Raw genomic sequence first — 576,716 nt, 5'->3', positions numbered from 1 at the left:
GTTAAAACAAGAGCCATCACATGAACAGAAGCACGTAGGAAGAGAATAGCAGGAAGGAGGCGGGTCTGCATAGTTTAGAGAGTCCCTTTGGGGAAGGAATGGATTAAAAAAAGAAAAGTGGTCAGATTCTAAAGGACCTCAGAATACCAGACTGAGAGATTTGAATTTCATCATTTTGGCCAAAGGCAACTGTTAGAGGTTTGTGGGCAGGAAAAGGGCAGACTGACAAGCATTAGCTCTGATTATGCAATCAGCACCAGTGTTTAGACCTCAAAACAGTGACCCCTTTAATCTGACAGTCTGCTTTGGTATAATTTGTTAAAAATGACAAAATGTCTCATTTTGCTGCGGTTCATTTTGACCTTTTTTAATATTAGAAAGTTAATTTCAGAAGGGAAATAAATATATTAGTGTTGTCACAGTCATAAAAAGATGAATTCTCTTCTGTCAAGCTATTTCTTTGAATGAATCCATCATGCTGTGCAATGGTTGCTTTCTAACACTCAGCATCTTCTCAGCTCCCCCCTCCCTCCTTTTCTCCCTCCTTTCTTCCTTTCTTTCTTCTCTCTCCCCATCCCTCACTCCTTCCATCTGCCAACACATCTACTATGATGTGCTTTGGGGGTAGAGAGATAAAAGAAATGGTCCCTGCTCTGAAGCAACACTCACTCTAGTGGGAAAGGCAGAAAAGAAACCAGCCGTTGGAGGTGTGTCTAAATGCCACAAGAGGAAAGAACGAAGGACCCAGGGAGCATGTAGAGGAGCTGTTTATCCTGCAGAGGCAAAGGCCTCCTTTAAAGTTGGAAACTATGCCCTGTAGTAGGACTTGGGTTATGACTTTTGTGAAGGAGAAAAGACACTAAGGATTCTGAAGCTTTGGGTTCTACTCCCATCTCTGGTAATTAGACAGTAATTACTAGGGACAGAGCACCCAGACCATGGTAAGGATTTCACACACATTATCTCACTTAATGCTCACACCTTTATCAAAGTAGTCTTATTTTTCCCATTTTTTCAAAAGAGGAATATGAAGCTCGGGGGATGAAGTAATTTGGCCCAATTGGGTTGTAAACCTTATACATAGAGTTGACTCCAGAATCAGGGTGGCTTGCAGTGCGCTGTGCTTCATCTCCAGCTAGCTATAGAGAATTGTACTTTACTATTATGAACTATTCTGTACCAATTATGCTTACTGGTTGTATAACCTTAGAAAACCCTGTTCTTTTCTCACTCTGGATCTCAGTTTCTCATTTGTTCAATGGAGAGGTTATACGAGCTCTGAACGTCTCTGGTTGTAGAGGCCTCCTGGAATCTGAGGGCATGGTGTAACCTGGTGCGTCTCAAATTTTAATGCACAGGAAACACTTGGATATCTTATTAAAATTCAAGTTCTGATCAGTAGGTCTGGAGTGAGGTTCTGAGAATCTGCATTTCTGACAAGCTGCCAGGGCATGCTGATATTGCCAGTTCAAGTACCCTGCTATGATTTGAACGTATGTGCCCCTCCAAAATCCATATGCTGAAACTGAATCCCCAGTGCAATTGTATTGAGAGGTGGGCCCTTTAGGAGGTGATCAGATCATGAGGGCCCCTCCCTCATGGATGGGGTCAGTGCTTTATAAAAGGGAACTAGCAAGAACATTTTGCCCTTTCACCCTTTCATTACTTCCACCATGTGAGAACACACCTTTCAAGGCCCCATCATGGAAGCAAATGCCAGGTCCTCACCAGACACTGAACTGCTGGTGCCTTGATCTTGGACTTCCCACCTCAAGAACTGTGAGAAATAAATTTATATTATTTATAAATCACCCAGCCTCAGGTATTTTATCATAGCAGCACAAACAAACTGAGACCCCATTTTGAGTAGCAACGGTGTAACCGATGGCAGAAGCAAACTTTTGGGTCCAGGGTAGAACTACCGAGGATGTAAGATTTAAGATTGTTGAAATAAATGCAAATAGGAAAAGCAATCTTACTCAGATCTGGTCAGCAAATAGAGTTCTGGGTTCATTTTCTTACCTGGAAATTTTACTTTCTTGGGTTTAAAAGCAGTGATTCTCTTAAGAGATTAAAGGGAAGAAAACTGAACTTTTAAGGTTTTGAAGAACTTTTTATACTGAGATCACATCTGTTTTAATTCAAGTTTCAATCTGGTGTTTCCCCTGTAGCTCAGATTTCTATCTCAGGCAGGTGCAACAACTACTCTCCTATGGGGAGGAGGCTATCTCCTTTCCCTCCCTACATCTTGGTAAGATGCAGCTTCCTTCCCAAGATGCACCAGCACAGCCACAACTTTTTAAAGCATAATTGCCTAAAGGCTTTCAGGGCTTCCCAGTCATACAGGGGTAAGACTTCCCAGTTTGGTATTCAAAGATTCAGACTCATCTCTCTACATTCCTTTGCTTAAAACCTTTACTTTTATCCTAATATGCCTGTTCCTCTCCCAGAAGGACTTCTGGCCTGCCCACATTCATATTGCCACTCCTGTTGCATTCCTACCCATCCCTGCACTTGCACCCCCACAAACTCCCCTCTGATTGGACTTTTACCCCTCCCCTCTTATTCTCTAGCCCTCAGAATTCCATATGGCCTTCAGATGTTCATGCCATTGCTTCCAGAAAGCCTTCTGTCATTGTCACAGCTGTAAATGAGCACATAGTATAGGCTTATACATTTTGTATATCATTTATTTTCTAAGAATAACCATATCATCCCCATTTTATATATGAACAATAAGAGACATTGGGAATCCAACCTAGATCTATTGAACTCTGAAGTCTTGATTTCTTCTCTCCTTCTTTACCCTCCCCCCATACTTTGTTTGTATGTCTCTTGTATTATAATCACATATTTCTTTGTTTTAGAGTTATTTTTCTCTTTTGCTGAGAGGAGAATGTAGTTTTGTTGGGTTAAGAAGGTGAGGTAGATAGAACAACCTAAAAGACTGCTGGATGTTAAAAGTGAGGGGGAAGGCTGCAAGGGTAATGCAAACTGGGGGATAAGGGGCATATTTGCCCACATCTTTTCAATGGAAAAGCGACAAGAGAGCCCTTTGCAGTGTGCAGGCACCTTCTCTAGATTATCCTCATTTGATTCTCAAGATCACCTTCTTTGGGCTACACTTTGATGTATTCCTATGATCAGCCTCAATACTACTGGGTCCTATTCAAGTTAGTTAGGATTAATGAGTTAGATGCAATCAAATCACAGACCCTTGGAGCCAGAAGGAAAGTGAGAGATTCTTGCTCAGCCTCTTCATTTTACAAATGAGAAAACTTATGCTAGAAGGAAAATGACTTCCCCAAGGTCATTGGTGATTTGGTGGCAGAGATTCATTTGGCATTTATTACCTTTTTTTTCCTTAGCATCTTCCATTTCTGAACAAGGTGCTTCTGGGTGAATGTGTATTTTAGTTGATGCCAACAGTTCTGTGTGCAGCAGAAGAATAAGAAATAAACCTCAATTCTTTGACTCACCCTTGTTTCTCTGTCAACAAAGTGGGTTTCTACCAGTTTTCTTTTCATCAGAGGGTGACCTTGGAAATCTAAACCTTTGACACCTGGTTTTTCCTCTTGTGCCTTATGCTTTCCAACTCTTTCTCTAATTATTTCTTATGTATTTAGTAGTTAAAATTAAAATGCCCACTAACACAGCCATTTATCTCATGGCCTTAACTCATAATTATTGCACAACTGGAGGCAACCTTGAGAATGGGAAAAATGAAGAATACATTTCTGCACGAAACTGTGCTGTATTATTGTGGTTAGCTTTCGCTGTGAATACAACCCCAATATCTTGGTAGGTTACCACAGCAAACATTTATTTCATGTCCATGCTCTATAAGGGCTGTAAGTGAGCCAGCCACAGCTCTGCTGGCTGTGCTCAGCTGTATGTATCCCTCATCTAGGGCCCAGGCTAAAGGTGTCACCCCTATCTGGGACCTGCTGTTTTATGGCAGAGAACAGGAACACAATCTCATTTAAAGCTTCCACACAGAGATGGCAAATATCATGACTGCTCACATTCCGTTAGCCAAAGCGTGTCCTCAAGCCAAGGCCAAAGTCAGTGAGATGGTGGGTATATATACTCTTCTTAGATTCTTAGGCAAACAAAAATGACAATAGGAGATTTCTTATTACAGGGAGGGAAGAATAGTTAGGAACAATGATCTAATCAACCAAAATTACTTTATTGCTGAATCAGAATATGAGTTTAGGGAAATCATTTGCCCTCGTTGGACCCCAGTTTCTGATTGTTTAAAATGAGAAACTTTGCCTCTTTAGGGAAGCAAATTAATATTCTGAAAAAATTAGATATATCTAAGTTCAAATTCCAGTTGCACCACAGACTAGCTGTGTGATCTTAGGTAAGTTATTTAACCTCTCTCATTTCTTCATTTTTCTTCAAAAATTCAAACTATAGTTTTAAAAAACACACATACCTCTTAAAGTGTCTCATAATCTCTCTTTTTTTTTTGAGGCGGAGTATTGCTCTCTCGCCCAGGCTGGAGTCCAATGGTGCAATCTCGGTTCACTGCAACCTCCGCCTCCTTAGTTCAAGAAATTCTCCTGCCTCAGCCTCCCGAGTAGCTGGGACTACAGGTGCCCACCACCTTGCCTGCTTAATTTTTGTATTTTTAGTAGAGATGGGGTTTTGCCACGTTGGTCAGGCTGGTCTTGAACTCCTGACCTCAGGTGATCCGCCCGCCTTGGCCTCCCAAAGTGCTGGGATTACAGGCGTGAGCCATCGTGCCTGGCCCTCATTTTGTTTTTAACCCTAGAAATATCTTTTAGGGGAAAAAAAAGTCTCTTGTGAGAAAACATTTTTTAAAGATGTAATTCATTTAAGTTCTTTTAAACTTAAGAAAAACTGAATTCAACACCTCTTTTAATACAAATATTTATAGTGTATTTCTGTTTTTTAAAAGCACTTTTATTTAGCCATCTATTCTGCCAACCAGCTATACTAAAATCTGTCTGTAGGTGCAAGATATTGTTAATGGTCATTGTTTCTGGGCTGTAGGATTTCAAGAGATTTGTTTAACTTTGATCTTTGTACTGAGACAATGTCCAGGCCTTGGCTGTAAGACTGTAGAAAGAAGCCTCCCTGCCTTTCTTGACCTTCATCTCTATAACTGCAATGGATTCTGAACCATTCATGTAGACAGCACTTCTTCAGGATGCCTTCTCTGCCCCAGCCATCCAGTTTTCCTTCCCCTGAACTTTCCAACCCCTTGTGCTGGTCTCTATCACTGCACTTACTGATCAATCACTCTGAATGGGAGTTGTTTGATTTCTGCCTGTATCCTCACCAAGGGTGTAAACTCCTCTGACGTAAGAATTGGGCTTATTAATTTCTTTGATACCAGCACCTAGCGTAAGATCTGGAACATGGTAGGTACTTAGTAAATATTTGTTGAATGAATTAATAAATGTGGTTATATTCTGTCCAACCAGGCAGTTGATTCCCACAAAGTATTGAGCACACTCTGGCAGCAGGCCCCTGGCCGCACTGGCAGTTAGAAAAGCCAGTGACTGCTCCTCAGTACTGCCTGTGCAGGTTTGCATTATATGCAGCTCCCACTTCCTCCCTCTCCTCCACTTCCTAGGGCCAGAAGAGCTCCTTGTGTCTGAGCCTAGCTGTTTATGTTCCTTTTCTCATTATGAAATGTGGCAGGATTTGAACTTTAAAAATAAATGGATTGATTTTTATCTTGAGTTTTTGTTTGTTTGTTTCAGACTAGGGAGCTTTAAAAATCTTATTTTCTTAAAACCCATAGGGATAGTCTCACACAGATCCGAAGCGGCACACAAAGTGCTTATATATAGTGTTGCCTGGTGGTTAAAGGCATATGCTTTGCAGTCACATAGATTTATTTTAAATCCTTTCTCTCTCTTACTCAGCTGTGTGATCTTGGGCAAGTGAGGTAGCCCCTCTGAAACTTGATCTTTAAAATGAGGATAATGGCCAAAACTCTGGCTTATGTGAAAATTAAATGAGATGCCCGACATTCTCATTCTATGGTAAGAATTGCTGAGTTCTAACAGCTAGCCGGGTACTATTTTTAAAAGTCCTTTATTTGTATTAACTCAGTTCTCACCACTGCAAAGTAGATATTATTATCCCCATTTTAAGGATGAAGAAAAAAATAAAAGTAATTGTCCCTGCAGTCCTACAGGCAGCTCTTGTACCCAGGGAGTGTACTGGGTCCTGACATCTCTCTGCCCTCAGGGCAAGATCAGCATTGGCTCAGGCCATGACCCTCCCCGAAGAGTCTTTCTCCCTCCACTTACTCTTTCCTGCTCTCCATACTCCCTGCCTGGGAAGTCAGGCCATCTGACAGGAAAATACCTTTCTCTCCCACCCTTCATTGAAGCACAGAGGTGTGGGCCTCTGCCAGGAAGCCTCAAGCCTGCTTCTAATCCATTTGTCAGGCTGCCAGAGGGCTGGGCGGCCTATCCGTTTTTCACAAACAGATATCAGGGCAGCTGACAGAGCTGGGCAGGCTTAGAAATGGCTTTAGCTGTGAGCAGAATCTCAATGAAGGCTCTGGCCCAGCCTGTAGTGGGTGTTAATGACCCTAGAAGGCCCTGCCCTGGCAGTCAGGGAGGAGAATAAATATTACTGGCTCAGGACCCAGCTGCCAGCCCCTGCCCTTCTGTATTTTGATGGTTTTTTGTCCTCAACCATATTGAATGCTGTTCAGTTGTATTTGATGCCCCCCTTCTTCCAGGCTGTGTGTGTGTGGAAGGAGGAGGGAGAGACTCCTCATTCATCAGAAGCTGGTTTCCTGAGGTGCAGGAGACAGGGAGTGTGGGAAGAGGGAGAGTGCAGGAGGAAAATTACAAGGAATCTGTGATTCCACTGGGAAAGTAAAAGTTAGAGGGAAATGAAGGAAGCTTGGAAAGTGAAAGAAAATACATAGAATATCTTAGGCACTGAATATCAGACCTTTCCATCTAAATGTGCATAATGACAAGGAAGATGGAACATAGCAATTCTGGAGGTTTTCAGGGGAGGGGACAAAGTGGCCCCTTAACAACATTTATTTAAATATCATCTTTTATCTTCAGAATTTATACAAATTATTTGAATCTTACATTGTAAAACAGGTTTCAGTCATCCATTTCTTCATTCTCACCTTTAGGGATGCACCCACTGCCCTACTTCCTCAATGCCCCCCACCAACCTGGCAGTGATTCTGTGGTATGACTGTAGTCTCTACTGTCTAGTGCCTGAAAAATGCATCCTAACCAGTAGCCCAGTGTGGGTAGCTGGGATAATTCATACTGGCATGCAGCAAGCCCCGGTCATGTGTTAGGCACTGAGCACTGGGGATGCAGAGTTAGACACAGCTTCCATCCTCAGGCAGCTCACTGTCCAATGGGAGAGACAAAGCCAATATTGGATTATTGTGGTACAACGTAGTCAGGCTACAGCAGCAGCAGCAGCTTCTCCACTAGGCACGTGCTCTTTTTATTTTTTATTGTTTTTACATTATCTCTAATCCAGACACAATTCTGGAGCAGATATTATCAGGTTTATTTCAGAGATGAAGAAACCAAGTCTTAGAGGGTGAATGCTTGCCCCAAATGATGCAGCTAGTAAGTGGGGGAACAGGGTTCAAGTCCAGTTCTCTTTTATTTCAAGGTCTGCGTTCTTCCTATTCCCATCCTATGGGCTCTTATAATAAAGAAGAGGGTGACCTCGGAGGACAGAAAATGAACCAAATCTAGGACAATGGTCAGGAAAGGCTTCTGAAAGGAAGCGACGCCAGTATTGAGTCTTAAAGGATAAATAGGAGTTGGCCAGACATCCGCATGCAGTGGGGAGAGAATTTTAGGTATGGAGAAGATCATGAAATAAACATGAAGTAATGAAAATGGCAACCAAGCATGGTGGCTCATGTCTGTAATCCCAGCACTTTGGGAGGCTGAGGTGGGAGGATCTCTTGAGGCTAGGAGTTCAAGACCAGCCTAGGCAACATAGCAATACCCTATCTGTACAAAAAATACAAAAATTATCTGGGTGCGGTGGCATGTGCCTATAGGTCCAAGCTACTTATAAGGCTGAGGTGGGAGGATTGTTTGAGCCCAGGAGGTCAAGGCTGCAGTGAGCTGTGATGGTTCCCCTGCACTCCAGCCTTGGCAAGAGAGTGAGACCATGTGTCTCAAAACAAAAAGATGGCATGACTTTCTTGGGAATTAAAGAGAGTCCTATGACTGGAGTGAAAAACATTATAGAAAAGTGGTAAGACATAAAGCTAGAGAAGTGGGTAGGGCCAGATCATGAAGGCTTTTTGTGGTAGAGCATTATCCTTCAGGCTTCAGGAGAGTAACAGAAGTTTGTTAAGTGGAGGAGTGGCATGCTCAGATTTGTGCTTCGGAAATTTATTTCCAGCCATGCATAGAGGATGGATTGAATGAGAAGAGATTAGAGGCTCTCTCAGCATGTATCCATCCATCTCCATTTGTCTCCGTCATTTATCCACATCTTGGCCTCCTCTGTCTTGTCTGCCTGTGTCTGCCTGGTTATCAGCCTCTATCTGGCCTATTTATCTGATCCCTTGGCTTCCCTACGTAACCCTAGGCAAGTCACTTCACCACACTGAGCCAAGGGTCCCTCATCAATAAAATGAGGATCATAACGCCAACCTCAAAAGGTTAGGTTTGGGATTAAGTGTTATATTGCATGCAAATCTTTTTATATATTACAAAGTACCATACAAATGTGAAGGATTATTGTTATCTAGCTATTGATCTCTCGGGTGTTTGGTTTTTTTTCAACAAACTTTCTTTTAGTGCTGACTCTAGGCTGGATATCATGCTATATCTGGTGAAAGAGGGAGTTTATAATAAATCAGAAACAATACCAGCCTTCTAGAGGATCAGAGTGTAGCAGAAGTACACAAAAAGCTAGAATAGAAGCCTCTGTTATGTGTTTCTAACTCTGTTATGTGTTTCTAACTTACTGCTTATATGTCCAGTTGCCTGTCTTGTCCATCCATCCATCTATCCATCCGTCCATCCATCCATCTATCCATCCATCCATCCATCCATCCATCCACTTCTCTGACTCATTAGCTGTTCTTGTCTGTATTCACAGGCAGTTACTGACATAGAGCCATTCAAGTTACCATAATCCTCACATGCAATCTCCTCTCCACCATAGACCACCCCTCACCATGCAATTTTTGACAGCCCATGTCTTTAAAATAAGAGAGGAAAAATAAGTTGTGAAAAGAACACGTCTCTAGATGGCTTAGAAGATCCCTTCTTCTTTACAGTTTTATTACCTTCTTCACCTTTCTCATGTGCTCCCAGGCCTCTTCTGAAGACTTGAATCTCACATAGCTCTGACACTGCCACACTCCATAAGCCAAGAAAACTAGATTGAAAGCTTTCAACCTAGAATTAGAGTCAATTTCACTGAATTCTATAGGCTCTGTGACTAACCTGGGACTGCCAGATAGTCCCCAGGCAGTTCCAATCATTGGCATCTTGAACAAAGATTGTAAAGAGTTTGTGATGACTTTGTCCTCTGAGCCCCTTGTCTTCTGAAATGCCCCTTCAGAAGCAGTATTTTATCGTGGGGAATAAGTCCTGTTCTGCCACTTAGAAGCTTTGTGACTTCAATCAAGTTATTCAACCACTCTGAGTTTCAATGTCAGAATCAGCAAAATGAGGATAATACCTCCTACTAAAGTTGTCATAAGGATTAAATGATGTCCAATGTGAGCTGTTTTACACAGGACCTGATTTTTTGTATGCTTGATGGATTGACTCGGAGTCAGGACTTAGATTATTTTTCCTTAACACCCTGTTTTGTGGTTTTGTATGCAAGTGTGAGTTTGTGTGTATAAAAGTAGATGTGTTTGTGTAAGCATAGTTGTATATGGATATATGCTTTACATTTGAATCCACTGTTTATGATGGCTAAGATACTAGAATGGTGCCGTTCAACAGACTTTCTCTTTTTTTCTGGGGGTGGGGGGATGGAGTCTTGCACTTGTCACCCAGGCTGGAGTGCAATGGCGCAATCTCAGCTCACCACAACCTCTGCTTCCTGGATTCAAGCGATTCTCCTGCCTCAGCCTCCTGAGGAGCTGGGATTACAGGCGCACACCACCACACCTGGCTAATTTTTGTATATTTAGTAGAAATGGGATTTCATCATGATGGGCAGGATGGTTTTGAACTCCTGAACTCAGGTGATCCGCCCGCCTCAGCCTCCCAAAGTGCTGGGATTACAGGAGTGAACTACCGCACCTGGCCTGCTCAATAGACTTTCTATGATGGTGTTAGATTTCCTTTGCGTTGTCTATCACAGTGGCTGTTGAGCACCTACAATGTGGCTAGTAGGACAAAGGAACTATATTTTTTAAGTTAATTTTAATTAATTTAAATTTAAGTAGTCACAAATGACTACTTATACAGCACAGCCCTAGAATATGCCCTCATTTTTAATTACACCTGAAATAATTATTATGGTATGAAAAAGATTACTGAACACCTCCTATGTTTCAGGCACTTGGACATGCACTAGCTCATTTAACCCATGTCAGCTTGGTGACATGAGTGATCTCATTGTAACCTTCTTTTGACTGGTAAAGAAACTGAGAATTGGAGACATAAAGTAACTCCTTTAAAGTCACACAGACAGTTCAGTGTTTGAGCCCAGATCTCTAATCTTAGACCCCTTCTCTGCATGACCCCTCCTCGTGCCATCTTACAGCAGTGCACATATAGTTTCCAGGGTGTATGCATAGTTTCCTCTTGTTATTCATAGATCACTCTGGCTGCAGGATGGAAAATGGATTTAGGTGATGGGGAAAGGAAGGAGGTATTTTGAGTAGAAACAGAGAGGCCAGCTGGGAGCCTACTGCAGTAGTCCAGAACCACAACAGCAAATGCCAAGAGCTAAACCACCAACTGGCCTTCTTGCTGGGAGCCTCACAGACTATGGAGTGTCAGATCTGGAATCCCTTTGGAGATCATGTAGTGCATCCCTTTGGAGATCCTTTTTTGAAGAATGATGAAACTGAGGAACAGAGGCAAGAAGGTGATTTCTCCAAAGTGTCAGAGTTGGCACAAGAGTTCCCATCTTCTACTATGATGTTTTTCCTGAATTCCAGACCATCATAGAAACCGAGACTTTATTATCACCAGCCTCTTTACCTCCATCTAAATCCTTCTTTCATTTTTAGAGACTGCCTCTGTTTTCCTAAAATGCCATGAAGTCAACTAAGAGACAGGAATTTTAGTTCTCTGTAAACAAATCCATTTTTACAAAGAATGAGCAAATCCTCCTCCAGAAGTTTGAGCATGTCCTCCAGAGAATACAGAAATTCATGCAAGGTGTCTTGGAAGTAGATATAAAAAGCTTATTCCATTTTTTAGAGAAGGAAAAAAAAAAAGCCCAAGCACAACTTTTCTGATGCCTGATAATATTCTTCTCTCATCTCTCATTTCCCCACAACTATTTTGTCTTAAGGCTCTGAAAGCCTGTGGGAAGTTGCTGTGTGATTTTTATCTCCATGATTAAAGTGTTACACTTTATTGAGTTCTTTACATCAGCAGCAAAATCTGCAATGCGGGGTTTTACGTAACACCTCATTTTCTTCTCACACCATTACTGTTATTAACCTGGTGGCAATAAACAGAAAATACAGCTTTGCTTATGATGTACTCTTTATTTTTGTTCCAATAGCAAGAAGAAGAAAAAAAGAGAAAGAACCCAGAGAATAGGGAAGAATTTTTTACCCGTTGTATCACTTTGAGGTCTGCCTTTCTCTCTCCCTGTTAAACAATAGCATTTCTCAGAGAAGATAAAGGATGGAGAGAGTCTCTGCTCAAAGATAATATCTTCTCCATCATTAGTTCATCCATCTATTCATTCAATAAGGATTTCCTTAGCACCTACTATGTGCCAGACACTGCGCTAGATGTTGGACCTATTAAAATGAAGACAATGTGATTTCAGGTCCTGAGGAGTGCTTGGTCCAGTGGGAGAAATAGAGACACAAAGCAATAATAATGAAACAGTGAAATAGGTACAATAAAAAAGAAGGGTTGAGTGACAATAGACGTGAAGAAGGACATGGCGTAGGGAAGCCTTTAGAGGAAGGGATGCTTATATTGGGTCCTGGAGGAAGGCTGGGCAGGGCAAGGTGTTCCTGCCTGAGGGAACAAAATGAGCAAAGCCTTGGAGGGCACAGAGGAGCATCACACAGTCTGGAAGCTCTCAATTTGGCATGGAGAAAGCATAGATTGCCTATCAGCAGAGAGTAGGAAATGAGGTTGGGGACGAAGGCAGATTCTTGAGGACCTGATATTCACATGTGGAAAATATATTCCTTGCCTACCAATAATTCATGCTCTTGGCTCCCCATGACAAACCCAAAGATAAAGGAATCAAGACAGAGTGATAGAGTGGTAAGAACTTGTATTATGGATAGATCTAGATTTTATCCTTGGCTCTGACGCTTACTAGCTGTGTAAACTTAAGCAATGCATTCATCTGTAAAACAGGTACATTAAGAATGAGATAATGACTATAAACAAGTTGTGTAGGTTGTTGATAGTATTTCATGTGTCAAAGGAAAGGGGCTAGGAGAGCAAAACTCCAAACAATTCAAAGAGCCAGAAAAGACACAAATTCATTCTGTCTAATTTTGATGAAGGTTTTTATGTAGATATGGATGAAGGGGCTTGCATTGTTGTGGGACTTCCCTTCAATCCAAGACATAAAGCTTGTTTGTTACCCACACCTCCTTGTCCAACCCTTGCTTAACTCTCACAACCACTCCCTCACTCCTTGCTGCTTTCTGGCTAAGTGAAGCAGTTCATAAAAATCAAAAGTCCTCTCTTTGGAGGGAGTGAATGTCTATAGCAGAGCAATAGCTACAGAAAAGCCCGCCAGTATCCCATTTACATTGTAATAGAGGGCCTAAGTATTTGATTATGTGTATGTAAGTGTTTGAATTTTTTTTAAAAAAAAACCTTTGATTCTGTATCCTAACAAAAGTGTGCAATGCTTATACTTAACTTTTTTTTTTGGTAGACCTCCTCTGTAGTCACTTATGCTTAATTTATATTAATAAAGAGTTCTATTTATACGGAAAACACATGATTACATGGGGGAAACGTTCTTTTCATTCAAATAGCCATATTTAGAAAAAATCAACTTGTTTGGATCAAAATATCATAACCATAGCACATCTGATAGCATCTCACTCTAACTGGGAACACGTACCAAGGAGGCAAACATACAGCTCAAACTTATAAGATGGTGACATCTCCAATCTCAGTGGATGCCCCCCCTCAATCCAGAAACCTGGGAATCAGTCCAAACTTAGGTCCCATATTGCAAACTGTCAATCTTGCTTTGTAGTGGGTCTCATGTTTGGATGCTTCTTCACATCCTCCCAGGCCTTGCTTTGTGTTTTGTTTTGTTTTGTTTTGTTTTGTTTTGTTTTGAGATGAAGTCTCGCTCCGTAGCCCAGGCTGTAGTGCGGTGGTGCCAACTCGGCTCACTGCAACCTCCGTCTCCTGGGTTCAAGCAATTCTCGTGCCTCAGCCTCCCAGGTTGCTGAGATTACAGGCGTGCCACCATGCCCAGCTAATTTTTGGTTTTTGTTGTTGTTGTTGTTGTTGTTGTTTTGTTGTTTTTCTTAGTAGAGACAGTGTTTTGCCCAGGCTGGTCTCAAACTCCTGACCTCAGGTGATCCACCTACCTCGGTCTCCCAAAGTGCTGGGATTACAGGCATGAGCTACCGCGCTCAGTCCTAGCTAGCCCTTGCTTTAATTGAGGACCTTATCATTTTTAAATTAGTTCTCACTTGGATTATAACAAAAATGTTCTAACTAGTCTACCTGCCTTTGAGTCTTATGACCACTAATTCTCGTCACAGCCTCCAGAACAATCTTGCTAAAATGTAAATGTAATCCTGTTATAATTTCATAAAACACTTCTGTGGCTCTCTATTTCCGTTTTATAGGGAAAATTCATGACTCCTTAGTGACTTACAAGGCCTTCCATGTAAGGGTCTTTGGAAGCCTCTCTAGTCTGTTTCCTCACCCCCCTCTGTGTCCCCTCCCCTGCTCTTCAACTGTGCTAAACACTTTAATTTATTTTATTTTGAAACGGAGTCTTGCTCTGTTGCGAGGCTGGAGTGCTGTGGCGCAATCTCGGCTCACTGCATTCTTTGACTCCCTGGTTCAAGCAATTCTCCTGCCTCAGCCTTCCCAGTAGCTGGGATTACAGGCATGCACTACCACACTCAGCTAATTTTTGTATTTTTAGTAGAGCCAGGGTTTCACCATGTTGACCAGGATTGTCTCGACCTCCTGACCTCATGATCCACCTGCCTCAGCTTCCCAAAGAGCTGGGATTACAGGCATGAGCCACTGCGCTGGGCCCCAATGTATTGTTCCCTCAATGGGCTAGTGGTTTTAGGCTTGGGGCTTTTGCCCACAGGCTCCCTCTGCCTACACTGTCTTTCTCTCCACTGGAGGGTCCTTTCCTTATTCCCTTGGTGAACACCTTCTCATCTGTCAAGACCTTGCTTAATAGTCACCTCCTCTGTAAAGTCTTTCCTGACCACCACTAATTGAATGGTTCCTTCAGCCATACTTTCACCCAGTCTTCACTTATGTCTCTTACAGCACCTGAAAGGCATATGTACATTTAAACTGTTCCCTTGTCTGCCTTCCCTACTATAAAGTGAAGAAAGAGAGAGGTGGGAAAGGGGGAACAGAAGAAGAAAAGGAATGAAGAGGGAGAAGAGAAAAGGGGCAAGATGAGAGAGTTAGAGAAGAAAGAGGAAGAAAGAATGAAGGGAGAGATGCCAAGTGCCTGCCTGTACCTTTCTTCTTCCTGTTTTCGCTCTTCCAGCTGCCTACACCAAATAAAGCAGATAGGAACCATTTTATTTTTCCCTAGGATAAAGTACATAATTTCAGCATGAATGTTGGCACCCTCGAACACTTCTTTGAAAAGTAGTGATGTGCACTCTGCCAAGTGGAAAGACTGCATTAGCGTAGGGGAATGATTGAACTGCTGTCTCGCAGCAGGCTCTCCCCACAGGGCCATGCCAAGGAAAATGACCTTGCACTTGTGTCTTGAAGGAGATAAGGTAGAAAGACTGACAAGATCTGTCCTCAATTAGAGGCCAAATGAAAGAGAAAACAACAACAACAGGAATACTGCAAAGCAGGAAGATGAGATTTTGGAAGGATATAAGACTCAGGATATAATGGTGGAAAGAGCCCTGAGAAGTCACTGAATCCGTCCTCTAAGTGGGGAAATTGAAGTCCAGAGAGAGAGAAGGACTTCTCCAGGGTCACGTAGCAGCTTAGTAGAGAGCCAAGATGAGTTTCCTAGGAAGAAAAATCCTGGCATAGACCAAGGACTCCTGTCCCTGCAGCTGAGTGGTTAGACATGTATCATTACCTCTATGAGCCAGCTAGCAATCTCCTGAGATAGGTGTCCCCAAGCATTCAGGCCACAACTATTTACTGAGTTCCTAAATATGTGCCTGAGGGTGCCCTAGTTTTATCAGCCTTTGATTTATAAGGAAGCAACATTAACTTTTAATTATCAAATTAAAATGTTCCTCAGCTCTCACAGCCTTAAAAATTGTATCTCAGTCCTCTTCTTAGTTGAGAGCTCCCTGATTTTTTTGTCTTGTTTTCCTGCTCAGACTGGGGCTTTCTGAGGGAAGGCCTGGCTTTTCTACTTGTATCTGTGTGCACTTTCAATACAGAACTGAGCACATAGGATGACTTCCCAAGTTGAGGATCAAGCAGAGGTTTTGGAGTGGTGAGATGTAAGCTCGAATCCCATCTCAACTCATAATTTGTTGTGAGATCTTGATAAGCCAGGCTCTGAGCTTCTTCTGAGAAACTAAGATCATAATCCTATCTACTTCCATGGAGTGTTGAAAGAATCAAATGATTGGTGTGAAAATGGTTTATAACTGTATAAATGTGCAAGATGGTGGTTATTGTCAATAGATTTCATATTGAACAAGGAAGAAATGTACATATATGTAAGCTTGTCCCCAAGCTCCTCTTAACTCTATGCTACCATAGTACTCGCACTTCTTCACATTCCTCATTGCACAGAAAGTTACTTGTAAAATGTCTTTCTTCTTCACAAGGTTTTGAGCTCCAGGAGGTCCATATCCCCAGTGCCAAGCACAGCACCTACACATAGTGTCATTGTGTGATTCAAAAGAATATATTGACAGTGTATAAGCTGTCACACATTTTGGTAGGCACAAAGCCAGTTACTTCATTTACCTCTATGACAGTGTGTGAATTTGTGATTGTTATCTTCAAATTTCAAGTGATTAAACTGAAACTCAGGGAGGGAAAGTGAATTCTACAGGTCTTAAAGCTCAACCATGGTGAAACTAACACTTGAAGCCAAGTCTACCAGACCCCCAAACCACACTACTCTCATGAGTACCCTTTTATCACCATTATCATTATCATAGTCATTATGGCTATCACCAGTCACTGAAGGGAGCAGGAGGCAGAGGTCAGGAGTTCATCATTTGCCCTGGGAAGGTCTATTATAAACCCAAACCTCCTGGGCTGAGCCTCTCATCTCTCTCTGTTTCCAGGCATAGACGTGGAGAAAGGGAATGGAAGCAAAGGAAGGCTCCTTCCTGCCAGGCCAGACCTGGCTCTTCCTGGATCTCTAGGAGATGCAGAAATGCCTCCATTTATGTGCAAGTAGAGTCAGATTGTAAGAGACTAATTAGAAGTAGAAAAAAAATACGTTTTTATTTCTCATCTTGCTGCTTCTGATGCATTTTCTCCACACCTAAGCATTAGTCTCAGAATAATCCTGAAATATATTCTGCTGAGGTCAAGGAGGCCACAAATACAGGGCTGGGCTATTCTGAATAGAGCTTAGCCCCAGGTCAGAAACACTTGGTTTTGAATCTAAGATCTACCACTTGCAAGCTCTTTGCCTTGGTTTCCTTATATGATGTTATTACCCTTATAGGATTGTTATAATTACAGAACCATACTTAAGAAGTACTGCATAAATATCAACAGCTTTTATGGTGTCATGTTTAAGTGCATGGATTGCAGAGCCAGACTGCTTGGGCTCTGCCAGTTACCACTGTGTGATCTCGGGTTCCCACACAACCACCCTATTCCTGAGTGTTCTTGTTTGTAAATGATGTTTCTATCTGATAAGGTTGTGGGAGGATTAATGAGTGCCTGCCCCTGGCATAAAGTAAGGGCTATGTTGTTATTATTATCCTCCCCCATAGCTCTTCCAGATAGGATCTAGGCCCTGGGAACTTCCCACACCCCTATACCCCTTTCTCTGAGTCTAAGATAGCTGGCCCATTCATTTATTTATTCATTTAGTCACTTGGCAATTGTTGCCTGAGTACTTACTGTGTGTCAGGCCCTATGATATACCTTGTGGATATGGAAGTGAACCAGATGCAGTTCTAGGCTTCGAAGGATTCACAGGCCACACCCTCCTTCTTAATTTTTTTTCTGTTGTTGTTCATGGTTTTCATAAAACCACACTTTCCTTGTATTCTTTCACCTTCTTTCTTCTCTGACCACTCCACGGTCTCCTTTCCTTCTCTTTTAGCTAAACTTTCAACTTTAGAGGCCTCCAGACTCAGTCCCAGGACCTCCTCTCGGTCCACGCTTTCTCCCAGAGGTGTTACACACACCTCAATGATAATGATTCCTATATTTATACCTTCAGTCCAGTCCTCTCCCCCAGGGTTCTTCTTTCATGAATTCAACTGCCTACTTGACACTTCCTGTCTTGCATTCAGTGGTCATTTCAAACTGTGAAGAGCCTATCAGAACTCTCAATTTCCTAACCACTATCCCAGCTGGGCTCCAACCCAGTCTTCTCCATTTCTGTACATGAAACCACCATCTACTTAGTGTTCAAGTCATAAACCTTTGATTCTTCCCACATGTAATCTATGTGCAGGTTCTATGGAGATGTGGCCACAATATTTATTAAATATGCCTTCTCACCTCTACCACCACCTCTCTTACTTAAGCTGTAGTTAAGCACTGCATAATGACATTTCAGCATCAGACCACATGTACAATGGTGGTCCCATAAGATTATGATGAACTTGAAAAATTCCTGTCACCTGGTGACATCACAGCTGTTGTAAGGCCTAGGGGAATGCATTACTCATTCACGTGTTTGTAGTGATGCTGGGGTAAACCAACCTGCTGTGCTGCCAGTCATATACAAAGGTGGAAATGCAATTATGTATAATACATAACACTTAATAATAATACGTAACTATGTTACTGGTTTATGTATTTTCTATACTATACTTTTTATTGTTATTTTAGAGTGTACTTCTACTTAAAACAAAAAGTTAACTCTAAAAAGTCTCAACAAGTCCTTCAGGAAGTGTTCCACGAGAAGGGATTGTTATCATAGGAGATGACAGCTTCATGCATGTTATTGTCCCTGAAGACCTTCCAGTGTGATAAGATGTGGAGGTGGAAGACAGCGATGTTGATGATCTTGATCCTATGTAGCTCTCGGCTCATGTTTGTGTTTGTGCCTTAGTTTTCAACAAAAAATGTTTAAAAATTAAAAAAACCCATAATTTATAACTAGAAAAAAAAGCTTATGGAGTAATAAAGGAAGAAAATATTTTTGTGCAGCTGTATAATGTGTTTGTGTTTTAAGCTAAGTGTTATTACAAGAGTCAAAAAGTTTAAAAAATTAAAAGTTTATAAAGTAAAAAAGTCCCAGTAAGCTAAGGTTGATTTATTATTGAAGAACTAAAATGTTTTAAAATAAATTTAATGAGGCCAGGCGTGGTGGCTGACACCTGTAATCCCAGTGAGCCGAGATTGTGCCAATGCACTGCAACCTCCACCTCCAGGTTCAGGTGATTCTCCTGCCTCAGCCTCCTGAGTAGCTAAGATTACAGGTGTGCACCATTATGCCCAGCTAATTTTCATGTTTTCAGTAGAGACAGGCGTTCCCCATGTAGGTCAGGCTGGTCTTGAATTCCTGACCTCAATTGATCCGCCTGCCTTGGCCTCCTAAAGTGCCGGGATTACAGGTGTGAGCCACCATGCCTGGCCTCATTAAATTTATTTTAAAACAGTCATATGCTGTACAGGTTTGTAACCTAAGAGCCATAGGCTATAACCATATACCCTAGGTGTGTAGTAGGCTATAGCATCTAGGTTAGTGTAAGTACACTCTATGATGGTCACACAATGATGAAATAACCTAGTGATGCATTTCTCAGAATTTATCTCCATCAGTAAGTGTTGCATGACTGTACTGTGATTGCTTAGGGGAACTGTCTCAACTGCCTCATTCATGCCCCCCTAAAATCCATTATCTACATGATAGGCAAGGTATGTTTTTCAGTATTCCCCTGTTAAAATGTCTTTCTACTGTACATAGGATAAACTCCAAATTCTAACCCTGGCCTTCAAGGCCCTGTGTGATCTGGACCCTGCAAACCTGTCCAGGCTTAGCTCCAGTGTTTGTCACAATCTGGCTACTGGCCTTCCCTTTGGTTTTTGAAAACAATACACTCATCCTTGCTTTAGGGCCTTTGTTTTGCCCAGGATTCTTTGGCTGACTTCTTTGAATGTCTGGTTTTTCTCCCTTTCTTTCTCTCTTTCTTTCTTTTTCTTTTTCTTCCTTCCTTCCTTCCTCCTTCCCTCCCTCCCTCTTTCTTTTTTTCTTTCTTTCTCCTTTCTTTTCTTTCCTTCCTTCCTTTCTTTTTCTCTCTTTCTCTTTCTTTCTCTCTCTTTCTTTCTCTTTCTTCCCTTCCTTCCTTCCACCCTTTCTTCCTTTTCTTTCTTTCCTTTTCTGTCTCCCCTCCCCTCCCCTCCCCTTCCCTCCTCTCTCCTCCCCTCCCCTCCTCTCCTCTCCCCTTTCCTTTCCCTCTCCTTCTCCCTGTTCTCTTCTGTTTGTACAGGAAAATCTTTATCTCCATTTCCTTTTTGAAAGACAATTTTGCCAGGAAGAGTATTCTTGCTTGACAGGTGCATGCCACCACACCTGGCTGAATGGCTGGTTCTTATCATCTTTTGAGGCTTAATTCAAATGTCAGAGGCCTTCCCTGATCACACTACCTAAAGTAGACTTTCCCCCCATCCACTGTGTTATTCACCATCATGTTATTTATCCTAGTGCATTTCTAGCATGTTTCACAATCTGCAATTACCTTGCTTATCTGATGTTTATAGTTTGTAAACCCCACCTGGGTGTTAGCTACTTAAAGGCAGGAATCTTATCTGTTTTGTTCACCCTGAAGTCCTATGATAGCACCAGGAACATAGTAGGTTCACAGTAGATATTTGCCAGATGAATGGATGAATGAATAAGCTAGATGATAAATACCTTAACAGAAGGATATTTTTTTTAAATCTGTGAGATTCCAGGGAAGGGAGCTGCTATCCCTGAGAGCGTCCAGGAAGACCTCTCTGTCAAGGGCCCATTTGGGATAAGCAGTAAAAGGTGAACAAGATGTTGCCAGAAGGTGAAAGGAAGAGGATAAGCATTCTCACCTGGAGGAATAGACACAAAAGCCCAGAGTACGAGAACACCAGTGTGCTTGGGAAGTTACGGCGGTTCTAGAAGGCCAGAGTGTAGGATGGAGAGAGGCAGGAGGTGAAGTGCCCGTGGCCCATCCCCTTGGTTCCTTGAGCTGGCTGTCTGGATTTCTTACGTGGTTGTTCCTTTCTTTGTCCCCTTGACTTATTATATCCCTTTTTTTGTGGCAGGAATTTCTGCCCAGCCATGTTCAGGACATATCTGAGGAAGAAAGCCTTCACTGTGCCACTTCAGAAATATATATATGTATATGCTATGGGCTGGGCACAGTGACTTACACCTATAAACCCAGCACTTTGGGAGCCTGAGGCAGGAGAATTGCTTGAGCCCAGGAGTTCCAGACTATACTGGGCAATATAGCAAACCTTGTCTCTACAAAAAAAATTTTTTAAATAAATATACAGTATGAATGATAAAGAACCTTTGCATTATTTTGTTTATTTGATTTGCTTGGTTGATATTAAAGAAAGAGTCCTCAATTTTTCTGAAAATTTTTCCTTCCTGCCTTAGAACACAGAAATAGCTTTCATTCCTTAAAAAACAGACAGGGAGACATTTTAGTTAATAATGAAAAGAATAGATTTGGGGCTTTTTTGTCTCAGTCCCAGGGGAAAACATCTTCCTGGGGTAAATCTGAAGGAGGAATGTGTCTGGGAGTTCTCCAACACTTCTTGCTCCTCCCACACACATACCTCAATGCCTTTTTGAGAGTCTAAGGACAATAATCTCAGTCACAGATCCCCACAATCCTTCAGCTCAGAGCTGAAGGAACCTGCATGGGGCTTGCCTTACTATAATCAAGTAATTGCTTTGCTAGGCTGCAAGCTCCTGTGAGGACAGCAGGGTACAGGACATGGAGAGTTTATAGCCAGAGGCCTGGGTTTCAGTCCCGACTCTGCCACATCTTGCTGCGTAATGCTGGGCAAGTTACTTGAGCTTTCTGAGCTTCCATTTCCTCCTCTGTAAAACAGAAATAATAACAAAGCTCACCCTGCTCAACTTGCGGTTATTCCTGCCTAAGCTTCAGTTTCTTCCCCATGGCGTCTCCAAACCTGAGATAAAACTCCTCTGTCCTTCCTAGATTGGATTGCCCTGGATGGTCCTTCCTTCACTGAACTGAATTTGTGATAAACTCCGAAGTGCTGCCGAAATGTGAAGGATACGGCCCCACATCAGAGCACCAAGCTCAGGTTTTGGCCTGTGCCAAGTGAGATGAAGCAGGGTAGCAGCTCAGAATAGAGAAAGAAAACCCATTTCCTCCCTGGTGTCTAGGTGGAAGCAAACTCCACACTAAATTATGTTGCAAATATGCCCCAAAGTAGTTTTAATTTTATTGGCACTGATTTTAATTTACTCTTTAGGCCCCTGATTGCAAGAGGAGCTGCTGGCTGCTGGCAAGGGGACAGCCCTTCATCATTCTGTTTTAATTAAGGTCCTTAAGTTTGGAAGGAAAGAACGGAGATGCTCTCCCCATCCCCCACCTTCTATTCTCATTCCCAAATTGTAATTCAGGGCCCTACATTTGTGACACACACCCCTTGGCCCGGCACAGCCACAGAAAAGTACCTGGTTTTACTGTTGGAACAACTTAAGATGCATTTGTTTACTCATTAATTCACTTATCCTTCCTTCAGTTCATTTTCTTATTCATTCCTTTGTAAACCTTTAATGATGACCTACTATATACCAGGCCGTGTTCTGGTCCTGTGGATTGAAAAAAATCAGCAATATAAGATCCTTGCCCTCAAAGAGCTCACATTCTGGAGGGAAATGAAAATAAAAGATTATCATCTCATGTAGTAAGTGCCATGAGAGAGATCTGTACCTTGAATTATAAGAGCGCAGAGGAGGCTGTTAACTCAGCCTGAGGGATAAAATAAGGCTTTTTGAATTGAGATTTTGTACTAGTCAAGATGAATGATATTAGCTTCTATAATAAACAATCCCCAAATTTCAGTGGCTTAATTCAGTGAAGATTCACTTCTCTCTTACATCAGTCTGATGCGGAGCAGGTGACTCTCCTGGCTGTTGTCCTCTAAGTGTTGAGTCGAGGATATAGGCTTCTTTCTTCTTAGGATATCATCATTTTTTTACGTGTAGCTACCCATGCAGAAGGGCAAGAGAGAATGTGGGTGATTGTGTACGAGGAGTTTTATGGGCAGGTCTGGAAGTTATTGTCATTGCCCACATTCCATTTGATCCCAACCAAATGGCAAGGGGGATAGAAATGTCAGTGGGGAAGAGATGCACAATTCAATAAATGGTGTTGAAACAGTGAAATTTAACCCTTACCTCACATTCCATGACCATATAAATTGAAACTGAAACAAAACATTGAAAACTAAACAACAAAATAATAAAATGGAAGCAACAGTAAAATAATTCAGCTAGGAAACCACAAAAGAAAAGATGGATAAACTGTGTCAAAAATCAGAAATTTAAAAATTTCTACATGAAAAATACATGAACAGAAGTAAAATAGAAAGACAAATGACAAAAGTATCTTTATATTACACATAAAGGTTAATTTCTATAATACATAGCTTCTCTAAGTCAATAAGAAATAAAGCCCAACAATCCGATTTTTTAAATGGTCAAAGGAAATGAACAGAGTTCTTAGAAAAGAGAATGCAAATTACTTTTATTGATTTATTTTATTATTTATTTATTTATTTATTGAGATGGAGTTTCACTCTTGTTGCCCAGGCCAGAGTGCAATGGTGCGATCTCAGCTCACTGCAACATCTGCGCCCAGGGTTCAAGTAATTCTCCTGCCTCAGCCTCCCGAGTAGCTAGGATTACAGGTGCCCACCACCACAGCTAATTTTTTTGTATTTTTAGTAGAGACGGTGTTTCACCATGTTGGCTAGGCTGGTCTTGAACTCCTTACCTCAGGTGATCCACCCACCTCAGCCTCCCAAAGTGCTGGGATTACAGGCGGGAGCCACCATGCCCGGCTGCAAATCATCTTTAAACATATGAAAAGATTCTTAACTATACAGTAAAAGATAATTATACAGTACTAAGAGAAATTCAGATTAAAACTAATCTTACATATTGCTTTTCACCCATCAAATTGGCAAATATCAAAAAGTTTTATTCCACCTATATTGTCAAGGTAATAGGCTAGGGGTGTTCTGCCTTTCTAAGGTCAGTCTGTCAATATAAATCAGAAATGCAAATGCACATAGGATCTGGGAATTTCACTTCTAGGAATTTATTATTTTATTTTATTTATTTATTTATTTTTTTGAGACGGAGTCTCGCACTGTCGCCCAGGCTGGAGTGCAATGGCGTGATCTCGGCTCACTGCACCCTCCACCTCCTGGGTTCAAGCGGGTCTCCTGCCTCAGCCTCCTGAGTAGCTGGGATTATAGGCACCCACCACCCTGCCCAGCTAATTTTTTGTATTTTTAGTAGAGATGGGGTTTCACTGTGTTGGCCAGGATGGTCTCGAACTCCTGACTTCGTGATCTGCCTGCCTTTGCCTCCCAAAGTGCTGGGATTACAGGCATGAGCCACTGCACCCAGCCAGGAATTTATTTTACATACAATTGTGTATGTGTGAAATAATATATATACAAATTTCATCACTAAGACATTCTTTGTAACAAGAAAAGATTGGAAATACATTAAATGTTTATCAATAAGTAACTAGTTAGTTTATATATGGCTGTCACAAAGAATGAGGTAACTTTTTATTTATTAAGAAAGAATCGCCTCCAAGATATATTCAGAGAACAGCAGATCTGAATGGTGTGTTTATGGTGCTACCACTTGTGTGTTTGGAGCAGGGGGTTTGGGTGTGAGAGGAAATATTTACTTGTATATGCACAAACTGTCTCTGGGAAGATATATGCAAGCCTGATAGCATTAGCTGTCTCTGGGGAGCAAAACTGGGTGACTGGTAGAAGGGAGATTTTTTTACTATAAATTATTTTATATCATTTGACTTTCAGATTATATGATCAATCAACATAATTCAGGTGCTGGTTCTTTAAAGTGAAGTCACATCAGCTGCCAGGTGTCAGGATGGGACAGTGGAAGCCACACCTATATGGTTATCAGAAAAATGTAACAAAATTACACTTGTACGCCCATAAATTTATATGAATAAGTTTTTTAAATTTAATTTTTTTCAAAAAAATTTAAAAGTAAAAGAAAAGCTAGGTTCTAATTCTTGCTTCTTCACTAACTTGCTGGCCAACCTTAAGCAAGCAACCTCCCCACTCAGAGCAGGTCTGAGAAAGGTCAGAGAAACTGGTTTCCAAGGGCCTCTCTAGCTCTGACATCGAGAGATATAAGCTGTAGCTTTCCTTACACATTTCTTAAATCATCTTTCTACCTCCTCCTTTCCTGTGCAGCTCATCAAAAGCTCACAGGAAAAGACAGACAATTGAAGAAAATAAAATTGTGAAGATGACTTTTATAGGGCTCCTGTTGAATCATTGTGTATTCCACCTCCAAAGCTGAAAATGATGAGTTTAATATCACACAGAGCAGTGCATCTTGTATCTCCCAAAAGACAGCTTTTGCTACCCAGAGAACTGGGAGCTTGGCAAGACATAATTTTTCACTCCAACTCTGAGGTAAATGAAATGACAGTCATTGAGCCCACATTCTAGAAGCAACATGGTTTTCATTTGGTTTTAACTTCATTTAAAAGCATCCCAAGGAGGGAGAATCCTTCTAAATGTGCACTTTTCTTCTTTCCCAGGACTATGTACTAGAAAGAGGATGGAGAGGTGGCTAGATTTTGCCTTGGCTGTTTCTAGTGTTGGCCATTGATGACAATAAGTTAATTGTGCAAGGGGGCAGGAGGCCTGAGTGTCAGTCCCCGTTATTCTGTGAGCTTGGTCAAGTCCCCTCCCCATGCGAGTCTTCCCTTATTCTCAGAAAGGGTTAATGGATATAAGCTGGGCTGATATATAAGAAGGGAAGATTGGATTTGAGGGCAATTGAAGATCTAATGGTCTAAAAATCACCCCACCCCTGACACCCTCTGTTTCAGTCAGTCCATTACAGTATGTGGAGCAATCTCTCTGGGATTGTTTCTTCAATCATTCTGCATGTAGTTACTGAGCATCCTTTACTTACAGGCACTGAGCTCTTTATAGACAATCCTCCTACCTTCAGGGAAGGCTAACAAATAATACCATAAGAACCAAGAAAGTGCCTTAAATATGTGTAAGTAAAGAGCAGAGGTAGACTGGTCAATGCCATCTTTACAGACTGCAAAGGCATTTTCCTTCATGCATTATTTATATGCTGTTGTGGGGTAGACCTGGCATCATGACACAAGGCTAACTCAAAGAGTTAACTAAGACTCTATATGTAAAGTTCCAAGAATGCTGTTGGGCATGCATTATATATACAGTAAGACAGTAATTATTATTTTTTATTTATATTACATCATCAAGAAATATAGTAATTATTATTGCTGTGTTTGATTCCCGATATAATGCTCTGAGGTTTGAATTAAAATACTCGTTTTTCAGATAAGAAAGCTGAGGCTCAAAGTGGGGACATGATTTACACCAAGCTTCCCAGCTAGAAATGGCCAAGTTGGGGCAAAACTGCAACCAGGCCCAAAGTAAATACAATTGTGTTACCTGGAAGGTATTTCTCATTAATCAGAGAAATAAATTCCACGAATGTCTAGTCATGAATGTGTTAGCTGTTCTGAGTAAGTAACATCATGACTTAACCCAAGCTAATAAATTTCACTTTTTCTGAAGACCTCTTAAAAGGGATGCTAATAGTAGTGCTTTCAGACCCTGAGGGAAAACCATGTTAAAAGTGAGGAGGAATTGGTCGTCACCTGTCTTAAACCCTCCCCTCACATTGCAAATGGCTGCTAAATCTGCTGACACACAGGGTCAGCTTGATGTGTGTGTGTGTGTGGGGGGGGGTGGGTGGGTGTGTGTGGGGGGTGTGTGTGTGTAGTGTAGTGTCTGGTCCCTTATACACAAGCTCTACAGCCCAGACTTCTCATTTGTTATCCTTTCTCTCAACAGAAAACAAGCCTGGAGTTTTATATTGACATCCATGCCCACTCCACCATGATGAATGGCTTCATGTATGGCAACATCTTTGAGGATGAGGAACGGTTCCAGAGGCAGGCCATTTTTCCCAAGCTCCTCTGCCAGAATGCTGAGGACTTCTCCTATGTAAGCCAGGAGTTCTCTCTCAGCCAGCCCCAGCCCCCCACACCCTGCCTCCCCGTCTTCCTTCTCACTCAGTTCAGTTTGCTTTAAGCTCCACGGGACACCTAACTCTGTGTTAGGTATTGTGTGGGTGATGAAGATAGAGGTAAACAAGATGTGCCCATGTCCTCAAGCTGCTCATCACCAGTCAGGGTGGGAGACTCTTTGAGAAGGTAGCATTTTGGCTGGCTGATGAGCTGGCATTTGTTTTTGTTTTGGGGTTTTTGTTTTGTTTTGTTTTGAGACAGGATCTCGCTCTGTCACTCAGGCCGGGGTGCAGTGGTATGATCATGGCTCACTGCAGCCTCTATCTCCCAAGATCAAGTAATCCTCCCACCTCAGCCTCCTGAGTAGCTGGGGCTACTGGCTAATTTTTTTTTTTTTTTTTTTGAGACTGAGTTTCACTCTTATTGCCCAGGCTGGAGTGCAATGGCATGATCTTGGCTCACTGCAACCTCCATCTCCCAGGTTCAAGCGATTCTCCTGCCTCAGCCTCCCGAGTAGCTGGGATTACAGGCATGCGCCACCACACCCGCCTAATTTTTTGCATTTTTAGTAGAGACGGGGTTTCTCCATGTTGGTCTGGCTGCTCTCGAACTCCCAACCTCAGGTGATCCGCCCGCCTCGGCCTCCCAATGTGCTGGGATTACAGGCGTGAGCCACCGCGCCTGGCCGCTACTGGCTAATTTTTAAAAATTTAGTTATTTATTTTGTAGAGACAGGGTCTCGCTATGTTGCCAAAGCTGGTTTCAAACTCCTGGGCTCAAGTGATCCACCTGCTTCAGCTTCCCAAAATGCTGGGATTACAGGCATGAGCTACTGTTCCCGGCCTTCTTTAATGGAGTTGACTCCAGCATTAACAAGAAAAGGAAGCTCACTGAGCACCTACCACATGTCAGACCTTTCCCCAGGGTCTGCTTTTACCAATCCCAGTTCTTTTGTATGAGCACAAGACATCTGCTAACAGAGGTTGTATGCCCACCATTCTTTTCTCCATGACTCCTTCTCAGCCTCAATTTTTTTGTAATTGCTGGACGATAATTTCTATCCTCACTGCATTATAGCTTCCTGGAAGGGCAAATGCAGTTTTTGATATAAAAGTTCTTTGCAGGCAGTAAAGACCTTAACAAACTCCAGAGACGGTTGCTGTTACTACCAATCTCACATGCTGAGAACTAGAGAGGCTGTGGGGTGGGAAAAACTCATAGCAAAAGCAATATTGGAAAAGGGCAGGAAGAGGAGATAAGGAGGGGATCAGTATGTGGTGTAGGGAGAGAGCTTTTGCACATTTTCCTTTGTTTTGATACTAAATCTCTGGGGCCTGTTATTTCCATGTGGCCAGAGGGGCAGAGGCCCACAAAGGTCATAGCAATTTTTGAAGTTGATGAGCTGAAAACTCACCTGCCCATTGCTTCAAGCCAGGACATTAGTGGAGATGATGAATTTCTCTGCGTGTTAAGATGCACTCTGAATCCCAGAACTTTTGAATGTCAAACCAGGAAAGGAATTGGCAGATTATTTAGTCCAGTCCCCTCTTTACACCTGAGAGTAAAGAGTGGCCCCAGAAAAGATGAGTATTCAGCATAAGGTCACCCAGCATTTAATGATAGAATCAAAGCAGGTAGCTCCCCATTTGCAGCTGTGGGGCAGAAACAGCCATACCTTTTTCTGTAAGAATCTCTATAGGATGGCCCTGTCTATTTGAGACCACTGCAATTTCAGAAAAGAATGTGGCCTCCTTAGTCCAAGTTCCCTGGAAGGCTGGGTCATAGGCCTCAGAGACCCTCCTCATGTGGGTGAAGTTTCCAGGGACTACAAAAGGGGCACAGTCTGACAGCCTTATTTCTGGGCTTGCCTGATGTTTCTGCATTGCAGCCTCCTTAAGGGTGGGAGTCAAGGTCATCTGTCCTGGTCCAATTGCTGTCTCTTCTCTTCCCTTCTCTTCTCTTCTCTTCTCTTCTCTTCTCTTCTCTTCTCTTCTCTTCTCTTCTCTTCTCTGATCCTCAATGCCCAACTCTAAAACAGGAGAGTTGGAGTTTACTACATGGATTTCAAAGGTCTTTCAGATCTGACATTCTATGATTTTCTGATTTTTCCTTTACCTTAAAATAGACACACACACACACACACACACACACACTTCTCTGTTTCTTTCACAGTCTTTCTGTGCCTTTCTTGTATTGGTGTTTACTTTATCTCTTTTCCTTCTTCCTTTATCTCCTGCCGAATAAGACATGTATTCTCTTATTAAAACCATGGTCTGTTCATTTGCTTAAATTTCCAGGGGTTAGCATAGAATGCCCTTCTAACCCCAAGTGAACTGACCCTCACAACTCTGTGAAAGAGATATTATTTTCACCTCCAAGTTACAAATGAGGAAACTGAGACTAAGACAAGTAAGTCAACTTGCCTGACATCATGTACTCAGTGGGTAGTAGAGCATGTCTTTGAACAGAGGACTTGAGAGTGACATGCTTGTTCATTTCTCTATCCACTGTGATGGGTGCTGTCAACATCTTAGTAAAGAAGCAGCCATGATCCCTATGCTCTAGTGATTCTGGACATGAATCAGCTATCCCTAAAGGAAGTAGATTCTTTGGTTGTCTGGAGTCACTTAGTTCTGGATTCAGATTTGTGCTGTATCACTTACTTGCTCCACCTCTATGAGCAATCTCATATTCCTCATCTATAGAGAGGAAACCTCAGTTTCCTCATCTATAGAGAGATAAAATGTGAACACCTACTTCAAGTGGTTATTTTGAAGCCTAAATGAGATACTGCATGGGAAACAATATCATACAATTGAAAGCACTGCCCAAATTTTAGGGTTTTATTTTTGTTTTTGTTTTGTTTTACTTTTTTTCTTTTTAAAGAATAGAGACATCCCAGCACTTTGGGAGGCTGAGGCAGGCGGATCACGAGGTCAGGAGATCGAGACCATCCTGGCTAACACAGTGAAACCCTGTCTCTGCTAAAAATACAAAAAATTAGCCAGTCGTGGTGGTGGGCACCTGTAGTCCCAGCTACTCAGGAGGCTGAGGCAGGAGAATGGCATGAACCAGGGAGACGGAGCTTGCAGTGAGCCAAGATCGCGCCACTGTACTCCAGCCTGGGTGACAGAGCGAGACTTCATCTCAAAAAATAAATAAAATAAAATAAAATAAAATAAAATAAATAAAATAATAATAATAAAAAGAATAGAGACATGGTCTCACTATGTTGCCTAGGCTGAACTCACACTCCTAGGCTCAAGCAATCCTTCCACCTCAGCCTCCCAAGTAGCTGGGACTACAGGTGCACACCACCATGCCAGGCTCCAAATGTTAGTTCTGATTATCATCAAAATGTAGTTGCTTCTTTTTCCTCTGTCTGCTTTTCCCTGCTCCCTCTCTCTCCATTCATTTTTCCACAAATATTCGTTGAGTGGCAGTTACTGCACCTCAAGAACTCTGCTTGCTTCTGTCATTAATTATGTTTATTTAATCAGTCCTTATAATAATCATGTGATGAGGGGCTAATATCCCACTCTTCAGACAGTGAAGCTGAGACCCAGAGGTGTTGTAAAATTTGCCCACAATCCAATTTGCAGCAGGTGCCGTGATTCTCTCCTCCCTACTCTGTCTTTCACAGTCCAGCACATCCTTTAACCGGGACGCTGTGAAAGCAGGAACTGGCCGTCGCTTCCTCGGTGGACTCCTGGACCACACTTCCTATTGCTACACCCTAGAGGTCTCCTTCTACAGCTACATCATCAGTGGCACCACGGCTGCTGTGCCCTACACTGAAGAAGCCTGTATCCTTAGTCCCCACCCAGCCTTGGGCCAGCCCTCATCCAGCCGAGAGTATCCAAGTCTGACAGGTCAGGAATTAGGCCCCCAGCTCAGGTAAGGGCTGAGACTCTCAGGTGAGGATGGAGGTGCTTCTTCTTCTGGTGGCGTCTTTGGATTGTCCAGTTTGCCTCAGCCCTTAGTATGATACTCCTACCCCAATTGCCATGCTCCAAATCTTTCCCAGGCCAGCCGGACCCATGGCCTGCCCATATCTTACTCTGCTTCCATCTCTCTCCCCTCTCTTCTCTCATGATGCAGTGAGTCTCCTGCCATCTAAGCTATGCAAGTCCACAGGCTGGATGACCATCCCCAGGGTTGCTGAGGAAGAGCTTGATGATCTTGACTCCTTCTAACCCTGAACATACAAAAACATATGTTCTCTTTTCATCTTTTGTCTAACCTATCCTCTCCCACTTTCTCTTCCCTCTACTCACTATTTCCCCTTCTACTTACTTTTCTCACCCTTGTTCCCTCTCCTTCTATGCCCTCCTCCTCCCTCCTCACCTGTCCTGTGCTTCTCTTTCCTTACTTCTTTTTCCCCCTCCTCCCCTCCTTTCTGTCCTCTCTCTCATCCCATCCTCCTTTTCTTTCTCTCCTCTTTGCCTGTCTTCTGTCTTCCTTGTCTTTCCCCTCTCATCCTCTGTGCATCTTTCTCTCTGCCTTTGCATTTCCTTTGACAAATTCCTTTTCCTCTTAGTTTCTTCATAAAATTTCTCTGAAAACTCCAAAGCCTTCCATGATGAAATTAGAAGTTATTTTCTAGTTTGCCTAATTTTTTAAGGATTAGGTAGTAACTCTAGTTTCCCGAGTGTTGATTTTAATATCAAGGTCACTGCATCAGAGCTGTAACAGATCGTGGCAGATTCTGCTTTCCTTGATCCTTTGTTTTCGGGTTGATCTATGTCTCCTTTCCTAACACTTAGTTTTCTCAGAGAAGTGGAGGGAGGAGGAAGGAACTTTAGATGAAATGAACTCTGTATTTCTGCAAATTCCCCCTCCCTGGAGGTAGAAGTGCTCTTTTAGCATTTTTTCAACCCTTGGTGAGTGTTTATGGAATTCCTCTGTGCAGGAAAACATCTTTTCTGAACGTGGCATGACTTAGGGCTAGTCCCACCAGCCAACTGCAACTTAGTGGCTCTGTTTGTATGTGTGTTTGGGAGGGTTGGGGGTATGGTGTCCAGGTACCTTGCCAGGAACATCGGAAGTAGGGCAATGGCCCTAGAAGGAGGGGCTGTCAGGGGGTAGGCCAGGTGTTAGAGCAATGTTCCACATCCTGTTGGACACAGAGATATTATGATTGGAACTGAGAGTTCCCTATGTACAGTCATCAAGACTGAGGGTCATCTTGCAGTCTGCTTTAATACCCACCTGACTCAGCAAGGCCAAGGGAGTAGGCTCTGCTCTGAGGAAGAGGGTCTGTGGGTTCCAAAGTCCTGGCCACCTGTTATGTGCCACATTGCCCCTCTTCATGCCCCATACACACCTTAGATGATGCATATGGCCTATGCCTTCTCCAGAATCTGCTAACTCCTATAACACATGCATATGCTTCATTCCACATTGTACTTGCTTTGCTCTCCCATAATATTATGGCAAAGGGACAGAGAGCTGCCTGGAATAAGAGTTTGAGCTTGTGCACTAAAGGGGATTCTGCAACCCTTATTCATAGTGAGATGAGGGTCCCTCCAGAGGAGGCCTGCCCTTAGTTTGTTGTTTTTTGCTGTCCAATCTGACAGGCTCTCCTACCTTTTCTTAGCACTTCTGACATGCTTCTGTCTTAGAAGAAAATGTGTTTCTTAGTAGAAAGCCCACCCTTGGTTCAGGCCCAAGGTTTCCACCCCTCAACAGCCAACACTCATTTATCAAAAGTAAACACAGCATTAGTACATACCAGGAATCATAAAAGGCACCTAGGGTAAAATACTGAATAAAAAGGCATGATTCCTGACTCACAGAACTTTCAGTCTACTTGGGGAGACAGAAAAGGGAAGAGATAATTACAATGTATGTGATAAATTCTGGTGGAGGAATTCCAGAAGGCTCTGGGACATTTTCATTTGACAAGTATATATTGAGTGCCTGTCATAGGTCAGGTAAAGTTCTAGGCACAGGGAATGTAACAGAGAACATACTAAAGACAAGAATGTCTTTACATGGGGGAAAGAGGGAACTCACACGCAGTCCTAGGAGTCAGGGAAGATTTCCCAGGAAAAGAGACATCTAAACTGAGATTTTTTGTTTGTTTGTTTTTGAGATGGAGTCTCACTCTGTTACCCAGGCTAGAGTGTAGTGGCATGATCTCAGCTCACTGCAACTTCTGCCTCCTGGGTTCAAGCGATTCCCCTGCCTCAGCCTCCTGAGTAGCTGGGATTACAGGTGTGCGCCACCATGTCCGGCTAATTTTTGTATTTTTAGCAGAGATGGGGTTTTACCATGTTGGTCAGGCTGGTCTCAAACTTCTGACCTCGTGATCCACCTGCTTCGGCCTCCCAAAGTGCTGAGATTACAGGTGTAAGCCACTGAGCCCGGCCTAAACTGAGTTTTTAATATGAACTAGTCAAACTGGGTGAGGGTGTTGTTGAAGGGAGGATGTGGTAGACAGAGAGGGGAGTACAGAAGGTATGGGCAGAAGCTGTAAGTGGTCCCTTAGGGCTGAAGGACTTCAGACTCAATGATAAGTCTGAAGTGGAAAGATGTAAGAAGTTTGATCTTGAATGTAGACAATGGAAGGACAGATTCGAGGGGGCCAGTATTGTAGACAGGGACATGCATTAGGAGGCTGTTATAAAAATCCAGGTGAGAAATAATCCAGGCCAAGACCAGAGTGGTGGCTGTAGAATACTTAGAATGTGGAACTGAGAAGACTTGGTAATTGACTATTTGGGAGTGGCGACAGGGAATGGGAGCTCGTGATTGGAAGGGGTTAAGGTGAGTAGAGAGGCTATGCACAAGCTGAGCAGGTCGTGATACTGATGGACCTACCCTGCCTTGTTCTGTCCTCTAGAGGATGAGAAGAGGAAACAAACTGCACCAGGGAAGCTCAGGCCGATTCAATGCATGCAAGGGTGATTTAACCTGGGTTCTGTTTGAAATACTTAAAAAAAAAAAAAAAACTCTCATTTCATAACAGAGGGAGACTTCAGGGAGACAGATTGTGATCTTTGTTGGCTGCTGGCTCCATGTCCCAATCATAAAAAGAAATTACATGGTCTGATGGGAAAGGCAATATGGTCTGGGAGAAAATGTCCTCTAGACTAGGAATCAGGAGACCTGGATTCTGATGACAGCACCAACATCATCCGTGAGAGCACCCTTCAGCAAGTCCTGTAACCTGTCTGAGGTGAGCTTCCTCACCATTACAAAGGGACCAAGGACCTTCACACTTGTCTAACCCCTGCTGTGGGAATTAAATAGAGATATTTATTTAAAGTATAGATGTGGTATTATGCAAACAGAACAAACTTTCGATTCAGACATATCTGGGTTTGAATCCTAGGCTCACCCACTTACTAGATGTGTCACCTTGGGTGAGTTGTATAACCTCACTGGGCCTCAGATTAGTTTCCTAATCTGTAGCAGGAGGACATAATAATACTTAACCTCACCGAGTTGCAGTGAGGTTAAAGGAAATAGCTTTTGTGAGTGTGCACTGTGAACTAAATATTAAGTGACATTGAAAAGGTTTATGTGAATGTGAATGAGGACCACTGTCTGTGTGAAAGAAGATAGATAGGGCTGTTATAGCAAGAAATCAGCAGCTGTTGTTAGGGTTTGTAGGGCAAAGAGCATTGGTGGGGTCATCACAGTTGAGGGTCTTGCCTTGACCGCAGAACAGTGACTGATTCACACAGTGGGAGATGTGCCGTTCCACTGATGGAGTTTCTTGTTTCTGTCATCCAGGGTGCCCCCTTCCTAGTATCATGGAGGCCAGACTAATTAGCTAGAGGATACTGGATGAGTATAACATCAGGAAGGGCTGGGGCTGCAGAGAATCCCAAGGGATATTTCATCTAGGTCCAGAATAGTGTCCGCCGCTCCACAGACCAGAGCATATGTGTCCATTGGTTCAGTTCTTCTCCTTGGAAAAGCACCAGCCAAACATGACCAGGGTTTTGCTCTCTGACTTCCCTTCTCTACTATATCTGGGAAATAAATAAATGGACATGGTGGTTGGTGCTTACCTGGCTGTGTGACCTTGTACTGGTTATCTCACCACTCTGAATCTGTTTCCCGATTTGTAAAATAAAAATAGTACTCACTTTGCATGGTTATTGGGAGGGTGAAATAAGGCACTATATCTGCATTCTCCTGGTACTGCCTGGCATCTGGTAGGTACTCAACAAATGTTCTTGTCTTGACTTGTCTCAGCCCCATGCAGACTACATGGCTTTCCTTCTGTTGGTTGAATCTTTAACTTGACAATCTGGCTTTGGAACTAGCAACTAGTATTTGAATTCTGACTCCACGCTATTACGGGTTGCCTCCAGCAAGTCTTGTCCCCTCTCTCAGCCTGTGTGTGTAATACTTCCTACCCATCAGAGTTTTGTGGAATAAAATTATGTGTGGACTTGATCACTATTCTAGTTCCTTCCAGCTCTGACATTCTAAGATGTTCCTGATTCTAAAATGTAAGTTATATAATTCCATGCTTAGATTAATTGGATCAATAATCCATGGATTATCAATATTCCATGTTATCAATAATGCATACTTTTTTATTGAGTTTTAATATTCAGTGATTCCATGAACATAAGAGTTTCTAATTTAATAGGTAAAATCAATACAAAAGTGTCCCGGGCAGCTAGTCAGGCCCAACCAATAGCTACCTTCATTCTTTTAGTTTAGGGGTTCTTAATTGAGGGGCTTACAGATGGCTTCAACAAAACCCTGTGAACCATCTAAAATGTATGCAAAGCTGTGAGTAAATATGCAGAGTTCATTTTTTGGGAGGAAGGCCCATAGCTTTCAACAGAACCTAAAAGAGAGACATCCTCAGAGGCTTCTGCCATGGCCGGTGGCCTCTTGGCCTCTCTCCTGTCCATGCTGTGGCAAGAATACAGTGCTGGTGTCAGAGTCCTAGGTGTGAGTTCTCTTTTGCGTCATTCTCGCTGAGACCCTAATCCCATATTTAACCACTCTGAACCTCAGTTTCTTCATCTGTAAAGTGAGGAAGATTATTTACATCACAGGATTGTTGTTAGGGCTGCATGGGAGAATGCATGCAGATAAATCACCGGGCATATAGTCTGTGCCATTAAATATTAGGTCCCTTGCCTTTCCTTCCTGTCATTTGTTGTTTTTGTGAAATGATAAATTCCTACGAATTTTGAACCATTCTTCAGGAAACCCTATTTACATTTTACTGGCCTGCCAAGTAATAAATATGCTCTGTTCAAACGATTTGAAAAAGAGGGAGAGAAAGGCTAAACTGGAATCATAAAGTAACCCAGAGCTTATCTGGCATTTGTTTTTAGTCTGGTTACAAGCCAAGAAGAAATAGCTCTTTGACATAATGGATGAGAAAAACATTGGGAACAGAGACCTTGGGTCCTGAGCAGACTGGTTTCCACCCAGGCTTGTAGCTGTGGACACAATGAAATAAGAAAATGCTGGCTCTTAAGGGGAAGGGTATGGCTGATGTGGTCAAGAGAAGATGCTGAGATATCAAATTCAGTTAATTGGGTTAGTCTCATTTCAGAGCCCATATATGCCTTGCACTGCGTCCTCTGAAGCCTACATCACACATTGAAGCTATCGTTTATTTACTCATCCATCCAACCAAACACATTAGACACTAGAAAAAGACAGATGAAAAAAGCTTGGTCTCTGCTTTCAAGATGAAGACAGTTTTGAGGGGAGGGAGAAAGGTAAAGAGACAATAGCATCACAGAGGGATAAAAGTTCTGGCAGAGGGGAACTCTGCTGGTTGGGGAAGCAGTGGGAGTCACCTAAACCAGCTGGGGTGGTGCAGGAGGGGGTCGGAAGAAAGGCTTCGTGGAGGAAGAGAAACTAGGGCTCAGACTTCTAGGATGAATGGAATGCAGAGGGAGAAGTACAGGGGAGAACCCAGATGCCAGAGAGAGGATGCTACATCCAAAGGATTGGAGGGTAGCTGGGGCTGGGCCAGAAGCAGCAGGTGATTAATAAATATAGGCAGAGCCAGACCATGGAGAGAAAGAGAAAGATTTGTGAAATATGTAACAGGTACATTGAACAGGCAGTACTCACAAGGTGCAATTATGAAACAACTTTATTTTTTGTCTCCCATTGGCTTTATAGATAGATAGATAGAGATTATAGATCTAGAGACATAAAAGCTCTGGCAGGCCCCATGAGTCTCCAGTCACTCTCAGGAAATTAAAAGTTCTCTAATTAATTCTAGTCACAAAACAGTCTCAGTTTAGCAATGACTATGTCTGATCCAATCAAAAACATCAAACCTCTTCTAAGTAAAAACCCTCCCCATCCTCTAGCTCAGACCTGTCTCAAATAGGCTGCTCATGTGACCAAGGGGTTAGGGTCTGGCTCACTTCTGTTTCCCTGACTTGGCTTCCCAGCCTTTCCCCTCAATCTGGGTAACAGTAGCTGTTTACTCCTCCAAGGTTGAGCAAGATGAGGGAGAGGAGAAAAGGAACAGGAAAGGTCTTAGGGGACTAGTACTCTCATGAGACAGCATGGGCAGTCCCTCACGAACTTCTTTAGACACACCCTCTCCTGGTGCTTGAGCTCTGTTGATGTGAGCAGATGTGTCTGCTCAGTTCAGTTGCTTATGGTTCCTTCCTAAGCCTCTGGTGATCTGATGGTTTACCCCTGTTGGGGTCACTATTCCCCTCCACTGGCTCTCATGTCTGAAGGTGAGCTAAAGATGGTGAAACTGGTTTTCTGGGTTACTTTTGCAAGTCCTGCATGGTGGTTTCATACTTCACTCTGAACTGTAATGTCTATAGTCTTGAGATCTCAGTCGAAACTACAATTTTAGAAGTCCCATTTTAACATGTTCCAATATCTAACAGGTAGGATTGAGTATTCTTTTTTTTTTTTTTTTTTTTTTGAGGCGGAGTCTCACTTTCGCCCAGGCTGGAGTGCAGTGGCACGATCTCGGCTCACTGCAAGCTCCGCCTCCCAGGTTCATGCCATTCTCCTGCCTCAGCCTCCTGAGTAGCTGGGACTACAGGCGCCCGCCACCGTGCCCGGCTAATTTTTTTTTTTTTTGTATTTTTAGTAGAGACGGGGTTTCACCATGTTAGCCAGGATGGTCTCGATCTCCTGACCTCGTGATCCATCCGCCTCAGCCTCCCAAAGTGCTGGGATTACAGGCGTGAGCCACCATGCCTGGCCGGATTGAGTATTCTTGCTGATTATTTGGATACGGGGTAGAGGAAAGAGTCAAGTAAGATGCCCAGTTCTTGATTCGAAAACAATATGGGGCTGGGCGCAGTGGCTCATGCCTGTAATCCCAGCAATTTGGGAGGCTGAGGCGGGTGGATCACTTGAGGTCAGGAGTTCGAGACCAGCCTGACCAACATGGTGAAACGCCATCTGTACTAAAAATACAACAAAAACAACAACAAAATAGCCAAACTTGTTGGCGGGCCCCTGTAATCCCAGCTACTTGGGAGGCTGAGATAGAAGAATCACTTGAACCCGGGAGGCAGAGGTTGCAGTGAGCTGAGATCATGCCATTGCACTCCAGCCTTGGGGACAGAGCAAGCCTTCATCTAAAAAAATAAAAATAAAAATAAAAAACAATATGATAGATGATAGCTGTTAAGGCCAATCATTTAGCTACAGACTATTGGAGAAAAGGGTTGGAGAGGGGGATATTTTGAGCTCTGTATGTAATATATTGAGTATAAGGGACTTATGTAAAATCCAAATGGAAAAGTTTGGTTGGCAGAGGGCTCTAAAGGCCTGACGTTCTGGAGACAGGCCTGGGCTTTGGATAGACTCAACATAGATTTTTCTACGAGGTACTATAAAGTCACAATGAAGAAAAGATTTTCTTGGTGTACACAGTCAAGGTGGGCTTCTGCTTGATAACTTGGTGAAAAGAAAGCTAGACTGTGAGTTAAAACCCCAGTTCCAGTATGACCTTTTGCCCCTGACCCCCTCATAAAGCTATGTGGACTTGGTTAAATCATTTCACCTCTCTAGCTAAAGCCTGATACTAGGTAGATACTCAGTGAATGCAAATGAATGAATGAATGAATGAATGAAGTGGAAGCAGGCCTCACCCAACATCTGCTAATCCACTTGGATCAAGAACAAGGCAATGAGTTATGTGATCTCTGCTGTTCAGAAACAGTATCGGCATCTGTATGTGGTTGGGGATGGGTACTGCCTAGATATTTGTTCTTGCCAGAGAGCCTTCACTAAATTTTCGGTGGAGGACAGAAGAGTAGGAAGCAGTCAAGTTTCACCTATTGGTTGGCATCTAAAGATACCTAGGTACTTCTCAGTTCTTGTGTGTCATACCCAAGGTCAAAGCTTTGTTAAGATTCATAAGTGAAAAAAGCTTCCATCAGAGGGTTTTGGGAACCGAAGTCTAAACTGTACTGAAGTCTGTTGATTTTTTTCTCCTCCCTACAGACATGGGCTAGAGTTTGATCTTTAAATATGAATCCTTCTGATTGACTATCTGGCTGAATGAATGACTAATAATAATAGTAGCAGTAATGGTAAAAATAATAATATTGAGAATGTGCTTCATGAAGAGGCTCAGGTCCCTGCACTAGAGCATAAGCTTTGCCTGTAACTTGTGGTGTAGGTTTGAGGAGGTCTGTTCCCTGCTTTGGGTCCTAATTTTCCTATCTTTAGCATAGAAGATGAAATGATGTGATCTTTAAGTTTATTTCCAGATACATAGAGAATCATTTGATTTGGACCTTTGAGATAGTATCTCCATTTCACAAGCAGGGAAATTGAAGCCCAAAAAAATCAACCTACATGCCCCAGGCTGCACAGCTAGTAGTGGTAGAGTGCGAATGTAAAATCCAGATTGATCCAGCTCAAAGTGTGTGTTCGCTCCACTCTGCCTGTTAGGTTTTTATCTAACCTTCCTCCCTGCTCTGTAATCTTCCCAGTTTCCATCCATTTCCTGTTGGACAAGAGCCTTTTCTGAACCCTGCAGAGGTTGGGACCTACCAGTCAGCCCTTACTCTCACCCCTCACTCTCACCCCTCTCTCTGATCAGCGTCCCTAGTTTGACCGATTTGCAATCCCTGATAGCCCAGTTGCAGCTCTGCTGGATGCTGCCCAGACTCTCTCTCTGCAGTGCCCGGCTGAGCTGCTGCCTGTTGTGAGCCCTGCCTTGGGCTGACTGCCTCTCACCTCCAGATCAAAATGTGCCCCTGATTTCTGAATGTCTCCTGCCCAGGCCTGGAAAACCTAAACATTATTACCTTCCCCTAGCCTCCCTCATCCCCTAAAATGAGGTTTCTAAGGGTTTTATCTGCTGTTGTCAAGTTTATGGCCATAATTTGAAATGCTGTTAATATTACTGTCAGCAGAGAGCTACAAATTACAAAGTTGTAAAGTTTCTTTATAGTGATAACTGTCAGCCTTCACTAGCAGCACCCGCAAGCCTCCATGGAAACCAAGTCGATGATAAAGAGAGTTGATATTGTTTCAGGATTATGGCTGTTAGCTTACGGTCAAAATAAATCCTGGTTGGTTCCTAAGTAACTTGAACCTGTTTGTCTATATGAATATTCCCTTCAACTTATGCATATAATACTTGTGTTCCCACCTTCTTATTGCACAAGTGTGGGAAGAGCCCAAAAGTGGAAAGACCCAAGATTAGCTCCAACCAGTTTCAGGTTTAGGCCTAACTTTTATCAGTCCAAGGACAATGAGAGGGACTGTCTGCTATGTTGGAGAAGCTTAATAAATAATTGTTGAATGCATGAACGCCTGGAACATTTGAGGGGGGCTTAATTGGACAATAATTGGAACAAAGATGTTGAGTCATTTCTGCCTTTAGAGTAAAAAGAATAAAACGAAAGCAGCTTTGGAAGTAATGATTTGGGGAAATGAGGTTTCCTGTGCAGTAAAATGGTTTAGGCATCTTAACTGACACTATTAAGTTTGATATTGATCAACAGGGCAATGTGTCAACTCCCACATCCACCACACTACCCTTCTGCCAGAATTGAAGCTGATTTTGGCTGCATTCACAGAAATAGATTTGGGGAGTAAGGAGGTGTTGGCCTTTCTTTGCCCTGTTATGTCAACGACCCTGGGAACTGTGTGTTCATTTCTGGCCCCTACTCTATGTCGAATATTGATAAAATGGTGCACAGGTCCTGAGGCATCAGGTTGGAAAGGGAACACAAAGCTAGGTTTACCAACTGCCCTGGTTTGCCTGGGACTGAGTGAGGAGTTTCCCAAAACAGAGGACTCTGTGCCAAAACCAGGACATTTCTTAGCAAACAAAGATGGTTGGTCACCCTACCCAAAGCTATGATATATGAGGAACTGGTAAAAATAATTGGGGATATTTTCTTTGGCAAGAAGACATTTAGGGGCTACATATATGCTTTGGTCAAATCTCTAAAGTAGCAGTCCCCAACCTTTTTGGCACCAGGGACCGATTTCATGGGAGAAAAATTTTCAATGGACCAGGGTTAGGAGGGGAGATGGTTTCAGGATGAAACTGTTCCACCTCAGATCATCAGGCATCAGTTATATTCTTAAAAGAAGTGCACAACCTACATCCCTCATATGCATAGTTCACAATAGGGTTTGCATTCCTATGAGAATCTAATGCCAGTGCTGTTCTGACAGGAGGAGGAGCTCAGGTCATAATGATCCATCACCTGCCACTCACCTCCTGCGGTGCAGCCTGATTCCTAACAGGCCACAGTACCAATCCATGGCCAGGGGCTTGAGGACCCCTGCTCTAAAGAGCTCTCATGAAGCAGAGGGAGTAGATCTGTTCTCTGTGGCTCTAGAGGCTAGAACAAGAGCCAGTGGGAGATAGCTCCATTCTGAACTTTTGTGGGGAAGATAAGGACAGGGAGGGTCTGGAATCCAAGGCTACACTCACTGAGCACCTATGCTGTACCAGGCCCTATGCTGGTTTCTGGGGATGCAGAACTGAGTGGCTGTAGCCTATGCATGGTGAGGTTCCCAGGTGGTGGAGGAGATGGGCAGGAGAGTGACTGCAGGACAGTTGTGACAGATGGGAACACAGGACATGGAGAAAAGAAGCATCTAACCTAACCTTGAGGGGATCAAGGGGTGGGAGGAGGTGCAGGAAGGAAGCACCATCACTTTTACCAAGTCTAGAAGGATGAGAAGGGAGCAAAGTGCTCTGCAGGCAGAGAGACTAGTTGTGCCCAGTCCAGAGAGCTGCTTTCCTCCTGTGGACATGTCTGGGCCTTGGGTGTGAGTTAGGGAGTGAGAGGCAATGAGGCCGGAGAAGGCTATGGGAACCAGCTAGTGAAGCACCAGTGACCCACAACCACACCAGTGCTGCCTGGAGGTCACTGTGGCAGCAGCGGGCAGGATGAGTTGAATGGGGTCAGTTGGAGATAGGTGAACATATCGTAAGTAAATGCCACAGCACCTCACCAAGTAACACCCGCCTGCCCTTCTAACTCTTTTCATCTTTAAAAGGATGTGTTCCTGGGAGATCGGCTCTGAAAGTAAATCTAAGGATCTCCTTCCTCCTGATTCCCCTCGGGAGCCCAGATCCAGTTTGTCAGATCATACTGTCTGGCCAGAAGTTTGGGATATCTCCTAGTGGAATACTGGGTATTGGACAGTATTTTGATGTGAGATTCATGAGCCACATACTTTATTAATCCAGTCTCTGCTGCTGACTTGCTGTGATCTCGAGCAAATCACTACCCTGCCCGAGATCCCATTTGTAAAATGAAGGGTTTGGACAAAGGGCCTCCATCCTTCAGGCTCATTCAAAGGGTTTATTTAATTTAGATATAACATTTATTGAACATCGACTACGTGTAGGACATGGTCATCTTAGGATTTGCTGTGACCCCTGGGGCCACAGGGCCATTCTCTACAGGAGCACAAACTCTCCCTTTCTTTCAGAAAGACGCTAAAACTAGCATCTCATACCTCACTTCAGGCTGCATGCCCAGCCAAGACATGCTGCCTGTCTGGGATTTCTTATCCATCAATATTTTCCTTAAGATGATAAATGTGCTGCCAATAAGAGGAGGCAGCTGCCAACTCTGTCTGAGACAAGGGCCTTTAGCTGGGGTTGTGGCCGTGCTTGGCTTGTTGATATGTCTCAAGAGACAGGAGGTGGGAGTTGTGGCTGGGAGGGATGCAAGTTGGAACTTAGAGGGAGGAGGAGGTCAGGACCACTGCTCTCAATCCATGCAGTTTTGGCCATGAGTCAGTGGAGAGGAGAGAGAGGAGGTAAAGGATGCTTGGATGTCAGTTCAAAAAAAAAAAAAAGAAAAGAAAAGAAAAAAATATACATATTTTTATGGTATTTATGAAGCTCCTGCAGAATGCCAAGACCTGGGTAAGCCATCCAGAAATAAACAGCATTCATCAGTGTATAAAGTGTATTCGGAACCATCATTTCATTTGATCCCCACAGCAATCCGTAGAGATGAGTATTATTATCTCTATTTTACAAACAAGGAATTCAAGGGTCAGAGAAGGAGGTGCATTTTGTCTCTGTGTTCGTATCCTAAGCCAGGACCAGTCTCAGCCTCTAGAAGTACAGAAACTCAGAATTGGATTAAGAGGAAGCCTGTCCAGGTGGAACAGTGCATAGGTGGTGGGGCAATATCCTCACAGAAGCTTGAACTTGTTTCTTCTGATATTAAATCCTCTGATTGCTCCACTAAAAGACACTTTCTTTGAAGAAATCAGCCATATGATTGAGAAGCTAATAGCTGAGATATAACAGATGCCATCGTTAATAATAGAATGAAGCAAGCATAGTCTTTGGAGCCAGGCTGACCTGGGTTCAAATCTCGGTTCTGCTATTTACCAGTTGTGTGAACTTAGGCAAGTGACCTAATCTCTCTGAGCCTCAGTTTGTCCATCTGTAACAATGATTATTATATTTACCTCACAGTGTTGTTTTGAGTAGATGGAAGCAAAACAAATTCTCAGGTGCCTAATAGATTACCTGGAACATAATAAGCACTCAATAAACGATGCTCTTATTATTATTATTACTAGCCAAGTACCCAGTTGGATGAAATCTGAATAATAAATTCCTAGGTTATCAGAAGAGATGAAATCTGTTTGGATTATAGGTTTCATGGAAACTTCCATGAAGGGTTCTTAAGATTCCTAAGAGGTTCTTCAGATTCTTAAATAACAGCTTTCTTAAAGGTGTGTTCAGAGTACTCTGATACCCCAATAGAAATCTCTGTCCTCACGTGCATAGTTTGGAAATTTTACCAGGACAAATTCATTTAGGATTAGTCTCAGGACTCAGTCTACAGTCAAGATCTGTGACTAAAGCCAGGGTTCAGTCTGTGACTGGGATTTGGTATTTGATGCTCTGCTAGAAACAGCATATATTAGCCCTCCTTAGTCTGGTGTTGAGGAAATATGTTATGATAAAGAGTTAAGACACTTGGGTTCTCATCATGGAATTTAAGAACTGGAAAGTCCAGTGATTTTAATTTTTTAATGTGAATGTAGACAGCTGACACTTCATCTGTGCCAGTTTCCCACTCTCCCTACTGCACCTACCTTGTAAATATCCGGGCAGATCAAATGGCATAGTAAGCGAGAAATGATTTTGAAAACCGTTTCACCCTGGACTCAAAGAAGGGATGATTCCTGGTGAAGGGGAAGAGCAGGAGGGGGCTGGGGAGAAGTTGGAAGCATGTTGCTCTATTGGACAGAAAGATCTAGAATAGGGAAGGGGCAGGGGCAGGGCCTAGAGGAGGCGCTGGGCCGGTGTAGAGGCAGCCACAGAGGACCCAAGTCAGTTTAATTCCCAGCCTGTGTTAGTAGGGATGTGCATCAGAACCTAGCTCCATCAGAAGGATACTGGCCACAGGGCTGGTAACCCACTGAACTGAGCAACAGTCTGGACTCTCTCCAGCTCCTTCCCTCTGCCACTTGTCTTTGGGGGACCACAAGCTGCGGCTTTGTTGCAGTTGCCTGAGGTTGAAGTGCCCTCTCCTGGCCCCCAGGGTGCATGGCTGCTGTGAGAGGCTCCCTTCCACATCGAGGATTGGAAGGCAGCCTGGTCCTTTGTCAGGGCTAAGACCTATGCTCTGGAGGGCTTGAGCTATCTTTGTGGGGCTGGAGACAGGAGACGCACCCCCCCTTCAGTTCTCCCAGGTCTCTCTCTGCATAGCATTCCTCTTCCCTGATAGGTCATCTCTCTTTCCTCTTTCATTCCCCGTTTTGTTTTCATTTTTGTCTTTTTGTCTTTCTATTTGACTCTCTCTCTCCCACACACACACTCACACACACTCACACACACACACAATTTGCACATAACTTTATTACACCCTCTCTTACCTTCTCCACTTTTTATCTTCTCCCCCCACCCAACCTCCCTTCTTTCCTCCCACCTCTTCCACTTTTTTTTCTCTTTTTCTTCCGCCTTAGCTCCCTCTCTCAAGGCGAATAGTGGAAATGCATTGCACTAAATACATATTTAGTATCAGAAACTCAAACAAGAAGCCACTCTGTCCTCTCTTAAGTGGAGAATTAAGTATTCTCCACTTCGATGACCTTGAGCAATGCTTTGTGCTCTGACACCTTAACTGATGTTGAGGATTGAATGAGGGGACCTGTGTCAGTGCCTTTTACAGTGGCCTCTGACCTGGGCAGGGGCTCGGTAGTCCCTGTCCTTCCTCATATCCCTTTCAGCCCCACTCTGCTGCCTCCTTCTTTTGTTCTTTTCCAATTCTTCCTTCCCTCTCTCCCTCCTTCACTTTCCCCATTCCTCATACCATAGTTCAGATTCAGATTCAAATAGTGTAATACCTATTGAGCTTTTCATAAATTGGGGACTTGACCTTCACCTTGAAGGAACTGTTTTTGGGGTTCACTGTCTGTCACTTCTGCCTCCCCAAGAGAGGACAGAGTAGCTTCTTGTTTGAGTGTCTGATGAGGGGCTGAATTAACTGTGAACTGAGTTAAGGGACAACCAGAGGTTGTCAGCATGCCCAGAGGAGTCTCTGTTCCCAGTGTGTCCTACAGGAAAGGTTTGTGGTGAGAAAGTAATCTCCCGAGGCCCACATGACATCCTGGTGGATGTGTCCATGGGCCAGTTATTTTAATTTGCTTGCTCATTTATTTATCACTTGTGGTAAATTATAACAAAAGCACCTGCCACAATAAAGCAATGAAAGGCATTTCCTAGCCCTGAGCTCTTAAAGAAACATCTCACCTGGGAATCCATGTGGGGGCCCAGTAGGAGGCAGTGGCCTCTGGCTTCAAGAGCATTCCTTCAGCAGATGCCAACATGAGTGTCATGAGGATGCCTCTCATAGTGTCCCCTGATGAATGCCAAGGGCACAGTCCCAAAACACAGTGCAAGCACGCAGCTGTCTGAAGTCTAGCTAGACACTACACCAAGGCAAATGTGAGTAAAGTGCATCCTTCACACCATCCTCTGAGACTATCACATCTTTCAGCCCAGCTATGGAGAAAGCCAGGACAACTAAGTGGTGCAGGGTCAGGCAAAGGCCAGGAATGCGGGGATTTGAGCTGATGTGGCTCAGTGGTTGGGAACTCAGACTCAGAAATCATACATGTCTGGTTTCAGATCCTAGTTTTGCCACTTCCAGGCCCTGTGTGACTTTGGGCAAGTTACTTCACTGCTCTGAACTTCATATATCTTATCTGTTGAATACAAGTAATGGTACAAACTTTTCAGGGTTGTGGTGAGAATTAAATGAGCTAATGCATGTCAGTACCTAACACCGTGACTGGCTCCTGGTAAGGGATGATATCTATTATTACGCCTTACAATTCTGTGTGCTCGCTTCATGGGGATCCCAATAAGTCAGGGATCTGCTGACCAGGTGGTTGGGAGGCCATCTGATTGCCTGGATGGAGAACTGTCTGCACCACTACAGAGGCACACGAAGCCAGATGACCAGTTTTAAAGCAAAAGAGGATTCTTCTTTTGAGTTCCCTCATAAGAAAGTGTGACTGTAGTCGACCCCTACTTATACGCACTAAGGCAGACTGGAAAATCTCAAGCACACATCCCCTTGGCTAAGCACTTTAGTGATAGTATGTGCGAGTGGATGTCTGGGATTCTGGGAATGCACAACATTTACAGCATGAGGAAGGCGCCTGAGTTTTAGAAAGCTGGGAATCTCTCGAGAGAAGAGACAGATTTACTGTTTGCCTACTATGTGCCAGATACTGTGCTAAGTGCTTTATGGCTTCTTTAATTCTCATGGCAGCGTTATGAAGCAGTCACTATATCTTACAAGTAAAAAAAAAACGTTAACCCACGATATTAACTTACCTGGAGTCACCAAACTTGTATGAGGCATAGCCAAGCTCTGAACCCAAAGCCCCAGGATTCCACAGCACTGTTCTTCCTCCTGTCCTCACATCCAGACTGCCTGTGAGATTTCACCTGCCCTGTCCCACCTCTCACAGCCCTCCAGCCCCTACTGCTCCTCAAAGAGGCAGCAGACTGCGAAGCTGTGGCGGGACAGACCCCTCTCTCCAAATGTGGTGCACATTGCCTTCACTCTGCTTTGGTTTTCTTCTGAGTGACTGAGAGTTTCTACCTGGCCTAAACTCCTCCATACCTCTTCACCGGAAGGTGATTGTTGAGGGAAAGTTACTGGGCTCTGTTGAAAGTCATTTTTAGATTCCAGAGCAGGACAAGAAGGAACAATGACTTCACATGTGCATGACTAATTCAAAGAACTTTCATCTTCAAAATGTCAAACTTTATGGTCAGTGGCTGTTCCACAGTGAGCAGCAGCACAGTGAATATTAAACTACCAGGATGGCAGGGCATCTAGACTGGAAGTCTTTGTAAGGGCAAACAATCTCCAAAGGTGATGGCAAGTGCGGCAGGCCAGATTTGAAGTACAATTTGAAAACACAACTTCATTGTAAGTGATTGACCACCTGAGATTAAGATGTTCTAGGTAAATGGCACATATTAGCATGAATCTTTACTACAACCCCAAAAGAGTGGCATTATGGTCCCATTTGGTGATGGCGGAGGGTTGCGGGGCAGATTGATGCTCAAGGTAATTAGGGGATTTGTCCAAGGTCACATAGCAAGTATTTCTCCTGATTCGCAAACCCAGGTCTGTCGGCCTCCTCCAAAGCCTGCTCTTTTGCTACCACAGTACACTGCTTTTTGACTTCATGGCTTTAAAGCAACATGACCTTATCCATGTTTAGACCCACCAGTGACCCATCAATTTGTTCTAAGAAGGATTTGGAAGAAGTTAGTAAGGACCTACTTCATGTAACCTTAGGTCTGTGTCAAGAAATAAGGCCTTAGAAACAGTCCATTAGGTTCTGGGCTCCTGGAAATCAGGGAAACCAGGCTGGAATCCAGACTACCAGAAACAGCCTGTGTAACTCAGTAACTCCATTTTCCCGCTCTGGGTTTTCACTTTTCTACCTGTGAAAGTGTGAGAGTGAAAAACACAAAACAGATATTTACCAAGCACCTACTCTGTCACATGCCCTGTGCTGGGCATTGGCAATCGAAGATGAGTAAGACATTGCTTCTTCCCTTAAGGTGCAGTTGAATGAAGAAGTCTCTATATTCTTCCCTGATCAGACATTCTATGAACTCAAACTGCAACCACAAGTATGGATGATGGGTCAAGGACCTTCGACTCTATTCAGTGTGACTTAGGTCTGTTATAACCTAGACATAGGGTTTTGAGCTGTACCCTAATGGGCCCAGGGTCAAAGCATACACAGAGACTGGTGGGTCCAGGTAAAGAGGCTGGTGAGCACATTGAAATCAAAAGGACCAGACACTGGCCATTCATTTATTCAATTATTCACTCATTTGTTTAACAAAAAGTTTCTGAGCATTCCTTCTGTGCCAGGCCCCATACAAGGTGGCTGAGGACCCAGTAATGAGTCAGGAAAGGCTGTTGCATTCCAAAAGTGCCATCTTATGGAGAAACGGACATCCAAACATTACTATTAATAAGAGTACCCTGAAAGGACACATAAGGTAGAGAGGGGACATTAGGGAGAAAGTACATAACTCTGCCTTAGACAGGGATGACTTCATAGAGGAGGAGCCCGTGAGCTGAAACTCACAGAATGAAATGGACATTCTAGGCCAATGCCCAGAGACATGACACAACATGCTGTTTTCAGGAGCTGGAATTGTCTGGAGCTTCAAGTACAGGGAAGGGCTGTGGTTGGAGTATTCTTCCTAGCCCCACTAATGTTGGGCATACCTAGGTGACTTGCTTTGGCCAAAGGGACACTAATGGAACTAACTCAGATGGAGGCCTTCCATGTGCCTGTGTGGTTTGGGCTGGCACTTGCCACTCCAGTGATCCTCCACGGGAAGAGCATGTCACGGGAGCCACTGCCACTTCAGCTCTACCCCAGGATGAACAGGGAGAAAGGCAGACCTGAGTTCCACTGTGGCCTGGAGCCAAGCTAGCCTAAAGCCCTATCTTCTGGTCATTGATTCTAGATCAGTCAAACCAGCCACCTGCAGACTGGTTTGAGAGAGAGAGAGAGAGAGAGAGAAGAGTGTTGTTTAAAAAAATAGATGAAATCATTAGGGGAGAGAGTGCAAGAGATGCAATGGAGAAGTGGGGTCCCTGTTTTATGTTCCCTGCTTAAGCATGTAGGTGATAGTCATTTTGAGTGAGGAATGACATGATCAGATTTGCAGGATGCTTGATCCAAAAAGAAAAACAGCAACTGTAAGACCCAGTGGGGCTTGAGGGCCCGAATAAGACTTCCAAACTGAGCTTTTCAAGTCACCTGTGAGGACCTCAGCATCTTCTCTGCTTCCAGCTGGAAGGAAAGCATATCAAATAGAGTCCCAGCCTCGGTGCTTGAATGGGTTGCTGCTGTACCAACGTACAGGTCCCTCATCCCTTGCACAGCCTCACAAGGCCTGGAGTGACCCAAGCCTCAGGGCCAATAACCTCCAGCAGAAGGAAGCCCCTCACCTTTTCCTTCAGTCTGCAAATAGTATCAAAAATTTCTCGGAGAGTCATGACATGAAAGGTCGGGAAGCACTGGCTTAGCACTGTGAGGGTCCAGCCCTCCCTGCTCAGCCAAAGACGTGCCATCTGCTCCTACCCACTATCCTCCTCTCAAAGCCCATTTTCTTCAGGCCCCCAACAGGTCCCCTTCTCTCAGACAGTGGTGGAGAGCAGAGAGCCAGTGTTGTACCTTTGCATTCGTAATATACTGTCTGAGGATTTTTTTATTACCCTGTCGAGACAAAAAGCAATGGGATGAATTTCAATTCAGGACCCAATTGACTGCAGCACTGTGTCTGAGTCCTTCTCAGCAGCCTCTGCTATAGCTTTGAGAGCTGCCCCTAGATTATTCTGTATTAACATCTCTACTAGGCCCCCTCCTCAGTCCCTCCATACCTCACCAGGCTCATGCAGTGCTGGGCATCATCACATGTGTTTGGATGCTGAAAGAAAGGGCAAAGTCAGGGCTGTGGTGTGGGCCCAGCTTCCTCTGGGACCCCAGGAATGTCAAAGTGAAAAGAGAGCTAGAGCAATTGAGATGACTTCCTGGAGGTGATGGACCTTGATAATAAGATTTAGCAAGGTGAAATAGCTCACAAATTACAGGTGCTCTGACATACACAGTCAGGGCCACAGTGAGTTGTTACAATAACCCTGTGAAGGAGGAACAATCATCCTCATTATATACATTAGAAAACAAAGGCTCAATGAGGTAAAATGACCTGATGAAGGTAAACAGACAGTAAGTGGCTGTATTAGTCAGGGTGTTCCAGAGAAACAGGACAAATAGGGTGTGTGTGTGCATGTATATATAGATTTATTTCAAGAAATTGACTCATGCAGTTTTTTAATTGTTTTTGTAGAGACAGTTTATCTCCATGTTGCTCAGGCTGGTCTTGAACTCCTGACCTCAAGCGATCCTCCCACCTCAGCCTCCCAAAGCACTGAGATTACATGCATTAGCCACCACACCTAGCCTTCATGCAATTTTGGCAGTTTGCAAGCGTGGGCTGGCAGCCTGGAGACCAGGGAAGAGCCAATGTTACTTTTCAAGAACAAAGGCCATCTGCTGCAGAATTCCCTCTTGCTCAAGAGAGGTCAGTCTTATGTTCAATTCAGGCCTTCAACTGATTGAATGAGGCCCACCCACATTATGGAGGACAATCTCTTTGCCTCAAAGTCCACTGATTAAATGTTAATCTCTTCCACAAGCACCCTCACAGAAACATCCAGAATAATGTTTGACAACTTATTTGAGCATCATGGCCCAGCCAAATTGACACGTACAGTTAACCATCACAGTGGTAGAGCTTGGGTTTGACCCAAAGTCTTTTGGTTTCAGAGTCTGAACTTGACTACATTAGACCATCCAAAAGGATCTGTTCTGGAACTTACAAGAGAAGAAGTATTTGAAGTGATGGCATTTAGCCCAGTTTAACAACTATTTATTGAGAGTTTCATTTTATCAGCTCTATTGATATTGAAATTTTAAAAAATAACATCTACCCTCACAGTCTAGTGAAGGAACTTACAAAACAGGGAAAACATTGTGAAGAGTGGGTCATGATGAATAAAGGCTCGGTGACAGAACTGAGCATGTGAAGAAATTGGCCTGAATGCTGAGTTCATACAAGGGAGGCTTAGGAACTAAAGTTGAAAAAGTTATATGGGGTCAGATCATGGAAAGCCTTAAATGCCATAGTACTAATTTCGAGTTTTAGATCGTAGGCAACAGGGAGCCAGAGATGGTTCTTGAGCAGGAGAGTAACATGAGGAAATTATTGTATTAACAGGAGTGGATGGTATATGCAGAAGGAGCTAGAGTTATCCTAGACCAGTGGTCTAGGATATCCTTAGTATGATTTCGAGAGAATTGTGAAGCCCATACTTCATTCCCCAGTCAAGAAAGGAGCAATTAGCAAGGGCCAAGAACTTCTCCTCCCTAATGACTTCTCAGTGAAGTTGCAGGATTAAGGGAGGGCAGTCAGTTATGTGGCAGGTACTGCCCTAGACGGCTTCCCCAATTCAACCTCAAAGCAACTATGTGAAGAAGACAAGACAGAGATTATTGTTCTCATTTAACTTATGAGACACTGAAGTCCAGAGAGTAAAATAACTTTCCCAAGGTCATACAGCTGGTAGATGTGGAGGGTCAGAATTCACCTTAGAGCTGATTAATTCCACAGCCTGCACTATTAACCCACTGAACTGCAATAGAAGGTGGGATTGGGAGGGACCCTGGATGCTTGAGTGCTGTAGAGAGAAAAGAGAAGTAAATGGAGGAATAAAGAAAAAAACAAGAAGTTGAGGAACCAAAGATCATGTTTTGAAGACTATAATGCCTTACCAAGGCCTGACTCAGGGGTAGATACTAGAAACAAGGAGACCCAGTCATGTCTGGAAATACACAGAATGTCAGCTGGAAGAGAAGGTGGTCACTGACCAACTAGAAGCCCAGCTCCACTTCCTGTCCCATCTGCGTTTATGTTGGCGGTAGGGAGAGAGGTCATTTCTTACTGCTAATAGGGCCCTCGGCTGGACTCTGGGAGTCCAGCCATTCAGACCCCCAGAGTTAACCCTCCAGTGCTGCAGTGGATCAAGCTCTTGGGAGAGGGCAGTGATTTCCTGGTTTGCTCCCATCTGTAACCATTGCCTTACCTGGTAGGAGGCATCGTCTGCTGTAATTAGGCTTCATTAAGATACTGATTAATAACGTCTTGCCTGGGCCAGGTGTATGATGGGATTGGCTTACTCACTGTAAATGTTAGTGTTCTTTTCAGCTATTTACACACAGTGAACATCCCTGTGAGGTCCAAAGGGGAGGAGACAGCACAGACTGTGAAAATTCCCCTGAACAGGGAGCCAGATGCATGGAGATAGCAAGAGTTGAAAGTAGAGTCTGAGCGCAGAAGACCCTGTGGGCCAAGCCAAGCTTAGAGTCAGGTTACAGATGGAGGGCCATCAACAGTCATCAACTGGTGGCCCATGGCTGACTCCGTCCTGTAGATGGTGGGTATGGCAAGGAAAATGTTTTGTTGTCTGGTGAGTTGGTTGGTTGGTTGGTTGAGTTTTGAGTTTGAGGTTTTTGAGCGTGGCATTTACTGTCTCACTTGTCACTGCTCCCTCTATTGTTTCATACTTATCATTGCACATATTTACATTATGAATCCATCCTCTGAAGACATTTGAATTTGTGATACTGGTATACATGCTGGTTAAGAGATGAAGTCATTCAAAGAACAAGTTGATAGGCAGGGGAAGTATGGAAACAAAAGCATAGACATAGAAAGGCACAGAGATGAACAGGGATTTGAGGTATTGCAGGGGCCAAGTAGTATGAGGAGGAGCCCAGAGGTAAAGACAGTGTGGAGCATCCAGGAGCCCCCATGTCATCTAGTGTGGTGGGGCCGTCAGTGAGGAATGGGGACAAGGGAGAGATGGGTCAGGAGAAGGCAGCAGGAGCCTAGACAGAGGCCCTGACTACCATGATTAATGGGTTTGGACTTGATCCAGGGAAAGTACAGAACTGTTGAAAAGGTTTAAGTCAGAAAGGGACACAGTCAGCTCTGCATCTTAGGCATATGGCTTTGGCAGCAGTGATAAGAACGGATTGGATAGCAACAAGAAGAGACCAGAGGCTGCTGCAGTAACCTACAGAAGTGACCATGAGGCCTGAACAGGGGCAGAGGCTGTGCAATGGAGAGAAGGAGAGATGGGAAAGTCATGTCTGAGGTGGAATCAGTAGGAGATCCATTGGTGTTTCCTTCCTTGAGGGAGAAAACAATACCCCCCTGGCTGATCATAGGCCCGATCATTGAGCTTACTGCGTTTACAGGAGAAGGTACACAAATGTGGGAGCACTGGCTGCATATTTGACTTTCGACAGACAAATCAAGGCTCATAGGAAATCCAGTTGTCAGTGTGAGAAGGGAAGAGAAAAGTTCTGGTTTGAGTCTCCTGGTCTCTTCCTCTTTTGAATTCCACTACAGCAGCCAAGCTTTTGATTTAAACTTTTACAGCTAGGCCTGACTTCACAGATCAGAATGCTGAGGCTTCCCAGTGATCACCGACCTTTCCAAAGCTACTGGTGGCTAGAAGCTTTTTGTCCTGTCCTTCTGTATGTTTTAAGAAATGTATTTTTCTATGTACCTACCTGATTGTCTGTCTATCTATCTGTAAGTCACCCTTTCTGTTTGTTTTTCCTTCTAATTCTCTCTCTCTGTCACTTTCTCTGAGAATTTGTCTTTGTGTGTTGTTACTCTCTGTATCTCCTCCTCTCTGTTTATCTCTTTTAATTCTCTCTCTCTCCTCTCTCAGACCCCCTCACTCCATTTCTGTCATCTCCCTCTCTCCCTCTCTTCCTCTCTCCATTTTCATTCTGCCTCTTTTTCTCTATTCACAGTTCTGATTAGACAAATGACTCAGGGATGAGGCCAGTCTCTGCCCAGTGGTTAATTGATGGCTGCTATAGAATTGCCTAAGTGAGTAACTCTTGTCATTAGCAAGAGATGGGTTGCCTTGGCCTACAACTAGGAAACCTTTGAAATTCTGCATCTAAATTGCCATTCTTTTGACTGCTGCTAGTGATGCTAATTAGCTGTGTTAATTGGATGTTTTGATATTTGAAGAGCAAAGCAATCCAACTCCTTCCTCCAGAAAGCCGAAATTATTAATGAACTTGGCAGCAGCCTGGCTCTCTTTCCACAGTGGGCACAGCCAAAGATATTGGGGCAGGCAAAGGGGTTATTCTAAGAAAGTGTCTTGTCTGCTTTTGGAAAGAAAGAAGCCTGTGGAACTGGCTGTGGAGTATCCTAGTGGTGAAATCACCCAGTGGGACAGAAGAGTCTCAGACCTAGAGACCAAAGACTAACACAAGGAATTTGGTTGTATTCTGCCACTACCTGCCATAACCCTGAACAACCAGGCTTGAACTTTTGCATCCCAGTGTCTAGCATGGTACCTGGCACACAGTTAACATTTTACACAAATTATTGCATGAATAACCAACAAGAGCATGGCTCTTGCAGTCAGACTTGGATTCGAATCCAAGCTCAGCTACTTTCTAGCTGAATGATTTGAGCAGAAGTTCCTTATCTCTCTGAGTCTCAAATTTTCTTCCAGTTACATATTGGTGAAGAATTCTGATAAATATCATTTTCTCCAACTTGTTCTGTTTTTACTGATGCTTTATTATCCCACTACAAATAATACCTTGTACCCCATCTGCCTAACTTACCTCTTGATCTATCTCCAATTATAAAACAAATTAAAGCTAAGTAAAAGATATGAACAGAACTCTGTGGGGATACAGAAAACAGAGCAATGAATTCAAACTTGGGGAATCTAGGAAGACCTTCTAAATGGAGCAGATTTTGAGCTGGGTCTAAAAGGGAGGTTAAGCCTTCAATAAGAGGAGAAGAGAGAGTTGGAGGAACAGGAAGGCATTCCACAAGTTTCTACAAAGAACAAAACCATGGACAGGCACCTCACTGCTCTGAAATAAGAATCCTAATTATCTCTAAGGGTCCTGTTAGCTCCATGTAGCAGGATTCTACAAAATCGTTCTTTCCCATATCTTAGGGGATCTTTCTTCTAGGGAGAAAACAATAATCAACAGCAGAGCCAAGAATATAGGAAATGAAAAGTTGGGTGTGGTTGAGGAGACTTGACATCTTACTCACGATTGAGAGGAACATTCTTCAGGAAGCCAAGCCCAAGGTCTGCAATATGGTTGCATTAGTCAGGGTTCTCCAGAGAAACAGAACCAATAGAATATCTATGTCAATATCAATATCTGTATCTAAGTCTATGTCTATATCCATATCTACATCTATATATCACCTATTGGTCCTGCTTTCATATATATATGTAAAGAGATTATATGCATAAAGACATTTATTATAAAGAATTGGCTTATGCAATTATGGAGGCTGAGAAGTCCCAAATCTGCAGTCAATGAGCTGAAGTCCCAGGAGAGCTGATATGTCTGAGGCTGAAGGCCTGAGAAACAGGAGAGCTGATGGCGCAAGTTCCAATCTGAAAGTCAACAGACTTGAGACCCAAGAAGAACTGTATTTCAGTTCTTGTCCAAAAGCCAAAAAACACCCATGTCCCAGCTCAAGTAGTCAGGAGGCATTCCCTCTCAGCCTCTTTGTTTATTCAGTCTTCAACTGATTGGATGAGGCCCACCCATATCAGGGAGGGCAATCTCCTTGACTAAGTCTACTCACTTAAATTTTAATCTCACCCAGAAATATCCTCACAGACATATCCAGAATAATGTTTGACCAAATGTCTGGGCATCTCAGTCAAGTTGACACATAAAATGAACCATCACATGGGTTAATTGGCTCTTGAGACATTTTCAAACACCATGAGGGAAGCACAGGTCAGACAGTGTGATCACGAGTTCCAAAGACCCAGTACAAAGATTACATAATTACTACATCATTGATCATCCAGTGGTACAGCGTTGGTAGAGTTAATCTAATCCAATCTATTCCTTTTACAAAAGAAAGAAAGGAGAGAGAGAAGAGGAAGGAAGAGAAGGGAAGGGAAGGAGGGAAGGAAGGAAGGAAAGAGAAAGAAGGAAAAAGAAAAGAATAAAAGAAGCTTTAAAAAAAGCTATAATATTACAATTCTTCTTCCTTTACAAATGTGATGCTCTTTCTGTGTACACCTCAATTATGGTACTTTCACTTTGTTGAAGGATCATCATAAATTTAGCAGGTAGAGAATTTTGGAGTGATACTGCATGGGCAAAGATATGGATGATAATGGAGCATTAGGGAATGACTAGCACTGCAGTATGGCCAGGGTGCAGGGTCACTATGGAGGAGAAACTAGACAGGGGCAAATCACAAGAAGCTTGATGTCAGGTAAAGGAGCTTGGGAATTTATCCAGAAAGAAATGAAGAATGAGAGCTACACAATGTAGAGTTGTTACAACACCTCTCTTTGATGGCCCTTTTTATAGTGCCTACTAAATTAGTGCCTTCAAAATTGCTAATCATATATGAGTTATTTCTGTATTTCCAGGACTAGGCACAGTGCCAGAAACACAGTAGGTGTCCATAATTGTTGGTTGCATAAAGTTGAGGTAGCTAAACTGATACCCAGAGAAGATAAATGACTTGTTCAACATCACTGTGAAACCAGTGGCAAAGCTGGGACTGACTGTAGGCCAGAGCTTCTTCAAGTAAATTATTGAAGGTGTATATCCCTGGGTACCAAGTCACAGCTTATTCAGGGATTTTTTGATTCAAGTACATAGTATATGGCATGATCTAGAGCCAGATTTCTCTCCATAATGTAAAATATTTTCCTTCAGAAAGCCCAGGGGCATTTGTGTCCAACCTGAGGGAGCTCACTGGCCTTCTATAACCTCACAAGACTCACCAGTATTCTAGCTCAGATGCCTTCTCCTAGGCAACCTATTGCCATTATCAAATATTTGAGGATCACCCACAGTGGCCCAAGGCATGGGGTATTGAAAGATGAGTCAGACACAGTTGCTGTGCTCAAGTACTAGTTTGAACCTGAGCATCTCAAGGACACATACCCTTTCTGATGCCTCAGTATCTATAGTTACCAGCATACACTAACTCAAAGAGGTTGAATGATTGAGTGAAGAAACTTGAGGTCATAGTGAAAAAGCAACACCTGCGTAAATCTTATAACACAAGATAAAAAGCTGCAAGTGTCATGAAAGAGGTTCCGAGTTCAGAGGAGGGGATAGGGGTCCTAGGGACAAGTTTCAAAGATTTCATGGAGGAGGTGGTAGCTTCTAGGCTAAGCCTTGAAGGATGACTAAGACTGAGACCAAGATAGAAGGGCTGGATGCTGCAGGTGAAAGGAGAACATAAGCACAGACACAGGCTCCATCAATAGTTATTAAACAAATGTCCACTCATTGTTTACTGTGTGTCAGGTCCTGTGAGGGGCAACAGGGATACCAAGCTGCCCTCCCAGAATTTATAACCAAGAGGGGAAAGAGGCAAAGAGGCAAGAGGAAGCAGGAATGTAGGGGAGGGGGCAGAGACTGGGAAAGGGGAATGGTATAGGATTAAGTGGAGGGTCTGGGGGAGACAATCAAATTGGTTAGGCTGGATTAAGAACATTCGAGGGTCTAAAATTTCCGATCTTATTAGATCTTCATTCTCTAGCAGCCACAGTGGAGGGAAAAAGAACTAGAAGGTATAGAGTTCCTGCTACATACCAGTAAAAAGTGCTTTACATACAGTACTCTTATTTAATATTCTCATCCACTCTGAAGTAGGTCTGTGTATCCTTGTTTTAGAAATGACAAAGCTAAGTTTAAGCAACTGGTTAGTGGTGGGATCTTTGTGATTCCAAAGTCCTTGATTTTTTTTTCTACTACACCATGCTGATGAGAGAGCATGCTCATCCTGTATCCTCTTCTTATTGTCTGGTTGACTATGGGGTGTGTGCATGTTTGTGTGTGTGTACACATGCATGTGCCTCCTCACATCTTCCTGCATACAGGTACTAACTGTGGGCTAAGGGAGATTTTGATTACTTCTGTCCAATTAATGCTCTGTTCATTTGTGCTGTCTCCTTGTGATTATAATTAATTGCTGCTGATTATACTGTGTGGAAGGAAAAGGACAGCCATCAGCAGTTCTGCTTGGGGGATAAAAACATTGTAATGCAAAATAAAACTGATTCCCAGGGACTTGAATTTTAAAATTTGCTCTGTTACAGAAAGATTAGGCATTCTGTGACCAAAATCAATATTCTATGACCCTATCCCGGTATAAGAACAATCTGCCCCTGTTCTGGTCAGCAGTAAGGATAAAAGGAATTGAAGCAATATACTTATTTGGAAAATTGGTTGTGTGTAAAAACTGCTCATATGATTTGCAAATCTCTTCCTCATCTGTAAAATTAAGAGGTGTGATGAAACAAACTCCAACATCTTGTATTAGCCAAAATTTGGTTGCAAGGGACAGAAAACCCAACTCAAACTGACTTAAATAAAAAGGGAAATTAATTAGCTCATAAAACTCAAAAGTCCAAAGGGATACTTGTTTTAGGCATTACTGGATCTAAGGACTCAGCATCATCAAGGCTTGGTCTGAAGCTCTCTGTCCTCAACCGCTCAGCACTGTTTCTTGGGCATTGGCTTCATTATTCAACCAGCCCTCCCCTGCTAGAAGCAAATTGGCTGCCAGAAGCTCCTGGTGGATATCCCACCCTCTCAGCATAAGGGTAATTCCCTGTTTCACAAGTTCCAAAACTGAGTCAGGTATGGGCCATATGCCATACGTCACTAATCACTGTGGAAAGAGGTATATCAGTGCTCTGATTGGCCACCATTGGGCTGACTCCATCCCCACCCACAGTCTGAGTGGAGTCAGCTCCTCCTGAGTCATGGAATTGAGACTGGGGGCTCAATACAGGAAAATGATGTGTGTGAGAGGGGAATACATTAAGAGCAGGAAAATAAAACAAGACAAAGCAAGACAAATGTCCACTTTTGGTGCCCTCTTGCTCTGATATTTTATGATTCTTTAACCACTGATGCACTGTCAAGTTAAGGCTAGAAAATATGAAGGTCACTAAAGTTCAGGGAGTACTTAAAGCGAGGATGCGTGATTAAAGCCGAAACAAAGAGGATAATGTATTTTTTATTATCTATTTTATGTTAAACTCCATACGGGTGCTTTCACATTCATTAAGTCATACAGTCTACACAATACTCTTGTTAGTAGCTATTGTTATTCTCATTTTACTAATCAGGAATTGAGGATTGGTGGATGACCCACTTATCTAAGGGTTATTTATTTATTCCTTTACTTTTTCTTTCCACAGCATTATTTGATGGTGTACTAGGCTAGGGAAACAAGGATGGAGAAGAGGTAGTCTCTGTTCTCAAAGAGCTCACAATCTAATGGGAAAGAGAGACAGGCCAAGAACAGTGGAGATTAGGGGTCCAATGGGTAGTCCCAGGTCTGGTGGCTCCTGAGCTGTGCGCTTCTTTGTTCTCTCCAGGCAAAAGGTTCAGGGTTCTCTGCTCTGCCTAGGTGGGGCATTGTTCTGAGAGCTTATGGTTCAAGAAGACCTTGTGTCTCTGGAAGCCCAGACCAATGTTACTCAATTGGCTTCACCCTATAGCTATAACTAACCAGTTATCAAAGGAACCGGATCCTTCTACCCCAGAATCCACCCAGAAGGGGGCTAGAGAGCCATTGCTTCCTTCACAAAACCTTTTGATCTCTGCAACCGAGACAGAGTCACATCCCTGGCTTCCTTGGAAATGCCTTCAGATGGTGGTATTCAGGGCCTCCTTCTCTTCATCACATCACTTTTCCAGGGTCCTGGCTCTGATGAGCTTTCCTTCTTTCCAAGGAGTGAGAGGGGAAGAGCCAGGTCACTTTACCTTCTGGAGTGTGTGACATTTGCCTCCATACCCACCCCTGCTCCTTAAACAATTTTCTTCTCACAATCAAATTATCCATTAATCTCTAGGAAATGACCTCCATTTCTCCTCTTCATGAAATCCTGAGATAATCCTGGCCTAGGAAGAAGAAAAGGAATGGAAGCTAATGTAAATACCTGCCATTAGCAATATTTATTGTTTCACATAGAAAATATTTAACTGAACACCTGATGTGCCAGACACTGTTAAACACAGGGGAAATTATGGTGAACAAAGCAGACATCATTGTTGCAATCACAGAACTTGGTAACCTGGTGAAAAAAACAGATATTTGGCCAGGCACAGTGGCTAACACCTGTAATCCCAGCAGTTTGAAAGGCCGAGGTAGGAGGATCTCCTGAGCTCAGGAGTTTGTGACCACCCTGGGCAACATAGTGAAATCCCGTCTCTACTAAAATACAAAAAATTAGCCAGGCTCGATGGCATGCCCCTGTAGTCCTGGCTACTTGGGAGGCTGAGGCATCAGAATCGCTTGAGCCCAGGAGGTGGGAGGTTGCAGTGAGCCGAGATCGTGCCACTACACTCCAGCTTGGGCTACAGAGTGACACTCCATCTCAAAAACAAAACAAAACAAAACAAAAAAGAAATAGGTATTTATAAACAATTACACATACAATGTAAATTTACCATCATGAGAGAACTGTGAAGGAGTGCCAGGAGGCTCTGGGAGAGTATAGGATGGCAGACTGACTCAGCCCTGAGGTCAGGGATGGCTGTCTTGCCAAAGTGGCAGTGGAGCTGACGTCTGAAGAATTAGTAGGAGTTATTTAGAGGCAACGAGGCAGGGGGTTTGGAACAGCCTTTTGGGCAGAGGCCCTGCCACAGAGGGAAGATGACAAGTGGCATAGAACTGGTTTAAGAAATCCTGTTGCCCATGGGGTGAATGAACGCGTGGGATATAATATGCTTGTTCTTATAGTTACTAAAATGGAGCAGGATGGAGTGAGACATGGAACAGGCATGTTTTATATCCTGACAGTGAGTGGATCCTGATTAGCATATATTAAAGAGAGGGAGGCAGTCAGTCAGACAGACAGGCCAGCTGGCCCGTCAGAGGTGTGGGGGAGTGAGAATGGAAGAGAAAGGAAAAGTTCCAGAGAAAACATATTCTGTCCTAAAGATTGGATAAATATGTTGGCCTCATGGGGAGTTTAAGGCCAGCCTCATACCCATCCTGTCAGTGGGATCATTGTCAGCTTTGCTTGATATGTCCAAAGAAGAGCATTAGATACAAGAAAATTCCACTAACTGGTCCTTTTAATGGAGATTCACTATAGGAATCATAATAGCTACTTGGCACATCGGTATAGCAAAATAAAATTAGGCAACATTACTACTAAGAAGGGCAGGATGGAAAGTACTCTAGGGAGCACAGAGCTCCCTGCCTTCTAGGAGCCACCTTTAGACTTCCTTCCCAAGGTTGATGGGAACACCACCATGCAGTTCTCCAAGGCAGGAACCTGGTGTGCTATTCTTGATGCTTTTCCTAGTCCAGTCACCTCTGCCAGCACCCAAGTATCATCTTTCTTACTAGACAAATATTTCTAATTCTTTGTCCTCCTCACAACTCCCCTGAGAGTGCCTGAGCTCAGGCCCTAACTCACCATTCTCCCTGGACCAGGACCATTCTTCCTGTCTGCAGTCTGGGTCCCCTTCAAATCCCACTTCACCAGGGCCACAGGAGAAATCACCCTGGAACCAAATTTGAGCATTGTGCCTCTGTCTCTTAAAACCCTCCCCTGGCTTCCCATTATCTGCAGGAGAAAGTTCATACTCATAACATCACACAAGGCACTCATGATCTGTGCTTGCATTTTTCTCTTGCTTCCTTCTTTATCTTTTAGAAGATATTCCAGCCGTGACAAACATCTTCAAAGGGATCATCATGCCTCAGCATGCTTGCACATGCCTCTGCCTTTATTCAGGATGCTGTTTCATGCCATTCAACTCTCTTTACCTGGCCAAGTCTTACTTTTCCAGTCACCTGGATTTCAATCTTATACTGTATTTGTTGGTTGGTTTACTGCCTTTCTTCCCTTGTGAGCTCTATAAGAGTTTGTCGTTGTATGCAATTGTATTCCTGAAACTAGAAAAGTATCTGGTACATCATAGATTCTCAATTAATTGTTGACTAACTTGTTTAATAAAGAGTTATCTCAGGAAAAAAAAAAAAGACAATCTTACCCCCTCAATTCAGCTCAGGTGTTTCCTATTCTGAGAAGCTTCCAGGGTGTCTCCAATATTAAATCCCACTTTTTGCACCCTGACTTCCCTTATTTCCCCTGCCATAGTGTCATTGCCCTAACTTGCAACTTTTATTTACATGTCTTCTCTAAAGGCTGCTCAAGAACAGGGACTGATTTCTCATCTCCAAACCCATAGCGTCTGGCACAGTACCTTACACAGCAGATACTCAATAAATATTGAATAAATGAATTAATTTTAAGAAAGTTAAAATAATAAAGAATTATAGCATAAAAATAATTTTTCAAGCCACAGGCCTTGTAGTAGGACAGACCCGAGTTTAAGTCCTAACCGTCCGCTTGCTAACTGAGTGGTATTAGAAAGGTGACATCTCTGAACCTCAGTTTTCTAACCTATAACACAAGGATACCAAAATCTACCTTGCTTGTAATAAATGAAACTAGCACAGTACCTGGAAAATAGTCCGTGGTCATCAACATTAATTTCATTCCCTAAGTTTTAAGTTCAAAACAACAGTTAAAAAGAAAGTAACATCACAGCAGAAAAAAAAAATCATAAAATGTTAGAACCATGAGGGTCCTAAAGATTGGGATTTAAGTTTATAATCACACACTTCCTAGGCATGGGATTCATTGCTGTTTTGCTTGAAATATAACAAGGATGTCTCAAAATGAGGAATAAATGCAAGGAAATGACCAATAATGAGATATTATAATGGAGTTTCACTATAATAATAGTCATTCTTTGGTGAAACTGTGAAGCAAGCCAATTCCTCTTTATTGTCTAAATGGAGAAACTGAAGCCCAGGAGTGGGTCAGTGACCTGCCCAAGGCATACAGCATTTGGTGAAAGCTGTTGCTCAAATATAGGTCTCTTGATTCACAGGACATTGCTCATTCCATTAATCCATGTAAGTGCTTCAGATTCAGGCCTAATCAGGGGTGAAGACACAAGAGCAGGGGAGTGGGCTTCTTTTAAAGGTAGAGGACCCCATGTCCTGTCCCTCCAGCAAACCCTTTAGTGGACCTTTTAAGTTCTGAGCCCAGGATTTGATGCTTCCCAGGAAAAGACCGAACCCCAATTCTCACCCACAGAATGGCCCAGACTTCAGCTGAGTTTTGCAGTTACCTCCTAGGGATCTTCTTTGCTGCACTGTTCTTTGACCGCTGCAGCAGACTTGGGCCACAGGACTCTTTGAGGTTTTCTAGTTAAGTTAATGCAGATGCACTCAGGATAGATTCTTCATATTGTTCATTCCATTTCAAGTCTAGCTTGGTTTTACTCCCCTGCACTCTGCCAGATTCTCACTAATCGCAGAAGAGTCAGACTATAACAAGGGAACAGGTTAGAAAATGAGAAGAAGGAACATTACCAGGAAGTTGGTGATAAACTCAATTATCTCTATCCACAGACCTAGAGCAGAGATTCTTAACATTTTAGAAGATGCTGATTTTTTTTTTGAAAATTGTAGAAAATTATGAATACTCTTCCCAGAAAATTTACACAGTTTGTCAGTAGTATCAGAGGGTTCAGGAACCCCTTAATGGCCCTTCTGATATAGAGGCTCACAGAACATCGGAGCTGAAATGTTTCAAAACATCGGCAAGCCAGTCCCTCCTCCAAATTTACAGATTGGAAAACTGATACCTAAAGGAGACTTGCTCCAAGCAAGTGCAGCCACTCAGAAGCAGAGCTGAGGCCTGAAGCCAGGCCCATCAGAACTCCTCTCTTCCTTCTCTCTTCTCCGCCACTCCAAGATCCTGCTATGCAAATATTTACTTTGGTCTTCAGTCTCATTTTTAACTGTGCATCCAGTTGAAGCTTCTAAAAATATATGTGAGACAAGCAGGAGCTGAATATCTCTCAGAAAAGCAGAGCCCCCTCTCAGGTTGAACTGCATCAAAGTCCCAGGCACTGCTGAGCTGGGGCCCAGCTGGGCAGGCACAGCTGATTCCAAGAGCCAATTTTCAGAGCCACGGTCAACTGTCAGTGGGGAAAGGGAGGCACTGCTGGGAAATTGCTGGTGCCTGGATTGGAGGAGCAGGGGAATGAGGAAGCCATGAGGCAAGTGATAGTGTGGGATTTGGAGAGAGAGATTAATTTCCCTCTTGAGTGAGAAGTGGGTCTGAGTTAGACAGACAAGCTATAAATACCAGCAGTCTTGGGCAAGTAGAGAAGGGAGAGGCATCTCGGGTATTGAGGTGTGCTAGAAATGGAGGGAGGACACTCTTCCCTGCCAAAGTAATGAGGAGGGTGATTAGATAACCGTCTTACTAGATTAATGCAGCCTGTGAGTGGTATCCCTCTCCCCTTCCCTGTCTCCAAGGATCCATTCAGGGATTACTTTTTTCTAAGTAGGGAAGCCAAGACCCTTCCCAGTCAAGATCCTGCCCACCTCTCTCATGTCACTTGCTGTATCTCCACCAGATACTGTACAACCACTAGACCAGTGGTTCTCACCCCCAGGTGTGTTTGCCCCAGGGAGTGTTTGGCAATGTTTGAAGACACACTTGGTTGTCACAATGAGGTGGGTGCTGCTGACATCTAGTGGGAGAAACCACGGATGCTGCTAAACACCCTACAATGCACAGGGCTGCCCCCACAACACAGAATCATTTAGCCAAACATGTCAATAGTACCTGGACTATAAACAGATTGAGAGCACAGCCATTCCTGTTTTGTTTACTCTACATAGCCAGTGTGAATGTTCTGTATACCTATTACATGGCCCAGCACAGAGGAGGTGATTGATAACTTATCTGTTGAATGAATCAATGAGTAATAAATAATGAATGAGGCTGGGTGCAGTGGCTCATGCCTGTAATCCTAGCACTTTGGGAAGCTGAGGCAGGCGGATCATAAGGTCAGGAGTTCGAGACAAGCCTGATCAGCATGGTGAAACCTCGTCTCTGTTAAAAACACAAAAATTAGCCGGGCATGGTGGCACACACCTGTAGTCCCAGCTACTTGGGAGGCTGAGGCAGGAGAATCACTTGAACCCAGGAGGCGGAGGTTGCAGTGAGCTGAGATCGCACCACTCCACTCCAGCCTGAGCGACAGAGCAAGACTCCATCTCAAAAATAAATGAATGAATGAAAAATAAATAATGAATGAACAAGTGAATGAATAACAGCAACCTGCCTAATGTGGTCTGAAGTCCAAATACCCACCAAGGTTATCTCATCCAGAATCAGGCACATTAAAAATGAGGTCAGATCTCCATCTGATCTAGCCCACCAGCCTCTAACTTGGCTTCTCTTCAAAAGACCCCATTAGGGTGATGGGCAGCACTGTCACACCTGATAAAGCTGCTGCACATCTGCTTGGTCAGAAAGGATATCCCCTGCTCCAGGGAAACGTTTTTCCCAGGGTAGAGCGGAGAGTGAGAATTAGAACTAGAGATCATCTAGTTCAACTGCCCGCCAATTTTACAGGAGAGGAAACCAAGGCACACAGCATGGAAGAAACCTACAAGATGTTATACCAAACGTCCAGAAAACACAGAATTTTACAAATAGTTTCTTCATCTCTCCCCGTCTCTGTCTCTCTGTTCTTTTCTTTCTCTCTCTCTCATCTTGATTTGTTTTTGTCTTGCTTTTTCTCCCTACCTTTGTTCATAGGCCTAACATGCTAAATAACTCTGGAAACAAATGTGAATGTGACACACTCTTGTCCTTGAAGAGCTCATACTTTGTTGGAGATGACAGTTTCATATGTAGTAATGATAATAAAAAAGCTACTGCATACCAGCATTGTACTGGGTATCTTGGATATATAATTTCTAATCAATGCAATAATCCTGAGGTAGGAAGCATTATGTATTTTAGAGATGAGGACACTAAGGCTCAGAGACAGTAAATAGCCTGCCCAGGTTCACACAGCTAAACATGTAGGAGCCAGGATTAAAACCCATGCTTTTTGGACTTTAAACCTGGCCTTCTAAATACATGCACAACGGAATACAGTGTCAGGAGATAAGGCTTATACTAGCTTATGGAAGGCCATGAAAGCCAGATCTGAGAATTTAGGTCTTACCTTGGAGGTGACAGTGAATCAGTGTAGGGTTGTAGGTCAGGAAGTGACAAGGTCAGCAATTGTGAGAACATCATTCTCAGCAATAATGGGGAGAAACTGGAAGCCAGAAGACCAATTAGGATGCTGAAGCAATAGTTCAGATAAGAGACAAGGATCTGAACAATGCAATAGCAGTGGAGGAAGAGGAGGAGCAGGTTTACTATGTTTAAGAAGTACGGTAGGCAACATTGCCCTTGAGAGGCAGCAAATAATGCCAGCAAAAAGCACTCTGAAATTAGACATATCTGGGTCTGAATCCTGGTAAATCCACTTGCTGCATGTGTAGGTCAGGTGGGGTGGAGTTGGTGGAGCACCCAGCAAGGTGTCTTACACAGAGCCAGAACTCCACCCCTGATACCCAGCACCTTCATCCTGGGTATGCCAGGATGTTTCATCTGCCAGCTCTTAGCTAAGCAGATGAAATCTCAGGCAGTGTGGAATAGGCTGAATAATGACCCCCAAAGACATTCGGTTCCTGATCCCTAGAACCTATCAATAATACCTTATATGGAAACAAGGTCTTTGTAAATGTTATGGTTAAGGCTCTTCAGATGGGAGGTTGAGACTATCCTGGATTATCTGGATAGGTCCTAAATACAATCACATGTATCCCTAGAAGAGACAGGCAGAGAGAGATCTGACATACACTGAAGAGGGAGGAGGCAATGTGACCATGGGGGCAGAGATGGGAATGATATGATCACAAAGCAAGGAATGCCAACAGCCACCAGAAACCAACTATTTCTCTGTTTTCTCCCCGGGGCCTGTGGAGGGAATGCAGGCCTGTGACACCTAGATTTTGGCCCCAGTGAAACTGATTTCTGACTTCTGGCCTCCAGAACTGAGAGAATACATTTCTGTTGTTTTAAGCCACTAAGTGTGTGGTGATTTGTTACAGTGGCAATGGAAAACTAATTTCGAGCCTTATAGTTACCCCAAACTTTAATTCATTCTGTGATGGATTGGACACTCTTCTCACAATTTCCGTATAAGCATTCATCTCCAGCATCCTCCGTGAAGTGAGCCTTTCAGGAAATACCTACTCTGTGGAATTGCATTTCACCCATCAAAAAAGAGGCCTCCCTTCCCGTCCCTATCTGTGTCTCTCCACCTTCTTCTCTCAGTCCTTCTCAGTCTCTCTCACTGTTCCTGTCTCTATTTCAGTCTTATGCATCTCATTTACAGTCTGTCCTCTGCGGCTGTGCTTCTCTGCATTTTTTTCTTTTGTCTCTTTCTGTCTTATCTTTTGCCTTTCTCCCCTCTCTCCCTCCCTTCTCCTGTTGCCTACATTTATATCTCTCTCACACCTCTTTCAGTTTGATTCTTTCCTTTTCTGTCATTTGCTCCCTGTTTTTCTCTCTCTGCTCCTCACCCCATTTCTCCTCAGTTTTCAAGCCTGAGTCTCTCTCAGCCTCTCTGATTATCCTTCTCTCCTTATCTTCTTGCCTCATCCTGACCAGTTTCTCTGTATTTTCCTGTCCATTTGCATCTCTTTCGCTTTTGGTCTCTGCCTCTGCGGCCTCTTTGTCTCTTCCTCTCTCCTGCTGTCTCTCCCTGACCCTCTAATCCATCTCTCTCTATCTCTTTCTCTCTTTCTCCCTCTCCCTCTCCCTCTCCTTCTCCCTCTCCTCTCTTTCACAGGTCTTCTTACCTAGGGGGTGCCTCTGGACTTGCCTGCAATGGGAAAGGACTCTGCAATTGCATCTGCAGCCTCCACACTGCACTTCAGAGAAGGATTCACCTGTTTAGTCATGCACTTGTCTGACACTGTGGGAGGATTGGTGAGGCAGGCAGAGACAAAAGATATTTCATTGTCACATTTTTCTTCTAGCTTTACCTAGAGGCTCCTAGGCAGGTGCCTCTTAATATTCTAGCAGTGCTGTCAGCCTTACCAAAGAGAAATCACTTTTCCTTGGCCTATCCCTCTGCACAATTAATCTTCCCCCTTTAATGGTGATCATCTGTTGCTGGGAGGGGCAGGAGTATGAGCAGAAAATGAATTCTAGGTGGGAGTTTCCAAACAGGGAGCAGGTAGGAATTCAATTTTCTTATTTGGAAGCAGGATAATGGCAAGAAAAGACCTTTATGAGGACAGGGATGTGTCTGTTTTCTCTTTGTTGTATCCTAGCTCCTAGAACAGTGTCTGGCACATAGAAGCCACTTAATATGAATATATAAATGAACAAATGAGAGAATAAATCAATGGGTTTCAATCCTCCTTGCGCCAATACTTGATGTGACTCATCAGACAAGTGACTTCTGATTTTTCATCTGCAAAATGGAGATGGTAATCAGAGCTGCCATGGCCCACAACTAGGGGGAAAGGAGAAGTGGGTTATTGTGTCTGAGAAGTGGGGCAGAGCTCAGCACCCTTCAATGCAGTCAGGCCAGCTGAGCTTGCTGAGGGTTCTAGAAGAGCTGCAGGGAGTGAGAAGTATGGAGAAAGCTTCAGAGATGAGTCCACAAGGGGAGGAGCAGGACAGGGAAGGGAGGCCGCAGGCCAGGCGGGAGGATGTGTGTGAGGCTTGTCTCTGCCGAAGCTGCTCTGGGAGGTGAAGAGGACCTGGACCTGGAGACAGAAAACAGCCATTACCACGAAAAAGGTGTTCCTGACCCCATGAGGGAGGACTCGTCCCTGAGGTTGATTATTATCCCCAGTTTGGGATTGGGCTGGATTTAGCAAGAGCCTAATTGTGAAATGACTGGTCAGGGCTGTGTTTCAGATGAGGAGGATTAACTCCGCTTTGGTGCTGGCCAGCACCTTCACCTCCCCCAAGCCCATTCCCACCCACCTTCTCAAGGAAGCCTCTCTGAGCACTCTACTTAATGCTGCGATCTTCTTCTTGGCCCCAGCACTCCCCTTACCCTACTCTTTATCTTTACTCCATAGCACTTATCACGTTCCAGCATTCTATATAATTTACACATGTATTATTAGGTCTACAGCTTGTTTCCCATAGCTAGAATTTAAACTCCATAAAGACAGAGGTCTTTGCCAGTTTTGTTCACTGTATATCCCAAGTGTCTAAAATAACTTGGCACATAGTCAGTTCTCCCTAAATATTTGTGAGTGAAAGAATGCAGATGGGATTTCTCATAAGCTTATTGTATTGAGGGCTTTGCTTCAATGTACCATGTTAACTGAAAAAGGACTCAAGAGACTACATTTACCCACAGAGAAGTTAGGCCCAGTGAAGGGAAATGGCCCAAGGTCACATGGCTAGTTAATGATGAAAACCACATTGGTCTCTTGATTCCCACTTGTGTGCACTCTCAAGGCCCCAGATCTGAGGCCCTGAGACAGGAGAACAGAGGATCCTTCAGTTACTGCCATTCCCCTAAAGCCCTTGGGACACCCTAAGAGCAGGGAGGAAGAGGTGGAGACCTGAGCAGAATGGAACACACTGCACAGTCAGCAAGAATTTGTGGCATGAATAATCCCAAAGAGCTGAAAATTCAGAAACAATTCCCATTTTCTGATTTTTTCCCATTTCTGATTCAGAACCTGGATACTTAATGTCTCATAGCTCAAACCCAACATGCTCCGAACTGACCTCCTAATCTCTCCCCTGAAGCTATTCCTGCCACATTCTTTCATATGCCAGATCAGGGCACCCCCATCGACCCAGCTGCTAAAGCCAAAGATGAAGGAGTCATCCTTCACTCCTTCCCCTCCTTTGGGCCCCACATCCAACTTGGAAGCAGGTCCTGTTTGCTCTTCCTACAAATACATCTTCCCATCTCTACTGCCTCTGTACAGCTGGGACCTCCCTTTTCTTCCCCTGTACCATTGCAGTCGTCCCTAGCTACTCTGCCTGCTTCCACTCTTGCCTTCTCTTTTAGTGCAGCAGTGACTTTGGAAATAAAAATGAGACCGTGTCATTTTCCTGCTTCAAACTCTTCAGTAGCTTCCCATTCACCAAGAAAGTCCAGACTCCTTAAGGTGGCCGAGAGTTCTTGGTGATCTAGCCCTTGCCTATCACCCTCTGCCAGCCCTCTTCCAGTTTCCGTCTCTCACCCGAGGACCCTTCCCAGACACCCTTCCCTCTTCTTAGGTACCGCTGCAGTCACTGCTCACTCTCAGTTCATATCCCCTCCTCAGAGAGGCCTTCCCACGCCTGCATTATCTGCAGGTACAGACTCTGTGCATTTTCTTCATAGTATATATCAATTGCTATTATGTATGTGTGTGTGTGTGTGTGTGTGTGTGTGTGTGTGTTTGTTTGTTTTACTACCTCGCTATTTGTCTCTGCTTCTAGACTTAAGAACCATTGTCTTGGTTTTGTCTTCTTTTGTTTTTAACCATAGTATACCCTGAGCCTTCCAAAAAGCCTGAACATAATAAACATAGTAGATGATATTAAATATACACTGAGTAAATTCATATTTACAGATACAACCCATATATGTTCACTGGCTTTCATTGCCTACAGAATAGAAGTTTAAGTTTCTTAACTTGGCATTCAAAGCCTTCACTCACTTGTCTCTAGCCTAATATTTCAGCGTCACCTTCCACTCTACGCGGTTAGCTACATGGGCCTTCGGACCCTTTTCTGTGTTATTTCAGGTCATGTGCCTGACCGCACTCCGTTTCTCTGCTGATACTTGTCTTTCTCTTCCACCCGCTTTAAGACCGGTCTTTGTCCTTCAAATCTTTGTTATATGTGCACCTCCATGAAGCCTTTCACAATTCCTCCATTTGGAATTCAATCTCCTTCCACACATCCACAGAATTTTGTGTTTGAATTTATGATTACACTCAAGAAAGGAAACAACATACGCACGCTGTTAGAAGACACTGAAGTTCGTATGCTACCTTTGTTACATTCAAGCCACGAGACTCTGAATTAGTTATGTAAACTCTCTGATTTTCAATTTCCTCATCTGTGAAATATATGTCGAATTGTACTTTGACTTTGCAGGGCTTTGGTGAGGATTGGTGATAGTAACTACACTGTATGCATTGCGGAGTAAACTCTAAAAAAAATAGTTCCTGCTTTTGTGAAGATGACAGTGCAACAGCCTCCCAGGTAATATAGTTAACTGGAACATGTGAGTTTCCTTCTCTAGGCTATAAAGTGTATCTGTCTAATTTTCCTTTAACCCCAATCCCTGTCCTCTTCATAGCAGTATACACATGGGAGGAGCCCAACAAACGTTTGAATGGATGCATGAAGGAATGAGTGAATGAATGAGAATGAACAGTAAATGTTCAAACCTTCATTACCTGTTGAAGGACCTCATTAAATAGGAGGCTAGGGCTACTTACACCCACACTTTATTTCAAAAGAGCTCTGTATGGAAGTCATGGAGTCAGTCCAAGTTTAGGACAATCCCAGCTGAATTCTCCTGGTTTATTGCTTTGAGTGTCTTGATTCCATCTTCCCCATGTGGCTGGCTATACCCTGCCATTTTTGAGAAACAGATCAATGACCTACACAGGAACCTGAAAATGATGAGAATTTTAACTTACAGACCATCTTGAGATTTTTGTTCATAATGAATAGTTGGGAGTTTTCACCCCCAATTTTTTATCTATTAATTCTACAATACAATGAAAAGCATTCCAGCCAAGAGAATTATTGCCTCTCCTTGCCTGAATTTTAAATTCAGCTTGTTTTAATTGAAAATGTTCAATCAATCCCTCCTCTCCTCCTGCCCATGTCCTGTTTCTTGACTCAAACAGGGCCACTGCAGTAAATAATCTGGAGTGAGGCTTTCAAGGTTAGGGAATATGTAATAGGGTTGGAGGGGGAAGGGAAAGAGAGTTGTCCCAGAAAATGCCCATTTTTAAAACACTGGCTTTTAAACAGATCCTGTCCAAAATGATCAACACCTTACAGTGGCACCTTTTACTGGAACAGCCCATCTCCTTTCCCTTGCAGAGTTCAAGAGGATTGATTTACAAGGCTACCTCCTACAGTTGCTTTAAGTCTGGCTCTCAGTATGGAATGGTGAGAAAGGGATCAGGCTTCTCTCTTCCTCATTCATTCATTCATTCATCCAACCCCTATGTTATTCATCAACTAGGTGCAGTCACACTCTTCATCCCAACAATGCTGTGAGCAGGAAACTGCAACTCAGGGAAACGAAATGGCTCATGCAAGGTCACACAGTATTCTAGTTCTCTAGTTCTACATTAGAAAATCTCCCCAAAACTTAGTGGCTTAAAACAATAGCTATTTTCCTATGTTCTCTGTGGGTCAGAAATTTGAGGAGGCCTCAGCTGAGTGGTTCTAGCTTGAAGAGTGGTGTGTTGCAGTCAGACAATGGCTGGAGATGGAACAGTACAGTGCTGGGGGAGCTGTAGGCTGGCTGGGAATCTCTCTCTTCTCTTTTTCTGTAGTCTCAGGGTCTCAGGGTCTCAGGGCAGTCAGACTGCTCACATGGAGGCTCGGGATTCCAGCTTGAGAATTTCAGCAAGCAAGTACAAGTTTCTTCACCTTTTCTGGCCTCACCTCAGAAATCCCACTGTTTCACTTCTCTCACTTCTGCCATTTTTTTGGTTACAAACAAGTCCCAGGCCCAACCAAATTCAAGGGAAGAGTAAGTATACTACTCAGTGGAAGGAGTGGCAAGGTCATGTACTACAATAACATGTGAGATTGGAGATATTGTTGCAGGCATCTTTGGAAAATACGATCTGCCATACACAGCATGTGGCAGAGCCAGGATTTGGATTAAATATATCTGCCTCCACAATGTTTGCTGCAATCTTTTACCTCAGTCCACAGGAACCTCTGCTTTCCTCTCTGCCCTGTAGCTCTTACTGCTGGCGCACACAACCACCATTTGGTTTCCTCCAGCCAAATGGAGACTGGCTGGGTGAAAGCTGGGTGAGACTGCCTCCAGAGTCTGCTGCTCAGAGAGGTCATGCCCAATGCCAGCTTGTGAACTTTTTAAACAAGAGGACAGAGGAGGTCAGTCACATCCAGAGGAAGAAAGCAGGTGGCAGCCCCAGAGCCCAGTGAGCCTGCAGTACATTTCACTGTCATAAACAACTTGTCTGGTGTTTTTCCTTCTCCCATCAGGCACTGGCCTGGGATGACTCAGGCTTTGACAGAAAAGGTGCCTTCAAATCAGGAAATGGGCCAGGATAGTGGAAAGCTCATGGTTCTGGAGTCAAACCTGCCTGGGTTTGAGTCCTGACAGTGCCATTACCAGTTATGTGGCCTTGGACAAATTCCTTAACCTCCCATAACAAAAAAGAGATAAAATAGCCTTCATTACTGGATTGTTTTGAAAATTAAAATGCACTTGTAGGCAAAGCAGCCAGTGCAGTGCCTGGCACATAGTAGGTGCTCCGTAAATGCTAAGTTTCATGTCCTAGGCCATGTCCAACCCCAGCTTGGGGACTTCTTGAAGAAGGTACTGAGAACTCACTTGCCCATTTCTCAAACACTTGTCCATCTCCATGGTCCTGGATGGAGTAATGGCCCAGGAGACCTGGCCCAGCCCTAGACAGCACTGAAGGAAGGCCTGTGGCAACTGCCCAACAATCCTGCAAATGCAAGCAACTGCATCTTTTCTTCCCACTCCACTTTGTCCTTTCCACTATGACCTACCAAGACCCCTCCCACCAAACACTCCTCTCACACAAGCCCTGACACACTGGAGGCTTCCAAATATGCTTGTTGGATGGATGGACGGGTAGATGGATGGATGGATGGATGGATGGATGGATGGATGGATGGATGGATGGTAAATCATTTCTGCACTGTTACTCACTCTGTGTCTTCTCCCCGAAATGCCCCTTCAGTTGTCCAGCCTTTATAGCCCAGCTGAGAATGGTCCTTCTCCACTGATCCTCTAGGACCAACCTCAGGTTCCTCCTCCTCTGCATATTACCCTGCATGCCCCCCTCACCTACTCCTGAGTCAGGGGTGTGAGTCTTGTTTCTCAGTACGTGGAAGGTAACCTACCACTTATTAGGCAAGAGAGACACAGAAGTGAATATGGAATGGTGCAGGTGCTGGAGAGGTAGTTTGGGAAGGTCGATAAACACATGCAGCCAGGGTACTCACTTTCAATCCCAGCTCTTCATTAGGTGCCCAACATTTGGGGAAATCCCTTATCTTCTCTGAACAGTGGGAATAATATACCTACTTCATTGGGTTATTGTGAGAATTGAATGAGTCAGTATACAAAAGGCACTTAGAAGATTGCCCAGCACGAAAGACTTCATGACTGAAACACCAAAAGCAATGGCAACAAAAGCCAAAGTTGACAAATGGGATCTAATTAAACTAAAGAGCTTCTGCACAGCAAAAGAAACTACCATCAGAGTGAACAGACAAGCTACAGAATGGAAGAAAATTTTTGCAATCTCTCCATCTGACAAAGGGCTAATATCCAGAATCTACAAGGAACTTAAACAAATTTACAAGAAAAAAACAACCCCATCAAAAAGTGAGCAAAGGATATGAACAGACACTTCTCCAAAGAAGAAATTTATGCAGCTGACAAACATATGAAAAAAAGCTCATCATCACTGGTCATTAGAGAAATGAAAATCAAAACCACAATGAAATACCATCTCACGCCAGTTAGAATGGCGATCGTTAAAAAGTCAGGAAACAACAGATGCTGGAGAGGATGTGAAGAAATAGGAACGCTTTTATACTGTTGGTGGGAGTGTAAATTATTTCAACCATTGTGGAAGACAGTGTGGCAATTCCTCAAGGACCTAGAACTAGAAATACCATTTGATCCAGCAATCGCATTACTGGGTTTATACCCAAAGGATTATAAATCATTCTACTATAAAGACACATGCACACGTATGTTTATTGTAGCACTATTCACAATAGAAAAGACTTGGAACCAACCCAAATGCCCATCAATGATAGAATGGATAAAGAAAATGTGGCACATATGCACCACGGAATATTATGCAGCCATAAAAAAGAATGAGTTCATGTGCTTTGCAGGGACATGGATGAAGCTGGAAACCATCATTCTCAGCAAACTAACACAGGAACAGAAAACCAAACACCATATGTTCTCACTCATAAGTGGAAGTTTAACTATGAGAACACATGGACACAGGGAGGGGAAAAACACACACTGGGGCCAGTCAGGGGGTTGGGTGCTAGGGGAGGGATAGCATTAGGAGAAATACCTAATGTAAATGATGGGTTGATGGGTGCAGCAAACCACCATGGCACGTGTATACCTATGTAACAAACCTGCACGTTCTGCACATGTATCCCAGAACTTAAAGTATATATAAAAAAAAAGATTGCCTAGCACGTATTAAACATTATATAAGTATTAGCTATTATTTATTTATTTTATTTTTTTATTTTTTTCTGGAGATGGAGTTTCACTCTTGTTGCCCAGGCTGGAATGCAATGGTGCGATCCTGGCTCACTGCAACCTCCGTCTCTTGGGTTCAAGCGAGCCTCCTGCCTCAGCCTCCCCAGTAGCTGGGATTACAGGCATGCGCCCCAACGCCCAACTAATTTTGTATTTAGTAGAGATGGGGTTTCATCATGTTGGTCAAGCTGGTCTCAAGCTCCTTACCTCAGGTGATCCACCCACTTCAGCCTCCCAAAGTGCTGAGATTACAGGCGTGAGCCACTGCACCCACCCAGCTATTATTTACTAATTCAACAAATATATATTTCATACTTATTGTCAGATGAGTGTGTGGGTATTTAGGTGATGAATAAGACAGATATGACCTCTGCCTCATAGAGCTTGCAGGCTAGAAGGGGCTACTGAAAAGAAGAGACAGGTAAAATGCAGTATGATTAGCACTCTGGTTGGTGAAGGCCAGGAAGAAGAGGTTGTGGGAAAACCTAGGAGAGACCCCTATCCCAGCAAGGGCAGCCAAGGAAGACTTACCCAGTAGAGTGACAACTGAATTGAGCTCTTGAAGCTGAGAAGGAGTGGGTCCTGGAAGGCATGTGAAGGGAGGAAGAGTGATCTAGAAAGATGGCATGTATGGGCACAGGCCTGGAGGCAGAAGAAGCTCAGTGTTTCTGGAATGTGAAGGGCAAGGGGAGTAGGTGGGAGGTAGCAAGCATAATGTTGAGAAAATAATCAGGGACCTGACTATGAACAGTACGGTAAATCACACTCAGAGATTTGGACTTTGAAGGTAACTGAGAACCACTGAAGTGTTTTATTCAGCTGAGTGACATATTCAGAGCTGCATTGCAGAATCCCCCTGGCTGCACGGTAGAAAATGGACCAGAGGGGAGAAATTCTGTGGCAGGGAAACTAGTTAGGACAGGATGACAGCAATCTAGGAGAAAGATGATGCTGGCCTATTCTAGGGGGGTGGAAAGAAGTGAAAACATTCAAGATATGGGAGGTGTCTTGGAGAAGGGTTAGTGACAGCTTGGATGTTCAGAGCTAAGAGATGAGGGAGAAGCAATCGCTAAGGATTAAGCTGAGTAAACACATAATTCTCTTGCTGTGAGATAAGTGATAAGTGCTTTGAATGAAGCCAGTTCAGGAGTCATGAAAGTGTGGGGCAAGGGCACGAATCACAGTTCTGGGAAGAGAGGAGAAGAATATCCTGGAGGGCTCTAATAAAGAGATATCACCTCATTAGAGAAGCAAGGGGCATGAATTAGCCAAGGAGAAGGCAGGAGTGGGCAGGGAGGTACTTCAGCAGAGGAAATAACATGTATGAAGCCCAGAGATGTGAGCTATAATGCACAGAGAAGATATTCTGTTGTTGAATAATGATTGTTGTACTTATTCACATTAAGGTGTTAATGGTCAATATGAAATTGGCCCTTCCCCAAGAAGTTTGTGCTTTTACAGCCACAAATCTTTACCAGGAAGATTCATTGTCAGAGGAATTTCAAGGTGCAGTGGGAACACTGTTTAGGGTCACAGGGTTTTACCATTGTGCCTGAGGTTACTAAAGTGGATGACTGAGCCCTAAGGGTCAAGCAGGCCCTTGTCTATATGCAACAAATGTCTCTTGTCCTTGGGTTTTTTGCTTACCTGGCTCCATCCTGAGCCACCTGAGGCTAGACCAGAGCAGCCCAGTGATTTCCAAAGGGCTGTACCCTGAAAGCTATGAGCACAGGCTTTGGGTTATGACTCCCTAGACTCATATCCTGGCTCCTCCTTTTCCCAGTTTTGTGACCTTAGGCAAATTACTTCACTTCTGTGCACCTCAGTTTTCTTATCTATAAAATTAGGATAATAATAGTGATTACCATTTAAGGTTTTTCAAGGATCAAAAAAGACAGCGCATACAAAAAGCTTAGAACAATGAGTGTGTAACTGTTTTTATTACTGTTATTATTTTTATTAGTAGTTCTCTTTTCACTCTGTCTCAATCTGTTTTCGAAGTTGCTCCTTAATGCACACACCTGCAGATATGAAGCTGGGGCGGAATGTGGCAAGAACCTTTTTGGACTATTATCGGCTGAACCCCGTGGTTGAAAAGGTGGCAATTCCCATGCCGAGACTGCGGTAAGTGGCAGAGCAGAGAGGTTTCGGCTTGAGTTCTGCTCCACGGGCTGTATTCAGGGGCAACTTCCCTTAGCCTTTTGCTGACACTCAGCATCCCATCTGTGCCGCAGGAAAGATAATCCTGGCCCTGCCACCGAGATTTTATGGGGCAGAAGAGCATAGTTCCTGAGCATAAAGAAAGTGTCATTAAGGGGTCAGACAGTGAGGGCATGGTCACATTTCTGGTTCTAACTTAGGAATCCACAGGGATGGGGCTTGCTGGGGAGCTGAGTTCAGTCATTGTTCTAAATTTGGGTGTTTCTATGTGCTACCTCTCCTGATACCTCATCCTCTGAGGTTCCTATATGAACTTCTCTGATCCTTCGGTTTCCTCATCTATAAAGTGAGGACAGCAGTCCTCACATACATGATTATTATGAGATATGTGTTAAAGCACCCAGCACAGTGCTGTCAGTACATGATAGTCTCCTTCCCTCAAGATGTAAAGATTTGGGCTGGAGAGGACACACCCTTGAGAAGTTCTACCTTGGGTCCTCTTCTGGGGCCAACTTGCAGGGCTGCTGAGGAGAGAAGGTCAGGAGGTGAGCCTCCATCCTGTCTGAGGACTTGGCCAGAGCCTGAAGCACTGGGCACTTCCATGACCACTGGCTGTGAACCCAGCTAGCATGAGAACAGTGACATCACATGGCATCTGGAATGTGCTGGCCCTGCCCTACCTCTTAGACTCATCTCCCACTCCTTCAGTGGTCCATCCTACTTGAAGGACATGACAATGCCCAACTCCCGGCTCCTGCCAGACCATTCTTTCCACTGACCTTTGCCATGACCTTGCTCATGTATGTGGGTGCCTCAGGGCCTTTGCACTGATGCACCTTCCTCCCTACGCTGTTATTGATAAAAACAATATAAATCACCGTTATTTATTGTACAGAGTACTTTGTGTACATTGTATTATTTATTCCTCATAGACATTGTATTTCCCATCTTACAAATGAGGAAAAGGAGACTAAGAAAGATGATGAGAAGGTCTGAGATGCCTGAGGTCAAAGAGTTTTTGGGAGAGCCAGGGTTTCATCCTAGGCTTTTATGATTTGAAAGCTGAATTGAAGTCTAGCTAAGGTTCACCGCAAGTAGAAGTTCATCAGCATGGGTTCAAATTCTGTCTCAGACTCATGTGAGTTATAGGATCTTAGGCAAGTTTCTTGGCCTCTTGAAGCTTTTTTCTACTTACCTATAAATGGGGATAATAACAACAATCTCTAAATATGGTTTTGTAGAATGGATACAAGCTTAGTATAGTGCCCAGCAGCTAGTAGATGCTCAATAAATGTTTTCATGTCCTCCAGTTTCTGGGTTGCAGTCCCAGATTTCCAACCAACTCATCAAGACCTAGGGCAAGTCTTTGACTTATTTGTTTGGGTGATGTCTCAGGGCCTATGTTCCACAATGCTATGAGTCATACATCTCTTAGCCCCATGTCATAGAGTCTTCATGACAAGGTATTCTGATACCCTGTCCCAGATTGTTTCTAAATCATCTAGGGTCTTTGTGCCCCACCACCATGGCATATTAGAAACTCTTGCAGGAGAATCACGTCTATTTCTTGTGCCCCTGAAGTGCCTGTCCTGCATTGTGCATACGTGCATGTATACATTCATTCATTCACTCAGGAAAAGCAACACTTTATACCAGGCCCCTGACAGGAGGGAAGTGCTGGGATGAGTGGCTGATTAAAGCATGACCCCTGCCTCTGAGGAGCTCACATCTAGAGGAAAATGCTCAGTTCATTCTTAGAAGTCATTCGTGATTGGTTAAAGTTCTTAAACGTTTAAAGCTTTATAAAACTCAAAAGAATTCTTAGAATCTCATTTACAAGTTAATTTGGGGATTGTCTCTTTCAGGTCCTCTGCCTAAATAAAATTATCTTGATCCTTAATCATTTTTTTCTTGCATGTTGCATTGTCATATACCAATGAAATGGTGCTGACACTCAGGGAGACCTTAGTGATCCTCTAGACTCTCTTCACGATACAGATGAGGACATGGGGACTTAGGGAGCAGAAGGAGCTGGTCAGAGTCATGTGGTCAGAGCCAGGACTGGAGCACAGGCCCTCACCCTGCCATGCAGTGTGTTCAGTGTCTACCAGTGAAGAGTTCGTGGAGATGGGAGAGGATGGAACCCCGACACGGATCTAAAGGACATAGGGGAGATCTCAGGGCCCTGAGTTTAACTGTTCATGGCACTTCCTTGCCTTGAGCTTTGGAGCCCTCTTCAGAAAAGATCTAGAGAGCTCCTTCCTCATGAGTTCAGAGTTTTGAGGACTTGAGCTAAATGCACCCACCTTTAAATTAAGAAAAAACTTAATAACCTCCTCCCTATGCACACACCTCTGCCTCATCAAACTGTGAGCACCATTTAGCTCTAGATTGGTCAGTAATCCTTTAAAAATGAATTCCCAGGAGGATACAAGACTCTGAGCTCTAATTTGGGATATAAATACTTCCCCTTTTTTGTATTATTTTCCACCCAAGCATCAAATAGTTTAAGTGAAAGAGCAGTCTGGCTTTAAAGGAAAATTACATGTTTTGACTCAAAACTAATCTTTGTTTTCTCCCATCTCCATGGATAATTACAATATGTCACTTTCTGCTCACACGCTGGCAGAAGCCTGCCGGCATCATTGGATACTGGGACACCCTTCAGATAGGGTCCCTCAGGAGGGGCAGCAATGTGGGCACAAGAGCTCAGGCTCAGGGGCATGGCATTGATGACCAAAGCTGAGGTCCCACATTTTGTTTAGCACACAGTGGTATAGTCGCAAGCCCAAAATGCTCCAGCAAAGGGGACAAAATCAGACAGGAAGAAGAAACAGAGCAGGTGTGCTTCTGTAGGTAAACAGAGCATGAGTGTGGCCTCTGAGCAAGAGGTGGACTCAGGCTTAGTCACAGGCTGGCAGGGCTGGCTCCATGGTGAGGTTATGATGTGTGTATGTGTGTGTAACGGGGCTTGTCAGCTCCTCAACACACTGGAGCCCACTACGTGCCAGTCCTTGTGCCAACTGCTAGAGGATTATAAATAGCCCCTGCCCATTGTGTGCTCAGATTTATGGAGGATAAAGGCAAGTACAAATGCAAACATAACAAACAATACTGAAAAGTGTATAAGTACTCAACTATGTATCAGATTATGCCTTCTCTCAAAAACCTTCTATGGCTCCCCATTACCTTTAGGGTAATGTTTCAACTCTTCTTGTTATTCAAGACCTTGGCCTACATTTTAAACTTCATTTACTGCTTTCTACCACCCCTCCACCCCTGTGAGCACCCTGTCCCTCCCACCTGATTTCTGTCACCTCGTGCCCTATGCTTCAGCCTGAACAAGTTAGCTGTTTTCTTGCCTCCATGTCTTTGTACATCCTTTTTCCTCTTGCTGGAATGAGCTCCCTTTCTGCTTGTAGATGGTGAGCTCATAATTATCATTCAAAACTCAGTCCAAATATCACAACCTGTTTCCTTGTCCATGTTCTCTGCCCGAGACAGAGCTGCTTCCTCTCTGCTGAGCTCCTAACTGTGTTTTGTACATACCTCTAGCATGGTATGTCCTGTGGTGTATTGTCATGGCTTCTATGCATGTCTGGCTTCTCTGGTAGCTTCAGTGTCCTCAGTCTTACTTACTTCTGTATCCTTAGTGCATGGTGCAGGGCCTAGCATAGATTAAATTCTAAATAATCCATGACTGTTACTGAGCTGTGGTAGAACTGAAGAAGCCCCCAAAATTACCGACTTCAACCCCTTCACACTAAAGAAAAGAAAAGTGAGACCCAAGCAGAAGTTCCTCTCCTACCAAATCTGGCAAGTATTTTGTAGCTGGCAGGCATGTCCAAGAAAACTTCAGAGAAGAAGTGGCATTTGAACTTGGCTTTAACAGACATATGGAATTTTGACTGATGAAATAGAAAGGGGATAAAGGGTATTCTGTATTGGGGAATAGAGTAGAGAACAGACAGAAGCAGGACCTAACAAGACACATTCCATGGCAGTGACAAGGCCAGAACGTTTAGAGTAAATGATATGGTAAAGATAAGACAGAAAGTTCATTTCTAGTCATCAAATACTCCTCAAGCACCTACTCCACACCAGACCTGCACTTGGCTCAGGAATTATAGAGAAAAAGCGTACACATCAAACTTATCGTCTCATGAGAGAAAGAGATGAGCAAAGAACAACCTAGAAAACAGCAGGGTGAGGAGCGATGAAATGTACAAAGTGCTACAAAGGCCTGGGGATGGGGGAGGCTTATTTTGTGGGAGTTTGTCTTCCAAAAAGAGGTGAGACTAGAGAGGTAGGGAAGGAAACAGCCTCTGCAGAGGCCTAAAGGTATGGGATGTTTTGCCTTCCAGTGGCTCCTTGCTCTCTCGTGTCCCCATCTTTGGTTGATGGCTTTTTGCCTTCCTAGCCCACCCTCCCTAAGTCCTTCTGCACATTCACTGTCCTCTCTAGCCTCTGCACAACTTATCCCCTTGCCACTATCCCCCCATGGCTGCCCCAGCTATGACCAAATCTGGGCTTCCCTCTTCTTTTTCCCCATAAAAACATACTTACGTCCTATGCTCCGTTTGGGTGTTAAAAACAACATCCTTCAATGACAGATGAATAGCACCTCTTCAACTTCCATTTACTAGAGCCTAAGAGGCAGGAAGGACATGAATTTTTCTCCTATTTTAGAAATAAAGAAATAGAAGTCCAGAGAAGGTAAGGAACTGCTTCAAGATGACATTGCCCGTAAGTAACATACCATGCATGTGCTCCAGGGCTGTATCTCACCTATTCTGGCAGCCTTGTTATGTTAGCAAGGCTCTTCAATGAATGTGGATTTTCAGGCAGTGAGGCTTCCTGGTGGAGGGGGCAGTATGTTAGGGCAAAGTGTCCCTTTATGTGCTGCCACCTATTCTGTCTTTACCTTATTCATGACTCATCAACAGTAAAGAAAAATGGGTGTACCAAGGTCAGAGCTTGATGGGTTACAAAAGCCACATCTTCAATTTGAATTCAAACTTAGTTCAAGAGATTCTCATATTTATGACACTAACCACTTCCTGACACATATTATAGTTATTGTTTTGTGTAGTTATTTTATACAATTATCCCCTCTCCTAAGCTATAAGCAACTTGAAGACAGTATCAATGTCTGCTCATTTTTGTCACCTTTAGTGTCTGTGGGAAGAAGACTAGGTTACTGTTCCTGGGAGGCTACAGTCCAGTGGGGAAGATAGACATGCACACAAATGATTTCATCACAGTGTGTATATGGGCTGTCTTCTCTCTTTCTGTTATCTCCCCCTTTGCAGGAAAGAAAAATCCCCTCCTTACAAGCACCCACTCCTGCGGGGCCCAGCCAGCAACTACCCCAACAGCAAAGGGGACAAGAAGAGCTCAGTGAACCACAAAGACCCTTCAACCCCTTTTTAAAGACACGGAGTCCTGGGAGGTCTTATGGGGACAGGAGCATGCATTTTCTGCTGGGGAATGAAATTAATCACTCTTCTCTAGCTTCCAAGGATTTGTGGATTAATGCATAGGCTAGTGAAAGGGAAGGGATACAATGAGAAACTTCATCACTGATTTTCCCTTTTTCCAATGGAAAATCAATTGTAAGCCTTCAGCTCAAAAAGCTCAGGAACAAAATAGGAGATCGGAACCAGGTGAGCACAGATGCTATTTTCTACAACATAGAGATCTTCCAAGATGAGGAAAACCTACACATCCCTTTTAAGAGATTTGACACATATCAGGTCAGTTCTTTCAAAGCCACTTTACATTTTTAAGTTTTATAGTTACTGCAGATGGTTACCTTTTAAATAGGCTTGGTTGTTTACAGCTTTAGAAATGCAGTGTTTGTATTTTCTGATCCAAAACAACAGCAACAACACATGCAACCAAAGGGCAAATGCATCCTAGGGAACAATGGGACAGAATTTTTGAAATCAACGGTGGACTTAAATATATGGTCACTGTATCTAAGCTGCATGCTTGCTGATTCCCTCAAACCCCAGCATGCAGATTTAGAAAACTGTTTTGAGAGCTGTTTCCCAATTTCCTCGGTAGTTTAATTAAAATTTTAGCTCTAAAGACAAAAAGCACTGGTCACTCATTTTAAAAGGTTTATTATGGTTAAGGTCTCCAGATCCCAGGTGACAGGGATTAAGCCTGGCCCCTGAAGATGTAGGCATTGCTAATCTGCAATGAGGAAAGGGTGATTGCCAGGCAAGGAAGATGCAAAAGACAGAAGGATGCACCCTGAGGCAGGGAGGAATGATAAAATAAAACAGTAGTAGCAATTCCCAAGGTGTGGCAAGCTAAATATTGGCATTTTTGTGAAGAGTAAAGTGCCTTTGTATGATGAATGGGTCCAGGGGGGTCTGCTCCCTTCCTGTCTGTGGAAACAGCAGGCTGAGTCACCATGACAGCCTGCTAATTAAAATGACCTCCCGGAAATGAGGATTAGAACACAGGGAGAGGAAGGGAGGCTCCAGGGAGGAAAATCCCTTAGCACAGAGCTCCACTAAAGCATTTTTTGTTTGTTTGTTTGTTTGTTTGTTTGTTTGAGTTGGAGATTATTGAAGTTTGCTACAAAAATCAAAAAGAAAACTTGTTCTCCTTTGCATGCTAGTTTTCAGAAATGATGACAAAGAGCCATATGTTGATTGGCTACAAATGTCATGTTGTATATACAGCTTCTCCCCTGGGTTCGTTTTGCCCAGAGGAACACAAATAAAGTGTTTTGTGCAGCTCCTCTGTTCCTCTGAGCATTCTTGGCACCTTTCCCTTTCAGTCCCCACTACTCAAGAACCAACAGGCAAACCCCAAAACTGATATAACCCTGACTTTGAGGTCAGGGACTTTGTTTTCAAAATAAGGGACAACAGTCAAGTCTTGATTTCCAGCAGTTCCCGTGTCAAAGTCCTGGGGAGTTTAATTGACTGCAACCAGCTTGGCATGCACCAAGAGTGTATCAGCCTTTTGGAAATGATAGCATCATTTTAGATAGCATGAAAAGAGGCAGATTGCATAAGATGAGAGAGGCAATAGTCTAGATCCATGTTTCCTTGGCCAGGTCACTTCCATAATGTGATCACATATTGGCCCATATAGTTAAAACTACATTGATTAATTGGATCATAGACTACACAAACAGCAGGTATAATGATTATTTAAGAGCAAAAACTTGGAGCCAGGCAACTTTGGGTTCTAATTCTGCATTCAAACCCTACTTCTATTTCTTTAATAAAACTGTGTGATCTTAGGCAAGTTATTTAACATCTCTAGATCTTAGTTTCCTCACCTGAAAGATGGTCATAGTAATATCTACCTTGTTATAATAGTTATGAAAGTTTAATGAACTTACGTGTGGAAAATGTAGGCAAAAATATTTATGTGCTCACTAAATGGTAGCTGTGATCATTTGGAATATGACTAGGAAAGTGAGGTATCTGCAAATCCTTCCCCATTAGAAAGGAATGAGGAGACTGGAGCAGTTTATTGTTTAAAATAAAAAATAGGCCGGGTGCGGTGGCTCACACCTGTAATCCCAACACTTTGGGAAGCTGAGGCGGGAGAATCACCTGAGGTCAGGAGTTCGAGACCAGCCTGGCCAACATGGAGAAAGCCCGTCTCTACTAAAAATACAAAAATTAGCCAGGCGTGGTGGCACGCACCTGTAATCCCAGCTACTCAGGAGGCTGGGGCAGGAGAATTGCTTGAACCTGGGAGGTGAAGGTTGCAGTGAGCCAATGAGCCATGATCATGCCACCGCACTCCAGCCTGGGTGACAGAGTGAGACTCTGGCTGAAATAAATAAATACATACATACATACATACATACATAATAAGAGGGAGTGGGAATAGGAAAGAAAGATCACAGTCTCCAAAAAGCTAAACAGACATCATTGGACAAAAGAAGCAAACTTGTTCTGTGCTGCCAAACAAGTTTATTACCTCTCCTGGATTTGGAGAGGTAATAACCAAATCCAGGGAGTGAGTCTCAGTAAGACAGATTTCTGCTCAGGATGAGGAAAACCTTCTAGTGAATTGAATTGCCAACCACTGGATGGGTTCCTTTGGAAGACCATGAACTCCCCATCACCACAGGTGTGCAAGAAGAATCTGAACGAACATCTGTCTGGGAGGAAATAGAGGGGACTCCCTCTCTAGGGGGATGCTGGGTTGGAAGCTGAATGCTCCGAAGCATCACCTCATGTCATTTCTCTGGACTGAAATGACATGGGACAGGATGTTACATTTCTGGATGTCAGCAAATGGAGTGTACAGTATAGTTAGTACTTAATGCTAGACACAGTGATATGAACTGTCTCTGAATTACAGCATATATGGACTCTGATAAAATTTCCCATTCCTTGAGAGAGAGAGAGAGAGAAAAAAAAAAGCTGGCTATAAGGCAGCCTGTAGGAGGGTGTGTTTGCAAGATGACTGTCTGCTTTTCCACATTGGCAGAGCAGAAAAAAAGGACTGAGCAAGAGCCCAGGGGTTGTCAGCAGCCCTCTGTGTGGTCTTGGCCTGCTTAGCTTCTCCTTAGCTTTCTTGAACAAGGTTATACCTATGACCTCAAGCTAGAGGGGAAAGGTTTTCAGCACTGAGATGGAGGACAGCACCAAGAGGTGTACAACCCGCCAGAGGCTACTAGCCCACCTGGCTCCAGCAGGGGGCGCACCAGCCTATCTTCTTGTCCAGCCAGGTCTGTCTCAGATTAGAGCCACAGGTGGGTGGAGCTGGCCACCAAAGCAGTGTTCTGTGCATTTCCAAGGAGACAGACAACTATGCAAAAAGTAGGGGTGAGAAGGAGAGGGATCATGACAGGTCTCAACCTGGCTCTCACACAACTCTCCATACTGATGCAGTGCTAGTTTTGCTCTGTATCAGTTCAGAGGTGCAGAGACAGGACTAAAAGTCTGTTTACCCTCAAGCTGCAGCAGACAAACTGGAGGTTACCCAGTTTCTTCGTTGCTAAGCCCCCAGCAGAGGAGGTTGGTGATAATGTTTGCTTTGCGGCAGCCAACAGTGAGCCTTTGTCTAGAAGCTTTTTCTATTGCCTTTTAAATGGAGGCGGGGCGGTAAACACAGAAAGAACTAGTATCCTTTCACTGTAACTCAACTGACACACCTGAGACCTGCCTTAGAGAACCCAACTCATTTTTCTACATAGTAAGAACAGAGCCAACTATGGAAGTGTAAGCTGATTAACATTTGTGCAGCATCGATTCATACATCCAGATGTTTACTGAACATATACTGTGTGTCAGGTGTAGTTCTAGATCCCTTTGTATCCATTGCCTTATTCAATGTTCCCAACAGTCCTATCAGGTAAGTATCATTTTCTACACTTCGAAGATGAGAAAAAATGAGAACCCTAAAGGTAAACACCTTTTTTTTACACCCATGTGGCTAGTGAGAACCTGGATTCAAACACTGCTCCCCTTCCACTACTTTGTGCTGGGCCTTATCCATTTGTCTCCAGGTAAAATCAGGTCAAAAAAAGAAACAGGTTAAAGCAGAATAACAAGTAAACAATGGCATCATTTAGAGGTAGTGGGGGATAGGGAGAGGGGAAGGAAGCATGTTAAGTTTACAGGCTGGGAAAAATGTGTAATGATTTCAGGACTTTTTAGCACTTGCTGCTGAAGCCCTGCCTTCTTCCTATCTCTCATTCCCACACACCTGTCTGACCTTCTTCTAGGCACTCCAGAGTCCTCCAGAGAGCAGCGTTTAGGCAAGGGGCCCATTTATCCCTTGACATGCAGAGGGCCCCTGGAATCTCAGCAGGGTTGTTGGACCCATCGTGACACTCTCTGGGTTACTGGCCCCAAGCAGATAATCTAGCTCTGGTTCCCTATCACTTCCTCCATCTGGGGTATGCGAAATAAGCCTACTATGTCCCTCATTTCTTGTTCGGAATTCTTCCTCTAAGTTCCTGCCTTCTGAGCACTAAAGAAGTCTGGTACCTTTTGGCTGAGCTCAGCCAAAGGGGCATCAGGGCCACAAAGCAGAGGGGAGACATAACGTAATAGGAACAGCCCGAGTTTAAAGTCAGGCCAACCTGAGTGTGAATCCCAGCTCTTCTGTTAAGCTGTATGGCTTTGGGCAAATAATGTAATCTCTTTAAGTCTCGGGATCCTCATCTGTAAAATGAACTGAATAATATCTACTTCCTATATTTATGGTGAGAATTGAATATAATAACATCTATAAAATACCTGGAACTGAGAAAAACTCTTTTCTCAAGCCATCTTCACCCCTGCTCTGCCTCTCATCTGCTTGCTAGAGTTGGAAATCCCTTCTCTAGAGCCAAAGCTTTTCTTCTCCCCAGATGACGTACAGACAGAAGTACAAATGCTTCTTGAGTAGAGGACAAGAGTGAGAGGAGTGTCCAGAAGAAAGGCAGTCACACTGAGGGATCAGTGTCAAGCCAGGGACCTAGGTTTTATTCATCTCTGTAGTCTTAGCACTTAACACAGATTACGTAGCAGAGTCTGTGCTCACTGAGTGTGGAATGAATAAATAGTGGGTATGGTGAGAGTGAGGTCACCCAAAAACCCTGAACCCTTGAGGGAGGGGAAAGAGGCTTTGGAAGTTGGGACTCTGAACAAATGGGAAGACAGTGTTGAACATGATATTCACCCAGCCTCATGTGAGGCTGAAATAACTAGACTAAAAAGAGAAGGGGGAAATAGATTCTACAAGATACCATGTTTTGTCAAAATCATAGCAAACAAATCTTACCAGGATACATACAAAACTTTTTTTATGTTACTTTGATTGGCATGCAACATCTCAGGGATCATCTTTATGAAGTAATCATACAGATCTTCTCTGCCAGCTGAAATTCAGGACTCCCCCAAGGCACTCACATATCTGTCTTCATACACCAAATTCAGGTGGTGTGCTGGTCAGGGCTTATTTTCTCAACTTTGCAGATGAAGAAATTCAGATTAGTGTGATTAATCTCATGCCCGTGGTCCACAGCCAGTAAGTAACTAGGACAGGATGTGGACCCTGGATACAAACACAACTCTACCACACCTCTCTGTCTCTCGGTTCAGCCCCAGACCTCGACACTAAGCCCGAACAAGTCAGAAAGTCATCCTAATGATGCCTATTATAACTCCTTAGTGCTTAAAATTTACTTGTTCCCCTAAAGACCTGGGATCTATTTTTAGCTGACCCCATGTCAATCTTAAGTCCAAATCTGCTTCTCTCCCTGGCATCAGCTGCCTTGGTTAATATTCTCTTTTTCCATCTAATTGCTCAGGTTGGAAGCCCTGCCCTTGCCTTAACTCCTTTATGTCTTTCTCCCCACACAGCTGACCAACCACCACGTCCCATTGCTTCTGCCTCTTTGGTGTGTCTGCCTTCAGGTAGTATTATGGAGTGACTCTGAGTCAGATAGACCTGAATTTTAATTTCAGCTCCACCGCTTGCTAATCATCTTATAAATCATTTAGAGCAGTTTACTTGCCCCATCTCTAAAATGGGACAATAATGCCTATTGGCAGGTTTGTTGTGCATTTCCCTCCCTCTATCCTTTCCATGCTTTCCCTCCTAGCCACTCCCACCATTATTTCCTACCTGGATTGCTGGAATGGCCTCCCTGTCTCCAGATGCTCTCCTGTTAACCCATTCCCTGCTTAGAAGCTTCCAGGAGCTCCATAAAACATGACCCCATTTTATGGTACTTCTTTCAAATTAACTGTCCAAGCCAGGAGCCTGGATATCATCCGACTTTTGTGTCTTTCACGCCCCATTTCTGTTCAATTGCCAAATCCCACTGGTTATTCCTGCTTGTTCTCTCTAATTTCCAGCCAACATCTCTGTTCCTCTTAACTAAGAAAATCCTTCTCATCATTCAAGACTTAGCTCATGTGTCCCAACTTCATGATATCCTCCCAGTCTTAGCAGTTGTCATTAATTGCTTTCTTTTCTCGGTTGCCCTAACACTTTGCTTATTCATCTGTTTATCAATTTTTTTTTTTTTTTGAGATGGAGTCTTGCTGTCACTAGGCTGGAGTACAGTGGCACGATCTCAGCTCACTGCAATCTCTGCCTCCTGGGTTCAAGCAATTCTCCTGCCTCAGCGTCCTGAGTAGCTGGGACTACAGGCGCGCACCAACACGCCCAGTTAATTTTTGTATTTTTTTAGTAGAGACAGGGTTTCACCATGTTGGCCAGGATTGTCCTGATCTCCTGACCTCGTGATCCACCCACCCCGGGCTTCCCAAAGTGCTGGGATTACAGGCGTGAGCTGTTGCGCCAGGCCTGTTTATTAATTATTTCACTCAGCTGATTGTCACCTCCCCCACTATCATTTAATGTCTTTGGGGGCAAAGTTCAGGTTTTATTTGTCTTCACACCTCCCATAGAACCTAATGGTTCCAGACAGGTCAGAGGCACTCAGTAACTACAGCAGAATAAAAGAAAGAATGAACAAAATCTCAAATCGAAAATTCTATCCTGACCTCACCCTGATAACTGAATCCTAATTATGGCTTTATCTTCCCAAAGCCTCAACCTCTCTGAGACATTCCACAGCTCAGATTTCCTCTATGGCTTCCTTTACTTACAGAATTAAGCTCCAACTCAGCATTAAAGGCAGCATAGTATGGTAGAGTGCTTTAGACTTAGAGTCAGCGGTCCTGGATGATCTTCATGGCCCCAGGGTCCATGGAGAGATGAAGGAGACAGATTTACTTAATCCTCCAACAGTTTCCTGAAAGCTAAATTCTTTTTCACAGCCCAAGGCAATTAGATCCTTTTTTCTATAACAATAAACATCATAACAATTGTTGCTGGTGTGGTTATAACTACTACTTCTGCTGTTGCTATTACTACTAGTAAAAACATTGCTGTTGCTATTACTGCTACTGCTGCTTCTATTACTAATCTACTTCTACTGTTATTCCCATTACTACTCCACTGCTGCTGCTGCTCCTACTACTATTACTGCTCCTGTTGCTGGTACTGCTAATCTAATGCTACTACCGCTGCTGCTACCACTACTACTGTGGATATTGCTGCTACTACTAATCTACTCCTCCTCCTCCTCCTGCCGCTGCAGCTGCTACTGTTACTGCTGTTCTGCCCTGACTGAGTGCTTACTTGGCTCCAGGCCCTGTACTGATTGCTTTGTCTTCCATGATCTGATGCAATCCTCACAACACCCCTATGAAGTAGGCATTATTCTCCTCATTTCCCTGCTAAAGACACAGAAGCTTAGGGAGACTAAGGAATCTGACCAAAGTTGTGCAGCTTGTTGTAAGTGGAGGAGCCTGGGAGTCATCAGACTCTAATGCTTGTGTTCTTTTCGTTCTCCCCTCCTCCTTTTTGTGTACAGTCCTAAGACTGACAATACAATAAATATTTAATGCTGGTTATAAAAAGCCTCCACCTCAGGGAGCTTACTGGTTTATGTTTGTTCCTGTGCATGACCTCATTTTGCCTGATTCCCCTGAGTCTTGCTTTAGGCGGTCTCCTTTGCAACTGGATGTCCCCATATGTCCTGTATGCCTGAGTCTCTTCCTTTGAAACAACTGCTGTGAAATGATTGTCTTAACAGGCAGGATTGGTGCTACCCTCAGAATTGTAACAACAAGCGAGGTGCTTTGCCAGGATATTAGGATGGAGTGGTGCAAAGGACGCCCAGCTCCTTCTATTAACCCACCTCTCCCACACTCCTGCGTTATAAAGAGGGTGCTATGTCACTAACTAGAGGGAGTTTTCCCAGGAAATATCCCAAAGTCTTCCTCTTCCTCTAACCCAAGCCACATTCTATCCTCAACTCCCAGACTCAAATTGTCAAGTCAAATGGATTTAAAGATGTAGCCGTTAGGAAACTGGGTTCTGCTCCCAGCTCTGATACTGCCTGGCTGTATTAGACATTAAGTAAGTCTCTTGTCCTGGATGGAGTAACCCCAGAGCTTCAACTGGTTTCAGTTTCTTACTGTTTGGTATGGGAACATAATCTTCAACTGACATAATCCTCAGCAGAAAATAAAAGAAAAAGAGAATCGTGAGGATCAACTGAGAAGATAAATGGGAAAGTATGGTATTTTGAAAAACATTTTCCAATATTTTCTTTCTTCTGAGACCTCATGAAGTTCCCTACTTCATCCATGCTTTTAACCTGAAGTGTCTCATCACTAATTTATCCAACACAAATAATGAAGCATCTGTGTTTGCTAGGCACCTCCCCATTCCTCTCTGCTGCCCTGATTTTTACTGATTCTACAAGACCCCTCCTTCAGGAAGTCTTTCCTGGTGCACTGGCCCTGAGCTTCTAGGGAACCACTGTCTAAACACATTTCATTTGACACTTGGTAATGGCTTTGGTATTTCACTTTTATTGTGTATCAGCTCTCTTACCAATTCAACTTTCCATTTTCTTGGACTGAGATGTTTAGAGAGGGCCAAAAACAGTCTTACTCATTTATGGGGCCCAAGAGCCTTAGCATAAGGCCAGAGACAGAGAAGCCATTCACAGAGAATTTGTGGCTGTTGCTGCTGCTGCTGGTGGCGAAAATGAGACTGAGGATGCCTGCTCCAAGCAGAACATTTTGGTGATGCTGACACCCCTCCTTTTCTCTCTCCCTCCAGAAGTTCACAAATAAAAGCAACCCTGAAACTTCTGGATAAAGTGGAGCAAACCTAGCTTATAGGCCCATATAGGAAGTTGTGAGACTTTAGGCTAATAGTATCCATAGGGCAAAAACAAAAAAAAAAAAAAAAGGAGAAAGCTGGGGAGAGACTACGACAGGTAAAAGAGATAAATTGACTATGATGTATTTGAATGTATGTGTGTGTGTGTGCTACCATTATGTGAACATCTTATATGAATAACTTCTTTATATTTGTGTGTGAAAATGCATAAGTTTGTTCAGTTGTGAATGTTTTTACTGAATATTAGATGACAGATCATTGTCAAATCTAAGCAGATTTTTTTACATCTACTCATAGTCAGAGGTCCTGGGTTAAGCTGCTGTTTGAAATTCTGTCTACTTTCTTGACATTTCATCCATATTAATGGATCACCCCTCTGCCCCAGCCTCCCAGGGACTGTGCTCAGCACGATGTCAGGGCCACCTCTCCTCTTTCCCAGTCCCAGTGAAGGCTGATCCTGGCTGATTCAGCCAAGCCAGTCCCTCTGGGGTGGAGAGCTCACCAAGAACCCCCTTTTCAGACTCTGTCTCCAGGTGATCTTGTGTTTAGGTGTCTTTTCTGTATTTCAGCTTTGTGTTCCTGTCTTTCTCTTTTTTTTTCTCTCTTCAGATCAGCCTTGACTAAAGGTTGAAAAACATTGCTTGTGTGGTGTTATGAAGAAGTGAGAGGTAGTTCTCCTTAATACCCCTAATACCTCTCCAAAGTGCTCCTGGAGCTGAAATTCCATGATTCCAGGGGGTTTGTTTCTGTTCAATTTCAGAAGCACTCACTGAGGGCCTGCTCTAAAATAGGTCGAATACCAGGTGGTGGTCAAAAGTGAAGGGCACACAGCTGTGAAATACAGTCACACACCACCTCACAATGTTTCAGCCAATGATAGACTACCTGAATGACAGTGGTCCCATAAGATTATAATACTATATTTTTATTGTACCTTTCCTATGTTTAGATTTTTTTAGATACACAAATGCAAGCATTGTGTTATAATTGCCTACAGCATTCAGTAGAATAACATACTTGACGGGTTTGTAGCCTAGGAGCCATAGGCTGTACCATGTAGCCTAGGTGTATAGCAGGCCACACCATCTAGATTTGTGTAAGTACATTCTATGATGTTCACACAATGATGAAATCACCTAACAATGCATTTCTCAGAACGTATCCCTGTCATTAAACAATGCATGACTGTACATTGCTCTGGCCTAAAGAGCAGCTCCACGGAGCTTGAGACTTTGCCTTTACTGAAAAGCAAATACATGGGGTGGGGACTTTCAAACATTAAGCCTGTTTGCCATACATGCCTTAATTCATTCTTTTCTAAGTTAAATATTCATTCTTTCTTTTATTCATTTATCCTTAGGGAGGCCATGTGGTTTGGTTGAAAGAGCACTAACCCAGAGCCTGGATTTAAGCCTAATTCAGCTGCTGTCATTTCCCCTCTTTGAACCTCAACTTCCTCACCCACAGAATGGAATTAAGCATTATTGCTGTTTCTAAATCACAGGATTACTTTGAGGAATTTCAGGGAAAGTGAATGTAGTGGGGAGAAAGAACTCACATTCTCTGAGTTCCTACTAGAGGCAGTACTTTGCATGCATCCATTCTGTAGCCATACAATAGGAAGGGGATGGGGACAAGTGAGGACATCAGGAGCAGGGACAAAGGCCTAGAAATGATCCATTAGAAGGAGTCTTAACTGGAAGCAGAGAGACCTGGAATCTAATCGCAATATGTTCCCAGCATTTATATAACTTTAGAAAAGTCACTCTCCCTCTCTAAGCCTCAGTTTTCCCATCTACAAAATGGAATCTGTTGAAGTAGGTGATCACTAAGGGCTCCTCCAGTTCTGCCATTTTGGGTCTCTAGGAACACCCCCTTCAACCCACTTGCCTACCCTAAAAATGATCTCACACTGACCCCAGTATGCATGTCAGGTTGCTAAACCCTAATGAGGACTAGGTAGTGAAGTTTCTTTCTTTTTTTTTTTTTTTTGAGATGGAGTCTTGCCCTGTCGCCCAGGCTGGAGCGCAGTGGCACGATCTCGGCTCACTGCAACCTCTGTCTCCCAGGTTCAAGCGATTCTTCTGCCTCAGCCTCCTGAGTAGCTGGGATTACAGGTGCACTCCACCATGCCCAGCTAATTTTTGTATGGTAGTGAAGTTTCATACTTAGTTCAGCAACTCTGGTGGTGATTCCCGCCTTCCAAAGATTCTTTCTGTCCTCAGACTTAATGCTGAACCAGAGACCTCTGGAGAGGTGAGACGAGCTGGTGACACCACGAACCTTGCATACAAGAGATGCAGTACTGAGGACCTAATTAACATCACCGTGCAGTAGGCACCATGGAGCACACTTGAGCTGCCAAAGAGAATAAATAAAGCAGTGTTTTATCTTAAGTGTTGATTAACAGTGAGTAATAAATAGACCGTGTCTTATTTACTATGCCTTCCCTGCACAGGCCTGCTATGGCTGACCTAGACCTTGTGAGACAGCATACCCTGATTTCAAGTGTGTGCATTATAAGTTGCTTGTCAAGCAGCTGGAGAACTGGGCTTCTGACTGGATGTTGTAATAGACTCATGCAGAGATGTGGGCACAAGAGTCTGGAATCTGATGTCTGACAGATCAAACTTAGAGTCCTGCTCTGCCACGATGTGGCCTTGAGCCATCCCTGTGAACCTGTTTACTCACTTTAAAAATGAGATTAATTAATGTCTGGGTTACAGGAAGGTTGTGAAGGGTGGATGATGAGAAGATATAAATAAAGACCAAATGAAAGTGTCCCACAGAGGGTAGGTATTGTTCTCAGTCACATCCACATTACTCTTACGCTTAGTATTTCTAAGTCAGTCAAACCAACACCCTGACATACATTATAAATGGGTAATGTGGCCCCTCATTATAACTGACTAATAATGTAACAGGGTCTTTACCAACATCAGGTGGTCATTTGTCCGCGTCCAAGACTGTCTTCTCTCTTCTCACTATAATATCAGCATTCATTCATTCCTTAGTAAGGTTTACCATGGTATCTTAGTTTGGGTTCTTCCAAAAGCAGAGACTGCAACAAGGAACTGACAGCGAGTAGTTTATATGCCAGGTGATACCAAGAAGCAGAGGTAATGGAGAGGCAAAAGAGAGACCAACAGAGAGAAAAAACAGGAAGGGTGTGTTAAAGAGCTAATTATCACTAAGGGGAAAGGGGCCTCGATCCCTCTCAGGACTTTCTAAGCAATGATTTAAAGACTCTCCTCAGAGTTGAGGATTGCCCCTTTGGGTGTGAATTCCCCCTTGCTCTTCTGCAAGGCTGATCCCTGAGGCAGCTGAGATCCACTTGATGAGGGATGCAGACCAGGTGCATGGAACTGTCCATCGCACTGCACTAAGTCAGTGGGCTGAGATGTGGGGCACGCAGCACAAGTCAGGTGGGCTGAGATGTGGGGGGCAGGCAGCACAAGTGTCTGCTCTACATGAGTTTTACAGATAAAACATAATTTGGTTACCCATTTCCCTTTTTTTGGATATTTAGGCCACTTCTCATTTTTTGGCTTGGGCTTGGAAAGGTCAGTGAGCATGAGCGCCTTGTCTTTTCTATTCCATGGCTGGGAAATTTGGTAGAAACAGTGTCGGAGTCAACTCTCCATCCCAATAATCCAGCATAGTGCCTGCACAGAGTTAAGTACCCAGTGATTATTTGCTGAGGGAAGTAATGGATAGATGGATGGATGGGCATATGGATGTGCAGATGAAGCTTCTCCTTTGTAAGAATCATTTCTGTGTACAAATGGGGGTTGGTGAATGGAGGTTGGAAGAGGTTGGATGCAGATGGACTTTGATGTATAGGGTAATCAACATGGGGCATGGGCAGGTAAGTCAAGAAGCCCTCAGAAGAAATGAATCTAGGATTGGATCAAGTGACCCGGGTCAAGGACCTATCAGTGCTGGGCCTATTGACTGACTTGGTCTGACCTGGCGCTCCAGCTTGGAATCAACACTACAAATGGGAGCCAGAGGAGTAGCTGAACTGGGATCAGAAAAAAGAAGCTCCCAGGAAGGCCAGAAGCCTGAAGGTGGGACTCAAAGAACCTCAGATTTAGACACTCCTAAAACTTTGCAAAGCCTTGCCCTTACTTACTATTAACTCTGATATTGCATGAAAGCTGAATTTCCTTTCAACAATTAGTGCAATTGACCAGGAAAAAGGAAAATAAAAACAAAATATTTGAGATTTTATGTATATTTTGTTTTTAGATACCTTTTTTTACTTATAGTTAAAATCTTGAAGACCAATTTCTACAAGTAACATTTCCTTTTTTATTATAAACTTAATGCTATTTATTTGGAAACTTTTGAAATTTGAAAAATAGGAAAAAGCATAAAGAAAATAACCCATCACCACCAAAAGAGATAAATTTTTATATATTTTTAGTATATTTTTAACAATATTGAAGTAATTGTATATTTACAGTTTTAGATACTTTTTGTCATTGGGGTCCCCAGCTGAATTGTGTAATGTAGAATTCTCATGTACATTTCTCCATGCCATTGAATATTCTTTGAAAAAATTAATTTTTACTGATTAATATTATATTATATGGCTAAAACATAATTTGTTTACCCATTTCCCTTTTGTTGGATATTTAGGCCATTTTTCATTTTTGTGTTGGGAGCAGGTCCCCCAAAATCTGTCCATAAACTGGCCCCTAAACTGGCCATAAACAACATCTCTGCAGCACTGTAACATGTTCATAATGGCCCTAACACCCACTCTGAAAGGTTGTGGGTTTACGGGAATGAGGGCAAGCAACACCTGGCCCGCCCAAGGCGGAAAACCACTTAAAGGCATTCTTAAGCCACAAACAAGAGCTTGAGCGATCTGTGCCTTAAGGACGTGCTCCTGCTGCAGTTAACCAGCCCAGCCTATTCCTTTAATTTGGCCCATCCCTTCGTTTCCCATAAGGGATACTTTTAGTTAATTTAATGTCTATAGAAACAATGCTAATGACTGGTTTGCTGTTAATAAATATGTGGGTAAATCTCTGTTCGGGGCTCTCAGCTCTGAAGGCTGTGAGACCCCTGATTTCCCACTTCACACCTCTATATTTCTGTGTGTGTGTCTTTAATTCCTCTAGCACCACTGGGTTAGGGTCTCCCCAACAGAGCTGGTCTTGGCAAGTAGCGTCCATCGTGGGGGCTCGAATCCAGGTCGAAGGGTCGCCAGAGCAACGGTTGGAAAACATGGAACTAAGCTGGAGGACACCCGAGTACTCTTAAAGCAATCCCCATGGTGAGTAAGAAGGGGAGTTCGAAATCATCAGAGTAACAATGGGACAAGTGTGGGGTCTGGTTCATTTCACCTTGGAACTTTTTCACACTGATGATGAGGAGGAAGAAGAGTATAGCGAAGAACAGAAGAGGTTACAGGTTTATTTGCCAGCTAAAGCAGCAAAGGAAGGAGAGGTTCATCCCTACCCTTCTGCACCCCCTCATTATTATTTTAAAGGAAAAGACCCTCCAGATCATTCTTTTCTGGAGGACACTGGTCAAAAAGTAGTTGCCCCAGTGACTGTTCGAGCAGCGCCTCAAGCAATCACTTTTAGTTCTATTCAGGCAGGAATTCAGCAAGCTAGACAAGAGGGTGATTTAAAGGCTTCGCAGTTCCCTGTTAGAATACACCCCCCAGATCAACAGGGAAATATTACAGCTACATTTGAGCCTTTTCCTTTTAAATTACTCAAAGAATTTAAACAAGCTATTAATCAATATGGACCAGGTTCTCCTTTTGCAATGGGACTGTTAAAAAATGTTGCTGTTTCCAGTCGGATGATTCCTACTGACTGGGACGCTCTTACTTGAGCTTATGTAACTCCTGCTCAGTTCTTACAATTTAAAACTTGGTGGGCAGATGAAGCTTCCATTCAGGCTGCTCGCAATGCCCAGGTCCAACCTCAAATTAACATAACTGCAGACCAACTTTCGGGGGTTGGCGGCTGGGCTGGTTTAGATGCACAACTGGTCATGCAGGATGATGCCATAGAACAGCTTAGAGGAGTGTGCATTAGAGCTTGGGAAAAAATCACTTCAGGTGGGGAGCAATACCCTTCCTTTGGTGCTATAGAGCAGGGACCAAGGGAACCATAGGTTGATTTTATAGCTCGGTTACAGGAGTCTCTTAAAAAGGTGATTGCAGGTTCGGCTGCTCAGGATACAGTGTTGCAGTTATTAGCTTTTGACAATGCTAGTCCTGATTGCCAGGCTGCTCTGCGACCTATCAGAGGGAAATCACATTTAGTTTATTATATCAAGGCCTGTGATGGTGTCAGAGGTAATCTGCGTAAAGCTACCTTGTTGGCAATGGCAATGGCAGGACTGAGAGTGGATAAAGGAAATACTCCATTTCCTGGAGCTTGTTTTAACTGTGGGAAGCGTGGTCATACTAAAAAAGAATGTAGAAAAAATCAGCGAGTCAGGCCGCCAGATAGGGGAAAAAAGAAAACTGTTGAGCCTGAAATATGTCCAAAATGTAAAAAAGGAAAACGTTGGGCTAATCAGCGTCACTCTAAGTTTGATAAAGAAGGGAACCTGATTTCGGGAAATGCCATGAGGGGCCTGTCCCGGGCCCCATTCTAAACTGGGGCGTTTCCAGCTCAGGCCATTCCCTCACCCCTGTACAATGTCTGTCCCCCACCACAGCCAGTAGTGCCACAGTAGATTTATGCTGCACAAAAGCTATGAGCCTTCTGCCTGGGGAACCCTCGCAAAAGGTCCCAACAGGAGTCTGTGGACCCTTGCCAGTGGGGACAATAGGATTACTTTTAGGAAAGTCTAGTTTAAGTTTAAAAGGCGTACAAATACATACAGGAGTCATTGGTTCAGATTACAATGGGGAAATTCAAATTGTCATATCTACTTCTGTTCCCTGGAAAGCAGAGCCAGGAGAGTGCATAGCATAGCTCCTGATTGTGCCGTATGTGGGAATGGGAAAAAGTGGAATTAAATGAACAGGAGGATTTGGAAGCACAAATAAACAAGGCAAAGCAGCTTATTGGGTAAATCAAATTACTGATAAATGCCCTACCTGTGAAATAACTATTCAGGGAAAGAAATTTAAAGGTTTGGTAGATACAGGAGCGGACATTTCCCTCATTTCTCTACAGCACTGGCCATCCACGTGGCCAGTTCAACCCGCTCAATTTAACATAGTTGGAGTTGGTAAAGCCTCTGAAGTATATCAAAGTAGTTATATTTTGCATTGTGAAGGGCCCGATGGACAATCTGGGACCATTCAACCAATTATAACTTCTGTACCTATAAATTTATGGGGAAGAGATTTATTACAACAATGTCAGCACAAGTTCTAATTGCAGAACAATTATATAGCCCTCAAAGTAAACATATGATGCATGAAATGAGATATGTCCCTGTTATGGGACTAGAAAAAAATTTGCAAGGTTTGAAAGAACCACTTCAAGTGGAAAGTCAAATTTCCCGCCAAAGATTAGGATATAATTTTTGATGGCAGCCATTGTTAAGCGTCCAGAACCTATACCTTTAAAATGGTTAACAGATAAGCCAATTTGGATAGAACAATGGCTGCTAAGTAAAGATAAACTGGAGGCTTTAGAGAAATTAGTTACTGAACAATTAGAAAATGGGCACATAGCTCCAACATTTTCCCCTTGGCATTCTCCAGTTTTCGTAATTAAGAAAAAATCAGGTAAATGGAGAATGTTAACTGACTTAAGAGCCATCAATCAGTTATACAACCTATGGGAGCATTACAGCCAGGATTGCCTTCTCCTGCTATAATTCCAAAAAATTGGCCTTTAATAGTCATAGATTTAAAAGACTGTTTCTTTACTTTCCCTTTAGCTAAGCAAGACTGTGAACAGTTTGCATTTACAATTCCTGCAGTAAACAACCTGCAGCCTGCTAAGCATTATCATTGGAAAGTGTTGCCACAGGGCATGTTAAACAGTCCCATAATTTGCCAGACGTATGTGGGGCAAGCAATTGAACCTACTCGTAGAAAATTTTCAGTGTCACATTATTCACTATATGGATGATATACTTTGTGCTGCCCCCACTCGAGAAATATTACTCTAATGTTATGATCACTTGTAAAATTTGATTTCTCGTGCTGGTTTAATTATAGCTCCTGACAAAATTCAGACTACTACTCCTTACTCCTACTTGGGGAACTTAGTAAATGACACTACCATTGTGCCACAGAAAGTAACCATACGTGGGGATCAACTAAAAACATTAAATGACTTTCAAAAATTACTAGGGGATATTAACTGGATACAACCTGCTCTAGGCATTCCTACCTATGCCATGAGTAATCTGTTTGCTATCCTTAGAGGAAATCCTAGTGTCACTAGCCCTTGGCAATTAACAAAGGAGGCTGAGGCAGAGTTACAAGTGATTGAGAAGCAAGTCCATAAAGCTTGAATAAATAGAATAGATCCAGAGAAGACTCTAGATTTGCGGATTTTTTCAACTCAGCATTCACCTACTGGTGTTATTGTCCAAGAACAGGACTTAATAGAGTGGCTTTTTCTTCCACATACTAATTCACGGACTCTAACTCATTTAAATCAAATCGCTATTATGATAGGGATTGGGAGAACTTGGATTGTTAAATAACATGGATATGATCCTGGAAAAATTATTGTCCCTCTCACGAAGGCACAAATACAGCAAGTTTTGTAAATAGTCTTACTTGGCAAACCCATTTAACTGACTTTGTGGGTAGTCTCAATAATCATTTTCCTAAAATGAAGCTGTTTCAGTTTTTGAAATTAACTAATTGGATTCTCCCCAAAATTACTAAATTTAAACCAATTGAAGGTGCTGAGAATGTTTTTACAGATGGGTCTAGTAATGGTAAAGCTTCTTATTTTGGATTGAAAGGTAAAGTTTTCCAGACACCCTCAGCTCAAAAAGTGGAGCTTGTAGCTGTAATTGAGGGATTGACTGCTTTTGATATGCCTATTAATGCGATTTCTAATTCTTCATATGTGGTTCATTCCACACAGTTAATTGAAAATGCTCAGTTACGATTTCATACAGATGAACAACTGATGACTTTATTTACCCAATTGCAAACAGTAGTTAGAAGTAGAATGCACTCTTTTTACATCACTCACATTAGGGCTCATACTCCTCTTCCAGGACCTTTGACTGAAGGAAATCAAATGGCTGATCGCCTAATTGCTAATGCAATATCTAATGCTAGACACTTTCACAATTCAACCCATGTTAATGCCTCTGGTCTCCAATGCAGATACAGCATTACCTGGAAAGAAGCTAAAGCTATTATCCAGTGATGCCCAACTTGCCAAATGGTACATTCTTCATCTTTTACAGGAGGATTTAATCCTCGAGGACTGGAACCTAACTCTCTTTGGCAAATGGATGTCACACATGTTCCCTCATTTGGGAGACTAGCTTATGTACCTGTATGTGTGGACACCTTTTCTCACTGTGTCTGGACTACATGCCAATCAGGAGAGTCTTCTGCCTGTGTTAAATGTCACCTTTGCAGTGTTTTGTGGTGATGGGCATTCCGGCTTCTATTAAAACAGATAATGCCACAGGCTATACTAACCAAGCTCTAGCCACATTTTTCTCTGTGGGGAATATTAAACACATTACTGGTATCCCATACAATTCTCAAGGACAAGCCATAGTGGAAAGAATGAATCTCTCCCTAAAACAGCAGTTGCAAAAGCAGAAAGGGAGAGACAGAGAATATGGAACACCACAGATACAACTAAATCTAGCATTATTAACTTTAAATTTTCTGAGCCTGCCCAAAGGCCAGAAGTTATCAGCAGCTGAACAGCATCTACAAAAACTAGCTGCAAAGACAGAAACAGAAAAACTGATTTGGTGGAGAGATCCAATAACAAAAAGTTGGGAAATAGGTAAAATAATAACTTGGGGTAGAGGTTATGCTTGTATTTCTCCAGGCCAAAATCAACAGCTGATTTGGATACTATCAAGACACCTGAAACCTTATCATGAGCCAGATGCCAAGGAAGCGACTCCTGGAGGATCCCGAGGACCCCTCAGTTGCAGCCATGTTGAGGCTGACACTGAGGAGGACCCCAACTCTCATGAGCAACACCTGTCAAACACAGCCACCCACCTGGGGACAGATCAAGAAGCTGTCACAGATGGCAGAAGAAAATCTGAGGAAAGCAGGACAACCAGTCACAATGAGTAATTTAATGGTAACTATAATAGCGGTTATCACCACTGCCATGAGTATTCCTTCAATAAGGGCTGACACAGAGAACAATTACACTTATTGAGTATATTTATCAATCTTGGCTGGCAATAATGCCTGGATGCAATCACTCTGTGACACAGTTACACATGCTTTCTGATCTCAGTATTTACTATAATAAACCTGCTCCTATAATTGAGGCATACCACCCTCAAAAACCTATTTGTAAACAGGATTGGACCGAGTTAGAAAAAATGAACATACTCATTCAGGAAGATTGCATTGCGGAACAGGCAGAGGTGCTGCACAATGATTCCTATGGAATCATCATTGATTGGTCCCCTAAGGGGATGTTTAGCTTGAATTGCACCTCTCAGTCTGCGTGCCACGGTCACACCATGTTCAGATGATCTGAACCAAACAGTCAGATGGTAGAAATGATAAGAAGTATGGCAAAAGTTCCTATTATCTGGAACCATGGTGGTATAGTGGCACCTCAACCTCAAATGATATGGCCCACTCTAGGAGCTTAACATAAGGATTTGTGGAAACTATTAAATGCTCTTAATAAGATCAAAATTTGGGAAAGAATAAAAAAGCATCTAAAAAGACACTCTACAAACTTGTCTTTGGATATTGCAAAATTAAAGAACAAATATTTAAAGCATTCCAGGCACACCTGACCTTAATGCCAGGAACCGGAGTGCTTAAAAGAGCTGCAGACAATTTAGCAGCTAGTAACCCATTAAAATGGATAAAAACACTTGGAAGTTCTGTGATTTCAATGGTGATTGTGCTTTTAATCTGTGTTGTCTTTGTATAGTCTGCAGATGTGGATCCTGACTCCTGTGAGAAGTAGCTCACCGTGACAAAGCTGCCTTTGCATTTATCGATTTGCAAATCAAAGAAGGGGGACATGTTGGGAGTAGCCCCCCCCCCCCAAAATCTGGCCATAAACTGGCCCCAAAACTGGCCATAAACAAAATCTCTGCAGCACTGTAACATGTTCATAATGGCCCTAACGCCCACGCTGGAAGGTTGTGGGTTTACGGGAATGAGGGCAAGGAACACCTGGCCCACCCAGGGTGGAAAACCACTTAAAGGCATTCTTAAAGCCACAAACAAGAGCTTGAGCGATCTGTGCCTTAAGGACATGCTCCTGCTGCAGTTAACCAGCCCAACCTATTCCTTTAATTTGGCCCATCCCTTCGTTTCCCATAAGGGATACTTTTAGTTAATTTAATATCTATAGAAACAATGCTAATGACTGGTTTGCTGTTAATAAATATGTGGGTAAATCTCTGTTCTGGGCTCTCAGCTCTGAAGGCTGTAAGACCCCTGATTTCCCACTTCACACCTCTATATTTCTGTGTGTGTGTCTTTAATTCCTCTAATGCCGCTGGGTTAGGGTCTTCCCGACTGAGCTGATCTCGGCATTTTGCTATTATAAATTATGCTGGTATGAATAGAATTGGGCAAAATTCTTTATATGCAGTATTTCCTTTAAACTTCCCTGAAAGTCTGTGAGGTGGTACTATATATATTTTCTTTTTACGGATTAGAAAACTGAGGATCAGAGAGAAGTTAAATAATTTGTCAAAGGTCCCTCTCTTAGTTTGGGTTCCCAGAAGCAGACCTTGAATAAGGACTTAAGTGCAAGGGGTTAAAGAAGAGATCTCAGGAAAAACTAGTAGTGAAATAGAAACATGAGACAAGGGAGGGACGGCAGCCAATGAAATGTTCATTATCAAGCAAGTTACCATCATCGATGACCAAAACTTAATCCTCGTGGGACTCTGGAAGCCAGTGTAGAACTCATATCTTAGAATTATCTTGCATGAGGGATGAGGGAGCTGAATATTTTTCACCAACTCCAGTCAGTCTTGGTTGAGGTTGCTTCTAAGGGGTGCTAATTTCCTGTCACTTCTGCCTGCTATGGAAAAGGGGCAGGTAGGAGGTGAGTGGGCAAAGCAGGCTCTGGCAGACAGATAAATGAAGGTGATGGCAGTCAGAAGTTGGCAGGACTTCCTACAGTGTTGAGGGTAAGGGGGGCACTGAGAGGAGCACTGCAGCCACATTGCTAGTAACTCTCAGAGCTGGGATGTGACTGTAGATGTGCCCAACTCCAGAGCCCATGCCCTTAGTGATCCGGCTTTGCAGAGAAATGAAACCTCCCTGTGGCCTTGGGCAAGTCCCCTCATCTTCAGAGGTCCAGGATCTGATGAAGATAATGCTATCTGCCGTATTTGACTCAAAGCACTGTGATAAGACAACAGACAACAGGGCGTGTCAGCACTTGAATTATCTGTTCAGCATTATCATTGAATGTTCCCATCAGGTGGGTAGGAATCACATCAGGCAGACATTCAGTGCTTTCCTGATAATAGCTAATTAGAAGAAATTAATAGAAGATAGGCCAGTTCCCAGAGTTTATGAGATGAGCAGTTTTCTAAATTAATTACCTAGTATGCAAGGTACACATGGTTCATTGAAATACAATATAAGGTCTTGATGAACTTTGGAGCATTCCATTTTTCTGGCAAGAGGGAGACAGACACAATTGCTCATCTCTATGCACTGACAGTCTCCAGGTCTGCATTCTCCCAGGAGGGAGTTTAATTGCTCCATAAGCTTCAAATTCAAGGGCTCCTCAATGCTAAGTTCCTGATGAGCTGCATTAAAGTAATAATGACAAAGATGCCAGTTGATGTATTTATTAAATATGTGGATCCTGAAGGAGCCAATGTGGGCTGTTCACGCCAATGTCATTCCAGATGGGAGGTCAGCACTGCTGCAGCCCTCTCACCTAAATTCACGCTTAAGGGTAAGGTCAAGACAAGCTAGAGAATTAAACCCTGCTCTGTCTGACTGCAAAATCATGTTTCTCTATCCAACCACCTATGTGTTCTTTCCTGTTGAAGATGTTTTGAAGTGTTATCAATTGCCAGGAAACAAATGTGAATGAGTTGCACAGAACCATTATTTTGTGGTAGCTACCTGGAGCAAGATTTCTATACTCTGCCCTCACCCTGGTCTATATGTATATAAGTATTTGTCTAGACTTTTGTCTTGGTAGTATGGAGGGAGCATGAGTTAATATTTCAAGGATTTGGGTTTGTAAAATTAGCAATACTTACTACCAGGCACTACAGCTGTAATTCAAGGAGCTTTCACCAGGTGAGTAATGGTGCTAACATCTCCAATTTCTACTACTACTAATGCCAGGGATAGTTCTCATTTTATAGATAAGGAGCTAAAGGCACAAAAAGTGGCATGCCCATAACCACACTACTAGTAAGTAAAAAGTGAGGATTCAAAATTCACTTCAGTCTGGCTTCAAAGCCCAAGCTCTTTGACACCATGATACTGCCTCCAACCATCTAGATATTCCCCACTCTCAAAATGCAGCTTTAAAATCCATGAATGTGCCAACAGTTCCAGATCATCATCTCTAGTCTGACACTGTCCCAGAAATTCAGATTCATATAGCCATTTCTTTACTAGGTATCTCAGACTTAAACAGAATTCTTGATTTCCACATGTATTTTTATCCTTGCCCCAAATGTCCTCCTCTTTTTTCCTCTACTTCCCTGCAATCCATTCTCCACACACAACCAAGGGACTCTTTTTTTTTGAGACATAATCTTGCTCTATCACCCAGGCTGGAGTGCAGTAGAACAATCTCAGCTCACTGTAACCTCTTCCTCCCAGGTTCAAGCGACTCTCCTGCCTCAGCCTCCTGAGTAGCTGGGATTACAAGCGCCTGCCACCATGCCCAGCTAATTTTTGTATTTTTAGTAGAGATGGGTTTTCAGCATGTTGGCCATGCTGGTCTCGAACTCCTGACTGCACATGATCCACTCACCTCAGCCTCCCAAAATGCTGGGATTACACACGTGAACCACCATGCCTGGCCCCAAAGGACTCTTTTTCAAAAACATAAATCATATCATCATTTCCCTGCTAAGAGCCCTTCCCCCTTTTCCCATCATGCTTAGGTTAAAATGGGTTAGTTGAAACCTGCCAATCTTAGCTTGACACCCATAACCCTACATGATGTGATCCTTAACCACCTCTCAAACCTCTGCTCCCACCACACTCTCCTTTGTACACTGCAGCCACACTGACCTTCTTCCTATTTCTCAAACACACCATATTCATTCCAGATTTGGGGTTATTACATGAGCTATCCCCTCCCCTGGTTGCTGCTCACATGTATCCTCCTCAGATGGCCTTTTCCTAAACACTCAACACCAACAGACTGTGGCTGCCAGGTCTACTCTAACATATACATATATAATCTATCTCACCAGCCCATTTAGACTATTTGACACTTACTGCTCTTCAAGTCCAATTACCATGATGCCATAAATATAGTGGACCAGTGTGAGACATTCTATGGACTGTCCAAACAATCAAGTTCCTCTAGACTACACTGTACCAGAGAGTGAGAGAATCAGTGTAGCTCTGGAGCAAGATGGTTTGTACTTCTGTCCTTTTAATTCTTTTCTATGGTGGGAATTAAAAGTATATACTTACCAAATCAAAAGAATATACTTAGAAATATGCTGTTTCTATGTGTTCTAGTAAATATATCACATCCTGCATAACCACAATTAGGCTACCATTTGATTACATCTACAGTAATCCAGCATCTCCTACCATAATCATCTGTTTTGTTCAGCTGGTCAGAATGGTGAATTAAATAAGAATATGTTGTGGACCACTACCCCTACATCTTCTAATATCTACCATTCTACTATAAAAAGTATTGCTTTTAATTCATTATTTTTCCTGGATGGGGTATAATATGGGGGAGGCAGGGCATGCATATTCCCTTTCCCACAATAATAACTCTTGCTTCACAGATCATGAAACAAACCTGAAATTTCTGTCAACTGTTAGGTATATCCATCTCACTTATGCACTTGATTGGTGCATCAGCTCTACTACAAAGTGTATATGGACCAGGTCTCAACTTACTCCTGGATTCCCTAGGCCTCCACTCTAATAAGGAAGCCATGTTTGCATTTAGGGTTTCTTAGAAAAATCCCAGTTCAGATCCTAAATTCAGAAGCCCTCAAAGAGCTGGATACTCCTCACTCCCTGGTAGTCAGTGCTCCAGGAAATAGTCATAGGTCCCTCTGGAGAAATATTAGGAAAAACACTACTGTATATACTGTGGTATTATAGGATCCTTCTAGAAGGAGATCTGGCTTTACTTCATCAATGAGCTCTGGATTTGAGAACTGGCTCAAGATTGGAATCTGGGCAAAGGGTCATACATAATTTTTTCCTTTGTTTGGTAGCTAACGTCAACTTTATATTTACCTTCTCTCAGACTTTTTTGTTAAGTCAAGAAAAACCCTCATTGTCTGCCTATCTATGTCACCACTTTCACTAGCACATTTCTTACTGCATTAGTGAAGGCTGTCTTTAGGACCCTCATAGGTAACACAATCAGCCTGATGGGTTCTCCAGACTTCTATAGAAAATCTACTCTAGCATTGACCACTTCCTTATACTCTTTGACCCCTTTTTAATATTTTTTCATGACAATTCTAGCATCTTTCCTACTGTAGATCATTGTGTATGTGTGTGTTTATGTGTGCACACTTGCATTCTTGAGGATGTTTGTGTCTGTATTCATAAGAGATAATGGTCTATAGTCTTATTTCCTTATAATGTCTTTGTGGGTTTTTGTATCAGGATAATATTAATAGCCACATAGAATGATTGGGAAGTGTTATCTCCACTTCACACACCAGTGTGCATGCATGTATTTTCAAGATTAGTGAAGCAATATAGCAGCATATTAGGACTGGCTTCAGATGTCTTTTGGGATGTTAAATACTAAGTCACAGGTTAATGCCCCCCACATTGATAAAAATCTCTCTTACCCAGTCTTACATTAACCTTCTCCCCACCCCCAGCACTAGTGCCTCAGGATGCATTCCCAGGAGGTACTTCCAGTTTGTGGTGGTGCATAGTGGTCAGGTGAATGATCCTTTTGCCCATAAGAGTGGGTCTTTTGAAAAGAATTGATAAAATCAACAAACCTCTGATTAGACTCATCAGAAAAATAAAAAGTGAGAGGATAGAAATTACTAATATAAGGAATAAAAAGGGAGACATAAGTACAGCTCCTAGAGATTATAAAGGATAATAAGGAAATATTATGAACCAATTTATTCCAACAAATTTGACAGCTTAGATGAGATAAAAAATGTCGTGAAACATGCAAACCAAAAGCTTACTCACCAAACTTCACTCAAGAATTAGATCACCCAACTTGCCAAAAAAACACTTCAGGCCAGAATGGCTTCACTGATGAATTCTATCAAACATTTATGAAAGAAATAATACCAGTTCTTCACCAATTCTTCAGAAAATAGAACTGGAGATAACACTTCTCAATCATTCTATGTGGCTATTAATATTATCCTGATACAAAAACCCACAAAGACATTATAAGGAAATAAGACTACAGACCAATATCTCTTATGAATACAGACACAAACATCCTCAAGAAAAGTTTTGCAAATCAAATACAGCACTGTATAAAAAGGGTGAGACATTTTTACCAAGTCAAAAAATCCCCGAAATGCAAGGTTGGTTTTTAACATTTGAAATTAGGGTGATTCACTAATTAGAATTAAAATGAAAATTTATGTGATCATTTCAATAGATGTGGAGGAAGCATTGACAAAAGTTCAACATCTATTCATGGTTAAAACCAAAATATAAAAACCTGTCAGCAAAGTGGGAATAGAATATAGTTTATCAACCTGATAAACAGCATCTAGAGTAGGCCTAGAAACAATGACAGGTCCAGTAGTAGTGAGCATCCCTGGTGCCTGCAAGGTGGTCTTAAAACACCATTTCTCATGAAAAGAAATTAGGGCTTCTCAGAAAAATGTCTTCTTCTGGGTCTGTGACAGAAAATATTCCAGATAAACCTGGAACATCTTGCCTAACCATAGAGCAAAAACAATGTTGAAGACTACTAAGGGCCAGTTAAAAGGACTGAGGAGTCAGCTTGTAACACTCTCAGTGGCTAAAGAAGGGACAATTTGGGCTTCAATAAGTGTAACAACTGCAATGGCTTAAAAATGCCAAATATGTTTAAATCCATTATTAGTTCAGTAAAAAATGATTTCGTTTCATGGAATGATAGGACAGCTCATTATCTTGAGTAAATCATTATCTTGGAAACTGGTAAATAGAAAGAATAAAAATTTTATCCTGACTTTCTTGTGAGAACTGGAAACTGTGCTAACAGCAATGTATTAGTCAGGGTTCTCTGGAGAAACAGAACCAATGGAAATCTCTAGCTAGCTAACTATGTATAAAGAGAGAGAGAGAGATTTATTATGAGGAATTGGCTTATGGAGGCTGAGATGTCCTATGAGCTACTGTCTGTATGCTGGAGATCCAGGAAAGCTGACAGCATAGTTCAGGCCAATGGCCTGAGAACCAGGGGAGCTGAGGGTGTAAGTCTCAATCCAAAGGCAGAAAAAGACTGATGTCCTAGCTCAAACCGTCAGGCAGAAAGAGATCATTCAACCTTCCTTTGCCTTTTTGTTCTATTCAGACCTTCAATGTGTTGCATGGTGCCCACCCACACTGAGAAGGGCAAATTGAATTATGCTAATTCAAATGCTAATCTCATTTGGAAACACCCTCACAGACACTTCCAGAAATACTGTTTAACCAGACATCTGCACATCTCATGGTCAAGCTGACACATAAAATTAACCATCATTATCAAAAACAGAAAAAAACAGACATTATGGGCTTTCTGTTGAGAGAACACGTCACTATCTATATTTTGAAAAAAACAAAAAACTCTGAATCTGAACAAGTCTCTAGATTCAATTACTAATTTTCATGAAATGCAGAGAAACTTATTAACCTATACCATGAGGGATCAATCAGTAAAACTGAGACTTAAGTCACCTAAACATCAAATAACCTAAGATCATCCAAAATAAATTGCAAGTGTAAGGATGGGGAGTTAGAGGGGGATACTTTAAAGAGATTGTGAAACATATAAAACAGGGAGAACCAATCTGTATTATTTAGAGATTCACCCTAAATGATAAAACTATAGAGAAATACAAAAGAGTGATTACTATAAAAATTAAAGATAATGGTTACTTTGAGAGGGGAGGAAGAAGGCTGTGATGGGGTATATGAAGGGCTTTTGAGCTAGTTAGCGATGTTCTATTTCTTGACTTTGGCGGTAGCTATAGGGCTGTTTGCCTTAAAATAATCCAATAATCTACTCAACTGTAGCTTTGTTTCATGTGCTTTTCTGTATATGTGTTTTATTTTATAATAAAGAAGTGTTAAGTCACTATTAAGAAAGTGATTTGAGGCTGGGTGCGATGGCTTAAGCCTATAATCCCAGCACATTGGGAGGCTGAGGCAGGTGCATTGCTTGAGCCCAGGAGTTTAAGACCAGCCTGGGCAACATGGTGAAATCCTGTCTCTATAAAAAATACAAAAATTTAGGTGGGTGTGATGGCGCATGCCTGTCCTCTCAGCTACTGGGGGTGCTGAGGTGGGAGGATCATCTGAGCCCTGGGGGTGGAGGTTGCAATGAATTGAAATCACGCCACTGCACTCCAGTCTAGGCAACACAGAAAGACCCTGTCAAAAAAAAAAAAAAAGAAAAGCGATTTGAGTGGGAGAAGATATTTGTACCCATATAATCAACAAAGGAGAATATTCAAAACACAATAAATAACTCCTGAAAATTCATTAGAAAATAGTAATCAACTGTGTTGTAGAAACAGATGGAACACTCATATTGACAAATTTGTGGAGAGTTTTACAAACATAAATTTACAAGATTGAGAGTAGGGTGTAGGGAGACCACAGTTACCCCTCCAAGTCTGAAAGGACAAGGAGACATAACAGTCCCTAGAATCTAGAAGCACAAAGAGTTGCTGCAGAGAGCTGCCTTCCAGAAATTGTGGTCAAAGGATGCAGTCAGCCCCTTCTGACTCTGCAAAGAGGAAGGTGGTGGAATAAATACTCCAGTCTCCCTTCCCTTCCTCCCTTCAGTGCTCAACAAGTGCTGAAGTTAGAGGTCAAGGATCCCATGTCTGTAATCCATTTGGGTCAGCCTCCGAGGACAAAAGGCAGAGTAAAGAAGTTGTGAATGGATCTGGAGGTGCAACTGAAAGATGTCCTGCACAAAAGCTCTGTAGACAAGTGATCAAAAAAACTTAAATGGCCAAAACTCTTATAAGAAGGTGTTCAACCTGATTCGTAATTAGGGAAATGCAAATTAAAGCCACATGACATAAAGGCAACAAGTGAGGCCAGGCGCAATGGCTCACGCCTATAGTCCCAGCACTTTGGAAGGTTGAGGCAGGTGGATCACCTGAGATCAGGAGTTCAAGACCAGCCTGGCCAATATGGTGAAACCCTGTCTCTACTAAAAATACAAAAATTAGCTGGGCATGGTAGCGGGTACCTGTAACCCCAGCTACTTGGGAGGCTGAGGAAGGAGAATTGCTTGAACCTGGGAGGCAAAGGTTGCAATGAGCTGAGATTGCACCATTGGACTCCAGCCTGGGTAACAGAGTGAGACTGTCTCAAAAATAAAATTAAAAAAAAATAAAAAGGCAACAAGTGTTGGTGAGGATATAGAGAAACTGGAACATTTGCACACTGTTGGTGAGAATGCAATATGGTGCAGCTGTTTGAAAAACAATATGGAGGTTACTAAAAAAAATGGAACTACTATATGATCCAGCAATTCCACTTCTGGGTAATGATCCAACTGAACTGAAATCAGGATCTCACACTTCTGGGTAAAGATCCAACTGAACTGAAATCAGGATCTCAAAAAGATATTAGCACTCTTATGTTCACTGCAGCACTATTCACAATAGCCATGATGTGCAAACAACCTAAAAGTCCATTGACAGATGAATGAAAAAAGGAAATGTGGTATATATATATACAAAGAAATACTCTTCAGCCTTAAAAAAAGAAGAAAATTCTGCAATATGCAACAACATGGATGAACCTAGAGGACATTATTCTAAGTGAAATATGACAGTTGCAGAAAACCAAATACTACAGAATTCCTCTTATGTATCTAAAATAGTCGAATTCATAGAATGAAAGAGTAGTTGCCAGGGGTGTGGGGAGGAGGAAGTGGAGAATGACTAATTGGTGGGCATAAAGTTCCAGTTAAGCAAGATGAATAAGCTCTGGAGATCAGCTGTACAACATTGTATCTATAGTCAACAATAAGTACTGTACACTTAGGAATTTGTTAAGAGGGTAGATTTCAGATTATGTGTTCTTACCACAATCCAACTAAGTTAACTTTTAAAAACGTCAGATTAACAAGAATTTAAAAGTCTGATAGTACCACATGTTGGCAAGGGTATGGAGCAATGGGAACTCTTCCACCACTAAGTACATCAATTGGTATGATTTTGAAAAATAATTTGGTGTTATATAATTCAGTTGACAATACTCTCAGGCTATGACCCAACAATTCCACTCCTGGGTATATATTCTAGAGAAACTGATGCCCAAGTCCTGAGGGAGGCATACACAAGCATACCTAAAGCAGCATTGTTTGTGGCTGGGTGCGGTGGCTCACGCCTGTAATCCCAGCACTTTGGGAGGCCGAGGCAGGCAGATCACAAGGTCAGGAGATCAAGACCATCCTGGCTAACACCGTGAAACCCCGTCTCTACTATAAATACAAAAAATTAGCCAGGCGTGGTGGTGGGTGCTTGTAGTCCCAGCTACTCGGGAGGCTGAGGCAGGAGAATGGTGTGAACCCGGGAGGCGGAGCTTGCAGTGAGCCGAGATCGCGCCACTGCACTCCAGCCTGGGTGATAGAGCGAGACTCCATCTCAAAAAAAAAAAAAAAAAAAAAAAGCAGCACTGTTTTCAATAACATGATGGGAACAACCCAAATGTCCACAAACTGTAGAATGAATAGATAAAATGTGCTATATCCACATGATGAGATTCTACTCAACATTAATAACATTGCAACTCACAACAATACAAATGAATCTCAATGTATTGCTGATTGAAAATAGCAAGACATAAAAAGTACATAATGTGTGATTAAATTTACATTAAATTTAAAACAGAGAAAACTAAGTTAAATCATGTATGCATACATACGTAGGTGATAAAAATATAAAACAAAGCAAGAGAATGATCTCGTAAAGGTCAGAATAGTAGTTACGCCTAAGGAGAGGGAAGAGGTAGATGAACAGATCAAAGGGACAGGAGGTGCTGGGGAATAGTCCGAGGCTGCTGGAAGTGTTCTATTTCTTTATAAGGACGTGTCATATTTTACAAAAAAAAAATTATTTTAAAGGGTGACCACTAGAAAACTGATTGGAAGCTTTGTGGGCATGGGTAAGGCTTAATAACTGGTCAACTTAACTGCAGAATGACTGATTTTGTTCACTGCTAAATCCCTGGTCCCTTGAACAGTTTTTACTTGTTGTAGGTGCTCAGCAAATATTTTTTAAATGAATGAATGAATGTTTTAGGTACATCTTTTTGTGTTAATAAGATCCATCTGTGCCTCACCTACCATAAAGTAGGCTGGGGGAAGCTCTTAGGTTCCGCATACCTTGGAGTTATAGACTTGACTGAGAATTCAGTCTGTGGGTCTATTGGTCTCTGAGGTAGCCTAAGGGAACTGTACTAAGACAAATCTTGCTATGCCTCATATCCACATCCTTGATGCTAAATAAATATTTTTGTTTACTTCTGCTAATACTCATTTTAGCTGGTACTTTGACTGCAAAACAATAGAAGTTCTTTAGAGCAGGGATTATTATACTGATTTAATAGATGAGGACCATGGTGGACATGGTTCATTTTCTTTCCATCCACTCTACTCATCCTCAGTTGTGTAGCCTAGGCTGATGGATGAGATTTAACTCCACTTTCAATTCCAGAGGTGGACCTTGATTAGCTGAGAACAGGGGTTGGCAGGTTTTTTTGTTTTTTTTTCTGAAAGGCCCAATTGGTAAATATTTTAGGCTTTGCAGGCCATTAGATCTCTTTCCCAATTACTCAACTTTGCCAATGTAGCATGAAAGAAGCTATAGATAATCCATACACAAATGAACATTTGTGTGTTCTAAAACCAGTTTATTTACAAAAACATGTGGCAGGCTGGATTTGGCCCATGACCCCCAGTTTGCCGGTCCCTGGCCTAGAGCTGCCTTTCTCAACTAGGTTCCTCATCTGAACTACTCAACACAGAAAATTGTTGAAATTTTTGCAAGTACAAAGTTCTTGATTTTCCCAAGTGCAGAAAAGACTCTAGAGCAGTGATTCTCAAAGTGTGGTCTCCAGTCCTGCAGCTGTTATCCCCTACTGACTCCAGTAGGGGTGGCACTGTGTCAAAGAGACCCAGAGATGGTGAATGAGACATAGAGTTTACTGGGGGGACTTACATACAGGGATGGTCTAGTGGTAGCAGCCTAGAGAGGAGAACCGCTACCATTTGTAAAAAGCATGCAGTTTATGTAGCATTTTCACTTAGTACCTATGATGGGTAATACTGAGTGTTAACTTGATTGGATTGAAGGATACAAAGTATTGATCCTGGGTGTGTCTGTGAGGGTGTTGCCAAAGGAGATGAACATTTGAGTAAGCAGGTTGGGGAAGGCAGACCCACCCTTAATCTGGGTGGGCACAACGTAATCAGCTGCCAGTGCGGCTAGAATATAAGCAGGCAGAAAAATGTGAAAAGATAGCCTTCCCTAGCCTCGCAGGCTACATCTTTCTCCCGTTCTGGATGCTTCCTGCCAGAATATTGGACTCCAAGTTCTTCAGTTTTGGAACTGGGGCTGGCTCTCCTTGCTCCTCAGCCTGCAGACAGCCTATTGTGGGACCTTGTGATTGTGTGAGTTAATACTTAATAAACTCATTATATATATATATGTGTGTGTGTGTGTGTGTGTGTGTGTGTGTGTATATGTGTGTGTATATACACACACACACACACACACATATTCCATTAGTTCCGTCCCTCTAGAGAACCCTAATACAATACCCTCCTGCCAGCAACCTCTACCTGACAACCTTCATGTAACCCAAAACAAAGGGCCTCAGTCTCCACACGGCCAACATTCCAAGGGATGGGCCATGGATTCAAATGTCCTTCATAGATAGTAAGTGAACCTCTGGGTTGGTCCCTCCTAGATTCCTTAGCCCAGTACTCTGAACACACATTCTTCTTAGGCCATAGGGTCGTTCTCAGGTTATGCTTAAGTTATTGCTGTCAGGTGCATCTGCCATCCAGCAGCATTGGCATCACCTGATTGCTGATAGTAATGTAAAGGCTTAAAGATCCACCCCTGAGTCAGCAACTGTGGTCATGGAGCGCAGCAATCTGTGTTTTAACAAGCCCTTCAGGGGATTCTGAGCACACTCAAGTTTGAGGATTATTCTCCCAGACTGAGTCTAGAATCATCAAGAAAATGTCTTTTCACTTGCCAAAGTGTCAATTCAGAAGTACAGCTAATCAGTAAATGGGATTCCCATAATCCTAGAGATTAGTTTAGGTGTGATCTAATACTGGGAACATTTTCAAAATACTTAACAACCAGCATAACAAGGCCCCAACCAATCAGGGTAGGGACTAGCCGTGGCACCAGAGCAGGGTTCTGAAGGGCCCTGTCACGCACGTCCGTGTGAAGTGACCACCAAACAGGCTTTGTGTGAGCAACAAGGCTGTTTATTTCACCTGGGTGCAGGCAGGGTGAGTCCGAAAAGAGTCAGTGAAGGGAGACGGGTGGGGCCGTTTTATAGGATTTGGGTAGGTAGTGGAAAATTACAGTCAAAGGGGTTTTTTCTCTTGCATGCAGGAGCAGGGGTCACAAGGTGCTCAGTGGGGGAGCTTCTGAGCCAGGAGAAGGAATTTCACAAGTTTAGTCGCTCATTCAAGGTGGGACAGGAACAAATCACAATGTGTGGAACGTTATCAGTTAAGGCAGGAACCAGCCATTTTCACTTCTTTTGTGATTCTTCACTTGCTTCAGGCCATCTGGATGTATACGTGCAGGTCACAGGGGATATATGATGGCTTAGCTTGGGCTCAGAGGCCTGACAGGCCCCTCTGACACCAAACATTAATCCTTTCCTTGCTTAAGCATGAAGTGGCCTGTGGGGTTCTGGGTGGGAAGCTAGAGTGGCTAGTGTAGGAAGGAGACATTTGAGTATCAAATAGTCACTGGGTACTTAAGTAGCTACTTGGCAGTTGTATCAAAATGTCTCACTATTTTAACAACTGGTTCAGCTGTACCAGTGCATACCAGCAGCAAAGCTGTCCTGGTTCAATTGGCACAAGCCTCAAGCCTTACCTTCAGTGATTGTGGAAACAGTGCCCTGCTCCTCCTCTGTGTGATAAAGCCTGTACTCTATAAGACACCAACCTAAAGATGATGGCAACGCAGGGAGGAGTACCCAGCCTAGAGAAATCACAGAGCAATGAAGCTGCAACTCTGAAGGAGCCATGCCCAAAGCTCCTCCTACTTTTGGATGTTTCATTTACATGACCCAGTTTGAGTTGAATTTTCTAGCTTTTACATCTGAAAGCATTGTATCAGTAAAAACAAAAATAAGGCCCATAAAGGTATCGGAAGGAAAGCATGTTTCCAAGGGCCTGACCAAAATGTTCCCCTTTCTTCCTGAAGTTCTGGGTAATGCAGATCCTCCCTTCTTCACTGGGGTGTCTGACGGGAAACAGCTCAGGCACCCTTTCGCCCCAGTTGTGTGTTGGGCTGGCTGCAATGCTTGTTTATTAGCGAAATGCATCTGATCAGAGAGGCCCGCGTGACAAGTTCATTACATATCAATTTAATTAGCTGATTTACATTTAATTTACATTTCAATTAATGTATTTAGCAACCAAACACAGCCTTAATAGGGTAATTGCCTGTTAGGCAATATGTAAAAGAATAAACAGTTGCATTCTGAGGAAGAATTCCTATTTTCAAATTTTTATTACCATAAATAACTGAAATAATTATTGCTCTTAAGGGCCACGTCCTCGTTTCCTTCTGGGTCTAATTATAAAGACTTAGTACCTCATTAAGCAAAATGGTTTCAGAGTCACAGAAAAACATCACTCCAATCGTGACTCATTAGTTTCAACAAAAGAGGGGGAAACTGTGAAGTAGGCACATTTGGGCGACTGGGGGATTTAACTGTTAATACAGGCAGTTGTCCTTGTCCTTGTCTTAAAAAGCCTTGTCCTTCCGGAGCCACACCTTCATGACGGCAGACGGTGTTTTTGTCCTGCACACCTGTTGGGATGTTGGTGTGAGGGTTACACAGACAGCCTATATTAAGTATTTTTAGAGACAAGGAATTCACTACCTCCTGCGGCAGGCATTATCAAGCTCTGGGCTTTAAAAGTTCTTCCTTTATTAAGATAAAATCTGTCCCCCACCTTAAAAGAATTCTAGTAGGTGCCTGTTAGAGAAGATGCTTTGCCAGAGGCATAGTTATTATACAGTCATAATTATTTAATAAGAGAAACTGGCTGCTATGTCACAGAATAGACGGGAACAGAAATGAGCTGGGAACTGCGGAAGGAAGGGCAGCTGGCCTGAGAAATGTGGAGAATGAGGTTCCGTACCTTGAGAGTTCAAGAGGAAAAAGCTGCCCTACACCCAGAGTGAATAAATACTAGGAGAGAGGAAGGGACAGAGCTTTGGGTCTGGGCAGAGTCAGATACCAGGACCACAGTGCAAACGGGACTGGCTTGTTCCTTGAGAAGTGGCTGTGTGTCTTCCAGGAAGTTGCATTCCTAGGAAATTTGCTGAACGAACAAGTGCTAAGAACTGAAAACGCTAGGCCAAAAGGATGGGGTCTCTTTAGGCTGGGGTTATCCCTCCTCAAGGAACCATGGCAAGCGTTACTGTCAACTCTGCAGTGGCATCTTTCGTACTCTGTTGGGCTGTCTTCAACAGTGCCACCACGTGGGAGCAGGACGCCACGGCAGGAGGGGAACACGCGGGCCTTCTGTCTGCATTTGCCTGTGAGTACCTTAATGGACCCCTGTTTCCATATGATTCTTACTCAGAGGAATGAAGGGAAAGCGCGGGAAAGAGGAACTGGACTTCCAGAAAAAACTCTTATGGGAGGTGCGAGATGGAGGAATTTGATTATTTAATTCTAAAAAAAGGGACCATATTTACATCCTAATATTTTGAAAGCATTCATCCCAGTTATATGACGAGTCTAGTCACTCTAGTCTGGATCAGGTTTGTTGATAGCCTTTTAAAAACAGATAGCAAGTTCTGAAGGCTGAGTTCAGAGTTGGTGAGCACGGTTCATGGGAAAGGAGGCTCTCAGGATGGCAGCAGCCGGGCCTCACCAGCAGGGGGCGTCTGAACTCCTCTTGTTCTCCCTGGTATTTCTCTGATAAGCTTCAGGCAGTGACTCTCATAGCCCTACCAGACTCAACCCTCCTTTTTTTATAACAAATATTTTGTAACGCTTTCTTCACTATTTAAAAATCACAGAAAATATAACTTGCCTTCACACAACTTTTTAAAACATGTAAATAATATTCTAACTGTAATACAAAAGAAAAATAAAAGCGAAGTAATGTGCAATAGAATAATAATGTATTTCCATATCTAAATGATCTGGGATGGCCACATAAAAAGACTTAATAGTGTATGCTTTTCATCTCTTCATAAAATTACCCAAATGTGAGAACTGCAAATGCTAACTGACTCAATCAGGAATGTTGAATTGGTGATTCAAATACTACCACTAGCTGCAAATAATATGCTTTGCTAAGCTCTTGTACAACTCCTGGTAGAGTTCTGAACAAAACAAAATATAGTCTTCTTTTGATTTAAAAGGAGGTTGCACCTTTTGGCTGGAACTGCCATCTTCCAGTAATTTGCCAAAATGACGCAGACAAAGGGAAAGAGGAGAGGCACCTGATACATATTCTCAAATCCGTTTAGAAAGCATGGAGTTGTTTCTTTGGCCACATACATGTGAATCTACAAGAAAGGCGCTATTCTAGACATCAAGGGAATGGGCACTGTTCAAAAAGGAATGCCCCATAAATGTCACCATGGCTAAACTGGAAGAGTCTACAGTGTCACCAGGCATGCTGTTGGCATATTGCAAACAAACAAGTTAAGGGCAAGATTGTCGCCAAGAGAACAAATGTGCATATTGAGCATATTAAGCGCTCTGAGAGCCAAGGTAGCTTCCTGAAATGCATGAAGGAAAGGATCAGAAAAAGAATGAAACCAAAGAGAAAGTCACCTAGGTTCAACTGAAGTGCCAGCCTGCTCCACCCAGAGAGGCACACTTTGTGACAATCAGTGAAAAGGAGCCTGAGCTGCTGGAACCTCTTCCTTATGATTCATGGTGTAACAGGTGTAAATAATAAATAAATACAAGACCTCTGGACTATTAAAAAAGAAGTTGCATTCCTGAAAAATGTTTGCTGTATTAAAGCCATGCAAAAAAGACTGAGTTTATATGTAAAATGAAATTAAGCTAAAAACTCAACTATTTATAAGCAAGTTTTCCACCTATATGAATATGTGAAGGGGCCAGGGGAGGTGGTTCACACCTGTAATCCCAGCACTTTGGGAGGTGGAGAGGGAGGATTGCTTGAGCTCAGGAGTTTGAGACTAGCTTGGGCAACATGGTGAAACCCCATCTCTACAAAAAATACAAAAAATAGCCAGGTGTGGTGGCATGCGTCTGTAGTTCCAGCTACTCAAGAGCTTGAGATGGCAGAATCCCTTGAGTTCAGGTGTCAGAGGTAGCAGTGAGCCGAGATCGTGCCACAGCACTCCAGTCTGGGTGACAGAGCTAGACCCTGTCTTTAAAATAAAAAATAAAAAGAATATGTGAAGGGATAAGACTTGGAGTTGCTGAACAATTCTTTTTTTTTTTTTTTTTTTTGAGACGGAGTCTTGCTCTGTCGCCAGGCTGGAGTGCAGTGGCATGATCTCGGCTCACTGCACCTCCGCCTCCCAGGTTCAAGCGATTCCCCTGCCTCAGCCTCCCGAGTAGCTGGGACTACAGGCGTGAGCCACCATGCCCGGCTAATTTTTTGTATTTTAGTAGAGATGAGGTTTCACCATGTTGGCCAGGATGGTCTCAATCTCCTGATCTTGTGATCCACCTGCCTGGGCCTCTCAAAGTGCTGAGATTACAGGTGTGAGCCACCACACCCTGGCCTGAACAATTCTTTACTGTGTAGGAATACCTAGCACTTATGAGTCTTGCTTACTAGGTACCAGGAGCATCACTCAATTGTGACAACCATTTTTAAATGGCCCACAAATTCCTGAAACACTTACAGGGTGAAATCATCCTTATGGAGAATCGCTTGCCTACAGCAATGCAGATTTATGCCTCTGTTTCCCTTCCTTAGAACCCCTGTTCCCTTTGAACTAGGATTTCTGTCCTGAACCCCAACTTCCTGCCTGATTCTTGTCATTGCCAATGCCTGGGGATGTAGGACTGATTCTGCTCCTAAATTCTCAGCTGTTCCCTACCGGAAAGATTACTCAGGGCTACCATACAGACTATCATCACACTCTGAAGATTGTGCAAACTACTTTGCCTGGCTTGTGGCCTTCTTTATGCCATGAGTGGGTCCTGCTTGTCCACCTTGGGAACTGTAGCCCATGTGATAGTGTCCCACCCCTATTACCCAGCTTCCCCATGTCTTTGCTCACCGGCCTGACTTCCAACAGCCAGCACCTGTGATTTTCGGCTTGCTTTACCTACTGAAGCTCACTCTACCCACATGCCAGGCCAGAAGGGCAGGAATTAACACTCTCAAACAATGGCTGATGAGAACAGGTGCTTAAAGACCCCAGTTTCCCCACTCCTTGGGTGGGATAATTCTGAGGCATATATTCTAATTAGCTATCAGTGTTATTTAATATGATTGTACTCCAGTTGCCCACAGTGAAAATTTGCTTAATAACGCACCCTTTGGTGGCTTCCTTCCTACCCTAATTGGTGTTTCCTGGGATCACCTCCTCAGTAAACTACTTACACCCAAATAATTGTCTGAGGGTTCTGAGGCATCCCAAACTAAGACAGGAACTCTGGGAGAACAAAGCTTCCAGAAATCCTGTCTATATAAGAACACACAGATCTTCTTATTTCTGGGGAGACATAAAAAAGACTCTGAGGCCAGATGGCTGAGCCCCAGATTACTGGCACTCAAGCAAATTGGAACTCAGGATGCCCTTAAGCAGAATCTGTGGGCTCTTAAGGAATTCATTCTAAAAGAGGAGGCCCATGACTTCTATCTTGGAATTTTTGTAGGTTTGTGCGTTGGCAGGGAGGAATCATGTTTTTTACTTGATTCTGGATGCTACTGATCATCTTCCAAAATTATCTTGCAACTTGGCCTTGGATGACTCACATTCATCAAGAATGAATTTGAAAATCAGAAAGGGCATTCATCTTTATAAATAACTTTTTAGGAGATTACCAGGTTCCCTGACATCTGACTGAAGGAGATGTTTTCACTGGGTGGAGAGATTCTCCCTTCAATATATCAATATACTTTTTTTTTTTTTTTTTTTTTGGTAGAGACAGGGTCTCTCTATGTTGCCCAGGCTAATATCGAACTCCTGGCCTCAATTAAGCCTACCACGTCCCCCTCCCAAAGAGCTGGGATTACAGGCATGAGCCATTGCACCCAGCCTCAAGACCCTTGTTGTATGGAGAACAGAGAAGCATGGGTACAAGCAAAGGGACAGCTCTAAAGAGGTACAGTAATGACAGTGGAGGTGCAGGTCACCATTCTTTTGCCACAGTAGCTACACCAGTTGACAAGACCACAAAGAGGTGGAGTGGAGAGTGACTGTGGTACCCATGCCAGATGGCTTCAGTGGCTCCTGAGGACACCCTTAGCCACCCAAGAGCAGTAGGGAAGGGAAGGATCTGGGGACAGGCTCTGAAATCCCAGTGGCTCTGCCAAGTGAGGGTTTGAGTGAGAGGCCTAACTATACTCTTATTCATCAGCAGGGCTGGGAGAGTATACTCTGATGGAGCAAGGGTCACATTTTGCTTTGGTTAGCACATTCCAAAGCTGCCCTGTAACTGCAAAGAAAACAGGGGCCTTTTTTTCCCTCTTTACAGTTTATTGGCAAAGTATCAAATGTTTTATAGGGCAAATGCTACATCCGTCCAGCTGTGCTCAGCAGTTACTGCCAGCAAGGATGTTTCAGTTGGGACTCACACTAGGGTAACTTCGGGTTTAAAAGCCTGCCTCTGAATGCGTCTCTTCATGCCCTTTAAATGTTGCAAATCAAAGAGGCACACAGGGAGGCTTGGTGACTGGCAAACTTCCTGCCATGGTGATGAGAATATAGCCCTTTGTGTAGCTAGAACAGCTAGGGGTGAAGAGGAGAGAGGAACACAGGCAGCTCATCCAGGAGGTCCAAAGCCCCAACAGACAAGCAGAGCAAATTCCTCAGGCTGAGGTCAGGCTGGGGTACTGATGATACCTCACCAACTACCAACAGTGTCAGGCAGCTGCTTCTTTACAGGCAGCAGTGCCCTTGTTCCTGCTCATCCTCTCCTTCCTTTCCCTCGCTTTCACATTGCTTCAGTCAACCTTCATCTAGGGCCCATGATATGACAGTGTGCGCTTATGGGACAAACCAACAGATTTATTTTAGGTTCACGAGGCATCAGAACCCCTAACTCCTAACTTGCACTGGCCCCTTCCCCAGAATTGTGATCCCCTGATACCATGTTCTTATACTTTTCTTTCTTTCTTTTTTTTTCTTGTTTTTGAGATGGAGTCTTGCTCTGTCTCCCAGGCTGGAGTGCATTCAGCGGAGCAATCTCGGCTCACTGCAAGCTCTGCCTCCTGGGTTCAAGCGATTCTCCTGCCTCAGTCTCCCGAGTAGCTGGGACTACAGGCACCCACCTCCATGCCCGGCTAATCTTTTGTATTTTTAATACAGAGGGGGTTTTACTGTGTTAGCCAGGATGGTCTTGCTCTCCTGACCTCGTGATCCACCTGCCTCGGCCTCCCAAAGTGTTGGGATTACAGGTGTGAGCCACTGTGCCTGGCCCATTCTTATACATTTCTAAAGGAAGATATTTTAATGGAAGTCGTCTGAGATCCTTGTCATTTTCTATGCCAAATTCCTTCCCCTCCACCTCAGTCACCTTCACATATGGAAGGAATGAAGTATCCATGGGCATTTTTGGGACCCAGCTAAAGGGAAGTTGAGTGATGTTTGGGTTTAGTGGGCTATGTTTATGTGATTCACAGTCACTTCCCATATAAAATTCGGTATTGTTAGCCTTCTTGTGTTGGAATGGCTTCTAGGAATACAGCTGTGGTCCACTATACTCACTTGCCCAGTGACGTGACTCACAGGTGCATAGCCTCCACAACACAGACATCGGCCACAAACTGGTTAATGAGTGCTGTCAATTCAGAGTGTGCAGAATTAGTACTGCATGAGGAAGTGCAAAATGCCTCGAAATCTTATAGCACGTAATAAAAGAAAACTGGTGGTGGTTTTTAAAACAACAGTCTGAAAAATTTATAAGACATGAGTAGTAAGGAGTTGTGAAACTAAAATAAACTTTTCTGAATTCTGTAAAATAAAAATCTAATTGTATCAATCATGCTAGAAGAAAGACTGAATTATCTTTTTGTTCTCTCAAAAGAAAAAATCTTCAAAAAATTGTTGTCAAATGAAGGGGTGATCAAAGAATAAACACAAGAAATAGAGAAAGGATATAGTGATATAACAAGCAGTTAATTAATAAAAATAGACTGTAATTTTTCTGGATTTTGAGACTTTAAAAATTCAATTTGTGATGTATTCCCTCATTCTAAATATATATTCACTTCCATACTTATAATTTTTTCATTAATATATTTTGTATTCTTCTTATTAAAGGGTGCTCTCCCAATTATGTAAACTTCATGCTCCATGAAACCACCTGGCCACCATCATGACTACTGGGAATAAAACAGTCAAGACCTGGCTCTTTGCCTGAAGGATCTCACAGGGCACAGGGCCAGCCTGATACAGAAGCCAACAATTACAGTGTCACCAGGAAGCACAAGGCCATCACCTCACTTCCTATCCCCAGCTCATTTTTTTTCTATTCAGAGATGACTTTTTGGGAGCACAGCCTACCCTGCTTACTCTCACAGTGCTTCCAGCCCTCATTCTCTCTCTCTCATTGTAGGTATTCTCTGACTTCCCTCCTCCTCACCACACTCAAACCTCAGAATTCATCCCACTTTGTTGTGAGAGGCACTTGTGTACCCTTTCTGACTGTACTAGGCTGTCCTGGTTATATCCTCTGGGTTTCTTTTTCCATACCTGTAGACAAGTCTTAAAGTTATTTTTCCAAAAAAGCATGATTCTTTCCAGAAGAGGAATTAGGCCATTTGCTTTAAAATAACAGTTTATTATTCCTCCTCAACTTGGTCTATCTCTGACTCCTTCCCTCCTCCTGCCATCCCAGTGAGCTGTGTTCTCTTACACATTTGATAAAATGATTAGGAAATATCAAGAACACATAGGAAGATTTAAAGGACTTAGGATCTCATTGGCTGTGAGAAAAGGGAACTCTCTCTAATCCCTGCCCTGCGTGTGGTGCTGGTCTGGGTCCTGTGGTGGGAGTGAGAAGTGATTATGGAGGAGCAGCGCCTTCTCTACTGGGCCAACTCTTCAGGAACAAAGGCTTTGTCTCATTCTTTTCTGTAGCCAACATGCTTGATGGCTCAAATTCAATAAGTATCTGCTGACATGGGGAGAGGGAAGGAGGGATGTGTTAACACTGAAATTACTTCATTTTATAAAAGAAATTGTCCAAAACCTTTCTGTGTACTAATTTCAAAGGAGTTTCCCCATTTTCTATTGCACATTCTCCTTCTCTCAGGCTTCATGGAAGATGTGTTAGTCTACCTGCTCAAAGCCAACTTCTCCATCTGTGCCTTTGACCCCAGACTTCTTGGTCTTCTAGACTAAGTCTTCTAGAAAGTTAGCTTCAATAATCATCTTTCCAATAATCATCTTCCTGATTTCAGGTTGCAGCCTCTCTCTCTCCTATCTCTTTCTGCTCAGCCTGTGACCGTACTTAAGTTTCTCCCATCCTAAAAGACACACATATGTGCACACACACACACACACACACTCCTTGACCATCTGAGTCATCCATAAGCTCGCCTTTCTTGCTTTCTTGTTCTTGTTCTTTTTTTTTTTTTTTGAGACAGGGTCTCTCACTCTGTCACCCAGGCTGGAGTGCAGTGGCATGATCTTGGCTCACTGCAGCCTCGACCTCCCAGACTTAAGTGATCCTCCCACTGCAGCCCCACCCCAAGTAGCTGGGACTACAGATGTGCACCACCACACCTGGCTGTTTTATATTTTGTGAAGATGGGGGTCTCACTGTTACCCAGACTGATCTCCACCTCCTGAGCTCAAGCAATCCTCCTGCCTTGGCCTCCCAAAGTGCTGGGGTTACAGGCATGAGCCACCACACCTGGCCAGCTTGCCGTTTTTCTGCATTTGCTTTCTCTACTGCCTTATTTGGAATTTATCCATATTCATCCATTAATTGAAACTTATCTGATGAAGGTCGCCAATGACCAATTTCCAAATTGATTAGACACTTTCAGTATTTATCTTACTTCCCAGCCTCATAACAGCATGAGACACTGATGATCCTCACTTCATCCTTGAAACTCTTTCCTCTATTGGCTTCCATGACACTAAACTCTGCTACTTACTCTTGAGCCAGCTCAGGTCTACTCCTTCACGGCCATGCAGCAAGGTGATTTCTGTGAACAGGGCCTTTTATTTTCCACATCTTCTTTCTCTTTTTTGGGACATTCTATTTCAATGTTCAAGCTATGGTGCTACAGCTTAAGAGGGCCACTGACCACCTGCTGCTATAATAAAAGAAGAATGAATGTGAATGGTAAGGCTGAATCTGAGCTGTGTTGTAGCTGTGTTCATGTCTGGAGGAAAAAGGGCTGAGTATCCTGGAAGAGAAAAGATATCATGGGGACTAAGAGGGGAGAGCAAATGTGTCCTAAGCAGCTCTAAGCCATTAAATGAACATTAAATAGAATCTTTGAGGAGGTAAATTTTGTCTCATTGTAAAAGAGAACCTGATAGCAGTCATAGACATGTAACACTGGAAAAGAGACCCTCATACTGCCAGGGCCCCTGATAGCCTGTGTGGTATCTTTTTGTGAATTAGAAAAAGGCACTTCTTTCTCTAGTTGGACAAAGCCTGACACAGTGGCTTCTGGGCCCCATCCATCTGTTGCTTTGGGCAGGTGCTCTGTGCAGAGCACAACCTGTACTATCATATGTAGCATCTCTGCAGAAGGCAGTGAGCTGTCTGTCACCAAACGCATTCAATTAATCACTGCATGGTCGTCTGTTTTGGTTCTGTAAAGAGTATTTCGTGACCACGTGCAGTAGCTCATGCCTGTAATCCTAATACTATGGGAGGCTGAGGCAAGCAGATAACTTGAGGCCAAGAGTTTGAGGCCAGCCTGGCCAAACTGGGGAAACCCCATCTCTACTAAAAATACAAAAATTAGCCAAGTGTGGTGGTGCGGGCTTGTAGTCTCAGCTGTTGGGAAGTGCTGAGGCATGAGAATCACTTGAATCTGAGAGGCAGAGGTTGCAGTGAGCCGAGATCACGCCACTGCACTCCACTCAGCAACAGAGCGAGACCCTGTCTCAAAAATAAAAAAAAGAGGCCAGGAGCAGTGGCTCACACCTGTAATCCCAGCACTTTGGGAGACCACGGTGGGCAGATCACAAGGTCAGGAGTTCGAGACCAGCCTGGCCAACATAGTGAAACCCCATCTCTGCTAAAAAATACAAAAAATAAGCCAGGCATGGTGGTGGGCGCCTGTAATCCCAGCTACTCGGGAGGCTGAGGCACAAGAATCGCTTGAACCCGGGAGGCGGAGGTTGCAGTGAGCCAAGATCGTGTCATTGCACTCCAGCCCAGGCAATAGTGTGAGGCTGTCTATATATATATATATATAAAATAAATATATGAGTATTTCTTTTTTTTTCTTTTTTGAGATGGAGTCTCATTCTGTCACCCAGGCTGGAGTGCAGTGGCATGATCTCGGCTCACTGCAAGCTCTGCCTCCTGGGTTCACGCCATTCTCCTGCCTCAGCCTCCCGAGTAGCTGGGACTACAGGTGCCCCCACTATGCCCGGCTAATTTTTTTTTTTTTTTGTATTTTTAGTAGAGACAGGGTTTCACCATGTTAGCCAGGCTGGTATCGATCTCCTGACCTCGTGATCCACCTGCCTTAACCTCCCAAAGTGCTGGGATTACAGGCGTGAGCCACTGCGCCTGGCCAAAAAGAGTATTTCTTATAGTCCTGTTTGATTATCTAATCCTGGCTATGAAGACGTGCTAGAAATAGAGCAAATGGGTGATGAAAGCAGGAAAAGATGGAGTGGGAGGTAGGGAGAGGGAGAGGGAGAGAGAGGAAGGTGAGGGGGAGAGAGATGAAAGTGAAGAGAGGTGGAGGAAGAATGGAGACACTGAATGATCCTTTTAGTCTTGCATTAAATATGCCCCAATCCAGCTAGATCTTCCCTGTTTTATGAGCAAATAGTTTCTAGTTGTGTCTGCCACAACATATTAATCACTATCCTTATCCTATTACTTTTCCTGTCTTGCTATTTGAGTCCCAATTTTGTTCCAGATGACATCATGGATGAACCATTATCGAGAACCATTAGTTTAAGCCAGTCATGAATGTTCCTTTCCCATTTGTGAAGTATTCCACCTTTAGCTTCCCCTCCACCTACAGAAGGCTGTGGCCTTAGCAAACCGAGGTCTGTTGGGAGGCTTTTGGAAAAGCTTTTACTTTTCCATAAAAAGGGACAAGCATGACTTGCCAGTTACTTGGTGCTGCCCATTCTACTTTTTGTGGTAGGAATGTAAACAAGCAGCCTGAAGACAACCAGCATGAGGACAAAAACAAACAAACTCCACCAAAACGTGCTGAAAACAGTAAAATGGACAAAAAGAAAAGGCCTGGGCCTTCAGACCAGATGATCCTCTCCAGCATCTCTCTCCTCATCACCTGCAGACTTCTTATTATATGAGATAATTAATTTTTTTTTTAATTTTTTTTTTTTTAAATTTTATAATCATTTTTTTAAGAAAGTGATAATTGAGTTTTCTATTTGCAACTAAAAGCAATTCACCTATTTGGCATTTTCTTATGCTGAAAGTTATTATTACTTTTTATCCCCTTGCAAAGAAGTATACCCCATGCTAATGTTCAGAGTTCAGATAATGAGTGTTTCTAGGATAAAAATGTTCAATGGATTTGATAAAAATTTTTAACTGGTATACTGGCTATACTAGCTTTGTTAGGACTGCCATTACAAAGTACCACAAACTGGATGGCTTAAGCAACAGAAATTAATTTCCTCACAGTTCTGGAGGCTAGAAGTCCAAGACAAAGGTGTTGGCAGGGTTTCTTCTGAGGTCTTTCTCTGTGGTTTGCAGATGGCTATCTTCTCTCTGTGTCTTCACATGGTCTTTTCTCTTTCTGTGTCTATGTCTTAATCTCCTCTTTTACAAGGATACCAGTCATGTTGGACTAGGGCCTACTCTAATAACTTTATTTAACCTTAATTACCTCTCTGAAGACCTTATCTGCAAATACAGACATATACTAAGTTACCGGGGTTAGGACTTCAACATGGAAATTTGGGGGAGACACAATCACATTGGTGATTAAAATTTGGCCAGGAATAGGGTTTATCACTCAGTTAGAACAATGGTTCACAGTCCTGACTAATTACCTGGGGAAAATTTAAAATATAGATGCTTATGCCTCACTTCCAAAGGTTCTCATTTAATTGGTCTGGAGTGGAATCAGATATGTATTTAATTTCAGGTGTTGTTAACCATTATTTCTTTAAGCAAGAGATAATTTGTATTAGTCCATTCTCACACAGCTATAAAGAACTATCTGAGATTGTGTAATTTATACAGAAAAGAGGTTTAATTGGTTAACAGTTCTGTAGGCTCTACCGGAAGCATGGCTGGAGAGGCCTCAGGAAATCAACAAGCATGGTGGAGTGGGAGAAGGACAGTGAAGGGGGAAGTGGTACACACTTTTCAACAACCAGATCTCATGAGACCTCACTAACTATCACAAGAACAGCAAGGGGGATATCCGTTTCCATGCCAGTCACCTCCCACCAGTTGGGATTACAATTCAACATTAAATTTGAGTGGGGACACAGAGCCAAACCATATCATGATTAAACCAATTAATCATATATAAGAGCTCAGAAGTTTGAGGGAGAGGTGAAAAGCCAACCTTATTCTGATGGCCAGAAGCTGAGAAAGCCTCAATACAGAAGAGTGGGTCTTCAGTATGGGAGTGGAGCTGCAATATCATTGAGAAATGGAGAAAGATCCAACTCATCTTCACTCTTCCTCCCTATAAGAACAAGTGGACTTTGGGAGTCCGAGGCAGGTGGATCACAATGTCAGGAGATCGAGGCCATCCTAGCTAACAGGGTGAAACTCCGTTTCTACTAAAAATTAAAAAAAATTAGCCAGGCATGGTGGTGTGCACCTGTAGTCCCAGCTACTTGGGAGGTTGAGGCAGGAGAATGGTGTGAACCTGGGAGGTGGAGCTTTCAGTGGAGCCGAGATTGCGCCACTGCACTCCAGCCTGGGAGACAGAGCAAGACTCTGGATGCTAAGAAACCATCCTTAATAGACACCATAGAGGAGTTATTTACCTGAGGGCATGGCTTAAAAAGTCCCCTGAGCTCACTGTTTCTGTTTTGATTTTAAAATTTGTAATTTCTATTGCAAAATTGATTCTGGACTAGTTTAAGAAATTTGCAGTCAGCCTATTTCACTTTTAACCCACCTGCAGATTTTGACCAAATTAAGTATTGCATAAGGTTCTTATTGCTGCTGTAGTATATTATCACAAACATAGAGGCTTAAAACAACACAAATTTGTTGTCTTATGGTTCTGGAAGTCAGAAATCTGAGATGAGTTCTACAGGGCCAAAATCCAGGTGTGGGCAGGGCTGGTTCTGGAGTCTCTAGGGGAGAAGCCATTCATTGCCTTTTCCAGTTTCTAAAGGCTGTCCTCATTCTTTGGTTCATTGCTCTGTATCACATCTTTTTTTTCTCCCTCTGCTTTCATCATATCACCTTCTTTCTGATTGACTCCTCTGCTTCCATTGCAACTACATGAGGCCCACCAGGAAAAACCAGAATAATCTCCCCATCGCAGATCATTAACTTGATCACTTATACAAAATCCCTTTTGTCATAGAAGTTAACATCGACAGGTTCTGGGAATTAGGATGCAGACATCTTTGGGAGGCCACTGTTCCATTTACCACAACTACTCAATGTCTCTGATACTTAAAACTTGGTAGTTGTGGACAAAAATAAATGGTATCAGAACCACTTATTTCAGAACCTTCCTTCCCCCAACAACTTCCTAGCTTCAACATCAGAAGGGAATTCTTCCTCATCCAAGGCTGTTATATGAGAAATTGGAAGTGATTCCTCATTGGCATATTACTTTCTAAAACTCAGCCAGAGGCATAACAATCTAATTATTGTTGATGGAACTAGCATATCTTACTTGGAGAGACAAGATTAATAAAACAAAACATTCTTCTGGGTATGTATTATTAAAGTTGTATAATGCATTTGAAGCCCAAACACATTTTTTCCAAGATGTACAATTCATATTGTTCTATACATGAAAATTCTTACTAGGTTATTCCTGCTATATCTTTTCATTCTAAACTATATAAGAAATTTAAGAAGTCTTGTTTCTCTTAAATCGTCCAAACCATTCTCAGTGATAAATAAATCTAGTAGTAGAACTCTAGATGTAGTACTATTTTAATAGATACAGAATCATATTAGATGACAGGAACATGCTTTCAGAAATGCAAATTTCTATTCAAATTCAAGATTATAGTAACATACAAAACATCTATTTTATTATAATAGTATAACAATTACTGTTGTCATCATGATTATCTGGTTGTATTGTATCTTAAGCTAATTGGTATGTTTGTTGTTGTTAATAATAAAATATGTGATAATGAGAGGCAGCATTTATAACAAATAGAAGGCTGCTTTTGGAGTTGGACAAATTTAGGTTTAAATTCCTGTTCTGCCAGGTACTATCTGTGTGACCTTGGGCAAGTTAATTTACTTGGACTTCGTTTCCTTATTTGTTAAATGGGGATAGAAATACCTCCCTGTAGAATTGTGTGAGGTTTACTCAGATGTATATAAAGTACCTTGTAGAATGCCTGATATATAATGGACTCTCACTGAATAGTTACTATGACTATTATTGTTGTTAATAATCTTATTACTAATGAAGACACTGATTTGTTGGAAATTACTTGCCTTGTGGAAAATGAACATGAATGAAAGACAACAGAGGTCTCTAAAAATGCCTCTGACCTTCTCATCAGTTGGCCAGGCAGCCTAAGCTACCGTCCTCACTTCGTAAATGCGAAGTAGACTATAAAAGAAAAAAATGCTCTAATTCATTCCCTCAAAGTATTCATCAAATGAGGTAGGATTTCTGGGAAAGATTAAGAGCTTACATTTTTCACTGGACTGATTTCCCATAAAATTTCATAGCGAATAAAAGGAGGGGAAGTGCAGAAGCAGTACTATTTGTTTTATCTGCTACCTGTGATTGTAAATCTTCCTGAGAGATCATTAATTATAATGGTGCTATTCATAATGCTGCTCTTCAGGCCATCCCCCCCCCCCACCCCAGATTTTATGCTTAGGGCTTAGAAATTGGCTGCTGAATTTCTGTGTGAGGCTGAAACTTAAATGCAATAACAGAGGGAACACTCTCAAACTGGTTATAACATGGCATAAGAATGATATGTAACCAGGGGTTTGGACTGAACTGGGGATGTTTTTGTTCATGATACACTGCTTCAGAACAGCTCAAAGAATTCAAAGAATAGCATAAACTCAAACAATCCAAATCAGGCGAGACCTCAAAACACCTCAAACTTGGACAGTGCTTATCTGAGAATATAAAGGAAAAGAACATAAACCTATTATCATTTAGCCTGTTATATTGGGCTATCATGGCTAAGGACTTCACATTTTTCACAAACTTGTAAGGAGGACCACACATACACAGAGAAAATGAGGTTCAGACTGTTGAAACCACATGGCCAAGGTCACATAGCTATCAAGTGGTAAAGGTAGTATTAACCTCAAATCGGCCTGCCTTCGAAGGCTAAATTTTGTCCATTGAACAATATGGCCAAAAGAAAGAGATCCTCAGGTACAAAATCCCCTTCCAAGGGTCTTCAATTCAATCCAACACATTTGTAATTGAGTACCTTTTTCATGCTAAACTTTCTTGTTTTATACAAAGAAAATGAAGATGTGGTTATTGCTCACTAGGAGTTTACAATCTTGAGAAAAGATGTAGGCCAAGTTACTTGACCTCTAACTACTTCTTTTTCTCATCCACAAAGTGAGACAATTGGAATATTTTAAAAAATATATATATATATTTTTATATATATGTGTATATATATATTTTATATATATGTGTATATATATATTTTATATATATGTGTATATATATATTTTATATATATGTGTATATATATATTTTATATATATGTGTGTATATATATACTTTATATATATGTGTGTATATATATTTTATATATATGTGTATATATATATATTTTATATATATGTGTATATATATATTTTATATATATGTGTATATATATATTTTATATATATGTGTGTATATATATATTTTATATATATGTGTGTATATATATTTTATATATATGTGTATATATATATTTTATATATATGTGTATATATATATTTTATATATGTGTGTATATATATATTTTATATATGTGTGTATATATATATTTTATATATATGTGTGTATATATATATTTTATATATATGTGTGTATATATATATTTTATATATATGTGTGTATATATATATTTTATATATATGTGTGTATATATATATTTTATATATATGTGTGTATATATATATTTTATATATATGTGTGTATATATATATTTTATATATATGTGTGTATATATATATTTTATATATATGTGTGTATATATATATTTTATATATATGTGTGTATATATATATTTTATATATATGTGTGTATATATATATATTTTATATATATGTGTGTATATATATATATTTTATATATATATGTGTGTATATATATATATTTTATATATATATGTGTATATATATATATATATATATTTTTTTTTTGAGACAGAGTCTCGCTCTGTCGCCCAGGCTGGAGTGCAGTGGCGCGATCTCAGCTCACTGCAACCTCCACCTCCTGGGTTCAAGCCGTTCTCCTGCCTCAGCCTCCCGAGTAGCTGGGACTACAGGCACGTGCCACCACGTCCAGCTAATAGTTTTGTATCTTTAGTAGAGATGGGGTTTCACCATATTGGTCAGGATGGTCTCGATCTCTTGACCTCATGATCCGCCCACCTCAGCCTCCCAAAGTGCTGGGATTACAGGCGTGAGCCACCACTCCCAGCCTAAAATATTTTTATGATCAGATTTTTTTTCCCATGGATATTTGGAAGAATATATATATATACAGATAAAATAGGATGTTAAGGGAGCACAGAGAAGAGGCACCTAACCCACACTTCAGATGGGATAGAAGTTCTTAACGATTTTTACAATTTGATATCTTACTTTCCTTATGTGGCCCAGCTAAAATGAAACCTTTTATGATTCCCCTAATTCAGAATTTCCCAAACTGGATGCTTAGTTAAAAACAAACAAACAAAAACAGTGGTTAGGAAAGGTTAAGAAGCTATTTTAGATCCAACCCTATATAGATGTTCAACACCATGACTTCTAAGTGTTTTTGACATCAGAAAGTATTATTAAAGAAAGATTTAACTCAAAAAACAACTTTAAACACAACCTATGAAACATGCCATTCATTTAATATTTCCTAGCAACAAGCCACCTACTGATACATATTAAGGCAAAGGATAGTTAATAGTAAAACAGAATGGAATTGGTACTTTCACATCCACTCACAACGGAATAGCTGGTGCCAGATTAACCTTCTTGGTTTAAATAAATATTAAACTGGATGAAATATAGGAAGCAACTGTTTTCAGATGGTAGGCAATAGGTAGCACAATCTGTGATCCCTGAGATAATGAAACTGTAGCAGTTGCTAATGGACAAGCCTCTGGAGGCTCACCCTGTGCATGTAACATTTATCCCTCAGCCTTGAATGTTTGGAGAAACTCCTGCTAGGTTTCTGGGTCTCTCTCTTCAGGGTTGTCTTTTCTTAGATTCTCTGAATTGCAGATTCCAGCTGCTTCAACTGCCAAACTGATCTTGCCTCCTCAGTTCAGGGATCTGCAAGATAAGAGCATTTGCTTTTATATATGCTCTTATTTTATGAGGTTGGTATAATCTAGATTCCAAAATCAGGAAAGGGCAATAAAAGAAAAAAATTATAGGTCCAATTCTCTTATGAATATGATGCAAAAACCTAAATAAAATATTAACTAACAATACAGAAGCATTTTCACAAAATAACAGTACAGGGCTACAAGAAAGGTTCATCATCAGAAAAAACTATTGATATAATTTATTTCATAAATTGGTTGAAGTTGAAAGCTCATATGATTATCTCAATAATCAGTATAGAAAGAGCACTTGACACTGTTCAATATCTATTTACTTTTTATGTGTTAATATGGAATTAAACATAAACAAAAGTAGGAAAAAATAGTAAAATCAACTCCAGCATACTTGGCACTAGCCTTCAACAATTACGTGGCTAATTTGTTTCATCCATACCTTCACCTACTTTCCATCACTACCACTTCCAACCTCGCTTGGAGTATTCTGAAGCAAATCCCAGACATCATATTTTATCCATAAATACTTCAATGTGTACCACTTTTTTTGAAAGAGCTCTTTAAAAAAATAACAGGACCCTAGTATTACTATTATACTTAAACATTTAACAGTAATTCCTTAAGATCATGTATCCAGTAGCATTCAAATATCTGCAATGGTCTCATAAACACTTTACATTAGGTTTACTTCAGTCTTTTTAATACATAAAGTCTTCTTTGCAATTTATTTGTTGAAGAAATACTATTGTGTTTATTTTGCTGCTTGCATCCCTATGGTTTTGTCTAACGAGTTACTTTACATTTTATATGTCCTGTATGTTGGTGACAGATTTGGATGCTTGATCAGATTCAAGTTTGATTTTTTTGACATGAATGGTGATATTGTGTACTTCTAATTGCATCATCTCAAAGGACATACTGTTTTTTGTGATATTAAGATTGATCAGTGTGTTTGAGTGCTATCAGACTAATCTATTATGAAATTCTTCATCAGCTTTTCAGTAATGGTTTTTAGCAGCCAAGAATATTCTAATTCTTTATTCTTATTCATTTATAGTGGGGATTTTTCTATAAAGAACTTTCTTTCATCAGCTCTTTGGTCACCCTGAGGTAGAGTTCAAACAAGATATTCAGGATAAATGCTTGATTCGTTTTATTTCTCAGTTTTTGGAATGAACTGGTTCTTAAAGTCATCCAAATCTGACCAATGCTTTTTTCCCTTTGAATAACATTACCAACTCATGAATTTTCAACATATTTGATGTACTTCAATGCAATACAATTATTATTTGTTTTGGTATTTGTGGCAGGCAGAATAATGAACCCCCAAAGATGTCCATGTCCTTATTTCTGAAATCTGTGACTATGTTATCTTACATGGAAAAGAGAATTAAGGCAATCAATAGAATTAAAGTGGCTAATCAGCTGACCTTTAGATAAGGAGATTACCCTGGTTATCTTTGTAGGCTCAGTGTAACCACAAGGGTCCTTAAAAGTGGAAGAGTGAAGTAGAAGAGTAGGTTAGAGTGATGTAATGTGAGAAAGGCTGAATGAGGAATTGCTAACTTTGAAGCTAGAAGAAGGGGACTATGAGCTGAGGAAAGCTAATGGCTTTTACAAGTTGGAAAGGACAAGAAAATGGATTTTCTCCTAGAGCATTCAGAAAGGAATCCAGCCCTACTGACCCCATGATGTTAATCCAGCAAAACTTATATTGGACTTCTGACCTACACAACTAAAAGATAATAAATTTATGTTGTTTAAGCCACTAAGTTTATGGTAATTTGTTATGTTAGCAATGAAAAATCAGTGTAGTGCTTATCATCTCTGTGAGAATAATATTAATACTAACAATGGAACAGAGAAACTATTTCTTTTTTTTTTTTTCCACTTTGTTTTTTTTTTCTTTTCTTCTTTTTTTTTTTTATTGATCATTCTTGGGTGTTTCTCGCAGAGGGGGAGTTGGCAGGGTCATAGGACAATAGTGGAGGGAAGGTCAGCAGATAAACAAGTGAACAAAGGTCTCTGGTTTTCCTAGGCAGAGGACCCTGCGGCCTTCCGCAGTGTTTGTGTCCCTGGGTACTTGAGATTAGGGAGTGGTGATGATTCTTAACGAGCATGCTGCCTTCAAGCATCTGTTTAACAAAGCACATCTTGCACCGCCCTTAATCCATTTAACCGAGTGGACACAGCACATGTTTCAGAGAGCACAGGGTTGGGGGTAAGGTCACCGATCAACAGGATCCCAAGGCAGAAGAATTTTTCTTGGTACAGAACAAAATGAAAAGTCTCCCATGACTACTTCTTTCTACACAGACACGGCAACCATCCGATTTCTCAACCTTTTCCCCACCTTTCCCCCCTTTCTATTCCACAAAACCGCCATTGTCGTCCCGGCCCGTTCTCAATGAGCTGTTGGGTACACCTCCCAGACGGGGCGGCTGGCCGGGCAGAGGGGCTCCTCACTTCCCAGTAGGGGCGGCCGGGCAGAGGCGCCCCTCACCTCCCGGACGGGGTGGCTGGCCGGGCGGGGGGCTGACCCCCCCACCTCCCTCCCGGACGGGGCGGCTGGCCTGGCAGGGGCTGACCCCCACCTCCCTCCCGGACAGGGTGGCTGCCGGGCGGAGACGCTCCTCACTTCCCAGACGGGGTGGCTGCCGGGCGGAGGGGCTCCTCACTTCTCAGACAGGACGGTTGCCAGGCGGAGGGTCTCCTCACTTCTCAGATGGGGCGGCCGGGCAGAGACGCTCCTCACCTCCCAGACGGGGTCGCGGCCGGGCAGAGGCGCTCCTCACATCCCAGATGGGGCGGCGGGGCAGAGGCGCTCCCCACATCTCAGGCGGTGGGCAGCCGGGCAGAGACGCTCCTCACTTCCTAGATGGGATGGCGGCCGGGCAGAGACGCTCCTCACTTTCCAGACTGGGCAGCCAGGCAGAGGGGCTCCTCACGTCCCAGACGATGGGCGGCCAGGCAGAGACGCTCCTCACTTCCCAGACGGGGTGGCGGCCGGGCAGAGGCTGCAATCTCGGCACTTTGGGAGGCCAAGGCAGGCGGCTGGGAGGTGGAGGTTGTAGCGAGCCGAGATCACGCCACTGCACTCCAGCCTGGGCACCATTGAGCACTGAGTGAACCAGACTCCGTCTGCAATCGCGGCACCTCGGGAGGCCGAGGCTGGCAGATCACTCGCGGTTAGGAGCTGGAGACCAGCCCGGCCAACACAGCGAAACCCCGTCTCCACCAAAAAAGTATGAAAACCAGTCAGGCATGGCGGCGCGCACCTGTAATCGCAGGCACGCGGCAGGCTGAGGCAGGAGAATCAGGCAGGGAGGTTGCAGTGAGCCGAGATGGCAGCAGTACAGTCCAGCTTCGGCTGGGCATCAGAGGGAGACCATGGAAAGAGAAGGAGAGGGAGACTGTGGGCCATGGGGAGAGGGAGAGGGAGAAGGGAGAAGCAGGGAGAAGGGAGAAGGGAGAAGGGAGAAGGGAAAGGGGCCAGAGAAACTATTTCAATCAGCAAGGCTTTAACAGATTTGCCAGGATTAACTTATAAAGACAAAATTTCTGTATAGTTGCAATAACAAACTAGTAAAAATAATTAAAACTTAAGAAACTATTCTCAATATTATAAAGAAAAAACTATAGTTAAATACCTAGGAATTACATAAGATCTCTATGGACAAAACTTGAAGGACATAGACTATGTCTGATAGAGATACAGTCCAGCTGGGCACGATGGCTCATGCCTGTAATCCCAGCACTTTGGGAGGCCGAGGTGGACAGATCATGAGGTCAGGAGTTCGAGACCAGCCTGGCCAATATGGTGAAATCCCGCCTCTATTAAAAATACAAAAATTAGCCGGGCATGGTGGTGGGCGCCTGTAGTCCCAGCTACTCGGGAGGCTGAGGCAGGAGAATTGCTTGAATCCAGGAGGCAGAGGTTGCAGTGAGCCAAGATTGTGCCACACTGACTCCAGCCTGGGCAACAGAGTGAGACTCCATCTCAAAAAAAAAAAAAAAAAAAAAAGAGATATATTCCATGCACTTGGGTGGGATGACATAATATTACAAAGATGTCAATTCCCTGAATTAATCTATAAGTTTAATGTATCATTGTCAAAATTCCAGCTGGACTATTTGAGGAACTTGATAAAATTACTCTAAAATAAAAAGAAGCAATGAAGGATCACAAATAGCTAAATCTATCTCCTAAAAAAGGAGACTTGCCAAACAGAAGCCATAGTAATAAATAGAAGCAGTGTGGTACTGTTGCAAGAATAGACAAATAGAAGACTGGAACAGAAGAGCAAGGTTGAAATCAGAACTTTGGTAGTTAATACATAAGAAAGGTAGCACCACAAATCAATGAGGGGAAGCATAGAATGTTTAGTAGGTATTGTTGGAAAATCTAGCATACATTTTTAAAGGGGAAAACAACAACAACAAGAAAGTGAATCCTGGATTACTGTTTAACGTCATGTACAAAAATTGAGTCTTAATAGATTAAACATCAAAATGTGAAAGGTAAACTATAAAGTTAATATAAGAAAACAGAAAATACAGTATGTTTGAATCTGGGGACTAGGAAAACTGTTCATTTGTTTGTTTATTTTGAGACAGGGTTCTGTTACCCAAGCTGCAGTGCAGTGGCACAAACATCGCTCACTGCAGACCCCACCTCCTGGGCTCAAGCAATCCTACCTTAGCCTCCCAAGTAGCTGGGACCACAGGCATGAGCCACCATACCCAGCTAATTTTGGGAAGACTTACTAAAATGTTAAAAACACAACACAAATATAAGGCAAAAATGATTGATTTACATCGAAGTTAGGTTACTTCTATGAACGAAAGTACACCCTAATGGCCGGGTGCAGTGGTTCACGCCTGTAATCCCACCACTTTGGGAGGCCGAGGTGGGTGGTTCCCTTGAGCCCAGGAGTTTGAGACCAGCTTGGACAACATGGTGAAGCCTCATCTCTACAAAAAATGCAGAAATTAGCCAGGCGCTATGGTGCACGTTTGTAGTCCCAGCTACTTGGAAGGTTGAGGCAGGATTATCATTTGAGCTAGGGTGTATTAGTCCATTTTCATGCTACTGATAAAGACATACCTGAGACTGGGAAGAAAAAGAGGTTTACTTGGACTTACAATTCCACATGGCTGTGGAGGCCTCAGAATTCCACGTGGCTGGGGAGGCCTCAGAATCATGGCAGAGGCAAAAGGAACTTTTTCTTTTTTTTATTTTATACTTTAAGTTCTGGGATACATGTGTAGAACGTGCAGTCTTGTTACATAGCTAGTATACACATGCCATGGTGGTTTGCTGCACCCATCAACCCATCAGGTACATTAGGTATTTCTCCTAATGCTATCCCTCCCCTAGCCCCCCACCCCCCGACAGGCCCCGGTGTGTGATGTTCCCCTCCCTGTGTCCATGTGTTCTCATTGTTCAGCTCCCACTTATGAGTGACAACATGCGGTGTTTGGTTTTCCGTTCTTGTGTTAGTTTGCTGAGAATGATGGTTTCCAGCTTCATCCATGTCACTGCAGAGGACATGAACTCATCAAAAGGCACTTCTTACTTGGCAGCGGCAAGAGAAAATGAGGAAGATGCAAAAGCAGAAACCTCTAATAAAACTATCAGATCTCATGAGACTTATTCACTACCACAAGAACAGTATGGGGGAAACAGCCCCCATCATTCAAATTATCTCCCACTGGGTCCCTCCCATAACATGTGGGAATTATGGGAGTACAATTCAAGATGAGATTTGAGTGGGGACGCAGCCAAACCATATCATTCTTTCCCTGGCCCCTTCAAATCTCATGTCCTCACATTTCAAAACCAATCATGCCTTCCCAACAGTCCCCCAAAGTCTTAACTCATTTCAGCATTAACCCAAAAGTCCACACTGAGACAAGGCAAGTCCCTTTTGCCTATGAGCCAGTAAAATCAAAAGCAAGCTATTTACTTCCTGGATATGATTTGGGTACAGGTATTGGGTAAATACAGTCATTCCAAATGAGGGAAATTGGCCAAAACATAGGAGTTACAGGGCCCATGCAAGTCCAATGTCCAGCGAGGCTGTCAAATCTTACAGCTTCAAAATGATCTCCTTTGACTCCAAGGTCTCACATCCAGGTCACGCTGATGCAAGACGTGTGTTCCCATGGTCTTGGGAAGCTCTACCCCTGTGGCTTTGCAGGGTACAGCCTCCCTCCCAGCTGCTTTCACAGGCTGGTATTGAGTGTCTGTGGCTTTTCCAGGTGAATTGTGCAAGCTGTTGGTGGATCTACCATTCTGGGGTCTGGAGAACAGTGGCCCTCTTCTCACAGCTCCACTAGGTGGTGCCCCAGTAGGGACACTGTATGGGGGCTCCCAACCCCACATTTCCCTTCTTCACTGCCCTTGCACAGGTTCTCCATGAGGGCCCCACTCCTGCAACAAACTTCTGCCTGGGCATCCAAGTGTTTCCACATGTCTTCTGAAATCTAGGTGGAGGTTCCTAAACCCCAGTTCTTGACTCTGTGTACTTGCAGGCTCAACACCATGTGGAAGCTGCCAAGGCTTGGGGATTGCATCCCCTGAAGCCACAGCCCTATCTCTATGTTGGCCCCTTACAGCCATGGCTGGAGCAGCTGGGACGCAGGGCACCAAGTCCCTAGGCTGCACACAGCATGGGGACCCTGGGCCTAGCGCATGACACCATTTTCTCCTAGGCCTCGGGGCCTGTGATGGGAGAGGCTGCCGTGAAGCCCTCTGACATGGCCTGGAGACATTTTTTCCATGGTCTGGGGGATTAACATTTGGCTCCCCATTACTTGTGCAAATTTCTGCAGCCAACTTGAATTTCTCCTCAGAAAATGGGTTTTCCATTTCTATCGCATTATCAGGCTGCAAATTTTCCAAACTTTTATGCTATTCTTCCCTTATAATACTGAATGCCTTTAACAGCACCCAAGTCACATCTTGAATGATTTGTTGCTTAGAATTTTTTTCTGCCAGATACCCTAAATCACCTCTCTCAAGTTCAAAGTTCCACAAATGTCTAGGGCAGGGGCCAAATGCCCCCAGTCTCTTTGCTAAAACATAACAAGAGTCACTTTTGCTTCAGTTGCCAATAAGTTCCTCATCTCCACCTAAGACCACTTCAGCCTGGACCTTATTGTCCATGTGGCTATCAGGCTTTTGGCCAAAGCCATTCAACAAGTCCCTAGGAAGTTCCAAAGTTTCCCACATTTTCCTGTCTTCTGAGCCCTCCAAATTGTTCCAACCTCTCCCTGTTACCCAGTTCCAAAGTCGCTTCCACATTTTCGGATATCTTTTCAGCAACACCCACTCTACTGATACCAATTTACTGTATTAGCTCATTTTCATGTTGCTGATAAAGACACACCCAAGACTGGAAAGGAAAAAAGGTTTAATTGGACTTGCAGTTCCACAGGGAGGGGAGGCCTCGGAATCATGCCAGGAGGCAAAAGGCACTTCTTACATGTGGCAGAAAGAGAAAACAAGAAGATACAAAAGCGGAAACCCCTGATAAAACCATCAGATCTTGTGAGACTTATTCACTACCATGAGAACAGTATGGGGGAAACCACCCCCAAGACTCAAATTATTTCCCACCAGGTCCCTCCCACAACACATGGGAATTATGGGAGTACAATTCAAGATGAGATTTGGGTGGGGACACAGCCAAACCATATCACTGGGTAAGCAGAGGTTGCTGTGGGCCGAGATTGTGCTAGTGCACTCCAGAGCCTGGGTGACGGGTAAAACCCTGTCAAAAACAAAACAAAACAAAAAACACCCAAAAAACCCCAAAACAAAACAAAATCCTGGGCAAAGTTCATAAAAATACCATAAAGAGAGAAGATTTTTGTAGTGTCTTAGAATTAATTTATTAACTAACCAGAATACACAAAATTCCTAAAAAAAAGACAAAAATCCTGATAGAATATGGGGTAAAGCATTATGAGCAGATGATTTTTAGTAAAGATAGAAAATCTTATAAGCATATACAGACATGCTCAGACTCATCAGTAATCTGAAAAATTCAATAGTGAGATAACACTTTACATCTGTTATGTTGGGGGAAAACAAGAACCCTTGATAATGCCAAGCCTGGGAAGAATGTGGGGCCATAGTAACCTTCGAATATTGGGAGCATAGACTGGTATGGCATTCTGGATAGCAACTTGGAATTATATGGTCAAACTGAGAATACTCATACTCCATGACAACAATTTATCTTCTGTTCATCACAGACTATATGTAAAATTAAAATACAAACACAAAGTGGAAAGGATATTTGCAACATATAGAGTAGACATATAATTATTATCCAGAGTATATAAAGAACTGAGAGAGAGACCAACAGAAAAGGGGGCAAGATAACTACTTGGCAGTTCAATAAGAGATAATGGAAAGGCTAACAAAACCAAAGGTACTCAACCTCAACAGTACCCAGAGATTCAAGATAAAACCACAATGAAATACCTAAAATACACACATCCAAATATACAAAAGTTAAAAATCCAAACACAAATGTTGCTGATGATGTGGAAAAATAAGAACTCTTATACATAAGCACCAGAAACATAAATAGGTACACTACTTTGGAAAATGGTGTGGTCTTACTTTTTAAAGACCCACATGTGCAAAACCCTAATACCCAGCTAACCCACTCCTACGCTAGTACATGTGCATTAATAGACACAGACTTGTACTACAATGTTCACAACATTGTTAATAATAGCTAAAAATGAAAACAGTGTAAGTGATCATTGATAGTAGGAAGGATAAATCAATCTATATTGGAATACTGTCCAGCAATGGAAAAAACTTCAGCTACACAGCATCACCGGTGGCATAATATTAAGTGGGAGAAGCAAATCACAGAAGAATACATACAGTATTAATACCATTTATATACTATCAATACCGGAAAACATTAAACAATATCTTGTTTAGAAATGCATACATGAATGGCAAAAGGAAGAGAATTATTGTACAAAAGTCAGGGTAGTGGTTACTCCAGGGCGAGAAAGGCAATGTAATCGTTGGGGGCATTTTTCAGGTGCTGGTAATGTTTTATTTCTTAACCGGGTGCTAGTTGTACAGGTACTGTTCACATTATTATTAAGATAAACGTGTTTTATACACTTCTGCATGTATAATGTATTTTGCAATACAAATGATTTTTAACATGATTGGATTGGGCAATCTCTTAGGTTCTTTTTATCTTTGATGGTCTATTGTCAGGCCCTTCACAGCTGGACTTATTGTTGGCACCTCATTGACAGTTCCACTTAAGCAATATGCATTAAGACGCATACATGGGTGAATTAGACAGGAAAATTTGAAGGGAAAAGGGAACGCGCTAACAAAGGGAATCACAGAATAGGAGACTAGGAGTATGGACCATCTGATGCAAGCCCCTCTCCTCAGGGAGGCAACTGGGGTTTAACTTGAGAGCTCCTGGGTTCCAGTCCTGGTTCCGACTTTGATTTGGGCAAGTCTCTTCCCTAATTCCCAGTATCCTTATGCTGGCTTTGTAAACCGTGCCGTGAAATTTAAATAGGAGGACTAACAATAATTATTATTCTTTTACAATTGGGAAAACTGAGGCCACAGTGGGTCGCCACTAGCCCAAGGTGCCATCACCACGTTGTAACTCAGGGGTTCCCTCCGACGGCCTTACAGGAACTCCAACTCCCTGAACAGAGCACCGTCCCATTATACAAACAGCAGCTCCCTTTCGTCCGGCTTTGGGCGCAGTTTGACGTCACAGAAGAGCTGCCTTGCCTCACCCCGCCCCTTCGGAAGCCCCGCCCCCTGCCCGACTCCGCCTCGCTCGGCGTTCGTCAAGCTCCGCCTCCAGCGCTCGTCCCAGCGCGGGTAGCCCTGGAGTGCCCCGCGCGGCCTCTCTTCCGGCCCCGCCCCTCCTGGCTGCCATGACAACGAGTCTGCGCCCCGCGCTCAGCTGCTTCTCCGGCGGAACCCAGGCTGGACCGCGGGCCCCGGCCTGGGGGCCACTGCTGCCACCGCCGCCGCCACCTCGTCTCCTCCCCGTCCCCGCCCAGCCCCAGGTCTCCCCGCCTCACTCGGGCCCGTGGCCGGGGTCACTCCCCGCCGCCCCTCCCCGCACGGATGCCGAAGGTGAAGGCGCTGCAGTGCGCCCTGGCGCTGGAGATCAGCTCAGTGAGTACCGGTAGCGCCTCCCACCCCCGGGCATTGGCTCAGGGACTCCCTCAGTCACCTCCGAGAGCCCGGAACCACCCCCAAACCTCCTTCACCCTCCGAATCATCCCTAGGGAGCGTCGACCTCACGCCCCTTCGGTCCTGCCCCATCTTGTTCTCAGAAGCGCTCTCCCACTCCGGCCACGCAGAGGCCTGACCCCTGCTCCGCTATGCTGGCTTCAACCCGACTTCCAACTTGCGCGCTTTCAGATCGTTCCCAAATCACTTCAGAGTTCTTTCCTCGCTCCTAACTTTCCAGTGAGAGAGAGTGTATGTGCGCGGCGCGGGGGCTTTTCATTCCTCTTTCGGGCTCCAGTTCTCTTAGAGAATTATTGCCCCCGCCTTTCCCAAGTCTGGGGGTGGGCGTCGCATTTCCTCCCGAATCCCTGCAGGCACACCATTTCAGACCAGTTTCAAACCCGCATTAATGAAGGGGCCTTTCTTTATTCTGTCTTCGAAGGAGAATCTTCACATCCAACAACTGAAATGTGTCATTGCGCAAAGTACCTTGCCTTCCCTCCCAGGGCCTTACAGGAAAAACCCAACTCCTCAGAAATCACTTCAGGCCCCTCCCGTCCCCAGACCCTTCCGACTTTGTGCCAGCCATTGCAAGAAAGGCCCAGTCATTTTTATGAGGGAAACACCTCCTTCTCCAACCTTGCAACCCCACCCCTTCACTCTCCAGACTTGCTCAAGAGGATGCTTTCCTCCATCCTCCTGTGGAAGTCCAGCTGGGGCAGAGAACCCCACTCATCCAGTGAAGGGGCTGGACCTCTCCATGCTAGGAGAAAACTCTATTCCCCTTGTTGATCTCAGAAGACTTCCAAGGGTTTTGAACTTCTTCCCCTGCATTCTTTAGAGAACCCTCTCATTCCCCTGTTTAGAGGAATACTCCCGCTTGTCTGTTCTGGAGGAAATCTCCACAAGACCCTTTCCACACCCCGTTTTAGTCCTGCAGGCACAGACCTGTACGGAGTTTGGAACCAAAATTCACCATTCGGTCTCTTCGCTCCTTCTTACTCAGTAAGTCTTCTTATGTATATTGCCTTCTGTTTGATCTCCTAGGAAAACTTGGGGGTTGAGAGTGCTGAAATATTACCATTACTCTCCTGGGTGCTGCAGCCAGGAGCCCTCTGCATTTCCTTCCTGTACACCCTACTGGCCAGGCTCCACTTAACCCGTGCTTGCAGCTTCCCGCCTTTCCTGGCTGGCCTTCGTCACGTTAGAATGAGGTTGCTGCAGCACAGAACTTAAACCCCTAGGAAAATCACAGGACTGTTTTAGGTCTTTTGTTAGGTCTTAAAGAAGGCAAGTGTGCGTGGGGCAGAGTGTGAGGCAGTGGTGGTGAAGTAGAAATTTTCTTGGACTCTCCCTTTATCTTCAAGCCTGCAGAGATTTTTCTCGGAAACTCCATAGCCCTAGCTTTGCTTGTTTTCCTCCCAAAGCTGCCATTTTTGACAACTTTTTGTAAAGTAAAATTAGTTTAGCAAGAAGAATGCACGAAACTTTCTCGATCCCTTGGCCCAGGACACAAGTTAGTGAAACTCCTTCAGAGTTCAGCCTTAATAGATTTTGTTACTGGCTTCTTCCTCCTCCTGCCAACTAATGGTGTTTAGCAGTCTGGTGAGCGCAGCTGCCTGACTGGCTGGCTGCAGCTTCCCTAACGTTGCCAATACAAACTTTCTAAGAGGAAGTACTCTGTTGTAACTGATTACTGCTTGAAGGAGTCGGAGGAATAGCTACATTTCTCCTGAGTATTAGTTGTATTGCAGAAAAGTGAATGACTGTGTAATTCACTGTATAACGGAGCTTTGTTACTTATCAGAGCTAAAGAAAACTATGATGGTGGAAATAATATTTTTCCCCAACAAACATTTAAGTCACAGAATTTTATAGTTCCGAGACATCTTAGATGGAAATCATTGGATTCAATCCCTTTTTACAGCCAAGAAAATCGATGCTCAGCATGGCTATTATTTATCTAGGATTGCACAACTGTTTAGAAGCAGATGTGCAAAATGTTCCCGAATTTTTGAACAACAAAAGCCTTTTAAAATGGCTCTGATGCTCAGAAGGAGCAAACAAACAACGCCCCTGACCGCCCCCCCCACAAAAAAAACCCCACTAGCAGACGTAAAAGTTAAACATGTTTGATTGATTGATTAATTTGGCTTTGATTGAATAGAAAGGTTATATGACCCTAGATATTTTTAACATCTTCATTTTGATTTTAGTTCCTTTCTTGTCTATTTCCTTTTTACATTTACATGGTTCAAGTTCAAGACTATAACATGATATACTCAGAGAAGTGTTGCTTCCAGGCTCAAAACTATTTCCCACCTATACTCATCTGCTTTAACCATTTTCACTGGTTTTGATATAAACAGATACACAAACTCTCTCTCACATACCACACAACATATATATATATATATATATATATATAAATAGATATTTGTTTTTATGAAATAGGTAGCGTATAAACTATTCTGTACCTTTGCTTTTCTTCGTTCAGTATGTCCTGGAGATCACTCTGTATCTATTAAAACTGGCATCTTTCTCCCCAACTTTTTAAATGAAATTTTTCAAACATACAGAGTACTTAGAAGAATAGTTCAATGAATAACTGTAACCCATGACCATGTACATTAATTTGATTTGTCTATATGTATGTGTATGTTTATGTATAAATTTTTTATTTTTTTGCTAAAAATTGAAAATAAATTGACATAATGATACTCCACCTGTAAGTACTTCAGCATGTGTCTTCTAAAAATAAGGATATTAGCTGGGTATGATGACAGGCACCTGTAGTTCCAGCTACTCAGGGGACTGAGGCAGGAGGATTACCTGAGCCCAGGAGTTTGAAGCTGTAGTATGCTGTGAGCACACCTGTGAGTAGCCCTGCACTCCAGCCTGGGCAACACAGTGAGACCCTGTCTCTTAAATAAATACATACGTAAATAAAATTAAAAAATAAGGAGATTGTTCTGTATAACCCCAACACCATTATTACACCTAAGATAATTGGTGAGAAATTCTTAATATTTAGTTCATATTCAAGTTTTTCTGGTTGTCCCAAACATGAGTTCCATAGTTAACTTTTTCAAACCGGGATCCAGTCAAGGTTTATATATTACCTTTAATCATTTGATTGATAGGTCTTTGTAGTTCATTTTAATATAGAGCAGTTCTATTTTTTTTTTATTCCCACAATGTTCCTTTTTTTTCCTCAGTTGGTTTTGGTCAATTCATACACTCATGTCACCATCACCCAGATCAAGATTTGGAACACTTCCATCACCCCTCGCAATTCCCTTGTTCCCCTTTCAGGTCCATTCCAGACAGAACTGCTTTCCAGAGAGAAATAAGTATAGGAGATGATGGAAATGTTAATTAGCTTGAATTAATCATTTCACAGTGTACATACCTGTAGCAAAACATCACTTTGTACAGTGTAAATATATGTAAGTTTTGACAAAAAAGAATGGATAAATATATTGTAGTATACACATACAATAGAATACTACTCCACAATTCAAAGGTACTACTGATAGAACCAACAACATGGATGAATCTCAAGAACATGCTGAGCAAAAGAAGTCAGATACTAAATATCACATACTATGTGGCTCCAATGTGAAGTTTAAGTACTGGCAAAGTAATCCATAGTGATAGAAATCGGAATAGTGTACACACACACCCCCTCACACACACACCTACCACATTTTCTTTATCCATTCATTCGTTGATGGACACTTAGGTTGCTTCCATATCATGAGTATGGTGAATAATGCAGCAATGAATATGAGAGTGCAGATCTCTTCCATATACTAATTTCCTTTGGATACATACCCAGAAGTGAGATTGCTGGATTATATGGTAGTTCTATTTTTTAATTATTTGAGGAAATTTTTCTTTTTTTAAATTATTTGAGGAAATATGCTTTTTGTAATGGCTCTTCTAATTTACATTTCTACCAACGGTGTACAAGGGTTCCCCTTTCTCCACATTCTTTCCAACACTTACAATTTTTTGAATTTATTATAGTAGTCGTTCTAACATGTGCGAGGGCATATCTTATTATATTTTTGATTTGCATTTCCCTGATGATTAGAGATGGTAAGCACCTTTTCATACACCTGTTGGCCATTTGAGATATCTAGTCAGACCTCTTGCCCATTTTTAAAATTAGGTTTTTTGTTTTCTTGCTATTGAGTTTGGGTCCTTACATATTTTGGATATTAACCGCTTATCAGATTTTCTCCATTCTGTATGTTTACTGTTAGTGGTTTCCTTTGCTGTGTAGAAGCTTTTTACTCTGATGCTATCCATTCTCTTGTTGATGGTTGTTTGGGTTGTTGCCAGGTTATGGTTATTATTGGATAATACTATTATGAATATTCATTCTTGTAAAAATCTTTTTGTGGACATTACCTTTTGAACATACTTGGCTCGGTTACAGAATAGTTCATGTTGTATTATTGCCTGATTTTTTCTTCTTTTTGTGGTGACATTCAGTTTTTTCCCAATTACTATAAACTGGAAACTAGGTGTTATCTTTGATTGCCTGTTGAAAGTTGCAATCTCATTCTTCTCTACCCCTTCCATGCTTACTTTTTGCTGAAGTTTTGTGTTAGTGGTAATCTCATCTGTGTAATACTTTAGTAATATGAAAGTAAAAACATAGAAAGGTTTGGATGTGTCACACAACATTTTATGTTGCCCAACAGAGCCATATGACATGAGAGAAAATATATTGCTAAGAGGAAAGTGACTTTTCTCAATGAGTCTTTGGAGAATGACATAGTATGCTAAGTAACTTGTTTTTAAAGAGCATCAAAAGAATTATATTTTCCATCACTTACATTTTAAATCTTTAAAACTTTTGTCTTTGATGGGAAGAAGTATTATTGCTGCTTTATCTCTTTACCTTCTTTTTATATTTAATATTTCAATTTTTATGAGCTTATTTGGGAAAATGGAAGATATTGGAGGTAAAGTAATAGTGTCAATTTGGGATTGCATGTAATTCTCACTTCATCTCATTACCTAACTGAAACTAATGATAGCACTGTGGCAGACAGATCTGGCTTCTTTCAGTCACTACTCATCTGAATATTTATCTTTGTGATCCTTATCCAGGTTACTGTAGGTAGTGTCTCAGTCACAGTTAAGCCACAGTTGGTGGTAAATTTCGCTGGAATATAGACTTTAAAAAATTTTAACTATAAAATAGTTCAAATTTATAGAAAAAAAAAACTGAATCCTTTGATGCCCCACCCCCCATTTAACAAATGATAAATTTTACATGTTTGCTGCAGATTTTTGTTTTTAAGAAATATAATGTTGCATGTAGGTGAGGCCTCCTCTGTACCTTTTACCTCTTCCTGACCACTTTTTCCTCCCTACCTTCCTTAAAATAACTAATATCCTGAAGTTGTAGTGTATTGTTTGTTCAGATTTTTGTACTTATTACTAAGTATTTGTGTATGTCTGTGTATAACCTATGCTGTAGTTTTGTTTTTAAATTTTGCACAAATAGTATCTTACTTGTATGTATCCTTCTGCAACCTGCTTTTTCTGATTCACTGTTTTTGAGATTTTTCAGTGTTGATTCTTGCAGGTCTAGTTCATTTCCTTCATTAGTATAAAATGGTATATGTTTATATTAACAGTGATATAATTTTTGTTCCTCTCTTAATGGACTTTTTATTAAATACTAGTAGTTAATGCTTTTTATTATTCAAAACAATGTTTCAATGAATATATTTGCACATATTTCCTAGTATCATTGTGTCTGTTGTTCTCAGGGGTGTATTGTGTGCCCTAGGGAGCATTTTACAAATTGACTAGACTACTTTTGTTTGTCACAGTGGTTGGGGAGTCCTGTGGTATTAATTGTTCGGTATCCTGCATGACTTGAATGTCTCATTGAATATGTAGATGAAAAACCTGTTTATAATTACTGGAGGTTAATAACATAATAGCAGTTGATAATCAATTATCTGTTTATTTATAAACACAAAGTCTTTTTAAAAGGTTTTTAAAACGCATTTTACAGTAATGCAATTGCCATGTAAATTGAGGAAAGAGTACACTTTGTTGGGTTTGGTGCTCTGCTAAGAGTTTACTTTTTTTGGAAAATCATGGCACCAGAGGCAATGCTGCTTGTGGTGTTTGAGTTGCTAGTGTGGGATGTTTATCATCTCACGTTTGAAACTGCCCATTTCACATAGATTCTGTGTATAGGTGCAAATATATCTTCCAGTGTAGTCTTGCCCAAGCATTTACATGTTAGAAATATGTATTTTCTTATAAAGTATTTCTGTATTTTTTCAAACTTTAATTAGGATATTGGTTTATTGTTTAGTTATATGTATAGGTAAGTTGAAAATATTTTCTGTAAAAGGATGATTTTGGGTCTTATAGAATGGTGACCCAGTGCTCTAGGGAGTAGATCTAGAAATGGAACTATTGAGTCTCAGGGTATCCGGTTAGTTTCCTAGGACTGTCATAACAAATTATCACAAACGTAGTTGCTTAAAACAACAGAAATTTATTCCCTCACATTTCTGGAGGCCAGAGTACAAAATAAAAGTGTCAGCAGAACGGTGCTCCTTTCAAAAGCTTTAGGGGAGAATCTTTCCTGCCTCTTCTAGTTTTTGATGGTTCCAGGCATTCCTTGGATTGTGGCTGCTTAACTCCAATCTTGGATCCTAGAGGTTTCCTTTTCTGTGACTACCAATATCCTTTGTCCTTTAAAAGTGTATTCTTGTTTTCTTCTTCTTGTTAAATATATTTTGGATACTAAACCTTTATTGGTTATGTGTAATGGAATTTTCAAAGATCGTCTAGTTGAAGTTTATATTTTACTTTGTTTTTGCTCTTTTTAGTACTGCATGTTTTTCATTTTCTAATTTTTTCGTTTCTGGTAAACAAAGAATGCTATTGATTTTTAAAATGATTATTTTACTTGACAAACTTGTATATATTTATTGCGTTATTGATTTTTTAAATTAAGTTTTTTATGGAACTATAGCATATATTCATAAAGTACACAAATCGTAAATGTATAATCACCAATAATTAGAATATTATCAGAACCCCAGATTGCTCCATTGGGCTGTCTCCCTCCCGCCACTTCACCTACCCCTGTTCCTCTCCCAAAGGTAACCACATCTTGACTTCTCTTACAATATATTTTGAAGTTTTGAAATCTAGCTATATCTATCTATGATCTGTCTATTTTGTATGGTCTGAATTCTTTTATGTCTAACCAATTTGTGGGAGTTTATCCTTGTGGTTTATGAGGCAATAGCCCTTTTTTCCCTTCTTAAATGAATATAACACTATTTATTCTTCCTATTGTTGATGGACATTCTCATTGTTTCTAGTTTGGGGATATTACAAATTGTGCTCCTATGAGCATTCTTGTATATATCTTTGTTGCACATTTTATATTTTAATTTTGGATGCAACATTAAATAACATGAAATAACATTATTTCAATAGTTGTATTTTTTATGTGGAAAATGACGTTGTTTGAAAATAGACAGTTTTGACTTTTGCAGTACAATCCTTTGTTTTGTTTTGTTTTGTTTTGTTTGCCTTGTCTTTATGTTGATGGCTAGAATTTCTAGTATAGTGTTTAATGTTAGGGATAACAAAGTAGGTATCTTTGTCGTTTTTTCTAATTTTAAATTATGCTTCTGAAGTCTCACCATCATTAGACCAAATCCTATGAAATCGCTGATAATGGGCCATTTTTTTGGCTTAAAAAAACCTCAGCCATTTCAAATGTAGTTGAACCTAATAGAATATTGGCTGTAGGGTTTTCATTTATTGAGTTAGTGCAGTTCCCTTCTATTCTAATTTTAAAAAATCCTGAATGTTGAGTTATTTGGGATGTTTTTTTTTAATCCAGTGAAATTATTATATAATAATGCTTTCATAGTCTGTAAAAAAATGACACTTTTTGATGTTGAACTATTCCTATTCCTGTAATAAGTTCTTTTAAGTCAGGATGTACAGTTTTTACTCTATTTTGCTGGATTTGGTTGGCTAATTTTTTATTTAGGATCTTTTATTTGTATTTGTAGAGAGATTTTAGCTTTATGAGTCAACTACTTTTTTTCACTTATTTTTAAAACATTTATTTTGAAATATTTCAGACATATAGGAAGTTATAGAGTAACATTTAATGAACACCTGTGTACCCATCCAGGTGAAGCATCCTGTAAATCTCTGCCTAATAAAATCCCTTTTTCCTTCTTCTTTTTGGCCAATCGGTATCCTGAATTTTGTATTTACCACTTCTCTGCAATTTGCAATATTTTTTCTCATTGTAATATCTGCCTTTAAGGCACTTGATTTGCTTCCAGTTGCTGTTTAACTGGCATCTCAAAGCTATTGATAATGTTTTAAAATCATTTGGCTCTAAATATTTTATAATTTTTATTATGATTTCTACTTTAGCTTATGAACTATCTAGGATTTGTTTTAATTCCAAGATGCATAAGATTTACGTGTGTGTAACACTCTCCCATACTCATACTCTCCCCCCTACCTATACACATACATACCTACACATATACATATATATTATCTTTTATTGTGGTATTTTAATGAATTGCATTGGGGTCATGTATTAGGGTTCTCCAGAAAAACAGAACCAATAGGATATACTATATAGTTATTTAATAGGGAATTTATTATGGGGATTGGCTCACTTGATGACGGCTTTGCAGTCCCATGATATGCTGCCTGCAAGCTGTCTGCAAGCTGCAGAACCAGGGAAGCTTGGTGATGTAATTCAATCTGAGTACAAAGGCCTGAGAACCAGGTGTAAGTCTTGGAGTCTGAGGGGTTGAGAACCTGCAGTTCTGTTATCCCAGGGCAGGAAAAGATGGATGTCCGAGCTCAAGGAGAGAGAGCACATTTGCCCTTAATCTGACCTTTTGTTCTATCCTTGCACTCAACAGATGGTATAATCCCTGCCCACATTGGTGAGGGTGGTCTTTGTTACTCAATCTGCTGATTCAAATACTAATCTCTTATGGAAACATCCTCACAGACACACCAAGAAATAATGTTTACCAGCTACTCACGTATCCCTTAACCCAGTGAAGTAGATACATAAAATTAACCATCATAGCTAGTGAACAAGGTCTCTATGTTATTATGTTTGTTATTTCCTTTGTGTCCTGATACTTATCCAATTGTTGTAAATGCTCTCTACTTGCTTAAAATAATATATAATCTCATTTGTTGGATGTATGGCTCTATCTGTCATTATCACACCAATCTTACTTACTCTGAAATTCAATTCCATATTAAATTTTTTGTCTGCATGATCTACCCATTTGTAATGGAGAGGTATTAAAATCTTCACTATGATTATGTATTTTCACTTTATCCTTGATGTATTTCAGTACACTGTGATGTATAGAGCTGTGGATTTATTTGTTTATTCTGTTTTGCACTGGGTGTATGCTTTCCACTTCAGAATTTAAGGTTTTCTGTAGTTCTTGAAAATTCTTAGCTATCATATTATTTTTTATTTTTTGTTATTATTGTACTTTAAGTTTTAGGGTACATGTGCACAATGGGCCGGTTTGTTACATATGTATACATGTGCCATGCTGGTGTGCTGCACCCATTAACTCGTCATTTAGCATTAGGTATGTCTCCTAATGCTATCCCTCCCCGCTCCCCCCACCCCACAACAGTCCCCAGAGTGTGATGTTCCCCTTCCTGTGTCCATGTGTTCTCATTGTTCAATTCCCATCTATGAGTGAGAACATGCGGTGTTTGGTTTTTTGTCCTTGCGATAGTTTACTGAGAATGATGATTTCCAATTTCATCCATGTCCCTACAAAGGACATGAACTCATCATTTTTTATGGCTGCATAGTATGCCACGGTGTATATGTGCCACATTTTCTTAATCCAGTCTGTCACTGTTGGACATTTGGGTTGGTTCCAAGTCTGTGCTATTGTGAATAGTGCCGCAATAAACATACGTGTGCATGTGTCTTTACAGCAGCATGGTTTATAGTCCTTTGGGTATATACCCAGTAATGGGATGGCTGGGTCAAATGGTATTTCTAGTTCTAGATCCCTGAGGAATCGCCACACTGACATCCACAATGGTTGAACTAGTTTACAGTCCCACCAACAGTGTAAAAGTGTTCTTATTTCTCCACATCCTCTGTAGCACCTGTTGTTTCCTGACTTTTTAATGATTGCCATTCTAACTGGTGTGAGATGGTATCTCATTGTGGTTTTGATTTGCATTTCTCTGATGGCCAGAGGAAAGGATTCCCTATTTAATAAATGGTGCTGGGAAAATTGGCTAGCCATATGTAGAAAGCTGAAACTGGATCCCTTCCTTACAGCTTATACAAAAATTAATTCAAGATGGATTAAAGACTTAAATGTTAGACCTAAAACCATAAAAACCCTAGAAGAAAACCTAGGCATTACCATTCAGGACATAGGCATGGGCAAGGACTTTATGTCTAAAACACCAAAAGCAATGGCAACAAAAGCCAAAATTGACAAATGGGATCTAATTAAACTAAAGAGCTTCTGCACAGCAAAAGAAACTACCATCAGAGTAAACAGGCAACCTACAAAACGGGAGAAAATTTTCGCAACCTACTCATCTGACAAAGGGCTAATATCCAGAATCTACAATGAACTCAAACAAATTTACAAGAAAAAAACAAACAACCCCATCAAAAAGTGGGCAAAGGATATGAACAGACACTTCTCAAAAGAAGACATTTATGTAGCCAAAAGACACATGAAAAAAGCTATCATATTTTTGAGTATTGTTTTTCTGCTGTTCTCTCCTGTCTTACCTTCTGGCAGTACTATTAGATATGTATTGGAACTTTTATCTATTCTCAGTGTTTCTTAAGAGCTTTATTTATTATTCTTTAAATTTATCAGGCAGCCCTTGAACCAGAACAGGTTCAGAGAGGCTCCTAAATGCTTTTTTTTTAACATTAAAAAAAAAACTTATTGTTTTTAGATAATTCTTCAATATTAAATTTGTACTTAATAATTTAAAATTTATCTCCTGTTCTGGGATTTTTAACTTAATTGACTAAATTTTCCAAAATTCTCATTTAGTCTCTCTTTTTAAATATCTGCCAATTTTCATTCTTACCGGTATATATTGACTTTATATTTTGTGACTGTGAAATTTCCCTATTATTTCTAGTAGCACATTTTGCAATAGGTCACAACTAAGATGTTTGAAAATACATTGTTTTACTTCTTCCTTTTCAAACTGTGTGCCTTTTATTTCTTTCATTTCCAAATATCTTTTTCTTGTCCTTCTGCACTGGCTGGAACCTATGGTGCATTGTGGTATAGAGGTGTTGAGAGTGGACATTCTTAACTTTTTGCTGATATTAGGGGCAATTATTCGGTCTTTCAGTGTCAAGTATGTTTGATATCAGATTTAGGCTTTTGCATAGATATTCTTTTTCAGTTGAGGAAATTTCCTTCTGAGTTTGCTGAGAACATTTATTATGAATGAGGCTTAAATTTTGTCAAATGCTTTTTTTCCAAACAGAAAATTAATTAAAAGAATTTCGAAGATTTAATGCTGTAATATACCTTTTAGAAGTGATTTAATAAGCCTGGTGCAGTGGCACATGCTTGTAATCCCAGTGCTTTGTGAGGCTGCGGTGGGAGGATCACTTGAGCCTAGGAGTTTGAGACCAGTTTGGGCAACATAGTGAGACCCCATCTCTGAAAAAAAAAATTAGGCAGGCATGGTGGCACCTGCTTGTAGTCTTAGCCACTTGGGAGGTTGAGGTGAGAGGATTCCTGGAGCCCAGGAGTTTGAGGCTGCAGTGAGCTATGATCATGCCACTGCATTCTAGCCTGGGCAACAGAGCAACACCTCATATCTTAAAAAAAAAATGACTTAATTACATCCCACAAATTTTGATACGTTGTGTTTTCACTTTTATTCAGTTGGAAGTTTTTTTCTAATTTGTCTTATAATTTCTTCTTTGACCTATGAGTGATTTAGGACCCTGTTATTTAATTTCCAAATATTTAGGTATTTTTTTCAGATATTTTCCCATTACTGATTTCTAGTTTAATTTCATTCTGGTTAGAGAATATACTCTGCATGATTTTTTAAAAAAATTTATGTCCTTTTATGTTGATTGAGACTTGTTTTATGACTCACAGTATCATCTATCATGGTGAATGTTTTTATGTGCCCTTGGAAAAAAATACGTGTATCCTTCTGTTGTTGGATGAAGTACTCTGTAAATGTCATTTAGGTCAAATTAGTAAATATTGCTTATATCTTCTATATCTTTAATGATTACTTGACTGCTTATTTTTGTTAGTTATTGAAAGGGAAGTACTGAAATTCAAATGTGTAATTTTTTGCTTTATTTACTTTGACACTGTATAATTAGATGCTATTATATTTAATTTAATTTGATTGTGTTAGTAAATCAAACTTTTAATCAATATGAAATGTTCCACTTTATCCTTGGTGATTTTTCTCTTTCTGAAGTCTACTTTATGTCATATTAACATAACTACCCCAGCTTTTATGATTAGTAATTAGATGATAGATCTTTTCCCTCATTTCACTTTTATTAGTCTTTATCTTTTTGAAGTTGCAATATTATTCACATCCCATGAAACGTTCTTTTTTTTTTTTTTTTTTTTTGATATGGAGTCTCGCAGTGTTGCCTAGGCTGGTGTGCAGTGGTGCGATCTTGTCTCACTGCGACCACCACCTCCTGGGTTCAAGCAGTTCTCCTGCCTCAGCCTCCCGAGTAGCTAGGATTACAGGTGCCTGCCACCACGCCCAGTTAATTTTTTCTATTTTTAGTAGAGATGGGTTTTCACTATGTTGGCCAGGCTGGTCTCAAACTCCGGACCTCATGATCCACCTGCCTCATCCTCCCAAAGTGCTGGGATTACAGGTGTGAGCCACCAGGCCTGACTGAAATGTTCCCTTTTAAAGTGTACAATTTAGTAAATTTTAGTATATTCACAAAGTTGTGCAAAAATCACTACTAATTTCAGAACATTTTCATCACCATATAAAAAAATCCTGTATCTGTTAGTAGTCATTCCCTATTATCCCTCTCCCACCAGCCCCTGGATCTAATTCCCGTATCTGTAGATTTGCCTATACTGGACATTTCTATAAATGGAATCAAACAATATGTGGCCTTTTGTATCTTACTTTTTTTTACTTAGCATAATGCTTTTAAGGTTCATCCCTCTTGTAGCACGTATCAGTACTTTCTTTCTTTTTATGGTGAATAATATTTCATTGTATGGACATACCATATTTTGCCTATCCATTAATCAGTTTGTTAGAGTAGACAGCCAAAAATGAGCAGACAGGGTTGCCTCTGGGAAAAGAAGTCCTGGATACTCTGCCCACTGACAGTCAGCAAAAAAGACAGCAAAAAGAGTGGCTACATCTGGCCTTGTGCTTTTAAAACTTTTTTCACTTAACATAATGCTTTTAAGGTTCATCCATGTTGTAGCACGTAATAGTAGTTTATTTCTTTTTATGGCCAAAAAATAGTTGGATCATAGTTTTGAATCCATTCTGCCAATCTATACCTTTTGGTTGGAGTGTTTAGTCAATTTATCTTTAATGTAACCACAGATAAGATTTACTTGTGTCATTTTGTCTTTTGTTTTCTGTGACTATTTTGTCTATTCTTCCACTATTGCTTTTTTTGTGTTAATTATTTTTTAGTGTGCCACTTACATTTTCTTTTTTTTAAGCTGTAGTTTTAAAGTTACTTTCTTAGTGCTTGTCTGGGGTTTACAATTAGCATCTTAATTTATAATCTAGTATGGATTAATACTAACTTATTTTCACTATTACAGAAAACCTTTCTTCTATTTTGTTCTATTCTCCCTCCCTTCCTTTATATTATTGTCATACAAATTACATTTTTATAAATATAAGTACACCAGCACAGTTTTATAATTATTGCTTTCTGTAATTGTCTTGAAATAAAATAGGAGAAATAAGAGAAAAATGCATTTACACTGTTTTTATATTTATATAGTTTCATTTACTGGTGCTCTTTTTTCTTCTTAATGTGGATATGAGCCTATGTCTAGTATCCTTTCAGTTCAACCTGAAAGATTCTCTTTAAGTATTTTTGATAGGGAAGTTCTGCTAGTGATGAGCTATCTCATTTGTTTATTTGGGAATCACTTAGTTTTACTTCCTTTTTGAAAGAAAATTTTTGTGGGTATTGAATTATTGTTTGAAAGTTTTCTTCTGTTAGCACTTTGAGTCAGTTATCACTCTGCCTACTGGCTTCATGTTTCTGATGAGAAATCAGCCGTTAATCTTACTGAAGATTATTGATGCCTGCTGAATCACTTCTATCTTGCTGTTTTCAAGATTCTCTCTTCTTGAGAGTTCATTGGATTATCTTCTTTTTTTCTTTTTTTCTTTTTTGAGATGGAGTCTTGCTCTGTTGCCCAGGCTGGAGTGCAGTGGTGTGATCTTGTCTCACTGCAACCTCTGCCTCCCTGGTTCAAGCAATTCTTCTGCCTCAGCCTCTTGAGTAGCTGGGATTACAGGCATGTGCCACCATGCCCAGCTAATTTTTGTGTTTTTAGTAGAGATGGGGTTTCGCCATGTTGGCCAAGCTGGTCTCGAACTCCTGACCTCAGGAGATCCACTCATGTGGGCCTCCCAGAGTGCTGGGATTCCAGGCGTGAGCCACCATGCCTGGATAGATTATCTTCTGTTGAAAGTTTATTAGGTGCACAGGTTGGAGTTCTGTGATCTTTTAAAAAGTTTTAAATTTTTTTTTTCTGTAGAGAGAGGCTCTCACTATGTTGCCCAGGCTGGTCTTGAACTCCTGGCCTCAAGTTATCCTCCCTTGATTTCTTTGATCTTGTTGGATTCTTTTATTGGTTTTCTTTAAACATCAGAAGATTTCATATATTATTTCTTGTGATATCCTTTCTGAGGCTCTCATTCTATTTATTTTACTGTGCTTGGTGGTATCCCACAGGTCTGAAACTCTGTTCATTTTTCCTTCTGTTAATCAGACTGGATAATTTTAATTGACGTATTTTCAGGTTCCCTTATTCTTTTTCCGACAGCTCATATCTCCTCTTGAACTTCTCTAGTGAATTTTTAATTTAATTTTGGCACTTTTTTAACTCTAGAATTTTTATTTGGTTCTGTTAAAAATTTTTATCTCTTTATTGATATTTCTTATTTGATGAGACAGCATTGCCATACTTTCATTTAGATCATTAGACAAGATTTCCTTTAGTTCTTTGTATTATTTACAATAGATTTCAGATCTTTGTTTAGTAAGCCCAACTTCTGGGCTTCCTCAGGGACAGTTTTTATTGACTGCTCTTTTTTTTTTCCCCCATGTATAGGCTGTGCTTTCTATTTCTTTGCATGTTGCAATTTTTGTTGAAAATTAGACTTTTTAAATTATGTGGGACTGTGTAAATCAGAGCTCCCTCCCTTTCTCCTGAATTTGTTATTGTCTGGTATTATTGTTTTTTGTTTGTTTAATTAATTTCCTGAACTAACTTTGTAAAATCTGTAATCTTTGTCATGTGTAGCCACTGATGGCTTTGCTCAATTAGCTTTATGTTCTCCTAAAGAGTGGCCTTCTATTTCCTTAAATGTTTGAACCAAGAGGTCTTTCAGCCATTGTCAGGGTTCTCTGTGTATATGTTGGGGTATGCTTTCTGTGCCCTGGTGCCATTTGCAACTCTGCCTTAGCCTTCACTTCCAACTTTCTCAAAGCCCCAAGGTCAGCCAGAGGTGAAGGGTTATGGCTTTCTCAGGTCATTTCTCGGCACATGAACAGCTTTGCACATGTGCATGCTCTTCTAAATTGCCAAGTCTATGTCATAGCTTGCCAAGGTGATTTAAGTCAACCACCTTGCTAGGTATTTTCTGTTTGTCCCATCTGATTTCTTTTAACCTCCCTTTTCTGGCTTTCTTTTTGGAAAGCTGCTGGGTGTTTTTTTAAGAGATAGCAGAATTTGTAGAATTGTAGATGAAAAAAACAATGCCTTCTTGCATATGTTACAAATTGGATAGAGCTTCAGCAGTTTCCAATGAGGACAATTAGAGCAGTACTGTCCAGAAAAAATATAAGAGCCTCAAATTTGAGGCAAGGATGTAATGTTAAATTTTCTAATAGCTACATTTAAAAAAGTTAAAGTAGTAGGCCAGGTGCGGTGGCTCATGCCTGTAATCCCAGCACTTTGGGAGGCCGACATGGGCAGATCACAAGGTCAGGAGATTGAGACCGTCCTGGCTAACACGGTGAAACCCCGTCTCCATTAAAAATACAAAAAATTAGCCTGGTGTGGTGGCGGGTGCCTGTAGTCCCAGCTACTTGAGGCTGAGGTAGGAGAATGGCGGGAACCTGGGAGGCGGAGCTTGCAGTGAGCCTAGACCGTGCCACTGTACTGCAGCCTGGACGACAGACAGAGTGAGACACTGTCTCAAAAAAAAAAAAAAAGTTAAAGAGGTAGTCAAAAGTAATAATATGTTTTATTTAAATCAATGTATTCAAAATATCCTTTCAACATGCAATTAATATAACAGTTATTAATGAAATGTTTTACAGATTTTTTTTACTGAGTCTTAAAAACCCATTTCATATTTTACACTTACAGCCCTTCTTAAGTTAGACTAGTTGTATCTCTGGGCGTAATTGGCTAGTGCCTACCATTTTGGACAGCACAGATTTAGAGGGAATCTAAGACGATTTTAGTTTTAATGAGGCAAAGCAAGAAATGAACCTTATGGACAGAATGAGATTTGTTGAGGACCCTGGTTTTAATGATCAATTGGGAATATATTAGAGCAAAAGGGGAACATAGAGTAAGAGGGAGATGGAGTCAAATAGCTGGCAGAGAAGATAATTAGTATGTACAAAAGGATGTGAAGTATTTGTCATTTATTCAACGTAATAGTGTGGTAAGATGGCAGGTTATATGGTTTTTAATCTAATAATTGTGATAGTATTAATGAATGTTCTGTCAAGCACTGCTGTAAGCACTTTGAATATATTAACTTATTTAATCTTATGACTCATTTACTTTGTGACCTTAAGTTAGTAGATCACTTTAACTTTCCCGGGGCTCCGTTTATTTCACATATAAAAAACTCAAAGCTAGACTAGATAATCTCTATGCTTTTTCTTAATACTGAAAGTCTGTATCTTTGGATACAATGATGAGGAAAAGAAAATTTCTGTCCTCAGGAAATTTATGATCAAGAGGTGATATGTACCCTCTTAATTAAAATGCATGTACACAATGATTTGTACCATAATTACAAAATGCTACAGAAATTTAAGACATACTTACTTGCATATAGTAAGTTCATAATAAATGTTTGAATTAGGTTGACTTGAATAATGGTGAATCAAGAGAAATTTGGTGTAGGAGATGTTCATTGATGTATGTCTTGGCAGGTGGTAGGAATAAATGAGGAGGAGATGGAATGGAGTAGTAAGGAGTTACTGCTCCTTACGTTGTATTATATTATGTTACATTATACAATGATGAAAGAACATGAGTCAAGAAAAGAGAACAATAAAAAATATACTTTGAATGTGTTGTTGGGAGTGTTGGGTAATATTATATTGTACTCAAATCTTAGAGAGCCTTTAATATCCTGCTGAGGGTGTAGTTGATCACTGGCAATAGAATATGGTAGGTACTGGAGAGACTGTGCTATGTGTTATTTAATAACCACACATTTTTTTGCCTATATTTCCTGTCAATCACAATGAGGATAGTTAAGTGCAATTTAATATGCACTTAACTATATAAGTGCACTCCAGCCTGGGTGACAGAGCGAGACCCCATCTAAAAAAAAAAAAAAAGAATATATGATATTTTACTTATGACTGTTTCTTGGTACTTCTTTCTGTCTTTTTTTTCCCCCTAAAACTGCAGCTTTTGGTTAATTATGACCAATTGTGTTTCTTACTTTTTAATTTCCTTCTTTCTCACTTTTTTTCCTTCCTTCTCACCTTCCTTCCTTCCCTTTTTCCTTCTTTCTTTTCTACTTTTTCTCCAGAACCTACTCTATTCTGTGGACTGTTCTAGGCACTGAGGACACATGGTAAACAAGGGAAAATCCTCCCCTCTGGGAGCTTTCGTTGTAATGGGGGAAACAGACAGTTAAGGTATATGCACTTAACTATATAACTAAATAAGTTAAAGTAAAAAGTACTTTATTGGGCTAGAAACTTTCATTTTATTAGCTTTGAAACTTTGTCATATGACTTTTGATGAAGGTATCTATGGACTGTGATTTTGGGTGATAGAAGTCAGATTTGTGGTTTTTATCAGCGTTTTTTAAAATTCTATAATATAGTGTTTTATTTCTGCTGAGTGTTAATCCTTTGTGATTAAATGATGCTGAATAACTTTATGTCAGCATTCAGCATAAAGTGGGAGCCTCAGGCTGACTGTTTAAAACTATTAGTGTCTGTCCCAAGAGCTAGTACATAGAACTTCAAATGTGGCACAAGTAACCAAATGGAAAATTGTAGTTTTCTCAGAGGGATGGAAGTTATAAAAGCATTTCATTTAACTCTGTAAACACTAGTCTCTGTCTCTCTCTCTTTATTTGTGAGTATTTTTTATTAGATTACCAGACTAATGTTTTTATGTAATATTTGATAAGTTATTTTAGTAGGATAGTTCAGGGAATTTATAAAGCAGTTACATCCATTTTATCTAATTTCTTTCAGGTAACTTGCCCAGGAGTCGTGCTTAAAGACAAAGAGGACATCTATCTTAGCATCTGTGTGTTTGGCCAATACAAAAAGACACAATGTGTCCCAGCCACTTTTCCCCTGGTCTTCAATGCCAGAATGGTGTTTGAAAAGGTGAGTTCAAATATCAGATCAAGTATTAACAAACAAAACATCAAAGTGGTTCCAATTTTTGAATAAAAGCCTATAACACAAATTATTACTGCTGACTGTGTGCTTTGGTTTAATTCAAAAGGACATTTGTAACCTAAGCCTGGAAGCTTGAAAATTTGCATTAAATATGCATTGAATCAGTTGCCTTTTTTCCCTTGATTAGCTTATTCCTAAAATTGATTTAGTGGACTTTATGTAACATAGAATCTTGATTTCTAAATAATGATTTTCATTAAAAGAGAGCAAAGTCATTAATAGATAAGAATATATCAGCCGTGTGCGGTGGCTCATGCCTGCAATCCCAGCACTTTGGGAGGCCGAGGCGGGTGGATCACCTGAGGTCAGGAGTTCGAGACCAGTCTGGTCAACATGGGGAAACCCTGTCTGTTCTAAAAATACAAAAAATAGCCAGCTGTGGTGGCACCTGCCTATAATCCCACTTACTCGGGAGGCTGAGGCAGGAGAATTGCTTGAACCTGGGAGGTGGAGGTTGTAGTGAGAGGAGATAGCGCCACTGCACTCCAGCCTGGGTGACAGAACAAGACTCCATCTAAAAAAAAAAAAAAAGAATATATGATATTTTACTTATGACTGTTTCTTGGTACTTCTTCCTATAAGTCTTTGCAGCTTTTGGTTAATTATGACCAATTGTGTTTCTTACTTTTTAATTTCCTTCTTTCTCACTTTCTTTCCTTCCTTCTCGCCTTCCTTCCTTCCCTTTTTCCGTCTTTCTTTTCTTCTTTTTCTCCAGAACCTACTCTATTCTGTGGACTTTTCTAGGCACTGAGGACACATGGTAAACAAGGGAAAATCCTCCCCTCTGGGAGCTTTCATTGTAATGGGGGAAACAGACAATAACCAAATAAATATGTGAATAATTTTAGATAGTGGTAAGTGCATGAAGAGAATAATGGGCGGGTAAGGGGATTTGGGGGATTGTCTATTTTAAAAGGTGGTCAGAGAAGGCAATAACATTTAAGCTGAGCCTGAATTATGAGACTATATTACTCTTATTTGAAGGTCTAGGAGAAGAGCATTTTAAGCAGAGGAAAAACAAATATAAAGGCTTGTAGTTGAAAATAATCTTGATGGGTTGGAGGAACACCAAGAAGGCCTGGTATGATCATGGTAACAAGAGGAAGAATGCTAGCAGAGGAAGTTGGAGACGGAGGCAGCACAAGCTATAAAGGTTATTTGTAGAATCTTTTGTAGTGATGGGAAGGAGAGAGGAACTGACAGTTCTCAATAATGTCAAAAGTTTCTGTGATTGTGAAAGGAATGATATTTTGGGGATGAAGGGAGAAAAAAAATATATATCTTCCTTCCTGCCTCTCCCTGTATCGTCTCACTATAGGTGTTCCCGGACGCAGTAGATCCTGGAGATGTGGTTACACAGCTTGAATGTAAGTTTTTTAACTTTTTAATTCCTGATTCTAAGACATTTTAGGATTTATTATCCTTATGATCTTTAATCTTGGGTTAAATAAAAGTTTAAAAGGGGTTAGTAGAACTTTAAAAATCTTGAGCTGAGACTTTTTAATACTTTTTAGAATTTCAGAATATTCCTGGAAATAATAAAAGATATATATGCTGCAGAGAGGCTGAGAATTCTTTCTTTTTTTGTGTGTTTGGTCTGTGGAAAACAGAGACTTATTTAAGCTTTTTATTGATTAAAATGATATGGGGTGTTTGTGATATAGTGACAGAAATTTATGTTAGTTGAGATTTTCCCCTGCAAACAGAAATATGTCTTCTACTTCAGTGTATTTCAAGTCAAGAGAGTGAATAACAGATCAAAGTAATGGTAGCTTAAAATATATGCTTTTGCACTTTACATTGCATTCATTACATTAATAAATTATTTGAAAAACACATTTTTTCAAGGCTCTGCATAACAAGTAAATTCTTCAAACTACTTAGAATAACTATAAAAAGATACAACTATTTGTGAGAGCAGCAATGCAAAAGTGTACACTTTTTAAGCTCTGAGTGTTAAATGAAAAGCTCCGTTAATTTATCTTTGTAATTTGAAAGGGCTCTGGGATCAACAGATTGATCTAATGTATAAATGTGGCTCAAAAGGCCAGTAAAATTGAGCATAATCATTATTAACTTTCCTTTCCATTTGGCCTCCCCTGCTGGCCCCATTGCGACTTCAGCAATGTAGAAACATGTAGCCTGGAACATGCAAGAATCTGAGTATTAGAGGGAAGAAGAGTCTGGCCCATTGTCTGTCTCATGGAGCTTATAGTTTAGTGACTCTTCTCCAAATAACTCTTTATGGCCAATGTCAATATCTTATTTATTTTGTATAGCTGTTCTAGCCCTTGGTGTTATATTTTCCACTGTTGCAGACTAGCTAGGTGGCAGTGTGGTGCTAATGGATATATGAATTTTAATATTTACTGAACATCTTGTTCAGTATCTGGGAAATTGTGTATCTTAGAAAAAAATGAAGATACACATTTCTCTCATTTTGAAATTCTTCTGTTAAAAAACAATGCCTTTTTTGTCCCATTTGATTTGAAATTTTGAGGCTATAAGAAGAGTACTTAGTGGTTATTATTTTTTGGAAATTTTCTTTCTTTGATTTCCCTGATTTTTTTTTTTTTTTCTTGGGCTCTCTTCCCAACCACTAGTATTCCATTTTTTGGTACCCTTTTTAAATTCATCTTTCTCTGCCCTATCTTCAAATATTAATATTTCACTGGCTTTCTTCTCTGATCTCTTTTTATACTTTGTTTATGGTCTCTCCTTATATAATACTCTCCAAAGACTTGGCTTCATGTATTACCTATCCTCCAATTACTTCCATGTTAGTCTTTATCCCTGACCTCTCTAATGTGCTTTGGGCTCTTTTGTCTTTTACTCCTCCCTTACTGTACTGTTTTGCAGTCTTTTTCAGTTCCTTAATTAAAAAAAAAATGAGCGAGTTTATAATACCCACACTAACAGTGGAGAGAATAGAATGTGATGAAGTCCTGTGTATCTGTCACCCAGCTTCAATATTTTTTGACATTTTGCCAATCTTATTACATGTTCACTCTGCCACCTGAAGAGCATTGCTGGAATATTTAAAAGCAAATTCTATGCATTATGTCATTTCACCACAAATACTTTGGTATGGCCTCTAACAGATAAAGGCTTTAAAAAATACAGAACCACCATGCTGGTATCACACCTAACAAAATCAGTAATTTCTTAATAAGATCAAACAGTCATAATTCAGATTTCCCTAGTTATCCTCAAAGTGTCTTTTTGCAATCGATTTGTTAAAATCAGGATCCAATCAAGGTGTGGTTCACACACCATATATGTCGATTTCTCTCTTTTTTCCTATAGTAGTGTCCTACCTTTTTTGTTTTTAATACTGTGGATTTGTTAGAAAAACTAGCTCATTTAGCATGTCATACAGTTTGGGTTTGGCTGATTGCTTCCTTAAAATGTTGTTTGGATTGTTTATTACTTGTTTTATAAACTGATAATTAGACATAGAGGTTTGATTAGATTCTGGCTTATTTTGTTACTTTGGCAAGAAATCTTCATAGTTGGTGCTGTGTACTTAACAGCATTATGTCAAGTTGCATAAAATATCTGATTGTTTTACGTTTAGTGATGCTAAGAATGATAATTTGGCTCCAGGCAGCATCAGCCTGATTCCTCCATTATAAGGCGCCCATCAGCTTTTCATCTAATAGCTGTAGTATCCCTTGAGATCCATTTTTTCCTTAGGGGTTGCACATTACTATTTTTCTAATATTGTCATTCTTTTGTATTTATTAGCTAGAATTTTTCTATAGAAGAAATTTTCCTAATCAGCAATTTTGTTACTTTGAAATATAGTTCCTAGAAGAAAGGCAGGGCAAATCCTTCATTCCCTCCTTCCCTTACTTTATTTAACAGCTTTAGTGAGGTATAATTTATATATCATAAAATTCACCCATTGTAAGTAACTATAGTTAAATGATTTCTAGAAAATTTATACAATTGTGTATCATCATCATTTTCTAATTTAGAATGTCTCTACCACCCCAAAAAGTCCCTGATACCTATTTGCAGTCAGTCCCTGTGCCCACCTCCCAGTCCCCAGAAACCAATGTATTTTCTGTCTCTATATTTGCCATTTCTAGAAATTTCATCTAAAGAGTTATATAATATGTAATCTTTTTTCTCTGGCTTCTTTTCATTTAGAGTAATGTTTTTCAGAATCATTCATGTTGTTCCACATCTAAGTAGTTCATTCCTTTTTATTGCTGAATAGTATTCTGTTGTATGGAATGTTTCCCTTCCACATTGACTATTGACTATTTGATGGACATTTGGACTGTTTTGGGCAATTATGTTTTGGGCAATTATGAACCATGTTGGTATGAGTATGTGGATATGTGCTGGGAATATGGGTGTGCTCAGAAAAGATATATTGCAGCTGATGGGGATGGAGAACGTCTTTTTTTTTTTTTTTCCTGTGGGGACACTGAATAAACTTGTTTGTTGTGTGCCTGCATTTTGACTGTGACCCATCATATGACGTTAAGTGTGGAATTTTCCACTTGTGGCATAATGTCAGCATTCAAAAAGTTTTAGATTTTGGGACATTTCAGATTTCATGTTTTTGGATTAGGGATATTCAACCTGTACCTACTTTGCCTATGCTTTGCTCTTCCTTTTTCAGCTTCTCCTTTTTTTTTTTTTTTGAGACAGGATCTTCCTCTGTCACCCAGGCTGGAGTACAGTAGCATGAACATGGCCGACTGCAGCCTCTACATCCTAGGTTCAAGCGATTTTTCCACCTTAGCCTCCCAAGTAGCTGGGACCACAGGCATGTGCCACCATGCCAGCTAATTTTTTTTATTTTTTTGTAGAGATGGGGTTTTACCATTTTGCCCAGGCTGGCAGCTTCTTGAGATGGAAGCATAGATGATTGATTACAGATATTTTTTCCTAATATAAGCTTTTTATTAGCAATAATCATGCCTTGGATAAATCTCATTGGCTGCGATACTGCCAATGTGCAAAGCTTAATACAAGCTTTTAAAGGTGTAAATTTCCATCTTCCCACTGACTTTGCCCTATTTCATGAGTTTTGATGTTATTTTTTGTTACCATTAATTTTAAGATATTGTCTAATTTTTTTGGTTTGATTTCTTCTTTGACCATGGGTTCTTTTGAAATAACTTATTTCCAAATATTTGGGGATTTCCTATATTTCTTTCTAAAGTTAATTCTAATTTAATTCTGTTGTGGTGAGAGAACATAATTTGTAGGATTTTAACTTTTTTACATTTATTGAGACTTGTTTGTGGCCTATCCTATGATCTTGAGGATGTTCCAGTGCACTTGAAAAGATTGTGTGCAGTTGACCTTTGAACAAGATGGGAGTTAGGGGTGCCGTCTCCCCATGTAATCGAAAATTCATGTATAATGTTTTTTTGTTTTGAGATGGAGTCTCACCCTGTCACCAAGGCCGGAGTACAGTGGTGCGATGTTGGCTCACTGCAAGCTCCATCTCTCAGGTTCAAGTGATTCTCCTGCCTCAGCCTCCTGAGTGGCTGGGACTACAGGTGCGTGACACCATGCCCGGCTAATTTTTGTATTTTTAGTAGACATGGGGTTTCACAATGTTGCCCAGTCTTGTCTGGAACTCCTGACCTCAGGTGATCCGCCCACCTTGGCCTCACAAAGTGCTGGGATTACAGGCATGAGCCACCGTGCCTGGCCACGTATAACTTTTGACTCCCCCAAAAGCTTACCTACTAATAACCTATTCTTGACCAGAAGCGTTACCAATAACATAAGCAGTCAATTAACATATTTTTTGTTATATTATATACTATATTCTTATAATAAAGTAAGCTAGAGAAAAGCAAATGTTATTAAGAAAACCATGAAAAAAGAAAATATATTTACTCTTCATTAAGTAGAAGTTCATCATAAAAGTCTTCATCATCATCCTCATGTTAGCAGGCTGAGGAGGAAGAGAAAGAGAAGAGGTTGGTCTCGCGTCTCAGTGGTAGCAGAGGTAGAAGAAAATTCGTGTATAAATGGACCTATGCAGTTCAAACATGTGGTTCAAGGTCAACTGTATTTTGCTGTCATTGATTGTGTTAATCTATGTCAATCTATTTCTGTCATTTAAGTTGATAATGTTCAAGTCTTGTGCATTCTGATTGTATTCTTTTGGGAGGGTTGGTTGTTTTACTGATTACTAAGAGAAAGGTATTTAAATGTCTAATTATAATTATTGAATTATTTCTTCTTTCATTAATATCAGGTTTTGCTTCATATAATCTGATGGTTATCAATTTATTGCACCTAACCAAATTCAATCTTCTTTCCTGTTCTGTGGAAATTGACTTAAACCCTTAAATTTTTTTTCTCTACCTGGCACTGAAGCTTTGTATATTAGAGGACCCTGAAGAAATACTGCAGGGGAACAGATTTTGCTTCCAGGTACCAATGTATTCATTTGACTTTTTCCAGCACCAGGCTTCTGAAGCCCTTGTAGCTTCTCAAGTGGCCAGGTATTGCAATACATGGTGGTCTGCAGTGTTTTTCCCCAGCTGGCCTCTCTTTGGATGGTTCTATAGTGAAGCTTCTGATGAAATACCTCCCCGTAAATAGCCTCCCTGCTATCCTAGAGGGAGAATTTCTGGCAAGTTCCAGAGGGCAGATTTTCAGTATATACCACTGGCACGGCAGTAGAGTGATTTCTTTTTCAGTGAGCCCAGACTGTACCCTCTCCAACAAGGTCTGATCTCAACACTGGGGAAGAGGGCTTATGTAGAGTTTCTTTGTTGGTACTCTGAGCCCTAGGGGTAATGGCTGCTTTTCTACCTGCTATTCCTATATTATTTTAAATTCTTTTTACATCTTCCTTGACAGTCTCTTCCTCCTTGAATACCCTGTTTTAGTTAACTGTTCTTTATATTAAACTTTTCCTATGTGGCTTCTCTCTCCTAATTGGACCTAGCGTGATGTATTTATTTTGAGGCTCGGTCTTGATTGCTTATACATTTATAATTGTTATATTTTCTTGAATCTTAACCTAATTTATGGCAGCAAAATTTATAGTAGCAAAATTGCAGTGGTCTCAGGCCTCACATCTTCCCCACCATATCCTTAAGAATAAATAAGAGGTCTGTGTTCCATACTTTTCATCAAGTCTTGAGGTTTATTCTAATCAAAGTAGAAAAGGGGATGTAGTATGCTGTTGGCATAGCCTATGTACACATGTTCTACCTTTCGTTCAGGTGGTACATGTGTTAGCTTTTTTTTTTTTTTTTTTTTTTTTTTTTGAGACAGAGTCTCACTCTCTCTCCCAGTCTGGAGTGCAGCGGCGTGATCTCGGCTCACTGCAAGCTCCGCCTCCTGGGTTCACGCCATTCTCCTGCCTCAGCCTCCCGAGTAGCTGGGACTACAGGCGCCTGCCACCACGCCCGGCTAATTTTTTGTATTTTTAGTAGAGACGGGGTTTTACCATGTTAGCCAGGATGGTCTCGATCTGACCTCGTGATTCACCCGCCTTGGCCTCCCAAAGTGCTGGGATTACAGGCGTGAGCCACCACGCCCAGCCATGTGTTAGCTTTTTAAGAACTACGTAGATCTGTAATGGAAGGGGAAAGGAGGGGAATAGATGCCCTGGCAGCACCTCATAGATGTTCCTACAATGTGTCTCCATAGTACTGAGCCTTTAAATTTAAACACAGAATGATAGCAGAAATGACAGAAATAACCCATTTAAATAAAATATAAAGTCAAGCCAAAATAATCAGTTTGGCTGTATGTCAGTGGAAGCAAAGAGAAGAATTTCAAGTAAGGAAAATTATTGAACCAATGTGGAATCTTCTAGAATTTTCAGCTACCTATTCTAGTACTGGAATTGAGTCATATATACATTTCCTATTGTCTAAAATACAAAACTAATATATGCTTATCTGTCTGCCTAAAATCAAAAATTTATTAATTAAAAATGTTATTAAAAAACAAATTGAACATGCTCCAGATTGTCAAGGGGACCCTAGCACCCCTTTAACTGGAAAGCCTATAAATGGTCAGATCCTTGAGTAACCCCAGATCAAATGATTCTGACAGTCCTTGTGTGTCTGGAGTTGGTTTCTTCTGGTGGGTTCTTGGTCTCGCTGACTTCAAGAATGAAGCTGCAGACCTTCGTGGTGAGTGTTAACAGCTCTTAAAGGTGGCACGGACCGAAAGAGTGAGCAGCAGCAAGATTTATTGTGAAGAATGAAAGAACAAAGCTTCCACAGCATGGAAGGGGACCTGAGCGGGTTGCTGCTGCTGGCTGGGTTGGCCAGCTTTTATTCTCTTATTTGTCCCCGCCTATGTCCTTCTGTTTGGTCCATGTTACAGAGTGCTGATTGGTCCATTTTACAGAGTGCTGATTGGTCCGTTTTACAGAGTGCTGATTGGTGTGTTTACAAACCTTTAGCTAGACACAGAGCGCTGATTGGTATGTTTTTACAGAGTGCCGATTGGTGCATTTACAGTCCTTTAGCTAGACTCAGTGCTGATTGGTGCGTTTTTACAGAGTGCTGATTGGTGCATTTTTAAAGAGTGCTGATTGGTGCATTTACAGTCCTTCAGCTGGACCCAGAGTGCTGATTGGTGCGTTTTTACAGAGTGCTGATTGGTGCATTCACAATCCTTTTGGTAGACAGAGTGCTGATTGGTGTGTTTTTACAGAGTGCTGATTGGTGCATTTACAATCCTTTAGCTATACATAGAGCGCTGATTGGTGCGTTTTTACAGAGTGCTGCTTGGTGCATTTACAATCCTTTAGCTAGACACAAAAGTTCTCCAAGTCCCCACTTGACCCAGGAAATCCAGCTGGCTTCACCTCTCAGTCCCCTCTCTAAACAGGACAACCCAACTCCTATTGGGAATTGGGCGATGACTGCTCTAGCTACTTCCTGCTGGATGGGGTGAAGAAAGGACCCTGCAGTTGTAGTGTCCTCCAGAGGGAAGCTCTTTAGGCCAGTCAAAAGGCCAGTGGGTCGGTCCAGGGGTCCTCGGTAGAAGTTGTTGGTTGAGCTCATTTGGGGTTCCATTTGTAAGACCATCTGTAGCTTGATGGCCTGGATCCTAGAGGAAACAAATTTGACAAGGAGGTTAAAAATACAGGGCCTGAAGGCGAGTAATAGCAAGATGGCTGTCACGGGACCTAGAAAGGGAAGAAGTCATGTCGCCCAACTCCAGAGGTTGTTATAAGAGTTTGACAGGCGTTGTCTGATTTCAGAAGCCTTTTCCTGTAAACGCCGGGTGGCATCTCATACTATCCCTGACTGGTTAGTGTAAAAGCAGCACTCTTCCCCTAAGAAGGTGCAAAGTCCTCCTTTCTCAGCAGTGAGGAGGTCTAGGCCTTGGCAGTTTTGGAGAGTCACTGCTGCCAAAGAGTGTATTTGGGATTGTATCCTTACTGGATAGATTTTGTTATTTCTTGCAAACTGTCTGAGAAATCCTTTGAGAGTGTGTGGTAGGAGGATAATGAAGTAGATAAACCTGCTTTTCTGGTTCCTGTAGCAGTGGCCATTTCTAACCCTATAAGTAGGGATATTAGTTGTATGGCCCTGTGCTGACAGACTTGAGCTTTGTGGGGCACTGATAGGGTCTGATTTCTATAAGATTTGAAGGTAGGATAATACGTGTTACACTGTTAACTTTTAGCAAACTTTACTTTCGTTGAAAACCTTCTAAGTTTGGGATTTTAATTTTTCTTTGCTATTAATAAAACCTCGTTCAGTCCATATTCACTTAGAAGTGGTATGGATGGCTCCCTCCTGATTCTGTAAGTACTTTAAGGTTTGGCTGAGTGCCAACAAGTGGCACGTTGGAGCAGACCAATTGTTAGGCGATTTTCCTAAGTCTGCTTCCTTATCACTTACTGAATACCATTGTGTCTTTTTTCCTTAATTGCCTGGGAGGAACTGTCCTGAAGGGAGTTCCTTCTAGGTCTGGTTGGACTTTTGTATGGTAATTAGTTAAGATTTAGATTCCCTGCTAGGAAACCTGCTGGGTTAAGGATTTTTGATAGGAAGGCTATGGGTTGTCAGTGGCCTCAGTGCTTTCAGGCTACGCCCTTGTTTACACTGACAACAAGGTGGTATTGGAGTGTTACAGGGTTGCAGAGAAGACCTTCAATTATCATTATAGGTTTTAAATTTACCCTGGCTTTTAAAGGAATAGGGTACACTGTTTTTTTTTTTTTTTTTTTTTTTTTTTTACTACTTCCATCTCTCTTTCTCTTTGACTTGTCTTTCTCTTTCTCTCTTTCTGACTCCCTCTTTGTCTGTTTCTTCCTTTCTCTCTTTGACTTTCTGTCTCTCTCTTTCTCTCTCTCTCTCTTTCTCTGACTCCCTCTTTGTCTCTGTCTCTTCCTCTCTCTCAGTCTCTCTGACTTTCTGTCCCTTTCTCTCTCCTTTCTGCTGGTCTTTCCCTGCCTCTGCCAGCCGCTTATGCTGCTGTTCTCCTCTCTCCTTCCCTTTTTTGATGGCTTCGGCAGTGTAAGACTGCCACCTCTTTGGGTTTTTGCACTGCATGCAGTAACTCCATGATTTCCTTGTGGTATTTAATGGTGGTTCCCCCAGTGGTTAGGAACTCCGTTTCTTTCCATATTGCAGCATGGGCATGTAGGATTAGATAAGGATATTTGCTATCCGTGTACACTTTTATTCTTTTTCCCTTTCCCAGTTCTAAGGCTTAGGGAAGTGCCACTAGTTCTGCTAACTGGGCGCCAGTCCCTGGGGGAAGAGGCTTACTTTCAAGTACTGTTACATCACTAACTATGGCATAACCTGCCCTTTGTATCCCATTCTCCACAAATGAACTTCCATCGTTATATAGGTTAAGGTCATGATTAGCTAAGGGGACTTCTAAGAGATCCTCTTGGGCAGCGTAAGTCTGGACTATAATTTGTTGGCAGTCATGCTCGATTGGTTCCCCATCCTCTGGGAGAAAAGTAGCAGGGTTGAGGGCCACACACCTGCATATTTGAAACACCAGTCCCTCAAGGAGTAGCTCCTGGTATCTAAGCAGGCGGTTGTCTGATAGCCATAAACTTCCTTTGGCACCTAGTATGCCATTTACATTATGAGTAGTCCAGATAGTAAGATCCTTTCCTTGTATTATTTTAATAGCCTCTGACACTAAGACGGCCACCGCTGCAACTACCCATAAACAGTGAGGCCAGCGTTTTGCTACTATATCAGTTTCCTTACTTAGGTATGCCACTGGTTGTGAGGTTGTCCCACGAGTCTGAGTAAGGACCCCAAGAGCTATTCCTGCCCTCTCTGTGACGTGTAAAGAGAAGTTTTGTCCTATGGGAAGGCTTAGGGCTGGAGCTTGAGTTTGTTCCTTCCAGTGCCCAGACTTCAGGGTTGATTCCCTCCTCAAGCAGGGGACAACAAATGGGTAACTTGTTTCCCATATTCATGTAGATAATAGCTCCAGCTTTGGCTAATATGTCCCTCCTTAATAAGGGTATGGGACTTTCAGGCATAACAAGAAAGGCATGTGAAAAGAGCAAAGTCTCCCAATTACAACTGAGGAGGTGGGAGAAATACCTGATTACAGGCTGTCCCAGGATTCCTCGGATGGTAACGGACCTTGAGGACAGCTGTCCGGGACAGGAAATTAACACTGAGAAAGCTGTGCCAGTGTCCAGCAGGAAGTCAATTTCCTGGCCCTCAATGGTTAAACATACCCGGGGCTCAGTGAGGGTGATGACATGAGCTGGCACTTGCCCTGGGCACCCTCAGTCCTGTTGTTGGATCATCTGGTTGGGGGCTTCTGGCCCAGAGAACCTTTGTCCTCTGGGGCAGTGTGCCTTCCAGTGATTGCCTTGGTGTAGTGGACATGGCAGGGTGGGCAGCTTGTTTCTTGTTGGACAATCTTTTTTACGGTGTCCTTGCAAACCACACTGGTAACAAGCCCAACCAGGTGACTGGCCTGCTCCATTTTCTGTCCTCTCTGAACTGCCAAGGTTTGTTTGTCTGAGGGCCATGACTAAGGCTGTGGCCTTTGTCTGATCTCTCTTTTCCTTTTTGGCCTGTTCTCTTGGTCCCTATTATAGAACACCAAGGTTGCCAGGTTTAATAATGCCTCCAGATTTTGTTCAGAGCCCAGGGCTCGCTTTTCGAGCTTTCTCCTGATATCTGTGACTGATTGGGTAATAAACTTATCTTTTAGGATCAGTTGATCCTCAAGTGAGTTGGGTGACAGGGCAGTATATTTTTTTAAGGCCTCCCATAGCCACTCGAGGAAGGCAGAAGGATTTTCTTCCTTTCCCTGAGTTATGGTGGACATCATTGAATAATTCATGGGCTTTTCCCTAATTTTCCTTAGTCCTTCTAGAACACAGGTCAACAGATGTTTGTGATTGCAGTCCCCATGATCGGAGTCGACGTCCCAGTGGGGATTCATACTGGGGATGGGTTGCTGACTGGTAGGGAATTTGTCCCTTTCTTCAGCTGTCATTCTGTCATTTACTTGACTAAGATACCAGGTATCTCCAAACTCTTGGGCTGCAGCTAAAGCCACATTCTTTTTGTTAAAGGCCAGGGTTTGATCTAACAATAGTATAACATCTCTCCAAGTGAGATAGAAGGTTTGCCCTAGACCCTGTAGGACATCTGTATACCTATCAGGATCATCTGAAAACTTCCCCAGGTCTGCCTTGATCTGCTGTAAATCAGAGGGAGAAGGGGACATGTACCCGGATTGGGCCAGATTACCCTCCCCCTACAGCTTGAAGGGGACATAACCGATAGCCAGAGGGTTTTTGTGGTCCCTTGGAGATGTCTTTGCTTGTTTCCTTCTGGGTGGGGGAGATTAGAGGAGGCTTATCTTTAATAGGAAGGGGAGCTATGGGGAGGCTAGGATATGGGGGTAAGCTGAGAGGTCCTCTTGTGGGATGTAAATTGCAAGCTTTGCATAGTTGTGGATTCTCCTTCAATGAAAAGAAAGCTTGGACATAAGGTGTTTCACTCCATTTGCCTTCCCTCTTACAGAAAAGGTCAAACTGTAGTATAGTATTTTAATTTATACATTCCTCAGGTGGTCATTTTTTCCCCATCAGACAGAGAATATTGGGGCCAGGCCATAGTGCAGAAAAAAATAAGCTGCTGCTTTTTCAGGGTTTGCGGGTCAAATTGGTCCCAGTGGCTTAGGATGCATTTCAAGGGTGAGCCTGTTAATGCCTGTCCCAATGGCTTAGGATGCATTTCAAGGGTGAGCCTGTTAATGCCTGAGTGTTTACTATCTGAAAGAAAAAAACGCCGGTGGTTTTGGTTTGTTTGTTTTCCCCTCTTGCCCAAGAACCTACAACGGTCCCTGGACCCTGCTGACTGGAATAGTTGTGCTCACCGATGCAGCAGCAGAAACTCTTCTTGCCCAAGAACCCAAATGGTCCCTGGACCCTGCTGATCGGACTAGTTGCACTCACTGATGCAGCAGCAGAAATCACTCTTGCCCAAGAACCTGCAATGGTCCCTGGACCCTGCTGATCGGAATAGTTGCGCTCACTGACGCAGCAGCAGAAACCCCTCTTGCCCAAGAACCCGCAATGGTCCCTGGACCCTGCTGATTGGAAAAGTTGCGCTCAGCATCGCAGCAGCAGAAACACTAGTTTTCCTCCTTAGACCACAAGGAGGACTGAGGAAGGTCAGATTTAGTGGCCCTTACCGACGCATTCTTGAAAACCTGCACCCTTGCCTGTCCTCCTAGACCACAAAGAGTACCGAGAAAAATTGGATTTAGTGGCTCTTACTGACTCATTCTCAAAAACCTGTTAGAGTCCTAAGTGTTCTCTTGTTAGTATTGGGACCTTTCTCCTGTCTTATAAAGATGTTATGCCCCAAAAATGAAGTGGAGGGCCATACCCTGAGGGAGGGAAGGGATCTCCAGGGTTGGAAGGGTGATGCCTTTTGTCCTCATTTCTCATCATATGAATAGGAAGGATATCATTTCTGAGGCTCCCCATAGCCTAGTTTCAGTAATAGCTTTTGTTAGGCCTGCTAGTCTGAGGAAGGATCCTAAAATTCCAGATAGTCCCCCCCACCTGATGGGGCTTTGGGCAAAAATTATGTCTTTATGATTGGTGAGCTCAGGTGCCTAAAGAAGATAACAGAGTCCTGAAGTTTATACTAGAAATCACTCTTATAGGAGAAACTAGAAAAGCACCAGAGACAGGGAGTGGTTTTTAGAAGCGGGACTAGTCTCGGAGAAAAGAGGCGAGAGGAAGTTTGTCTGACAGGCGTTAGAACCCAGGAGGCAAGGGTCAGGATAGATAGGATAGATGGGCGAGTCTCGCTTGGGTGATGTAACTTTGAGAGTTCCGATCATGGCTACAGGGCCAACCAACTTTTTGTCAGGACCCTGGAGCTGAATGTCTTTCCTCTCTGTTGACCGTCGGCTCAGCCTGGAAGTACAGGAAAAGCGGAAGCTGGTTCCAAGCAAACCAGTGCTGCCAACTTTGAAGAGTTGGGGGTTGTTAGAAAGCTCTTTCCCAGAAAGCCTGACAACTGGGTCTTTAGTCCGGCGGCTGCGCTAGTCGCTTTTAACTGGCCAACAGGTGCCTGGTATTTAGCCCCCAAATTCTAAGGAAAAATAGGACAGAATAGTAAGCAAAAGGGGTCCGATGGTACTCACTGCTTGGCGATGGTCCCTTTGTGGTTGCCAAGATGTGTCCAGAGTTGGTTCCTTCTGGTGGGTTCTTGGTCTTGCTGACTTCAAGAATGAAGCTGTGGACCTTTGCGGGGAGTGTTACAGCTCTTAAAGGTGGCATGGACCCAAAGAGTGAGCAGCAGCAAGATTTATTGTGAAGAGCAAAAGAACAAAGCTTCCACAGCGTGGAAGGGGACCTGAGCGGGTTGCCGCTGCTGGCTGGGGTGGCCACCTTTTGTTCCTTTATTTGTCCCCGCCCACATCCTTCTGATTGGTCCATTTTACAGAGCACTGATTGGTCCATTTTACAGAGTGCTGATTGGTGTGTTTACAAACCTTTAGCTAGACACAGAGCGCTGATTGGTGTGTTTTTTTTTTTTTCTCAATTCAGTATATCTTTATTGAGCTCCCACGGGGTGCATGAATTTAAGATCTATAATTTACAAAGTAGGAAAGTGTTACTTTAGCCCCCTTTTTTAAAAAAAAGCAAATTACAATTTCTGTATATATTTCAAGTGAATCATTTAATGTGAGTGAGGCTCAGTTAGGTGTTACCATAAGTATTAACAGAAGAAAAAAGGAAAGCACAAACATTTTCCCTCTACCAGAAAAGGGTCTGATGTAAGATAAACTAGCCTGTTGGTTTAACAATAGCTCATTAAAAAGGCCAGAGAATCTGGGAGAAGAAGATGTACTTGGAAGCACTGTCCTCTGAGGGCTCATTCCCAAGGAACAGCAAAATACTGAAAAAAATTAACTGGCTCAAAAATTATATTGAGAGATAAAAAGAGTTAGTCACAGCTTAGAAAAAAATTCCAGAATAAATGACACTAGCTAGATTGGTAATTCTGATGTTTCCTTGTCATAGTACTCTGTGCAAAACAGAGGGACTACAAACTGGTGCCCCTTTGAACAGAGTGGTTTTAAATAATAGATTCTCCAGTGCACCAACTGTATTTTCAAGTATAATTCTCGTATTTGTACCTAGAAATACAGAAGAAAAAGCAGCAAGGAGAAAGTGTCAAGTATATAGGACATGAAATGATTTGGCAGCCCTAGAATTCCAAGTATGAGTCTTTTTCATCAGGAAAATCACATTCTGGCTCAGTCCAAGGTAACACTGGAGGCAATGGTATTGATGGCTTGTTATAAGCAGGAGGCAACCGTGAAAGTATTGAATCCTGGCTTTCTTCTTTCATCTGTTTGAAGAAAACATGGGACAATAAACTGCTTGCTGATGGCCTTTTCTCAGGATCTTGTTGCAAACAGAGCTGTACCAAGCTAAAGAAGGCAGGAGAGAAAGTTTTTGAGGATGGTGTGTGTAATCGGTCACTATTTACTGTGTGAGTTCCACTGGAGACAAGCACACTTTCTCCAATTCCAGAGTCTACACCTGACCGGGAATTTTTCATTCTGGATTCTGATTGAGGGAAAATACTGATATCCAATGGGCTATAAGGAGGACCTTTCAGTTTCTGTAACAGCATCTGAGTTCTATGCATGTCCTGGAAAGGCACCTGCCCACTGGCTAATTCACATGCTGTAATCCCAACACTGTAAATATCTGACTTCACATTATACCCATGTAAATCCTGTCTCAGTAGTTCTGGACTCAGCCACGGCTGCACTGATGTGCTGAACTGTGGGAAATCATACACAGCCCTATGCCTCTGTCCATGCTTAACCAAACTATGCAGATGGGACAGGCCAGAGAGGGTCACTAGGCCATCACCAGAAATGAGGATATGGCTGGCTTTAATACTCCTGTGAATACAGCCATTTTGGTACAGATAGTTCAACCCTCTCACAGCTCCAAAGATAATGTTTCTTATTAAAGTTTCACTCATTCCTTCAGGAAAACAGGTCCTCAAGAGTTGACTTGCTGAACCATAGGCCATAAATGGAGAAATAACCCAAAGCCAGCTGCCAACAGTGAAAACTGTCCAGTAAGTTGTAATATTGGGATGCCGGAAAAAGTGGGATAGAATCACGGCTTTCTGTAAAGCTTTCAGGCGTTCTTCATTGCAGTTTTCCAGATTTGTAATTTTTATAGTTACCAGTGTTCCCGTGGGAGTATGCCATGCAAGATGGACAGAAGTCAAGTTGTCAAATCCTCTTCCTGTTTCTACTTGGAGCTCGTAGTGAGAAACGTTGGTGGAACATAGTACTTCACTGGCTCTAGTGGATGGAGGTGACCAGGAAAGGGTTGGCTCATCAACCAAGTATTGATGGATACTGGTTTCAGACTGTTTTTCAGGTCTGAGTGATTCATCTTGTGTTCTTGAAGTGCAGAAGCAATCCAAAAGAGACATTGAATCACTTTAGTTCACACAGAAAGTGACAAAAATCCATCTATTCCAAAGAAGGCTTTTGTTTTATCTTCCTTTCAAGATGCAGATATATCCTACCTAGCAGCGACCATGGCCAGCGACTCTCTTCAGGCTGCCAGCGGTGCGGACAGGGGCGGGCGCCAGAGCCCTGCTCGCGGAGGGGCGAGGCGAGTGCTCTAGGCCCGCTCCCGGTGCGGGGCGCGGGAGGGCGGCGAGGCCGCGACCGGGGCCGTGGGCTTGGAACTCTCGGTGCGTTTTTACAGAGTGCTGATTGGTGCATTTACGATCCTTTAGCTAGACCCAGAGTGCTGATTGGTGCGTTTTTACAGAGTGCTGCTTGATGCATTCACAATCCTTCAGCTAGATGCAGAGCACTGAGCGGTGTGTTTTTACAGAGTGCTGATTGGTGTGTTTACAATGCTTTAGCTAGACCAAGAGTGCTGATTGGTGCATTTTTACAGAGTGCTGATTGGTGCATTCACAATCCTTTAGCTAGACACAGAGTGCTGATTGGTGCGATTTTAGAGTGCTGATTGGTGCATTCGCAGTCCTTTAGCTAGACAGAGTGCTGATTGGTGTGTCTTTACAGAGTGCTGATTGGTGCATTTACAATCCTTTAGCTAGACACAGCGCTGATTGGTGCGTTTTTACAGAGTGCTGCTTGGTGCATTTACAATCCTTTAGTTAGACACAAAAGTTCTCCAAGTCCCCACTTGACCCAGGGAGTCCAGCTGGCTTCACCTCTCACTTGGACATACTAATTACTTAAAATGTTCCTTGTTTATTATTATTGGTGATGTATTATTAGTGTCAGTACATTAGTATTATTATAGAACTTTCCAATTCTATTTCATACCCTATATGCCCCTCTAAGGAATCTCCAGGGACCCAGAATCACCTCAGGCTCTAGGGAGATATATATTAACTATATGTATTATAATTTAATAAATTAGTTATATAATTATATTACATAAATTAATACAATTATATTAAATGCCCATGATATTAAAAGCCATAATAGGGCAATTTTACATTCATAGAGAAGGTTTCCTCTTCAAGGAAATGGTTTTAATTCTGGAATCTACCAGAACAAAATAAGTTATGCCTAATGTATACCCTGGGAACCACTTTTAGGCAAGAAAGAGAATGAAAAAGTTTTCTATTTCATAGAGTTTCTGTTGAAACTGGATTTTCATCTTCTTTCACTGAAGGTTTGCAGATTTTCATCTACAGACACACACACACACACACCCCCGTAAGTGCACCACAGATGTTCTCTCACTATACTGCCACAAATGTACTGCCTGAAAAGCTCTTCCTCCAGATGTGTATATGGCTTGCTCTCTCACTTATTTCCAGTCACTCCTCAGATTTGTCATAATCAGAGAGGCCTTCTCTTACCAACATATATAAAACAGCACCCCTCTTTGGTCAATGTCTCAATTCTGTTCTATTATCTTTAGATCTGTATCTTGTACACCAGTATGTTTTGAGAGTAAAGGGGTATGCTAATAATATTTTTGCCAAAACAAAATGTGTGAAAAGGTACCACTCAGGGCAAATGGAATGAATGGTTCTACTGTTTTTCTTTCTAGCACTGACATATTATTTATTTTTAAATTTTTTATCTCACTAGAATAACAGTTTTATAGGAGTAGAGATTTTTCCTGTTTTTTTTTTTTTTTTTTTCTTTCACTGCTGTATCTCTAGTGCATAGTGCCTGGCACCTACTATGCGTTTGATATCCAAGGAGTTAAACAAAATATCATAAAATGCTTCATATAACTGCCTCTCATTACCATTTTTATGACTGTTGGAACTGTCCTATTTAAAGACACCTGTTTGTAGTGTTACAATCTTGTGATTAGGAAATGTATTTTGTATTTGAAAATTTATAATAGAATAGCTGTTTCGGTCTCCTTTTTCCACCACTTGGATAAAGAGAAGATATGATATTTATTTATATTGCAGTATGTTACTGGGTGTTTCTGTTGATTTCTCTTCCCTATAGGGAGCTAAAATAGCAGTTTTATTAGAGCTCCTGCTTCTCAGTTTCTAGGAATTAGTTCTTACCTGATATCTGGAATATCAGGTAAAGTCTTTTTTGAAGCCCCTTTAAACTGATTTCAGGTGAAGTTTTGAGGCTAAGAATAAATTCCTCTAAGTCTGTGCATGAGAATATTTCTGGCTCAGTCCTCAGGAGAGCTTGTAGGACTAAGGATTTATATAACAAATATATTCAAACCAATTTATCTTTATAGTTTGGGGAGGTAAATAGGTATTCAGAAAAAATTATTATAGCAGCTGTTTGTGCTGGTACAGAGGTTTAATAGTAGTCTGGCACGTAAGTTATTTCCTATAGCCTTTTGATTTACTATTTTGCTATAATATTTCTGGAGTATCATAGTACATTTAATTTGTAACTCACAGTAAAAGTACATGTGAAAATGAGAAGTTTTACAGAAGAAGAAGGAAAATTATTTTTAGCTATAAGATAGTAGACAGTTACAAAATAAGATTATATTGTATGTTCCAGTAGATGTAGTTTACATTAACTTAATATTTGTGTTCCAGCAGCATTAGTTCTCCATAAAGCTTTTCTTTAAATAATTTATAGTCTTTCTCCTTGAAGTAATTTTTATTACAGTAAAACATACATAATGAAATTTACTATCTTAATCATTTTAAGTATACAGTTTAGTGGTATTAAATACATTTATAATGTTGTGCACCCATTACCACCATGCAGCTCCATAACTCTTTTCATCTTGTAAAACTGAAACTATACCCATTAAACAATAACACCCATTTTCCCCTCCCTGCAGTCTCTTGCAACTACCATTCTGTTTTCTGTCTCTATGATTTTGAGTACTCTGAGTATCTCAGATAAGCACAATCATGCTGTATTTATGTGTTTTTTAAAAAACTGGCTTATTTTACATAGCGTAATGTTTTCTAGGTTCATCCATGTTGTAACGTGTCAGAATTTCATTTCTTTTTAAAGATGAATGATATTCCATTGTATGCATACATCACATTTAGCCTATCACTTCATGTGTTGATAGACACTTGGGTTGCTTCCACGTTTTAGTTATTGTGACTAATGCTGCTATGAACATGGGAGTACAGATATCTGTTTGTGATCCTACTTTCCATGCTTTTGAATATATATCCAGATGTGGAATTGCTGGATCATATGGTAATTATACTTTTAATTTTTTTCAGAAATTACCATACTGTTCCATTGTAGCTGTATCATTTTACATTTTCTTCAACTGCACAAGGATTCCAATTTCTTCACATCCTCACCAACACTTGTTGTTTTCTGTTGTTTTGATAGCCCTTTCAATGAGTGTGAGATGGTATCTCATTTTAGTTGTAATTTGCATTTTCCTAATTATTAGTGATCTTGAGCATCTTTTCTTGTGCTTATTAGCCATTTATGTATCCTCTATGGAGAAATGTCTATTTAAGTATTTTACCCATTTTTGAATTTTTTTTTGGTTTCGTTTTAGGAATTTTCTGTGTATTCTAGATTGTAATTTTTTATCAGATATATTATTTGCAAATGTTTTCTCCCATTGTTTGGATTGCCTTTTTACTGCATTGATAACTGCCTTTTTATGCACGAAATTTTAACATTTTCATGGAGTCCTATTTGTGTATTTTTTTAAATTGCTTTTGCCTTGGTTGTGTTATCCAAGAAATCATTGCTAAATCCAGTGTCCTGAAGCCTTTGTTCTATATATTTTTAGGAGTTTTATGCTTTTCTAGGTCCTTAAATTGTAAAGTTAGTTTGTTGATTTGAGGTCTTTTTTATTATTTATTTATTTATTTTTGAGACAAGGTCTGGCTCTATTGCCCAGGCTGGAGTGCAGTGGTGTGTTCTCAGCTCACTGCAGCCTCTGCCTCCCAGGCTTAAGCCATTCTCCCACCTCAGGCTCCCACATAGCTGGGGCTACAGGCATGCACCACCATGCCCAGCTAATTTTCATATTTTTTGTAGAGACAGTGTTTCACCATGTTGCCCAGGCTGTCTCGAGCTCGTGAACTCAAACAATCCACCCACCTTGGCCTCCCAAAGTGCTGGGATTACATGCGTGAGTCGCTACACCCTGCCCTTTCTTATTTTTTAATGTAAGCATTGATAGCTGTAGATTTCTCTCTTAGTACTGCTTTCCCTGTATCCCATAAGTTTTGGTATTGTATTTTCATTTTTATTTATCTCCAAGTATTTTCTAATTTCCTTCATGATTTCTTCTTTAATCCATTGATTATTTAAGAGTGTGTTGTTTTATTTCCATAAATTGGTGAATTTTCCAAGTTTACTTCTGTTGTTGATCCTTATCCCATTGTGGTTAGAGAATATACTTTGTATATCCATCTTCCTAAATCTATTAAAATTTAATTTGTGGTCTACCATATGGTCTATCCTAGAAAATGCCCCATATATACCCCATATATACTTGAGAAAAATATGTGTGTTGTTGTGGGTGGGTAGAGTGTTTGGTAAATATCTGTTAGAGCTATTTGGTTTATTGTGTGTGTGTTTTTTTAGGTTCTCTGTTTTCTTTCTTAACTTCTGTGTGGTTGTTTTAACCATTATTTAGAGTGGTTATTGATGTCTTACTATTATTGTAGAACCATTTGTTTCTCTCTTCAATTCTGTCAGTTTTTGTTTCATGTATTTTTATGATCTCTTTATAGATGTATAAATGTTTACAATTGTTACATCTTTTTGCCACATTGAACCTTTTATTAATATGTAATGCTCTTTTTTGCTTGTAATCTTTTTTGATTTTAAGTCTATTTTGTCTGATATTAGTATAACCACCCCTGCTCTCTTTTAGTTACTTTTTGCATGGAATATCTTTTCCCATCCTTTCACTTTTAAAATGTGTGCATCTTTAGACCTAAAATGAGCGCCTTGTAGACAGCATATCCCCAGGTCATATGTTTTTATCCATTCTACCATTCTTTGTCTTTTGCTGAGATGCTTTAATTCATTTACATTTAAAGTAATTACTGATAGAGACTTATTTCATTTTGCTATTGGTTTTCTATATGCCTTACAACTTTTTTGTCACTCATTTTCTGCATTACTGTCTTCTTTTGTGTTTAGTTGCTATTTTTGGTAATGAATTGTTTAAGTTTCTGTCTCATTTCCTTTTGTGTGTATTCTGTGTCTGTTTTCATTGTGGTTACCATGAGGATTACATTTAACACACCTATGTTGTAACACTAATTACATGTTTATACTTTGTGTGCTCCAAAACATAAACTAATAATTGAAAAAATATACTAGTATTTGAAAATACATTGCAAACAAAAATGTGGAGTTACAACCCATTGTTATAGTAATACTAGCTTTTATAACTTCCCGCATATTTACCTTTATTGAGATCTTTATTTCTTTGTATGACTTTGTGTTACTGTCTAGGGTCCTTTCATTTCACCCTTTAGGACTCTCTTAAACATTTCTTGCAGGACAGGTCTAGTGGTAATAAACTTTGTCAGTTTTTATTTATCGGGGGACATCATAGTTTCTCCTTCAGTTTTGAAGGAGAGTTTTGCTTGATATAGAATTCTTGTTAGTTTTTTCTTTAAATATTTTGTATATACGAGCCTACTGCCTTCTGACCTCCAGTTTCTGATGCGATATCTGCTAATAATCTTTTTGAAGACCTTTTGTAAGTGATGTGTGGCTTGTCTTTTGTGCTATTTTCAAGATTCTCACTTTGTCTTTAGAAATTTATAATGTGTCTCATTGTGGTACTTTTATATTCATCTTTCTTGGAGTTTGTTGAGCTTCTTGAATATTTACATTTATTTCATTCATCAAATTTGAGAAGTTTTCAGCCATTGTTTCTTTAAATATATTCTTTGCTCCTTTCTCTCTCTTTCCTCCTTCATGGATTTCCCCAGTGTGTCCATTGGTCCTTTTGATGGTGTCCTACACATTCCTTAGGCTGCTCACTTTTCTTCAATTATTTTTCTTTCTGTTACTCAGACTCAATAATTTGTACTGTCCTATCTTCAAGTTCACTGATTCATTCTTCTTCCTGGGGAAATCCTCTTTTGAGTCAATCTAGTAAATTTTTCATTTTAGTTATTGTATGTTTCAGCTGCAACATTTTCTTTTGGTTCCTTTTAAATATTTTTATTGATATTTCCATTTTGTTCATACATTGTTTCTCTGACCTTCTCTTCATCTTTCTTTTCTTTTTGAGCATCTCTTTGACAGTGATTTTAAAGTCTTTTTCTAGTGTATCTGCCATAAGGTCTTTTCCACAGGTAGTTTCTGCCGATTTATTTTCTTCCTTTGACTGCAGCATATTTCTTGTTTCTTTTATCCCTTATGATTATTTTTTGTTGAAAACTGGGCATTTGATTCTGATGATGTGGTAACTCTGGAATCCAGATTTTTTGTCTTCTCTAGTTTTTCCTGTTTCCCTAGTTTTTTGTTATTGTTTTCGATTTTTTCATTGTTATGGGCTGTCTTTGTGTTGAAGATCAGCCTAAAGTATAAATGTAATGTCTCCTTAAGTATTTTCGGAGCCTTCCCCTGAGCATGTATGGTCACTTTATAATTTTCTCTGTATATGCAGTTGTTTTTCAATGTCTTATTCTTTAAGGCTCCCAAAAAGGGAAAAAGAAAAATAAAAGAGGGAAGAAGAATTCTGGTCCTTGGGAGGGGCTTGCAACAATGGGGTGAGGTGCAACAACATGGCCATAAGGCTCTTTATCTGCATCTCTGTTATTGGGGAGCAGAGTATAAATCTCCAATATTTGGAGGACAGGATTTTTTTTTTTTTGCCCATCCTGGCAAACCTGTGTGCAGGTTGCTCCTAAAAAAAGTACTTATCTGCCTGCAGTGGGTTGGAGTTTGAGGGTTGGGTAGCTGTTATTGTACTAAGAGCTGAAATTGACTGAAATTGATCACGGTTTATAGTTGAAGCCTTCCCCTGGAAGTTGCAAACCTTTGATAGACTCTAGTCTTCCAAAATAGTTACATCAAATAGATCTATTAAATAGATCTGTCACACACACACACAAACACACACACACACACACACACGTGTATATATATATACACACATATATATACACATATATATACACACATATATATACATATACACACACACACACACACACACACACACACACACATATATACACCTATACAGTTGACCGTGAACTAAGTGAATTTGAACTGTTTGGATCCATTTTCTTCTGTCTCTGCCGCTCCTGAGACAGCAAGACCAACCCCCACTTCTTCCTCCTTTACCTCAGCCTGCTCAATGTGAAGACAAGGATGAAGAACTTCATGATGAATATGTTTATGTTCATACATATTTCCACTTAATAAATAGTAAACATATTTTCTCTCCCTTATGATTTTCTTATTAATGTTTTTCCCTAGTTTCTTAATATAATATATGTGCAATGCACAAAACATGTTGACTATGTTTTTATGTTATTATTATTATTAGAGACGGAGTTTCGCTCTTGTTGCCCAGGCTGGAGTGCAATGGCATGATCTCAGCTCACCGCAACATCCACCTCCTGGGTTCAGCGATTCTCCTGCCTCAGGCTTCAGAGTAGCTGGAATTACAGGCATGTGCCACCACGCCCAGCTATTTTTGTATTTTTGGTAGAGACGGGGTTTCTCCATGTTGGTCAGGCTGGTCTCGAATTCCTGACTTCAGGTGATCTGCCTGGCTCAGTCTCCCAAAGTGCTGGGATTACAGGCATAAGCCACTGTGCCCGGCCTGTTTTTATGTTATTATTAAGGCTTTGGGTCAGTGGTAGGCTATTAGTAGTTAAGTTTTTAGGGAGCCAGATGCATATGGTTCCATATGCATGGAGCTACAAGAAAGAATAAAATCATGTCTTTTGCAGCAGCATGGATGCAGCTGGAGGCCATTATCCTAAGTGAATTAATGCAAAAGCAGAAAACCAAATACAGTGTGTTCTCTCTTACAAGTAGGAGCTAAACACTGGGTATACATGGACACAAAGATGGGAACAATAAACACTGGAGATTTCAAAAAGGTGAAGGGAAGGAAAGGGGAAAGGGTTGAAAAGCTATTAATAGCTGTCACAGGTGCTATGTGCACTACCTGGGCAATGGAATTATGATTAATAGAAACCCATACCTCAGCATCATGCAGTTTTTATCCATGTAACAAACCTGCACATGTACCCTCTAAGTTAAAAAAAAGTTATATGGAGGTTTTCAACAGTGTGTGGGTTTGATGGCCCTAGCCCCCATGTTGTTTAAGGGTCACCTGTATATGTAAATATCAGTGTCTTAACTTTTAAAATTTGGTTTTTACTTATATCAAAATTATGTCATTTTTAATTGGTTATAAAATTAGGTTGTTTTTCTTTAAATTCGTTGTATATATTCTATAAGTCTTATTATAGAAAACAGCAATAATGTATCCATTTCAGCAAAGTTTCCTGAACGATAGTTTGTAGTATTCATTTTCTTTTTTTTTTTTTTTTGCCTCAATTTTCTTAATTAGGAACTACTATTATAGTATTTTGGATCATTTTGCCTGTTTAGTGTTTACTTTCTGTGCTATTTAAAATTCTTTGGTTTCTTTTTGATTAAAATATTCTCATTTTCTTGTATTTTAAGGCATTATATCTGTCGTATTATTTCCTCTCCTGTTTATTTTAATTCATATTCAGTTATGAAATGATTTCTGATTGGGTGTGTGGTAGCTCATAAATATAATCCCAGCACTTTGGGAAGCGTAGGCTGGAGAATTGCTTGAGGCTGGGAGTTGAAGATCAGCCTGGGCAACATAGTGAGACCCCCATCTCTACAAAAAAAATTAAAAATTAGTCAGTTGTGATGGTACATGCCTATAGTCCCAGCTGCTCAGAAGGCTGAGGTCAGAGGATCACTTGAGCCCAGGAGTTTGAGGGTACAGTGAGCTATGATTATGCTACTGTACTCCAGCCTGGGTTACAGAGTGAGACCCTATCTCTTAAAAAAAAAAAAGATTGAACTGACTTTTTTCTCTGTTTTTACTTTTTTCCTGATTTATATCATCTTACATCTATGTTTTTCTAATTTTGATTAATGTAGTTCTTCAGTTTCTTGTATTACTTCCTTAATTTTTCAATAGATTATAATTTTGCTCTATTTTGCTAACATGTTTTTTGGCTGCTGTCATTGTAGGAATTTTCTTCTTTTGCCTATTATTATTTAAACAAGAACTTGGTAAAATATTTGACCTTGATCCTTTTCTTTGTTCATTTTTAATTGAATTTAAATTAAAAAAATTTTTTTTTTCTTATCTCTTAGAAGGAAGATTGATTCAGGACAACATTTTAACTTCAAAGAGCTTCCGTATGTAGTGTTCAAAGTGTGGTGACTTGCTTTCTAGGGTATTCTGTCTCTGTTCCATTTCACTTTTGCTAGTCCATTTTTTTCCTGATATTTTTATTTTTGTCCTGCTCAAGTTTTATTCTATTCCCTATAGTTTTTCCTAGTGTCTTGGGTTTTATCCTGCACAGGAACCCTGGGTGGTCAGTTTCTGTAGTTCTTATGGGCTACCAGGACTAATCTACCGTCTTCAGACTCTATTGTACAACTTTTGAATTTACCTGCTATTGAAATGAACAAACCCCTTTCCAGTTTCAACTGCTCTTTTTCAAATTGATTGACTGTGCTTCCTAGTATGTGTGTATTGGCTGTTTAGGGATTATCTTTCCAGGTCCTTTAGATACACTCTTCCTTCTCCTTGTGAAGTGCCTGTCTTTTGCCCGTTTTTCCATTGGGTTGTTTGTTCTGTTCTTATTAATTTGTAGGAATTCCCTACATTTTCTCATTACAAGCCATTTGCCAGTTATATGTTTCAAGTATCTTGTCCCACTCTGTGGCTTACATTTTTAATCCATTAGCGATTCTTGTTCTTTTGATGAGCAAGTTATTTTTAACACAATCTGACTTAGTAATGTAGTTTGATTTATTAATATTTTCCTTTGTGCCTACTGCTTGTTTTTTTTTCATTTTAAAGAAATCTTTGCTTACACCAGTTATGAAAATATCATTCTACATAATCTTCAAGAAGCATTTTTTTTACCTTTTACATTTTGATTTATAGTCCACCTGGATTTAATTTTTATATATAGTATAAAGTAGGGATAAAATTTGTTTTATTCATATATAATCTCTAATTAAACAATACGATTTGTTGAAAAGACTTATTCCCATTGCTTCATAGTGTTTATTTTGTCATAAATTAAGTGCCTGCTAGGGCACATGTAGGCATGTGGAACTTTTTTCTAGATTCTGTTCTGTTTCTTGGGTCTGTTTGTCCATCCTTGCATAAATATTATACTTTCTTAATTACTGTAGCTTAAGTTTTGCTATCTGGTAGTTTAAGCCTCCAAGTTTATTCTTCTTTTTGAAGATTGCCTTAGCTAGTCTTTGTATACTAAAGTGTCTAAAGCAAACTACACTCCTCTTATGAATACACTTCAATGACTATTGACATTTGTATATAACCATATAACCACCACTCACTGAAATACAAAATACTTGCAGCATCTAAAAGGTTCCCTTCTGCAGACACATAGACCAGTGGAACAGAATCAGAGAACCCAGAAACAAATCCATACACCTACAGTGAACTCATTTTTGACAGAGGTGTCAAAAACATAACACTGGGGAAAGATAGTCTCTTTAATAAATAGTACTGGAGAAACTGGGTATCTATATGCAAAAGAGTGAAACTAGTTCCCTATCTCTCACCATATACAAAAACCAAACCAAAATGTATTGAAGACTTAAATCTAAGACCTCAAATTATGAAACTACTACAGGAAAACATTGGGGAAAGTCTCCAGTACATGGGTCAGGGCAAAGACTTCTTGAGCACTACCCCTCAAGCACAGGTAACCAAAGTAAATGTGGACAACTGGGATCACATCAAGTTAAAAAGCTTCTGCACAGCAAAGAATACAAACAGCAAAGTGAAGAGACAACCCACAGAATGGGAGAAAATATTTACAAACTGCCCCTCTGATAAGGGATTAATAACCAGAATATATAAGGAGCTTCAAACAACTCTATAGGAAAATATCTAATAATCTGATCAAAATATGGGCAAAAGATTGAATAGACATTTTTCAAAAGAAGACTTACAAATGGCAGACTGGCATATGAAAATGTGCTCAACATCATTGATCATCAGAGAAATGCAGATCAAAACTACAATGTGATTATTGTCTCACCGTAGTTAAAATGGCTTTTATCCAAAAGACAAGAAATAACAAATGCTGGTAAGGATGTGGAGAAGAGGGAACCCTTGCACACTGTTTCTGGGAATGTAAATTAGTACAACCACTGTGGAGAACAGTGTGGAGGTTCCTCAGAAAACTAAAAATAAGAGTTACCATATGATCCAGCAATCCCACTGCTGAGTATATACCCAAAAGAAAGGCTAACAGTATGTCAAAGAGATATCTACACTTCTACATTTGTTGCAGCACTGTTTACAGTAGCTAAGATTTGGACTTAGCGTCCATCAACAGATGAATTAATAAAGTATACATTTACTCAATAGAGTATTATTCAACCGTAAGAAAGAATAAGATCCAGTCATATGCAACAACATGGATGGAACTGTAGATCATTATGTTAAGTAAAATATGCCAGGCACAGAAAGACAAACATCACATGTTCTCACTTATTTGTAGGATCTAAAAATCAAATCAGTTGAACTCATGGAGATAAGAGTAGAAGGATGGCTCCCAGAGGCTGGGAAGGATAGTAGCAGGTTTATGGGGAGGTGGGAATGGTTAATGGGTACAAAAAATAGAGAAAGAATGAATAAGACCTACTATTTGATAGCACAATTGGGTGACTATAGTCAGTAATACTTTAATTGTATATTTTAAAATAAAGAATGTAATTGGATTGTTTGTAACTCAAAGGATAAATGCTTGAGGAGATGGATACCCCATTCTTCATGATGTGCTTATTTTACATTGCTGTCTGTATTAAAACATCTCATGTACCCCATAAATATATACATGTACTATGTATGTACCTACACAATTTTAAAAAATAATTAAAGCAGGATGCAGTGGCTCATGCCTGTAATCTCAGCACTTTGGAAGGCTGAGGCAGGCGGATCACCTGAGGTCAGGAGTTTGAGACCAGCCTGGGCACCATGGTGGAAACCCCATCTCTACTAAATACAAACATTAGCCGGGCATGGTGGCGGATGCCTATAATTCCAGCTACTCGGGAGGCTGAGACTGGAGAATCACTTGAATTCGGGAGGTGGAGTTTGCAGTGAGCCGAGATTGTGCCATTGCTCTCCAGCCTGTGTGACAAAAAAAAAAAAAAAAAAAGAAAGAAAGAAAGAAAATTAAACATTAAATAAAAGTTCTGTTTTGCCCCTACCAGTCAATACCTCTCCCCAGGATAGTCATTTTTCTGTTTTTTTTTTTTTTCTTTTTGAGATGGAGTTTCGCTTTTGTTGCCCAGGCTGGAGTGCAATGGTGCAATCTCTGCTCAAGGCAACCTCCACCTCCTGGGTTCCAGCAGTTCTCCTGCCTCAGCTTCCCGAGTAGCTGGGATTACCAGCATGCACCACCATGCCTGGCTAATTTTGTATTTTTAGTAGAGGTGGGGTTTCTCCATGTTGGTCAGGCTGGTCTTGAACTCCTGACCTCAAGTGGTCTGCCTGCCTCAGCCTCCCAAAGTGCTGGGATTACAGGTGTGAGCCACCATGCCCGGCCTACTTTTCTGACTTTTTATCAGCATTGATTAATTTTATTCTTGGACTTCATATAAATGAAATCATGTAATAGGTATTTATTTGAATATGTTATTTTAATTTTTTTAACTAAACCTAGTGTCTGTTAGAATTATCTATGTTGTTATGTCCCAGTAGTTCATTCTTTAATGCTGTTTAGTATTACATTGTATGAGTATACTACCATTCATTTTTCTATTGATGACAATTGTTTTAAATTTTGGATTATTATGAATAAAACTATTGTGAGCATTCTTATAAATATCTTTTGGTAAAGAGATATACTTAGTTCTTTTGGTATATTCTTATGGGTGAAATTTCTGAATCATAGGGTAGACGTATGCCTGTTTTTAGTTGACATTGCTGAATACTTCCCCAAAATTAACTGTACCATTCATGGTTAATTTTGAATATGTGGCATTGTATGTGAAAAATTGTAAAAATAATTGAAGGTGTAGTATCTTGTTCTCTTTCTCCAGATAGGCTTTATGTTTGCTTTTTATTTGTTTATAGTAGGTTGCTAGTAGTACTAGCAATCCTTGATGATATCAATCCAGTGTCAGGCATTGAGATTATTTGAAGATGGACTTCAGTCCTTGTAAAGACCAGGTTCTTTTGAGTTAATCCTTATTCCTATGATCCTGTCTTCTGGGGGCCCTATCCAAATTGAAGAGACTTTATAAAGGCTTCCTCTTCTTGGTAGACCCTGCACTCATATTCTGCTTCTAGTCTGTGAGACCATAAAAATCTCAGCTCAGCTTTTCCAGTCTTTCATTTCTCTTTTCCAGAATTAGCAGATGCTCTTAGGGAGAAAGCAGCTTCAATGTCTGGTTCATCTCCCTGGCTTTGCCTTCTCCCAGATCTTGGCTTTGTCATTCGTCACTGCCTTATTAGCATCTCTGTGAATACAGGCAGATTTTAAAAAATAATTTGTCCAGATTTTCTTAATCTTTTTAGAATGATTGGTCTGCTTTGTGTAAATTGTCATTATAGAAGCAGAAATCTGTTTCTCATTAATATATTTTCTTCTCTCACCCTTTCTATACTCTCCCATCCTCCTTTCCCCCCATTATGCCTGTTTCATTATTCCAAATCTGTATTGGACTGATAATGCATAGTTAAGCATTACAGCTTTCTATGATGTATATTCTTTCCATTTGATACACACATTCATATTCCTGCATATTTATTTTTCTAGATGAACTTTGAATCATTTTTGAAGGTCTAAGATAAATCTCTTTAATTTTATTTTGGGAGAATTGCCATTTTTACATTTCCATTCTTCCCATCCAGATATGTGATGAATATTGATTTATTTAAACTTGTTTTCTTCCAGCTTGTTACTACTAATGTTTTGGGGACTGTGTGTATGTGTATATTTGCTGTATATTTCTGACTATATTTGTTTTTAACTATTATATTTTTCTTGCTGCTTTTGAGAGTAAGATTCTTCACCCAATTTGTTTTCTTTTTTTCTCTTTTCTGTTTTTAAGGGAAGGTGGGGTTGATATATAGTAAAGTGACAAAAATATATTTATCTTATATTCAGTCATTCTACTGTACTTTCATATTATGTCTTAAGTCTTTTCAGTCTATTTCAAATATTTATTTACGATTGGCTTAATGATCTTAAAAATATTATTAGTTTGCAATATAACCATAAGATGTGGCTTATAATACTACTGGTTCTTGGAATTTATTGACTTTTTCCTTGAACATATAAGATAGAGATCAAATATAACATGGCTACTTAAAAGGATTTGTTCTTTTTGTGTTGGTTACATTGAAGCTTTCTTTTTTTTTCAAGTTTTATTTTATTTTTAATTGACATAATAATTGTGCATATATATAGGGCATCATATGAAATTTTAATACATTTATACATTGTGTAATGATCAAATTAGGATAATTGGCATATCTAGCACCTCAAACATTTATTGTTTCTTTTTGCTGAGACTATTCAGAGGCCTCTCTTCTAGCCATTTTGAAATATACCATACATTGTTGATAACTATGGTCACCCTACTGTGCAATAGATCACCAGCATTAGTCCATCCTATCTAACTGTAATCTTGTACTCATCAATCAGTATTTCCTCATCCTCTCTTCCTCTTAACCTACCCAAGCTCTGGTTATTACTATCCTGCTCTCTACTTCTGTTATATCATAGTTTTTTTTAGATTTCATCAATGAGTGAGATAATGCATCATTTTTTCTTTCTGTGTTGTGCTTATTTCACTTAACATAATGTCCTCTAGGTTTATGCATGTTATTGCAAATGATAAGATTTCATTCTTTTTCATGGCTCAATAGTATTCTGCTGTGAAACTTTCTTTCTACATCTTATTTTACCTTATTTATTTCATTATATCAAATGTCACATCAAAGCTAACATGTAGAAGATTCTTAATAAGCGTCTATTACTGGGTCAATGCTGCAACTTGCCTCCCTGGCTCTTATACTAGGTTAGTTTGTTGTTGCTTCAAGCCATGTTTTTCTCTATTCTCTTTTACCACAACAATCATCAACACAGAAGAAGACTTCTGTGACCAAAGTGGTAGGGGTTCTCCCCACCACCAAGCAAGCAATAAACTTCTTCAGCAGATACCAATTGAGTGTCCTCCAATTTAATTTTGACCCTTTCTACTTGGAGATAGTGTCAGATCCCACAGATTGAGGGGTTTAGTCCCTCATATCCTGCAGCCCCTAAAGACAGCAGGCCCAAGTCCAGGCTGGAACTTCCTCCTGACTGGCTTGAAGTTGGGGTTCCCGTGATCCTCTCTTTGACTAATTTGCTAGAGCAGCTTACGAAGCTCAGAGGAACACTTAAACCTATGTTTACCAGTTTATTATAAAGGCTAGTATAAAGAATATGGATGAAGAGATATATAGCATGACGTATAGTAGAAGGGGCACGGAGCTTCCATGCCCACCCTGGATGAGCCACCCTCCAGGAACCTCCACATGCTAGCTATTCAGAAACTGTCTTCTTGGGTTTTTACAGAGGCATCATTACATAGGCATGATTGTTTAAACCATTGGCCATTGGTGATCAACTTGACCCTCCACTCCTCTCTCCTCCTAGAGTTTGTGGGGGGTGCTGCAAGTCCCAACTCTAATCATACTCTTGTCTTTCCAGTGACCAGGCCCATCCTGAAGCTATCAGTCAGTATTGGCATACAAAAAGACAGTCCTTTGGAGGGGGATGAAGACCAAATATATATTTCATAGTATCAGATGGATAGATTCTCATGACCTTCAAATCAGTACCATCATAAATTGCTTCTCATTACTACCTTGGACTCCTTTTACTTCTTGGAAAACTTTCTCTTTAATTTCTATCATTGATATTGTAAACATATTCATTTTTCATATCAGGTGTCCCCTTGTTTAAACTCTAGTATTCTTAAGATGAAGAGATGATTACTTCCCATTTCACTGACCAAAATTGAGATAATAGTAGTGATGTGCCTAAGTTTATTGTGCTCTGTCCTAAAAGTAACCTACCCTTACCCATACTTATCTTTGCCCAGTCTTACAGGATGAGGTTTCTCTGTTCTGTTTAAAGTTATTCTGTTTACATGTCTTCTTTATTTATCTCCTCATGCCATCTCTAGGAGCTTGTTCATTAGATGTATCCCGTAAGCCCCATTTCCTTAGTGTCTTTCTCGTTGCTGCTTTCTTACCCTATATAAACATGTTGTGCATTTCCACCCTAAAAAGAAATATTTCCTGTCTTCATCCTTGTCTCCCTCTAGCAACTGTCTTATTTCTTTATTCTACTCCTCATTCAAATACCACGTATATTTTGTAAATCACTATTTTCTAGTTCTAGTCGAGTTGTTAGTGAAAAGAACACAGGTTTGAAGACAGTAATACCTGAGGTCAGGAACTGTTATCTTTGATAACATTAGCCTTTAGTCTCTGTTTTTTATCTGTAAAATAGAGGTAGTACTTACCTTGTTAGGGTTGTTTTGAGGATTTGTTTGAAGCTAATAGAAGCTTAGTCTTGACACACAGAAGATACTGTTTAAATGGTAGTAAATACCACTGTTTTGATTACTCATAAGTTTTTTGTTTTTAAAGTATTTTCTAGTTTGTAATCATGTTTTTCAAATAGTTGAGGTTGCAGAGTAATTGACCTCAGGAAAAATATAGTGTTAGTATATATGGAAAATTAAGAAACTGAGCGTATCCTAAGATTGTTTAACTCATTTGATTTCTTCTTCCCTTCCCTTTCCCTTTCCTCTTTCTCCTTCCCTTTCTTCTCTCTCCTTTTCCTTCCTCCCTCTCCTTCCCCTCCCCTCTCCTCTCCTCTCTCTCTCTTTCCCTCCCTCCCTCCTTCCCTCCTTCCCTCCTTCCTTCCTTCCCTTCTTCCTTCCTTCCCTTCTTCCTTCCTTCCCTCCTTCCTTCCTTCCTCTCTTGCTTTCTTGCTTTTTTCTGGGTCTTGTTTTGTTGCCCAGGCTGGAGTGCGGTGGCAGTCTCAGCTCACTGTGACCTCTGCCTCCCAGGCTCAAGTGATCTACCTCAGCCTCCCAAGTATCTGGGACCACAGGCACATGCCACCAGGCCCAGCTAATTTTTTTTTTTTTTTTTTTTTTTTTTTTTTTTTTGTAGGGATGGGTTCTTGCCATGTTGCCCAGGCTGGTCTCGAACTCCGGGGCTCAAGCAACCCTCCCAACTTGGCCTCCCAAAGTGCTGGGATTATAGGAGTGAGCTACCATGCCCAGAAATTCATTTGATTTCTAATGAAATTTTATTGTATGCTCAGATATTTTCTAGAAGACAGGATTTTGCTTTGTGCTTAATCATTATAATTATTGTAAGGTCAGTCAAGTTTCATAGAAGCCAAACTCATATTAGTACCACTTCAGCATTTTCCCTTTTTTGTTCTTCCATTTATTGATAATGAGATTAGAAGAAGCATGATGTATTCATAGGATATATTGTGTTATTTGAGGGTTGATAGAAAAGTCTTTTTAAGCAAAAGTTGCTTATCCAGTGATCTATGATAATAACTAAGATTAGTTTAAATGTTTTTAAATTACCTGTACAGACACAATTACTAAAAGACAATATAGAGAATTAAGAAATGCATAAAATACAGACCCTTTGTTTAAAAGAACATCCATTTTAGTAAAAGAAGAATCAGGTATGTAACTATATAATCAGAATCCTTCCATAGGTGTCCTGGCTTTGAGGAGGTCAGAGAACTATTGGATGAGTCATTCACATGGATGTTGATGTTGTTCAAAATCAAACAAAAAAAACCAAACAACAACAACAAAAAACAAAAATGTTTTTTTGTTTTGTTTTGTTTTTTTGTTTTTGAGATGGAGTCTCGCTCTGTCTGTTGCCCAGGCTGGAGTGCAGTGGTGAGATCTCGGGTCACTGCAACCTCCGTCTCCCAGGTTCAAGCGATTCTCCTGCTTCAGCCTCCCAAGTAGCTGGGTAGCTGGGATTACAGGCATGTGCCACCATGCCTGGCTAATTTTTTTGTATTTGTAGTAGAGACAGGGTTTCACCATATTGGCCAGGCTGGACTCGAACTCCTGACCTTGTGATCTGCCCACCTCAGCCTCCCAAAGTGCTGGGATTACAGGTATGAGCCACCTCATCCGGCCTCCCTGTTTTATAATTTTTAAAATAGTCTTGTGTTTGAATTGAGACTCAGATAAATTCCATACATTGTGATTTGTTGATGTCTCTCAAATATATATATTTCTCTATTAATTTTCAACTTCTTTAATTATACATGATAATGTAGATACTTTTCTGTGTCGCAGTCTAAGCATCTTTCATTCAGTATTGTTCTAGGTATTTCACATTTAAAAAACAGATTATAACATTGTTTCTAATTGTTGCTGTTACATAAAAATACATTTGACTTTGGCATATTATCTTTGTTTTAGCAACTTTGCTATATACGTTAATTTAAAAGAAATGTGTCTTTAGATTACTTTGAACATTTTGTGTTTGCATTGTCTTTAAATAATGAACATCATAGTTTCTCTTTTCTTGTTGTTAAATCTTTTAATTTATTTTTATTGCTTTATTGCAGTGGCTCAGAACTCCAGTAAAATGTTGAAGTAAATGATAGCCATGAATGAAGTGTATGTCTTACTCTTTATCTCAGAGGGAAAGTTTTAACTTTCACCACTTGGTATGATGTTTGCTATAGGTTTTTGGTAGAAAGCCTGTATCACATTAAAAAAGGTCCCTTCTAGTCTTAGTTTGCTGAGATTTTTTAAAAGCATAAATAGTGGTTAAATTTTATGAAACACCTTTTTTTCTCTTTTATTCTGTTCATTTGGTGAATTATGCTGCATTATTTTTTAATATTAAACCATATTTGTATATTAGTTGATTTGAGTTGATAATATTTTGTTTAGGATTTTTGCATCTCTGTTCCTGAAATAGATTGCCTGTCGTTTTTCTTTGCTTATAAGGTCCTTGTCAGGTTTTAGTATCAAGATTTTGCAGGGCTCATAAATAAGTTGAGAAGTATTCTTTCTTTTACTGTTTCCTAGGAGTATGCACATCACTGGCATTTTGAAAATAAATTCACCAGTGCAGTCATCTGGCTTACGTGTTTTATTTGTTGTAAGGTTTTAAATAAAATATTATTTATTTGTGTGTATTTGTGTGTACATATATACACATACATAAATATACACACACATGCACACATACATATGTGAGTATTCACTTTTTCCTATATGTTATGTAAATGTTTTCTTTTTGTAGGAATTTGATTTTTTCATACATCATTATTTTGAAGCAAATCTCATATATCCTTTTATCTATATATATATGGATATTTCACTCTACTCTCTTCTTGCTTGAATGGTTTCTGAGACAAGTCAGATGTATTTCTTATCTTTGCTTTTCTATAGGTTCAGTATTTTTTCCCTTTGGCTTCTTTCAGGATTTTTCATTTCTTTTCAAACTTTGTTTTGAGAGAGTCTCGCTGCTTCACCCAGGCTGGAGTGCAGGGGTATGATTTTGGTTCACTGCCACCTCTACCTCCCTGGCTCAAGTGATCTCCTACCTCAGCCTCCCGAGTAGCTGGGACTAGAGGTGCGTGCCACCATGCCCAGCTAATTTTTGTATTTTCTGTAGAGACAGGGTTTCGCCACGTTGCCCAGGCTGGTCTTGAACTCCTGAGCTCAAGCAATCCACGCTCCTCAGCCTTGAAAAGTGCTGGGATTATAGGTGTGAGCCACCGTGCCTGGCGCAAGAGTTTTCTTTTGTCTTTGATTTTCAGAAGTTTGAATATGACATGCCTAGGGATATTTTGGGGGGCATTTATTCTCCTTGCTCTTCTCTGACCTTCCTGTATTTTGGTTTGGCATCTGATATTAATTTAAGGAAATTTGTTTTCATTATTGCTTCAGGCACTTTTGTGTTTTTTTTTTTCTGTTTCTTCTCTTTCTGGTATTCTCATCACGTGTATTTATACCTTTTGTTGTCATCTCAGAGTTCTTGAATATTCTGTTGTGGTTTTTTTTTTCAGTCTTTTTTTCTGTTTGCTTTTCAGTTTTGGAAATTTTTGTTGTCATATCTTTAAGCTTTAAGATTCTTTCTTCAGCCATGTCCCATCTAATAGTGAGTTCATCAAAGGCATTCTTCATTTCCATTACAGTGTTTTCAATCTATACTATTTCTTTTTTATTTGTGAAAATTGTCAGAATCAAAATCAAGTTGTCTGTGTTAAAAACAAAAACAAAAACCAAAAACACCAAAAAACCCCTGACAAATATGGGGAAAGGCTATGAAGGGAGGATTCTCACACTTATATGCCTGATAACAAAACTATCATAAAAGACTCTACAAAAATCTAAGCCTTGCACAAAGGCCATCGCAACCTAACCCAAAAACTACTTGCGTGAGCACATCTGCCCAGCAACGTCCTGTCCAACCTTGGACTGTCATCACCCTTGTTATTGATACTTGTAGCCAAGACTAATCATTTCAAAACAATTATGTAATTTTCCTCACATTCCCTTTAAAACCATTTGTCTTCCTTTGCTTCCCTGAACGCACATATAGTTTACTATGGCACCTTTATTCCCATTTCAGTGCCCTATTCCTGAATAAATATTATTTTCTTTAAAGAATCTCTTGCTGTTTGTTATTTAGGTTGACAGTTTTTTTTTTTTAGAATTTCTGTCTCTTTCTGCTTATATTATCCAGCTGTTCTTACATGTTGTTTCCTTTTTCCATTAGATCCCATGGCATGTTATAGTTTTTCAAAATTCATGATTTAGTAATTCCAATATTCCTGCCATATCTGACTCTGGGTCTGATGCTTGTTCAGTCTCTTCAAACTGTTTTTTTGCTGTGTAGTATGCCTTATGTAAGTATTTGTACTTAGTATGTACTTATTTGCTGAAAGCTATACTGAGTGAATAGAACTGTGGTAAAGAGCTTTTAGTAATGTAAGGTGTGAGGAGAGGGAGGTGTTCTACAGTCCTATGATCAGGTTGCAGTCTTTTGGTGAGCCTATGCCCCTAAATTGTGACCTTCACCGGTGCTTCTGATTTTCCCCTCTTAGTTTGGACAGGATGGCTGGAGGGAGGTGCAGTGAGTTTTTCCCTTCCCCTGTGTGGAATGCTAGATATGGCTGTAGTTGGGTATTTCCCTTCTCTCACATAGAAGGCTAGAGGGAGCTGGAGTTGGGTTATTTTCTTCCTACAAGTCAAGTTCAGAGCTGGCTGGAGTTAAGTATTTTCTTTCTCTCAGATAGGTTAGGCTCTGATATGAGCCCAGTAGATGAGGCTGTAGAAAAAAGAATTTCTCCTGAGGTCAGGTTTTGTTAAGAATGGAATGCTCTGACGTACTTCAAAATGGTTTCTTTTCTCTTCTCCCTGCTGGTGGAAATATGAGGGGATTTTTCTCCAGTATTTATAGTGAGAACCTAGTAGAACTCCTGGAAGTAAAACTTAACAAAAACTTGAGAGCCCAATGATTGGATTTCTCTGGAGTTTTAATCTCTCACACTTGTCCGCACTGAGCTTCCAGCAATTCATCAGTTCAGGCGACCCACACAAAGTTTCACTAGTCATGCTGGAAGTGCTCTCAAGAAGCAGAGAAAACTCATGACATTACAAGAAAAAGTTGAATTGCTTGATATGTACCATACATAGAGGTCTACAGCTGTGGTTGCATTCCGTTTCAAACAGACAATTTATCTTGTAAGCAGACAATATAAACTTATGGTATAAATAAATACAGTACCATAAATGTGTTTTCTCATCCTTAGGATTTTCTTAATAACATTTTCTTTTCTCTAGCTTACTTTATTGTAAGAATACAGTATGTAATACATATAGCATAAAATATATGCTAATCAACTATGTTCCTAGTAATGCTTCTGGTCAACAATAGGCTATCAAGTTAAGATTCTGGGAAGTCAAAAATTATACATGGATTTTTGATGGCACAGGTGTTGGTGCCCCTAACGCTCAAGTTGTTCAAGAGTCAATGTATCTCACTGTACTCACCACTCTGCTTAAGAAATAGACATAACTTATATTTATAAAAGTATACATTAGGCTGGGCACGGTGGCTCACACCTGTAATCCCAGCACTTTGGAAGGCCGAGGTGGGTGGATCACAAGGTCAGGAGATCGAGACCATCCTGGCCAACATGGTGAAACCTCGTTTCTACTAAAATGCAAAAAAAAAAAAAAAAAAAAGTATCCGGGCGTGGTGGCGCATACCTGTAGTCCCAGCTACTCGGGAGGCTGAGGCAGGGGAATTGCTCGAATCCGGGAGGCGGAGGTTGCAGTGAGCCAAGATTGCGCCACTGCACTCCAGCCTGGCGACAGAGTGAGACCCTGTCTCAAAAAAAAAAAAAGAAGTGTACATTATATACTAATATATAAACATATATGTAGTCTACCTAGTGATTACTTTGGCTTTTAGACACTCCCATGGTAAATTAAGTAATTTTTTTGTTATTAATTTGTTTATTTAAGGAAATTTTTCTTTAAACTTTTAGATGATACAGCAGTGTTCGAGTTGATACAGCTAGTTCCACCAGGTAATATATATTGATGTAATATATACAATATAAGATATCATAAATTGATGTAATATATAATATATTATATATTGATTATACTATATTATTTGATAAGGATATAATATAGTGTATTATATACTGATAAAGTAAATTGACTTGGGAACTCATGTGAGTGACATTTTTTTTTACTTCAAAATCTCATCTTTTCAGGCCGGGCATAGTGGCTCATGCCTGCAATCCCAGCACTTTGGGAGGCTGAGGCAGGCGGATCACCTGAGGTCAGGAGTTCAAGACTAGCCTGACCAACATGGTGAAACCCCGTCTCTACTAAAAATAGAAAAATTATCCAGGTGTGGTGGTGGGCATCTGTAATCCCAACTACTCGGGAGGCTGAGACAGAAGAATCACTTGAACCCGGGAGGCAGAGGTTGCAGTGAGCCAAGATCATGCCATTGCACTCCAGCCTGGGTGACAGAGCGAGACTCCGTCTCAAAAAAAAAATCTCATCTATCCTCCTCTTCCCAAGTTGAGAACAGTGTCAGATTTCTATTGTTGATCTACTATGTGTAAAATGTCAGTAGACCAAAATAATATATACAGAAAGATTGTCATAAATGTCACTTTAATACATTGTTCTAAAATTGAATAGTAATAATTGAAAATGGAAACTAACTTATCATTCTAAAATATTTTGTGACAGTCATAAAAATTGACTTTTAAGTTTTTGTGATTTTTCTAAAACTATATATTTTTATTGATAAAGTAGTTAATTATCATTGTTTTTGTGTGTTGCATATTATTAGGGAAGGGAAGAGAATAAAACCTTACTTATGTAGTAAATGTTACAGTTCCCTGGAGAAGGCAGAGTTAAAATATAGAGGCTAGTTTCATTTCTGATATTGATTTCTGTGATTATAGATGACATCTATATTAATCAAATTTTTATTTTATGTGAAAAATAGAGTGCTGGCTGGGCGCGGTGGCTCATGCTTGTAATCCCAGCACTTTGTGGGGCCAAGGTGGGCAGATCATGAGGTCAGGAGATTGAGACCATCCTGGCCACCATGTTGAAACCCCATCTCTACTAAAAATATATAGCTAGGTGTGGTGGCGCATGCCTGTAGTCCCAGCTACTCAGGAGGCTGCAGGAGGAGAATCACTTGAACCCAGGGTGGGGTGGAGGTTGCAGTGAGCTGAGATGGCACCATTGCACTCCAGCCTGGGCAAAAAGAGTGAAACTCCATCTCAAAAAAAAAAAAGTCTGTCTCAAAAACAAACAAACAAAAACCAATGTGGAGATGGTAACTGACATATAAATGTTGGACCAACTTCATATTTTTGTAGTATGTTTCTGAAAAAGGAAAATGTGTTAATATTTTTAACATATCTTTATTTTAATTTTCCTTTCATAGAAAATAAACATGACCCAAAACAGGTATTTCAATAAGGCATCAGGCAGTAGATATATCATACTTGATGATTTTGTTTCTAAATAGAATATTTTATTATAATTTGAATCATAGGGTATCTTTCTTGTAGTGGGTGAAACACTGTCTACGTATGACGAAAATACACGAGATTTCATGTTTCCGGGTCCAAACCAAATGTCTGGACACCATGATTCAAACCGCCAGGTTACCATGAGGAGGATTTCTGGCCTTCGAGTAAGTGCTTGCAATTTTCTGAATCAGTTTTTGATGGAAAATCATTGTCAGAAACCACCGCATAGTGCTCGCCATCTTAAATGTGAAGAACAAATTCAAAGTGTAATTTAGTTTACTTAATTGTTTTGTAGTTTAAATCTTAATTGTTTTAGATTTCAATATGTTACTTAAACATATAAAGATATTTATTTACAGCAATGTAAAAACAGACTAATACAGTAAATTGGTTACTTAAACATATTGAAATCTAAATGAAAATAATTTAATAAAAAGTGCCATTAAAAATTTTTTAAATTGTAATTGACATTCTTCAAATCTCTGTCATCCCCTTCTCTCCCCATCCCATCTCTGTCTCTCTGTCTCTTTCTTCTCTTTATTTTTCTCTCTAAGGGATGATAATAAACATTTGAAAAAATACTCTAACTCATTAGTATTCAGAGAAATCCAAGTTAAAACAACCATATGATTTCATTTATATAGCTATAAGATTGGGAAAATTTAATAAATCTGATAAAAGTGAAAAACTTAGAATCTTTCATATGCTGCTATACCATGTGATATGGTTAGGCTCTGTGTCCCCACCCAAATCTCATCTTGAATTGTAATCCCTGTAATCCTTGTGTGTCAGGGGTGGGACCTGGTGGGAGGTGATTGGATCATGAGGGTGGTTTCCCCCGTGCTGTTCTCATGATAGCAAGTGAGTTCTCACGAAATCTGATGGTTTTATAAGTGTTTGACATTTCCTGCTGCACACACATTTTCTCTCTCGCCTGCTGCCATGTAAGATGATTTGCCTCTTCCCCTTCCACTGTGATTGTAAGTTTCCTGAGGCCTTCCCAGCCATGTAAAACTGTGAGTCAGTTAAACCTCTTTCCTGATAAATTACCCAGTCTCAGATATTTCTTGCTAGCAATATGACAATGGATTAATACAGTACATTGGTACCGAGGTAGTGTGGCATTGCTATAAGATACCCGAGAATGTGGAAGTGAATTTGGAACTGGGTAATGGGCAGATGGAGGAACAGTTTGGAGGGCTCAGAAAGCAGGAAGATGTGGGAAAGTTTGGAACTTCCTAGAGACTTGTTGAATGGCTTTGACTATAATGCTGTTAGTGATATAGACAATGAAGTCCAGACGGAGGTTGTTTCAGATGAAGATGAGAAATTTGTTGGGAACTGGAATAAGGGTGACTCTTGCTATGCTTTAGCAAAGAGAGTGGCAGCATTTTGCCCCTGTGCTAGAGATCTGTGGAACTTTGAACTTGAGAGAGATGATTTAGGGTATCTGGTGGAAGAAATTTCTAAGCAGCAAAGCATTCAAGAGGTGACTTGGGTGCTGTTAAAGGCATTCAATTTCAAAAGGGAAATGGAACATAAAAGTTTGGAAAATTTGCAGCCTGACAATGGGATAGAAAAGAAAATTCAATTTTCTGAGTAGAAATTCAAGCCAGCTGTAGAAATTTGCATAAGTAACAAGGAGCTGAATGTTAATCACCAAGACAGTGGGGCAGATGTCTCCAGGGCATGTCAGAGACCTTTGTAGCAGCCCTTCCCATCACAGGCCTTGAGGCCTAAGAGGAAAAGGTGGTTTTGTGGGCTAGGCCCAGGGTCCCTGTGCTGTGTGCAGCCTAGGGACTTGGTGCTGTGTCTCAGCCACTCCAGCCATGGCTGAAAGGGGCTAACATAGAGCTTGGGTCGTGGCTTCAGAGGGTGCAGGCCTCAAGCCTTGGCAGCTTCCATGTGGTGTTGAGCCTGCAAGTGCACAGAAATCAAGAATTGAGGTTTGGGAACTTCTGCCTAGATTTCAGAAGATGTGTGGAAACGCCTGGATGCCCAGGCAGAAGTTTGCTGCAGGGGCGAGGTGCTCATGGAGAACCTCTGCTAGGGCAGCCTAGAAGGGAAATGTGGGGTCAGAGCCTCCACACAGAGTCCCTACTGGGGCACTGCCTAGTGGAGCTGTGAGAAGAGGGCCACCATTCTCCAGATCCCAGAATGGTAGATCTACTGACAGCTTGCACCATGTGCCTGGAAAAAACTGCAGACACTCAGTGCCAACCAGTGAAGGCAGCCATTAGGGAGGCTATACCCTGCAAAGCCACAGGGGCGGAGCTGCCCAAGACCATGGGAACGTACCTCTTGTATCAGTGTGACCTGGATGTGAGATATGGAGTCAAAGGAGATCATTTTGGAGCTTTAAGATTTGATTGCCCTGCTGGATTTTGGACTTGCATGGGGCCTGTAGCCCCTTTGTTTTGGTCAATTTCTCCCATTTGGAGTTGTTGTATTTACTCAATGCCTATACCCCCGTTGTATCTAGGAAGTACTAACTTGTTTTTGATTTTACAGGCTCAAAAGTGGAAGGCACTTGCCTTGTCTTGATGAAACTTTGGACTGTGGACTTTTGAGTTAATGCTGAAATGAGTTAAGACTTTGGGGGACTGTTGGGAAGGCATGATTGGTTTTGAAATGTGAAGATAAGAGATTTGGGAGGGTCCAGGGACTGAATGATGTGGTGTGGTTCTGGGTCCCTACCCAGATCTCATCTTGCAGCTCCCATAATTCTCATGTGCTATGGGAGGGACCTGGTGGGAGATGATTGAATCATGGGGATGGGTCTTTCTCACGCTGTTCTCATGATAGTGAATGGGTCTCATGAGATCTGATGGTTTAAAAAATGGGAATTTCTTTGCACAAGCTCTCTCTTTGTCTGCCACCATCCATGTAAGATGTGACTTGCTCCTCCCTGCATTCCACCATGTGGAAGTGTAAGTCCAGTAAACCTCTTTCTTTTGTAAATTGCCCATTCTCAGGTATGTCTTTATCAGTACCATTAAAAATGAACTAATACAATATCTATCTTAAAGATGTATTCTCTCTGGTACACTAAGAGCCTTCTTAAGAATGTTTACCTGTTGGTTCATAATAGTGAAAAATTGAAATAATTGATATGTCTGTTAGTAGGAGTTTAGATAGATTAATTGTAAAATATGTATATAATGGAAATATATATTCATACACCTAAAATTAAAAGCTGCATCAAGTGACAGCTTACTCTCTATCCTTTACTATAACTTCCTTCAAGTTCTGTGGATGATTTGAAAATATTTTATTGCTGAAAGTAAGTCTTCCATGCAGAGAAACTGAGAGAAGCCCATGCCATTTCAAAAGAGGAAAAGCAAAAATTGTCCAGCTTGAAATTATTTGGATAGACCTTTAAAACTAATTGTATAAAATATTAGAGTAGTCCGAATAAGGAGAGTGTTGATATATGAACAAATATAGTTAACTAAGTAATTTCTCCTATAGATTTATGATATGCCCTATTCCAAGAAAAAGCAGCTTCATCTTTATGAAAGTATAAAAGTTGACTAAGTAGCAAGTCTATAAAACTATACTTTCTTTGGGGATATTTCAGTGTCCATTAGCATGCTTCTGTACTATGAAAGTCTTCAAAGAGTATTTCAAGATCTGTGTGGAAACATACAATGAACAAATAATCACATTTTAAAATTATGGTCTCTTTAATGTAATTTAAAATTCTGTATTATACCAATGTGGTAATATAAACTCAAGAGTATGGAACATTAAGAGGGATTTACTTTTCATCATTTAATTTGAGTTACTTTTGCATTTATTTGGAAGATGATGGATTATTAAAACAAAAATATATAAAAATTAGGACTTCTACGAATGGCAGTTTGAAGAGATTGAGAGTTCTTATAAAACTAGACAAAATTTTCACAAACAATGAATTCAGGATACTGGAAACTGACAAGGTAAGACGAAGAAGTTTTCATGCTTGAAAAACTGCTAAAGCTTTGGGAAAAACTGGCGAGACTATTAACATTCTTGCCTGGGATGCTCTTATATTCTGTTTGGTAAGTGAGAACTAAAGTTTATCTATTCTGGAGCTAGTGCAAAAATCAACAGCTTTGCTACCAGAGGGAACAGAATCAGTTTTGGGCAGTGGCACAAATAGCACAGCTTTGCCAGCTAACTGTGGTGGATTCAGTTGGAGCAGATGAAGAAACCCCACAGCTTTGCTAGGCAGAGCTCTAACTGGGGCAAGGATTACCTGCCAGAAAGTTGACAGGAAGGTCCTGGGAGTAAGGTAACAATAAAGGGCTGAGATAAACTCTCCACCTATTCTTGGCTGACTGTGAAACTGCATATCAAGGGGAGACAGTGAGAGCCCAGCCAAAAGTGAAAGCCAAGGGAGACTGGAGTCCTGGCTGCAATTTTGAATGATTTCCTAATCTATACACAGGTCATCAGCAGAGGGTAGGACTCCTATGGGTTCACTGGATGACCACTTACCTATGCATATGCAGGTGAGACTCCTAGAAAGAATCAAAGAATAGAAATACATAGAACATATATAAACTGAACACCAAATTGGCAGTTCTAAATCTAGCCATATCTATCATTATATTTAAATACGAATAGGAAAAATGCTTCAATCAGTAGTTTGTTGCCCTGGCAGAAAACAGCGCACTCCTTCTGGGAATTCTTGTGATTCTGCATAATCATCTGTAAGTCCCAGGCTATGCTCCTGAAGCCTTTACTATGGCAAGGATTCAGACAACATTTGGGATTAAATTCTGGCACTTTCATGGATGAACTGAGTAACCTTTGGCAAAGCACCATAACATGGCGATATCATAGGGTTTTTGGGTAGATTAATGTAAACTTGTAAATGGTTATAGCAGTGTCTGGCAAGTAAACACTCAATAAATGTTAGTGATATGATGATAGCTGTGAATATCATGATGGTGATGATGGAGTAGAGATGATGATAATATCTCCTGTTCTAGATTGTGAACTCCATAAAAACAGAATCTTTGACTTTCTCATCTTTGAATTTAACTCTTAACACAGTACCTTGCCTGGAGTAGGTACTTAATAAATGTCTCTTAATTAAATTGAATGAATGAATTGCATCTTGTAGACTTCATAGATGAACTGACATTTAAAATGGTGTGATGATTAATCTTATGTTTCAATTTGGCTAGATTATGGTGCTAAGTTATTTGATCAAACACAAGTCTAGATGTTATTCTAAAAAGTATTTGATAGTTGTGATTAATATTTACAATCACTTGACTTTAAATAAAGGAGATAACTTTGAGATTACTTTGGCAATTTGAGTGGGCCTGATCTAATAAATTGAAGACCTGAAGAGGAAAATCTGAGGTTTACTGATGAACAAGGGATTCTTTTGTTTTGTTTTGTTTTTGAGACAGGGTCTTTCTTTGTCACCCAGGCTGGAGTGCAGTTGCGAGATCATGGCTTACTGCAGCCTTGACCTCCCACGCTCAAACAGGAATGTCTATAGTGATTGTCCTGTCCCTGCTGCACATGTGCACCTTGGGCATGTGTGAGGCAGATAACTTTTCTCTTTAGGTCATATGTCTTCTGATTGTGAGAAACTGCATTTTAGGAGCTGTACATAAGGAACTACACCTCAGCAGCCCTATCTATACCAGGATTTTATTTAGATGCCAACATCCTGGATTTCAAGCTGAAGTTGTACAAGGATGAGACTTTAATTCTTTTCTTTTTTTTGGTAGAGCATGAATGTATTTTGCATGTGAGAGGAATGTAAGTAATTTGTGGTCAGAGAGCAGACTGGTGGTTTTAAACCTGTGCACAAAATTTTTGCTACTCCTTCATTGAAAAGGTAGCCTAACTACTCTGTCATTGAGTTTGGATTATACTTAGTGAGTCTGATGAATAGAATGTGGTAGGGATGACAGTGTCAGATTCTGAGACTACATCATTGTGGCTTCCTTCTTGCTTTGCTCTTGGATCATCCCCTTTGATTAACTAGAACCACATCATGAGAACACTCAGTAGCCTTTTGGAGAGGTTTATGAGTTGCTGAATGTTCTTGCCAAAAGCTAGAAAGGAACTGAGGCTTCCAGCCAACAGCCCTGGGAATGAACCTTCTTGAGAAGCAGATTCTCAAACTCCAGTCAAGTTTTCAGTTGACTGCAGCCTAAATGACATCTTGACCACAATTTCACGAGAAATTTCAACACAGAAACACATAGCTCAACCTCTCTCAGATTTCTGACCCATAGAAATTACGTGAGATAATAAATGTGTACTGATGCTTTAAACCGCTAAGTTTCAAGGTAATTTGTTTTGTAGTACTAGGTAATTAACAAGTAGATATAGTGGATATCACAGATATCACTATGAAGATACGTTTGCAGAAGAACACACATTGAAAATGTAGCCTAACTACTCTTCTTGAGTGTAGACTGTAGTGATGCTAATGAATAGAATGTGGTAAGATTGACAGTGTTATATTTTCGAGAGTACATCAGTTCAGTCAATTGTTAGGCAACTCCGATTTACCTTTTCTTTAATGTGTATGATGTTTTTAAACTTAGCTGGTCACAGACTTGATTTGTTGAGGCCAAATGTAGGTATTGAATCACAATTGCTTGTGCACCAACCTAATACTTTGGTCAATGTCTGATTTTTACTGTTTTAGAATGAAACTGCCCTGGGCATAGACTGTATTCTTTAATGTTTTGGTGAATGCGTAATTGTGTGCTTCCAAATATTTTCACAGATACTTTGTGACTGTCCTTTTGAATTTTACCATTTATCTCTATTATTTCAAACAGTGTTCAAGGTGGTGATTGAAATGTTAGAAATATAAGCCACATTCATTTCTAGATATGAATGTAAGATACATTATAGGAAAAAATGTTGGCAGAATTAGTAGAGACTTATCTTTTCTGTTTTCAAGAACTACATGCCGAGGAACTGGGTTTTTTGTTTTGTTTTTTTTAAATTTTAATGGACAGGCCAGACCCAGTGGCTCATGCCTGTAATTCCAGTGCTTTGGGAGGCTGAGGCAGGAGGATTGCTTGAGGCCAGGAGTTTGACACCAGCCTGCATGACATAGTGAGATCCTGTATCTACAAAATAATGAAAAAATTAGCTGAATGTGGTGGTGTATCCTGTAGTCCTAGCTACTTGGAAGGCTGAGGGGAAAGGATCACTTAAGTCCAAGAGTTAGAGTCTGCAGTGAGCTGTGATGGCACCACTATACTCCAGAGACCTTGTCTCTAAGAAAAAAAATTAATTGAGTAATACTAATTGTATATATTTATGATATACAACATGATGTTTGATATATGTATACGTTGTGGAATGGCTAAATCAAACTAACATTTGTTTCTTGACTATATGGTTAAATATGTCGTAAGTTGTAAAAGTAAAAAGCTGAAATTTATTAAGTATGTTTATATATTTATGGCTATAATATATCATAATTTAAAAATTTAAAACAATTTGACAGGGAAATACTTAAAAATGAAAAAATAGACTAATTATTTTATAAAAGTAATATAATCACTCATGATGGAATCATCAGCAGAGACATTGTTACTTGCTAACATTTAGCCATACTATGTTGTCTTTATCTTTAATGAAAAGTTCAAACTAACAGTGAAACAGCTGAACTTTGACAGGTGTTTGTTACTTTAGGTCATATTCTTATCATTAATAATTATCTCTATTTAAATGGAAATGTGTAATAATACCCTCTTTTTTCTTCTCAGGGAAATGCTCCAAGGCTGGAATTTTCTACGACTTCAGTGATTACTGAATGTCTGATAAGTTCAAGGAAATGCCACACTCAGGTTAAAATTATTTGTATAAAGTATTTAATGGTTTAATTTATTTGGTCATATTTGTGGCCTTTTGGCAAGCGTTATTTATTTTGGCTGCAGCTCTTTTCACTTTTTGGGGGGTCAATTTTTAGTTGAAGTGAAACAATATAGGTATTTAGCAGTTTGGTTACATGTTAGTAAATGTGAGAATGAAGAGCTTGGTGTGTATGATAGAGGATGTCATCTTGTGATTATTATTACTACTATTTTTTTACTTCTTGGACTTTTTGATTTTAGCGCACAGAAATCAAGCTGCCATAAAGATGTTAGGATCAAGTAGTCTCACAGAGATCTAGGCTTCTTTAAATGTTATGGAAGTTACAGAATACTGCAAAAAGTTCAAAGGATACCTTTTAAGCAGATGTTACCAGAGTTATCAGACTGGGATACTGGTGTTTAGTGAGTATGGTTTCTTGACTGTCTCTGATTTCTTGAGGGACTGTTGCTCAGTTTGGTGGCCATACTGGTACTGCCAGATCAAGAGAATCTTGGACATTCCAGCCTAAGGATCATCTATGTTTTTGAAAACAGCTTTTAGTAAGCTGAGATATCTGGATCTAATACTCCATTTGTCTGACTTCTTGTTTTTCCTTTTTTTAAATATATTTTTGAGACAGGGCCTCACTCTGTTGCCCAGGGTAGAGTGCAGTGGCATGCAGCTTTGACCTCTTGGGCTCAAGCAATCCTTCTGCATCAGTCCCCTTAGTAGTTGAGACTACAGGTACATGCCACAATACGCGGCTAACTTTTGTATTTTTTTGAGATAGAATTTGCCATGTTGCCCAGGCTGGTCTCGAACTCTGGAGCTCAAGCAATCTGCCCACCTCAGCCTCCCAAAATTCTGGGATTACAGGTGTGCACTTATCTGCCTGGCCTAGTCTGACTTATTACTGAGTCACCAGGGTGGCTTACTTCTTTGTCCACAGGTTATCTAATAATGTCCAGATATCATTCATGTGCAGTTGCATTGTGATAGGGTAACAGTGACCTATCTGTGATGAAGAGCCAATAATATGTAAAGCCCAGAGGGCTCAAAGGGCAGGACTGGGCTTATCGTGGAAGGAGTGGATTGTTCATTTACTGCATTATCAGTATTCAAGTAAATTTGCTGAAGATGATAACTGTGACTTAAGCCAAGAAAGGTAAAATATAGAATTATTGAGGGGAACATTCTTATTTTATTTAGAAAGATATTTAATAATTCAGAGTCAGGCTGTAGTTATTTATCTTTTAGATGCAAGCTGAAACACAGCTTTTAGAGCTCTAAAAACCTATGCTTGCCAAATGCAGAGCTATGTTATTGACTTGTTTTAGAGATGTGCACTGTGCACATTGTAAATGGTTAGATATGCTTTGCCTGGACTCAGACAGTTTTTTTTTCTTCACGCTGGAGTATGTTCTTCCAATAGATGGATAGAGAAGTCTTTTTTTTCTTTTTAACTTTTTGTCTGAAATATAGCATACACATAGAAAAGTACATACATTCTCAGGGTACAGCTTGGTGAAAGCCATTTCTAAATGTAAAACCATTACCCATTCATAGTTTAATTGTACTTATGAACTAACATTTCCCTCTGTAAACTTTTAACAAGAGTCTTCCATTTTATTTTTATTTTTATTTTTACTTTTTGACTTGGGATCTTTATTGAACAGAGATATGAGAGAAAAGGCATTGGTGTCAGTATTTAAGGAAATACATTTTCTTTAAATATTCTTTCTAGAAACAGACAGATCTGGGTTCGAGTTCCTCATAAGGCTGCTGTAAAGATTAGGGAATATATGCAATATGCCTAGCATGTAACATTATTAAAATGTTTTTACCTATTGCAAAGTGGAATTCATTATTAAATAGTTAAATATCAGTAGTAACTTTATGAATATAAATTTGTTAATCTGCTGTATCACATAGCTTTGGTTGTATTACAGACCTCATTAACTTAGTGACTTAAAACAGCAAGTGTTTCTCACAGTTCTGTGGATCTGCTGGTTGATTTCTTTAGTCTAGAATGGTTGGCTAGGGATGAATGGTTTAGGATGGCTTTACTCACATGTTGAACAGTGGCAGATGTTTTGCCCAGGGAAGGATCTTAAATTTCTAGTGATGAGCTTCATTTCAGCTGGGATGAGATAGTCCCATCATCTATCAGGCTAAGAATTCCAGCTCATTCATGTGATGGCAGGAAGGTTTTAGGAATAAGAGAGGATAAGCACTTTTGAAGTGTCTCTCCTTGTGCTGCATGTGCTATTTTCCTGTTGTCCAAAGCAAGTCACATGGTCAGTCCATTTTATAAATGGTATAACACAGTCACTTTTTAAAAGTTTTACTAGGCATGAACAGGATCCATTAAGGAATAAGTAGGGTTAGACAGCATGCATTTGTAGTAGATAGTATGTAATTTATAACTTTCTCTAGTAGTATGCAGTATTAAAAGCTTTAATAAAGATGAGGTTAATTAAGGTTTGATATAATCAGAGGTATATATATAAGAAAGAACTTTACAGCATTGCTGAAATGGATGATTATGAGTTTAGTTGGGTCTGGAGGTAAGAGATATTAAAAATGTGTAAAGAACTTGGGGGAAGAGTTCTAGGGACTGAGGAGATGAGAAGGGCAAGTAACAGATTCAGTGAGTCAAGAAGTAGGTTGAGGAAAAGAGGTTTTGGTCAGCAAGGGATTTTCAGAATTGGAATGCAAGGGATCTGCATATTTATTAAATCCAAGATGGAGTAGAATTAGATAATTAAAACTGAAAGACAGAAACTCATGATTCCAAGGTCTTAGAAAGATTCATTGCTTGAATGTTTTAGTAAACTCAAAGATCATTTCTAGTGCTGACATTCTTTGCTTCTGTAAGTCTGTGATGTCACAGAGATGGGTGAAATGGATATGGTAGAAAAATTCTGAATTACTTTTTGAAATCATTGAACAAGGTGGAGAAGGTCCAGAAGCATACCATGAACTACAGAAGAAGGAAAGATGGAGTAATCTGATGCAACTGGTCTGTATGAAATGCATAGACCATTGCCCTAGCTGAAACTCACTTTTCCAATTAGGAAAATTAATTTTCTTTTCTGTGTATCCACTTAAAAAATTTGACTCTTCTTCATCCTATTCACATTTGTATTTTATTCACTTAGTTACCCTTAGCAAGTCAAGAGAGGTGTTGAGGAAATAGAGCTGGAGGTAGGATTGGTGGCTTTTAAAAGTGATTAAAGTTAGGAAGACATTTAAAAATTCTCCGCAGTCCATTTTCTTGAATTGAAAAGCTTCTTATAACTCTGGATAAAGTAGGAAGAAATATTATATTACTTGCTTGTAATCCAACTATTAAGGCCTTTATAAGGCAGAGATTATTTGAATAAGATGTTATTCTAATAATAAAAAAGTTAGAATTATTAAATTTTAGCCTCAAAACTTTTAGACTGCTAACCAGTTTTATTAGATAAAATGTTACTAAGTTTATAATGCTTTTTATATTCCTAATTTTATAAAAATATGGGACCAGAATTAAGATGGTATGTTTATCTGTCATTGTGAAGTTACAGCTCGGAAGGGAGCTTAAAAGTGTGTATTACAATCCAAATAACACATTTCATTAAAATATGTATAGAGTTCTTTATATTTTTGTGTTGTACAGATATATATATAATTATAGCAGAAGGGATGAAACTTATTTTTATAGTTTTATCTTTAAAGATTTTGTAATCAACTAATCTGGCATGTATTTTTAACATTACTAAACATAGTTCTCTTATATAGCCAATTACACGAATATTTAAATATATATGTAACCAATGTTTGCACTTTTTTAGTATACTGAAAAATAATTTTTTTGACTTTGTTTCTTTAATTTTTCAAGTGATTAAGTATCGGGCTTTAATTTTTATAAAGTCCTTGTTGGACTTAAGGAAGTTTGAGACAGTGTACTTTAATAACTACTGCAGAAAGAGTTATCTAGGAGAATGTGGATTTGACTTATCCCAGGATCAGCACAGATAGGAAGGACTGATCTAGTTGGCTTTGATAGATTTTGCGTCTTATTTAAATTACTTTTTAATTTTTTCCCCACCAACAGGAATTTTAAAAATCCCCTTTGACCAAGTTAATTTTTATTTTTTATGTTTAGGATAAATTTATTTACCATTTGGCTCCAGTTGAAAAATCACATGGCAGACTGCAAAACAGAACATCAAGATCACAAAAGAAAAAATCCAAGTCACCTGAGAGAAGTAAATACTGTATAAATGCAAAAAACTACGAACAGCCTACAATTTCTTCAAAATCACACTCTCCATCTCCCTACACAAAAAGACGCATGTGTGAGCTATCTGAAGACACCAGGCGGCGGCTGGCCCATTTAAATCTGGGACCCTATGAGTTCAAAAAAGAAACAGATAAACCTCCATTTGTGATTAGACATGTATGTGTTCTCTTAAGCATTTCTATTTGAAACTGATCAGCTTTTTTCCCAAAAAAACTGTTATTCTGAAATATCTTTCAACTTCTAGCTTATATTAATAATACTTTTCTCTTCTGACTGCTACCCTAGCAGTCTAAGATGGGAAATTAATTTAGAATGAAAGAACTTGCTTTTTTTCAGTCTTCAGACCTGACAGAGATCAAGCTGTGTTATGAATGCCATGTTAAATCCTCTCAGTACCGGTTTCCTTTCTTATACAATAGATAGCATAATAACGCTACCAATTGAACTTGGTTGTAATTGACATTAGTACTAAAATGGCAGAGTAGGGCTTTAAAAGAGAACCAAATATTCTTTATGAAAAGGAAGACCCTCCTTTTTTAAATTATAAAAATTAAAATGGAAAGTAAGTTTCCTTTTAAATTACATCCCTTGGGTAAACTTTGTATGATGGATCTTCAAAGCAAATTATTGTTTGATGGTTATGGGAAGGCCTTTGAAAATGAAAAAAGTTCATTTAAGGGTAACCTAGTTCTAGTCTCTGTACTGAACTGTGCTTTTGATATAGTTGAAATTTAGAGTCTTGTGTTTATATGATTATCAAGTAGACTTTGGCTAAATTTAAGGGTTTATAATCAGAATGTTTAGGAAAGGACTCCCTCAGAATCTTCATAGTTTCCTGAATTTCTATGAAGTATTTTTACCTTAAAAGCAATTCTTTACTGAAAGCTTTCAGACTAATAAAAATATGGATTAATGTTATATGTACATATATAATAATACTAAACCTCAAGATTTAAGTGCTGATAGAAGCAAAATAACTTTTTGGGATATCTATAAAAATATTTCTGACTAATGTCTTTAATTCATTTTTTCTAAATTGTAAAATGAATTCATCCAACATGTAAATATGCCCCTTTGGTGGTCTAATAACTTTTTGAACATACACAATCTGAAAGTTCAGATTTTCTTTATGATACCTTTTTAAAACAATTTAAATATTGTCTTAAGCAACATTTCATTCCACCTGTATTTTGACTATGAGTCGTTTTTTTTAACTCTTAAGTAACAGATTGTTTTATCATAAAAGAAAATTTATAGTATAATGGATACTTTTAAGTGGCAACATTTTATTGAAGTTATTGTGACTACTTTTCTCATTTCTACAGAATTTGATTTTAACTTTTGGTCACTTTTTTGTTGTTGTTTGACCAATATTCAGATAATATTTTAGTTGCATATTTGGTGACAGTTTTAGAATGCCTTTAATTTTAAGTCTTCCCACAATTACAAATTAAATTGAAAAGAAAGGATATACTATATTTTCATCTGAAGGAATAGTAACATTTTAATTAAAATGCTATGTACAAAAATAAACTGAAATATTTTAGGGGTAAGCCACATTAAAATTCTTTGGAAAAATAACTGCTTTTCTTTAAATGTTTGTTTTATTATTACTTTTTATGTCAGTGTTTAGAATGGAATAATTCTAATATTGCTTGATACAAACTTTGAAGTTTGTATTTAAATGGTTTCCCTCCCTAGCTTTTCAATAAACAGAAATGCCTACTCCTAAGTCTATACTTAGATTGCTTACATTATTAAATAGGAAAGTGGATTTTCCGATTGTGTTTGTAAACATAGAGATTTTTTTTCCTCCATAGCCATTCATGGTTTTAGAAGCACTTAGCAAATAGGTAACCAAACACAGTTTTAACTTAATACATGCATATGCAAAATGTAACACTTTTAGGAAAGACATTGTAGTCAATGTACATGGTATGAAAAGTGATCTTAAAGAATAAGGAAACAGTTTTAAGAAATCAATTAGCGTGCTTCCAAGATTCTTTCATCTTAAAGAATAAGGAAACAGTTTTAAGAAATCAATTAACATGCTTCCAAAAAAAACTGGTGCAATTATCCTAGACGAGTAAAACAGCCTTTTTATTTTCCATTTATGCAGAATAAGATCTTTTCTTTTTCTATTGTGGTAGAATATACGTAAGTTTACCATTTCGAATTTAAAGTGTACAATTCAGTTGTTTTAAGGATGTTCACAGTGTTATGCAGCTATCTGGTTCCAGAATTTCTTCATCTCCTAAATGGAAACTCTGTACTTATTAAGTATTCACTCTGCATTCCTTCCTTCCCATAGTCTTGGCAATCACTAATCTGCTTTCTGTCTCTATGAATTTGCCTATTCTACCATTTCATATAAATATAATTATACAACATTTGGCCTTTTGTGTCTGGCTTTTTTCACTTAGCACAGTGTTTTTGAGGTTCATCCATGTTGCATATATCAGTACTTGATTCCTTTTTATGGCTTAATTATATCCTGTTGTAAGACTATATACCACATTTTACCCATTGTGTGGGCTGTCTTTTAAAAAAATTTGTTTTTTTAAATTGTGGTTATATATATTATAAAATTTACCATTTTAACCATCTTTAAGTGTGTAGTTTAGAAACATTAAATATATTCATGTTGTTATACAACCATACCACCATCTATCTCTAGAACTTTTTTCATCTTGCTAAACTGAAACTCTGTGCCCATTAAGCAATAACTTTCCATTCCTGTCTCCCCCAACCCCTGACAACCACTACCATTCTACTATTTCTATGAATTTGACTACTCTTGGTACCTCATATTAAGTGTGATTATACATCATGTGTCCTATTTCGATTGGCTTGTTTAACTTAGTATAATATTCATAAAGGTTCATCTATGTTATAGCATATGTGAGAATTTCTTTCCCTTTTACCGTTGAATAATATTCTCTTATATGTATGTACTACATTTGTTTGTTCATTCTTCTCTTGATAGACACTTGGGTTGCTTCCATCTTTTGGATATTATGAGTAATGTTGCTGTGTCACAGTGTGTACAGTGTGAATAACGCTGCTGTAAACATAGGTGTACAAATATATTTTTGAGGCCCTGCTTTCAACTCTTTTGGGTATATACCTAGATGAAAAATTGCTGAGTCATATGGTAATTCTGTTTTAAATTGTTTGAGACCCTGACATAGTGTTTTTTATAGCAGGTGTACCATTTTGCACTGCACACCAATAAATTCCAAGTGTTCAAAGTTATTCACATCTTCTCCCACACTTTATTTTCATAATAGCCATCCTAATGGGTACGTCACTATGATTTTGTGGTATCTCAAAATTACAGTGAAGTAGTATCTCACTATGATTTTGATTTCTGTCTCCTTAATGATTAGGGTTGTTGAATTTTTTTCTTTTCATGTTCTTATTGGCCATTTGTATAACTTCTTTGGATAAATGTCTATTCAAGTTCATTTTTAAATCTATTTGTTTTTGTTATTGAGTTGTAGGGGTTCTTTATTCTGGATAATAACCCCTTATCAGATAAATGATTTGTAAATATTGTGGCTGATTCAATGGGTTGCCTTTTCATTCTGTTGATATTATTTTTTGATGCATGAAAATTTTAAATTTTGATCAATAGGAATTTTTTTTATACATTTGTATCATTCTTTTTACTTTTTGTTAGGAAATGTGGTTAACTATTATTATATTAAGCTATAGATCACTGAGCATGCTGGGCTCTGAAAGCAGCCAAATAAAGACTGTTTGAATTCAAAATGTGCATGCTAAGGAGCTAAGAAGCAAATGGCTAGACTTTTAAAAATATGGCAAAGTATATTGCTCTTTTTTTAACCTTGTGATGGAAAGCAAACTAGGCACTGGAGTAATAAACATTTCAATTCCAAGTCTGTTCATTTTAAAGTAGGCACATATATATAGAATTAAAAATTTTTGAAGTTAAATTTCAATTTTATTTTGCAACGAACAACAAAATACTTGAATAAACTCTTTGGAACATGTCTGACTCTCATGGGCACCATCATGTTTCCCTGATTATATATGCTCTCTGTACTCTAGTAGTTTTTCTGGTACCATGAGATTGAAAGTCTAGGAATGTTTAAACTCTCTTTTACATAAAAATCCTGCTTCCTCTAGGTTGATCCCCCAAGTCCCAGGGCTGATACTTTATTGGGATCTTCTGGAAGAGACTGTGAAAGAGATGGATGGTCAAGGGTGCACAATGGTAAGCTAGAAGTTGTCTTTATTCATTGCTGTAGTTGCCTGAGCTACAATCAAGCCTTTAATTTGGCATCAATTAACAAAAACAGAATCTTTGTTACATTATTGGATAATATTGTATAATGTAGCTTTTTACAACTTGTATGTTGTAAAGAGTAAAAAGTAACTATATACTCTCTAAGATATTAGGATTTCTGTGCTACTATAAATCATTTCCCACCTTGAGACTTAGAATATATATATTAACATGTTAAAAAATGTGATATATTCTAGTAAAAAATGACTTGATTAATTTACTTTTACTCAACATTTTATAAACTTGACTGTGGAACCCTTTTCTCACCAAGTAATTTTAATTACGTTGTTAGGAATGGTTTTTCATCTTTAGCCCTAGTAGTGCTATGGTTAGATAAGTTGCTTCTTAAGTTCAATATGAAGATAATTTTTATGAAGGTTAAATAGTATTGTATAATTAAGGGTATTGAGTGTTAATATCTGTAGACATTGGCTAGTGAGTTCAACAAGTATTCCCTAGCAGCCTTTAAAGTTAATTTACTACATACTGAGAAAGTCATAGAGGAAGAAAAATGAGATTGAGTGAAAAAAAATAAAATCATTAATAGAATCATTACATTGAGTGAGCTTCATCTCTATTTCTAACCTGTTGTGTGTAATCTCTTATTTTTTAATGATGAGATTAAACATTCTTTTCTGAAAAGGTGCAGAGTTTTTGCTTGCTTTTGTTTTTTAGCACAAGCAGGGAGATAGATGTGATAATCAACAGGTCTTTTATATCCACAATAGCAGATTATGTGAAATTAGAAACAGATGTTACATACTGTTTTCTCTCTTGGAAGAAGTTTATGGACATGGAAAATGAGCTTTAGGAACAAGCCACTGTAAAGTAACTTCAATATAGATGTTTCTTTGGAAGATTTTTTGTCAACACTTAAGCATCTGATTTTTCTTGACGATTACATATTTGCCAGCAGAACTGTTGTGGTTTCTAATAACTTTTAATCAAAGCAGTCAGTTGCCTATGTAGAGGTATAATCAGAGAGATCAATAATGAGTTGTTTTCTTTTAACTTTTTATTTTGATTTTGGCATAATTTCAGACTTATGGAAAAGTAATAGTAGTACAAAGGATTGCCATATAGCTTTCACTCAGAATCCATAACAATAATATTTGCTTTTTCTTTCTCTTTTTCTCTTTCCTCTGTCTGTATATGAGTCTGTGTATAGAATTTTTTGACAGGGATATTATTATGGACTGAATTTGTATGCCCTAAAACTTAATATGTTGAAGCCCTAGCCCCTAATATGGTGGTTTGGAGATGGAGGCTTTGGGAGTGATTAGGTTTAGATGAGGTCCTGAGAACAGGGCCTTCATGATGACATTATTGTCCTTACAAGCAAATATACCAGAGAGCTTGGGCTCTCCTTCTCTCGCTGCCATTTGAGGACCCAACTAGAAGGCAGCCATCTACAAGAGAGGAAGAGAGAACTTACCAGAACCTGACCATGCTGGCACCCTGATTTCTAATTTTCAGTCTTCAGAACTGTGAGAAATAAAATTCTGTTCTTTAAGCTACCCAGTCCATGATATTTTGTTATGGCAGCCTGAGCAGACTAATTCAGACAATATTTTATGTGATTAACGCCAGTTAATTAACAATATAGCAGATTAACAATGATATAATAATATTAACTAATCTATAAAGCTAAATCAGATTTTGCCAGTTGTCCTAATAATATCTTTATAGCAAAAGAAATATCATCATACATAGCATTCAGCTGCCATGCCTCTTTTGTTTTCTTTAATATGGATTAGTTCCTTAGTCTTTCATTGTGCTTAATGACATTGATAATTTTGAAGTGCATAAGCCAGCTATTTTGTAGAATGTTCCTCAGTTTGGGTTTGTTTGATTTTTCCTCATGATTAGATTCAGATTATTTATTTTCCTCCAGAATACAACAGAAGTGATGTGTTACTCTCAGTGCATCACACTAGGAGGTATGTGGTATTTCTCCACTACTGGGGATGTTAATTTTACTCATTTGATTAAGATGGATGTGCTGGTTTTCTCCATCAAAAAGGTGCTATTTCTGTCTTTTGTAATTGTGCAGAGAAATACTTTGAAACTATGTAATATCCTATTAAACCTCAACTTTGACTCCTTTCGCATATATTGATTACTGTTGCCTGAAACAATTTCTTACTGTGATTTTTGCCAAATAGTGATTTTTAAAAATTCTATTCTTCTTTGTACATTTAATAACTGGATTTCTAGAGCTTTTCCTTCTTGTTTTTCTGATCTTAATGTCCCCCCTCAACTTTTTTTTTTTACTATATTTTTTCCCCTGGCTGACAACTGAGCAGTACTTACCAACTTCTGGGTTCTCATCAACCATTTAAATACATATGGGAATTTCTTATGGTAGGATCTCTTACACATAGTGAATTTTCACTTTTGATTTTACTTTAATAGAAATTCTTCTTGAACATTTTCTTGCCAAATTATCTTGCCTAATATTTATTAAGTTTTTATAGGATGCCATTTTCACCAACATTTACTGCTTTAGTCCTCAAAATAATCAAGTGAAGATGGATTTAATTATATTTGAGAAAAATGGCAGCGGTTTAGAGAAGTTATGTGGCTTGATAGTTACAAATCTAGAATCCAGGTCTTCTAGCTTCTAGCTCCTTCTTTTCTACCAGTCTCATACTACTTTCTCTACTTTCATTAAGGTATATTTTTTAAAATAAAATTTTCAAGCACATTGTAGCTGTTACTGCCATGTTATATAATTCTAATTGTAATTTGTGCAGTCCTTTTGAAGAAACTCAATATCTCTTGTAATATGAGACTTTTTGTAAGCTTTATCTAGTTATTTGCATATTTGAAGAGGAAATCAAGTACATCCATCCTGGCCTCTTTTTACATTTTGCTTAGTAATTTAGGAAATATGTTAGACTCTGTCTCTCCTCTTAGAGGAAACTTCTTTTCTTCTCTTCATTTGAAGATTCTTTTATGAGTCTCATTTCTATATAAGATCGTAATATTTTATGAACTTCCATTAATCCCTTATCAGATGATTAACTGTCACAAAGTAAAATAGAAATAACATTTCAAATCCTAGTATGTCATATCTTGAGTAGACAACAGTAACTGGTAATGTTTTAATATTTTCTGAATAAAATAGCATGTAGTCATCATGGACAGCCTCATTAGTAAATACCTCATTAATTTGTTTGCTTTTAAACATGTCCCTCTTGTTTGAATTTCTTATGGATGAAGAAACCTGAGGTTTAAAGAAGGATAGTAAGTTGCGCCAAGTCATACACACAAGATTTGACCTAATTTTTTTTTCTTCCTACGTTTCTAAATGATTATGTCCATCTCAAGTTTCTTTGCCTTTAGGAAGTTTTTCCTGTTTGCCTTACCTTGAGAGATTACTCTCTGGTATAACTTTTTTATATTATAATTATTATACCATTCTGACTTAGTTTGTTCTTTATACTGCTGTTGTTCAACTTTGGTTATAACTTAACCAAAATAGATTATAAGTACTTCACAGCCATGGGCCATGACTTTCATCTCCTTGATTTCTTACATTTGAAATATAGTTTGTGACTAATTGGTGGTGAGGGTGATTAAATATGAACATTGGGAAACCTCAGATCAAAGTAATAGATTAATTTGTAGGAATAAAATTATAAACCTGTGCAAATCAGGGTAAGTTTATAAATGGTTTGTGGAATGCAGAAGCCATACGAGTGCTTTAACATACAGAAACTTTTAATATAATGCTAGCTTCCAGGAAATACATACTATTTCCAGAAATTATTACCTTAATTTTCAAAGTTAGCATATCCTTGTCCTTTTTTTTTTTGAGACAGGATCTTGCTTTGTTATCCAGGCTGGTGGGCGTGGTGTAACATGGCTCACTGCAACCTCGACTTCCCTGGTTCAAATGATCTTCCCACCTCAGCTTCCTTAGTAGCTGGGACTACAGGCATGCATGCACCACCATGCCCAACTAATTTTTTTTTTTTTTTTTTTTCTGTAGAGATTGGGTTTCACCATGTTGCCTAGGCTGGTCTTGAACTCCTGAACTCAGGAGATCCTCCTGTCTTGGTCTCCCAAAGTGCTGGGATTACAAGTATCAGGCACCGTGTCCGGATGTCCTTCTCACTTTTTTATTTTTTCAACTACTTGTGATCATGCTATATATTAGACTTGTACAGAAGAGAAGTTGGACTGTGATTTATTCTTATTTTTAATTTTTGAAAAGCATTTGAAGTAAATTGAATCTTACATTATGTGGAGAAGTTGACCTCGTGTAAAATGTATTAATATTTCAGCTGATTTCTGGTATGGTTCAGGGTACCTAGAAAATATCTTGTGCCATAAAAAATGCTGAATACAGACTATTATATGTCTTTATTTATTTTCTGGATTAGGTGGTTTGGGAAAGTAGAATGTAGAACCATAGAATGCTTTTGAGTGATATGTGTGAGTGAGAAAGTAGAATTTTATGGTTCTGATTTTCTGTTCTAAAAATTGATACATAATATTTTACATATTTATTGGGTACATGTGATATTTTGTTACATTGTGTGGAATGTGTGATGATCAATTAAGAGTGGTTAAATTATCTACCATTTTGTGTATTTGTCATTTCTTTATGTTGGGAACAATTTAAGTCCTGTCTTCCAGCTACTTTGAAATATATAATACAATGTTGTTAACAATAGTTACTATGCTCTCCTTTGACAACAGAGTATACCTGTTTTCTAATCTTATGTTTGTACCTGTTAAGCTACCGCTCTTCATCGTCCACCCCTACCAACCCATCCTTCCCAGCCTCTAGTATCGATTATTCTACTTTCTATGAGAGAATATTTTTAGCTTCCACATATGAGAACATGCAATATTTGTCTTTGTATGCCTGATTTATTTCACTTAAAATAATGACCCCCCAGTTCCATTCATGTTGCTGCAAATGACATGATATCATTAATTTTATGCCCTAATTACTTTATTATTCCATTGTGTATATACACAACATTTTCTTTATCCATTCATCTATTGATGAACAGTTAGGTTGATTCCATGTTTTGGCGACTGTGAATAGTGCTGCAATATCTCTTCAATATACTAATTTCCTTTCCTTTGGATGGATACCCAGTACTGAGATTGCTGATTGTGTGGTAGTTGTATTTTTAGTTTTACATTCAAGTTTATTATTGGTATGTGTGGTTTTGTTCCTGCCATATTGTTATTTTCTGGTGTTTTTCTATATTCTTTGGTCCTTTCTTTTTCTCTTATTGTTTGTCATTGTGGTTTGGTGGTTATCTGTGGTTGTACCGTGAATCTTTTCTCTTTCTCATTTGTGTGTTTGCTTTATTGTTGAGTTTTGTATTTTCGTGTGTTTTCAAGATGGTAAAGGTCATTCTTTTGCTTTCAGGTTTAGAGTTCCCTTGATCACATCTTGTAGGGCTGGCTTACTGGTGATGAATTCCCTTAGCTTTTACTTACCTGGGAAATACTTTATTTTTCCTAAATTTATGAAGGATTTTTTTTCTGGATATATTAATAGTGAGTGTCCTTGACTGGCAGGTTTTTTTCTTTCAGCATTTTGAATTTATCATCCCATTCCTGGTCTGTAAGGTTTCTATTTAGGAATCTGCTGTTAGTCTAATGGGGGTTTCTTTATAGGTGATTAGTCACTTTTCTCTTGTTCAGGATTCTTTTTTTGTCATTGACTTTAGACATTTTGGCTATAATATTCCATGGGAAAGACTTTTTGCATTGTATCTGCTTAGGGATTACTGGTCCCCCTGCATCTGAATGTCTAGTCTCTTGATAGACTTCAGAAATTTTTGTTTATTATTTCATTAAATAGTTTTTGGAACTCTTATATTCTCTTCCTTTGGGGATACAGATGATTTGTATATTTGGTCGCTTTATTGTGTCCCATAGATCACAAAGGTTTTGTTCATTTTTTATTTCTTATTTTTGCCTGACTGGGTTATTTCAAAATACCTATCTCCAAGTTCTGACATCTGGTTCTTATGCTTGGTTTAGTCTATTGTTGATGCTTTCAAACGTATTTTGTAGGCCAGGCACGATGGCTTATGCCTGTAATCCCAGCACTTTGGGAGGCCGAGGCAGGCAGATCACTTGAGGCCAGGACTTCGAGACCAGCCTGGCCAACATGGTGAAACCCCATCTCTACTAAAAATAGCTACTTGGGAGGCTGAGGAAGGAGAGCTGCTTGAACCCAGGAGACAGAGATTGCAATGAGCAAAGATCACACCATTGTACTCCAGCCTGGGCAAGAAGAGCGAAACTCTGTCTCAAAAAAAATAAAAAATAAAAATAAAAATTAGGTGGGTGTGGTGGCACATGCCTCTAATCCCAGCTACTCTGGAGACTGAGGCAGGAGAAGCGCTTGAACCCAGGAGGCGGAGGTTGCAGTGAGCCAAAATCGTGCCACTGCACTCCAGCCTGGGTGGCAGAGTGAGACCCTATCTCAAAAAAAAAAAAAAATCAAATGTATTTTGTAGTTCAGTCAATTAATTCATCTCCAGAATTTCTGTTTGGTTCTTTTTTTTGTGATATATATCTCCTTCGTAAAAGTTTCATTCACGTCCTGCATTATTTTTCTGATTCTTTTATATTGTTTTTCAGAATGCCTTGTATCTCACTGAGTGTCTTTAGAATCAATAATTTAAATTCTTTTTCTGAGATTTCATGACTTTGTTTTTGATTGGGATCTGTTTCTGGAGGATTATTTTGTTCCTTTGGAGGTGTCATATTTTCTTGCTTTTCATTTTTTCTTTGTCCTTACATTGATATCTGAACATCTGTTATATCAGTTGTTTGTTCCAATTTTTTGAATTTGCTTTTGTTTTGGGGGGACTTTTTCCTGCAGATGAATCCTCATTACTGGTTGGGTAGGGCACTTTGGCCTTTTTCTGGGTGCATGCAGTGGTGTAGTCTCTGTGTGATTTTTTTTTTGTTTATAAGCAGCATCCGTGGTATCTGAGACTTGCTCATTGGCTTAGTGTGCAATTACTAGTGGAGGCTGTGTTCTAGTTTTGCTGAGGACTGGGACACTAGGTAGTCTAGTCTTTGGGTCGCAGTGGTGGCAGTATTGAGCTGACCATGCCTGTCCTTGGGCTCCAGAGTGGTGTGCACTGGCAGCAATTTTAGCTGGTCCTGGTGGACTGATTCATGGGCCTCTAGTTGGCCTACTCAGATGCTGGTAGTAGCCATCATGGGCCAGGCAGATGGACAGGTTCTCAAGCCTCTGGGTAGCCAGTGTGGCATGGGTGATGACCGTGACAGTGGCAGGATGACCCTCTGGGTCCCAAGCGGTGTGCATTGTTTTTGACAGTGGCTGAGATCGTCTAGGTGTGCCAGTCCCCAGGCTTGAAGGTGTTGTATACAGGTAAATGCCAGCTCTGGTGGTAGTGGCTATGAGTGTAGGCCCAATCTCATTCCCTGGGGAGGAGCGTTCAGGTGCCAGTAGTGGTGGACTGGGCTGGGCAGTCTTCTGGCCCTCAAACTATATGGTCTGGCATGGGAGGAGGAGGGGCAGAGTCAGGCCTGTCTTGCTTGCCTCAGGCTCCCTGATGATGTGAACAAGTGCTGGCTGTGGTAGGCAGGGGCAGAGTGGTCGCCAGGCCACTGGTGGGATGCTTGGATTGTGGAAGGTAGTATCTGTACTTCTGCCCTGCTACTTGGGGCTGGAGATGATGCTGCCATCTGTGATGGCACCCTAGCTGGCAGGTGGGGAGCATGTATACCACTCGTACCTCAGCCCAGTGGCACTTATGCCTCAGCCCCAGTGCTGCTGGGCTTCAGGATAGTGCACAGTCTTTTGGGGGAATGGTTCCAGAATGGCATCTCGTTTGTGCTGCAGTCCCAAAGGCTCAGTCATGTCTCTGCCCTTGATATGGTTTGGCTGTGCCCCCACCCAAATCTCATCTTGAATTCCCATGTGTTGTGGGAGGAGCCTGGTGGGAGGCAATTGAATCATGGGGGCAAGTCTTTCCCATGCTGTTCTCATGAGAGTGAGTAAGTCTCACGAGATCTAATGATTTTAAAAAGAGGAGTTCCCCTGCACAAGTTCTCTCTCTTTGCCTGCTGCCATCCATGTAAGACGTGACTTGCTCTTCCTTGCCTTCTGCCATGATTGTGAGGCTTCCCCAGCTACGTGGAACTGTAAGTCCAATTAAACTGCTTTCTTTTGTAAATTGCCCATTCTCAGGTATGTCTTTATCGGCAGTGTAAAAATGGACTAATACAGCCCTACATCCAGTAGCTTGTGACAGCTTGTTTCTAAGTCCTGGGGGCAGCCCTGCTGCCACTGGGCTCCAGGACAGCTCACAGTCTGTAGGGGAGGGAGTTCTAAAGTGGTGCCTTGCCATAGCTACTTAAGTGTCAGGGAACATGAAGGACCCAGGGGAAGTGTTCTCTCTTGGGCAGTGCATGGTACAATCTCCCGGCAGCTCCTTGTGTTAGTTTCAGGGCTCACGAGGGTTCAGGAGCTCTTCAGTGGCCTGGTATCGTAGGGATCCATGGTGATAATGTGGACAGCTGAGAGTCTCTCACTTACCCTTTCTGTGTATTGAGAAGTATCTCTTGGGTGCCAGTCCTCACTGTACAGGCCATCTTGCTTCCTTCTCCTTCCTTGCTTTAGGTGTTGTCTGCCAATTTCCTTTTGAATTCCAGTATTCTCTATTGGCTGATCTATTCAATGTATGATTATCTATCTGCTCTTTTGGTTTTTCTTAGTGGAGGAAGGGAGTACAAAATGCCCCTAGTCAACTATCTTGAAGCTGCAAACTGATTGTCTCTGGTTCTTATTTTCTTTTCTGTCAGTGTAACAGATATTATAAGTTGTTATAATAAAAGTTGATTCTTGAAAGCTTATTCCTTTAAGTAATGAGTAAAGCTCCAAATCTACATGTAGAATGTAGTGGTTATTATCTTACGGATAAATTTAGAATTAGTTTTAAAATCCACTATGTGATAGATACTTTTCTGGGGATTTTCACGAAGTGTATCATGTTATCATCACTCTGACTCTCTGATATAAGGTAGGCATTGTTTTCATACTCTTAAAAATGAGGCATGAAACAGATCAATTGTCTTTATATAGTTGGACCAGAATACTATGTTTAATAAGTGGCAGAATTTGAAATTGAACCCCTGCTTGTTTGAGTTTACATTTGATAGTAATGATGTTGTTGTTGATGATGGTATTAGTAATAATAGTTGATTTCTATTTTAGTGCCTTACGTGTAAGATCTTATATAATCTTTAAAACAATATTATGAAAGAGGCACATCAGACATATTAGGAATCTGAGACTTAGAGAGATTAAGTTATATGCCCAAGGTGCTTGGGCCTGGAATGTATAATGCAGATTTATTTGTCAACAAGATCTATAAACTACTGTATGCCACCACCCTCTAAAGCTGGTCCTGTTTCTTTACACCTGAATCTAGAATGGAGTATAAGAATAGGAAACATATAGTTTGACAATATCTGTCAAATCTGTGAATACAAATTATGTTTCATCATAAATTGATTATCAACTAAACCCTATTCATTTCATAGACACAAATTGGTTTATCGACTAAAAGTTACTCCTTTCTGTATTCAGATATTTCCTGCTATTTTCAAATGAAAATAGTATTTGTGAAATCATTTAATTGCTGAAGAACTAATACAAATTTTAACTAATGGATTATTATCCTTTCTGATGTAACACTGTTGAAGGATTTTGAAGTATCTCTGAAATATTCTGAGTGAATTATAATTGTAGAAACAATGATAGTATTAAAAATCAAAGATGAAACCAAATTTAAACTTTAATTGTTTTGTACTTCCTTTTTCAGATCATTCTCATCTTGGCTGCTGCCGACCCAAGGATTATAAGGTGTGTAGAATGAATTGTAGAATAATAATTGTTCTGGCTTTCAGACAACAACATGAGTCTATTTCATATATATGTATATCAGATAGGGATTATCAAATTCATTTAGTAAAAAATGTAAAAACAATAATTGTCATATAATGTTATTTTGGTTACTTTGTCAGGCAGTACATTTAATGTCTTTCTACAAGTATTTTTTGGCTTTTGGTTATTCATTTGTATTAATTATTGAATATGTTAGTCTATGTTTATGTGTGTGCATGAGAGAGAGAAATCAGTTGTTATATTCAGTAATACCTTACATGGTATTATTTCCAAATTTCAGTCATTCATAGAGCACCCTCATAATTTTTGCAGGCATATGTATGTATAACTTTTGTAGTATTTGCATATATTTTATGCTCTTTTCCTTAAATTCACTTTCTTTCTGTTTGTTTACTCACTGTGATAAATGAAAATCCAGTATCACATGCTTTACATGTATGACAGCCTTGAAAATACAGTGAAAATAAAGCAATGTTTCTAAATTTTGGCTAGATACTGTTTTGCTAAAGGCTCTGAGACATGCTCTCTGTTTCTTAAAATGAGAAGTAATGGTAGAGAGGTGTAAAAGATATACCAATAGCTAACTGAGCATTTCTTATTGAAAGAGAATTGAAAATATATTTTTTCTGGTGATTCAGAATTATTTCATGTATGTTCATGTGCCATGTAAAATCTGTATATCTTCTAAAATCATTTTGGGTACCATTATTATTTGCTCTATCACTTGTAGTCCATGTCCTACATTTTGAGAAGAACTGTCTCATAGCTTATCTTTTCTGTCCCTAAGTGAAAGTATCTTGATAGTAAGTGTTATTATATGTGGGAAAACAAAAGAAAAACCCCTCTCCCTCTCCCTCTCCCTCTCCCTCTCCCTCTCCCTCTCCCTCTCCCTCTCCCTCTCCCTCTCCCTCTCCCTGTCCCTGTCCCTGTCCCTGTCCCTCCACGGTCTCCCTCTGATGCCGAGCCAAGGCTGGACGGTACTGCTGCCATCTCGGCTCACTGCAACCTCCCTGCCTGATTCTCCTGCCTCAGCCTGCCGAGTGCCTGCGATTGCAGGCGCGCACCGCCACGCCTGACTGGTTTTCGTTTTTTTTTGGTGGAGACGGGGTTTCGCTGTGTTGGCCGGGCTGGTCTCCAGCTCCTAGCCACGAGTGATCCGCCAGCCTCGGCCTCCCGAGGTGCCGGGATTGCAGATGGAGTCTCGTTCACTCAGTGCTCAATGGTGCCCAGGCTGGAGTGCAGTGGCGTGATCTCCGCTCGCTGCAACCACCTCCCAGCCGCCTGCCTTGGCCTCCCGGAGAGCCGAGATTGCAGCCTCTGCCCGGCCGCCACCCCGTCTGGGAAGTGAGGAGCGTCTCTGCTTGGCCACCCATCGTCTGGGATGTGAGGAGCCCCTCTGCCTGGCTGCCCAGTCTGGAAAGTGAGGAGCGTCTCTGCCTGGCCGCCATCCCATCTGGGAAGCGAGGAGCGCCTCTTCCCCGCCGCCATCCCATCTAGGAAGTGAGGAGCGTCTCTGCCCGGCCGCCCATCGTCTGAGATGTGGGGAGCACCTCTGCCCCGCCGCCCTGTCTGGGATGTGAGGAGCGCCTCTGCTGGGCCGCAGCCCTGTCTGGGAGGTGGGGAGCGTCTCTGCCCGGCCGCTCCGTCTGAGAAGTGAGGAAACCCTCTGCCTGGCAACCGCCCCGTCTGAGAAGTGAGGAGCCCCTCCGTCCGGCAACCACCCCGTCTGGGAAGTGAGGAGCGTCTCCGCCCAGCAGCCACCCCGTCCGGGAGGGAGGTGGGGGGGGTCAGCCCCCCGCCGGCCAGCCGCCCCGTCCGGGAGGTGAGGGGCTCCTCTGCCCGGCCGCCCCTACTGGGAAGTGAGGAGCCCCTCTGCCTGGCCAGCCGCCCCATCCGGGAGGGAGGTGGCGGGGGGGCGGTCGGCCAGCCGCCCCGTCCGGGAGGGAGGTGGGGGGGTCAGCCCCCCGCCCGGCCAGCCGCCCCGTCCGGGAGGTGAGGGGCTCCTCTGCCCGGCCGCCCCTACTGGGAAGTGAGGAGCCCCTCTGCCCGGCCAGACGCCCCGTCCAGGAGGGAGGTGGGGGGGTCAGCCCCCCGCCCGGCCAGCCGCCCAGTCCGGGAGGGAGGTGGGGGGTCAGCCCCCCGCCCGGCCAGCCGCCCCGTCTGGGAGGGAGGTGGGGGGATCAGCCCCCCGCCTGGCCAGCCGCCCCATCCGGGAGGTGAGGGGCGCCTCTGCCCGGCCGCCCCTACTGGGAAGTGAGGAGCCCCTCTGCCCGGCCAGCCGCCCCGCCCGGGAGGGAGGTGGGGGGGTCATCCCCCCACCTGGCCAGCCGCCCCATCCGGGAGGGAGGTGGGGGGGTCAGCCCCCCGCCCGGCCAGCCGCCCCGTCCGGGAGGGGGGAGGGGGGGTCAGCCCCCTGCCCGGCCAGCCGCCCCGTCCGGGAGGGAGGTGGGGGGGGTCAGCCCCCCGCCTGGCCAGCCGCCCCGTCCGGGAGGGAGGTGGGGGGATCAGCCCCCCGCCTGGCCAGTCGCCCCGTCCGGGAGGTGAGGGGCGCCTCTGCCCGGCCGCCCCTACTGGAAAGTGAGGAGCCCCTCTGCCCGGCCAGCCGCCCCGTCCGGGAGGGAGGCGGGGGGGGGGGGGTCGGCCAGCCGCCCCGTCCGGGAGGGAGGTGGGGGGGGTCAGCCCCCCTTCCGGCCGGCCGCCCCGTCCGGGAGGTGAGGGGCGCCTCTGCCCGGCCGCCCCTACTGGGAAGTGAGGACCCCTCTGCCCGGCCAGCCGCCCCGTCCGGGAGGGAGGTGGGGGGGACAGCCCCCCGCCCAGCCAGCCGCCCTATCCAGGAGGTGAGGGGTGCCTCTGCCCGGCCGCCCCTACTGGGAAGTGAGGAGCCCCTCTGCCTGGCCAGCCGCCCCGTCCGGGAGGGTGGTGGGGGGGTCAGCCCCCCGCCCGGCCAGCCGCCCCATCCGGGAGGTGAGGGGCGCTTCTGCCCGGCCGCCCCTACTGGGAAGTGAGGAGCCCCTCTGCCCGGCCACGACCCCGTCTGGGAGGTGTGCCCAGCGGCTCACTGGGGATGGGCCATGATGACAATGGCGGTTTTGTGGAATAGAAAGGCGGGAAGGGTGGGGAAAAAATTGAGAAATCGGATGGTTGCCGGGTCTGTGTGGATAGAAGTAGACATGGGAGACTTTTCATTTTGTTCTGTACTAAGAAAAATTCTTCTGCCTTGGGATCCTGTTGATCTGTGACCTTATCCCCAACCCTGTGCTCTCTGAAACATGTGCTGTGTCCACTCAGGGTTAAATGGATTAAGGGCGGTGCAAGATGTGCTTTGTTAAACAGATGCTTGAAGGCAGCATGCTCGTTAAGAGTCATCACCACTCCCTAATCTTAAGTACCCAGGGACACAAACACTGCGGAAGGCCAAGGCCGCAGGGTCCTCTGCCTAGGAAAACCAGAGACCTTTGTTCACTTGTTTATCTGCTGACCTTCCCTCCACTATTGTCCTATGACCCTGCTAAATCCCCCTCTGCGAGAAACACCCAAGAATGATCAATAAAAAATAAATAAATTAATTAAAAAAAAAAAGAAAAAAAATTTAACTATTCATATAAAAAAAAAAAAAAAGAAAAACCATAGCTTTTCTTAAAATATCATTGTTTATGTACTTACTTAAACTATTTATTTTCTTAAACGATTTTGTGCTACTATTAAACTATTTTGTGCTACTGGTACTGAATACCACAATACTTTGCCATACTTTAACTATGATAAAAGAAGTATAGCACAATTAAATAATCAATCAAGGCACTGTTTAGGGACACAGATCTACCAGTGACAGAATCATCTAGGTGAAGCTTTATAAATATTTATTCTAAGCCTACTAAATTGAAATTGCTGAGTATGGAGACTGGAATTTTCTATTTTTACCAAGTTTCTGGGTGATTCTTATGCATCTCTTTTGCCATCTATCTAAGGATTCATAACTGAGAGCCACTAGTATAGACTATGAATATAACACTTATATAGATAGGGCTCTTCCTGTATAGCAGGAGTCCCCAACCCAGGCCACAGACGAGTAGTTGTCTGTGGCCTGTTAGGAACTGGGCCACACCACAGGAGGTGAGTGGCAGGTGAGTGAGCATTATGGCCTGAGCTCCACCTCCTGTCAGATCAGTGGCAGCATTAGATTCTCATAGGAGCACGAACCCTACTGTGCTGTGCATATGAGGGATCTAGGTTGTGTGCTCCTTGTGAGAATCTAACTAATGCCTGATGATCTGAGGTGGAACAGTTTCATTCTGAAACCAGACATCCTCCCCGCCCCCCACCAGTTCGTGGAAAAATTGTCTTCCACAAAACTGGTTCCTGGTACTGAAAAGGTTGGGGACTGCTGCTGTATAGTGTTTATATATAGAGTTGTTCCTTTTTTAAGGCCCTCACTAGAGGAGAGGAGGCCTGGAATAATTAACTTAGTCCAGTCTCATCCTAACATTTAAAATTTATGCAAACACATACACATGCACATTGGTATTTGTTCTACACACAAATGTACACAGTATGGCAAGGACCTATTGATCTTGCTTATTGATAATAATTGGTAGTACCTAGCATATTATCTGACATATAGTAGGAATTCCTAACATATGCATATTATGTGAGTGGACTATTAAGGGAAAACAAGTAAACCAAATCTATACAAATATAGAATGAAGAGCAAGTACTAATCTTTATCCTAAGGTGGCTATAATCCTGCTATAAGTTGGCTGGTCCATTTAAAGTCAGGTATTAAGAGCCCTCTTTTCCAAATGAATTCCACCAAAAACTGCATTTCAACCCCTTTAATTCCTTTCCACTCTCATCGCTGGATTCCTTAATATCAGGGCTTCCCTTAGGGGATAGTAGGTGGTAAGTTCACAGGATTATTTTTGTATTCAAGAGGTAGATTGTCATATAAATATATCTGCAGCATTGAACATGAAAATAAAAAAGGATTATTTTCATGTAGGTACATAGTAGTTAGTTAATAAATATTCAAGTAATAGAACACTTTAGGACTTCTATATGGAAAAGAGCCATGAAGCCAGGAGTGCTCACAGAACATTTTCTAGAAAAGTAGGACCTTGCATGAGTTCTTTGAATGAATGTACTTTGCATAGGCAAGAGAATTCTTTCCCGAGATTCTCACTTTTTCTTTTTTCTCCAGCTTTATTAAGGTATAATTGACAAAAGTTTTATGTACTTATGGTACAACATGATGTTTTCATATATGTATATGTTGTGGAATGATTAAATTAAGCTACTTAATGTATCTATTACTTCACATACTTATTTGTTGTGGTGAGTTTTATTTTCACAATTTTTTAAGGCTATCATACACGTAAAGCATATGATACTGCAATTTCATTTATCATGGTGAGTTTTATTTCCATTGTATTTTTAAAGGCTATCATGCATGTAAAGCGTATGATACTGGATTTTCATTTATTATGTCACCATGATAAATAAATAAAGAAGAGAAAGTGGCTTTAAGGAAAAGAGCATAAGATATATGCAAATACTGCAAAGATTATGAGGGTGCTCTGTGAATGACTGAAGTTTGGAAATACTACCATATAAGGTATTACTGAATGTAACAACTGATTTTCTCTGCTAAGACAAATCTGTCTTAGCAATTTTCAAGTATATGATATATCATTAGTTATAGTCATCATGCTGTAAAATAGATCTCCAGAATTTTTTCATCCTGTCTACTTGAAACTTTGTACCCTTTGACCAACATCTCTGCATTCTGCCCACCATACCCCAATGTCCCCCTGGCAACCACCATTCTGTTTTCTGCTTCTATGAGTTTGACTTTTTTAGATTCTACATGTGATATTGTTTGGCTCTGTGTCCCCACCCAAATCTCATCTCGAATTGTAATCCCCACGTGTCAAGAGATGGACAATTCCCACCTGTCGAGAGAGAGAGGTGACTGGATCATGAAGGCAATTTCCCCCTTGCTGTTTCATGATAGTGAGTTCTCACGAGTTCTGATGGTTTGATAAGCAGTTTTCCCCACTGTTGCTTGCTCTCTCTTGCCTGCCACCATGTAAGATGTGCCTGTTTCTCCTTCTGCCATGATTGTAAGTTTCCTGAGACCTCCCCAACCATGCAGAACTGTGAGTCAATTAAACCTCTTTTCTTTAAAAATTACCAGTCTTGGGTATGTCTTTATAGCAGTGTGAAAACAGACTAATGTAACATGTAAGCATAATCATGTGACATTTGTCTTTCTGTGCCTATCTTATTTAACTTAACATTATGTCTTCCAGGTTTATGTTGTTGTATAATAAATGACACGACTTTATTCTTTTTAAAGGCTGAATAGTATACCATTGTATGTGTGTGCATATACTACATTTTCTTTATCCATTTATCAATTGATAGGCAATTAGGTTGATTCCATATGAGCTTACCACTTGCTTGAAATCCCTTGTGATATGGTTTGGCTGTGTCCCCAGCCAAATCTCAAATTGAATTGCATCTCCCAGAATTCCCACATGTTGTGGGAGGTACCCAGGGGGAGATGATTGAACTGTAAGCGTCTATCTTTCCCATGTTATTCTCATGACAGTGAATAAGTCTCATGAGATCTGATGGGTTTATCAGGGCTTTCCGCTTTTGCTTCTTCCTCATTTTTCTCTTTCCACCATCATGTAAGAAGTGCCTTTCACCTCCCACCATGATTCTGAGGCCTCCCCAGCCGTGTGGAACTGTAAGTCCAATTAAACCTCTTTTTCTTCCCAGTCTTGTGTATGTCTTTATCAGCAGTGAGAAAACAGACTAATACACTTAGCTAAATACAAATAAAAGCCAGCACAAAGTACTGTTCTTCCAATTTATTTCCCTAGAGATATAAGCTTGGAAACCATGTGATCTGCCTTTCAAGCTATTGTAGGCTATAGTTTTATTAAATATTTTGCCACTGCATTACAGACATCTTAAATTTTCTATTCAAAAATAGCTGTTCCCCATGCTGCCTGCCCCCAACTGATAAGCCAGTGCATATATTGATTTCTGATAAGGCTAGTACATTAAGATAACAACTGGTAAACTCATTGGGGTAATGCTATTTGATATACCAGTAAGCCTCCAACTGTTGGAAACTTAATATAATAGAAATTTAGTTTTTAATTACATAACAGTTAAATTGAGGATACTTTCGATCTGTATGCTATTTTCTCCATGCTGTGACCCATCTTACGGCTTTGGCTCACCCTGAGGCCTTGGTGTCTTCTTCACATGGTGGAAGATGATGGAAAATATGGAGAAGCCAAATCTGTTTCTTAAATGCCTGGGCCTGGGATTGACACACCATTCTTGCCTACTTTCTATTGCCAATAACTAATCACATTCTCTTACCTAGATGTAAAGGTTGCTTCTTAGCAACAATTTTACTCTGGAAGAGGGAAAGCTGAATTGTGGGCAGCCAGCAATTTCTATTACACCTATAATACTCTGTTCCGTTCCCCTGCTAATATCTCTTTATCTCTTTAAAAAAGATTATGTGACTGACACTATTATGCTAGAAATAGAAAATTAGCAAAACTAGAAATCGTCTCTGCACTCATGGGTATTTCATGGTAGTGAAGGAAGAAGACATACTAAGAAAATCACAAACATTCATATGTACTTGGAACTGTGATACATATCATGGAGGACATACATAATGCTTTGACATTATGTACTGAGATGGTTTGACCTGGTTGAGGAGAATGGAAAAGGTATTTTGAGGATGTTGAGCTTTGAAGATGAATAGGAGTTTACGCTATGAAAAGGGGAGGGAAGAGCATCTGCAATAGAAAAGGGAAAATAGCATTCATTAAGGTTCAGTGGCTAAGCAACTAAAATATTGGTGTTGCTGGAAGTAAAGACATGAATAGGTACATGGTGTAAATTGAGCCTGTAGAAGCAGGTAGGGATTAAATCTTTTAGGACATATTGGAGATTTTGGTAATTATCCTAAGTACAATGGGAGCAAATGAAATGATTTTAAATAGCAAGGTGACATGGCGAGATTTATACTTTGAAAATATCACTCTGAATTGCAGTATGGAAAATGAATGGACTGAGAAAAGAGTGGATGCTGGTAGCCAAGTTAGTAGGCCATTGAATAGTCAAGGTGAGAAGTGATAGGTTAGATTGGGGTGGTAGTAATGGAGGGTGATAGCCGTAGAGATATTAGACAGATATTTAGAATTAATGCTGGAAAAGTAGACCTGAAAAATGAAAAGAAGTGGTGTGTGATGATGTTTTGGTCAGCGATGGACCACAAATATGGCAGTCGTTTTGTAAGATTATAATGTCTATTTTTGTTGTACTTTTTCTATGTTTAGGTCTGATATACAAATCCTTATCATTCTGTTAAAATTGCTTACAGCATTCAGTACAGTAACAAGTTGTACAGGTTTGTAGCCTAGGTACAATAGGCTATACCATTATAGCCTAGGTATGTTGTAGACTATACCATCTAGATTTATGTAAGTACACTCTATGATGTTTGCATGGTGACAAAATCGCCTAATGACGTATTTCTCAGAAGGTATCGCCATTGTTAAGCAATGCATACTTAACAATGAGAACACATGACTGAATGTGTTCTCATAGAGAAAAATTTGATGTTTTGAAGATGTTCTCTACCTAGAGTAATTTAAAAATTAGCAAGATCCCAGTAAAAATACCTCTAGGCTTTTTTTTTTTTTAAATTCCAGGAGCTAGGCAAAAATAGCCAGGAAGGCATTGAAAGGAACTTAGCTCTGCAATCTTAAGAAAAATTGTTAGATTTCTGATTTTCACAACTCAGTGTTTGATGATACCATTTATTGAAATAGGAAAATGTACAAGGGCTAGGTTGGAGTTCACAGAACTCTAAATTTTTCTGCAAATTCCTGTTTATCTTGTTTAGGCTTTGGAGAGTCTTTGGCAGTGGTTTTCATCCCAGAAGCTTAAAAATCAACAGACCAGTGCTTAAAACTCAACCACATGACACTTGTCCCATTCTGAAGGGGATTTACCTTTAAGAAGTTACTGAACTTTTGTTTCTAGCAGGTCAGATGGAAAGGAAAGCAGGCAAGAGGAAGGATAGAGGCCTGAGGGTGATGGAGGAACATAACACAGGAGATAAGGAATAGTGGGATAAATGCTGTATCTTTCAAATTAGAATGTGAAGGCATCTGAAAGGCAAATGGTTTTAACATTTTATATTTTTAATTTGCCTTGGCTAGCAAATCTTTTAAGGAAGGAATTTTTAGAATCTGGATTAAAAAATAAATTTTGTCATAGCAATTAGGAAATATAGACCATTGGATGTATGAGATTTTGCTTCTTTCCATTTTAAGGTACCTTTCAAACAGTTTTATTTATATAAAAAATTATCCAAAGTTGCCATTGCAAGTCTAAAATATCCTTGGTGAAATCATGCTGTTTAGAAAAATAAGTGTATAATTTAAAGTTCTAGTATGTATACATGTAGGAAGCTTGAATATAACTTGGAAGGGGCATGGACCTAGACTGAAATAAATCCATGAGTCTGGCGGTGTTGGTCAAATATATTACTTGTGTGCATTTTGTCTTTGCCCTCATTTTAATAGTTGCTTATTTCAAATTGAAGACTGGACAGATTTGCAATTCTAGAAACATGGGAGATTTGGAGGCAGTCTCTCCCAGAGGAAATTTCTCTCATGAAGAAAACAATTAAAAAAAAATACAAAACAAAACAGAGGAACGTTTTCATGATATTTTGACAAGTGACCCAGGGCAAAGATTTTATTATAAGGATGTTGGTACAATGAGAACAACTGAACCTGTGAGTCTTTGGGCCTGGCTCAAAAATGGGTTAGTGGCTTTTATCTGTTCACTTCTCTAGGAACTTTCTTTTATAGACTCCCCTCAAAAAGTGACAAAGACAAAGAGATACATATTAGTATTGTTAGTAATGAGACAGATTTCTCCCTGGCATACAAATTTGCAATTAATAGATTACTGAAAGTCTTCTGCATTTCTGAAAGACAGGGAAACTCAGTGATTGAGAGCTTAACCAAAGGAAATTGGAGCTGAGACTCAGTACCAAGACCCAGTTCACCATTATAGCCAGAGAGATCCCTGAAGAGAGAGGCTAAAAGAAGTCACAGAGGAATTTGGTATTTCTAAGTTGAAGATCTTAGCTGTGGCAGCAAAAGGGCCTATTTGATCTTATTGGACTTCTAGGATTGTCAGCTGCCATCTGGTCAGAAGTACATCACAGTAACTGAATAACCTGTTGATATGCAAAGCTGAGTTTATGACATAATACAGTATGGGAGAGCACTACCTTGACAGTCTTAGTGTTGTCTCTGAAAGAGGCAGGTTAATGGCTGATATTTATATGGTTTTGGGAACTAGGCTTGAGTGTTTTAAGAGAGCTTTCAGTGTGGGATTCTAGTAGGCAAAGTTTGTGATATAAAAGTTTAGGATTAATGGAATTAAGGCATGAGTCTTAAAGAAAGTCTTGACAAGTAAACACTATTTTGATAAGGAAGGAATTTGTTCAGTTGAGTGATCTATTGTCATAAGAAGGGAACTGTTTGCCAGGATTCAGAATCTGTTGTTTGGAAAAGGTAGGTGATTGATGATTGAGCAGTCTGTTGCTCAGGTAAATGATTTATGGGAAGGTCTTGAAGAAAATAACCAAGTTATTTACTGGTTTATAGCTTTATTTTCCTGGGCAAGAATTGAGGAACTCATGAGAATGTCATGTTGTAGTAGGTAGGTCTTAGTTCTTTGTTCTGATAGTTAAGCCATATGAATGCAAATGGTCTCAGTTCTCATGTCTCACCAAAGTTATATGTTTTTCCATTAGTGTGTTGTACATTGTTTATTAGACATATTCCTAGAAACTTTATGGCTTGTTCCTATTGTGAATGGACTTCTTTTTTTTTTTTATAAAATTACATTTTTGTTGTTTTACTGATGTATAGGTTTGGAATTGATTTTTGCATGATAATCTTGTAATAGATGTTCTTGGATTTTTTTATAGAGGTAAACTTATCATCTACATATAAAGAATTTTATTTTTGCCTTTCATAATATTTGTCTCAGCTTACCAGGATCTTCAATACTGCAAATAAAAGTGGCAATAGTGAATGTGGCAGAGACATTTCTTACTTATCGGCTATACACACACTTTCCCATACTTCTAAGCCTAATTGCAGGTAGATGGGGCCTAGTTCTAGCCAATAGACTGTGCATGGAAATTATGTGGATCAGTTCCAGAGCAAAGCATAAGAGAGTTAATATAAACATTGATATGTTTGGCTGTGTCCCCACCCAAACTTCAACTTGAATTGTATCTCCCAGAATTCCCCTATGTTGTGGGAAGGACCCAGGGGGAAGTAATTGAATCATGGGGACCGGTCTTTCCCATGCTATTCTCCTAATAGTAAGTAAGTGTCAAGAGATCTGAGGGGTTTATCAGGGGTTTCTGCTTTTGCTTCTTCCTCATTCTCTCTTGCTGCCGCCATGTAAGAAGTGCCTTTTGCCCTCAGCCATGAAAGTGAAACCTCTCCAGCCATGTGGAACTGTAAGTCAAACTTCCTTTTCTTCCCAGTCTTGTGTATGTCTTTATCAGCAGTGGAAAACAGATTAATACAGTAAATTGTTACCAGTAGAGTGGGGCGTTGCTGAAAAGATACCCGGAAATGTGGAAGCGACTTTGGAACTGGGTAACAGGCAGAGGTTGGAACAGTTTGGAAGGCTCAGAAGAAGACAGGAAAATGTGGGAAAGTTTGGAACTTCCTAGTGACTTGTTGAATGGCTTTGGCAAAAATTCTGATAGCGATATGGGCAATAAAATCCAGACTGAGGTGGTCTCAGATGGAGATGAGAAGCTTTTTGGGAACTGGAATAAAGGTGACTCTTGTAAAGAGAGTGGCGGCATTTTGCCCCTGCCCTAGAGATTTGTGGAACTTTGAACTTGAGAAAGATGATTTAAGGTATCTGGCAGAATAAACTTCTAAGCAGCAAAGCATTCAAGAGGTGACTTGGGTGCTATTAAAGGCATTCTGTTTTATAAGGGAAGCAGAGCATAAAAGTTTGGAAAATTTGTAGCCTGACTATGCGATAGAAAAGAGAAACCTGTTTTTTGGGGAGAAATTCAAGCCAGCTGCAGAAATTTGCATAAGTAGCAAGGAGCCTAGTGTTAATCCCCAAGACCACAGGGAAAATGTCTCCAGGTCATGTCAGAGACCTTCATGGCAGCCCCTCCCAATCACAGGCCGAGAGGTCCAGTGGGAAAAAGTGATTTCATGGACTGGGCCCAGGGTCCCTGTGCTGTGTGCAGTCTAGGGACTTGGTGCCCTGTGTCTCAGCCACTAAAGCCATGGCTAAAGGGGCCAATTTACAGGTTGGGCTCTGGCTTCAGAGGGTGGAAGCCCCAAGCCTTGGCAGCGTCCATGTGGTGTTGAGCCTGTGAGTGCACAGAAGTCAAGAATTGAGGTTTGGGAACCTCTGCCTAGTTTTCAGAAGATGTATGGAAACTCCTGGATGCCCAGGCAGAAATTTGCTGCAGGGGCGGAGCCCTCATGGAGAACTTGTGCTAAGGCAGTGCAGAGGAGCCCCCACACAGAGTCCCTACTGGGGCACTGCCTGGTGGAGTGTGAAAAGAGGGCCACCATCCTCCAGATCCCAGAATGGTAGATCTACTGACAGCTTGCACCATGCGCCTGCAAAAGCCACAGACACAATGCCAGCCCGTGAAAGCAGCAGGAGAGAGACTATATCCTGCAAAACCACAGGGGTGGAGCTGCCTAACACCATGGGAACCCACATCTTGCATCAGTGTGAGCTGGATGTGAGATATGGAGTCAAAGGAGATCATTTTGGAGCTTTAAGCTTTGACTGCTCCACTGGATTTCAGACTTACATGGGCCCTGTAACCCCTTTGTTTTGGCCAGTTTCTCTCATTTAGAACAGCTGTATTTACCCAATACCTGTACCCCCATTGTGTCTAGGCAGTAACTAGCTTGTTCTTGGTTTTACAGGCTCATAGGCAGAAGGGACTTGCCTTGTCTCAGATGAGACTTTGGACTGTGGACTTTTGGGTTAATGCTAAAATGAGTTCGGACTTTGGGGGACTGTTGGGAAGGCATGATTGGTTTTGAAATGTGAGGACATGATATTTGGAGGTGCCAGGGGTGGAATGATATGGTTTGGCTGTGTTCCCATCCAAATCTTAACTTGAATTGTATCTCCCAGAATTCCCACATGTTGTAGGAGGGACCTAGGGGAAGGAAATTGAATCATGGGGGCCTGTCTTTCCCATGCTGCTCTCATGATAGTAAATAAGTGTCATGAGATCTGTTGGGTTTATCAGGGGTTTCTGCTTTTGCTTCTTCCTCATTCTCTCTTGCCACCACCCTGTAAGAAGTGCCTTTCACCCTCAGCCATGATTGCGAAACCTCCCCAGCTATATGGAACTGTAAGTCTAATTAAACCTCATTTTCTTCCCAGTCTCGTGTGTGTCTTTATCAGCAGCATGAAAATGGACTAATGCAAACACTCTTGTTACAGTGACAATGAAGCTTCAGGTTCTAGATAGTACAGTTATAATTTGTTTAGCATGTTTTATCAGCATAAGTCCTTGGGCAGTTTTGTATAATTTCTCTTGCTAAACTGTGTTACCATATAGTGGAGGAAAAATGAACGTTTATGATGTCCAGCCACTGATTTCAAACTTAATTTGCTACTGCAGTATTGCCTAACATGCTGTAGTGTAGACTAATGTAGTGTGTATTCTTGTCTTTGATAGGATCATCTATAAATTTCCACACATATAAATATTATATGCAGTAAATAAAAAATAAATATTATTTGCAGTAAGGTTTTGTTAGCTATCATTTAGCAAGTTAAGGAAGTTCCCTTGAAATTCCTTGTTTGAATATCTATCTATCTATCTATCTATCTATCTATCTATCTATCTATCTATATAGATACATATTCAATGAATGGATATTGAATATTACCAAATGCTGTTTCCAGCACCTGTTGAGATGATAATTTTTTTTATGGTGAATTGATAAATTTTCTAATGATAATCCATCCTTGTATTATTTGAATAAACTGCCTTGTCATGTTGTGTTCTTCTAGCTTATTCTTTAACATTCCTGAATTAAAATATTTTAGTTATAATTTTTCCATATATGGCCACAATTGAGGGTGGCCTATAATTATCCTTTCTTGTACTGTCCTTGAATGATTTGGTAGCATTGTTGTGATCACATTATAACTTTAGTTGGGAATGTTTTCTTTCTTTCTCAGAAAGTTTGTCAGTTTGTTCCTTAGCTGTGTATATTGGATTATTGGTAAATCATATCGTGAGCCCATCCTTTGTGGGACTTTCCTTGTAGAAATCCTGTTAGGCTTGGGCTATGAGAGTTTGCAATTTGTTTCTGCCATAGATCCCTCATATATAATTGGTCTGGAACCCCCACTGCTTAACAGCTGTTTGATTTTGCTTTTATTTTCTTACCAATAAAGTACAGATAATAAAAACGTCTACCTTATAAGGTTGTTGTGAGGATTTAAAAAGTTTTCTATATGTAAGTGAATAGAACAGTGGTCTAAGAGGGGAGGGGTTCCCCTCAAGATCTGATATATTTGGGAATTATTTTCTTATTGTATTATTTTAGAATATCTTTCAAATTCAGCTTCAGTGTAAAAAAAGTACATCTTACTTAAACCAAATCAGATAGTGCACATATGAATGTTTAAATCAGATAAGATAGGAATTGATCTTTTACTTGATGTAAGATTCACTAAGGAATGTTCTTGGCAAGATTGAGAAAGTGATTTCAGTTACCCATATCTACTTTTTCCCCTTTCAGAACCATACTTTCCTCTGGCCATCCTGCAAGTTGTACCTGCACTGTGCTTCTGTCCTATGGTCCTTATTCTCAACTACTTCTCAGCTAATTCCATTTGAATTATTTGTATTTATTTCTGAACTCTTCTGCCCTATGACAGAAGAGAAACTTTAGAGAATAGTGTGTGATACTAGGCACTATGTAGGCTAACAACAAATATTTGTTGAGTAACTGAATTTTCTAGTTCCCATTATTTGTAGTAGTTAATTCTCACCCACACTAATTTGACCTTGAGGTTTTTGTAAATGTAACATTTTTATGGCCAATAATATGATTTGTCAACTTACTGTGTAAGCAACTTTTCAGGAATCTTATTTCATACGTGTGGTATAAAAACTCTGCATATCATAGATTTGAAGAGCATGTCATTAATCACATGAATTTAGTATATGAAGTTTCCTTTTGAGGGTGGAGCCAAGATGGCCGAATAGGAGGAGCTCCGGTCTACAGCTCCCAGCGTGAGCGACGCAGAAAATGGGTGATTTCTGCATTTCCATCTGAGGTACCGGGTTCATCTCACTAGAGAGTGCCAGACAGTGGGTGCAGGACAGTGGGTGCAGTGCACCATGCGCAAGCCAAAGCAGGACGAGGCATTGCCTCACTCGGGAAGTGCAAGGGGTCAGGGAGTTCCCTTTCCTAATCAAAGAAAGGGGTGACAGACGGCACCTGGAAAATCCAATCACTCCCACCCCACTACTGCGCTTTTCCGACGGGCTTAAAAAACGGCACACCAGGAGATTATATCCCACACATGGCTCGGAGGGTCCTACGCCCACGGAGTCTCGCTGATTGCTAGCACAGCAGTCTGAGATCAAACTGCAAGGCGGCAGCCAGGCTGGGGGAGGGGCACCTACCATTGCCCAGGCTTGCTTAGGTAAACAAAGGAGCCAGGAAGCTCGAACTGGGTGGAGCCCACCACAGCTCAAGGAGGCCTGCCTGCCTCTGTAGGCTCCACCTCTGGGGGCAGGGCACAGACAAACAAAAAGACAGCAGACTTAAATGTCCCTGTCTGACAGCTTTGAAGAGGGTAGTGGTTCTCCCAGCACGCAGCTGGAGATCTGAGAACTGGCAGACTGCCTCCTTAAGTGGGTCCCTGACACCCGAGCAGCCTAACTGGGAGGCACCTCCCAGTAGGGGCAGACTGACACCTCACACGGCCGGGTACTCCTCTGAGACAAAACTTCCAGAGGACCGATCAGGCAGCAGCATTCGCGGTTCACGAAAATCCGCTGTTCTGCAGCCACCACTGCTGATACCCAGGCAAACAGTGTGGAGTGGACCTCTAGCAAACTCCAACAGACCTGCAGCTGAGGGTCCTGTCTGTCAGAAGGAAAACTAACAAACAGAAAGGACATCCACACCAAAAACCCATCTGTACATCACCATCATCAAAGACCAAAAGTAGATAAAACCACAAAGATGGGGAAAAAACAGAGCAGAAAAACTGGAAATCTAAAAAACAGCACGCCTCTCCTTCTCCAAAGGAATGCAGTTCCTCACCAGCAGTGGAACAAAGCTGGACGGAGAATGATGTTGACGAGTTGAGAGAAGAAGTCTTCGGACGATCAAACTACTCCGAGCTACAGGAGGAAATTCAAACCAATGGCAAAGAAGTTAACAACTTTGAAAAAAAATTAGACAAATGTATAACTAGAATAACCAATGCAGAGAAGTGCTTAAAGGAGCTAATGGAGCTGAAAGCCAAGGCTCGAGAACTACGTGAAGAATGCAGAAGCCTCAGGAGCCGATGTGATCAACTGGAAGAAAGGGTATCAGTGATGGAAGATGAAATGAATGAAATGAAGCGAGAAGGGGAGTTTAGAGGAAAAAGAATAAAAAGAAACGAACAAAGTCTCCAAGAAATGTGGGACTATGTGAAAAGACCAAATCTACGTCTGATTGGTGTACCTGAAAGTGACGGGGAGAATGAAACCAAGTTGAAAAACACTCTGCAGGATATTATCCAGGAGAAATTCCCCAATCTAGCAAGGCAGACCAACATTCAGATTCAGGAAATACAGAGAACGCCACAAAGATACTCCTCGAGAAGAGCAACTCCAAGACACATAATTGTCAGATTCACCAAAGTTTAAATGAAGGCAAAATGTTAAGGGCACCCAGAGAGAAAGGTCGGGTTACCCACAGAGGGAAGCCCATCAGACTAACAGCTGATCTCTTGGCAGAAACTCTACAAGCCAGGAGAGAGTGGGGGCCAATATTCAACATTCTTAAAGAAAAGAATTTTCAACCCAGAATTTCATATCCAGCCAAACTAAGCTTCATAAGTGAAGGAGAAATAAAATACTATACAGACAAGCAAATGCTGAGAGATTTTGTCACCACCACGCCTGCCCTAAAAGAGCTCCTGAAGGAAGCACTAAACATGGAAAGGAACAACTGGTATCAGCCACTGCAAAAACATGCCAAATTATAAAGATCATGAAGGCTGGAAGAAACTGCATGAACTAATGAGCAAAATAACCAGATAACATCAAGATGACAGGATCAAATTCACACATAACAATATTAACTTTAAATGTAAATGGACTAAATGCTCCAATTAAAAGACACAGACTGGCAAATTGGATAAAGAGTCAAGACCCATCAGTGTGCTGTACTCAGGAGACCCATCTCATGTGCAGAGACACACATAGGCTCAAAATAAAGGGATGGAGGAAGATCTACCAAGCAAATGGAAAACAAAAAAAGGCAGGGGTTGCAATCCTAGTCTCTGATAAAACAGACTTTAAACCAACAAAGATCAAAAGAGACAAAGAAGGCCATTACATAATGGTAAAGGGATCAATTCAACAAGAAGAGTTAACTATCCTAAATATATATGCACCAAATACAGGAGCATGCAGATTCATAAAGCAAGTCCTGAGTGACCTACAAAGAGACTTAGACTCCCACACAATAATAATGGGAGACTTTAACACCCCACTGTCAACATTAGACAGATTAACGAGACAGAAAGTTAACAAGGATACCCAGGAATTGAACTCAGCTCTGCACCAAGCAGACCTAATAGACATCTACAGAACTCTCCACCCCAAATCAACAGAATATACATTCTTTTAAGCACCACACCACACTTATTCCGAAAGTGACCACATAGTTGGAAGTAAAGCACTCCTCAGCAAATGTAAAAGAACAGAAATTATAACAAACTGTCTCTCAGACCACAGTGCAATCAAACTAGAACTCAGGATTAAGAAACTCACTCAAAACCACTCAACTACATGGAAACTGAACAACCTGCTCCTGAATGACTACTGAGTACATAATGAAATGAAGGCAGAAATAAAGATGTTCTTTGAAACCAACGAGAACAAAGACACAACATACCAGAATCTCTGGGACATATTCAAAGCAGTGTGTAGAGGGAAATTTATAGCACTGAATGCCCACAAGACAAAGCAGGAAAGATGCAAAATTGACACCCTAACATCACAATTAAAAGAACTGGAAAAGCAAGAGCAAACACATTCAAAAGCTAGCAGAAGGCAAGAAATAACTAAAATCAGAGCAGAACTGAAGGAAATAGAGACACAAAAAACCCTTCAAAAAATCAATGAATCCAGGAGCTGGTTTTTTGAAAAGATCAACAAAATTGATAGACCGCTAGCAACATTAATAAAGAAGAAAAGAGAGAAGAATCAGATAGATGCAATAAAAAATGATAAAGGGGATATCACCACCGATCACACAGAAATACAAACTACCATCAGAGAATACTACAAACACCTCTACGCAAATAAACTAGAAAATCTAGAAGAAATGGATAAATTCGTAGACACATACACCCTCCCAAGAGTAAACCAGGAAGAAGTTGACTCTGAATAGACCAATAACAGCCTCTGAAATTGTGGCAATAATCAATAGCTTACCAACCAAAGAGAGTCCATGACCAGATGGATTCACAGCCGAATTCTACCAGAGGTACAAGGAGGAACGGGTACTACCATTCCTTCTGAAACTATTCCAATCAATAGAAAAAGAGGGAATCCTCCCTAACTCATTTTATGAGGCCAGCATCATCCTGATACCAAAGCCGGGCAGAGACACAACCAAAAAAGAGAATTTTAGACCAATATCCTTGATGAACATTGATGCAGAAATCCTCAATAAAATACTGGCAAACCGAATCCAGCAGCACATCAAAAAGCTTATCCACCATGATCAAGTGGGCTTCATCCCTGGGATGCAAGGCTGGTTCAACATACGCAAATCAATAAATGTAATTCAGCATATAAACAGAACCAAAGACAAATACCGTATGATTATCTCAATAGATGCAGAAAAAGACTTTGATAAAATTCAACAACGCTTCATGCTAAAAAGTCTCAATAGATTAGGTATTGATGGGACGTATCTTAAAATAATAAGAGCTATCTATGACAAACCCACAGCCAATATCATACTGAATGGGCAAAAACTGGGAACATTCCCTTTGAAAACTGGCACAAGACAGGGATGCCCTCTCTCACCACTCCTATTCAACATAGTGTTGGAAGTTCTGGCCAGGGCAATTAGGCAGGAGAAGGAAATAAAGGGTATTCAGTTAGGGAAAGAGGAAGTCAAATTGTCCCTGTTTGCAGATGACATGATTGTATATCTAGAAAACCCCATCATCTCAGCCCAAAATCTCCTTGAGCTGTTAAGCAACTCCAGCAGTCTCAGGATACAAAATCAATGTACAAAAATCACAAGAATTCTTATACACCAATAACAGACAAACAGCCAAATCATGAGTGAACTCCCATTCACCATTGCTTCAAAGAGAATAAAATACCTAGGAATCCAACTTACAAGGGATGTGAAGGACCTCTTCAAGGAGAACTATAAACCACTGCTCAAGGAAATAAAAGAGGATACAAACAAATGGAAGAACATTCCATGCTCATGGGTAGGAAGAATCAATATCGTGAAAATGGCCATACTGCCCAAAGTAATTTACAGATTCAATGCCACCCCCATCAAGCTGCTAATGACTTTCTTCATAGAATTGGAAAAAACTACTTTAAAGTTCATATGGAACCAAAAAAGAGCCCGCATCGCCAAGTCAATCCTAAGCCAAAAGAACAAACCCGGAGGCACCACGCTACCTGACTTCAAACTATACTACAAGGCTACAGTAACCAAAACAGCATGGTACTGTTACCAAAACAGAGATATAGATCAATGGAACAGAACAGAGCCCTCAGAAATAATGACGCATATCTACAACTATCTGATCTTTGACAAACCTGAGAAAAACAAGCAATGGGGAAAGGATTCCCTATTTAATAAAGGGTGCTGGGAAAACTGGCTAGCCATATGTAGAAAGCTGAAACTGGATCCTTTCCTTACACCTTATACAAAAACTAATTCACGATGGATTAAAGACTTACATGTAAGACCTAAAACCATAAAAACCCTAGAAGAAAACCTAGGCAATACCATTCAGGACATGGGCATGGGCAAGGACTTCATGTCTAAAACACCAAAAGCGGTGGCAACAAAAGCCACAATTGACAAATGGAATCTAATTAAACTAAAGAGCTTCTGCACAGCAAAAGAAACTACCATCAGAGTGAACAGGCAACCTACAAAATGGGTGAAAATTTTCGCAACCTACTCATCTGCCAAAGGGCTAACATCCAGAATCTACAATGAACTCAAACAAATTTACAAGAAAAAAACAACCCCATCAAAAAGTTGGCAAAGGATATGAACAGACATGTCTCAAAAGAAGACATTTATGCAGCCAAAAAACACATGAAAAAATGCTCATCATCCCTGGCCATCAGAGAAATGCAAATCAAAACCACAATGAGATACCATCTCACACCAGTTAGAATGGCGATCATTAAAAAGTTAGGAAACAACAGATGCTGGAGAGGATGTGTAGAAATAGGAACACTTTTACACTGTTGGTGGGACTGTAAACTAGTTCAACCATTGTGGAAGTCAGTGTGGCGATTCCTCAGGGATCTAGAACTAGAAGTACCATTTGACCCAGCCATCCCATTACTGGGTATATACCCAAAGGAATATAAATCATGCTTCTATAAAGACACATGCACATGTATGTTTATTGTGGCACTATTCACCATAGCAAAGACTTGGAACCAACCCAAATGTCCAACAACAATAGATTGGATTAAGAAAATGTGGCACATATACACCATGGAATACTATGCAGCCATAAAAAATGATGAGTTCATGTCCTTTGTAGGGACATGGATGAAATTGGAAATCATCATTCTCAGTAAACTATCGCAAGGACAAAAAACCAAACACCACATGTTCTCATTCATAGGTGGGAATTGAACAAGGAGAGCACATGGACACAGGAAGGGGAACATCACACTCTGGGGACTGTTGTGAGGTGGGGGAAGGGGGGAGGGATAGCATTAAGAGGTATACCTAATGCTAAATGATGAGTTAATGGGTGCAGTACACCAGCATGGCACATGTATACATATGTAACAAACCTTCACATTGTGCACATGTACCCTAAAACTTAAAGTATAATAATAATAAAATAAATTTAAAAAATAAAAAAAGAAAAAAGGCAACATGAAAAAAAAGAAGTTTCCTTTTTTACCTGTACCAGTTTCAGATTAGTTTAAAAATATTAGTTATTTTTTCATCTTGATTCATTTTAGCATTTGCCATATTGAAAGTATTGCATTTGTGGGTTCATAGAAAGTCATTAAAAAAACTCTTTTCATAAATGTAAAAAAAAGACTTTTTTATGCTGAAGTATAAATGCTATACACAGAAGAAAATTATCTTTATGAGCCAAGCTCTCCACTAGTGTTTTCACTTTCCTTTCATTTAATTTTTGTGTCAAATCTGTAATATTGTGTTTTCAGTTCATAGGTAAGGAAACGAAAGCCTTAATAGGGTAAATGACTTGCTCAGGGTCTCATAAACAGCAGGGATTTGAACTTAAGTTTTTGGACTCTAAGCCAGTATTATTGAAGATACATTGAAGAAATATAACCCTTCTGTGATGAGCTAAAGAGATAATATTCCATTTAGCTTTTGAAAGGAAATGATCTAACGGAAACTCACAAGAGCTATGGAAACATTTTTTAAGCTAAGGCTGAAGGCTTTAAGTTTGAAATGGATTCTTATCAAAGAGACGTACCCTTTCGTTTTACCTCGTAACCCCTTATTTTGATAAAAGACTTTACAAAACATATACTCTAATTCCATGGAAGGAATACATTCAAGCTGTGTTCCCATTGCGCAATTACTTCATGTCTATTTAGCTCTAATTTCCTTTCTCATTACTTGTATTTGACGTCTTATATTCTGTATTGTAACTTTTTTTGAGTTCTCCTGTTTATTTAACACCCGTGATTGTTGTTTCCTACTTTGTTTGGTACTTTATATGCAGAAGGTGCTTAATAAATCTTGAATACTGTTGAGTTACAGCATTTAAGATTCTTGTACAATGTATCCCTCCCACCTCTATGATATTCTCTATTACATTTGTATAGAAATAGCCCAACTATTATTCATTTTTCATCTTTGCTCATCTTTTCTTGTGCCTTTTTCCTATTCTGAATGGCTTTTCTCCTCCTTTCCTCTACTTATGGCTTTGATTTCGATTCTACCTCCTCAGTGAGACCTGCACCATTAAGACCATTAGAAGTCTTTCCTTTGAATTTCTTTTTGCAGTTATTGTCATTGGAATGTGTTTGACACTTCAGCATATCTTATTGTCATTTATCCTTCTGTATATGCCCTGTCTCATCTGGATTGTGAGTTTAAATCTTTGTATTTCTTAGGTTTGAGTGTGAGCTAAGATGTTCAAGAGATTCTCAGTGAATATTGTGATAGAAATTCAGTGGTAGTCACCTATAAAAGGCTTTATATAAAGCAATGCTGACTAGTTTGGGGATAAAATTTAGCAGATAAAAATGAAGTGGTCTGCCATCTAACATGTCTCAATTGACATTGAAATTGATAAAAAGAAAATAATCCAGGCCAATTGGTTCGTATTTGGATATATTCTAGAAACAACAGTGTGACACCTTCTCCCACTTTCTTTTTCTTTCTTTTCTTTTTTTTCTTTTTCTTTGAGACAGAGTGTTGCTGTGTCACCCAGGCTGGAGTGCAGTGGTGCAGTCATAGCTCACTGCAACATAGAACTCCTGAGCTCAAGTGTTCCTCCTGCCTCAGCCTCCTGAATAGTTGAGACTACAGATGTGAGCTACCTATTCTGTGTCTCTGAACATATGCACTTACATTGTTGACCATCAGCCTCCTTGATCTTGTTTTTAAGTTTTACTGTGTTTTTGTTTTGTCTCTGAATAGCTAAAAATGGAGCAATTTTATTTTTTTCTTCAGTCTTGATCACATATTTCTTGTTGGTCAGTTATTGGGGACTGTAACTGTGTCATTTGAACTATGTTCTATTAGGTTCTGGAATGAAAGCATGATTCTCTCAGCTGACCACTGACTTATTATTTGTTGTAATTTTGGAAAATAGTGAAAATTATGGTAGTGTTGAAGCAAAACCTATGCTGGACTTATGTTTTAATAACAAATGACATACATTTATTGGGCAACTAATGTATACACCTAGACATCCTGCAATATAGTTTAAATAAATAATGGAAGATCTGTAAGCTAGCTATTATTAACTTTATTTTTCATGTGAGGGAAATGAGTCTGAGAAGAATTAGATAGCTGTCTAAATGGTCAAATATTTAACAAATAGCGCTACTATAACATAAACTCTTAAAGGCAGAGACTTTGTTTTGTTCACTATTGTAGTCCCAAAACTTAGGACATGACTGGGACTCAAATATTTGTTAAATGAATCCAATTCCTCTCCTCTTATTCTCTCTTGAATTCAACTTCAGATTTTCACTCTTGTCACTCCGTTAAAGCTATTTTTGTTGATGTTATCGATGACTTCACTGTTACTAACATCCAAAGGTCTGTCTTTTCTAACTTGACCTATCAAGTTATATTTACCCATTAGTTACTCCCCCTTCCTTAAAATACATTGTTTATTCACTTCCAAAACAACACATTCTCGTGTTTCTTTCCTTTCTTCCCTGGCTACTCTTCAGTAATGTTTTCTTTTCATCTTTCAAGCCTCTAAATATTGGAGTATTCCCAGGGCTAATTCTTCAGATGTTTTCTACTTTTGATTTACTTTTACTTCCTTGGCAATATCACCCAGTGCAATACCTCTAAATACCATTTAGACTCTAGTAATTACCAATTTATATTTTCATCCTGGACTTTCCCCCAAACTCTGCTGTAATATATTGAATGATTAATAGATTAATAGATATGTGAAGCTTAATATGTCCAAAACTAGACTCCTAATATCTTAATTTTCTATGCTTACAATTGGAAGAGTATATCTAATTCATACAAACCCAACCCTTCTAGTTGATTAGGACAGAAAACCTTAGTGTCATCTTTGACATCGAGACCAGTTGTGACCTGTTGGCTGTGTCTTCTAAATATATTGTGAATCTGATCACTTCTCACCTCCATTGCAGTCATTCTGGCCCAAGCCAGCATGCTTTTCCAGATTTTATTATAATAGGTTCCTAGCTGATTTCCTCCCAGGGCCCTTGGCCCCTCTGCAGACTATTCTCAATATAATAGCCTGGGATGTCCTATTTATAGAAGGAAAAAGTCAGGACATATTTTTCTCTCAGAATAAAAGATTAATTTCTTAAAACCTACCTTTTTGACCTCATTTCTTACTACCCAGTCGAGCTCCACTGGCTCCCTTGCTAATATCAAGCATGTCCTCCTCCTACTCCCAAGATCTTTGCATTTATTTTTCTCTCTTCTGGCATAGTCTTTCCACAGATAATCTTCGTGACTTAGGTCTTACGGTCTTTACTGAGGTCTTCAGGTCTCAGTGAGGTTCCTACTGACTATCCCATTTAAAATTACAGTTCCTTTCCTGCATAATCTTTCCATCGCACCCATCAGCACTTAACCCCCCTGCTTCTCATGTTACTTAATATCCTGTAACACACTCTATTCTAGTTCTTTATCTTGGTGTGTTTTTGTGTTTTACATTTATCTCTTCTTATTAGAATATATATTTTACCAGAATATATGTTCCACAGGAGCAGGAATTTATTCATTTGTCTTTTCTGATTTGTTCATGTGTCCATTCCCAGAACAAATGAAGTAGTGAATGAGTATTAGACCTGAATTTGAATCTAGTTCTGTTTGATCTGATAGCTAAACTAGGCTACCATTTGGTTCATGTGGATGTATTCTTTGTTTTAGATACACACATCCCTATGCGAACCCCACCACTACTCAAAAGCCTTTCGAACTGTCTTATACATTTTATATATAATGACAATCTTGATACATTTAATATTTAATCTTACAGTGACTAATTACTATGTTCTGAATTTTATCTTTATAGCTGTGGCATATGTTTTATTACTTTTATAAAATTAGTGTGTGTGTGCACATGCATATGACTACTATGCATACTATATTACTATATAATATGTTATATACATATGTATCTGTATTTGTATATCTATATGTATATAATTTTTAAAACAGGTTATCAGGACACCCCATGGGAGAGACTTCGATGACTCTTTAGAAAAATGTGAAGAGTATTTGAGCCCAAGGTCGTGTAGTAAGCCCCGGCATTCAGCGAGGACCTTGCTAGTCCATTCAGCACCCTCAACAATGCCAAAGCATTCTCCAAGCCCTGTGTTAAATAGAGCTTCTCTCAGGGAAAGGTAATTATGTGCGGTCTTCATTTCTGTACTGATCTTTGAATAATAAGTATTAGAAGGGGAAGCAGCAATTATGCATGTGAAATGAATGTTTATAAAAGTGTAATTTGATTTTAAAAGGCTTAAATTGTTTTTGTTTAGAATATATTACATATTAGATAATGTTAGATATTTCTTCCTAGCACAGTTCTCTATATGTGAGTTTATTAACCAGATATGGGTCACATTAACCTTAATTACAGATTATAGTTCTTAAAAGTGAAAAGTAATATATGTGTTTGTTTTTAGTAGATCCAGAGGAATTTAATATTATAGGCTTGCCTTAAGTGTAAACACAACACAGATTATATTTTTTATTTAGTCATAATGGCTATCTATATATTTTTGGTAGATGGTATCTAGTTTTCTCAAACAACCTACCCCAGCTCCCTAAGAGCATCTTAATCATGTAAAGATTCCAGCTCTCCCTTTAAAAATGCTATGGCAACCAGAGTCTGATCCTGTTATAATTTGGATGTGAAATAAATAGTTCCTTTTCATATATTTTAAAATTGAAATAGGAAATTCCTTGCCTCTGTCACTAATAGTAATATAGAAAACCATGTTTCTGTAATAAGTTGAAAAGAAATCAATCCTGGTTAAGTTTAACTCAAAACTGATGATTTGAACAACAGTGTGTTAGTTTGGATGCTATATTAAAACAAACCTATTTTAAACATACAGGTTTGTCTGTTTACTTATTAGCTTTGAAAGTATTCATAGTGGATATATGGAGGCATGTTGTAGACCCTAATCCTGAGATATGGAATTTTGATTAAGGTTGCTTCTAGTCCATTAGAATCATGCCTGTTGCGGGATAGTGGGGGATCATGGAATCGTTAACATAGGTGCGCACACACACAAACAACAACAATAACATCAAAAATTCAGGAGAAAAACTGGAAGAGCGGTTTTTCTGCTGAAGTTGATAACTTGCATCTCAGTATCAGGGGACTTTCCTCGATTTCCTCATCTGCCCAGCTGTTTAGACGTACAGTTGGTGCTCCTTTCTTTTTACCGACTTTTAGAATTCATCTCTTGTGATTTTGTTGATTAGGTCCTTTGTCATCTCTGTAAGTTTTCCAGAATTTTTTAAATCTGTATTTCCTTGGATATGTTTTTATTTACTTTTATAATAAACTTTTATAAATACTTTTATAAATAAATATTATTTACTTTTATAAATAAATTTGTTTTTATTTACTTTTATAAATACTTTTATTTTTCTACCTTTTCACATATTTTGCAGAACTCTCCAATTGTAAACCTACCACTCTAGTACAGTATTAATTTTAGTTCAGTGTTACTTTATCTTTGTATGCAATTTTGTTCCAGCTTTTGACCTCAGTCTTTTCTGGATTGATCAATTTGTCATTGAGGCTATATTCAAAAATTCTTCATCGATGACAGCTAAAGTTAGCTGTCCCTTTATTCATATTTCAGTGTGGGGAAGGGCTTAGAGTAGATAGCGGTGGCATTTACACATTATTTTCACTCAGGATGATAGATGTAGTAAGTTATTTGCTAGAAGAAAATGAGTGATTCTAATGTTAAACATTACCTAATTTAACTATAACTTGAGGAAGGTTAGGTAATTTTAAAATAAAAGAATACAATGGCAATTTAGTTTTGAATTTACCTATACAAATTAACATTCTGTTGGTATACTCTCTGGGGCAGGCATGGTAGATAAGCTTTTTTTACTTTCGCTAAAGCAGAACACCTTTGATTTGAGTGTATTTTCTAAATATCTTGTCTCTAAAGGAAGATAAAATGTCTAAGACGTACTACTGGGAACAAAAAATTTTATTCTTTTCAACACTCAGTACCTCATCTTTAAATATAAGACATTCTCTGAAATGGCTTTTTATAGGTCACTAAGCAGTATACTTGTAGGGTGTTTATACAATCTATTGAAATCAATAAACAATTTAAACTGATGTAAATGTGGATTATATGTTCCAGGCAAAATTGGAAGTTTTGCGTGGATGATGTATGACAGAACATACAGTTATAGGAGTTTATCTGTGTAAATATTTATTGAAATTAAGTAAGTTTTCTCTAAGATTGCAGTAAAATGCTGACTCCTTAATCATGTATATAAACAGATTTTTAGAAACTTTCCCAATGGCTTTAATCAAATGAATTGCTTTATTTATAGTGAAGGTGTTTTTTGCTTTGTGCCCATTTAAGAAATTCCTCCAGTAAAGTTAGCACAACATAAAATGGTTTCAATTTTGGTTATAAGTGTTATATTTCAGAAGTTGTTTCCTTCTCAATGTGTAAATATTAATATTATAATATAAAATTTGTGTGAGCTTTTGAGTTATTACTCAAATTAGACCAAGAAATACTAGCAAATCTACTGAAAAAGGAGCTGATATTCTTTTGAATCATGCTTAAAGTTTTGAGTTTTATAAATGAAATTAGACTGGCAAGCAAGCATTCCTTATTCCACAGCACAGACTAGTGGATCCTCTAATAGTATCATTGAAGAGATCCAGTGGATTCTCAGAGCTGCATAGTTGGATCTCAGATTTCCAAGATGTACTATATATATTGCAAATAACAAAGTCTGCTAATGTATTTTTCATAGATGCAATAGAACTTGCTTTTATATATACAGGAGATTAAAGTTTAGATAATTGATTATTCATTACTTATTGCATTCTTTAAAGTAGATTGTATAAAACATTTATCCTGTTTAGTAGTTTATATTTTGTATAAACATATGATATTGTAGCTTTTAAGAACAAACTGGGCTCATGCCTGTAATCCCAGCACTTTGGGAGGCCAAGGTGGGCGGATCACGAGGTCAGCAGTTTGGGACCAGCCTGACCAACATGATGAAACCTCTCTACTAAAAATACAAAAATTAGCCAGGTGTAGTGGCAGGCAATCCCAGCTACTCAGGAGGCTGAGGCAGGAGAATTGCTTGAACCTGGGAGGCGGAGGTTGCAGTTAACCAAGGTCGCGCCATTGCACTCCAGCATGGGTGACAGAGCGAGACTCCGTGTCAAAAAAAAAAAAAAAAAAAAAGAAAGGACAAACTGGGAAGAAAACAAGGCAAAGTTTTCAGCAACATAGCAACATTTTACCTATTTCATTATAAGGGAATTATTAATAACACTATATATTATAATTAGAAATTTTCATTATTATATGAAATAAAGTCGTTTATCTATACTAGTGTCAGTTTTGAATTTGAGAAGGGCATACAAAAGAGAAAGGGATGCTTTGTTTCTTCTTTCATATCTTTAATTTCAACCCCCAGACTCTAATAATAAAGTTATATTTTTCAATTTTTTAGATGCATTTATTCATAGCTGAGACTAGAGAGATAATATCATCTGTGTTGAAAAGAAACCATTTAACTTCTGTGTTGCTCTGTATTCTGAAAAAATGAGCATGATTAAATTGTAGATATTTTTGTCTATTATACACATTTTGTTTCATTTCATAAAATTAGGTATTTTTTTTCTCTGCAGAAAGGAATTTTTTCACACAGTTTGAGGGTATGATTACTAAAGAATAGGAACTATATGTAAAGGCATTGTACATAGAATTACTGTTTTCATATGAAAATCTGTATCTTTAATTAAAGCTCCAAATAACTGTGTGGAAATCATTAAAATGGTCAGATATATAGGTATGTTCTCCCCAATGTATGCCAACCTTTATTAAGACTATTTGTTGAACATACTGTGAAAACTTGATAGTATAGCTTAGAATCATTACCTGATTTTAGTAACAAAAATAAAACTTATTTTTTGCCTACAGATTTCATTCTGATTGGTGTTCACCTTCAAACTGCGATGAGATCCATGACCGGGTAAAAAATGTCTTGAAATCACATCAGGCTCATCAAAGACATTTATATGTTAGTTTCTAAAATTTTTTTTTGAAGACTATTTATAATAGGTCAAGAAAACCACCAAAGATGCCTAAAGCTTACAAAATTTAGTCACCGGGAAGAAAAAAAGAAAGCAAGCAAGCTCCATTTGATGGAAGTCAGTGGTTTTGCCCAAGGCAACATATCTAAATGCCTGCTTGACCTAAGTCATTATGCAAAATGTTTGAAATAGACCATCTTAACTATAAACAATGTTAGTGATAATTATCTTATAAAGTTTCAGTACATAGTGACTTGATGATAATTATTTCACAGCCTTCAAAATATGAGAACTCTTGTTTTGTGGCCCAATATAAAGCAATTTCATCTACTGCAAATAGATTTAATCCTAAATGGTAGCATGAGTGGGTAGGAGAGGTATGTATTTTGAAGAAACTTCTCAGTTAATTTGTATGTTAATTGAATAAAAGAGGAAAAGGGCAGGTCAGGTTTGTCAGGTTTAACATTAGGAAAAATCTGTATGAGGATATTTTCTGAGAAAAAGCAGATAAGCATTCATATAAATGACAGCTGGGAAATAATGACAGTACTTTTTTATGTGTTTGATCCCTTGTTTCATTCATTAGTTTAAAAAACAATCATTTATCATCAATGTGTGCTGGACACTAAGATTAGTCTTGGGGGGGTATAAGGGGTTTATATGACCTTGGGATCAGTTTTTACAGTTTTAAGTTTCTATATACATGCTGTTTTTAAAATTAAACTTCTTTTCAAAGCATAGAAAAGAACACATAGAAAATGCACAAATAATAAGTAACAGCTTGAGAAATTATAAAATTAACAGTCTCATGTAAACTACCTACCAGATCAAGAAATGAAACAGTTCTCTGCAGAAGCCCCTCTTGTTTCCTGCCAGCTACTGCTATTCCAAGTGTAAACATTATCAAATTTCTAACAAAGTTTTTTATCTTCTAACAGCAAGATATAATATTGCACGTTTTGAGCTTTATATAAATGACATCCTACAGTGTCTACTTTTTTATTCCTGTTTCTTTTTGGTTTTTCAATTCAAGCGTTTTTGCAATTTAGACATCCTGTTTTACCTGGCAGTGTAGCAGTAGTTCATTATTGTTGCCATGAATAAAATGTATTCATACAATACATTTTATTGTATGAAAATGCTACCATTTACTTATTCATTCCTCCATTGGTGCGCATTTGGTTTGTTTTGGGTTTGGGCTATTACAGAGCTGCTGTAAGCAGTATGCACATGTCCTTGGGTGACATTGCATACATTTTATTTGGGTATGTATCTACCAGTGGAATTAATCAGAGGGAATGTACACTCAGCTTTAGTAGATGCTATCAAAGAATGTTGCACATGGTTTTAACAGTTACACTCCCACTACCAATGTGGGAGAGTTCTACTTGTTTCACATCCTCCCTACTTCTTTGACTGATTGTGTGTGTGTATGTGTGTGCATGCATATGCCTCTGTGCTTCTCTGTGTTTTCTTTTGGCATTTTGATAAGTGAAAAGTAATTTATCATATAATGGTTTTAATTTGCTGTGTCCAGTGACGAGTGAATATTCTTATTGGCCATTGGGATATCCTCTGTTGTGTTCACATCATTTGTTCATTTTTCTACTGGATTGTCTATCTTTCATTTTTAGGTAAGATTTCTTTGTAGATTCTTCATATGAGTCCTTAGATATATGTTTTGCAATTTTTTTTCCACTCTGTGCCTTATCTTTTCACTCTTAATAGTATCTTTTGGTTAAAAGTAGTTATTCTAATGAATACAGTTTATCATTTTTCCTTTTTGATTAGCATTTTTATAGTTTTTGTCTACTTTAAGACTTTCTCCTATGTCTTCTAAAGGCCTTTTTCTTTAACATTTAAATATATGAACCATTTGGAATTATTTTTTTTCCACATAGTGGTAGCTAGGGGTCACATTTCAAGAAAGGTTCAAGTCTCATGATTATAGATTTGTTTATTTTACATTCTGGTTCTCTTAATTTTGTTTTATATATTTTGAAGCGATGTCATTGGATGGATTATGGAACTTTAATTATGAAATGTCCCTCTTTATCTCTAGTAATATTCCTTGTTTCACAGTATATTTTATCTGATATTAGTATAGCTACAGCAGCTTTTTTTGTCTAGTATATGCATGGTATATATTTTTCAATTCTTTGGTTTATGTCATTATATGTAAAGGATGTATCTTGTAAGTAACACGTGAGTTTTTTTTTTTTCAAGAATGAAAATGTAGTATTTTTATGTAGGTTGTTTTGTCTTTTGTTTGGGTTAATCAAAATTTTTAACAATTTATTTTCCTTTGTATTAACTCGTGGTTCTTTTTAACTATTTTGTTATTGTTTGCCTTATTTCAACATACATACGTGACATTATTTTTTATGATTTTTTGAATAATATTGGAACATGAAAACATTTAGCTGTTTTTAATCTGCTTTCTTTTTTGCTTATCTATTATCAGGCATCTTAATTCTACATGTATAAAACACAAGAAATTATTTTTGTTCATCTAGTAACACTTATTTTAATCACATATTATTATTCATTCTTTCTTGCAATTCACTGTTTCCATTTGGGTTCTAGAATTGTTTTCCTTCTAACATGAAGAACTCTCTTTAATGCTTCTTTTTATGTCACACTCCTGGATGAGAATTCTGAGTTTTCTTCAAAACATCTTGGTTGTATTTATGAACAATAGTTTTGCTGGATGTAGAATTCTAGGTTAAAAGTCATTTTTTTTTTTTTTTTTTGTATTTAAAAGAAGCTAATCCATTGTCTTCTGGCTGCTTCTGAGTCTGTTGAAAAATCAGCTATTATTTATTTGCAATAATATGGCTTTCCCCCTTCTGTTGCATGTAAGATTTGCTATTTGACATAGTAGTTTTCCTATGATCTATCTAAATGTGGTTTTACTGAATTAATATCCATTCAGTATGCAGAACTCATGTCTTTCATCTGTTTTGGAAAACTCTTAGCCATTCTTTCTTTAAACATTGCTTCTTCCCCAATATCTCTTTGCTGTTTTTCTGGAACTTCAAATTACACTTATATAAAAATCTTTAAAATGTGTCTCATATGTATCTTATGCCTATATTCATATTTTTCATTATTTTTTCTCTCCAGTTTGGATATTTGCTTTTAAACTGTTCTTTGCTAATCCTATATTCTGCTGTATTTGCATTGATGTTAAAACTTTGATGAAATTTTGATTGTGAAGTTTTGATGAAAGCTTTTCATGAGGTTTTGCTGTTGAAACTTTGATCAATGAAATGGGCCAAATCCTGGAAAAATACAAACTACTATAAATGATATGGTTTGGCTGTGTGCCCACTCAAGTCTCATCTTGAATTCCCATGTGTTGTGGGAGGGACCCTGTGGGAGGTAATTGAATCATGGGGGCAAGTCTTTCCTGTGGCTGTTCTCTTGATAGTGAATAAGTCTCATGAGGTCTGATGGTTTTTAAAAGAGGAGTTCCTCTGCATAAGATCTCTCTTTTCTTGCTGCCATCCATGTAAGATGTGACTTGCTCCCTATTGGCTTTAACCATGATTGTGAGGCTTCCCCAGCCACGTGGAACTGTAAGTCCAATTATACCTCTTTCTTTTGTAAATTGCCCATTCTCAGGTATGTCTTTATCAGCAGCATGAAAATGGACTAATACAATAACTAACTGAAGATGAAATAATATTACTGGTTGTATATCTATTAAAGAAATTGAATTTGTAGTTAAGAACTTTTTCAAGGAGAGAGCCCTAGGCCCAGATGGTTTCTCTGGTGAATCCAAACAAAATTTAAGGAGAACACAATACCAGTCTTGCACATCCCTGAAAATAGAAGAAGGAAAACTTCCCAGGTCATTTTATGAAGTCAATATTTACTGTAATGCTATAACCAGACATCAACATTACAAGCAAAGAAAAATGTAGACCAATGGCCCTCATGAATGTATATACAAAAATTCCCAACAACATATTAGCAAATTAAATCCATCTGTATATAAAAATGAAAATACATCACAATTAAGTGGACTTATTGCAGAAATGCAGTATAAATTTATCCTAGTAAATGATTAAGAAAAAGCATATTTCTTATATGTAGTTTCAGCAGACCCAAAAAAGGATTCAATAAAATTAAACTCCATTCATGATAAAAACTCTTAGTAAAGTGGGAGTAGAAGTGAACTTCCTTTGAGCATCTGTTGAAAACCTATAGCTAACATTATGCTCACTGGTGAAAGACTGATTACTTTTTCTCAAAGTTCGGAAACAAAGCATTGTTTTCTTTAGCGTCATACTGAAAATCTTAGGCAATGTAATAAGGCAAGTAAAATAAAAGTCATACAGATTAGAAAGGAAGAAACGTAACTGTATTTGCAGAAGATATGATTATTTATGTAGAAAACTCTAAAGGATCTAGAGAAAAGCTCATAGAAATAGTGAGTTGAGCATGGTCACAGAAAGAAGGAAAGTCAATTTTTTTTCTATATACCAGCAATGAGCAATTGAAATTTTAAGTTATAAGATCTATGCCATTTACAATAGCAGCAGGAATTTAAGTGCTTAGCTAAAATTCTAACAATATGTGTAGGATCTGTATGCTGAGAACTAGAAGACACTACTGAAAGAAATCAAGGAAGAGAGAAATAAGTAGAGTTGACATATCATGTTCATGGACAGGAGGATTCAATATTTGAATCTCAATTTGATGTCTAGATTTTATGCAATCTTAATCAAAATTCCAGCACATGTTTTTAGTAGATATTGACAAGCTTATTCAACAATGTGTATGAAAGGCAAAGAAACTTGAAAAATCAAAACGATCTGAAACAAACAAAGCTGGAGGACTCACTGCCTAATTTTAAGATTTTTGCAATAAAGCACAGTAATGAAGATTGTGTTATATTGATTAAATTATGGACACATGTATCAAAGGAATAGAATAAAGATTCCAGAAATAGACCCACGTAAATACTGTCAACTGATTTTGACAAAAGTGTAAAGCCAATTAAATGTCGACTTTGTTTTTGTTATCTTTTAAACAAATGGTTCTAGATTTTTTTTAAAAGCCCCTTGGCGTGTAATTCAAAATAGATCATAGATCTTCAATGTAAAACTGTAAAACTTCTAGAGGAAAACATAGTAGAAAATCTGTGTAATTTAATTTCGGCAATGAGTTTTTATATGATAGCAAGCACAACATCCATAAAGTTAAAAAAACTGATAAATTGGATTTAATTTGCTCTGTGGAAGTCACTATTAAGAGAAAGAAAAAAGGCCACAAGTTGGATGAAAATATTTTAAAATCACATATATGAGTTAGGACTTGTATCCAGAGTTAGGAAAAAAAAAAAAGAAAGAAAAGCACAAAACAACTATCCAAACTTAACAAAAAAAATAAATAACCAAATTAAATAATGGGCAAAAGATCTGAACAGGCACTTCACCAAAAGAACACATTAAAACATGCTCAACTCATAATGGAAGTGCAAATTAAAACCATAATGATATACCACCATACACCCAAAAACAACAACAAAATTATGCTGACAAGGATGTGGAATAATAGGAACTCCCATTTCATGCTGGTGGGAATACCAATGGTATAGCCACTATATAAGACAGTTTTAAATAAAATTAAACATATACTTATCATATGACCTGGCAATCCTACTCCTAGGTCTTTATCCAAATGCACTGAAAATTTATGTTCACACCAAAATTTGTACACAAATATTTATAGAAACTTTATGGTTGCCAAAAGGTGGAGGCAACAGAGATGCCCTTCATTGGTGAATGGTGAACAAACTATGGCATGTCTGTCTTCAATGGAATACTACTCAACAATAAAAAAGAATGATCTATTAATTCACACAACATGATGAATCTTAAATACAGCTTAAGTGAAAGAAGCCAGATCCCCAAAGCTACATGTATGATTTTATTTATATGACATTATTGAAGTAACAAAATTTGTAAGGAGGGGGACAGAAGATGTTGACTACAAAAGAGACCAGCCTGACAGGGAAATTTTTAGGTTTCAGGAACTGTTATGATTGGTATGGGAGTGATCAATAAATAACTTTATGCATTTGTCAAAACTCATAGATATGTACATCAGAGTTAACTTTACTATATGAAAATTAAAAGAAAAAAGCATGATGTTGTGTCATCCAAGGATGTAATGACTATCATAATTGATGAATATGACAATATTAAAATGTAAGACATGTTTAAATTAACTGACCTAAATAACTTTGGAATATGATGTTTTAAATGCATATGGTAAGGCTAAGACAAAAAGAACTACATAGTCACTATATTCTAGTTCAGTGGTCAGCCAACTTTTTCTGTAGACTGTAAGATGTTAAATACTTTTTACTTTTTAGGTCATAGCATCCCTGTGACAACTACTCAGCTGTGTGGTTGTAGCAAGAAAGTAATCATATGCAGTATGTAAACAAATGAGCATTTCTGTGTACCAAAAAAATTTTATCATTGTGCACTAAAATGTAAATTTCATGTAATTTTCACATGAATTTTCATAAAATATTCTATTTTTATAGTCATTTACAAATGTAAATACAATTCTTAGCTCTTATAGTAAAATAGTCAAAGTGCCAGGAGTTTGATAACCCCTGCTGTAGTAGATAAATGTGTTTCATACAGGGATATGGATTAGCAATACTGAAAATATTTTACACATGCATTAGAGTTGAACCAAGAAGTAAATAAACTGTAGATAAAGACAGTAGATTTCTCATTGTCAGAAAAAGAATGTACAAAGAAGCCAGGAGGATGAAGGCTAGAATGAACTCTGTGATGTTGGGTTAGAGTTTGAGATAAGCTTTAATTCATGTTTATTTTAAAATATATACAAATAGATTGATTCAGAAATAAAAAAATAGATATGAATATATACCTGAGTTAGAATACATACATATTTCCTAGCTCTGCCCTTCAAAAGGGCAGAAGCAGTGACAATAGCAGTGAGCACACCCAGATCCCAGATCTTGGTTTCTAAAAGACCTTTTTCCAATGAAAGTTGCTAGTGCTCTTGTAACAATGGCTAATTCTGGGGCTGGGGTAGGGAAAGTACAAGATTAACATGGAGCATCTTGTAGTGCAGAGAGTGAAGATTTGCTTGAAAAAGGTGATGGAGAGGGAGAGGGGGCATGTCAACAGGATACAGAAGCCAATCTAAATGAGCCTCTGGTCATCAGTATTGGAATAATATTATACAAAACTGTAGAATTGGATTATAATTCAAAGAATAAAATAAATATCCAAGAGTCCATACTGATGTAAATGAAACAATGAATAACTAATAGTGAGAATGGACAAATCTCCATTCCAGAATTCTAAATAAATGATTATGAATGTTGTACCCCCTACAGGAAGTAGAGCTTGCTTTCTGTCCCCTTGGGTGAGTACTGGAGTGACACTGGACTTAGTGACTTGCTTCTAATGAGTAGTGCATGGAAAGGACAAATAGTAACTTGGGTGGAGAAATTGTAATCACCCAGTAGGTTGTTCTTGCCCACTGCCCGCAAAAGCTAGTACACTGAGAAAAGCAGGAGTTGCAGTGGAGAAAGTATTTAATAATAACAGGGCCAGTCAAGTGAGGAGATGGGAGGTATTTCTCACATCTGCCTCTCTGAGAATTCAGAGGCTAGGGTTTTTAAGGATGCTTTGGTGGTCAGGGGGCTGGAAAACTGAGGCAATTTATTAGCTAGGGATGAAGTCACAGGAGTGTTGAGACAATCTTCCTGCAGCTGAGTTAGTGAGTTAGTTCCAGGGAGGGGTTGCAGGACTAATTGAGTCAGTTCCTTGGTGTGGATCACAAGTCCAGGTGGCATCTCTTGGTCTGCCAAAATTCTAAATCTGAAAAATACTTAAAAGTTCTTTAGGTTTCACAATAGTGATGTTACCTACAGGAGCAGTTGGAAAAGTTATAAATCTTAAAACCTCCAGTTACATGACTCTGGGATAGTAAGCACTACAGAAAAGCAAGCTAAGCAAGCAATTATGGGTTATTGTTTAACTATTCTTATTTTTTAGCAAAGTTAAAATATATACTTTTATATTTTAACTGTACTTAAATTAATTATATAATTAATTACTATAATTAATTTAATACATTATATATACATTATATATACATATATACATTAATAATATATATATTATATTATATATACATTATATATACATATATATTATATGTGTATATATAATGCATTATATATACATAGGCCCGTACCTATGTAGTGAATGGTATTGCCTAGGTTATCTTCCAGGGTTTTTATATTTTTGGGTTTTATATTTAAGTCTTTAATTCTTCTTGAGTTACTTTTTGTATATGGTGTTTTCCCCCACTTTCAGCCTTCTGCATTTGGCTTGCCAGTCATCGCAGCACCATTTATTGAATAGTGAATCCCTTCCCCATTGCTTGTTTTTCTCAGATGTGTCAAAAATCAGTTAGTTGTAGGTGTGTGGCCTTATTTCTGGGTTCTCTGTTCTGTTCCATTGGTCTATGTGTCTGTTTTTGTACCACTACCATGCTATTTTGGTTAGTGTAGCCCTGTAGTATAGTTTGAAGTTGTGTAGCATGTTACCTCTGACTTTGTTCTTTTTGCTTAGGTTTGCCTTGGCTCTTCAGGCTCCTTTTTGGTTTAATATGAATTTTAAAATTTTTTCTATTTCTGTGAAGAATCTCAATAGTAGTTTAATAGGAATAGCATTGAATATATAAATTGCTTTGGACAGTATGGCCATTTTAAGGATATGTTGATTTTTCCTATCCATGAGCATGGGATGTTTTTCCATTTGTTTGTGTCTTTTCCTATTTCTCTGAGCAGTGTTTTGTAGTTCTCCTTGTAGAGATCTTTCACCTCCCTGGTTAGCTGTATCCCTAGATATTTTATTCTTTTTGTGGCAGTTGTGAAGGGTATTATATTCCTGACTTGGCCCTCAGCTTGACTATTGTTGGTGTATAGGAATGCTAGTGATTTTTGAACATGGATTTTGTATCCCCTGAGATTTTGCTCAAGTTATTTTTCAGCTTAAGAAGCTTTGGGCTGAGATTATGGGGTTTTCTCAATATAAGATCATATAATCTGCAAACAGGGATGATTTGACTTCCTCTCTTCTATTTTCATGTCTTTCTCTCGTCTGATTGCTCCGTCCAGGATTTCCAATCCTATGTTGAATAAGAGTGATGAGAGAGGTCATCTTGTCTTGTGCTGTTTTCAAGGGGAATGCTTCTAGCTTTTCCCCATTCAGTATGATGTTGACTGTCAGTTTGTTGTATATGGCTTTTATTATTTTGAGTTATGTTCCTCTAATGCTTAGTTTATTGAGAGTTTTAACAGGAAGAAATGTTGAATTTTATCAAAAGCCTTTTCTGTATCTATTGAGATAATCATGTGGTTTTTGTCTTTCTGTTTATGTGATGAATCACATTTTTTGATTTGTGTAATGTTGAACCAACCTTGCACCTTCTGGATAAAGTCTACTTGAATGTGGCGGCTAAGCTTTTTGATGAGCTGCTGGATTCAGTTTTCTAGTATTTTGTTGAGGATTTTTGCCTTGATGTTCATCAAGCATTGGCCTGAAGTTTTATGTCTTCCAGGTTTTGACATCAGGATGAGGCTGTGGTCTCATAAAATGAGTTAGAGAGTAGTTCCTCATCCTCAAATTTGTGGAATAGTTTCAGTAAGAATAGTACCATCTCTTCTTTGTACATCTGGTAGAATTCAACTGTGAATCCATCTGGCCTGAGGTTTTTTGTTGTTGTTAGTAGGCTATTTATTACTTCTTCAATTTCAGAACATGTCATTGGTCTGTTCAGGGATTCAGTTTCTTCCTGTTCAGTCTTAGAAGGGTGTTTGTATCTAAGAATTTATCTATTTCTTCTTTATTTTCAAGTTTATGTGCATAGAGGTGTTCATAATATTGTCTGATGGTTGTTTTCATTTCTGTGGGGTCAGTGGTAATATCCCCTTGTTGTTTCTAGGATTGTGTTTATTTGATGTCTCTTTTCTTCTTTATTAGTCTAGCTAGCACTCTATTTATTTTGTTAATTTTTCAGAAAAACAGCTCCTGGATTTGTTGATCTTTTGAATGGTTTTTCGTGTCAATCACTTTCAGTTCAGCTCTGATTTTGGTTATTTCTTGTCTTCTGCCTGCTTTGGGAATTGCTTGCTCTTGGTTCTCTACTTCTTTTAGTTGTGATGTTATGTTGTTTTAAAATTTGAGATCTTTCTAACTTTTTGATGTGGGCATCTAGTTCTATAAATTTACCTATTAACACTGCCTTAGCTGTGTCCCAGTGATTCTGATATGTTGTATCTTTGTTCTCATTAGTTTCAAAGAACTTCTTGGTTTCTGCTTTAATTTCATCATTTAGCCAAAAGTCATTCAGGAGCAGTTTGTTCAATTTCTATGTAATTGTATCTGTTTGAATGGGTTGTGTTGTGGTCTGAGAGATTGTTAAGATTTCAGTTCTTTTGCATTTCCTGATGAGTGTTTTACTTCTGATTATGTGATGAATTTTAGAATATGTGCTAGGTGGCGATGAGAAGAATGTATATTCTGTTGTTTTTGGGAGTAGAGTTCTGTAGATATCTGTCAGGTCCATTTGATCCAGAACTGAGTTCAGGTCCTGAATATCTTTGTTGATTTTCTGTCTCGATCTGTCTCATATTGTCAGTGGGGTGTCAAAGTCTCTTACTGTTATTTTGTGGGAGTCTAAGTCTCTTTGAAGGCCTCTAAGAACTTGCTTTATAAATCTGCGTGCTCCTGTGTTGGGTGCATATGTATTTAGGATAGGTAGATCTTCTTGTTGAATTGTCCCCTTTACCATTATGTAATGCCCTTCTTTGTCTTTCTTTATCTTTGTTGGTTTAAAGTCTGTTTTGTTAGAAACTAGAATCGCAATCCCGATTTCTGTTTTCCATTTGCTTTGTAGATTTTTCTCCATCCCTTTATTTTAAGCCTATGTGTGTCACTGCATGTCTCTTGGGTCTCTTGAAGACAGCATACCAACAAGTCTTGGTTCTTTATCCAGCTTGCCTATCTGTCTTTTAATCGGGGCACTTAGCCCATTTAGATTTAAGTTTAGTGTTTATATGTGTGTATTTGATCCTGACATCATGGTGTTAGCTGCTTATCTCGCAGACTATGTGGTTCCTTTATAGAGTCACTGGTCTGTGAACTTCATTCAGTGTGTTTTTGTAATAGCTGGTAATTGTGTTTCCTTTCCATATTTAGGGCTTCCTGCAGGAGCTCTTGTAAGGCAGGTCTGGTGGTAATGAATTCCCTCAGCACTTGCTTGTCTGAAAAATATAGAATGCTTCGTAAATTTGTGTGTCATCCTTGTGCAGGGGCTATGCTAATCTTCTATGTATCCTTCCAATGTTAGTATATGTACTGCCAAAGTGAGCACTAAAATAGCTTTATGTGGTTAGTGTTTTGCAAGAAATATCTTCTTTCATACTTACACTTTTAACATTTTTGTTTATTTAACAGGGATTTTTCATAGCGTATATTGACTTTTTTATACAGTGTGGAAATCATGGTGTTTTAATTGTAGTAGTCAGTCTGTTCCTTTCTTACATTCCTACTGATATATTTGGGTATAAACCTATTGTTTTCTATTTGCACTACCTGTTCTATATTCTTTATTTCCTTTTATCCTCTTTTGGGTTGAGTTATATTGTTATTTAATTTTTCTACTGTTATTAACTGGGGATTTTCTTTCCTGTTCCTTTGATGGTAACTTCAAAGATTAAAACAAGTATTCTTACTAAAGTTTAACATAAATGAACATGTTAATTTTATTTATTCCTCTTCTGACTTAACAATGTTTGCCAACCCCTGCTTTTGTATTTGTATTCCCGTATAATTTTTCCATAAGATTTTGATGATACGACTTCTGTGGCATAAGCATGTTCCATTGTTATCTGCAGTATTTTCTCTAAATTGGTACCTTTAAATTGAGATCTAGAGGCTTAATCAAGTTCAGTTTTTATTTCAGAAGTCATATTGTGTCTTTCATTGGCAGTTACTTAATATCTGATTCATATTCTCTCCATCTCTACTTTCCTTCCCTCTCTCTCTGGCAAATCCAATGCAAAGATGCATTACATAGGCGTTACAAAAGTATTGAATTTTCTTATCTGTCCTTCTACTCCTCATTCCGCTTCATCTGTTTTGTTACTTAATGTCATTGTTCATTCATCCCTTCATTTTCTAGTGTTCATAATATTTTGTTCTTTAACATTCTCCAAAGGTGACCAGTTAGTTTTCCTTTTTTTTAGATAATTGTGAACTCATGGATTTGAACATATTGATGTGTTTTGTTGTATTTCAGTTACTATTGGTTCCCAAATAAGCTCAACTTTGGCCAATGGGAAACTCTTCATGTCTTTATGTCTTGCAAATCTTTTTATGTGGCCCTAGTAGGCCACATAGATGAGTCCCAGACTCATCTTGTACATTTCATCACACAAAAATCAAAAACCTCTCCCAATTTCTGTTGCTGTTCTTAAATTAAACCACTGATATTTTTGAGTGAGCATTTTTTTGTTATTTTGAAGTTATCAGGTTTATTAGATGCCTCCTGTTTTCCTCTGAGCTCTCCTCCACAGATGCAGATACCAACTTTATCTTATTACTACTGGTGGTTTGTTCCTCCTCATACGTTGGGGTTCATGAAGATATCTTGTCACCTCATTTTGTCACAGATGCTTTCCATGTATTATTTGGTACTACTATTCTAGGTCCTTTAAAATTTTTTATTTCAGAATAGTCTGCTTTTATTCTAAATTATATTGCACAATGAGTTTTCACAAAGTGGACCCATGTGTGAACAGCATCCAGGTCATAGACTTGACATTACTAGCACCCTAGAATTGTCTCTGGTGCCTCTTTTCAGTCACTACACTCTCTGCTCTTCTAATATCTCACAAAATATAAATTTGTTTGTTTTTGAATGTTTTATAAATTGAGTCATATTTATTCTTTTTTTTTTTTTTTTGAGATGGAGTCTCGCTCTGTCACCCAGGCTGGAGTACAGTGGCACAGTCTTGGCTCACTGCAAGCTCTGCCTCCGGGGTTCATGCCATTCTCCTGCCTTAGCCTCCCCAGTAGCTGGGACTACAGGGGCGGGCCACCACGTCCGACTAATTATTTTGTATTTTTAATAGATAAGGGGTTTCACCATGTTAGCCAGGATGGTCTCGATCTTCTGACCTTGTGATCCACCTGCCTCAGCCTCCCAAAGTGATATTTATTCTTTTGTATCTGATTTCTTTTGATTAATGTTTGTGACATGCATGTGCTTCATTTTCATTGCTGTATAGCTGCAGTCAACAAACTATGCCACACAGGCAAATTCTAGCTATTTTTTAAAAAACAAAATTTTATTGCAGTATGGATATACTCATTTGTATACATGTTACCCATGACTGATCTCAAACTACAACAGCAGAGGTGAGAATTGTGACAGAGATCCCATAGTATACAAATCTGAACGTATTTCCTACCTGGCCCTTCACAAGAAAAGTTTGCCAACCCCTGCTTTTGCATTTGTATTCTTCCAAAATAATACCATAATCAATTCTACTTTTAATTTTGGGCTAATACTAATAGTGCTACCATAGACAATATATTGTGTATATTCTTTGGTGAACATGTACACAGTAGTCCTCCTTATCTTTAGGGGATATGTTCCAAGACCCCTTAGTGGATGCCTGAAACCACAGATGTACTGAACTTGCATTCTGTCAGTTAGAACATGTTTCCATCCATGGCTTCTGCCTGCAAATTTAATGCCTTTCTCAACTTAACTAAGCACTTACCATGCACCATGCCATAACTTTTTATAGTTTGAAGTGTGACAGCAAAACTAGTATGAACTTTTTTTTCTTCTTTACAATCCCAGGAATAGAAGATTAGTTCTTACCATAGATTATAGCACTCTCAGAAACCATGTTTTTTTCTTTCCAAGTCAAGAACTTTCACCTTTTCACTTAAAGGAAGCACTTTACTGATTTGCTTTGGCATATCCAAATGGCCAGCATCACTATTGTGCTTTGGGGCCATTGCTAAGTAAACTAAGGGTAACTTGAATGCAAGCTTTATAATACTACCACAGTCAATCTGATAGCTGAGATGGCTGCTTAGTGACAAATAGGCAAGTAGTGTATACGGCGTGGGTATGCTGGACAAAAGGATGATTCATGTCCTGGGCAGACGGAGCAGGACAGCATAAGATTTTATCATGCTACTCAGAATGAAACTTATGAATTACTTATTTCTGGAATTTTCCATTTAATATTTTTTAGGCTACTGTTGACCACAGATTATTGAAACCATGGGAAGTGGAACTGATGATTAGGGGTACTACTGTGTGTATTCTGGCTGGAAATATACCTAAAAGTGGAATAGTTGAGGCATAAGGGAGTTGTCTCTTCATCTGCAGAAGATAATGCCAAAAAGATTTCAAAGTGTGCCAGTATCAGTGTTTAAGAATTCTAATTTCTCCCCATCCTTGCTAGCACACTGTATTTTTATTTTGTTTTGTTTTGTTTTCCCAATACTAGTGTTCCACAGGGTGTGAATTGATAATGTGTCGTGGTTATGCTTTGCACATTCTGAAAGTGTGTTATTGGATACATATAGGTTTAGAAAGTGTTTTGTTCTTGTCTGTTGACCTATTTGTTATTGTAAATGTCTTTGTTTCTGGGAAAGCTTCTTGTCTGCAAATGTGGTTTATCTGACAATTTTATAGTCACACCAACTTTCTTTGGAATAATGTTGCTTGGTATTTCTTTTTCGTCCTTTTACTTTCACCCTTCTTGTATCCCTATATTTAAGGTATGTTTCTTATATAAGAAGGTTTTATATTATTTAACTTTTCTTTTGATTTACTTACTGTAATCATTTAATTACTTGATATTGTTGGATTTGTATACTATCTGATAAATCTGTTTATATTTCTTTTTTTATCTCCTTCATACTTTATTTGACAATAAGATAGTTTTGTTCTTTTTTTATTTCTAACTTATAGAGTGCTTATTTTTTTAATAGTTACCCTGTACAAAACATGTATTCTTTATTATAGTCTAATACAATTTTTTTTACCAATTTTTTGATAATTCTAGATTAGAGCATTTGCATTCCATTTATATTCCTTCCTCTTTAAAGTTATTGATATTACACATTTTAATTCTACATCTATTTTTGACTCCACAGTATATTGCTACTATTGTATAGTAATATTATTTTATATTTACTTACTTATCTTTTTTGGTGATCTTTGTTTTTGGATTCTGTTTCCATTTTAGATAATTTCTCATTTGCATGGAAAATTCTCTGTATTTTTTTTTTTTTTTTTTTTTTTTTTTTTTAGTGCAGGCCTACTGTGGATAATTTTTGTCATCTTTAATTGTCTTTAGTATCTACTAAATTTGTGAGTAATTTTTTCTCCCTGGGTATAGATGTCTACTTTGGCAGCTGTTTTTCTTCCTACACTTTAAAGGCACTATTCTATTATCTGATATCTTCCATCATTTTGTTGAGAAGTGTGTTGTTAGTCTTATTCTTGTTCTTTTGAAGGTAATGTCATTTATCTCTGGCTTCTTTCTTTGCTCTTCTGAGATGTAGTTTTATGTATTAACCTGCTTGGTGTACTCAGACTTTCTTCACTCAATCATAGCCAAAAGGATGAGGAGCAATTCAGAGCATCTTGAATCTGTAAATTCATGACTTATATTGCTTGGGACATTCTAGCTCATTATCTCTTCAAATATGTCTTATTAACTATTATTTCTTACTCTTCGGGTGTTCAATTACCTCTATTAGATCGTTTGATTGTGTCCTGCAAGTTTCTTGCGCTCTTTCCAATTTTTATCATTCTATTTGCTATTTTATTGTGGATATTTACTATGAACCTTATAGTTCACTAATCTTGTCTTCTACTGATTCTGATCTGCTGTTAAATTCATTTATTATATTAGGTAATTGATTTTAATAATTATATTTTTTAGATCTAAAATGTCTCCTTGATTCATTTTTATAGATACCAATTTTTCCAAGTCTTAAACTTTCTCTATTTTGCCCAACTTTTCACCTATTTTCTTGACCAAATTAATCCTAATTACTTTAAAGATCTTCTAACTCTTAATACCTGGATTCTGTTTGTGATCTGCTTTGTCTTTTTTACTCTCACTTACCAATAACATTGTCCTGACTCTTTGTGTACCACTTATTATTTTAGAGTTAAATTCTAGATATTATATGTCTATACCTCTTCTAGGCAGGTAGCGTCAAAGGCTAATAACCTTGATCCAAAAGGGACTGAACCAGGGTCAGTGTATATTGATGATTTGGTGATTCTCAATTTGACCTTAATCAAAGTCCTGATAAATCACAGTTAAGTCTTTTTAGGGCATTAGCCTCCAGTTTTTCCAAATTATTAACCTTTTAGGTCCTTATCTTTTCAGTACCGAGAGACTGAGGCCATTTCTGTCCTGTTAACAAAGGTTTTAGGCTTAGTTTATTACATTTTCACACTAGGAAGTTTCAGAAATTGGTCATGTATTTCAGTCCCCTGCTCTCTGGTTTTGTCACTGTGTCTCTGCATAATTACCAGTTATGTTGAGCAGTATCAGCTCTATGACAGAGACCAGCTTCTACTAATCTCAGAAGTCAAGTGTCCTCAGGGTAAATGGTGCTTGCAAGCAGTCAAATGTCAACTCATCGGTTCTTTTCAAGGCTTTCAACTCTCAAATGTTATTAAAGTCATTCTTTGTGATACATTTTAAGTAACATATAATTGTAAGAGATGTTTTGTTTGCTTTTCAGAGATTTTGGATTAGCTTATTTTACCCCCAACCTGGCACAGCTTGAGAATTTAGAAAATATCTTGACAAAAACCTTTCATATATTTGAGGCCTTTCCTGTTTTCAATTTTACCTCTATAGCCTGGTGTGATTCTCACACCAAAAAAGTCTTGCCTGTTTCTCGATTCTTAGAGATAGCCTTTGCATCTGTTGCCAAGACCCAATTTTTTATCCTAGCTAGTCCCAGATTTTCAAGTATCTCCAGGTTAAAAGCCTTTATAGTCTCAGCAATCAACGTTTTGGTTCTTGTGTTTTCAGGGCCTGTGCCCTGATAGATCCTTATCTCTTAAGTATCGTGAGATAGCAGGAAGATGCATTTTGCTTTTCAGATGTGTTTGGTGTAGCTTTATACCCTCTGGTCCTAAGCAACTTCATAAGTCAACAAATACAATCATTGTGAAAATGGCTGTGTATCTAAAGCCTCATAAAACTCACGTTTTGTCACTCCACCCTTGTACAGGCAACAGAAGCATTGCTTGTCAAATGATTATGACCTAGCATCTTTCTTTAAAAGCTATTCTTTACCCCTCCGCTGTGTTTATGCGGAGATAGTCCTGGATTCTGTTCTCTTCCATTGCAATTGTATATATGTGAGTCATTCTTGATTTTCTTCTATTTTATTGGTTTAATTATCTATTTTTGTACTAATAATGTAGTTTTTCAATTTACTATAGGTTTGTAGTAACTCTTTATATCTAATGACATAACTCCTTCACGTTTGTTCTTGCTTCAAAATTGCTTTTCCTATTCTTGGTTCTTTTAATTTCCATCTGTATGTCAAAATCATCAGCTTGCCAGAACCCACTGAGTTTTTGATTGAGACTACATTGAATCTATGCTTTGATTGGAGGAGAACTGACATCTTAACAATATTCAGTCTTCCAGTTCATGAAATTGTGTCTATTAATTTAGATCTTTAATTTCCACCAATAATTTGACATAGTTTTCATTTCATAGGTCTAGCATGTCTTTCTATAGATTTAGCTCTAGATGTTTGATATTTTTATGCTATTATACCTTTTACAATTCTGTTTTTTCTTGGTATGATGAATATAATTTACCTGCTTTTAGTCATCTGTAATCCACTGACCTACCTACATTCACGCATTGATATTAATAGATTGTAGTTTTTGAGTGTTCTAATGTATAATAATATAATCTGTAAATAATGATAGTTTTAAATCTCCCACTTTAATCTTTATGCATTTTATTTATTTTTCTTGTTTTGTTATTTAGGGTTTCTAAAATAGTATCAAATAGAAGTGGTGATAGACAGTTTCTTGTCTTATTCAACATGAAAGATGAAAGGTTTTTATAATTTGAAATTAAATATGATACTTTTTGTAGATTTCTTGTGGGTATTCTTTGTCAGATTACAGAAATTCCTTATTTTCTAATATTTTTTATTTTTAAAAATTACAAATATAAGGTTTTATTCCATTGTATCTACTGAGATGATTATTCTGCTACCACTCCTTATTTTAATATAGCAAATCACTTGATTTTCAAGTCTTAAACCATGGTCACATTCTTGAAACAAATCTCTTATTCATGGTTTTCTTAAAAATATAATCACTGGTTTCAATTTGCTAATATTATACCTAAGATTTTTGCATCTAAATTAATGACAGTGATTGGTCTGCAAGTTTCCTTTCTTGTAATATTCTCCTCAGATTTTGGCTGACCTCATAAAAAGGAAATAGTGGTTGGGAAATATTCCCAGCCTTTTTCAGGCAGCTTCTATGCAAAATTATTTCCTTCTTAAATGTTTTGAACAAGCCTATTTTTGTGGGATAGTTTTCAGTAATGGATATAATTTCTTTAATATCAGTTATTTGGGTTTTCTATTACTTGGTCAGTTTTATTAGGAATTTTCCTGTTTCATTTATATTATCAAACTGAATGATATGAAGATTTTCATGATATCTTCCTATGCATTTTTTCTTAAATATTTTAAGAAATTTTATTTTAGGTTCAGTGGTACATGTACAGATTTGTTATATAGGTAAATTCATGACTCAGAGGTTTGCTATACAGAATATTTCCTCACTGGGGTACCAAGCGTAGTACTTGACTTTTTTTTTTCTTGAACTTCTCTCTCCTCTTATCCTCCTCCCTCGAGGAGGCCCCATTGTCTGTTGTTGCCCTCTTTTTGTTCATGTATTCTCTTTATTTAGCTCTCACTTATAGGTGAGAACATGTGGTATTTGGTTTTATGTTCCTGCATTACTTTGCTAAGGATAATGGCCTCCAGCTCCATCCATGTTCCTGCAAAGGATGTGATCTCTTTCTTTTTTAGGATTGCGTAGTATTCCATGGTATGTATGTACCACATTCTCTTTATCCAGTCTACTGTTGATGGGCAGTTAGATTGATTACATGTCTTTGCTATTGTGAATGGTGCTGCAGTGAATATACACATGCATGTATCTTTGTTGTAGAACAGTTTATATTCATTTGAATATATACCCAGGCATGGGATTGCTGGGTTGAATGGTAGTTCTGTTTTAGGTTTTTGAGAAGTCACCATACTGTCTTTCACAATGGTTGAACTAATTTACACTCCAGCCAGCAGTGTATAGGCATTCCTTTTGTCTGCAGTCTCACCAACATCTGTTATTTTTTGACTTTTTAACGATAGCCATTCTGACTGATGTGTGATGCTATCTTATTGTTGTTTGTATTTGAATTTCTCTAATGATTAGTGATATTGTACATTTTTTCATATGCTTTTTGGTGCATTGTATGCCTTCTTTTCAAAAGTGTCTGTTCATGTCCTTTGCCCACTTTTTAATGGGATTGTTCATTTTTTGCTTATGTGTTTAAGTTCCCTGTAGATTCTAGATGTTAGATCTTTGTCATATGTATCGTTTACAGATATGTTTCTTCCATTCTGTAAGTTGTCTGTTTACTTTGTTAATAGTTTCTTTTGCTGTGCAAAACCTCTTTCATTTAATTAGGCGCCATTTGTCATTTTTGCTTTTGTTGCAATTGCTTTGGACATTTTCTGTCATGAGATCTTTGCCTATTCCTATGTCAAAAATGGTATTGCCTAGGTTATCTTCCAGAGTTTTTACAGTTACAGGGTTTACATTTAGGTCTTTAATCAATCTTATGTTGATTTTTGCATATGTTTTAAGGAAGTGGTCCAGTTTCAATCTTCAGCTAGCCAGTTATTCCAGCACTATTTATTGAGTAGGGAGTCCTTTCCCCATTGCTTGTTGTTGTCAGCTTTGTCAAAGATCAGATGGCTGTAGGTGAGTGGCTTTATTTCTTGGCTCTCTCTTCTGTTCTATTGGCCTATGTGTCTACTTTTGTATGAGTACCATGGTATTTTGGTTACTCTAGCCTTGTAGTATGGTTTGAGGTCAGGCAATGTGATTCCTCCAGCTTTTTTTTCTTTTTTTTTTGCCTAGGATTGCCTTGGCTTTTCAGGTTCTTTTTTTGTTCCATATGAATTTTAGAATAGTTTTTTCTAATTATTTGAAAATTTTCATTGGTAGTTTGATAGGAATAGCATTGAATCTGTAAATTGCATTGAGCAGTATGGTCATTTTAATGATATTTATTCTTCCTATCCATGAGCATGGAATTTTCTTCCATTTTTTGGTGTCATCTCTGATTTTTTTGAGCAGTTTTGTAATTGTCATTCTAGAGATATTTCACCTCCCTGCTTAGCCATACTTGTAGGTATTTTATACTTTTTGTGGCAGTTGTGAATGGTATTGCATTCCTGATTTGGCTCTTAGCTTGGGTGCTGTTAGTGAATAGGAATGCTACTGATTTTTGTACATTGATTTTGTATCCCAAAGCTTTACTCAAGTTGCTTATCAGTTCAAGGAGCTTTGGGGCCAAGACCATGGGGTTTTTAAAATACAAAATCATGTCATATACACACAGGGATAGTTTTACTACTTCTTTTCTTATTTGGATGCCTTTTGCTTCTCTCTCTTGTCTGATTGCCCTGGCCAGGACTTAAAATACTATGTTGAATAGGAGTGGTGAGAGAGGGCATCCTTGTCTTATGCCGATTTTCAAGTGGAATGCTTGCAGCTTTTGCCTGTTCAGTGTGATGTTAGCTGTGGGTTTGTCATTGATGGCTCTTACTGTTTTGAACTATATTCCTTCAATGCCAAGTTTCTTTAGGGTTTTAACATGAAGGATTGTTGAATTTTATCAAAAGCCTTTTCTGTATTCATTGATATAATCATATGGTTTTTGTTTTTAGTTCTGTTTATGTGATGAGTCACATTTATTGATTTGCATATGTTGAACTAACCTTGCATCCCAGGGATTAAAGTCTACTTGATTGTGGTGGCTAAGCTTTTTGATTTGCTACTGGATTCAGTTTGCTAGTATTTGGTTGAGGATTTTTGCATCTATGTTCATCAAGGATATTGGGTGGAAGTTTTCTTTTTTTTTTGTTGTGTCTCTTCCAGGTTTTGGTATCAGGATGGTGCTGGCCTCATTGAATGAGTTGAGGAGGAGTAGCTCCTCCTCAATTTTGGGGAATAGTTTTAGTAAGAATGGTACCAGCTCTTCTTTGAACATCTGGTAGAATTTGGCTGTGAATCTACCTGATTCTTGGCTTTTATTGGTTGGTCGGCTATCGATTGCTGATTCAGTTTCAAAGCTTGTTATTGGTCTGTTCACAGATTCAATTTCTTCCATGTTTAGTCTTGGAAGGATGTATATGTCCAGGAATTTATCCATTTCTTCTAGATTTTCTAGTCTGTGTGCATAGAGGTGTTCATAGTAATCTCTGATGGTTATTGGTATTTCTATGGAATAGTAGTAATATTCCCTTTGTCATTTATTATAGTGTTTATTTGGATATGCTCTCTTTTCTTGTTTGTCTAGCTGACTATCTTATTAATTTTTTCAAGAAACCAATTCCTAGATTTGTTTATCTTTTGTATGTTTTTTTATGTCTCTGTTTCCATCAGTTCAGCTCTGATTTCGGTTATTCTTTGTTTTCTGCTAGCTTTAGAGTTTGTTTGCTCTTGTTTCTCTAGCTCTTCTAGTTGTGATGTTACGTGGTTTGAGATCTTTCTAACTTTTTGATGCAGGTATTTAATGCTATAAATTTCCCTCTTAACACTGCCTCAGCTTTGTCCCAGAGATTCTGATATGCTATGTCTTCGTTCTCATTAGTTTCAAAGAACTTCTTAATTCCTGACTGTATTAGTCAGGGTTCTCTAGAGGGACAGAACTAATAGGATATATGTATACATGAAAGAGAGTTTATGAAGGAGAGTTGACTCACATGATTACAAGGTGTCTCATGATAGACTGTCTGCAAGTTGAGGAGCAAGGAAGCCAGTAGTGGCTCATTCTGAGTCCCAAAATCTCAAAAGTAGGGAAGCCAACAGTGCAGCCTTCAGTCTGTGGCCAAAGGCCCAAGACCCCATGACAAACCACTGGTGTATATCCAAGAGTCCAAAAGCCAAAGAACTTCGAGTCTGATGTTTGAGGACAGGAAGCATGCAGCATGGGAGAAAGATGAAGGCTGGAAGACTCAGCAAATCAGCTTCTTCTACCTTCATCTGCCTGGTTTTCCTAGCCGCACTGGTAGATGATTGGATGGTGCTCACCCACATTGTTGGTGAGTCTTCTTGAGGATGGGTCTCCTTCTCCCAGTCCACCTACTCAAATGTTAATCTCTTCTGGTAACAGCCAGATACACCCAGACACAATACTCTGCATCCTTCAGTCTAGTCAAGTTGACACTTAACATTAACCATCACACTGCCTTAATTTGATAATTAACCTGAGTTATTCTGGAGCAGGTTGTTTAATTTCCATGTAATTGTATGGTTTTGAGCGATTCTCTTGGCTTTGATTTCTATTTTTATTGTACTGTGGTCCAAGAGTGTGGTGGTATGGTTTTGCTGTTTTTGAATTTGTTGAAGATTGTCTTATGTCTTATTGCATGGCTGATCTTACAGTGTGTACCATGTGGCGATGAAAAGAATGTATATTCTGTTGCTTTGGGGTGGAAAGTTATGTAGCTGTCTACTAGCTCCATTTCGTCAAGTGTTGAGTTCAGGTCCTGCATCTCTTCGTTAATTTTCTGACTCAGTTATCTGTCTAATACTGTCAGCAGGGTATTGAAGTCTCCACTATTATTCTGTGGGAGTCTAAGTCTCTTTGAAGGTCTGTAAGTATTTGCTTTATGAATCTGGGTGCTCTTGTTTTGGGTACACATTAATTTAGGTCTTCTTGTTGAATTAAGCCCTTTATCAATATGTAATGCCCTTCTTTGTCTTCTTTGATGTTTGTTGGTTTAAATTCTCTTTTATCTGAAATTAGGATGGCATACTCTGCCTTTTTCAGTTTTCCATTTGCTTGGTAGATATTTCATCATCCCTTTATTTTAAGCCTGTTGATGACATTGCATGTGAGATGGGTCTCTTGAAGACAGCATACTATTGGGTCCTGTTTCTTTATCCAGCTGGCAGCCACTTTGTGCGTTTTAATTGGGGCACCTAACCCATTTACATTCAAGTTTCTTATTGATATGTATGGATTTGATCCTGCTATCATGTTGTTAAGTGGTTGTTATGCTAGACTTGTTTGTGTGGTGGCTTTATAAGTGTCACTGGTGTGTGTACTTACATGCGTTTTTGTAGTGCCTGGTAATGGTCTTTCCTTTCCATATTTCATACTTCTTTCATGAGCTCTTGTAAGGTAGGTCTCGTGTTAACAAATTCCCTCAGCATTTGAATAGGATCAAATTGAAAATGATCATATTTCTCCTTCATTTATGATGCTTAGTTTGACTGGATATGAAATTCATGGTTGGAATTTTTTTCTTTACGACTGTTGAATACAGGTCCCCAGTCTCTTCTGGTTTGTAGGGTTTATGTTGAGAGGTCCTCTGTCAGTCTGATAGGGTTCCCCTAGTGAGTGACCTCCCCTTTATTCTCTAGCTGCCTTTATCATTTTTTCTTTCATTTCAACCTTGGAGTGTCAGATGATTATGTCTTGGGGATGATCTTCTTGTGAAATATCTTGCAGGAATTCTTTGCATTTCCTGAATTTGAATATCGGCCTCTCTAGCTAGAATGGGGAAGTTCTCATGGACGATACTGTGAAATATGTTTTCCAGGTTGCTTCCTTTCTCCTCATGTCTTTCAGGGATGCCAGTGACTTGTAGATTGGGCATCTTTACATAATCCCATATTTCCAGGAGGTTCTGTTCATTCCTTTTCAATTCTTTTTTCTTTATTCTTGTCTGACTGTTGTATTTGAGAAAGCCAGTCTTCAAGCCCTTAGATTCTTTCATCAGCTTGGTCTGCTGTTAATACTTGTGATATATGAAATTTTTGTAGGTTTTTTTTTTTTCTTTTTGCTGTTTCAGGTTGGTTATATTCTGTATACTGGCTATTTTTTCTGTCAGCTCCTGTGATTACTGTGATTATTAGCTTCCTTGCATTGGGTTTCAGCAGTCTCCTGAATCTCGACGATCTTCATTTCTATTCATATTCTGAATTCTATTTCTGTCATTTCAGCCATCTCAGCTCAGTTAAGAACCCTTGCTGGAGAGTTAGTGTGGTTGTTTGGAGAAAAGAAGGCACTCTGGCTTTTTGGGTTGTCAGAGTTCTTCTGTTTATCATCTTTGTGGTCTTACGTTCTTTCAGTCTTTGAATTTGCTGTCCTTTGAACGGATTGTTTTGCTTTTTTCTTCTTTAATGCCCTTGGGGGTTTGATTATGGTATAAGGTGGGTTTGGTTGACTGCCTTCTATTCTAGTCTACTACTGGGTCTTGGAGGAGCCCCCTCTGCAATTACTGTCTTCCTCTCTGCATTTCTTTTGTTGGGGGTTGTGGTCCATGGAGCTCCCTCAGGCTGGGCCTTCAGTTGGCCAGCTAGCTGTGTCCTTGCCCATAGTCTGCTGTTTGTGTGCTTCCTGGGAGAAAGATGGGGTTGTGTCTACTCACAGAGTTCAGGTGGATGTGGGACTTTTGGGTTGGAAACTCTTACTGGGTATTGCCTGTCTGGCTATGGGTAGCTAGGGATTGGTGGGGTTTCCAGCCCTGCCTTTCAGGCTTTTTCAGGGCAGCAGGAGGCTGTGCCCCTCAACACATTCAGGCAAACGTAGGGCCACTTGGCTGGAAAGCCTAGCAGGTGTTGCCTGCCTGGCTATGATTGGCAGGGGTTATAGGGCCATGCACACTGCCATTCAGGCATTTCTCAGAACAACAGGAGGCTGCACCCTCCAGCCAGGCTCACACAGAAGCAAGGCTGCTGGGCTAGAAGCTCTAGCAGTTGTTGCCTACCTGGATACTAGTGGTGGTGGTAGCTGGGATCTCTTGCTCTGCCATCCAGATATTTCCTGTGATAACTGGAAGCCGCACCCTCCAGCTGACCTCACACAGCAGTGGAGCCACTGGGCCAGAGGCTCTAGCAGGCGTCACCTGCCTGGCTACCAGTGACTAGGGCTGTTGGGGTCTCATGCTCTGTGGTCTGGATGTTTCATGTGACAACAGGAGGCTACACCCTCCAGCTGAATTCACACAAAAGTGGGACCTCTGGGCTGGACACTCTAGTAAGCATTGTCCAGCTGGCTACCAGTGGTGGGGGTGGGAGGATTGGCTGACCAAGTTTGAACCAAAGTACGGCTGCTGGGCTGGAAGTTGCTGCTGAGGCCTGGCTGGCATGCAGTGGTGGAGCAATGTTACTGCTCCCTGGCACCGTAGCTGACTGCAGCCTCTATTGGGTTTGTGGTACTGGTGCTGGTCTGCTCCAGGGCCCAAGGCTTGTGGCAGTCCTCTTGGACTCAGAAGTTCCCCCTGCAAAATGTCCAGGTGGCTCTCTGCCTCAGTCTAGAAGTATTGTGGAGGAAGGTGCAGGATGGGTGACGGGGTGATTCTCCTGTTCCTGGTCTTGCACAGGTCCCTGTGGAGAGTGTAAATTCCCCTGGGGACTGTCACTCACCCTTTCCAGTGTTGGAGGGGTCCTCCTGGTTCTGCGCTGAGCTCAGATGGGCGGTGCCCAACTTTACTCCTTTGTGCTCTCTGTGTTCCTCTGCCCTGATGGATTCCAACGTGGTTTCTCATATGAGCGGCCTGCAGCATCTGTGTTCATCAGCCCTTTTGTTTCCTTTCCATGACAGTGACACACACAAGCTGCTTCTAGTCTGCCATATTGGCCCCGCCCACTTTTAAACACAAGTATAGAATTTATAAGCATATAAGTATCTCCCTTTTCAATCATGATAATAGTAATTCGAGTTTAATTTGTCCCCCTATGTTTTAAGAATTTGTTCATTTTATTATTCTTTTTGAATAACAGTTTGTGTCGCTTTTACTTGTCTGGTACAAGTCTTTTTCTGTTACATTAACTTATGCTGAAAGTTTTATGTTCTACTTTTTCTTCTAGTCCTTTAAAGTAGAGGCTTATGTTATTGATTTTAAGCCATTTCTAATCTATACATTTAAGAATGTAATTTTCCCTCTACGCCACTGCTTTAGATGCATCTAATAATTTTATGTTGTATTTGTATTATTCACTTCAAAATATATTCTAATTTCTATTGTGATTTCTTCATTGGCTCTGTGGTAATTTAGAAATGTATTTCTTAATTTTCTCTTAGTTCGTTATTCTCTCACCTTTGCTTATTGACAGCTACTTTAATTTCTTCTCAGCTAGAGAATATACTTTGAATTATTTGAAATGTATTAATATTTCATCAAGACCTGGCATATAGTCAGTCTTTGTAATTCTGTATGTACTTGTTAAGAATATGTACTCTTAACAAGTGTACAATATAGAGGGAAGCATTCTGTGTAAGTACAGGTATTTCATGTTTATTATGGTGTTCAGATCTTTTCTATACTTACCAGAAAACACTGTACAAAATTAATGAATTATTTACCCTCTTTTATCTGTAAAATAGATGTATCTACTTGAGATAATGAAAACTAATAATGTCACTTATTACTCAATTCTAAAGGCTTTTTATTTTAAAAAAGCTTTGTTAAGATATAATTCACCTACTATACAATTCACACATTTTAAGTACACAGTTCAATGGCTTTTACTATACTCAAAAAAATCACATCTAATTTCAAAACATTTCATCACCCCACAGAGAAGATATTTTGTAACCATTGGGAGTGAAGTACCATTCTCCCCCTCCTCATTTCTCCTCCACTCCTAAGCAGCAACAAGTCCAATTCCTGTAGATGCCCATTCTGCACATTTCATATAAATTGAATCATATGATATATGGTCTTTGTGACTGGCCTCTTATACTTAATATAATATATTAAAGGCTTGCCCAGGTTGTAGTACATGTCACTTTATTCTTTTTTATATGGCTGGATGGTATTACATTGTATAGATAATGACACTTTTTTTTATCCATTCATCAGTTGATGGATGGATCATTTAGTTTGGGTTGTTGCCACTTTTTGGCTGCTAAAAAATAATAATACTGTCAACATTTATGCGATAAATCTATTTTGACCATTTTGAGGAATTGCCAAACTATTATTTATAATGGCTTACCATTTTGCCTTTTCACCTGGCATCCTTGCTGAACTTTTTTATTAGCTATCTTTTCTGATTATAGCCATCCTAGTGTGCATGAAGTGGTGTCTTATTGGGGTTTTGATGTACATTTCCCTTCTGACTAATGATCTTGAGCATTATTTCATGTACTTATTGGTAATTTGTATATCTTCTTTGGAGAAATATATATTCAAATTATTTTCTGATTTAAAAATGTGGTTGTCTTTTTATCGAGTTTTTAAAAAACTTTTTAAAATTTTAGACTCAGGAGGTACATTCTATGTTTGTTACATGGATATATGGTGTAATGTGGAAATTGTGGTTCTAGTGTAATTATCACCCACATCACCCAAATAGTGAACATTGTGCAGAATAGATAATGTTTCAACCCATATTTGCCCTCTTCTCCCCACCATTTTTGGAGTCTCCAATGTCTATTCTTTTCATCTTTGTGTCCAGTGCACCTATTGTTTATCTTCCACTTATAAACGAGAACATGCAGTATTTGATTTTATGTTTCTGAGTTAGTTCATTTAGGACATTGGCCTATCTGTGTTGCTGCAAAGGACATGATTTCATTCCTTTTATGGCTGTATAGTGTTCCATGGTGTATATATATACATCACATTTTCTTTGCCCAAGTTCCATGACTTGGTTATTATCAACAGTGCTGCAATGAATATATGAATACAGATGCCTTTTTAATGTAATTATTTATTTTCCTTTGGGTAAATACCCACCAGTGGGATTATTGGCTCAAATTGTAATTCTATTTTTAATTCTTTAACATGTCACCATACTGTTTTCCATAGAAGTTGAATTATTTTCATTTCCAAGAACAGTGTGTAAGCGTTCCCTTTTCTCCACATTCATGCCAGCATCTGCTGTTTTTTGACTTTTTCGTAGTAGCCATTCTGATGCATGTGAGATGATATCTCATTGTGGTTTTAATTTGCATTTCTCTGATGATTAGTGATGTTGAGCATTTTTTTGTGTGTTTGTTAGCCGCTTTTATTTCTTCTTTTGAGGAATGACTGTTCAGGTCCTTTGCCTGGTTTTTTATTGGTTTTTCTTTTTTTAGTGTGTGTGGGAGTTGTTTGAGTTACTTGTGGATTCTAGTCCTTTGTCAAAGACATAGTTTGCAAATATTTTCTCCTACTATGTAAGTTGTCTGTTTACTATGTTGATTATATATTTTGTTGTACAGAACCTTTATAGTTTAAGTCCTATTTGTCTATTTTTGTTTTTGTTGCATTTGCTTTTGGGGTTTTTGTCGTAAGTTGTTTGTCTAGGCCAATATTCAGTAGAGTTTTTCCCTAGGTTTTCTTCCAGGCTTTTTATAGTTTCAGGTATTACATTTAAGTCTTTAATATATCATGAATTAATTACTGTGTATGGTGAGAGATAAGGGTCCGAGTTTAATTTTGCATATGGCTAGCTAATTCTCCCAGCGCTATTCATTGAATAAGGTGTCCTTTCCCCATTGTTTGTTTTTGTCAACATTAGTTAATTGTGGGTATGTGGCTTTATTTCTGGGTTATCTATTCTATTCCATTGATTATGTGTCTGTTTTTCTTCTAGTACCATGCTGTTTTAGTTACTATAGTTTTGTAATATAAGTTAAAGCTATATAATGTGATGCTTCCAGATTTGTCCTTTTTACTTAGGATTGCTTTAGCTATTCAGGCTTTTTCTTTTTTTTTTTTTTTGTTTCATATGAACTTTAGGATTATTTTTTCTAATTCTTTAAAAAATGATGTTGGTAATTGGATAGGAATTGTGTTGAATCTGTAGATTGCTTTGGGTAGTATGGTCATTTTAACATAACTGATCCTAATGCACCATGAGCATGGGATGTTTTTCCATTTGTTTGTGTCACTTACAATTTCAACAGTGTTTTGTATTTCTCCTTGTAGAATTCTTTCACCTCCTTGGTTAAATGTATTCTTAGGTATATTTCTGTGTGTGTGGCTATTGAAAATGGGATTGAATTCTTAATTTGGCTCTCTGAAGGTTACTGGTTAATAGAAATGTAACTAATTTTTGTACACTGATTAATTTTTAATTTTTTCCTTTGGGCCTACCAAATGGGAGGGGAAGATGCAAGATGGTGGCAGTCACAGACTCTGGCTCCAGCCTCCCGCTGCTCCACTGCCCAACCTGGGCAGGTAAGCCCCCTTCTGGTTGACATCTGGATTTAGTTAAACGAGACAAACTAATTGAGAAACTGATTATTGGTGAAAAGAAGTATTACTTATTTGGGATAAACCTTGATTTGTGTGACTTTACCACTGAACACCAGTCTTGCTCTTGGATCCATACTGCACTTGCCTACCACAAGCATCTGAGGAGAGTTTTCCTGATAGATCTCAACAGTACACACAGCACTTTCTTGGTCACATTCAGTTGGAGCCTCACAAGCCTCAGCAAATTCCGACTGATTCCAGGGTCTCATTTGACGCATCCACAGGGGCATACACCTTGCGCGAGATACTTGGGCCATTGCCATTGGCTCTGAAAGGAATTGAGAAGACGGGTGAAGAGGATGATTAACTCAGGGGCTTACTGGGGCTTCCAGAGGAGGAAACTAAGCTTGATAACCTGACATAGTTCAACACTGCCCACAACAAGTGGATTTCCACCTTTACCATTGAGGAGGGAAATCTAACATTCCAAGACCAAAGAGGAAGAGGAAGAACTCCCGGGTGACATTCAGTGAGGATGATGAGATCATCAACTCAGAGAATGTGGATCCCTCAGTTTGTCGATTCAGGAACATAGTGCAAACTGCAGTGGTCCCAGTCAAGAAGAAGCTGGGGGAGGGCCCTGGCTCCTTGGGCCTGGAGGAATCAGGGAGAAGGCGCATGCAGAACTTTGCCTTCAGGGGAGGACTCTACGGGGGCCTGTGCCCTACACACAGTGAAGCAGGCTCCCAGTTTCCACAAGACAGCACTCATTGGTGGCTTGTTTATGCCATATCCAAACCTTGCCCCTGTTGTGGACTTGACTCCCATTGTGCCAGCAGCAGTGAACACGAACCCTGCACCAAACCTTGCAGTCCATAACCCTGAAACTGTAAATGAACCCAAGAAGAATAAGTATGCAAAAGAGGCTTGGCCAGACAAGAAGCCCACATCTTCCTTACTGATATGATATTTTTGGTCATGGAGAAATGTGGGATTGGGTGGGAATGGGGTGGAAGGTTGATGGGGAGCTAGTGAACTAGGGAGAAAAACTTTCCATGTGTGCAGTATCAGTTTTGTTTTTTGGTGGGGTCTTTAGGTTTTTTCCAAATATAAAATTGCATCATCTGCAAGGAAAGATAATTTGACTTGTTCGTTTCCAATAAAGTTGGATGCCCTTTCTTTCTTTCTGGTCTGATTGCTCCAGATAGGACTTCCAGTGCTATATTGAATAACAGTGGTGAAAGTGAGCATCCTTGTCGTGTTACAGATCTTAGGGGAAGGGTTTTCACTTATTCCCGACTCGGTATGATACTAGCTGTGGGTCTGTTGTATATGGCTTTTATTGTGTTGAGGTATGTTCTTTATATACTCAGTTTTTTTGAGAGTTTTTATTATGAAGGGGTGTTGAATTTTATAACATACTTTTTTAGTATTAATTGAAATGGTTATATGATTTTTGTCCTTCATTCTGTTGATACGATGTATCACATTGATTGATTTGCTTATGTTGAACCATCCTTGCATCCCTGAAATAAATCTCACTTGGTCATGATAAATAATCTTTCTAATGTATTGTCAAATTCGATTTGCTAGTATTTTGCTAAGAGTTTTTATATCAATGTTCATCAGGGTTATTGATCTGTAGTTTTCTTTCTCTGATGTGTCTTTGTCTGGTTTTGGTATCAGGATAGTACTTGACCATGTAATGAGTTTGAAAGTGCTCCCTCCTCTATTTTTTGGAATAGTTTGTTTAGGATTGGTATTAGTTCTACTTCCAATGTTTGCGTTGCAAGGCATGATGGCTCATCCCTGTAATCCCAGCATTTTGGGAGGCCAAGGCGGGAGAATCTCTTGAGCCCAGGAGTTTGAGACCAGCTTGGGCAACATGGTGAGACCTTGTCTCTACAAATAATAATAATAATAATAGAGTAGATAGGTGTGGTGGCGTACATCTGTTGTCCTAGCTACTTGGGAGGCTGAGATGGGAGAATTGCTTGAGCCCTGGCAGTCGAGGCTGCAGTGAGCTGTGATCACACCGCTGTCCTCCAGCCTGGGCAACAGAGTGAGATCCCATCTCAAAAATAAAATAACAACAAAGTAATAAAATAAAATAACAAAAATAAATGTTTGATAAAATTATTTAGTGAATCCATCGAGCCCTGTGCTTTTCTTTGCTAGGAGACTTTTTATTACAGTTTTCATATTATTACGTATTAGTCTATTCAAGTTTTGGATTTCCTCATGGTTCAATCTTGGTAAGTTTTACGTGTTTAGGAATTTGTACATTTTTTTTAGGTTTTCCAATTTATGGAATACAGACGCTCGTAGTATCCTCTAATGATCCTTTGAAATTCTGCCATATCTTTTGTAATACCTTCTGTTTCATCTCTGTTTTTATTTATTTGGGTCTCCTCTTTTTTTTTTTTTTCTGTTGTTGTGGCTAAAGGTTTGTTGATTTTGTTTATCCTTTCTTTTTTATTATACTTTAAGTTCTGTGGTAGATGTGCACAAGATGCAGGTTTTTAACATCAGTATACATGTGCAATGTTGGTTTGCTGCACCCATCAACTCATCATTTACGTCAGGTATTTCTCCTAATGCTATCCCTCCCCCAGCCCCCCACCCCTCGACAGGTCCTGGTGTGTGATGTTCCCCTCCCTGTGTCCATGTGTTCTCATTGTTCAACTCCCACATATGAGTGAGAACATGCAGTGTTTGGTTTTCTCTTCTTGTGTTATTTTACTGAGAATGATGGTTTCCAGTTTCATCCCTGTCCCTGCAAAGGACATGAACTCATCATTTTTATGGCTGCATAGTATTCCATGGTATATATGTGCCACATTTTCTTAATCCAGTCTATCATTGATGGGCATTTGGGTTGGTTCCAAGACTTTGCTCTTATGAACAGTGCTGCAGTAAACATGTGTGCATGTGTCTTTATAGTAGAATGATTTATAATCCTTTGGGTATATACCCAGTAATGGGATTGCTGGGTCAAATGGTATTTCTAGTTCTAGATCCTTGAGGAATTGGCACACTGTCTTCCACAGTGGTTGAAGTAACTTACACTCCTACCAACAGTGTAAAAGGGTTCCTATTTCTCTACATCCTCTCCAGCATCTGTTATTTCGTGACTTTTTAATGATCGCCATTCTAACTGGCATGAGATGATATCTCATTGTGGTTTTGATTTGCATTTCTCTAATGACCAATGATGATGAGCATTTTTTCATAAGTTTGTTGGCTGCATAAATGTCTTCTTTTGAGAAGTGTCTGTTCATATCCTTCACCCATTTTTTGATGGGGTTGTTTGTTTGTTTTCTTGTAAATTTGTTTAAGTTCTTTGTAGATTCTGGATATTAGACCTTTGTCAGATGGATAGATTGCAAAAATTTTCTCCTATTCTGTAGTTTGCCTGTTCACACTGATGACAGTTTCTTTTGCTGTGCAGAAGCTCTTTAGTTTAATTAGATGCGATTTGTCTATTTTGGCTTTTGTTGCCATTGCTTTTTGGGTTTTAGTCATGAAGACTTTGCCCATGCCTATGTCCTGAATGGTATTGCTGAGGTTTTCCTCTAGGGTTTTTATGGTTTTAGGTTTTACATGTAAGTCTGTAATCCATCTTGAGCTAATTTTTATATAAGGTGTAAGGAAGGGATCCAGTTTCATCTTTCTGCATATGGCTAGCCAGTTTTCCCAGCCCCATTTATTATATAGGGAATCATTTCCCTATTGCTTGTTTTTGTCAGATTTGTCAAAGATCAGATGGTTGTAGATATGTGGTGGTATTTCTGAGGCCTCTGTTCTACTTTGTTCATCTTTTGTATTGTTTTATTTAATTCAACTTTATTTATTTCTTCTCTTTGGTATTTCTTTACTTCTACTAATTTTGGCTTTGGTTTTTTCTTGCCTTTCTAGTTCTTTAAGATGCATCATTAGGTTGTTCATTTGAAGAATTTTGTCTTTTTTTTCCCACCTACTTGTCGTCTTTTTAAATGTAGGCGCTTACTGCTATAAGCTTTCCTCTTAGTACTGCTTTTGCTGTATCCCATAGATTTTGGTATGTTGTATTTTCATGTACATTTACTTTAAGAAATTTTAAAATTTTCTTCTTAATATGTTTATTGACTCACTGGTTATCCAGGAGCATGTTGTTTAATTTCCATCTGTTGGTGTAGTGTCCAAAATTTCTCTTGTTATTGATTTCCAGTTTTATTCCATTGTGGTCAGAGAAGACACATGATATAATTTCAACTTTTTAAGACTTGTTTTGGGGCCTGACATATGATTCACCCTTGAGAATGATCCATGTGCTGAGGAGAAGAATCTGTATTCTGCAGCCCTTAGATGAACTGTTCTGTAAATATCTATTAGGTTTATTTAGGCTATAGTGCAGATTAAGTCTGGTATTTCTTTGCTGATTTTATGTCTGGATGTCTGTCTAGTACTGAAAGTGGAGTGTTGAAGTCCCCATCTATTACTGTATTGGGATCTATCTCTTTAGCTCTAATAATATTTGCTTTATATATCTGGTTGCTCCAATGTTGGATGATATATATTTATAATTGTTACATCCTCTTGCTGAATTGATTGCTTTATCATTATATAGTGAACTTGTCTCTTTTTATAATTTGTATCTTGAAATCTATTTCATCTGATATCAGTTTAGCTACTTCTACTCTTTTTTGATTTCCATTTGCATGAAATCTTTTCCCATTCCTTTGTTTTCAGTCTGTGTGTGTCCTTATGGATGCAGTGTGTTTCTTGTAGGCAAGAAATTGTTGATTATTGTTGTTGTTGTTGTTGTTTTTAATTTATTTCACCACTCCATTTCTTTTGAGCGGAGAAGTCTGTCCATTTTCATTCAGTGTTATTATTGATAAGTAAAGACTTACTTCTGCCATTTTTGTTGTTTCCTGGTTGTTCTGTGGTCTTATCTTCCTTCTTTTCTTCCTGTCTTCCTGTTAGTGAAGGTGATTTTCTCTGACGGTGTGTTTCAATTTTTTGCCCTTTATTTTTTGTGTTATGTTGTATTATTTTAGATTTGAAGTTAACATGAGGCTTACAAATAATATGTCATAACCCTTTGTTTTAAACTGATGACAACTTAACACTGATTGCTTAAATAAACAAGCAAAAAGAAAATGAATAAAAACTCCACACTTTAATTTCATCTCCCCTCTTTTTAACTTTTTGTTTTTCCTATTTTTATCTTACTTTACTGTCTATGTCTTGAAAAGTCGTTGTCTTCATTATTTCTGATAGGTTCATCTTTTAGTATTTCTACTGAAGATATAAGTAGTTTGCCACAGTTAGTGTTATAATATGCTGTGTTTTTCTGTGTGCTTACTATTACCAATAAGTTTTATACCTTCAGATGATTTGTTATTGCTCATTAACATCCTTTTCTTTCATATTGAAGAACTTCCTTTTGCATTTCTCATAGGACAGGTCTGCTGTTGACGAAGTCCCTCAGCTCTTGTTTGTCTGGGAAAGTCTTTATTTCTCCTTAATGTTTGAAAGATCTTTTTGCCAGATATACTATTCTACAATACAAGGTTTTCCTTCAGCACTTTAAATACATGTTGCTACCCTTTCCTGGCCTGTAAGGTTTCCACTGAGAAGTCAGCTTGCTGCCGGATGTTTTGGAGTTCATTTGTGTGTTACTTGTTTTTCTCTTGCTGCTTTTTGGATCTTTTCTGTATCTTTGGTATTCGGCAGTTGGATTGTAAAATGTCTTGAGGTAGTCTTAGTTGGGTTAAATCTTCTTGGTTTGCTATAACCCTCTTGTACTTGATTACCAATATCTTTATCTAGGCTTTGGAAGTTCTCTGTTATTATCCCTTTGAATAAACTTTCTACCCTATCTCTTTTTCTACCTCCTCTTTAAGGCCAATATCTCTTAGATTTGTCCTTTTGAGACTATTTGAGCAATGGTGGTGACTGTTGTAGGAGACAAAGGGCTCATCAACAGCCTCTGGGGACTGGGCTCTCAGAGAAATGCTGAGCTGCAGTGGTAGTCCACAGGCGGGGAAGGGTGGCTGCACTGGGGGCATGACACTAAGGCAGGGGTGCCTTTTTCTGCAGGGAGCAGTGGAAGTGGGAAGTTGCACAGTGCATAGTTTGCCCTCTTCTCCATACTGTGGATGTGGTATCTGTCTTTGGGGCATGTGAAAGTGCTCGGCCTTCCTCCTTGGTTGGGTGCAGCAGTTGTCACCGGGATGCTCAGGGATCACAAGCCTGTGGGATTCCACCTGGGCTTGAGCAGTGCCTGTACACAATCTCCAGGTGGCTCGCTGTGTTAGTCTGGAGGTGTTGGAGCAGGGGTGCAGGGTCAACAGGGCTCTGCAGTGAATAGGATTACAATGTTCTGTGATGGAAGGGTGGAATACTGAGGATCTCTTATTTAGTCATCCCTTTCCTGCTTTAGGGAACCTTTCCTAGCTCTGCGCCAGTCCTGCTTGGAGGGCTGCCTGACTTCACTATCTTCTTTCCTTGATTTTCATGGCTTCTCTGGTGAATTTCATTGTGCTCTCTTAGACAATCTACTTGAAGTGTTAGCATTTCCTTGCTATTTTGATTGCTCTCCATGACAGAGGCGCTCACTAGCTGCTTATAGTTATCTGCCTTATTACTGGATTTTGAGAGCTCTTTATATATTCTGAGTACAAGTCCCATCTTAGATAATAAGGTTTGCAAATATATTCTTATGTTTGTGGTTTGTCTTCCACCTTCCTAATACTGTGTTTTGAAGCATAAAAGTTTTTAAAATTTTGATGAAATCCAACTTTTCTATGTTTTCTTTGGTTACTTTTGCTTAGGATATCTCAGAAATTGTTGCTTAGTCTAGGGACATAAAAATTTATGCCTATGTTTTCTAAGAGTTTTACAGTATTGGCCTTTACATTTAGGTCATTGATCAATTTTGAGTTGATTTTTGTATTTTGTGTGAGATAGAGAGTCCAAATTAATTCTTTTTCATGTGGAAATCTGGTTGTCACAGCACCATTTCTTAAAAAGATTGCTCCCCCATTGAATTGTCTTGGCATCTTTATAAAAAAATCAGTTGACTATAAATGTATGGGTTTATTTCTGGATTCTTAATTCTGTTTCATTGATCTATATATCTGTCCTTATGCTATTATCATACTATTTTGATTGTGATGGCTTTTGTAGTAAATTTTGATATCAGGAATTGTTAGTCTTCCACCTTTTCTTCTTTTTCAAGAATAACTATTCTAGGTCCTTTGCATTTCTGTATGAATTTTAGGATCAACTTTTCAATTTTTGCAAGAAAACTGTGGCCGGAATTGTATAGGAATTGTGTTAGCTCTCTAGATCATTTTGGAGGATATTGCTTTCTTAATAATAATTGTTTAAATATCTTTTGATCTGTGAAGATAGCACTTTAAAAATTTATTTATGTCATCTTATATGAAATATGTTTTATAGTTCAGTGTTCATTTTAAGCCATTAAAAAATCAAGTTTACTCCTAAGTATTTTGTTATTTTTGATGCTATTTTACATGGTATTGTTTCCTTAATTTTATTTTCAGATTGTTTATTGATAGTGTTTAGGAATACAATGCATTTTCATATGTTAATCTTAAATCCTGAAATCTTGCTGAACTTATTAGCTCTAATAGTTATTTTGTGTATTTGTGTGGAATTTTTAAAATACAGAATCATCTTATCTGCAAATAGAAATATTTTTATTTCCTTTCTGATCTTGATTTCTCTTATGTCATATTCTTGGCTAATTGTTCTGGATAGCACCCCCAATATACTGCTGAATAGAAGTGGGGAGAGTGCCCATCCTTGTTTTATTCCTGATCTTAGAAGATTTCACTCCTTTAAAAATAAGTATGCTATTAACTATATGTTTTTAACAGATGGCATTTACCATCTTGAGGAATTTCCTTCTACTCCTAGTTTGTTGAATGTTCTTGGTATTTGTCAAATGCTTTCCCTGCATCTATTGAGATGATCCTATCATTTTGTCCTTTATTCTGTTAATATGACCTTACATTGATTGAATTTTATATGAGTCAACCTTGCATTCTTTGGATAATTCCCAGTTGGTTGTGGTGTATAATTCTTTTTATGTCTTGCTGGATTTGGCTTGCTAGTATTTTACTGAGAAATTTTGCATCTGTATTCATAAAATGTATTGGTTTTCAGGGTTTTTTTAAATTGTGCTTTTGGTATCAAAGGAATAAAGACCTTATAGAATGAGTTGGTGAGTTCTTCTTCCTCTTAAATTTTTGGGAAGAAGTTGTAAAGATTTGGTGTTCTTTCTTCTTAAATATATAACACCATGAAGCCATGTGCTTTTGAGCTCTTCTTTGTGTTAAGTTTTTTATTTTTTTTTTACTTTAAGTTTTAAGGTACATGTGCACAACGTGCAGGTTTGTTACATATATATACATGTGCTATGTTGGTGTGCTGCACCCATTAACTCATCATTTAACATTAGGTATATCTCCTAATGCTATCCCTCCCCTCTCCCCCCACCCCACAACAGGCCCCAGTGTGTGATGTTCCCCTTCCTGTGTCCATGTGTTCTCATTGTTCAGTTCCCACCTGTGAGTGAGAACATGCGGTGTTTGGTTTTTTGTCCTTGCAATAGTTTGCTGAGAATGATGGTTTCCAGCTTCATCCATGTCCCTACAAAGGACATGAACTCATCATTTTTTATGGCTGCATAGTATTCCACAGTGTATATGTGCCACATTTTCTTAATCCAGTCTATCATTGTTGGACATTTGGGTTGGTTCCAAGTCTTGCTATTGTGAATAATGCCGCGATAAACATATGTGTGCATGTGTCTTTATCACAGCATGATTTATAATCCTTTGGGTATATACCCAGTAATGGGATGGCTGGGTCAAATGGTATTTCTAGTTCTAGATCCCTGAGGAATCACCACACTGACCTCCACAATCGTTGAACTAGTTTACAGTCCCACCAACAGTGTAAAAGTGTTCCTATTTCTTCACATCTTTCCAGCACCTGTTGTTTCCTGACTTTTTAATGATTGCCATTCTAACTGGTGTGAGATGGTATCTCATTGTGGTTTTGATTTGCATTTCTCTGATGGCCAGTGATGATGAGCATTTTTTCATGTGTCTGTTGGCTGCATAAATGTCTTCTTTTGAGAAGTGTCTGTTCATATCCTTTGCACACTTTTTGATGGGGTTGTTTTTTTCTTGTAAATTTGTTTTAGTTCATTGCAGATTCTAGATATTAGCCCTTTGTCAGATTAGTAGATTGCAAAAATTTTCTCCCATTCTGTGGGTTGCCTGTTCACTCTGATGGTAGTTTCTTTTGCTGTGCAGAAGCTCTTTAGTTTAATTAGATCCCATTTGTCAATTTTGGCTTTTGTTGCCACTGCTTTTGGTGTTTTAGACATGAAGTCCTTGCTCATGCCTATGTCCTGAATGGTATTGCCTAGGTTTTCTTCTAGGGTTTTTATGGTTTTAGGTCTAACAAGTAAGTCTTTAATCCATCTTGAATTAATTTTTGTATAAGGTGTAGGAAGGGATCCAGTTTCAGCTTTCTAAATATGGCTAGCCAGTTTTCCCAGCACTATTTATTAAATAGGGAATCCTTTCCCCATTTTTTGTTTTTGTCACGTTTGTCAAAGATCAGATAGTTGTAGATATGCGGCATTATTTCTGAGGGCTCTGTTCTGTTCCATTGGTCTATATCTCTGTTTTGGTACCAGTACCATGCTGTTTTGGTTACTGTAGCCTTGTAGTATAGTTTGAAGTCAGGTAGCGTGATGCCTCCAGCTTTGTTCTTTTGGCTTAGAATTGACTTGGTAATGCGGGCTCCTTTTTGTTTCCATATGAACTTTAAAGTAGTTTTTTCCAATTCTATGAAGAAAGTCACTGGTAGCTTGATGGGGTTGGCATTGAATCTGTAAATTACCTTGGGCAGTATGGCCATTTTCATGATATTGATTCTTCCTACCCGTGAGCATGGAATGTTCTTCCATTTGTTTGTATCTTTTATTTCCTTGAGCAGTGGTTTGTAGTTCTCCTTGAAGAGGCCCTTCACATCCCTTTTAAATTGGTTTCGAAGTATTTTATTCTCTTTGAAGCAGTTGTGAATGGGAGTTCACTCATGATTTGGCTCTCTGTTTGTTCTTGGTATATAAGAATCCTTGTGATTTTTTCACATTGATTTTGTATCCTGAAACTTTGCTGACGTTGCTTATCAGCTTAAGGAGATTTTGGGCTGAGATGATGGGGTTTTCTAGATATACAATCATGTCAGCTGCAAACAGGGACAATTTGACTTCCTCTTTTCCTAATTGAATACCCTTTATTTCCTTCTCCTGCCTCATTGCCGTGGCCAGAACTTCCAACACTATGTTGAATAGGAGTGGTGAGAGAGGGCATCCCTGTCTTGTGCCAGTTTTCAAAGGGAATGCTTCCAGTTTTTGCCCATTCAGTATGATATTGGCTGTGGGTTTGTCATAGATAGCTCTTATTATTTTGAGATACATCCCATCAATACCTAATTTATTGAGAGTTTTTAGCATGAAGGTTGTTGAATTTTGTCACAGGCCTTTTTTGCATCTATTGAGATAATCATGTCGTTTTTGTCTTTGGTTCTGTTTATATGTTGGATTATGTTTATTGATTTGTGTATGTTGAACCAGGCTTGCATCCCAGGGATGAAGCCCACTTGATCATGATGGATAAGTTTTTGATGTGTTGCTGGATTCAGTTTGCCTGTATTTTATTGAGGATTTTTGCATCTATGTTCATCAGGGATATTGGTCTAAAATTCTCTTTTTTGTTATGTCTCTGCCAGGCTTTGGTATCAGGATGATGCTCGCCTCATAAAATGAGTTAGGGAGGATTCCCTCTTTTTGTGTTGATTGGAATAGTTTCAGAAGGAATGGTACCAGCTCCTCCTTGTACCTCTGGTAGAATTCGGCTGTGAATCCGTCTGGTCCTGGGCTTTTTTTGTTTGGTAAGCTATTAATTATTGCCTCAATTTCAGAGCCTGTTATTGGTCTATTCAGAGATTCAGCTTCTTCCTGGTTTAGTCTTGGGAGGGTGTATGTGTCAAGGATTTATCCATTTATTCTAGATTTTCTAGTTTATTTGCATAGAGGTGTTTATAGTATTCTCTGATGGTAGTTTGTATTTCTGTCGGATCGGTGGTGATATCCCCTTTATCATTTTTTTATTGCGTTTATTTGATTCTTCTCTCTTTTCTTCTTTATTAGTGTTGCTAGCGGTCTATCAATTTTGTTGATCTTTTCAAAAAACCAGCTCCTGGATTCATTGATTTTTTGAAGGGTCTTTTGTGTCTCTGTCTCCTTCAGTTCTGCTCTGATCTTAGTTATTTCTTGTCTTCTGCCAGGTTTTGAATGTGTTTGCTCTTGCTTCTGTAGTTCTTTTAATTGTGATGTTAGAGTGTCAATTTTAGATCTTTCCTGCTTTCTCTTGTGGGCATTTAGTGCTATAAATTTCCCGCTACACAGTGCTTTAAATGTGTCCCAGAGATTCTGGTATGTTGTGTCTTTGTTCTTATTGGTTTCAAAGAACATCTTTATTTCTGCCTTCATTTCATTATGTACCCAGTAGTCATTCAGGAGCAGGTTGTTCAGTTTCCATGTAGTTGAGCGGTTTTGAGTGAGTTTCTTAATCCTGAGTTCTAGTTTGATTGCACTGTGGTCTGAGAGACAGTTTGTTATAATTTCTGTTCTTTTACATTTGCTGAGGAGTGCTTTACTTCCAACTATGTGGTCAGTTTTGGAATAGGTGTGGTGTGGTGCTGAAAAGAATGTATATTCTGTTGATTCGGGGTGGAGAGTTCTGTAGATGTCTATTAGGTCTGCTTGGTGCAGAGCTGAGTTCAATTCCTGGATATCCTTGTTAACTTTGTGTCTCGTTGATCTGTCTAATGTTGACAGTGGGGTGTCAAAGTCTCCCATTATTATTGTGTGGGAGTCTAAGTCTCTTTGTAGGTCTCTAAGGACTTGCTTTATGAATCTTGATGCTCCTGTATTGGGTGCATATGTATTTAGGATAGTTAGCTCTTCTTGTTGAATTGATCCCTTTACCATTATGTAATGGGCTTCTTTGTCTCTTTTTATCTTTGTTGATTTAAAGTTTGTTTTATCAGAGACTGGGATTGCAACCCCTGCCTTTTTTTGTTTTCCATTTGCTTGATCTTCCTCCATCCCTTTATTTTGAGCCTATGTGTGTCTCTGCACATAAGATGGGTCTCCTGAGTACAGCACACTGATGGGTCTTGACTCTTTATCCAGTTTGCCAGTCTGTGTCTTTTAATTGGAATATTTAGCCCATTTACATTTAATGTTAATATGGTTATGTGTGAATTTGATCCTGTCATTATGATGTTATCTGGTTATTTTGCTCATTAGTTGATGCAGTTTCTTCCTAGCCTCGATGGTCGTTACAATTTGGCATGTTTTTGCAGTGGCTGGTACCAGTTGTTCCTTTCGATGTTTAGTGCTTCCTTCAGGAGCTCTTTTAGGGCAGGCCTGGTGGTGACAAAATCTCTCAGCATTTGCTTGTCTGTAAAGGATTTTATTTCTCCTTCACTTATGAAGCTTAGTTTGGCTGGATATGAAATTCTGGGTTGAAAATTCTTTTCTTTAAGAATGTTGAATATTGGCCCCCACTCTCTTCTGGCTTGTAGAGTTTCTGCCAAGAGATCAGCTGTTAGTCTGATGGGCCTCCCTTTGTGGGTAACCCGACCTTTCTCTCTGGCTGCCCTTAACATTTTTGCCTTCATTTAAACTTTGGTGAATCTGACAATTATGTGTCTTGGAGTTGCTCTTCTCGAGGAGTATCTTTGTGGCATTCTCTGTATTTCCTGAATTTGAATGTCAGCCTGCATTGCTAGACTGGGGAAGTTCTCCTGGAAAATATCCTGTGGAGTGTTTTCCAACTTGGTTCCATTCTCCCCGTCACTTTCAGGTACACCAATCAGACACAGATTTGGTCTTTTCACATAGTCCCATATTTCTTGGAGGCTTTGTTAGTTTCTTTTTATTTATTTTTTTCTCTAAACTTCTCGCTTCATGTCATTCATTTGATCTTCCATCACTGATGCCCTTTCTTACAGTTGATTGAATCAGCTACTGAGGCTTGTGCATTCGTCACGTTTGTCTCTTGCCGTGGTTTTCAGCTCCATCAGGTCCTTTAAGGACTTCTCTGCATTGGTTATTGTAGTTAGCCATTCGTCTAATCTTTTTTCAAGGTTTTTAACTTCTTTGCCATGGGTTCTAACTTCCTCCTTTAGCTTGGAGTCGTTTGATCATCTGAAGCCTTCTTCTCTCAACTCGTCAAATTCATTCTCCATCCCACTTTGTTCCGTTGCTGGTGAGGAGCTGCATTCCTTTGGAGGAGGAGAGGTGCTCTGATTTTTAGAATTTTCAGTTTTTCTGCTCTGTTTTTTCCCCATCTTTGTGGTTGTATCTGCCTTTGATCTTTGATGATGGTGACGTACAGATGGGTTTTTGGTTTGGGTGTCCTTTCTTTTTGTTAGTTTTCCTTCTAGCAGTGAGGACCCTCAGCTGCAGGTCTGTTGGAATTTGCTGGAGGTCCATTCCAGACCCTATTTGCCTGGGTATCAGCAGCGAAGACTGCAGAACAGCGGATCTTGGTGAACAGCAAATGTTGCTGCCTGATCTTTCCTCTGGAAGTTTTGTCTCAGAGTAGTCAGTCTGCCCCTACTGGGGGGTGCCTCCCAGTTAGGCTGCTCGGGTGTCAGGGACCCACTTGAGGAGGTAGTCTGTCCATTCTCTTTATCTCCAGCTGCATGCTGGGAGAACCACTACTCTCTTCAAAGATGTCAGACAGGGACATTTAAGTCTGCAGAGGTTTCTGCTGCCTTTTGTTTCGCTATTCCCTGCCCCCAGAGGTGGAGTCTACAGTGGGAGGCAGGCCTCCTTGAGCTGTGGTGGGCTCCACCGAGTTTGAGCTTCCTGGCCGCTTTGTTTACCTACTCAAGCCTGGGCAATGGGCGCCCCTCCCCCAGCCTCGCTGCCACCTTGCAGTTTTATCTCAGACTGTTGTGGTAGCAATGAGTGAGGCTCCGTGGGCGTAGGACCCTCCAAGCCAATCGCGGGATACAATCTCCTGGTGTGCCGTTTGCTAAGACCATTGGAAAAGCACAGTATTAGGGTGGGAGTGACCCGAATTTCCAGGTACCATCTGTCACCCTTTTCCTTGGCTAGGAAAGGGAATTCCCTCACCCCTTGTACTTCCCGGGGGAGGTGATGCCTTGCCCTGCTTCGGCTCACGCTCGGTGCACTGCACCCACTGTCCTGCACCCACTGTCCGACAGTCCCTAGTGAGATGAACCTGGTACCTCAGTTGGAAATGCAGAAATCATTTGTCTTCTGTGTCGCTCACGTTGGGAGCTGTAGACTGGAGGTGTTCCTATTCAGCTATCTTGGCTCCCTAAGTTTTTTTAATTTAAGTTTTTTTGATTACTAATTCACTCTCTTTCTTTATTATAGGTGTATTCAGATTTCCTGTTTCTTCTTGGATCTGTTTAAATAGTTTTTATCTTTCTAGTAATTTGTTCTTTTATTTATAGATACCATTCTAGACAATTCTATAATTATTTTGGTTTACAATTATTTCATGCATTTCCTTATTACCCTTTTTATTTCTGTAAGATCTCTAGTAATGTCCCATTTTTCATTCCTGATGTTAGTAATTAGAGCCTTGGTCTAACTAAAACATTGTCAAATGTTTTATGGTTTCAAAGAAGCAACTTTGGTTTTCATTGGTTTTATCCAGTTTTCTATTTTTGATCTCATTTATTTCCATCCTAATGTTTGTATTTTACTTGTTTTGGATTTGGTTTGATGTTCTTTTTCTAGTTTTTGAAGTAAAAGCTTTGGGTTATTGATTTGAGGTCTTCTTTTTTCATGTAGGTGTTTATAGCCATGTTCCTCTAGAAGCACTGCCTCATTTTCATTATTAAGTTTTATATGTTTTGTTATATTTTAAATTTCTCTTGAAGCATTTTCTAGTGTCCCTTGTGCTGTTTTATTTGGCCTACTGATCATTTAGTAGTATATTGTTTGATTTCTACATATTTATTAATTACCCAAATTTTCTTCTGCTATTATTCTCTAATTTCATGTTATTGTGGCCAGGTAACATATTTTGTATGATTTCAGTTCTTTCAAATTTATTGAAACTTGTTTTATAGCCTAACATTCTTCAAGAATTTTTCATATGCACTTGAAAAGAATATGTATTTTGCTATCGTTGGGTGGAATGTTCTATAGATGTTGTTAGGTCTGGTTGATTTATATTGTTGTTTAGGTCTTCCATTTACTGGTTGATCTTCTGCCTGATTGTTCTGTTCATTGTTGAAAAATCAAATATTGCTGTCTTCGAACTGTACACACATCCTGTTGGTTCTGTTTTCTCTAGAGAATCCTGACAAATACAGCATGAGAGTAAAAAACTCCTTGGGGCCAGAGTCCTAGGGGGCTCTCACAAGTTCATACACTTTATCTCTAGAAACTCAAGCAAATGCTTCAACATGAAAAACAGCTAAATATTGGTAGGGACAGTAAGTTTTATGGCATTTTAACTTGACCGAGTCCCATCTCCTGCTCTCTAGCTGCATAGTAGGCTTGATAACCAACATGTCACAATCTCAGTGAAAACCAAAATTTTGGCAGGCACTGTTAGAGGTAAAATAAAGTTAGGATTTCTTCAAAGACCATTCCCAGAGAATTGTAATTACTTGACTTGCTGGAGATTGCCTGGAAGACCCCACTTTGAGTGAGAGCTTTCCCAGTGCAAAATCTTTGCCCTGGAGGGCATTTTTAAAAGAAATAATTACAGGCAATTGTTAAACCTCATTGCCAACTGAAATGGTGGATAGCCATTGAATTAAACAATAGACCAATGAAAAACCTTCAAAGAAAAAGCTGAATGTGTGCATAGGGGGCTTTGAAAAGCTACCACACATTCCTGGGATTTTAGAATACCACTCATATTTGTAGGACTGTGCATATGTCCAAGGCTATGTACTTGATTAGAAAAGACAAGAAGGCCCTTAGCTTTCAATTCCAGCCTACCTTAAGGCTCTGCATAAACAATCAGTTACGGCTTAGGCTAAGTGTTGAAAGTGTACTCTCAACATACAGAGCTGCTCAGCAAACACTGGGAGACTTAATGGTTCTAAGCGTTTATAGAAATGTCTGTCCAATCATTACTTGATGACTCAGCTAACAGAATAGAGATATCAGTGATCACCCACAAAAAGGAATGTTGACTTTGCAGAACTAAGTCAGAAAATCACTATGCTAATAACTAGAATAAACAACAACAATAAACAGTGGAAATGGAGAAAACAATGAATAGGAACTGTCCTTGAGGATCTTACACATTGGACTCACTAAACAAAGACCATAAATCAGTTATGTTAAATATAGTTATTCAAAGAACCAAAAGAAAGCATTTATAAAGAAATAAAGTGTTAGAATTATGTCTCATAAAATATAAAATTTCAATCAAAAGTTATAAACTATTTTTTAAGTAACCAAATAGAAATCCTGAAGTTGACAAGTACATATTCAGAAATGAAAATTTTTTGAAATGAAAATCTCCAGAAATGAAAAATTTATTAGAAGGACTCATTGGCACCCTACGAGCAGGCAGAAGAAAATATTATTGGACTTGAAGACAAGTCAAATGAGATAATTCAGTGTGAGGAACAGAAAGAAGAATAAAAATAATGAACACATAAGGATTTGTGGGATACCATTAAGCATGCCAACATACTGTAATAAGAATTCCAGAAAAAGAGGGAGAAAGGAAGGGACAGAAGGAATATTTGGAGAAATAATGGTCCTTGCCAAATTGAAGAAAATTATTATCTAAGGAGCTCAATAAACTCTTAAGTAGGATAAACTCAAATAGATCCACACTTGAGACTCATTATAAACCGTAAGTCTGAAGCCAAAGATAAGCCTGGCATTGTGGCAAGTACCTGTAATCCCTAATATTCAGAAGGTTGAAATGGGAGAATCACTTGAGCCCAGGAGTTCAAGGCTACAGTGAGCTATGATTTCGCCACTGCATTTCAGCCTGGGTGACAGAGTTAGACCCTATATCTAGAAAAAAAGTGTTTTGAAAAAAGCCAGAGTCAAAAAGAGAATCTTAAAAGCAGCAAGGGAGAAGGAATTCATCACATAAATGTGTTCCTCAATAAGATTTAAAACTGGTTTAAATCAGAAACTGTGGAGTCCAAAAGGCAGTGTAATGATATATTCAATGTACTGAAAAGGAAAGAACTCTCAACCATGAATATCCAGCAAAACTGTCTTTCAAAAATATGGAATAAATTAGCATTCTCAAATAAAACCAAGTTTATCACTAGCAGATCTGCACTACAAGAAATACTAAAAGGAGCTCTTCAGGATGAAGTGAAAGGACACTAGACAGTAGCTCAGATTCACATGAAGAAATAAAGAGCAATGATAATGGTAACTAGGTAAATATAAAAGATAGGCTAAATACAGTTTTTGCCAGTAACTCTTTAGTTCTTATATCTGATTTAAGAGATGACCTCACAAAACAATAATTATAAATATTTGTTGGTAGGAACATAGTATATAAAGATGTAATTTATGTAAAAATAGCAATTAAAAGGGGAGGGACTGTAAACATGTAAGAGCAAAGTTTCCATATCCCGTTGAAATTAAGTTGATATCATCTAAACTTAGATTCTTCTGTATTAAGATGTTATTTGTAATCCTCATGGAAAGTAGTAAGAAAATGTCTCAAAAATATAGTGTATAGGGAATTAAAAATGAACCCTGGAAAATATCTAACACAAAAGAAGGCAACGATGGAGAAATGAAAAAAGACATAGAAAATAGCAAAATGGCAAATGTAAATCATATAGGTATGTAAACATACCTATAGGTGGTTCATGATATTTAAAATATTAAACACTCCAATTAGGAGGTAGAATTTTGGAGACTGGATAAAAATCGTGATTATACTATATTCTGTCTACAAGAGATGCACTTTAGATTCAAAGGCACAAATAAGTTCAGTGTAAAAGAAAACAAAAGCATAGCATTCAGCATAAGAGAATTGCAGTGGCTACACAAATATTGGACAAATAGACTTTAAGAGAATTTTTTTCTTACTAATACTAAAGACAAATAAAAATATTTTATAACGGCAACAGGGCCAAACCATCAGGAAGATATGACCATTACAAATATATATGCACTTAAAAGAGATCCCAAAAATATAAGGAAAAACTGATAGAATAGAAAGAAGAAATAGATATGCAATATAATAGAGACCTCAGTATCCCATATTCACCAGTGGATAGGACAGACAGAAGATAAATAAGGAAATATTCCTTCCAGATATGTCACATTATATTACTTAAAATTTCCACATGTCTACACAAAATTACAAGATGTGCAACAAAGCAAGAAAGACCAATACATAGTTAATAGCTTATAATAAGATGTGATCCTTGTTGCCTCCTTGTTTGTGAATAACTTGTCCTTTGAAAAAATAATCTATACAGGGACTCTTACAAAAGATGGGTCCTTGTATAGATTATTTTTTCAAAGGGCAAGTTATATATATATGAATATAAATGTATATGATTATATATAAACATAAATATATAATTATATATATATAAAATATCACAAAATATAGTCTGAAAATTTGAAAGGAATAACTTTTAAGCTAATCTGTTCCTTTTTGTTTCTCAGGTCTGAATACCCCTATATGATATCCTTGATCTAGATGGGCATCATCACTCCACAGGAATAGTTTTAGTAGTTGTATTTTTACTCCCTTTAAGACAGCTATCCTTTTTATTTCGTTTCTTTGCCAAGTCTTTCACACTCACTACAGGCAATTACATTTTCTTTGATAATACAGTAAATGCTCCACTGCATTGACTTCTCGGAATAGGTAAAAATAAGGAACATCCAATAATATGCCATTCAAGAAAAAGATCTAATAGTAAGGAATGGCTGAAAATAAAAGGACAAATATATACCATTAAAGCACTAACTAAAAGAAAGTGGTTGTATCTATATGAATAGTAGACCAAATAAGTTAAGGGAAAAAAAAGCAGTTACAGAAATAAAGGCTACTTCATAATGATAAAACCGAGAAACTATAACAATTCTAAATTTGTATGCATATTTTCTGTGATTTTTAAACAAGCTCTATCATTTATTGCACACGTTTACACATAATGCTCTCTTCCTAGTTTCATGCCATCAGCAAATTTTTAAAATCATTTTTCTTCACAATGTGCATTCAGCTGATTTCTTACATAAAGTGAATGAACCCCTTACTAATACTAATCCTTATTTGTGCTTACTAGTTTCTTTTGTTATCAGTTCTGTTTATTTCTCTTCTTGTTTGACTAAGGAACACAAGGATATTGGCTAGTAGTTGAAAAAGATATTTGGTATTAAATTATATACCATTACCACACATATGAATTTAACTGTGAATGATATAGTTAACAAAGCCATCTCTTCAGAATACTATTTCTTATGTCCTTGTATGTGTCTATTAGAAATTAAGAACAGGCTGCCCATACAAGGTGGGGGTAACCATATATTTTCATTCCAATTATCTTGCCTTTCATTTTTGCCTTTTCTGGCTTGTTATTTTGGCTTTTGATTTTGCATTTTGGCTTTTGATTAATAAGTCTAAGCCATTTCCTTTGTAAGTCATAGGTGCATGTTAGAATGCTTGTATCTACATAATTTTCTCAAATACTTATTCCTCAAAATGCAGGTACAATCTCTTGAGTTCATATAACAATGTATAAGATAATGTTAATTTACATATCATGACACAGGATTCATTCCTCTATTTTTATGGATTCAAGAGGTATCTACTGGATACCTAGTCTTTGATAAGCAATATTAGCAAAAACTATAATAAAACTGTATTGTTTTGTTGAAAAGGATAGTAAATCATCACTTAACCTTTTTCCCCCCAAAGAAACACTAGCATTTAATTCCCTTTCTTATGAATTAAAATTTATAAAGGGAGGGGAAGAGCATTTTATGAAGAAACATATGCATCATTTTGGGGACAATGAGACAGTGAGTTAATGGAAATCTTTAAAATTTTTCAGGATGAGAGAGACCTAGAGAAAGATGATGAACTGGAACTGAAAAGAAGTCTTTTATGTAGAGACTCTGCCTATGACAGTGACCCCGAGTATAGGTATGAATGAAATATATGTATATCCTTCTCATAGTTCTGATAAAAATAACTGTTTTATAATATGCTGAATTTATGGGAAATTTAGACTCAAAAGGATAATTAGTATTTATTTCTAACTGTAAATTCCTATTAAAATTTTAATGTTTGCATTACTGAAACTTATCTGTAAAAACAAATATAGTCAATTATTGGTGATGCCCTTCATCCTACTTAAGATTTGTCTGCCCTGAAAACTCACATACTTCAGAATGTGTATTTATTTTAATATAAAAAATAGTTCTTATAATTTTACACCATGAACCAACCTTTTTTAATAATTTGAGATCAAATTCTGTAAGAGCAAATTCTATTCTCGCCTATAATTTGAGGAATGTTAATAATAACATTTGTACAAGTTTATATGAGCAAATTTCATCAAGATTTTTGACAGCTCTGTGTCAACTGACATAATTTTAATGCAGTATTAAAAAGTGTAAATTTTGGATTTATACAGCCAAACGTTCTTTGAATTCTTGGATGTTATACCACTAGTTACTGCAATATATAGCTTTCACCTTCCTGAGATTCCTGAGGAACAAACATAAGAAACAAAGCTCCAAAGAATGGAATATTTTTTAATTGCTAACTTGGGTTTTGCATTCAAATCTCTGATCTTTACTCTCGTAAGCTAGGCTAGACCATCTATGAACATGTGAGGACTTTTCCTTATGCCCCTTACACAGACTATAAGTGGGAGTGTGACTTCCTTTCTCAAAGTTATTGCCTCCCAAGCAAGAAGCAACCTAGGCCTCTCTTTAAACAGTTTATTATAGGTAAATTTGAAGGTGAAGCAATCCAAAGAAGAAAAGAAAGATTCAGAGGTACACACCCTGAGGAAGAGTATTTTTTACCGTTTGTTATTTTTCATTAAAGGCATATTCCCTAAATTGTTACATGGATTAGCATCCCGATTTTGGGTGCTTAACCCATATAATTAATTCTAATTTGGGCAAGAAGTGAGAAGAACTGATACAGGAAAGAGCCTCATTTTCAAATTATCTAAGTTGTTTTTAAAAAATATAGATTTCCACTTTTTACCCCCATAGATGCTGGTTCTTATATATAAGTAAGATGTGGAAATCTGTATTTTAAGAGATATCATGGGGCCAGGTGCAATGGCTCACGCCTGTAATCCCAGTGCTTTGGGAGGCCCCCATCGGAGGATCACTTGAGGCCAAGAGTTTGAGAATAGCCTGGGCAACATAGCAAGACCCTGTCTCTACAAAATAAATACAATAAAATAAAAAATGGGATATCATGGGTAATTCTAATGTAGGTAGATAAATACTACATTTTCAGAAGTGCTGCTGTCAATTTAAAGTTTGCCGTAAACCCCAATATTGGTTCTTTTTTCAGCTACCAAGCAGTGTTATTGATTAAGCTTTTGATCACCCTGAACAATTTGGTACCTCTCAAATGAGAGTTAAGCAGAGTGTCAGAAAAGTTCTGCTTACACATTTTTGAGATCACTTTATAATCTTTGCTGCTTCTCTTATATATATACTTGAATCAATTGGATGAAGTGGTCAGTCCTTCAAGACCTTTCAGAAGAGTATCTTTGATATTAGCTCCAGAAGCTATTGAAATGATTAGGATATTATTTTAGTTTTATCCTCAAGTAATATTATGCAGTAGGCCAAGAAGTCCTCCCGTTCTGCTTTCCATCTCAAAGGTTAGAGGAACTACACTCAAAGTAATCAACCTCCTTGCCAGCCTTGAGGTTTCTGTCAGCAGAAGTCAAGAGAGAGTTTGCAGTCTTGACTTACTATCAATCCTCTACAGATGCCGTTTGACACAGGCATCATGAAGAAGTTCGCATGAACCTCTGGAATGACTGAGTGAGGAGCTCAGCAAATCCTCTTCCCCCAAAGAAACAAACAGAACAGAATTGTCAAAAACAATTTAAGAACTCTTGGAATTGACCAAAAGCATATAACAAATTGAGAAGCATTTATCAAGAAAATCTACTGGTTATACTACCTAAAAGAAAGGAAATCAGCATATTGAAGAAATATCAGCACTCCCATATTTATTGTAGCATTATTCACAATAACAAAACTATGAAATCAACCTAAGTGCCCATCAGTGGATGAAAGCAGATGTGGAAAATATACACAATGGAATATTATTCAGCTATAAAAAAATGAAATCTTTTCATTAGCAACAACATGGATGGAACTAGAGGACATCATGTTAAGTGAAATAAGCCAGGCACAGAAAGACAAATGTTGCATGTTCTCATCTGTGGCAGCTAAAAAAGTTGATCTCATGGAAGTGGAGAGTAGAATGGTGATTACCAGGGACTGGGAAGGGGAGGAGGGAATAGAGGGTGAAGAGAGGTTGGTTAATGAGTAGAAAAATACAGTTATGAAGAAGGGTTAAGTTCTAGAGTTTGATAGCCCAGTAGGGTGACCATAGTTAACAAAAATTTGTTGTATATTTCACAATAGCTAGAAGAAAGATTTGGAATGTTTCCAATACAAAGAAGTGATAAATGTTTGAGGTGATATCCTAATTACCATGATTTGATTCACTACACATTGTATGCAGGCATCAAAATATCATATGTACCTTAGGAATATGTACAATTATTATGTATCGATTTAAAAATTAACTTTAAAAATTTACTGAATATCAGTAAGAACAGTTAGAGTCTGTGACATTATAACCTGGAGGTTCCATCCCCGTCTACCACTCCCCAGCTCCATGGCACAAAAGTTCTACTAGGGAAGTCATATTGAAATACTGGCAGCTTTGCTCCCAGAAATAACTAACTATATGGAGCAGAGCATGGGAAATTCCATTAACAGAAACAATAATGGTTTGTTGGCAAACAAGCAAGGGAGGACTGAAGTTTTAATACTACTTGGCAAACAAGCAGAGGAGGCCTGAAGTTTTAATACTGGTTGGGGCAGACAGTAAAGATCCTGAGAGAAGATAGCCACAGTTGGCTGGCCTTGATAAAGTTCTACTTATTCCTGGTTGGGTAGAAGATTATGTTTATGCATAAGGCTGTACATATGCATGAGAGATATTGGTGAAGGCCCTAATGAGCCACTAATTTATGGCTGAATGTGAAGCCTTGTGAAGGCAGAAAGTAAAATCCAGGGCAGAATTATAAACTAGATAAACTTTGAATATATTACCAAAGCCACATACAGATCCATTGGCAAAATATGGAAGCCTTATAGGCTTACTGGCTCTGACTAGTCATTTGCTGGCCACTAAGCTATGTTAACTCCGGGGTAGCCCCTGAGAAGCCAAGACAAGTACCACATGTTCTCATTGTAAATGGGAGCTAAACAATGGGTACACATGGACATACAGAGAGGTATAATAAACACTGGAGATTCTAAAAGGTGGGAAGGTGTGGAGATTCTAAAAGGCGGGATGGGGTTGAAAAAATACCTGTTGGTTAGTGTTCACTATTGAACCATGAGTACACTAAAAGCTGAAAGCCCAGATTCGCCATTATGTAATATATCCATGTAAGAAAACTGCCCTTGCACCCTCTAAATCTATAAAAATAAAATAGCAACAATTAAAAAAATAAAGAAACAAGAGACACAAGGAATTGGACAGTGTGAAGAAATAGTTCACAATATCAGTCCAGGCAAATCATTGAACAAAGAATCGGAAAGAATCCAGAGTTTCTGCAATCTCAACTAGATCTAAAACTTTGTTTTCTACAAAAACTCTGAGACATGTAAAGAAGAAAGTATGACCCATATACATGAAAAATGAATTACTGGAAACTGGATGCTACTCAAGTAATCTTTGCCTAGATCAATATCCTAAAGCATTTTCCCAATATTTTCTTCAATAGTTTCATCCTTTCAGGTCTCACATTTAAGTATTTAATCCATTTTAGTTCGATGTTTGTATATGGTGAGATATAGGCATTATTTTTATTTTTTTGCATATGAATATCCAGTTTTCCCAGTACCATTTATTGAAAAGACTGTCCTTTCCCCAATGTATGTGCTTGGTGCCTTTGTAAAAAATGAGTTTACTGTAAATGTGTGGATTTATTTCTTCATTCTCTATTCTGTTCCATTAGTCTATTCGTCTGTTGTTATTCCAGTACTATGCTATTTTGGTTACTATAACGTCACAGTTTAATTTCAAGTCAGGTTATGTGATGCCTCCAACTTCGTTCTGTTTGCTCAGGATTGCTTTGGCTATTCTAGTTTTTTTTTTTGTGTGTGTGTGTGTGTGGTTCCAAATAAATTTTAGGATTTTTTTATTATTATTGCTGTGTAGAATGTCATTAGTGTTTTGATAGAGATTGCATTGACTAGATTGCTTTGGGTAGTATAGGCATTTTAACAATATTGATTCTTTCAATCCATGAACATGGAATATCTTTCCATTTTCTTGTGTTCTCCAGTTTCTTTCATCAGTGTTTTATAGTTTTTGTCATAGCAGTCTTTCACTTTTCTGGCTTTTTTTTTTCTTTTAGTATTGGAAATGGGATTGCTTTCTTGATCTCTGTTGCAGATTGTTTACTGTTGGAATATAGAAATGTTGATTATTGCATGTTAATTTTTTATTTTGCAACCTTACTAAATGTGTTTATTCATTTTAATTTTTTGGTGGAGTCTTTATGTTTTTCTAAATAAAACATCATGTTTTCTATGGAAGGGAATAATTTAACTTCTTTTTCAGTTTGGATCCCCTTTATTTCTTTCATTTGCCTAATTGCTCTGGCTAGGACTTCCATTACTATGTTGAATATAAGTGGCGAAAGTGGGCATCTTTGTCCTGTTTCAGATCTTTTTCCCATTCAGTATAATATTAGCTGTGAGTTTGTTGTATATGGCCCTTATCATTTTGAGGTATGTTCCTTCCATGCCCAGTTTATGGAGGGGTTTTATTATGAGTGGATGTTGAATTGTATTGAATGCTTTTTCAGCACCCATTGAAATGATTATACTTTTTTTTTGTTTTAATTCTGTTGATATTATGTATCACATTTATTGATTTGCCCATGATGAACCATCCTTGCATCCCTGGAATGAATACCATTTGATCATGGTGAATGATCTTTTTCATGTGTTTTTGAATTCAATTTTCTAATATTCTGTTGAGGATTTTTGCATCTGTTCATCAGGAATATTAGCCTGTAGTTTATTTTTGTTGTTGTTTTTGTCTGGTTTTGGTACCAGGGTAATGCTAGTCTTATAAAATGGGTTTTCTCATATCTTTAATTTTTTGTAATATTTTGAGTAGACTTCTTATTAGTTCTTCTTTAAATATTTGGTAAAATTCAGCAGTGAAGCCAGAGATCCAGGGCTTTTCTTTTATAGGAGACTTTTTATTACTGTTTCAATATTGTTATTCATTATTGGTCTGTTCAGGTTTTGTATTTGTTCATAGTATAATCTTGGTTTGTAGGTTGTGTGTATCTGGGAAGAAACTTTACAATCTCTAACAGGCCTGGAAGGTCTAATCTATAAAAGTATTTCATTGACCTTGAAGAAGGTCAATTATTTATATAAGAAAATAAACTCAACATTTTATCCATAAAAAATGTAATTCCGGAATTTATGTTAGTAAAATTATAACACTGATAACATAAAAAGTGCTATTAATCCTTAAGAAAGAGTTACCTTTTCTTTTCTATCTTCATCACAGCTAGCCCAGTCTTAGTCTATTTCATTAGCTTCCTATGGGCTTCCTCTCACTTACATGCGTGCTCTCTTGCATGCGCTCGCTCTCTCTCTCTCTCCCACCTTCTTTTTTCCTTAAGACCCTCAAAACTACAGTTGATCCTTTCACTTCAAACTCTTCTGCCTTGTTTCCATTTTCCACAAATGTTCACAGTTAGCCTAATTTTCTACTCCTTGAGGGCAATAGCAGCATGGCATAGTAGAAAGGGTCTTAGAGCACACACGTTGTCTTTTTCATTTTGCCACTTACTAGCTGAGCAGTCTTAGGCAAGTCACTTAACTTCACTGAGTCTTCATTTCTATATCTACCAACTTCTATGTGTTGTAAAATGTATTCATAAATAGATATAAAGTACCTGGTTTAGTGTCTCATATTTAATAACGTCTGTGTTTAAATTTTAAAACAATCCTGTAAAACTAAAGTTAAGGAAGTTGAGACTCTGGATAGTTAAATAAATTGCCCAAGGTCTCACAGCTTATAAAGGACTGAGCTGGAATTCAGTTTCAGGTATGCCTGACTTTTAGCAACTATGCATTCTTTTTTTTTTTTTTTTTTTTTCCGAGACGGAGTTTTGCTCTTGTTGTCCAGGCTGGGGTGCAATGGCGTGATCTCAGCTCACTGCAACCTCTGCCTCCCGGTTTCAAGTGATTCTTCTTCCTCAGCCTCCCGAGTAGCTGGGATTATAGGCAAGCGCCACCATCCTCAGCTAATTTTGTATTTTTTAGTAGATATGGGGTTTCTCCATGTTGGTCTGGCTAGTCTCGAACTCCCGACCTCAGGTGATTTGCTCGTCTCAGCCTCCCAAAGTGCTGGGATTATAGGCGTGAGCCACTGTGCCTTGGGCTGTGCATTCTTATACTGGCCATACCAGGCCAGTATAAGAACTGCTTTTATTATGTTCTGCTTTTATTATGCTGTACCTGTGTCTGTTCTCTGAATTCCTTTTTCACTCTAACACAAAATTTTCATTTTACTGTTTTATAACAGTTTTACACAGATACTTCTGCCTCCCCTTTTAAAATGTCCCTCTTTGAAAGCACAGGCCTTACTCTGTTTTATTTTTCACAGCCCCAGCAGAGAATTAAATAGCCATAGAGTACTCAATAAATATTTGATTTACATAGTACTATCTCTAATTTTGTTTCATTATTGTTTTGAACCTTTTATATCCCTTTTTATAGCTCATGTCAGCAGCCACGTGGCACTTTCCATTTGGATGACGGTGAATACTGGTCCAACAGGGCAGCCTCTTATAAGGGAAAATCCCACCGACCCATCTTTGAGAACAGCATGGACAAGATGTACAGGAACTTATACAAAAAGGCCTGTAGTTCTGCTTCACATACACAGGAAAGCTTCTGAGACCATCCATGATAAACCTCATTAGTGTCCGTGTCAATTTCTCAATGAAAATGTTTGATGTGATCAATATCTGTATTCCTTTTTTTAAAAAAAATGGGATTATAACTAAGTACAATAGTTATACTTGAATAAGTTCATTACTTCAAATGGTAAATTATCATAGGCAAGCCTTTTAAAATAATTATTACAGAAGAGTCTGCTGTGTTACAAACATTAGAGCTCTGTCACACAATCACAACTTCCAATATGTGACAAGGATATTCTGTTACATGTACACCTCATATTCCATCTGCAAATCCAAGAATAGTTCCTTTCTAGAAATGTTTTTTTTGCCTTACTCACCTTGCAATTTTCTTCTCATCTACTTAACTGGTTATCTTGCCTGTGTAAGATTTAATTAATATTGACTACCTTTTCTTGGTGATGAACAAAATGATATCCTATACAGAAATGAATTTCCTAAGGGTTTAAACCCTGTTTTCACTAACATTTTCTACTTTTTCCTTTTTCAGAACAGGCTATTCTATTTCTTAGCTCATAGGCTTTCTTTTTAAAGACTATATGATCATTCACTCCTTTTTCTCTGGAAGAACTGTGTAAGTTGCTTAAAATGCATAGCAGTTAGCTAGAAATATCAGTGCCATGGATGATCAAAAATTTGAATAACTAATTTTTAAAGATAAAATTCTTTGCATGATTTTTTTTCTAGGGCCATACCTTTTGGTGCAACCAGAATCAGAAAATGGCCTCTGTTAGTAAGCTTATAGAAACCTAAAAATAATAATGGAATTATATTGTAATTTGACTGCTTGGAATTTGTGTAAGTACCATATGGCCCAAGGCACTATTATAGTATCCTCACTTTAAAAAAAAAAACACTTGGAACCACAATGTGAGTAAAATATTATAGCAGAACGCTTTGTGGTAGACACTGAAAATGTTGTTGATTGATGGATAGAATTAACTTCTCCTCCCCCACCCCAGCACACACCTGTGAAGCCAATGATACTATAAAGACATAAAGAAATCAGCTACTTTATATTTAATAGAGAGTGAGGGGAGGGAAAGGAGAGTGTAGGAATAAGTGAACTGGGCTTATAGTCTTGAAGAGTTGCCTAAAAGATAATATTTTCTCATTGACTCTGTTTTTGATTAATTTTACAGTTATGATTGAAAAAGAACAAAATGAACTTCCTTTAAAATGAAATTAAAATGTGAAACTTGCTGACTTATTTTTGTAGTAGAACTTGTTAACATCATGTTAAGGGTGCTTTAGTATCACAGTCTGTGATATATCAGAAAGGGCATTAGAGCTATCTCTATGAGCCAGGAGTCCTAGGCTTTAGTATCCCATGTCTGCCGTTTTCTAGCTGAGTCTATTTAATTCTCAGATCCTTTGTTTCCTCAGCTATCAAATGATAAGAATGTAGTAGACCCCAAACTATGTTCTGTGGACCAAGATCACTGTTTTAGGAGATAATCGTAGGAATGTAGGTATAAGTATGTAATTGGCCATCTAAGTTTAGGAAAATCTGTTTGCTACACACATACACACACACACACACACACACACACACACACACACACCTCTTAGAGAGTCATATGTAGGATTATAGAGGTAAAAAGAGATGATATTAATGCTGGAATAGCGCCTGTAAACTGGGGCTGTCTACAGCAAATTAGGATATATGGTCACTGTGCTCATTGTGAACAGTAGCTTGTTCGAGGCTTTAAGAAAATTCTGGTATAAATCTGTCTTACTCTGCATCTAGTAGACAGCCTGGCATGTAATTGATGTTCCTTAAATATTTATCGAATTAACCCAGAATTTTCTAAACTAAATTTAGCATGTACCACTATTTGTTATTCTTGCCACCACCCCCCATTCCCCTAGCTCCTCACACTACCTGCCAATGTCATCCTAAGGTACATGTGGATACCTAGGTTGTAGAAATGCTGGACTACACAATTGCTGAGTTACTCTCTGGCTGTAGATTATATGATGAGGTATTTTACAATCAGCTTTTGAAGGTCAACATTGAATAATGCTCTTTTAAAAAAATTATATCCTCAGTGTTTTTCCATGGAAAAATAAGTGAAAATTCTTTTAAGAGTTGCTGTTTGGTGAAAAGAACAAACATGACTTTCAAAGAAAATGTTTTACTATCACCAAAATCTCCCAAGTGAATAAGTACCACAGAAATTACTTATTGCACCTGTATCTGCCATTGGCTGTGAAAAAGGCTGCAAAAAGTAGGGCTGAAAGGGAAACTTTAGAAACTAATACTCTGAAAGATGTTTTCCTATGGATTAAATTTAGTGTCTTTCTGAAAGTTGGGGGCAAATTCCCAGATACTAATAGCATCTTTGCTAAGTGTCTGATTATCTTCTATCCCCTAGGAGGAAAGAGTGGTCCATGTTGCTGTAACTACTACTATGAGTGCTTATGCTGTATTGTTTTTAAAGAGTAAAACCTTTAAGTACTAATAGTTGTCTTTTCTCATTCACAGGAGCAGAAAGGTGCAGTTGTTTATTCTCTTAGCCTTTTTTTTTTCCTGTATTTCCCACAAATCTAGAAATAATTATTGGAGTTAATATGAAAGATAAATAGGCTTTTCTTTTTACTTTTTAATTTTTTTCTTTAAATCATAAAAAACCTTGGGATTTAGAAAAATGTCAAAATCGACAAATAAAGATGAATCATTGGAATGAGACTCTTCCTTGGTTCTACTAGCTAGTTATATAACCTTATTTAAGTCATTTATGCTTCTTGGAGCTCAGTTTTCTCACCAACAAGGTGATAAAAGGGTTAATTTAGAATGATCCTTTGACATTTCATAATTGTACAATTAATATGTACGATCAGGAAGTCCTAGGCAGGCAGAGTTGTTTTCTGATTTCCAAAGATTAAGCCCCTGATGAAAAATCTGGAACAAATAGAGAATTTTCATTATTGTGTTCATTTGCTAATAATAGCTTTATTGAGATATAATTCACTCTGAAAAAGTATACAATTAAGTGGTTTTTACTATATTCACAGAGTTGTGCAACAATAACCACTCACTAATTACAGAATATTTTATAACTCCCAAAAGAAATCCTGTAACCATTAGTGATCACTTCCCACTACCTCCTCCCCACAACTCCTGGAAACCACTATATGCTTTTTGTCTCCATGCCTATTCTGGACATTTCATATAAATGGAACCATACAACATGTGACCTATTGTATGTGGCTTCTTTCACTTAGCAAAATATTTTGAGAGTTCATGCATGTTGTAACACGTATGAATACTTCATTCCTTTTTATTACTAAATAATAATCCATCATATGAATATACCACATTTTGTTTATCCATTCAATTGATAGATATTTTGGTTGTTTCCACTTTTTAGGTATTCTGAAATGCTGCTCTGAACACTTGTATACAAGTTTTTTGTGTGGACATATGATTTTATTTCCCTTGAGTATACATCTAGGAGTTGACTTGCTGGGTCCTATGGAAACTATGTTCAACATTTTGAAGAACTACCAAATTGTTTTTCAAAGTGAACGTGCCATTTTACAAAGATCAACTGTGTTGATCTTTATCTTAGGATCTTAGGCAAGTTATACATTCAAGCCTCATCAATTTATTCATCACATATATATTAAGAACTATGTTAGAAATAGAGGGTATATAAAAATGTATCTTTAAAAGTATGAAAACAAAAAGTGTATTTAAACATTTGCAGTCGTTTGGTAACTTCCATGGTATGAAAATGCAAGAATGGGGATAAAGGCCTTCTAGCTTGATGAAACAGAACATGCAGAGGCATGAAAATGGGAGGGAGCATGATTGATCAGGAAACTCCTCCAAGTGCTTTAGCTAGAAGTGGTGTGCAAGGTTGCAAATGCTATGGTAGAATATGACTAATGCAGTAAGAGAACTACAAAGAAGTCTAGAGCAGCATTAGAAGAGGTGACCATTGAGCTGAATATTGAAAGATTGAAAGGACTTTTGAGAATAGGAAAACAAGGTGGAATAAACTAAATATTGATCAGATTTTACAAGAGTGGAGATGGAGTTTAAAATATCCAGAGTCAGTTAAGAATAAAGATCTAGAACTTGGGAGAACTCAAGAATACAAAACACATTTTGAAGTCAGATAAAAATAATGAAGTCAGATAAAAACAAATGAAAGCTCTGCTTTTTGTTTTTCTCCTAATTTATATGTGACCATAATAGGCACCCTGAGAGTGCTGGACCTCAAGTAATTTAATGTTTTGCTAATTAAGGAGGCTCTGGTGGTAGTGAGATAGTTTGAGGGCAGCCCTTTTAAAAATAAGATAGACAGCCGGATGCAGTGGCTCACGCCTGTAATCCCAGCACTTTGGGTGGCCGAGGTGGACGGATCATCTGAGGTCAGGTATTTGAGACCAGCCTGGCCAACATGGTGAAACCCTGCCTCTACTGAAAATACAAAAATCAGCCAGGCGTAGTGGCATGCACCTGTAGTCCCAGCTACTCGGGAGTATGAGGTAGGAAGACCACTTGAATTTGGGAGGTGGAGGCTGCAGTGAGCCAAGACTGTGCCACTGCACTTCAGCCTAGGTGACAGAGCTCAAAATAATAATAATTAAGAAAGAAATCCTCCTTCTAACTAGCTACAGTTTCAATGTACGAAACGAAGAGGTAAGTAAGAGAGAAAATCCAACATTTTGTTAAGTTAATGTGTTTATTATCACTGAATGATATACTTTGAGTTTAATTATATGATGTTTCCTCAGATAATCAGTACTTGTGACTGTTCACCCATTCGCAAAATATTCCAGGCAATCTGCAAGACATTGAGTGATAACCCAGAGATAAACAGAAACACAGTTCTCAATCAAAGTTTGTGTGTGTATATGGGGGTTGGGGAGAGACTGGCATTTACTTGAGGGATAATAATTGAAATTACTTGATATTCTTTCTAGCTGTCTTGGATAGCATAAGCCTTAGAAATTCCACTTACTAAGGTTTGTGAAGTAAGAAGGAAATAAGCTAACACAGAACAGATATCAGCTGATATACTGTTCTCTAAAAGTTAATAAAGTTACTTAACATTACTTAACAGTAACTTAGCATTACTCTCATTACCAAGGTACTTCTGCTTTTGAGGGGAAAAACATATAAGATATTCAAGAAGGAAGTATTACCAACAAGATGGTAGAGTAGGAGACCCTGGCCCTCAACCCCACAAACAACAATCTGATAGACATCCAGGAATGGAAATAGCTGTGGGAGGGCTTTGGAGTCCAGATAAGAAGCTGCGGCAGCATAGTAGAGCAAAAAAGCAAAGCAAAACCAAACCAAAACAACAACAACAAAAACAAGAATAACCACACAGAATGGGTATGAAGAAGTCTCATTTTATCTTTATGCCATCCGTCAGGCTGGCACAGCTCATTACCAAATGTTACCCTCAGGTGAAAATGAGAGCAGGGTGAGTGTCCAGCCTCTTCACAATTTGTGGGTACTGCCCAAAAGATCCACATTGGTTTTATCCCACTCAAATCCCGGGGAAGACTGGCATAGCTGAGATATCTGGAAGCAGCTAGGAATAAAGAAGGACAGAGGGCATTGTGTCAGCCACGTGGCAGGGGATACCATGGTTCATAGCGGCCTGGTCTTCAGATGACCCCAGCACCCTTCTCCACTGAAGACCTCCCAGCTGGCTTGGAATTCCCATGGCTTTCACCGCAGATGGCCTTCTGGCTTTCTCCTTCATGGACCCCAGCTGACTAGGCTATTTTTACCTCCAGTGGAGCTGCCCCAGCCAGCGCCTCTGTGGGCACCCAAACCCTGGGAACCAGTGCAGTCACTGCATGCATGCCTGCAGTTGGCACTGACCCACTAGCCCCAGTTTTAACCACCACATTCATCTGTGACCAATTCTCATGGGCATGTGCATGCACACAACTGGCCCTGGCTGTTAATGACAGTGCATGCAAGCACTGCTTATTTGCACCACTGCGTGCATGCCCTTACCCAGCTCTCACCACTGTACATATGCCTGCTATTGGCTTTGGCTGTTGCAGCCACATACTCACTGGTGGTTTGCACTGCTGCACATATGCCTGCCTATGGCCACCTCTTGCCACCACATAAACACCTGCTGCTGGTCTTGGTTGTTAGTGCCACAGGCATACTTGCCACCAACCCTCCTGTTGTGTGCACCCCTAGCTCTCCCCAGTCTTGACTGCCAACTTCGGCATTATCTATGCAGGTGCACTTGCTGCTATATCCAGTGGCACCACTAAGGACCCCAGCAGCCCTCATGGGCACCACAAAACCCCCACAACATTCACAGCTGAGGACAACATAGTTGCCAAATGTTGTGGACCCTGGCTACTTCAGCTCCTGTGCCACCACTCCTGTCCCTCCTGGACACAGAGCTGTGACAGGTTACAGCAGTTGGCATCTCACATGCCATTAGACTCAGTGTCACAGCATACTTCTGCTCCCCCTCTCAGTGAAGAACTTTTCTTACCAAAGGTGGTCTGGAAGAGGTAAGTGCTGCTTCAAATGCACTGACACCAATGCAAGGATAAAAGAAGCATGAAAATTCAGAAAACTATGACACCACCAAAGGAATGCAAACTTACAGTAACTGACCCCAAAGAAATGGGTATTCATGAGTTAGCTGCCAAATAATTTAAAGTAATTGTCCTTTAGATGCTTGGTGAGCTACAAGACAACACAGGTAAACGATATAACAAAATTAGGAAAGCGGGGACAAAATGACAACTTCAACAAAGAGATTTAAAAAACCCATAAACATAAAGAAGCAATGGGGGAAAATGGTGGCTAGGAGGCAGGGCTAACTTGGACCTCCCACTTCAACAGATAGAGCAGTGTGTGGAGACCCACAGCATGAACTCTTGCTCTTAGAACTACTGCAGGAACACCAGGAAAGCCTAGAGAATCCACAGACCCTTTGAAGGAAGTGGACTGCCACTGCAGGCTCCCTGGGACAGCCAAGGAACTGTGAGTCCGCTTGCTTTCTCAGCTGGGATGCTTGTAGCCTGGGGCAAGTTCTCAGCCCTGCTCACTGGCTGCCTGGAAATAAACTCAGTGCTACTGGGTGAGGGGGGCAGGTGGGCACAGAGGGAGTGAGACCAGCCTTTTCGTCTGCGGGCTGTGTGGGAGCTGGTTGAGGCCTGTGGCTGCCGACTTTCCCCCACTTCCCTGGTGACCTGTGTGATGCAGCAGAGATAGCCATATTCCTCCTGGGAACATAACTTCATTGGCCTGGGAACCACACCCCCATCCCCCACAGCAGCTGCAGCAAGCCCAGCCCGAGGAGAGTCTGAACTCAGCCTAACCCTGCCCACACCTGATGATCTTTCTCTACCCGCCCTGGTAGCCAAAGACAAGGGACATAATCTCCTGGGAGCTCTATGGCCCTGCCTACCACCTGATCCTCCCCATACAACCCCAGCTGATATGCTTTTGAAAGTGCCACCTCCTGGCTGGAGGCCAACACAAAACCAGTGAACTTAACAAAAATTAAATCGAGGACCCTCACAGGGTCTGAGAGACAGTTTGTTATAATTTCTGTTCTTTAACATTTGCTGAGGAGTGCTTTACTTCCAGCTATGTGGTCAGTTTTGCAGTAAGTGCGACGTGGTGCTGAGAAGAATGTATATTCTGTTGATTTGGGGTGGAGAGTTCTGTAGATGTCTATTAGGTCTGCTTGGTGCAGAGCTGAGTTCAATTCCTGGATATCCTTGTTAACTTTCTGTCTCGTTGATCTGTCTAATGTTGACAGTGGGGTGTTAAAGTCTCCCATTATTATTGTGTGGGAGTCTAAGTCTCTTTGTAGGTCTCTAAGGACTTGCTTTATGAATCTGGGTGTTCCTGTGTTGTGTGCATATATATTTAGGATAGTTAGCTCTTCTTGTTGAATTGATCCCTTTACCATTATGTAATGGCCTTTTTTGTCTCTTCTGATCTTTGTTGGTTTAAAGTCTGTTTTATCAGAGACTAGGATTGCAACTTCTGCTTTTTTTTGTTTTCCATTTGCTTGGTTGATCTTCCTCCATCCCTTTATTTTGAGCCTATGTGTGTCTCTGCACATGAGATGGGTCTCCTGAATACAGCACACTGATGGGTCTTGACTCTTTATCCAATTTGCCAGTCTGTGTCTTTTAATTGGAGCATTTAGCCCATTTACATTTAAGGTTAATATTATTATGTGTGAATTTGATCCTGTCATGATGTTATCTGGTTATTTTGCTCGTTAGTTGATGCAGTTTCTTCCTAGCCTCGATGGTCTTTACAATTTGGCATATTTTTGCAGTGGCTGGTACCAGTTGTTCCTTTCGATGTTTAGTGCTTCCTTCAGGAGCTCTTTTAGGGCAGGCCTGGTGGTGACAAAATCTCTCAGCATTTGCTTGTCTGTAAAGGATTTTATTTCTCCTTCACTTATGAGGCTTAGTTTGGCTGGATATGAGATTCTGGGTTGAAAATTCTTTTCTTTAAGAATGTTGAATATTGGCCCCCACTCTCTTCTGGCTTGTAAAGTTTCTGCCAAGAGATCAGCTGTTAGTCTGATGGGCTTCCCTTTGTGGGTAACCCAACCTTTCTCTGGCTGCCCTTAACATTTTTTCCTTCATTTCAACTCTGGTGAATCTGACAATTATGTGTCTTGTAGTCGCTCTTCTCAAGGAGTATCTTTGTGGCGTTTTCTTTACTTCCTGAATTTGAATGTTAGCCTGCCTTGCTAGGTTGGGGAAGTTCTCCTAGATAATATCCTGCAGAGTGTTTTCCAACTTGGTTCCATTCTCCCTGTCACTTTCAGGTACACCAGTGAGACATAGATTTGGTCTTTTCACATAGTCCCATATTTCTTGGAGGCTTTGTTTGTTTCTTTGTACTCTTTTTTCTCTGAACTTCTCTTCTCACTTCATTTCATTCATTTGATTCTTCAATCACTAACACCCTTTCTTCCAGTTGATCGAATCGGCTACTGAAGCTTGTGCATGCATCAAGTAGTTCTTGTGCCATGGTTTTCAGCTCCATCAGGTCATTTAAGATCTTCTCTACACTGTTTATTCTAGTTAGCCATTCATCTAATCTTTTTTCAAGGTTTTTAGCTTCTTTGCGATGGGTTTGAACGTCCTCCTTTAGCTTGGAGAAGTTTGTTATTACTGATCCTCTGAAGCCTTCTCTCAACTTGTCAAAGTCATTCTCCATCCAGCTTTGTTCCACTGCTGGTGAGGAGCTGCATTCCTTTGGAGGAGAAGAGACTCTCTGAGTTTTAGAATTTTCAGCTTTTCTGCTCTGGTTTCTCCCCATCTTTGTGGTTTTATCTACCTTTGGTCTTTGATGATGGTGATGTACAGATGGGGTTTTGGTGCAGATGTCCTTTCTGTTTTTTAGTTTTCCTTCAAACAGTCAGGACCCTCAGCTGCAGGTCTGTTGGAGTTTGCTGGAGGTCCACTCCAGACCCTGTTCCCCTGGGTATCACCAGCGGAGGCTGCAGAACAGCAAATATTGCAGAACAGCAAATGTTGCTGTCTGATCATTCCTCTGGAAGCTTCGTCTCAGAGGGACACCTGGCCATATGAGGTGTCAGTCAGCCCCTACTGGGAGGTGCCTCCTAGTTAGGCTACTCGGGGTCAGGAACCCACTTGAGGTGGCAGTCTGTTGGTTCTCAGATCTCAAACTCTGTGCTGGGAGAACCACAACTCTCTTCAAAGCTGTCAGACAGGGACATTTAAGTCTGCAGAAGTTTCTGCTGCCTTTTGTTAGGCTATGCCCTGCCCCCAGAGGTGGAGCCTACAGAGGCAGGCAGGCCTCGTTGAGCTGCAGTGGGCTCCACCCAGTTTCAGCTTCCTGGCCGCTTTGTTTTCCTACTCAAGCCTCAGCAATGGTGGGCGCCCCTCCCCCAGCCTTGCTGCCACCTTGCAGTTCGATCTCAGACTGCTGTGCTAGCAATGAGTGAGGGTCCGTGGGTGTGGGACCCTCCGAGCCAGGCACGGGATGTAATATCCTGGTGTGCCGTTTGCCAAGACTATTGGAAAAGCACAGTCTTAGGGTGGGAGTGACCTGGTTTTCCAGGTGCTGTCTGTCATGGCTTCCCTTGGCTAGGAAAGGGAGTTCTCTGACCCCTTGCACTTCCCAGGTGAGGTGATGCCTTGTCCTGCTTTGGCTCATGCTCTGTGGGCTGCACCCACTGTCCTGCACCCAGTGTTTGACAAGCCCCAGTGAGATGAACCCAGTACCTCAGTTGGAAATGCAGACATCACCTGTCTTCTGCATCAGTCACACTGGGAGCTGTAGACTGGAGCTGTTCCTGTTCAGCCATCTTGAGGAATTCTCTCGGCTTCTTAAACTTTCAATAATTAGAAAAGGGAAGACCCTCCCAAACTCACTTTATGAGGCTAGCATCATCATGATCCAGTTCCAAAGACACTTCAAGAAAAGAAAACAGCCAATATCTCTGATTAACATAGATATGGAAGTCCTCAATAAAACAGTAACAAAATAATTCAATGGCACATTACAAGGATCATACACCACAACCAAGTGATATTTATCCCTGGGATGCAAGGATGGTTCAGCATACAAAAATAAATCAATGTGAGATACATTAACAGAAAGAAAGACAAAAACCACATGATAATCTCAATATATGCAGAAAAGGTACTTGACAAAATTCAACAACATTTTATGATAAAAACTTTAAACAAAATAGATATACAGGAAACTTATTTCAACACAATAAAAGCCATATATGAAAAACCCACTGCTAACATTATAATCTTTTGGATAAAGCTTAAAACTTTTCCTCTAAGATTATGAACAAGGAAAAGATGCTCACTCCCTCTGCTGCTATTCAGTATTCTACTGGAAGTCCCAGTGTGTTAGTTTGTTTTTGCATTGTTATAAAGAAATACCTGAGATTGGGTAATTTATAAAGAGAAGTTTAATTTGCCCATGTTTCTGCAGGCTGTACAAGCATGGCTTCAGCATCTTCTAGTGAGGGCCTCAGGGAGCTCATAATCATGGCAGAAGGCAAAGGGAGAGCTGGCAGTGCCACATGGCAAGAAAGGGAGCAAGAGAGAGAGAGAAGGGAGAGGCCCCAGACTCTTTTAAACAGCCAGATCTCATGTGAACTACTTGAGAAAGAACTCACTTATCACAAGGGGATGGTGCTAAATCATTCATGAAGGATATGCCCCCATGACCCAATTACTTCTCACCAAGCCACACCTCCAACATTGGGAATCACATTTCAACATGAGATTTGGAGGGGACAAACATGAAAACATAATATAGTTTGGATGTGTGTCCTCCCACAAATCTCATATTGAAATGTAACCCCCAATGTTGGAAGTGGGGCCTGGTGGGAGGTGATTTGATCATGGAGGCTGATTTATCATAAATGGTTTGGCACCATCCCTCATGGCACTATCCCTGTGATAGTGAGTTCTCATGAGATCCAGTCATTTAAAAATGTGTAGCACCTCCCCCTTCACTCTCTTAACCCAGGCTTTTGACATGTGACATGCTTGCTCCCCCTTTGCCTTCTGGCATGATTGGAAGCTTCCTGAGGCCTCCCCAGAAGCAGATGCCACTATCCTTCCCTTACAGCCTGCAAAACAGTGAGCCAATTAAACCTCCCTTTTTTTTTTTTTTTTTGAGACAGTCTAACTCTTGTTACCCAGGCAAGAGTGCAGTGGCGTGATCTCGGCTCACTGCAACTTCTGCCTCCTGGGTTCAAGTGATTCTCCTGCCTCAGTCTCCCAAGTAGCTGGGACTACAGGTGCCCGCCACCACACCCAGATAAATTTTTTGTACTTTTAGTAGAGACAGGGCTTCACCATGTTGGCCAGGCTGGTCTGGAACTCCTGACTTCAAGTGATCTGCCTGCCTTGACCTCCCCAAAGTGCTGGGATTACAGATGTGAGCCACTGTGCCTGGCCAAACCCTCATTTTTTAAAATAAATTACACAGTGTCAGGTATTACTTTATATCAATATAAGACGTGACTAATACAAAACTATATTACCTAGCCAGAATAATCAGTCAAAATTTTAAAAAGGCATCTAAATTGGAAGGATGATATAAAATTATCTCTGTTTGCATTTGGCATGATCATATATATAGAAAGCCTAAAGACTCTACAAAAAAGCTGATAGAATAAATTCAATAAAGTTGCAGAATAGAAAATTAGCACATAAAAAATCAGTATTACTTCTATACCCTAACAACTATCTGAAAGGGAAATATAAAAAGCAATCCCATTTACATTAGCAACAAAAAGAGTAAAATACTTAGGAATTAACCAAAGAGATGAAAGATTTTAATGCTGAGAATCATAAAACATTGATGAAAGAAATTCAGAAAGACACAAATAGACATCCTATGTTTATGGATTAAAAGAGTTAATATTTTTAAAATGTCTGTACTACCCAAAGCAATCTCCATATTCAATGCAGTTCTTATCAAAATCCCAATGGCATTTTTTTTTTTACAGAAAAAGAAAAAAAATTCCTAAAATTCATATGAAACTAAAAATGTCCCCAAATAGCCAAAGTAATCTTAAGCAAGAAAAAGGAAGCTGGAGGCATCACATGTCCTGACTTCAAATTTTATTACAAAGCTATAATAAACAAAACAGTGTAATCCTGGCATAAAAGCAGACACATGGATCAGTGGAACAGAATAGGGAGCCCTGAAATAAACTCATGCATATATGGTCAACTAATATTCAACAACGGTGTCAAGAATACAAAATGTGGAGAGGATAGTCTCCTCAAAAAAAGATGTTGGGGGGTGGCTGGCAAGATGGCTGAATAGGAACAGTTCTGGTCTGCAGCTCCCAGCAAGAACAATGTAGAAGGTGGGTGATTTCTGCATTTCCAACTGAGGTAGCTGGCTCATCCCACTGGGACTGGTTAGATAATGGGTGCAGCCTGCAGAGGGAAAGCTGAAGCTGGGTGGGGCGGGGCCTCACCCAGGAAGTGCAAGTGGTCAGGAACTCCCTGCCATAGTCAAGGGAAGCTGTGAGGGACTGTGCCATGAGGAACGGTGCATTTGGCCCAGATACTATTCTTTTACTATGATCTTCGCAACTCACATACCACAAGATTCCTTTGGGTGCCATGCCACCAGGGCCCTGGGTTTCACACACAAAACTGGGCAGCCATTTGGGCAGACACCGAGCTAGCTGCAGGAGTTTTTTTTTTTTTTTTTTTTCATACCCCAGTGGCACCTGGAATGTCAGTGAGACACAACCATTCACTCCCCTGGAAAGGGGGCTGAAGCCAGGGAGCCAAGTGGTCTAGCTTAACAGATCCCACCCCAACATAGCCCAGCAAGCTAAGATCCACTGGCTTGAAATTCTGGCAGCCAGCACAGCAGTCTGAAGTCAACCTGGGACACTTGAGCTTAGTGGTGGGAGGGGTGTCCGCCATTACTGAGGCTTGAGTAGGCAGTTTTCCCCTCACAGTGTAAACAAAGCTGCCGGGAAGTTTGAACTGGGAGGAGCCCACCGCAGCTAGGCAAACTGCTGTAACCAGAGTGCCTCTCCAGATTCCTCCTCTCTTGGCATGGCATCTCTGAAAGAAAGTCAGCAGCCCCAAACAGGAGCTTATAGATAAAATTCCCATCTCCCTGGGACAGAGCACCTGGGGGAAGGGGTGGCTGTGGGCGCAGCTTCAGCAGACTTAAACGTTCCTGCGTGCTGGCTCTGAAGAGAGCAGTAGATCTCTCAGCACAGCGCTCGAGCTCTGCTAAGGGTCAGACTACCTCCTCAAGTGGGTCCTGAGCCCCGTGTCTCCTGACTGGAGACACCTGCCAGCAGGGGTCGACAGACACCTCATACAGGAGAGCTCTGGCTGACATCTGGTGGATGCCCCTCTGAGACAAAGCTTCCAGAGGAAGGAACAGGGAGCAATCTTTGCTGTTCTGCAGCCTCTGCTGGTGATAACCAGGCAAACAGGGTCTGGAGTGGACATCTAGCAAACTCCAGCACAGACAGCAGAGGGGTCTGACTGTTAGAAAGAAAACTAACAAACAGAAAAGAATAGCATCACCATCAACAAAAAGGATGTCCACACAGAAACCCCATCCGAAGGTCACCAGCATCAAAGACCAAAGGTAGATACATCCACAAAGATGAGGAAAATACAGGTCAAATAGGCTGAAATTTCCAAAAACCAGAATGCCTCTTATCTTCCAAATGATCACAACTCCTCCCCAGCAAGGGAACAAAACTGGATGGAGAATGAGTTTGATGAATTAACAGAAGTAGGCTTCAGAAGGTGCATAATAACAAACTCCTTCGAACTAAAGGAGCATGTTCTAACCCAATGCAGGGAAGCTAAGAATCTTGAAAAAAGTTCAGAGAAACTGCTAACTAGAATAACCAGTTTAAAGAAGAACATAAATGACCTGATGGAGTTGAAAAACACAGCATGAGAACTTCCTGAATCATACACAAGTATCAATAGCCAAATTGATCAAGTGGAAGAAAGGATATCAGGGATTGAAGATCAACTTAATGAAATAGTGTGAAGATAAGATTAGAGAAAAAAGAATGAAAAGGAATGAACAAAGCCACCAAGAAATATGGGATTACATGAAAAGACCAAACCTACATTTGATTGGTGTACCTGAAAGTGACAGGGAGAATGGAACCAAGTTGAAAAACACTCTTCAGGATATTATCCAGGAGAACTTCCCCAACCTAGCAAGACAGGCCAACATTCAAATTCAGGAAATATAGAGAACACCACAAGGATACTCCTTGAGAAGAGCAACCCCAAGACACATAATTGTCAGATTCACCGTGGTTGAAATCAATGAAAAAATGTTAAGGGCAGCCAGAGAGAAAGGTCGGGTTACCCACAAAGGGAAGCCCATCAGAATAACAGTAGAATTCTCTGCAGAAACCCTAAATGCCAGAAGAGAGTGGGGACCAATATTCAGCATTCTTAAAGAAAAGAATTTTCTTTCTTTCTTTCTTTCTTTCTTTTTTTTTTTTTTTTTTTTTTGAGACGGAGTCTTGCTCTGTCACCCAGGCTAGATTGCAGTGGCGTGATCTCGACTTACTGCAAACTCCGACTCCCTGGTTCAAGCCATTCTCCTGCCTCAGCCTCCTGAGTAGCTGGGATTACAAGCACCTGCCACCATGCCCAGCTAATTTTTGTATTTTTAGTAGAGATGAGGATTCACCATGTTGGCCAGGATGGTCTCAATCTCTTGACCTCATGATCTGCCTGCCTTGGACTCCCAAAGTGCTGGGATTACAGGTGTGAGCCACTGCGCCCAGCCAAGAAAAGAATTTTCAATTCAGAATATCTTTTTTAAAAATTTTTTTTATTTTTTATTTTATTATTATTATACTGTAATTTTGGGGGTACATGTGCACAATGTGCAGGTTAGTTACATATGTATACATGTGCCATGCTGGTGTGCTACACCCATCAACTCGTCATTTAGCATTAGATATATCTCCTAAAGCTATCCCTCCCCCCTCCCCCCACCCCACAACAGTCCCTAGAGTGTGATGTTCCCCTTCCTGTGTCCATGTGTTCTCATTGTTCAATTCCCACCTATGAGTAAGAATATGCGGTGTTTGGTTTTTTGTTCTTGCGATAGTTTACTGAGAATGATGATTTCCAATTTCACCCACGTCCCTACAAAGGACATGAACTCATCATTTTTTATGGCTGCATAGGATTCCATGGTGTATATGTGCCACATTTTCTTAATCCAGTCTATCATTGTTGGATATTTGGATTGGTTCAAAGTCTTTGCTATTGTGAATAGTGCCACAATAAATGTATGTGTGCATGTGTCTTTATAGCAGCATGATTTATAGTCCTTTGGGTATATACCGAGTAATGGGATGGCTGGGTCAAATGGTATTTCTAGTTCTAGATCCTTGAGGAATCGCCACACTGACTTCCACAATGGTTGAACTAGTTTGCAGTCCCACCAACAGTGTAAAAGTGTTCCTATTTCTCCACATCCTCTCCAGCACCTGTTGTTTCCTGACTTTAATGATCACCATTCTGACTGGTGTGAGATGGTATCTCACTGTGGTTTTGATTTGCATTTCTCTGATGGCCAGTGATGGTGAGCATTTTTTCATGTGTTTTGTGGCTGCATAAATGTCTTCTTTTGAGAAGTGTCTGTTCATGTCCTTTGCCCATTTTTGATGGGGTTGTTTGTTTTTTTCTTGTAAGTTTGTTTGAGTTCATTGTAGATTCTGGATATTAGCCCCTTTCTCAGATGAGTAGGTTGTGAAAATTTTCTCCCATTTTGTAGGTTGCCTGTTTACTCTGATGGTAGTTTCTTTTGCTGTGCAGAAGCTCTTTAGTTTAATTAGATCCCATTTGTCAATTTTGGCTTTTGTTGCCATTGCTTTTGGTGTTTTAGACATGAAATCCTTGCCCATGCCTATGTCCTGAATGGTAATGCCTAGGTTTTCTTCTAGGGTTTTTATGGTTTTAGGTCTAACGTTTAAGTCTTTAATCCATCTTGAATTAATTTTTGTAAAAGGTGTAAGGAAGAGATCCAGTTTCAGCTTTCTACATATGGCTAGCCAGTTTTCCCAGCACCATCTATTAAATAGGGAATCCTTTCCCCATTTCTTGTTTTTGTCAGGTTTGTCAAAGATCAGATAGTTGTAGATACGTGGCGTTATTTCTGAGGGCTCTGTTCTGTTCCATTGATATATATCTCTGTTTTGGTACCAGTACCATGCTGTTTTGGTTACTGTAACCTTGTAGTATAGTTTGAAGTCAGGTAGTGTGATGCCTCCAGCTTTGCTCTTTTGGCTTAGGATTGACTTGGTGATGCAGGCTCTTTTTTGGTTCCTTATGAACTTTAAGTAGTTTTTTCCAATTCTATGAAGAAAGTCATTGGTAGCTTGATGGGGATGGCATTGAATCTATAAATTACCTTGGGCAGTATGGCCATTTTCACGATATTGATTCTTCCTACCCATGAGCATGGAATGTTCTTCCATTTGTTTGTATCCTCTTTTATTTCATTGAGCAGTGGTTTGTAGTTCTCCTTGAAGAGGTCCTTCACGTCCCTTGTAAGTTGGATTCCTAGGTATTTTATTCTCTTTGAAGCAATTGTGAATGGGAGTTCACTCATGATTTGGCTCTCTGTTTGTCTGTTATTGGTGTATAAGAATACTTGTGATTCTTGTACATTGATTTTGTATCCTGAGACTTTGCTGAAATTGCTTATCAGCTTAAGGAGATTTTGGGCTGAGACGATGGCGTTTTCTAGATATATAATCATGTCATCTGCAAACAGGGACAATTTGACTTCCTCTTTTCCTAATTGAATACCCTTTATTTCCTTCTCCTGCCTAATTGCCCTGGCCAGAACTTCCAACACTATGTTGAATAGGAGTGGTGAGAGAGGGCATCCCTGTCTTGTGCCAGTTTTCAAAGGGAATGCTTCCAGTTTTTGCCCATTCAGTATGATATTGGCTGTGGGTTTGTCATAGATAGCTCTTATTATTTTGAGATACATCCCATCAATACTTAATTTATTGAGATTTTTTAGCATGAAAGGTTGTTGAATTTTGTCAAAGGCCTTTTCTGCATCTATTGAGATAATCATGTGGTGTTTGTCTTTGGTTCTGTTTATATGCTGGATTATGTTTATTGATTTGTGTATATTGAACCAGCCTTGCATCCCAGGGATGAAGCCCACTTGATCATGGTGGATAAGCTTTTTGATATGCTGCTGGATTCGGTTTGCCAGTATTTTATTGAGGATTTTTGCATCAATGTTCATCAAGGATATTGGTCTAAAATTCTCTTTTTTGGTTGTGTCTCTGCTCGGCTTTGGTATCAGGATGATGCTGGCCTCATAAAATGAGTTAGGGAGGATTCCCTCTTTTTCTATTGATTGGAATAGTTTCAGAAGGAATGGTACCAGTTCCTCCTTGTACCTCTGGCAGAATTCGGCTGTGAATCCATCTGGTCCTGGACTCTCTTTGGTTGGTAAGCTATTGATTATTGCCACAATTTTGGAGTCTGTTACTGGTCTATTCAGAGAGTCAATTTCTTCCTGGTTTAATCTTGGGAGGGTGTATGTGTCGAGGAATTTATCCATTTATTCTAGATTTTCTAGTTTATTTGTGTAGAGGTGTTTGTAGTATTCTCTGATGGTAGTTTGTATTTCTGTGTGATCGGTGGTGATATCCCCTTTATCATTTTTTATTGCATCTATTTGATTCTTCTCTCTTTTCTTCTTTATTAGTCTTGCTAGCAGTCTATCTATTTTGTTGATTCTCTCAAAAAAACAGCTCCTGTATTCACTAATTTTTTGAAGGGTTTTTTGTGTCTCTATTTCCTTCAGTTCTGCTCTGATTTTAGTTATTTCTTGCCTTCTGCTAGCTTTTGAATGTGTTTGCTCTTGCTTTTCTAGTTCTTTTAATTGTGATGTTAGGGTGTCAATTTTGCATCTTTCCTGCTTTGTCTTGTGGGCATTTAGTGCTATAAATTTCCCGCTACACACTGCTTTGAATGTGTCCCAGAGATTCTGGTATGTTGTGTCTTTGTTCTCGTTGGTTTCAAAGAACATCTTTATTTCTGCCTTCATTTCGTTATGTACCCAGTAGTCATTCAGGAGCAGGTTGTTCAGTTTCCATGTAGTTGAGCGGTTTTCAGTGAGTTTCTTAATCCTGAGTTCTAGTTTGATTGCACTGTGGTCTGAGAGACAGTTTGTTATAATTTCTGTTCTTTTACATTTGCTGAGGAGTGCTTTACTTCCAACTATGTGGTCAGTTTTGGAATAGGTGTGGTGTGGTGCTGAAAAGAATGTATATTCTGTTGATTTGGGGTGGAGAGTTCTTTAGATGTCTATTAGGTCCACTTGGTGCAGAGCTGACTTCAATTCCTGGGTATCCTTGTTAACTTTCTGTCTCGTTGATCTGTCTAATGTTGACAGGGGAGTGTTAAAGTCTCCCATTATTATTGTGTGGGAGTCTAAGTCTCTTTGTAGGTCACTCAGGACTTGCTTTATGAATCTGCATGCTCCTGTATTGGGTGCATATATATTTAGGATAGTTAGCTCTTCTTGTTGAATTGATCCCTTTACCATTATGTAATGGGCTTCTTTGTCTCTTTTTATCTTTGTTGATTTAAAGTCTGTTTTATCAGAGACTAGGATTGCAACCCCTGCCTTTTTTTGTTTTCCATTTACTTGGTAGATCTTCCTCCATCCTTTTATTTTGAGCCTATGTGTTTCTCTGCACATGAGATGGGTTTGCTGAATACAGCACACTGATGGATCTTGACTCTTTGTCCTGTTTGCCAGTCTGTGTCTTTTAATTGGAGCATTTAGCCCATTTACATTTAAAGTTAATATCGTTATGTGTGAATTTGATCCTGTCATTTTGATGTTATCTGGTTATTTTGCTCGTTAGTTGATGCAGTTTCTTCCTAGCCTCGATGGTCTTTACAATTTGGCATGTTTTTGCAGTGGCTGATACCGGTTGTTCCTTTCCATGTTTAATGCTTCCTTCAGGAGCTCTTTTAGGGCAGGCCTGGTGGTGACAAAATCTCTCAGCATTTGCTTGTCTGTAAAGGATTTTATTTCTCCTTCACTTATGAAGCTTAGTTTGGCTGGATATGAAATTCTGGGTTGAAAATTCTTTTCTTTAAGAATGTTGAATATTGGCCCCCACTCTCTTCTGGCTTGTAGAGTTTCTGCCGAGAGATCCGCTGTTAGTTTGATGGGCTTCCCTTTGTGGGTAACCTGACCTTTCTCTCTGGCTGCCCTTAACATTTTTGCCTTTATTTAAACTTTGGTGAATCTGACAATTATGTGTCTTGGAGTTGCTCTTCTCGAGGAGTATCTTTGTGGCGTTTCTGTATTTCCTGAATCTGAATGTTGGCCTCCCTTGCTAGATTGGGGAAGTTCTCCTGGATAATATCCTGCAGAGTGTTTTCCAACTTGGTTCCATTCTCCCCGTCAGTTTCAGGTACGCCAATCAGATGTAGATTCGGTCTTTTCACATAGTCCCATATTTCTTGGAGGCTTTGTTCATTTCTTTTTGTTCTTTTTCCTCTAAACTTCCCTTCTCGCTTCATTTCATTCATTTCGTCTTCCATCACTGATACCCTTTCTTCCAGTTGATCACATCAGCTCCTGAGGCTTCTGCATTCTTCATGTAGTTCTCGAGCCTTGGCTTTCAGCTCCATCAGCTCCTTTAAGCAGTTCTCTGTATTGGGTATTCTAGTTATACATTCGTCTAAATTTTTTTCAAAGTTTTCAACCTCTTTGCCTTTGGTTTGAATTTCCTCCTGTAGCTCGGAGTAGTTTGATCGTCTGAAGCCTTCTTCTCTCAACTCATCAAAGTCATTCTCCATCCAGCTTTGTTGTGTTGCTGGTGAGGAGCTGTGTTCTTTGGAGGAGGAGAGGCGCTCTGCTTTTTAGAGTTTCCAGTTTTTCTGTTCTGTTTTTTTCCCCATCTTTGTGGTTTTATCTACTTTTGGTCTTTGATGATGGGGATGTACAGATGAGTTTTTGGTGTGGATGTCCTTTCTGTTTGTTAGTTTTCCTTCTAACAGACAGGACCCTCAGCTGCAGGTCTGTTGGAGTTTGCTAGAGGTCCACTCCAGACGCTGTTTGCCTGGGTATCAGCAGTGATGGGTGCATAACAGTGGGTTTTCTTGAACCGTGAATGCTGCTGTCTGATCATTCCTCTGGAAGTTTTGTGTCAGAGGAGTACCTGGCCATGTGAGGTGTCAGTCCGCCCCTACTGAGGGGTGCCTCCCAGTTAGGCTGCTCATTGGTCAGTGGTCAGGGACCCACTTGAGGAGGCAGTCTGCCCATTCTCAGATCTCCAGCTGTGTGCTGGGAGAACCACTGCTCTCTTCAAAGCTGTCAGAGAGGGACATTTAAGTCTGCAGAGGTTACTGCTGTCTTTTTGTTTGTCTGTGCCCTGCCCCCAGAGGTGGAGCCTACAGAGGCAGGCAGGCCTCCTTGAGCTGTGGTGGGCTCCACCCAGTTCGAGCTTCCCAGCTGCTTTGTTTACCTAAGCAAGCCTGCGCAATGGCGGGTGCCCCTCCCCCAGCCTGGCTGCCACCTTGCAGTTTGATCTCACACTGCTGTGCTAGCAATCAGTGAGACTCTGTGGGCGTAGGACCCTCCGAGCCAAGTGCGGGATATAATCTCCTGGTGCACCGTTTTTTAAGCCCGTCGGAAAAGCGCAGTATTGGGGTGGGAGTGACCCAATTTTCCAGGTGCCATCTGTCACCCCTTTCTTTGACTAGGAAAGGGAACTCCCTGACCCCTTGCGCTTCCCAAGTGAGGCAATGCCTCGCCCTGCTTTGGCTCACGCATGGTGCGCTGCACCCACTGTCCTGCACCCACTGTCTGGCACTCCCTAGTGAGATGAACCCGGTACCTCAGATGGAAATGCAGAAATCACCCATCTTCTGCATCGCTCACGCTGGAAACTGTAGACCGGAGCGGTTCCTATTTGGCCATCTTGGCTCCAGCCTCCCAATTCAGAATTTCATATACAGCGAAACTAAGCTTCAAAAGTGAAGGAGAAACCCCATCTCTACTAAAAAATACAAAAAAAAAAAAAAGCAAAAAACAAAGAAGGCCATTGCTAATGGTAAAGGGATCAATGCAACAAGAAGAGTTAACTATCTTAAATATATATGCACCCAATAAAGGAGCACCGAGATTCATAAAGGAAGTTCTTAGAGACCTACAAAGAGAATTAGACTTCCACACAATAATAGTGGAAGACTTGAACACCCCACTGTCAATATTAGATCAATGAGACACAAAGCTAACAAAGATATTCAGGACTTGAATTCAGCTCCGGACCAAGTGGACCTAATATACATCTACACAATTCTCCACCCAAATCAACATAATATACATTCTTCTCAGCACCACATCGTACTCATTCTAAAATTGACCACATAATTGGAAGTAAAACACTCCTCAGTTAATGCAAAATAATGGAAAAATAAGAAACATTCTCTCAGACCACAGTGCAATCAAATTAGAACTCAGTATTAAGAAACTCACTCAAAATGCACAACTATATGGAAACTGAAAAACCTACTCCTGAATGATTTCTGGGTAAATAAGGACGTAACGGCAGAAATAATAAGTTCTTTAAAACGAATAAGAACAAAGACACAACATACCAGAATCTCTGGGGCACAGCTAAAACAGTGTTTACAGGGAAATGTATAGCACTTAATGTCCACAGGTGAAAGTGGGAAAGATCTAAAGTTGACACCCTGACATCATAATTAAAAGAACTAGAGAACCAAGAGCAAACAAATTCAAAAGCTAGCAGAAGATAAGAAATAAGATCAGAGAAGAACTGAATGAGAAAGAGACATGAAAAACCCTTCAAAAAAATGAATGACTCCAGGAACTGGATTATTGAAAAGATCAGCTAAATAGACAGAAGGCTGGCCAGACTAATATAGAAGAAAAAAGAGAAGAATCAAACAGACACAATAAAAAATGATAAAGTGGATGTCACCACTGATCTCACAGAAATACAAATACCATCAGAGAATAATACTATAAACACCTCTATGCAAATAAACTAGAAAATGTAGAAGAAATGGATAAATTCCTGGACACAGACACCTTCCCAAGACTAAATCAGAAAGAAGTCGAATCCCTGAATAGACCAATAATAAGTTCTGAAATTGAGGCAGCAATTAATAGCCTACCAATAAAAAAAAAGCCCAGGACCAGACTGATTCACAGCTGAATTCTACCAGAGGTACAAAGAGGAGCTGGTACCATTACCTCTGAAACGATTCCAAACAATAGAAAAAGAGGGACTCCTCCATAACTCATTTTATGAGTCCAGCATCATCCTGATACCAAAACCTGGCAGAGGCACAACAAAAAAAGAAAATTTCAGGCCAATATCCTAAATAAACTGCTAAATCAAATCCAGCAGCACATCAAAAAGCTTATCTGCCATGATCAAGTTGCCTTCAATATATGCAAATCAATTATGTTAAACATAAAAACATACCATAAAAACATATGCGAATCAATCAATGTAATCCATCACAGAAACAGAAACAATGACAAAAACCACGTGATTATCTCAATAGATACAGAAAAGGCCTTTGATAAAATTCAGCACCCCTTCTTGCTAAAAACTCTCAATGAACTAGGTATTGATGGGACGTATCTCAAAATAATAAGAGCTATTAATGACAAACCCACAGCCAATATCATACTGAATGGGCAAAAGCTGGAATCATTCCCTTTCAAAACCAGCAAAAGGCAAGGATGCCCTCTCTTACCACTCCTATTCAACATAGTGTTGGAAGTTCTGGCCAGGGCAATCAGGCAAGAGAAAGAAATAAAGGGTATTCAAATAGGAAGAGAGGAAGTCAAATTGTCTCTCTTTGCAGATGACATGATTGTATATTTAGAAAACCCCATCATCTCAGCCCAAAATTTCCTTAAGCTGATAAGCAACTTCAGCACAGTGTCGGGATACAAAATCAATGTGCAAAAATTACAAGCATTCCTATGTACCAATAATAGACAAACAGAGAGCCAAATCATGAGTGAACTCCCATTCACAATTGCTACAAAGAGAATCAAATACCTAGGAATAAAACTTACAAGAAATGTGAAGGCCCTCTTTAAGGAGAACTACAAACCACTGCTCAGAGAAATAAGAGAGGACATAAACAAATGGAAAAACATTCCATGCTCATGGATAGGAAGAATCAATATAGTAAAAATGAGTATACTGCCCAAAGTAATTTATAGATTCGATGCTATCCCCATCAAGCTACCATTGACTTTCTTCACAGAATTAGAAAAAACTACTTTAAATTTCATATGGAACCATAAAGAGCCTGCATAGCCAAGACAGTCCTAAGCAAAAAGAATAAAGCTGGAGGGATCCTGCTACCTGACTTTAAATTATACTACAAGGCTACAGTAATGAAAACAGCATGGTACTGGTACCAAAACAGATATATAGACCAATGGAACAGAACAGAGGCCTCAGAAATAATGCCACATATCTACAACCATATGATCTTTGAAAACGTGACAAAAACAAGAAATGGGGAAATGATTTCCTATTTAATAAATGGTGTTGGAAAAACTGGCTAGCCATATGCAGAAAACTGAAACTGGACCCCTTCCTTATACCTTATACAAAAATTAACTCAAGATGGATTAAAGACTTAAAAGTAAGACCTAAAACCATAAAAACCCTAGAAGAAAACCTAGGCAATACCATTCAGGACATAAGTCTGGGCAAAGACTGCATGACTAAAACCCCAAAAGCAATGGCAACAAAAACCAAAATATACAACGGGATCTAATTAAACTAAAGAACTTCTGCACAATAAAAGAAACTATCATCAGAGTGAACAGGCAACCTACAGAATGGGAGAAAACTTTTGCAATCTATCCATCTGACATAGGGCTAATATCCAGAATCTATGGAACTTAAATAAAATTACAAGAAAAAAACAAAACCCCATCAAAAAGTGAGCGAAGGATATGAACAGACACTTCTCAAAAGAAGACATTTATGTGGCCAACAAACATATGAAAAAAAGCTCATGATCACACGGATGATTAGAGAAATGCAAATCAAAACCACAATGAGATACCATCTCATGCCAGTTAAAATGGCGATCATTAAAAAGTCAGGAAACAACAGATGCTGGAGAGGATGTAGAGAAATAGGAATGCTTTTACACTGTTGGGGGGAGTGTAAATTAGTTCAACCATTGTGGAAGACAGTGTGGCGATTCCTCAAGGATCTAGAACCAGCAATACCATTTGACCCAGCAATCCCATTACAGGGCACAGGCCCAAAGGATTATAAATCATTCTACTATAAAGACACATGCACACATATGTTTACTGAAGCACTGTTCACAATAGCAAACACTTGGAACCAACTCAAATGCCCATAAATGATAGAATGTATAAAGAAAATGTGGCACATATACACCATGGAATACTCTGCAGCCATAAAAAAAGGATGAGTTCATGTCCTTTACAGGGACATGGATGACACTGGAAACCATCGTTCTCAGCAAACTAACACAGGAACAGAAAACCAAACACCTCATGTTCTCACTCATATGTGGGAGTTGAACAATGAGAACACATGGACACAGCAAGGGGAACATCACACCACCGGGGCCTGTTGTGGGGTGGAGGATGGGGAGGGATAGCATTAGAAGAAATATCTAATGTAGATGACTGGTTGATGGGTCCAGTAAACCACCATGGTACGTGTATACCTATGTAACAAACCTGCACATTCTACACATGTATTCCAAACTTAAAGTATAATAAAAAAAATGATGTTTGGCAAACTGTATATCCAAGTGCCAAAACAAAAAATAAAATTGGACCATTATACCATACACAAAATCAACTCAAAATGGATTGACTTAAATGTAAAACTTGAAACCACAAAACCGTACAAGAAGGCATAAGGAAAATCTCCTTGAAATTGGTCTTGGCAATAATATTTTTGGATATGATAACAAAAGGACAGACAACAAAAGCAAAAATAAAGAGTTGAGGCTACACCCAACTCAAAAGCTTCTGTATAGCAAACAATCAACAAAATGTAAAGACAATATTCGGAATGAGGAAAAAAGATTTGCAAACCGTATATTCAATAAGGGGTTAAATCCTAAATATATAAGGGACTCATACACCTTAATACCGAAATTACAAATAGCAATTTAAAAATGGACAAAGGACCTCAAAAGAAGGAATTCAAAAGGCCAACAGGAATACGAAAAGTTGCTCAACATCTCTAATTATCAGGGGAAATGCAAATCAAAACCACAATGAGATATCACCTCCCACAGGTTAGAATGGCTACTATCAAAAAGACAAAAGATAACAAGTGTTTTTCCATAGCCGTTATGGAAATCAGTATGAAGGTGACTTAAAAAATTAAAAATAGAACTATCATATGATCCAACAATTTCACTTCTGGGTATATATTCAAAGGAATTGAAATAAGAATTGCAAAGAGGTATCTATATTACTATGTTCATTACAGTATTACAATAGCCAAGATATGGAATCAACCTAAGTGTCCACCAATGGATGAATGGAAAATAAAATGTAGTATATATATACACAAAGGAATACTATTCTGCCTTAATAAAAGAAGGAAATCCTGCCATTTGTGACTACATGGATGGAGTTTTATGGCATCTTGCTAAGCAAAATAAGCAAGACACAGAAAAATACTTCATGATCTCACTCATATGAGAATCTCAAATAGTCAAACTCATAGAAGTAGAAGTAGGATGGTGGTTGCCAGGGATTGAGGGGAGAAGGAAATGGGGTGATATTGATCAAAGGGTACAAAGTTTCAGCTATGAAAGATGAATAACTTCTGGACATCTAATGTACAACATGGTGATGATAGTTAATAAACTGTGTTGTATAATTAATATTTGCTAAGAAGACAGGTCTTAAATCTTCTCAACAGACACAAACACAAATGGTAACTATGTAGAGGTGATGGATATGTTAATTAGCTTGATTGACATCATTTTATAGTGTATACATATATCAAAACGTCAAGTTATGCCTTAATTACATAAATTTTTTTATGTCAATGATACCTCAATAAAGCTACTAAGGAGATTTTCAAGAAAGTGCATTTTGCTATATTTGTAGATGACCTTCATGAAAGTACTGGACATGAGAGTGAGATAAATCAGGATTTCTGAACTCAAGGAGCTTACCCTGACTATTGATGGTGGGACAGACAAGTCAACAATTACAGTACAATATCTATTGATTGACTCATGTTTAGCATATTGTGTGTAGGCTCTTCTAGGGAAGGGTCATTTCTTCATTTTTATATCCATGGCATCACAAACTGGACATATCTTTATTATAGCACTTAGCAAACTGAATTATCAGTGACTATCTTACCTGTTTTTACTGGTCAGTGATTTGGGGCCTTGTTTACCTCTGCATCCCATGGCCTAGTTGTTAAATCTGCATCCCTAGTGCAGATTGCTATTCTAGTTGTTTAACTGTGCATCCCATGGCCTAGTTGTTCAATCAAATTTTGTTGAATGACTGCATGAAAGAAAAAACACATCGAAGGGCCAGCAAAAGCAATACAAAGCCTATTTCTATTTGGATATAGGAGATGAGAAGTCTAACAGGGTTGTTGCTATCAGCAAGTCTACCTGTACTTGCAGCCAAGAGACATAAAAATGAAAAGGATGAGAGAAACATCTTGGTTGTACCCACAGTACTCAAGAAGAAAGAAATAGTTCCTCAGTTCAGAGTTAATGTTTCCATAATGAAATCTGATTTTCAAATGGATACTCTTAAATTTTTTTAAATAAGAAGTTTTCTAATATAATGGCCTGCCTTTTTGTTTATTACTTGGTTAATTAACTAATATACATGGAGCTCAGGTGACTAAGACCAGCTCCTAAACTGCTACTGCAAGGGGTGATAAGTATAATGTTAGAAAGTGGATCGAGGTAGCAATTGCCTGCAATGGTTTTGAGCACCTTATATTTCAATGGAGTTTAAACCTCTTTTATTAAATGCAAATTTCTTGGTTCCAAAGATGAGCCTTAAATATTTTCTGTCCCAATGCCTTATCTTTTGTCATTCACAAACAGTTCATTTTTGACTCAAAGATTGAATAATTCTCTATCTTCTAGCTTTCAAATGCAACCAACTTAATCTAGAAACTATGGTTAGCTGTCTTAATTAAGAGTTAATATGATAAGTAGGGTATTTATGTGAATATTCAAACAAAATCATCTCAGTGAAATGCAGCATTGTTTAAGTTATATCTTAAATCTTGGTATGTTGCATTCAAGCTGAGGAGCCTGATGGAGGATAACATATTCTCCTCTAATTTGTATAGTATATGAAAGTTTACAGGTTTTTTTGTGGAGTGGGAAGATGGTTTTTTTTTTTTCCTCTTCTTCTGACCTTAGTATATTTTTTAAAGGTCTTAAGCCAAGGGAATTAAACTAATATTTATTAAGGACTGCCATCTGTACTCGGTAATTTACATCTTTTTTTTATTTGATTTTCACAACATATCTGTGTAGTAGGGGGTAGGTATGTGTAATCTCAGTTTTACAGACTAGGAAACTGAGAAATTAAACTGCTGTGATTAGCCAGTGATAAACACAACCAGTAAATGAGAAAGCTTGGACTTGAAGGTAAACCCAACTCTGCCTCTCAACTAGATAAGTGGTTAAAAAACTCAGTTTGTTATAGTTCATATGTTTTTAAATGGTGGAGCTGGTATCTCTTCAGAAAGAACTTCAGTGGATAAAATAAGTGAACTTACCTTTACGCATTAAAACCTATAGCAAATTTCCAACATCTGAGCACTAAAAACAAAGAGATTATCTCATCAACTAAGGAAGAAATTGGCGGAAGTGTATGAAAGGCACATCAATGCAGAATTATTTTAACTGACCTGAGAGTTCATGGGCACCGGAGTTATGTATGGGATAGTTCTAGGTAAAGACTTAGGATGCACTTCCTCTGGAACCCCAGTCACCTCTTTAGCTGAGTAACCACAAGTTTAAGCATCACTACATTTCTGTTTCAGTAAAAATTTAAAGAAGTTTAGCTTTTTTTGGTATATCATAGAATTCAGAAGGAAGGTGAGGAAAAACTCTTAATGAAAGACAGTGTCTTTGAACAGCTGCCATAGAATTGAGAATAAGTGTATCTTGTTAGAGACTTTCATTGATCAATGAAAATAACTCTTCACTAATTTACTGATTTCTTTTTTTTTAAAGGTAAAATTAGTTATATAAGCAGACAAAAGGTTGGAGAAGGATTTATTTATATATATATTTTAAATTTTATATACCAAATGTATATTTGAAATACATATGATTTATTTATGTTTGTTATATAAGTGTATTTATACTTTGCATATTTATTATATTATATATGTATTTCTATTACCAAAAGACTGACAGCAACATTGTATCATAGAAAAAGCACTGCCTTTCAACCTTCTGAACCTCATCTTTGTCTACCTATGAAATAGGATAATAAATGTCCTCCATTCTTCAGATAAGTGTTATGATTAAATGGGAAAATATATATGGACATTCTTTGTCATATATTAGGCCTTATCATAATACCTTGCTTTTATGAATGATCTGGTAAACAGTATTTGTAGTTTGAAAAATATTCCATTTGGCATAATGGCAGTACTGTTGGTTCTACAGTTGAACAGACCCTGGATTTCATTCTCTAAATTTGTCACCTCTGTATTCTTCAACTTTTATGGAAACATGCTTTCTCACTGGTAGAATGGAAGATATTTTCATAGAGTTGTTGTAATTGTTTAAAGAGCTAATGTACATGGAGTACCTAGTACAATGCATGGTGTTCATTAAATGGTCATTGTGATGACTAAAATTCAAAGTCAGTAGAGATAGTACTTGGGAAGATGTTGAGGATTTGATCAGAGAAAAAAATGGGCTATTTGAATACGTATAGAAAAATATTAAGAATTATTTTAAGACATAGGACCAAATTACTGTGTTCAGATATTTTGATATGGCTCTTAAATTTACTAGTTATTTAATTTATGTAGGCTGTGTGAGATAATAAAAACAGCACTATATATGTGGGCTTAGAGTCTGTAATGTGGGAATACCTAGAGATCTCAAACCTTAATTTTACTGTCCATGGAATGGGAATAATACCCACCTAGGATGGTTACTATGAAGACTGCATGAGGTAAAAGATGCAAAGTGACTAGACTGTACCTGATAAATAGTAGATGCATAAAGATAATTTTGTACCTTTTTCCCTGTCATTAGTTTCATTGTTTTGTGCACAAATCCATCCAGGCATAGACAGCTGCCTTAGTGTCATTATTTCAGTTTTTAAAAACATTCTATTAACCTTTTATACCTTGTGCATATTGGTAAGGAAGTTCTATGTAGGTTTTACATGTGAAGCTAAACACGAGTTCAGTTAGAGAATATTATCCATTTATATGTTATACAGTTAAGGTAGTATTTTTAAAACAAAAATAAATTTAGTTTGAGAGTATGTTCTCTAAAACCAGTTTCAATCCTAGGAAGTTTTTTCTGGATTTTTTTTTTAATTTAGCACACTTACGTTTTATAAAATTAACCATATTTTTCCAATTTGGAGAATGTTAGAGGTAGAAGTTAATCACTCTAGTTCAGCAGAAGTGACCCTACAGGAGCTCAGCCAGATGAATGTTTCCATAGCTCTTAGGAATGTTCAATGTGATTTCACCTTTTTCAGAAGATTATAACATATGATTACATATGTACATACAGATAGATACACACACACAAACACACACACACACACACACACACACACATATTTTTATTTTTAAGTAGACCCATCTCAAGTGCTTAAAAGAATGCCTAGCACATGATAATGATATGGGATGGGGGCACAGAAGTGCTGGGTAGAGAAGGGTGGGGTCCCTGGCAAGGGCTCCACCCTTGGACCTGTGCCCACATACCTAGGTGAGGACAGGCACTCCTGTTTTTGCACCCAAATGTCGCATTTTCCAAGACCACCCTGGCCCCCCACGTACCCCATTCTGTGACTATAAAAACCCTGAGACCTGGCCGGGCGCGGTGGCTCATGCCTGTAATCCCAGCACTTTGGAAGGCCGAGACAGGTGGATCACGAGGTCAGGAGATCGAGACCATCCTGGCTAACACGGTGAAACCCCGTCTCTACTAAAAATACAAAAAATTAGCCAAGCGTGGTGGCGGGCACCTGTGGTCCCAGCTACTCGGGAGGCTGAGGCAGGAGAATGGCATGAACCCGGGAGGCGGAACTTGCAGTGAGCCGAGATCGTGTCACTGCCTGGGCCACAGAGCGAGACTCCATCTCAAAAAAAAAAAAAAAAAAAAAAAAACCCAGACCCTAGTGGTCACAGACTCGAGCGCTGGACGTCGAGAGGAACACACTGCAGAAGAACACACACAGGCGGCTGGATATCAAGAGGAGCAGAGTAGCGGAAGTGCACACTGATGAGGAGGAACAGACGCCTGTAGACCAGGTAGGACAACGCAGAATTTGGCCAGCAGTGGTTGGAGGAGAGTCCAGCTGCTGGGCGGCCAACTTCAGAGGAAGACCACCTTCCCACTCCATCCCCCTTCTAGCTCCCCATCCATCTGCTGAGATCTACCTCCATCCTTCAGTAAAACTTTGCACTCATTCTCCAAGCCCACGTGTGATTCGATTTTTCCAGTACACTCAGATGAGAGCCTGGAATACAGAAAGCCCTCTGTCCTTGCAATAAGGCAGAGAGTCTAATCGAGCTGATTAATGCAAGCCACCTGCAGATGGCAAAACTGAAAGAGTGCACTGTAACACATGCCCACTGGGGCTTCAGGAGCTGTAAACACTAAACCCTAGATGCAGCCGTGGGGTCGGTGCCCGCCTCACGACCTGCCCGTCTGCATGCACACCCTAGGGATATGAGCAGGGGCACCGAAGAAGTGAGCCACACTCCCATCGCAGGCCCTGAGATGGGGATAAGGGAACTTTTCTCATTTCAGTAAGGGCTCTATAAATAATATTTATTATTATTATTATTATATAGCTCACTATTTGACTCATCTAAAATATTTATTTCGGAAATAATTACTTAGCATAGCTCCTAATATTCTGTGGTTAAAGAAAATATTATATTGAAAAGGAATCTATCACTTAACAAGGACATGTTGAAAATATTTTGAATATTCCTAACGGATAGAAAAAAATATGCTATCCTAATTCCCCTTTGTGGTCCAGCAGTGGCTCACATATAATACATTCCTACAACTGTGCTGCATAAAGAATGTGTTTTGGCATAGAAGCAGCATAATTTGGAGAGGTTTTTGTTGATAATCTTAAACAAAAACAGTCAAAATAATTTCACTTCCACTGGAAACCTGGAGGGGAATTGTTTTTGCCAAATGAAAGAAAAGATGCCAGCTTTTGAATTACGAAGTATTTTCAAGTGTTTATGTTGGGAAAATGGAAAACAAAGAACATTTGACTTTAGTGAATTTTTGTCTACCAAATATTTAAAACCTTGGAAAAACTATTTCTAATAAGCTTTTTTTCATAAATAATAGCTTGCATTTTATATCATCCATTATCCTTTTCAAGCATTTAACTTATTTCATTGTATCCTTCCATGACACGTTTGTGAATTAGGTAGAACAGGGATTATAATTTACATTTTTTACAAACAAGAAAACTCAAGTTTGGGTTAAGTGTCTCCTGTGGGTCACACGGTGGGAGTGTTAGTGTCTGAACTAGGACTTACATTCAAATGTTAGTATTTTCTCATAAATAGTCTATAGAACTTTTCCCTACTATTGTTTGATTTTCCTTAGGTATTGAGTTTAATGTTGGATTTTAAGAGGTGGTATTTGATTTTCAGTGATTGATCCATTGCTATATTGGAGGAAGCTAGTTTTCCATTATTTAAACATTTTTAATATGTTTGTGAATAGCTCCAAACATTTGCTTTCTCTGCTCTTACTCTGTCCCTGTTGGTTAGTTCACCTACTTATTAACCCACCTTTGCTACATTGAATAGGAAAGGAAATTAGTCAACTTGTAATTTGTTAGCAGCTCTACTAGAAATGTTTAGTAATGAAGAGTGCATGGGATTTTTAAAATGCAGTAATCTACTCACCATGCATAATTGGAAATTGTCATAATTTGTGAAGAACTTTTCCTAGGTGTAGGATTCAGAACTAGAATATCTGAGACATATCTAATATTAATCTATTTAGGGGGATAAGCATGACTATATAACATCCAGGTCTAAAGCTGATGAGGCTTTTGATTATTTATGTTCAAGGTCAGTGGTTCCAAATCCTAACTGATCAGAATCACTCAGGAAGCCTGTTAAAAATCCCAGCCTCTGGAGATCCTGAAGCAGTAAATTTAACATCTGTAAGTTTTTAGTCTCTCTAGGTGATTATAATGCTTACCCAGGTTTGAGAACCATGGATCTAGCACCTATTCACAGCTTTCTCTGTGGGAAGGAGCATATGGGACTTTTTTTCTGATTTTAATTTTTCCTTCTTTTAAAATATTTTCGTTGTGTTAGCCTCTTCACCATCTGGATTGATTTTATTTTTATTTTTTATAAAAACAGGCAAAAATACCTTGAGCTCCAAGAAACATAATGCTTGGCTCTAGATTCCATGTGAACTATATACCTTTTGGTTTATCCATGACTAACCTTTAAATCCCAGGGGTTTTTTTTTTCTCCTTTAATATAAGCAGTTATCAAAATCGTTCATTTATGCATTCATTAAGCAAATATTGATATTTGCTTATAATGAAGCTGATAATACAGATATTATCAGTAGCACTAGGAAAATATAAAATAAATAAATATAAAATAAAATAAATAAGATGTATCCGGATCTCTCACAAATGCATTACAGTGTGTTATAAAATGTTGTGTATTATGGATATGTACAATATAAGTAAATATATGAAGGAAATGTTTAGGTGGGTACTTATGGAGCATGAAAGAGGAAGCAACCACTTCCTTAACAAATGAAGAAAGATATGATGAAGGATTCAGCCTTTCATCTTGATCTTAAAGGATGATTTTGTCAGAAGAGGAGAAGTAGGCCATTAGAGCTTGCATGGAGGCATGAAGAGGCACAGCATATTCAGGGAACTTTTAGTTCAACCATTGTAGAAGACAGTGTGGTGATTTCTCAAGGATCTAGAACTAGAAATACCATTTGACCCAACAATCCCATTACTGGGTATATACCCAAAGGATTATAAATTATTCTACTATAAAGACTCATGCACACATATGTTTACTGCAGCACTGTTCACAGGAGCAAAGTCTTGGAACCAACCCAAATGCCCATCAACGATAGACTGGATACAGAAATGTGGTACGTATATACCATGGAATACTATGCAACCATAGAAAAGGATGAGTTCCTGTCCTTTGCAGGGACATGGATGAAACTGGAAACCATCATCCTCAGCAAACTAACACAGGAACAGAAAACCAAACACTGTATGTTCTCACTCATAAGTGGGAGTTGAACAATGAGAAAACATGGACACAGGGAGGGGGACATCACACACTGGGGCCTGTCGGGAGGTGGGGGCTAGGGGAGGGATAGCATTAGGAGAAATACCTAATGTAGATGACGAGTTGATGAGTGCAGCAACCCACCATGGTACGTGTGTACCTATGTAACAAACCTGCATGTTCTGCACATGCATCCCAGAACTTAAAGTATAACAACAAAAAAAGATTTTTAATATGGTTAGAGTATAAGGGTATATGGTGAAATTGGGATCAAGATAAGGTGGAAATGTGTGTTGAAATCACATGAAGATCCTTTGTATGCCTTATAATAGAATTTAAATTTTGTCTTCTTCCCCCAAAAATATTTGGGTACTCAAATAATGGGTTTCCATTTTCATAATATGATTGAGCAGATATATCTGACATCCCAAAGGTTACATTAAAGCCAAGGGTAAGAGTTTTGTAGTCAGTGTTTCTCCAGCCATTTCTCATCTTTCAGCATATTTATTGAGCACTTGTGAACTACACACTGGATGACATAAAGAAAAAATACTAGCCTGGGCAACATAGCAAGACTTAGCTTCTACAAAAAAATACAAAAATTAATTGGGCATGGTGGTATGTGCCTGTAGCCTTAGCTACTTGGGAGGCTGAGGTAGGAGGGATCACCTGAGCCCAGGAGTGCAAGGATGGAGTGAGCCATGATTCCACCACTGCACTCCAGCCTGGGCAACAGAGTGAGACCCTGTCTCAAAACAACAACAACAACAACAAAAACTGGCTTCTTAAATGTTCTCACAGAACTTTCAACGTAGTTTAGCAGATGAAATAAATACTTGAAAAGATCATAGTAAGAGATATCACAAAGGAATTCATATTTGCTGAGGAGTCAATGAGTAGTATGAGTTCAAAGGATGGAGAGAACTAAAGTTATTTATCTGAAAAGGCTTTATGAGTAGAGTAGGGACATGACTTCAGTCTGAAGGACAGGTCGAATTGCAATAGGTAGGAAAGGAGAAAATTACTGTTAACTGGGAAAAATTAAGCAGTGGCATAAAGGTATGGAAACAAGGGTTAATGAAGTGTGTTTGGGAGCAGCAAATTGATCACTTTTCTTGAGCTAGAGTGTCATGTAGGGGCGCACATCGGTGGGTATTGACAATAAATAAATATGGCTTCTAAATGAAATGAAACCTTCAAAAAACCTTGTAAGGAAAGCTATTTCTGAATATACTTTTGATCCATCTTAAAGATCTCATAAAAAACTCCAATTTCAGCTGAACTTTTAAAAATAAATATTTTGCAATATAAAAATATTTCCTGGCATTAAGATATGCTCAAATACCAAACTCACTGCCAAGAGATTTTCCAGCTTAAACCCATGCTTTTTAGATGTGTTGTAAAGAGCTTTAGATATCATTTTATGTTTGCTTTAAACTTTTTTTCAAGGAAAAAATAGAAAAGTATATCCATTGGCCCTGTGTGCTTCTTATACGTTATTGTCAGATCTTCATCTGCTAGGTGCCTGGATTTTTAGTGTAGAGATTACCTGTCATTCTTTGTTTGCCTATAGCCAGTGAACTTCAGGAATAATTTTTTCTTGTCTTGAAACAAGAATGAAGCTATATAGATAATGGTCACCATTATTTAGACATCAAAGATTAATATGAAAATATTTTCTGATAAACTTAGAACCATTTTTGTTTTATATCAGGTTTTCTAGATAAATATTTCAACTTTAATTAGACTTTTCAAATGTCCATTATTTTGTGATTTTAAAAAGCAGTGTTACGTAAAAACTATTAATGGAAGAGTCAGAGAAGTCGTTATATGAAAGTAAAAACTTTGAGGTAACTTGCTAATATTTTTGTATATTTTATTGCAATATTCTTGCATTTTTAAAGTTGGGGTTCTTTTACAAATTTTGTATCCTACTATTTTAGCATTAATACATGTACATTTCTTCATTTTTCTAAAATGATGCATAAGTGTATTTCTTAACGGCTAATATCCCATTGATAGAAAGTAATTTAACCATTCCTCTATTGGACATTTAGATTGTTCCCTAATTATGTGTGTCTATTATATATTTAAACTGGAGAGACATGTATTTGCACCAAAGGTAGGTTATATGATCTACTTACGCAATGTGCAAGTGGAAAATGGATGGCAGAAGGATTGTTCTTCCTTCCTTGTTTGTTTGTACCAGAACTCTTCATTGTTTACATACATTTTAGCCTTGGTGCCATTTTCAGAAGCTTTATTTGTCTCACTTACTTTTTTGGTTTGGATAAGACTTAAATATAAAATCCATCTGTGAAGCATATTGTATATTCACATTGAAGGCTAAAAACCCTTTTTTAATTAAAACTTTATTCAGCACTCATGGTTCACTTTGTCCTGTTTTTATTATGAAACACTTCAGTCTTCTTCCTAAAAACACATATGTCTTGAACATTTCAAGATGTTTCTTGTTGCTCATGCAGAACTAGTTTCTTTATGCTCTCAGCTCACTGCCATATGTTCTAGCTGTTCATTTGCTTCCCTTTCTGGCATCTATGTAGGCAACATCTTGTATGTAATGTAAGTTAGTTTTATTCCCTTCTCCTTTATAAAACTTGTCAGAAGGTAAAATAACACACTGGAAACAGTGAATAGTACTCTGGTAAGTTAGAGTTTTCATGATTCTAAAGGATGTGGCCTTTCTTGTAATCTTAATGTTTGTAAGGTATGAAGAGAAAATGTGTCTAATGACACCTGAAGTCTTGCCAGGTGTGAATAATTACAGTTAAGGTGCTATGGATATTATTTGGTAACAACATATATTATAGAAATTGCAATTCTTTGTATTGAGTATTATACCAAATGTGAAGATTGGGGAAATGTGGAGAGGAAAAATAATAATCAGATCATCCCTTTTATTTTCAGGAATGCACCATATGTCCTCATCTGAAAGTCTCTGCAGGATGGTCTGACTCACGCGAGTGGTTTTGAGATAAGTTGTGTTATACCTCAAGTTAGGTAAAGTCGAGAGATGAACTAACTTAAAAAGTAGTGATGTTTACATAGAATCTAAATTGGAAAAGACAATAATATCAGCATTAGAAAGTTTGCCTTTAAGTAAAAAAAATTATTAGCCATAATAGGTTTTACATTCTTCGTAATAGAATATCCTAAAGCAATAAAACCTCCACTATGTGAACTCTAAGTTCTGAACATCCGAATTTTTCAAATAGTTCTGAGTTATATTTAATTTGTTCTTTACTGACTAGAACACTTCCTAATTTATCACATCATTTTTAACCTCCTCAAACATACTGAATATATTTTTTCCAGGTTTATTGAGGTATAATTGACAAACAAAAATTGTGTATGTAAGGTGTACAATGTGATGTTTTGATATGTGAATACATTTGATGATTCTGGCTTCCCAATATGAAGATCACTTATTGTGTCAGCCAGCATAAAACGTAGGACTGTTGAGATAGAGTAGAATCATTTATGTCTGCAATGACTGCCTCCATGCTAATATGTCTCAATTTTGTTTTGTTTTTAGAATTTATATTTTCACATTTGCTGCATATGATGCAGAGTAGGCTTGGGGACCAGGTTACCAATTTGATATGATTGCATAAAACAAGAATGAAAATGTTCTGTGTCAGGGCCTTTTAAGTATTGGTGTTATGTCATCAGCTTTGACTATTATAAGAATTTTGTGCTTGCTTCCTGCTCCATTTAGATGCATGAACTTGGTGCATTTAAAGAGTATGTCAGTGTAGATGTCAACAGTCTATCTCCCCAAATCCAATTTAATATGTAAGGATAAAATTACATTGATTAAATGTTCTAATTTTATATACATTTTAATATAACAGAAACATAAAAGCATGTAGACTACATTTAGATTTCTTTATATGATGATTTACTATATCATATACCATCCACTCCCAGACAGATTAGAATGCACATCTTTAACTATAGTATTGTACAATTTATGATGCAAAATTTATCATTGTACCAATACAGACCTTATGGTACATTTTATTTAAGTTCATGGTGTTTTCTTTCTGAAAGGAAACTTTTCTTCAATCACAACACAAATGAAAGAGCTAAAATAGAAAGCTTTGCACATTCAGTATAGCCATTTTTAAATGGCTTAATAAATTATTCTTTCAGTAACACTTGACTTAACTTCAATAAATACACACTGAATTACATCCTATAGGTTAGTACAGTTGATAAGCATTTTTTTCTCTCCCTGAACTAAGACATAAAAATCCACACCCAGGAGACAAGCTTAGTAGGTCACAGAAATACCCCCATGTGTCTTGCATGAGGATGTTTGTTCATGCAAAGAACATTTATTGAGCACTTATGTACTAGGGACAGTGGTAGCTGCCAAGGATAGGGGATACAGATTCATCTATCCCTGCTCTTGAGGAACTTAGAGTCCTAAAAAGAAAGACACAGATAGGTGAGTTACATTTCAATATGGAAAATACTATAATAGGTATAAACAAATTTAATCATCACCTTTAGAGGCTGAGAAATTTTTTTAAAAAAGGAATAAAGTGAGGAGTGGTGGGTAGTGGGGAAAGAAAAATGCTCCATCCTGTTTCAAAGAATAAGAGAAATATATCTCCTCGACTCAATGTTATGAATACTGGAGTTGTAGTCATGAAACATTTTTGAATGCTGTTACTATCCCATCTTGAAAAAACACAAAACATCCAGGCACAGAATATTGTTAAGTCAAAGGGAGGATATGATTAATTCTGCTAGAGAAAGGAATGGTCCAGGGAAAATTTTACAGGTACTTGAGGTGAGCCTTAAAGGATCCATGTGATTTCAGTAGGCAGAGATGTGCAAAGAAATGGTGTAGGCCAAGGGAACAGCCAGAATAAAGATCAAAGAAGGCGTGGTAATGAGGATGACACTCTCCTGCCACAATTAATTGTTACGCCTTACAGCACAGTAGCTGGTACTGTGTAATGTAGTAAGAACCACGGACTTGGCCAAATGAGCTTGGTTTGAGACCTGTCAGTATTATGCACCAACTGTGTAGGTTGGTGGCAAGGTGCCGAATCATTCTGTGCCTCCATTTCTTTATCTGAGAAAGGGAAAATGATGCCTAACCTGAGGGCTACCATGTTGTGCAACTGTAGGAGGCATCATTCACATTGTACAGAGGCCCTAGCTATCTCAGGTGGGCTGGGAGGATTAAATGAGACAATACATATAAAGTATTTAACACTGTGGCTGGCACATAGTAAGTGCTCAATAAACATTCACTACTGTTAATCAGGCAACTGTCATTTTAAAAAATGGATTCACTTGAAATCCCTTTTATTTGTAAAGCCTTATGTATCTCTACCCTTGGAAAACAATCTATGTGTTCCTGAGATTAATTTGAGTAGAATGCAAGATATATTTTGCTTCATTTACTGGGCTTCAAAATTTGTTGTCCAGGAAATATAGAAAGACAAAAACATACCAAAGAGAAACAAAACAACAAATAAATTAAATCCCCCTAAATCATTTTGAATGAACATTTTTCTCCAATGATGGTTCATTTTATTCATGCCATTGCATAGAAGTCCCAAATATATTTATTTTTATTTGTAAAACACCCCTTCTGTTACCATCTGATGTTTCCATAAGGAACATTTTCCATCACAGTTTTATGTCCCTGAAACTTAAAGATGTTTATTTGTTCTTCCCCCTTTATATCCAGAAGCAAGGCTATTTGGAATGGATTAGTTGATTAGGACATCTGACTCAGAAAATGAGACAGCCATGAATTTGGCTGAGAATTCAGAAACATGGATGGGGACATTGATTATTACCAGTCTTCAAACGTCAGCAAAGACTTCAGGGTTGCAGGAGGGAGAAAATAAAACACATAAAGTTTAATGGCTTTGGCTATGGGGGTCTTTGGGGCAGGTTGGATGGAGTTATTTGCTGAACACATGATAGTCTTTTTGTTACTTGTCCAGCTGGATTGATTGAAGCCTGTTTTCACTCTATCTTGTAAAACAGAAAATAGCCATTAGCTACTCACCAGTATATATGGAAAATGCAGAGGGTTGTGCTTCAGTTAGGGTCTGTCTGCAGCAATCTAGTCCTCATAGCATGGGATTATAGCAAGTACTACAAATAGGCAAAGTCAAAGGAGCTTGCTTAGCCATTTAACACCTATCATGGACTCTTAAACTGGAGTTTGGATTGCAGGATGCTTTTTATGTAGTGACCTTGGATCTATACCAGTGGGAGGGAAGGATTGGGCAGAGGGGATAATTTTAGCTGCAATGCAGGCCTGATAGCAACCTTGCTCAAACTCACAGGGAGCGCTGGAGCTAAAATGGTCCATTGGAATAAACTCATGTTAGGCTGAAATGGCCATGTTTTTATACTTATTATTCACTGGATGTGGACTGCTCTTGGAAGGGTGGGACCTCTGGCAAGGTGGATCTGTGGGTAAAGAAATGCTGACAATTGAGGGCTGCCTCCCCACAGAACTGCCAGCAGCTGGGGCAACAGACCTTTTCTTGAAGAGGAATCTGGTGACACATCACCCTGCCTTTGCCTCCCCAAGTTCTATTATAACATATATGATCCAAACCAGTTTGCAGAAACATGGCTGGACAAAGAGGCTCCACCCTCTCACTCTCCCAGTTTCTTCCACAAAATAAAGTCTCAAGTAGCTCACTGTTCCAAAAGTGACTTAAACCACTGGACATCACCACCATTCCCAACACAAAACCATAGATCTAATACTAGGCCTATGAAGAGTTAGTGTTTTTCCCAAGCAGTAATTATAAGGAAGGTGTACAGCCCTAACCTGTTTATCAAGCTCCAGATTCACAGATACAAAAACTATCTGGCTATGCCAGTGGGATATCCCATGGGTACCTCCAAGTCGGTGTGCTCAAATCTGAACTCATAATTTCTTCTTTCAAGACCAAACCTGCTTTCCACATCTTAATACATTAGAGTACCTACTCTTTAGATCTAAAGCCTGGGAATTATTCTTAATTCTCTCCATCCCCCCAGAGTCAGTAAGTCCTGCAGATTTAACTTCACGAATGCCTTTTAGCAGCCTTCTCCCCTCCTCCAGTCCTCTCCCCTCCTTCACGGCTACTGTCCTAATTCAGGCCCTCATTCAAAGGAGGTTATCTTTTTGTAATTGTACTAACTTTTAAAAGTTAAAATAGTATGTTGTTGCAAATAGTGTAGTACAGCTTATGATATTCTCTTTTCTTACCCCATACCTGCAGGTACCCAGGGATGACCTTCTGTGAATGGTCTGCCTAGGTATTCTGGTGGATTCCTCCACAACTCCTTTTGATATTATGTAGATATAATACCTTTTATCTTGACTTCAACAAGCCAAGAACAATCTCTACTATGAAAGATGAAAATTTAATGTTGACTACCTTTCCTCCCTTCTTTTCCCAGTGTTTGATATTCATGTTATTATTAGTTATTTTATTGATTACATATGTAATTTTCAGTAACAGACTTAAACCTCTATTTCTTGCTCCACCTACTTTCAACAATCTGTTGACTACCTACTTTGTAAGAAGACAGATATTAACACTTCTGTCTTTGCCCTCTCAATTCTATCTTTTGTCAACTACATGTTTATGTTGTCAAAGTTGTAACATTTACATTCTTTTCTTTAGCCAAATTAATCTTCCATGCTCTTCCTTCCATAATTTTTTATTCTACAATTAACATTTTGATGTGTTTGCTTTAGTACAGTATTAATTTATCAATCCTTTTTTAAACAGTGGTAAAATGTACATAACATAATATTTATAATTTTAACCATTGTAAAATATACAAATTTTAACCATTTATAATTTTAACCAAATGTACACATTTGGTTACAGCATTCATAATGTACATAATGTACAGCATTCATAATGCTGTATACCTATCACCACTATCTATACCCCAAATTTTTCATCATCCTCAACATAAACTCTGTACCCACTAAACAATTTCTCCCCCTTGCCTACTCTTCCCCTGCCCTCTATTCAGCTTTTTCTCTCTCTGAATTTGCCTATTCTGGGGACCTCATGTAAGTAGAATCATTCAATATTTGCCTTTCTCTGTCTGGTTTATTTCAGTAAATGTAATGTTTTCAAGGTCCATTCACGTTATAGTATATATCAAAAATTCATTCCTTTTTAAAAAAACTTTTATTTGAGGTTCAGGGATACATGTGCAGCTTTGTTACACAGGTAAACTGGTGTCACGAATGTTTATTATACAGATTGTTTTATCATGCAGGTACTAAGTTTAGTACCCAATTGTTATTTTTTCTGATCCTCTCCCTCCTCCCACTTTCCACTCTCAAGTAGGCCCCAGTGTGTGTTGTTCCCCTCTTTGTGTCCACGAGATATCATTTAGCTGTCCTTTTTACATGGCTGAATAGTATTCTATGTGTATGTATAAGATTTTGTTTATCCCTTTATCTACTGATGGATTTTTCCTTTCTTTTTTTCAGTGATACTGCAACAACCTCAAAAATTGCCATCCCTTAGCAGCCTCTGGCTCTATCATTTATTCTCTTACTGTTGCTGGAATGATCTTTCTAAAGATAAGATGCTCTTTGTATATATTAGTTGCCCTTACCCTTCCTGACTCTGTCCCATTCTTGGCTATACCGTGGCACCCAGTGTCCCTAGGCTCACCTCTACCTCTTCTCCAATGTCATCTGTGTTACACTCTCACAGACCCTGTGCTTCAGCCACAAAAGGTACCTCACTCTACCTTAGAGATGCCATGGCCTTTTACATACTTGTCTTGCTTTGTGCAGTTTCTTCTGTCTCTCATATAATCATTTTGTCTGTCTACACAGAAATCTCTACACTCCAAGTAGAGTTAAATGTCTAAATCTAAGTTAAACATTATTTCCCATGAAGCCTTCCCCATTTCCACGAGGTAATTTGTTGCTCCTTTCTCTGTTTTTCTGAAGTATTTTGTTCCCACCTAGAATTTCAGTGCTTAATTGTTCTGCAATAATTTGCTGACTTGCCTGCCTTTTTTATTCAACTGACCTCCGCGTAGATTGCAGCTGTTTTCCATATTTATGTCATGAACCTGGAAACTGTAACATTCATGAAGAATGCTGCATGAGTGAGTAGTAGTACAATGAGGGTAGGGTTGAATGTGGAGTCAGAAATCTGGGCTTAAAGACCAGTTCAGCCACATTACCTCACCTCTCTGAGTTTGTTTCTTCATTCATCAGTCCTAGACTGGTGTTGAGAACTAAATGAGATGGTTAATGTGGGAGCACTCTTTATAAAATAATTGCGAGGATTTTAAAAATTATCAGTCTTACTAGTCTTCATGTACTTCTCATCCCAGATAAATTTACTATTCTATAGGAAGTTCCCAGTTTGTGAATCATTCCTTTAAGAAGAAATCATAAATAGTGGAAATATAATTTTGGAATACCTGATGTTTGCTTTGTTTGCTTAAGTGGTTAGAAATTTCAGGGATGCAGAATTTAGCTAGCAAAAGGAAGAACTTTCTAATTGGCAGTGTGGTCCAGTAATGAATGCTCTCAGGAGGTCATCATTGCTCCATCTCTGGACCACCCTGCCAATTAGCAAGTTCTAATAGAGGGCTGGCTAAGTTTACCTGTCAGGGAGACTGTTCAGATAAATTCTGACCCAGAATGAAGAGGGAGGAGAGCTGCACTAGCTGACTCTGAGGTTCCTTCTCATTCTGAATGTTTATAATCCTAAAATTTACATACAAGGCATACTGAGAGAGAGACCAATGCTGCTTTTGTAGTCTATTCAGGAGATAAGGTATAAAGGTTGGGTTTTATTTTTTCCTCTTTAAGAGAAAGTTGTAGATTTTGTATAAGACCACAGTAAAAAGTCTGACATTTCTACTTTGTGAGTCTGGGCTGAAGCTGAAATTTGATTTTGAAATATGAAAGTAAACTGTAACTACCTTAATTTAAGCCTGTAGGATTTACATTTATATATAACCTTTAAATTTCTCCCAAATTTTCACCCTGGAGAAAAAAAGAAATTACAGTAATCTTACTTAAGGCTAGAAATCTAGACAGACACTCATTCTAGGTTAATGGATAACTGACACTGCTTTGCCTGGGCTTCTAGCAGTTTCCATCCCCTCTGACTGATGTGAACTCTCACACCCAAGGACATGGTTACGAGTCTCTCATGTTAAATTGAGTGCTTTTGTAGTCCAAACTCAATAACAAAAACACTTTAGAAAACATTTTCTTCATGATATTTTTAAGAGTGCTATTTTTTTTTAAAACACCATCCTTTCACAGTTCAAAGCTGCTTCTTAATGTTATTATTGCTCATGGTAAACCCATTTCAATTCTCTGAAAGCTACTCTGCAATGTTTTTCTATTTGTGCTGTTGCCTCTCAAGCTGACATATGACTTTCCCTGTATACCCTCCACTACCACCAACCAATCCATCCACTTCCTGCCCCAAGGAGACAAACTGTGGAAACAAATTAGAAGCACACAATGTCAACATGAGAAGCGTCCATAGATTTCATCTAATCTAATTCAAGCCTTTGCGCCTCTCCTCTTTTAAGGAAGAAGCAACTGAGGGATGGCTAGGGAGGGTCATAAAGCAAGTAATGACAAAATTAAGCTAGGATACAAATCTTTTACCTGCTTATCTAGTACTTTTAACCACTGCCCCATGCACCGACTGGAGGTGAGTTGGGGTAGGGGCTCTGAAAGGTTTCAGAGAGGTGGTTACAGCTCTCACTGTGGTGACTGACAACTGACCCAATGGACAGGCAGTTTCCTTTTAAGTGACTTGGTAGAAGGCCTGACATCATCTTGCAATTGAATGAGGGGCTAAGAACCCTGCTGAAATATATACATATAGAGAGAGCCGGGTGACATCTCATATGTACATATTGGCAGGTAGTGATGGAGAGATCAACCTGAGAACAAGGTCCTGCTGGAATGAGAAAGCATGGCAAAGATGAGAGGTTTGGAAAGGGGCCACAGGAGCATTACAGTCAATGAGACTGAAGGTCCACATTAGAGACTGGAACAACTGAGGCACAAATGGTGAATGCTACCATCTGAGATTCCTCAGATACATTGAGGACATTCTGAATGTGAAGGGGGTTGTTGGAACTTGGAGGCAAAAGAGGCTGCTTTGCTTTTTAATTTTTACAGGCTGTCCTGAAGCTCACATTTGGGTGTTGACTGGCCTTTCTGAAACGGAGATGAAACTTGTCTACCTACCTCTAAGAGTTGTAGGATTTAATGAGACCTCACCCGTGGCGGGACTTTGTAACTCCAAAGTCTGTACAGATTGTACAGATATTGTCTATTATTCTTTCTCTTGATTGTGGCTAAGAACTAAGGAATCCAGAGCCAAAATATGATGGAGTAAATTGAACATGCATTCATTCACTCATTCATTGAACATTTATGAAGAGCTTACTAAATGTCCTAAAACAATGCAACCCCTAGATGAATACCACACCTACTTTCAAAGAGCACCAGTCTGTGGCAAAGAAGAGATGAAAATAATTATAACACTTGCATGAAACTTGCTATAGTAGAAACACAGGGGCCTGTGGAGGCTCAGAGGAAGGACACAAAACCAACTTGGGTGAGTGGAGGAAGTAGCATGAAAAGTTAGTAGGAAATGATTCCTGAGGTGAGTAGGAGATAGGCAATGGTGGTAGAAGGTCAAGGGTAAGTGTTCCAGGCAAAGGGAGCGACATGAACAATGGCATGGGATAGGGGAAGTAGGGCTGAATGAGAGGACCTTGGAGACCCCTTCAAATGGTAAGTGTGACAGACACATTAACGAAAATGTAAATGTGTGTGTGATGTGTGTGCCTTCAGTAGACCTGCCCAGGGCTTGGTGGTAATATAGGCCTCAACATGCCTTTTTCTCCAGCCCCTCCTATGTCATTCTTGGCTTGCCCACTACCCCTGAAACACTTTTCATCTTGAAGGGCCTGGATAATTGTTGCTGAACCCTTGCATGGCCTTAAGCAAGTCCCATCCCTTCTAGAAGTCTCCAGTGTCTCTTTCTGTGAAATATGGGGGTCTGATTAGCTGGTCACTGAGGTCCCTTCTAGGACTGACCCTGACTTGTGAGCTTCCTACACTGCAGTGATTCACTGTTTGCCTCTGACTCTCCCCCACACTCTGGGAATGGAGCTTAGGTCTCCTGACTTTCAGCTTAGGGTTCTTTTCTTTCCACCACATTGGCTGTTTTACTGTATCATAAGAGTTAAAGGAGAAACATCCTGTTCCTCAGAGAACTGAGTCTAGCTGAGAGCTAAGAAGGCACCAAAGCTTGAACACCATGGTACCCCTAGTGCCTGGAACAGGGTGCGGCCCATGACATTATTTGTAGTGTTTAGTGCCAAAATGAAAGAAATCTTGATTGTAAAACCTCAAAACTGGAGATAACCTAATAGATCTCTTTGTATGGGCTGTTCCCTCTGCCTGAAAACCTTCCCTTCAGCACCCACTTCCTGTGGCCAGCAGCAGGGCTAAGACTTGATACTAGACAGGAGAGCTTCTCTCCCTGTGGGTAAGACTTTATGGTCAAAATCCTCCAGACTTTGCCCTTTTCCCTCTCCACAAAGCCCAACTTCAAAGCCTGATTTCCTGTTAAAAAACTGTCTTTGGTTTCTCGGAAGCAGCACATGAAACCAGGTGCCAGCGGTTTATTTCAGAGGAGATCCCAGGAAACACCTCCAAGGAAATGGGGAAATGAGACAGGGAAGGGAAGGGAGCTATGCAGGGTGTGTTAATGGACATATTAACACGGTGGGTAGCTGCGCCTCATTGTCCCTCTGAAAGATATTTTAGAGCAAGGCTCCAAGTTGTCCCACTTCAGGGCAAGGGGCTGACAGTGCTTATCCTCAAACTCTTTTTTGTCGCTGGTTCAGGGCTGCTCCCAGGTGTGTTAACTCCAAGCACTTCTAGCTTGTTGTATGCAGGGGACCGAACATTTTTCTACAGTCAGAGAAAGCCCTCAGCAGAGAGGTGAAGGGGCTTTCAGCAGGAAGTCACAGTAAACAGCACTGCTGAGACCTAGGGGATGTGGGCAAGGAGACTGACAGCCTCTGCCCCAGTGGTGCAATGCCCATTATCTTCAGTCCCTGGTCAGTAATCTTCACAGCTCTGCCTTAGAGGCAAGAGGCTAAATACAGACAGGATTTATAAGGGGAAATTAAATATGCAGGGTTGACATTTGCAAATGAATAAATAGTATCCCTATTTTATGGGAATTCATTGTGCACTTTTGTACCTTAACCCTTTAGCACATGCTGCCTCACTACCTTGTATGACTTTTTCTAGAAAACTCCAATTCATTCTTCCTTCAAACTCTAGCTCCATTATGCACTTTTATGTTATGCCCTTTCCTGATTGCCCTGATAGAACTAATTCCTCCCTGCTCTTTTCTCTGACAGCATTTTCTGCTAGATCTAAAATAACATTGCTATGTAGTGTCATGCCTCCTTATGTGTTCATCTTGCCTGCTACTAATAGCAGTAATAATGTTGTGGGACGTTTTCCTTAGTTTAGCTAAGAGCCAGGTCCTTATCGCATGGCCATGAAAAATTAGGCTTGCAGATGATTTGAAGGGTGAGAATAATGGGATTTATTGGGCAAAAAGGAAAAAACGGGGAACAGGAACTCACTTCAAGGCCAGAGTTCCTGCTAGTGTAGGATTCCCACCTCACAGATTGAATTCCAGGTTCCACCCAAGGAGAGGAGAGGCCAGGCTCCTCCCTGCTGCAAATGGCACGAACGTCTGTGGCTCCATCCCAGTGTGCACTCCTCTCAGTGCATAGGCCAGTTGGAGTTTTGCCAGGGAGCCCTTCCCACCTGGCTGTCTCAGTAATAGCTAACATTTATTAAGTACTTTAGTTATGTGTGAGGCACTATTTTAAATACTTTATTTGAATTAACTAATTTAATCTTCTCATCAACCCAATGAAGTAGCTGCTATTACTGTCTCCATTTTGTGGATGAGAAAAGATAGATAGAGAAATTAAACAACTTTTCCAATATCTTGTCATTAGAAAATGACAGCATGAGGAATTGGTTCCAGAAGATCAGTCTTTCAAGCCCCTGCAGTCTTCTTAACCACTGCACATAACAGCCTGTCTTTGGCTGTAGTACAGAAGGGGGCACAAGGACAAAACCCTGGGATATATTTCTAGCAATTTTCATAGGATCTCATGCCAAGCTGGAAAACACCATCTATGGAGAGTCTTAAATAGAACAATACTTGCATTTTAGAAAAATCATTCTTGCTATAGTGCATAGGATGAATTGCAAGAAGAGAGACTGGGAAGAGAGATAAGAGTCAAAGGGCTGTTGAAATGATCCAGGTAAGAGATGAAGTCCCAAGTTTAGCATGGACCTTCCTTCCTGAGCTATCACCTGCTTACCTCCCAGTCACTGCACCACCCATTCCCCAACATGCAGGCCTAACACTCATGGATGTGCAGGTGGTGCCCTGCACAAATACACCTGGACAATAGGGGCATGTGGGAGCTGAAGTGAGCGTGGGCTCTGGCTGCCACCTGTCACCCTATAGTGAGGATCTGTATCTGCCAAGAAGAAAGGCATCTTTTGCTCACTTTCACAATGAAGCATAAGGACTAGCAGTGGTCCTGTCCACGTGTATCTTCCACTCCCGACATTTAAAACTATTTTTGTTCCTAGTTATGTCATAATTTTTCCCACCTCTGTGTTTTTTAATCTTTGGTTTCCTCTGCTAGGGGTGCCCTTTCACTCACTCATTTCATTCATTTATTCTTTCACTTATTCATATAACACAGAATTTTGTACCCACCATGTGCCAGGTACCTATCTAGGTGAAGGGGATTCAGCAGGGAGCTCACAATCTAGGGGAAGAGATGCCTATTAATGAAATAATCACACAAATTAGTAGTATACACTGACATATGCTTTGAAGGCAAAGTTGGGGGATCATGAGACTGTATCTTGGGTGTTAGGGGCTCATCTTTGGGATGTAGGTGTTTGTGCTAAGTTCATGACCGGGACTATATGGCTTTACTTAGGATGTGACTTTTGAGCTGAGATGTGAAGAATAAGTAGGAATTAATCAGGCAAAATGGTAGGGAAGGGGAGTGGCCACCCTTCTGCAGTCCTACTGTATTCAACAGCATGTCTTGTCTTTGGGTCAGATGAGATACGTCCGGAGTTTAGTAGAGGCTCAGTACAATAACAGGACAATAAAGGAGGAGGAGGGCCAAGATTGGAGGAATGGAGAGACATCTCTCAAATCTACAGAGGGGGAGGTGCCAAGAGCCAGGCAGAAGGCAGGAAGTTGGAGATTGAGGAAGAGACCTCTGAGAAATTCTGGGAGCTGAGGAACATTTAAAAATAAGATATTCAGTATCCAATTTTAGATTGTGCTTCTGTGGTTTAAAATTCTTCTCCCCAAACCTTCAATATAATATGTCACACACAAATACTAGTGTGAAAGGTTTTGGGAGAAATCAGGGGAAAACTGAGTTCTCAGTAAGGATCAACGGGGAACAATGGAGAGGGCAGAGCCAACTAAGGTGAGAAGCAAGTGAGGTCAAAAGGTCAATGAAAACAAAAATGTGGAGGCTGCAGTGACATGAGGTATTCATCGAGTCTGCTGTGTCTACACCTCAAAAACATAGAATTTTATTTGTATCCAGTTGTAATTACTGGTCAGTGTAAATGGATGAGAGTAGAGGCAGCCTTGACTGGGAGATAGAAGAAAGGCACGCCCTCACCTGGTGTCTGTCAGTAGGCTGGGGCTGTGATCCCACTCTAGGTGTCTGAGACTCAGTTACTTAAACTCCAAGTGAAGGAGACTCACCCCTAACAGCTAACACTCCAAGTCACTACCCAGCCAGCTGCAGCACAAAGTCTACCAGGACCATGGAGAACTAATTAACTCAATACACATTTATTGAACAGCTGTTATTTTCTGGGTACAAAGTCACTTGGGATATGGCCCTTGGTCCTTGCCCCCTGGAGTCTTCCATCTCAGTGTGATCAGTGCTGTGACAGAAGCAGGTCAAGGCTATGGGAGCAGGAGTGGGAACTTGACCCAGGTCTGGACGTTGCGGCAGCTTCCTGGCGAAGGGACACTTAACTGGGGTCACAGTGTATTCCAAGGTATGCGGATTCATGGCAAGCAAAGGGAGAAGGACAGAGAAGCACAGGCACAGTGGCTCCCAGGCTGTTTGTGCTGCCCGCTGTGGGGCTTACCCTTAAATACAGAGTAACATGTCTTGATTCCTTGAGGTTTTAACAAGTCATGTCTCTCCAACTGCTTCTCAAGGCCATAGAGAGTTTGTGCATATTTGGGTTAGAGAGTAGGAAGAGGCAGAATTTAAATAGTGCTTTGGATAGTCCATTGTCTAAGAGCTTTCTGCCCAAAATACCATCTGTCACCATGCTTAAAGTCCACCCTTGGCTCCCCACCCCTTCGGGTCTGACAGCCACCACTGTGGAGCCACCAATGGAAATATAGGACTCTCCTGGGTAAATTCATGCAACAAAGAGATTATTGGTGAGAATAGAAAGATAGAGAGGTAGGGGAACTAGAAAGGGGAAGAGGAAGGAGGATAAGGGGGAGCAAAGGTGCTCTTGGATTTTTGCAAATTTCTTCCTGCTCCTTTTCTTGTATCCTCCATTTTTCTACTCTCAAGACACACATTCAGTAAAGGCTACTGAATACATTCAAGAAGAGGGTGGAAACAGTGTGTTTGAGGTAGGTCTGTAAGGCAATATATCAGAAAGAGTGGGGAAACCCCGTGTGACACCTTCTGGGTGGTCCTGAACAAACCCAGTGCTCTCTCTGGGCTTCTGTTTCTCCACTTGTCAAGTGTGCAGGTTGAGTTGGATTCTCTTCAGGGGAGCTTGCAGTCTTGACTTCTGTGATCTCCAGTTTAGACAGCAAAGTAAGAGGAGAGCCTGTTTCTGTGGCTGACAGGCTTGGGCTTTGTTTAATCTGTCTACACTGAAGCCAGGTCTGTGGAATCACGCAAAATAGCCCCAGAGGAAGATGTTGATGGCCAGCAAAAGGACAGCATTGATGTTGCAGACATGTCTCCAGAGTGGCTCCTCCTCAATGCTTGTCAGCTTCTGTTCTAGCGCAGCCTTCTCTGCTGGGCTCAGGGCCTGCTCCGGTGTTCCAGAGAGCCCACAGAACCAGCTCCAGAGCAACTTTCCCCAGGACCTGCTTGGGGCTGGAGGGACAAAGCCAGAAGACAAAGGAGAGCAGGAGGGGAGAGGCAAAGAAGATTGGAGAAAGGAAAGTGATAGGAGAGTAGGGGAGGGAGAGAGATGGTGAGATACTGATGGAAAGTATGGGGGGTGCACAGAAACTGGGGAGGGGTGAAGCCATAGACTTGTACTTTCTGCAAACCACAGACTGGGTGCTGAGCTGGTACTCTAGACTACGTTCTGATCTTGGCCACAGCACCCAAACAGTCATGTAGTGGAAGCACCACTTTCTTCAAGAGGGGATGGTGTATTAAGGTGGCAGGATAATGCAATTCATCCCAATTCATAGCACAAGTCCTGAATAAGGGAAGAAGGAAGGAGCATTATCTCACCCAGGAAGAAGGAAGTGTTTGAACCAGACAGACTGCTACAACCACAATTGGAAAGGGCACTGGGCTGCAAGCCAGAAACCTGGTTCCAGGGCCAGCTCTGCCATTAGCTGACTGTGAGGCCATATGCAAATCACTCAGCTTCTCTGAGCTGGAGGTTCTTTCTGTCTCAAATGTATCAATGACATATGCCCCATTCTTCTCCAGGTTGTTCTGACTACCAAATGAGGATGGAAATTGGACAGCACTTTAAAAGTTACCAGTACTGGAGCAGTGGGAGAGGTTCTGGTGTATATGATATGCTAAATGTGCACGAGACCGAACCCATGCAGACACGGGCTTCCTTGGGGTGAGAAAGGGGCCTGCTCTGAGGTTAAAAGGTAGCACAATTCACTAAAAACTAAATTCAAAAGAAGTAATAAGGTAAATATTTTTAAGTTTTTTAAAAATCAGCAGACATTATATTACAAATAAAATTAATATAAAAATCCTTTCACTGAGATTGAAAAGAATGTACTGGGAATGATTGCTTTATTATTTTAATGGGTTTAGAATGTGGTAGCTGGTAAGTTCAATACACAGGGTGTCAGAGATGCAAGAACCTTGGATGCCATCTGGTCTGGCTCCCTGATTGCACAGAGGAGAAAAAAGTCTCAGGAAAGGGAAGAGACTTATTTAAGGTCACATAGCAACAGAACTGCACTAACGATAATAGGAATTCAGCATTTCGTTTGTACTAGGCTTTATCATTTTCCAAGCTGTTCCAAACATTCTCTCTTTTGATTCCCTTGGCAACCTTCTGAGACAGAGGATGCACAGAGCTTCATATTTAAATTCATATGCCCGGAGAGCCTATGTCACTAAAGGAGTTATTAAGTGGTGTGCCATAACTCAATAAATTCGTATCTAAAAACTGGGATGTACATATTTCTTTCAGATCTACTCTGCTGTCCTTTAAATATTTTTCATATTTAAAAATATATATTTTATATATTATATATATATTTTGAGACAGGGTCTCACTCTGTTGCCCAGGCTGGAGTACAGTGGCACATTCATGGCTCACTGTAGCCTCAACCTCCTGGGCTCAAGCAGTCCTCCCATCTCAGCCTCCTGAGCAGCTATGACCACAGGTGTGCACCACCACGCCCTGCTAATTTTTGTATTTTTTGTAGATATGGGGTTTTGCCATGTTGCCCAGGCTGGTCTTGACTCCTGAGTTCAAGCAATCCCCCTGTCTTGGCCTCCCAAAGTGCTGGGATGACAGGTGTGAGCCACTGTGCCAGCCTCCTTTAAATATTTTTAACTTTTCTTTTCAGGACTCAACATTATACTATGCCTACCTGCAGGCCTTTGGAGAGGGGGTGCCTCTTCCATATTCCTGATGTTTGTTTCTCTGGGCAGGGAAGGAGCTTTAGAGTATAATGGCACCAGCCTTTCCCTACCCTTCTACTTCCTCATGGTGGTGGTCTGTGAAGGGGGGTAGGTTTCTCTCATTAGACTTCTTGGCTGACTTGGTGCCTCCTTTTTCTTGCTTGGAAGCAAGTTGTCCACAGGGAGCAGGCATTTCTCTTGGCTTCTCCAGGGACTACTCTGTCCCTTGGCATGGGGACCAGCTGGGGAGTAGGTCCATTTGTGTAACTCTGTGTAAGTCTGTCTAGTTCTGGGTTTCAGCCGTGGGAAAGTACAAGCTGTCTCCTTCCTCTTTCTCTTTGGGAACTTCCTTTGCAGCTTTGCCCCTTCTTCCTTCCTCCTTCTCTTGGCAGTTGCCTCATCTACAAAAGCTCATGCTCTCAGATTGCTTTCTTCAATACCGTAAGTTTTACAAGGCTCAGGACCCAGTCTTTGCAATGATGATGGGGGAGCAGTTTTATATATATATATATATATAAAAGTCTCAGGAAAAGGAAGAGACTTATTTAAGGTCACATAGCAACAGAACTGCACTAACGATAATATGAATTCAGCATTTCATTTGTACTAGGCTTTATCATTTTCTAAGCTGTTCCAAATATTCTGTCTTTTGATTCCCTTGGCAACCTTCTGAGACAGAGGTTTTATATATATATATATATATATATATATATATACACATACACATACATACACACACACAGGTTTTATATATATAATTTATATATATAATATAAATATAATTTATATATAATATAAATATAATTTATATATAATATAAATATAATTTATATATAATATAAATATAATTTATATATATTATATATTTTATATATATATATATTTGCAAAGCAAAATATACCATGAAGTAATTGGGGCAACTGATAAGACCAGGCAGGGTGATGTTGATCTTCGGTAGTGTCTTCTGAAGTGAGCCTATGTGGGTTTTAACCATGAAAGTTTGGAAAAAATTATATCCATCATTATGAATAGCTTTTTATACTGGATTATTGGCTTTTAACTGCTGAATCGTGGGAAGAAGCTTTGAGCCTTAGACCTTGGTGGGATTCTGGGGCTTATGATGTCATTAGCTCTAGGCAAGTGGCTGTTTCTCTAGAATCAAGGCCTTAAGCAAAGGTGAAGGGCCTCAAGAAAGGTGGGAGCCTTCTCAGGTCTGGAGGAAAGTATAGGGCCCCTAAAACCTGGCAAAGTCACGAGAACTGAGTGGCATGGCATTGCCAGCCATGCTGGTGCAGCAAGTGATGCTTTGCTAATCCTGTCTGTGCTCTTAGCTCTCTAGAATTATTTAAAGTTTGGCACACAAGAGGCTGGTATAAAACTAGAGCTATGGCCAATCCAATGAGAGAAAGCAGCTGCAGCTGCTGAGGGAACCCTAACTCCGTCCAGGCACTGAGACCTCTTTTTAAAAAAAATCTTAATGATTTTACTGTTTTTTCACATGAAGATGCATTTTATTTCTCTGCCTGGACGTTATAAACAATGACATACCATTGTGTTTAAAAGCCGAATATTACTACGTTATTGACATTTTTATCCATTTTGGTGTAAACCCTACATCTTTGCACTACCTGTTTGCCTCCAAGAGATTCTCACCTCCTTGGGGACAGAGACAATGTCTTATTCATCTACTTGTATTAAGACTTTCTTTCACTGAGGCAGAAAATAAATTTAAGAATTAAGTGTCTGAATTTTTAATTCACAAGGGCAAGAGAGATTAATTTTGGACTTTAATTTGCAAACTTATTTAACTTTTTGGAATTTATTTATTTATTTATTTATTTTCCTGGGACGCCTTTTTTTTTCTTTTACTTTTATTTTAGTTTCAGGGATACGTGTGCAGGTTTGTTATATAGGTAAATTGCATGTCACTGGGATTTGGCATACAGATTATTTTGTCACCCAGGTAGAGCTTTATAGAGTTTAACATTTTCCTTGGGAATTCTATAATTGAAAAAATCTTTATAATATTTTCACTCTATAATCAGAATGTTTTGATGTTGGTATTTCATTTCACTCCAGGAAGGTTATAGCTGCATTGTGACTAACACAGGTACCTCAAATCATGTCTTAAAATAATTTTCAACTTTAGATACTGTGTGGCCTTGGAGTAGATTTAACTGACATAATCTTCTAACACATGTAGGAACCTCCAGGGGTGCACTCCATATGTCATATGGCCCATCAGCCGCTCGAGGAGACACCCAGAGGTATGGGAGGGTGTTTTGTAGGAACCTCATGAAAACAGAAACAACTGTATGGAGGCATGGCTGCTCTCATCCCATGAGGGACAACCACGCTTCTGTATTACTATAGGCAGACTTGTTGAGCCCAGGGGGAGATAAATAAATAATAAAGAAAAGTGGTGGGGGGGACATGGGTAAGGGGTTTCTTTGTCATGCCTCATGTTTCCTTCATTGTGGAGGAAACACCGTGGGTGTAACATTCTTTGATTTTCTGCCCTTGTACTCATTCAACCTAGGGGAGGTGAAGGGACTTCCGTGCTGGTAGATTTGGGAAGGATAAAGAGGACATGCTTAGCTCAGCCATGCCCTTCTTTACAGGAAGGACAGGACTGAGCCAAGCATGCCCTCTTTATTCTGTGCCCCGATCAGATCTGCTGGTGACTGGATGGGTACCTCTGTGGAATACAGGGGTTCAGTATTAGGAAGTGCATCTCCCTATAGATATAAACCAACTCTTTCCACTTATACTTGATCAGTAATGAGGGCACTATTTTGGCTCCAATCTGCCTGACTCATTTGTCTTATTTTTCAAATAGTTCAGTAGCCACGTGGGAAAGGAGTTAGGGTGATATTTATTGGGCTCCCTCAGAGTCCCCATCCCAAAGACCGCCCATGACATAGGTCTGTCCCCCCTGTTCCTCTGTGATGAGTATCCCCCGGCCTGCCGCAGCCTACCTTCAGGCTGCTCCTGGCCCAGGCTCGAGTTCTCTGCCGCTCCACCTCCTGCAGGGCACTCCCCGGCTGGCCTCTCGGATATCTCCGGTGTGCTCTCGTGGGCCTCCTTCTCCAGCTCAGAGAGGGGGCAGTTCCGAGTCCACCATGTGAGGCGTGTGAGCTGGAGGGAAAGAAGACACTGGAGTCAGTTGCCTTGGAGAGAAGTCATGCTGTAGAAGAACAGAGGCCCATTTATGGAAGGCCATCTGAGCAAAAGCAAAGAGTACAAAGAACAAGGCCAGGGCTGGGAGTCAGGAGGCCCGGATCTCAGCCCTGACTTCCTCTTTCTTCAAATATGAGCAATTCCTGCTCTACACCAGGTGCTCTACCCCAGGCTTGTGCTAGGTGCTGGAATACAGACCTGAAACACACCTGGGCCCTGTCCTCATGGATTTTACAGACTGAGGCAAATGAGGCTGGACAGGGAGGCAGGCACTTGAGAACAAGTCTTCAAAGGTCAGGCTGAGGAGTCGTAGCTTAAAGAACAAAAACCCTGTAGGCAATGGAGAGTCACTGCAGACTTTAAGCAGCAGATAGACTGTAAGTGCCAGGATCTTCAAAGTTCTCTTGGAGTGAATTGAAAGGGGTCCAGCCTGGAGGATGTTGTAAAAGTGAAGCCAAAAATAATGGGCACCTGAGGAAATGGGTAAAGGAGGTGAAATCAGGACACCATGACTGACTGAAAGAGCCAGGTGAGGGACATGGGAGAGGCTAATATGGCTCCAGGGTTCCTGCCTTGGGTGACCAGACATGTAGTGGTGCCTTTCCCAGGAATAGAGAACACAGGACAAGGAGTGGGTATTAGTGCTGGTGAAAGAAGGGATAGAGATAGAGAGAAAGAGATAGAGAAAGAGAGAGAGAGAGAGAGAGAGAGAACATGTACACACACAAATATGATGATGTGCTTCAGGAGTCTGCAGGTCCTCCAAGTGGAGATGTTCAGGTGAGGAGAAATGAAACTTTTACTTCCTTGGATGGCCCTGGTGGCTTTCTCTCTTCTCCTTTTTGGTGGCTCAGTAAACTAAAACACAGCAGTTCTCTGCCTTATATCAGTGATGTTGGACTCACCACTGCCTGAGCTCTAAGGCAGCTTTCTGGTGCATGTTGAGCTGGGTATCCCTTATCCTGCTCCCAACTTCTTACTTTCCACTGTGCTGGGCCCAAGCATGCATCTCTCTGGGATCATGAGAGCCTGGGAAGCTTCCTTGCTTGTAAGTATCTCTCAATAAACCTTACCTAATACTTCTAATGGGTGTCACAAATAGCATATGGACTGTGTCTCTTTATGTCACCAGGGTACAGTTGGATTTTGGGGTTTGAATCTTGGGAGAGGGGTTTTGGCTGTAGATAGAGAATTGAGGGTCACCTTTATATAGAAAGTTGTTGAATTTATAGCCCAGGGGTGTTGTAGGGTGAGACAGGTTATAGGCCACAGATGGGTTCCTAAGGAACACTGATATTTCAGGAGCAGATAGAGAAGCCTGTGAAGAAGTCAAAAGAGTGATTGGAAGGGTAGGCAAAACAAACAACAAAAAAACAAAACCTAGGGGAGAAATATTTCATGGAAGTGAACAGAAGAGAGGTCTTCGGGGTGCAGGAAGTGGTCAGTAGTGTCCAGTTCTCTTGGGAATTCACTTAAAGACAGGAACATGACCTTTGATTTTAGCAATAAGATGTTATCAGTGACTTCAGTGAGAGCGATTTCAGCAGAATGTTGGGGACAACAGTCAGACAGCAGCGGGTTGAGAAGCAGACAAGAGGTGGGAAGTGGAGGCTGGGAAAGGAAACCATTCTTTGCAAAAGTCTGCTGTTGAAGGGAGGAGAGGGAGGCAGCAGGAACTAGAGGATAACAGGATTCAGGGAAGGATTTTCAACTGGGGAAGACTTCGGGAAGAAGAGTGAGGAAACAGGCAATGGAGAAGAGGTTGAGGATTCGGCAGGAAAAGGGGCCCATTTCTGGTGTGAGCCACTGGAGAAGTCAGGCTGGAAAGGCCCTGCTTTTTTGTAGGAATCAGTGAAACCAAGGGTATAAAGTCATCTTGCAAACTCTAAAGCACCATCCATCAAAAGAGTATTATCCATGATGTCCACTCAGTGTTTCAGGGACTGTCTTCCAGCATGGGCTCTGTTATGGGCTGAATTGTGTCCTCCCAAAATTTCTGTGTCGAAGTCCTAACCGCCAGTACCTCAGAATGTGACTATATTTGGAGATGGGGTCTTTACAGAAAATTAAGGTTAAATGAGGTCACCAATCCATTATGACTTAAAAGAAGAGGAGATTCAGTCACAGGCAGGCATAGGGGAAGACCGTGTAAAGACAAAGAGGAGAAGACAGTCTTTTACAAGCCACAGAGAAAAACCTTGGAAGAAACCAATGCTGCAGACACCTTGATCTCAGACTTCTCACTTCTGGAACTGTGAAATCATACATTCTGTTGCTTAAGTCACCCAATCGGTGGTCTTTTATTTCAGCAGCCCTAGCTCTAGGCTGTAAGTGTTCAAGGGCCGTTGCTTGTGACAGGGGAGGATTTCAATTTGAGTTCTTCACCTAGTAAGCTCTCTGTTTCTTTTCTCTTGTATTTGTTTCTTGCCCACTCAAAAATTCTCTATTCATTCTTCAGGGTCTAATTCAAAGTGTCCTCATCAGTGTGCCCTCCCTGGGCCCCCAGGAGGTGACTGCCTCTCCCTCTGTTCTTGGCCCCTCTGGTTGAGCTTGGTCCTTCTGCACTTTCTCTTTGTATAGTGATAGCTTGTGTCAGCGTCTGTTTCTCCCTGAGGATAGTCTCTGGCAGGGACCATTCATCTTTGTAAGCCCAGCACAGTGCCTAGCACATAGTAAGTACTCACTGAGTAATTTTCGAGTTGAATGAATTACTTTTCAATGGGGAATTCATAGCCCAAGGCACTTTCCCTCCCAAGGACATCTGTGTGGCCACAGGGGAGACCATAACCCAACAGAGTAAAAGTCAGCAGTGGAATTCTAGGCTATGGGGGAAGGGAGAGCATTTCTGGAGGGCCTCAGTATGAGCACAACACTTGCCTGTTCCTCAGGGATGGGAGTTGTACAGAGGCTGACAATGACAATGACGATGGCAGTGAGCCCGCAGAGGAGGATTGCAAAGTACAGGTAGTGGAAGTCCTTCAGCACTGCTGGCCTCCGGTCCACCTCCCCACAGGCTGGCGCTGGGTATGAGAACTCCAGGATCATACGCAGAAGCCCCACTCCCAGGCCAAACACGAGGCCCCAGAAAGCTCCCTGTGAGAGAGGGCAGACAAGAGCTGAGGTGAGATCCAGGTGGGAGACCCTAGGAAGGTAAAACTACTCTCTCCCCAAATCTCTCTCCCACTGGTTTATTGCCATGTTGGGCAAATCCATCTACTAATGGGAAAATGAGTTCTCCATTAATACTGAGACTTCGTCTTGACTTAAAGGCACAGTGGAATAGGGGCTCTAGAGTCAGGTAGACTAAGATTTGAATCCTGGCTCCATTGTGAACTGACTGAACCAATGACTCGGCCGTGCTGACTCAGAGTTTTCTTATTGGGGGCAGTAATTTAAAAATTCATAAAATTAAATCAGTACTAAGTTAATTAACAGATGGTTAATATTCAACTAAAATGGAATAAACTTTTGTAATAATCAGGGAATACCAGGATCCCCTTCCCAAACTTCTGTCATGATAAATCAGAAATCAGAATAGAGACTTTCCTTTAGTTGCTGTTGTTTTTAAGAAAAGCTCTGGTACTTCTCATGTCTTTCTTCTTTATAGCTCCATTTGGCCCTAACCTGTACCTGTTCCCAGCATGTAAGAGTATGGGAGATACTGATCCTGATTTCAAAAACTTTGGAATGAGCAGAAACACCCAGAGTTCAGCCAGGTACTGCTGTGCGGCATGGTTGTCAGTGAGATGAGACCTGTGCAGACAGTAGACACTTGCTTAGGTGCACCATCAAGGGAGGGGGTTCCATGACCTCATTTTCAATGACCTTGAGCTCTCACATTATTTTTGTGGAGTGGTGTCCATGATATCCCTCAGCTTCTCAAGGTACAGCCAGCCTGTCTCTTCTAGGCTATCCTGGGGAGTAACCAAGGCTCCAGCCCTGGGGTACCGCTAGCTTCCTCCCAGATTCTGTCAGGTTTCAGTGGCACTGCATGAATAATGCAAGTGCAGGAGCCCTTGTAAGGTCACACTTTGTCATCATCATTGTCATTGCTGTTATTTTGCTTACACATAGAACCTTATATTGTTAGACATGGAACAGACCCTAGAGATCTTACAGTCTCTCTTGCACGTTCACACACACTGTTCCTTGTGTCTGGAACATTCTTCCCCCTCTCATTAATCCTTCAGGCCTCAGCTCAGATGTCACTTCATCCAGGAAGTCTTACCTGACTCCTCCCAGGAGCCCCATAGGTTAGGTGCTTGTGCCCTTTACTCTCCCACCAGCCAGCATACTTTGTAACTATTGTTTATTCAGTTATCTCTCTGCCAGCCAAGTGATGGCCCATCTATGTGAATCTCGTAAACTACTGCATCCCTGGAGCTGCCATTATAAGGCTGATAAATGTTTGTTGAGTGAATGAATGAATCTAGGCTGGATGCTGTGGTCAGGAAAATGGAAGCCTAGAGGGGAAGTGGATTTTCTCAAGGTCACAGAGACCAGGTGATTGACAGACCAGGTCTCCAGCCCCTCTGCTGTATGTGAGAGACAGGTACACTGCACTCACGGGCTCTGTGACCCTCTTGCAGAAGATGGCCAGCAGGAAGAGAGCGGTGATGGGTGGGGCCAGGTAACTGGTGACAGCCTGGATGTAGTCGAAGAGCTGCCCACTGTTGGAGCTTTGGATGATGGGGATCCAGAGGATGCTGATGACAACCAGGAACACCACAAACACTCTGCCAGAGAGAGCACAGGGCACTGAGGCACACTCGGGTGGGCATGGTGTGGTGTGGGGTGAAGGTGATGCACAGGAACCAGGAAGGGAGAAAGAAGGGGAATGTACAATCACTAGATCAGAGAAGGTTGGCAGCCAGAATCTCAAATACTAAGATTCAGAAACTTAGTCTTAAAATCCCAGAATATAGGAATTTTGGAACTGAAGAACCTTATAATTCTAATGCCTCCGTGGCACTTATATATTAGACGGCTTCAAGGTCATGTCACCCACCTGTTGCTGTTCAAGGAGGAATTCATACATTCCACCCCACCCCCCACCCCAGTCAAAGGCCTCTGGTCTCTGCTTAGAATGTCTTCTCTTTTCCATCCCTGCCCTGTGTAGGGCAGCTCTTTCCCAGGATGACTGCAGCTTCCAGGGACTGCTCCTTCCTCCACGCGCTGATCCTCTCTCCCTTACTGTGGCATTGATCTTGGGAAAGAATCCCACTTATTCACCTGACTCCTTCTCAACAAACTGTGGCTCAGACCTAAGTCCCCAAAGCATTCTGCATGTATGATTTTGCAGATGTGTGAAGTTGTTGATGAAAAACTTTTCTTGGATGTGTTGGGTGCAATAACACATATGACCAGTAGATAGAGCACAAACCTCACTGATTGAGGAAATGGTAGCAAAACCAGTTCATATGCACAGATAAGGAATGCTTCTTTTGACATGTCACTGCATACCTGTCTTCTCCTCTCCTTTTCCTCCCATTTTGCCTCTCTCAGACTCCACTAGAGCATCAGCCCCCCAAGTAGCTTCCCTGCTGCTCATCCCCCTCCTCTTTGCACAATCTGTCCTGCACTCAGATCCTGCAATGGCCAGTCCCCTTGCCTAGGGCTGGGGGTGCACAGATGAGCAAGCAGTAGGAATCCATTAGGCAGCCCTGGGCAGAAGGCATCCTAGTGGAAAGAACAGTGAGTGCAAAGGCAGGGAGATGTGAAAGAGCAAGCTTCCTAAATTCAAGTACCTATCCACAAAGTGGGAGAACTTTAGTCCAGAAATCCAAGTTAGGGAACCTTCGATTATGAAGCAAAGATCTAAAAAAGGGCCCCTTAACCTTATGTAAACTACAAATCTCCAGCCTATGGAAAACCAAAAATTTTAGCCACCAAGTTATGCTTTTAAAAGCATAAAACTGTTACCCACAAGATAAAGTTCGAATTCCTTAGCTTGGTGTCCAAGGCTCTGCATCATTTGGAGAGAGCCCTCCTATGAAAATCTCCATTGACGCAAATACCTTGCTGTGTTACCTGTGTTTCTACCTTCCTTAATAAACTGTGAGCACGCTGAGGGCAGGGCCATATGACCCATCCGTGGGTCCCCTGCATGTGGGATGTGATGCACAGTAGATGTTCAGAGTGAATCTGATGGATCAAATTAATAGCATTTTTTTTTAACCGGGCTTAACATCCGGAGTTGGTTGGGAATACCTTGGGTGAGCTGCTTGCTAACTTTCCATGCACTTACACAGTTTACCTTTCATTTCTTAAGTACTTTTTCATCTCTCGACAACCCTGTTGATCAATTTCAAGATAAAGTTACCAGGGAAGAGGTGTTTTTTCCTATTATTCTGAAAGGAGGAGTGGTCCAGGGTTGGCGAAGGACTTACTTGAAATCATGTGGAGAGCTGGAGCTTGAACCCGGTGCTCTGGCTGCCAGTCCAGGGTCCAACCCAGCCACCTCTGTTCAGGGTAACCCAGGGCAGGGCAGAGGGGAGAGGGCACTTCGGAAGGAGGGAAGGAGGGGCCGGCGCACCTGCCCACCACCATCAGCTCCTGCTCTGTTGACTTCCTGCGGAAGCGCTGCCACACATCAATGGTGAACAGGGTGCTGCTGCTGTTGAAGATGGAGGTGAGTGAGCTCATGAGAGCGGCCATGATCACGGCAATCATCAGCCCCCGCAGACCTGGGGAGAGACGAGGCTCATGTGAACGGCTGGCCCATTAAGGCCGGCTCTTCCAGGACTACAGAGGCTGCTGGAGCATTCTGTAGAGTCAGGAGCTGGGGGTGGGGATGAGAGAGGGAAGGGGTTGGATGAGGCTCCCATCCAGCACAGATAAGAAATCCTAGACCACAGAACTAGAGGCTGGGTTCTGCCCAGGCTCTGTCCCTGCCTTGCTATGTGGCCTTGGGTGACTCATTTGCCCCTCCACCCCCCACCCTAAGCCTCAGTTTCCTCATCTATCCTATTAAGTTATGTAAGACTAGGTAATCTCTAAGGTTCTCTGAAGCTTCGACATCTCAGTCTAGGTTTCACAGCTTGTAGACACTTGGTTAGTGGGTTGCTGCTGGGGAGAAGAGAAAGGTGATTATTAATAATTGGGTGGATCTGTTTAGTGTTTCCATACCTTCTTCATTGACATGGTGGTGTTGGGCTAAAGCCCTGGCTTGGGAGGTAGCAGCTTTGGGCTTATTTCCTGGCTCTGCAAGTAACCAGCTGTATGTATGATCCTTGGACTAGCTCCTTGCCATTTCTGGGCCTATTTTTCCACTTGAACAAGGGAGGATGGGACCCACTGGTATCTGAAGTTTCTCTGACAGTGACCAAGCTTCTAGAGATATGGCTGCTCACCCCTGGGGAGATGATCCCAGCCCTGGTGCCACCTCAGTCCTCTTTCCTTCCAAATCCATATATTTAACCACCTTCTGATGTCCCCCTCTCTCCCTTGAAGTGTCACAGGTGCCTCAGGCTCAAGTGCTCCAAACTCAGGTGCCCATCTCCCTCTGGGGCCTTCTGTTCCCCTCTTTAGTTATTGTCTTTCCAGCCTCACAGCAGACCTTAGGGCTACCTGAGACCCTTGCTCTGCTCCCCTCCCTGCTTACCTCCAACCTGCCCCTCAGGGCAGCTCTGTCCTAGCTGGGCCTCCCTCCATGGCCACTACTTCCCGGATTCACTCCTCCTTCTACCACAGGGAGGGAATAACTCTACTCTGCTGCCCTCCATAATCCCACCTCTCTTCATATGTCCCTAATCTCAATATTATTATAAGCCCACCACCTAAAGGCCAAGATCTGGGAGGCTTCTTGGATTTCTCTGTCTATATTATCCCTCAAATCAAGTCCTGTCAATTCAACCTCACAAACATCTTTAAATCCCTTCTCTCCATCTCTGATGCCACTGACTTGGTCCACCTACCTGGACCACTGCAAACTCCCCATGGACAATCTCCCTGCCTACCCACAAGCCTGCCTCGTACAGAGTTGTCCACACAGACTGGTCTTGCTAAAACACAAATCCAGTCATGCTCTCTCTGACCAAAACCCCGCAGTGTCCCAGCGCTCTGCTCTAGAACAAGGCTTGGCTGTGACATCCCCACCAGGAAGGTTGTCTTCCTTCCTCCTGGCTCTTGCGTCCACACTGGGCTGCTTTCAATTCAGACTTCCTGCCCTCTCTTCACCCTGGGCCTTTGCACGCACAGCTTCTCATCCCTAGAATGACATTTCCCATGCTCCTCCGGCTGTGTCTGCCTAAGATTTAACTCGGGATGTAGCTCCATTTCCTTCCCTCTGGGAGACATTCCAGACATCCTCCAGCTGGGTCAGGTGCCTTCTTAGGGCTCCCTTAGCCCATACTGGGTCACCACACTGGTCCCACTGGATTGTGCCTGTGGCAAGTCCAGGTACCCTGGAGACCGCATGATGCCTGAGCAGGGGCCTGCCTTTTATCTCTGCATCTCCAGAACCTGCCCACAAAGCTGGTGTCTTACGTACAAATGCCTGTAAAACGTGTGTGTATGTGTTGGGATGGGGGTGCAGAGGTGAATAGTTTTCTTCCCTCTTCCCATCCATGTTAGTGCCTTCCCTCCTGGGCAGTGGAGATTGGAGGAGGCTGGAGGTGAGAGTGCAGGGTGGGGTGGGGAGAAGAGACTCACCAACAGGCATGAGGGCCATGACCAACTTAGGGTAGGCAATGTTGGAACATCCCACTCGGGCCCCACAGATTCTTTGGCAGACATCAGGGTCCACGCAGCCCACCTCGTCTGTGGAAGAAGTAATGGCAGTTAGAGTCCGTGATCTCGTGCCTTCTCAGGTTGGCCTAGTATTTGCTTTCCAAAACTACAGGATAATGTTCACTGGAGACTCTGACAGGGACCCATGTCTACAAGGTTGGGGGGCAAATGGTGTCTGGGTCTTTGGTAAATTTCTCGTCCGTATACTTATTACCTGATTCACATTTTTTCTACTGAAATACTTATCATATGTTTGGCCCACAAAGCCTAAACTGCTTATTATGTGTTCTTTTCTATCTTTTTTTTTTTTTTTTTTTTTTTTTTGAGATGGAGTCACGCTCTGTCACTCAGGCTAGAGTGCAATGGAGCAATCTTGGCTCACTACAACCTCCACCTCCTGGGTTCAAGTGATTCTCCTGCCTCAGCCTCCTGAATAGCTGGGATTACAGGCATGTGCCATCACGCCCGGCTAATTTTTGTATTTTTAGTAGAGACGGGGTTTTACCATGTTGGTTAGGCTGGTCTCGAACTCCTGACCTCATGATTCGCCCATCTCAGCCTCCCAAAGTTCTGGGATTACAGGAGTGAGCCACCATGCCTGGCCTTCTTTTCTTTTCTTTTTTCTTTTCTTTTCTTTTTCTTTCCTTTCCCTCCCTCCCTCCCTCCCTCTCTTCGTTCCTTCCTTCCTTCCCCTTCCTTCCTTCCTTTTCTTTCCTCCTCCTCCTCCTTTTTTTCTTCTTCTTCTTCTTTTCTTTCTTTCTTTTTCTTCCTTTCTTCTCCTTCCTTCCTTCCTTTCTTTTTCTTTTTCTTTCTTCTTCTTTTCTTCCTTTCCCCTTCCTTCCTTCCTCCCTCCCTCTTTTCTCTTCTCTTCTCTTTTCTTTACTTTTCTTTCTTTTCAATAGGGTTTCTCTTGCTCTGTCTCCCAAACTGGAATGCAGTGGGGCAATCACAGCTCACTGCAGCCTCAACCTCCTGGACTCAAGCTCCTGGACTCAGGATCCTCAGCCTTCCAAGTAGCTGGGTCTATGGGTGCATGCCACCATGACCGGCTATGTATTCTTAATAGACAAACCTTGCCAACCCCTGCTCTGGCCTAACATTGTCCAGGGCCACATTCCCATTCTCCAGACACTCCTTGAAAGCCTCAGATCCCAATACCCAGAGAGCAAGGCTCGTTCTTACCTGGGAACAGGGCCCGGCTGATCATGCCAGGCATGACGATGAAGAACATGGGGAGGATCTTCAGGTAGCCCCCCAGCACGGAGCCTCCCTTGGCATGAGACAGACTCTTGGCCGAGAGAGACCGCTGCACAATGACCTGAAAGGGCAGCAAATGAGGAGTGCAGCGCAGGTAGAGGAGAGGCTCATTAAGCCACAGGTGAGCCCTGACACTGGGCATGACTGTGTCCCTACTCCAGTCCAGTCACAATCCCAGAATGAGGTCCAACCCTCTATGCATCCAGGCACTGGGTTTTTCTGCAGGAAGCCACCCCACTTCCTGGCAGGCTGGGCTAAGCCTGGCTGGGGGATTACCTGGTCTGTGCACCAACACCAGGTGGCCAGCACTGTGAGCCCGAAAATGAGACCTGGCCAAGGGATGTCCCCGCTCACAGGGTCCCGAAGAATGTGGAAAGCATCGGGCCGTGGGAGGTGACAGGTGGTGTTGGGGACTGTGACATTAGGGATGGCCTGCCTGTACCGCTGCTCCAGGCCTGGGTACCAGCCCACGTCCTGAAAGCCTGTGAGGAGACAGTGAGTGAAGCAGCCCTGAAACCCCACTGAGCCTGTCACTCAGCAAGCCCAGCCCCAGCCTCATGTGGGCCCTCAGGTTGGAACTGGCATGGGGATTGGGGGTGAAGGAGGAAGATGGGGCTTGGGCTCAAGACCCTTGGTTTGAAGTAGCGAGAACCCTGCTCTTTGGGAGCTGCAGCCTGGAGAGGGGACATGGCTCACATGGCTCTATGCACTGGAAAGTTTCAATCGAACTGTGGAGGTGGCAGAGACAGGACAGAGAGGAATTTAAGAATGACAGTGGGGTATATTTAGGTCTCTTCCTTACCCAGAAACATGAGGACCAGGGCTCCCCCTACCATGATCACCGTCTGCAGAGCATCTGTGTAGATCACGGCCATGAGGCCACCTGGGGACCCAAGGAGAGGGCTCATCAGTCAGCACCAGTTTGGGGTCCTCTCTGGCTGCCTGCCCTGTGCATGGCCACACTGGGGAGACCAGAGAAGACACACAGCCCTCTTAGCAGGGGAACTCTGGCCACTGCCTTTCTCCGCACCTAGTGTTCCCCTCTCTCCCTCCCCGGCAGGATGCCAGCTGGTCACAGTCAAAGGTGCTGGGGCCCCTTCTTTCTGTCTTGACAGCAGCTGACTGTGGCCATCACACCACAGCTTTGTGTTATTGTTTAATATCCCAAGTCCATTCCTTGACTTGCAGTTCTGCCAGGAATACTCCCTGCTTTCTCCTCCCAATGCCCATCTAAATGCCCCCCTGTCTCTGGACCCCAACTTAACCATAAGTAAGGCTGTCCTGTGCTGGCCTCCCAGGGTGCCCAGCCCTGTGCAAGGAGATTTGGAGGAGGTGGGTTGTGGTCTCTGCCTGGGGCAGCCTGCAGTGACTCTGGCTTGGGTCATAGTCCTCCTCTCTACCCTGCTCCCCAGGCAGTTAGTCTTTTGTGGTATTTCTTACTGTCTCTCCTTCCCTGTCTCTGCCTGACCTGTTCCTCCTCCCATTTCTGCCCTTTTTATCCCCCTGGTCTCTGTCCCTGTGTCTGTCATTCTGTTCCCCTGTGTTCTTCTCTTCTACGTCTCTGTCTCAGCCTCTCTTTGTCTCTGCCTCTCCTGTTTCTCCTCTCTGTCAGCATCAGCTTTCTGTCACTCTGTCTCTCTCTCTGGTTGTCTCTCCTTCAGTCTTTCTCTCTGGGTCTCTGCCAGTCAGAAGCTTTCCTCTTGCCCTCTTCCCTCTGCCTACCTGCAATGGTGTAGACGGCAGTCACCACCAGCAGGATCCCTGTGGAGAGGTACAGGTTCCAGCCCAATGCCATCTGGATGAAGAGGGCTCCAGAGAAGATGTCAGTCTGCAGAGAGCCAGGACCCAAGAGGCCAGACCACCCGAGGCCCTCAGTAGGGTTGTATGGACACATCACCTGCCTGCCCAGCAACACCAGGCACCCTCAGCCCTCATCACATGATGAAAATGAGCTTTAAGTGCTATGCTAAGGAGTGTGGGTTTTATCTTGCAGACACTGAGGCGCCATGGAGACTTTAAAGCAGAGAAGTACTGTATAAAGCCTCCAAACTGAGATAAATTTAATCACGTAGCTGGTCTGCTGGACATGAAGGGAGTGGTGAGGAATGAAGTGGAAGGCTGAGGAAGTGAAGGAAGGTGCTGGGCTGGAGAAGAAGAGCTCATTTAGGAGAAGAGAGGAAGAACCGGAGAGTTGCTGGCTGCTCCCTGGCAGAGCAGAGCCTGCTTGGCTGTCAGGTGGCCCACGGCTGACCCAATGCGGCAGGAGCCCTGGTGCAGATAGGCATGGGTCTGGGTCATCTACATACTTGGGTTTATTAGCAGACATGGGCTTATAGCCTGAGCTTAAGCTGACTTAGGATGTTCTCAAATATTGGTGGAACAAGGGCCTTAAAGTGTTTTTCAGCCCTAGACCTGGCAACGGAGTGATTCAGTTCTCTTTAGTGTATGCTTGTGGATACCATTCCATGATTGTTTTGTGAACCTGTTACAGGGTCTAAAACATAACAGAGTGGAAGGAGCCTGGACTGGGTCATGGAACCCACACTTCAGCTTCAGTTCTAGAGCTAGCCCTCTGTGTGGGCTTGGGCAAGTCATTTGACCTGTCTAGGTTTGTTTCCTGATTTTAGGTCAGTAGAGGAGGACTAAAGACCTTTCTAACTCCAAAAATCTAGGCAACTAATGTACAGTTGATGAACAAAGAATCCATTAATGAAAAAATAAATGAATGAACTCTGGATTGTGATTTATTTGAGTGTAGGGGCTGTCATTCACTCCAAAAACATTTATCATTCATCTCTGAGTACCCCAGTGCTGAGGCAGAACATGCATTAAATGTTTATAGGTCCTGCTTTCCTTTTTTTCAACAGTGATTGTCAGCTTCCCCTCAGCAACACGCACATGGTGATGCACTCAGCAGTTCCCTAATTAGCATTTCCAGACACAGTGACCACATTGCAGTGACACCTACCGAGATCTTGGTGAAGATGTAGAGGATGAGAGACAGGACAGACATGTACACCTGGATCCTCTGGCCCCCAAATCGCTTCTTCAGATACTGCGGCATTGTGACCACACCTGCTGCGATGTACACAGGGACGAAGACCCAGCCAAGGGCCAGGAGCAGCCAGGTTGCCTGGGAGAGTGGGGAGAAGAAGAAGGTATCCAGGTCCTGGATGTAGACAGAGGGGCGGCTTCCCACCCAGAGGCAGTGCTGTGCTGTGGGAGGCCCCCGAACAGAGAAATAAGAGACCTGGGACCTGACCCCAGTCCTCCCGTGTGACCTTGGATGGATCCCTCTGTCTCCTCCAGACCTTGATTTCCTCATCTGTGAAATGGATTCTCAATTGTGAAATGGATTCTCGATTCACCATGTAGCCTCCCAGGCATCTCTAAGGATCCTCCCAGCACTAATGCCAGAGACAGAGGTGGGTTAGACCCTCAGTATTCTGGAGAAACCAGGCCAGCTTCCTTACGTTCCACTCGAAGCCACCTACGGCAAGGCCTCCGGCAGCCCCTGTCCCAGCCAGGCCGATGAACAAGCCACTGCCCACATTGCTGGACATCAGAGATGCTCCAATCTGCAAGGCACAGTTGGGTCAAGGGTCAGGAGTCAGGAGTGATCTGAATGAATCTGGAGCGAGGACCATGAGTAGTGAGGAGCTGATATTTGTTGGGTACCCACTGTATGCCAGGCACTGCATTCATAAATACATTTAATTCCACAGATATCCGCAGGGAGGGGTATTAGTCATCCCAGGTTACAGAGGAAGGAACTAATGTAAGGAAAGATGAATTCATGGCTCCAGGTCACCCAGTGAGTAAATGGTGAAGTGGGAAAAAAGGGAAAGTGGGAAGGAAGCCTGGAAGTGGGGAGTGTGGACCTCCGCCCTGAGGCCATGGGTCTGAGGGCCTCCAAAGGAAGGAAGCTGAAGGGGATAGGGAAGCCCCACAGGAGGGAAGGAAAGGCCCTCCCACCACCCCAGGGATAGCCAGGCAGAGGGAGGAGCCGAGGGACTGAGCACAGGCCAGGTCGACCTCTGAGTTAGTTCTCCAGGGGCGCAGCCAAGCACTTGGAGGCAGTAGAGAGCAATGATGATGGTGAGCATGATCAGGGCAGTCAGGGCCTGTGCAGCATCTCCAGGAACCAGCTGGCCTTCTGAGTTTGGGGACTCATTTAATCCTCGCCACAACCCTCAGTGCTACTTTTATCCCCATCTTACCCATGAGTGAACTGAGGCACAGATAGGTAACTTGCCCAAGTCTCAGAACTAGTAAGTGACCAAATGAGAATTCAATCCCTGGCTGTCTGGCTCCAGTAACACTACACAAATGGTGCTTGCCACTTAATGAGCACTTGGTCAATATTCTCTCTTATTATTAGATGGGATCTCTGACTGGGAGGGGAGAAGGGGGAGAGGAAGGGGCTCTGGAGCCTGGGAGGAGGCTTAAGGAGACCTCGGGGAGAGGGCTGGGGGCAGCTAGGGGCAGAGCCGTGTTCCTTTTTGTATACTATGTCACCACAGTAAAATCACTTCCTCTATCAACGCCTCAGCTTCTTCACCTATACAATGTGGGACTCACTTCCGCCCAACTTCCTGTTCTTCCGGAGGTGCTGTGAGAGAGAAAGTGAGAGGAGAGGAAAAGCACTGAGAAATTCAGACAAAGGCAGTAAGCAGTGTAAAGGCACAGAATGAGGAACAGGCCTGACATTGCTGAGGCCCTGGTGCTAGCGCCTCTGACATGTGCACATGCACACTCACATGTACACTCACACACACACAGGCACAGTACACACACACTCTCACACATGCACACACAGATGCAATCACACACACAGGCACAGTACACACACACACACTCTGACACACATGCACTCACACCCACACAGGCACAGTACACACACACTCATGCAATTACACACACTCTGACACACACATGCACTCACGCCCACACAGGCACAGTACACACACTCTCTCACACATACACACACACACACTCTGACACACATGCACTCACGCCCACACAGGCACAGTACACACACACTCTCACACATGCAATCACACACAGGCACAGTACACACACACTCTGACACACACATGCACTCACGCCCACACAGGCACAGTACACACACACTCTCACACATACACACACACACTCTGACACACATGCACTCACACACAGGCACAGTACACACACACTCACACATGCACACACACATGCACTCACACACAGGCACAGTACACACACACACGCACACACACTCTGACACACACACTCATGCACTTGCACCGTCGCACACATACACTCACACACATGCACATGTCCTCATATGCCCTCACACGCACAGGTATGCACACACGTGCACATACATTCGCAAAGCACACACACACAAGCACACTCATGCACACACACAGTGCCCACATTCACACATGCATACATACTCACACATGGAAACAAATTCACACAGGCACTCACACACACACTCACTCTTCCTCTCTCAGGCGGTCCCAGGGTGCTGGTAGGGCTGGGCTGAACCACCCAGTCAGAGCAAAGAACACCAAGGCCTCCTACTTCAGGGGAAGAAGCCTCCCCCAGGCAGTTCTTGGAGCAGTGAGGCACCTCCACCCCAACCCAGCCCAGGGTTTTTAACCTCACTTCTCCTGCTCCTAACCCAGGAGACATCAACAAGATCAGCAGGGGAGGCATGGGGAGGAGGACCATGCAGACCTCTCTGGAAGAGGACGGGCGACTGCACCTTCTGCTCTCAGCCTCCCAAGCCCCACACTGTTCATGGGGCACAGACTCAGGGCAGGGCAGATGCCCAGACAAACACTCCAGCAGTGCTGGTGGGACTGAGCTTTCCCTACCCAGAGCTGGTTCTTACTCTGGCCTCAGGCAGGACCCAGGTCTCAGGTGCAGGAGGCACAGCTCACAGCCTGGCCCACCAGAGGATGGGGAGCACATCCTCTCTTTCCCACTGGGTGCCTGCTCTGTGTTTGGGGCGCAGTGGGAACCTGGGAGTGCCTGCCAAGGCCTCCCTCTTGTTTGGAGGCCTCAGGTTCCTCACACTAATCGTTGGGCCAGAGCTCGGCTCTCTGTGGGTTGACCAGACAATCAGCAGGGCCCCTGGGCTTCTCCTGAAGTGGTCAGAGGAACCTGCTCTGTCCTGCTTCTTTCTCCTCCTTTCCTTCATTTCCAGGGCTGTGATTTGGGGGGCACTAGCTGAAAAGAACCATTTTGAAGGGTTTTTCCTTTTTCCTGATGAGAAGGTGGCTGTAGCACCAGTGACCCCGCCACTGTTCCTGAGCTGCAAGGCCCAGCTCCCCGCCATCCCTGGGGATTCTGTCATGCTGGACAGACAAGAGCTCCCTGCTCCTACTTCTTCCTGTCCCAGATACCTAAACCTTCCAGAGAGCCCTGGAGGCCTCCTGTGTTTCTGCTACTCTTTAATGAGTCTGTGACCACTAGAGAGTGGGGAAGGTGGTGAGAAGGAGAAGGGTGGGGAGAGGCGTGAAGATGGCTGGTGGTGTGAGTGCGCATGAATGTGTGAGTCTGAGTGTGCACGTGTAAGTATGTAAAGGAGCATGAGTGTGAGACTGCATGTGAGTGTATGTGATTGTGACAGTGTGTATGAGAGTGAGAGTGTGAGTGCGTGAGAGAAGGTGTGAGTGTGAGAATAGGAGTATGATTGTGTGCATGAGTTTGCAAGCATGTATGAGTGCGGGCATGTATGAACATGTGTGGGTGCCTTTGTATGTGAGTGTGAGTGTTGTGTGTCAGTGTGTGAGAGTGTGCATGTGGGAGTGGGTATGCACACATGCCGTGTGTGAGTTTTGCATGCCTGGGTGTGTATACTGCTTCAGCTACCACTGGGGCTGATGACTCTACTGGTAATTTTTGAGGCAGGGCTTTCCTCCCTCCATCCCATTCCAGGAGGAGGAAGTTAATTTTGAGGACCAATAGAAATGTGAGGTGGCTTGATGGGAGAAATTGTGGCTCACGAAGGTTTGGGGATCGATTCCCTGAGGTTTTTGGGGATTTTACCTCTGTGATTCCCCTAACTTAGAAATGTGGTGTGGCTTGATGGGAGAAACTGTGGCTCACAAAGTTTTGGGGATCGATTCCCTGAGATTGCTGGGGATTTTACCTCTGTGATTCCCTTAACTTAACTGTTCTTCAATATTAAGCTTATGTGTCACCTTCCCCCCAAAATCTTTCCTAACCCTAGCTGACTCCACTGTCTGGTGGTCAGGGGCTTCCAAGCTCTGGTGAGTGCCCCCTGCTTCCCTCTGGCTCAGCAGTGCGCATGATGTTTATGAATCTATCTGCCCCACTCAGCTCTGAGCTTCTCTAGGACAGGGACATTCCAGATTCATCACTGCAAGTCAAGTGCCAGATGTAGGGCCACACCTAGGAGGGGCCAGGGGATGTTTGTCCAAGGTGCGTGCTAGCAGGACCACTCAGGTTGCGGGGCGGGTTTGGGCGGGAGAGAAGGGGCCCAGAGTCAGGAAACACAACGGGGAGGTCTTTGCCTTGGTCCAGGTGTGAGAAGATGGGACAAGTGCTTGGATAGTGGGGAGGAAGAAAGTTGGGAGCCTCTGCACTAGGGGTGGTTGAGAAGGGTCAACTCACTGGCCACCAGCTCATGGACCTCCCGGCCAGGAAATAGCCGCCAATGGTCCCTCGACTTGCACGGATGGACGACTGGAAAGGAAATAGATGAGATGAGGATTTCTCAAGACTCTCTGAACCTCTGCCCTGCCCCCTCCCCGCAGATTTCCTTCCCCTCGGTGCAGGCACTGTGGGGACACAGAGGGTGAAAACTGAGGCAGAAGAGAGCTGCCTGAGGCTGGTTCCACAGTTTCTAAGCGATGTATCTTGGCAGAGTCACTTTCTCTGTGAGCCTCGCCATTCATCTCCCAGGGCCAGTGCGAAGAGCAAAGGAGGTAACGGATGTCACGTGTGTGAAGCCATTGATTGTGCACTCTTGTCCCCTTATCCTTCCCTCCCCAAAGTGCGCTTTCAGAGTATGATTTGTTATCACCTCCTTAGATGTGTAGTGCTCACCCTTTCTCTGAGCTGATCCCCTCCCTGCTCCCAGCTGAGCTCCCACACTGGAGGCGGGAGGACAGAGAGGGCTGCAGTTTGACTGTGAGACTTTGAGCCCTGAGTAGAGTTATGGGTACTGTTTTGGAGTTTCCCTTGCCCTGGGTTGAAATCAGATCACGCCACTGAGCCCCATCCAGGACCTCCCTGTCTTACACCAGTAGGTGGTCAGTTAGCAGCCTGTTGGAATATTCTCTGGAGATACAGGGTGAGGGCAGGGCAGTGGGTAGGGAAGGATGAACTTGAAGCAGCTATTCAGATGCAAAAGCCAACAGTTCTCTGACTTTCCCCTAAGGGAAAATAATCAGTCACGAGGGAGTGATAAATATGTGTGGGGCCTTGTGCTTGTTAAGCTTTTGCTTGTATTTTCCTTGTCAGCTCTGATCCTCTTGGAGGCCATACGAGCAAAACAGATCCATTTTACAGATGTGAAAATGGAGGCCCAACATTGGAAGCAATTTGTCCAAAGTCACAGAGGAGTTGGTGCTTTTCTCGGCTGGCCACTTCCAGGAGCCAGTGACCATCTGTTAGCCCAATTCTTCCTCACACCAGCACTAGAAGGCAGGGACTGTTCACCCCCCTTTATAGATGAGGAAACTGAGGCTCAGAGAGGGTCTCTGACCTGGCCACAGCCTAGGAAGTGACCATCTGGGACTTGAATCACAGCAGAGTCTAAAGGTGCTCACACTTCTGTGGAATGCGTGGTGATAATAGCAGCCATTTATTGCCTGCTGATCGGGCACCAGGCACCGTGCCAGGTGCTGCAGTATGTCCTGTTGCTGAATGATCACAGCATAGTCCTTATTCTCATTGTTCACCTGAGAAAGCTGATAGGCCTCATATGTTCCCAGGGACATGAGGCTCTCATTGTTGCAGCTGGGACCTGAACTCAGGTTTCCCTGACCCCAAAGCCTGGCCCCTGCCTCTAGCACTGAGGCTCCTGGGAACAATGGAGAACAGAGGAACCTTGGAATAAGCCTGGCACACTTCCCTGAGAGCACATGAGCCCCTTCTCATTTAGAAATCACCTTAGCCAAGATGCTAACGAATGCAGGACTGAGGTAGGGCCAGGGGTCAAGAGTTCTCAGAGTTGGGGGCCTTGGGGTGGGAAGAAGGAAGGAGTGAGGCTCAGGGCAACCAGGGATGGTTGGGGCCAAAGGCAGCAGGTGCTCAGAGAGGAGTCAGGAGTCGGGGGCCTGGTCTGCCTCTGACTCTCTGTGTGACCTCAGACCAGCCACACCCCTCTCTGCCCTTCTAAAAATGAGGAGATCAGGAGCCTGATTCCTGAAGGCCCTTCCTTCTCAGCCACATGGTTCTATGATCTGCTTCTTTCTGCCTAGCCCTGCCCCAGCTCCACAGCCCCACCCAAGCTGAGAGACCACTACTACCTCCCCTGCTAGCCCCAGCCTCAGGGCCCACTTACCCAGATCCCCACAGCAATGACGAAGACAAAGTAGATGACCACCACGCTGATGTCGTAGGCGTGCAGACCAACTCTGGAGTCCAGTGCTATGTGTGGAGCTGTCTCAGTCCTGACCCCGTCCCCTGAAGCTCCAGGCCCCATTGCTGCCAGCTCCTTGCTCATCTGTTAGTGTTGGTCAACAGCAGGCTGGACTTTGAGGCGCTCCTGGCTTCATTCCTTTCCTTTAATGATTAAACTGCCCCAAGCACCATTAGTTGGTGAGAAAACTCTGAGCCCTGCTGGCACATACAGTCCTGCCTCCTTTTCTCCCAACTGCCACCACCAACCCCTGCAGGACTCCTTCCTTCCTCTTCCTTGCTGCCACTACGTGCACACACATACATGCATGTGTACACACAGGCACACACATACACGCAATCTCCCTAACCCCAGATGAGCAGGAGGAGAAAGGAGGGGGAGGAGGAAGAGGAGAAAAGGAGCAGAATATTGGAACCCCAGAGGTGGGAAGGACTTCAGAAATCAAAGTGTTCAAACTCCTGTGTGGTGGGAAAACCAAGGCCCAGGGAAGTAAAGGTGGAGCCGGGACTGGAGTCCAATTTTCTTAAGAGTTCAATACAATTGTCTTTTACCTAGTGAGAGGAAGACAAGGGGAAGGAGGTGAGGAGTCTACTGTGACCCTAGCAAAGTGGCCACCACCTCATGTACTCCCATTCCAACCTACCTAGATGTTGCTTTCTCTTTTTATATAGTGTAGGAAACTGAGGCTGGGGAAGACATCATCATTTATTCCAAGGAACTAGGCAGGGCCATCTCTGAAAAGGCAGAGCCAGAATTCACATCTTCTGATGCCTGACCCATACTTCCTATTCTGTACTGTGACAGATGAAATGGTTGTGGTCAGGAGGCCTTCCCTGAAAAAGATACAGTGCTCCCTGGGTCCAGGGAAGACCATCTCTGGGACTCAGGCAGCCTAGATTTCAGTCCCAGCTCCACCTCTCACTGAACTACAGATGCCCTTGGGCAGGTTGCTAAATGTCTCTGGGCCCGGGTGTCCTCATCAGTGTGACCTGTGCCCTGCCTGCCTCACACCACCAATGAGGCTAAGATGTGCTCCTGAGAACCTCTGCAAACCCTGAGCTACTGAATGTTCTTGGGGTTAACACAAAGAAACCAACATCGACCACCATCTAGCCAAGGGGCCCAGATGCCACGCACTTAGATATCTGCTCACATGGTCCTTCCAAAGTAGCTGCATTTGGAATATTTCAGTCTTACAAATATTACTCTGCATGCATCTGCTGTAGGGCCCAGACTGGAGCAGCAGGAAAACAGATCTCACTGGCCCTGTCCCACACCCCATCCCCAGCTCTCACTGGCCCTGTCCCACACCCTATCCCCAGCATCTTATAAGTATCCCAAGGCTGGGTGTGAGGACCAGATCCTCTTTTTTCCCCTTTTGGTGGAAAGAAAAGTGAGAGGCAGGGTCCTAGGCCTTCTCTCCCCAGTTCTCCTATCCCAGAACATCAGGCACTGGCCAGGCTGAGCCCCGAGGAGAGGGATATTGATCTGGGAGAGAGGTCAGCATAGTCCCCAGCTGGACAGGGCTCTGTGGGATCTAGCACCTGTTAGGATTAGATACCAGAGGAAGAGTCCTTCATATACACGTTTAAAGGCAAGTTTATCAGACGAACAGGGATGCAGGAGGGGCAGCATTAGAAACATCAGGAAAATGTGATGGACCAGGTGCCCAGTGGTCCCTGGGGGTGAGCTGGATACAGGGACAGTGGGGAATGAGGCTGGCAGATCTCTGGGTGTTAATCAGGGAGCAGGGAAGGAGTGGTCTGAGCTTAGGCCTCTGAGCACACCATAGTGAGGGCTCTGGATCCGGATGACTCTTCCAGAGATGGGAAAAGGAATGTCGCAGGGAGAAGACAGCTGAGTCTTGTACTTCTTTCTATGCTCCCCACAAGGAGCCCCCTCACCCAGCCCTTGGGGTTTGCTATAGTTTGGATGCTTGTGTTGCTTCCAAAATTCATGTTGAAACTGAATCCCCAATGCAACAGTACTAAGAGGTAGGGCCTTTAGGAGTGATTAGCCCGTGAGGGCTTCTCCCTCATGGGTGGGATCAGTACCTTATAAAAGGGCTAAGGGAACTAGCCAGGCCCTTTTGCCTTTTTACCTTCTGCCATGTGAGGACACAGCCACAAGGTGCCGTCTTGGAGGCATAGACTGGGCCCTCACCAGACACCAAACCTGCTGGGGCTTTGATCTTGGACTTCCAGCCTCCAGAATTGTGAGAAATAAATTCCTGTACTTTATAAATTACCTGGTCTTAGGTGTTTTGCTGTAGCAGTAGGGATGGACTAGGACAGTGTTCTGCTGCCTGCATGCTCTGTCTTCCCATCTACCTCACAGATACATGAGGCTGACCCCCAAACCCTGCACACTTACCTAATCCAAAACTAGCAGGTTTGGGTTTATAGTAGCCTCTCCTCGAATGCATCTAAGACTTATCTGTAAGCTAACCAGGCACATTAGCAGCCCAGAGACCAACAGAGCATGAGGAAGGGAGCAAAAAAGGCTTTGAAACAGCCAGAATAGACATTCTAAAACTCATGCCCAAAACCTAAATCTTTGACTTATCAGTGAGCCTTGTGACCCCACTCAGAGACTGTTTATTTTTGTTTTAGCCAGAGTCTTGTTATTCATATCCCAACTCACAACAAATTAGAAGAGAGGGGGCAAAGCTACACAGGGACAGCAAGGAGAATGGCAGCTGATGGGTTGATGGTGCATGAGAGGTCATTAAACCTGGAAAGACCAGGAAAGACAATGTAAAAGATGACTAAATCGGGGCAAACAGACCTATAAAACTGGGTAGATCAACTCTCAACAAAGGGCATTCTTGAGTAGCAGCCAAGATTCACACACATACGGATGACCCAGAGTCATCAAGGAAAGGTGACTGTGGTCATTATGAGTTTTCTATTTAGAAGGCATGGAGTATGAAACCCAGGCAGGAAGAGTTTCATGCAAAATGGTCAAACATTTTAGGCAGGTGTTGGCATTCAAAGCTGAGGCCTCAATTATCCAGAATATTCTCTCAGAGAGCTTCCGAGAGTGAAGGATGTCCTCATGCTGTCAGTCCTACATGAAGTGAGGCCTGTCCTATCCCTGACCCTGTTCAGGGAGCACACATGTCTTTAGTTGTTCATGCCTTGTGGGGAATACAGACAGTCAAAAGACAGGTGCTTTTGACACAAAATAGGTCACTTTTGTCCACCCCTTTCTTCCTTTTAGCTGGATAGCCCAGAGGAAGGATCAATGAAGTCCTTTGTTGGAGAGACTGAGAAAGCTTTATGGGAAGGGGAATGGTTTCAGCCATGCATAAAAAAGTATAGAAATATAACAGGCCAATAAATGGAAGTTGCCACTGAGGCACAAAGACATACTACACATAAGAAGAACAAAGTTGGAGGTTTCATGCATCCTGATTTCAAAACTCACTACAAAGCTACAGTAGTGAAAGCAGTGTGGTAGTGGCATAAAGACAATCATATAAACCAATGGAATAGAACAGAGAGCCCAGAAATAAAGTCTCACAGTTACAGTCAAATGATTCTTGACAAGAGTGTGAAGACCACTCAGTGGAAAAATGACAGCATTTTCAACAAATGATGCTGAGAAAATGGAATATTCCTATGCCAAAGAAAGAAGTTGGACCCTTACATTGCACCATATATGAAAATTAACTCAAGATGGATTGAAGACTTAAATGCAAGAGCTAAGAAAATAAAGCTCTTAGAAGAAAACATAGGGTAAAATCTTCATGTTGTTGGACTTGGAGATAATTTCTTGGTGATGATGCCAAAATCACAGGCAATAAAGGAAAAAATAAATAAACTGAACTTCGTCAAAATTAAAAACTTCTGAGCATCAAAGGACACTATCAACAGAGTGAAAAGGCAACCGATGGAATGGGAGAAAATATTTACAAATCATACATCTGATAAGGGATTAGTACCTATAATATATGAAGAATTCCAGTAAATCAACACAAATGAAACTAACAATCCTACTCAAAAATAAGCAAAGGAGTTGAATAGACAATTCTCCAAAGAAGTTATACAGGTGGCCAAAATGCATATGAAAAGATGTTCAACACCACTAATCATTTATCATTGTGATACAATATCACTTTGTACCCATTTGGATGACTATTATCAATAAAACAGAAAATAACAAGTGTTGGTGAGGATGTGGAGACAGTGGAAACCTTGTGCATCACGGGTAGAAATATAGGATGGTGCAGCCTGCATGGAAAACAGTATGGTAGTTCCTCAAAAGATTAAAAATAGAGTTACTATGACCTAGCAATTTCACTTTTGGGCATATATCCAAAAGAATTGAAAACAGAGATTCAAAGAAATATTTGTACACCCATGTTCATAACAGCATTAATTTTAATGGCCAAAAGATGCAAACAACCCAAATGTCCATCAACAAATGAAGGGATAAACAAAATGTAGTCAAAACATTTAATGGAATATCATTCAGCCTTATAAGGAATTCAGGGCTGACACATACTACAACAGAGATGAACCTTGACATTATGCTGAATGAAAGAGAATTTTTGAGTGGCAAGAAACAAATACATAAGAAAAGAAATAGAGAGTTTACTAGATTAAAAGCTCACATTGAAACCCTCACCTCTCATAAGCAACAGTCCTTGATCATTGATGCCCAGTCTTGCTGCCTTTTTTCCTTAGAGCCTATAGCTAGGGCTGTCATAATAAGGACCACAAACTGGGTGACTTAAGCAACAGAAACAACATTCTTGGCTGCCATTCAAGAATGCCCTTTGTTGAGAGCTGATCTACCCTATATGAATGGAACCATATAGCATTTGTCTTTGACCCAAATGCTGTATGGTTCCATTCATATAGGGTGCCTAGAGTCGTCAAAATCATAGACACAGAAGGTAGAATAGTGGCTGCCAGGGTTTGGTGGAGGAGGGCTTAGGAGTTATTGTTTAATGGGTACAAAGTTTCAATTTGAGAAGATGAGAAGAGTTATGGAGATAGATGGTGGTAATGATTGCTCAACACAGTGAGTGTACTTAATATTACTGAATTCTATTCTGAAAAATGGTAAGTTATACATTATATATATTTAACCACAATAAAATGTATAGGAAAAAAAGACATAGTATACATACAAATTACAAAATAAAGAGCAGATTTGTAAAGGAAATACTAAGAACTGAATTTGCAATTCCAAATACTCTATAAGGGGGATACAAAAAGATTTTGTAAACATTTATTTAGACAAATCTTTGTTGCATTTTCCTAATGATGGGGGAAGGGGTTTGGGGCAAGCAGCCTTGAGCTTGCCCCTTGCCCCAAGTGTAGTTTCGGGTTCAGGAGCGTTGGCAGGGAAACGTGGAGAGCTGGGAGGCATACCCCTCAGTTGGGGCACTGTGGACCAGGGTCGGACTCAAGTCAAAAATACATAAAGGGCAAGAGCCTCTGGCTTCCTCGCTGCTTCTCACTCACTTCCTTCCCACTTGAGAACTGTTAAGTCTGGCGTCCAGGAGCTGTGGTTCGAGGAGGGAGGAGGAGTTGTAGGGAGCAGGAATGTTTTGACTTGAGTAGGATGCTCCTAAGAAGGCTCTGGCTCTTGGGCCTGAACAGCAGAAGGCTGACTCTTCTCTGTGGATGTCCTGGTGGAGTATGCAGGTGGGGGTAGTTGGGAGTAGTTGGTTTGGGATTGGCCTGCCCCCTAGGGGTTGGGCAAAGATTGTGGGAGTGTTTCTTTAGCATGTGTTTATGTGAACTAGATGTGGGCCACGTACATGAAAAAGATAGTGTTGAGATCTTCCATCCTGTTCCATATGCTCCCTAGGGGGATTGGGTCCTCAGCTGACAGGATCTGGAAGTGAACTGCTGGAAGTGTGGAGGCTGTGGAAGAACTGAAGTGGCCCACGGCTTAGGGATGCAGTGCTTAGTGAAGAGTGCACAGGGAAGGTTCCCAGGCTGGGGGAATCCTTCATACTCTACCAGGGCATCCACAGGGAAGATGCCTTATGCTTGATCCAGGCCCATGAGCCCGAGCCTTGGTAAAAGCATCCTACTAAAGGCAGAACTTCCCTGCTCCCTGCAACTCCTCCTCCCTCTTCAAACGGCTGCTCCCAGGGGTCAGACTTAGCAGTTCTCGAGTGGGGAGGAAGAGAGTGAGAAACATGACAAGCTGGATACATTCCCTTTTCCCAAGGTAGGCAGGCCCTGCAGCAGCCCTAGCTGGGGGTGGGACCTGCAGGGAGGAGAAGTCTTATGTTTGCATGAAGACTGAAGTGTTGCATAATCTATGGCCTTGGGCATTACAATATCCAAATTGAGACTGTGTTTTCAGACTCAAAGTGATAGCAGGGATTTCTATGGCTTAATTGTAACCAGAAGACAAGGGAAGGATTATACCCATTGAACAAGTTGCTTAAGTCAGTTGATTAAGAAAATTGCTTTTAGGATTACGTGCCCTGAGTCCAGTTTACTCCATCTACAGTTCACAGTAAGTGGAGGGTCAGGCCCCTACTTATAGATCCATAGCTCCTGTCTCCCATAGGCTTTAGGCTGTGCCCTCACTGAAGATTCTGGAAACCAGAGTCTTGCTTGGAATCTCAGAGCCAGCTAATCCCACCAGCTTCACAGCCTTGTCTTCCGACCACACTTATGTATGAGTTTCTGTGCAAAGCTCAACTCTCTCATCTTCCTGCCCTCATGGGGCTGTGTTTGCCCTGCCCCATCCAGCTTCCCATTGCCCCTCCTTCTCCATGCTGCAGGGCCCATGTAAACCAACACCTCTCTGTTCTCAAGCTTTCCATCGGCTGACTGTCCACCAACTGTCATGGTGACTAGGTTGTCCTGCAGGCACCTTCTTCCTTGGCAGCTTCTCCCAAAGAGGCTCTTCCCTCTCCATGCCCCCTGGGGTTTGGGTCAGAATTCTCCTGTGCTTCCTGGCTGCTCAACTGAACTCCATGCAGTTCCTAGAGGGGCACACCCTCCCTCACCTTCAGCTCTCTGAGCGCTGTTTCCTCAGAAGCACGGACTCCTAGCCTGGGAAAATCCACAGCCCCAGTGTACTCCCCATTTATCTCTCTGAATGTGATTATTGACTTGGGGTGCATCTGCCTTAGATGTGAGCCCCTTGAGGGTGGGGACCTTGGTATCTTACTTGTGTTTATGCCTACAGTGACTGGAGCAAGTCAGTGAATGTAGGTGGTGACTGGCGTTTCAGAAAATCCCTCTTGGGGCCAGCATGGGGGTGGATAAGAAGGAGGCAGCTGATGCAGTACTTTAGGCAGAGATGGGTGCTGAGCTGAGTGGGTGGAGAGGAGTGTCCTGGCTGTTCTTACTGAACTGGAAGCATGCAGACCTGTGTGGCTTCCCCCCCAATTCTTCCCACCTGGGGTCCTGCCCCCACCCCTTAGTGCTCCTTCTCCTCACTCAGCTCCCATTTCCTATGAGTGCTCACTGAGTGCCTGCAGCCCTGAGTGAGGAACAGCCCTGAGTTTGTTCCACTCCCAAAGGGACTGACATTGTTTCTAGGCTAGGTCAGTTGGGAAGCCTTTGGCTGAGGAAATGCAGCACTGTGGCAAGTCCTGGAGCATAGAGCATTATGGGCTGAGGATACCAAATGGTCTTCAGCCTGGAACCCTCGAGCTGCCCCACGGAATCACAATATTACATACAGAAAATAAGCCCCTTTTATGCGGCTGCCTGGGTGTTTCTCTGTCTCCTTCCAGCATTCCCCACCCCAAGGAAAATCCTGGGCATGTTCCATGTGCCTCTGGCTGGCTTCCACCCTGGGCACTGCAAGTTCTTCCTGAAAAACCACTCTCAGCCAGTCTTCCTGCTGACAACTTCCCTTGCCAGAACAGTGAGGGGTAAGGAGGCTGATGATTACCCGTTTGTGCCAGAATTATCAGGTAGGTCACATCCCAAATATGATCTACATTGTTTTACTAACTCTGTGAGCTGGCTTTATGAATCCCATTTTTAGGTGAGGAAATGAGGCTTATTGTCAGGCCTCTGAGCCTAAGCTAAGCCATCATATCCCCTGTGACCTGCACGTACACATCCAGATGGCCTGTTCCTGCCTTAACTGATGACATTCCACCACAAAAGAAGTGAAAATGGCCCGTTCCTGCCTTAACTGATGACATTGTCTTGTGAAATTCCTTCTCCTTGCTCATCCTGGCTCAAAAGCCCCCCTGCTGAGCACCTTGTGACCTCCACTCTGCCCGCCAGAGAACAATCCCCCTTTGACTGTAATTTCCTTTATCTACCTAAATTCTATAAAACGGCCCCACCCTTATCTCCCTTAGCTGACTCTCTTTTCGGACTCAGCCCACCTGCACCCAGGTGAAATAAACAGCTTTATTGCTCACACAAAGCCTGTTTGGTAGTCTCTTCACACAGATGCGAGTGAAATTTGGTGCCGTGACTCAGATCTGGGGACCTCCCTTAGGAGATCAATCCCCTGTCCTCCTGCTCTTTGCTCCGTGAGAAAGGTCCACCTACGACCTCAGGTCCTCAGACCGACCAGCCCAAGAAACATCTCACCAATTTCAAATCCAGTAAGCGGCCTCTTTTTACTTTCTTCTCCAACCTCCGTCACTATCCCTTAACCTCTTTCTCCTTTCAATCTTGGCGCCACACTTCAATCTCTCCCTTCTCTTAATTTCAATTCCTTTCATTTTCTGGTAGAGACAAAGGAGACATTTTATCCGTGGACCCAAAACTCCGCCGCCGGTCACAGACTGGGAAGGCAGCCTTCCCTTGGTGTTTAATCATTGCAGGGAAGCCTCTCTGATTATTCACCCACGTTTCAGAGGTGTCAGACCATGCAAGGACTCCTGCCTTGGTCCTTCACCCTTAGTGGCAAGTCCCGCTTTTCTGGGGGAGGGGCAAGTACCCCAACCCCTTCTCTCTTTGTCTCTACCCCTTCTCCGCTTTTCTGGAGGAGGGGCAAGAACCCCTCAACCCCTTCTCCTTCACCCTTATAGGCAAGTCCCGCTTTTCTAGGGGGCAAGAATCCCCAATCCCTTATTTCTGTGCCCTGACCTCTTATCTCTGCACCCCGATCCCTTATTTCCCTGCTCTGACCTCATATCTCTGCACCCCGATCCCTTATTTCCCTGCTCTGACCTCATATCTCTGTGCCCTGATCCCTTATTTCCGTGCCCCAACCTCTTGTATCTCTGCACCCTGATCCCTTATTTCCACACCCCGACCTCATATCTCTGCGTGCCGACCCCTTTCCCGCTTTTCTGGAAGGTAAGAACCCCTGAACCACTTCCCTCCATATCTCTACTCTCCCTTTTCTTTAAACTTGCCTCCTTCACTATAGGCAACCTTCCACCCTCCAGTCCTCCTTCTTCTCCCTTAGCCTGTGTTCTTAAGAACATAAAACCTCTTCAATTCTCGCCTAACCTAAAACCTAAATGCCTTCTTTTCTTCTACAATGCCGCTTGACCCCAATACAAATTCGACAGTAGTTCTAAATAGCCAGAAAACGGCACTTTCGATTTCTCCATCCTACAAGACCTAAATAATTTTTGTCGAAAAATAGGCAAATTGTCTGAGGTGCCTGACGTTCAGGCATTCTTTTACACATTGGTCCCTCCCTAGTCTCTGTGCCCAGTGCACAGATTATTATTTGGGACGATTATTATCATCCCAAATCTTCCTTCTTTCCCTCCCACCTGTCCCCTCAGTCCCAACCCCAAGCGTCACTGAGTCTTTCCAATCTTCCTTTTCTACAGACCCATCTGACCTCTCCCCACCTCCCCAGGCTGCTCCTTGCCAGGCCAAGCTAGGTCCCAGTTCTTCCTCAGCCTCCGCTCCTCCACCCTAAAATCTTTTTATCACCTCCCCTCCTCACACCTGGTCCGGTTTACATTCCGGAGTAGCCCTCCCCGACCTGCCCAGCAATTTCCTCCTAAAAAGGTGGCTGAAGCTAAAGGCATAGTCGAAGTTAATGCTCCTTTTTCTTTATCAGACCTCTCCCAAATCAGTAAGTGTTTAGGCTCTTTCATCAAATATGAAAAACCCAGCCCAGTTCATGGCTCATTTGGCAGCAACCCTGAGACGCTTTACAGCCCTAGACCCTAAAAGGTCAAAAGACCGTCTTATTCTCAATATACATTTTATTACCCAATCTACTCCCGACATTAAATAAAACTCCAAAAATTAAATTCCGGCCCTCAAACCCCACAACAGGATTTAATTAACCTTGCCTTCAAGGTGTAAAATAATAGAAAAAAGTTGCAATTCCTTGCCTCCACTGTGAGACAAACCCCAGCCACATCTCCAGCACACAAGAACTTCCAAACGCCTAAACCGCAGCGGCCAGGCATTCCTCTAGAACTGCCTCCCCCAGGAGCTTGCTACAAGTGCTAGAAACCTGGCCACCAGGCCAAGGAATGCCCACAGCCCAGGATTTGTCCTAAGCCGTGTCCCATCTGTGCAGGACCCCACTGGAAATCGGATGGAAATCGGACTGTTCAACTCACCTGGCAGCCACTCCCAGAGCCCCTGGAACTCTGGCCCAGGGCTCTGTGACTGACTCCTTCCCAGATCTTCCTGGCTTAGTGGCTGAAGACTGACGCTGCCCGATCACCTCGGACGCCTGGTATTCCATCACGGACGCCGAGCTTTAGGTAACTCTCACAGTGGAGGGTAAGTCCGTCCCCTTCTTAATCAATACAGAGGCTACCCACTCCACATTACCTTCTTTTCAAGGGCCTGTTTCTCTTGCCTCCATAACTGTTGTGTGTATTGATGGCCAGGCTTCTAAACCTCTTAAAACTCCCCAACTCTGGTGCCAACTTAGACAATACTCTTTTAAGCACTCCTTTTTAGTTATCCCCACCTGCCCAGTTCCCTTATTAGGCCGAGACACTTTAAATTATCTGCTTCCCTGACTATTCCTGGGCTACAGCCACACCTCATTGCCGCCTTTCCCCTCAGTTCAAAGCCTCCTTCACATCCTCCCCTTGTATCTCCCCACCTTAACCCACAAGTATAAGACACCTCTACTCCCTCCTTAGCGACCGATCATGCACCCCTTACCATCCCATTAAAACCTAATCACTCTTACCCCGCTCAATGCCAATATCCCATCCCACAGCATGCTTTGAAAGGATTAAAACCTGTTATCACTCGCCTGTTACAGCATGGCCTTTTAAAGCCTATAAACTCTTCTTACCATTCCCCCATTTTACCTGTCCTAAAACCAGACAAGGCTTACAGGTTAGTTCAGAATCTGCGCATTATCAACCAAATTGTTTTGCCTATCCACCCCATGGTGCCAAACCCATATACTCTCTAATCCTCAATACCTCCCTCTACAACCCATTATTCTGTTCTGGATCTCAAACATGCTTTCTTTACTATTCCTTTGCACCCTTCATCCCAGCCTCTCTTTGCTTTCACTTAGACTGACCCTGACACCTATTAGGCTCAGCAAATTACCTGGGCTGTACTGCCGCAAGGCTTCACAGACAGCCCCCATTACTTCAGTCAAGCCCAAATTTCATCCTCATCTGTTACCTATCTCGGCATAATTATCATTAAAACACAAGGGCTCTCCCTGCTGATCATGTCTGATTAATCTCCCAAACCTCAATTCCTTACAAAACAACAACTCCTTTCCTTCCTAGGCATGGTTAATGCAGTCAGAATTCTTACACAAGAGCCAGGACCGCACCCTGTCGCCTTTCTGTCCAAACAACTTGACCTTACTGTTTTAGCCTAGCCCTCATGTCTCCATGCAGTGGCTGCTGCCACCCTAATACTTTTAGAGGCCCTCAATATCACAAACTATGCTCAACTCACTCTTTACATTTCTCGTAACTTCCAAAATCTATTTTCTTCCTCATACCTGACGCATGTACTTTCTGCTCCCTGGCTCCTTCAGCTGTACTCACTCTTTGTTAAGTCCCACAATTACCATTTTTCCTGGCCCAGACTTCAATCCGGCCTCCCACATTATTCCTGATACCACACCTGACCTCCATGACTGTATCTCTCTGATCCACCTGACATTCACCCCATTTCCCCATATTTCCTTCTTTCCTGTTCCTCACCCTGATCACGCTTGATTTATTGATGGCAGTTCCACCAGGCCTAATCGCCACACACCAGCAAAGGCAGGCTATGCTATAGTACAAGCCACTAGCCTGCTTCTCAGAACCTCTCATTTCCTTTCCATCGTGGAAATCTATCCTATCAAGGAAATAACTTCTCAGTGTTCCATCTGCTATTCTACTACTCCGCAGGGATTATTCAGGCCCCCTCCCTTCCCTACACATCAAGCTCAAGGATTTGCCCCCACCAAGGACTGGCAAATTGGCTTTACTCAACATGCTCCAAGTCAGAAAACTAAAATACCTCTTAGTCTAGGTAGACACTTTCACTGGATAGGTACAGGCCTTTCCTACAGGGTCTGAGAAGGCCACCACAGTCATTCTTCCCTTCTGTCAGACATAATTCCTCAGTTTAGCCTTCCCACCTCTATACAGTCTGATAACAGACCAGCCTTTATTAGTCAAATCAGCCAAGCATTTTTTCAGGCTCTTAGTATTCACTGAAACCTTTATATCCCTTACAGTCCTCAGTCTTCAGGAAAAGTAGAACAGACTAATGGTATTTTAAAACCACACCTCACCAAGCTCAGCCACCAACTTAAAAAGTACTGGACAATACTTTTACCACTTTCCCTTCTCAGAAGTCAGACCTGTCCTCAGAATGCTACAAGGTACGGCCCATTTAAGCTCCTGTATAGACGCTCCTTTTTATTAGGCCCCAGTCTCATTCCAGACACCAGACCAACTTAGACTGTGCCCCCAAAAAACTTGTCATCCCTACTATCTTCTGTCTAGTCATACTCCTATTCACCGTTCTCAACTACTCATACATGCCCTGCTCTTGTTTACACTGCTGGTTTATACTGTTTCTCCAAGCCATCACAGCTGATACCTCCTGGTGCTATCCCCAAAGTGCCACTCTTAACTCTTGAAGTAAATAAATAATCTTTGCTGGCAGGACTCTGCTGAATCTCCTTAGGCACTCTCTGATCAGATGTCCTAGGTCCTCCCAATTCTTAGACCTTTTATACCTGTTTTTCTCCTTCTGTTATTCCATTTAGTTTTTCAATTCATACAAAACTGTATCCAGGCCATCACCAATAATTCTACATGACAAATGTTTCTTCTAACAACCCCACAGTATCACCCCTTACCACAAAATCTTCCTTCAGCTTAATCTCTCCCACTCTTAAGTTCCCACGCCGCCCCAATCCCGCTCAAAGCAGCCCTGAGAAACATCGCCCATTATCTCTCCATACCACCCCCAAAAATTTTCACTGTCCCAACACTTCACCACTATTTCATTTTATTTTTCTTATTAATATAAGAAGACAGGAATGTCAGGCCTCTGAGCCCAAGCTAAGCCTTCATATCCCCTGTGACCTGCATGTACACATCCAGATGGCCTGTTCCTGCCTTAACTGATGATATTCCACCACAAAAGAAGTGAAAATGGCCTGTTCCTGCCTTAACTGATGACACTGTCTTGTGAAATTCCTTCTCCTGGCTCATCCTGGCTCAAAAGCTCCCCTACTGAGCACCTTGTGACCCCCACTCTGCCCGCAAGAGAACAACCCCCCTTTGACTGTAATTTTCCTTTATCTACCCAAATCCTATAAAACGGCCCCATCCTTATCTCCCTTAGCTGACTCTCTTTTCGGACTCAGCCCACCTGCACCCAGGTGAAATAAACAGCTTTATTGCTCACACAAAGCCTGTTTGGTAGTCTCTTCACACAGATGCGAGTGAAATTTATTGGCTGATTTCCACTGCTTGTTTGGGTTGTCTGACTCTGAAAGCTGTGCTGCACCACCATCCCTTCCCTCCAGGGCAGAGGGCATGGAAGGGGCATCCCTCCTGGTGGTGGGTGGACAGTGGCTCTGTTTTGCCCCTCCGCATGGGAGCTCTGAGTGATACAGGAGCTAGAAAGAAATTATTTAGGCAGATAGAAAGGGCACCAGGGTCCTTGCGGATTTCCCTTTTAACAAAAAGCAGCCCCCAAATCATCTCTTTTCTAACAAAGAGCAGTCTGAAAAATTGAGCTGCAAACATAGATAAGCAAGCTGGAAACTTGCACGGGTGAATGCTGGCAGCTGTGCCAATGGAAAAGGGCTACCTGGAAGCCAGGTATGTTCAACATGGAGGCTCCACCTTCCCTTTTCTTTGTCACGACATGTACATTAAAGAACAAGGTAACATGGCTCCGGCCAGGGAGAACCCACCTGCATAAGAAAAGATTAGGGTGGGGCGGTCAGCCTCTTCCACACTATGCAAATGACGCACCTCATCCGACCAATCTTTTGTGCCCTATGTAAATCAGACACTGTCTCCTCAAGCCCATCTACAAAATCTGCATTTCACCACGGAGGCGGCAACCCATTTTCTCCACGACCCCCATGCACAGAGAGCTCTTCTCTTTCTTTAGCCTATTTAACTTCCACTCTTAACCTAACTCTGGGGGGTCCGCGTCCTAGATTTCCGTGGCCATGACACAACGAATCTTGGGTATTTACCCCAGACAACAATGCCACTTCATGAGAGGGCACAAAGATGTCTGGACTGGGGATAGGGGTTTCCACTGGGTCTGGGCCCCAGTTCCAGAGGCCGTGCCAGGCCCTCCTCTGCCAGCTGTCCCTCACTTATCCCTCCTTTCCTGCCCCCCTCTAGCCCTCATTTCTTAAGGCTTAGTGATGCTATTTTTTTCCCACATGCCTATGCTCAGCTCAGTTCATGCACAAATGCAATTCCATTGATTAATCTCAGCCACTCACGGAGCACATTCTGTGCCAGGCCCTGTGTCAGGCTGTCCCACTGCACAACTCCAGGGAGCACCATTACCCAAGAATACAGTACCAGTGATGCCCCTGGCATTGTGGAAACAGTGCCTCTGCTCTCTGCACTGGGTACAGGGGGAGAAGAAGCTCACGGGGTCCTTGCAGACCATGAGAGGTGCTCTCTGTCTTCACAGTATGCCCCCCTCAACCAACAGGGCCAAGGCCTCAGGGTGCTTCCCTGTCAGATGGCAAAGTGCTGGTGGCGGGGGTGTGGAAGGAGACCCTATGTGGACAGGCTAAATGCTCAATTCCAAGAGGAAAGGATTGTTATGTAGGTGAGTAGGTCTGAGGAGGATGGTGACAGGAACCCAAGGGTGGAGAAAAGAAAGGAAGGCAAATGAAGGAGAATGGTACACTCTAGCCACTGAAACCTCACTGCTGCCAGCCCCGGACAACTCTTACCTGTGCAGCCCTCTGCAGCCTGGCCTGGATAAAACCTCCTGGGGCCCTAGTTCTCTGGCCCAGTCTCCTGGGCAGCAGCTCCCCAGGCATGGAGCAGCTCCTGCTGGCCTCTGACAGCTGCTCTGACAGTGCCAGGAGGGCTGTGAAGGTTATGGATGTGGCCTAGCTCCACTCCCAGGTGAGGCGGTTGGAAAGGCCCAGAAGTCTCACTCCAGTCTACGGGGCCCAGGCCTCTGAGGGACAGCACTTGGCTTTGCTACCAGATTTGGTTCTGGAACAGAGAGGTCTTGCTTTGGGCTCAGAGTGCTCCAGGCCCCCAGGGTCAGATGTGGAAGGAAGACCCCAGCTCAGGGCTGGGAGCTGTTGTTGCTGCTGGCAGCCCAGCTGCTATGTACCTGGGCAAACAGGTTTCTAAAGACAGGAGGAGAGTACAGACTTGCAGTTGTAAGACGAGTAAGTCCTGGGGCTCTAATGTACAGCATGGTGACTGTGGTTAATAATACTGAATTGTTTATATAAAAATTGCTAAGAGAGTGGATCATAAGTGTTCTCACCACACACACACAATGGTAACTATGTGAAGTGATAGATGTATTAATTAACTTGATTGTGGTAATCATCTCACACTGTATACCTATATCAAGTCATCACACCATATACCTTAAGCAGATATAATTTTTATTTGTTCATTATGCCTCAATAAAGCTGAAAAAATAAAAATAAAACAATGCATCCACACACAAAGACAGGAGGAAAGGGCAGCTAATACTAGAGACATGGCCATCATTTGGACCTTAGAAAGTAGGTCTTGGTGTTGAGTTACAGTTCATGCATGGGTGTGTCCAGCAGATGCACACCCGCGCATGCACACACCACCCCCCTCCCCCCACACACAAACACTATTGGTAGCTTGTCTGGGAAAGCACTATGGAGTAGTCATGAGTGCACATTGATGACCCCGGATAAGACTGTATGTCACTGTGAGTCCCTGCTTCCTCATCTGTGAAGTGATGTCTGCAGTAGTTTCTAATGACCTTGGAACTCTCAAGTGTGATAGACTAAATTATCCATGAGGGCTCAAGTCCCAGGCTTTAAAAGTCAGGCGTGTGAATCTGAGCCTGGCCCGGGCAGGGCAGTCACAGGTGTGTGAGGCTGGCCAACTCATTTTCCCTCCCCAGCCTCAGCTTTTCTGTAGGTGAAATGGGGACAGCAAGGCTTACCTCACACAGTCATCTTGAGGTATGAAGTGAGTGTGTAAAGCACAGACCCCTTGGTCTGACACAGAAATGCTCAGTCAGTAGGAGTTGGTGCTGGCCCTGTTATCATTCACAGGTGAACGGCTTCTCCTGGCTCCACACTGGTGTTCACCCTGGAACACCAGGTCCAGCTACTCGGTGCTGACAAATCCCAGAGCCCCAAGAGGCCTTAAGTTGGGGTGGCTTCTGCCTGAGTCTGAAGCTCACCTTGTCACATCCTCTACAGAAAGCAGAGACTGCAGTTATCCCAACAAGACTCTGGGGAGCTCTTCAACCAGCATCTGGTCCTCACTGGGAGGGAAAATACAGGCCACAGGTTCCCTAATGCCTCCATAGGAATTGAGCCAAGGAGATTCAGAGGAGCCTGGGATTAGCAATCGGAGGCAGAGCCTGGGATCTGGAGCCACAGCTCCTGCCACCATTCCCATCCATCCCGGACGTCATGCCTTTTCCTAGATCCTGGGTCCTATGGCACCCCACAGTTGCCCATGCTTCCCTCATTACCACACCGCTCAATTGTGTCATGACTGCTCATCTGTTTCCCTTGCTAGTGGTGGGCTCATGGGAGGCAGGGGTTTTACCAGCTTCATTTCTGTTCCTGGCACGTGGCCCAGGGCCTGACACACAGTGATGGTCATTGTTTCATCACATAAATGAATGAGTGAATATTACATTAATTTCTTCCTTTCCCCTGAAAGCTATTATAAAGTATAAAGTGTAATTCAATGTAAATATTGTCATTAGCAGCACCATATGTATCAGCTGCGATTAATCTGGCTATAATACATGCCCAAGTTAAGAGTAGCTTAAGCAGGAAAGATTTTTTTTTTTCATGTAAGTCTGGAGATAGATAGAACAGGACTGGTAGGATAATTCACAATTTTTAAAGGTGCACAGCCCCTTTTATCTTTCTTCTCTACCATATTCCATCTCATTGTTAACATGGCTGCTCAAACTCCAGCCATTGCCTCAGTATTCCAGAGCATACTTCCTAGAAATTGCACATAACCTTTCCACTATTATTCTGTTGCTCAGAACTTAGTCATGTGGTCTTATCCAGCCGGGAAGCAGGGTGGGAAACACTGTCATTATTTTGGGTGATCTTGTGCCCTGTCAAGAATCTGAAATTGTAAAAATCAGGAACAGATAATGGTGCTGGAGGATCTTAGGAGTCCCAGCCATACCACCCTTTATAGTCTAAACGACACACCACGTTCTTATCTTCACCTACTAGCCCTGTGTGGTAATTAGGGATAAGGGATTCCTTAGAAACTGAGGGGGAGTCAGGCAGTTTCTCAGGGTCTCAGTGAATTTATGGGAAGACTGAGATGTACCCCCAAGGCTCCCAGCTACAGGGCTATGCTCTTTTCTCTTCATCATCTCATGCCAGGGCTTCTTGGGAATGGTGGAGGTTGAGCTCCTTCCTCACAATTCCGTCAACAAACATTTCGCGACTATCTGCCATGTATGCAATAGCCACTTGGGACTCAGAAATGAACCAGGCCTAATCTCTTTCAATGACCTCGTGCTCTGACTTGGAAGGTGGCTGACCCTTAAACAACTGCTTATAATGTACTGTTATAAATGATGTGAATGTTGTAAGTATAGATGGCTCCCTAGGCTCAGAGGATGGGAAACTGACCCTTCATGGTGTGCAAGATACAGTCTTAGGTTCCTTCCAACTCCAGTATTCTATCTGAGACAGAAGATAGGGCTGGAGAATTTGGGCTGAGTTCAAGACCTTAAAAGAAGGCCATTCCTGTTTATATTTGATGTGGTAATTATAGCACCGAGGCTCAGGGAGTTCCAGTCACTTGTCCGAGGTCAGACAGCAAGCAAGTGGCAGGGCAAGATTTAAACACAGGTTTCCGACCTCCAGGCCCATGTCTTTTCCTTTAACACACTTTGGTATCAGTTATTTGTGTCAGCTTGAACATACATATTAAGTCTCCAAAACGTTCATAAGTTTGTAGTTAGTTATTTCCATTGTAGAAATTTATTCTATGAAAATTATCATGTATTAAGATTTTACTCAGATTTAACACCAGGTCCAGGTACTTGGTCCTGACAAAGCTCTGAGAGGCCCCAGGTGGGGCTAGGGGTGGCTTCATGTTAAAAATAAAAACAATTTAAATATTCAGCTATAAGGGAATTTTTGTATAACGTAGTGAACAACTTTGTAGTTCCCAGACCAGCAAGATCAGCATTATTGGGCAAATTGTTAGAAATGCAGATTCTTGTCCTAGCTGATACTTCTTGATTCAGAAACTCTTGGAGTGAGGCTCAGAATTCCTAAAGCCCTCAAGGTAATTTTGATACCTGCTAGAGTTTGAGAATCATTGATGGAATGGGATGTTACACAGGCAGTTAGTGTTTTCAAAGACTGCTTAACATGAAAAAGTGCTTATAATATTAAGTAAATAAAAAGAGAAAAAATGGTTTATGTTTAGTGTGATAATTTGTGCATTACAGATAGTATGATTTCCATTTGTAAATATGTGAGTACGTACCATATATTTGTAAAATCAAAACCATTCATATATTGCATATATACATTCACACATATGTACTAGCAGAAAAAGTGCTATTCTCAATATATCAAAGAAGGTAATTTTGAATTACTCCTTCTTTGCACCTTTATGTATTTTTCCAGATTGTCTTCTCTGATGACGCATTTTTTATTATCAATAAATAGCTTGCCTACAAAAAAAGGCTTTTTCAGAATATGCAGTACAAAAGATGACCACAGTGGGGAGGAGTAGAGCACACTTTAACATCTCCCATCCCACCTGCCTTCTGGGCCATGAGGCAGATCACTAGGTACCTGTCCTTTCTCCACTCCCTTCTACCCCCATCTCATTCTCCATGTAAGGCTAACTTCCATATACAATATTTGTAGATAGCCAAGGAATTCACTGGGCTTTTCATTTTGCAGCAAGATGTTGAACATTCTCTGAGACGTTCCTGGCAAGTAGGAGCCGACGTATGAGAAAAATCTCTGACCCTATCTGACTTTTTATTTATTCTCTACCTTGTTCTGAATTTTCTTAAGTTCTCTGTGTAACTCTCCCAATCTTTCTCTCTCTCTGAAAATCCACAAGTATCTATATCTCTGAAACTTTTGTAAACATTCTCTGGAACACTGTGATAATATCTCAGAAATATAATGAAACTGGCTGAAATGTTATGGCTTTCTCTTTAAACTCTCTCTGAATCTCAGGACTCTTGGTCCATCTGTCCATCGCAGCCCATTATCATACAGCAAATGGGTGTCGGGCAAAGGAAGCTGCTATTTGTGACAAATACTCCCTTCCAGCTCACTAGCTCATCCCTCTTAGGAATTTGCTCACTTCCCAGTTCTGGGCTACACCTTTCTTGGTTCAGAAGAAGGTGGAGATCAAATCCCTTTCCTCCAGTGAAGTTCCAGCTAGATCTGGGAACAGAGAAAGCTGGGCAATTGGGGAGTCAGATCTAGGTTTGATTTTCCACTCCTTGTCTTACTATTTGTATGACCTTGAGCAAATGGCTTTCTTCAAAGTCTCTCCTTCCTAATCCAGTGAAAATAATGATGGGGACTGCATGACTTTTGTGAGGATTGGGGGTGATAGTTCACGTGCCACTGCTACATGCTTACGGTCAGTAATAGATGAGTCAAGTGTAAAATGCCTGGGTAAACACCAACAACCCTCATGACTTTCATTGAGACAGGAGTTCAGAGCATGGAGAGATCTGTGTGTGTTTCATAAGCCCTTGCCATGGAGAGGTAGTAACTCAGAAAGTCCATTGCATTTAGGAAGTTGCTTTGTGTAAGCCCAGGACATTCTCTTCTCTGCGGCTTTTTGTGGGATGGTGGATATGTAAGAATTATTTGCACATTGAATGTGCAATATCAAGGGTTGGGCACAAGGTGGCGCAATGGGGCAGGTTTCAGCATCTTTCAGAGGCGTTCCCATTCAGGGATGAGGAGTAAAGCATTAGTGGTATTTCCATATACTATTTTATGTGTGACCCCATCTGCCTGCAGTGTTAGCATCAGATGGGGATTTTCTGGGCAGCTGGAAGTCTGAGCTATTGCTGAACAGTACGTCATTGCATTTAGAATTTAGACCAGTGTGGTTTAATAGAATTTTCCACGATGATGAAAATGTTCTGTCTGTGCTGTCTAAAATCTTAGTCATTAACCACATGTGGCTACTGAGCACTTGAAATGTAGCCAGTGTGGCCAAGGAACACAATTTTAAAGTTAATTTATTTTTAATTTTAAATATAAATAACCACACACATGGTTTCTGAATTGTACAACAGAGAATTCTAGATAATGTCAGTTTTTCTAGTAATAAATGCTCTCCATCCTAGCCCCTTTTTGAGGTTGGGCTTCTAAAGATTAGTTAGGTTGTCTCCCAAGTTTCTCACAGTGGAGAAGGGGAGGAAGTGCAGGAGGAAGCAAAAATGAATTTATAAACACTATAATAAAAGTGAGCCTAATTACAGCAAGAGATCAAAATAAATAATACCGATAGTTGCTTTTAGTTTTGAGTGCTAGCCAGGTGTAAAACACTTTAAAATGTGATTTAATCCTCAAAGAATTCCTATGCAATTTTGTAGCTGAAGAAACCAAGGCTCAGAGTGGCCAAATGGTTTGTTATTTGTGGCAGAGAATTTAGATGCCCATCTAGGTGAGCCTCGGACTCTAAAACCTTCCTACAATGCTGATGTAAGGCTTTAAAGAAGAATACATCTCATCGAGTGAGAATACTATTGAAGGCTTTCTAAAGACGGTTGGGTTTGAGCTAGGCAGGAAGAATAAATGGGGTTTTGTTAAAAAAGAAGAGAAGATAGGGTCCAAGCAGAGGGACAGTATCAGTCAATGAGTAAGAAATGCTGGGAGCATGTTCAACACATTATCATGGTATTTAACCAAAATTTGAGGAGGGACATGTCTCTCCTTTGTAATGGGCTTGGCTGGGTCCAAGAAGAGGCGACTGGTGCCTGACTAGAGGGAATCTGTATTTGTAGGAAAATAGAGAGAGCCTGGTCTGCAGAAGAGTATCACTGAAACCACTAGTCTGGGAGAAAGATTATGGTGCCCCCATAGGAACTGGAGAGCTGCAGAGCCAAGAAAGGAGGGGCAGGAGGGGCAGAAGGGAATGGGGCTCCCTTTGAGATGGGTAAATAAATGGAGTGTAAACATACACCCATGTATGCTTGAATGTCAAGGGAGACTCACAGGTTATTAAAGGATCCACTGCGACTACTTGGAGGAAGAAACAGGGAGTGATGGAAGCCAGTGGGTCTCGTTGAGACTAAGTCATGTGAGACATGCCTTACTGCTTTACCTGTGTTTTTAAGATTAATTGATTAACAGATCTAAGAGAATCTATTGACCAAACAATTAAGTAGTTCTTAGGCATCAATTATGTAATGGGCCCAGCAGTCAAAGCTTTTCATGTTGGTGTTTCAAAAGGACATTTTCCAAAAATCTCTTGAGGGAAATATGGAGAAATGTATGTTTGATGACTCTGCAGTAGCTGATGCTACCATGGCAATCTGGAGGCAGGCTTCCAGGGACTTAACCACGTTCTTTCTTGACAAACGTGTTGAGTGATTTGAATAAAGAATTTGCCAAAGGGCTATCAGATTTGGTAAGGACAACTAATTCATTATCCAGAGAATCAAAAGCAAAGCAGTTATTATCTGCTATAATTGATTTGACTCTATCAGGATAATATTTAATTACAAAAACTATAAAGTTTAGCATTTAGCCTCAGGAAAACCAATTTTAAAAGAGAAGTAGTGTCTGCTTTGGTAATGTCAGCCTGCTAGCCATTTTTTTTTTTTTTTAGCTTGAGCTATCAAGATGCTGTGGTGAATAAACCACTGCCTCACAGGTCTTTCATTCCTGTCAAAAGATCTTTAGAGACAGATGGAATTCCTTTTACACTCACTGCTTGAGTGAGGACTGCAAACACTACGGTGACTTTTAGTGTGCAGAGTGGAGACCTGGCTGTGAATAAACAGTGACATCCTGGCTTTTCTGCTGGAAAAAGAGAATTGTTTAAGTTAAAAAATGTAAAACTGAGGGGTGGGGTTGCTGTGTGTTATTTCTTTTCCCTAAATGCAGATCTCTGCTTAGAAAGCCAGACTCTATTTATCAGGCTTTAGCCCTGAGGAAATAAGAAGAAAGGAGAAAAGGGAATGTCTCTAAAGTAGCACTGGATGGGGGCAAATGTGGGCAGAAGAAAAGATTGAGCTGCTTGAGAGTGGGATTGAGTTTGCCTTACTTTGCTCTGCCTGTTGCAGGCACGTGTGGGGCAGGCTAGATGGAGCGTTTGTTAACTGACTACTTAGGTGATGGCAGAGTCACTGACCTGGCCTTTCCTCCCTTCTCCAATCTTTTCTCACACTCAAGCCAAAGAGATAGTTTCAAATGAGTATTTGTGTATGTCCTTCCCAAATCTTACACTCTGCTTAAAACCTTTCAGTGATTTTCCAGAACTCTCAGAATAAAGCTAAAATTCCTGAACATAGTCTACTAGACCCTGCCCAGTCTGCCTTGCAGCCTCATTTTGCCTCAAATCTCCCTCTATTTTGCTATGTTTCACCTGCTATTGTCTTAGATTTCCTGGCAATGTCCTGTACTTCTTCCCACTGCAGGACCTCTGCACATGCTCTTGCTTTTGGCCAGTGAGTTCTCCTGGGCCCACTCCCTTACTCTGAGCTCTCAAAGATCCGTGTTCTTCCCACAAGCTCCAGAGAACAGGGATTGGCCTTTGTTTGCTCGTTGTATTATCCCCAGCACAGTGCCAGACACATAGAAAATCCCTAATTGAAACAACCTTTGCAAAAACTATAACAGTGGGAAAATTATGACAGAGAAAGAGATCTTATCTAATCAACCCCCATCTTACCCTTAACCTTGGTCATTCCTGGGCTTGGGCCAAGCTAACTTTGGGAGAAATTTAGTATATAGTTTAAATAATAATAGCCCTTCCCCAAACTAAACCACCTTTGTAAAACTAAGACCATCAGGTTAGGAGGATGAGAGGAGGCTGAATTCGGCTAAGATGTAGGTATAAATGATGACTAGTCATTATTCTGGAAATCAGCTTCCTCAATTACTCCTGCAGATAACATCACTATTGCAGAACCTAAGACTGGCCTTTTGAGTTGTCTTTTCAGGCTTTTGCATTTATGATGACTGGATGGCCCCACCTGGACCCACGACTCTGGACTTAACTGGTCCTGTGGCCCTCACCCAGAAGCAGACTCAGTGTACTGCAACCGTGTTCCACACCCCTAGGATTGCATCCTCAAATAATCAGCAGAACCTGTTCCCCTGCCTCCCCTGTCCTTGAAAAGCCCAAGCCTCTGAATTTTTGAGAACATGGATTTGAGTAATAAAACTTCAGTCTCCTGTTCAGTTGGCTCTGCGTGAATTAAACTCTGTCTCTATTGGAATTCCCCTGTCTTGATAAACTGGCTGTATCTGGGAAGTAGGTAAGGAGAATCTGTGGGGTGGTTACATAATTATTGAAAGAATGGCTGAATTTTCTTTCTAGATTGCAAGACCTTTGTGCTATCCATCAGATTTTGCTTTTAGGAAATGAGAAGAAAAAATAACTCAGAGCAGTCTGAGTCATGTGAGGTATAGAAGACTTATCAGGCCCAGAGAAACAAGAGTTTAGGACATCAGTCACCCCCACCTCCACCCTGCACCTATATCTGGGGGCAATTTTTTAAAGATATTTTGTTCCTGACTAGTTGCCTCACTCATTATCTTCATGTTTCTGAAATTCGTGATACAAAGAACAATGTATAGCCAATCAATAGCTTATGTTATTTTAAGAACATCTTGATAAACAACATAGAAACTTCCTCCTTTTTTCCTTTAAAACTTGACCTGTGGCCAGGCGCAGTGGCTCACACCTATAATCCCAGTAATTTGGGAGGTCGAGGCAGGTGGATTGCTTGCGCCCAGGTGTTTGAGACCAATCAGGGCAACATGGTGAGACTCTGTCTCTACCAAAAATTTAAAAATTAGCCAGATGTCGTGGTGCTTACCTGTTGTCCCAGCTACTTGGGAGGTTGAGTTGGGAGGATTACTTGAGCCTGGGAGGTCAAGTCTGCAGTGAGCCATGACTGCGCCACTGCACTCCAGCCTGGGTGACAGAGTGAGACCTGGTCTGAAAAAACAAAACAAAAGAAAACAACCAACTTGAGTCTGGGTGCAGTGGCTCATGCCTATAATCCCAGCACTTTGGGAGGCTGAGGTGGGTGGATCACTTGAGGTCAGGAGTTTAAGACCAGCCTGGCCAACATGGTGTAACCCCATCTCTACTAAAAACAAAAATACAAAATTTACCCGGGAGTGGTGGCGGGTGCCTGTAAACCCAGCTACTAGGGAGGCTGAGGCAGGAGAATTACTTGAATCTGGGAGATGGAGGTTGCATAGAGCCAAGATTGTGCTATTGCACTCCGGCCTGGGTGACAGAGAGAGACTCCATCTCAAAAAACAAAAGAAAACAAAACAAAAAAATAACTTGTAACTGTTGCCAATCAGAGTGTATATTCAGGGCAACTTGAATCTATGGTCCTGGGTTTCAGTCCTCAAATGTGGCCCCAGTAAACTCTCTACTTATATTAATTTTGCCTCAGTCTTTTTTTTTTTCCTTTTAGGTTAACAAAAAGCATGTAGTATCCATTTTTCATTGCTCTTTCCTTAACTTCTGTGTGGGTTGGGGTAACATCTTTACTTCCTGATGGGAAGGCTTTGATGTTGATAAAAGGCCAATGAGTAGGTAGGGAAGGTTTCTGGGGCATGTGACTGGGGGAGAAAGAAATTTTCCCAGGCTGTCTTAGGAACCACGTGCTTTGCCAATCGCCACGTTTGTTCTGCCCGGCCCAATCTGAGTTGCAGGAATTTAATCTTAATAATTGGATGATAAAGAACACATCCACCCATAGAGCCCTAAAGGAGCTGGGGTTTCATCAGCTTGAGGAGCAGTATTCTATTCAAACCTATGCATATGTGGGAGAGGAAAAAATTTTCTATCCTCTTAGAGTTTCTAGCTAGGCCCAAAAATGAAACCGACATAAAACAGATTAACAGAAGAACAGCATGCAAACTTTATTCCTTTTTTTTTCTTTTTTTTTTTAGATAGACTCTTGCTCCCAAACCCAGGCTGGATGCAGTGGTGTGATCTTGGCTCATAGCAACCTCCACCTCCTGGGTTCAAGCAATTCTCCTGCCTCAGTCTCCTAAGTAGCTGGGATTGCAGGTGCCCACCACTACGCCCAGCTAATTTTTTTTTTTTTTTTTTTGTATTTTTAGTAGAGATGGGATTTTGCCATGTTGGCCAGCCTTGTCTCAAACTCCTGACCTCAGGTGATCTGCCTGCCTCCCAAAGTGCTGGGATTACAGGCATGAGCCACTGCATATATGGGGATCTTTATAAGAGGACAAAGACCTGAAGGAGTGACTGGAACAGAAAGCTTTTATATCATTTAAATAAAGAAATGATACTGTAGGGAAAGCTCACTGAAAAATCACCGACATGAGACAGCTTAATAGGATAAAATGCACACAAATTTAAGAAGTGAACTGCCTTCATGCAACATGCACAGAAAGTGCACATGGAGGGAATTACAGGGTGACTACTCACTTGCAATGGGGTTAAGAAGCTTATGTAACATCCTGACAACAGGTTATGGGAGTGGTGAGAAGAGGAATTCCATTGAGGGGCAATAAAGGATTATGAAGGAGAATGAATGGATTCTGGAACTGAGAGTAACTTGTAAATAGTTCTCTTTGACAGTGAAAGGGCCTGTTCTGGTGTGGTCACATTTGTGGTCTTACAGGAAGGGGAAGTAGGTATGGATAAAGGAAATTCCTCTATCTTTAGACTGTATGGGGCCGGGCGCGGTGGCTCACGCCTGTAATCCCAGCTCTCAGGGAGGCTAAGAGGCGGGAGGATAGCTTGAGCCCAGGAGTTCGAGACCTGCCTGGGCAATATAGCGAGACCCCGTTCTCCAGAAAAAGGAAAAAAAAAAACAAAAAAAAAAAACAATAGACTGTATGGATAAAGGAACTTCACCTTCCTTGGGAGAGACAGCAGAGGGAGAAGGTCAGAGAAACCTTGAGGCTTCTTCTGTTCAGCCTGTCAACGCATTGAATTTGGGGTATCTGTTTCTGAGCCCCAACAATACATTTGTGAAGAAATGACAAGACAAAAGGGTTTGAACTAGGAGCTGTAAGTTGTGGAGAAGTCACTAGGAGATATATGGTGGTGGTGGGGCAGGGAATAAAACTAGTGGAAGATAAGGGTTATTTTAGTATGTTTGTTTGTACAGATCCATTTCGGCATTGATTCCCAGTCTCTGGTGATAAGGGTATTCTTCTCTTCCTGGCACAGGGAGGGAATCTTTCTCATGGAAAATTCTGTGGCTTGTTTTCAGTAGAAAAGGAGCCGTTAGATGACTCTTCCTGCATCTGCTGTTTCTCAAGTGTCATCAGCTGGAAATAATTAATATGTCAAAGCGGCATATTTTGGCGTGGCTTGTCCTTAGCTCTTTCACCTGTCGTATCTCATGTGACTTTAAACCGTGTTAAACCATGGTGCTGTGGAATAGCCTCGTGAAAGCGGAATAGAGCTGTACTGAAAGGTTGCTGTTTTCCTATTATTGATGGGGATAGCCACGGATTCTTCTCTTGGGAGTCAAGCAACCCACACAGACCGTGTGCCCCCAACTGCCTTTGGGCATATGCCATCAGGGAGAATCCCTGGTGGTGCAAGAATTCCAGTGCTGGAATGGGAAGGTTTGCTTAATTCCTGGATTTAGTATTCAGAAGCTGACTTGCTCATAGATACTGCACACACTTCCCAATATCAGAGTTTTGTTCTTTAATAAAAGTAATATTTTGATCTCCTGCTTTACTATATAGTTTTATTTTCTCAATTAATTCAAAACTTAGACTGAAAGAAAAGGGGAGCTATAATTTTTGCCCCTTTGGAGCTCCAACAAAATATACAAATTTAAAAATAAATGATGGGACAGAAATACACTGGAAACCTGTAAATCTATTAAAATTATGTTTTTGAAGACCAACAATAAAACAGGTTCATAATGTATTCTGGAGTGTAAAAAAAGAGAATAGAATTATAGTGTTTGTCAAGCATTCCAAAAATGTGTTCCCTGTATCAATATTATCAGCACTACGTGGGAACTTGTTAGCAAGTTCTTGCACTCCACCTAGAGCTACTGAGTCAGACACTCTGGAGTGTTGCCAGTGGTTTGTCTTTAAAAAAACCCTGCAGGTAATTCTCATGAACGGTAAAGTTTTGGAATTCTTCAATTTTTAGCACACACACAATACTGGATGGAAATATACCAAAATGTTAATACTAATATTATTTGAAAGGTGAGGCTACAGTTGTGTGCATGATTCAGTATAAGTTAATATTAAAATAAATTATTTCATTTCCAGAGGTTTTTGGTGGATTCCTCGGCTTACCTCCCATCAATAAATCCAAAAGAGAACAGTAATTCTTCTTGTCATTTTGTAAGTTATCACCATTTATTTATCAAGCCCAAGCAAGATTACATATATTTGTGGTTTATGAGAGTAGGTCATTTTTCCATTTAAGACTTTTTTTTTTGTTTTGAAATAATTATACATTCACAGGAAATTGCAAAGATACAACTGAAAGCAATTGACTTTGGTATCCTAAACCTTTCTATAACTACTTATCAATTTCACGAGGGTTTTGTTTGTTCGTTTTGAGATTCCTTGGGATTTTCTGTAGAAAGAATCATATCATCTACAAAGGCAGTTTTTTTTTCTTTGACTTCAAGTTTTTTTTTTTTTAACTTCTATTTTAGGTGCCGGTTTGTTATGTAGGTAAACTCGTGTAACAGGGGTTTGTTGTACAGATTATTTCATCACCCAGGTATTAAACCTAGTACACATATAGTTATCTTTTCTGCTCCTCTTCCTCCTCCCCACCCTTCACCCTCGAACAGACCCCAGTGTCTGTTGTTCCCTTCTTTGTGTTCATGAGTTTTCATCATTTAACTTCCACTTATAAGTGAGCACATTCGATATTATTTTTTCTGTTTCTGTGTTAGTTTGCTAAGGATAATAGCCCCAGCTCCCACAACAGCTCATGTTCCCACAAAGCACATGATCTTGTTCTTTTTTATGACTGCATAGCATTCCATGGTATATACGTACCACATTTTCTTCATCCAATCTGTCATTGATGGGCATTTAGGTTGATTCCACGTCTTTGCTGTTGTGAACAGTGCTGCAATGAACATTTGCATGCATGTATCTTTATGGTAGAATGATTCATATTCCTCCATGTATATATCTAGTAATGAGACTGCTGGGTCAGATGGTAGTTCTGTTTCAGCTCTTTGAGAAATCACCATACTGCTTTCCACATTGGTTGAACTAATTTGCATTCCCACCAACAATGTATAAGTATTCCCTTTTCCCCACTACCTCTCTAGCACCTATTATTTTTTGACCTTTATAGCCATTCTGACTGGTGTAAGATGGTATCTCACTGTGGTTTTGCTTTGCACTTCTCTAATGATCAGTGATATTGAGCTTCTTTTTTCATAAGCTTGTTGGCTATGTGTGTTTGTCATCTTTTGAAAAATGTCTGTTTATGTCTTTTGCTTACTTTTTAATGGGGTTGCTTATTTTTTTTCTTGTAAATTTGTTTAAGCTCCTTATAGATGCAGGATATTAGACCTTTGTTGGATGCATAGTTTGCAGATATTTTCTCCTCTTCTGTAGGCTATTTATTCTATTGATAGTTTCTTTTGCTGTGCAGAAACTCTTAAGTTTAATTAGATCCCATTTGTTAATGTCTGCTTTTGTTGTGATTGCTTTTGGTGTCTTTGTCATAAAATCTTTGCCTGTTCCTTTTTTTTTTTTTTTTTTTTCCAAGGCAGAAGAATTTTTCTTAGTGCAGAACAAAATGAAAAGTCTCCCATGTCTACTTCTTTCTACACAGACACGGCAACCATCCGATTTCTCAATCTTTTCCCCACCTTTCCCGCCTTTCTATTCCACAAAGCCGCCATTGTCATCCTGGCCCGTTCTCAATGAGCTGTTGGGCACACCTCCCAGACGGGGTGGTGGCCGGGCAGAGGGGCTCCTCACTTCCCAGTAGGGGCTGCCGGGCAGAGGCGCCCCTCACCTCCCGGACGGGGTGGCTGGCCGGGCAGGGGGCTGACCCCCCCACCTCCCTCCAGGACAGGGCGGCTGGCCGGGCAGAGGGGCTCCTCACTTCCCAGTAGGGGCGGCCGGGCAGAGGCGCCCCTCACCTCCCAGACAGGGTGGCTGGCCGGGCGGGGGGCTGACCCCCCCACCTCCCTCCCGGACGGGGCGGCTGGCCGGGCGGGGGGCTGACCCCCCCACCTCCCTCCCCGACGGGGCGGCTGGCTGGGCAGAGGGGCTCCTCACTTCCCAGTAGGGGCGGCCGGGCAGAGGCACCCCTCACCTCCCGGACGGGGCGGCTGGCTGGGCGGGGGGGCTGACCCCCCACACCTCCCTCCCGGACGGGGCGGCTGGCCGGGCGGGGGGCTGACCCCCCCCACCTCCCTCCCAGACGGGGTGGCTGCCGGGCGGAGACGCTCCTCAGTTCCCAGATGGGGTGGCTGCCGGGCGGAGACGCTCCTCACTTCCCAGATGGGGTGGCCCCCGGGCAGAGGGGCTCCTCACTTCTCAGACGGGGTGGTTGCCAGGCAGAGGGTCTCCTCACTTCTCAGACGGGGCGGCCGGGCAGAGACGCTCCTCACCTCCCAGACGGGGTCGCGGCCGGGCAGAGGCGCTCCTCACATCCCAGATGGGGCGGCGGGGCAGAGGCGCTCCCCACATCTCAGACGATGGGCGGCCGGGCAGAGACGCTCCTCACCTCCTAGATGTGATGGCGGCCGGGAAGAGGCGCTCCTCACTTCCTAGATGGGATGGCGGCCGGGCGGAGACGCTCCTCACTTTCCAGACTAGGCAGCCAGGCAGAGGGGCTCCTCACATCCCAGACGATGGGCGGCCAGGCAGAGACACTCCTCACTTCCCAGACGGGGTGGTGGCCGGGCAGAGGCTGCAATCTCGGCACTTTGGGAGGCCAAGGCAGGCGGCTGGGAGGTGTAGGTTGTAGCGAGCCGAGATCACGCCACTGCACTCCAGCCTGGGCACCATTGAGCACTGAGTGAATGAGACTCCGTCTGCAATCGCGGCACCTCGAGAGGCCGAGGCTGGCGGATCACTCGCGGTTAGGGGCTGGAGACCAGCCCGGCCAACACAGCGAAACCCCGTCTCCACCAAAACCAGTCAGGCGTGGCGGCGTGTGCCTGCAATGGCAGGCACTCGGCAGGCTGAGGCAGGAGAATCAGGCAGGGAGGTTGCAGTGAGCCGAGATGGCAGCAGTACTGTCCAGCTTCGGCTCCGCATGAGAGGGAGACCGTGGAAAGAGAGGGAGACCGTGGGGAGAGGGAGAGGGACAGGGAGAGGGAGAGGGAGAGGGAGAGGGAGAGGTGAATCTCTGCCCGTTCCTATTTCGAGGATGGTATCACCTATGTTGTCTTCCAGAATTTTTATAGTTTGAGCCTTACATTTAAGTCTGCCAGAATTGTCAAGTGACCATCAGATGATAGTCATGGGGGATGTTAAATTTTCTCTCTAAAGTAGTAATTGGTCACCACTCGACTGGCGGGGGAAAAATGAAAAATACCTCAGATGAGCAGGTGCACAACTTCAGTAAACACACTGCACATGTGGCCACTTCCAAGTGCTAGCAGGTCACTGCACATACAGACAGTCTACCCCAAGGGAAGAATTGGGGTAGAAGAGATGAAAAACCTGGAAGCATGCCAACAGATAAAGCCTCAAGTCAAAGGTCAAACAGCACACTTGGATATCTCCAATCACCTGCTTGGCCCTCTTCCAAATGTACTTTACTTGCTTTCACTGCTGCTCCAATAATTTTTCATAAACTTTCACTCCTGCTCTGGTCTTTCATTCTGCCTATAATCCTTGGGTGAATTATTTCCTTCAAGGAGGCAAGAATCGAGTTGCTGCTGACTTGTATGTCTTTGCCACTGCTAACATACTTCAGTGCCATGACTCACATACGTTCCCTAGTGGTAAGATACCTCTATGCCTTTCCTTCTTGGGCTGGAGGTATTCAACCTCCTTATGTGGTTTCCTTCTCCCCTTTTGCTCTCCTGCTTACTAAGCAACGCCCAGAATGATTCCTCCCCTGATTCTTCCCTTGGGGCTAACAGTGGCTCTGCTCCCCACAGCTGATCTCTCATCTCACACTGATGAGTGGCTTGTGGAGGTGGAAAAGACCTTGAAGTCCACATCAAACAGATCTGAGCCACTAATAGCCCTTCTGGACAGGAGGCTCGAGAGAGTGGTAGGGCTAAAGCCTAGGATGGTGCCATGTCTGGGGCTTCCTCTGCGTTTGAAATGAAAATGAGGTCTTTCCGCAAAACCCACACTGCCTACTCTCCTGTTTTCTCGGTGTGTATTCTGAAATGGCCTTGCACACCCACTGGACAGTCTGTCTCAAAGGCAAGTATGTCTCTTCTCTGCTTTCACTTCACATGCCATAAGACTTCCTTCTCTGCCTTAAACACACACTCCCTATTATTCATACACCTGTGGCTCTTGCTGCATTTGTGCAGCTGCAAGGAAACAGGCTCCCCTGTGGATGTCTTTTGGCTTATTGCTGGGACAGACAGTAATTAGAACCATGGCTCTGCCAGCTTCTTATGACTTACCCTATGTTTTTTGTCCCTGTTATGCTCCATAGCCAAGTTTTTCAGTGGCTCTTGAAGCAATTTGTTCACCTGCAGAGGGCTTCCCTCTATGGCCCTTTAAGGACCCCATCTACTTGCTTTTTATGAGTTAGCACCCATTTGGTAGGAGGGAAAATTCTTCCTTTGCATTTGTGAGCCCTTATCCCAAGCCCCACATCTTGCAGAATTTCTCATTTATGTCAAAAGGGCAAATAAATGTTGCCATCTCAAATCCAAGGGCTGTCGTTTTTGCAAGCACATGAAGCCTTTCCTTGAGTATCCCCCTTCTTCCTCCAGCTTCCTCCTATAGTAATAGGATGGTCCTGTCTGCTCAAGTATTTTTTCTGCACATTACCCTGGGAGGATGAGGAACCCAAAATACAAAATTTCCTCCATTCCTCTAATCATCTTCATGCCCTTCTTAGTATACCTCAAGACTTTTAAGGTCATATTTGAAGGGAGGTAAGTCCAGCCCTCTTGCAGAAATTAGCTAAAAAATAGGCTTCTCATATATTTAAAAAGCATGGGGAAATGTGATTATAAGAAAAGAGATAATCATTTTGTTGCCAGAATGCCCCAAGCTAGAGTCACTATAAGGTCATGGAGACAAGGATATAGGCCAGCCCAAGGCTGCAGATGCAAGAGACAGACGTGCCCATAGGACAGAGAGATGAAGGCTGACCCCAGGGCAGATTACCAATAGAACAGAGAGGAAGGCAAGGTTAGGGGTACCCATAAGACTGGTTAATTTCAGAACCCTGGAAATGAATAGGATCCCTGTGTTTACCCTAGTATCTCCTCTGTTCTCAAGAGGGTAATTGTGATGAGATGAGACCAAGACCAAGGTTAAGGGTACCTGGTGAGACTGGTTCATTCCAGAACCCTATGGACAAATGGGCGATGACCTGTTCAGGAAAGGATAATAGGGAAATAAGAGGAGACACATTCTTTCCTTTTTTATTTTCTGTTCCCTTTTCACAGATGGGTAATTGCATCTCTATACCACAGGACATGCCCCTCAGATCCATCCTTAACAAAGGGGAGGCAATTACAAAAGTCAGCTTAGAACCCAGTGCCTCATGCAGGAAAACCTCAAATTAGCCTCCTCAGTCTTTTCTAATTGACAGTGGAATAAGGAGGACAGGGGTAAGGAAAAGGGAAAATGCAAGAACAAGAGGCAGGCTCAACTATTGGCTGCTCTACAAGCCCTGCAGCCTCCCCCCAGGTTGTCGTCAGAATATACTCCCAGGTTCCTGCCATCAGTGTGGGAAGCCAGGGCACTGGAAGGCAAACTGTCCCAATAGGATAAATGGGAAAAAGCCCTGCACAGCTTGCTTCCTCTGTCACAAGCTTGGCCACTGGTAATGGGACTTCCCTGGGTTCCAAAGGGCCCCTGGGACAGAATCCCAACCCATCATGGTGGTCTTGAGCTGAAGAGGCTCACTACTCTGATTGGCTTACAAATGAGACATCATCATCAACAAGATGAAGCCAAGGGCAACTCTGGAGTTGAAAAGTAAAATTATAAATCCCTCTTAGGTCCAAGAGCTGCCTACTTCACTAATCTCCTTCTCTGAACAACTCTCCCACAAATCCTGTTGGGTAATGGGGGCAAATGACACCTCCTCTCTCCAAAAGAAAAGATCCACACCCCTTTATATAACTTAAGGGACCAATTACAATTCTTCCACGAGTCCCTGGTAATGTCTAAATACTCAATACCTCTTTGGGGCAAAAATATACTTTCCAAAATGAGTGCCTGCTTAATATTTACTCAACCTCTAAATTCACCTTTCTTTCTAATAGCCCTATTTCTCCTGGGGTAAGCTACAAAAATATTTAACCAATAAGTTCAACCTGGACAGTCTTACCTTAGTGGTTTAGAATAGTCCATACTTATTTGGACAAGCCCTAGGGAAATCTAACCAAGCAATCTCTTGAGGGAGGATAACTTATACATACATAGATAACCTCTTTATCTACTCCCCTGTCACAAGACTCACACAGCAACACATAGTACAAACATAACTTCCCAACAAAGGGAAAATGACTTTTGTCTAATTCAGAAGTTATAAAGAGGTATTTTTCTTGGTAAGGAAGGTTATAAAGAAAATATTTTGTCTAAAAAAGGATATTGTATGGTAAATTCTTGTCCTTAAGTAAAATGACTAGTCATTTAAAAAGAGGGATGTTTAGGATATGTCAGAAAGCTTAAGCATGTTGTAGATGGTCTATGTAAGTCATGAAAAGAATTGTGAAAAGAAATTTATAAAAATGCACAATTTTACAGGCTATTAGGCCTAATAAATCCTTCATAAACTGCTACTGTGACTCTTAACTGTACAATTTGCCTGTTTTAAAGCCATTAAATTATATGTAAGGACTGGGGACAAAAGGAGTTAGCCATGCCCCTTACCTATGCTGGAACAAGTCAAACTTCTATTCTGTTTTGACATTTCTACTTGGTTTAAAACCCAAGGAGCCTTCTCTATTTGTGGCCAATCCTTTCACCAATGCCTCCTCACTAACTGGTCTAGGACTTGTATCACAGGCTATCTATCCCCTGACATCTACATAGCCCCTGGCAATCTCTCTCTTCCAGTACCAGTCTATGGCCATTCCATCTTTCCTGGCTGGGGTGAGGAGCATTATTCAATTAATCCCCCTTCTTGTGGGACTTGGCATGATAGCTGGTGCAGAAACTGGAATTGCTGGAATCACAAAAGCCTCCTTAATCTATTGCCAACTCTCAAAGGAAATAGCCGACAATATTGATGCCGTGGCTAAAACCTTAATTATGCAAGGATAAATAGGTTCTTTAGCAGCTATAGTCTTCTAAAATTATCAAGGACTAGATATGTTAATGGTGGCACAGGAAGGAATTTTGTTTAGCCTTAGATGAAAAAATGTTGCTTTTGGGTAAATCAATTTAGAAAAGTATAAGGCAACATCAGACAACTCCTAAAACGAGCCTCCAATTTATAGGAACAAACCTCTTTGGGTTGGCTAAATTGGGAAGGAAACTTGAAATAGTTCTTCTGTGTTCTTTCTTTTATAGGCTCACTTGTTAGTCTCCTACATTTGATCCTTTGTGGTCCATGTCTTCTAAATCTAATAACTGATTTGTCTCCTCTTGCCTTCAGCCCATCAAGCTCCAGATGATTCTCAGTGAGGGATACCATCCTGTCAATATTCAAAAGTCACCCTTCTACCGAGGACTCTTTGACCAGCCATCAGAGGGACACAGCAGAAGTGAAATCCCACCCCTGTCTCCCTTGGCCCTGACTGGATACCACTTTCACTAACTCACAGAGCCACACTGTTCTGAGAGCTAGCAAGAAGCCAAGGCCCATAGAACAAGCACCACCACCTCCTCATCAGTAGGAAACAGTTTCAGAAGACTGACCTTTGTCCATTTTCCCAAAGAATTGGGTCTTGAATTCTTGAGGGGGAAAATGTTAGAGTAGGTAGTTAGGCAGGTGTGAGCAAGGAAAGAGAGGTCCCCCTCCCCAGGAATGTCAGGCAACCATCGGGTGATGGTCATGTGGTTGTTCAACTGTCTCTCTAAGATAATAATTTATCATGGCTGGTGACAGGAAAAGAGAGTCTCCCAATAAATAGGAAACACCTAAAGCTGGTGATGAGCAGCTTCCTGATAAGATTTAAGGAGTTTGGCACGTGCTTAAGCATGTGCACTGAGGCAAAATGATGGAGTTCAATTGGTATATGACCACCCTCTAAAAATACTAGAAGAACGCTAGAGGGAAAAATGCCTCAAATGAGCATGCACATAACTTCAGTAAACACACAGTGCATGCAACCCCTCCCAATTGCTGGCAAGCCACTGCACATATAGACAGTCCCTCCCCCCAGGGGAAGAATTGGGGAGAAGATTAAAAAATGCTAGAAGCATGCCAACATATAAAATTCCAAGTCAATGGTCAAACAGTGCACTCGCATCTCTCACATCACCCACTTGGCCCTCTTCCAAATGTACTTTACTTCCTTTTGTTCCTGCTCTAATAATTTTTAGTAAACTTTCACTACTGCTCTAAAACTTGCCTTGGCCTTTCATTCTGCTTTATGCCCCTCAGACATACAGTTTTTCACCATTAAGAATAATGTTATATGTAGATTTTTGTAGATGCACTTTCTCAGCTTGAAGTTCTCCTTAACTCTAAGCTTCCTAAGAGATTTTTTAAACCATCAATTTATTTTTAATTTTGAAAAATACTTTTTCCTACATCTCTTGATATTATCATAGTTTTTCATCTTTCATTCAATAGTGGAGTACATATTGATTGGCTTGTAATGTTGAACCAGCCTTGGGCTCCTAGGATTCACCTCACTTGGTTGCGATGTATTATCCTTTCTACACGTTGTTAGATTCACTAATATTTTGTTGATAAGTTTCGCATCTATGTTCATAAGGTACCTTGATCTGTAGTGTTTCTTTTGGTAATGAATTTGTCTGATTTTAATATCAGAACAATTCTGGTCTCATAAAAATTATAAAGTATTCATTTTTATATTATGGAAGAGATTGTATAAAATTGATGTAGTTTCTTTCTTAAATGCTTGATAGGATTTGCCGGTGAAGCCATTTGGACCATGGCCTATTTTTATTTCCTGGAAAGTTTTTAGCTACAGATTATTTTGTTTAGTAGCTATATATGACTATTCACATTATCTCTTTTCTTTTAAGTGGGGCTTGTTAGTTTGTGTCTTGGAAAGAATTGTTCTATGCCATATAAGTTGTTAAAGCTATGGGCATAGAGTTGTTTGTAGGATTCCCTTATCTTCCTGTGAAAAGTCTGTGGGGTCTCTCATAATGTTCCATCTTTTCTTTCTAATATTTGTAATTTGTGTTTTTACTCCATTTTTCTTCATCAGTCTCAGTAGAGATCTATTAATTTTATTGATCTTTTACAAGAGACTTGTTTTAGTTTCTCTTTAATATGGTTTTTCACTTTCATTGAATTCTGCTCCTATCTTTGTTGTGTACTTTAGATTTCTATTGGATAGAACTGCACTGGAATGTGCCTTGCATACAATAACACTCCATAGATAAGTGCTTCATGAATGAATATTTGAGTTAAGATATGAAAGATACCTTTTTTTAGACCTTAAGTCTTGAGATCAGTCCCAACTCCTTAACCATCTAATATTTTCAGGCTTCCCTCATCAAAGGTACTGCATTTCTGTGGTGCACTATTCTAAGCCTTACAAACTTACAGTCTTACCTGCTATGTTTTACTGTTGCTTCTGGCCAATATCCAAAACTAAAACACTCTAATGTTTCCCTTAGAAAAATATTTTACTATTTATCCTTTGTGTCTTTCTCACTCACACCTTGGGATTTGGCTTTGGCAATTGTTAAGGAAATTATAAAGTAGTATAGAGACATGTAAACATTTCCAAGGAAAAATAATAGAGTGCGAGATGGAAAATTCTCCATTCTGGTTATCAACTAATTTATCATTTTGCTTTTTCTATTTACCCACATTTAAAACAATGAGGTAACCAGTGGAATCTTTTTTTGTTTATAATCAAGGTATAATTTAATACAGTGAAATAAATTAAGTGTACAGTGCAATGAATTGTATATACCTGTGTAACCCATGTACCTAACTACACTTCAATTATTCCAGAGAGTTCTCTCTTGCCCCTTACTAATCAATCCCCACTCCTTCAGTGATAGCCCTTCTGAGGTTTTCCAACTTATTTTGTCTTTGCCTGTTTCAGATGCTCATATACATGAAATCATATAGTACATATTTTGTCTTGCTTCTTTTATTTAGTATAATATTTTGAGATTCATCCATGCTGTTGCATGTTTCATTAGTTTTTTTTTAATTGCTGAGTAGTATTTTTATGGTTAAAATACAATTTAGTTTATCCATTTTCTTGTTGATGGGCATCTGGGCTATTTCTACTTTTGGGCTAGTATGAATAAGATTGCTATGAACATTCTTATACAAGGACTTTTGCAGACATGCTTTCATTTCTATTGGATACATGTCAGAGTGGAATTGTTAGGTCATGGAGCAGATGCATGCTTAACTGTATAAGAAACTGCCAGTCTTAGGCACAACTTTAAATGTATGAGAGTTCCAGTTATCCACATCCTTGCCAACATTTAGTGTTGTCAGTTTTTAAATTTCAGCTATTTTAGTGGTTCTGAAGTGAAATCTCATTATAGTTTTACCTTGCATTTCTCTAATAGTGAGTGTGTTCAGCACTTGTATTTATTGGCTCTATCTTCTTTCTTAAAGTGTCTAAGTCTTTTGCCCTTTTAAAATTGGGTTGTTTTCAAAATCAATATTGAGGTGTAGGAGTTCTTTATATATTCTGGATATAAGCCCTTTGTTGGATGTCTAAGATGCCCACATATTTCCATGGTCTGTCTTGCCTTATTATATTCTTAATGGTGCTTTTAATAAGACGTCTTTAATTTTGATGAGATTTGAATCATTTTTTTTTATAGTTACTGCTTTTTGTATCTTCCCCCAGTTTTTGCCTACCCCATGTTTTCATAATATTCTTCTATGGTTTATACATTATATTTTAATTTTTACATTTAAATTTCCATCTCATATTAAATTTTGTTTAAGATGTGAGGTTAAGGTTGAGATACATCATGACATGCAGTTTATGTATATAACAAACCTGCACATATATCGCTGAACCTAAAATAAAACTTAAAGAAATACAAAAAAATAAAAATGAACAATACAACAAAAATAATACAAATAAAAAATAATAAAGCATAGCAAGTATTTACATAGTATTTTATATCAATTTAGCTATTACAAGTAATCTAGAGATGATTTAACATACATAGGAGGATGTGTGCAGGTTCTGTGCAAACATTAAGTTGAGTGTCCTCGAATTTTGTTATCCTCGTGGATCCTAGAACGAATCACTTGAGCATGCCAAAGGATGACTGTACGTACATACATGGATCACCATTTACACGTACACATGTGCTGTATGAATATATATACTTGTGTACATATAAACTCATGCATATGAACATATATGTAAACATGCATAAATATGCGTAATCATTTATAAATATGTACATGTACATGTGTACATTGTATACATATTTTACACATGTATACCTGTACATGTTATACATGTACTTATATATGTACCTATGTTATCTGTACTTATGCATTTATATAACCTTTATTATCTATAAATAGTTACTTTCATATATGAAATATATGAAATATATATCATATATTTATTGAAATATATATATTGAAACATATTTCATATATGAAATATATGAAATATATATCATATATTTATTGAAATTACACTCTTCATCATTTTACCTTTGTTTCTCTCTTCAGCTCACCTCTCATCCTTCCCTCCCATCCGAACTCCCATTCCAGCCACAGTAAACTGCTTGAAAATTTCTGAGTTGCCCATCTTCTCCTGTGTCTTTCAAACTATTGCTTCCTTAGCCTGGAAAGACTACTCAGTTAAGCCTTTCTTAACTGGGCTTAGCGGGTAATTTTATTTTAAGACTCCTCTCAGCCATTATCAGCTTCCTAAACCTTCCTTGAATGCTTAATCTGAATTTAGTGCCTTTTATTTGTGCTTCCACAGCTTCCCTCCTTTCCTTTCTAGGTACAGGTTCAGCATTCAAAATAAACTCATCGCAGCCATTTTGTTCAGCACCAATTACATGAAATATGTACATCAGGTTACATCTTGCTTTCCTTCAGAGTGAGGCGTGTCATGTTAGTACTTTCATACTGCCAGCTGTGATCACTGAAGCTGAACAAAGAGTTCTACCCACAGGTTGAAGCAGCCAGTCCCCTGGGAATTTCCCTTGGACTGGAACATAAGAATCAGGCTGGCAGAATCAGATTCCCTGAGTTTGACAGCAGAGGAAAGGGCTTTGATAGGCAGTTTGCCTGATCCCCATCTCACTCTGGCACATCCTGCCTTAGCTACAAGAAAACTGCTGAAGCACTGTTGAAATTCATGTGACTCAATTGAGACTCATTCTGTAGGGACAACAGAGAACTGATTTGGATCACCTGGCTCAAGTAGGTGAGTAGATTTAGTAAGATTTACGGACATAGTCCTTGCTTCATTGATGGTCTTCATTTTTATTCCTCTCTCTTCTTTGTGCCATCTAGAGGGAACTCCATTCCACATTTCCAGGGACTTGACAGTCCTGTAGTTAGCCACTAGTTTAAGGCATGTCCCACATGTCCTACCTGAGCCTATTACAGGCTTTATGAAGTCAGCTGTATCTGAGTTGTGGGAATGTGGTGAGACTAGAGAATGTCATGGTGTTAAGCCCATTGCTGTGCTTCATTTGCTGTAAAATGATTCTGTTTGTGAGAGACAATGTTGTATAGCAGGGGTCCCCACCCCTGGGCCACAGACTGTTGCTGCTCCATGGCCTGTTAGAAATCAGGCCAACAGCAGGAAGTGAGTGCAGGGCCAGCAAGCGAAGCTCCATCTGTATTTATAGGTCATCCCCAGTGCTCACATTACCTCCTGAGCTCCGTCTCCTGTCAGATCAGCAGCAGCATTAGATTAATATAGGAGTGCGAAACCTATTGTAAACTGTGCATGTGAGGGATCTAAATTGCATGCTCCTTATGCCTGATGATCTGTCACTGTCTCCCACTGTCACGCCCAGGTGGGACCATCTAGTTGCAGGAAAACCAGGTCAGGCCTCCCACTGATTCTACATCATGGTGAGTTGCATAATTATTTCATTACATATTACAATGCTATAATAGTAGAAATAAACTGCCCAATAGATTTAAGGCACTTGATACATCACCAAACTAATCCTCCCTTCCCCCAGTCCATGGAAAAACTGTTTTCCATGAAATCTGTCCTTGGTATCAAAAAGGTTGGGGACTGCTGTTGTATGGGATATCATGGAATGAAAGGGCATTCTGTATGTATATGAGTTGTGCATTAAGAAGTGCTGCTGGCAGGGACATCAGATCCAATAACAGAGTATCTGTCCCTTCAAGGTGAATGAGTGTCCCTTTAATTATAGATGTGCCCATCTAACCTATTAGGTTCCTGAAAACTAAAAGTCCTCTACTGCATGTCTTTTGGCTAGGGAGAAGATGAGGGACTCCTTCAGAGCTGAAATGGAGACCTCTGGGTTTTTCGAACATGTTCTCAGTTGTCTATTTAGAACTTTAAATTGCCCCTTTTCCTTAAGTCCGTCTTCCAGGGTAGTCTGAAGAAGGTAGAGGACTGCACAGTCTTTACAATTACTATTTTTTGCCATAGCAAACAAGTCATTTTGTTTTCTTCTCTGTACCTTACTCCTCACTTGCAGTTAATCTTTGTACCTCAAATATTGGCAAATTGCATCCATACATTAGCTGTGCCCTCCTCGAATACATAAGAAAACCAATTTCAGAATCATATTTGGAGGGTTTCTTTCTGGGAGACACTTTAAGTACCAGTTCCTCATCAGTCGTGGTTCTAATAAAAAAAAAAAAAGTTGAAATGCTCAAATTTTGGGGCATTCAAATAAAAGATCATTTACAAATGTGTGAATAAGGTGTAGGGAAATCCTATTGCAATATCCTGGAGCTAAAATAAAAGGATTGTGACCAGGCCTGGGCTTGAGGGAGCAGGAGCAGGAAGCAGTAACTAAAACTTGAGGACAATGAGGACTTTTTTGTTTTAATGAAAATTATGAGTCGAGATTTGAATCTGGTTCCAAAGCCCCTGCTTTTTATCCCTCTTAAACAATAAAATTCAATATACTAAAAATGATGAGTGAACAAATACTTTATCATTCTTAATTTTCTTGTAGTACTTATACTTTATAGTATAGTACCTATTAGGCACCATTATGACCACTTTATATATAATAATTCAATCAATTCCAACAATAAATGTAATGAGGAAAAATTATTATTCCTTACTTACAGCTGAATAAACAGAGTCACAGAGTGTTTTTATAGTAACTTGCTTAAGTTCATACAACTAAATAGTAAAAACAGGATTTCTACTTAGCAGTACCATTTTAGGACCTCGCTTTTAATCACTATGCATACTACCTCTTAGCCTCTTAGTAGTTCCTATCCTAGAGGATAAAGCTTAAATTCATTACCCTAGCATATGAAGCCCTTCACAGTGTGCTCTCTGCCTCATTCCTTAATCTTGATAGACAAATATATTCCTCAATTTCCCTTGCTCAGTAGGGTTTCTGCATATTGAATCTGGTGTATGTCCCCATTCCCTTTATACTCTATGAGATAACCACCTCATTCTTCAAAATGTTGACACCACCTCACTAGTAAAGTCTTCACTTTGTGGATCTTCTCCCTGCCATGATGCTGCAGAGTGAATTGCTCTCCAAGGTTGCAAGAACTGCCCATGTACATAAGATGGCAGTTTTACATTATTGTTACTATCCAAGTGTCTGTTCACTTGTCTATGACCCTAGAATCTAGCAAACTTTTTTTGTTGAGGGATAGATAACCATCACATTTGTCTGCTGAATCAAAAGCCAAAACATTATAGAACTGATGAAAAACCTTCACATTAGACTAAAATATGCAATTGTGTTTTACCCTTTGTTCTCCATGGCCATATAGGCTCATTCATCTGTCTCTATTTGTGAGTTCTTCAGAAGCAGGAAATTCTGAGGGATTGCCACAACTAAAGAAAAGAAAGTCATATTCTCTTATAAAGTGGTTACTTATTCATTCCATAAGAATAATAGATCTAAAGATGTCTTTAAATTTTTCTTTGAACCTAAATGTAACTAAATGTGGCAGATGCTTAGGCTAAGGTTTTGGAGAACAAGACCTACTCCCTAGATCTGCTGCCACTTTCTCTGGAAAAGCAGGTTCACCTGATGAAATTTACAACACCAGAAGACAAATGACATCTAGCCTGGGAGGAAGAAATCCTTTAATGAGAAAGAAGCCTCTGGCTGGACTTGGTCATTATATTGAACATCTTAAAAGTAGAGTTACCAGATTTAGAAAATAAAAATTATATGATGCACAAGAAATATTTATACCAAAAAACTTGCACTGCCGATCTGAAATTCAAATCTAACTGGGGGTTCTACGTTTCATCTGGTAACTCTATTTGAGAGTTAATTACTGCAGGAAGATGTGGAGATATGTGATTTCTGTGACATATTAATCCTGTTCTCACTGAACCTGCCTAATTTCTTATCACAGGTATAATGGAAACTACAGGGCTATCTTTCTCCAGATACTTTGTTGTTATGAATCTCCTCCAGATGACAATATCAAGTTCAGGTATGACTCTCTCTCTTACCCTTACGGGCCTTGGCAATATGAAGTGTGCCAGAAAAAGCAAGGACCAAACAAAAGGGACAAACTCTTGAGCATTTTCCTTAGGTTTAATACATAGTTATGTAATGAGGATATGTACTATAAGAACTGTCTTATGGTTAGGAAAAATTACTTCTAATCAGCAAGTCTTTATCATGTATTAGGTTCCAGGGAGAAAAAAAAAAACAACAACAAATGAAGAAGACCTAACATTTGCCCTCAAGAACTCAATATTTGTATTGAGGTGACATGATTTACTTATATCTTATACAATGAAGAAGCTGTCCAAATTGTGGTCCATATTGGAATCCATGTGAGTTATCTGTACAGTAAGATAAGCAAAGACACAATAGGCTGGTGGGACCTCGATAGGTGATGAAAATTTGCAGTGGAAGGGGATCAATGCAAAGCAGACATAAATATAGTTTATTTAGAGACATATACATTAAAATCCTGAACCAATAAGTGGCATACAAGATTTAAAATTTCTGGCAAAAGCTACTTGTTACATGGTACAAATCTTACCAATGTGTAGTTGGGTAGTGTCCAGTCTTTGGCTAATAAAACGAAAGCTGCCACAAACACCCTTGTACATATGTTTTGAGCATATCTGTAAGTAAGAATGTAGGAAATATTTCTATGAATAGAACTATTTTGTCAAAGGCTATGTGCTGTTTTTATTACGATATCAAAAATATTCTGAAATAGTTACCAGTGTACATGTCCACCAACAGCATATGTGAGTTTGTCAGGTGGGTGTTACAGGTTTCAGGGTTTTTTGTATTTTCCAAATTTACAGATGAAAAATAGAAACTCACAGTGATAATATTTTACTTGTTTATTGAGTTAGGGTGGCCTTCTTTCCTCTCAAAAAATTGTATTCATTTTCTCTAAACTGCCTACTTAATGCCTTACTCCACATTTCCTTTGCATTAAACTTGCACAAATCTCTTTTTGATCTGTTATAACTGTTGCATGTGTTTCTGACCAGTTTATAATTCAATGGACTTGTTAGTTATATTTTGGATGTGCAGAATTATTTGGTTTTGACTTTTGATTTTATTTTGTGAATTACAAAATTTCCCCCAAGTTTCCATTTATTTCGCTCTCCTTTTTCTCCTCATTGACTTTTAACATTTTTATAGACTTTATTTTCTATAGAAGTTTTAGGTTCACAGAAAAATTGTGCAGAAGGTATATAAAGTTCCCACATAGCCCCACTCCCTCTTCCCTACCTGCCCCCCTCCCACAGAGTTTCCCCTTTTGATAACCTCTTGCATTTGTGTGATACATTTATTGAAATTAATGAACCAATATTGATAGATTATTATTAACAAAAGTCCAAGTTTACATTAGACACTCTGTGTTGTACCATTCTCTAGGATTTAACAAATTGTTATATAAATGAGCCAGAGATGGCCTTTGCATATTGGCCCTTTGTTGCTTACTTCTTAAATCAGGCTGAGACTCATTAGCTCAAAAGCCCACAGTGCCAAACTGAAATGTTTTCGCATCCAGTTGTTGTAAATATATCTCCAACAGGCAGATTTTTTTTGCCATTTTATGTCTTCCTGCTTTGTACACCTTGGGAAACTGCACCCAACATCTGCCGGCCATAGATAAGAAAAATCTTGTAGTTACATAAACTGCAGGCTGCTGCCCTTCAGAGCCCTCTGACCCAGCAGCTTCCTACCATGCTGTGAAGTGATGTTATCTAGACATGCAGCATCTCCCTTCCCATCCTTGGGAGCTCCTTTGTCCTCCTGCGTTCTGGATGGTGGTCCCCTGTGCTTCTATAAGGCCTTATGCTGTGAGGACTGTTCTTTTTGCAACCCTGTCCAAGTAGCGTCCAAGTAGAAGCTTTGTGTGCTACTGCCACCTGTGGGCTTATCTTTTTCCTTGATAAGCCTCTGAAATTCTCAAATTCATTATATAAATGTATTATGCTATGTATCCACTGTTATAGTATCATAGGATATAATTTCACCATCATAAAAATGTCCTGTGCTTCACCTGTTCATCCCTCCCTTCCCCTGAAGCCTGGCCAATTACTGCTCTTTTTACTGTCTCTATAGGTCTGACTCAGAATTTCATACGGTTGGATTCATACAGTCTGTGCCCTTTTCAAACTGACTTATTTCACTTAGTAATATGTATTTAATCTTCCTACATGTCTTTTAATGGCTTCATAACTCATTTCTTTCTATCACTGAGTAATAGTTCATTGTATGGACTTATCATAGTTTGTTTATTCATTCACTTACTGAAGCACATCTTGACTGCTTCCAATTTTAACAAGTATTAGAAAAGACTCTTTAAGCATTTGTATCAAGTTTTCAACTAATTTGGGTTATACTTAGAAGCACAATTTCTAGATTATATAGTAAGCTTATATTCAGCTTTGCAAGAATGTCAAACTGTCTTCCAAAGTTCCTATACCATTTTGCACTCCCACCAGCAATGAATGAGAGTTCCTGTTCTTCACGTCCTTGTTTGTATTTTTGATTTCAGCCATACTTATAATAGGTTTAGGGTAGTATCTCATTGTTTGAATTTGCAATTCCTAAATGATATATGATTTTGAGCATTTTAACATCTTTATTTGTCATCTATCTTCTTTAATAAAGTATCTGTTCAGATATTTTGTCTATTTTTAATTGTGCGGTTTGTTTTTACACTGTTAATTTGTATATTCTGCATAGAATCCTTCATCAGCTATCTTTTGCAATTTTTTTTTAGTCTGTGGCTTGTCTTTTTTTTCTCTTAACAAAAGCTTTTGCAGAGCAGACATTTTTAATTTTAATGAACCAAAATTTGAATATAATGAATTAGTGTTTGATCTGTTATACCTTTTCTATACATTCTTGACCAGTTTGAAATTCAATTTAGTGACTTATTTTTATGTTGTACAATTCAACAGTTTCTTCTTTTCACAGTGTCCAAGTCCTACGTTTTCTTAGTAAGAGTTTTCCAGACCACATTTCAAGATTATAACAATGACTCTTTCATTTATTTTAAATTTTGAAACTAACCCATGCAAAATGATTTCTTATATAATAATTGAGATTAAAATCTGACATTATTTTTTCAAAAAATACCTAGTTGTTTTTTTATTTATTAAGTAATCCATCTTTCTTCAGATATCCGAGATGTTATTTTTGTCATAAACCAAATTCCCCTAAGGATTTGCATTTCCAAACTCTGCCCCATTGAACTCTCTTCTCATGGGCCAATTACAGAACTCTTTTAAAAATGTAGTATTTATATAATTAATTTAATATCTTGCAGAAATATTCTCTGCTGTTTTTTATAATATAGTTTTTCTATTTAAAGTTTATAAGCATATTTTCTTTTTTGAAGTACTTTAAAGGTATTTTTATTTTCAGGATCTCAAATGGTTCCATCAAGTTATGTGTGCTGTATTGTTGATTTTAACATAAAATATTCTGATATTTTCCATTATGCCTTTCAAATTTTTTTCTTTCTCTTTATTTTCTCTAAGATTGTTGTAAACTGGAAAATGTGATAAAATATGTATTATACAACCTTAAGAATATATCAAATTATATATCTAGTTAGATATAAAAACTAGTATAGAATAACAATGAAATGATTTTACCTTGCATTATTATTATTATTTTAGAATAGACATAAAGGTAAATATGACAACTAGCTTGTAATCACTCTATATGTGATATTTTGCTGTTACATAAGCATTTAAAACACATTCAAAATAATCAATATTTTAAATATATAATTGGAGTTTAATTGATTAAGGCACTAAAATTTGCAGAGTCTGCAAAATATCTCAAGCACTGATCTTAGGAGCAGTTTAGGGAGGGTAAGAATCTTGTAGTCTCAAGCTGCAATGCCCTTTAGCCATAATTTCTAATCTTGTAGCTAATGTTAGTCCTACAGAGGCAATCTAGTCCCCAGGCAAGAAGGAGGCCTGCTTTGGGAAAGGGCTGTTATCATCTTAGTTTTTTTTGTTTTTGTTTTTTAATTTTTTTAGTATTTATTGATCATTCTTGGGTGTTTCTCGGAGAGAGGGATTTGGCAGGGTCATAGGACAATAGTGGAGGGAAGGTCAGCAGATAAACATGTGAACAAAGGTCTCTGGTTTTCCTAGGCAGAGGGCCCTGCCGCCTTCCGCAGTGTTTGCGTCCCTGGGTACTTGAGATTAGGGAGTAGTGACGACTCTTAAGGAGTATGCTGCCTTCAAGCATCTGTTTAACAAAGCACATCTTGTACCGCCCTTAATCCATTTAACCCTTAGTGGACACAGCACATGTTTCAGAGGGCACGGGGTTGGGGGTAAGGTTATAGATTAACAGCATCCCAAGGCAGAAGAATTTTTCTTAGTACAGAACAAAATGGAGTCTCCCATTTCCACCTCTTTCCACACAGACACAACAAGAATCCGATCTCTCTGTCTTCTCCCCACATTTCCCCCCTTTCTACTCGACAAAACTGCCATCGTCATCATGGCCCATTCTCAATGAGCTGCTGGGTACACCTCCCAGATTGGGTGGCGGCCGGGCAGAGGGGCTCCCCACTTCCCAGATGGGGCAGCCAGGCAGAGGCGCCCCCCACCTCCGGGACAGGGCAGCGGCCGGGCGGGGGCTGCCCCCCACCTCCCGCAGGGGGTGGCTGGCCGGGTGGGGGCTGCCCCCCACCTCCCGGACGGAGCGGCTGGCCTGTCGGGGGCTGCCCCCCACCTCCCGGACGGGGGGGCTGGCCGGGCGGGGGCTGCCCCCCACCTCATCATCTTAGTTTTAAACTATAAACTATAAATAAGTTTCTCCCAAAGTTAGCTCAGCCTATGCCCAGGAATGAACAAGGACAGTTTGGGTTTTAGAAGCAAGACGGAGGCAGTTATGTTAGATCTCTTTCACTGACTCAGCCTTAATTTTGCAAAATAGACTTCACTTTCCTCAATGAGTGGGGCAAGGGACCAACATGGAGAGTTTGAAATGTCCCCTCTTCCCACATCTTATTATAGTCAGGGACTAAATATCAACTTTGAGAGTTTCTGAGCCTCAACACTGAAAGAACTTCTGTTACAGCCAAGTTGTATCACAAGCAGAAAACGATAAATGAAACATCCTAACCTGTGTACATTTGTAGGGGCAGGTGGTGATAGTTTAAGACATCTTGTTGGTAACATCGAAGAAAACAGAGAGACGCAACGTGTTAAGCATAGTACTTCCATAATAACAGACTGTGAAGAATAAGGAGGTCAAACTAAACATAGAATGTGTGAGAATTTTCCAGAATTTAAAAAAGACAAGAATCATCCAATTCAAGAAGCACTATGAAAGAGCCAGAAAAAGACAAATGCATTCATACATGGATTCATTATAGTTAAAATGGAGTAAATTTTAAGAACTGCCTGAAAGTATGTTTAGAGTAAATGAAATAATGGAATGAAGATGGGCATGTGTGGCTGGCAAGATGACTGAATAGGAACAGCTCGTCTGCACCTCCCATCAAAATCATTGCAGAAGGTAGGTGATTTCTGCATTTCTAACTGAGGTACCCAGCTCATGTCATTGAGACTGGTTAGACAGAGGGTGCACAGAGGGCAAGCTGAAGCAGGGTGGGGCATCACCTCACCCGGGAAGTGCAAGGGGTTGGGGAACTCCCTCCCCTAGCCAAGGGAAGCCATGAGGGACTGTGCCATGAGAAGCGGTGCTTTCCAGCCGAGATACTACCTTTTTACCATGGTCTTCACAACCCATAGACCAGGAGATTCCCTCAGGTGCCTACGCCACCAGGGCCCTGGGTTTCAAGCACAAAACTGGGCGGCTGTTTGGGCAGACACCAAGCTAGCTGCAGGAGTTTTTGTTCATAACCCAGTGGCACCTGGAATGCCAGGGAGAGAGAACCATTCACTTGCCTGGAAATGGGGCTGATGCCAGGGAGCCAAGTGGTCTAGCTCAGTGGATCCCATCTCCATGGAGCCCAGCAAGCTAAGATCCACTGGCTTGAAATTCTCGCTGCCAGCACAGCAGTCGGAAGTCATCCTGGGATGCTCGAGCTTGGTGCAGAGAAGGGCATCCACCATTACTGAGGCTTGAGTAGACGGTTTTCCCCTCACAGTATAAAGAAAGCGGCCTGAAATTTCAAACTGGGCAGAGCCCACTGCAGCTCCACAAAGCCGCTGTAGCCAGACTGCTTCTCTAGATTCTTCTTCTCTGGGCAGGACATCTCTGAAAGAAAGGCAGCAGCCCCTGTCAGGGGCTTATAGATAAAACTCTCATCTCCCTGGAACAGAGCACCTGGGGGAAGGTTGGCTGTGGGCACAGCTTCAGCAGACTTAAACATTCCTGACTGCTGGCTCTGAGGAGAGAAGTGGATCTCCAAGCACAGCACTTGAGCTCTGCTAAGGGACAGATTGCCTCCTCAAGTGGGTACCTGACCCCTGTGCCTCCTGATGGGGAGACACCTCCCAGAAGGGGTTGACAGACACCTCATATGGGAGAGCTCTGGCTGGCATCTGGTGGGTGCCCATGTGAGACAAAGCTTCCAGAGGAAGGAAAGGGCAGCAATCTTGGCTGTTCTGTAGCTTCTGCTGGTGATATCCAGGCAAACAGGGTCTGGAGTGGACCGACAGCAAACTCCAGCAGACCTGCAGCAGAGGGGCCTGAGTGTTAGAAGGAAAACTAATAAACAGAAAGGAATAGCATCAGCATCAACAAAAAGGACTTCCTCACCAAAACCCCAACTGAAGGTCAGCAATATCAAAACCAAAGGTAGATAAATCCATGAAGATAAGGAAAAAACAGGGCAAAAAGGCTGAAAATTCCGAAAACCAGAAAACCTCTTAATAACAAACTCCTCCGAGCTAATGGAGCATGTTCCAACCCAATGCAAGGAAGCTCACAACCTTTAAAAAAAGTTAAAGGAATTGCTAAATAGAATAGCCAGTTTAGAGAAGAACAGAAATGACCTAATGGAGCTGAAAAACACAGCACGAGAATTTTGTGAAGCATACACAAGTATTAATAGCCGAATCGATCAAGAGGAAGAAATTATATCAGAGACTGAAGATCAACTTAATGAAATAAAGCATGAAGACAAGATTAGAGACAAAAGAATGAAAAGGAATGAACAAAGCTGCCAAGAAATATGGGACTATGTGAAAAGAACAAACCTATGTTTGATTGGTGTACCTGAAAGTGAAGGGGAAAATGGAACCAAGTTGGAAAACACTCTTCAGGATATTATCCCAACCTAGCAAGACAGGCCAACATTCAAATTCAGGAAATACAGAGAACACCACAAAGATACTCCTCGAGAAGAACAACCCAAGACACGTAATTGTCAGATTCACCAAGGTTGAAATGAAGGAAAAAATGTTAAGTGCAGCCAGAGAGAAAGGTCGGGTTACCCACAAAGGGAAGCCCATCAGACCAATAGTGGATGTCCGTGCAGAAACCCTACAAGCTAGAAGAGAGTGTGGGCCAATATTCAACATTCTTAAAGAAAAGAATCTTCAACCCAGAATTTCATATCCAGTTTCATATCCAGCCAAACTAAGCTTCGTAAGTGAATGAGAAATAAAATCCTTTACAGACAAGCAAATGCTGAGAGATTTTGTCACCACCAGGCCTGCCTTACAAGAACTCCTGAAGGAAGCACTAAATATGGAAAGGAAAAACTGGTACCAGCCACTGCAAAAACATACCAAATTGTAAAGACCATCAACACTATGAAGAAACTGCATCAACTAATGGGCAAAGTAACCAGTTAGCATCATAATGACAGGATCAAATTCACACATAACAATATTAACCTTAAATGTAAATGGGCTAAATGCCCCAGTTAAAAGACACAGACTGGCAAATTGGATAAAGAGTCAAGACCCTCATTGTGCTGTATTCAGGAGACCCATCTCATGTGCAAAGACATACATAGACTCAAAATAAAGGGATGGAGGAATATTTACCAAGCAAATGGAAAGCAAAAAAAGCAGGGGTGCAATCTTAGTCTCTGATAAAACAGACTTTAAACCAACAAAGATCAAAAAAGACAAAGAAGGGCATTACATAATGGTAAAGGGATCAATGCAACAAGAAAAGCCAAATATCCTAAATATATATGCACCCAAAACAGGAGCACCCAGATTCATAAAGCAAGTTCTTAGAGAACTACAAAGAGATGTAGACTTTGACTTAATGATAATGGGAGACTTTAACACCCCACTGTCAATATTAGACATATCAACGAGACATAAAATTAACAAGATATTCAGGTCTTGAACTCAGCTCTGGACAAAATGGACCTAATAGACATCTACAGAACTCTCCATCCCAAATTAACAGAATATACATTCTTCTCAGCACCACATCACATTTATTCTAAAATCGACCACATAATTGGAGGTAAAGCACTCCTCAGCAAAAGCAAAAGAATGGAAATGATAACAAACAATCTGTCAGACAACAGTGCAATCAAATTAGAACTCAGGATAAAGAAACTCACTGAAAACTGCACAACTACATGGAAACTGAACAATCTGCTCCTGAATGACTACTGGACAAATAACAAAATTAAGGCAGAAATAAGTAAGTTCTTTGAAACCGATGAGTACAAAGACATAATGTACCAGAATCTCTGGGGCACAGCTAAAGCAGTGTTTAGAGGGAAATTTATAGCACTAAATGCCCACAGGAGAAAGTGGGAAAGATACCCTAACACCACAATTAAAAGAACTAGAGAAGCAAGAGAAAACAAATTCAAAAGCAAGCAGAAGAAAATAAATAACTAAGATCAGGGCAGAAGTGAAGAAGACACAAAAAGCCCTTCCAAAAATCAATGAATCCAGAAGCTAGTTTTTTGAAAAAAATTAACAAAAGAGATAAATGCCTAGCCAGACTAATGAAGAAAAAAGAGAAGAATCAAATAGACACAACAAAAAATGATAAAGTGGCTATCACCACTGATCCCACAGAAATACAAACTACCGTCAGAATACTATAAACACCTCTATGCAAATAAACCAGAAAATCTAGAAGAAATGGATAAATTTCTGGACACATACACCCTCCTTAGACTAAACCAGGAAGAAGTCGAATCCCTGAATAGACCAATAACAAGTTCAGAAATTGAGGCAGTAATTCATAGCCTACCAACCAACAAAAGCCCAGGACCAGATGGATTCACAGCCAAATTCTACCAGAAGTAAAAAGAGGAGCTGGTAGCATTCCTTCTGAAATTATTTCAAACAATAGAAAAAGAGGGAGTCTTCCCTGACTAATTTTATGAGGGCAGCGTCATCCTGATTCCAAAACCTGGCAAAGACACAACAACAACAAAAAAGAAAATTTCAGGCCAATATCCCTGATGAACATCAATGTGAAAATTCTCAATAAAATACTGGCAAAATGAATCCAGCAGCACATCAAAAAGCTTATCCACCATGATCAAGTTGGCTCCATCCCTGAGAAGCAAGGCTGGTTCAACATATACAAATCAATAAACCTAATCCATCACATAAACAGAACCAATGACAAAAACCACATGATTATCTCAATAGATGCAGAAAAGGCCTCAATAAAATTCAACATTCCTTCATGCTAAAAACTCTCAATAAACTAGGTATTGATGGAATGTATCTCAAAATAATAAGAGCTATTTATGACAAACCCACAGCCAACATCATACTGAATGGGCAAAAGCTGGAAGCATTCCCATAGAAAATCGGTGCGAGACAAGGATGCCCTCTCTCACCACTCCTATTCAACATAGTATTGAAAGTTCTGGCCAGGGCAATCAGGCAACAGAAAGAAATAAAGCATGTTCACATAGGAAGAGAAGAAGTCAAATTGTCTCTGTTTGCCAATGACACGATTGTATATTTAGAAAACCCCATGGTCTCGGCCCAAAAACTCCTTAAGCTGATAAGCAAATTCAGCAATGTCTCAGGATGCAAAATCAGTGTGCAAAAATTACAAGCATTCCCATACACCAATAATAGACAAACAGAGAGCCAAATAATGAGTGAACTCCCATTGACAATTGCTACAAAGAGAATCAAATACCTAGAAATACAACTTACAAGGGATGTGAAGGGCCTCTTCAAGGAGAACTACAAACCACTGCTCAAGGAATTCAGAGAGGACAAAAACAAATGGAAAAACATTCCATGCTCATGGATAGGAAGAATCAACATCATGAAAATGGCCATACTGCTTAAAGTAATTTATAGATTCAATGCTATCCCCATCAAGCTACCACTGACTTTCTTCACAGAATTAGAAAAAACTACTTTAAATTTCATATGGAACCAAAAAAGAGCCTATGTAGCCAAGGCAATCCTAAGCAAAAAGAACAAACCTGGAGGCATCATTCAACCTGACTTCAAACTACACTACAAGGCTACAGTAACCCAAACAGCATGGTACTGATAACCAAACAGATATATTGACCAATGGAACAGAACACAGGCCTCAGAAATAACTCCACACATCTACAACCATCTGATCTTTGGCAAACCTGACAAAAACATGCAATAGGGAAAGGATCCCCTATTTAATAAATGGTGTTGGGAAAACTGGCTAGCCATATACAGAACACTGAAACTGGACCCCTTCCTTATACCTTACACAAAAATTAACTCAAGATGGATTAAAAACTTAAATGTAAGACCTAAAACCATGAAAACCCCAGAAGAAAACCTAGGCAATACCATTCAGGACATAGGCACGGGCAAAGACTTCATGACTAAAACACCAAAAGCAATGGCAACAAAAGCCAAAATTGACAAATGGGATCTAATTAAACTAAAGAGCTTCTGCACAGCAAAAGAAACTATCATCCAAGTGAACAGGCAACCTACAGAATGGGAGAACATTTTTGCAATATGTGCATCTGACAAAGGGCTAATATCCAGAATCTACAAGGAACTTAAACAAATTTACAAGAAAAGAACAAACAACCCCATCAAAAAGTGGGGAAAAGATATGAACAGATGTTTCTCAAAAGAAGACATTTATGTGGCCAACACACATATGAAAAAAAGCTCATTATCACTGGTCATTAGAGAAATGCAAATCAAAACCACAATGAGATACCATCTTATGCCAGCTAGAATGGTGATCATTAAAAAATCAGAAAACAACAGATGCTGGTGAGGTTGTGGAGAAATAGGAATGCGTTTACTGGGTATATACCAAAAGGATTATAAATCATTCTACTACAAAGACACATGCACACGTGTGTTTATTGCAGCACTGTTCACATTAGCAAAGACTTTGAACCAAGTCAAATGCTCATCAATGATAGACTGGTTAAAGAAAATGTGGCTCATAAACACCATGGAATACTATGCAGTCATAAAAAAGATGTGTTCATGTCCTTTGCAGGGACATGGATGAAGCTGGAAACCACCATTCTCAGCAAACTAACACAGGAACAGAAACCAAACACTGCATGTTCTCATTCATAAGCGAGAGTTGAACAATGAGGGCACGTGGGCACAGGGAGGGGAACATCACACACCAGGGCCTGTCGGGTGGTGGGGGGACAGGGGAGGGATACCATTAGGAGAAATACCTAATGTAGATGATGGGTTGATGGGTGCAGCAAACCACCATGGCACGTGTATACCTATGTAACAAACCTGCACATTCTACACATGTATCCTAGAACTTAAAGTATAATAATAATAATAATGTTGTTTTAACTAGGGTGAAAAAAAAGAATGAAGAGGGGCAATTGTTATACTGGTAGTAGTACTTTTTCTTTATTTTAACAGAAATGAAAACCATACAGCAACAATGGAAACCATTTTTTATATTTCTTTCTTTCTTTTTTTTTGTTTTCAGATGGAGTCTCGCTCTGTCTTCCAGGCTGGAGTGCAGTGGCGTGATCTCAGCTCACTGCAACCTCCGCCTCCTGGGTTCTAGTGATTCTCCTGTCTCAGCCTCCCAAGTAGCTGGGATTACAGGTGCACACCACCATGCCCAGCTAATTTTTTTTTGTATTTTTAGTAGAGACAGAGCATATTGGTCAGGCCAGTCTCGAACCCCTGACTTCAGGTGATCCACCCACCTCGGCCTCCCCATATTTCTTAAAGTAATTTGATGAATTTCCATTCAAGCAAAGTGCAAAGTAAAGGTGTTTTCAAGGAAAAGAGAAAACAAAAGAATGTACTCTCAATAAAGTGTGTGTGTGTGTGTGTGTGTGTGTGTGTGTGTGTGTGTGTGTCTATGGGTGTTTGTGATATAATAATTCAAATAAAAATTTTGTCTTGGTCCACTTCTCATCCTTTCGTTGCTGTCTCCCTTCACAGAACAATTCATAGTGAATAGCTTATAGAGGCCAATCTTGGCTCCACTGGGTGGAAAAGTTGAGCTCAGTTGCCAGCTGTCTCCACCACAAAGCGCAGAACACATGGAAATACGCTGGTTCCAGAGTCACTACACACGACCTGTTTACCTGTATAAGGATGGTAAAGACCTGTATGGAGAAACTATCTCCAAGTATGTGGAGCGGACAGAGCTCCTGAAAGAAGCCATTGGAGAAGGTAAAGTGACCCTCAGGATCCTTAATGTCAGTGCTGATGATGACGGGCAGTACCACTGCTTCTTCAAAGACAGAAATGTCTATGAAGAGTCCATCACAGAAGTGAAGGTCACAGGTAAGGATGGATCCCTGTGAGTTTTCTATGCATCCAAGATTCTCAACCTGTATGAGGCTGAGTATTAGGAAAATTCTCACTATTTCTATTTTTATATTATATGGTCTGGTTAACAAGGTCAAATTTATGAGTTTAGAGTTTGATTTGGAAAGAGTGGAGGATCAAGAATGAGAATTATATCTGTTCAGACATCAAAACTATCAGTAAATACTGTCTGCTTTTTTACGTCTACATATATTGCTAGATTGCTAAAAAATTAACAGAATCCTTTTAGAATTTGTTACAATCCTTCTAATTATTTCTGGCAACACTTTAGTAAAACTTGACTTTTAAAAGTACCTGAATCTTTACAATAGACTCTTTAATGATAATTTTTATTCTCATTTCTCCCTGAATCAAATTACTGACTACTTAGTTACAGATTCACCTTTCTAAATGTATTTCAGAAAGCCTTCACCTACTATCTTCAAAATTCTACAGTCTATATACTATATGGGTGCTATTTGCAAATACGTAGCATTTAAGCCAATCACCCTTGAAGTATTCTGAATGAAAGGTGAATACTCACCCTTGAAGTAGTCTGAACGGCAGAGAAATGGAGGGGAGATGGAGGACTTGAAGCAAACTAAGGTCTTCACAAATATGAGGACACATGTGGAGGGATCCAGGGCACTCATGCTTAACATATTTACTGGATATTATATGACACCCAACTCCATAGTCTACAGCTGAGCTATCCAATATGATATATATTAGCCACATGTGGCCATTTAAATTCATATGAAAATTAAATAAAATTAAGCATTCAGTTTTTCAGTCTCAATGGCCACATTTCAGGTGCTTAGTTGTCTCATGTGGCAAGCAGCTACTGCATTAGAGGGCACACATATAGAATATTTCCATAATTGCAGAAAATTTTATTAGACAGGGCTGCTTTAGAGTCACACTTTAAATCTCTGTTCATTATTTCTTTGCCCACATATTAGGCAAGACTTATGTCCTAGGTAATATCCTGAAATTTTTCAAAGACTTATTTTCTCTAAAGTGATATGCACCATATTTTGAAAACAGTAATGTATTTCCTTTTTTTTGTAAAACATATTGCATGTAAAAATACCTATTGTATGCAAAATACAAATTTGTAATTTGTTATGGTGGCTCAGAAGTGGCTAATGGTGAAGATTAAAGAAAAAAACATTAAGCCGTAAATTCTATGAGGACTGAGATCTTGATTTTTTTGTTTATCATAATCCAAGGACCTAACCAAGTTACTTAAATTTAGTAAATAGCCCATATTTTGAGTGAATGAATAAATGTAAAAAACAGGCATTTCCTCGCCTCACTTACTTTGGACTATGTTGTTAATATGATTATCATAACACTTCAGTATGGCTTATCCCTGTTCCTTTTTGAATGGCTTGTCATGACAATCAGCCTCATAGCTTAGCTATCAATATCTAAGGACACAGGGATTAAAGAGGGCAGGAAGGCTTTTCCATCTCTTCTGTGTTTCCTTGTCTTCCTCTAAAAACAGTTTCTCCCTTTTTGTATTCCAACCAGCTACAAGTTTAGAAATACAAATTCTTATTCATCCTCCGAATAGCAAAGGTCTTTTAGTGGAGTGTAATTCAGAAGGTTGGTTACCACAGCCTCAAATGGAATGGAGAGAGAGCAGAGGAGAGATCATTCCGCCTGCATCAAAATCCCATTCCCAGGATAGAAACAGATTGTTCACCATGAAGATGAGCCTTCTCCTTAGAGACAGCTCCCATGGCAACATCACTTGCTACCTTCAAAACCCTGTAACCGGTCAAGAGGAAAGGACAAGCATTGTCTTACCAGGTGCGATCTGAGTGTTTGTTCTTCAAATGATGGCCATTGACATAAAATTTGTAAATTAAAGAGAAAAAATCATATACATACTTTCTTCACTTGGTTTCCAAGACATTACTTTCTCTTGGTTTTATTCATTGTCTTCTTGCTTGTTTTCTTTCTTAATCTTTTTGTTATAGTCTTTTTTTTTTCACTCTGCCTTCTTGCTATTCAGGTTCCCAGGACATAGTTTTTGTTTTGCTTTGTTTTTTAGCTTTTATTTTTAACTTTTATTTTAACTTTTATGTTAACTTTTATTTTAAGTTTATTTATTTTAAACACATGTGCAGGTTTGTTTGTTTGTTTGTTTGTTATATAGGTAAACTTATGCCATGGGGGTTTGTTGTACAGATTATTTTGTCTCCCAAGTATTAAACCTAGTACCCATTAGTTATTTTTCCTGATTCTTTCCCTCTTCCCACCCTCCACCCTCCAAAAGGCCCCAGTGTGTGTTGTTCCCCTCTATGTGTCCATGTGTTCTCATAATTTAGCTCCCACTCATATGTGAGAACATGCAGTATTTGGTTTTCTGTTTCCCAGGATGTAGTTTTTTGAGCCTTTCCTCTGTTGTGAGTTCATTCTGTCTCAAGACTTCGGATATCATCAGTGTGACTATGGCTCCTCCAATAGTATCTCCTGCCCTGTCCTCTCTTCAAACTCGGTTTTCATCTTCAAACTCAACCTCTCAACATAGAAGTCTAATAAATATCCTGAACCAAACACATCATAAAGTAAACTCCTGATTACCTCCAAATTTGCTTAATTAATGTCTTTCCAATCACACTTTATATTTTCAGTTTCTCAAAACAAAATAATTGAATTCATCATTGACACCAATTTTTCTCTCATATTCTGCAACACATCTATCAAGAAATTGTGTTAGCTCTACCTTTAAAATATATTCAGCATCTCATCACTTGTCACCAACTTACTACTGCTATCCAAGCCTGAGACACTATCACCCATGGGTCTCAACTTTGGCAATAGCATCCTAAATATCCTCTTATTTTTATTCTTGTCCACTATAGTACATTCTCAACATATAAATAGGAACCCTCTGTTCAAGACCCTGCAATTTTTCCCCATTGTTTTTCAGAGTAAAATGCCCTTCAATATCCTGCATTATCTCTGCCCCCATTACCTATCTGACCTCATATCCTAACACCCTCCTTTGTGCACTCTACTCTAGTCACACAGACTTCCTTGCTGTTCCTAAACCTGCAAGACATGCTCCTACCTTGGAGGCTTAGCTCTAGTTGGTCCCTCTTCCTAGAATGCTCTAACTTCCCCTATGTCCTTCCAGTCTCTTCTCAACTCAACCTCCCTAATAAAGAGTACCTTGACAAACCAGCTTGAAAAAAATGCCACCTGCCCCCAAATTACTTGATTCCCACTCTCCTCACTTACCTTAATTTTTCTTTCTTCCATGTTATTTTCACCATTTAGCCCACCATACAACCTATTTATTATGTTTATTTTCACTTATCTGTTTCCCTGTCTGAAACATGAAGATACAAATCTTTGTCAGTTTTATACACTAATACACTCCAACTGCTTCAAACATTGCGCGGCACATAGCAGGAATGCAATAAATCATTGATACTTGAATGACAGAAATACACCCTAGTAAGTGTCTTACAAACTGTCAAGGAAATATGAATGTGTTAGTGTTTGTGTATTCCATGAAATTAATATTAGAGTCACATGCTGAAAGGGACATTATCACTTACAGGAATGACTCCCCTAACAATTTTAGCAATTTACTACATTCAAACATTTTTGCGCTTATTTTCTCATTTGATTTTCCAGAAAAAAAAGCTTCATATTATGGTTGTGTCAGAAACAGCAATACAAACAGTTACAGGGGATAAAGGAGGACTAAACTACATACCTTCCTTCCCCCAAGTTCATAGTAGGATATATATGAATAAAACAAACAAAAAGGCAGGGCTGGGGGAAGCCCTGCTGATTTATTTACAACTTTAGTGAAAAATGCTTTTTAAAAGTATATGCACTTTAAAAAATGATGATTTAACAGAATTATAATTAGCACAAACTTTGAGCATGAGTTACAGTCCTGGGAATAGAGACATCTCAGGGAGATCTTATCTGTATTCACTGAATGTCAAAAAACATGGAAGAGGCCAGGTATAATGGCTCATGCCTGTAATCACAGCACTTTGAAAGGCCTAGCGGCCAGGATGCCTTGAGCTCAGGAGTTTGAAACCAGCCTAGGCAACATAGCAAGACCTTGTCTCTATGAAAAATTAAAAAATAAAAAATTAGTTGGGCATGATGGCATGTGCCTGTGGTCTCAGATACTCAGGAAGCTGATGTGAGAGGATCATTTGAACCAGGGAGGTTGAGGATGCAGTGAGCAGTGATTACGACACTGCAATCCAGCCTTAAGATATAGCAAGATTCTGTCACAAACAAACAAACAGAAAACATGGGAGCGCAGCCTTCACTCACCTTTGCTCCATCTTCAAACTAACTCACATTCAGCTCTTCCCTACTCCAGATCCTATCCCATTTTTCACGTGCACAATTATAATTAATTTCCCAAATTGGCCTTGGTTTACATTTGAAGGTGACAGGTATTAAGCAGAAACATGCTTTGGATGAATCATCATTCCTAGTTTGGTGGGTTCAAGTTTCCTAAGTGGTAAAATTTGTGACTCCCTATTTCAGATAAACTGTTTCCATGGAATTCTATCTGGATACTGATTCTGGTTGCAATCTTGGCTGTTCTGCTATTCTTCATTATGTTGCCAAGTGTTGAACTACAGCAAAGAGAGCAACGTAAGTTGGCTTGAAGGATGAGAGATGCTAATGGGAGTGGGGAAGCTAAAGCTGCATGACCCATAATTCTCAAGTCTGTCTGTCTCAGGAAGTTCTGAACTTTTCCATGTATGTTAAACATATGCTCTCCACCCATTCCTTGATCCTACATACTGTTCTCTTTTGCTGCTGGAGCTGTTGACAATGCTGTTATCTGAAAGTGTGACCTTTTTGTATCTCAACCAAGTTGAAACCCATTGTCCTTATGGTGACAGATTTTCAAACAACCTGGGAAAGCTTTTTAACATTTAACACCTAACAGAATTTACACATATTTCTCACTTGAATTCTTAAAGGGACCACTGACACTTCAGGGCATAAAATTAAGTTTTAATTGCACAGTATCATTAAAATACACCACGTAGGGAGAGTTACACTAGCTGCAACACCAGGTGTTTTACTTTTCCTTAAACAAAAAGTTTTCATTCATTCTCAACTATGGTGTTGGGGGCGGGGATTGGGGGAACTTGCACAATAAGCAAGAAAATTTAAGACACCAAAAAATAGCTGTTCATGATTTGGGGTTGTGCTCAATTTAAGAAGCTTCAGACTCACAGATCTCTTCTGGCAGAGCTCTGTGTTTCAAGAGTAGTGTCCTGTGCTCTCCCCCTGCTTTTCACCAGGCTCCTGCGCCACCTCCCACCACGTGTAGTTCTGCTGTCAGCGAAGGATTTGGGTCTTGGTCTTCCTAAATATCTCTCCACTTCTTGGATTTTCCGTTTACATTTGCAGCTGTTCTTCTGGCCTGAACTCTGTATGTGACCCTCAGAACTGCCATTTTCCACCACTGTGGTTGTGGGGTTTGGGGAAGACACCACTCCGCCAGAAAGCCACCAGTTCACAACATTCACCTCTGCTAGCTGCTGTTTTGCAAAACAAACTGTACTGTAGCTTCTATCGGCTTATTCACACTATCCAAGTTTTTAGAGATTTGTTTTTTTCTAATGTTCCTGCTTCAATACATCTTTTAATGCTTGTCCTTATTTAATACTGACCTGCTTCTCTGTATCTTACATTTAATTGAACATTCAAAGGTCACATGTGTAACAACTGACATTTCCCAGATAGCTCTTCAGAGATTAGCAGTCAGGAACATTTCAAACTTGACCTTTGCCAAGCTGAGTGTGCCCAGTTATTCAACTGTTTCTCATGGGCATAATTTGAGTTTCTGAAAATCTCTTCAACTTTATCTAAAAGGTATTGGTGAATCAGTTGGAATAAATAATTTTTAAGGATGCAGAGTTAGTTTTATAATAGTAATTATTACATCATCATTAGAGGCTAACATTTATTGTATTTTTACTATTGAAAAACTCCACACCAACAGATTTACAGAAATTAGTGCATTTAACCTCCATAATACACTTTGAGTTAAATATTATTACCACTCCAATTTCTATATTATGAAAATAAACCCACCAACGTTAACTATTGCACCTAAAATCACACAGCTAGTAATGATAGGAAATAAGATCGATTATAAGCCATATGGACACTGTATCCCATATTTTAACCACTAAGTTACACTGTGCCTATGCTACTCCAGTGGTGGAATGGCATCACTTGTGGTAGTAAGCCCCACACCATAGGCTATTTTATGGACAGACTAGATAGCCAAATGATGTTGCTATGATGCATGCTAAAGAATATTTTTAATATTATGTTGTTGAAAACCCTTTCACTCATGAGAGTCGTATATCCAAAGCTCATATGATCTTTCAGGCAGTTCAGAGGTCTCCAGAACTACTGTACTCCCAGACTCTTTCAAGCCCAGGTGAAATGATAACAATCGGAGCATAACTTCATCTAGTGCTCTAATGAGGCCCATTTACTGATGGGCTAGATAGAGAGAAAGAAGGATGAGTTGTTTTTCTCCAGACCTGTTTAGCCTCAACCCAAACCTATCCCATCCTAGAAACAGCCGTTCTTCTTGTCTCTGTCACCCACAGCTCTCTGATCTTTAGACCTAAGCCTTAGCCCAAATCTAAATGAATGCAGTGGGATGGCATCAAAACATACCTCTTGATTTCTTGACACATTGTGCCCCAATCAAAAGTGCCTCTACACCAATAACTAACAATTACAATATCTCTTCTTCTTCAGGTAACTGGTGTGACTAGAATTCTCCCTGCCTGATAGTCATTGGGATAGCCTTCTTTTCAATGTGTGCAATTGTTGGACTCATTATCGGTTTGCATCGCAGAAACAGAGGTATGTGGATTAAAAGGATGGGAATGTCCTGAAAATATCTCATTTCCTAAACGCCCATTCTCTGGTAAGACGTTTAGCCAAAGAGCAGTAATGCTTGTTTGAACTACAGGAATAATACCTACTTGGACCTCATGTCCTAGAGTTTGGAATCCAACTTCCTGAAATTTGTGGGCTTAATGCCACAAACTGCTGATATTTCTGTTCCTAGGAAAAGAAAATATTTCTTTTAGTTGATAGCTTTATTTTTGCCAAACATTGGCCGTCACATCATCAAATAAATTATGTTAATTTTTACTATACTTTTAGCCTAGAAGGGGTAATAATTCAGTATATCTTAAACTTTTTAGGTCATAGGTATTTTTTCAGATATCAGTGTAAATCACAGGACACTCCTCTCAAAATTATTCACATGTTCACACACATTTTGCTAAATTTCACGGTCTGCATGGACACCTGAAACTGATTCTTTTCCTTTTTGGTAAAATGGGAATGGTAGTTGTGAAAATATTGGGATAGCTGAACCCAACATGTTTGACATGTGCGCTCAGCTTTATCTTTGAGGTCCCTATGGAAATGACATATGCAAGGCAATAATCAGCCAGATAAAATAATTCTTCTTCTTCTTCATAAGCTGGAGCTACAGCCAGAAATCACAATTAGAAGTTATAAAGTAGGCCTGGACTCTTCAGAGGGTTTTGTTCAATAGTTTTCTCCTGTGAAATGAAGACACAAGTGGCCTTAAACCAAATTAGGGTTAAAGTGCTTTTTATATTTTACTCCAAAAATGTCCATACCTGAGCCAGTGAATATTTACTGTGTTAGCAGACTAAATTGCACATTCCCCTTTACCAGAAGAAAAGGAGCAAAGTGATTTGATATTAGTTAATATACATTACATGCTTATTATATGCTCTAAGAGTTGTATACAGATTAATATATTCAATCTTTAGTGAAAGAGATGTTATAGTTGACAAATTCTGGTACAAAAGGAAGCTAAATATCTTATCTAAGATGACATAGCTAAATAATGGCAGAGCCAGGATCCCAACTCAGGCACTTACATGCCTTCACTGTGTGTTTCAACAATCTTAGTATATGGTTTTAAGAGAAAATAGAAAAAAATATTATAAATGCATCATGAAATTGAGACATAATGCATTCTAAATTCAAGTTCTTGTCAATATATGTTTTACAGATATTTTCTTCCACTCTGTGGGATACATTCTCCCATAAAGTATTCTCAAAAGCAGAAAATTTTATTTTTGTGGTAAAATCTATGTAACATAAAATGTACTGTTGTAGCCATTTTTAAGTGGACATTTTGGACACACAGAGTACATTCACATTGTTGTGCACCCATCACCACCATTCACCTGATCTTTTCATCTTCCAAAACCGAAACTGTACACATCAAACAATAATTCCCTATTTGCCCCTCTCTCCAAGCCCTGGCAACCCACATTCTACTTTTGGTCTCTATGATTTTCAGTACTCTAAGTTACTCATATAAGTGGAATTATAGAAATATTTGCCTTTTTATAACAGGCTTATTTCACTCAGCATAACGTCCTCAATGCTCATCCATACTATAGCGCATTGCAGAATTCCATTCCTTTTTAGACTAATGTTCCATTTTACAAATATAGCACATTTTGCTTCTCCATTCATCCGTCGATTGGGATTTGTGTTGCTTCCATATCTCAGCTATTATGTATAATGCTACTATAAATAAAAGTGTACAAATATCTCCTCAAGATTTTGCTTTTAATTCCTTTTGGGTATATACCCAGAGTGGAACTGATGGCTCATATGGTAATTCTATTCTGAATTTTTTGAGGAACCACCATATGGTTTTCCCCAGTGGCTGGACCCTTTCACATTCCTACTAAAAGTGCACAGGGGTTTTCATTTCTTTATACATTTGCCAATGCTTGCAGGTATGTATGTATGTGTGTATGTATATATATAATATTGTATAGAGATATTTATGAAATATATATATACACACATACACTATCCAAATACTTCCATTTGCATAGCATATGTGTGTATATATATATATAAACTATATATAAAATGTGTATTTATATAATACACATAAATATATATTATGTATGTGTAATATATTAATTATATATTATCCCAATGCATGTGGTTTCTCATTATAGTTTTTATTTGCATTTGCCTAATGATTGGCATATTGGGCATCTTTTCATGTACCTATTGGCTGCTTACATATATTCTTTGGAGAAATGTCTATTCAATTCATGTGCTCATTTTTGAAAAGGGTTGTGGGTCTTTTGTTGTTGACTTTTCAGATTTCTCAACATATTCTGGATATTAATTCCTTATCAGATGTAAGATTTTCAAATAATTTCTCCTATTGTGTGGTTGCATTTTTACTTGGTGAATGATGACTTTTTGAGGCACAATTTAAAGAATTTTTCAAGCAGTCCAATATCTGAATGTTTATTATTTCTTTCATTGTTGTGCTTTTGGTTTCATGTTAAAGAAATCATCACTAAATCCAAGTCAAGAAGCTTTTATCCTATGTTTTCTTTTAAGAATTGTCTTACTGTATGCTTTTGATCTACTTTCTGTTAATTTTTGAATATGGTATTATATAAGGGTCCAACTTCATTCTTCATGTGGATATCCAGTTTTTCCAGAATCATTTATTGAAATGACTCTCCTTTTCCCAGTGAACGCTCTTAACACCCATGTCAAAGATTCTTTAACCATTTTGTAAAGGTTTATTTCTGGGCTCTATTATATTCCAATGGTCTATGTTTCTTTTTCTATGTCAGTATCACACTGTTTTGATTACTGTAGCTTTGTAGTAGGTCTGGAATTAGAAAGTGTGAGTCTTCTGGCTTTGTTCTTCTTTTACTTTTTAAAAATTGAATCCAATATATTACGTTTTTATGGGGTACATGTGGTATTTTGTGTGTAATAATCAAGTCAGGGTTTGTGACAGGTCCATCACTTTGAGTATTTATCATTTGTATCTGTTGAGAACAATTTATCTCTTCTAGCTACTTTAAAACATATAATACATTGTTATTGACCCTACTCTGTAGTTGAGCAATAGAACTTATATTTTTATTTACGAGCACGTGCGTGCCCATTAAGCTACCTCTCTTAATTCCCCCTTGAATCCCCTCATCCCAGCCTCTAGTATCTATCATTCTTCTCTCTACGTTTATAAGCAAACTTTTTTAGCTCCCACATATAAGTGAAAACATGCAATATTTGTCTTTCTGTGCCTGAGTTATTTCACTTAACATAATAACCTCCAGTTCCATACAACTTTCTGCAAATAACATGATTTTCTTCTTTTTAATTGCCAAATGCTATTCCATTGTGTATATGTACCACATTTTCTTTTTTCTTTTTTTTTTTTTATTATACTTTAAGTTTTAGGGTACATGTGCACATTGTGCAGGTTAGTTACATATGTATACATGTGCCATGCTGGTGTGCTGCACCCACTAACTCGTCATCTAGCATTAGGTATATCTCCCAATGCTACACCTCCCCCCTCCCCCCACCCCACCACAGTCCCCAGAGTGTGATATTCCCCTTCCTGTGTCCATGTGATCTCATTGTTCAATTCCCACCTATGAGTGAGAATATGCAGTGTTTGGTTTTTTGTTCTTGCGATAGTTTACTGAGAATGATGGTTTCCAATTTCATCCATGTCCCTACAAAGGACATGAACTCATCATTTTTTATGGCTGCATAGTATTCCATGGTGTATATGTGCCACATTTTCTTAATCCAGTCTATCATTGTTGGACATTTGGGTTGGTTCCAAGTCTTTGCTATTGTGAATAATGCTGCAATAAACATACGTGTGCATGTGTCTTTATAGCAGCATGATTTATAGTCATTTGGGTATATACCCAGTAATGGGATGGCTGGGTCAAATGGTATTTCTAGTTCTAGATCCCTGAGGAATCGCCACACTGACTTCCACAATGGTTGAACTAGTTTACAGTCCCACCAACAGTGTAAAAGTGTTCCTATTTCTCCACATCCTCTCCAGCACCTGTTGTTTCCTGACTTTTTAATGATTGCCATTCTAACTGGTGTGAGATGATATCTCATAGTGGTTTTGATTTGCATTTCTCTGATGGCCAGTGATGATGAGCATTTTTTCATGTATTTTTTGGCTGCATAAACGTCTTCTTTTGAGAAGTGTCTGTTCATGTCCTTCGCCCACTATTTGATGGGGTTGTTTGTTTTTTTCTTGTAAATTTGTTTGAGTTCATTGTAGATTCTGGATATTAGCCCTTTGTCAGATGAGTAGGTTGTGAAAATTTTCTCCCATGTTGTAGGTTGCCTGTTCACTCTGATGGTAGTTTCTTTTGCTGTGCAGAAGCTCTTTAGTTTAATTAGATCCCATTGGTCAATTTTGGCTTTTGTTGCCATTGCTTTTGGTGTTTTGGACATGAAGTCCTTGCCCACGCCTATGTCCTGAATGGTAATGCCTAGGTTTTCTTCTAGGGTTTTTATGGTTTTAGGTCTAACGTTTAAATCTTTAATCCATCTTGAATTGATTTTTGTATAAGGTGTAAGGAAGGGATCCAGTTTCAGCTTTCTACATATGGCTAGCCAGTTTTCCCAGCACCATTTATTAAATAGGGAATCCTTTCCCCATTGCTTGTTTTTCTCAGGTTTGTCAAAGATCAGATAGTTGTAGGTATGCGGCGTTATTTCTGAGGGCTCTGTTCTGTTCCATTGATCTATATCTCTGTTTTGGTACCAGTACCATGCTGTTTTGGTTACTGTAGCCTTGTAGTATAGTTTGAAGTCAGGTAGTGTGATGCCTCCAGCTTTGTTCTTTTGGCTTAGGATTGACTTGGCGATGCGGGCTCTTTTTTGGTTCCATATGAACTTTAAAGTAGTTTTTTCCAATTCTGTGAAGAAAGTCATTGGTAGCTTGATGGGGATGGCATTGAATCTGTAAATTACCTTGGGCAGTATGGCCATTTTCACGATATTGATTCTTCCTACCCATGAGCATGGAATGTTCTTCCATTTGTTTGTATCCTCTTTTATTTCCTTGAGCAGTGGTTTGTAGTTCTCCTTGAAGAGGTCCTTCACATCCCTTGTAAGTTGGATTCCTAGGTATTTTATTCTCTTTGAAGCAATTGTGAATGGGAGTTCACTCATGATTTGGCTCTCTGTTTGTCTGTTGTTGGTGTATAAGAATGCTTGTGATTTTTGTACATTGATTTTGTATCCTGAGACTTTGCCGAAGTTGCTTATCAGCTTAAGGAGATTTTGGGCTGAGACGATGGGGTTTTCTAGATAAACAATCATGTCGTCTGCAAACAGGGACAATTTGACTTCCTCTTTTCCTAATTGAATACCCTTTATTTCCTTCTCCTGCCTGATTCCCCTGGCCAGAACTTCCAACACTATGTTGAATAGGAGCGGTGAGAGAGGGCATCCCTGTCTTGTGCCAGTTTTCAAAGGGAATGCTTCCAGTTTTTGCCCATTCAGTATGATATTGGCTGTGGGTTTGTCATAGATAGCTCTTATTATTTTGAAATACATCCCATCAATACCTAATTTATTGAGAGTTTTTAGCATGAAGGGTTGTTGAATTTTGTCAAAGGCTTTTTCTGCATCTATTGAGATAATCATGTGGCTTTTGTCTTTGGCTCTGTTTATATGCTGGATTACATTTATTGATTTGCGTATATTGAACCAGCCTTGCATCCCAGGGATGAAGGCCACTTGATCATGGTGGATAAGCTTTTTGATGTGCTGCTGGATTCGGTTTGCCAGTATTTTATTGAGGATTTTTGCATCAATGTTCATCAAGGATATTGGTCTAAAATTCTCTTATTTGGTTGTGTCTCTGCCCGGCTTTGGTATCAGAATGATGCTGGCCTCATAAAATGAGTTAGGGAGGATTCCCTCTTTTTCTATTGATTGGAATAGTTTCAGAAGGAATGGTACCAGTTCCTCCTTGTACCTCTGGTAGAATTCGGCTGTGAATCCATCTGGTCCTGGACTCTTTTTGGTTGGTAAACTATTGATTATTGCCACAATTTCAGCTCCTGTTATTGGTCTATTCAGAGATTCAACTTCTTCCTGGTTTAGTCTTGGGAGAGTGTATGTGTCGAGGAATGTATCCATTTCTTCTAGATTTTCTAGTTTATTTGCGTAGAGGTGTTTGTAGTATTCTCTGATGGTAGTTTGTATTTCTGTGGGATCGGTGGTGATATCCCCTTTATCATTTTTTATTGTGTCTATTTGATTCTTCTCTCTTTTTTTCTTTATTAGTCTTGCTAGTGGTCTATCAATTTTGTTGATCCTTTCAAAAAACCAGCTCCTGGATTCATTGATTTTTTGAAGGGTTTTTTGTGTCTCTATTTCCTTCAGTTCTGCTCTGATTTTAGTTATTTCTTGCCTTCTGCTAGCTTTTGAATGTGTTTGCTCTTGCTTTTCTAGTTCTTTTAATTGTGATGTTAGGGTGTCAATTTTGGATCTTTCCTGCTTTCTCTTGTGGGCATTTAGTGCTATAAATTTCCCGCTACACACTGCTTTGAATGTGTCCCAGAGATTCTGGTATGTTGTGTCTTTGTTCTCGTTGGTTTCAAAGAACATCTTTATTTCTGCCTTCATTTCGTTATGTACCCAGTAGTCATTCAGGAGCAGGTTGTTCAGTTTCCATGTAGTTGAGCAGCTTTGAGTGAGATTCTTAATCCTGAGTTCTAGTTTGATTGCACTGTGGTCTGAGAGATAGTTTGTTATAATTTCTGTTCTTTTACATTTGCTGAGGAGAGCTTTACTTCCAAGTATGTGGTCAATTTTGGAATAGGTGTGGTGTGGTGCTGAAAAAAATGTATATTCTGTTGATTTGGGGCGGAGAGTTCTGTAGATGTCTATTAGGTCCGCTTGGTGCAGAGCTGAGTTCAATTCCTGGGTATCTTTGTTGACTTTCTGTCTCGTTGATCTGTCTAATGTTGACAGTGGGGTGTTAAAGTCTCCCATTATTAATGTGTGGGAGTCTAAGTCTCTTTGTAGGTCACTCAGGACTTGCTTTATGAATCTGGGTGCTCCTGTATTGGGTGCATATATATTTAGGATAGTTAGCTCCTCTTGTTGAATTGATCCCTTTACCATTATGTAATGGGCTTCTTTGTCTCTTTTGATCGTTGTTGGTTTAAAGTCTGTTTTATCAGAGACTAGGATTGCAACCCCTGCTTTTTTTTGTTTTCCATTTGCTTGGTAGATCTTCCTCCATCCTTTTATTTTGAGCCTATGTGTGTCTCTGCACGTGAGATGAGTTTCCTGAATACAGCACACTGATGGGTCTTGACTCTTTATCCAACTTGCCAGTCTGTGTCTTTTAATTGGAGAATTTAGTCCATTTACATTTAAAGTTAATATTGTTATGTGTGAATTTGATCCTGTCATTATGATGTTAGCTGGTGATTTTGCTCGTTAGTTGATGCAGTTTCTTCCTAGTCTCGATGGTCTTTACATTTTGGCATGATTTTGCAGCGGCTGGTACCGGTTGTTCCTTTCCATGTTTAGCACTTCCTTCAGGAGCTCTTTTAGGGCAGGCCTGGTGGTGACAAAATCTCTTAGCATTTGCTTGTCTGTAAAGGATTTTATTTCTCCTTCACTTATGAAGCTTAGTTTGGCTGGATATGAAATTCTGGGTTGAAAATTCTTTTCTTTAAGAATGTTGAATATTGGCCCCCACTCTCTTCTGGCTTGTAGGGTTTCTGCCAAGAGATCCACTGTTAGTCTGATGGGCTTCCCTTTGAGGGTAACCCGACCTTTCTCTCTGGCTGCCCTTAACATTTTTTCCTTCATTGCAACTTTGGTGAACCTGAAAATTATGTGTCTTGGAGTTGCTCTTCTCGAGGAGTGTCTTTGTGGCATTCTCTGTATTTCCTGAATTTGAACGTTGGCCTGCCTTGCTAGATTGGGGAAGTTCTCCTGGATAATATCCTGCAGAGTGTTTTCCAACTTGGTTCCATTCTCCGCATCACTTTCAGGTACACCAATCAGACGTAGATTTGGTCTTTTCACATAGTCCCATATTTCTTGGAGGCTTTGCTCATTTCTTTTTATTCTTTTTTCTCTAAACTTCCCTTCTCACTTCATTTCATTCATTTCATCTTCCATTGCTGATACCCTTTCTTCCAGTTGATCGCATCGGCTCCTGAGGCTTCTGCATTCTTCACGTAGTTCTCGAGCCTTGGTTTTCAGCTCCATCAGCTCCTTTAAGCACTTCTCTCTATTGGTTATTGTAGTTATACATTCTTCTAAATTTTTTTCAAAGTTTTCAACTTCTTTGCCTTTGGTTTGAATGTCCTCCCATAGCTCAGAGTAATTTGATCGTCTGAAACCTTCTTCTGTCAGCTCGTCAAAGTCATTCTCCATCCAGCTTTGTTCCGTTGCTGGTGAGGAACTGTGTTCCTTTGGAGGAGGAGAGGCACTCTGCGTTTTAGAGTTTCCAGTTTTTCTGTTCTGTTTTTTCCCCATCTTTGTGGTTTTATCTACTTTTGGTCTTTGATGATGGTGATGTACAGATGGGTTTTCGGTGTGGATGTCCTTTCTGTTTGTTAGTTTTCCTTCTAACAGACAGGACCCTCAGCTGCAGGTCTGTTGGAATACCCTGCCGTGTGAGGTGTCAGTGTGCCCCTGCTGGGGGGTGTCTCCCAGTTAGGCTGCTCGGGGGTCAGGGGTCAGGGACCCACTTGAGGAGGTAGTCTGCCCGTTCTCAGATCTCCAGCTGCGTGCTGGGAGAACCACTGCTCTCTTCAAAGCTGTCAGACAGGGACATTTAAGTCTGCAGAGGTTACTGCTGTCTTTTTGTTTGTCTGTGCCCTGCCCCCAGAGGTGGAGCCTACAGAGGCAGGCAGGCCTCCTTGAGCTGTGGTGGGCTCCACCCAGTTCGAGCTTCCCGGCTGCTTTGTTTACCTAAGCAAGCCTGGGCAATGGCGGGCGCCCCTCCCCCAGCCTCGCTGCCGCCTTGCAGTTTGATCTCAGACTGCTGTGCTAGCAATCAGCGAGATTCCGTGGGCGTAGGACCCTCTGAGCCAGGTGTGGGATATAGTCTCGTGGTGCGCCGTTTTTTAAGCCGGTCTGAAAAGCGCAGTATTCGGGTGGGAGTGACCCGATTTTCCAGGTGCGTCCCTCACCCCTTTCTTTGACTAGGAAAGGGAACTCCCTGACCCCTTGCACTTCCCAGGTGAGGCAATGCCTCGCCCTGCTTCCCCTCGCGCACGGTGCGCACACCCACTGGCCTGCACCCACTGTCTGGCACTCCCTAGTGAGATGAACCCGGTACCTCAGATGGAAATGCAGAAATCACCCGTCTTCTGCGTCGCTCACGCTGGGAGCTGTAGACCGGAGCTGTTCCTATTCGGCCATCTTGGCTCCTCCCCCCAACATTTTCTTTATCCATTCACCCACTGATGGACACTTAGGTTGATTGTATATCTTTGCTATTGTGAATAGTGCTACAATAAATATACATGTATAGTTATTCTTTTGATATGCTGATTTCTATGCTTTTGTATAGATACCACATAGCGAGGTTGATGAATTTATTTTTAGTTTTTTGAAAAATCTCCATACTGTTTTCCACATGGTCATACTAATTTATATTCCCACCAATAGTGTATGAGTTCTCTTTTCTCCACATCCTTATAAGCATCTGTTATTTATTTATTTATTTATTTTACTTTTTAATAGTAGTCATTTTAACTTGGGTAAGATGATCTCTCATTGTGGTTTTGATGTGCATTTCCTTGATTAGTGACGTTGAGCACTACTGATGAAAGACAAATAAATGGAAAGAAATCTCATGCTCATGGACTAGAAGAATTAATCTTGTTAAAATGACCATACTGCCCAAAGCAATGTATGAATTTGGTGCAATTCCTATCAAAATACCATTAACATTTTTCACAAGAATGGAAGAAATAATTCTAAAATTTTCATGGAACCAAAAAAGAGCCAGCATAACTAAAGCAATTGTGAGCAAAACAAACAAAACTGGAGGTATCATACTGCCTGACTTCAAAATATATTACAAGGATATAATAACCAAAACAGCATGGTACTGGGATAAAAATATACACATTGACCAATGGAACAGAACAGAAAACTCAGAAATAAGTCTACTTACATACAGCCAACTGATTTTTGACAAAAGCACCAAGAACATACACTGGCAAAAGGACACTCTCTTAAAAACCAAATATCAATATGCAGAGGAATGAAACTGGACTGTTATCTCTTAACATGTACACAAATCAACTGAAGATGAAATCAAAGACGTAAATGTAAGATCTTAAATATATTCTACAAGAAAACATAGGGGAAACACTTCACAACATTAGTCTAGGCAAATATTTTATGACTATGATCTCAAAAGCACAGACAATTAAAATAAAAATAGGCAAATGGGACTATATTAAACTAAAAATCTCCCATGCCACAAAACAATCAACAGAAGAAAGAAACAACATGTTGAATGGGAGAAAATACTTGCAAAGCATTAATCCAACAAGAGATTAATCTCCAGGATATACAATGAACTCAAGCAATTCTCCAATAATAATAACTATTATTACTATTATTTCACTAAAAAGTGGAAAAAGTCATGGCTAGACAATTCTCTTTTCTTTCTCCCAGGTTAAATTTTATGTTAGGTTTGGGAGTACATGTGAAGGCTTGTTACATGGGTAAACACGTGTCACTGGGGTTTATTGTACATATATCATCACCTGGATATCAAGCCCAGTACCCAGCCATTATCTTTCCTGCTCTTCTTCCTCCTCTCACCCTCCACCCTCAAGTAGACCCCATTATCTGTTGTTTCCTTCTTTGTGTTCATAAGTTCTTATCACTTAGCTCCCATTTATAAATAAAAACATGTGGTATTTGATTTTCTGTTCCTCCATTAGTTTACTAAGTATAATAGCCTCAAGCTTGATCCATGTTCCTGCAAAGGACATGATCTCACTCATTTTTTTGGCTGCACAGTATTCCATGGTGTATATGTACCACATTTTCTTTATCCAATCTGTCATTGATGAGCATTTAGGTTAATTCCATGTCTTTCCTATTGTGAATATCGTTGCAGTGAACATTCCTGTGCGTGTGTCTTTATGGTAAAATTATTTGTATTCTTCTGGGTATATACCCAGTAATGGGATTTCTGAGTCTAATGGTAGTTCTTTTTTTTTTTTTTTCAGCTCTTTGAGGAATCACCATACTGCTTTCCACAATGCTTGAACTAATTTACACTCCCACCACTCCCACCGACAGTGTGTAAATATTCCCTTTTCTCCACAACCTTGCCAGCATCTATTATTTTTTGACTTTTTTTTTATTATAGCCATTCTCTGACTGGTGTGAGATGGTATCTCATTGTGGTTTTGATTTGCATTTCTCTAAAAACTTAGTGATATTGAGCTTTTTTTTCATATGCTTGTTAGTCACATGTATGCTTCTTTTGAGAAGTACATGTCCTTTCCCCACTTTTTAATTGAGTTGGTTGTTTTTCTCTTGTAAATTTGTTTAAGTTCTTTATAGACACTGCATAGTAGACCTTTGTTAGATGCATAGCTTGCAAATATTTTCTCTCATTCTGTAGGTTGTCTCTTCACTCTGTTGATAGTTTCTTTTGCTGAGCAGAAGCTCCTAAGTTTAATTAGATCCTACTTATAAATTATTGCTTTTGTTGCAATTGCTTTTGGTGTCTTTGTCATGAAATCTGTGCCTTCTCCAGTGTCCAGGATGGTAGTGCCTAGGTTGTCTTCTGGGGTTTTTATAATTTTGGATTTTACACTTAAGTCTTTAATCTATCTTGAGTTGAATTTTGTATATGGCATAAAGAAGGAGTCCAGCTTCAATCTTCTGCATATGGCTAGCCAGTTATTCTAGCACCATTTATTGAATAAGGATTCTTTTCCTCATTGCTTGCTTTTATCAGTTTTGTTGAAGATCAGGATGATCACAGATGTGTAACATTACTTCTGGGCTATTTTTTCTGTTCTATTGGTCTATATACCTGTTTTTATAGCAGTACTACGTTGTTTTGGTTACTGTAGCCTTATAGTATAGTTTGAAGTCAGGTAATATAATGCCTCCAGTTTTGTTCTTGTTGCTTAGGATTGCCTTGGCCAATTGGGCTCTTTTTTGAATCCATACGGATTTTAAAATATTTTTTTCTAGCTCTGTGAAGAATAATGATGGTGTTTTGATGAAAATTGCATTGAATCTGTACATTTCATTGGGCAGTATAGCCACTTTAATTATATTGATTCTTCCTATCGCATGGAATTTTAAAAATTTGTTTGTGTCTTCTCTGATTTCTCTGAGCAGTTTTTTTTGTTTTTTTTTTTTTTTTTTTTTGTAATTCTCATTGTAGAGATCTTTCATCTCCCTGGTGAGTTGTATTCCATTCTTTTTGTGGCAATTGTGAATGGGATTACCTTTCTGATTTGGCTCTTGGTTTGGCTGTTGGTGTAGAGGAATACTAGTGACTGTTGTACGTTGATTTGGTATCCTGTAACTTTGTTGAAGTTGTTCATCAGCTCAAAAAGCTTTTGGGCCAAGATTGTGGGCTTTTCTAGATATAGAATCATGTCATTTGCAAACAGGGAGAGTTTGGCTTCCTCTCTTTCTATATGGAAGTGCTTTAGTTTTTTCTCTTGCCTGATTGCTCTGGCTAGGACTTCCAATACCATGTTGAATAGAAATGGTGAGAGAGAGCATCCTTACCTGTGCGTTTTCAAGGGGAATGTTCCTAGCTTTTGCTTATTCAGTATAATGTTGGCTTGGGTTTGTCACAGATGGCTCTTATTATTTTGAGGTATGTTTCTTCAATACCTAGTTTATTGAGAGTTTTTAAAATGACGTGTTGAATTTTACTGAAAGCCTTTTCTACATCTATGGAGATAATCATGTGGTTTTTGTCTTTAGTTCTGTTTATGTGATAAATCACATTATTGATTTGTGTATGTTGAACCAATATTACATTCCAGGAGAAAAGCCTACTTGATCATGGTGGATAAGCTTTTTGATGTGCTGGTGGATCCGATTTGCAGTATTTTCTTGAGGATTTTTGACTCAATGTTAATAAAAGACATTGGCCTGGTCTGTTTTGTTGTTGTTGTGTCTCTGCCAGGTTTTAGTATCAAGATGATGCTGTCACTATAAAATGAGTTGGGGAGAGATCCCTCCTCCACAGGTTTTGCAGTTGTTTCTGTAGGAATGGTGCCAGGTCTTTTCTGTACAGCTGGCAGAATTTGCTTGTGAATCCATCAGGCCCTGAGCTTTTTTTTGGTTGATAGGCTATTTATTACTGATTCAATTTTGGAGTTCATTATCGATCTGTTCGGGGAATCAATTTCTTTCTGGCCCAGTCTTGAGTCCAGAAATTTGTTCATCTCTTCTAGGTTTTTTGTTTGTAGAGGTGCTCATAGTTTCTGATGGTTGTTTTTATTTATGTGGAGTCAGTAGTAACATTCCCTTTATCATTTTTAATTGTATTTGTTTGAATCTTCTCTATTTTCTTCTTTATTAGTCTCTATAGTTAGTGGCCTACTTTATTAATTTTGTTTAAAAAAAACCCTCCTGATTCATTGATGTTTGGAACGTTTTGTGGGTCTCTATTTCCTTCAGTTCAGCTCTGATATTTGTTACTTCTCATCTTCTGCTAGCTTTGGGGTTGATTTGCTCTCGCTTCTCTAATTCTTTCAGTTGTAAAGTTAGGTTGTGAATTTAGATCTAACTTTTTGATGTGGGTATTTAGTGCTATGAATTTCCTTCTGAACACTGCCTTAGCTGTGTCCCAGAGATTCTGGTATGTTGTATCTCGGGTCTCATTCTCATTCAGGATCATGTTTAATTTCTATGTAATCGCATGGTTTCGAGCAATTTTCAGTCCTGACTTCTCTTTCTATTGTGCTGTGGCCCAAGACTGTTTTTGGTGTAATTTTTTTTTTTTTACATTTGTTGAGGATGGTTTTATGTCCAATTATGTGGTCGATTTTAGAGGATGTGACATGTGGTGATGAGAAAAATGTATATTCTGCTGTTTTGTGGGGGAGAGTTCTGTAAAGGTCTATCAGATCCATTTAGTTCAATGTTGAGTTTAGTTCCTGAATATCCTTGTTAATTTTCTGCCTCGATGATCTAATACTTCAGTGAACTATTGAAGTCTACCACTATTATTGTGTGGGAGCCTATGTCATTTTGTAAGTCTCTTAGAACTTCCTTTATGAATCTTAATGCTCCTGTGTTGATTCATATATATTTATGATAGTTAGGTCTTCTTGTTGAATTGAACCCTTTACCATTTTTTTAATGCCCTTCTTTGTCTTTTTGGTCTTATTGGTTTGAAATCCATTTTGTCTGAAATTAGGATTGCAACCCCTGCTTTTTTTCTGGTTTTCATTTGCTTGATAGATTTTCCTTCATCCCTTTATTTTTAGCGCTTGAATGTCATTATATGTGAGCTGGGTCTCTTGAAGACACCATAGCATTGGGTCTTGGTTCTTTATTCAGCTTGCTATTCTGTCCCTTTTAAGTGGGGACATTTAGCCTGTTTACATCAAGGTTAGTACTGATATGTTGAATTTGATCCTATCATTGTGCTGTTAGCTGATTATTATGCTGGCTTGTTTCTGTGGCTGTTTTACAGTGACTCTGGTCTTTGTGTTAAAGCACGTTTTTGTATTAGCTGGTAGCAGTCTTTTCTTTCCATATTTAGTTGTCCTTTCAACATCTCTTGTAAAGCAGGGCTGGTGATAATAAATTCTCTTAACATTTGTGTCTCTGAAAAGGATTTTATTTCTCTTTCACTTAGGAAGCTTAGCTGAACTGGACATGACATTCTTGAATGAAGATTTTTTTTTTAAGATTGTTGAATATAGGCCCCCAATCTCTTCTGACTTGTAAGGTTTCAGCTGAGAGTTCTGCATTAGCCTGATAAGATTCCCTTTGTAGGTGACCTGCTTTCTCTCTAGCTGCCTTTAACATTATTTCTTTGATTTCAACCCTGAAAAATCTGATGATTGTGTGTCTTAGTTATGATCTTCCTGTGTAGAATCTTAAAGGAGTTCTCTGTATTTCCTGATTTTGACTATTGGCTTCTCTAGCAAGGATGGGGAAGTTTTCACGAATGATATTCTAAAATATGTTTTCCAAGTTGTTTGCTTTCTCCTTCCCTTTTTCAGGATGCCAGTGATTCTCAGATTTGGTCTCTAAATAATCCCATATTTCTTAGATATTTTGCTTATTTCTTTTTATTGCTTTTCTTTATATTTGTGTGTCTTATTTCAGATAATCAGTCTGCAAGTTCTGAGATTCTTTCCTCACTTTGGTTTATTCTACTGTTAATACTTGTGATTGCATTGTCAAATTCTTATATTGTGTTATTAAGCTCTGTCAGACCTGTTAGCTTCTTTTTTATACTGGCTAGTTCATCCTTCAACTCCGGTATCACTTTATTTTGACACTTTTTTTTTTTTTTTAGATTGGGCTTTACCATCCTTCTGAATCTATTATCTTTATTCCTATCCATATTCTGAATTCTATTTCTGTCATCCCAGCCAGTTCAGCGTGGTGAAGAACTCTTTTTTTTTCTTTTTCTCTCTTTTTATTTTTTTGGGATGGAGTCTCTCTCTTTCGCCCAGGCTGGACTGCAGTGGCGCTATCTCGGCTCACTGCAAGCTCCGCCTCCCGGGGTGAAGAACTCTTGTTGGAGACCTGGTGTTGGAGGGCATACAACACTCTGGCCATTTGAGTTACTGGAGTTCTTGTGTTGGTTCTTTCTCACTCTGCGTGTGGGTGTTCCTTTGACTGCAATATAGATTGAGTACAGTCAAGACTTCTTTTCTGGATGTTTTCACTGGACCAGGTCTTTTTGTAGGGTCTTTATTTGAAGCTGACTTATTGCCTCTTGTTTCAGAGTTGGGGAATGTTAGCCAGGTATTTTTGATGTTGAAGCTCTGGGGCGTGATCCAGCAGGTGGCATGTAGGCTTATTGATCAGTTGGTAGACTCTTTCTTGGCTGTGTGTCTCCCCCACATTTCCTCACAGTTGCATCCTGAATGTCACCTCAGATGGAAAGGGAGGGTGTTGCAACAGCAGAGGAAATGCAACAACAATGGTTTCCCTTTCGGCGCCTGCACCTTTTGATTAGAAGCAGCGATGAGTGATCAGGCAACAGATCACCAATATTTAGAGGAAAGGGTTCTTTTTGCCTGCTGTGGCTGTTGCAATCTATGTGCGGGCTGCTCCAGGAGCACACACACAACTGTCTACCAAGAGGATAGGGATAGGGAATGGGTTGCTGCTGTGCTAAAAGCTGAAATTGGCTGTAATTAACTACAGTTTAGTATCCAAGACTTCCCCTGGTAGTTGCAAACTTTCAATACACTCCAGAGATTCCAAGTTTACATCACACAGATTCTGCTGATGTAATTTTTATTTACATGAGAAGGTTCCTTCTACTCTTTCATCTTTCCAGAATCTCCTCTATTGGCTTTTAATATGGTCTTTGCACTGCAGTCAGAATAAGCCTCTATGTGTCTATAGGATCTTGGCACTTTGTTCAAAATACTTCAGTGAACTTACGTTGTTCACACAGTGAGCTCATTGCTCATTGCTTAAGCTGGTTTTCAAAGCCCTAAATGGTCTGATCCTGATTATTTCTTACTGATACATTGGATAAATACTTCTGACTATAAATTCTTTTGAAAATACAAAGCTTAGACAAATTAAACAGAGTTTAATTGAGTAAAGAACAATTAATCAGGCAACCTTCTAAACCATAATAAGTTCAGAGAGACTCCAGTGCTGCTGTTACTGGTGGAGGGTCTTGACTATGAGTCATCCAGGTTCTTGACTTATTGAACAAGGAATTGGACAAAACACAGAAACAAAGCAACGAAAGAACAAAGACATGAATGCACAGATTTACTGAAGCAAAAGTACATGCCACAGAGTGGGAGCAGGCTTGAGCAAGAGGCTCAAGAGCCCCAGTTGCAATGTTCCTTGGGTTTTTATTAAGCTAGAAGAATTTGGTAACACCCCTAGGTACTTTTTAGAGGCTTTCAGTTGATTACACCTTATGCAAATGAAGGATTCACCCACAGCCAACCAGAGGCTGAAATGGGGGCTTGGCCCATGGCCAGTAAGAGGCTGAAGTTTTTCTTCAGTTTAATTCGAAGAAGCCAGCCATGGGTTGGCCTTAGGCTCCCTGTCTGCAGACTCTATTCTATCTCATTTCCCCCTGAGAGATGTGAGCCCCATACATTTTTATGGGAGGCAGAGAGACCAATGGTCTTTCTTCTGTAACTGCTTCATGCTGATTTGTATGCAGTCCCTACCTATTGAGGATCACAAAACGCTCTCCCTTCTCTGTCTAATGAAGACAGTGTGACCTCTCAATGACCAGGGCCATTATCTGAAACTGGCTGGTAGCTCTTCTGCATGATCACTTGAAGCTTAATGGTCTCTAGGTGAGAAGAAATAAATCTGGTTAAAGGATTTACAAACATGGTCTGTAAATCATTGCCACTATAATTATTAATAATGGGCCAACTAAGGGAAGGAGCCCCATAACTCAGACAGCTGTCAACATATTTTAGAGACCTGGTCAGCTAATTTTTGGGTGGCATCTCTTACTAATCCTGATAGGTTGACATAAAAACAGCATTCTTCCTCTAGGAAAAGACATACGCCACCTTTTTCAGCAGTTAGGAGATCCAGTCCCCTTCTATTTTGTAAAGCAACCACTTAGCCTTTCTCGTTGTATGTAGCAGAACAGAAAAGCATAGTTGTGGATGTGCTCACTAAAATATTAGGCCTAGAACCCAGGCCAACCACCTACTTCTCAAAGAAATTGGACAGAGTGGCCTTAGGGTGGCCAAGCTGCCTGTGGGCAATAGTAGCCACTGCTATTTTTGTGGAAGAAACCACTAAAATCACCCTGGGTCAACCACTGGATGTGTTAACCCCACATCAAGTAAGGTCAGTCCTAGAAATAAAAGGACACATCTGGATGAGAGGGGAAAGGTTAATCAAATACCAGCCCATGCTCCTAGACAATCCAGATATGAGAAGGGCTAAGTGAGTTTCAGGATACCAACTGGTGGAACCTGGCTGAGAGCCTGTTTTAACTTGGTGAAGGCTCCCTTCATTTCTGGGGTCCACTCCATTGACTTATTTTCTGCCTCCCTTGTTGCTTCATAAAGTGGTTTTGCTATGAGCCCCAAATTTGGAACTTATAGTTTTTATACATCAGAGGAAAAGTTCTAAAACCAACTCAAACCATTGATTCAACTGGCTGACCCTGGAAACAAACACTACTCAAACATTTCCACTCCATCCACCTCTCCAAAAAACAAAATATATAATGTACTTTCTCTGTTTATATCATATAAAACTAAGTCTTTTATTTTTTTTAGCTCTCTAGATCACCAGAGGCAAGCAAAACCAACCAAATTCCAAATAGCTGGCAGGCTCCATCAATTTCTGCACACCAAACAAAGATAGCCTAGGAATTCAAGATAAAGGGAAAAAATATTGACTTGCTAGAAATGCACAGGAAATGAAATAACCATTCAGAGAACCAAATGAAAGCCTTCCATCAGAAACTAAAAAAAAAAAAAAATCAATGATTTTATATAAATATATATGCATACACAAGCAAAACCCCAAACAGAACAAACAGCAAACAAATGAAAATGAGAAGCAAAAACAAATAAACAGAAAACCAACCATCAACCTTTTTCCTACTCTGTCTACTCTGGAGGCTACAGTGTTACTCAGAGCCCCCCACAAAACATGTAGTGAATACTTTATTCCTGTTATACAATTCAATATTATGAAGTCCACTGATATTAGCATACATCCTGTGCAATCAAGAAATTTACTCTAGGCACATGACCAGAAAGTACTCTAGTGCCAGCACTATCCATGCAAAACAGCAGACATAATGTGAAGCAATGTAAGCATGTACATTAAGGCCGACTTCATGCTTAACTATATTAAAAAAGAATTGTCAAACTGCCAATGTATTTCTTTACAATATTTCTTATTTTAATTTACTTAAGACTCAGAGCTTTAACTATGAAAATGTTAATTAGCCATACTTCTCCAATTCTCTATCAGGTTTTAGAGAATATTTTATTATCTAAAATGTTTCAACTTTTTAGTTTCTCTGTATATGCATGAAGATAAACACACAGAAAAACAGAAAAAAAAAAAACTATGTATGACATACAGATCATCCACAACATGCCTGAGCTTTCCATTAAGTCCCAGATTTCCTCTACTCCTCCTTCTCCTCCTTCTTCCTTCTTCCTTCTTTCTTCTTCTTCCCAGTCATTTTACTCCAGGACAAGAAAATCTACCATGGAAGATCCTTCCTCATACAAAATTATTAACTTTATATCCTTCCTTATAAAAAATACATCTTCATATAATAACTTTCTTCACATCTCTCTCCCTTACTTACAAGCTCCTTATTACTTTGTTTCAAAACCTTTTTAAAGTCCATAATTTTAATTAACTTTTAGATAACTTCAGAGTTACACAAAATTATTTTTTACTAATAACATAAATTTGGGCACATTTTATATACAGAAATATGTGTTAACTATAATTCTTATCCTTAGTAACATTAAATTTTGGTGAAACCTAAAAAGAAATCCTGAACTATCAGATATGATCATTTTTATAGATGAGAACAATTTCACAATTTTAGAGACATATTTCCTCATATCACAATCCTTTTGAAACTGGAAATAACCCAGATATCCAATAAGCATAAAAATAATTTTAGAATTTTAATTTACACAAAAGTTCACCTAAAACATTTATCCCATTTACATGTACTCAATTTTTTTCATTTTTAACAGTTTATCTAGATTACTTCTGAAAACCGAGATATTAGACACCATCATTTAAGGTTAGTTATTTTCTTGTTAACCATTTTTTTAAAATAGCCAATGAACATCATATGCTCACCTAAATAAAAGCCTCAAAGTTAAATACGTAGGTATTTTTGCTGATAACTCAAAAAATTTAGCTAACAACATTAAACTATTCTCATTTGTCAAAGAAGGCACACAAATCAAGATGATTTTGTTTTGGCTGAGTTAATAGGTTTATTACCTTCTATGCCAAACACTGACAACTCAAAATATCTAGCAAAGACATATATAAAACCCAGAAAAAATGTATGTTTACAATTCTGAAGACATTTCTATTTTTATTTTACTGATAATTTTAAAACCAGCTTGTTCAGTAAAGATATACTTTACTGAAGATATACTTAAGATTCTTAAGTCATATGAACTTGAAAATTGCTTGCACTTATTTACTTAGTTTATGAGTGCTCTTCTGCTTACAAGCCAATTTGGTAGCCACAACAATAAGTGTACATGCAAATAAACACATCTAGACATGTATACACACACAAAAATGAAGATCCAGTAGCTTTTGCCTTGGAACTTTAGCCGTAAGATAACAATACAAGCTCACCAGTTTTACATGGTTACACTTTGTTTGCCCCAATAGGTAATCCCACAAAGACTGTGAATCAAAATTTTAGGTAAAGCAGCTTCTATGAAAGTTTGATTTTTAAAGGCCAAACCTCCCTAGACTCCAAAGAACACTGAGGACCAACAGCACCAAAAGAGAGCATCACAGTTGCATAGGGTGTAACTCTATGCACAGCCCGACCCTGCTTAGAACAGCAGCACAAAAGTCTGGATATGTGCAACTTCATTCCACTTTCCCATTCAACAGCAAACTCCAGATTCCTAACAATATTGAAGCCAAACAGTACTGCAAAAGAGTATCAAGCATTTCCTGCTTAGATTATCAGGGTCAAACGGATTCCAATGGTTGAGGATGCAGCCAAGTGCAGAATCAGGTAGAATAGATGCAGTGTTTCCCATGATGGTAAGGAATAAAAAAGATTCTAAGAAAAAAAGCCTAAGGAGGGCTTATTTATTGACCCAAAGTTTCTGCCTGGGGTGTCCCTCTGGGGAAGTCTTTGGTTTCACATTGGACCCCCAGGTGTACCCTTTTAGGGTCCCATCTTAGATTTTCACATGTCTCTGACCTTAGGTGGGCAACAGCACCACTTTGTATGTTTTCCCTTCAGAGGCAATGGCCAACTATGATCTTTCCTTTGGTTCCTGGATCTCATCTCTGGCCTTTAACATCCCACCAGTTTAGATGGGCCATATCTTCTGGCAGTTTTTTGCAGGACTAAGGAGGTTCCCAAACATCACAGAGTTGACAGTACCAAGGTTTGTGGGGTGTCTCCATGAAGGAAGATTCCAGGGGTTATATCAACGATTGGGGTTGAGAATTTATTTGGGGTCCATGGCAAGCAAATTGATGCTGAAGAAATGTCCATCAAGCTTGGGGTCCCATCAATGGAGGTTCAGGATGTAGAACATATTCTAATGCTTGTGGTCCCCAAAGGCCCTCAGCCAGTTGAATAGATCAAGTAGAAGGGAGGTCTAAGAAACATTATCTTTTGCTGTTATGGGCTAACTCTATAAATAATTTAGCATAAGAAAAGAGAATTTAAGTTGCCTGAAACATGTGTGAGTTCACCCTGGATGAGCTGCTACCCCCATTGCCTTACCCAGGAAGCACAAGGGGTTGGGGATTTCCCTTTTCTAGCCAAGGGAAGCCATGACAGACGGTACCTGGAAAATTGGGACACACCCATCCTAATACTGCGCTTTTCCAAAAGTCTTAGCAAACAGCACACCAGGAGATTATATCCCATGTCTGGCTCAGTGGGTCCCATGCACACAGAGCCTTGCTCACTGCTAGGACTGCTAGTGCAGCAGTCTGAGATTGAACTGTGAGGCAGCAGCAAGGCTGGGGGAGGGGCGTCTGCCATTGCTGAGGCTTGAGTAGGTAAACAAAGTGGCTGGGAAGCTCAAACTGGGTGGAGCCCACCGCAGTTCAATGAGGCCTGCCTGCCTCTATAGACTCCACTTCTAGGGGCAGGGCATAGCTGAACAAAAGGCAGCAGAAACTTCTGCAGACTTAAACGTCCCTGTCTGACAGCTTTGAAGAGAGCAGTGGTTCTCCCAGCATGGAGTTTGAGCTCTGAGAATGGACAGACTGCCTCCTCAAGTGGGTCCCTGAGCCCCAAGTAGCCTAACTGGGAGACACCTCCCAGTAGAGGCCGACTGCCACCTCACACGGCCGGGGCGAAGCTTCCAGAGGAATGATCAGGCAGCAACATTTGCTGTTTTGCAATATTTGCTGTTCTGCAGCCTCCACTGGTGATACCCAGGCAAGAATTTTCTGCAACCTCCGCTGGTGATACCAGGCAAGAATTTTCAAACCAGAATTTTCAACCCAGAATTTCATATCCAGCCAAACTAAGCTTCATAAGTGAAGGAGAAATAAAATCCTTTACAGACAAGCAATGCTGAGAGATTTTGTCACCAGCAAGCCTGCCTTACAAGAGCTCCTGAAGGAAGCACTAAACATGGAAAGGAACAACCAGTACCAGCCACTGCAAAAACATACCAAATTATAAAGACCATCCATGCTAGGAAGAAGCTGCATCAACTAACAGGCAAAATAACCAGCTAACATCATAATGACAGGATCAAATTCACACATAACAATATTAACCTTAAATGTAAATGGGCTAAATGCTCCAATTAAAAGACACAGACTGGCAAATTGGATAGAGAGTCAAGACCCATCAGTGTGCTGTATTCAGGAGACCCATCTCATGTGCAGAGACACACATAGGCTCAAAATAAAGGGATGGAGGAAGATCTACCAAGCAAATGGAAAACAAAAAAAAGCAGGGGTTGCAATCCTAGTCTCTGATAAAACAGACTTTACACCAACAAAGATCAAAAGAGACAAAGAAGGCCATTACATAATGGTAAAGGGATCAATTCAACAAGAAGAGCTAACTATCCTAAATATATATGCACCCAATACAGGAGCACCCAGATTCATAAAGCAAGTCCTTAGAGACCTACAAAGAGACTTAGACTCCCACACAATAATAATGGGAGACTTTAACACCCCACTATCAACATTAGACAGATCAATGAGACAGAAGGTTAACAAGGATATCCAGGACTTGAACTCAGCTGTGCACCAAGCGGACCTAATAGACATCTACAGAACTCTCCACCCCAAATCAACAGAATATACATTCTTAGCACCACATTGAACTTATTCCAAAATTGACCACATAGTTGGAAGCAAAGCACTCCTCAGCAAATGTAAAAGAACAGAAATCACAACAAACTGTCTCTCAGACCACAGTGCAATCAAATTAGAACTCAGCATTAAGAAACTCACTCAAAACTGCACAACTACATGGAAACTGAACAACTTGTTCCTGAATGATCACTGGGTAAATAACAAACTTAAGGCAGAAATAAATAAGTTCTTTGAAACCAATGAAAACAAACACATACAGTACCAGAATCTCTGGGACACAGCTAAAGCAGTGTTTAGAGGGAAATTTATAACACTAAATGCCCACAAGAGAAAGCAGGAAAGATCTAAAATCGAAACCCTAACATCACAATTAAAAGTACTAGAGAAGCAAGAGCAAACAAATTCAAAAGCTAGCAGAGGACAAGAAATAACTACAATCAAAGCAGAACTGAAGGAGATAGAGACATGAAAAACCCTCCAAAAAATCAATGAATCCAGGAGCTGGATTTTTTGAAAAGATCAACAAAATAGATAGACCACTCTCCAGAATAATAAAGAACAAAAGAAAGAAGAATCTAATAGATGCAATAAAAAAATGATAAATGGGATATCACCACTGATCCCACAGAAATACAAACTACCATCAGAGAATACTATAAACGCCTCTATGCATATAAACTAGAAAATCTGAAAAAAATGGATAAATTCCTGGACACATACACCCTCCCCAGCCTAAACCAGGAAGAAGTCAAATCCCTGAAAAGACCAATAACAAGTTCTGAAATTGAGGCAGTAATTAATAGCCTACCAACCCAAAAAATCCAGGACCAGACGGATTCACAACCAAATTCTACCAGAGGTACAAAGAGGAGCTGGTACCATTCCTTCTGAAACTATTTCAAACAATAGAATAAGAAGGAATCCTCCCTAACTCATTTTATGAGGCCAGCATAATCCTGATACCAAAACCAGGAAGAAACACAACAAAAAAAGGAAATTTCAGGCCAATATCCCTGATGAACATCAATGCGAAAATCCTCAATAAAATACTGGCAAACTGAATCCAGCAGCCCATCAAAAAGCTTATCCACCACGATCAAGTTGACTTCATCCCTGGGATGCAAGGCTAGATCAACATACACACATCAATAAACCTAATCCATCACATAAACAGAACCAATGACAAAAACCACAATAATATCTCAATAGATGCAGAAAAGACCTTCAACAAAATTCAACATCCCTTCATGCTAAAAACTCTCAATAAAGTAGGTATTGATGGAATGTATCTCAAAATAGTGAGAGCTATTTATGAAAAACCCACAGCCAATATCATACTCAATGGGTAAAAGCTGGAAGCATTCCGTTTGAAAACTGGCACAAGACAAAGATGCCCTCTGTCATTACTCTTATTCAACATAGTATTGGAAGTTCTGACCAGGGCAATCAGGCAAGAGAAATAAATAAACGGTATTCAAGTGGGAAGAGAGAAACTCCAGTTGTCTCTGTTTGCAGATGACATGATTACATATTTAGAAAACCCCATTGTCTCAGCCCAAAATCTCCTTCAATGGATAAGCAACTTCAGCAAAGTCTCAGGATACAAAATCAATGTGCAAAAATCACAAGCATTCCTATACATCAATAATAGACAAGCAGAGAGCCAAATCATGAGTGAACTCCCACATTCACAATTGCTGCAAAGACAATAAAATACCTAGGAATACAACTTACAAAGGATATGAAGGACCTCTTTAAGGAGAACTGCAAATAACTGCTCAAGGAAATAAGACAGGACACAAACAAATGGAAAAACATTCCATGCTCATGGATAGGAAGAATCAATATCACAAAAATGGCCATACTGCCCAAAGTAATTTATAAATTCGGCATTATCCCCAATAAGCTACCATTGACATTCTTCACAGAATTAGAAAAATCTAATTTAAATTTCATACAGAACTTGAAAAGAGCCCACATAGCCAAGACAATCCTAAGCAAAAAGAAGAAAGCTGGAGGCATCACGCTACCTGACTTCAAACTAAACTACAAGGCAACAGTAGGCAAAACACCATGGTACTGGTACCAAAACAGATATATAGACCAATGGAACAGATCAGAGGCCTCAGAAATAACACTACACATTTACAACCATCTGATCTTTTACAACCTGACAAAAACAAGCAATGGGGAAAGGATTCCCTGTTTAATAAATTATGTTCAGAAAACTGGCTAGCCATATGCAGAAAACTGAAACTGGACCCCTTCCTTACACCTTATACAAAAACTAACTCAAGATGGATTAAAGACTTAAATGTAAGATCTAAAACCATAACCACCCTAGAAGAAAACCTAGGCAGTACCATTCAGGACATAGGCATGGGCAAAGACTTCATGAATAAGACACCAAAAGCAATGGCAACAAAAACCGAAATTGACAAATGGGATCTAATTCAACTAAAGAGCTTCTGCATGGCAAAAGAAACTATCATCAGAGTGAACAGGCAACCTACAGAATGAGAGAAAATTTTTGCAATCTATCCATCTGACAAAAGGCTAATATCCAGAATCTACAAAGAACTCAAACAAATTTACAAGAAAAAAAAATAACCCCATCAAAAGATGGACAAAGGATATGAACAAACACTTCTCAAAAGAAGACATCCATGCAGCCAACAAACATATGAAAAAAAACTCATCATCACTTGTCATTAGAGAAATGCAAATCAAAACCACAGTGAGATCCCATCTCATGCCAGTTAGAATGGCAATCATTAAAAAATCAGGAAACAACAGATGCTGGAGAGGCTGTGGAGAAATAGGAACGCTTTTACACTGTTGGTGGGAGTGTAAATTAGTTCAAACATTGTGGAAGACAGTGTGGTGATTCCTCAAGGATCTAGAACCAGAAATACCATTTGACCCAGCAATGCCATTACTAGGTATATACCCCAAAGGATTATAAATCATTCTACTCTAAAGACACATGCACACATATGTTTATTGAAGCACTGTTCACAATAGCAAAGACTTGGAACCAACCCAAATGCCCATCACTGATAGACTGGATAAAGAAAATGTGGCACATATACACCATGGAATACCATGCAGCCATAAAAAAGGATGAGTTCATGTCCTTGGAAGCTGGAAACCATCATTCTTAGCAAACTAACACAAGAACAGAAAACCAAAACACCGCATGTTCTCACTCATAAGTGGGAGCTGAACAATGAGAACACATGGACATAGGGAGGGGAACATCACACACTGGGGCCTGTCAGAGGGTGGGCGGCTAGGGGAGTGACAGTATTAGGAGGAATACCTAATGTAGATGACGGGTTGATGGGTGCAGCAAAGAACCATGGCACACGTATACCTATGTGAAAAACCTGCATGTTCTGCACACGCATCCCAGAACTTAAAGTATAATAAAAATAAATTTTAAAAAATGATTTAAGGCCGGGCGCGGTGGCTCATGCCTGTAATCCCAGCACTTTGGGAGGCCGAGGCAGGCGGATCACGAGGTCAGGAGATTGAGACCATCCTGACTAACACGGTGAAACTCCGCCTCTACTAAAAATACAAAAACTTAGCCAGGCGAGGTGGCGGGTGCCTGTAGTCCCAGCTACTCGGGAGGCTAAGGCAGGAGAATGGCGTGAACCCCGTGGGGCGGAGCCTGCAGTGAGCCGAGAACTCGCCACTGCACTCCAACGTGGGCGACAGCAAGACCCTGTCTCAAAAAAAAAAAAAAAAGTTTTAAAAATCTAAAATTCATATGGAGCCCCCCAAAAATGCCCAAGTAGCCAAAGCAATTCTAAGCAAAAAGAACAAAGCTGGAGGAATCCCATTTCCGGGCTTCAAATTATTTTAAAAGGCTCTAGGAACCAAAAACGCATGGTATTGGTATAAAAATAGACACATAAGTCAATGGAACAGAATAGAGAACACAGAAAAAGAGCTACACATTTACAGCCAATTGGTCTTTGACAAATTTGATGAGAACATACGCTGGGGAAAGGACACCATTATTCGATCAATGGTACTTGGAAAATTAGATAGCCATATGCAGAAGAATGAAACTGGACCCCTATCTCTCAACAGTAACACAAATTAACTCAAAATAGATTAAAGACCTAACCATAAAAGGTGAAACAATAAAAATCCTAGAATAATACCTAGAAAAAACTCTACTAGACATTGGCCTAAGCAAAGAATTTTTGAGCAAGTCCTCAAAAGCAAATACAACAAAAACAAAAACAGACAAATGGGACTTTATTAAACTAAAACTCTTCTGCCCAGCAAAAGAAATAATCAACAGAATAAAGACACAATCTGCAGGATGGGTCAAAATATTTGCAAACTATCCATGTGACAAGGGCCTAATATCCAGAATATATAAGGAACTCAAACAACTGAACAACAACTAAAACAATGAATGATATCATTAATAAGTGGCCAAAGGATATGAATAGATATTTTTCAAAAGAAGACACACAAGTATAAGAAATAATACTCAGCATCAATAATCATCAGGGAAATGCAAATTAAAATCACAATGTTATATCATCTTGGCCCAGTCAGAATAGCTATTACTACGCACTTTGGGAGGCTGAGGCAGGTGGATCACCTGATGTCAGGAGTTTCAGACCAGCCTGCCCAACATGGCAAAACCCCATCTCTACCAAAAAATACAAAAATTAGCCAAGCATGGTAGTGCATGCCTGTAGTCCCAGCTGCTCGGGAGGCTGAGGCAGAAAAATTGCTTGACCCGGGAGGCAGAAGTTACAGTGAGACAAGATCGCCCCACTGCACTCCAGCCTGGGAGACAAAGCGAGACTCTGTCTCAAAAAAATAAAAATAAAAAAATAATAACAGATGTTGGCAAGAATGCAGGAATAAGGGAGCTCATATACTGTTGGCGGGAATGTAAATTACTACAACCTCTTTGGAAAACACTATGGAGAATTCTCAAAGAACTGAAGACAGAACTACTATTTGATCCAGCAATCCCGCTATTGGGTATCTACCCAAAGGAAAAGAAATCTATATATCAAGAAGATACCTGCACTCATATGTTTATTGCTGTTCTATTCACAATAACCAAGGTATGGACTAAACCTAAGTGTCTATCAACAGATGACTGGAGAAATAAAATGTGGCATATATACAAAATGGAACACCATTCAGCCATAAAAAAATAATGAAATCACATTTTCTGTAGCAACATGGATGACACTGAAGGCTTTAGTGAAACGAGTCAGACACAGAAAGACAAATACCACATATTCTCACTTATAAGTGGGAGCTATTAATAAATAATGTATACCAATGGACATCAGGTATGGAATGATACACAATGGAGACTCAGAAGGGTGAGGGGGTTGGAGGGAGTGGATGATGATAAATCACTTAATGATTATGATGTACTTTATTAGGGTGATACCTTAAAACTCCTGACTTCACCACTATGAAATCTATGCATGTAACAAAATTGTACTTGTACTGAATAAATTTATACAAATAAAAAGAGATGCCTGATAATAAGACACTAATTGACCATAAACATATACACTAGCCCATTAACATGAGCTGATGGGTTTGTCAGCTGGTCAGAATCTTTGCATAAATCAAGTTGAAAGGTTAGTAAATGAAGTCTGGGAAACGTGTTAATATAACTTTCAGAATGAGCACAAAGTATGATATAGTCATGAATTATTTACATCATTATACAAAGTTGCCTATTGGAGAGGAAGCTTTCTATGGTCGAATCACAAGGTGCCCCATCCTGTGAATGTCAGTCACTCTTTGAGCAACTCTGGTGCTTGTTTAATGGACTCATGTACAAAACAGCCATGGTGATGGGCTAGAGGTTATGCATGAGGTCAACAAAATGGATTTTCTCTTCCCACAGCTTCTCTGCCTGCTGAAACAACTCATTACCCAAATGTCAATGATAGTGATTATATATTAAGTCCCAGATTGGCACGCATTCTCCACTGATTGATTATATTGGACCTCTTCCACCAGAGAGAGAAGAGCATTTTTTTCCACTGGATTAGACAATTATCCTATATGTGACTATGCCTTCCTTGGCTGCAGCGCTTCTGCCAGCATCGTCAAGCACAGACATATGACAACATTTGTATTGTCATTATGCTATTCTGTGCAAAATGGTTTCTGATCAAGGAACTAATTTTGCCACAAAAAAAAGTACAGTGAAGAGCTCTTACTTAGGGAATTGACCAATATTACTATATATATATATATATTTCTTTATATAGAAGCAGCTGTTCATCTGGATCATTGGAATATCCTACTAAAAACATGTTGCTAGTTGAAAAGCACCATCTGCAAGGCTGCAAAAACCCCATAAAATGCAGTCCTTTATTTGGATCGATGACTTATATGTGGTGATTTTTAGTTTCATGACCAAAATGCATAATTTCAAGACTAGAGAGATAAAAGTGGGAGTGGTTTCTTTTACTATCATATTCAACAATCTATTTATTATATACTCTTGTTTCTCACTCCCACGAGTCTGAGGTCTGTCAGTCTAAAAGGCTTCCCAAGAAAGGAGTGACTTCACATAAGTAGGCAACATCTGTCCTGGTGACATGGAAGTTGAGACTGCCACCTGGCCAAGTTAGGCTCCCAGTGCCACTGAATCAACTGGTCAATAAAAAGGGATTGATTCCAGCTATCAAGTGGAAATAAACACCATCAAGGTAGAGAGAATTATGCCTAAAATCCAAGGAGTTCTCTGAGAAACATGTAATTACTTCAAGTTCAGTAGCAGATATTAATTAAAGACCACAGGGATGCAATGAAGGCAGGGTCGCTAAAGACTCAGATGCTTTAGGAATTCAGATTTGAGTCTTTTTACCAGATAAAAAAATAATCCCAACATAGAGAGGAATGGCTGAGGGAAAAGGGAATCTGGAGCAGGGAGTATTAAGTGTAACTGTTATTTATAGCTTTATAACTAGTTACTGAAAAGAGGACTGTAGCAGCTATGCCTATTCTCCCTCTTGTTGAGGAGGAATTACAAGCATCCTCCACATAACCTTCTCTTGGGGGATCAAGTAAAAATAAAAATGTGTAGCTGAAACACTGGCAATCAGAGCTGACCAGAAATTTTGCTATTCTAAGAAACATGCTCCTTATAATATAGACAGATGCCCCCTAGTAGAGTACAAATGTGTCTTTTCTGTCATAAACTGCCTCCACATCATCATACTGCAGTCCATTGACACTAAGCCTCTGAAGAAGACAGCACTATAAATCTGAGGAAGATCAGTTTAAATGATGCTGATCATAAGGAAAAATCAGGACGAATCATTGTCTCATTGTCTTAAAGAGAAATTAGTATCCTTTGCTCTTATTCTGAATGTGGACATACTTTCCCTAAGTTCCATTTCTGTTAGTAGCTACAACCAAGCTGACAAAAGAGAAGGCAAACTTATTTTCTTTATCTGCCTTTCCCAGGATCTATCTGCCTCTAAACTAATTATGAGACTCAAGATGTTTATCTTAATGAACTTTCCTAAAACTGGCCAGCAGCAAACTTCCCTTCTTGACACAAAAGAGGAGTCAATAAAATAGGAAAATAAGATTTTTTTAAATTACGGAATAGAACCTGGGACTGCCACTGCCCAGTTGGAAGAGAAGTATTAGACTAATCGCCCAAATATGACTTAATCAATCCAGATTTTTAACATTTCCTTGCTCCCTCCAATTTCTCAGAAACACCACCTTGGTAACCAGTGCTGCTGTGAGGTGAGAAAAGAACAGGACAGAACTGAAGTAACAACCAGCTCTCACAGTGAGTGATTCACATCAGCGTAAAGTCAAGCCAAGGCAAGTCACTGCAGCAATAAACCAGTAGCATGAAAATCAAAGTATCAGTGAAACTCCTAAGTGAAGGAAATCTCCTCTCAAAGATAACCTTACGAAATTCAATTTGGTACTTTCTACAGTTTTATTGAGGTATAATTGACAAATAAAACCTGTGTATATTTAAGGTGTACAACTTGACATTCTGGTATACATATATACTATGGAATAATCATCACAATCAAGCTAACTAACATGTAAATCACCTCAATCAATCCCCTCACATAGTTATCTTTTTCTTTTGGGTGAATAAAAACACATAAGAACTACCCTCTCAGCAAATTTCAAGTATACAATACAGCATTGCTAACTATAGTTACATTGTTCGAAATCTTACTTATCTTGCATCACTGAAAATGTGTGCCCTTTGACAAACATCAACCCATTTGCTCCTCTTTCCAGCCCCTGCCAAACACCATTCTACCCTCTGCCTCTGAGACAGCAAGATAGAGCTTAAGTAGCAACCAGCTCACTCACAGTGGGTGAGTCACATCAGCAGCATCAAGACAAGACAAGGTAAGTCACTGCAGCCATAAACAGCAGCATGAACACCAAAGTATCAGTCAAACTCCTAAGTGAAGGAAATCCCCTCTCAAAGATCACCTTACAAAATTCAGTTTGATATATCAAGCTCGAATATTTGAAATTACACATATAAATGTGATTATGCAGTATTTGTCTTTCTCTGACTGGCTTATTTCACTTAGCATAATGTCCTCCAGTTTCATCCATGTTGCCACAAATGGCAGGATTTTTTTCTTTTTTAAGGCTGAATAATACTTCATTATATATATACACCATATTTGCTTTTTCCATTCATTCATTGATGGACATTTAGATTTTTTTCCATATCTTGGCCACTGTGAATACTGCTGCAGTGAACATGGGGGTGCAAATATCTCTTCAACATACCAGTATTATTGCCTTTGGATAGATATGTAGTCAGAAGTGCAATTGCTGGATCATAAGGCAACTGTATTGTTAATTTCTTGAGGAACCTCCATACTGTTCCATAATGGCTGTACCAAGGTACATTCCCACCAACAGTATACAAGCATTTTCTTTACATCCTCTCCAACATTTGTTATTTCTTTTTTATGATAGCCATTAGAACATGTGTAAGATGATATGTTGTTGTGGCTTTGATTTGCATTTCCCTGATGATTAGTGGTATTGAGAACTTTTTCATACGCCTCTTAGCCAATTGCATGTCTTCTTTTGAAAAATATAAATTCAGGCTCTTTACTCGTTTTTTAATTGAGTGTTTTGGCATTCTGCTCTTGAGTTGAATGAGTTCCTTATATATTTTGAATACGAATCCCTTATTAGAAATGTGACTTGCAAATATTTTCTTCCATTCCATACATTGACTTTTCATTTGATTATTTCCTTTGCTGCGCAGAAGCTTCTTAATTTGATGTAGCCTTACTTATCTTTGCTTTCGTTGCTTTTGTGTTTGATGTCATTCTAAAAAATCATTGCCCAGACCAATGTCAAAAGGCTTTTTCCTATAGTATCTTCTAGCGGTATTATGGTTTCGGTTCTTACATTTAAGCCTTTAATCCATTTTTAGTTCATCTTTGTACATGATGAGAGATAAAGGTCCAATTTACTTATGCTACATGCAGGAATAGTTTTTCCAACATCATTTTTTGAAGAGTCTCTCCATTTCACATTGTTTTTATTGGCATCATTATCAAACATCAGTTGATAGTAAATGTGTAAATTTACTTCTGGGGTCTCTATTCTGTTCCACTGGTCTATATGTTCTGTTTTTATGGTGGTACCATACTGTTTTAATTATTGTATCTTTATATTTTGAAATCAGGGAGTGTGATGTCAGCTTTTATCTTGCTAAATATTGCTTTGGCTACTCAGATCTTCTTTAATTTTTTCACATCAATGCTTTATACTTTTTAAGGTATAAATATTTTACCTCCAAGTCACATTTATTCCTAAGTATTTTATTCCTTTTGATGTTATTTCAAATGGGCTTTTATTTCATAATTTTTTATGTGTCAATTTTTGTCAGTGTATAGAAGCGCAAGTGTGTTTTGTATGTAAAATCTGAATCCTGCAACTTTACTAAATTTATTAATTCTAAAATTTTTTTACTAGTCATTAGAGTTTTTACATATATGATTATGTCACCTACAAACAGATAATTTTACTTCATTCTTTCCAATTTAGGTGTCTTTCATTTCTTTTTCTTATCTAATAGCTCTGGCTGGGACCTTTATTAATATGTTGAAAAGAAGTATGTCATGTGGATATATTGTGTAATGCTAAGGTTCAGAATATGAATTATCTTGTTACCCAGGTAGTGAGCAAAGTATTCAACAATTTTTCAACCTTGCCTTCCTCCCTCCCTCTCCACTTCAGTAGTTCCCAGTGTCTTTTGTTGCCATCCTTATGTCCATGAGTGTCCAATGTTTAGCTCCCCCTTATAAGTGAGAACATGTCATATTTGGTTTTCTGTTCCTACATTAATTTGCTTAGAACACTGGCCTCCAGCTGCATCTATGTTGTTGCAAAGGACATGATTTCATTCTTTTTTATGGTTCTGTAGTATTCCATGGTGTATATGTACCACATTACCTTTATCTGGTCTACCACTGATGGGCACCTAGGTTGATTCCATGTCTTTGCTATTGTGAATAGTGCTGAGATAAATGTGTGCACACATGTCTTTATTATAGAATGATTTATATTCCTTTGGGTATATATCCAGTAATAGGATTCCTGGGTTGAATGGTAGCTCCATTTGAAGTTCTTTGACAAATCTCCAAACTGCTTGCCACAGTGGCTGAATTAATTTACATTCCCATCAGTAGTGTATAATCATTCCCTTTTCTTTGCAACCTCATCAGCATCTGTTTTTTTTTACTTTTTTTTCTAACACTACTCCAACATGATGTAGTTTACTTTAGCCTTCTGTACTTGTATGTCTGTAACTTCCCTCTTTCTGAGAGAAACTGGCTTCCAGCACCTGCTATCCATTTACTTGTTTTGGGTTTTTGTGTTTGAGATGGAGTCTTGCTCTGTCACCCAGGCTGGAGTACAGTGGTGTGATCTTGGCTCACTGCAACCTCCGCCTCCCATGTTCTAGTGATTCTCCTGCCTCAGTCTCCTGAGTAGCTGGGACTACAGGTGCCCAACACCATGCCCAGTTATTTTTTGTATTTTTAGTAGAGAGGGGTTTCATTATGTTGACCAGGCTGGTCTCAAACTCCTGACCTCAAGTGACCCTCCCAGCTCGGCCTCCCAGTGTTGGGATTACAGGCATGAGCCACCACGCCCAGCCCACTTTTTTACTTTTTAATAATCACCATTCTGACTGGTGGGAGATGGTATCTCATTGTGGTTTTGATTTTCATTTCTCTAATGATTAGTGATGTTGAGCATTTTTTCATATGTTTGCTGGCTGTGTGTATATCTTCTTTTAATAAGTATCTGTCCATCTCCTTTGCCCATTTTTTAGTGGGGTTGTTTAGTTTCTGCTTATTAAGTTTCTTATAGATTCTGGATATTAGACCTTTATTGAATACATGGCTTGCAAACATTTTCTCCCATTCTGTAGTTTCTCTGTTTACTCTGTTGATAGTTTCTTTTGCTGTGCAGAAGTTATTTAGTTGAATTAGGTCTCACTTGTATATTTTTGTTTTTGTTGCACTTGCTTTTGGAGACTTTGTCAAAATAGTCTGATCTTCGACAGTGTTGACAAAAGCAATGGGAAAAGGATTCCCTATTCATTAAATGGTGCTGGGATAACCAGATAGTCATATGCAGAAGATTGAAAATTGACACTTCCCTTTCACCATATGTGAAAATCAACTCAAGGTGGATTAAAGACTTAAATATAAGACCTAAAACTGTAAAAACCCTAGAAGAAAACTTATGAAGTACCATTTGGCAAAGATTTCATGACAAATTCTTCAAAAGCAGTTGAAACAAAACTAAAAATAGGCAAGCAATGTTTTTCTTCAGTAAGCCATTTTTCTAACTGAAATGTATAAAATGTGTTTGTGGTGAGTGGGTGAAGAGCTTTAAGGAGCATGTGCTCTTCTTAAACTACTGTGTTATAGGACATTGCCATGGTAATGAGTGGCCAAAGGAGTTCAGATGAAGGGTTTTGGAATGAGGGTCAAACAATCTTGAAACTGGGGTGTTGGATTGCTTTTCCTTTGGTCACTAAAGCCTCGTATGATTATATAAGAACCTATACTGAATAGAAACACAATAATTGCTGACTCCTATGTATTGAGTGCCTGCTAATGGTCTCATATTACTAAATATTTTATACACATTGGCTCTAATTCTGACAATTACCCTTCAAGATATATATCACTGTCCCAGATGTATAGGCTAAAGCCAGACATTATCTGGAAAGAATTAGTGGAAGGGATAGGAAAGTTGGTTGCTTTTGTTAAATCAAGAAGCATAAAAGTAGTGTGCACTGTTTTGGTTGGATAGCCTCAGTAACAAAGAAAGGTGGATTTTTACCTGATAAGAAAATAACATGCTTTCTGAGGACATATAAGGGAGCTTCAGAATGCTGACACTGCCCCCTGGCTCTTTGGTCTAGGGTGGGAGAGGAAAAGCAGTAACAATTAGTGACACATACAAGGTAGGTGGTTTCCATGGGGCAGAGTCAAGTTTTCTTTAAGGGAATGTGTTAGTAAAGGTTCTCTGAAGAAAGAAAACCAATAAGATGTGTATATGGAGAGAGAGACTTGTTTGAAAAGACTGCCTCACATGATTGCGGAGTCTGGCAAATCCGAAATCTGCAGGGCAGGCCAGCAATCTGGAAACCCAGGGAAGAGTTGCTGATGTACCCTTGAGTCCAAAGGGGATCTGGACACAGAATTTCTTCTTCCTCAGAAGACTTCGGTTTTTTTTTTCTGAAGGCCTTCAACCCACTGTATGAGGCTTACTCAGATTATTGAAGGTAATCTGCTTTAGTCAAAGTCTACAAATTTAAATGTTAATCACATCCAAAAAATGTCTTCACAACAACATGTAAACTGCTACTTGATCAAAAACTGGACACTATAGCCTAGCCAAATTGGAAAATAAAATTATCACAGGAAGGAAGAAAGAAGACAATTATATAAATAAGGCAGAAATATTGGGTGGAGTAAACTGAAACAGGATGAATGTCCTGGGTCAACAGATAGAATGGGTAGAAAAAATAAATGAAAGACTAAAAGCATAAAAGGATCCACGGAATGAGAGACTACAGGAATTTGCATTTTGGAGTGCCCTATGGTGAGAAAGATAAGAAGCATGGTAAAATGGATGTTTCTTGAAGGGAGGGCCAAAGCTAAGCTAGTAAAGTCCTGTACTATTGGAGGCCTGAGCAGATTAGTACACTGAGTCTTTCTCATTATGGAAATGGAATGTTGTAGGGCACCATTCTAATTTCTTGGAGCAGTTCTGTTAGAAACAGAAAGGGACTAATCACCTTAGCAGCAACTCATCATATCAGTCCCTCTCTTGTGTTCAGAAAGCCCTAAGCTCTGGAAGTAGACCTGAGAAAGAGTAGATTTTTTTTCATATTGCTTCAGTTAAATCTACCAGCTAACTCAGACTTTTCTCAATTCTCCACCCACACCTTTAATATTTCCACTATCTAATTTGAGATATTTATGAAATAGCCAAGTGTGTGTGACACTCCACTTCACTATTTTACATTTTTGAGGCTCACCCAGTCCGATTGTCCCAAGTCAGAACTGGTTTATGGAGTCTGTCCTCCTGCTGGAATTTGGTCTGCTTGCTGTCTTTGTATCTTTCTGGTGTCTCATGTGTGGCCACTGCTTCTGCCATGGTCTCTCCTCCTAAATTCCTAAGAATGACTCCTCAGCACTACTCCTTGCCTTGACCCAATGCAACTTGGTTCCAAATAGCCTTTCCTGTAGCGCCATAATAAAGCACACTCAAAGCCCTTTCTGAAAATATTTCTGACAATAGGTTTATCAAGGCTCATACATAACAAAACAAAAACAAAACAAATAACAATAACAAAGCCTATCTGCCCAATCTACTCTGAGGGGCAATTTTAGCTGATTCTGAGCTCCTATGTCCTGAACCCGGACAGACTGCTAAATAAGAGTAACTGCCCAAACAATTTGTTTCATTCTACCAGATCCTAGATTCATATCTTACTGACTTCCAAAATCCCCTACTAGAAGGCTCCAAAAAAAAAAAAGAAGTAGAAGAAGGGCTCCAAATTTGATATCATCATGGTCCACGTGACAACCCAGATGCACCCTGAGAAAGTAGTGACGTAATGGATTGAATCAGACTGCTCTAAATTATAATCTTGCCTGCTATTTGCTGGCTGTGTGATTGCAGCAAGTCAGTATAAAAGATAAATATTAATTATGTGCTCAATATTGTATATTAAATGGAACTAGTCTCACGTTTGTGAAGCCAAACTACCAGACTACTCAGCAAAAGATCAATGTTGAGTCTGTTAAATGTAAATATGAATGAACAGAAATAGGACTTTCATCCTACTTGCATTCTCTGGTACAAGAGAAACTTAAGAACCTTGATTCTGCTCACTAATCAGCCAGAAAACCTAGATTACTATAGTATTTATAGCATCAAACATAATAATGTAGAATATATAAACATGGAGGGATTATACCATTTACTTTTCAAAAGATTTCTTTAAACGGCAAGTTCTTCCACTTGCAATGATATACTATGAAATATTAAATATATGTCAAAACAGCTGATTCTAAAGCAAGCTGGAGAAATTGAATTTTTATTCTTGTTTACTCTTATTTCCACTCCATTATCTCAGCTGAGTTCTTATTTCTCTGACAGCCAGAAAAGGAAACATTTCCTGAATATCCAAGGAGAAAAGAGAGGAAATAATAAAAGACACATTTCTTCCCACCCACTGTCCGACACATTTCCTTCTTAGTAGATGCCAATGATAGGCAGACAACCAAAAAACTAGAAGAACAGGAGTTACATTTTCCTCAACAATGGGCAGGTATAATATGTGTAAAATTGTGTATTTTCTTCAGTAAGCCTCTTTCTAGCTGAAATAGCATACAGGATGGGATTGTGAGTAATTTTAATGAGCATTGCAGAAACTTCATTTAGGTGTTGAAGTGGTGTGATGACAAAGATAAGAAGTATGGAGGATGATTTTGAACCAAGCAGTAACCCAGTCCAGAGAAAATGGGATTCCATTTAAGAGGTAGGAGCTTGGATTGGTTAAGAGCTTAGACTGAAGAGAGTACAGAGAACATAGGAAAGAACTCAGGCCATACCTAGATTAAATTCTGGTAACTGAAGGGAAAGCAAAATGAATGACTGACATTAGCATCTACTTTTCCTTGCACCTCCATTGCATTTTTAGATATACTGCTTTATTATTTCAGTTCACATTCCTGCTGGCCCTGCCTGGAATCCCATTTAATACATCCACTATTGAGAACAGAATTAATATTTATTTTTTATACTGACTTGCTGCAATCTTTCCTGAAAGGAATATTTGTGACTTATGCAAAATTTGAGCTGAATTTGGCTAGGTCATATGCAATAAAACTGAAAGTTGATAAGGGGAACCAATTCCTGGGTGAGGCAGCAATGTTGACACAAACAAGGTAAATTGTGCAAGCTCAGACAGGCTGAGTTTAATTTCCAAAATACATGGCAATGGCCATTATGCATTATTTCTGGAAGCAGAGGACTGCATACCAGACCATCCTCCCTCTCCAGAAAGTCTACTAGGAATATGTTCATACTATTACTTAGGTCACAATAACAGGAGGCTGAGAGCTTTGTAGGGTCACAGATAGAGGCAGAAAGAAAGTCAGGCTACAGATTGCTCAGCAAAGGGGACCAGAATGCAAAAACCAAACCATGGACTGCAACAAAACTTGCAAAAACTTGACAAAGCTTTGTGAAAGAATAAGAATTACAGAGGAAACAAGGATAAGATCTCAGACAGAAGGACATATAATTTGACCTTAGTGTGTGTCCTTGATACACGAAAACCACATGATTATCTCAATAGATGCAGAAAAGGCCTTTGACAAAATTCAACAACCCTTCATGCTAAAAACTCTCAATACATTAGGTATTGATGGGACGTATCTCAAAATAATAAGAGCTATCTATGACAAACCCACAGCCAATATCATACTGAATGGACAAAAACTGGAAGCATTCCCTTTGAAAACTGGCACAAGACAGGGATGCCCTCTCTCACCACTCCTATTCAACATAGTGTTGGAAGTTCTGGCCAGGGCAATCAGGCAGGAGAAGGAAATAAAGGGCATTCAGTTAGGAAAAGAGGAAGTCAAATTGTCCCTGTTTGCAGATAACATGATTGTATATCTAGAAAACCCATCGTCTCAGCCCAAAATCTCCTTAAGCTGATAAGCAACTTCAGCAAAGTCTCAGGATACAAAATCAATGTGCAAAAATCACAAGCATTCCTATACACCAATAACAGACAAACAGAGAGCCAAATCATGAGTGAACTCCCACATTCACAATTGCTGCAAAGAGAATAAAATACCTAGGAATCCAACTTACAAGGGATGTGAAGGACCTCTTCAAGGACAACTACAAATGACTGCTCAATGAAATAAAAGAGGATACAAACAAATGGAAGAACATTCCATGTTCATGGGTAGGAAGAATCGATATCATGAAAATGGCCATACTGCCCAAGGTAATTTATAGATTCAATGCCATCCCCATCAAGCTACCAATGACTTTCTTCACAGAATTGGAAAAAACTACTTTAAAGTTCATATGGAACCAAAAAAGAGCCCGCATCGCCAAGTCAATCCTAAGCCAAAAGAACAAAGCTGGAGGCATCACACTACCTGACTTCAAACTATACTACAAGGCTACAGTAACCAAAACAGCATGGTACTGGTACCAAAACAGAGATATAGACCAATGGAACAGAATATAGCCCTCAGAAATAATGCCGCATATCTACAACTATCTGATCTTTGACAAACCTGACGAAAACAAGCAATGGGGAAAGGATTCCCTATTTAATAAACGTTGCTGGGAAAACTGCTAGCCATAAGTAGAAAGCTGAAACTAGATCCCTTCCTTACACCTTATACAAAAATTAATTCAAGATGGGTTAAAGACTTACATGTTAGACCTAAAACCATAAAAACCCTAGAAGAAAACCTAGGCAATACCATTCAGGACATAGGCATGCGCAAGGACTTCATGTCTAAAACACAAAAAGCAATGGCAACAAAAGCCAAAATTGACAAATGGGATCTAATTAAACTAAAGAGCTTCTGCACAGCAAAAGAAACTACCATCAGAGTGAACAGGAAACCTACAGAATGGGAGAAAATTTTTGCAATCTACTCATCTGACAAAGGGCTAATATCCAGAATCTACAATGAGCTCAAACAAATTTACAAGAAAAAAACAAACAACCCCATCAAAAAGTGGGCAAAGGATATGAACAGACACGTCTCAAAAGAAGACATTTATGCAGCCAAAAAACACAAGAAAAAATGCTCATCATCACTGGCCATCAGAGAAATGCAAATCAAAACCACAATGAGATACCATCTCACACCAGTTAGAATGGCGATCATTAAAAAGTCAGGAAACAACAGGTGCTGGAGAGGATGTGGAGAAATAGGAACACTTTTACACTGTTGGTGGGACTGTAGACTAGTTCAACCATTGTGGAAGTCAGTGTGGCGATTCCTCCGGGATCTAGAACTAGAAATACCATTTGACCCAGCCATCCCATTACTGGGTATATACCCAAAGGATTATAAATCATGCTGCTATAAAGACACATGCAAACGTGTGTTTATTGTGGCACTATTCACAATAGCAAAGAAGTGGAACCAACCCAAATGTCCAAGAATGATAGACTGGATTAAGAAAATGTGGCACATATACACCATGGAATACTATGCAGCCATAAAAAATGATGAGTTCATGTCCTTTGTAGGGACATGGATGAAGCTGGAAACCATCATTCTCAGCAAACTATTGCAAGGACAAAAAACCAAACACCGCGTGTTCTCACTCATAGGTGGGAATTGAACAATGAGAACACATGGACACAGGAAGGGGAACATCACACACCAGGGACTGTTGTGGGGTGGGGGGAGAGGGGAGGGATAGCATTAGGAGATATACCTAATGCTAAATGACGAGTTAATGGGTGCAGCACACCAACGTGGCACATGTATATATATGTAACAAACCTGCACGTTGTGCACATGTACCCTAAAACTTAAAGTATAATAATAATTAAAAAAAACTGATGAAAATTTAACACTGATTGCATAAACAAACATACAAACAAAAAGAGAACTAATACAAACTCTACATTTTAATTTTGTCCTCCCAACTCTAACTTTTTGTTGTTACTATTTATATTTTATTGTACTATGTCTTGAAAAGTTGTTATGGTTCTTATTTTTTAGAGTCTTTCTACTTAAGATAAAAGCATTTTATATACCACAATTACTGTCTTATTATAATAGTCTGTGATTTTTCCATGTGCTATAACCAGTGAGTTTCATACCTTCAGATAATATTTTGTTGCTCATTAATGTCCTTTTCGTTCAGATTGAAGGACTCCCTTTAGCATTTCTTGTAGAACAGACCTGGTGTTGATGAAGTCCCTCAGCTTTTGTTTGTCTGGGAAAGTCTTTATTTTTCCTTCATATTTGGAGGATATTTTCACCAGATATACTATTCTAGGGTGAAAGTATTTTTCCTTCATTACTTTAAATATGTCATGTCACTCCTCCTGGCCTGTAAGATTTTCACTGAAAAGTCTGCTTCAAGACTTATTGGAGGTCTATTGTATGTTATTTGTATCTTTTCTCTTGCTGCTTTTAAGATTTGTTCTTTATCTTTGACCTTTGGGAGTTTGGTTATTAAATGCCTTGAGGGAGTCTTCTTTGGGTTAAATCTGCTTAGTGTTCTATAACCTTTTACTTGAATACTGGTAACTTTCTTTAGATTTGGGAAGTTCTCTTATATTATTCCTTTGAATAAACTTTCTATCCTTATCCCTTTCTATTCCTCCTTTTTAAGGCAAATAACTCTTAGATTTGCCCTATTGAGGCTATTTTGTAGATTTTGTAGGTGTGCTACATTGGTTTTTATTCTTTTTTCTTTTGCCTCCTCTGACTGCTTATTGTCAAATAGCCTGTCTTCAAGCTCACTAATTATTTCTTCTGCTTGTTCAATTCTGCTACTAAGAGACTCTGATGCATTCTTCAGTATGTCAATTGCATTTTTCAACTCTAGAATTTCTACTTAAATCTTTTTGACAATTTCAATTTCTTTGTTTAACTTATCTGATAGAATTCTGAATTCCTTTTCTGTGTTATCTTGAATTTTTTTTTAACTTTTTTCAACACAGCTATTTTCAATTATCTGTCTGAAAGATCAGATACCTGTGTTTCTCCAGGATTGGCCCTAGGTGCCTTATTTAGCTCACTTGGTAAGGTCATATTCTCCTGGATGGTCTTGATGCTTATAGATGTTGGTCTGTGTCTGGGCACTGAGGAGCTAGGCGTTCATTGTAGTCTTCATGGTCTGGGCTTATTTGTGCCTGTTCTATATGGGAAGGCTTTCCAGGTATTTAAAGGGACTTGAGCCTCACACTCAATAATGCTGTGGTTCTTGCAGGCTCATAGAGGTGCCAACTTGGTGGTCTTAGGTAAGATCTGGAAAATTTTTCTGGATTATTAGGCAGAGACTCTTGTTCTTTTCCATTACTTTCTCCCAAGCAAACGGAATCTCTCTGTGTTCAACCTCCTGGAACTGGGAGTGGTAGGACAGAAGGATACATATGGCCACCACTGCTGGGACTGTGTTGGTTTAAACCTGAAGCCAGCCCAGCACTGGGTCTTCCCCATGGCCCACTGTAACCACTACCTGGCTACCACCTAAGTTTACTCAAGGACCTAGTGTTATAGTCTCACCAATGCACCACAATGTAGCAGTCTCTTGTTGTGACGTACCACCTGGAGTTCTTCGTCCCATGACCAAGAATATTAGGGAGCATGGAGGCAAAGGGTGAGGTTGGAGTGAAAGTTGAATGAGCAAAAGAAGAAAGCTCTCTACAGCAGAGAGGGGGGCCTGAGAGGGTTGCCATTTTTACAGTTGAATCCAACAGCTTTTATAAGAAACTCCCCCTCACCAACAGCTTTTATAAGAAACTCCCCCTCATCTCTGTAGCTATTTGTATCACTTCTCTTGTCTGTGAAACTGTCTGTGCAACTCCCCTCATCTGTGGAGCTGCAGGCATATCTTTAGGCAGCACAAAGTGCAGGTTCTCTTGTTTGTGCAACTGTGGATGTGTTTTGGGTAAGCCCCCACCTCCCTGTGCAAGTACCCATGGAAAAGAGGTGGAAACTTTTTCATGGGAGCCCACTAATCACACAAAGAACAAAAGGCTTCTGTGTTGGACTTTGCTTTCTTATCAGTGCAGCAGCTGCAGTTTGGTTTTACCCCAGGCTGCTCTATTTGTGCCTGTAACTGTGATTTTTCAGGTGTCTTTCTGTTTAAAAGAATTTTACCAAGGACCAGCTTTAGTTGTCTGCCCAACTAATTTTTCCTTTTTCTCCCCCTCTCACTAGGGCTCTACAATCAGCAGGTGGCAAACCCACTGATGTTTCTGTCCCTCCTTCAGGTTGGCAAGTTCCCCCAGGCCCCGGATAGGTTCAGAGATGCTGTCTGGAAGCCAGGGATTAAAGTCAAGAACCTTAGAAATTTACCTGGTATTCTATTCTACTGCAGCTAAGCTGGCACTCAAACCACAAGACAAATTCCTCCCCACTCTTCCCTCCCCTTTCTACAGGCAGACATTGCCTCTCCCTGTGGCCACCACCAGCAGCAGCCCATGGGGTGTTTTACTTAAAGTTCAGGGGCTCTTTGATCAGCTTGTGATTAATGCTACCAGGCCTTGGACTCAACCTTCAGGTCAGTGGGTTTCCTCTGGCTCCAGAGAGGTCCAGAAATGCTGACCAAGAGACTAGGCCTAGACTTGGGGACCACAGGAGCCTATTTGTTGCTCTATCCCAGTGTGGTCAAGCTGGTATGTATGGTGCAAGACAGGGTACTCTTCACTTTACCCCACTCCCTGCTTTTCTGAAATAGTCTTTCACCATAGCCACCACAGCTGGGAATGTGGTCACATCTGAAAGCAGCATGTCTCAGAGCCAAAGGCCCACAATGTACTACCTGGGTATCACTGTTTGTTATTCTTGGCCCACGAGCTCTTCAGTCAGCAAGTGATGAATACTGACAGGTCTCTACTGTGACAGGGCAGCACAGAGTTCAATATAAAGTCTCACATTTCCTGCACTCTCCCTCTCCCAACAACACAGATTTCTCTGCACCATGCATCTGCTGTCAGAGAGTGGGGGAGGTGTGGTGCAAGCCCTCCCTTTGCCACCCTGGCTGTTCTCTCAGTAGGTTGCCCTCAGTCCACTGGCTCTGAGCTCAGCTCAGTTCTAGGACTTGCCTAGGAATTGCAATCCTTTGGCACAGACTGTCATTCAAGTTCACTTAGGGCCCCGGAGCACTCCAGGCTGGTGGTGAGGCTTGCTGGAACTCAAGCTCTGACCACTGGGATGGGTGATTTCCCTCTGGCTAGGGCTAGTCCAAATACTCCCTCCATGAGCGGATGTCAGCTGAGTACAGCCTGGTTCTGCTTTCCACTATAACAGGGCAGCACTGAGTTCAATGCAAAGCCTCACAATTGCTCTGCTGTCTCTCTCCCAAGCACAGATTGTCCATGCCACGCAGACACTGCCCAGGGGATAGGGGAGCAGTAGTGTTGCCAATTCAAGACTGTCTTTCCTGCCCTCTTCATGTCTCTTTCAGTGATATGATGTTAAAATCAGGTACTGTGGTTACTCACTTGAGTTTTGGTTTTTGTGATGGTGCTTTTAATGTGCAGTTAGTTGTTATAATTTAGTGTTCCTGCAGGGAGAGGACAAATGGTGTAGGCTTCTATTCAGCCATTTCGCTCCACCCTAAGAGACTATCTTTAACAAATGGTGTTGGGCACCCACAGTGGTTCATGCCCGTAAGCCCAATACTTAGAGAGGCAGAGGTGGGAGAATTGCTTGAGGCCAGGGGTTTAATACCAGCCTGGACAACATAATAAGACCCCCAACTCTACAAAAAGCAAAAAAAAAAAAAACTGGCCAGGTATGATGGCACGTAACTATAGTGCCAGCTACTTGGGAGGCTGAGGCAGAAGGATTACTTTAGCCTAGGATTTCAAGGCTGCAGTGAGCTAGGATGGCACCACCACACTCCAGCCTGGGCAACAGAGTGAAACCTTATCCCTAAAAATAAATATAAATAAATAAATAAATAAATGTGGTGTTGAGAAAATTGACATGTAAAACAATGAAACTGAATCCCTATCTTACACCACACAAAAAAAATCAATTCAAAATGAATTAAAGACTAAGACTTGACACCATAAAATTCTTAGAAGAAAACATCATAAAAAACCTTCATGACATTGATCTTGCCAATGATTTCTTGGATATGACACTAAAAATATAAACAACAAAAGCAAAATAAACAAGTGGGACTACGTCCAACTAAAAACCTTCTGCACAGCAAAAGAAACAATCAACAGAGTGAAAAGGCAGTCTTTGGAATGGGATAAAATATTTGCAGATCATACATCTGACAGGAGTTAATATTTAAAATACATAAGAAATTCCTACAACTCAAAAGCCAAAACCCAAATAATTTGATTAAAATGTGGGCAAAGGTCTTGAATAGACATTTCTCCAAAGATACACAAATGGCCAATTGGCATATGAAAAGGTGCTGAACATCACTATAAGTGGGGAAATGAAAATCAAAACCACAATTAAATGTTGCCACACACCTGTTAGAATGGCAATTAAAAAAAAAAAAACAGAAAATAACAAGAGTTGGAGGGAATATAGAGAAACTGGAATACTTGTGCACTGTTGGTGAGAATGTCAATAGTGCAGCCACTCTGGAAAACAGTATAGAGGTTCCTCAAAAAATTAAAAGACAGAACTAGCATATGTTCCAGCAGTCCCACTCCTGGTATTTTCAAAAGAATTGAAAATAGGATTTCAAAGAGATATTTGCACTCCCATATTCAATGCAGCATTAATCACGGTAGCCAAAATGTGGAAACAACCTAAATGTTCATTGACCGATGATTAGATAAGGAAAATGTGGTATATTCTTACAATGGAATGTTATTCATCCTTTAAAAAGAAGGAAATCCTGTCATATGAAACAATATGGATGAATCTTGAAGACATTATCCTAAGTGAAGTAAGCTAGTCACAGAAGAACAGATAGTGTATGATTCCACTACTATGAGGTATCAAATGTAATCAAACTCATAGAAGCAGAAGGTAGAATGATGGTTTCCACAGGCTAGCCACGTGAGGGGATAGGGAGTTGGTGTTCAGTGGATATAGCATTTCAGTTACACAAGATGAAAAAGCTCTAGAGACCTACTGTACAATATTGTGCTATAGTATACACTTAACATTTTGTTAAGAGGATTGATTTCATATTGTTAGTTTTTACCACAATTTTAAAAATGTAAAACAATGAAACTTCTTGAAGAAAACAAGAGAAAACCTTTGTAACTTAGGACGAGGCAAAAAACTTCTTAGATATGAAACCAAAAGTATAATCCAAAAAAGAATATATTTATAATATATTTATAATTTGGACTTCATAAAAACTTGTCTTTAAAATACGCTGTTTTAAAAATGAAAAGACAAACTACAGACTGAGAGGAAATGTTTGCCAAGAATATCATTCATAAAGGACAAAATGTGTAAAGAACTCTCAAAACTCAACAATAAGAACACCTAATAAAAAATGTACAAAAGATTTAAACAGACAATTCACCAAAGCAATGCAGATATGCTCAGCATCATTAGTCTTTACAGAAACGTTGACTAAAACCATGAATGAGATACCACTAAAAGCCTATTAAAATGGCTAAAATCAAAAAGACTGACTATACCAAGGTTTGGCAAGAAAGTGGAAGATTCCTGGGCCACTGATGGTAATGTAAAATGGTACAGCTGCTTTGTAAAACAGTTTAGCAGTGTCTTTAAAAGTTAAACTTATACCTACTATATGATCTAGCCCTGCTGCTCCTAGGTTTTTAGCCAAGAGAAAACAAAGGATACACTTATACAAAGATTTGTATAAACAAATATTTATGTTAGTTTTATTTATAATGGACATAAAACTGAAATAACCCAAAAGTCCATCGATGAGGGAATGATTAAATAAACTATGGGATATACGTACGATGTTATACTACTCAGCAAAAAAAAGAAATAAATGGTACACAAAATGACAGAGATGAATCTCAAAATAATCATGCTGGGTGAAGGAAGCCAAACACAAAAAAGTTCATATTGTATGATTCCATTTATATAAAGTATTGGAAAATTCTCAGCCATTATTTCTTCACATATTGCCTCTCCACCATCCCCTGATTTTTCTCCTTCTGTGATTATTATTATACTTACTTTAGCCCCTTTGACACCCTCATGTCTTTTACATTTCTCTATGTGTTTTGCATTCTTTCTCTGTGCTTCAGTTTGGATACTTTTTATTTACTTGTATTTCTGTTGTTTTGCTGTGCTCAATTGACTTAATTTCAGATTTTGTTTTCAGTTTTTAAGTCCCACTTAATTTTTTTATAAATTCCAATTACCTATTAAACTTTCCATCTATTCATCTGTGTTAGCTTGGGCTGCCATAACAAAACCGTAGACTAGATGGCTTCAACAACAGAAATTTATTTCATTGCAGTTCTGAGGAGGCTGGAAGTCTGAGATCAGGGTGCCAGCATGGTCTGGTTCTGGTTCTGGTGGGGACTCTCTTCCTGCTTGCAGATGGCTACCTGCTCACTGTCTGAAGGAGACTTTGTTTTATCTTCTCAATTTCCTATTAAGTTTTTTATAATCGAAATTTTAATTTCCAGTAATTTGTTGTAATTCCTTAATCTTTATTACTGTGTTGCCTTTTTGATGTTATTGGCAGAGAAGGTGGGTATTTGGGGTTTGTTTCTGTTTGATTTTGAACTCCTATTCTCTAAATGTATCTTTACTTTTTTCAGTTTTTTTAATATTGAATTTCTTTCCTTAACATTGCACACTTTTCTCGAGTATCTTGGAATCATTTTTACCGATATATATTTAAGACTGAAGAAAAAGAAAGATGAAGTCAGAGTGAGACTTACAGACCATCAAACTTTATCAGCTACCAGGAAACCAGTCATTTCTCTAGAGCACCTCTCCCTCAAAAAAGTGCCAGATTATGGAAAGGTTTACACAGGTAGGCAGTAGCTACACCTGCTCTCCTAGATGGCTTCTTTAATATTTTTTAAAAGGAACTTCTATTTTATTTTATTTTATTTTGTTTGTCTGATGTAATCAAAGTTATGGCCTGTTTGGTTTGCTTTTGCCAAGGTATAAATACTGCCTAAAGGCCATTCTGCACATGGGGATATGATGCAAGTCGACTTGCATGTACAAAGCTTCAACTCATCCTCCTGTCTGGGCCCCCACTTTTAATTCTCATTCTTTGTTATGCATACAGTCTCAAGCCTTTCTAGGATATTACCAGGGCAGTTGACTGCCTTTAACTGTAGTTTCCTTGGAATTGCAAATATCAATAGAGAGCTGGTTCCTTCTCTTTGTTCAGGTTTCAGCTCCAACATCACCCCAGAAAAGTCTACCATGACTTCTCTATCTAAATAAACCTCATCTCAATCACTCTCTATTATGGTTTTCTATCTTGTCATCCTCATAGCATTTACCATCATCTGAAATGATTTTGTTATTGGATTTTTACTTCTGCTACTAACATGCAAGCTCATGGGAAGAAGTTTTGTTTGCCTCATCCATAGCTACTTCCTCAATGCCTTTACCCATACCTGAAACACGAGAGGTGCTCGTATATTTATTAAGTAAAGACATAGTCATAAGATACTGGGCAAGGTCAGAGGAAGGAGAGATGCTTCTGCTCCATCTCAAAATTCAACTAGCCCAGGCTCAGCCCCATTCCCAGAACTTCTCACTCCAAACTCAAATTCATTCTCCCCTATCCAAGCTTAGAAAACCTGGGATAATATCATTTATCTTTTACCAACCCTTGCCTCGCCTCCAATTCCTATGTTCCTAGTTTATTGATTGTTACATCTGTCTGGTAATTTCAAATTCACAGTTTCTCATGACTTCCCTAAATACAGTGCTTATGATTGTGCCTTACCTCCATCCTGTCTACCTAGATGTGTCTCAGAATAATAGAATAGTTAAGAGCAAACAAAAAGTAATAAATATGGAATTGAAGAAAACAAATTTCCTCCACCTCTCTGCCACTTGAGACAAAACTGGTTCTTTTCCCCAGGGCAGGGCTGTGTCAGAATCTTGTCCCTTCATAGACTCAAAGTCCAAAGCCTGACCCTCTGTGCAAGGATCCAAAGAGAATGAAAGTTCCTCTTGCATCAGAAGGACTGTCTCAAGGGCACCTGTGCTGTCTGCCTCAAATATGTGTAATACAGGATGCTAGACTGGTCGTTCAGCCTCAAATTCTTTTTATCCTCAGAGAAGATACACATGCATGAATTAATAATCAATAAAATAAACATGTGTCTGTCCTCTGGCGTTTCATTCACCGTAAATGGACACCATGACCTAGAGAAATACAACAAAAAGAAATTGGGAAAACATTGGACAGAACCAGTGCTGTTTCTTTGGAAGCTAAGCAGTAAAAGCTGTAAAAGTACATGAGTGCCATCTAGAGGCAAAACTAGCACTGCAGTGTTGTTAAAGGTTGTTCATACTCAGGAGAAAAGAGAAATTTGCTCCTGGAAACCCATAAGTGATGGGAAAACTTGTCATGACAACCTGATGGATCCTGCCCTATCGTCAATGACTGGCAGTAAGCAAGTTTTTCATATCCCGAGTCAAAATTTGCCTCTGCCTTTCCTGACCGCTGCAGACCACAGTAACCTCCCCTCCTCTGATAGATCCTAGGGTATTTTCTTTAACATTTAATCAGTCCCAAGTCAGAACAAGTTCTCTCTTCAACAAATATCTTTCCCGATATATTCTTTGCATCAGACTCTGAGCTCAGCAATGGGACTGTCTGCTGGTTTACAAGTCACTTCATGAGCTGGAGGGACGTTGTCCATCCCCTCCTTCCCTGTGACAGGAGTTCCCTGCATAACATCTCTGAAATGCACTTCCTAACCTTTTTAGAAATGGATCCTTTGGAAAAGCACATCCCACCTGCTCTAAGACAGGTAAAAATCTGTAGGCATATAACTTCCCGCAGTGAAAATCATGGGTTTGGAAGTCGGTGAGATGTACTATTGAATCCTACCTCTGTGATTTGTGAAATGTGTAAACTACCGAAACTTGGGCAAAGGACTTAACATCTCTGAGACTTGATTTCCTAGTTGTTAAATGGAATAATAATACCTACCTGTGGTCTTATGGTAAGGATTAGCAATAGCACTTTTTTTTTTTTTTGAGACAGTTTCGCTCTTGTTGTCCAGGCTGGAGTTCAATAGCACGATCTTGGCTCACTGCAGCCTCCACCTCCCAGGTTTCAGTGATTCACCCACCCCAGCCTCTTGAGTAACTGGGATTACAGGTATCTGCCACCATGCCCGGTTCATTTTGTATTTTTAGTAGAGATGGGGTTGCACCATGTTGATCAGACTGCTCTTGAACTCCTGACCTCAAGTGATCTGACCTCAAGTGATCCACCCTCCTTGGCCTCCCAAAGTGTTGGGATTACAGGTGTGAGCCGCTGCACCCAGCCCAGTATTTATTATTTATATACAACCTGGCACAACCTGGAACAAAGAAAAAGTGGTAAGAAAATATAAACTTTCACTATCATTATGATAATAAAAGTTCTATGAGATTAAGTCATCTACTTTGCAAAGTTGTTGTGAAGACTAAATTATGTATACATGTATGATAGACTGCCAGGCAAAACAGAACTTAGAATTTTTTTCATCAAGAGAACCTACCAGTGGGTTTGGCAGGATATGATGTCTCACACCTGTAGTCCCAACACTTTGGGAGGCTAAGGCAGACAGATCACATAAGGTCAGGAGTTCAAGACCAGCCTGGCCAACATGGCAAAACCCCATCTCTACTAAAAATACGAAAATTAGCCAGGTGTAGTAGCACACACCTGTAGTACCGCTACTTGGGAGGCTGAGGCAGGAGGATCACTTGAACCCAGGAGGCAGAGGTTACAGTGAGCCAAGATCGCGCTACTACACTCCAGTGTGGGCGATAGAGCGAGACTCAGTCTCAAAAAAAAAAAAGAGAACCCGCCAGTGGCTTCTATCTGACAACATTGTAAGTTTTATCACCTTGAAATAGACGTTTTATTTTTCTCTGAACACTTCAGTTGCATCTCTGAGTTATTGCAAACAAAAGACCACAAGGTACACGCTAAGATATTAATATGGTTTGGCTGTGTCCCCACCCAGATCTCATCTCAAATTGTAATCCCCATGTGTTGAGGGAGAGACCTGGTAGGAGGTGATTGGATTATGAAGGCAGTTTCACCCATGCTGTTCTCGTGATAAGTGAGTCAGTTCTCACAAGAACTGATGGTTTTAAAGTGTGGCACTTCCTGGTTCTCTCGCTGTCTCCTGCCACCTTGCAAAGAAGGTCCTTGTTTCCCCTTTGCCTTCTGTCATGATTCAAAGTTTCCTGAGGCTTCCCCAACCATGTGGAACTGTGAGTCAACTAAACCTCTTTTGTTTATGAATTACCCAGTCTCAGGTAGTATCTTCATAGCAGTGTGAAAACAGACTAATACAGATGTGGAACAGCTGTAACAGGATTCTTTAAGCCTCACAAAGATTATCCTTTGCAAAATGTCCCAAGATTTGACTACTTGGGAGAGGGAGCTAAATTTGCACAGGGGTGGCCAGGCATGGTGGCTCATGCCTGTAATCCCAACACTTTGGAAGGCCGAGGCAGGCAGATCACCTAGGTCAGGAGTTTAAGACCAGCCTGGCTAACATGGTGGAACCCTGTCTCTACTAAAAATACAAACACTAGCCAGATGTGGTAGCAGGCACCAGTAATCCCAGCTACTCAGGAGGCTGAGACAGGAGAATCGCTTGAACCTGGAAAGTGGAGGTTGGAGTGAGCCAAGATTGTGCCACTGCATTGCAGCCTGGGCAACAGAGCAAGACCCTCTCTCAAAAATAAATAAATAAATAAATTTGCACAGAATCAAGCCAATCTCTTCCCCCTAACAATCGAGATTAGATTCTCTCTGATAGATTGAGTACATTTGGAAACATCACCAAATGCTTTACACTACACAATGTTCTTGAAAAAGTCAAGGAAGATGGACATGATTGGCAGATAGGCCTTAAGCAATTAAATGAAAAGCAAAAGTGATATAACCTATTTTTATGCCTTGGGCTGATAAAGAAAATCAGTCCAACTATTCATGTGCAGCATCACATCTGGCATGTGGTAGCACTCAATCAATGGTGGTTCTTATTACTGATATTGTTCCAAGTGGTTTCTTGCTAATCCAACCCAGAGCTTGTGTCATCTGGCAACAGTCTCATCTGGGCCCAGTTAGCAACTTCTCTATGAGCTAGCCATGTTAACAACCTTTCTAGCTCACACAGTGGTAGGCCAGAGCCTGTTAGGATGGAGGGAGAGATGGCAAGGAAGTGTGGCCAGCCAAGGCTGCCAGCACAGACACAACTCAGAATTCTAAAATATGTTCCCCAGCAAGGAGAGATCTGAGAAATGCCTCAATGTAATGCTTGCCCTTTGGACTTGTCTAATAGGAGCAAGTTGCTCTAAGTGATGTATCTAAAGTGTAGCTACCCATGCTGTAGATTATTTTTCCTTTTTCTTTTCCCCCATCAGTGTTAACCTTCTTGCACAGAATAGAGGAGAACAAACAGAGAAGGGAATGAAGTAATAGTTCTTAGGGATGTGACAAAGTCCAGAGGCCTCAAATCATCTCTTGAGTGTGTTACACTTTCTCTCCCAATGGATTTTCCATGTTTGCTACATGAATAATGCACCATTAAGCACTGAAGCAATACAATGGTAGCCTTAACAAAATAGCAATTTGAAAGTTAAACTGTCATTACTAGTTTGTATCTCAATAGTGCATCTTTCTTTATAACGCACGCTTAATTTCATTAGAGGCATGGGGAATAAATCATATTCCCCTTGCCTATGGTGGGGATCATCTTATGGTTGCAAACATCAAGATCTATCTTTAGATTTATTGGTGACAAATATCAGCCCATTGTCCTAATGGTGAAATAACATAGTCTACTAGCACAGGATACAAATTTAATTTAGTGAAATTTCTTTAAAAAAAAAAAAAAAAAAGCTCTGAATCACAAGCAGTATGAGCTGGAAGCATTCAGAAAAATAACCCACGCCTGGTTCTTAGCCTCAGAGGCACTCCAGAATCACCTGGGAGCTTTCAAAAAATGCATTGCACAGGCCCCAACTCAGACCTATTAAATCAAAATCTGTAATTATAGGGCCCAGTTATCATTTTTGAAAACCTCCCAGGTGATTAATAAGTGCAGCCCGGAATGAGCACCACCCATATACATCAACCCCATGATTGTACAAGGGGGCTTTAGCCCCACAGGGGAGATAGCTGGTGCAGGGTTCCCAGGGATGGCTGGAGAGCTGGGTCCAGAGCCTGGTATTTTGCCCCAGCTGGCACCCTTCCTGATTGGATGCTGTGCCTTAACATCTCTTTGCCTTGGTTCCTTTTTCCCTCAATAGCCTACCCCTGCCTCCAGGTTTCTACTTCATTCACTAATTCATTAGACTTGTGTGGAGTACCTACTATGTGCCAGATAACCCCATTCCTGGAATATCCCCCTATGTCTTAGCTCTGCCAAATCTTTTCCATTGTGGTGATCTTTTTAGCACTCCTAAAAGGCAAGGCTTCCTGCAAGCAACAGCTTCTGACTGCTCTAACCACAGGAGGGAGCCAAGCACCCCACTCTTTTTTCTATAAATCCACAGATTGGACAAATCAAGCAGAGGGCAAGTGGATCGCAGGAGGCAGGGCCTGCAGGGAGTGGGCGAGGGCTGTAAGAAATGAACTCTGAGTGACCTTTCAGGCTTGAGCCACCGTGCTGCCCACCTGAAGAAGGCCATGGGGTACACCAAATACAACAGGCTTGACAGACAGGCACACCTAGGACTTCACTGGCTGAGAGTTCGCCTGGACCATCACTTATAAAGCAACCACAGAAGGTTGTACCAAGATCCAATGTGGCCAAGAATATAAGTGCTGGAACAGAGCAAGTGCCCAACTAGCTGGAGTTCCATCTTCTGAGAGCCCCTCCCCTTCCTTTTCTCCCTGCTTTCTTTCATCCTCATCCTATTCTCTTTCCTTTTCCTGAGAAGCCACATAGAGCAAGGAAGGCCTGAGATGCAGAGCATTCACCCCTCCACCATGGGTAGCAATTCATGATGTAGGTTCTCCTGCAGAAACCAGCCTATAAATGTCAAGTTGTAGCCTTGACATGTCCCAAGGATATGATGAACACTGCCTCAAATGGCCTTGTCTGTCACCAATCCTTCACCAGATCATCCCTCAGTCAGAGGATCTGAGGCAGGAGCCTGCGGTGACCTGCAGGGTCCTTGCTCTGCCCTCCCCAGCCCTCTATGGCCACCTGGTCCCATTGGTGAGTAGTCGTTGGGCCTCTGTTGACTGTTGACTGAAACTCACTGCCACATAAGGCAGCCACTGTCAGGCTGTCCCTGTTGTAAATGAAAACTTGACACTCCCCCAGCACTTCTGCCTTTGGCCCTTCAGAGATTTGGAGCCAGAGAGATGCCCCTGAGTCTTCTCTCCTTCAGACTTTAACAAAGAAATCTCTGCCCACCCTGGTGAGATCTCCAATTTTTTGTGGTCCTCACTCCTGAAGATACCTGGTTTGGTGTGGTGACCCCGGTGAGGGCAAGGGGAATCTCTAAGGGTTTGTGCTATGCTATGAACCATAATACACTTGTCAACACCAGCCAAGATCACATTAACCTGGGAGCAGCAGGTCAGCCTCCTCTTTCCTGTCCACCTCTGGTTCCCAGATTGGTTTTTTATGAACAAACAAAAGACTGAGCTCCCTAAGGTGAGGTATTCATAGTTGGGGGTTTGGGCCTAAAGGCAGACTGGTTCCACCAGACTCCTGCTCACTGTCTGCGGTTCCCTCTGTCTCTTCTCTGTGGCTATCCCCAACACGCAGATTGGTAACTGTCAGCCAATGCACACAAGGCTGTGCTCTCTCAATCACAAAAGGAAAAAAAAAACACTCCTTGAGACTCCAACTCCTACATTCTTTTCCTAGGAAATGCAAACCCATTCTTAAATGAAAAGTCACATTCCCACTGTCAGCCAGGCACCACCAGAGTTGGTCTTGACCAGTAGGTGGATTGACTGATTCCTCCCAGGGCTGTGAATGAGGATACACCTTCCATGCTGACCCATCTGTCGCTCCCTTTCTTTCTCCCTCCCTCTCAATACACACACACACACACACAGACACACACCCACGGACGCACATACAGAGACACACAAATACACACACACAGACACACACACGGAGATACAGGTATACAGAGACACGCAGAGGTAGACACACCCAGAAACAAACAAAATGACACACACATACATAGACACAGATACACACATATAGACACACACAGAGACACATACAGAAACACACATCAAAGACACATACAGGCACACAGAGAACACACACACAGATACACACACAAACACAAAAAAAGAGACCCACAGACACTCACACAGACATACACATAGACACAGAAGCACAGACACAGAGACACACGCAGACACAGAGATACATGCAGACACACAGACACACACACAGATGGCCTTAGCATCCAGCTTCAGGGCAATGCCCTCAGGCATGGGCACTGTCCCTATTTCATCCCTGTATCCCCAGCAAAGTGCCTGCACACAGTATGTGCACAATAAATGTTTACTGAACTCAACAAAGCCACAGGGGAGACAGTCCAGACTGCTTAGAGCAGCCACTTAGAGCAGCAATGAGAAAAATGAGTCCTGTCCAAATTTCCTTCTGATTAAATCCTGCATATAAAGTTCTAACTGGAAGATTTTACATTGTAAAAACATTTCTGAGACCCTCCCCACTTCCTTTCCCACAAAGCCCAGACTCCATCATGAGCCCCCGTGACGTGGCCCCTATTCTCTTGGCTGCAGCCTCTTGGGGAGAGTACAGTATGAGGCAATTCTCTGGGAGGTTCCCAGATCATCTTTGGCCTACTTGTGTGCCCCCAAGAAACCTGGGATCCTGGGAAACACCATTATCAGACAGTGCCTGCTCACCAAAAGTCCTCCTGCCCAACAGCTTCCTGAGCCATATTGAAACCCAGGTTTGCCTGACTCCAAAGCCTGTGCTTGAAACCACTGTGCCCCACAGCCTCCAGCACCGTCAGCAATGAGAATCCCCAGATAAGATGAAAACAGCGCTTCCAGCCAGGAGAGCAAGGCCCACGGCTGCAGCAGGAAGAGCCACAGGAGGAACTGGGCTCGGTTTCATGAGGAGGCAATTATGGTTGTCAGAGGCACCTCAGAGGCTGGATGATACATGTGTGAACATTCCTTCATTCATTCCTAGAAATGAGACATTACAGAATATGGTTGAAGCAAAGGGTCTAGCATCAGACAGAGCTGGGTTTAAATCTTGGCTCTGCCACTCAAATGCCAGGTAACCTTAGTCAAGCCATCTGAACTGCCTCACTTTCACTCAACTGTAAATTGAGAATGATCGTATCCCTATTTTAAAGGTTGTTGTGAAGATTAAATGAGATAATGTATATAACAGTTATTAGACCCTCACAAAAGTCTTACAAGGTAGATATTTTATTCCCATTTTACATTTGAGAAAACTGAGGCACTAGGAAGGAAAAAAATGTTTCCAAGTTTGCCCGGGCCCAGTAGCTCAGACCTCTAATCCCAACACTTTGGAAGCCCGATGGGGGCAGTTCAGTTGAGGTCAGGAGTTTGAGACCAGCCTGGCCAATGTTACAAAACCCCATCTTTACTAAAAATACAAAAATTAGCCAGGCAGGGTGGCGGGCACCTATAATCCCAGCTACTTGGGAGGCTGAGGCAGGAGAATCACTTGAATCTGAGAGGTGGAGACTGCAGTGAGCCAAGATCACACCACTGTCTCCAGCCTGGGCAACAGTGCAAGACTCCGTCTCAAAAAAAAAAAAAAAAAAAAAAAAAGGTTTCCAAGTTTGCACAGCTTGTCACTGGCAGAGGCAGAGGTGGGACATAGAATACAATTCTGCCTGATTCTTCAGCCTCTGCTGATAGCCCATCTCACTTTCTCTCTCCATCTCAGGATGTGTGGAGTCCCCCTGCCATCTGAGTGACCACTCTTGCAGGACCAGGCATCACCATGGCCTGGAAAAACCAGCCTCAGTGCCCTCAGTATTTTTTGGTTGCTCCTTCCCTGGAGTCCTTCACAGCACCAGAAACTGACTCTTCCTGGCTCCAGTTCTCTTCTAGATCTGAGAGGACAAAAGCCCCACAACCTCCCAGCAACCTGTGCATCAATAAAGGCTGCCTTGCTCCCTGTCTACAGTGAGCAGTATGTGCCTCCCAGCCTGAAGCCCTCTTCTGCTTCAAGAAAGTACCTATGCAGTTCTCTCCTGCTTCTGAACCCACTGTTACAAGCCTATGGACAGGGAGTGAGTGGCCTGTGCTCACAACAGGTGCACGGTCCACCACTCTGCCTCTGGCATCCAGAGACACTCACCCCAGTGTGAGCTATTTAGGCCACTCTCAAGGGGTCCTGGCCCATCTCACCTCCCCTCTTCATCCCTCTCAGTTCAGGATGTGGGCCTCCTTGATTTCATAGTTCTCTTTTCTTGTTACCTAGAGGACATGCTCTCCCCACCCACCTGCAAACACTTGTGTGGGAGTAGCTATCTCAACATCATGAGCAAAAGGTAGGTTTTTTAAAACTATAGCAGATGGTGAGAACATAAGAATCACCTTAGGTATTGTAGTTGCTTAAAATTATCCTCCTGCAAGAGATTTTAATATGGAAGAGCCTGAGGTGAGGCTCAAGAAGCTGCGTTGTTAACTCTGGGGTCTCCTGACACCAGCCCTCAGGGCCTTGCTGCTTTAATGCTCCTGACTCAAGGTCCTGGGGAAGGATACCAGTCATTAAAACCCAGCCAGGACCTCCAAGGTGAAAACTGACAAAGCACAGGCTCCCGTGTCAAACAAATCTGATTCACATCCCAGCTGCACCATTTTCTAGCTATGCAGTTGGGGTCTAATGACTTACCATCTGTGAGCCTCAATTACCTTTCCCTGGGACCCCCTCCCTCATGCCTATTTTTAGAGTTATCATGAGGATTAAGTGAGGAATTATACATTGACTAAATGGCTCAGAAAAAGTGAAATCAGCATCCCTTCAGTCTCTGCTTACCTCTCTACCAGGGGATCTCATGCCCATGTCTCCAGCTTAGCATTTGTTGCAACACATTGAGAATATCCGGGTATGTCTCTCTCTCTCCAGTAGGCTGTGAGCTCCTCGAGGACAGGAGCCAGGATTAAACCCTCTTTTTATTTCCATGGCCTAATGCAGAGCCCAGCACACAGTAGGGTCTCCATGAGTTGTGGGTCTATTGAAATAGAGAGGACATTCATTGCGTCCTTCCACCCCCGGAACCTCAGTCAGTTCATGCAAAAATAACAAAACCTACCTGTGTTCACTGAATTACTATTTAGTACCAGGCCCTGTGCTAGGGACATAGCATACCTCACTTCTAATCCTTATTCATCCCTGTGGATATATATTACTAACCCTGACCCCACTACACACATGCACACACATCCTGGGTTTTTGTTTTTTTTGTTTTTTTTTTTTTTTGTTTTTCACTTAGGAGGTTACTATGGTTCAGAAAGATGAGGTATCTTGCCCACAGTCATATAGCTAGAGGATCTAGTTCAACCATTGTGGAAGACAGTGTGGCAATTCCTCAAGGATCTAGAACTAGAAATACCATTTGACCCAGCCTTCCCATTACTGGGTATATACCCAAAGGATTATAAATCATGCTGCTATAAAGACACATGCACACGTATGTTTATTGCAGCACTATTCACAATAGCAAAGACTTGGAACCAATCCAAATGTCCATCAATGATAGACTGGATTAAGAAAATGTGGCGCATATACACCATGGAATACTATGCAGCCATAAAAAAGGATGAGTTCATGTCCTTTGTAGGGACACGGATGAAGCTGGAAACCATCATTCTCAGCAAACTATGGCAAGAACAAAAAACCAAACACTGCGTGTTCTCACTCATAGGTGGGAATTGAACAATAAGAACACTTGGACACAGGAAGGGAAACATCACACACCGGGGCCTGTTGTGGGGTGGGGGGAGTGGGGAGGGATAGCATTAGGAGATATAACTAAGGTAAATGACGAGTTAATGGGTGCAGCGCACCAACATGGCGCATGTATACATATGTAACAAACCTGCATGTTGTGCACATGTACCCTAGAACTTAAAGTATAATAAAAAAAAATTTAAAAAAAAAGACTGACACCCAAACCATAGCCCCAAAGCCTGTCCCTCCTCACTGCAAGAACAGCCTCTCTTCCATAACCAAGGACCAATGCCTTTGCCTGAGGATCCTTCCCCTTTCTCAAGACTTGTTGAGGTCAAGGTGAAGGGCATGAAAGGAGCCAAGCAAACTTCAGTGTCGGCCGCGTGTCTTAATGCCCATCTGATATGTACTCATCTAAAATTCTCCACAGACTGAAGCCATAAAATCATAGCCTTATTTAGTGGTTTCTCCAAGTCTAGCTCTGAGGCAGCTCCACAACTCTTGGCTAGGAATATTAATTCAAATAACTCACGCAGACAGCTGTGTAACCAACACGAGAGATAGATGGAGCCCAGAACGCCCCTGTGCAGTAGATCACAACCCCCCACTCCCGTGCCCTCCCCGAAGCTGCCCGGACAGAAAGAGGTCAGTGATTAATTATGCTAAGATAAACAGAGTTAATTTTCTTCCTGGATAAAACTAATTACAACTGTGTTTGTTTTGGTAGGACATGGAATTACTGTCCCCGGTGACAAATCTTCCTAATTGAAAAGAGTGTTTATTTTAAAGGGGTGGGAGTTGGGGTCACTAAACAACAGTTAGCTAGTGTTTTCCCCATTTTTCACTTGAAGAGGGACAGTGATTAGGCATTGGCCTCAAAGAAACGAGCAAAATCTTTTTGTCCACGTTTCCTTCCTTCAAGCCCACTCGAGAGCCTTGGCAACAGCATGAGGGAGAAGAAGTTGGCAGTTTGGAGGTTTCCAAGAAGAATTCATGCCCTGTGGTTAATTAGATTTTAGTGGGTGGTGAAATCAGGGTGAACCCCTCTTTGGAAATCCAGTGAGGAGGGAGGAATGAGCATTTTGAATCCCACCACCCAGCAACATCATAAACTGTGGGAGAACATGTGACCCAACTCAGATCAATTCTTGCAGCATTATGCTAGGTCAGCTCAGTGCTAAAGCAACAGGGATGGAGAAGAGGGAAGCAGAGTCCCTGCTCTCAAGGAGGCCAGAACAAGAATTGTTGTTCACATATCTGGTGCCGAAGGAGCAGAAGGAAGAAGTTGTGGAGAAGGTGGGCAAACAGAGAAGAGGAAGAGCCTTCCACCAGAGACCAGTATGAGCAAAGGCGTGCAGGTGCACAGTGTGTTTCAAGAGCTGTACATAATCCAGTGTGCCTGGGATAACAGGGTGAATTGAGGCACATGACTGCAGAGGAGGCTGGAAAGATACCTGGTATTTGGATCATGACAATTTATGTTCATTTACTAGGGCTGCCATAACAAATTACCACAAACTGGGTGGCTTAAAACAACAGAAGTGTATTGTCTCGCAGTTCTGGAGGCTGGAGATCCGAAATCAAGGTATTGGCAAGGGCTTGCTCCCTCCAAAGCCTTTCTGGAAAGAAGAATCCTTTCCTTGCCTCCTCCAGCTTCTGGAAGCAGCACCAGGTGTTCCTTGGCTTGTGGCAGCATAATTCCAATCTCTGCCTTCACTTCCCATGGCTGTCCTCCCTCTATTCCTATGTCTGTGTCCAAATTTCCCTCTTTTTATACAGATTTCAGTCATACTGGATTAAGAGCCCACCTTACTCCAGCATGACCTCATCTTACTAATTACATTTCAACAACTCCATTCCCAAATAAGCTCACATTCTGGGGTATGAGGAGTTAGGGCTTGAATGTACATTTCTGGAGGACACAATTCAATCCATAGCACAGGTTGCAGAGGCCACTTACAGGAGTGTGAAGTTTAGGAGCAGAGGGAAGACACTCTAAGAGCTGTAAGTGATGGAGGGGCTCCATTTGTTTGTTTTATTTTATATAAGACTTCTCTGGGTCCAATTTGGAGGACTCATAGGTGAGCATGACTCAAAATAGGAAGACCAGTTGGGTAAAAAGTTGTTACAAAAATGCTGGTGAATCTTGATTGTACCCAGAGATTGACAGTGGCAGAAAAGGTGGGTTGGAGAAAAAGGAATCTGTGACAGGGCTGTTTAGATTTCCAGGATTCTGGGGTTTAAAGAACCTCATTATTACTGGGGTGGTGGAACAGTAAAGAAAAGTGGGGGAGTCAAGGACCACTTCCAGGTTTCTGAGCTCACTGAGGAGAAGCAGATTGGAGGGGAGAGGAGTTCAGTTCTGTACAAGTGACAGGTTATGCAATCAGTGACATTCGGGAAACAGTGGGATGTAAAGGTCTGAGATTCAGAGAAACACTTTCCTCTGGAGATACAGATTTAGAAGCCATCAAGAATTAGATGATTATTGAGGCAGGAAGATGGATGATGCTCCAGAAAGACCACATAGAGTGAGAAGAGAAGGTCCAGGACAGAAGCCTGCAGAACCAGTCATGAGAGAGGCTAAAGGAGAAGGGGGATCAAGGGTTTACACTGAGAAAGTGCAGGGTCTGACTTCCCAGCCTTCCAGCCCCAAACCAAAGTGACCTCCTGCCACCACGGTGCACACACCAGTACTTACGTGCACTACACCTTCTCCTGAATGCTGATTATCCACACACGCGCAGAATCCCCTGATCCCAAACTCTGCCAACTCCTTAAGTGTGTTGTGGACCATGTCATTATCTGCTCCCCTTGTGTTCCTCGCGGCCTCCCTAAAAAGGATTTAGCACAAAGCAAGTGCTTATCACTAAATATATGAATAAATGTGATTAATTAAACCACCGTCAAAGATGTATTTAATACTTACAGTAGGTAAGGCAAGGTTCTCTAACAGAAACCAAGTATAGGGCACAAGATAAAACAGGTGCTCACTAAATGTTGTTGAAAGGAAAGGAGGAAGGGGAAGACACCAGTTAGCATCAGAACTACTCAGAATAATGATAGTAAGAGGCTCCACCGGAGAGGCCCCAGGACTGCGTGATTGTGATACGGAAGAAAGGGCAGAAGGTTGGACATCGGGACACCTACATGCCAATTCTCCTCTCACAGTAACTCCCTGTGTAAATCATTCAGCTTTCTGGACCCAGTTTGCTCGAGTATAAAGTTAGGGGTTTCGGTTATAGATTTTCTGAGAACCTTTGCCTCTGCAAAGCTAGAGTCCAAATTAAAAGTGTTGAAAGACAGAGTACAGAGGAAAACTAAGCTCTGGTTTTTTTTTTCGACAGTTACACACAGAAATGCTGAACATTTTCTCAAGTAATCCTCACCCCTGTCTCACAGAGAAGAAATGGAGGCTCAGAGACGTTTTGATATGCCCAAGGACCGTGAGAAGACTGGAGCATGGGGCTGGGGATGCACCAGGGCTGGGAGACAGGGGCGAGCATCCCCACAGTCATGGATGGCAGGGAGGCCGCGCTGCAGAGCTATTAAAACATGGCCTCTGACTTGGCGATGCGGGCTCTTTTTTGGTTCCATATGAACTTTAAAGTAGTTTTTTCCAATTCTGTGAAGAAAGTCATTGGTAGCTTGATGGGGATAGCATTGAATCTATGAATTACCTTGGGCAGTATGGCCATTTTCATGATATTGATTCTTCCTACCCATGAGCATGCAATGTTCTTCCATTTGTTTGTATCCTCTTTTATTTCATTGAGCAGTGGTTTGTAGTTCTCCTTGAAGAGGTCCTTCACATCCCTTGTAAGTTGGATTCCTAGGTATTTGATTCTCTTTGAAGCAATTGTGAATGGGAGTTCACTCATAATTTGCAAGTCAATCCTAAGCCAAAAGAACAAAGCTGGAGGCATCACACTACCTGACTTCAAACTATACTACAAGGCTACAGTAACCAAAACAGCATGGTACCGGTACTAAAACAGAGATGTAGATCAATGGAACAGAACAGAGCCCTCAGAAATAACGCTGCATATCTACAACTATCTGATCTTTGACAAACCTGACAAAAACAAGAAATGGGGAAAGGATTCCCTATTTAATAAATGGTGCTGGGAAAACTAGCTAGCCATATGTAGAAAGCTGAAACTGGATCCCTTCCTTACACCTTATACAAAAATTAATTCAAGATGGATTAAAGACTTAAACGTTAGACCTAAAACCATAAAAACCCTAGAAGAAAACCTAAGCATTACCATTCAGGACATAGGCATGGGCAAGGACTTCATGTCTAAAACACAAAAAGCAATGGCAACAAAAGCCAAAATTGACCAATGGGATCTAATTAAACTAAAGAGCTTCTGCACAGCAAAAGAAACTACCATCAGAGTGAACAGGCAACCTTCAAAACGGGAGAAAATTTTCGCAACCTACTCATCTGATAAAGGGCTAATATCCAGAATCTACAATGAACTCAAACAAATTTACAAGAAAAAACAACAACCCCATTAAAAAGTGGGCGAAGGACATGAACAGACACTTCTCAAAAGAAGACATTTATGCAGCCAAAAAACACAAGAAAAAATGCTCACCATCACTGGCCATCAGAGAAATGCAAATCAAAACCACAATGAGATACCATCTCACACCAGTTAGAATGGCAATCATTAAAAAGTCAGGAAACAACAGGTGCTGGAAAGGATGTGAAGAAATAGGAACACTTTTACACTGTTGGTGGGACTGTAAACTAGTTCAACCATTGTGGAAGTCGGTGTGGCGATTCCTCAGGGATCTAGAACTAGAAATACCATTTGACCCAGCCATCCCATTACTGGGTATATACCCAAAGGACTATAAATCATGCTGCTGTAAAGACACATGCACACATATGTTTATTGCGGCACTATTCACAATAGCAAAGACTTGGAACCAACCCAAATGTCCAACAATGATAGACTGGATTAAGAAAATGTGGCACATATACACCATGGAATACTATGCAGCCATAAAAAATGATGAGTTCATGTCCTTTGTAGGGACGTGGATGAAATTGGAAATCATCATTCTCAGTAAACTATGGCAAGGACAAAAAACCAAACACCGCATGTTCTCACTTATAGGTGGGAATTGAACAATGAGAACACATGGACACAGGAAGGGGAACATCATACTCTGGGGACTGTTGTGGGGTGGGGGGAAGGGGAGGGATAGCATTAGGAGCTATACCTAATGCTAAATGACAAGTTAATGGGTGCAGCACACCAGCATGGCACATGTATACATATGTAACTAACCTGCATATTGTGCACATGTACCCTAAAACTTAAAGTGTAATAATAATAAAATAAAAATAAATAAATAAATAAATAAACATGGCCTCTGGACAAAGGCCACCCGGTGTGAACCCTAATTCAGGCAAAAACGTGTTTCACACAGTTTTGAATTATTTGAGGCTTGGAGTTGTTCCAACAGCAGTTAAAGGTACTGACTCAGGGAGGAGGGTCCTTCCCGTGGCTTACCAAAAGTATTTTCAGATCCTTGGGCTAGCGGGGAAGTGACAGTATTATAACCACGGAAAGCCGTGGTCAGCAGTGCTGCGGAGGAGGGAGGAGACCTGCACTGTAGCTCAGGCTGTCCGTGGCACGTTCCCTCTGGCCTCAGGCTCCTCGTCGCTAATGCTTCATCAGTGAGCCCCAAGATCCTTTTCAACTCTGACACTCTGTGAAACCTCACCCTGAATTCTAGGAGCCCAGGTTGTTGATTTGTGTTGCACAGTTAAACGCTTCATGCTTGCGTGAGGCTGCCGTTCTCTGGAACACTCTGAAGCAGCGGCTTCCAAACGCAGGTCCCTGCACCAAGCTGAATCATAATTACCTGTAGGGCTTTATAAAAACACATATGCCAGGCCGCCACACCAAACCCACGGCGTCAAAATCTCAGGGGCGGAGCCTGGGGATTTGTATTATTAGAAATCTCCCAGGTGAGCCCGGTGCTCAGATCCACCCGTAGAACCAGTTGTGCAGCTGCCGCACCTGCGTTTCCGATGCAGCACCTGCCACCTGGTGCACATAGAAGGTACTGCAGGGATCCTGCAGGTCCAGGCAGCTCACTGCAAAGGGTGGAAGAGGACTCTGGGGTTTCTCATCTGGGTAACCAGCTGTCAGATACAGCTGGGCTTAAATCCTCACACTGACACCTCCAGCAATGTAACCACAGGTGCACTTAGAAAAATTGGGTGGAAATCCAGTGTCAAATGTGGGTTCTCTCTTGGAATAGCAAAAAAAAAAAAAAAAAAAAAAAAAAAAGTCCCATTCTTTCTCTTATGAATGGGAAAAGTGTTTTCTGCTATGCAAAGATCTAATTTCTTGGGGTGGTGATGGGGATAGAGTAATGAAGGAGGGGCAGCGAAAATGTGGAGGAGAAAATAAACTCATATGTTTGGGTTCATTTGGACTTTTTCTTTCAGTGGTGAAGAGAACTTAACTAGTAATAAAGGACAGATAATAAACACGGTTAATCCTCGGATAGAGCAGACCGTGTGCCAGACACTGATTAACAGCTTCATCTGTAATCACACTTCATTTCCAGCGCCAGCCCAGTGAAGTAGGCACTATCATGATGCCCATAAAAACATATAAGGAAACTAAAGTACAAAGAGGTTAAGTGATTTATTTGATGCCTCTCACCTGGATGTAGTTCCGTGCGTTCTGATCCAACATTTCATCTGTGTAAAACAAATATTTTCACGTAGTGTTCCCCTTCCTCATCCACCTCCATTCAGCATTCAAACTGCCCTTGCTTCATCAGGAGATGGACTGACAACACAGCTCAGAGAAATGGAAAACACTCAACATCAGCAAAAATGTTTGGAAAAACATCAAGGATAAGAGCAAAGTGATTAAGGAGAATGACACTTCCTGTGAACTGGAGAGATACATGTGAAATTTCTGTAATCTATATTTAGACAAGTTGGTTGTGCCTCGGTTTCTGTCATCTGCCAAAAGGGGGAAAAACTAGTGCCCATCCTATAGGTTGTGAAGAGCAAATGACATAGTGTGTATACAGCAGTCAGCACAGTACCCCTTTCAATGTTTAGCAGCTGTTGTTAGCAGATCAGATGTAACCAGTTTATTGAGAAGCCTCAATCCATTGCGGTATAGGTATAAACAGTTCAACTTGTTTACTCTAGCCACAACTGTTAACCATGATTTGTCCTATCTGTCAGTATCATTTTCTAATGATATTTTCAGGTAGATCCCATTGCTTTCCCATCGATATCAGTTACCAAAAGTCCCGTCTGGTCTAGTTCACAACTCCCATCTCATATCCAGTTTCAATAGCACTTCCTCGTCTCGCTTCAATGTTTGCCAGACTTGTACCTCAAGTTACGAGAGTGGGAAGGGGACATGGAGAAACCCTGTCACTACAAAAAAAATACAAAATTAGCTGGGCATGGTGGTGCATGTCTGTAGTCCCAACTACTTGGGAGACTGAGGCACAAGAATCACTTGAACCTGGGAGGCGGAGTTTGCAGTGAGCCGAGATCACGCCACTGCACTCCAGCACCTGGGCAACAGAGTGAGACTGTCAAAAAAAAGAAAAAAGAAAAAAAAAACACCAAGGGTGGTAAAAGGTTGTGGTCTTGTCTTCTAATTTTCTCCTTTCTTTTCTGGGTCTAGTGCCTTTCATGTTGAGGGAAGAAGGGAAAATAAGAGGAATAACAGAGATCGCTCTAAATAAGTGGCTGTTTGTCATTGGTGGAAAAAGGCTCCTGATCTTACACTGGCTTTACCTGCTTCCCTCTGTTGCTGGCGGCCTCTGACAATATGTTGGTCTCCTATTAGATGATGTGGTGTATGGAGTTATATGGTTTTGGACGCAGATGTTCATCTTTATGCCAGCCCCCTCCATCTCTGATGACCCCACAGAGGGGTAGCTGTGTCTCCCTTCATCCTATTAGCAGTCTGTGGCTCCCAGCTTCCTCTTTGGCCAGATGTCACCTTATCTGGTCCACATCAATCAGAACTCCCACCTTATCCTCCAACTTCTGTTCTCTCCTTAAAATGGAGCCCTGATGAACATGGAGGTCTTCTACACTCCCCAAGGGCTGAAGGGAAGTTGGTGAGGTAGACAAAGAGCACAACATTTTCTTCTTTTGTGGAAAACTTCACTACAGCACCTGCTGTCCCTTCAGAAGTGTGTTGCTCCACCATGCTTCCAGACATCAGAAATCTATGGTAAGAATTGGATGCCAGGAGATTTGCACTTTTGCCCACAATTAAGTTACCAGGATTGAATTTACCCTCCTGCATTCAAAATAAAAAAGATAAAATGTCAGAAACGCCATTTTCAAGACACTAGACCTAAGACAACAAAGGATAGTTACTCCCTAAGAGACAAGAAACAAACTAGGTAAGCCCTATGACTGCCCCAGCTTGCTGCCTTCAGAGACTATGCAGGCTACGGGACAGAGAAGAAAGTCTGAGAGGAGCCCAGTAGGATCCTTGAACTGAGGTAATAAGGCTGCGAGTTAGGGAAACCAAGTGGACTAGAGTTCATGGATGGACAAAGTAATAAAAGGAAAGAGATGTGCAGAGAAAGAGCCCTGACTATCTGCAGAGCATCCCCCTCTGATATTCAACAGAGTCCTGATTAGCACATGCATGTGAAGTAACACTTCAGGATGGAGGAAAAATAATTTGAAAAGATTAAAGAACATTGTCTGATGCTCACACGGGGCTGGGAATATTGCATATTCCCCCCTCTGACAGCTGAATGAAATCATACTTTATGAGCATTGGGTAGAGTACCCCAGAAAATCTTGCTTAGTAGTGGGGCATAATTAGCCCTAGACTGCTCAGATATGCCAAATAAATCATAAAAGCAAGACCCAAGAAGATCAAACAATTTCCAGGCAACTTAACACATCCCAGAACAAAGCTCAAGAAGATTTATAAGAATCAAAAAGATCCACCACCCAATAAGGTAAAAGTGACCATTTCTGGCATCTAATCAAAGATAACCAAGCATGCAAAGAAGCAAGAAAACACAAAGAGAATAACCAAGCAATCAAAACCATCCAAGAACTGAAACAGATTTAAAATTGTCAAGCTAAGATGTCAAAATAATTATTATAATTGTTCTCTATATGTTCAAAAGTTAAGTAGAGGCATGGATGATTTCAAAAATACTCAAATAGAACCTAGAGATGAAAACTACAATGTTTTAGATGAAAAATACTCTGAGTAGGATTAAGGATATATTAAACATGGCAGAAGGATGGCTAACTTGAAGACATAGCAATTAAAAATAATGGCAAAATAAACAGCAGAAGAAAAAATAATAAAATTCAGTGCAGAAATCAATGGAATAGAAAATAGTACAACAGTAGGGGGAAAAATCAATGAAACCAAGAGATGATTTTTTTAAGATCAATGGAATTGACCAACCTCCAGCCAAGTTGATCAGGGAAAATATGAAAAAAGACACAAATTACAAAATTAGGAATGAGACAGGTGCCATTACCACACATTCCCTTATATTAAAAAAAGGAGAATATTATGAGCAACTTTATACCTATAAATTTGACAACTCAACAAACCAATTCTTTAAATAACACAAATTATGAAAGCACAGTCAAAAAGAAATAACCTTAGCATCTCTGTATCTACTTGTTTTTTTCTTTTTTGTTTGTTTGTTTGTTTGTTTGTTTTTTGTTTTTTGCAGTCAACACACATTTATTGAGCATCGACTCTGTGCCGGGCCCTGGGTGGGCACAGGGGGCTCAGAGACGAATCACATGCAGCCCCTACCATTGAGGCCGTCACAGCCTGGCAGGGCAATTGGTCACGTCAATGGACACTCACGATACAGTGTGGTCAGTGGTGTTAGAGGTAGCACAGGTGACCGAGGGAGCACAGAGGAAGGTCCTCTGACCCGGCTGGGGGTGGCGAGGAGGGCTTCTTGGAGGAGGTGACACCTGAAGAGGGCTTTAGGGAGTGAACGAGAGGTTGTCTCGTCTGAGGAAGTGGCCTGTGCAAGGGTTCAGTGGTAGGGACAATGGTGGCTGGGAGTTGAGCAAGGGCCAGTCCAGGAAGGGCCGTGGAGTCCGCAGGCAACAGGGAGCGCTGAGGGGTGTGAAGCAGGCGGTCGGCAGAGGGCCCGCTAGAAGCCAGCATGAAGGGTGGCCCAGGGGACAGGGCAGGGGAGAAGGGTGGGTCGCCGTGGACAGCAGAGGTGGACGAGCACGGCCCTTGCCCGGGGAGTCTCATCCTGCCCGGAGGCCCCCTCAGCAGCGGGGAGGTGGGGCTGCAGGCTGCCAGCCGCGGGGCCGCAGGGTGCACAGCTCTGGGTCCAGTGGCTTGAGCGTGGCCTGCTACTGCAGCCCGAAGCGCGGCCCGGGCACCAGCTGGAACTCCAGCCTCTGCAGCAGCTTTGCCATGACCACCTTCACCTCCATCTGAGCAAACTGCTGACCGATGCAGGAGTGGTGGCCCAGGGAGAAGGGGAAGTAGGTGAACCGTGGCTTGGGTGCTCCGGGGCCAAAGCGATAGGGGTTGAAAGTCAGCGGGTCTCTACTAATAAAATAGAACTTACAGACAAAAAAAACTTTCCCACTAATGAAGAAAACTCTAGTTTCTTCACTAGTGAATTATCCCAAACATTAAAAGAAGAAATAACACTAATTCTACACAAACTCTTCCAGAAAACTGAAGAAGGAATGCCCGCCAACTCATTATTTGATGCCAGCTTTACCCTGACACTGAACCCCGATAATGACAATACCAGAAAACTACAAGCCAATATCTTTCAAAAACACAGATACAAAGTTCTAAACAAAATTTTAGCAAATCAAATCCATATTAAAATGTAACAAATTAAATCCAATAGATAAAAAGGATAATGTATTATGGCCAAGTGAAGTTTTTCCAAGGAATGCAGGGTTAGTTTAACATACGAAAATCAGTGCCAGTTCTGGAGATCTTTTGCACAACAATGTGAACATACTTAATAAACTGCACAGTTAAAAATGTTTAGATAGAAAATGTTTGTTATGCAAGGTTTTTATCACAATTAAATTTTTTAAGAAAAATCAATGTAATTCACCATTTTAACACATTGAAAAGAAAAAAAAAACAACCCACATGATTATATCAACAGAGACAAGAAAAAGCATTTAGCAAAATCAAACAACCTTACAAAATCCAACTAATCTGGATAAAAACTCTCAACCAACTAGGAATAGAAGAAAACTTTCTCATTTTAAAAAGTCAATAAAAATATCTACAGCTAACATTTTATTTAATGGTAAAGACTAAATGTTTTCCCTCTAATATCAAGAATAAGAAAAAGATGTCTACTTTCAGCAATTTTTTCAACATTGTTCTGGATGTTTTAGCCATGTGTGCAGTCAGGAAAGAAAAGAATAGAAAGAATCCAGGTTGGAAAGGAGTGAATAAAATCATTTTTTATTCCCAGACGATGTAACTGTCTATGTAGAAAATAACGGCATGTGCAAAAATCTATTAGAACTAATAAGTTTAACAAGATTGCAGGATATAAGGTCAATATATAAAAAGCAATTGTATTTCCATATCAGATACTCAAACTATCAGAAATAAAATATTTAAAAATATATTTACAATAGCATCCACCAAAAAAAAATATTAAACAATTAGGGGTAAATCAGACAGAAGGTGTGAAAGACCTATACACTGAGAACTACAAACCATCACTGAGAGCAAGCAAAGAAGCTCTAAATAAATGGTGACATTCTTTGTTTGTGGATCAGAAAACTCACCATGGTTAAGATTTTACTTCTCCCCAAATTGATCTATACATTCATGCATTCCACATCAAAATCCCAGCAGGCTTATGGCATAAATTGATAAGTTGATTCTAAAATTCATGTGATCATAAAAAAGACCTAGAATAACTAAAACGGTTCTGAAAAAGAACAATGTTGATAGGATAACTCTACCTGATTTCAAGACTTATTATAAAGTAATCAAAGTGTGACATTAGAATCAAACTAGACAAATAGATCAATGGAACAGAATACAGAGTCCATAAATGGATCCACACACATATGGACAACTGATGTTTGACAAAGATTTAAAAGCAATTCAAGGAAGGAAGGACAGTGTTTTCAATAAATGTTGTTAACACAGCTGGATGTATGTAAGCAAACAAAACAAAACAGAAAGAGAGGGTCCAATTCATAATTCACACTGTATATAAAAAATTAACTCAAACTAAGTTATAGATCTAAATGTAAATCATACATTTATAACATTTTTTGGAGAAAATCTTTGTGACCACAGGATAGGCAAAGTCTTTTAGATTCAACATCAAAGTACAATCCATAAGAGAAAATTTTGATAAATTGGACATTATCAAAATTTAAAACTTCATACTTCAAAAGACACTATTAAGAAAATGAAAAGACAAGCTACAGAATGGGTCAAAATATTTGCAGAGCATATATTTGGCAAAGGACTTGTATTCAAAATCTATAACGAACTCTCAAATTCAATAAAAAGAAAACAAGCAATCCAATAAAAAAAATAGACAAAATATTTGAAGAGACATTTTACCAAAGAATATATATGCATGGCAAATAAGCGCATGAAAAGGTGCTCATCATCCTTAGCAATTTTAAAACCACAAAACCACTACACACCTATTAAGATGGCTATAATCTAAAAGACTGATCATGCCAAGTGTTGGCGAGGATCTCAACTTGATACTCTTCTAATGGGAATGTAAAATGATGGAACCACTTCAGAAAAAATAGTTTGGCGGTCTCAAAATCTACAGCTACCATATGATCTAACCATTCCAACTAAAAATACATGAGCACATATGTTCATACAAGACTTGTACATGAATGCGGATAACAGCTTTATTTGTAATAGCCCCAAACTGAAAACAACTCAAAGGTCCATCAACAGGTGAGTGGATAAATACATGAGTGTATTTACATACCATGGAATGCTACTCTGCAGTAAAAAGGAATGAAGAAACCATACAGCAGCAATATGAGTAAATCTCAAATTATTGATACTAAGTGAGAGAAGTCAGGCAGAAAAGAGTGTGTACTGTATGATTCTATTTATATGAAACTCCAGAAAATGCAAACTAATCTATAACAACAGAAAACAGATCAATGGTTGCCTGGGAAGGGTGGGTGGGGGATGAGATGAGGGAGTAATCACAAAGGGGCAAACTTTTACCAAATAAAAGTGAGGATGATGGGTCTATTCACTATCTTCATTGTGGTGAGGGCTTTAGATGTGTATATACATGTCAATACTTGTAAAACTGCACACTTTGAATATGTGTAATATGTCTATTATACCTCAATAAGGTTGTTTTTTAAAAAAGAAGCAACAGCAAATCTCAATCTCTGGTTCATGTGTACCCTCAAATTCCAGTGAATTTTGGAGAGGCTAAGCTCTTCTTAGAACTTTCCCTCTAAGTTCCACTGTGCCCTAATAGGGATGGGCCTGCAAATTCTGAACATCAGCAAACTTCTAACCAGGAAATGAACCTCTCCCTGTCCCCACTTCCTGTAGGTGCTCCCAATCTCTACAGAGCTCTCTCTTGGAACCACCTCCCCGACTTAGATTAAGTTAGGAGAGAAGTAGGGGGATGGGCATGAGAAGGGAGTATCCCCTCTACAAACATTGCGCTTTCTGAAATGACTATAACAAATTTCTGTCCCTCTCCTGACCTATCTTCTTGTGCAGACTGGTGGGGGGCAGTGAGTGGGTGGTTCTTCAAAGCTTCGGTGAAGATTAGGCATACCTGGGATGTTTATTTGCCTCCAAAGGTGATTTCTGACCCTGATTGTTAGCAGCTGCAGGGCAACCTCCTGCTCAGATAGAAAACTCAGGAGAACAACCTCCTGCTCAGATAGAAAACTCAGGAGAACAACCACCTGCTCAGATAGAAAACTCAGGAGAAAGGGAGTCTTGCTGACTGGCTCAGGCTTTGCGAGAGGAGGAGGCTTTCTAAGTGGGAAGTGGGTAGGGGCAGCCATGGGTCCAGAAAGCTTCAAGCTGCCTATCAAGCTAAGACAGTAAATCTTTAATGACTTCTCTTTGGGGAGAATTAAGAGTTGGGGCAGCCAGATAGGGAAGGCAGCAGTGTTTCGTCTCAGGCTTTCTTCCACCACACTCTTTTTCCCTTTTTTGCTCCTCCTTTCAGCACTCAGTGTTGCTGATGAAGGAAACATAGAAAACTCTTTTATGTCTCATATTTTTCTACTATGAATGTAATTTGTAACATACAATTGTTTACTCTTGACCAAAAGTAATTAAATATTTAAATCATGCACACATCATGTCAATTAGAGTAGGTTTTAATGATGCCTGCCGTATTCTGGAGGTTCTGAGAGAGATGGGAGAAAAACTATCCTTGTAAGGGTCTCATAGGAAACTCTAGAACACGCTTGTACAACCTAAGGCCCATGGGCTGCATGCAGCCCGGAATGGCTTTGAATGCAGCCCGACACAAATTTGTCAACTTTCTTAAAACACTATGAGATTTTTTTTGAGTTTTTCTTTTTTAGCTCATCGGCTACCATGAGTATTTTATATGTATTTTATATTTGGCCCAAGACAATTATTCATTTTCTGATGTGGCCGAGGGAAGTGAAAAGATTTGACAGTTCAGAGAGAAGGTTCTCTCTCTGAACTGTTATCTAGAGTTTATCCTTTACTCTTCATTCCCATAAACTGACCTCTCACTTCTAACCTGGCATGAAATTCTCTGCCTCGTCTTTGAGGCTCTTGAGCAAGCCTTGCAAGGATGTCCGAGACGCTGACACCCAGCCCAGTTGTGGTTAATGTGAAACTTTACAAGCAGATCTGCCAGTGAGCATTCTCCTGGCCTTCCAACCTTGCCCAAATGGGCTACATCAATCATTGCTCTGACTGCCTTCTGAGGAAGTCAGGATAAGGGTCTAGTTATTTATGACAACCTCCTGAAGGTTTCTCTCTGCAAACTGGTTCCCTAGGAGAGGAGGTGGTCATTAAACCACCCACCTCCACTGTGCCCTTCCCTTACAAACAAGATCTTATTCTTTAAGTGCGTACTGATGCCAAGAAAGAGATTAGTTTGGTGGGGGAGAGGGAAATTCAAGCAACAGAGAAACTTACAGTGGATCTTAGAGCTACAGAAAAATCACCTTGCCCACTCTCTAACAAGAGCCCTAAGATCCAGGGAAGGAATGTGTCCTAGCCTACATATGCCATTCAGAGGCAGGACTGGAACTAGAAGTCAAGTGCCCCTCTACCCCTCAGTCAAGGATTCTTTTCTGTAGCCATTTTTATTTTCAGAGAAAATTTCTGAGTAACTGCAAGATGTCTCAGAATCCTGCAAACATATTCATTTTTCTTTCTTTGAGAACTGAGTTTCATGATCAGGATGAAACTTCCTTTTCTGGAATGGGGTACCTCAGAGTCTTATTTTGGTTGGAAGAAGGAGGGATCACCTTTAAGAATGCAGATAGAGCAACAGAGCAGGAGAAACCCTCCCAACAATCCCTGGGAGGTCATTTGTATTAACTCTGTGTTGTAGATTAGCAAAGGGAAGACCAAAGAGTTAAAGCAGTTTGCCCTACTCAGTATTTTAATCCATGGGTGATTAAATTTGAATGATTTAAGAAATAAAAGAGAATAGAGATGGAGGCCAAAACAGCACCTTTACAGGTTATAGTTGGAGACAAATGGGTCTTATGGCAGAGAGTGGTTAGACGCTCAGCAAACCTGCTTCCTCTTCTTGCTGGCCATCATTAGACCACAGTTCCCAGCCTTGTTCCTTGTATGTGGTCATGTGACTTAGTTCTGGCCAGTAGAATGTGGGCAAAAGTGTTACACATCACTTACCAGTAAGATCCATAAAATTCTCTGACATATAATTCTCCATTCGCCCTCTTTTTCTTCATCTGCTGGTTGAATGATCCAAGAAGGCCCTAGAACAAGATTTTTCAACTTCAGCACTACTGGCATTTAGGCCAGATAATTCTTTATTAGAGATTGTCCTGTATACTGTAGGATATTTAGCAGCATCTCTGGTGTCTACCTACTAGATGCCAGTAGCATTCCCCACTCTCCAGTTGTGACAACCAAAATGTTTCTAGACGTTTCCAAATGCCCCATCTGTGGCAAGATCATCCCTGGTTGAGAACCACTGTTCTAGAAGATGCCAGAGCCACACAATGGAGGGAACTTGGGTCCTGAATGACTGCATGAAGCAGAGCACCCTTTTCACATCTTCCAGTGACATGAGCAAGAAATTAACTTTTAGGCTGGGCATGGTGGTTCATGCCTGTAATCCCAGCATTTTGAGAGGCCAAAATGGGCAGATAGATCACTTGAGCCCAGAAGTTTGAAACCAGCGTGGGCAACATGGTAAAACTCCATCTCTACAAAAAAATACAAAAAATTAACCTGGTGTGGTGGCATGTGCCTATGCTTCCAGCTACTTGGGACGCTGAGGTGGGAGGATCACATGAACCCAAGAGCTCTAGGGTGCAGTAAGCTTGATTCTGCTACTACACTCCAGCCTGGTGACAGGGTAAACACTGTCTCAAAAAAAAAAAAAAAAAAAAGAAAAGAAAAGAAAAAAAAAGAAATTAACTTTTACCGCAGTTTGGGAGATGTTGGTTCAAAAGGTATCCTGAATGACATAGTACAGCTAAATCATCCCCCTAAGTAGGCAGACTTTCCCAACCAAGCACAGCAGCACTATATGAGGCCATCCTTGGCTATCAGGACAAGACCCAAGAGCAAGAGCAGAAAGTGTGCTTCTTGTAGACAGACAGCCCTCAAGATAAAGAAAGTAGCAGAACTGTGCTTTACATGCCCTAAAGTTCTTCCCAAATTCACCAATCAGATGTCACTTCTCATCTACAGGGGCAGAGAAATCTGAAATGTGCATAGTGAAAAAGCCTTCTTCTCAGAAACTCCCTCTTCATGAAACCAGGAGGCTCTGTTCCAGGGGACCCTAGAGCCTGCTGTCTTTCCCCTACACCAGAAGATCTGACTCAGTACAGAAAATGACCTGTATTCTGCTCAGTATGAAATATGGCCTGTGTTCTCATTTTCTCATTAAATGCTTTATCTTATTTTGTTATCGAAGTCAAGGCTCAGTCTTCAGCCAAGGCCGAGGGTCCGTCTGTGACTAGACTGAAGCCTCACTTTGGGACTAGCCAGTTCAGCCCATCAAGGACAGGAGTTGGTCTGTGACAGGAAAACAGAACTGGGCTGGAGAAGGGTAAAATTCACAGCCTCATCCTGAATTAACTCATGAATTTTGCCCAGCGCTCCCATCACACAATCCATTTCCTTTCTTCATTGTCCTTTATTTTTCTAAACAGGCCAGTGATACACTAACTGCTTCCCATAAAGCTGTCAAGAGAATGCAATGAGTGATCTCAGTCCAGGAGGAGCAGACCAGTGAAAAGGAAATAACTGGCTGGAAGCCAAGCAACACGGACCCACATCCAGATCTGATCTGTCACTAACTGATTATTCCAAACTGGACATACTACTTTCCTTCTCTGGACCTCCGTTCCCTCTGCATAAGGTAGGAATATTAAGTGGGGCATCTCTTTTAATTTTATTTTAATTGCACTAAGAAGTATTAAATCAAGATCCTGTCTTACATCTATCATTAATGGTAACCACGTGCTGCTGCTTTTCCCTCCCTCATTGCTCCTCAGGTCCAGCTCAACTTTGGATGTTGTGAAACTCATAAAGCTGCAATAGCCCACAGTAGGTCTTCTTTATCCCAGACTGTCTCCAAACCCCAGCCTATTTCACTGGGAAAAAGACTAGATACATTACTAGGACCCTTAAGTTATATTATCCTAGAATTCTAGGATTCTAAGATTCTAATCTACATCTTTACTAGTCTAGATTCTAGTCTAAATATCTGGTAGCCTAAAAGGCTTTGAGTCTGAATTCTTTTTTTTTTTTTTTTTTTTTTTTTTTTTTTTTTTTTTTTTGAGACAAGGTCTTGCTCTGTTGCCCAGGCTGGAGTGCAGTGACATGATCATAGCTCACTCCAGCCTCAAACTCCTAGGCTTAAGTGATCCTCCCACCTCAGCCACCAAGTAGCTGCAACTAGAAGCTTGTGCCACCATGCCCGTCTATTTTTTTAGACGGCTAGCACAGGCTGGCCTCAAACTCCTGGGCTCAAGCAATCCACCTCCCTCAGCCTCCCAAAGTGCTGGGATTACAGGCATGAGTCCATTCATGGCTCTTTGAGTCTTAATTCTAAAGCCCTAAAAGTCCAGACTTCTAACTAACTTGAGTTAAATGAGGTTACATAATAGTAATAGCTCAAATTTTCACTGGCTCCTGCCCCCAGGGTTCCCAAATTCCTCATAGGTATCTTTCACGTCCTTATGAACACATTTGGTCAGTGAGAATGCAGCACCTTCTGTTCCTCTCTGCAGCTTCCACCTTTCCCCACTCTTCAGCCAGGTCTACCTGCCTATTGCCAATCATTACCTGGCCATTTCCCACCCCTACCTCCACCACACACACACCAGTTAGCTACATCTGTTTAGCCTCATCTAAACCTAATGGAGGACAGAGGCCTAGACTCAAACTAAGCTCCTCACTTCTGAAATTCTTATCATTTGATATTTCAGTGCCCCCTATTTCTGTTTCAGATAGTTTAGAATTCCAAGTTTCTCACAATTTATAATCTGACTATCCTTGGACATTAATAATCTCAGCTTGAAAGATGTTTAGATTCTAAAACACCAGGCTTCTAATTCAGTGGGAGATGCCAGAGTATCTCCTACTCCCTCTCAGAGGCTCTGGAATCAAGGAAGTCAGAGAGGCCTTAGCCAGCTCTGAGAGAGCCTATGAGAGGGAGTAATAGGTCTAAGGTGGGAACAACACCACATGGAAAGAGTGCTGTGGACTCAGGGTGGAAGGAAGAGCAATCAAGCTTCTCTGTAGAATGCCCAGAGTGGTCACACCCCAGCAGGCTTCCCAGGCCCTTGGCAAGCAGTGAGCACCAACTTAACAACCTCCAATCAAGTGTGTTATTTATTTTACAAGTGACTATAAATATCAAAATAAAACTGAGAGTTTATGTACATGAGCTGGCCCCAGAGCTATTAAACTGCTAGTGGCTGTACATTTAGGAAGTTCTCCTCCCAGGGCTAAGGGTGGGACTGCCTGGCCTTTTGCAAACTTGGTCCTAGCAAGTCCTAGCAACTCTGAACCTGGTCTCCCACGGTTCAGAGTTTCGGAGGTCTGATTCTTCCCAGCTTGGCTGCAGACCCCTCTAGCTCTGGTGAGTGGTGGATACATGGAGTAGGTTTCAGAACAGTGGAAGTGATTTAGGCGTGTGTTGGGAAACTGGGGCCTCGTTCAAATGTCTGATTTCATAAGAAGCCCAGAAGGCTGGCAGAAATTCTTGGCCCAACGTATCCCAGAGCCAGGAGCATCATCTGCAGCCAGAAGCAAGGAAGTCTCAGCTTGGAGGAAATTGAGGGCAGAAAGAGAATTTTCTCTGTCGTAGCAGGGCTGGGCCTTCAACAGAAATGGCTCCAATATACTCCCTGTTGCTATGGAGAAGTTTTGACACATACCTCTATCAGCCAATCAGCTCCTCTGTGTGTCAGTCAATATGGGGGTCAGCCAGGTCTGTCATTCATGATCATTATCAATAAAGCATTATCACGGAGACAAAGCCAGCCCTTAGCCTGGTCTTCAAATCTTTTACATCTTGACCTCAAGCCCTTTCCAGTCTCACGTTCTGCCCCTCTCCATTGTAAACCCCACTTGTTCCCCCCAAATCCTGCTTTGCACCAGCATGTCTCAGCCTGCACTCTCTGTTCCCTCCCTCTTCTGGTGGTCATTTACTCAACTCAGAGGCAGATGAAATATTTCCTCCTCTTCTGTGAATCCTATTCTAACTCCCCAGGTGCTGGGGTCATGCTTCTCTTTAGTACTTAAAGAACTACTTTGTAATGTTCCATTTAAATGTCAGCCTCCCTATTAGACTGCACCATTTCTCATATCTGCATTCCCAGCCCCTAGCACAGGGCCTGGAACGGTATTTTATTTGGATATTTGCAGACATGGAGGAGTAGGAAGTGTGGTTAAAGCACATCAGAATAAAATGGAAGAATCTGTTTCGATTCAGTGAAAACAAGGTGACCTCTGAAAGGATAGCAGGAGAAAGGCCAGAGTGAGACATGAGGACAGCTTGTGCTGGGCTTTAACCCGAGAGAGATGTCTGGCCTTTGTGCTGCTGCTCCTCTCTTTACCAATGGGATGATCACAGGCAGATTACTTAACCTCATCTGTAAAACGATGGTGGCTATGAGGATTAACTGAGTTAATGCATGTAAAATACTAGGACAGTGCCTGGCACATAATAAGCATTAGAAAGATATGAACTTTTATAGTAGTAATTGAACTGCTGGAAAGGGTAGTGTTGGTAGTAGTGACACCATTGTGTAGGTTATGAGGAAAACAAAGCCTTGCTAGCCAGGCTGAAATAGGCAATAGAGGTTGGCTTCTAGTGGAAATTGAGGCTTCCCCATTTTTACCAAGGTTACTCATGCTGTGACCCACATGGATAAAGGTCAAGGGCACTGCTGAGCCCACGATGAGGGGAGAGTTCTCAGTGTTCTGAAGTAACACTCAGGCTGTCTGTCATGTAACATAGTATGTTTTGGATTTAATTCCTCTTAGGTCCCAGTCCTGAGTCTCTCTGTCTTTCTCTATATCTGTGTCTGTCTGTCTGTCTTTCTGACTATCTGTCTCTCTCTCAACTTGAGTGGAAATGCTTTCTTTCCCTTCGCTTTCCTTTTCTTAGGTTTTTCTGTTTCATAATTCTCTACCCTTCTCTTCTACCTTAAAGACATGACTGACAGCATAATGTAGTATAAAGAACATCAGATGGGGAGTCAGAAGAGCTGGGTTCCAGCCCTAACATCTGGTGGAATCCTGGCCAAGTGTCTTCCCTCTCTGAACCTAAGCGTCTTCCTGTCAACAAAGAAGACCTCAAGTTGCATGTTGTTCAAAAGCCCTTTCTGATTCCGAATGTCTGTATGTCTCTGTAGCAATGTTCTCATATTGAAATTTCTCTGTGCCTATGGAAATCATATGGAGAATTTGGTTTCATTCATTATTCAGCCAACGTTGATTGAGCACAGATAATATGTCAGGCATTCTACTGGGTGATGGGGATCCTGGGGTGAACAAGCCAGACAAAGTCCCTGCCTAGAAGGAGCTTACATTCAAGAGTCTTGAGGAACACTAGATGATAAATGCATTACTTCACAATCACAGCTGAAGATAAGAGGAATTGATGTGTACTGCACACCTCCCATGGCAGGTGGTATGCTAGACACAGTGGCCTGGGTCATCCCAGTTGATCCTCACAATCACCTTAAGAGTTATTGTCATGCCCATTAAAGACTAAAATGAGGCTAAGAGACATTCGGTAGCTTAGTCAATGTCACCCAGCTAGGTGTGATGGAGATGAGTCCAATAGCACACCTGGTGTCCTTTTCTCATGAGCACACTCTCTGTTCTCTCTGGATTCTGCATTCTGAGGTCTGGGCACACCAGGAGAGCAAATCTCAGAGCCCCACTTCTCAGGAAATACCCCAAGGCACTTTCTCTGGCCCTTGCTGGAACATCTACGCTTCAGACCACCATAGCTCACTCCCTCTGTCCCAACGTCTCAGCAGGGAGAGCTGTGAGATTTGTAGTTGGATTCTGCCCTCCTGGCCCATATCCCTATAAAATAGCAAGCAGAGAAAAGAGGGCGGAACACAATTTAAAAAAATAAACACTGACGCAGATAAGAAATGACTGGGGAGTCTTGGGGATTTATGCCTCATGAAGTGAGATGGCAAAGGAGGCCAGACAGGGAGCAGACAGCCCTGACGCCTCTGCCTCATGGATAATTTATCCCAGAAAGTAGAAGCCTCTGTTTGCAACTCACACAGGCCAGAGTGGTTTTCTGGGTCTTCCTAGCCCACTGTCTGAGGAGACCCAGGCTGAGTCAGAAGTTTTGTTTTCCCAGACTAAACCCACATGTGTGATACTTTTTTATGTCTTTCTACTTCGATGATTTGTTGGAGGTTCATCTTACACTCCCAGTGAGGCTGACAGGACGGAGACCCTTATCCCTGTTGGTCAGGTGAGAAAGTTGAAGCTAACAGACCCTTACCCAGGCATGCCCAGGGAATTGGGAGTATGAGCCATGGTTGGTTGACATTACAGCTCCCATAGGTACGCATTTCCCTCCTTCTCATTCTCCTTCCCCAACTCTAACCCACCCTTAAATTAACTCTGTTTAGCTAATGAATTAATTCAACTACCCTTTATGGAGTAATAATATGTACTAAGACTGCTGCAGACACAGAGATGAACAAGATAAAGGCAGATGTTACAAACAAATGAACACTTTTTAAATACATGTTGTTGGTGATTATAAAGATTATGTTAATTGAGGGTCTCTCTCCAACATAATAATCAGCAGAACTGAAAAGCAGAAGAAATTAACTAAAAACCGTAGGGATAAAATGAAAGAGGTAATCAATGCTTGGGTCAAGCACAAGAAAGACTTTATTTGCTGGGTTCTTCAAAAGCAATTCAATGGGCATTGGGAAGGTTCTTGTCCTGGATGATGTCCCAGCAAATGAGTTCATGGATAGGAACATGCTTCAAGATTAATAAGGAGCTGACAGTCACACTCGATTGTGATGTGGATGCTTAACTTGGCTGTGTGGCAGGCCCTCAAGCATTTTTATATCCACCAGCTGCTATAGAGGTAAAGCTCAATCTTCATGTAGGATGAAAAGAATTCAGGTTTTGATCTGATTAACTTGGTTTTTAATCCCCACTAGCTGTATGCTTAGAGCTAGTTGCTTAGCCTCTCCCAATCTGTTTTCTCAACCATGAAATACAGGTAGCAATATCTACCTCAGAGTTTTGCCTTGGAAAAAAAACATAAACTACATTAGTCCACATTTCATGGGAGGCCCCAAGATAATGGACACCACCTCTGCAAGTACAGTGTAGGACCAACCTGTAAGAACTGCAAAAGATTGTATTAAAAACTACTTTTGAGGTTCCTTGCTGATCCTTACTCAACTCTGGCATATAAAAGAGGTGGGAGAGGCCAAGAACAAAGTGGGGGATTAGATAGGGTTTTTCTGGAAAGAGCTGTAAGTACATCGTGTGTCTTTGTCCACTCCCTCCATTAACTCAAGCCCGGGGAAAGTGACTTTAATGGGATAGTTGGAGAACATGATGTTTTCCCTATATTTGGGGGATACTGTAAACTAGAATCTGATTCCCACTGCTAAATGTAAAAGGTTAGATGCCGGCTGACCAGCTGCCCAACAGAAGAATAAAGGGAGGTTGCTGCACTGGGGACAATGTAAATTCTCAGTTTATCAAGGTAGAGAATGCAGATGTGTTTTCTTGAACTAGATCTGGAACACACGACAGAGAGATGGTCTAAGTCTTCCTAAACCCTGTCAGAGGACCATCTAGTGGGATGAAGGACCTCAGCATAAAGAGGCAGGTGGTGCTGGAAGATGCCTAGGGGCTGGGGAAGGAATCTGAAGGAGCCAGCTAGAATCAAAATGCATTTACCCACATCAGGGATCACCTGCATGAGTTGGGGGTGGGGATTTTCCAAAGAACCCACAAATATACCAAATGAAAGAAGAAGTAAGGTTAATGCCTGCCAAGCTCAGAGAGACCCTGTATCTTCAATTCTATACTTGTCCAGTAAAAATTCTCCTGTTCCTCTTCCTTCTTTTTCTCTTCCCATTCCTGACAATAGAGATATATATATATATATATATATATATAAATCCACAATGGTTAGCAAGACATAGACAGAGAAGTAGAAAGAAGAAACAGCCCCTTTCTCACTGCAGGAGATTGAGCCTCTTTCTCACTGCAGGCCAGCAGCAGTTCCAGGTCCAAGCAAGTAGTGAGGGGAAAAAAAATCTTGCTTTTAAAGGAAGTTTGAAGTTTATTACTGCTATTATTGTTAATAGGTTAACAGTAGTGCTATGGTTTAAATGTGTTCCCTGAAAAGCATGTGTTGGAAACTTAATCCCCAATGCAACAGTGTTGGGAGGTGGGGCTTAATGAGAGGTAATTAGGCCATGAGGGCTCCACCCTCATGAATGGATTAATGCCAATTATAAAAGGGCGTGAGGCTGGGAGTTCAATCTCTTGCCCTCTCTTTGCCTTTCCACCATGGGACGATGCAGCAGGAGGGCCCTCGCCAGATGCCAGCTCCTTGATCTTGGACTTCCTATCCTCCAGAACCATAAGAAATAAATTTCTCTTCCTTCTAAATTACCCGGTCTCAGTTATTCTGCTATAGCAGCACAAAATGGACTAAGATGAGTAATAGTAGTATCCTAGACAAGTTAATTACCGAGCAGAAACAATATTTTGTGATTTAAGACAGATGGGGAAATTTGTATTACCTAAGAGAAAACAGAAGAGTCATAAAGCAAGTCCCAGATTTCATCAAAAAGAACAAAAGAGACTCAGAAGTGCAGAATAACTGATGAAAGTTGTTTCTTGATTATTCCCCCATGAGTCTGGCTTATTCAATGTAACAGTTACATGAGATAACATTGTCATCCCTTCCTTGAACACAGTTGACCTGAGTATATCTGAGTTTGCATCTACCATGTCTCTCGACTTGGTTGACCAGCAGTGGACAAAGTCAAACAGCTAGGTTGTCTTCGAGCAGATACTGTGTATCTGGCCTTTTCTCTAACCCAAGGGTAGAGATAGGAGGAGACCCAGTCTTAATCCTTGGCCAACATGCAGGTCACAGGGTTGGAAAGCCCCTTAGAGATGTATGGATGGGGTGGCAGAGACCAGAGAGGGGTTAGTTTCCCAAATCCATTGTACAGCCAGGCATGGAACCTGGTTCTCCTCTGTCCCTCTTCCCTAACTATCCTATTACTCCCTCCACACAACCTCCACCTAGAAACCTAAGACAGGGTAGAATCAAGTGCTAGGTTGACCAATCTGATGGTATCTACCATTTATTGAGCATCTACTATGTGCTAGGATATAAGCTAGCCCTAATTCTAATAATAACCTTCCAAGGTAGTGGTATCAGTAGCTTTTTCATAGATGAGGAAATTGAAGCCCATGAGGTTAAACAACTTGTCCATGGTCATATAGCCATTAAGGGGTAAAGCTGGGATTCAAACCAGTCAGCCTGACTCCAAAGCCAGTGATCTTGTCACACTGCCTTACCATCTCTCCTGAGGGCTGCTGGAACCAGGAAAGAGTGGTGCCAGCAAGGCTACAGGTGCGTCCACAAAGCCCCAAAGGGAGCCCCCAGGCTTCCCACAGTGCCATCTTTGTGGAAAAGAAATGGTGCAGACTGGCCCACATGCTCGCCCAAAGCCAAAATGACCAGAATAGGCTTGCACATTACCAATTCCTTCCAAGCAACTAAAAGTGATGCAAATTTTTGAAATTATAAAGCTGAATAACTTTTAATTAGTTGGCAAATTACATGGCCAGAGGGGCCTTACTCTGTTCTCTGCAGTAGATATTAACTTTATTAACTTTGTTCCTTTTGCAAGTTAAGTTGGTTCTTTGTGAAGGTGGGTGCGTGCGAGTGTGGTAAGTTCTCATTTTATTTGGCAGGAATTTTGGCTGAGATTTACAAGGAAAAGATACTTTTAGATTTTTCTTCTGATGGTGAACTTGGCCTCCCTTACTCCCTACTGAAACTCTACTCTTTGGAGGCGGAAACGGGGGATAAAAAAAGGATAAAGAAAGACAGAAATTAGGCGGCGAAAACAACTGAAGAATAAATAATCCTCTTAAACCAGTCACTGGGAGAGGCAACGGAAAGAGCCCGAGACGGGGGAAGGGGGGGCGGGGAGCAGGCGGGGTGGGTTCTGGTTGGGTGATTCACTTACTAGCTGGCTTTCTGACCTTGGACAAATGACCTAATCTCTACAGGTCTCTGTTACCCTGTCTGTAACATGGAGAGGATAACCCCAGCTCAAAGGCCTCCCTCAGGTCTGCTGAGAGGATCAAGTGGGATATCATCTGATAAAGTGATTTGACTTTTACAAAGGACTGTCCAAATAGAAGGTTGTGGTGTTATCTCTGACATCTGAAGCGAGGTCCTTGGATGTTCCTGGAGTCAAACCTGACAACAAGGAAACTTTCAGCATGACCGAGAAAAGGGTCTCCCTTAGCTCAGCTCCTGGGAGGGCCCCTGAAGGAGATATAAAATGTGAGTCTGTGGGTGGGAGTGATTGTGCTGGGCATATTTAATGTATGTCAGCATTCACTCACACTTTTGAGTGTGCACATCTTATTTCTTGTATATACAAAACTGATGTGTGTGAATGCCTGTGTCAATATGGTGGGCAGAGAGGGTCATTTATTCGTTCATTCCAGGAATGAGTTTTGAGGATTTACTCTGCTCTCTAGATGCTGGAGATTCAGTGGAGAACAAGACAGACTAGCATTTGCATGTACGTAAGAGTGTTTATAAGAAAACATGAGTTCTTAAGTGTATGGAGTATTAAGTGCATATGTGAGAATATCTGTGTGAAAACACATGTCCTTATGTATTAGGAAGTGTGTACTTGTGTAAGAGTTTGCATGTGAGTGTTTGAGAATCCGTGTATTTGTTCCTATGTGTGGTGAGAGAAAAAAAGAAAGAAACAATTCTTGGTCACCCTAGAGGGCATCAAATTTTGTTAAAATACCTTAGAGCTGAAAGACCCTGTCTTAGTCCATTTGTGCTGCTATAACAAAGTATCAGAGAACAGAAATTTATTTCTTATAGTTCTGAAGTTTGGGGAGTCCCAGATCAAAACACTGCCATTGGTCTCTGGTAAAGGTTGCTGTCTGCCTCTGAGATGATGCCTTGTTGCTGCGTCTTCCAGAGTGGAGGAACACTGCGTCCTCACATGGTGGAAGGCAGAAGGTGAGATAGTGCTCCCTTCAACCTGAGCTCTTTCATAAGGGGCCAAATCCCATTCATGAGAATAGAACCCTCATGACTTAATCACCTCCCACAGGCCACACCTCTTAGTACTGTTGCATTGGGGATTCTGTTTCAACATGGATTTTGGAGGAAGCACAAACATTCAAACTATAGGAGACTCTGAGCTTTCATCTAGTTCAATCCTTAACATTCCAGATAAGGAACCAGAGAAAGGAAACAGTGTGTATAAGGTGACCAGATGGCCAAACAAGGGCCAGAATATACACCTACGGCTTTTGAGCCCAGGCATCTTTTCCTAATGAGGATGTGCGTAAATGTGAATGTAAACTGTGCATCTGCAAGGAAGAATCTGGGAGAGCAAATGGAAAGGTTGGCCTGGCTCGAATATGGAGAACCCTGAATGCCATGCCAGGAGGATTTGAGCAGGAGGGCAGAGTGGTCAGGTTTCTGCCTTCTAGGTGTCCTTCTACTGTGGAGAAAATCAGCTGGAGCAAGAGACACTGCAGGGGAGAGATTGTGAGAGGGCAGGTGGAGCCGTCCTGGTGAGAGGGGATGACACCTGAATTAGGGAGAGGGGAATAAAGGATGAGGTGGGGCCGGGCACGGTGGCTCACACCTGTAATCCCAGCACTTTGGGAGGCCGAGGCAGGTGGATCACGAGGTCAGGAGATCGAGACCATCCTGGCTAACATGGTGAAACCCCGTCCCTACAAAAAAAAAAAAAAAAAAAAATTAGCCAGGCATGGTGGCGGGTGCCTGTAGTCCCAGCTACTCAGGAGGCTGAGGCAGGAGAATGGTGTGAACCCAGGAGGCGGAGCTTGCAGTGGGCCGAGATCGCGCCACTGCACTCCAGCCTGGGTGACAGAGTGAGAATACGTCTCAAAAAAAATATAAAAAGGATGAGGTGGGCAGGGGAATGCTTCTAGCCTAGAATCAGAGGCTTTTATATCCGTTAGGATGTGGAAAGTGAGCTCACACATTCCAATCGTTTACACGATAAGGCAGTTTCCCCTAAACCTGAGAACCAGGAGGAGCCTGGGAGACTTTACAAGCATCTCATTAAAACTTCTCAATAGCCTGGTGAGGAGGCCATTATTTTCCCCATGTTACTGAAGACAACTGTGGCTCAGAGTGAGAGGCAGCTGCCCAAAGACACATAGTCTGATTTTGGTGGATCTAAAATAAGAGCCCAGGTCTTATGTGCTTAACAAAATATTGCATAAGTCAGCAATCACTTATTAAGCATCTACTTTGTGCCAGGAACTGTACTTGGCACTTTAGGCACATTACTTCATGTAAGCCTTCTGATGACCCTTTCTCCATTTTTCCAGTGAAGAAAATGAGATTCAGGGGTATGACCAAGAGTACACAGTTGGTTCAACCTGTACCTGAACCCAAGCCATCTGATTCCAATGCCCATCGTTTTCAACGATTCTGCATTTCCTTTCAAAATCGGAACAAATGTGCATGCAGTAGTTTAGGAAGAAGTGAATTTAGGAATTCCCATCCCTAGAGAATGTACAGGCTTAGATTATGGGCTGATTCAAAACAGTTTTATCAAATGCCTGGGTGATAAGTCCATGCTGCAGATTGAAGAGTCCTATTCCTAATCAACAAAAACCACATACAGGAAGTCAGATTGGGCCTCCTAAATCCCATCGCCTGCCTTTCTCAGGGGTAGAGCAACTGTGGTCTCTACTGGGTCCCAAGAGCAACCATATGGGGTTGGAGGCTGGAAATCAAGACATATGGGACACAGGGTCCCAATAATTTCATTGTGAGGCCCAGGCAAGACCTTGTGGGTATGGGTCCTTCCAGCTCCCGCCATTTGGGATTCTATGTCCTCATCCACTCGCAGACACAACGTGCTTGTCCTTCAGTGACAGAAGGCTTGGTCTTTGCATCAATGCCAGCCTGGTTCCCTCACCCTGAGCAAGTATAGGAACTGAAAGCCTTCACGTCGCACACTTAGACCCGCTTCCTCAGATCCTGAGCCCACCCTGTCTAATGCAGAGAGGATAATGAGCCCCTCCTACTGGAGGCTGAGATCTAGAATTTGTCTGATTTTCCTAAGGCCTGTCTCAGGTTCAACTGCACTGAGACTCTCTAGCCCTGCCACTCTTTCAGATGTTTCCTGCTATCTACTCTATTCCCGTTTCCTCAAATCGCTGACTGACGTCCTATTATAAACCAGACAGGACGTGGAGAACCTGCCTTCCAAGACTGCCATGCATGTCCCTGAGATACCCACTGCCAACCCTAGTCAGAGGCCCTGGATGAGGCATCAGAATGGATGGGGCCTAAATACCACACCCCCTCCTGAACTTTGATCTCCAAAACTGGTCACTCTGATAGCCTGAGGCTATGCCAGCTCCAATACTACCTTTGTCTTCCCCCACCAACTTCTCTGCCAAGACCCCAACATGCCTTTGGTCAAACTTACCCATTTTACCTCAATTGAGTTGATTTCTTCTGACTTTTTTGTTCCGGAGTCTCTAACCTCACCCCACCCTAATCACTGAAACTAATTCCTGGCCCCACTTGAAAGGCCTTTCAGACTGAGTGAAAGTAATCTTCTACCCCAAGCACGCTGACACATCAAGTCCCCAAGGGTACTTTCTTCCTGACCAGAAATGCCATCAGAGAGTCCAGGAAGGGCTTGGCATACTGCCCTTATCAAGGTCTCATCAACATTCATTCCAAGAAAACACAGTTGTCAGAAGACACACCCAAGAAAGTGGCCAGGAAGTAACCAGTCATCTGAATTATTTACTGTCACCTGGAACCTAGCCAACTAGATGCCAGCCATGCAGATGCTGGGAAAATATTTATGTGGGTCTTGATGGATGCTTGGCCAGGAATGACTGCCCCCTGTCATCTTTCCTTCCTCCTGATAAGGTAAAGCTACACATGTCAGACAGCTCTTAGAAGAGCCCGACAGCTGAGGCCTGGCATCCGATCAGAGCCGGGTGAGTGGCCAGTCCTTGGTTCCAGACCTGTCTCTGCTACCAGAAAGTTCTGCCCCTCCCAGGGCCTCCACTTCTCCATCTAGTAGACTGGATGAACTCAAGGTTTCTGTGGTCCTATAAGATTGTGACTCAGACAGAGTCGAATGTATTTTCCAGATCTGCCATCATGATGCCATTGGTTCATCACAGAGCTATTTTTCTTGGCATCGTGGAACGTTCTTAAAATTCCAACATCCTAGGATTTCTGTATTCACTGTTCCAGTTTCTGTAATCAGATGGGAGAACTCCATCTGGAGGAGGAAGATCTGAGCTTAAAATAAAGGGGTAAAATGGAAGAGGGGAAATTGAGTTCAAGGAGTGTTTTTCATGCATCCACTAATTGCAAAGCACAATGCAGAGCCCATGCTGGTAGCGGAGTGCCCCCAGGTTTTGTCCTCTAAACCACACGGAGCCCCGGTCCTGTTCTCTATGAGCTTACAATGTCAGTGATGAGGGTGGCTGACAAGGCTCATTTTATTCCCCAATGCTCTTCGTGTTTCTTCTTTCTTGTAAACCCCAGGATCTCTGCCTGCTGCCCTCCTCGGCTCTGGAATTCTGTCCCCATCAATGATCTTCCTGGGCTCCTTTCTGGGAGGAGTTCTGGCCTCCCAACTCTCCATTCCTTGTAGACAACCTGACCTTGCAAGTCCTTCTCCACTTCAGAGTTTACGGCTAGTTCCCTTGAAGACCCACCTGAAGTAGCAGTTGTGGATACAGACACAGGACGAAGGTTCGGGAGCCTCCAGAGTTCTCTCAAACATTGTCTCTACTCAGATGCTCCTGATGCCTCCTCTGAGATGCTCAGTGTCATCTCAGGAAACTGCTGCCTACCTCAGTTTCCCTGAGCAGGAAGCTCTTCTGGCCCTTTTCTCTCCTCAGACCTGCACCTCTCTAGGAAGTCTCTGTATCCCAATGTGAAAATGTGATCTGCTGTAGTGGCCACTGAGGTTGGAATTTGAGTCTTCTAGGCTGAGTGAGTGAATTCAATGGGTCTTTCCCCAAGACAGTCATTGGGACAGGCCTGGTTGGTTTGGGCATCATCTCAGTTTATCTGGTCTGAAGAACTATTCCTGTGGACTCTCCTGGTCTCCATTCAGCAGATACTCACTTCACACCTATTCTTTGCTGGACACCATGCAAGGCATGAGTAAGGCAATATGCAAAGATAGACAAAGCTCTGTCCTCTCTACCTCCCCAGGTGCCTGGGATTCTCAAACCATGGCCTAGGACATGACCAGGCAAGTCTCTCAACCTCTTGTCCCTTGTCGTTCCTTGTTCCCTCATCACAATTCTTTCTAGTTACCTGCCTCACTCATGAAATCATGGCATCATGAGAGATCAGAGGCAAAGGGCCTTTACAAACCAGACTACCTAAGAAATCAGTAAGAATGAAGCTGTGTGATACAGGCCAAGAATGGCCTCTCAGAAAGCCATGGCCTGTATGGTAGAGCTCTGTGACCAAGGATCACAGCTTGAGAAATGTTATCTTGCAGAGATAGTCGGATCATGTTATCTTACAGAGAGAGAGCCAGAGAGGCAGAGCTGGGACCCAGATAGCATGACTGATATCCTCAGGATGAGATATTCTACTATTCAGTGTAGATAACTCTTATAATCCTCACAAGAACCCTAAGAAGTAGGCTTTGTTAAATTCCTCTTTGTTCAAATGAGGAAACAGACTGAGAGAGATAAAATGACATCCAAGGTCACACGGCTTTGAAGAGGTTGAGTCTAATAGATTCATACCCAGATCTCTTAGATTCTAGAGTTATTTTTTCCAGAGCCCAGGTACTCTGCTGTTTAAAAAAATCATGCCAAGGAACCAATGACCATAATTAAAATGCCAGTCCCCAGGAAAGTTGCATTTTAATATTATTTATTCATTCAAGAAGAAAAATAGCTAAAACCTAAATACTATACTCTGGTACCATAATAGTAAGAGCTACATGTCATGAGAAGCCAGGGGAAGCAACAAATAACTTCACCAGAGGTTTTTGATAGGGAACTGGAAAGGCTTTTCAGAAGACAGAACATTTGAAGCAAGTCCTTGAAAGATGAGTAGAAATTCTCTCAGAGAAAAGGGGATGGGAGCTTCAATGCACCAAGCTAACAGCTATAAAAGATCAGTTTGCTGTGTCTCAGGGGGCAGTTGATGGGTGGGGAGAAGCAAGAGATTCAGTTGATGAGGGAGAGAAGGGTCTTGGGTGCAAGGCAAGGGAGTCCTTACTTTATATTTAACCCCCTAGGGGTCATAAAGTGTTCAACCAGAGAAGCCACTCTTTGTAGAAGATGACTCTGGGGATGAAGAAATTAATATATCCCAGGGATAGGAGCTTATAATGTCAAGAATGATAATAGCAACTCACATGTGAATATCATTCTCATAAATCTTGAAATAAAACACTTTCAAGAAAATTAATTTATTTCTAACATCGATCCCGTGAGGTCAATAACCTCATCCCACTTTTACAGAAGGGGAAGGCAGGGCTTCAAGTCACATGCATCTGTCCACTCTAAGTCCAGCGCCACTCCTCAAGCACACACACTCCGGATAATGAGCTCTTGGACAATGGCGAGTGTACAAACAGAACCTGTACTTCTGCCCTGGGTGGGAGTCTAGACCAGCTGCTCTTTGAGTCTGATCTAACTTTGAGATGGTAAAATTCTGCAAGTCAGTGGCAGGACTGGCTGCCTCATGGGGCTGACAGGCTGAGCTGTGGGTGGTCAGGAATGTTTCAGGACTTCCTGTGCCCAGTGTTCCAAGTCGGAGTGTCTAGATTAATGATCCATCTCCAAGCAGACCAAGCCGAGGCCCTGACGCCAAGTGTGGGGCATTGATTAGACTTTACACTCTGAGCTTGCTTTCATCTTAAGCCCTCCATGTGGGCTGGGCCCTAATAATTAACATTCTCTGAGCCCCACAATATGAGTGAGCTGGAAGAAGAGAGTGCAAGTCTCTGAGAAGGACCCCATTGGTGGTGGGAGTAGAGCCCCCAAAGCCTCAGCATGGCCACTTGGCAGATGACCACATCTACCCAGCCAACACTCCCACCCTGCCTGGAGTTTGTCCAATGAGTGATTTTGGTCTCACCTTTGAGCTTCACAACATTTCTATGGGGAAATAGCACTAGGATTATTATCCTCACTGTAGAGATGGGGAAACTGAGGTCCAGAGGAGGGCAGGGGATCACCCAACGGCAGAGAGATCCGGATCAGAACTCAAGTCTCCTGCTTCCCTCTCTGGCATCTTTCCAGGGCAAGAGGCTGTCTCTTTCAGGGATGTTAGACCCTCTTGGCATCTTGAGGAAAGAGAAGGTAGAAGTGTGATAAGATATTTTATTTCACAAGAGAAATCATTGCAGAAGGGCCCTTTTATTTGTTCACACACTATTTCAACAAATACTGAACACCCAGTATGCTCCAGCTGCTGTGCAAAGTGCTGGGAGTGGCAAAAAAATAGTCCCTGGCATCAAGAAGCTTATAATCAGGGAGGAGGGGGAGATGGGTGGTGTGGCAGGAGAGAGATAGGTATGCAAATAGTGAGGTCAATGAGGTGTCATGGTGCTTTAAGTAGTAAGTATATTGAGCATATTTAATAGTAAATACATTTAATAGTATAGCACACTTTTGGCTGCAGGTAGGGTTTGAGTAAGAAAGCATGGGAGATGAGGCTGGAGAAATATGCAAGGAACAGGACACTGAGGCCTCCTAAGCTGGGGCAAGGGGACTTAATTTACCCTGAAGGATTCAAGCAAGAAGGCAGCAGGGTCAGAGCTGCTTTTTAGGATGTCCCCTCCTCTGCTGTGTTGAAGATGTCTTTGGGGAAATGAAGAAGACACTATCTGGGAGGCAAAAGATGGTAGTAGCCTGCTTTGATCAGGTTTTAGCCACAAAGGACACCAAAAACTTTTATCTAGTCTAGAGAAGCCTCTGTGTGGGGTATTTCCTTATTATAAAAAAGTATGTCCTATGGTTGCCAACTTATGCCAAGGTCCCTGGATCTGACCCATTCCACACTCCTCTGATCTAAGAAGAAGCCACAGCATTCTTTTCTCTCTTCACATTATAGAATTCTCCATACCAGTCTACCCACTTCTGCAGGTTCACACTCTCCCGTAGTGGGTTCCCCACTGTCACCAACACATGGCAGCAAAGCACCACACCTTTACAATCCTCTTCTTTGACCTTAGATGACTCCACGTTATGTGGCCTTCCCCTTTCATTCAACATCAGGTATAGATTAATTGAGCATCTACTATGTGCAGACATTTCTAGGCTTTGTGGATGTGGCCTCTACCCTCACAGCCATGGGCCCCTGTGGTTAAAACCCAAACCCCTCAGCCCAGCATTTCAGGGTCTTCTTAGATAAAGCCCAGCTGACCCCATATTCTCCTTTCCCCCTCCAGCACTCTGTACTTGTCACATTTTTTATTCTCTAAATACACTATACTATTTTTTCAAAATTATAGCATTATTAAAATGCTAATATACACACTCTAATTCAAACAATACCAAAGGTAGAAAATAGAAAGTAAAATTTGTCCTATACCTCCTTGCAGCCACTACCCTGTAAATCCCAGTCCCCAGGGATGAACTCTGTTAACATTTGGATAAATATCTTCTCAGATTCTTTAAAAAACTTTCCCTGCCCTCACACACCACCTTTTGCAGACAACTATTTGTCCTTCAAGAATAACGACACTGCCATATTCTCTCCTCTGAGAAGTTGTATGTGTTCCCACAGAGACACAATGCTCACATCTGACATAGCACCTGCCACTCTCTATTAAAATAATCGGTGCACACATCATGCCTCCATCAGGTTGAGTGTGAGACTGTGACCTGAGATCATCATCTCTGTGATGATCACAGAGCTGCTGCAGTCGTGGTCATTATTCACTGTGCCTAGCATGTAGTAGGCCCTCAATAAGTATCTATAGGATACATAGGTGGGTGGATGGATGGATGGATGGATGAGTGGATGAGTGGATGGAGGGAGGGATGGATGGATGGATGGATGGATGGATAGATGGATGGATGGATGGATGAGTGGATGAGTGGATGGAGGGAGGGATGGATGGATGGATGGATAGATGGATGGATGGATAGATGGATGGATGGATGGAGAGACGGGCTGACGGATGGACGGATTGATGGACAGACAGCAGGCACATCTGTGGGATGCTCCACAGGACACAGGTACGGTGACAGTACTGGCACTAAGGAGTGGAAAGGACCTCAGCTAAGCGTAAAGGACCTGGATCCTGTCCTGGTTTTGCCTTCTACTTGCTATGTAGCCTTGTATAAATGCCTCACCCTCTCTAAGACTCTATGTCCCTACCTGAAACTGAATAGCGGAGCTGCGGAGTTTCCCAGGACCCTCCCCAGCAGATGCTCCAGAATGCTCAGCTGGCCCTGGCCCAGCACCCTCACTTTACACCTCTGTAATTACCCACCTGCATGCCTTTATTATAGAGATTGGGGTGGGGTGAGGGCTTGTTAAATAAAGGGCAAAAGGAAATTGCTGGCTTGCCTAAATGACATTGTTGGCATTAACTAGATTAACTTCTGAAGTGAAAAGCCCACAAAAGCAAAACCAAAACAGAGAAGGGGCCATGGCTTCTGCTGGGGGCTTTGTGGTCCCCTGCTCAGCCTGCCTGACCTCCAACCCTAGCTCCCGATCTGTCTTCATGAGGGAGGTCACAGAAGCTACTTTCCTGCCTTCACACATGACTTCATCTCAGCAGTCCCAGGAACATAGTCCTGGGCACTGAGCTCCAGGCCAGGACTGGGGGGCTCCTCGTGGAGCCTCCAGACTGTAAGAGGGATGGGCAGGTAAATAGATACACACAGAGTAGTGGAAAGTAGTGACTATTGGAGCCAGACTTTGCACTGAAGCCTTTCCAGCTCCAAATCTGTGTTCTTTTCCCACACATCTCTCCCATCCAGACCCTTGTCCTTGCCCATCAGATGTTCCTGAGCTGAATGATGAGCTGCTCTCCAGACAGAGCTTCTAGGAAAGGCATTCCAGGCAGAGGCAAGAGGAAGAGGAAGACACAGGAACATGAAAGAGGATGGCACGTTCAGGCAGTCAGGGACAGTGCCACCTGGCACTGGAGCATAGAGGGAAGAATAGCACCTTTCCATTTGGTGTCCCTCCTGGTCATGCCTCTCAAGATGAAGGATACAAACTCTGCAGTAGCCTAGGCAGGGAACTGAAATGCCACATCTCCACACCATGCCAGAGGTGCCAACGTGTGAGAGCATCCATCAGGCAGCAGAGGGAGGGAGTTGCTGCCAGACCCATGGTTAATGCGGGCTGGTATCAAGACGCAAAACAGAGGCAGGAGACTGTGACAGACTCTGACCAATGCAGTTTCTCAGTTTGCAATGTTTATAATCATCAGAAGAGGCAAGGAGATACTGAGGGCGATGGACCCAGCCCTGCTCAATGGTTCCAGATGCTTCAACAGGTAGGATAGGATGGAGCCTTGACATCTGGCTAACTGTCCAGTCTCACAGAGAAAGGCCATCCTTGTAAAAATCCCAAAGTACATAAGAAAAATTCTTCTCCCCAGATGAACCAGAGATCTTCTCTTCCTCACTACAAAGGGTCAGCTAAGTCAAACTTAAGAGGAGAGAAAATGAAGGAAGGAACAGCATCTGTGCCTGGCTTAAGTCTGTGTCTCTGTAATAATCAGACACTTTACATATACTTTCTCATTTCATTCTCTGAAGAGTCTAGAGAGAGGTATTATTTTCTCCATTTGGTTGACAAATAAGCTGAGGCTTAGGGAGGCTTGCCCAAGTCCTCACAGCTAGTGACTATCAGAGCTGGACTTTGCAACAAGGCCTTTCCAGCTCCAAATCTGTGTTCTCTCCCTATACATCTCCAGACCCTTGTCTTTGCCCACAAGAAGCTTACAGTCTAATTTCACTGCAGATCCGGTGATATTTCATCAGCTTGCTAACCTGGGATTAAAAGTCATGAATCCTGTAATTCTTCTGAGCTGCTGGACACCAGAACTGCCAAACGACAGCCCAAGGAGTATTTGAAACACAACTTATGTGACTAGCTCCTCTTGCCAGGTACATTTGTGATACCCTACGTCTGAGGAATGACCACCTAAATAACAGAATTTCAGGCACAGGACAGAGAATATATTCTTAGGTAGGAAGCCATTCCAGCACTTGTCAAGCCTCTTCCACCTGCATATGAGCCCACACTTGGGCCTGAAGGCCACCAACACTCTCCTGAGTCAGGCCTGGTCAGGTTCACTAGATGCCAGACTAGGTCACTGGGTATTAATCATTGCCAAGGGAGCCGTTAAACTGAAAGCCAGTTCATTAAAGATTAAGCTTCATCTCCATAGCCCTCCAGGAAAGGGAGTTTTGGGTAGGGAGCCAGGCCCTATTCCAGGAGGTCACCTACTGTGAACAGGAGGCATCAGGAGCATCTGAGTAGAGACAATGTTTGAGAGAACTCTGGGGGCTCCTGAACCTTTGTCCTGTGTCTGTATCCATGACTGCTACTTCAGGTGGGTCTTCAAGAGAACTAGCTATAAACTCTGAAGTGGAGAAGGACCTGCAATGTCAGGTTGTCTACAGGGAATGAAGGGTTAGGAGGCCAGTCTCCCTGGAAAGCATATGGTAAGGAGTCAGAAGGCCTGGATTCTGGTCCTGACTCCATTCTCCATCTGCTGGGGGCCTTGCACAGGGCAGTTCCCCACTCTGAGCTCCTGTTTTTTCCTTTGATGAATGGAGAAAACATTTGATAAGTGGATTTGTAGTGATGCTTTAGCATGGGTTGCCCTGCGAATGATCTATACATGTTTGCCTTCCTCAGTCTATATTAGCTCTGCACCCCCAGGCTGTCTGGCCCAAGTTTCACTTCCTGTTCACAATCTCTGTGGCCAAGGAAAGTTGGCAGTAAATCTCAAATTCACCATGAGCCCTGAATTGCAGAGATCAGATCTCTCTTCCTGGCTCCCCACACTGGACAGATTGCATCTGCCTACTGGCCTAAGAAAACTCTGGAGGAAACTCCTGTGAGCTCACTAAACCTCAAGAGTAAGAATTCCCCATTTGGTCAATTCTTGGTACTTACATTTAGATTATCCCATCCCAATGGAATCTGTTAAGCCAAAGTTTTGCAAATTCTGCAAAGATACAAGACCTTCACAATTTTGATCCAGTACTAAAGCAATGATACAATATGTACTGAGCCAATCAATAAATGGATACAGAATCATCTCATCTCTTATACAAGGTGCCATGGTGATTTCAGGGCTCCAGTGGTGGCCCCCCAAATGGAAATGGCACTATATGCATCCTGGTTTGCAATCAGTGATTTCTGTTAATGTAAGATGTCTGAAGATAATAGTGGTAAACATGATAGATTTTTAAATAGTAGGGTAATAAGGTGAGGGAGACTTTTGGGGCTGTTGACAAAAGCTCTCCTTGCTTTTTCTGCTGCTCTTTAACCAGGCTCTTTATGAAATGAATCTAATCACCTTTCTGTCTGTAGGTGGCAGCACTGGCCCCTTTCACTCTCCAAGGGGGACCTTGATTGTCATTTAGAACAAGTGCTCCTCTCAAGAGCAAATTACAGGACAATGCGAGGATAGAATAAGATAAACTAGCTTCAGAACAAATGTTCTCACACAGTTAAGATGGGATGCATCTGGTGAACTCACAAAACTTCTAAAGCCTCACTCCGCTTACAGAATAGCCCCTTCCAGATTCTAGTAAGAATACAGATCACCAAAAATGTTTTAAGGGACCATTGCAAAGATGAAAGTTGAGGAAGACTCCCCAGAAGCCCATAGGGTCCACAGAACCCAGCTTGAAAACCCTTGAGCAGGGGAACAGCAGACCAACCACCCGAAGACGACACAATTCTCTCCCCAGCCTGTTCTATAACAACCTGGAGTGTCTCACCTTGGGGTCTATTCTCTCAGATATTGCCCAAAACTTACATATGTTGAGTGCTCACTCTGTGCCAGGCATATTGCTAAGCTGGTTACATGCATGTGTCAATTACACCTCATGACAGGTACTTCCACCATCCCATTTTACCAAGAGGAATCAGTGGATCTGAAAGGTTAACTTCCCAGAATATCCAACCATCACCTTGCACAAATGGGAAAACTGAAGAGAGCAGAAGACTGTTGCTCAGTGTCACATGACAAATCAGTGACAGGGCTAGGACGCTGATTTCTGCTGTCCACGGTGAACACCTTAGAATGAAGGGTTTACGGGAACCGTATGATGATGCAGGACTGGGGCCATTGAAATGGGAAGAGGAGGACAGGAATGAGGCTCTAGGCTCAGGACACACCCAATATCTCCTATCAATAGTTTACCCCACCCTCAAAGAAAGTCCTGGGGAAGGAGTCAGGAACGCCCCTTGAATCTAGTGCCAGCTTTGCCCTGAACAACCTGAACAAGCTGTGTGGCCTCAGGCAAGTCCTTTCACCTTTCTGCGCATCTACACCCTCCCCAAAGCAGTGGTGAGTATCTAATGAGACACTGGTAGGAAAAAAGCTTTTAAAAGTATGAAAGCTCCCTTGAAGCTATTATTATTAATTATTATTATTATTACCATCATCATCTTTCATGGTTATTAATGACCTGTTACCTGCTAGGGATCTGTCATCTAGGAATTTCTTTAAGCCCTTCTTGAACCTGTTTATATTCACAGTCAGCAGCACCTCCCTTGCTTTTGATCCCCAGTCTCTAGCCCAGGTTGCTACAGGCAAGATCACTGGCCTATAGGCCTGTGTTTGAACAACTGTTCTCAGTCTTTTTTGTGGGTTGCATCATGGCCAATTGATACAGTGCAATGCAGCCTCATTTCCTCCTGCCAAACCCCATTTGTATGCCCAGGTCTGTGTTAGGGATCTCAGAAAGAAAGAGAGAAAGATACAGGCTTTGACTTCTCAACCTGCCCCTTCCCCGGGCCCAGAAGCCCAGGGTAAGGTGGGGATATAAGACTCCCTCTTAACCACCTATGCCAGGGCTGAGAAGAGCATCCAGACCTCACAGCCCCAGAGAACACCAAGGACCAGGGCCCCACCTATTCTCAAAGTCTGTTTTCCTCTTCATACCAGGGACAAAGGACCAGGAGCCCTTTCCTGAAGACACTGTACAAGCCAAACATAAACTAAGCTCAACCAACTTCGACACCTACTCTGCTCTGGGCTGTGCAGATTTCAAGTTGATTAGACACTGTCAGGCCCCTGCCTTTAAGAAGTTCATTGTCTGATAGGCGAGACCAAGGCATTAACAGCCATCTTGCAGAGCAAGGTTAGCTAAAGGCTTGAACAGAGGATTCATGAAAAGCAGAGTTAGGGAAGGGCCTAATTAGCCCTGCCTGGGACAATCTGGAAAGGATTAATAAAGAAGGGACATTTGAATCAGGTGCTAAAGGATGGGTAGGAGTTTGCTAGGCAGAGAAGGTGGTGAGCAGAAGAGAAGAATTTCTAGAGCAGGTAGAGCATGAACCAGTATTGATGGCCACATGGTTTTCAGGGAATAGGGATGGACTGGTCAGAGGACAGAGGGGCCCACCTGGGGTTTACTAGCAGGTGAGAACTGCTGGGTGCACGGTTCTACCTGTCACAGAAACTGACAAAAGCCCTCATTTCCTGCTGTTCAGAAAGGAGCCCTGTGGACAATTGAAGTTAAAGCCCCATAGAAGAACTCTCTGACTTCCCCTAGGCAAGTCCTTTAGATCTCTCAGGTTGTGGAGAACCCAGAAGAGCATGGGCATTAAGGTATTTTCATCCTCAGTCCTGCGTTGACTGTTCACCAACAGCATGGGTCTCAGTGTCCCAGCTGAGAAGGGCTACTCAGACATATCGCATCCCTTCCCTTAAGTACTTCTTCATTGTAGGCGACAAGCCAGAAAAAGACCCTTTCCTCATGAATCAGGAGCAGGGGCTGGGAGTGGAGCCCAGGCCTCCTGGCCCCTCCCCTCCCTTCTGCTCATGTAATGGGGTAAATCCCACCTGACGCACTGGAGGAGAGCTCCAGACAAATTCAAGGTGATTGTAACAGTAGCATTTGCAGGCAAATTATACTCCATGAGCTAATTAGGAAAGGATTGGGGCCCTCAGCGTTAATTAATATCTAGTCCCTAACAACTTAATCCTCGGTAAAATCATAGCAGGGATCTCACCCGAATGCTGAAATTCTTTCCTCCAACAAATCACCTATATAAATACATATATTTTAATAGCAGCAATTATAAAGTTCTCTGCCAGCTTATGGGGCTGTTTAACATTCCTGGATTGAGGCCACAGTTTGTTCCCCGGTCTCCCCCCTCCCCACAACCAAGGCCTAATGAATAGTAACTCTTTTGTGGCTCTGCGTTCCATTTAACCAATATCTCCTGCCCAATGGGTCTTCACAGGGAGTTAATAAGCAGCCTGGGAGGACTGCCTGAGGAGGTCCACAAACCTAATCGTTAACTACAAGGCCTAATCAACGTCTGCTTCCCACCCAGAGTCCCCCACAGCTACACAGCCCTGGTCCTCCCAGTAATGGATGGAAAATCGGCAATTTCCTGACAGTTAGCAACCAATTTTCCACCAATTAGGAGAGAGATGGTGGTCTCTGGAGGAAACAAGATGGCTCCTCTGCAAGGAGCTGGTACCAGAAGACAGATGATCCTAGAAGCACCAGGGAACCAAAACCTGTTGGGGTGGGGGGAGGTTGCCGGATCCCTCTCCTGCCTGTTTCTCCCTCCCCTAGGTCTACCTTGGCTTGTATCAGTGGGAGGAAACTTCCAGGGACAGAAACTGCCCTGGAAATTCCACAGGAGCTCTTCTCACTCAGACACCCCATTACACAATAAACTTACCCCTTCCTTCTCTCCTCCAAGGCCAGCCTGACACAGGCTTCTCCTGCTGGGTCTCTCCTCAGTGCCCAGGACTGCCCAAGAAATACCTCCAAGGCCGCTGGTGTGGTGGCTTAATTAGAGCATAAGCTCTGAGTTGGACAGTTGTGCCTTGAAGTTTTCTTTCTCTCCAGTTGTGTGTGACCTTTGGCATAGCACCTAACTTCTCTGGGCCTCAGTTTCCTCATTTGTAAAATAGGGATAGTAAAGCATCTACCTGATAGGATAGTTTACAAGGATTAAACAAAACAGTGTGGATAAAGTACTTTATATCACACATCATAAGACTCAATAAATAGGCATAAGTATTCTTCTTACTATTGTTTTCATAATGAATATTATTAATTAATATAACCACATGTGTGCCAGGCATGGTGCTAAGCTCTATGAGAGCCAATATCTTAGACAATTCTCTGGCTCATTTGCCCCTATTATCTCCCATTTAGATTACTATGATGGTCATCTCCCATCTGGCCTCACACCCCTCCAGTTCATCCCACACCAGATCTTTCTTTATTTATTTTAGAGATGGGGTCTCACTGTATTGCCCAGGCTGGGGTGTGGTGGCACAAGCATAGCTCACTGAAACCTCAAATTCCTGGGCTCAAGTGATCCTCCCACCCCCGCCTTCTGAGTAGCTGAGACTACAGGCACAAGCCATCACACCTGGCTGATTTTTAAATTTTTTGTAGAGACAGAGTCTCACGGTGTTACCCAGGCTGGTCTCAAAACTACTGGGCTCAAGCAATCCTCCTGGCCTCGATCTCTCAAAATTATGGAATTACAGGTGTGAGCCCCTACACTTGGCCCAAAGATCTTTCTGAAATACAGATCTGACTATGCCATGTCACTCCTGGATTAAGACCCTTCCATGGGTTTTGCCCTCGAAGAACAGGACATGCTCCTTTCCTGTGGTTCACACGCCCTGAGCCATGTGCTCCCTGCAAACGCCCCAGGTTCACCTCTCACCACTCCCAGTCCTATCTCTTATAATCCTAAAACAGAACTGCTCTTTAATGGCCATAGTCCCTTAGCACTAGACCTGCCTCTCTGGCTGAATGTGAGGACTCAATGACGGAAAGAAGAACGCTTTGTACGCAGCAGGTACATAAGATATGTGGCTCCCTTGCTCAGTGCTCCTGGGCCACAGCACAGTGCAAAGAGGAGGTGGGTAATAAAGTTGCAGTAATGCTTTTCAGTCATGAAAGAGAGACAAAGTTGTCCTCAGCATCACTATGGCATTTATTGGACTTGATTGTACTCTGAATTCTCTCATAATTGGCCATTCTCATCTGGTAATTGTAACTGAATCAGACACAGTCCCTCCCTCAACAAGCTCAGTCTGCTGGAGAGAGAAATAACAAAAGCAAAGATTTAATGAGCACTTACTCTATGCCAGGCACTCTGCTGAGAAACTTTACGTGGATTATCTCATGGTATCATCTAATTTGATCTTCGTAAGAGCTTTATGAGTAGAGTGAACGTATAATTTATCATACAAACTAAGACACTTCTGTGAGTAAAAGGGCACTCTATTAATAATTACACAGAGACAACAGGCAGAAACTGGGACGTCTCAGGCAAGCCAGGACAGATGGACACCCTGTCTACAAGGCCCATATTCAAGAATCTGGTTTTAGAAATGAGAAAATGGAGTCATGAGGAAGTTAAGCACCACACCCAAATTTCCACCACTCTTCAGAGCAGGGCTTCAAACCAGCCCATCTGACTCCAATCACACGGACACAAGTAATGACAATTCAAGGTGAAACAAGGTTTTCTACAAGAAAAGGGTGAGACCTGGTTCAGGCTGGAAGTTGAAGCAGGAAGAGAGGGCAGCAACAGGGCAAGGGAGGCCAGCCAGGACAGAGGCACCTGAGCTGAGAGCAGGTGGGAAAGGGTGCCTCGGGGACACAGGATGTGCAGCAGGTGGAGGCAGAAGAGGGAGGGAGTTGTTTGGAGAAGAGGGAGGAGCTGGGATCCAGGGGGTGTGGGGAGGAGGAGCTTAAGGTAGAGAAGCGGACACAGAAACAGGAGAGGACTCAACAGAAAGGGTCCTGAATGCCAGGCCACAGGAAATACGGAGGAAAGAACAGTCATTCGGCTTTAGCCCCAGCCTCCTGTGCGCACTGCGTACCCCCTAGTCAATTACAGTACACCCCCACCCCACGGCCCTCTACGGGTGTCAGAGTCTCTCCTTTTCTAAACATGCCTCTTCAAAGCAGGCTAGAAAACCCTCGACATCAGAATCCCCATCAGAAAAACGAAGGGGCTGCGGAGGTGCTTGTACCCCTTCCTTGGGTTGATGTTCCTTCTATGAGTTCTCCCAATGGGCAGGATTGGGAGTGGTGACCTGGACACAGTCGCCTTGCAGAGCTGGGCTCAAACAGCATCCTCTTGCCCCAGGCTTTCTTATTCTTCAGACCCCAGTGCCCCCCACTGCCTTGCCCTACTGTCTGCTCTCTGTTCTATGTGGCCCCCATCGCCTCCAGCTCCTCCTCCACAGAATCCAAGAGGTGTGACATCACCCCCTGCCTGAAATTGGGGTCAGAGCTGCTGGTTTGACTCAGGTGGTCCCTGGATTCCAAGCTCATGTCCAGCCTGGGAGAGATACCAGATGCTGCTTCTGACTGGCAGGCTCAGGGTCCAGGCAGGAAATACTGCTGCTGGTGGAGAAGGAGCCCCACACCCGTGAGAGCCAGGCTTGGGGAACACGCACAGTGCCTCTGCATCCATGCAGCCCTGCCTTCTTCAGCCTTCTGAGGGCTCTGCACCAAACTCTGCCCAGGCCTACTCACCCTGCTCAGAGCCATGGTAGCACATGTGGCTGAGGCCACCCTGCTCCCAGCTCAATCCTCTGAGCCATCTCCACACCTTTGCCAGAATGATTGTTACAACGGATCTCATCAGTCATTCAATAGCTCCCTGTCACCAATAAGAGAAACATTTGAGCGTCTTCACATACAGCCCAGGGGACCCTGCAGATCCAGGCCTTGCCCACCTCCCCAGTTTCACCTTTCTCCAGTTCCCCCACGGGCACCCATGTACCCGCATTCAGTCACTTACTCGTGCATCAAGTGGGTGCTAAAGGTCTTCCTCACCCTGAGCCCTGCATGGGAGCTGAGAATCACTCCCTACCCTCCAGTGTCACCATGCTGCCTAGGCCTCCCACCCCAGCCCTCCTACCCGATGTCCTCCTGTTGATCCTTCACAGCCTGGAGCTGGGGAGCATCTGGAGACCACCCCTCGACCCCCAGCTCCCACAGCTTTTCCTCATGGTTGGTTGGGTGTCTGTTTCCTGTGTTGGACTAGAGCTCTTACACGAAGGCACTGGGTCTGGGTCAGTCCTGTGCTCTGTCTTCCTGGGGAGGCCTGAAGCATGCAAGCCTTCAGGAAAAGGCCAGATAAATTTCACCCTTCCCAGCTCCTATATTCCTGGGCTTGCATTTTCCCTTATTTTATCACCCACTCCACCCACCTCCTTTTGTGTGCTGCTAGACCTTGGGACACCAGTGTTTGCATTAGAAAAAAGTGCCCCTTCCTCTGGTTGGACATTGCCCCAGGCCAGGGGAGTGTGTCTTATGAGCAGAGCTCTGGCTGGATCTCAGCCCTAACTTGCCCCTCACCAGACACCTTTGTGCAGGACACACCCATACAGCCTTTCATATCTTCCCAATGCTCACCAGGTGCCCAGCAAGCTACATTTGGGAGAAATGCCTTCAACTCACAGTCACACTTGCATCAGGGGTGAATAAGTGTCCCATCTGCAGGCTGTTTGCTTCTTCTGAAAGGAAATAATATGGGGAAATTATGAAACAATAAAATGGGATATTGTAGACGTTCTGCAGACCCGTTGGAGGCTACATAAGACAAAGGCCTTGCTAGCCTACTGCCCATCTGACCACTTCAGCAGGTGCCCTCATGATGAGGACTGGGCCAGTCTCCACTGGGAGAACTTCAGCCATTGTACTTCCTTCCTTTTCTCTCTAGTCTTGATAGTCTTAAATTCTGAGATTCAGCCTCAAAAATCCCTTTCCAATCTTCTACTCAGAGGCACACGTACATAGGCTCACACACATACACATGCATATACACGCATGCTCACTCCTGGAACTATTTGCTGAAATGGGCTCCAGGAGTTGAGCTCCAGGGAAGCTAACTTGCCAGGAAGAGCCTGGTCCTGGACCAGGTTAAGAGATATGGAGGGTGACAGAAATCCCTCTAAGCCCTGCCACAGGCATATTTACCTGGTATTCACACTGCGACAATAGGAGATGGGGCTTGGCCAAGCCAAGGTAGCCCAGCAATGGCACGATGGAAAGCCCAGTTGAGAGGAAACAGCTTAAAGAAGAGCAGGCTTTGGGTGCTGTCTCCATCTCTCCCCAGTTTCTCGTGGGAGGAGGAAGCAGATGAGTTCTGGTGGCCAGAGAGAACTAGGACCAACAGGGGCTGACAAAAGGAGGCAAAACTGGGTTCCATATTCAATAACTTCCCAGGGGCAGCCTTAGGAGGTAATGGGCTGTCAGTCATGGAGATTTTAGAGCAGATCCTGGACAGCTAGCTAGTCTGACCTTTAAGGCCTCAAGATGTGAATATCATTCTCTTTCATAGCCTAAGAGTCCACATTGAAAGTTATTATTTGATTCCATTACTACATAATCTTAAGACTGTCGTAGTTCAGTGATTCAAATAATCTTAAGACTTTCATAGTTTGGTGAGTCAAAAATGCTAAGACTTTATTTTTCCCTGACTCTGGAACCTGGGATACTTAGAACTGTAAAATTATCTGAGACATGGTCATCTCTGAACATTTATTTTAAAGATGTGTTAAGCACATGCCTGCATGAGCTACTGTACATATATTACCTCATTTAATCTTCACAGCGTATGTTACATACTATTATTATCCACACTTTTCAGGTGAGGAAACTGAGGCACAGAGAAATTAAGTAACTTACCTAAGATCACACAAGTAGTACATAGTGGTCCTATAACCAAAACTTGGAGTCTATAATCTTAACCACTGTACTAGGCTGCCTCCTTGTGCTATAAAAGGAATATATCCAGGAGCCCTGGCCAGGCCCAGAGCAAAGTTATGGAGCCCTCTGAGATTGTTGCCAGACCTGGACTCCACTGGCCTGTTGCAGTCCCAGCCCTTGGGCTGGAGGAGCTGTGACTCTCCCTTCCCCTTCCCACCTTAACGGGGTGTTCCTTCCATAGTCTCAGGTCCTGAATTCCCCAGGCAAAGCCAGCCACATTCTTCGGGCTAGAGTCCAAGTTTATTTAAGAAGAGGAAAATGTTATTATGGAAATTACAACAGCTTTACAAAACAGAGCGTCGCTGTATCAATCCAGGACCACAAGAATGCTCATCAACTTAATAGCTTCCTGTTGGGAGCCTTTCAAGCTGTGCCTGAAGCTGGCAGGCATCAGGGTGTGGGACTGAGGCCAAGCAACTGGGTGACATTGCCCCCTCCTCTGCCCCCTGCCCTTGGGAGTGAGAGCCGACAGAGGGGACCCCTCCCTGACTCCTCATACCCTGCAATCCTAAACAATACAAGCAGCTCAGTTTCCCATTCTCAAAAGTGGAGGGGTGTGTGTGTGTGTGTGTGTGTGTGTGTGTGTGTGTGCTTGTATGTCTGGGGTAGTGAGCAGAGCAGCGCAGAGGGCTGGGGCTCCCCTTCCCACCAGCTCCAATCCCATTCCACACCCTCAGCCTAACTCAAGCATAAATGAGGTTGCTGCTCTTCAGACTCTCTTTGCAAACCCAGTGCTTAGCATCTAAATCTAGGTCCTTGATAAGGAGAGGGTAGGAAAAAGTTTAGGAGAAAGATTCCTTTTTTTTTTTTTACCTCCTAAGCCTAAGGAGAGAGAAGGCCAGGGTCTTAACTCTTTTTATCTCTTTTTTTAATAAAGGAAGAAGAAAAAAAAACCATTAAAGCAAAATTCCTGGGGCTGGGAGCAGCCAGGAGTCTGGCGCGTGTCTCCTCCTGGGTAATTACCTGGCATTTAGCACCCCTCTTCCCAGCACTTGTAATTAGCAGGGAAATTAAGATGCTGTCATCCTACCTCCCAGCTTCTTGCCACTACACCCAGAGGCCTGGGGAGGGGCTTAATGAGATGGGAAGGGGACCTGCACAGCTAGAAGAAGTGAAACTACACATCGGAAAGGACTTTGCGCTGTTTACAGGGCCTTTTGACAAGAGGAGAGCAGTGGAGGGTCCTTTGGGGACCACTTCCTGCTGTCTCCAGCTGAAGCCATCTCTTCCCCCCTGAATTCCTGGAGCATGTGCAAGCTGGGCCACACCCCTTCCCACGGGATGCTACCCTAGCTTTGATTAAATGGCTGGGTTTCAGCAGGGTCTTATTTCACTCACCAACATCATTACAGATGTCTCTTGGGTGCCTGCCTCTGTGCTGGACCCTGAGGACAGAGATGAGTCAGACCCACCTGGAATTGCAGGTGTTCACCAGGCAAAAGATATGGCATTTGAGTGGACAAATGTAATACAAGGTCAAAAGTGACAAGACCTAAGGGAGGCAGGGCCAGCTGCAAAATTGGAGGGGCCTAGTGAAAAAAGGAAAATGTGGGGCCCTTGTTCAAAAATTACTACTAATTTCAAGACAACAACAGCAGAGGATTAAACCGAGTGCAGGGTCCTATGTGAGGACACAAGCTGCATGCCCATGAAGCCAGGCCTGGAGGGAGGGCTATGTAGGTCTTGCCAATTTGGGAAGAATCCTTGGAAGAAGCAACATTTGAATTGGTCTGGTTAAAGAGATCAGTACTGTTTAATAGATAAGGTTCCTTTGCCTGTCTGGCCAGTTTTCTCATCCTTTGAGGCCTCACTGTATGCTCTCTCCTCCAGAAAACCTTCCCCACCAAACCCAGGCTGGGTTAGGGCTCTCACAGCCCCTTCCCCAATCCCTCTAACCCTAGACTTCTCTAAAAGCCCTTTTCACACCACTGCAATTGAATCTGCATCTCCCACAAATCCACATGTTGCCTAAGGACAAGGTCTACACCTAATCCCTGTCTGTATTCTTAGTGCCCCATGGAGGCACTGGACAAGGTAGGTGCTCAACAGTGGTTGGCAGAATGAATGAATACACCTGAGGGAGTGGATTGGGCAAAGGCCTCCTTTGACTGATGCTTAGGGAACACGAAGGTGAATTTTTACCTGTAAGGCTGGAAAGTTAAGCTGGAATTCCATCAGAAAGACCCCTAAATGGCAGGCCAAGGTAGAAAGGCGTTACTGTCTAGGCAGGTTTGAGCTTTTAAAGATCTATTTAGCCGCTATGTAGAGGACAGATTGGAGTGGATGATGGGGTGCAGGGTAATCAGAAAGAGGCAGCGCAGTTAGGAAGCTGTAATCATGATCCAAGCAGAAGGTCAGGATGGTTTGGACCAGACAACAGCCACGGGAATGGAGAGAGAGAGGCAGAGTTGGATGAGAGCTTTGAAGCTCCAACTACCCTGGTGGCAGCAATACTGGGTCACTAGCCAGCTATTCCAATTATTCACAGAAATCAATTCCATTCCACAGAGGCTCAGATAAAACTTGTGTTGCCAGCCGACAGTAATGGATGGGGAGCTTAGAGTAAGGAGATAAGAGGAGGCCCAGAGTGTGGGGTGATCAGGTGGGGCTTTGCAGGGTTGGGGAGGAGCGGTAAGAGGTTATCAAAACATCCCTTCAAATAGCAAAGGCTCAGAGCTGGCCCGCCCAGTTGTGATCTGTGACGGGACAAGTAGGCTCCTTTCCAGGCCTGGAGCTGTGAGACTCAGGCCTAGTGGTCCTTGGGCATTATTCCCAAGCGGAATAATGGGGAAGCTAGATCAGTCTTGCTGCCCTGGGGCTTATATTGAGATCTAGTGCCTTCTATCGGGGAGGTGGAGAGACAAGGGCAAGGCCATGGAGTAGGGAGGATGCCCTCTGAGGCCCCTTTCAGCCTGGACTTTCTGGAATTCTGAGTCCATGAATCACCATAACGACATTTTGTCTGCAGGATCAGGAATAGAATGTTCCATTCTCCAGCATGGGACAGAGGGAGTAGGAGGCAGCCTTCATGGTCTCAACTAAGCTGGGCCAGAAAGGCTGTGTCCCCATCAGCCTCAAATTCCTCCACATTTGCTGCTAAGGGAGCCACAGAGCATCCTTCCTCCGGAGACATAAGAGAGGATGTGAATGTGAGAGAGAAAGTTTGCCCAGGGGAAGAGAAAGAAAGCAAAAGACACTGGGGCTTCAGCAGTCAGAAGGTAGACCACAGACTTATGCTGATAATAAATAATTGATTCTTCCATAGTGTTTGCCATCATGGCAGGCACTATCCTAGATGCTTTATGTGAACTCATCATCACCCTCTCAACAACGCTCATTTTATAGAAGAGGAGACCAAGGCCCCAAGTTGAAGTGAACTTCCCCAAAGTCACACAGCTGGAGGTGCAGATGCACTTGGACCTGGACAGTCTGACTTCACTGCATCCCAACACTGTGAAGATGATCTGCTTGCAAAGGGCGTGCTATGCACCAGACACTCATTTAGGCACTTTTATAAGAATAATATCATTTAGCACCTAGAAGGAGTTATCAGCTCCCTTTTACTGATGAGAAGCTAAGGCTCACAGAAGTAATTTGCCCATCTTCTGCCCATTTCAGAAAAGTAGCAGAACTAGGATGTGAACACTCATCTCAGATCCTTGCACGCTCACCTCTGGGTCCTCCCTGCTGGGCAGGGGCTGTGCTGAATGGCCGTGCTCGCGCAGCTCCGGATGGAGGCAGAGTCTGAGGGACCAGCCCCTCCTGCCCTCCTCAGACAGCTTTTCCTCACAGTGTGGGTGGAGGCAGCTGGAGGTTGGCCCTAGCGGCCCCATCTGCTAACACTCAGGGCTGGGAGAAGATAGTGCTTTTTATCTCTGCAGAGAGTTCAAGAGTTTATCCCCACCCGGGGCAGTGGGGAGCCTGGTGCCCATTCTTGGAGGGTGTCCCATGACAGGAGAGATGGAAGGCACTTCCTCTCCCCTCGAGCACTCACTCCTCTCCACACCCCAGCATCACCAGAGGCCAGCGGGAAATGTCTTGGACCAAGCCCTTGGACACGGGTGCTGGGTCCAGTGGAAAATATCTGCCTCAGGGTCCAGGGAGGGCTGGGTACCAAGCAGCCAGAGCGGCCTGTAAAAGGGTCACAGCTCTGGAGGTGGGCACCCCATGGGCGGTGGGGATGGGGGTGCACTTCTAGCTCCGCCACCTTCTGACTGTGTAACCTGGGACACAGTACTTCACCATCGAGCCTGTTTCCTCCTGTCGAAAGCTGAATTCCCATTCCTGCTTTGGAGCGTTGTTGTCAGGGTTAAAACAGGAAAGATCAAGTATTCAGTACCTGCCTCACAGTCTGACTTATAGATGGGGCTCTGAAATGACCCCTTTCCTGTATGCACCACATGAATTTGACTTCAATCAATAAAACAAACTCCACTCTAGTCTCCCATAGATAGAGTGAGCGAGCTCACCCTCCTCCTCCAGCCACCTTCCTTTTCCCAGGTCCTCCACATTTTCCCCGTGCCCTACTGAGGACAGAGCACACCCCTCAGCCATTCAGGACCCCCCATGAGTATCTGGCTACCTGTCTCTAGCCCCCAAGTGACTCATTCTCCCTGAACAAAGCAGGCCCTATCTTTGTCCCCCAGTGCATCCTTCAAGGCCCAGATCATCCGCTGCCTCCTCTCTGAAGCCGCCCCCAGATCCCTGAGGGAGAATGAATCACTTGCTCCACTGTGCTCCGACAGTTCTGAGCTCATTCTGCTTTGTGTTATGGGTATGGATTTGTGTATCTGCCTCTCCAGCAGACTGGGATCATGGTCTTCTAAAATGCCTGGCACAAAATTTGTAAATGTTATTTAATTAATTAATTAATCATACAGAATATCCTAGAATTAGAGCATCTCAGAGCTAGAAGATCTTAACAATCATCTGGTCCAAATGCCTTACTCAATAGTTGAAGGGGCCTGGAGCTGGAAAGTGGGGGAGGGTTGACATGAGGGTAGAGAAGAACAGGTCCAAGGTCGCACAGTGAGCTAGCAGCAGAGGATACACTAGAATGCTGTCCTTCACAGCAGAATAAAATCAAGGGTTGTTATTTTTGCTTTATAGTTAGATAGACCAAGACCCAACATGGCTCTCCATTGCCCTCGGAATAAAGTTCAAATTTGTTATCCTGATTCCCTAAGTCTCTTTTTGGTGTGATCCCAGCCAACGTGTCCACCCTCATCTCCTAGTGGACACCCTCACCAGGAGGGGACCCTCATCCTCCTCCATCTCAGTTTGCACTGCAGTCCTCCAGTACCTGGAATGGGCCCTTCTTTTTTGCCTCCAGGCCTTCCTTGCTGTGCTCTGTGTCTGGAACCCCACCCCTTTGCCTAGGACACTCGCTGTTCCTTTGTCTGGCCAGTCAGATAATCCTTCAGGTGTAAGTTTAGATGCCACATCCTCTGAAAAGGCTCCCTTGTCGCCCCTTGTGCCACAGACCCATGTGATCCCATCTATCAACCCAGGCTATAGTTGTCTCTGTTTCCAGTCAGCCTGAGAGTTCACCAAGTCAGAAACTGAGTATCTTGTATTCCCAGTGCCCAGCACAAGGAATTCGTTCTGGAATTCTGAGTCCATGAATCACCATAATGACATTTTGTCTGAAGGATCAGGAATAGAATGTTCCATTCTCCATTCATTCAAAACGAATGAACACGGATGAATGAAGTATAAGGACCAGAACTCCACACCACAGACAGGGATACTAGTGATCCCAAATTAACTCCAAGCCCTGTGCAAGGGGTAAGCCACTGAGTTGAGAGGAGATAGAAGGAAGGTGTGTGTCAGGGCAACTGGGGGTGGAGTGGAGGAAATGCCAGCAGGAGGGAGAGGGAAACAATGTCCAGTTCATTTACTGGAGCCTCCCTTCTATTCTGAGGTCCAGTGACCACTCTTGTTTCTGGAAAGCCTTTGAATCACTGGGAAGCATTTGCGAGAAAGAAACCCCTTGGGGAAAAAAATCAGTCAGCACTTCAGCCCAAGTACACCTTCACCATCCTGCCAGCATTCCCACCCTCTGGCCAGCCCTGGGAAGATGCTCTAAAACTGGCCTTGAAAAATAGCCTGAAGTTGGCCAGAGGAAGAAGTGGGGAGGCCATCCAAGGTGACTGCATACACAAAGCCTTGGAGGGAATGTGGCTTGTTCAGGGAACAAGGAAGAGTTTGGGGACAGGAAGAGATGAGCCTGAGGGTGAGCCAGAGCTTGATGGTAAACGACTTGGAATGCCATGCTAAAATACCCAGACTTTCCACAAGTTCACACATTCATTGCACTCCTGCCCTGTGCCAGACTCAGTCCCTACCCCAGAGAGCTTACGGTCTAGTTAGGAGAAAAGGAACCAAGACACACTCAAAATTCAGTGTAAGAATGGATGTATAATGGAGACACAGAGAGGCTGCTGCCCAGCCTGCCCTGGAAGGTGCTCTGGGGAAGCAATAGCGGCTAGAAATTAGATGATAAATAGGACCTCTTTCCTTCTTTCTTTCTTCCTTCTATCCTATCTCTTCCTCTCTTCTTTTCTTTTCTTTTTCCTTTGTTTTCTTCTTCTATCTTTCATTCAATTATTAAATAAGTCATCACTAAAGAACTACCATGTGTCAACCACTCTCCTAGGCCAGGCTATATAAGGTGAATGTAGTCAGTTGTGGCCCACGACTACATGAAGATTGTGGTCTACTGGGGAGGCCGACATAATACACATGACCACACCCTATATGCACATACACACGAAAAAACCACAAACCTGCGAAGGTCTATCAGAGAGAGAGAGAGAGACATTTAGCACCATCTCACACCAGTTAGAATGGCGATCATTAAAAAGTCAGGAAACAACAGGTGCTGGAGAGGATGTTGAGAAATAGGAACACTTTTACACTGTTGGTGGGACTGTAAACTAGTTCAACCATTGTGGAAGTCGGTGTGGCGATTCCTCAGGGATCTAGAACTAGAAATACCATTTGACCCAGCCATCCCACTACTGGGTATATACCCAAAGGATTATAAATCATGCTGCTATAAAGACACATGCACACGTATGTTTATTGCGGCACTATTCACAACAGCAAAGACTTGGAACCAACTCAAATGTCCAACAATGATAGACTGGATTAAGAAAATGTGGCACATATACACCATGGAATCCTATGCAGCCATAAAAAATGATGAGTTCATGTCCTTTGTAGGGACATGGATGAAGCTGGAAACCATCATTCTCAGCAAACTATCGTAAGGACAAAAAAACAAACACCACATGTTCTCACTCATAGGTGGGAATTGAACAATGAGAACACATGGACACAGGAAGGGGAACATCACACACCGGCTACTGTTGTGGGGTGGGGGTATGGGGGCGGGATAGCATTAGGAGATATACCTAATGTTAAATGACGAGTTAATGGGTGCAGCACACCAACATGGCACATGTATACATTTGTAACAAACCTGCACATTGTACACGTGTACCCTAAAACTTAAAGTATAGTAATAAAAAAAAAAGAAAGAAAACAGACCTATGATCTGCCGAATAAGCAGGAGTTCCTCGGCAGAGGAGTGTGAAGGATCACATTCAGCAAGAAGGAGTCGTGCATACAAAGGTTCTGCAGTGAGAAGGAGCTTCACATGTTCAAGGAAACAAACAAAAAAAACAAACAGAAGGCCAGGGCAGGCCAGGCACTGTGGGCTCATGCCTGTAATCCCAGCATTTTGGGAGGCCGAGGTGGGAGGATAATTTGAGGTCAGGAGTTTAAGACCAGCCTGAAACCCCGTCTCTACTAAAAATACAAAAATTAGCCAGGCCTCGTAGTGGGTGCCTGTAATCCCAGCTACTTGGGAGGCTGAGGCAAGAGAATCGCTGGAACCCGGCAGGCAGAGGTTGCAGTGAGCTGAGATTGTGCCACCGCACTCCAGCCTGGGCGACAGAGCAAGACTCCATCTCAAAAAATAATAATAATAATAAAGAAAGAAAAGAAGGCCAGAGCAGCTGGCATGCAGGGAACACCAGGGAGAATAGCACAAGAGGATCCTGGAGAGGCAAGGTGCTGGTCAAGTTTTAATGAGAGAAGCAGAACTGCTAGGGGTGATCAGAATAATAAGGGCTTTATTCCAGGGATTTGACCTGATGCAGCTGTGGGGGGTGGTTTAACCATCTATCTGAGGCTGTTTTCTTGGATCTGATGCTGAGGCCTGAAGTCACAAGGGCAGACAATTAGAGGAAAGATGGATGGGAAGATGGAATCCTGAAGGTCTCACTAACTCCAAATTCCCAACTTGGGCTGTGAGGGTAAACTCCACGAGAAGCAGCTTTTCACCATGGAATTGAACACATCCTTAGGGCAGGAGGAGAAGAGGCCAAGGGAAAATACCGCAGGAGGTGGAGGAACTGCAGGCCCAGCTGCTTTCCCATGCTAACAGGTGTGACTGCACCAATGCTTGGGGCCCTGCACTGCCCTTCTGAGTGTCAATACTACTGCTGTTCTTGTCCTTCCAAATCTCCCACAAAATGTCTCTTGTGCCCCTTGTACACCTGACTCTATGCAGGGAAGGCAACTCTGGAAAACCCAGTTGCAACCTAGCTAACTTGACACACTACAAATCCACTATAGGGGGCAGGGAGCAGATCATACTGGGCCTTGTTACGATGGATATTAAGAGCCTATGAAGTCTGCATTGTAAGAGGAAGGCTCCATCCATATTCCAGTCCCATTCCAACAGCACTGCTTTCCTCCCTGAGCCTGGGCTGCACAGAGATGCAGAAGATGCTCTCCCTACAAGCTGCCAACACAGAAGCCACACTGGTCCGTGCCGTTCCTTTCCTCTGCCTCCACAGATCAGGAAGCTCAGCCCCACCTAGCTGGGCCCACTCCATGCAGGATGCTGAGAGCCTGCTTCATTTTCTCCACAGACAAGAGGAGGGTCTGAGGCCAGCTCCCCTCACCCAAGGACCGTTTCCCATCTGCTAGAGCCAGGCAGAGCCCCAGCTGGGCCTAGAGCCAGAAAGATAAGAAGATTCAGTCACTCACTTTCAATTTCCCACAAACTTGACACCCAATTCCTGTTGCAGAAAAAAAAAATCACCTTCTACTCTTGAGATACCAGGAAATCACAGTCTCTTAGAGCTGCAGTGACTGATCCTAAGTGAGCACCCATTCAGACCTGCCTAGCCCCTGCTGTGCAGGAGACTGTTGTGCAAACAAACGATGACATAGACACAGGTAGGACATGGTGAGGCACAGACAAAGGTAGGAATTTAGTCAGACCCATAGTGAGTGTTACTAAGACAGCTGGGGCCATAAACCCAGCTCTCCTGTTGCTTGGCTTCATACACTTTCCAACCCACAAGTACCTGAGAATCTTCACCTGCACACCTGGGGCTCCTCTGCAACCTCACTCTGCTGGCACACCTTTTTTGACAGGGAGCTCAGCACCTCTAGGCAATCTGGATAATTCTCAGTGTTAGAAAGGGCTTCTCTATCCTGAGTCTGAATCTGGTTCACTGCCCTCGGTGAACTCATCTGGGAATTCAAAGAGCCCAGAACCCTCTTGGGAAGATTAATGTGGAAGGGAAAAAATGGAGAATGTTGTATTCCTTGGAATTTTCTGAGACTGAGGAAAGCAGACTGGTAGTTCTCCCTGCAAGAAAAGCCACAGGTTGGAGTGAGAAAGGAGCTGGTAGATATCCACTGGGCAGTCTATAAAGTTGGCAAAACCTGTGATCCCTCCCCATGACACCCTCAAATCTTCAGTCGAGTGACAAAGCATGGCAAAATCCCCAGGGCAATCAAATTTTTGTGGATAAAGGAGAAAGGCAAAGCTTTATGTCTGATTCTATGGTTTGACGTGGCACAAAGGGTGCTGCAGATCCCCAGGAGCAGGAACAGAGAAGCAAGACAAACACCTGCAGAATAACCAAGCAATCTGAGCTTCACACCAAGGTTGACCCAAATCTCCCAGGGGCATAAAAGTCCCAAAGGGCATACAGATAACATACAAACATTGTGCCATTCACTTGCCTTATTCCTTCATGTGTCTAGATATTTATTGAATGCTGACTATGTGCACGAGGCACTGGGGGCACTATTGTGAACAGACCAGACAAGAGATCTTGGACTCCCTGTATTTTTATCTAACATCTCTTAAATAGGTGTCCCACATCTCCAAAGAGTTTGCAAGTTCCTTGAGGGCTGGAGTATATATTTGCCTCCTCCCTTATGCCTAACACCCACCCCTTCCCCCGTCACCCCCCACCACTGCTCCGCAAGAAAGACACACCCTTTACACTGAGTCTCTAGGGATCTATCTGTTCAGGGATTCAGTGGGAGATACAATTTCATCAGTCACATTTACTGACCAGCCGTTTAATCAGTTTTACACAACACACCGGGGCTCAATTCTTATTACAACCTCTCCAGCTGAATCAGGCAGACCCAGAAAGGGTCAACCCAAGGTCATCAAGTCTATCACCCTGCTTCCAGACCAGGCTAAAACCTAGGCTAGATCAATATGAGGGTCTGGTACAGGGCAAGAACCAAACTCTGGGAGTCAAGAGACCTGAGTTTGAGCTGGATTCTGGGTTGAGCCCACTGCATGGTTGGCAATAACGGTAATGTCCACTGGTAGCAATTTGGAAACCCTTTCTCTCATTTGATCCTTTCAACAACCTGTGAGTTAGGCAAGGCAGTTTCTATTATCCCTATTTGACAGAGGAGGATACTGAGGCTTGGAGAAGTCCAGTTGCTTACCCAAGATCACGGAGCTGGTGAGTGGAGGTGCCAGGATTTGAGCCAGGTCTGTCTGGTCCTGGAGGTGCCTTCTCCTTCCCTACCACAGTGCCCCTGGAGCACCAACTCCAGATGCTGCTGTGCTGTGTTCGACTGACAGGAGCCCCAGAGCTGGGCTGATTCATGAACTGATGGTCCAAGTCTTCCTGCCTCCCCCGCCTGATGGATTTACTGGCTCTTCCACCCACCACATCACTGGCCAGTAAACAGGGAGAGGACAAGAAGGCAAGATGGAGGTTGGGGGTGTGCAGAAGAGACAGAGCAGAGGCAGATGAGGCAGCCTCAGAGCACCCATTACCATCACAAGGGCCCATTCATCCTGGGATCTCAGCTGCTGTCTGATCTGCCCTGAGAGCCAAGTTCCCATCCAAGAGTCTGCTGCCTGACAACCTGTCAGTCACTCCCCAAGGAGAGCTCCTTCCCAGGGTAGCTCCTTCCCAGGCTCCCTTGGCCTCAGGGCCTGCTAGGACCCAAGCAAATGGGCAACATGTACAGGGCTTTGACAAGGAAGGGAGGCAGCCACTCAGACGCCAACAACAGACAGACGCACGCTTTTTCAGCCTCCTGCTTTTTAAGCCGATTCTCTGAACACTTAGTCCCAATTCTAAATTCCTTAAGCTCCTTTGCTTACTGCTTTAAGAGATGCAAACTTTTCTTAGGCATTTCTCCTTCCCCTGGACTTCATCCTCACTTCCTAGGTTGGCCTACTTGGTTGGACATGCCTGGCCACTGCACATCCTGCCCTGTGTATCCTGTTGGCCTGAATGTGGGACCAGGAAGAAAGGAGGGAGGGAAAGACCCAGACCATCTAGGGTGGGGTCATGCTGCTGAGGTCGAATCCAGAGGGAAGGGTGACTGTTGGAATTACAGACTCTGCTCATCACTCCTTTGGGGAGCTGAAGTTGAGGGGAGTGCTGCCCTGTTGTGCTTCTGTACTGGTTCCATTTCAACAAACAGGCATTGATGCCTGCTCTGTGACAGACCCTATGCTAGGCCCCTGGTCCAGGCATGATTCCAGCTCCTGAAGGGCTTTTAGACTGATAGGGACAAGAGCTCAGCAAACAAATAATGAGGACGCAGATGATCATTGCTCTGAGGGGAGCTGAGGAAGCCCAGGGAAGAAGGACACCTAAGGAAGTGGCAAAGAGCCTTGAGGAAACAGTTGGGAACCTGGACTCAGAGCCGAATGAAGATTGCATCCTACCATGGTTCACTCACTTCTCTAAGTCTCAGTGTTT

General features: G+C 41.0%; 3 protein-coding genes, 2 long non-coding RNA genes and 7 pseudogenes across 48 annotated transcripts in view, besides 13 other annotated features; 5 read left to right on the top strand and 7 right to left on the bottom strand.

The window, feature by feature from the left end:
• AGBL4 (AGBL carboxypeptidase 4) overlaps window positions 1-95,102 on the top strand; it is a 1,501,444-nt gene extending 1,406,342 nt beyond the window's left edge. For 4 of the 8 annotated variants that reach the window (NR_136623.2, NM_001323575.2, NM_001323573.2 and 1 more), the window contains 4 exons: window positions 26,628-26,780; window positions 30,447-30,609; window positions 77,875-77,971; window positions 83,320-84,759. Coding sequence is in view for 7 of the 8 variants with exons in the window: in NM_001323575.2 (NP_001310504.1) it covers window positions 26,628-26,780; window positions 30,447-30,609; window positions 77,875-77,971; window positions 83,320-83,440 (534 nt within the window). In the remaining variant the exon portion in view is untranslated. Of the gene's footprint in view, window positions 1-26,627; window positions 26,781-30,446; window positions 30,610-77,874; window positions 77,972-78,526; window positions 82,729-83,319; window positions 84,760-94,920 lie in introns of those variants that run through there. The other 4 variants (NM_032785.4, NM_001323574.2, XM_017002595.3 and 1 more) reach the window with 3 other exon arrangements.
• Window positions 90,887-91,388: an enhancer, noted in NCBI's record as "NANOG hESC enhancer chr1:48991897-48992398 (GRCh37/hg19 assembly coordinates)". NCBI's record gives its function as "activates a minimal SCP1, AML or CMV promoter by ChIP-STARR-seq in primed H9 embryonic stem cells {active_cell/tissue: H9 hESC(primed)}" and the evidence as "EXISTENCE:reporter gene assay evidence [ECO:0000049][PMID:30033119]".
• On the top strand, window positions 119,877-120,356 carry RPL21P25 (ribosomal protein L21 pseudogene 25; annotated as a pseudogene).
• Window positions 122,922-123,216: an enhancer, noted in NCBI's record as "tiled region #6906; HepG2 Activating DNase unmatched - State 1:Tss". NCBI's record gives its function as "activates a minimal TATA promoter and a strong SV40 promoter by Sharpr-MPRA in HepG2 cells {active_cell/tissue: HepG2}" and the evidence as "EXISTENCE:reporter gene assay evidence [ECO:0000049][PMID:27701403]".
• LOC124904175 (uncharacterized) lies at window positions 135,001-147,243 on the bottom strand. The gene is made up of 2 exons (XR_007066074.1): window positions 146,661-147,243; window positions 135,001-135,446 (listed from the first exon to the last, which is right to left on the bottom strand). It is a non-coding gene; the product is annotated as an uncharacterized LOC124904175 (long non-coding RNA).
• Window positions 137,269-138,110: an enhancer, noted in NCBI's record as "NANOG-H3K27ac hESC enhancer chr1:48945175-48946016 (GRCh37/hg19 assembly coordinates)". NCBI's record gives its function as "activates a minimal SCP1, AML or CMV promoter by ChIP-STARR-seq in naive H9 embryonic stem cells {active_cell/tissue: H9 hESC(naive)}" and the evidence as "EXISTENCE:reporter gene assay evidence [ECO:0000049][PMID:30033119]".
• Window positions 145,078-145,127: an enhancer, noted in NCBI's record as "active region_1010". NCBI's record gives its function as "activates an Ori minimal core promoter by ATAC-STARR-seq in GM12878 lymphoblastoid cells {active_cell/tissue: GM12878}" and the evidence as "EXISTENCE:reporter gene assay evidence [ECO:0000049][PMID:35858748]".
• Window positions 145,338-145,727: a silencer, noted in NCBI's record as "silent region_861". NCBI's record gives its function as "represses an Ori minimal core promoter by ATAC-STARR-seq in GM12878 lymphoblastoid cells {active_cell/tissue: GM12878}" and the evidence as "EXISTENCE:reporter gene assay evidence [ECO:0000049][PMID:35858748]".
• Window positions 145,409-356,224, top strand: SPATA6 (spermatogenesis associated 6). Of its 21 annotated transcripts, none has more exons than XM_047422901.1 (13): window positions 145,409-145,655; window positions 164,482-164,619; window positions 166,013-166,061; window positions 204,462-204,503; window positions 206,025-206,149; window positions 213,731-213,811; window positions 217,969-218,262; window positions 222,259-222,346; window positions 232,264-232,304; window positions 257,843-258,027; window positions 261,844-261,895; window positions 311,735-311,826; window positions 355,945-356,224. In XM_047422901.1, exons 1-13 carry the CDS (start codon window positions 145,605-145,607, stop codon window positions 355,967-355,969), a joined length of 1,263 nt encoding a protein of 420 aa, XP_047278857.1. In that variant the 5' UTR covers window positions 145,409-145,604; the 3' UTR covers window positions 355,970-356,224. The 21 variants fall into 21 exon arrangements, with proteins under 21 accessions (XP_047278857.1, XP_006710762.1, NP_001273167.1 ...); XM_006710699.4 differs by having other exon boundaries at window positions 261,844-261,943; NM_001286238.2 differs by lacking the exon at window positions 355,945-356,224 and adding an exon at window positions 318,720-322,240.
• On the bottom strand, window positions 169,571-169,677 carry RNU4-61P (RNA, U4 small nuclear 61, pseudogene; annotated as a pseudogene).
• Window positions 174,890-175,577: an enhancer, noted in NCBI's record as "NANOG-H3K27ac hESC enhancer chr1:48907708-48908395 (GRCh37/hg19 assembly coordinates)". NCBI's record gives its function as "activates a minimal SCP1, AML or CMV promoter by ChIP-STARR-seq in naive H9 embryonic stem cells {active_cell/tissue: H9 hESC(naive)}" and the evidence as "EXISTENCE:reporter gene assay evidence [ECO:0000049][PMID:30033119]".
• Window positions 177,922-178,216: a silencer, noted in NCBI's record as "tiled region #3042; HepG2 Repressive DNase matched - State 8:EnhW, and K562 Repressive non-DNase unmatched - State 23:Low". NCBI's record gives its function as "represses a minimal TATA promoter and a strong SV40 promoter by Sharpr-MPRA in HepG2 and K562 cells {active_cell/tissue: HepG2 | K562}" and the evidence as "EXISTENCE:reporter gene assay evidence [ECO:0000049][PMID:27701403]".
• On the bottom strand, window positions 179,717-181,911 carry LOC644462 (STE20 related adaptor beta pseudogene; annotated as a pseudogene).
• Window positions 248,091-248,591: an enhancer, noted in NCBI's record as "H3K4me1 hESC enhancer chr1:48834694-48835194 (GRCh37/hg19 assembly coordinates)". NCBI's record gives its function as "activates a minimal SCP1, AML or CMV promoter by ChIP-STARR-seq in primed H9 embryonic stem cells {active_cell/tissue: H9 hESC(primed)}" and the evidence as "EXISTENCE:reporter gene assay evidence [ECO:0000049][PMID:30033119]".
• Window positions 273,298-273,404, bottom strand: RNU6-723P (RNA, U6 small nuclear 723, pseudogene; annotated as a pseudogene).
• Window positions 291,455-292,637, top strand: PPP1R8P1 (protein phosphatase 1 regulatory subunit 8 pseudogene 1; annotated as a pseudogene).
• A 12,750-nt stretch (window positions 356,225-368,974) lies between the features above and the next one.
• SLC5A9 (solute carrier family 5 member 9) lies at window positions 368,975-394,897 on the bottom strand. 11 transcript variants are annotated; one of them, NM_001135181.2, is made up of 15 exons: window positions 394,715-394,897; window positions 392,818-392,889; window positions 388,659-388,763; window positions 388,436-388,510; window positions 388,154-388,318; window positions 386,908-387,013; window positions 385,988-386,068; window positions 385,462-385,667; window positions 385,111-385,246; window positions 383,851-383,958; window positions 381,734-381,884; window positions 379,766-379,934; window positions 378,076-378,291; window positions 374,997-375,156; window positions 368,975-370,278 (listed from the first exon to the last, which is right to left on the bottom strand). In NM_001135181.2, the coding sequence occupies exons 1-15, from the start codon at window positions 394,874-394,876 to the stop codon at window positions 370,070-370,072; spliced, it is 2,121 nt and encodes a 706-aa protein (NP_001128653.1). In that variant the 5' UTR covers window positions 394,877-394,897; the 3' UTR covers window positions 368,975-370,069. The 11 variants fall into 11 exon arrangements, with proteins under 11 accessions (NP_001128653.1, XP_047304541.1, XP_047304539.1 ...); XM_047448585.1 differs by having other exon boundaries at window positions 385,540-385,667; XM_047448583.1 differs by having other exon boundaries at window positions 388,154-388,510.
• Window positions 385,539-386,040: an enhancer, noted in NCBI's record as "H3K4me1 hESC enhancer chr1:48697245-48697746 (GRCh37/hg19 assembly coordinates)". NCBI's record gives its function as "activates a minimal SCP1, AML or CMV promoter by ChIP-STARR-seq in primed H9 embryonic stem cells {active_cell/tissue: H9 hESC(primed)}" and the evidence as "EXISTENCE:reporter gene assay evidence [ECO:0000049][PMID:30033119]".
• Window positions 402,693-403,430: an enhancer, noted in NCBI's record as "OCT4-NANOG-H3K27ac-H3K4me1 hESC enhancer chr1:48679855-48680592 (GRCh37/hg19 assembly coordinates)". NCBI's record gives its function as "activates a minimal SCP1, AML or CMV promoter by ChIP-STARR-seq in naive and primed H9 embryonic stem cells {active_cell/tissue: H9 hESC(naive and primed)}" and the evidence as "EXISTENCE:reporter gene assay evidence [ECO:0000049][PMID:30033119]".
• Window positions 408,079-408,758: an enhancer, noted in NCBI's record as "NANOG-H3K27ac hESC enhancer chr1:48674527-48675206 (GRCh37/hg19 assembly coordinates)". NCBI's record gives its function as "activates a minimal SCP1, AML or CMV promoter by ChIP-STARR-seq in naive H9 embryonic stem cells {active_cell/tissue: H9 hESC(naive)}" and the evidence as "EXISTENCE:reporter gene assay evidence [ECO:0000049][PMID:30033119]".
• Window positions 435,185-515,898, top strand: SKINT1L (Skint1 like (pseudogene); annotated as a pseudogene). The gene is made up of 10 exons (NR_026749.2): window positions 435,185-435,243; window positions 435,845-435,902; window positions 438,378-438,458; window positions 450,793-451,140; window positions 452,701-452,982; window positions 455,704-455,814; window positions 457,957-458,064; window positions 489,040-489,153; window positions 489,592-489,705; window positions 515,663-515,898. The product of NR_026749.2 is annotated as a Skint1 like (pseudogene) (transcript).
• LINC02794 (long intergenic non-protein coding RNA 2794) lies at window positions 436,227-567,842 on the bottom strand. 6 transcript variants are annotated; one of them, XR_007066073.1, is made up of 15 exons: window positions 566,800-567,842; window positions 563,866-564,067; window positions 563,347-563,402; window positions 562,417-562,543; window positions 533,581-533,666; window positions 525,480-525,993; window positions 524,374-524,514; window positions 523,207-523,569; window positions 520,377-520,509; window positions 516,761-516,956; window positions 475,452-475,579; window positions 458,187-458,268; window positions 439,020-439,104; window positions 437,757-437,844; window positions 436,227-436,656 (listed from the first exon to the last, which is right to left on the bottom strand). It is a non-coding gene; the product is annotated as a long intergenic non-protein coding RNA 2794 (long non-coding RNA). The 6 variants fall into 6 exon arrangements; XR_007066068.1 differs by lacking the exon at window positions 523,207-523,569 and having other exon boundaries at window positions 524,374-525,993; XR_007066072.1 differs by lacking the exons at window positions 523,207-523,569; window positions 562,417-562,543 and having other exon boundaries at window positions 524,374-525,993.
• Window positions 523,908-525,107: an enhancer, noted in NCBI's record as "BRD4-independent group 4 enhancer chr1:48558178-48559377 (GRCh37/hg19 assembly coordinates)". NCBI's record gives its function as "activates an origin of replication core promoter dependent on BRD2, P300/CBP, MED14 and CDK7 cofactors, and independent of BRD4, by STARR-seq in HCT116 cells {active_cell/tissue: HCT116}" and the evidence as "EXISTENCE:reporter gene assay evidence [ECO:0000049][PMID:35650434]".
• On the bottom strand, window positions 527,779-528,260 carry CYP46A4P (cytochrome P450 family 46 subfamily A member 4, pseudogene; annotated as a pseudogene).
• Window positions 556,028-556,572: an enhancer, noted in NCBI's record as "OCT4-NANOG hESC enhancer chr1:48526713-48527257 (GRCh37/hg19 assembly coordinates)". NCBI's record gives its function as "activates a minimal SCP1, AML or CMV promoter by ChIP-STARR-seq in primed H9 embryonic stem cells {active_cell/tissue: H9 hESC(primed)}" and the evidence as "EXISTENCE:reporter gene assay evidence [ECO:0000049][PMID:30033119]".
• Window positions 567,843-576,716: the final 8,874 nt, after the last annotated feature.

This window comes from Homo sapiens, chromosome 1 (assembly GCF_000001405.40).
Source record: "Homo sapiens chromosome 1, GRCh38.p14 Primary Assembly".
NCBI classification, from domain to species: domain Eukaryota; kingdom Metazoa; phylum Chordata; class Mammalia; order Primates; family Hominidae; genus Homo; species Homo sapiens.
Note: the sequence above shows the minus strand (reverse complement) of the source record. Positions and strands in the feature narration are given on the sequence as shown.

What these genes read in the sequence shown, in the direction of transcription:
- SPATA6 (NM_019073.4), top strand. Translation starts at nt 145,605, where the DNA reads ATGCCGAAGGTGAAGGCGCTGCAGTGCGCCCTGGCGCTGGAGATCAGC. An exon ending in TGGCGCTGGAGATCAGCTCA is followed by an intron (nt 145,656 to 164,481) that starts GTGAGTACCGGT and finishes AATTTCTTTCAG; the next exon opens with GTAACTTGCCCAGGAGTCGT. An exon ending in CCAGAATGGTGTTTGAAAAG is followed by an intron (nt 164,620 to 166,012) that starts GTGAGTTCAAAT and finishes GTCTCACTATAG; the next exon opens with GTGTTCCCGGACGCAGTAGA.
- SLC5A9 (XM_047448583.1), bottom strand. Translation starts at nt 394,876, where the DNA reads ATGAGCAAGGAGCTGGCAGCAATGGGGCCTGGAGCTTCAGGGGACGGG. An exon ending in ACATCTTCACCAAGATCTCG is followed by an intron (nt 387,014 to 388,153) that starts GTAGGTGTCACT and finishes GGCTCTCTGCAG; the next exon opens with ACTGACATCTTCTCTGGAGC. An exon ending in CATGGCCCTCATGCCTGTTG is followed by an intron (nt 381,885 to 383,850) that starts GTGAGTCTCTTC and finishes GTCTCTCCCCAG; the next exon opens with GTCTGCGGGGGCTGATGATT.